This window comes from Dermochelys coriacea, chromosome 5 (genome assembly GCF_009764565.3).
Source record: "Dermochelys coriacea isolate rDerCor1 chromosome 5, rDerCor1.pri.v4, whole genome shotgun sequence".
Taxonomy (NCBI): Eukaryota; Metazoa; Chordata; order Testudines; family Dermochelyidae; genus Dermochelys; species Dermochelys coriacea.
Window position 1 is genome coordinate 21,391,577 of NC_050072.1, and position 488,317 is coordinate 21,879,893.

Sequence of the window (488,317 nt, forward strand, 5' to 3'; positions counted from 1 at the left end):
GAAAATCTACTTTCTGCAGCTGAACAATTTCAGCGACAGTACAATAAAGAAATCTCAAAAGCTCTCAATGATGAGGTCACCTTCCTCAAACAAATATATTCCACAAACTTTAAATTGGATTGCAAGCCAAAGGAATTGTTTCAAGAAAGACTTGAACTTGGACTCTCTGGGATGTTTCCTAATATCACAATTGCATTGCGTATATTTGTCAGTTTGCCTGCATCTGTGGCTTCAGGTGAATGCACCTTCAACATGTTGAAGCAGGTAAAGAACTATCACCGTTCAACTATGGGACAAGAGTGTTTGAATGGGCTCACCTTGCTTAATATCAACTGTGATATTGCACGAAAGCTAGATTTTTCCTCAATAATTAGTGCATTTGCACAGAAAAAGGCTAGAAAAGCATTTGTTAAATAAAAAATATTCAGATTATGTCTCACTCTTTTTTTGGTGCCTTATTTTGTTTTCATGTGTCGTCATTTTTTATTTTTATTATGGCTAGGGACCTCAAAAGCTGGAGGTGGCCCAGGCTTCTCTGGACCTCTGAGAGGGCCTGCTTTCACCCCACACATTCAGGCTGATACCAAATCCCAACATTTCTTTCTCCACAACATCTAAAAAACCTGTCCCTTCCTCACTGCCCCTAGAGCTAAAACAATTGTTCATGGTCAAGTTATCTCCTATTTGAACCACTTCCTCTCTGACCTCACTGTTTCCCACCTTGCTCCCTCCAGCCCATCCAGAGTGCAGCAGCCAAAATTATCTTGCTTTCCCACTGTTTGGACATTTTTGCTCCCCTATTCATATCCTTTGTTCAGCTAGATCCCCTTCATCTCCCAATTTAAGTCTCAGTATCTTATGCAAAGCCTTGAAGTCGCTGCACAACGTGGCTGCTGCCTAGTCGTTGGTCTTGTTTCTGATTGCATGGGTCCTTGCCCCCATCACTTTCCCCCTCACCACTTGCTTTCTTTCCTTATCTCACTTCTGTCTGTCACAACCTCTTTATCCCAGTGCACCAGACTCCATCCTCTTGAAAATAGTCTTCTGACACAGGTTTACAAATACTAACCAATGTCAATAAAATGTCATTTCCACTCCCACTAAGAAAAATGTTCTAAGTTATCTCACTGGGGAAATCTCCCAGTACATCTTGTCTAACCTTTGTCTTTTAGGTTGTGTGGAACCCCTTCAAAGTCACAGAGATTAATGGGGCTCCATATGGGTGGCAGAACTATACCTGTGAGGGTCCAACTGAAGAATTGGGGCCTAACTTTTTAGGTGCCTGTTAGAGAGACCCTGCCTCTATTTATGCATTGTAAATCACTTAGTATATTGTTGGCTCTTAAAAATAATAATGATAAGGAATGAATAAGAACAAATGAAGATATTATTTGCTCTTTAAACAATGGAACAAATGCTTTCTTTTATTTGAGTGTGTGCTCACTTTTATTTCTAGGTTTTATTCATATGCTTCTGTACAGTATATTGTGTAGTAAAATAATTTTCCTTCATATAAAGTTGTTTTAGAAAAATGAAATATCAGTTGATGGCAAATTATAACTATAAAATAATCTATCTCAGAAACCAGTATAACTTAACTAGTGAGAAATACAAATGGCCCTAGAAAACTTCACTATATTGTCTAACGTTGTATTAAGGAGAACCTTATGTAAATATCAGGCTACTGTGTTAGTTTTTCATGTAGCCAGTAGAAGGAGCAATTCACCATGAAAAGCCAAAACTAGACAGAAGAAACAATATTAATGCATTGACATGTTTATAGATTCTAAAGTTGATATTTGCTATGAGGCAAATTCTGCTCTCAGTTATACTTTTTTGAGTTAGTAGGGTTATACAGGTATAACAGAAGACAGAATTTGGGCCTGTGTGAGTATTGCACATAGCCACATGTAAGATTTTGGAAAGTGACTAATAATTTTGGATGTGTCAATTTTTAGGCACCCAATGTGAGAAACTTTGAGAAGGCTAACTTTTCAGATGGTAGGTGCTGAGCACTTTCTAAAAATGAGGCTCCTTTAATGTACATTTCAAGAAGTCAGACACCCAAAAATGGAGGCAACTAAAAACATTAGACACATTTGAAAATCTTGACCATAGAGATTTAAAATAATGAATATCAAAAGTAATGAAAATATTAACATAATTTAAATGTTAATGTTAATATAGAAAGCAGAAAGATAGGGTGGGAAAGGAGAATGGAAACTTCAAGTGATTTGTGTACATTTCAGAAATACATCCAGACATTTCAGGGTTTAATCAAACCAAACCTTAGAACTTCTTAAGGTACATGAAATAACAGAAAAGTTGCAATATTCAGTGATACATTCAGAATATACCTACATTCCTATTATATAGCATTAGTAAGAGAGGAAGCAAGGTTTAAGGATTAGATCAATGAACTGGGAAACAGGTGAAAGCAGTGCTATTCCTGGCTCTGTCACATGTTCCCCATGTGAACTTGGGAGTTTGCTGTTGACTTCAGTGAGATCAAGATTTGGTTCTCTTGCAGTGCACCAGGTGACAATGTTAGGTAGTAGCCTGTACATTCCATATACAAGGGAGATAGAGAACCAGGGTCTTCCTTTGGTTGGTGGAGAAGATCGGGGCTCTCCACAGGTCAGACACCTTGGAATAACTGAGAAGCCGCACTTGTGTGGTAGTCTTCTGAATTCCCCCTGTGTGGGGGTATGGGACCTGCTCACCCCTTACTCCTAAATTCTGATGGGTCATGATTAGGCTCCCTCTGTTTCTCCAAGTGCCATTGTATAATTATTTAATGTGGTTATCACAAGGGTAAAAACTTTCAATGTCTCAAAACTTCAAAAGCTGTTCAAAAGGGCCTAAATGACTTAGGAGCATAAGACCTGTTTTAAAAAGCGACTTAAGCCAGGTCTACACTAAAAAGTTAGGTAGACCCAGCTACATTGCTTGGGGGCGGGGGGGGTGAAAAATCCACCCCCGTGAGTGACGTAGTTAAGCCAACCTAACCCCCGGTGTAGACGGCGCTAGGTCAACTGAAGAATTCTTTCATCAACCTAGCTACCACCTCTCAGGGAGGTGGATCAACTCTAGCAATGGGAGAACCCCTCCCATCGCTACAGTGTGTGTCTACACTGAAGCTCTACAGCAGTGCAGCTGCATCATTTCTAGTGAAGACATAGCCTGTGGCACTGAGGAATCTGCATTTGGTAAGTCTGCCTGTGTGTGCCTGAGCATTTCCCTGTAGTAAGTTCGTATTTACTACTGTGATGTTTCTCTGACCCATAAAAAGGCTACAATGTAGTCACGGAGGTTACGGCAGTCAAAGATTCTGTGACTTTACAAGATCTCCCATGATTTCTTCCACTTCAGCTGTCAGCAGCTGAAGCCGGGGCTGGAGGCAGGACTATATACCCCTGCCCTGCAACAGGGGCTGGATAGCTGGAACCAGGACACTGCTGCCCCTGTCCTGCAGCTTTGGGCCAGGGGAGGCCTGCAGCCGGACTGTGTGCCCCTGTCCAGCAGCTGTGGCCAACTCTGGAGCAGGGTGTGTGCGCATGCTGTGGCTGTGCCCCCGCTGCGTCCCAACCCCGTGGCTTCTACGTGACCCTGCCTGGTGGCTGCAGCAGGGGCCATGTGCTCCACTCGTGTCTTCCCAGGGCTGCAGCTGGTGCTTGGCAGGGGCTGCAGCTGGGGCCGCACACCTCTGTTCCGCAGCTGCGGCCAGCTGTGGAGTGGGGGGCTGTGTGCCCCCCATGGCTGCAAACCCCGGTGTGGCCGCTGGAGCCAGGGCTGTGCCCCCTGCCATGGTGGGAGGTTCGGCTTCTCGGTCCCCCCCAGAGGCTCCATTCCTCCCCTCTCCCCTACTTAGCCCTGCCCCTGGGTTATTTTTAGTAAAAGTCACGGACAGCTTCCGGGCTCCGACAATTTTTGTTTATTGCCCATGACCTGTCTGTGACTTTTACTAAAAATAAACATGACAAAATCTTAGCCTTACCCATAACAATTCATAGATTATGTGTCCTCCCACAATCTGTGTATCTGTATGCTCTATAACAACCTAGCGTTATGTGTTTTTCATGTGTTTTCCCAGTAGGCAGCATACTGTCTTTTTAGGGTGTGACCTAACCATGTGTTTCCATGTTTGTTTTTGAACAGCTGTTTTTGTATATTTTTGATTTAGTGACTTGCATTGTTGCCACACAGGAATGTGTCTATCAGATTTCCATTTCAGGTATGGCATCGCTTTCTGATGAAGACAGTTAACAAGAAATCAAAGTATTATTTTGTGTAGCTGTCTTACAGAGGGAATCATCCTAGTCCTGCCTGCAGGCTGCAGCCATTGTTGTTCTTGTAAACAGATATTGTAGCACTTGTTTACAGACTTGCAGATGCAAGGGTTTCTTTAGGGTTGTTGTTCCATTGAGTATATTCTGCTGTTGTGCTCCAGACTTGCTGCCCTGCTAGAAACCTGGTGTGAATTAGACTGCCAAACAGTTTGAGCAGTAGCTTTTTATGAGTTTTACAACAACAAAATCTCCAAGGAGAAAGAAATTTATTAATTTAGCAATAGCACTCACAGCTTCAAGGCACTGTACAAACATTAACTAAATTAATCCTCATAGCAATTCTGTGGGGTAAATACTACTAAGTAATTTTATTGAGTTAAATATTACTGAGGATTCTGCCAAGTATTGCATAAGGTCAGAAGAATACCTAGGTAAAATCAATCTCAGCAAATCAGCATGGTTAGGTCAACATCCAAAGGCTCTTAAATTACCATTGAGATTGTCACAGGGACCACTCCCCTCCCCACCTCACCCCACCCCATCCCACACCACTGGCAATCATTTAGCCTGTTACCACAGTTGTAAACATGTGAAAATAATATTTTAAAGGCAATTTAATAGCTGTGTAATGGAATCTACAAACCCCATACTGAGCAAAGGCAAAAGGGGAAGGGCAGTCTCTCCTGCCTACAGGCAAACCACACCCCCATGCAATTACTACAACTGCCAATCACCCTCAGCTGCAATCAATGAGGAAAACAAGGCCTGCTATAAAAAGGAGAGAGCTCAGAGACTGAAGGAAGGCAGAAAGGCCTGGGACAGCAAAGGGGCTATACCCCAGCAGTAGGCTACCTCCAGAAACAAAACCTAAATGGACCAATGCAGACCACTAGGTGAAATTAGAGACCAGGGGGCAAGAACTGTCCTGACCAGGAGCTACCCAAAGAAAGCCAGTTAGGGAGCGGTAGAGACCCCTTGAAAGATGACATCAGGGATGGCTGACAAGCTGGAAATAAGGAAGAGAGCTAGCATGATGTTACAAGACAGCTCTTCATGGAATACCAGCAAGTGCTCTGCAGACTAGTGGTCCATGGACCACAGTTGGAGAACCTCTGCTCTATTAAATTAGAGTCTTAGTTCTGGTCTATACTACAAACTTATGTTGGTATAACCACATCTCTTTGCAGTGTGGAAAACACACTTGAGTGATGTAGTCATGTTGACCTAACCCTTGGTGTAGACAGTGCTACTTCAATGGGTGGGCTCTCCCATTAACATAGATATCACCTCTTGGGGATATGGAGTACCTGCACCAATAGGAAGCTCTGCCATTGGTATAGGCAGCGTCTTCACTAAGCACCATGGAGGCACTGCTGCAGCCCTGTATGTGTAGACAAGCCCTTAGTGTCTTCAGGTGCCTCTGCGGGAGAGTGCAATGTCAGCTGCTATATACTGTACCTTAAAAGCACAATTTAGCCCTGGGTGTCTAGTGATGAAACATGTAAGCTCCAGTCTTCTCTATGTCCCACAGTGTATATCCATCCCTTAAGAACTTCCACATTTTATCATATTAACGTTAGATCTTGTTGAAAGGGAAATTACTGCTTTTATTAGTTATTTAAGAGCAGTTTTATGTAACATTTTCATGTGTGAGTTTATTTACAAGAACCATGTCTATAAATAAATGGAGGTATTGTTATAAATGGTTGTGTGATTGATTGTCTCAACGTTTATCACAGTATCTTTTCTCATCTTTTAGCTCTTTTTGATTGTATTTGCAGTCTGCATGTTCTTTTTTGTGTATGTGTGTAGTCATTTGTGCATAACTTCAACATATATGCACACAAAAAGAACTAGCATAGATGTACTTTCCGCTGGTAATTTTTCTATTGCTTAGTAATTGTCCAGTAGAAAGTACATAGTCAGGAAAAATGTTTTAATAATAATGGCAAGCTTGCTTCCATTTTCTTATAGTCAGGAAAGCCATTCAGTCTTTGATAAAATAGACCAGTGAGACAGGAAATACTGAAGTGGCTGGCTAAATTTCACAAGTAAATGATTTTGTTTTTTCCCTTGTGTACCAGTCTCTACTGAGATATAGACCTTTTAAGGCATCTATAAAGCTGTTCCCTGTAGATATAACTGAAAGTCTGAAACTAAAAGAGATTTTCCATAAGAGAGATCACACCACACAGTTCATATAGCTTGCATATTCCTGAGACTGTGGGAAAGATTTTTTAAAATCTTTATGGAGGTGTTGTGCCTATAAAACCAGCTGAGCAATTATAGGATGTGTGTGTAGGTGTGTGTGTGTGTGTGTGCGCGCGCATTTCCCATGCAACATTTTTAAAGTTTTGCTTGATGTATCTTTTTCAACCATATTACATTTGAAAATAATTTTTTTACAGAAGAAGATATGTCATATACCATCTGTTCACATGGAGACTATGACTAAGATCTACTAAAGTGTGGGCCTCAACTGGTCATGAATATTGTATGAATTTAGGGCCAGATTTTCAAAAATGCCTGAGTAGGTTAGGCACCTGTTAACATGCTTTTAAAAATCCCACTAGGTGCCTAAGCACATCTTTAGGTCCTTAAAGACCTTTGAGCTATTATAATTCTAGGTATTAAGGGCCAGATTTTCAGACTACTAGTCTGGCCATGGCAACCCTTTCAAATAGGTTAGAGGTGTTCTTGGAAATTATACCCACAATATCACAATGTGGTATCTTCCAAAGATCATTCCTTTTTGTGTTCATTTCAGGATGCTGGAATGAATAGGGTGGGCTTGAGTTATACAAGGCACAGACAATCATTGTAATGCTGCAATGACAGAGTTAACAACAAAAATAAAACAAAAAACCCAACCCTATGATGATTTTTTTTGACAAAGTATCAATTGGAACAATTCCAGGTCTCAAATTAACATGCAGAGAAGCATGAACTAACAACATCCATTCATACATACTTCTTTAAGCCCCTTTTAAAATGACTGATTTATGATTTTATTATTTGATTAAACTGTATACAAAAGCTAAGCCAAAAATGTCAAAGTGCTGGATTGCTGGTAAGTGAAAAATATGCTTGTGTGCTGTTCTCATAAAGAAGGTCAGCAATTTTAATGTGGAAACATCTGTGTCTGTATGATGGTTGCCACTTATTCAGAAGCACTGTTATTTGGATCTCCTCCCCAAAAAGTCAGATTCTGCCTACACACACACACACACACACACACACAGAGTTGGCTTGTAAAGTACTATACACTATAAATATGCCCCTCTCATCAGATAAGCAACAGAGATGTATTTACTACCACAATTTCCATTTTGATGGCATAGAACTGTTAGCATGTGTCTTAGAAGCAATTGATTAATACTAATTTAAAGGCATGTATTTTTTCCTTTATTTAAAGCTACTGCTACTTAGGTACACCCAGGAGTGTCTAATAAAAAGCTAAACCCCTTGTGCTAGCATTTGGGAGGTGGATCGTATGGATAACGTGTTAAGGCCCACACTGAGCACGCAATGAAATACCATTGTGGCTTTCAAACCTTGAAGATGTGCTCCCAGTTGGCAAGCTGTAGAAGCATGGGTGGAGAGAAGATGAGGGTAAGGAAGTAGGAAAAGGACAGACTGTGGGAGGAAGGAGGAATGAGAGGGAGACTCACAGAAAAGGGAAAGACAGATAAGGGGGAGAGAGACTTTGAGGGGGTCAGAGAAGGAAGGAGGGATTGAGAGGGAATAGCAGGGCCCTTTACAGTGCGGGAGAGAGGGTCTGGGTATGTGGAGAAGGCAACCAAGGAACAGAAGTAGGACAGAAACTGGAGAAGGATATCAGTAAAGAGAGATGGAGAAGAAAGGACAAGGACTGCAGAAGGATGTGGGAGAGAGAAATTGGGGAGGAGAGAGGAACATAATGCAGTAGAAAGAAGTGAAGATCTAGGGAAGGAAAAAGGGACAAGATTTCAGAGAAGTTGTGGTAGTGAGAGATGAAGAAAGAAAACAGTAAAAGAGGAAAGGGAAACACTACACAGAAGTGTTAGTCTGTATTCGCAAAAAGAAAAGGAGTACTTGTGGCACCTTAGAGACTAACAAATTTAATGTAATGCATCCGATGAAGTGAGCTGTAGCTCACGAAAGCTTATGCTCTAATAAATTTGTTAGTCTCTAAGGTGCCACAAGTACTCCTTTTCTTTTTGCGACTACACAGAAGATAAGAAAAAGGAAAGGTTCCATTATAAATAGGGGAGAGGACAAAGATGAGAGGAAAAGAGCAATAAAATATCCACATATCCTCTTGGGTCTTACTCTACACTACCAAGTTTTGTCACCAAAACTGCCCTTTGTCAATCAAAACAGTAAGTGCGTACAAACTGCAAGGCTACTTTTGTCAGGAAAAATGCCCAGTTTTGGTGACAAAATACATCCACCCTCATGAGAGATTTACGTCTTTTTCCTCTACATTTTTATTGACAAAGTGCCAGTGTAGACACCACACTTGATATCATCGCTTTAATTGGCATCCAGGATATATCCCACAATGCCCATCCTGAGCACACTGGTCAGCAGTTTGAGCTCCATTGCCCTGCAGCCAGGTAAACACCCATCCACCCTTCCCACTTAGAAGCCCCGGGAATTTTTGAAATTCCATTTCCTGATGGCTCAGAATGGAAAAGTCCCATTGCATCTTCGCCGGTGACTATGGCGGTTTATCGCAGCAGATGCTCTCCCACTTGGACCGCTGCAGAACTATTGGTTCTGCTATGTATATGGGGAGAGGAGGCCCTGTAGTCCCAGCTGTGCTTGAGGCGTAGGAATTGGGATACCTTCGGGCAGATTTCTCGAGGCTTGTGCGAAAAGGGCTATGATCAGGACACGCTGCAGTGCAGAGCGAAGATAAAGGAACTGAGGCAGGCGTACCATAAGGTGAGGGAGTTAAACCGTCACTCAGGTGCTTCACCTAAGACTTGCCAGTTCTATAAGGCGCTGGATGCTATCCTCACCTCCCCCCCCCCCACCTCCATCGCCGAGAGCCCCTTGGATACTTTGGAGTGCATGGAGGCAGTGAAAAGAAGACCTAACCCAAAGGAGGAAGTTATTGATGAAAAGCTGGAGTTAGATGAGGATGTGCAGCTCCTGGCGGGGTTGCCCAGTGGGGCAGGCAGCCAGGAACTGTTGTTCAGCACTCTGGAGGTGTCTAGCCAGTCTCAGCAGTTGTTCTCCGGCAAGCAAGAAGCAGGAGAAGAGACTCCTGGTAAGTGGCTGTTGCTTGTGTAGTGTGGAAGTGGGATCAGGGCATAGAAATGTGGGAGGCTGGCTGTGTTTCTGTGAGCTGGACATTTCTCTATGTAGCTAATCGGCACGGTGGAACAGGGTGTTGATGCACACCGAGATCTCACGGGAATCCTCCAGAGAGATCTCCAGGAAAGTTTCCTCGAGGTACTTGATAATCCTCTGCTGAAGGTTCCGTGGCAGGGTTGCTTTGTTCCTTCCCCCATTGCAGGAAACTTTCCTGTGCCATTTGGCAATCATTTGTGCAGGAACCAAAGCGGCACATAGGCAAGCGGCATAGGGAGCAGGGAAGCCACAAGCATGGAGTAGATATACCCTCATTTCCCTACTTACCCTTAGCAGTGAGATGCCTGCTAGAATGATCCCCGCCTGTGGAAAAGTGTGGAAGAATTTTAGAATTTGTTCCCTAGAATGCTGCACCACAACCCTTGAAGAGTGTGTGCTCTTTTCTCCATGTGAAGTGCCTCCCCCACTGCCAACACTCATCATGCTTTGGGTATTCGCAGAGATGTGTGCCTGGCTAGGGTCAGTGAGAAAGTGATGGCAATATTTCAAAAGGTGCATTTAACTGAAATGTTTCAATGCTGTGTGTGAATTTAACAATCCCACTTCTATGCGTTGTCCCCAGTGCTTCACCAGATGTGGCCTTCAAGAACACCCCATGCACCTCAGCTAAGTGTCTCCGCAAGATAAGAAAGCGCCCAAGACGCAGCAAAGAAGACATGTTCCAGGAGGTCCTGCAGTGCTCCAATGCAGAAAAAAGGGAACACAAGGAGTGCTGGGATGCTGAACGACAGGACAGAAAAGAGAATCACACGTTTGTTCAGGATGCAACTCAGCAGATGATTAATGTAATGGAGGAGAAACACAGATGCTGAAGTCCTTAATAATGCTGCAGACTGACCAGATCAGTGCTCAACCTCCACTGTAGCACATTCAGAACTCTTTTCCATGCCGCCCCCCCTAAACTCCACCCCCACTGTCCTTTCTGTTTTCCAGGACTTCTCGGATTCCCTTCACTCCACCCCCTTGGACAACTTTCACAATGATAGCTGGCCTACACACAGTTCTGAAAGTTTTCCCTTCCTTGGTACCTTCTTTCCCATCAAGCGCCTTTGTGTGTGTGTGTGTTGTTTCTTGTTTAATAAAAGCAAAGTTTTTGAACAGTAATTCATCTTTATTTGTTTCCTACAAATTGAGATAGCAGGCACTACCAATATATGAACAGGCAGTTTAATCACTGCCTTACTGGAATATAATGTCCCCATTGTCACTATTGCCCCCTAGGAAAACTACATGTAATGTAACATTGAAGCACCTCTGACAGAGATATGCTACTGGTGCTCATTGTCGAAATGCTGCCTCAAAGTCTTCCTGATTCAAATAGCCCCCCTCTGGGCTCCTTTGACAGCCCTGGTATCTGGCTGCTCAAAATTAGCAGCCAAGTGGTTTGCCTCAGCACTCCACCCCTGAGCAAACCTTTCACCCTTAGCTTCACAGAGACTATGCAATGTACAGCATGCGGCTATGACCATGGGACTATTATCCCCAGTGAGGTCTAACCTGCCATAAAGACATCACCAGCATGCCTTTAATCTGCCAAAGGCACATTCAACTGTCATCCAGCACCTATTCACCTAATCAGCCTGTTGCTGAACCGCTCCTTACTGCTGTCCAGGTGTCCTCTGTAAGGTTTCATGAGCCATGGCTGTAAGGGGTACAGAGGGTCCCCAGGATCACTATGGGCATTTCAACATCCCCCACTCTAATCTTCTGGTTAGGAAAGAAAGTTCCCACTTGAAGCTTTCTGTACATGCTGGTGTTCCTGAAGATGCATGCATCATGTACCTTCCCAGACCACCCCATGTTGATGTCCGTGAAACGCCCACAGTGATCCACAAGCACCTGCAACACCATGGAGAACTACCCTTCCTATTGACATACTCTGTTGCAAGCTGGTCTGGTGCCAAAATGGGTATGTGTGTGCCATCTATTGCCCCTCCACAGTTAGGGAAACCCAATTGTGCAAAGTTGTCCACTATTTCACGCACATTTCCCAGAGTCATGGTCCTTCATAGTAGGATGCAATTTATTGCTCTGCACACTTGCATTTACGCAGCCCCAACGGTCAACTTCTCTCACTTCAAGTTGATTCACTACTGACAGGTAGCACTCTGGAGTTGCCAGCTTCCACACAGCGATTGCCACATGCTTCTCTACTGAGAGGACAGCTCTCATTCTGGTGTCCTTGCGCTGCAGGTCTGGGGCAAGCTCCACATACAGTTCCAGGAAGGTGGCTTTCTGCATTCAAAAGTTCTGTAGCTCATCATCCCACACCTGCATGACGATATGATTCCACCATTCACTGCTTGTTTCCCAAGCCCAAAAGCGACGATCTACCCTATGCACCTGCTCTGTGAAAGCCAAAAGCAATCTAAAGTTGCTCTTATCCATATCACACAGAATGTCAGGCAACTGCGACTATTCTTCAGTTAGGAACTTCACAATTAACTGCACTGCCATCCGCTAAGTCTTCATAACAGTTAACAGAGTATAGGATAGCAGGGCAGGATCCATCCCTTCTCACAAAGATACCGGAATGTACAGCAAAGAAGGGCCGTAGCAAAAATGCCACAAAAGAAAGCTGGAAGCCCATGGAGTGCTGGGACAGAAAGCAATGCATCATGGGACATTAGCCCTGCCCCAAGATGCGCTGCGATCTGCTTCACCTTCTCACAACACCTAGCGACAGAAGGTGTCAAGCTGGACTATGGGATAGGTACCCACAGTGCATTGCTCACACTGTCGATGATGGTGCCCCACTGTGAATGCGATCTGCTGACAGAGGGAGCGAGTGTGAACATGAAATTGTGATTTTTATTATGTCGACTTTTGGGTGTCAACATCACTTTTATTGACACAAATTGGTAGTGTAGATATGGCCTCAGTATTAGAGCACCATATATGTCTCTGGAGCAAAGGGAGAGATGAAAGGGGAGGGAACCTTCAGGCCATTAGTATTTGAGAAGAAAGCATCTCTGTGTGTGCGATTTCTAGATTGATCCTAGTGCATTATTAGCACTGTACCAGTCCTTTAATTTTTCCAATTCAAACACTGCCTCAGCAGAGCATCAGATCTCTCTCTTACTTACTTCCACTTTGTTCTTTTGCATCGGAGAATGCAAAACATTTACATACACAAAGCGGGTGGGAGTTTGGTCCTTGACATGGATTGGTGCTGACATCCTTTCCAGATGTCAGAAATGGGGCAAACCAGCTCTCTCCTTACAATTCCAGACATCTACTCCCTTTGCTCCCGTTGCATCTGTTACATCATCTGCTGCTCTGTTTATGACTTACTTGAATCCCAGACCATCATGGCATTATGCACACGTTTGTCATCAAAAGCCTGGAACATGTAGAACAAATACAGCCAACTGGCAAATTTATGTTGCCCTCAGTGGTTCTGAGGTGTACAACCATCCACAACCCATTTCTGCTTCCCATCTACTTTAAAATAATCTTGAGGCCAGCTCCAGGGATGCAGCAAGATAAGTGATATTTTGAATTTGGCTTGCTTCAAATTCTCATCTTGTCCATTTCAGGACCTTGAACTTCAGGGTTTAGCACAGATGTAGCTGGGCTCCCAAGTTTATAGTTTTCACAAGAAAGAAAACTATAATCAAGGCTGTAAAGGCAACTTTCATTACACAAACACTCCTCCCACCCTTTTGATTCACGAAAAAATAAGTGTTACCCCTCTGAAGAATTTCTCCAAGATTGATTCTTATCTTTTTCTTTTCTGGAAGTTGGAGGAAATTTTGTTCAGTTGCTTTTAAACTAAACAGGTGGGGGAAAAACAAATGGCATTTTCCCTTCTTTTATTTAAAAACACCCTACTTTTTTAACACTGATAATTAAAATAACAGCTGGACTTCACATATGATTGGCTAGTTGTAGTATCAGTTTAATAGAAAATAATTTGTAGAGGTGATTAAAAGCTGGGTTTTGCACAAATACAGCAAACATTTGTAATAAATATAAAGATATATAATTTCTTATACAGCTATGCCTACCAAGATTTCTGAAGCTACAGGAAACTCAACTACATAACTGCTGCTGCACCAGGGTTGTTTTTTCTGGCTCTTCTGTATTTTTTTTATGACAAAAACCAAAGAACCTCTTACCCTCAAGGAAATGAAATGCGGATGCTTACACAAATGCTACTAAGAAGAAAAGGAGTACTTGTGGCACCTTAGAGACTAACAAATTTATTAGAGCATAAGCTTTCGTGAGCTACAGCTCACTTCGTAGCTCACGAAAGCTTATGCTCTAAGAAATTTGTTAGTCTCTAAGGTGCCACAAGTACTCCTTTTCCTTTTGCGAATACAGACTAAGACGGCTGCTACTCTGAAACCTGTCATAAATGCTACTGTGAGGCCTAATTCTAACAGAACTCCTTTGATTTCTGGGGAATTACTCCAGACTCACGCTTGGGTGAGAAGAGAATCAGGCTCTAAATGTTATTCAAGGCCAAGAATGCAGAAAAATAAGAAAACAATGTTAAATCACACAGAGCAGCATTACCTCACTCACACTGCACATAACCATCACTTTTGAGGAGTAGTCAATCTTCTCCTCTTAAAAAGCCTTTCTTTCCCACTGTCATGGGGTGATTGGTCCCTGTAAGAGGGAACAGGTCCATTCACCTGTGACTAATGAGTTACCTCTCAATGGGTCCTGATAGAAAGCATCTGGCAGCTTTAACAACCTAGGCAGCAGCTGTAGTGTCTGCCAGCAGAAGCTTGCCTGAGTAGCTATAGGGAGGTAGGGGAAAGAGCAAGTAGAGAGAAAGAATGGGGGAGAGTAGGCCTAGATAAAGGGGATGATCTGACTCAGGAAAGGGCAGGCCAACCCCCTAGAAAAGAAAGTGATTCTGGAGGTGCTCAGCAGGACTCACTAGCAAAGAAGGCTTGGGAACCGTGGGCCAGGGAGCCTGCTTGCAGAAGTCCTGAAGTAAGGGTTATGGCAAAACACTTATAAGAAGCTTTAAGACTGGCCAGCAGGATGGAAGCCCTGGAATATGGGCACAGAAACATAAACAGGGATTCAGAGTAGCAGCCGTGTTAGTCTGTATTCACAAAAAGAAAAGGAATGCATCTGATGAAGTGAGCTGTAGCTCACGAAAGCTTATGCTCAAATAAATTTGTTAGTCTCTAAGGTGCCACAAATAAACAGGGATTGTTACCTCTCAGGCAGGTGATCTGGAGAGGAGGGGTGAGTAACTAGTGAACTGTTGTCTTTTCAGCTTATTTTAGTTCAGGATTTGTGAGCTATTCCTCTGGATATGCACTTACATTAAGTGATGCCCCAAAACAGGGCTCTGATTTGACTAAAAGGGACATCCATTCTTTACTGGGTGAGGAAGATGGCTGAGACTGGTCTGTGGCAGGAAGGAGGGGCAACTCGGTTGCCTCTGAGGACTACAGAAGGTGAAATTGAGGCTGTGCTGCAGTCAGCTGCTTGAGGAGCCCCTGGCAGGGTGACTCATGGAGAGGCAGTCTCAGTTAAGACCCTCTTGTAGTAATAGCACTGCTGACTCCCAATTGCTGAGCTATTTTGCTACTGCACCAGCCCATGGAGCTGGGATTAGGCCCTTTGGTATACATACCAAGGAAGTAATATCATCTCTCTCTCAAGTATACTTTACATCTCTAAGAATATAACTGCAATGTAGAATAGCAGCCATTTTGTTCTAAGAGTTGCTGCAGCTTGTATAGAGGCAATACACACTGTGTTCTCTCTAAAGACTTTAATTTTGTTCTTCCTAATTGTCTTTCAAAGCTGCCATTAAAAGTCATGGACACTGGAAGTGTATGGTTGCCTGCCTTGCTATTGTCATAGAAGGAGCACTTCATGTGTTTTCTACATATCATAGCTATGAATGGATGTGTCTTAGGGAACATCAGTCCTGTAGTGCCACCTGTGGTACTGTAGGCATCCCTGTCTCAATTTCCCCCATCTAGGCATCCTGTCTTTCCCAGGGATTCCTGTGGCTCAGGCAGAGTTACTGTCAGAGATCAACCCCTTTCTGAGGAACAAAAGACCCAAACCAACAAAAGATTCTTGTGCCCTGTTTGGGTTCCTCTTCAGCCCTCCCTACAGCCTCTGGTCCCAGTCGCCTCTGGGTTACTTTTAAGTCACCCTCTCTCTGGTACAGAGCACTGACTCCCATGCTCCTTTCCTGTAACACTCTCACACAGTCTCAGCCCCTATGGACTACCTTTCTGCATTAGTTGTTTCCATGGACTCCTTCCACAGAACCCCAACTCACTCCCTGTGATTTCTCTCTCAAACTAACTTTTATCAGCCCTTTTATGAGGCCCAGGTGTGTCAGAATGTCACCTGATCACAATTACTCTAACCCCCTTAGGGGCAGGCCACCCTGTTACCATCTTTGTCCGTATTAGAAGATCATCTATTTGAAATCTGGTTACGGGTGGGCGCAAGCCTGTCCACGGCTAAAGGCTTGTCCTCCCAGCCTAAGGAGAGGAGCTGCTAGACCCAGATCCCAAGCAATTCCGGGGAAAACTAATGAGAAAACAGGGTTGGGTGTGAGGGTCACAGGGTAAAAATCAAGGATCCAGAAAAGGACACCAAGCAGAAAATCCTGGTCAGTGCCCACTGCTTCTCAAAGGTGTCTAGGGAGCCAGTGGACATGGCCCAAAGGAACTCTGCCCGGATACATGATCTGAGGAAGAGCAGAAATAGGCCCCCAGTTGCAAAGCACCTCGCCATCCAACATCCTCTTCCTGGCATGGTGGATGGCCACCTTGGCTAGTGCCAAGAGGAGATTAGTGAGGAGGTCTTGAAACTTCATGGGGCCAAGGATGGGGTGTGCAAAAATCAGGAGGTGCAGGGAAATGTGCAGTCAGAACCTAAGGAGAAGGTTCTGGAGGAGCCAGAAAAGGGGCTGCAACCTAGCACACTCAAGATAGATGTGCACCAGGGTCTCCCTCACACTGCAGATAAGGCAGGTGTTGGGGCGGGGGGCTGAACTACGCCAAGAATGTGCCCATGCTCACAGCCCCATGAAGGAGCCACCAACTAATATCCTCGGTGGGCTGTGGGACCAGAGTTTAATACTGGCTGGCCCACCACCATATTAGAATATCAGAAGAGCAAGCAGAACCAAGATATAATGAAGATGCAGAGAAGATGTACGTACCACTCTGAAGACATTTCCATTAAGTACAGAAAAGGGCAACAAAAATTATTAGGAGTATGGAACAGCTTCCATATGAGAAGAGATTAATAAGACTGAAACTTTTCATCTTAGGAAAGAGACGACTAAGGGGGGATATGATAGAGGTCTATAAAATCATGACTAGTGTGGAGAAAGTAAATAAGGAAATGTTATTTACTCCTCATAATACAAGAACTAGGGGTCACCAAATGAAATTAATAGTTAGCAGGTTTAAACAAACAAAAGGAAGTATTTCTTCACACAAGACACAGTCCACCTGTGGAACTCTTTGCCAGAGGATGTTGTGAAGGCCAAGACCATAACAGGGTTCAAAAGAGAACTAGATAAGTTCATGAAGGATAGGTCCATCAATGGCTATTAGCCAGGATAGGCAGGGATGAATAGTTATTACATTTATGGGAAATGAGAGTGAGTTAAAGTTTCTCTGCGGACCTTAATTTTTTTAAATATGTTTTAATAACTTTTATATGTTTAAACTAGTTACATGAATGGTGTATCTATACAGGGTTTTATGTTTTAATGTTTGCTTCAGTGGCCTTCCGTTGTTGATTAGGTCATCCATTAGAGAGAAATACTTCTCCCTGGATTCCCATTTTAGTGCTAACTTCCTAATGTTTAAACTGTGCCCTCTAAACTTTTGAATATCTCCCAGATAAGAATGGTTTCTCAGTCCACTGCATCAAACCTCTTCAGTTTGTATATGTCTGTTAGGATGTACGAATATGCCCTTGTCTTAGGAGAACTAACTCAACAAATTTAGCCTTTCTTTGTAACAAATATTCCTGTATCATTCTGTTTCCACTCTACTGCTTCATTTCTACTCCAATAACCTGTTTCATAAGTATTCTAGATATGATCTGAACAGGTCATGAATGGTTACTTTGTCCAAGCAATGCCAAAGGAACAGTGAAAAGTTTTTTGGCAGAGGGCCCAAATGACCAAGAGCCAGTTTTGGTGTGTAAATCTGTCCGAAGGTGATACATCTCATACCACATCTTTGCCTTCAAAATTAAAATATACTAGCAGAGCAATAAAGGTTTCTCTGATAAATGCAAATTTGTGAAACCGTAGGCCATTTAAGACATAGCCCTTCAAGAAATAAATGGATTAAAAAAGGTACGTTGTTGTCCCTAATTAATAAGATTTAAATACAACACTTATTTTCAGTAAAAGAAGACACTTGCTGTTTATATAAGGCTCATGAGATTATCAGATCATACAATGAAATATGTGCCCCTACTCTGGCATAGTTAGCTGGATGATCTGGCAGAAACAATGTCATTTGCTGTGCTCTGCTGGCTCTCCTTCTAAGCCTAGCAGATAGGGACAAGTGCAGGCATGCCAGGAGAACCATTTCCACAAGTATAAGAATCCACATTTGAATTTTATCTAGAAATATCAGATTAGCAGACCATGAAAAGCTTCTCCTTCTCAGATTGAGGGGAATATCCCATCTCTCCTGCAGCAGAGAAGTGTATTCACTTTGAAAACCCAAGGGGCTTTCACTGTTACGTGTGGTAAGTTTGTGGTTCTGATTAATCAAGAGTAGTATTGTGGGGTTGAAGGGATAGATACAAGAATAGAGCTGTGTGGCTAATGGAGTTCTTGGTTTGTTGATGATTCTGAAATTGAAAAAACATTTTGTTTTTGGTCAAACCAAAAATGAAAATTTTCACAACTTTTCATAAATGGAAAAGTCAGAAAACATTTAGAGTCAGGTTGAATGAAATGTTTGTTTCATTTTGGGCTTTTTAAGGAAAACAGAGGGGGATGAGGTTTAAGAGAGAGGATTTGAACTTGGGTCTCTTGTATTCCCCAAGCTACTAGACATTCTGGGGAGGGGTTCTCGCACTCTTCTCTTGAAGCTGTTCCACTCTGAATAAATTACTTAAATAGTAATTGGCAGAAGAATTTGAACTTGTGTCACCTACACCCTAACCACCAGACTACAGAATCATTCACACTCACTCTTTTCCTGGCCCAATATTCATTGCCAGAGTGAATGATAATAAATAGTCATTGGGCCAGGAAAAAAGTGAGAGAGTCTTCAGCCTAGTAGGTAAGGTGTGCACCTAACTTAGGGTGTGTAAAACCCAAGTTCAAATCCCTCCTCCACAGTAGGTGGTGAAATTGAACCTCCCATCCCAGGAGAGTTCTCTAATCACTGGACTAAGAGCAGGGCACCTTCTCCTTTGGCCATCTTGTGACTCCCCATGAAAAATGGAATTGTTTGGTAATATAAAAACAAACTGTGATTTTTGTCATTACCAAAACACTTTGGGAGGTTTTCAGTTCAGTTGAAACTATTCTGTGAATTTGTGAATAGTTTTGGGCTTGAGCACAACTGCATTTTTCAGCAAATAAACCATTTGCCTAAACAACTTTGCTCAGCTCTACACAAGAATAGGAATATATTGGCTTAGTAGGGCTACAGTGCTGCTAATATTTGGCATTATCTCTCACAAATGGACAAGTTATATCATTACTGTCCTGGCCCTGCTCAACTTTTGCTGCTTCCTGCACTCTCGGTGGTAGAACAAAATTGATGCTGTGTCTCATACTTTGGTAAAGTGCAGAACAAACATGCATGCAGCAAACCCAGTAACTGACTGGAGAATTCAGCTGTGCATTGTTGCTACCAACCCTCAAACTAGGATTGTACTGGACCCTAAATAGCTGTTCTGTCACATAAACCAAAGGGAGCCTCTGGCCAAGCCCATAAAAGCTATGTTAAGTTTTCTCCACCCTCTGTGTAGCTTACAATATCATGAAACCTCAATATTTTTCATCTTCACAAAAGACTGGTGCACATTACACTTAAACTTCCACAGACTGAATAGGTGTCTAGTTTTCAGTGGGTCTCTTATGCACTCACCTATAAATGCTTTGCTGCATTGAGACCATCACATGCTTTGGCATACAGTTACCTGTGCACAGGTGATTGTTTTCCCCCCACAAACCCCATTTGAAAGTGTTATGCATGTACCCATATGCATGGGTCAGCACACTTAAGTGCATGACTAGTACATGCTGACAGATTTGTGTATGTATGAAGCTGAAGCCAGGGTCAGACATTCAGACCCTGAGTTTCCTCCTGAATAGGAATGAAACCCTAATTTTGCATTCTTTATGGCATGTAATCCCATTTATAATATCTGAATATGGTCGATTATAATTATCATTAAATGTCAGCTAGGGAGAAAAAAAAGTGCTACTTTTCCAGCAACTACTTACATTAAAAAATCCTGGAACACGTTTCTGTTGCTCTTGGACTCTAGACACATCCATCACTTTCCACTGGGAAGTATTATAGACTGGACAGCAGAAGGGCACCAATTTCAGGAGCAGCACAAATAGATGCTATAAAATGACTGGAGACTTTTACCTTGAGATTTGTCAAGTTATCCTCTGGGTTTTTTTTTCATAAAATAAGTAAATGCTAATTGATGGAGCCCTTTATGATTATATGGCTGGAAATTGCTACCTGCTTTACACATTTCTCAGCAGAAGCAATGGTAATGAAATATATCACTGAGCTCTGATGCCGAGTGTACTGATAACCATTCCCATAAATTAATTACGTGGATAATGTTACTTTCTAAAATAACATGTCACTCAATGAGCTGATGCTATAACTGATTCTCCAGCAGTGCTGATTTGAAGTGAATGATGGGAAACAGCTGTGCATGTTGGCTATGGAGGTGTGTAGGTACCAAAATACCTGATGCTCTCTTGGGTTTCTAAAGCATATCTACAGCTATTCATTCTTTGTCAAACTGTTTCTGCTCATTGTCTCAGTGGGTCAGATGCTAATCTCTGCAGAACACAATGGATTTACTTCAGTATCATTAAGTGAATAATTTGAACCAAAATTAAGGATTAGATAGTCTTTCCACCATTAAGTAAATGTGAGAATGTATTACATCTCTAACATGTAAAATGTTAATCACTACTGATTTAAAATAAAAAATCCTTTTACTTTACAAAATCATCTCTATCAAATATTTATTTTATATTGCAAATCCACTAATGGAATTATAAAGAGCTTCCAAGAGTTAAGTAGCACTTTATCTCACAGGGAAAATACAGGTACCATACTGTAGTAGAAGGAAATGTTGGCTGTGGTTTTTCCACCCCATCTTTTACTTGAAAAATAAAATTTCAAAGTAAATCATCCCTCTCCTCCGTCAGATGTACACACAAGGCATTTCAAGTGCTGGCTACAGCCAACACTCCCCTTGTGATCGTGAGAAGCAGACTGTAATAAAGAACTTCAGTGAAGCTGCGTGGGTGTGAATAAGAGGAGAGTATGACTAAGCCAATGTCTATGCTGCATTGCAGTTCAGACAACAGAGGTCTGAACAGCAGTGCGCACCAAAGAGTAAGCTGTTACTCCCCCATGTGGACACTGCAGGCATGAGCTGAAAGGTTCCTATTTTACATTAATGTGGTACTGTTGGAAGAGAATGCCATTAATTCGAATTAGGAACCTTTTTGTTCATGCCCTCATTGTCCACACAGGGGAGTAACAGCACAGCATTTTGGTATGCACTACTATTCACACCTTTGTAATCTGCACTGCGGTACAGTGTACCAAGCTGGCGAGTACATAAACTGCAAGGGGTACTTTTCAATAGTGCTGAAAGCACTGGTGGATCACAAGGGACGTTTCACCAACATCATCATGGGATGGCCAGGAAAGGTACACAATGCTCGCATCTTCAGGAACTCTGGTCTGTTTCAAAAGCTGCTGGAAGGGATTTTTTCCCAGACCAGAAAATAACCATTGGGGATGTTGAAATGCCTATAGTTATCCTTGGGGACCCAGCCTACCCCTTAATGCCATGACTCATGAAGCCATACACAGGCAGCCTGGACAGTAGTCAGGAGCTGTTCAACTACTGGCTGAGCAAGCGCAGAATGGTGATAGAATGTGCATTTGGATGTTTAAAAGCATGCTGGTGCAGTTGACTGACTCGGTTAGACCTCAGTGAAACCAATATTCCCATTGTTATTACTGCTTGCTGTGCGCTCCACAATATCTGTGAGAGTAAGGGGGAGACATTTATGGCAGGGTGGGAGGTTGAGACAAATCGCCTGGCTGCTGGTTACATGCAGCCAGACTCCAGCGGAGTTAGAAGAGCACAGGAGGGTATGGTGCGCATCAGGGAAGCTTTGAAAACCAGTTTCATGACTGGCCAGGCTAAGGTGTAAAAGTTCTGTTTGTTTCTCCTTGATGAACCCCCCCCCTTGGTTCACTCTACTTCCCTGTAAGCCAACCATCTTCCCCTCCTCCCTTCGATCACCGCTTGCAGAGGCAATAAAGTCATTGTTGCTTCACATTCATGCATTCTTTATTAATTCATCACACAAATAGGGGGATAACTGCCAAGGTAGCCTAGGAGGGGTGGTGGAGGAGGAAAGGACAAGGCCACACAGCACTTTAAAAGTTTTAAACTTTTAAACTTATTGAATGCCAGCCTTCTGTTGCTTGGACAACCCTCTGGGGTGGAGTGGCTGGGTGGCCGGAGGTCCCCGCACTGCGTTCTTGGGCGTCTGGGTGAGGAGGCTTTGGAACTTGGGGAGGAGGGCGGTTGGTTACACAGGGGCTGTAGAGGCAGTCTGTGCTCCTGCTGCCTTTCTTGCAGCTCAACCATACGCTGGAGCATATTAGTTTGATCATCCAGCAGCCTCAGCATTGAATCCTGCCTCCTTTCATCACGCTGCCACCACCTTTCAGCTTCAGCCCTCCATTTACTCTCTTCAGCCCTCCACCTCTCCTCCCAGTCATTTTGTGCTTTCCTGCACACTGGCATTGTCTGCCTCCATGTATTCGTCTGTGCTCTGTCAATGTGGGAGGACAGCATGAGCTCAGAGAACATTTCATCATGAGTGCGTTTTTTTCGCCTTCTAATCTTCGCTACCCTCTGGGAAGGAGAAGATCCTGTGATCCTTGAAACACATGCAGCTGGTGGAGGAAAAAAAAAAGGGACAGTGGTATTTAAAAAGACACATTTTATAGAATAATGGGTACCCTCTCTTTCCCGGTAAACCTTGCTGTTAACATTACATACATAGCACATGTGCTTTCGTTACAAGGTCACATTTTGCCTCCCCACTCCCACCCCTCCCTGTGGCTAACAGCAGGGAACATTTCTGTTCAGCCACAGGCAAACAGCCCAGCAGGAACGGCCACCTCTGAGTGGCCCCTTAAGAAAAGCACCCTATTTCAACCAGGTGACCATGAATGATATCACTCTCCTGAGGATAACACAGAGAGATAAAGAACGGATGTTGTTTGAACGCCAGCAAACATACACTGCAATGCTTTGTTCTGCAATGATTCCCGACTACATGCTACTGGCCTGGTGCAGTAAAGTGTCCTACCATGGTGGACGGAATAAAGGCTGCCTTCCCCAGAAACCTTTTGCAAAGGCTTTGGGAGTACATCCAGCAGAGCTTTATGGAGATGTCCCTGGAGGATTTCCACTCCATCCCCAGACACGTTAACAGACTTTTCCAGTGGCTGTACTTGCCGCGAATGCCAGGGCAAATTAATCATTAAATATGCTTGCTTTTAAACCATGTATATTATTTTAAAAGGTACACTTACCTTCTCCACCTGAAAAAAGAAAAGGAGTACTTGTGGCATCTTAGAGACTAACAAATTTATAAGAGCATAAGCTTTCGTGAGCTACAGCTCACTTCATCGGATGCATTTGGTGGAAAAAACAGAGGAGAGATTTATATACACACACACAGAGAACATGAAACAATGGGTTTATCATACACACTGTAAGGAGAGTGATCACTTAAGATAAGCCATCACCAGCAGCAGGGGGGGGAAAGGAGGAAAACCTTTCATGGTGACAAGCAAGGTAGGCTAATTCCAGCAGTTAACAAGAATATCAGAATAACTTCATAGTGAGCTGTAGCTCACGAAAGCTTATGCTCTAATAAATTTGTTAGTCTCTAAGGTGCCACAAGTACTCCTTTTCTTTTTATTTCCCCATGGTATTTCTCCCTCCCACCCCACCCCCCACTGTTCCTCTGATATTCTTGTTAACTGCTGGAATTAGCCTACCTTGCTTGTCACCATGAAAGGTTTTCCTCCTTTCCCCCCACTGCTGCTGGTGATGGCTTATCTTAAGTGATCACTCTCCTTACAGTGTGTATGATAAACCCATTGTTTCATGTTCTCTGTGTGTGTGTATATAAATCTCTCCTCTGTTTTTTCCACCAAATGCATCCGATGAAGTGAGCTGTAGCTCACGAAAGCTTATGCTCTAATAAATTTGTTAGTCTCTAAGGTGCCACAAGTACTCCTTTTCTTTTTGCGAATACAGACTAACACGGCTGCTACTCTGAAACCTTCTCCACCTGGTGGGTCTGGGAGGGAGCCTTGGGTGGGTTCAGGGGGTACTGGCTCCAGATCCAGGGTGAGAAACAGTTCTTGGCTGTTGGGAAAACTGGTTTCTCCGGTTGCTATCTACAACCTCATCATCATCATCTTCCTCGTACCCAAAACCTGCTTCTGTGTTGCCTCCATCTCTATTGTAGGAGTCAAACAAAACGGTTGGGGTAGTGGTGGCTGAACCCCCTAAAATGGCATGCAGCTCATTATAGATGTAGCATGATTTGGGCTCTGACCCGGGGTGGCTGTTTGCCTCTCTGGTTTTCCGGTAGGCTTGCCTCAACTCCTTAAGTTTCACACAGCATTGCTTCAGGTCCCTGTTATGGCCTTTGTCCTTCATGCCCTTGGAGATTTTGACAAATCTTTTGGCATTTCAAAAACTGGAACGGAGTTCTGATAGTACGGATTCCTCTCCCCATACAGCGATCAGATCCCGTACTTCCCGTTCGGTCCATGCTGGAGCTCTTTTGTGATTCTGGGACTCCATCATGGTCACCTCTGCTGATGAGCTCTGCATGGTCACCTCTGCTGATGAGCTCTGCACTCACCTGCAGCTTGCCACGCTGGCCAAACAGGAAATGAAATTCAAAAGTTCGCGGGCCTTTTCCTGTCTACCTGGCCAGTGCATCTGAGTTGAGGGTGCTGTCCAGAGCAGTCACAATGGAGGACTCTGGGATAATTCCCGGAGGCCAATACCGTCTAATTGCATCCACAGTACCCCAAATTTGACCCGGCAAGGCCGATTTCAGCGCTAATCCTCTTGTTGGGGGTGGAGTAAGGAAATCGATTTTAAGAGCCCCTTAAGTCGAAATAAAGGGCTTTGTCATGTGGATGGGTGCAGGGTTAAATCGATTTAACGCTGCTAATTTCGACCTCAACTCCTAGTGTAGACGAGGGCTTTAAGGAATGCATTGTAAGCCTCAGAACAGCCTATAAGGAATGCATTACCAGTCTGCCTATGTTATATAAGAGACAATTGAACAGAAAGGAAAAGACAAGTAATTTAAATCATGCTGGGCCGAATTCCGCAACTGTTACTCACCTTGAGGAGTATTTACTCAAGTATGTAATCTTATTGACTTAAATGGATTTATTCACATGAAAAGGTGCTAATCAAAGTGAATAAAGGTTGCAGAATCTGGTCTAAAGTGAGTGTTTTGTGAGCTGGACGTTGGACTCAAGAATTCTGATTCCCAGGGTCTTGCTTTAACCAATAGACTCGCTCTTATAATTGCCAACATTGCTGTATAGCACCTGGAAATTGTAGATTTTAATACATGATTCTGTTTTTAAAACTGAGAGGGAAGAAGATGAAGTAAGAAAGGATACAGTCATGGGTAGGAGAATGTATATAAGGAGCGAGGGCGGTGTGGATACTAGTCTAATAGGTTATACTGGCTGTAGAATGACTGTGCCTAATAGGGTACAAAATGTGAGCGAGGCCAAACAGCAAAAATTAAGATGTTTGTACACCAATGCGAGGAGTCTAGGTAACAAAATGGAGGAACTAGAGCTACTGGTGCAGGAAGTGAACCAGATATTATAGGGATAACAGAAACATGGTGGAATAGTAGTCATGACTGGACTACAGGTATTGAAGGGTATGTGCTGTTTAGGAAAGACAGAAACAAAGGTAAAGGGGGTGGAGTAGCATTGTATATCAATGATGAGTTAGAATGTAAAGAAATAAGAAGCGATGCAATGGATAAGACAGAGTCCGTCTGGGCAATAATTACATTGGGGAAGAAAACTAGTAAAGCCTCTCCTACGATAGTGCTTGGGGTGTGCTATAGACCTCCGGGATCTAATTTGGATATGGATAGAGCCCTTTTTAATGTCTTTAATCAAGTAAATACTAATGGAAACTGCGTGATCATGGGAGACTTTAACTTCCCAGATATAGACTGGAGGACTAGTGCTAGTAATAATAATAGGGCACAGATTTTCCTAGATGCGATAGCTGATAGATTCCTTCATCAAGTAGTTGCTGAACCGACTAGAGGGGATGCCATTTTAGATTTAATTTTGGTGAGTAGCGAGGACCTCATAGAAGAAATGGTTGTAGGGGACAATCTTGGCTCAAGTGATCATGAGCTAATTCAGTTCAAACTAAATGGAAGGATTAACAAAAATAAATCTGCGACTAGGGTTTTTGATTTCAAAAGGGCTGACTTTCAAAAATTAAGGAAATTAGTTAGGGAAGTGGATTGGACTGAAGAACTTATGGATCTAAAGGTAGAGGAGGCCTGGGATGACTTTAAATCAAAACTGCAGAAGCTATCGGAAGCCTGTATCCCAAGAAAGGGGAAAAAATTCATAGGAAGGAGTTGTAGACCAAGCTGGATGAGCAAGCATCTTAGAGAGGTGATTATGAAGAAGCAGAAAGCATACAGGGAGTGGAAGATGGGAGGGATCAGCAAGGAAAGCTACCTAATTGAGGTCAGAACATGTAGGGATAAAGTGAGAGAGGCTAAAAGTCGAGTAGAGTTGGACCTTGCAAAGGGAATTAAAACCAATAGTAAAAGATTCTATAGCCATATAAATAAGAAGAAAACTAAGAAGGAAGAAGTGGGGCCGCTTAAAACTGAGGTTGGAGCGGAGGTTAAAGATAATCTAGGCATGGCCCAATATCTAAACAAATACTTTGCCTCAGTCTTTAATAAGGCTAAAGAGGATCTTGGGGATAATGGTAGCATGACAAATGGGAAGGAGGATATAGAGGTAGATATTACCATATCAGAGGTAGAAGCGAAACTGAAACAGCTTAATGGGACTAAATCGGGGGGCCCAGATAATCTTCATCCAAGAATATTAAAGGAATTGGCACCTGAAATTGCATGCCCATTAGCAAGAATTTTTAATGAATCTGTAAACTCAGGAATAGTACCGAATGATTGGAGAATTGCTAATATAGTTCCTATTTTTAAGAAAGGAAAAAAAAGTGATCCGGGTAACTACAGGCCAGTTAGTTTGACATCTGTAGTATGCAAGGTCCTGGAAAAAATTTTGAAGGAGAAATTAGTTAAGGACGTTGAAGTCAATGGTAAATGGGACAAAATACAACATGGTTTTACAAAAGGTAGATCGTGCCAAACCAATCTAATCTCCTTTTTTGAAAAAGTAACAGGTTTTTTAGATAAAGGAAATGCAGTGGATCTAATTTACCTAGATTTCAGTAAGGCATTTGATACTGTGCCACATGGGGAATTATTAGTTAAATTGGAGAAGATGGGGATCAATATGAACATCAGAAGGTGGATAAGGAATTGGTTAAAGGGGAGACTGCAACGGGTCCTACTGAAAGGCGAACTGTCAGGTTGGAGGGAGGTTACCAGTGGAGTTCCTCAGGGATCGGTTTTGGGACCAATCTTATTTAATCTTTTTGTTACTGACCTTGGCACAAAAAGTGGGAGTGTGCTAATAAAGTTTGCAGATGATACAAAGCTGGGAGGTATTGCCAATTCGGAGAAGGATCGGGATATTATACAGGAGGATCTGGATGACCTTGTAAACTGGAGTAATAGTATAGGATGAAATTTAATAGTGAGAAGTGTAAGGTTATGCATTTAGGGATTAATAACAAGAATTTTAGTTATAAATTGGGGACACATCAATTAGAAGTAACGGAAGAGGAGAAGGACCTTGGAGTATTGGTTGATCATAGGATGACTATGAGCTGCCAATGTGATATGGCTGTGAAAAAAGCTAATGCGGTTTTGGGATGCATCAGGAGAGGCATTTCCAGTAGGGATAAGGAGGTTTTAGTACCGTTATACAAGGCACTGGTGAGACCTCACCTAGAATACTGTGTGCAGTTCTGGTCTCCCATGTTTAAAAAGGATGAATTCAAACTGGAGCAGGTACAGAGAAGGGCTACTAGGATGATCCGAGGAATGGAAAACTTGTCTTATGAAAGGAGACTTAAGGAGCTGGGCTTGTTTAGCCTAACTAAAAGAAGGTTGAGGGGAGATATGATTGCTCTCTATAAATATATCAGAGGGATAAATATAGGAGAGGGAGAGGAATTATTTAAGCTCAGCACCAATGTGGACACAAGAACAAATGGGTATAAACTGGCCACCAGGAAGTTTAGACTTGAAATCAGACGAAGGTTTTTAACCATCAGAGGAGTGAAGTTTTGGAATAACCTTCCAAGGGAAGCAGTGGGGGTAAAAGATCTATCTGGTTTTAAGATTCTACTCGATAAGTTTATGGAGGAGATGGTATGATGGGATAATGGGATTTTGGTAAGTAATTGATCTTTAAATATTCAGGGTAAATAGGCCAAATCCCCTGAGATATTAGATGGATGGGATCTGATTTACTATAGAAGACTCTTTCCTGGGTATCTGGCTGGTGAATCTTGCCCATGTGCTCAGGGTTTGGCTGATTGCCATGTTTGGGGTCGGGAGGGAGTTTTCCTCCAGGGCAGATTGGAGAGGCCCTGGAGGTTTTTTTGCCTCCCTCTGTAGCATGGGGCATGGTTGACTGGAGGGAGGCTTCTCTGCTCCTTGAAGTTTTGAACCATGATTTGAGGACTTCAATAGCTCAGACATGGGTGAGGTTTTTCATAGGAGTGTGTGGGTGACATTCTGTGGCCTGCGCTGTGCAGGAGGTCGGACTAGATAATCAGAGTGGTCCCTTCTGACCTTAGTATCTATGAATCTATGAATCTAAACTACAGGAATGTAAATGTGTGTACAAAGAATCATTTCAGTGTGTGTTCTTTGTTCTCAGCTTTAGTCCCGTGGCAGATGGAGGAAAAAAAGAATGGTTCAGATGTGAAATAGCTGGGACTAGATGCAAAGAAAATTCTCCTGAGGAGGAAACTTCTAATAGTTCTGTGTATTACATTTTCTTTATGGGGAATAGCAGTCAGTGGATGCAACTGAAGGTGTTTTTTTCTTGTATTATTCTAGTTTGTGTACATTCATTTTGAAACAACACAAGCTGATTCCCAGGCTACTGGGAGAATGACAAAATACCTTTGTCAAACATTGGCACCAACCACCATACGGGGCTCAGTATTTCGAGCCAAAATTTTGTTTGTAAAGGATTTCAACAAGTTTGAGAAAAGAAATTTTGTTGCTTAACAAGTGACCTTTCAACAGTGAACTGAAACTGTATTGTACTCAGATGTTGCCAACTTTCAAACATGTAGTTGGGATTCTGTACGACTGCTTCATTTCCGTATTCATTCTTATTTAGTAAATCTACATGGTATTTATGAAGGATTAACCTCACTATACAGAGCCTCACAATAACCATACTGGAAAATGCAGTAGGCTCTATTAACACCTTTCTACTAATCTCTTGATTTTAATTGTTGGACCAATAGCACCAGTACACACAATTTGAAAAATTTATTCTTGAATTTTCACTAGCATGAGCCATAGCTTGACTGCAGATATTAACAAACAACCACCAGGCAAAGCTACATTAAGAAAGGCAGAAGGCTCACACCCCTAAGCATCAAAGGGAATAGACATTTATGCTTTTGTATGTGGAGGAAAAATCTTTTACCCTTTAGCGTCTCTGCAGAGCCAGCCATAATTTGGCTACAGCTGTGCATGATTAGGTACCTTACAGAGGGTCCAGAATCTTGGAGTGGGGAGAATCCACCAGTGTATAAGAACCAAGACATTTTTAGCTTCTAGCATATTGCAGAAGAGCTGTGTCACTGAACACAGCTAATGCAACAGCTGCTGCCACTTGTGCTGCCAGGAACACTGTTGCTCTTAGGTGACACTTCACATTGTCAGGTCATGGATCAAGTGGCCAACACAGAATGTTTATGAATGAGGAAAACTAATTTCAGTTCCCAAAAGTCTTTAATCAGAGCCTGTCTCTAATTATTGCTGAGTCCTCCATCGCTGTGGAGTTTTGAAGAGATACCTTGTAAAAGAAGATGTGTATGGAATAAAATCCTGGAGTACATCAATACCGTAATTAATAATATACTAAGAGGAAAACTGAGAAATGCAAACAATATGGTATGGTGCAGGATAAAATTTCTCAACCACAAAACAATAAATGTCTCACATATTTGTAGCTTGCAGTGTTGTTGTAAAGTCTGTAATATATTTTACAATATAAACCGGTGTAGTACCATCATATACTATGTTTACGGTCTAAAACTCATCCTATTATTGGCTAGGTAAAATGCTGTCATGGTCTACTTTCCCTTTAAGGAATCGTCCAGTACTTACAGCCAGGGCAAGGCAGGGGGAATACTTTATTGCACTAGGCTTGCTTCAGATGCAAGTTCCAGACTGCTCTGTAAAGAGCTAGCACACCCTGCCATGTATGCCAGCAGCAGTTTAGGAATGCTGGAGTAGTGCAGTACAATACAGCCTCTACTACCTGTATCCTGAAACACTCCATAGTGTAAACTTAGGCTATGTTTACACTACCACTTATGTTGGTCTAACTTATGTCACTCAGCAGTGTGAATAAGCCACCCCACTAAGTATGCCAGTGGGTGAACTGCCAGCTCGGGGAGACTAGCCCCCAGCTGGGCCCACCCCTCCCACCTAAGGCTCTGTTCCTTCCGCCTCCCTTCCCCCACTGGATCCCAGAGCCCCCCGCTCCTTCTCCCCACCCCTTGAGCACCGGACGGGTGGCACGTGGCCCCCACCACTCCCTGAGCGCTGGGCAGGAGGCACATGTTAGGGGGCTTACTCCTTCACCCACTTACTTCCCTGGTCCTTCTCGCATGAACAGAGAGCAACAATACCCGAAGTCCAAAGGTGCAAACAATTTGATGTTTATTGGAGTGAACTTCCAGCAACCATGATTCCAGTTTCCTTCCTTAGTGTCCCCCTTCCCACCTTCCCAGCTCTGACACCACAGAGCCTTACCTGTGTCCCTGTTCCCATTCCTGCCCTTAGCAAAACATGATTCCAATTTCCCCATCCCCATTCACTGTTCCCATTCCCCCCCCCCCCACTTCCTGATTGATTGCAGACTATATGGTAACACTTGAGTTCTGCTTAGCTATACCTTAACCAATCATTTTCCTGAAATTTAGCTAACCAATCCTAATCATGTTATAACATGATTATTTAACCAATTATATCCCACCACCTTAATTAGTTTACACCCAGAAAAATTAATTATACAGCAGACAGAAACAATCACAGAACCAGACAGAGATTATACAGACAAACAATAGCAAAGTGGGAACTATAATGACAAAACAATACAGAAGTGAGGATTTCACAACTACATCTATAAAGACATAAGGGTTTCCCAACTGTGTCTATTGATAAGTGAGTTCTTACTGAACAGAAAAATGTCAAACTAAACTTCCTTTTACATCCTCTAGGCTCATCCCTTTCTCTGGAGGTGATAGATCAGATCACCTTTCTAACAGCTCCAGATTGCCTTATTTCAATGTGACTAGTTTGGAATGTGAGGATGTGGCCGGTTGCTTCCCAGCTTATGGCTGCCCCTGCTGCTTAGCCAGAGATCTTAGCCTAAGAACAGGGACTCGGACTGTCACAGGAAGAGAAGGCCCTTACACCGGCAGACAGTGACTTTGATTCTTTCTTTTATACCTCTATAACTAGATAAGTGGTAAGAATATACTTAAATTCTTAGAGTCTAGGCCTTTACAGACAGGCCTGAATATCTATAACCTAACAGCGCATGGCCGCCCCCAAGCACCAGGCAGATGGGTGACGCCCTGCCCCACCCAACCCCCAAGCGCCAGGTGTGCAGGGCACATCCCCCTCCAAGCACAGGAGAGGAAGTCCCAGTGCCAGCAGCCCCTGCTCCGAGCACTGGGCAGCACAGTCCCAGCGCCTGGGGGCCCCTCAGCACTGGGTGGCCCCAGCCACCCCAAGTCCTAACTGCAGGCCGGCGATGGCCGCCCTAGCTCCTGCCCCAGGCCCAGCAGGCTTCGCGGAAGACGAGTAGCCTGCCTGGGCTGGGGCTAAGGGGGAAGAGGAAGCAGTGGGCCTTGGGGAGAAGCTTGGGTGGGGCCATGCCAGGCTGTTTGGGGAGGCATAGCCTCCCCCAGCCTATGATACATGCCACCCTGCCCCTGAGCAACATAAATTACACCACCTAAGTGCCGGTGTGGACAGCACTATGGCAGTGGGAGAGCTTCTCCCACTGACATTGCTGCCTCCGCTCGCTGGAGGTGGATTAATTAAGTAAACAGGAGAGCTCTCTTATGTTGGCTTAGAGTACCTACATGAGAGTATAAGCTCTCTAGTGTAGCTATAGCATTAGAAATAAATAATGGCGGAGGGAAAGAGGAATTAAGAGGTTCTTAGTTTTTGTTTTAAGATTAGAAGAGACCATTATGCTCATTTAGTCCAGGGGTGGGCAAACTTTTTTGGCCTGAGGGCCACATCTTGGTGTGGAAATTGTATGGTGGGCCATGAATGCTCATGAAATTGGGGGTTGGGATGCAGGAGGGGGTGAGGGCTCTGGCTGGGGGCGTAGGCTGTGGGGCGGGGCCAGAAATTAGGAGATCAGGGTATGGGACGAGGCTCCGGGATGGGGCAGAGGGTTGGGATGTGGGAGGGGGGTGAGGGCTCCGGCTGGAGGTGTGGGCTCTGGGGTGGGGCCAGGGATGAAGGGCTTGGGATGAAGGGGGGGCTGCAGGATAGGGGTGGAGCTGAGGGGTTCGGAATATGGGAGGGGGCTCCAGGCTAAGGCAGGGGATTGGGCTATGGGAATATGGGAGGGGGTACCGGCTGGGTCTGAGGCATTCAGAGTGTGGGACGGGGCTCAAGCTGGGGCACGGGTTTGGGGTTTGGGCTCTGGCTGGGGGTGCGGGCTCTGGGGTAGGGCTGGGGATGAGGGGGTGCAGGAAGGTGCTCTGGGCTGGGACCAAGAGGTTCGGAGGGCAGGAAGGGGGGCTGGGATAGGAGGTTGGTGTGTGGGTGGAGGTCAGGGGTGTCAGCTCTCGTGGCGCTTACCTCAAGCAGCTCCGGGAAGCAGCAGCATGTCCCCCGTCCAGCTCCTAAGTGGAGGCATGGCCAGCCAGCTCTGTGCACTGCCCCATCCACAGGCACCGCCCCTGCAGCTCCCCCTCATTGGCAGTGGTTCCTGGCCAATGGGAGCTGCAGAGCTGGCGCTTGGGGCGGGGGCAGCATGCAGAGCCCCCTGGATGACCCTACACGTAGGAACTGGAGGGGGAACATGCCGCTGCTTCCAGGATCATGGCACACACGGTGTGGGGCAAACCCCTGACCTGCTCCCCAGCGGGAGCTTGACGGCCAGATTGAAAGGTCTGATGGGCTGGACACAGCCTGTGGGCTGTAGTTTGCCCACCCCTGATTGAGTCTGACTTGCATGTCACAGGCTATAGCATTTTGCTAAGTGATACAGGCAAGGAAGAAAAGATGTGAATGGAGTTTGAGAGCTGATAAATGATTAAGAAAGGCTGTTCCAGATGTCACGAGTTGCAATGGAGAAGACTTTTGCACCAATAATGGCTAGAGTGAGGAACAGATATCAGGCCAGTTTTAGATGGGCATAGAAAATGGGGATGGCAGTAGAGAGACAAGATCGATGATGTAGGCTGGAATGAGTCCATGGAAAGTTTTCCCATATGTAAAAGACCTACAGACTTTGAGCATATTGATACTGAAATTAAAACACATGGACTATGAGTTTTAAAAATAAGAACCAGGGCCATAACCAGGGGAAGGTGAGTGGGGGCAGCCTCCCAGAGCGCAGAGCCGAAGGGATGGAAAAAGTACAGGAAAGAAACAGGAGGGGGTACAAATATGCTTGCTCACCCCAGGCGCTAAAATGCCTAGTTATGGCTCTGATAGGAACCCAAAATTAGACTCTTAAATCCATGGCTTAAATCCATCGGTGCCTGGTTGTCAAAATGCTGGTTAACCTTTTGGATGCTTAGGACTTTTGAAATTCAGGTTATTTGGACATTCAGCTATAGATTTAGGAGCCTAATTTTAGGCTCCCATTTTTAAAATCTTGCCATAAACTACAGTTACCCGTAAAGGACTGCATAAGCACTGCTGCAAGATGAAACACAAACCAAATACAAACTCAACTATTAAATCCAAATAATAAACACAATCTTTTGTCCCCTGAGGATCACAGAAATGGGCTCTGGAAGATTAAAAACAGGAGCAACTGCTGGAAAGTTCAGCTCCAGGAGCTGACAGCAATATCCTAGCTGATTATAACTACTATGTAAGAATAGAAGATTAGACAAGTGGATGGCCTCATCATTTGGATATAGGTATTTGACAAAGTGCAGGGCCTCATCAGTCCTAGCTCCCTGAAAAGCTGTGAAGAGGTGGCTCTGCAGATCTCATTGAAGGGTGTAATGGGGTGAGGCCAAGTGTGTATAGGGTTGTATAGTGGCCCTAACTACCAATGGCCCCTGTATTTAGTCCTTCATGCAATATATTTCTATTTCTAAATGGAACAAGACTATAGCAAAAGGTCTTTATTCAGGCCATTCAATACATACATGCATATAGTAAATTGCTGCTACAGAGAGAAAGGGTGGTCCAGTGGTTAGGGCACAAGCTTAGGACTTGAGAAACGGAGGTTCTATTCTGTGCTCTTGAAGATGTAGAGGTTGCTTACTTTCAAGTCACTTAATCTTTTTATGCCTCAGTTCCCCATCTGTAAAATAGGGACGATCATACCTCACAGGGTCTTGTGAGGATATACAATGGTAATGGGAGTAAATAAGTACCTAACTGACAGATTTGTGTCTGATTGCAGTGGAAGATTACACTGATTTCCCTGTATAAGGTAAAATAAGGCTATTGCACCAAATTTTTGAGAGATTATGGGGTCAGATACTGCAATACTAGGCACCATGTAAGTATGTAAGATCAAAAGAGAGAATAGATAGAGTTAGGGACCTGTATTTATGGTCAGAACTTAAATAAGTGGCTTAATTTTTCAAAGGAGCCTAAATATGAATGAAAGTATCTCATTTCAGGGTCCTCTCATTTGGTAAGTTTATTCCTGAAATCTAATGTGTTGGCCCAAGAGGGTTGGTTCTATCTGCTGCTCTCACTGAAAAAAGTCACAGCAATAAGGTTGCATTGTTAGGCAGACATCAAAAAGGATGAACAAGAAAATATTGTTTTGAAGAAATTGTTCAGAAACAGTTAATTCCCAACAGATCCCTTTTAACACTGACCATATCCCTCAAAATGGTGTTGTCTGGCACATAATTCCTCCTGCTGCCGGGTGAGACTTTTCAAAGAAGTGTCCATGTTTGTATTCTTTGTTATAATATACTCCTTTGTGCTGATTCGTGCTCTTTTCCCTTTATTACATTTTTAACTTTTATTATTGCTCAGTCACACTCACATACTCATCAGCTAAGTGACTCATTGCATATTGCTTAACCCACAATGATGAATACTGATTTTTATATAATGTGTTTAGGACAGGGAGTGTTACTTTGCAGAAGTCTTGGTATAAATTAAAAAGTAGCTGGGGCACCCTTTGTGATCACAAACTTCTTATGATTCAATGTTTGACTCACGATTTTCTGCCTCTCAGTTGGCATCACCTTCATGGCCTTTCACACCATACTCTCTCACCCACCTACACCTCAGCTTTCTCTTCCTCCTACTCGCCCTCTTGCTCATTATATTCCTTCCAGTCCTCCTCTTACTGCTCCCTTCATGTCTTTCTCCCATTCTCTGCTTTTCTCCTTTTCTCTGTTGCCTCTTATCTTTGTCACACCTTTGTAACAACAGGTTGTTCATCTGCCTCTTGAATACCAAATGCCTTCCTGGACTCCTTCAAAGCCCTCTTCAAAACATCCTGCATGAGTCCCTTGAACCTTGATTTCCCCAGTGTTGTTCATAAAATTCTCCCATACCTGATTTGCTTTGTTTTGTTGATCTAAAATGGTAAGGTTTTCAGGGCATGGACCTGGTCTTACTTGTTTTGTAAATCACCATGTATGCTACTGGCACTATGCAAATAATATTCTGGCAGATGTCACCAGTGTTGCTGTTGCACTTCTGAGTTCTTTTTCTTAGCGTACGAGCAAATGTTCAGTCCGGGAATACATGCTGTGTTGTTCTTAGGTTTTTGTTATGTGAGGTTCTGATCAGTGGCCCTGGGAAAGGAGCTTTGCAAGCAGCAGGTGTTCAGAATGTTGACAAGTCATCCACTGGTGTCAGAACTGATGTCAGAGGAAGGAGTAACAATTAACTAACCTCCCCACTGCTGCTCCCAAATGGATAGGATGATTAGAAAGATGCCAGGTTTGGGCATTAAAATCTGCATGTCTCTTATATCCCAAACTTTTTTAAAAAGTGAGTAATAGACCAAACCCCATATATTGTTTGGTTTCATTTGTTGCTTAATTTAATTATGCCAAAAGGCATATAGCATCAAAAACATGTGGATTCCTGCAGTAACAAGCAAACTATTAAAACACTAGTTTTGCTATGTGAATAGATTTAGCCTGCTTTAGAATCAGAATTTTTCTCTGGCAGATCTGGAACAAGGAAACAAAGAAAATTGCAATACTGTTAGGCAGAATAATAGGAGCTATTGGATCTATGTTTTGAAGACAGACTGGCACTGCTTTTCACAAGCCTTGTTGTGTCTGAACCTCCAACCCCTGAAGAAAGAAATCTCTCTTTTTACTGAGAATGATTGTCTAGTGGTATCCAGATTCTGAAGAATATAAGCAGCAGCAACACATTTAGGGCCAAATGCTGCAAAATTTGCTATCCACAACAGATATTTTGATATGGAAAGACTAAGGAAGATCAAGTTTCAGAGTAGCACCCGTGTTAGTCAGACTAAGAGCTCAAGGGAGATCAGTAACTGAGCTAGTGATCATAAGGAAAGCACTGAGAGGGAACCACTAGAAAGAAGGAAGAGACATGTAGCCTAACTGATAGTTTCAAATTGAGGAAATACAAGCATAGCCTTACTGACCATATTTCTGGCATTTTTTCAGATATTGTTAATACATTGTGATATTTTTCCAAGAAGATGTTTGAATTAAATTCACACAATATTTCTATTGCGATTAGCCATTGTTGTAAAGAGAGCCATTAGCCCTCTTTGATACTTAATTTAAACTACCCAGCAGAATGTCTTTTTCTTTCACAAGGGGAAATACTTATTATTTTCTTTCATTTCTTGCTGTTGCAGTTCTTGTGTATAATAAAGCCATGTCCCCAGAGTATTACACTGAACTCTGACCCCATCTCTATTCTCATTTGCATACTCCCAGGTGTCACTCTTACAGTCTTACAGTCACACAGACTGCATTTATGATGAGTTGTGCTGAACACTATTTAAATTCCTCCTCCATGCTCCATGTTTAGGTTAGACAAATACTGGGAAAAGCAGAAGGAAAACTTTTTGGATCTATTTTAAACTTCATTCGATTTCATGGTATTTATAGACAGTTAATTCATTGCCTGATGAAATTGTGACAACAGAGTTAATTCAACCAACTGACATTCGAGTTGAATTCAGTGAATACATTTGGGGGGGCGGAAATGAAAAGCCAAACATTTTTTAAATGTCAATTTTGGAAATGATGTTATTTCAAATTGATGTTTGACAAGTTTCTTTCAACTCAGATTAAACTTAGATTTTTGGTTTTGGTTTTGGTTTTGCTCTTGCTCACCAAAATGAAAAAATCAGTTAAAAATGAACCTTTCCCACACACTCCTAGTTTCAGCCCCTGACCTCTAGTTATAAAGGGGAAAAATTTGTTTTAATGGGAAAACAAATTAATGAACTCCCCAATTCTTTCTTTTCTCCTTTATGAGCACACACTGCTGGGATACAAGGGAGAACAGATCTTATGTGAGTCCTTAGTTAAAATAATGCATAAATGTACTGGTTCCATTGACTTCAGTAGACTTAGTCCTAATTTATACCAGTGTGGGATCTTTGTCAGGAGCTCAATCTTTCTTAGACCAAAGAATTCCCTATTACCAGGAACTGCACGTACAAACCTGGGAATTATTAGTAAGAGTGCATCAGTTGATCTCAATCTTCTTATGACAGAACAGAAGGGGGAAAGGTGGCTTCTCTGAGGTGAGAAGCCAAATGTTAGGAACTCTAAAGATCAGTTTTGTGACAGATATGACAACTTCCTGCAATATCTTTGTATTAAGTTTATGTATCATTGTGGGCCAGGGATTGTATATAATTCCATGGGGGAGAGTGAACACAGCCCCTCCAGAAAATGTTAACAATGGAGGGTGATTAGGCAAATTCACTCAGATTGTAACACGTCCAGAGAGTTACCACTTCCTGGAGGGGCTTATATGTACTAGTTCAAAATGGATTCACCAGAGGCCAACAGATGAAGAAAGGACTAATGGATAAAGAGCCTAAGTTTAAGAGCCTTTTTTCTGATCCAGCAAATGGACAGGACCTTCTGCCCAAGGGGAGGGCCCCAGTCCTTGGAAAGTGTTGGAGGGATTGATACCAACCAGAGCACTTGTGGAAATATTGAGGTGATCTCTGGTAAGCTTATTAGCACAACAATAGGTTCCTGTATTGTTTTTAATATGTGTTCCCTGTAATGCTTTTACCTTAAGAATAAATGTGCTTGCTTAGAAAGGATTGTGTGGTACCTTAATTGTGAGCAATTACCCTGTTTATAGCTTCTGAGGAGAAGGAAAGGTAAACCTTTTAAGCAGTCTCACTTGCTGGGGAATTCACAGTGTAGACAAGGAACAGTGCAGCCTGGAAATACCCCAGTCAGGAAGGAAAGCCAGAAGCCTGACTGAGTGCCCTTAGACCACAGAGGGGGAATATAGGTGCAGTTGCTCTGAACAGTGACAGATATGATAAAACATTTGCACTTTGCACTTCAGCCATTCATTTGAGGATCTTCATGTGCTTCACAAACATTGTCGCACTTTTACATACAAAGAAACTGAGGCATAGAGCCTTGTCCAGTTGAGGTGAAACATGTCCTTGTTACTGTTTCCTTCGTCCTCCTTCTCTCCCTCCGTATGGTTGATCACAGTCCACTCTTGCATCCTGTTGGAATGTGAGCTCTTTGCACAGTGCCTAGTAAACAGGGGCATTGTTTTTTTTACTATAATACCTATAAGAATATTGGAACCACACAGAAGCCAATGCAGGCCTTGGAGCACTGATATAAACGATCTCTCTGGTCAACCCAGGAATCAAGCAGGCTACTACTGTCACTGATTAAATCTCAGGTGTGAAATATGACCTCCTTTACTTTGTGGTGGTTGTAGTCCCGCAGGAGAATTCGAGAGACAACTCCTCTTGGATTCTCTCTAATTCTAGAAGTGGCAAAGTTCTTGGATTCCTATTGTGCTTTGAGGGGGTGGCAGCAGATGGCATCTTTCATTCATTCTCTTGCAAAACAAAATAAAAGCATTAATAAAAGCAACAATAATGTATTTCATCTCTAACGTAAGCTGATACATTCCAGGAGAAGATGATCTAATAAGTCTTTCCAAGCTCTAACTTCTAGGATTTTTCCCGTCATTGTCTGTTTTTCTAATAAAGAGAAAAGCAACATGTTCCATGCTCTGCACTGGAACAATAGACAACAGTGTTTGCTGCATGTTTACATACATAATTTTTTTAACATGGTGGGGCATAAGTGAAAATAAGAATGGCCCTAGAGGGTCAGACCAAAGGTCCATCTAGCCCAGTATCCTATCTTCCCACAGTGGCCAGTGCCAGGTGCCCCAGAGGAAATGAACAGAACAGGTAATCATCAAGTGAGCCATCCCCTGTCGTTCATCTCCAGCTTCTGGCAAACAGAGGCTAGGGACACGATCCCTACCCATCCTGGCTAATAGCCGTTGATGGAACCTATCCTCCATGAATTTATCTAGTTCTTTTTTGAACCTCGTTATAGTCTTGGCCTTCACAACATCTTCTGGCAAGGAGTTCCACAGGTTGACTGTGCATTGTGTGAAGAAATACTTCCTTTTATTTGTTTTAAACCTGTTGCCTATTAATTTCATTTGGTGACCCCTAGTTCTTGTGTTATGAGAAGCAGTAAACAACACTTCCTTATCTACTTTCTCTACACCAGTCATGATTTTATAGATCTCAATCATATCTCCCCTTAGCTGTTTCTTTTCCAAGCTGAAAAGTCTCAATCTTATTAATCTCCCCTCATACGGAAGCTGTTCCATACCCCTAATCATTTTTGTTGTCCTTTTCTGAACCTTTTCCAATTCCAATGTATCTTTTTTGAGATGGGGTGACCACATCTGCACGCAGTATTCACGATGTGGGCATACCATGGATTTACAGAGAGGCAACATGATATTTTCTGTCCTCTTATCTATCCCTGTCTTAATGATGCCCAGCATTCTGTTCGCTCTTTTGACTGCGCCAGCACATTTTTTGACTGCTGCTGCACATTTACCTCTCTTCATTCTGAGAACTGACCATTTATTTCTACCCTTTGTTTCTTATCTTTCAACCAAAAAGAAAAGGAGGACTTGTGGCACCTTGGAGACTAACAAATTTATTTGAGCATAAGCTTTTGTGAGCTACAGCTCACTTCCTCGGATGCATTCGGTGGAAAATACAGTGGGGAGATTTACATACACACACAGATAACATGAAACAATGGGTTTTATTATACACACTGTAAGGAGAGTGATCACTTAAGATGAGCTATTACCAGAAGGAAGGAGGGAGGGAACGGAGGAAAACCTTTTGTGGTGATGATCAAGGTGGGCCATTTCCAGCAGTTAACAAGAATGTCTGAGGAATAGTGGGGGGTGGGTGGGGGGAGAAATAACACGGGGAAATAGTTTTACTTTATGTAATGACCCATCCACTCCCAGTCTCTATTCAAGCCTAAGTTAATTGTATCCAGTTTGCAAATTAATTCCAATCCAGCAGTCTCTCATTGGAGTCTGTTTTTGAAGTTTTTTTGTTGAAGGATAGCCACTTTCAGGTCTGTAATCGTGTGACCGGAGAGATTGAAGTGTTCTCCGACTGGTTTTTGAATGTTATAATTCTTGATGTCTGATTTGTGTCCATTTATTCTTTTACGTAGAGACTGTCCAGTTTGACCAATGTACATGGCAGAGGGGCATTGCTGGCACATGATGGCATATATCACATTGGTAGATGCGCAGGTGAATGAGCCTCTGATAGTGTGGCTGATGTGATTAGGCCCTATGATGGTGTCCCCTGAATAGATATGTGGACAGAGTTGGCAACGGGCTTTGTTGCAAGGATAGGTTCCTGGGTTAGTAGTTCTGTTGTGTGGTGTGTGGTTCCTGGTGAGTATTTGCTTCAGGTTGGGGGGCTGTCTGTAAGGAAGGACTGGCCTGTCTCCCAAGATCTGTGAGAGTGATGGGTCCCCGATAATGTCATGGCTAACCTGGTGGTTGAACTTTGTGACTTTGTCCTCACCCAAAACTATTTCACATTTGGGGACAATGTATACCTTCAAATCAGCGGCACTGCGATGGGTACCCGCATGGCCCCACAGTATGCCAACATTTTTATGGCGGACTTAGAACAACGCTTCCTCAGCTCTTGTCCCCTAATGCCTCTACTCTACTTGCGCTACGTTGATGACATCTTCATCATCTGGACCCATGGAAAAGAAGCCCTTGAGGAATTCCACTATGAGTTCAACAATTTCCATCCCACCATCAACCTCAGCCTGGACCAGTCCACACAAGAGATTCACTTCCTGGACACTACAGTGCTAATAAGCGATGGTCACATAAACACCACCCTATATCGGAAACCTACTGACCGCTATTCCTACCTATATGCCTCTAGCTTTCATCCAGATCACACCACACGATCCATTGTCTACAGCCAAGCTCTACGATATAACCACATTTGCTCCAACCCCTCAGACAGAGACAAACACCTACAAGATCTCTATCATGCATTCTTACAACTACAATACCCACCTGCTGAAGTGAAGAAACAGATTGACAGAGCCAGAAGAGTACCCAGAAGTCACCTACTACAGGACAGGTCCAACAAAGAAAATAACAGAACGCCACTAGCCATCACCTTCAGCCCCCAACTAAAACCTCTCCAACGCATCATCAAGGATCTACAACCTATCCTTATTATGCTCAAATAAATTTGTTAGTCTCTAAGGTGCCACAAGTACTACTTTTCTTTTTGCGAATACAGACTAACATGGCTGCTTCTCTGAAACCTATCTTTTAATCACTTACCAATCCATGAGAGAACCTTCTCTCTTATCCCATGGCAGCTTACTTTGCATAAGAGCCTTTGGTGAGGGACCTTGTTAAAGGTTTTCTGAAAATCTAAGTACACTATATCCACAGGATCCCCCTTGTCCACATGCTTGTTGACCCCCTCAGAGAATTCTAGTAGATTGGTGAGGCGTGATTTCTCTTTACTAAAACCATGTTGACTCTTCCTCAACAAAGTATGTTCATCTATATGTCTGACAATATTGGTTGTTATTATAGTTTCAACCAGTTTGCCCGGTACTGAAGTCAGGCTTACAGGTCTATAATTCCTGGGATCACCTCTGGAGCCCTTTTTAAAAACTGGCGTCAGATTAGCTATCCTCCAGTCATTTGGTACAGAAGCTGATTTAAATGATAGGTTACAGACTACAGTTAGTAGTTCTACAATTTCACATTGAATTCCTTCAGAACTCTTGGGTGAATACCATCTGGTCCTGGTGACTTATTGCTATTTAATTTATCAATTTGTTCCAAAACCTCCTATAATGATACCTCAATCTGGGATAGTTCCTCAGCTCTGTCACCTAAAAAGAATGGCTCAGGTTTGGGAATCTCCCTCATATCCTCAACCGTGAAGACCGATGCAAAAAATGTATTTAGTTTCTCTGCAATGGCCTTATCGTCCTTGAGTGCTCCTTTAGCACCTCGATGGTCAAGTGGCACCATTAGTTGTTTAATAGGCTTCCTGCTTCTAATGTACTTTAAAAAAGTTGCTATTACTTTTTGAGTCTTGGGCTAACTATTACTCACATTCTTTTTTGGTATTCTTAATTATATTTTTACACTTCATTTGCCAGTGTTTATGCTCCTTTCTATTTTCCTCACGAGGATTTAACTTTCACTTTTTAAAGGATACCTTGTTGCTTCTCCCTGCTTCTTTTACCTTGTTGTTTAGCCACGGTGGCTCTTTTTTGGCTTTCTTACTATGTTTTTTTAATTTGGGGTATACATTTAATTTGAGCCTCCATTATGGTGTCTTTAAAAAGTTTCCATGCAACTTGCAGAGATTTCACATTTGGCACTGTACCCTTTAATTTCTGTTTTACTAACCTCCTCATTTTTGTATAGTTCCCCTTTCTGAAATTAAATGCTACAGTGTTGGGCCACTGTGGTGTTTTTCCTGACACAGGAATATTAAGTTTAATTATACTATTGTCACTATTACCAAGCGGTCCAGCTATATTCACCTCTTGGACTAGATCCTGTGCACCACTTAAGACTAAATCAAGAATTGCCTCTCCTCTGGTGGGTTCCAGAACTAGCCGCTCTAAGAGTCAGTCATTTAAGGTGTCAAGAAACTTTACCTCTGCATCCCATCCTCAGGTGACATTTTTCCAGTCAATATGAGGATAATTGAAATCCCCCAGTATTTTTATTGAGTTTTTTATTTTAATAGCCTCTCTAATCTTCCTGAGCATTTCACAGTCACTATCACCATCCTGGTCAGGTGGCCAGGAATATATCCCTACTGTTATAGTCTCATTATTAGAGCATGGAATTTCTATCCATAGAGATTCTATGGTACAGTTTGATTCATTTACAATTTTTACTTCATTTGATTCTATGCTTTCTTTCACATATAGTGCCACTCCCCCACCAGCATGACCCGTTCTGTCCTTCCAATATATTTTGTACCCTGGTATTAGTGTATCCCATTGATTACCCTCATTCCACCATGTTTCTGTGATGCCTATTATATCAATATCCTCATTTAATACAAGGCACACTAGTTCACTCATTTTATTATTTAGACTTCTAGCATTGGTATATAAGTACTTTAAAAATTTGTCTCCTTTTAACTATCTGCCATCACACGATGTAGTTGAATTGGACTTTTTTTTATTTGACTGTTTCTGATCAGACCCTACCTATATTTTATCATTTTCCATCCTCTCATCCTCACTAGGACATAGAGATTCTCTATTAATAGATCCTCCCCTAAGGGATGTCCGAACCATGTGTTCCTCTGCACCTGTCGGCTTTCCCCCAGCCCTTAGTTTAAAAACTGCTCTATGACCTTTTTAATGTTAAGTGCCAGCAAGTGTGCAGAATTCCATTTTGGCCAAGGGTATCATAAAGGACTGCACTCACAGCAGGTGCGCCTCCTTCTTGGTTGGTCTGGGAATTAGCTTTTACCCTGTTGAATCAGCACTCCGATCTCTTAGGGTACATCTACACTGCGATAACTCTCAGAAGCTGACTCAGCCGCACAGGGCTACAAAACTACAATGTAGTCAGTTTGGTTCAGGCTTGAGTCCAGGCTCTGAGACCCCATGTGTGGGGAAGGTCTGAGAGTCCAGGCTCCAGCCCAAGCCCAAACATTTCCATGGTAATTTTTATCCCCGCAGCACAAGCCCCATGAGCCCAAGTCAGTTGACCTAGGCTGTCAAACTGAGTGCTGTGGGTTTTTTAATTGCCATGTAGACATATCCTCAGGCACCAATAGTTTCCTCTGGAGAAGGCTGATTGGGGATATGTAGCTAATTAGCTGATGAGGCTGGGAGGGCTTACTAACCATTTAGCCATCAGCTGAGGGGTTTGAAAGAAGACACAGGAAGGCAACAAAAGAGAAAACCTGGGCTAGCTGAGCTCAGTAAGCGCTGAGATCTCAAGAAAGGGAGACCTCTATTTCTCTCTGGCCCTGTGGGAAAGGGCTAACGGGCAAGAAACACAGTAAATACTTTCCTGCACATGACTGTATTGGTGAAGAAAATATAAACACAGTTGCCACTTACTGGGCAGGGTCTGAAATGTTTTTGGGGCATCAGAGGAGGTGGACAGAGCCAGCCCCATTGCGCGCACTGTGGTCAGTCTCTCTTTGCAACTCACAATGCACCCTCTTCCTGACTTAGTCTTTCAGTCAGGTCACTATACAGTCCCCCGCCCCTTCTAGGGTATCAAAGTCCCACTGAACAAGCTGTCCAGATGCTGCCTCAGATAGCCTTCCGTTCCACTCTAGGTCTTGTGCCACTTCCTAGTGGCTGGTAGGGGAACCTAGTCTCACCCACCACTCCAGGTTCTAGCCTAGGGACCCTAGCATTCCAGGTCTGTTCAGTCTCAGTGCCTGTTGCTGTTTCCCAGAGCTCCTTCCTACCCCACCTGCCTACCTCCTTGTCTATCAGTGGGTTTACTTCCACAGCATCCTCTGCTCCTCATGGCTACTTCACTCCTCTTGGCCACTTGCCACACTCTCTAGTCCAGGGGAAGTTCCCAGGGCTTAGTCTTCCATTGGATTTCTTCCTGGTCCCTCACCAACTCCCCTTCCCTCTAGAGACAGATTTCAGTCCCCTTCCCTTCAGCCACTGTTGCTTCCTATCACTTCCCGGCTTTATAATTCTATCCCAGCTCCTCTCTCAGTTGGGCTGCATCTGCAGTTAGGTCTTATCAAGCCCCTGGCTCCTCTCCAGATGCAGCATATGGTTAATTGCCCCTTTCTGGCCAACATTAAACTGATCAGGACTTGTGTGAGGTGAACACTCCATCCCAGGCAATCATACACAGCTCAGAAAAAGATCAGCTCTGACCTTTCAGTAATGTTAGTAACATACATTTCTCATTGTCCTCTGTCTCATAGGGTTGTTACATTTGTCATTGTGATGGCCATTGTAAAAGTGCCAAGGACTACTTTAGAAATCACCTTGAACTAGACTCCGATACCTTTGGGCTGGGTAGCACTGTCCCCTGTAAATAGTCTCATTAACTTCAGTGGGGCTCCCCTCAACAGTCAGGGAATCAGAATCTGTCCCTGTGTAACCAGCCTAATAATGATACCAGCATATTCACTTTGTTCTTTGTGTGGTATGATGTTATCTTTGCTTTGTAGTTAGGATGGTGATCAGATGCTAAACAACCATTTAGAGTTCCTATTCTCAGCTCCAGACCCTTTGCTCAATGGTTGCTGTTAAGCATAACTCTCATTCTGTTGCTGTTATAGCAGCTGGGTTTGCTACTCTTCTCTGTCTTCATCATTGCAATGCAAATCATGTAGTTTCACTGACAAAGCATATGTTGTTGCCTTTTATTAACATGTAAGCATTAAATATGCATGCATATGCTCTATAATTACCAAGCAGCACTTCACATAAAGAAGTCTGAGTCTTGCAATGTGCACAAGATGAAAATGGCCTACCACGTTTTTCCTTTTGAGTGAATTCACGGCTCCTTTCAACATCAATTCCTCCTGATATTAGGAATAAATTGGCAGTCAGGGCTCAATCTGGCTGCCATTGAAATCAAGGACTTCAGCTGAATGGTATTGATTTCAGAATGAAGAAGACAATGTGAAAGCTGATTTTATCAGTTTTTGATGGATAGAGGGAAATCTCAACAAGTTATATACATCAGAATTTATACTACAGCTTTATGATCTTACCTTTTAGTAAAGTAATAATATTTTTATCCTTCATACTATTACAATTATAGAGTGGACATCTTTTTATTTTTATGGATCTTTTTCTTTTTCAGGGTGGTTGTATTTTATAAAAGGAATGAGAGGAAAGGTGTACAACAAACTACAAATATGTTTAGGCCTTGAAGATGTTAGGGCCCCTGGCTGATTATCCACTAGCCCTGGTCTCTTTGGGGGTGGAGAAACTCAGAGTCTTATTGTCCATTCTACTATGTAGTATTTTTCTTACCACAGTTTTGTACTGTGATGATAACAATCATAGAGGACACAATGAAGGACAAAGACCACAAGAAATAATACTGCAAAAAGCTTTAAACGACATAATATTATTGTAAATAATGTGGCCCACAACTTCAGCTTCATATTTTTCATGCCAGTAGTTTACAATAATGAAAACAAGAACCCACAAGATGAGAGTGGGATGGAGGCAGAGATGCTTTACAATGAGGGGAGTCCTTTCTTCTATAAAGCAGTTAAGAGGTATGATTTGTTGAACCAGTTGTGCAACAAAGAATCATCATACAACCTTTCCTATGCTGCAATGGCCAAGGTTAGGCAAAATACTCCAGCGAGTTCAAATCTCATGCACTTGAATGTTGTTGCTGGAAATGTTGTAAGGGAAACATCCTCTAAAAACTATTTATTTCTCTTTTAAATAATAAAGGAAATAAGTGAGAGAGTGCTACTAACTTAATTCAATAACTGAACCATTAATCTTCTCTCACTTACCTCTTCTTTTTCTCACTACTTATTTTAAAAAACAAAAACAAGAAAACTAGCAGCAGCAAAGACATGCACATGTTTAAACAGAGTAATCCTGTAATTGTGCTGCTGTAGCCCTCAATTTTTTTCCCCATCCCATTTCCTCCTTGCTTTTGATAACTCTCACTTATTGTATCATGTCTCAAACTTAGAATGGGGCAGGTCCACATCTTATCTCTTTATCTTGTGAGAAGCACCTAGCACACTTCAGGCAACTAGAACATAGTAAGTAACGAATGCGAGATGGAAGATATTAGCATATGTGGTGTGACTGTGAAAATAGGTAGTGACTGCTCCCCCAGCAACTTCTGTGACCAAATGTAACACAGCCCAAGGTGAAAAAAACATTTGTAATGGGAGAACCATGACACACTGATATTTATATGGACATGCTTCTATTCCACAGCAAACTTCTTGAGACCTGATATATGCTAAGGACTGAGATTATGGGACAGTTTCTTAACCAGTATAAATTGGCAGAGCTCCCTTTACTTCAGCAGAACTCCTCTTTCACTCTAGCTGTGTACCCTGACCTAGGACTGGTATCCACAGTAGAGACCTCACCACCACCACAGCAAGCATCCTTGCTGGCAGTAGAGGCCAAGGAATGAATGAGCATGCACAGAAAGCCACCTTTCCTCTCCTAGAAGTCTGCTTAGGACAGGGTAAGGGCATTGTGACAGAATATACCCGTGTACACTACTGTAGTAATCTTTGTACAAAGTGTTCCTTGTGATGTATCATTTCAAAACTCGCAATTTGCTGGTCATTATTATTCTGGTAAAATATGTGTGGCAACATTGTATGTAAAGTTATAAGATTCCATTGTATGGTGCTACTAAAATACATTCCAAGGCTGGGGAGTGGCCAAGCTAGTTCCTCAGAGACAAAGGGCAAGCTAGTGCCTCAGCAGGGTGTAAACAAGGTCAATGGGCCATTATCTGTTAAGTGGCTATTCATTGGGAGGAAAAGGGGCATGGGCAGAAAATCTACATTTTAGCAAGGACACAGCCTGGGGTTCCCATCCACACATTCTGCCTGTAGCCATAATCCCTGAAGATGCTTCTCAAAGGTGGGAGACAACTATAAAAAAGACAGGAGAAACATGCCCAGGGACCCTTCCTCTTCTCTCTTTCTCTCTCTCTGTCCATTGATTCATTGCACCAGCAGGAACAAAGGAAGCAGCCATTATATGGAAGAAGGGGTCCCGGCCTAGAAGTTTGGTCACTAACACTATTGAGAGCATGTGGTGAGAAAAAATTTGCTTTGAATTTAACATAGTTTGTTAAGCTGAACATTAGTTGCATTTTATCTTTATTTCTCTTGTAACCATTTCTGACTCTTATGCCTCATTACTTGTGTTCACTTAAAATCTATCTCTTTGTAAATAATAAACTTGTTTTATCTAAACCAATGTGCTTGAATGGAAGTGTTTGGGAACCTCCATTTGGGATAACAGGATTTGTGCATATCATTTCTATTAATAAAATGACGGACTTTATATGAGCTTGTATTATCCAGGAAAGTGGTGGGCACATACATTTGTGGGGGGAGATTTGGGGCTGGGAGTGTGTGGGAGTCACCCTGCTGTATAATTCAGTCTGGTAAAAGCCTGGGTGTGATTGCCAAGCTACAACTGCACAAAGACATAATTGGGAGTAACTTACATGCTAGAGACTGTTTGTGAGCAGTCTAGGTGTGGAGGCAACAACAACAAAGCAGTGTAAAGGGCACCCCACGTTAGAGGGCAGGAGTGACACACCTACTCGCTAGTCTAGATTATACCCTGGGTATGTCACAAGCACATAAATAAAGCAGTGTGTGTTGCCTTTTTCTCCAGGATTGCCAATGTGGCAGCTGTCATGAGTTCTAAATTAAGAGCTGCCCTGCAGAGATCCTCAAAATGTTTGAAACTTTATTTTTGCACTTCTCTCCAACCTAATCAGCTTCCTTCCCAACCGAAGGCCAATCTTTATTCAACAGAGCCCAAGTTCACTATATTTAGCTACATTTAACTATTTTTAATTGTATCCTCTGTAGATGAACTCCACTTTGCCTGCATAAAGCCTGTGTATTTTGGCCAAGGTAGGTGAAGTATGGAGGGTCTGGAAATGGAATTCCACCTCACCAACCATGCCAACACTGGGCCAATGAGCAAGGCTACTGTACACCTCCCCACATCCATTGGAGTAACACCAACAGTGCCTCCAAGGCAGTTTGAATCTGGGGATCCTTAACATCAGTTAATTAGACAAAAAGTGTCTAAAATTGGGCACACAAAATTAGTGGACATTGAAAATCTTGGCTTAAGCTTTTATCTATGGGTAAGGAAGTGGAGGTGATCACAGCAATAATCTTGACTCAGGATCCTATTCTCAGCAAGCACATTTGAAGCTTATACATAGTGTACCTTCATGGCCATGTATTAAAATGGCATTGTGCCAGCTTCCAAGGGAGTATGTCAGTTTTAATAGGACATATGTGCTACGAAAAGACACATTGAGTAGGACAGCCTGTCTAATGCTGCAAGTACCAAATCTTCTGCCAAAAGTCCCTTTTATAGAAAACTACAGCCCTGTTTACACGTGATCATGTTGCTCAGTGCCTATGTTCCTAAAGAGTCTACCTCCTCTGGGGATGAAGGGCAGACAAAGGGGTTGTGGCAAAAAAAAAAAAAAGTGTAGTACCACAGGTGGTCATGAACTCATTCAGAACACATAGGATGACAGAACATCTGTTACACAAAAACACAACCTTGAGGCATGTTCTGTAAAGTCAGGACCATGGTAAACGATGGCTCTGGGATGAGTTTTTTCATAGAGGAGGCAAGCAGCTGGACCCACAAAATACGTTATGCATTTTCCCTGAAAAGTGGAAGACCAGCAGTAGATTCATAATACATACTGGTGAATGATGCCCTTTCAATGTCTTTTCTTTAAAAAACAAACTAAACAAAAAACGTTTTGCACCAATCAATTCTGCATCTGATTCGTGCCACCATTTGTGACCTAACTGTATGTGGGTTGGCGAAAGCAAGATCACCATTGTGCGGGGGTTGATTAAATTTAACAGATCAGCTGGCTCTCAGTCACGGATGAAATACAAAAGTAAATTGACATAAGGGAAACTTGTGCTCATTATGAGACAGAAGCTGGAACCTTTAGCATATCTCTGACAGGCATATATAGAATACCTATGTATTTTCCTTTTAGGACATCAGCTGCAGTAGTGTAATCAGCTAGCCTAGTAGGGGTGAAGAGATGGGGGGGGGGGGAGAGAGGAGGGAAAGTGTTCACACAGCTCATGTTTAGCTCTTCAGTCATTATGATAGGTTTCAGAGTAGCAGCCGTGTTAGTCTGTATTCGCAAAAAGAAAAGGAGTACTTGTGGCACCTTAGAGACTAACAAATTTATTAGAGCATAAGCTTTCGTGAGCTACAGCTCACTTCATCGGATGCATTTGATGGAAAAAAGTCCTTATGATGTCATCTGTATTGGGGCATTTTCCATATATGGTGTGGGAGAGAAGATTTATCTTCCTGTTTGCAGCGGATAATGGGGGATGGGTGCTTGCGTGGTAAAAAGGGGCAGTAGCCAGAGCATTTAATTTGGCTTTCTGAATCATCCTCAGACAAGCTCCACATGCTCATGCAGCCTAACCTCTAGGCATCCTCTGTAGCCAAAAGGATAGGACTCAGATTTTGTATCAAACACAAGAGCCTTGTATGGGAGAACTTAAAAGTTTCCTAATCCATACTGCAAATTCAATACTTGCTGGACAACGGCATCAAACAACATCTTCCTTCTAGAAACTGAAGACACAGCAAATAAAATGATTTATTGACTCAAAAATACGCCTGATACTATACAGAGAAATACGTGTCCCTGCCTCAAAGAGCCTGCAATCTAAGGCACCAATCCTTCAGTCAGATCGGGGTGAGCGCCAGGTCTATGCAAATGTGACTGCAGGTTCAGAGCGTACTTTACACACCATGTGATGAGTGATGGCAACACCAAGTATGGTGGGGATCAGGTGAAAGGACAATATTATAACAATAAAATCACATGGTGATTCAATTAAAGCAACTGTACAACTAGATGGGTCCATTAAAAGCTTTTGTGACCAACAGTGCTAGTCTTTGCCTTGATCTTTTGGGTTCTCCTCATGAGTTCACCCACTTTAGCCTCCAGGCAATACAGCTCACTGGGTTTGGATCCGACCTGAGAGGGGGTATATGCTCAGGATACACTTTTTTCCTTTCAATGTGTCTCCTTAAAGGTTATGAGGTTCTCTCATCTTTGAGGATTTCTGCATGGAATTATCTGTACATTAGTTGTAACAAAACCAAGATTTACCAAAAATAGACAAAAAATGCAATTCAAGCAAAGGAAACAGTTTGCTTGACGTACCTAGATTTATACTTCTCAAGAGCTGAAAGAGCTAAGACCGTCTCAGCTTAGTTACAGACTAAAAAAGAAAAGTGAATGGTTTATGACCCTTCAAAGCAATATTACTTCTCTGACTGCTCAGATCCTTCTGTCAGCTTGGTGTTACTATCGAGCTAGAGCTGTGAATGACTCCCGTCAGGACCCTGGGCTGGAACCTGGTGGAATAGGGTAGTCCCAGATCCCCATACTCCTTGTGGCTGCCCCGCCCCTGAGGTGTCGCCTACCCATCTTAGGCCAAGAGGCCTGTCTATTAATTATGTATTTTTAGTAGGGCTGTCGATTAATTGAAGTTAACTCATGCGATTAACTCAAAAAAATTTATCGCGATTAATTGCACTTATAATCCCACTGTTAAACAAGAGACTACCAATTGAACTTTATTAAATATCTTGGATGTTTTTCTACATTTTCCTATACATCTTGTATTCTGTGTTGTAATTGAAATCAAGGTGTATATTGTGACAAAGGTCCTCCTCTGCCTTGGTGAGTCCTGCGCTTACTGGCGGATTTGCTCGCCTCAGAGATTCATGGCAGCCCTCAGTTTGGCCACTTTTGCTAGTGGCTCAAACCTGCCATTCACTCCGCTAACCTCATCACTGGCCAGCACGGGAAAAAGGAAGAAGAACAATCCCCGCAGTCTCTGCTGATCCACTATGTGGGTCGGGGAAGAAGCCCTGAGACCTTTCCCTCTGGTGGAACCCACAGTCCAGGTCAACTCCTCCTGTGCAAAAAGAAAGTAAGAACAGGCATTTGCATGGCACTTTTGTAGCCAGCATTGCAAGGTATTTATGTGCCAGATATGCTAAACAGCTGCATGCCCCTTCATGCTTCAGTCACCATTCCAGAGGATATGCTTCCATGCTGATGATGCTCATTAAAAAAATAATGCGTTAATTAAATTTGTGACTGAAGTCCTTGGGGAAGAATTGTACGTCTCCTGCTCTGTTTTACCACATTCTGTCATATATTTCCTGTTACGGCAGTCTCGGATGATGACACAGCACTTGTTATTGTTTGTTTTAAGAACACTTTCACTGCAGATTTGACAAAATGCAAAGAAGGTACCAATGTGAGATTTGTAAAGATAGCTACAACACTCAACCCAAGATTTAAGAATCTGAAGTGCCTTCCAAAATCTGAGAGAGATGAGGTAGGGAGCATGCTTTCAGAAGTCTTAAAAGAGCAACACTCTGATGCAGAAATTACATAACCCGAACCATCAAAAAAGAAGATCAACCTTCTGCTGATGGCTTCTGACTCAGGTAATGAAAATGAACATGCGTTGGTCTGCAATGCTTTGGATGGTTTTCGAGCAGAACCCATCATCAATATGGATTCATGTCCCCTGGAATAGTGGTTGAAACATGCACATCTGGCACATAAATATCTTGCGATCCCAGCTACAACAGTGCCATGAGAACACCTGTTCTAACTTTCAGGTGACATTGTAAACAAGAAGTGAGCAGCATTATCTCCTGCAAATGTAAACAAACTTGTTTGTCTGAACAATTGGCAGAACAAGAAGTAGGACCGAGTAGTCTTGCAAGCTCTAAAATTTTACATTGTTTTATTTTTGAATGCATTATTTTTGTATATATTTCTATATTTGAAAGTTCAACTTTCATGATAAAGAGATTGCATTACAATATTTGTATTAGGTGAATTGAAAAATGCTATTTATTTTGTCTTTTCACAGTGCAAACACTTGTAATAAAAATAAATATAAACTGAGCACTGTACACTTTGTATTCTCCGTTCTAATTGAAATCAATATATTTGAAAATGTAGAAAATATCCAAAAATATTTAAATAAATGGTATTCCATTATTGTTTAACAGTGTGATTAATCGCACTATTAATCGCGATTCTTTTTTTTAATTGTGATTAATATTTTTTATCTCTTGACAGCCGTAATTTGTAGTACCATAATGTGCATTGAAATTACATAAGAACTGGTGTTGATACACTGGGCACAGTAATAGAAATGCCTTAATATGTATTTGATAGAATTCTTCTGATGCCTTAGGAAAATAATATGCCTTTAACAACTCTGTGTGAAGGATTATTGTTCCCTTTTCAACCTAATAAAATGAGGAGATTAAAAAAATTAAATATTAATGTTGTATTCAGACTGATAAAAATCTCAATGTTAAGGCAGGTACAGATCCTCTGACCTTTGTTCAGATTGCTCTCCTTAGTCTTTTCAGTGATATGAGTCAAGGACAGAATGGTTCTGCCTTACCTTTGAACTTGCAAGGTTTAGTTTACTCTGTATCAGCATTGTAATTAAGCAATAATTGGTTACAGTGTATTCCTAGGTGCTTACTGCATATTTTTGAATAGTGTTTCAGCAAACATTCAGTGCCTAAAGCCAGTTGGCTGAAATGCAAAAAGTGCAAAACCACTTGGAAGTAATGTACACAGTGTAAAATCTTGTTCCTATGGAAGTCAATGGGAGTTTGCCATTTGTCTTCAGGGGAGCCAGGATTTCGTCCAATGTCTAGAATATTTTATTATTGCTTGAAATGGAAGTGTTAATACAAATATTGGGTCAGATCTTTTCTACAATTTAAGTCAGTTGCAAAACACCCATTGACTTAACAGGCAGTAGAATCAAGCACAGGGATAAGACTAAGTCCCTGAAATTACCAGGTAAAACTGAAATGGATAAGAACTCAAGAACAGCTCATTCAGATAATTTCATGTATGTCTGCCATTTTTAAAGCTATTTCACAATGTTGTTTAAAGTAACTCAGGGCATGGCTACACTTGGAGATGTAGAGCGCTGTGAGTTAAACCAGCCCTCGGAGAGTACAGCAGGGAAAGCGCTGCAGTGTGTTCACACTGTCAGCTGCAAGCACACTGGCGTGGCCACATTTGCAGCACTTGCAGCGCATTGGGAGCAGTGCATTATGGGCAGCTATCCCACAGAGCACCTCTTCCCATTCTGGCACTGTGGCTTGTGGGGAGGGTGTGGGGCATTCTGGGTTCTGTCCCAATGCCTCATGATGCATCACTTTGCATCCCAGCAACCCCTGTGCTTCCGTCCACATTTGATGCCATCTTTCAACGTTTTTTGTACTGCACGCTCTGTCTTCCCTTTCAGTCTGCGGGAATGGATCCTGAAGTACTGAGGAATATGCTGATGGGTCTCTCCAGAATGTCACAAATTGCAGTCGAGTTACTCCTTAAGCTACAAACCGATAGTGAGGAGTCCGATGATGATGATGGACAGCTGCAAGGGGCCCCTGTACTGAACACTGTCCCCACATTTTCCACAGGAGTTCATCCTGGAAGATATCTCGCTGCTGAGGGTGACCTGGGAAGCAAGGGAGGGTCTTCTACTAATGGTTTGAGCATTGGCCTGCTAAACCCAGGGTTGTGAGTTCATTCCTTGAGAGGGCCATTTAGGGATCTGGGGCAAAAATTGGGGATTGGTCCTGCTTTGAGCAGGGGGTTGGACTAGATGATCTCCTGAGGTCCCCTCCAACCCTGATATTCTATGAGTCTATATTCTATGAGTCTACAATGCAGCTTCTGCCCTGGCCCATGTGCAGCTTGCCTGTGTGCAGCAATGGTCCTCCCGCCCGTCACGGCACAGTGGTGCGGACATGTTAGCCTTACTGGGACAAGAAGCTCAGTAACTCTTCCAAGGAACCTGCACAAGCGCATTGCCCAACTTCTGCATGAGACTTTTGAAGAGATCACTGAGGCCGATTAGCGCGATGTGAAAGAGCACATCAATGCCCTATTCCGTATCTAAGCATGCATGTAGCCCTAACCTTCCTCGCCCAAGAGCCCGCACCGAACAACTTCCTTTCCAAAATAAAAGCTGCTTACCAGGGACCTCCTCTGGTGTTTTGTCCTTCCCCAAGCACCGGCCGCCATGACTGGCTACCTTCCTCCTGGCTTGAGGACAGCTCCTGCCTGCATGCATCTAGGGATGCCAGGCTGTCTCCCTCCTCCTCAGCACCCTTGCTTCCGCTTTCCTCCTCCTCCTTCTGCCTTGTGGAACTGGGCTCGGAAGTGTCCATGGTGGTACTCGGAGTGGAGGTGGGGTCACTCCCAAGTATTGCGTCCAGCTCTCTGTAGAAACAGCAGGTTGCGGGGGCAGCACCGGAATGGTGGTTTGCCTCGCAGGCTTTGTGGTAGGCATTCCACTGCTCCTTCACTTTAACCCTGTACTGCAGAGCATCCCAGTCATGGCCCCTTTCCATCATGTCCTTTGATATCTGCCCGAAGGTATCATAATTCCTACAGCTGGAGCGCAGCTGGGACTGGACAGCTTCCTCCCCCAAAACACTGATGAGGTCCAGCACCTCACCATTGCTGCGTACTGGGGATCACCCAGCGCGTGGAGGCATGGTCACCTGGAAAGATTCGCTGAAAGCACTCAATGCCTGGCTGAGCAAACAGGAAGGGGATTTTCAAAATTCCCAGAGAATTTAAAGGGCAGGTTTGACGGTTGGTCATCTGAGGGCTGGGCAGTAGAGTTCAAAGTGATGACCAGAGTGGCTAGAACAGGCATTGTGGGACACTTCTGAACGCCGATCTGAACGCATTAATAGACCAGTGCGTCCAAACTGGTGCTGTGGCGCTCCAGTTGGGCTGCAGCAAGGGTTATGCTTCTCATGGAGGTGGATTACCAGGAGTGCTCCAGCCACGAAGTCTGGGCGCTCTATGTGCCTTGCCAGTGTGGACACATCATGAGTTAGGGCGCCCAGGGCTGCTTTAATGCGTTCTAACTCGCAAGTGTAGCCAAGGCCTAAAGTACAGGTTATGTCAAAAATAAATTAAATATGTGGATTTAACTGGATGGCACACAGCATTGCCATAGCTACAACAGGCATAGCCCCAATCCAAGTATAAGAGAGAGAAATTATCTGTTCCATTGATGTTCTAAATGAATTAAGGTGGGATTTGCAAAACCACCAAGCGTTGGCTTAACTCCGCTCCACCTGAAATGGATGGTAAAACTCCCATTGACTTAAATGGGAGATGGGTTTGGTCAAAACTGAGTCCTTTTGAAAATCCTGTCTCTAAAGTTTCAAGTGATGCCTGATGCTAAAGCAGCAAGAATCATACAACACAAACTTACTAGGAGTTCAAAGAAGGAACAGCCATTGCAAGGGTGCAATAAATGTGAGTGTGTGGGGGGAAGTGTCTGTGTGCACACGAAGGTGTAAAAGAAAATTCTCTATTACTATAATGCTTGTCTTATCACACACACAGAAGTAAAATGTTTTGGTCTGTCTCTTGGCCAAACTTGATCCCACTCGCTTTTAATACTTTCATCATTTTATGGTGTCCTGGCATGATAAGACCATTCATCCACTGAAGATATTTTTTTTACTCTGCCAAGCCAGCAATATATCTTTTAGTCAACCCATAAGCTTTCCCCCCCCCCACACACACTACATATATTATTCTGTCCTCCTGCAGAGAAGAGATTTAGGCCAGCACGGACTAATTTACCACAAAATTGTGGGGTTGAGAATTCTTTCCTTCCAGTCCTCTTGTGGAGCTGCATAGCACCCAGGCCAATTACTTGGGCTGTGCAAATGGGGCTGTGAAAGGATGAGGTATGTCAGGGTGGAATAACAACAAGAGGGTCTGATTTGACCTGATGTGATGCACAGGTGCAAAGGGGTCACACTGTTCTTTATAAGCAATTCCTGTCTCCAACCTGACAAACTCCCTACACTAATACACCACTTTCATGGTATTGATCCATAAAAGGTAACTTGTGAGGTCTCCACTGAAAGAGTGTAATTTATCAGTACTCATAATCATGGTGAGAAGTGTGTACAGGTAATATTTAAGGAATAATGTAACTATACTGAAAATTATGCCCTTGTGGTCTTGGAGCAAAAGTGAGTCACCAAGGAATCATCTCTCTCAGCAATGTCCCCAGCAATGTCCCATTCCAGTGGGAGGGAATTGTCAGTTATGTAATGTATTGTATTGGTTAGTCAGTTATGTAATGTATTGCTCAATTATCTCCCTTTGCACCAACCCAGAAAAGTCAATGGAAAACCATCAAAGACAAACCATAAACATCTAAACCACTTAGAAGTGAAAAGGAAGGACAATACAGGAAGGCAATCCCCTGTCTGTGAACAAAGAAAAAAGACTGATTCAGTATATCACAGGGTAGAGAAAGACACTTTGCATCCATTTGCCAAGGACCTTGATGAGCAGGGGTGCTTAAGAAAGACTGAGCCCTATCTCCTTGGGGATAGCAAGTGCTGCAAAAGACCGAACACTGGGGTGAGAATCTACTTTATTAAATAGGAATTAAAAGTAACTATTAATATTTTTTAACCATTTGTTTCCATCACTTACACTTGTTTCTATTTTAATCTCTATTCTTTCTTAAATAAACTTCCTTTTGTTTTACTATAATTGAACTCCAGTGCCGTGTGTGATACAGAAACAATGGGGTAAAGCAGAGCTAGCAAACTGGGGCGCACTGCTCCTTTGGGAACAGAAGAGCTGGGAGTTCTGTCAGTGATGGGGCTGGACACTGAAGGGGGACACTTTTGAAGGGAGACCGGGACTGGAGTGCATATATTATCAACCTGCAGGGCAAAGAAAGGGCCGATGTAGCTCAGAGGAGAGTGCTTGAGTGGCTGACAGGCTGGTTGGGTTAGGGAGCTAACACCCAGCTGGCACAGGCAAGTTTCCCTTATGCTGGAGGCAGGTGGCAAAAAGGAAGTGCCTCAAGAAACAGCAGCCAATCCAGCCTTGTTGCAGATACCAAAAGAGTGGCACCATCTTCTAGTATTTGGCTTCAAAGACTTAACATTTAAAAATTAGTCATTCAAAGATAAATAACAGAATTTTGACCAAAATTCAGCTAGATACTGTTTGGAGGTATAACCCTAAAATGACATTTTAGTCCCAGTAAAAACACTGAACTTAGAAGTAGTCAAAAATGGGAAAATTATTTCACAATTTAAAAAAAAATGATTGTTCACAGGGCTTGAAATTGACCATGCTTCTGTATGTTTATTAAAATGTGACTGGAAATATCATGAAAAATTATTTAAAAAATTATTCGCAAAAAGAAAAGGAGTACTTGTGGCACCTTAGAGACTAACAAATTTATTAGAGCATAAGCTTTCATGAGCTACAGCTCACTTCATCGGATGCATTTGGTGGAAAAAACAGAGGAGAGATAATGAAGTGAGCTGTAGCTCACGAAAGCTTGTGCTCTAATAAATTTGTTAGTCTCTAAGGTGCCACAAGTACTCCTTTTCTTTTTGCGAATACAGACTAACACGGCTGCTACTCTGAAACCTTAAAAAATTATTGAAATCATTTTTAAATCAAATGTTGTTTGCCCAAAATTAGGTTTTCATATTGAAAACCAGGTTTTCAGTAAACAAATATTTTAATATTTTGAAAAATGATTTATATTAAAATTGATGAAAGTTCAATACACATATTAAGTGATGTCATAGAAACATTGCAAAAATGAAAAACTTTCAATAATTTTGAAAAAATGCCAAAATTTAATTTAAAAAAAAGGTTATTCTTGAACTAAAAACCATGTTCTTACAAAAAAAATGTTACCAGTTCTAAAATGAGACAAATGTTCAACAGCAGCTAAAGAGCATCTAACAAGGTCAGCTGCTTTCTTCTAAAAAGAAAAGGAGTACCGGTGGCACCTTAGAGACTAACAAATTTATTAGAGCATAAGCTTTCGTGAGCTACAGCTCACTTCATCGGATGCTTTCTTCTGTGTAGAATTCTGTTTGCTATCATTTTTAATGTAAAATAATTTAGTTTCTTTTGCTTTTAAAGCCACAGGCTAATATCTAAGTCCACAGACTCAGTGGAACAACCAATACACTGTGAACTGGACTTCTACTTTTTAAAAATATTGATTTATTTTCCTCCCTTTACACACACAGCAATTATTCAAAAGACAAATAGTCGGTATGACAAAATCATAAATAAATCTATTCTTCAATTAAAGGTACCACCAAATTAAAAGCCACTCTTTAGTTGGAAAGTTAATTTTTTCCCACTTACAAGTAACACTTAAGGTCACAGATTAGAGAATGGTTTCAGAGTAGCAGCCGTGTTAGTCTGTATTCGCAAAAAGAAAAGGAGTACTTGTGGCACCTTAGAGACTAACAAATTTATTAGAGCATAAGCTTTCGTGAGCTACATTTTTTCAACAACTCTGTGTTCTCTGTGTGTGTGTATATAAATCTCTCCTCTGTTTTTTCCACCAAATGCATCCGATGAAGTGAGCTGTAGCTCACGAAAGCTTATGCTCTAATAAATTTGTTAGTCTCTAAGGTGCCACAAGTACTCCTTTTCTTTTTAGATTAGAGAATGAAATATTTATCTATTTTTTCAATTTATTTACTTTGTGCATTTTACAGCACTTTTGCACTTAGTCAATTTCACTCTTTTCCCTTCTTAACCAGTTGGGTCATGATGCTGCTTCAGATCCATCAGCATTTTGGAACAATCGTATGTAAAAATCTTTAGACAGAAGTGTGATGGGTTTTTTTTAAGTTAATGGGGTCCCCTTAATTAAGGAATAGCTCTATATGTGATGATTTTGCAGTCCCAGCTCTTTATCTTTTGAATAATGAATGCCTGGGTAATTAGAGAGTCACATTTGTTAATTCTATCCCAGTTATTAGTTCCCTCTTCCTCAGAGATATACTCCATTTCTTTTATACCTGATGGCAGTTAGCACAATCCACCTGTCACCATAAATCAGCAAAGATTACTAACAACAAGATGACTCAAGAGAAAAGCCTTGTATTCAGGTAGTCAGATCAAAAAGTGAAAATCTGTCAGCAGAAAAAAAAATAAACATTTTACTTCAGAGCAGTAAATTGGGATTCTTGGCATAATGGTCCACTTTCTGTTTAAATCAAAGCAGTGACCTGGATTTAGCCCAAATGAGAATCTGAATCATACTGTTGATGCACTGACACACATAAGGCCTTTTGTAAAGATAACCTGTTGCTGGGATCTTGTGTCCTATACTTTTGCATTTGCTGGGAGGTTGTTATAATAAACTGTTGCTGGGAATTTGCAAACTCCTAGCAAATAGAATATTTGTTGGTATGTAAATGTCCAAAAGACCCCAGCAACAGTTCATCATCATAAGACTGTTTGGTAAGCCGATGAAACAGCCCACTGATTTCCCAAAGTGCATTTTCTGCTTAGGCTATGGCTCTATTAAAATTGCTCAAATCAAGTCTATAAACCCCAAACCATCTGTGTTTTGTGAAGATCATGGTTTATTTATCTTTTCTTTCAATGAGACCACTGACAATGCATGATTAAAAGTAATAGGGATTTACAATGTAAATTTAAGTATATATATTGGCATGTTAAAATGGTCTTCTTGGTAGCATTTCCTGATATTTCAGTGGCAGCTGGTACTATTGATTTCAGCAGGGGAAACAAATTATGAGCACAAATAATGGAAAAAACTGAGCTTCTGCAGTGGTTCAGTCTATTCAGTGATGTTCTATCCCCTCTTGCTTTATTTAAAATACTAGATTCTGCTTGTTTATTTGGAGGTTTGATGATTATTAAACATTTTTATCTAGTGCAATACTGTGCATTGTCCTTTTAAAGAGAATAAAGACATGATCTTTAATGTTTGCAGTATTGTTGTAGCTGTGTTGATCCCAGGATATGAGAGATTTAAGGTGGGAGAGGTAATATCTTTTATTGGGCCAACTTCTGTTGGTAGAAAAAGAAAAGATTTTGAGTTTACATAGAGCTGAAGAAAAGATGAGCGTTTGGAAGGCTTGAGAGAAAGGTTGGATTTTGACAAAGAATTCAAAGGAGTAAGACAATCCCACCGAATACCTCCCTGGATCACATTTTTAGCTCATTTCTACCTAATGGAGTGGTTTTCATATTCTGATGGATCACAGTGATATTGCACAGATCTCTTCCATGCTTATAATGTAGCTGTGCATATTTTAGGTATTATGGATGTAATTCTGCTTTTCTTAATATTCAGTAAGATGACCCAACAAACCAAATTGAAAGAGTCACTTTCTGCATTCCACCAGCCTTAACTATTGTGGAGGTGAAAGACATATTCCCTCAGGAGAATGTAGAGAGTGCAGTTGTGGCTAGCTGGTTTCTTGTGCTCTCCCTATCCTTGTGCACACATGCAGTGACTGGCCACAATTTGTCACTGTGTAAAGAAGGCTAAGAGATTATGATTCTACTCTCATTTGCCCAGGTGCAAATCAGCAGTAACTCCATTGAAATCAATGGAATTACATTGGTGTAAAAAAAAGAGTAAGTGAAAGGAGAATTAAGCTCAAAGACACGTATTTTTTTGGAGCAGCTCTAAGGCCTGATTTCCAAAGACACTCCCTCTGAGACCCCTCCTTAGACACCTATAAAAAAAAAAGTATGTATTGCCCCTCTGATATGGTTAGTTACTACCCTTTACCTTGTACCTGTTGGTTTGATCAAAACATCTCTTGGCATCATCTGATTTTATCTTTAAGAGGGAGTCAATGTGTCCTTGTATCATCTCCGAGGAGTGTGTTTGTACCATACTTGGTATCGGTGTGTTCTGGTACCACCTTCTGGAATGTGTTTGTGTGAGTGTCCTGTGCCTAGTACTTCTCAGGAATGTACTAGGCACAGGACACTAGGCAGTACCAGCCCTGTTCTTGCCAGGTTCTGTGAACTTGCATGCAGGCAGAACCTGATTTCTGCTCACAGCCTGACTTTTGCTAACTTTGCTTTATATTAACAGGCTTTGACTACTACTTTAGTTCAGGCCTCAGGCCTCATACCACATCTCTTATAGCAGGCCTTGTGTCTCAGGCTCTCTCTTTCTACTACACTGGACAAGAGCCTTCTGCCACCGTGCTCCAGGAATCCAACTTTGTCAATGGTCTGATATCCTCTATCTGCTCCCAGCTGACCCGTTCTCAACATAGATCCGCTAGATCCTGAACCATGCGGATATTCGACCCAGCTCAGAGTTCCAACTAGAGAATGGCTTTCTCTATTGAAAGGTTTGTATTTATGTTCTGGAGGGACAATCTAGGTTTCAAGTATTGAAACTATGCCACAATTTGCCACTTGTGGAATCTGATTGTGAGAAGCTTCTGGTGGCCAGGCCTAATATCTTACATCAAGGATTATATAAGGTCAGATGATCTCTGAGCCCATACCAAGAACCCACAATCAAAACCCCCTAGATCTCCTCCAGCATCTGTTCACGTTGCTGAAGCCTTGGTCTACTATATCAATAGACTTTGTTGTAGAACTGCCAAGGTCCCCAGGATACCCTGTTATCCTGGGTGTTGTTGACCTCCTAACCAGGATAGTGCACTTCATCCTGTGCTGTACTGTTTCTAACACACAAGAGATGGCTCAACTCTTCCTGGAAAATGTCTTCCACTACCACTGGTTACCAACAGGCATTGTATCAGACTGGGATCCCCAGTTCATGTCCCAGTACTGGCAGAAATTTCTCAGATTCCTTGTAATTGAGTCCCTCATCTTGCCCACATATACCGGCAGACTAATGGACAAACAGTGGGCCAATCAAATCTGAAAGCAGTATCTTCTCTGCTTTTTGAGTTACCACCAGGACAACTGACTTCCCCTGTTGTGCTACAATGAATACACATTAACAATGCAATCGATGCCTTGACTCAACATAGACCATTCTTTTCAAATTATGGCTTTCATCCTCACTTCCACCTCAACTTGCCCATGTATTCCCTAGTCCTGACTATCCACCTATGCTGGGTGCACCAAGAGCTCAAAAAATACTTTCAGTCTGCCAAAGAAGCCTATAACCACCATGTGGCCCAAGATCATCAGGCTGCCCACAATCATATCATAGGGGAGAAGGTTTGGATCTCTGTCTAGAACCTTAAATCAAATCATCCATTTGCCAAGCTAGACTACCATACCTGGGCCTCTTCAAGGTTAAAGAACAAGTGAACCCAGTGGCCTTCAGGTTATAGCTTCCCTAGCCCTTGAAGCTCCACCCTGTCTTCTACATCTCACTTTTTTAAAGCCCTACACTGAGAACCCATGTCCAGACCGCTCCAACACACCACCATCACCCATAACAGTTCAGAGACAGGAGGATTATTTGGTCCACCAAATCCTCAGATCTCAGGGAGCTAGGAGAAGGTTTCATCCGGACGACCATTCTTGGGAAACAGTAAAGAACATCCACACTGTAGCTCTATTGTGAGAGTTCCATTAGAGTGCCCCAAAATCCCTGGGAGGTGCCCTCAATGGAGGAGTGCTGTCAGGAATCAGGGCCTGCAGCAGAGCCAGTCTCCAGGCAACCTAACAAGTGCAGCTGACCTATAGTAGGGCTGCCTGTCTGGCTATAAGAGTCAGCAGACTGGCTCTCAATCCCAGCAGGAGCAGCAGTCCAGCATTGGCTCAAAACATTTGCCCATGGCTGCAATAGCTTTTGCTCCTGCCTTGTTCCCAACCTTCTCCTGCCTTGGACCTGCCTTGCCTCAGGCCAGGTTCTGACCTCGGCTCCAATTCCAGACTTCTGGCTCTGGCATCTGGCCTCTGACTATGGTTCTGACCCTGGACTCCAATTTCTGGCTACCGACTCCCACTCCAGTTACTGGGCCTAATTCCTGCTCCAATGACTAGCACAACCACTCACTGGCAAGGAGACTGTAAGATGGGTATATTAAATTAGCTCCCACCAATTAATTCACATTTTTTTCACTTTCTTCCTTTCTCTTGGTTTGTAAAGTTAAACCATCCTAGATTTCTTTATACCTATTTAAGCAATTAGGTATTTACTTAATATTTGCATTACACTAGTGTCCACAGGGCCCAGTCAGCACTGAGGCCCCACTGTGCGAGGCTGTGTGTGTAGGGTTGCCAGGTGTCCGGTTTTCCACCAGAACACCAGGTCGAAAAGAGACCCTGGCAGCTCCAGTCAGCGCTGCCGACTGGGCCATTAGAAGTCCGGTCGACGGTGCTGCAGGGCTAAGGCAGGCTAGTCCCTACCTATTCTTCCACTGTGCTGTGCCTCAGAAGCGGCCAGCAGGTCCATCTCCTAGGCAGCAGGGCCATGTGGTGCCGTGCACTGCCCCCGCCCTGAGCACCAGCTCTGCACTCCCATTGGCTGGGAAGCACGGCCAATGGGATCTGGGGAGGCAGTGCCCGTGGGCGAAAGCAATACGCGGTGCCTCCTGGCCCCCCGCCTAGAAGCCGGACCTGCTGACCACTTCCAGGGCTCAGCGCAATGCCAGAATAGGTAGGGAGCCTGCCTTAGCTCTGCTGTGCCACTGACTGGGAGCCGCCCGAGGTAAGCCCACGCCCCAACCCTGAGCCCAACCCCCGTCCCAGTCCTGAGCTCTCCCAAACCCGGAGTCCTCACCTTCCCATGCACCCCAGCCCGCTGCCCCAGCCCAGAGCCCCCTCACACACCGTCCACACCCTCCCACACCCTGAACCCCTCATCTCCAGCCCCAGCCCAGAGCTCACACCCCCAGCCCAGAGCCCGTATCCCTTCCCACACCCCACCCCCTGCCTCAACCCACAGCCTCCTCCTGCACTCTGAATCCCTCGAAAAGGGAGGGAAGTTAGAAAGTTAGCATCCCTGTGTGTGTGTGTGTGTTTTAAAAAAAAAAGTTACACTTCCTGACCAGGGGTTGCTTTATTAAACTTAGTATTAAAAAAACCCCCAAATAAACACAGCTTACACAAGTCCCATTGCTACTGAGTCCTTTTAGAGCACACTCAACTTTGCTGCTGCAACCAGAACTATTCCCTTTGACCCCATCAGCAGAACTTCAATCCATAAGGGACAGGGCATAAATAAATCTACTCCCTTATGAGTAGGCATAGCAGAATTTGATTTTAATTTGTTTATAATTTCAAGGGAAAATGTTTAATGTTTATTTTTATGGGTTTTTTACTTTTATCTATTTAAACTTTCACAATTGCGCAAAATTATGTGGCGGTCAGGCAATAGGCAGTCAGACAATTATTTAATAACAGACACTGAGATTCAAAACATTAAAGCTTTACAAAACAACAAATTGTCAAATTTTAAATGTTAAAAAACAAATTGTCAACATCACATGTCAAAATATACAAATTAGATACCCTTAAATCAAACTCGAATGAGTTCTCAAGCAGAATTTTCTTACTTTGCTTATCCGTGCATTTCAGTTATTATCAAGGGAAATATTTATGTGTGCAAAGTGAAATCAACATTCACCAATAAAAATCTAATTCTTCCACGCCTGTTTATGAGTGGTACTGTCCCCTTGTAAATGTAATGTCATCCCGACATGTCTATTAGCCAAATATAGCAGGCATCCATCCATCTGACTTATAAGCAGTAGTCAATGAGTCCCACAAGGTCTACTTGCCATTCTTAATTGAGTCTTTGGGTCTTTCCTCTGTCACAAGTTCTGGTAATGATTTGTGGAAGTTTCTGCATCTCTCTTCAGTTTATTTCACATTAAGCAGAAAGTTTCTGCAGTAGTTTTAGTTCCGCTATCCAACTGAATAGTCAGTTCTGAAGATCTGAAATAGCCATAACTCCTATCTTAGGGGATATGATCAATGGTATAACCATGTAACTCCAAGTCACTGGGGATATGGCAAGCTATTTAGAAAACATTCTAAATTAACATAATTACAAACTATCCACAACTATAAAACGATTCATTAAGAACAATAGTTATACCATAAGCCTGTGACAACTAGTTGGCCCCTTAAAGGCAGTAGTGCCTCGTGGTCAGCCCACTCCAACATGTGGCATGGCCCATTAAGGGTCTAACAGAGAGAGCTATAGAGACCTAAGGGAGGATAGAAGAAGTGACTCCAGGAATGAACTGTAATTGCAGAAGGAATCCTGTTACTCTTCCTTTAACGATGTAGGGCCAGACGTCAGGCAGAGAGGATGGGGCAAGGCTCCTCTTTCGCCTAGCCAATAAGAAATGAACTGGGAGAAGGGCTCAATATAAATGCTGCTTCCTCCTTCACAGGAGATGCCAACAAATACAGCAGGGAGCAAGGAAGCTCCTGCAGGACCCTGCATTAACAGGGAGAAGACAACAGCCGAGGTGGGCTGCTTGCTGACCCCTCCCAGCCTGAAGGTAAAAGGACAGACTGGGAAAGGGACAGCTGGGGAAGAAGCTTCCTGAGTCCCAATCCAGCTTCGTGAAGGAGAGTTAGGAGGCTCCTGTATTGAAAAGAGATTAAGAGGGATTGCAGAGAGAGAAGAACTGGAGGATTGCAGCCTGGAGATAGGGCTCGAGCTAAAAGGGCCTGGTAGGAAGAGATCCAAGGAAGTAGCAGCCAGTCAAACTGAGCAGTATGTGGTTGCTGTGTATAGAGACCTTGGTTTGGAACCTGCAGTAGTGGGTGGACTCGTGTTTCTCTATCAGCCACAGGTAAAGGGCAATAAACCCCAAGAAGAGGAGAGGCCTTCTCTGGGAGCCTGAACAAAGGGCTGAGTTTAAAGGGTCAATAGTTGGAGCTGAAGGTCCTAGTGAGGACAAATAGGATATCTATTGATTGGACTCTTTAATACCCCCAGAGGACCAAGCCACTGAAGACCTACCAAGGTTGGATAGCAGCGTGCAGTGGATAGCAGGGCAAGAAAAATACCACACCCACCTGCTAAGAGGTGCTCAAGAGGTGAGTACCTCTCTACAAAGCCAATATCATTTCATTTACCAATATTACATGAATCTTGGCTAGAATAAAGGATAAGGTACATGAATAGGCACTTGGTATGGCATGTGACAAACATGAGGATAACCCCATGGTGCATTCACCAGTCCCATCACTGGATTTAGACACTGATGAGTAGGTGTCCATAACTGTCCACATGTCAGGCTCTTTTCTCTCTAGTCAGATGACTTCATATGTGTGATGAGATCCTGGGGTACAAACTGGAACTGTGGGACTGCTGTGCCCTCTTAACTCTCCAGTCTAGGCTGTCTCTCACAATGCTTTGCTAGTGACAAGCAGCAAACCCCTCCAGGTGCTGTTAACACTCAGCCACCAGCATACAGAGACACACTCAGCTACATTACATCAATGCTCTCTAAACCACTCATGAACTATACAGAGGGAAACACCAGCTAATCCCCCCAGCCTTGCATGGCAGAAATGTACTGTTCAAGATCTTCTCTTGGACAACGCAAGCTCATTAATTAGTTTGCCACTTCGTCAAAGGATAGTGGACATGCACCAGCTTTTGTAATCTGTGCTGATTCCCCAAGCACTTTAGATAAACTCCCTGATAAGGATAAAACATTAAAATAAATTTATTAACTAAAGAAAGATAGATTTTAAGCGATTATAAGTGGTAGACATAAAGGCCAGAGACAGTTACCTATGAAAATAAAAAGTAAACATGCATTCTGAACCCTAAACTTGCAGACTAAGCAAGATTTGAATCAAACAGCTTTTCTCACCCCACTGGATGTTGCTGGTGGGTTACAGTTCTTAATACACAGGCTGAATTTCCTTCTCAACCTGAGACCAGTCCCCTCAGTTCAAAGTTTTTGTTTTCCTAGCATTCTTGTTGCCTTCAGCATAGGTGGGGGAGGAGAGGTGGTCTCATGATGCTACTGTCCCTTATTTTACGCTCTCAATTCATGTCCCAGGAAAGATAGTGGTCCAGGCATGTCCTGGTGGACCTTGCTAAGCCACAGAGCTGGGCAATCCCCATTGTAAATCTCTTGTTTACAATTTTGCTGCCGGTCAATTGCTCATGATGGCTGCTTAACGCCCATTTGAGTGTGGGTCACCACTTTATTGTCACTGTAGAACTAGCAGAGGGTATTTCCCAAGCCCAAAACATATTTCAATAACAACCATATAGCAAAATCTCATAACTTCATACACACTAACGGTATACATATTTTGACAGAACAATGAGTTTCAGTAGATCATGACCTTTCATATGGTATCTTACATGGCATGCTTTGAATGAAATATCACAACCATGTACTAATGATGAATCTGGGGGTTGCAGGGTGCTACTTTGAGATACAATATGTCACAGAATGTCACTGGATAATTCTGGTGATTGGTCATCTTGTATACTACTGGTTTGGGGCTCCATGGTCTCATTTTGGCATTCATATCTTTCTGATAGGCAGGTACAAATGTCACATCAGCCTGATCAGCAGTTTCCAAGTTTAGAGGAACATCAACATCCTCATTTCCCAGATGTGGGTGAAATGTTTGTCCCTCTGCATTCGGAGTCTCTGAGCCATGGGCTGTATCTGGTACCATCACACAATGTAGTTCATCATCACTCTAACTATCAGAATCACTGGAGTCCAAATTCCTATCCTCATTTTGATCGCTTATTGCACTAGTTTGCCTTGTTCTGTGTCTTTCATTGTTGTGGTTTAGAGTGTGATGTTATATCCAGGGGCAAGGAAGTCACAGGGAAATATGATTGCAGTGGGAAACTCTAACACATCGTAGTCCATCTTCTGCTTTTACTTCATAGACTGGATACCCCCTTTCCTTTCAAGTACTACATCTTATCTTTCCAACAGGATCTGAATTTGCATGGTGCCCCTCTCTCTGAAAGATTCTAGACAATTATTCTGTCACCTGGCAAGAGGGCAGCCCCATGCACCTCCTGATCATGATTGTTTCCATGAGCAGCAGATTATTGAGAAGATTTTGATGCCAGTTCACTAACTTCTTTCATCTGCTGTTTCCATTTCTCAGTATAATCTTTATTGTCCCTGTCACAGTTTCAGGGTAACTACACATGTATTCCCTTTCTTGGTCCCTTGAGGGCACCCACTTAATGCTTCCAGCTCCCAGCCATCACCTCTCTTGGATGGAAACCCGTGTCTCTCTCCTTCCTGACTGGGGTTTTAAAGTGGCGCAGCTCCCTGCCTTACACGGTGACATCCCCAGCAAGCCAGTCTGCCTATAGGGCAGCCCCTGTGCATTGCTCTCTCTCCAAGGTCTTTGTCAGCAGTTACAAGTTACCACATAGCTCTTTCTAAGCAAGCACACTTGTTCTTAAAGGTAAAAGCATTACAGAGAAAACATAATAAAGAGTTTTAAACACACAGTAAACATACCAGAAGTCACCCATCAGTCTTATGGAGCCTAGTAAGCTAAAATTTTTCCAACCATTGTGCAAAGAATGTGGGTCTCTCTTAGACGGAAGGTCCTGTCTGTTTGCTTGAGCAGAAAAAAGGCCTTATGTCAGTTCAAGATCATCCTTTTATGCAAAAAGCTCTTCCTTTTGTCTTCTAGTCTCTGGAAAACCCAGTTTAAGCCAGTATAGTTAAACCACTCTGGGGTGGTACCTCTCTAGCATTATTTAGTTTCAATGATTTGCTTTAATCTCTCTCTCTTACTCTCTCTCTCACTCACACACACCTACACACCCTGCTTTTTGTCCCTGAAGGAATTGTGGTAACCTTGCCCCTGGAGTTGCATACAATCCCTGGCCCACAATGATGCATAAACTTAGTACAATATGATCCCCAAAAATACTGCATGGGATTGCAATATCTGTCCTAGTCCCCAGGTACAGATTCAGAATTTATAGGCCAACCAAATGTAATGTTAGTGGGCAGACTAGTTCGTGGGTTAATCATGATCTTCCATTTAATAAACAGAAGGGTGACAACTCAGTAGCCTCATCTTGTGTATAATCATAGGCATGGAGTATTTATTAAAAGAGTCCTTCCAGTTTGACTTTTGTTCTTCTGGAAAAGTTTTCAACATAACCAGCAGAGTTTGGTCAGCCTTTCTACTTGCCGATTGCCCTATGGGTGGAATAGGGTCGTGCAAGATGTTTCAATTTTACAGTAGTGCTGTAATCTTTTGAATAAATTATTTTCCAACTCTGCGCCTTGGTCATGTTGGATTATTTTGGGGAAACCAAATTTTAAAACCAAGTCATCGAAGATCTTGTCTTGCCTGCCTTTTTGGTGGTAGGGTAGGCTTGGACAAACCTAGTGAAGTGACTCACTATGACTAAGATGTATTCATATCCTTCTTTACTTCTGTCAAGATGCAAGTTTATTGATACAAACCTGGTAAAAGGTCCTGGTAAATCAGATGGAGTGCCAGCTTTTCCTCTGCTCTGTTGTAACTTCCTGACTGTTCTTTACTGCCACATCTGTAACAGGTTTCAGAGTGGTAACTGTGTTAATCTGTATCAGCAAAAACAATGAGGAGTCCTTGTGGCACCTTAGAGACTAACGCATTTATTTGGGCATAAGCTTTTGTGGGCTAGAATCCACTTCATCAGATGCATGGAGTGGAAAATACAGGAGCAGGTATAAATACATGAAAAGATGTGAATTGCCTTACCAAGTGTGAGGTTAGTCTAACGAGACAATTCAATTGACAGCAGGATACCAAGGGAGGAAGAATAACTTTTCAAGTGCAGTGGCCCATTTCAGACAGTTGACAAGAAGGTGTGAGTAACAGCAGGAAGAAATTAGTATTGGGGAAATTAAGTTTAGGTTTTATAATGACCCAACCACTCCCAGTCTTTATTCAGACCTAATCTGATGGTGTCCAGTTTGCAAATTAATTCCAGTTCTGCAGTTTCACATTGGAGTCTGGTTTTGGAGTTTTTTTATTGAAGAATTGCCACTTTTAGGTCTGTTATTGAGTGACCAGGGATATTGAAGTATTCTCTGACTGGTTTTTGAATGTTATGATTCCTGATGTCAGAGTTGTGTCCATTTATTCTTTTGCGTAGAGACTGTCCAGTTTGGCCAATGTACATGGCAGAGGGGCATTGCTGGCACATGACGGCATATATCACAGTTAGATGTGCAGGTGAATGAGCCCCTGATGACGTGGCTGATGTGGTTAGGTCTTATGATGGTGTCCCTTGAATAGATACGTGGACAGAGTTGGCACTAGGGTTTGTTGCAGGGTTTGGTGTTTTTGTTGTGTAATGTGTAGTTGCTGGGAAGTATTTGCTTCAGGTTGGGGGCTGTCTGTAAGCGAGGACTGGCCTGTCCCCCAGGGTCTGTGAGAGTGAGGGATGGTCCTTCAGGATAGGTTGTAGATCCTTGATGATGCGCTGAAGAGGTTTCAAGAGTTGGGGGCTGTAGGTGACGGTTAGTGGGGTTCTGTTACTTTCTTTGTTGGGCCTGTCTTGTAGTAGGTGACTTCTGGGTACCCTTCTGGCTCTGTCAATCTGTTTCTTCACTTCACCAGGTGAGTATTGTACTAATTCTGCCAGATTGCTTGCAGCTAGCACTTCCTCTTCTCTGGGGTTGCCTGTCTGCATGGCTGCTCATACCATTCTCAGTTCTTTTCTCACATGCCTAGACGGCTTGCCTTAAGGTGTCACCGGACTCCTCCTTGCTTTAATATGCTAACTTTGGTATTCACACCTTTGATGTAATCAGTCAATACCGGCCTTTAGTAACCTTATCTCATTAACTAGTGTGTCAACTTTGGATACTCGTTTTCTCTTGGGAGGAGGCAGATGCTGCTTTGCTTTTAACCTGTGCTCTGTATAGGGCAGTGGTTTCCAACCTTTTCTCTGCCATGACCAAAGGTACCTTTAATTATTTTGAGGCACACTACCATGTTGTCTTCAAATTAACTTGCCCTCTTATCGCCCCAGCTTACGCTGTTTACCACCCTTGACACTCACAGACTGTACAATAAAGTTAATGTTAGAGTCTAACATCATTAACTTTATTGTACAGATTGTGATAAGAATTTTCAGTTGACTCACACATTCACATCAAGACCCCAGTTCTGCCCCAGCCCCATCCAGTTCTGCCTCCCTAGCTCCCCCACTTCCACCCAGCCCCCACTTCATATCAGTTCTGTCCCGCCCAGCTTCCCCATCTCATCCTGGGGGGCTGCAGCAGGGTCCCTGCTCCCCTTCCAGGCTGGGGGTGGGGAGCGGGTCTAGGGGCTCTTCCCCCAGCCAGCGGCTGCAAGAGGGAGGTGGAGGAGCAGAGGAGCTAACCTGTTGCTTACAAGAGGAGTCAGGAGAGGAGAGGGAGATTGAGCTGTGGTTGGTTGGTTGCTCTGCCCCTGGGGGAGGTGGGGCTGTGAGGCAGACAGCCAATCAGAAGATGGCATTCCCCTCTTCCTTCCTCCTCCTCTGCCCCCAATCCATAAGACTCATAGTTGCTATTTTAACTTTGCTTTGGGGAATGGAATGTGACGCATCATAATATTTGAAAGGGGCCTCCTCCCAGAGAGCAAAACTACAGACTCTAATTAAAATACAAGAGAAGGGTTTTTTTTGTTCACATGCAGTTTTTCAAAAAATTTCACGCACACCGGTTTGAGCTGATGGCACACTGGTTGGGAAACACTGTATAGGGCAATTGCATAGAATTACCAGTTTAGCGTGTGCGTCTTTCCCCTCTTTTGCTGTTTCTCTACCACATCACTTACAGCAGTGTGCAGCTTATCAAACAAGGTCTTATCTTCACCCTGATTATCTTTTAAATAAGGCTGCATCAGTCTGAATATTGTCATTCTGTGATCCTGTCAGGACTGAATAGAGAAACATGTTTTGTACAAGGACAGGGTCATATCTTAGGTCAGAGTCAGATTCTTGTGAGGCAAACCATACTTTGTCTCAAATCAGATGCTCAGACTAGGATGTCCCAAGGTGTGTCTTCTGGCTCTTGTGCTACTCTTGAGAGCTGCTGGTGAAGTTCAGTGGCACCTCTTTTTCCTGATAATAGGTCCTTAAAATGCACCTCAGTTTTGGCAGGCTCAGATTAGATTTCCCTCCAAGTAGCCCGTCAGGCTCAGTCATGGGCAAACTGCCCCGATCACAGCTTCCATGATCTCTGCCTCAGTGTACTCCTTCCGAATGTGATAAACCAAACTTCTCGAGCTTAGCCTAGTGATACTCAGACCTCAATCGTTCAGGAGCCAAATTAGTGATCAACATTACCCAAAAGAGCCTTAGTAGTGTGAATTTATTATTTCATTTGTATATGTTTATAATATTCTCATAGCAAAATGGCTGACCAGTTTGCTAATAACTCTGGTTAATAACTTATATTGGTTACTAATAACCTAGACAATTAGTTAATAACTTAGATTGGTTACTAAATAAATCACAGTTTTAATATCATATACTTCAAAGAGCTGCAGGAGACACGTGAAGGAGCCACTTGTGGCTCCCAAACCTCATTCTGAGTATCATTGGCTTAGCCTCTCCACTTGTGGGGAGTTCCCAGTCTGTCCTGTTCCTCTCTTTAAAGTTTGTTCTGTTTTCTGGGATAACAGATTTTCCATGGGGGTTATGCTTGTAATTTCTTTCATGATTTCCTGAAACTGTATTTCAAGAAATTTTAGTTTTTAGCCTACTGTTTCTAAATTGTTTCTGTTTCAGTTGTTTCACTTTGCTCCTCTTTTGCTGTATTAATTTAGTGTAAAATGTTTTAATGCCAGCAATGTAGGCAATTCCTGATCTTGAGTGATCCATTCATAAGAACATATGAGTGATCCATTCATAAGAACATAATATAACTCTTCCAAATCTTCCTGCTCATTTAAGTAGTTTCTTAGACATTTGATTAAAGCAAAATGGCTTTTTGCTGCAGTTTTGCTGTGACTTGTCCCAGAAATGTCCAGAGTCATAGATTTCTCTTAAATGCTTATTCTTTAGCTGGTATAAAAGTCTTCTGACCTCCCAAGTCCTCTCCCAGCCATAGTGCTTGTAAATAATTAAATCTTCCCTGCAAGCTTTCCTGAAACCATCTACAGCAGCTTCTAGGAAGGTTCATCTCAGAGAAGTCAGATCATTGAAACTCTGCCTGTCTTGCATGGCTCACCAAACGTTACACTCCCAGACCACGCACAGTTTTAAAACTGGAGTTTTAATAAAACAGTATATTAAAAAAATACAGTTTGCACAAGCCCCATTTCTTTTCAGTCCTTTTAGAGCACATCCAACTTTGGTGCTACAACCTTTGACCTCCCTCAGCAGACTTTCAATCCTTAAAGGGACAGAGCACCGAGTACATCTAACCCTTACATTCCCTTATGAGTATTACACAAACACACCAGACTACACATCCTCTGAATATGAGCCCTGACGCCCAGGGGCTCTGGAGGATCTGCAAAAGTGTGTGTGAGGAGACAAGCCACTCACTCAAATTCAGCCCACTTGCCCCTCTGTCATGGCAGCAGGGCAGTAGTTTTGCTGGTACGCCAGCCAACTCTGGTCAGGGGCCAACCCCCTACCCCACTGCTCATTGTGCCCTTACTAAGTTCAAGTTCTCAAAAGTTGGGGGGCTAGCCCTTTATACCCTCCTTCTCCCTCCCCCCGGCTTTCCTTTCCCCTAATCTCCATAAAAAGTTTGTCATACAGTCAGGCTTCTTAGTATGAGCACAGTAGCTTCATCCAGAAAGGAGCTGTTATGTAAGAGTTGAAACCAGCCGCAATACAGCCAAGAAATGAATTGAGACAAACATTTCCATTGTTGTTTGAATAATCTTTTACTACTGTATTTCAAGTAGCATACTGTAGTATTCATAACTCACCAATACAGTATCACACATCATCTGAAAGCAGGAGTCCTGAAAGGAGTGAGTATTGTATTCATATTTATATCAGTTGTCTTGCAAGATTTTGCTCTAAAACAATATTTTACAACTTTGAAGCCTCTCACAGTTTGGAAATGTAAGTAATCATTTCCCATATGATGTTGATACTGTCAATATGTTGTTGACCTTCAGGGCTTGCTGCAATGCCTGTCCGTTTTCCTACATGTTTGGGGAACATTCCAGGACTGAGATTGTCAGGACACATTTATTTATGTATTTATTTGCCTGTCTAGTTCAATTATATTTCAGGGTTGTGCTGACTGGATTAGCTAATATGCCTATATTGTAATATCTCAACTTCTATAAAAATGCAGCAAATGGTCAGATAGATTTTTGTTTAATAATTCTAAATAAAATGTAAAAAAATATACCAGTTAGTCATGGGGCTCTAACTCTCCAAAACTCTAAATTAAGCAAATGCTTACATGTGTTTCCATCCATTCATGTTTAACAAAGCACTTCAAGTGTACATTTAAGTGTTTTGCTGGACTAGGGCCAGGAAGTTTTGGCAACAGCACAGCTATGTGGCAAGAGTGTATTTATGTCAAATGCTTTTTCGTGGTCACTGCTAATCAGACAGAATCTAAACAACAAGAAATGAACATGGAGATGAGAAAACATTATTTCAATGATGTAAAAATGAAAGAGTCCTACTTCTGGTCAAACCAATTTGATTATATCTAACTGGTTCACACTGTATTGATTAGTGGTAGTACTACCATAGTACCTTGGTGCCCCAGTTATGGACCTGGACCCCATTGTATTAAAAACACAGAACAAAAAGACTGTCCCTACCCCAAAGAGTTGAAAATCTATGCCTTTCACTTGTACTGTTTGAGTTATTAAATGGTTGGATGTTTTAGCTTTTTAAAAAGCAAAATACACTTCACTGAAATCTATTGAAAGTGTATTTTAAATAACTGTCTCTCTATTGAACAGTGAAAGTGAGATCAGGGAGATATGTTCTGCTAATGAACTACACACATCTTGTACACACAGAAAGTAGAGCTTCACAGAAAGTAGAAGCAAACAGGAATGAAAATCAGAACCACAGTGACTAAAAAGAAAGCTAAAAGGTCTACTCACTTGATTAAATCTGATACAACTGTGTCAGGACCAAAGAACATTAAAAGATCCTCTCATAAGATTTTCTCATAAAATTTTTCATTAAAAGACAAACTTCTATTTAAAATTGCTGTGTTTTAGTTTGTTTTGTTTTATTTTTAAATTGTAAGTTTAAAATCTGCCTTGGAACCACTATTCTAAATGCTAGTTTTTCCTGGCTCCAGTCTTTTATACTATAAAAACAAAAGGGCAGATCCTCAACAGATGTAAATTGCCATAGCTCCATTGACTCTGCTGGAGATCTGTCCTTGTGCACATAATATGCAATTTATCAGAAGAGCAAGAAGGTCTGTTATAGTGGAAGTGATAGTGTAGTAGTTTCTAGATGGACAGGTCTGGTGGAAAAACTGAAATGGTGGGGAAAAAAAGGACACCTTCCTGGCAGATGTCAGCCACCGTCTGAAAGAATTCAGGGGAGAACTTCATGCCCTCAATTGCTAAATGGCTAAGGACCCCTAATAATCCTGTTAATGCTAAAGGGGGCTCCCATAGTTGTCAGAGGTGGTTGCTGGTTTAGTGCTTTGCCCACATCAAGCTAATCTAGTTTATCTATCTAAATTAGGGATTTACACTGTGCATCACCATGTTATCTGAGGGCCTTGTAGTTCTGAGGGCCTTGCCATTCTAAAAGTAAATATATCAAGGATCTCTGAAATTTCCTCTTCAACCCCCACTCAACAGATTTCTTTTTGTTTGTTTTTTTATATTCCTCCGACTGAACAGTATAAGAGATCATATGCATGGAGCTTCTAGCAGTTCCAGTCAGCATGGGCAGCCTATACCAAGAACTGACTGTCTCCAAGAAGGAATTATTTTTCGGCTTCTGCTCTGCAGGTGTACTGTAGTATGGTTAGCAGAGATCTAACACTGGCTGAGACATTAAAAAATGTAGTTAAAGAGTTAAATTCCACAAGAAAAATGAGGGAAGGAACCTACCCTCCTGATCTCATGGAGCTATAACCCTTGTGACCTCTGCTCTATCTTCCCTATGAGGAAAGAAGAGGGATAAGAAGAGATATTGCGCTTGATTGGAGGGAAGAAGAGGAGTGAATGGTGGATCCGCAGTACTGAAATTCCACTGCTCTGTCCATTCTCAACTTGATCAGCTCCAAAATCCCCACCCACCCCCACCTCTGTGATTGGATGCCAGAAGTCCTCATAGCATGGTGCTCTGCAGTATGAATGGTGAAGGTTTGTACCCCATGAATGGTCTTCCTCAGTCTTGACTGGAATCCATGCACATACGGCCCTCTGTGTACACACCCTGTAGGGTGGGGTTTTTTGTCAGGGGAATGATTTACTCTGTTATCACGCAACTCCTTAAAACATTAATTACTATGCACGCATTTCTGTAATTGTGTTCCACAGTTCCCAGAGCCTCAGGTTCTTGAGTTCTACAACCAAAAGATCCTTTTCTGTGCCCCTCTCTGCTCCCTCACCATCCCTCACTCACATTGGTTGTCCTTGACCAGTGAGGACCCAGGGTTCTGTGTGAAGTTCACTTCCCACCCAGGGAAGAAGGAACATTGCGTGCTCTGAGACTTGCTCTGGCTGGCCGCCCCACCAGCCGTAGTTCCTCGCCACCTGGCTGCCCCGCCAGCCGCTCATTCACCAGCCAACTCTCAGTCACCTTCTGCTGCTACCTTCCTCTCTGCTGTGACCTCTGCACATCAGTCTCCTAGTAATTTTCAGCTCTTTGCAGACCGGCCAGAAACACTGCCTCATCTCAAGTGATTTAAGCTCTCATTTAACCACTTTAACATAACAAAAAGGCTCCTAATAAAGCCTATTTAGCTCTATCATTGAACAGTGAGGAGAAACAGGTTAAACCAGACTAGGGACCCTTAGGGAGAGTCCACATCTCCCTCCAGAGACAGCTATCCCCTCATCCCTCTTACTTTCACAGGGGTCTGGCATTTGAGCCCCTGCCTCAGTGAGTTCCTTTCAACTGAGTGTGACCCCTCAAAGTGGCCAGGTTCAGCACAGTTCTGCTCCCCTTTACTCATGCAATAAAAATAACATGGATAACAACATTTCACTACCCCTGCATTCAGTACTACAGAGTTTTGTAACCCAATGCCAGCCAAAGTTGATCACTTTTGAGCAACACAGCACCTGCCTACTGAATACCTACGCAGAGAATTCAAACCCTTCCAGGGTAACAGAATCTTTTAGACAAAGTGCAGCAAAAGCACAAAACAAAGGAATCTTCAGCCCAGTCAGGATTGGCATCCAGACGGCTTCCTTGCAGGCAGGCCCCAGCAAGAACAGCCTGTCTCAACAACCACCACCAAGTACCTAGACAATCTAACTATCTAGACCAGGTCCATCCTCTACAATGGGCTCTGGCCAGCTACAGTCCTCAGACAGCACCTGGCCATCAACCAGGCTTCTTGCCTGCAAGTAGGAGCAGTCTGTCTGTCTGCTCTCATAGACATTAACGTCAGAAGGGACCATTATGATCATCTAGTCCCACCTCCTGCACAACGCAGGCCACAGAATCTCACCCACCCACTCCTGCGATAAACCTCTCACCTATGTCTGAGCTATTTAAGTCATCAAATCATGGTTTAAACACTTCAAGGAGCAGAGAATCCTCCAGCAAGTGACCCCTGCCCCATGCTACAGAGGAAGGCAAAAAACCTCCAGGGCCTCTTCCAATTTGCCCTGGAGGAAAATTCCTTCCCGACCCCAAATATGGCGATCAGCTGAACCCTGAGCATATGGGCAAGATTCACCAGCCAGATACCCAGGAAAGAATTCTCTGTAGTAACTCAGATCTCACCCCATCTAACATCCCATCATAGGCCATTGGGCCTATTTACCATGAATATTTAAAGATCAATTAATTGCCAAAATCATGTTATCCCATCTTACTATCTCCTCCATAAACTTATCGAGTTTAATCTTAAAACCAGATAGGTCTTTTGCCCCCACTGCTTCCCTTGGAAGGCTATTCCAAAACTTCACTCCTCTGATGGTTAGAAACCTTCGTCTAATTTCAAGTCTAAACTTCCCGATGACCAGTTTATATCCATTTGTTCTTGTATCCACATTGGTACTGAGCTTAAATAATTCCTCTCCCTCTCCGGTATTTATCCCTACGATATATTTATAGAGAGCAATCATATTTCCCCTCAACCTTCTTTTGGTTAGGCTAAACAAGCCAAGCTCTTTGAGTCTCCTCTCATAAGACAGGTTTTCCATTCCTCGGATCATCTTAGTAGCCCTTCTCTGTACCTGTTCCAGTTTGAATTCATCCTTCTTAAACATGGGAGACCAGAACTGCACACAGTATTTCAGGTGAGGTCTCACAAGTTCCTTGTATAATGGTACTAAAATCTCCTTATCTCTATTGGAAATACCTCACCTGATGCATCCCAAGACCACATTAGCTTTTTTCACGGCCATATCACATTGGCGGCTTATAGTCATCCTGTGATCAACCAATACTCCGAGGTCCTTCTGCTCCTCCGTTACTTCTAATTGATGCGTCCCCAGCTTATAACTAAAATTCTTGTTATTAATCCCTAAATGCATGACTTTACACTTCTCACTATTAAATTTCATCCTATTACTATTACTCCAGTTTACAAGATCATCCTGATCTTCCTGTATGATATCCCGGTCTCTCTCTAAATTGGCAATACCTCCCAGCTTTGTATCAGCTGCAATTAGCACACTCCCACTTTTTGTGCCGAGGTCAGTGATAAAAAGATTAAATAAGATTGGTCCCCAAACTGATCCCTGAGGAACTCCACTGGTAACCTCCCTCCAGCCTGACAGTTCGCCTTTCAGTATGACCCGCTGTAGTCTCCCTGTTAACCAATTCCTTATCCACCTTTCGATTTTCATATTGATCCCCATTTTTTCCAATTTAACTAATAATTCCCCATGTGGCACGGTATCAAACACCTTACTGAAATCAAGAAAATCCACTGTGTTTCCTTTGTCTAAAAAATCTGTTACTTTTCAAAGAAGGAGATCAGGTTGGTTTGGCACGATCTACCTTTTGTAAAACCATGTTGTATTTTGTCCCCTTTACCACTGACCTCAATGTCCTTAACTACTTTCTCCTTCAGAATTTTTTCCAAGACCTTGCATACTACAGATGTCAAACTAACAGGCCTTTAGTTACCTGGATCACTTCTTTTTCCTTTCTTAAAAATAGGAACTATGTTAGCAATTCTCCAATCATACGGTACAACCCCTGAGTTTATAGATTCATTAAAAATTCTTGCTAATGGGCTTGCAATTTCATATGCCAATTCCTTTAATATTCTTGGATGAAGATTATCTGGGCCCCCCGATTTAGACCCATTAAGCTCTTCGAGTTTCACTTCTACCTCAGATATGGTAATATCTACCTCCATATACTCATTCCCATTTGTCATGCTATCCCTAAGATCCTCATTAGCCTTATTAAAGACTGAGGCAAAGTATTTGTTTAGATATTGGGCCATGCCTAGATTATCCTTAACCGCCACTCCATCCTCAGTGTTTAGCAGTCCCACTTCTTCTTTCTTTGTTTTCTTTTTATTTATATGGATATAGAACCTTTTACGATTGGTTTTATTTCCTTTTGCAAGGTCCAACTCTACTTGACTTTTAACCTGTTTCACTTTATCCCTACATGTTTTGACTTCAATAAGGTAGCTTTCCTTGTTGATCCCTCCCATCTTCCACTCCTTGTATGCTTTCTGCTTTTTCTTAGTCACCTCTCTGAGATGCTTGCTCATCCAGCTTGGTCTACAACTCCTGTCTCTGAATATTTCCCCCTTTCTTGGGATGCAGGCTTCTGATAGCTTCTGCAGCTTTAATTTAAAGTAATCCCAGGCCTCCTCTGCCTTCAGCTCTCTGACTCTCTGAGACCCATTTTTCTAGAAACTGCAGGAATCACTTCTATTATCGCTGCTGGGCTTCCTGCTCTGAAGTCCAACACCTAGTGCAGGTGTGATGGGGCGGGGCTCAATGAACAGGGTTGACTGGCCCCAGGCCCCTAGCCCTTAAAGGAGCCAGTCAAGACCCTGCTAAGTGCAGGGAAGGATCCATACATGCTTACAGTGCAATTAGGCAGACTTGAGAGCTATCTGAGTTATACAAATCAGAATGGTATTTTTTGACAGTCTCTGTGGTACAAACTATATACTTATTAGGATCAACATGAATACAAATCTTTCTTATATTTTTCTTAGATATTGTATGTAATTGTTACATTACCAATACTCAGTGAAATATTTCAACACATCAGTTAGTGGAATAATAAAATCATATTGTACTCCTCCCCTCCGCCACGGCCCCCGTCCCCAGTAAACTGGTTCTTGGCTCCAAAATGGGCTTTTGCTCTTTTTTTAAAGACGTATTTGTCCTACACTGTGAGAAAGGCACTTACAGACTAAAGGACTGTGAGTTTGCATAACAGACCCTATACCATGTTTCCCCTTTTCTACAGATATGTTCAAATATTTAATATCAATAAAGAAAATGGGGGGTGAGGTGGGACATACATTTTAAAGGGATAAAAGGAAATCATTTTTAGTGCAGTATATAAATAACCCAGGCAATTCACTACTGGAGGATATTAGTGAGGAAATGGTTTAGTGAAATTCAGAAAAGGATTAGTCATTTTTATTAATAGGAATAACATCTGCTGTTACACAAGCTAGATGAAAAAGTTACAAGAGTTCTTTTTCTTCATGCTTCAAGACATAAACTAATCCCCAGCTAGGGCTGGGAAGGAATTCCCCTTCCACCTCTCTGGTATAGCATTGTACATTTGGCTAGGGACATTACTAAGGCTTCCTTTGAATCATCAAATATAGATAATAGTCAGAGGCATGGTGCCCGAATGTTCTGGTATGGCAATTTCTATTGTTCCTCACCTCCAATATGTAAATATCACAGGGTGCCATGGCAATATTCCCCTAACTGCATCTTGTTCTATTCAACTATTTGAAGCTTGATCCTTAATTGTGAATTTCCATCCATAATACATGTTTAATCTGATTTTTGTCTGAGACTTCAGAATAATTTAATGGACCTTTGGTGTATGAAAGAATAGCTCTGAGGCCTATTATAAATCACTCAAACTGTACACTGGAGATTTAGGATGTCAGCAGCATCCCTCAAATGAGTTACATCTCCTATTCACTCTAGGGTCATCTATTATCCTAGATGTAGTATCTAAAGTGGAATTATGCATGTAATCTTTGTAAGAAAATAAACCCGTGATCTCCATGATAAATGTCGTGCTAAGGCATCACAATCCAATAAACCTGATGCCTTAATGCCAGAGAACACTAATTTCTTCTCTAGCATCAAAGATCATTTCACTCCACAAATACACACACTTTTTTTGTGTGGAGAGCTGTTTGATCTCATAATAGCAATTCCTCAGGCACAGTAATGTGTAAAAACAGAAAACCTTCGCTATATTCCATGAGGCCCCTAGATGGCCACAAAGTGGAATTCACCCTTCAAGATCAGCTATTTGTCAAAAACTTTTATGACATTTGGGTTCTTTGAATCATAGCCAACTTCCATTTATTATTCTATACTTAGTAATCATAGATTATAGTGGTGAGAAATTCTCAATAGGAAAAAATTCACGTCAGATATTGATATGTCGAGACAGAGGTATGTAAAAAGCTGAAATTTATTTGTAAAGATGAAAATGGAGATATGATTTAAAAACCCCTCAAGTCACAGTGGGATCTCTCTATGTACCATAAGAATTGTCAGTGGCTGGGCTGGTTCTTTAAAGGATTTGGGCTCAGCACTACCTATCCTTCGCATCTGGTCCCAGGTGATGGATTTGGACCTAGTGGTTGGGCCAAGTTACTAGGCATCATGTGATGTAGTTCCAAGATGGGGCTTTCTATAAGGGAGAGCCTGCTTCATCAGAGAGATGAGACCAGGGAAGTCACGTGAGAGACAGGCAGGCAAGTGGGCAGAAGAAGGAGGAGGAGGAAACAGAAACAAGTGCACGCACACACAGAAAAGGCCTGATATAAAGGTAACTGAGGAGAAAGACCTGCACAGGAGTCCCAAGATGAGAGAGGACTGAGGAAGGGCTGTCTATGCCAGCCAGGTGAAAAGGCCTAAAATGGAACTATGAGTAGTGAGGGGCAGAAGCCTAATGAGGCTTGAGGAAATGCCAGTCTGTAAGGCTGGGTTTGGGATACAACTGTTAAGCCCAGCAATAGAGTGAAGAAATTGTGGAGTGGCGGAAAAGTCTTGTTTTGCTTTATCTTGATGCTTGAACTGTATATTTCTGACTCCAAAAGAGGGTGGTGTTTGACTTGCACTAGAGTCATGTGGCAGTTTTTAGAGCCCCCCAAAAGGGGAAACTGAGACAGCAGCAAAGTCTGATGCTGGATTGGGCATGATCCTATTATAGCCATCAGCACTGAACTCCTGCAGCTCTGGTTTGCGCGCAGCAGTATTAATTTGAAAACAGAGTTTCACTATTTGCTTAGCCATATTCTAGCATCTTGCCACCCTCTTATCTTCTGTTTGTGTTGCCTAGCTATAGATCATCCTTACTGCTTAGGCCAAATCATCCCTTCCCTCAGGAAAGCCTTTAAGGCCAGGAAATTAGAATCTACACTCCGAGTTCTTGTGAAACCTTTCAACAAGGATATATGTTTTCCATTTCTCCCCTCCACCTCCACACCCTCCATGGAGCAGAGAGCAGTGGGAGAGAGACCTTCCAAATGAATGGATCTCAGGATACCTGTGGAGCACTGGAGCATTCACATGGGGACCCATTCTTGCCTGTGTGGCCAACAAACCCCTGGCTATAGAACTATATTAGAAAACCATGTATTGGCCTAAGTAACTACATTTCCATGGAGTTTCAAAGGGGCTTGTGGGGTATGTTGGGGGAACCTGTTTTCATTGTGGCTACAAAAAAAACCAACAACACTGTCCCTTCTTAAAAACTTCCTTACCATCACGCATGAACAAAATCTAACAAGAGGAGTCATTATGGACATAAGACATAACACTTCCCCAGGTTTTTTTTTCTTCCTGTTTTCGCTTTGACCTGTGATAGCTCTTTTTTTAATGGGTTAGTGTTGAAGAACAGAGTTCACATCCTGGCTTTGGCTCAGGTCCCAATTAAAAATGAGTTTCTAGGTTTCATCCTAGATCCTGCTGGTAAACAGTGGGAAACTATCACATTATTTGGCATAATTAGACATATAAAAGAATTGGTACCAGATTTATTTTACATCAAACTCCTGTGAATTTGCATACTCACTGTTGAAAATCTGGCTTTTATTTCCTTTGAACTATTAAAAAATGTAAGGCAAGATAAAGTATGAATTAGGATATATGATACTAGGTCCCTGCACACCCAGTGTAACAAATTATCTTACTTTTCAACTGGATTTTATCAATGTGTAGAAAGCAAAATGACAATTTTAATCACAAACCTTATTTACAAATACAATTTACAGCTTCAGTGAAGAGGGGAAAGTTCTTGTGTCCACTTTCATATTATCACACCAACCAACATTATTTTCTGGTAATTTTTCATTTGACTTAACCATTTTTGATTTTAGGAGGTTGATGTTTCATTACCCCTTCTCTAATCAATTACTTTCTACCCCTATAGGGCACTTACCCTGTTCTTTGCGTAACACTTTGGTGTGGCGTTTAACCTAAGCTGGTAAGAATAAGCTTAGGGGGTCTTTCATGCAGGTTCCCACATCTGTACCCTAGAGTTCAGAGTGGGGAAGGAACCTTGACATGGTGGCAGAGTGGTAGGATCAATTTGAAATCATTTTGAGATTTTTTTTTTGAACCAGAAGCACAGAAGGATTTTAAAAGATTTTAAAGGGTTTTGTAAAAGGGGACAAAGCAACAAGCATAACAAAAGGGATTTGTCTTTTGTGAGCTGGAGTTTCTCTACCTAAAGGCAGGGTAGTTAACCTCCTGCAGGGAAATTCACAAGTCTTCACAAACCTGAAGGTTTTTTTATAGCTAAGAGAAGCTAGAGGGTTTTTCTGTCTATTTGCCTGGAGACAGAGGTGTTAGGGTTTTTTTAAAGGATTTTTCTGTAGGCTGACAATCACTATCAGAGAACATAGGAATCTGGTTACAGCACAACCTATTTTTTTTGACAAGCCAAGTTTTTGTTTGTTTGTTTGTTTTTTGATTTATAACTCTCAGGTGTAAAGTTAGTTTAAACAGAGAGGCAAACATGATAGAGCCCAAGGCAGAAACAGCCAAAGAGGCTGCCTACAGGAGAGAACTGGAGGCAGCGAAAGAGGCAGAAAAAACCCAAGAGTCTGCCCACAGGACAGCTATGGAGTCAAAGGAAAAAGAAATGGAGGAGAAGGAAAAAGAGAGGAAGCATGAACTGGAGTTGGAGAAGGTAAGGGCTAAGTGGAATCTACTGGATAACCCTAACAATCCTTCCCCAACAATCTACAAATGGGAGCGACTCTGTCCATAGTATGATGAATCCAGTGATATTGCTGAATATTTTCTCACCTTTGAGAGACTGTGCACTCTCCATAAAATTCCTGAAGCTCACAAGATGACCACATTGGTCACAAAATTGACTGGAAGAGCTCTGGACATATTAAATAAGATGCCTATTGATGAGGCTTCTGATTATAATAAGTTCCAGGATTTGGTCTTAAAGCAATTTCAAATTACATCTGAAACGTACAGAGTAAAATTTCGAACCTTTAAGAGAGGGCCGGGATTAAGTAATGTGGTTTATCTAAACCAGATGAAGGATCTGTTAGATAAATGGGTCCAAGGAAGAGGTGTCACTAGCTTTGACGGAATGTGTGATTTGACAGTTCAGGAGCAATTCCTGAATATGTCCAAGGAGGAAATAAAACAGTATTTATGGGATAAGGATATGGACTCAGCAGAAAGTCTTGCTTCTTATGCTGATCGATACGAGCAGTCCCAGACTGCCAGAGAGGTGGGGCAAGCCAGAACAAAATGGGTGGAGGGAGGAGAGAGGAACAACCCTGGTCGCAGTTGGCGTGGATACCAGAAGGGACACCCTCAGACCACACCCTGCTACCGGGGGCAGTCCAAGGCTCCAACTACACACCAAGGAATACTCCAGACACCTTATCATCCTGCCACACCATTCTCCAGCAACCCACCTCGCCCCAGTGACCCGTCAGCTGGACGATGTTTTAAATGTAACGAGCCGGGGCATGTAAAGGCCAACTGCCCCAAGAACCCCAACAGATTACAGTTCATTGCACTGGAATCACACTAGAGGTCCTCAGGCCCAGATACTTCCCAGATACCGTTGGAGCGGAGGGAAACTGTGAGTGGTGGGTGAGAAGAAGGTCACTGCGTGGAGGGACACCGGATCACAAGTGTCAGCTATCCATGCTTCCTTAATGGACCCCAATTTAATCGACCCAGAGATCCAAGTGACAATTCAACCCTTCAAGTCCAACTCTTTCAATTTGCCTACAGCCAAGTTGCCTGTCCAGCATAAGGGCTGGTCAGGAACGTGGACTTTTGCAGTCTATGATGATTATCCCCATCCCCATGCTGTTGGGGGAAAACTTGGCCAGTCATGTGAATCTAACCAAGAGGGTGGGAATGGTCACCCGCAGCCAGGCTAAGAAAGCCATCACGCCTAGCTCTGTTCCGGAAACTTCTACCAGGACCCGGTCAGAGGTGATGGAACTGGACCCCCTGCCAACCTCTGCATCAGCAATCCCAGAGACCAGACAGAGCCAGCCCAGAACTGGAACCGGTTGGAACAACCAGCCACCAGACTTATTGCCAGCACTGAATCCAGTACTTGCTACCCCAACACCCAGAGGGGCCCCACCAAACCTGAACCGGCAGCAGCCGATAACCCTACATAAGAGACTCAGCCAGAGCCTGAACCCCAACATAGTGCACCAGTGGCGAGCGGTTCACAGTCCATGGAAACAGCTCCATCCCCTACATCGCTTCCAGAGGGACCAAGCCTAGGTCCACAATCTAATGAGGAACTGATGTCTCCAGCATCAAGGGAGCAGTTCCAGACCGAACAGGAAGCAGATGAAAGCCTCCAGAGAGCTTGGACTGCGGCACGGTGCAACCCACTGCGTCTCAGCTCTTCTAATCAATCCAGGTTTGTTGTAGAAAGAGGACTTTTATACAAGGAAACTCTTTCTGGTGGACACCAGGAAGACTGGCATCCTCAGATATGGTTGGTTATTCCAACTAAGTACTGGGTAAAGCTCTTGAGCTTAGCCCAGGCTCATCCTAGTGGCCATGCTGGGGTGAACTGGACCAAAAGCCATTTGGGGAGATCATTCCACTGGGAGGGAATGGGCAATGATGTTTCTACCTATGTCCAGTCTTGTGAGGTATGCCGAAAAGTGGGAAAACCCCAAGACCAGGTCAAAGCCGCTCTCCAGCCACTCCCCATCATTGAGGTTCCATTTCCAGCAAGTAGCTGTGGATATTCTGGGTCCTTTTCTGAAAAAGACACCCAGAAGACAGCAGTACATACTGACTTTCATGTTTTGCACCCGATGGCTGGAAGCAGTAGCTCTAAGCAACACCAGGGCTAAAAGTGTGTGCCGGCACTAACAAACATTTTGCCAGGGTAGTTGGCCCTCCGACATCCTCACAGATGCAGGAACTAATTTCCTGGCAGGAACTATGAAAGCCTTTGGGAAGCTCATGGGGGAATCACTGGTGCCACCCCTTACCATCATCAAACAAATGGCCTAGTGGAGAAATTTAAATGGAATTTTGGGCGCCATGATACGTAAATTCATAAATGAGCACTCCAAATGATTGGGACCTCGTGTTGCAGCAGTTGCTCTTTGCCTACAGAGCGGTACCTACATCCCAGTTTAGGGTTTTCACCATTTGAACTTGTATATGGCTGCGAGGTTAAGGGGCCATTACAGTTCGTGAAGCAGCAATGGGAAGGGTTTACACCTTCTCCAGGAACTAACATTCTGGACTTTGTAACCAACCTACAAAACACCCTCCGAACCTCTTTAGCCCTTGCTAAAGAAAACCTATAGGATGCTCAAAAAGAGCAAAAAGCCTGGTATGATAAACATGCCAGATAGTGTTACTTCAAAGTAGGGGACCAGGTCATGGTCTTAAAGGCGCTCCAGGCCCATAAAATGGAAGCGTCGTGGGAAGGGCAATTCACAGTCCAGGAGCACCTGGGAGCTGTTAATTATCTCATAGCATTCCCCACCTCCAACTGAAAGCCTAAGGTGTACCATATGCATTCTCTAAAGTCCTTTAATTCCAGAGAATTAAAGGTTTGTCAGTTTACAGCCCAGGGAGAAGATGACGCTGAGTGGCCTGAAGGGAAACTACTTCTACTATGAAGGGAAAAGTGTTGGTGGCGTGGAAGAGGTGAACCTCTCCATGACCCTTGGGCATATGCAGCGACAGCAGATCAAGGAGCTGTGCACTAGCTACGCATCGATGTTCTCAGCCACCCCAGGACTGACTGAACAGGCATACCACTCCATTGACACAGGTAATGCTCACCCAATAAAAGTCCAACCTTACCGGGTGTCTCCTCAAGCTAAAACTGCTATAGAACGGGAGATCCAGGATATGCTACAGAAGGAAGTAATCTGCCCCTCTGGCAGCGCATGGGCATCTCCAGTGGTTCTAGTTCCCAAACCAGATGGGGAAGATACGTTTTTGCGTGGACTACCATAAGCTAAAAGCTGTAACTCGCCCAGACAACTATCCAATGCCACGCACAGCTGAACTATTAGTTCATCTCTACCTTGGACTTAACCAAGGGGTCCTGGCAGGTACCGCTAGATGAATCTGCCAAGGAAAGGTCAGCCTTCACCACACATGTTGGGCTGTATGAATTTAATGTACTCCCTTTTGGGCTGCGGAATGCACCCGCCACCTTCCAAAGACTTGTAGATGGTCTCCTAGCGGGATTAGGAGAATATGCAGTCGCCTACCTTGACGATGTGGCCATATTTTTGGATTCCTGGGCAGAACACCTGGAACATCTACAAAAAGTCTTCAAGCGCATAAGGGAGGCAGGACTAACTGTTAAGGCTAAGAAGTGTCAAATAGGCCTAAACAGGGTGACTTATCTTGGACACCAGGTGGGTCAAGGAACTATCAACCCCCGACAGGCCAAAGTGGTATGCTATCCAAAGTGGCCTGTCTCAAAGTCAAAGAAACAGGTCCAATCCTTCTTAGGCTTGGCCGGATATTACAGGGGATTTGTACTGCAATACAGCCAAATCGCTGCTCCACTGACAGATCTAACCAAAATAAACAGCCAAATGCCGTTCACTGGACCGAAGAGTGTCAGAAGGCCTTTAACCAGCTTAAAGTGACACTCGTGTCTGACCCTGTGCTAAGGGCCCAAGACTTTGACAAACCATTCCTAGTTACCACATATGTGTTCAAGCGTGGTGTGGGAGCAGTTTTAATGCAGGAAGGACAGGATTAAAAATTCCATCCTGTCGTGTTTCTCAGCAAGAAGCTGTCTGAGAGGGAAAGCAACTGGTTAGTGAGTGAAAAAGAATGTTACGCCATTGTCTACGCTCTGGAAAAGCTACGCCCATACGTTTGGGGATGGTGTTTCCACCTGCAAACCGACCATGCTGCGCTACAGTGGCTTCATATTGCCACGGGAAATAACAAAAAACTTATTCAGTGGAGTTTAGCTCTCCAAGATTTTGATTTTGACATCCAACACATCTTAGGAGTTTCTAAGAAAGTGGCTGATGCACTCTCCCGTGAAAGTTTCCCAGAATCAACTGGTTAAAATCGTCCTTGAGATGTGGAAAATATTGTTAGTCTTTATATACTTGGTAGTATATTTAGAGGTGCATGTGTCTTATTAACTCTGTTTTCCCCTGGAGCTCCAGGAAGAAATCCTAGCCAGCGTTTCACCCTATCTATGATTTGGGGGGGGCGTTGTCATAAATATAAGGGAAAGGTAAACACCTTTAAATCCCTCCTGGCCAGAGGAAAAACCCTTTCACCTGTAAAGTGTTAAGAAGCTAAGATAACCTCCCTGGCACCTGACCAAAATGACCAATGAGGAGACAAGATGCTTTCAAACCTGGGGGGTTGGGGAGGGAAGAAACAAAGGGTTCTCTCTGTCAGTGTGAGACTTTTGCCGGGACTGGAGCAGGAATGCAGGTCAGAACTCCTGTAAAGAGTTAGTAAGCAATCTAGTTAGATATGCATTAGATTCTGTTTTGTTTAAATGGCTGATAAATAAGTTGTGCTGAATGGAATGGTATTCCTGTTTTTGTGTCTTTTTGTAGCTTAAGGTTTTGCTTAAGGGATTCTCTATGTTTTGAATCTGATTACCCTGTAAGGTATTTACCATCCTGATTTAACAGAGGTGATTCTTTTACTTTTATTTAATTAAAATTCTCTTTTAAGAACCTGATTGATTTTTCATTGTTCTTAAGATCCAAGGGTTCGGATCTGTGTTCACCTATGTAAATTGGTGAGGATTTTTATCAAGCCTTCCCCAGGAAAGGGAGTGTAGTGCTTGGGGGGATATTTTGGGAGGGAAATGTTTCCAAGTGGGCACTTCCCCTGTTCTTTGTGTAACACTTTGGTGGTGGCAGTGTTTAACCTAAGCTGGTAAGAATAAGCTTAGGGGGTCTTTCATGCAGGTCCCCACATCTGTACCCTAGAGTTCAGAGTGGGGAAGGAACCTTGACAACATGTGACTTCTCCATGTGACTCCAAAACTCCATCTTGGAGCTGGCCTTTGCAAAGGAGAGAGGAGGGGGTCTCCACCCAGAAGTGAAAGTCTATTTAAGCCCCTGGGAGACCCCCTCCATTTGTCCTCAGGTGGCTCAAGAGAGAGCCTCTCCACCCCAAAGGATACCTGAAAGAAACTAGGACAAAGGACAGTAACTACAGAGGGTGTGAGTGATTGCTGGACCCAGATTAGAAGAAGGATAGTTGGTAAAAGAAGCTTACTGGAACATCTCAGGTGAGGTTTCATCTGTAATCACTTTCTTACTGTATTAGGCATAGGCTTGCGTGTTTTATTTTATTTTGCTTGGTAATTCATATTTGTTCTGTCTGTTATCACTTGGAACCACTTAAATCCTACTTTTTATATTTAATAAATCACTTTTACTTATTATTTAAACCAGAATATGTATTAATACCTGAGGGGGGGCAAACAGCTGTGCATATCTCTCTGTCAGTGTTATAGAGGGCGAACAATTTATGAGTTTACCCTATATAAGATTGATACAGGGTAAAATAGATTTATTTGGTGTTTGGATCCCATTGGGATTTGGGCATCTGAGTGTTAGAGACAGGAACACTTCTTATGCTACTTTCAGTTAAGCCTGCAGTTTGTGGGACATGGTTCAGACCTGGGTCTGTGTTTGTAGCCGGCAAGTATGTCTGGCACAACCAGGCAGGGTTCTGGAGTCCCAAGCTGGCAGGGAAGGCAGGGGCAGGAGTAGTCGTGGCACATCAGGGACTTATTCCCTTACTGAATCAGGGAGGCTACCTAGTGATAGAGGATGTGGAAAAAGCTAATGTACTCAATGCTTTTTTTGCCTCTGTCTTCACGAACAAGGTCAGCTCCCAGACTACTGCACTGGGCAGCATGGGGAGGAGGTGACCAGCCCTCTGTGGAGAAAGAAGTGGTTCGGGACTATTTAGAAAAGCTGGACGAGCACAAGTCCATGGGGCCAGATGCACTGCATCTCAGAGTGCTAAAGGAATTGGCGGATGTGATTGCAGAGCCATTGGCCATTATCTTTGAAAACTCACGGCAATTGGGGGAGGTCCCGGACGATTGGAAAAAGGCTAATGTAGTGCCCATCTTTAAAAAAGGGAAGAAGGAGGATCCGGGGAACTACAGGCCAATCAGCCTCACCTCAGTCCCTGGAAAAATCATCGAGCAGGTCCTCAAGGAATCAATTCTGAAGCTCTTAGAGGAGAGGAAAGTGATCAGGAACAGGATTCACCAAGGGCAAGTCATGCCTGACTAATCTAATTGCCTTCTATGATGAGATAACTGGCTCTGTGGATGAGGGAAAAGCAGTGGACATGTTATTCCTTGACTTTAGCAAAGCTTTTGACACGGTCTCCCACAGTATTCTTGCCAGCAAGTTAAAGAAGTATGGGCTGGATGAATGGGCTAGATTGTCAGGCTCAACGGGTAGTGATCAATGGCTCCATGTCTAGTTGGCACGTGGTATCAAGTGGAGTGCCATAAGGGTCGGTCCTGGGGCCGGTTTTGTTCAATATCTTCATTAATGATCTGGAGGGTGGCGTGGACTGCACCCTCAGCAAGTTTGCAGATGACACTAAACTGAGAGGAGTGGTAGATACACTGGAGGGTAGGGATAGGATACAGAGGGACCTAGACGTATTGTAGGATTGGGCCAAAAGAAATCTGATGAGGTTCAACAAGGACAAGTGCAGTGTCCTGCACTTAGGACGGAAGAATCCCATGCACCGCTACAGACTAGGGACCGAATGGCTAAGCAGCAGTTCTGCAGGGGTTACTGTGGATGAGAAGCTGGATATGAGTCAACAGTGTGCCCTTGTTGCCAAGAAAGCCAATGGCATTTTGGGATGTATAAGTAGGGGCATTTCTAGCAGACCGGGGGACGTGATTGTTCCCCTCTATTCAACATTGGTGAGGCCTCATCTGGAGTACTGTGTCCAGTTTTGGGCCCCACACTACAAGAAGGATGTGAAAAAATTGGAAAACGTCCAGCGGGGGCAATAAAAAATAATTAGGGGACTGGAACACATGACTTATGAGGAGAGGCTGAGGGAACTGGGATTGTTTAGTCTGTGGAAGAGAAGAATGAGGGGGGATTTGATAGCTGCTTTCAACTACCTGAAAGGGGGTTCCAAAGAGGATGGATCTAGATTGTTCTCAGTGGTAGCAGATGACAGAATGAGGAGTAATGGTCTCAAGTTGCAGTGAGGGAGCTTTGGTTGGATATTAGGAAAAACTTTTTCACTAGGAGGGTGGTGAACCACTGGAATGTGTTACCTAGAGAGGTGGTGGAATCTCCTTCCTTAGAAGTTTTTAAGGTCAGGCTTGACAAAGCTCTGGCTGGGATGATTTAGTTGGGGACTGGTCCTGCTTTGAGCAGGGGGTTGGACTAGATGACCTCCTGAGGTCCCTTCCAACCTTGATTCTATGATTCTACAATCAGTTGGCAGCCTCAAGGGGGTTTCTGTGATCTATCCGTCACAAACATTTTCCACCTGGAGATGGACATGAGTTATTAAACTTGACTCTTTATCTGGATTTTTTACCTTCTACCCCCAAACTCAAGATTATTTGTATCTGGGATTTTGTTTTAGTCAAGGGCTGGCTGAAGCATTCGGATTTTCTGAACTTTCCCAGAGTTCAGGGGTTTTGGTTCAAACTCATCTCTATAATGCAAAAACAGAGTAAGGAACATCCAAAACCACTCTGCATTATAGTTATTGCAATATTGGCATTGCTTTATAATGACAAGTAGCTGTCATTTTCACAGATGTATGCTGTTGCACACCTTAATTAGATTAGTGAGTTTAATTATATATGGCCAATGGGTGATCAGATGCTAATAGAATCATGAAAAGTTAGGGCTTTTCTAATTTTACAGTTGACAGGGGACACTGTAAGTATGGAGCTGCAGATGCCTTTTCAGTGCCTCCTCTTAATTGCCGCAGAAATTGATGTCTAAGTGTCACTGAATTTCATGACCAAGCATAATCTAATTTACATGGAAAATCCCATGCCTGGCTGAATGACATTATGAAACTGGTTTTTAAATTTCATTTGCACGTTTTAGATTAATCAACATCCTAAGCAAGGTGAAACTGCGCTGGATGTCTTCTGAGCAAAACCCCTATTATCCTGATAAATTGTTTAAAACCTGATGGATTTTCAAAATGACTTTAAAAATGGGTAACACAAAGCTACTAATATTCCTGAAGGAAAACAATAAAATTGATCTTGAAAAATGGTCAGGGCTTTCCCCAAGTCCCGGCTACAATATCAGGAGCATATGGATTGGAGTTTGGGAAATGTGCATTTAAGCAAATGTCTCCTTTTCCTATTCACCTGAAAAAGGGAAGATTCTTGACCCTAAAACTAGTTTCTCAAGTTTTTTTGTTCCGTACCACAGGGTGACCCACCCTTCTAGCACGTGCTGAAACCCTGCATGCAAATGAAGACTAATTTCTGATAACTTACTGTAGCAAGCACAGCTCACTAACCCCAGTTAGTGGATGAAAAGGAGTTATGGCTCAGGCTCCCCATTCCAAGAGAGCAAAGAGCTAGAAAGAAAAGTCCTACAGGAAAACTCAAGGAACAGTCTGTCAGAGAGATATATTTTGTGTGTGTGTGTGTGTGTGTGTGTGTGTGTGTGTGTGAGAGAGAGAGAGAATGCACATATGAGTGAGTTTAGGCTGTTTTACGCTAAGTTGCTGTTATTTCAACTGTCAATAAAAGAAGAACCCTGGAAAGCAAATGTCTACATTACACAATTCCCTTGACTGATAAAACCCTGAGTAACTTCTCAAATCAGCAGAGCTTGAGAGAGCACGATCACAGTGCATAAAACAATCAAGTTCCACAGAGTTGCTCTAGAGGCCCGCCAGTCCACACTCGGGCTGTGCTCAGTCCTGTGAGATACAAAGAGTGATGGGGGAACATCCTGCAGAGCACACCACTCTGCACTGGACATAAATAAAGTTCCTGGTGCCGGAAGCCATGTGTGACTGGGGACTAGGACATGGAGCAGTCCTACATGCACAGTGAGGTGACTTTTGACTAGGGAACAGCGAATAGGTAGGTAACATGACAAGCTGCGGGGGGGGGGAATGGGGGAGAGTCCTGGGGAATTGTGGGAAGGCACTGGAGAACTAACAACCATCCATTGTATTATGACACTAAGTTGTGTCCACACTAGAGATAAATGAGCAACGTTTGAAGGCTATTCGCTTGAGGTCTGCCCTTACTTCTGACCATACTAGCTGCCTCAGGTAATGGCATGAGCAAGACAGGACTGAAGGGATTTTGTATCTGGACGAGGAGTGAGTTAATTGGAACAACTGAGTCAGATCTCAGAGCTAAATTAAATCTCTAGTGAAGAGAAGCCAAAGAAAGCTAAGTCTTGCCCTTATAGAACACTAATACTTATGCTGTGTTACAGTGTTAGAGTCCCGTAAGGATCTCAGCCCATTAAAAAGGGACCATATTATCTTTTTTGTTTGCATTAAAGCTAATGGGTAGGGGTGAGATCCTGAAGCCATTGTTTAAGTTGCCTGCTTATGTCATAGCTAAGTCACCTGCGCATCTACCAATGTGATATATGCCATCATGTGCCAGCAATGCCCCTCTGCCATGTACATTGGTCAAACTGGGCAGTCTCTACGTAAAAGAATAAATGGACACAAATCAGACGTCAAGAATTATAACATTCAAAAACCAGTCGGAGAACACTTCAATCTCTCTGGTCACTCGCTTACAGACCTAAGAGTGGCTACTCTTCAAAAAAAAAAAACTTCAAAAACAGACTCCAACAAGAGACTGCTGAATTGCAATTAATTTGCAAACTGGATACAATTAACTGGATACAATTAATTGAATAGAGACTGGGAGTGGATGGGCCATTATACATTATACAAAGTAAAACTATTTCCCCATGTTATTTCCCTCCACACTTCCTCAGATGTTCTTGTCAACTGCTGGAAATGGTCCACCTTGATTATCACCACAAAAGGTTTTCTTCCATCCCTCCACCCCCGCTGGTAATAGCTCATCTTAAGTGATCACTCTCCTTACAGTGTGTATGATAAAACCCATTGTTTCATGTTCTCTGTGTGTGTATATAAATCTCCCCACTCTATTTTCCACCGAATGCATCCGATGAAGTGAGCTGTAGCTCACGAAAGCTTATGCTCAAATAAATTTGTTAGTTTCTAAGGTGCCATAGGTACTCCTTTTTTTTTTTGCGAATACTGACTAACACGACTGCTACTCTGAAACTTTGAAGCTTCAGCTGGGTGCACACTCTGATTTGAGTTTTGAGCAGGGCAGCTAGCAAGAGAAATTTAGACCAATGCTCTGTACTGGCAGATGAGATTCAAGGTGCTGGTTATTATCCACAACGTCCTACATTGTCTTGGTCTCATAGACTTACCCATGCTTCATCATGATACCTGGATTGGCAGAAATTTACTAGGGAGAGATCTTATCTAATCCATCTATTTTATCTATTTGCTTTGGGCATTTATAGGGTATGCATCACCAAGGTATCCAGCTGCCAATGTCCAAAAGTAAAGTTGGTAGTAGGGGATTTTCCAGAGCAGGCATAGATTCAGTACTGCCATACAACTCCTTTCTGAGTCAGAGTAGCCCCTTTAAATGTGATATAGGACACTTAGCTTTCTTTAAATTGCAGGTTTGGATGCTGAAATCATTTAACTTATTTAACAGATTTCTGCATTTATGCCCTTTGTTCAGACTATTACATTTCATGCTTTAGAAATATATAGTTTTCTCTGAATCTAAACATCCTAAAGCAATCACACCTAAAGGGAGACCAAATAAATGAATATAATAATGCTTTCTTGTGTATTTTAAAATGATAATTAAAACATTATTTAAAAATGTAAAACGTTATCATCTTATACTCAAAATGTAGATTTTATTCATTTTTAGAAGCACAAACCCTAGTGTCATTATCACTGTTTTTATGAAATCAGAACCAAATCTTTGGAAACAGCACTTGTTTGTGTTTAAACATTTTCCCCTCCTTTGTTTGCAACCCAAACACTGCTGCACAGGAGAACAGGGTGAAACTAACTTCTTCATAAATAAACTCACTAGCTTGTTTGAGAGAACTGTACACAGGAACCAAGGAGCATAAACAACCAACAGCCAGCCAGGTTTTTACAGTCCTTTCGGTCGGAATAATCTCAGGCAAGCTAAGTGAGGACGTTTATTCTTTATTATTATTTACATCAGAGTGTTAACCTGTCAGTTTCCGTTTAATTTTATGGAGGCAATTGCGCGTCTCGGCCACTGAGAGTCTCCCTTCCCCTTTGTCTCCCAGAGAAACTTACGCGGAGTGGAAGCCCAGATAGAGGGAGTGGGGAATAGGGGGGACAATACGAAGCCATCTCAGCACTGGGGAGATGAACCAAAAGCGCTAGACAAAGAGCAAAGGGGTGGCAAGAGTCTGATCATAGCGGCCTATTGGGAACCAGCCAAGGAGATTCCTCCACCTCCCCTTCTCCGGCAGCAGCATCCCCACACAGCCAGGGGAGCGTTACAGTCCGTCCCCCTCGCCCTTCTGCTCTCCCCTCCTTCCCCGCTTCCTTTAATTGCCAAAAATTGCTACCAGAAAGGGGGGTGGGGTGGGGGAAGCCAACAAATCAACCGAACGTGGCGGTTTTACGCCCCTACCGATCGCGTCTTTGATTGGGCGGGTCAGGCTCTTTCCCCGCCCCAGTGGGCTGTGGCGGCGGCGGCGGCGTCTCCCTGCTGCTGGGAAGGGACTGGAGGGTGGCTGGGGTTTGTCTGAGCGGGGCGCTGGCCTGGCGAGGCGGCGGCAGCAGAGCAGAGAAGGGGCAGGGTCGGTGCAGCGGCCGCTACCGAGCCAGCCCAGAGCTCAGCAGCAGCGGCGCGAGCCGCGCCCGGGGCTGCCGCCTCTCGTTCCCGCCCACCAGGCAGCAGCTGCGGGAGTGCCCGCCCCGGCCCCCGGTCTGCAGGGAAGCACCCTGCCCTACGGGCAGGTGCGGGGCTTACCTGGATTGATTCGCCCGCACGCTGGCTGTGTGCATCGGCGGCGCAGTGCCCTCTGCCAGCGAGCCCTGCCCGTGCGCGGCCGGAGAAAGGGCTGCCCGGCTTTCGCTCCCTCCTCTGCCGAGCGGGGCGCTCGCCCAGCGGGACCCATGGCGAGCGGGGCTGTGGAGCCGGTCTACGGGCTTTCTGAAGACGAAGTAAGTCACGGGGGGGTGGCGGCACTTTATCCCCCCCCCCCGCCTCCCGCGCCCCGTTCCCGGCTGCGGTCCCAGCCCGCTGCTCGGAGCGGCCTGGCAGGAACGCCCTTGCATCGGCCCCGGGGCTGCCGCTGCCCTGCGCCGGGCTGCCCGCAGGGCGCTGGCGGGGAGGAAGCGGTAATGCGCCCCGCGGACACCCGGCCGGGAAAGGCGCTCGCGCGGCGGCAGCGGCCCCCATCCGCGCGGGGGGGGGGGGTCCCCCGTGGGCAGCGGAGCCCAGCTCCCCGCCTGCAGCGTCCCTGGCTCCGGGGAGAGCCCCAGCGCCTCCGCCCCGCCCCGCTGCCTTAATGGCGAGGGTCGGGCAGGGAGACGGAGCGTAGCCTCCCAGCCGTTGCCGCTGGCCCCCCGGTGAGGCGGGGCGGCGCTGGGCGAAGGCTGAGGAGCCCTTCCTTCCCCGCGCGCTGCCGGCAGGTGCTGTGAGGCCGGGGGCAGGGCGCCCCCCCCCCCCGGCCACGCTCTCTGCCGAAGGGCTGGAGCTCGGGGCCGGTAACGCGCTGGGCCCTGGCGGCCAGGTCCCCGGCTTGGGTCCCCGCGGGTGGGAGCCGCGGGGCGGCGACTCCGCAACCCGTGCTGCATTACTCAGCACGCAGGTATGTCCTAGCCCCGTGAACGGGCTGAGCAGCCGGCGGCGGCCGCCTCGCCGGGGTTCCGCTGCCTCCCCGCCCACCCTCTGGGGAGGGAGCGTGGGGTTGGACCACGGCGTGGCCGGGGGCTGGCGGAGCCATTGTCGGCCTCCGCGCTGGGTTTAAACGGGGTTCCCGGGACGTGTCGGGTATTGTGTGCCGACTGCCGCTTCTGGCCGTGTCGGAGCCATTGGTGTGTCCGCACGTGTGACTGTAGGTCACCGGGCACACCCTCTGTGTGTGTGTGTGTGTGTGTGTGTGTGTGTGTGTGTAACATCGATTTACATAATAATGGATGTGTGAGGTGCCTGTGTAAATTACCTTTATCTGGCAGTGAGGCCATAGTTCAGAGACACTTTTATTTTTAAATCTATAGAGGCTTCAATCTGCTCTCCTGCAAAGAACTACACCAAGTGCTCTTGCCTAAAGCCCATGACTTAACTGTTTAGATCCAAGGAGCAGGCGGTGTCTTATTTCACCTACATACTTACAATGTACATGTGCCTTGTCTTCGACTCCTGCGCTCTGGGTTTGTTGCTTGACTTCATTATAAACTCTTCAGGGCAACGTCTGCCTCTACTTCTACCAGATGACCTTCTGGGGTCCCTTCCAACCCTGATATTCTATGATTCTGTAGCACCTAACACAATGGGGCCCTGATCCTGACGGCCTCTTGAGTGCTGTGTACAGTACAATTAGGTACAGCAGGGCCCCTGTATTTTTATTTGTCTGTAAAGACGTGGCAGTGGCACTACATACCTAAAATCTTGGACATTTGTTATGTTGTACAGACACACTTTATGCCATTGTAGTGTCACCTAGGCCTACCTTGTTCTTGTTCTCTTATCTAATCTTCCTCCTTTTCAGTAGAAAGGAGGCAGTGTGTCCCAGAAAGTGGCAAGATGCAGACTTTCTGGAACAAAGAACTAGGCTTCAGACTGAGGTATTGTAGGTGGAAAGACAGCTGCTGTTCCCAAGTCTTATTTAAGGCCTCGCTCTGAACACACTGTGTAGGAATAAGAAAAGGAGGACTTGTGGCACTTTAGAGACTAACAAATTTATTTGAGCATAAGCTTTCGTGAGCTACAGCTGTAGCTCACGAAAGCTTATGCTCAAATAAATTTGTTAGTCTCTAAAGTGCCACAAGTCCTCCTTTTCTTTTTGCAAATACAGACTAACACGGCTGCTACTCTGAAACCTGTCATTATGTAGGAATACAAATTGCTGAGGGACTGAATACATTTTGTTATATATAATGAATGAGACTAGATGTTTGGGTTGCATGCGAAGTGTTTTATATCTGGGAGCTAGTGTCAAAGTCAACATTGTGTTTAATGGTGTAATGGAGATGGAGCTTGATTGTCTTATCAGTCCTGCTGGTTAGCCAAATTATGCAGTGTATGCCAGTTTTATTAACTAGTGCCTTTATGTAGAAACATGGGTGGTGCTAACAAATTGAACCTTTGCAGACAGAATAGTCCATTCTACTGCATTGATTGGAGACTGCATTGTTGAGATGCTGTGTGTGGCGAAGAATAGTTCTCTTTGGTCAGTTTGCATAGTGGTCAATATAACAAATACCCAAATAAAGGTGACATGTTCTATTTATAAACTCTTCAAATTTCATATATCTTCTTAGGGTCAACTTTAATGCTGCCACAGGCCAGCATCTTGATAACCAAGGAAATAGCTAGTAGCTATGATTGAGTGTAAATGCTGTTGAACTACTCCAGTTCTTATTGAAACTGACCGTTGTACTCAAATTGAATCAAATCTAGGTGACTACATTATTGAATTCAAACTAGGTAGGATCTTTTGTGTGTGGGTGTTGGTGTGTTGAGGATTGTTTGGTTTATAAAGCTGTGAAAGTGAACAGATACAAACAAGTTTTGTACAAACATGGGGAAGAGAGAATGCATTAGAGGAGGGGTTAGCTGTTCAAATGATTCTAATGAAGACAAAATTAGACAGATTTCAGAGTAGCAGCTGAGTTGGTCTGTATTCGCAAAAAGAAAAGGAGTACTTGTGGCATCTTAGAGACTAACACATTTATTTGAGCATAAGCTTTCATGTTGGTCTCTAAGATGCCACAAGTATTCCTTTTCTTTTTGACAAAATTAGAGACTCTGCAATTCTTTTCCTCCCTCATCTGGCTTTATAAACCTTCTTCATGAACTCTTCAAAAGCTGTCTTGGCTACATGTGAATCCTCGGGAACAAAATACAGCGGAAGCTCAATCTAAAGAACTCTCAGCATGTCACCTTAGTTTATTGACTGGGATCATGTGAACGCTTCTGCTGTCACCCAAGCGGATCAGATAACCAGGATTCTATTGTAGTATGAACTGTAAAAGGCTCAAAATCCTGCATTGACATAGGCCTGTTACTGTAATGCTTTAGGGCGTTAATAAGCTGAGGAAACAACTAGGACAACTGCTGTATCTGTGTACTTTGCCACATCGTGGAGGTTTGGGGCATTCATGTCTCAGAAGATCCTAGCAAATGTATAGCTGTCAAGAGAACCGAGGTCTAGGAACTACCATGCTGCTTTCAGAAGAGACGGATGAATAGTGACCATTTAATTCTGTGGCTTTTCTTTTTCCTGTTGTGTGTGTGAGAGAGCTTTTTCCTTTTGATACTAGTGCTTGTAAAAGGTGTTGGGTTAGGCCTATACAGTGGCAGTGCAGGCTTTCCATTCTGCTCCACCTGACAGGTTTCAAAGTGGTAGCCATGTTAGTCCATATCAGCCCAAAAAAAAAAAAGGTGTACTTGTGACACCTTAGAGACTAACGAATTTATCTGAGCATAAGCTTTAGTAGGCTAAAGCCCACTTCATCAGATTCATGAAGTGGAAAATACACAAGGAAGAGATATATACAGAGAACATGGAAAAAATGGGCGTTGCCATAACAACTCTAACATAAGTAATCAATTAAGATGGGCTATTATCAGCAGGAGAAAAAATAACTTTATCACGACAAAAGTTGGTATGGCAACCCCCATTTTTTCATATTCTGTGTGTGTGTAATCTCCCACACACACACACCCCTAGTGTATTTTTCCATTGCATGCATCTGATGAAGTGGGCTTTAGCCCACGAAAGCTTATGCTCAAATAAATTTTAGTCTCTAAGGTGTCACAAGTACTCCTTTTTTCTTTTTGCTGATACAGACTAGTACGTCTATCACTCTGTAATATGTCAAGTAAGTATGTGTTAAATAGGCATTAGCTTGGGTTTCAAGTACCTAACTAAAAACCTCTGTGGCATTGCAACATTTTTGAATAGCAATGATACCGCATTTAGAAATGGAAACCAGACAACATTAAAATGTTATGGGAAGTGATACTAGTTGACTATATTTGTATCTTTAAAGTCTCTAACTTCCAATTAGAGTAAAATTAACAAGTCATGCTGAAATTTTAGGTGACTTCTATGATGGATTTGATGCACTGTTAACAATACATATAGCTCCTATAACTCTCTCTCTGGTGATAGATTGTATCACAGATGATGCATATGGGAAGTGAGGTTGGCTTTTTGCATGTTATGTTTGTCTGTTCCTGATGGAGTTCTATTGTTCTGGAGCAGTCTCCCTTGTGAAACCACTTGCCTGTGCTGTAGAGCGTCATTCGTACTGTTAACAAATGTGAGCTGCACAGCTGTCCATGGGATTATGAGATGTAGTCTGTAAAATTCCAAAAGAAGAAACTATTACAGTTGGTTTCTTAAATGTGTTTAACGTAGGCTACCATCACTGTCTCACTTGGATCCTGAGAACTTCTTGTTTTTTCTCTTTCTGTGGCTGATACTGGAACAGCAGTTCTGCTTTAAATTCCTAGTTTCACTTCCTCGAATGTATTTGCTTACTCCTACTCCAAAGGTGAATTTCTCCACCCTTCTGGTCCCATGTCCCTTCCTTGTTTTTGAGAGGGTCAGGCGCACATGAGAGTTGGGAGATTTATTTATTTATTTATTTAATTATTTTTTATTTTTTGATACTGTAAAGGAAAAATCAGAACTGGTTGTGGAGTAAGTGTGTGTAATTTTGTTTGCGCACTTTTAGAGACGAGCCTGAATCAAAGCCAGATCTGAACATCCTGGAGGTTCGGCTCAAGATCTGAACTCTTCAGTGTAGCTTCATCACTCCCTGATCTTTTTAAAAACTGAGACTCTAACTTGGATTGTGTGTGGAGTTTTCAAAACCACATAAGTCACTTAGTGCTTTTGAAAATCCCTTTCTTAATTCACGTTGAGGTGAGAAAACACCTAACCTATTGGAAGATTTTCTGTCTCAAAATTGTTAGGTCACATATGTAATCTCTTGAAAATATAAAAAATAATCAGACACTTATCTGTGATTTGTCTTCCTACCTTTTCTGAATAGTCTATGATAAAACAAGTTATGAAGTTAGTCATGACACAAACAATACGCTAGTTATAAGCAACTGAAAACATAATTGCACAACAGTTAATTTTTCTGTCTTTGAACAAGCATTAAGAGTTTCAGTGGAAGATCTTTTAGAGTAGCAGCCGTGTTAGTCTGTATTCGCAAAAAGAAAAGGAGTACCCGTGGCACCTTAGAGACTAACACATTTATTGGAGCATAAGCTTTCGTGAGCTACAGCTCACTTCATCGGATGCGTTGAGCTGTAGCTCACGAAAGCTTATGCTCCAATAAATGTGTTAGTCTCTAAGGTGCCACGGGTACTCCTTTTCTTTTAGTGGAAGATCTTCTAAACCTTTTTTGATTTCTCTTCGTGATACTATTTTACTGTAAACTAGATTCCTAACTCAGTGTCTAATAACCTTTTACCAGATATGATGTGTAAAATTCTATATTCAGATTACAAAGTTGAGATAAAGAACCATTCTTTCTTTGAAGCTAAAGTGTAAAGAAGTGGTTTAGGTTGAATCTGTCGGGTATACTGCTATTAAACCCTTTTGTGGGGCATAGTAATGCATTAGTAATGAAATGAGGCCAGTAAAAATTCTCACAAGCCAGTCAAAATCTTCTTTTAAACCTAGTGAGTTTTGTCATTTATCATTGAATATTTATGAGGGCAGATCCTCTGCTGCTATAAATTTCCATAGGTCCATTGAAGCCATAACTATTTACCTCAGTTGAGGATCTTCCCAATGATGTTTAGAGATTGATGAGAAGTGATGTTTGTTTCCTGTTGTCAATAGGCTGCCTTCACGATGTGGCTAAACTTAATGATGATCTGCTATAGAGATTGGCAGCCTAGCTTGCAATCCTAAAAAGAGGGATGCTTGCTTAAAAAAAGTGTGTACAGCTTTTAATATATATATATATATATATATATATATATATATATATATATATATATATATATATATATATAATAATTTTTTAAACAGCATCTTTGTAATATTTGTCAACTGTTTTGCATAGTAAAACATTGAAATGCCATTCTGCTGAAAAACTTTTTTTTTTTTAAAAAGGGAACATGACTGGTGTGTGTGCAAATGCAACAAACTGCTAAATAGCTGGTAAGACTTCACCATTATTAGGTAAGAAATGCAAAAGTTAGTGTTCACATGTTATTGGAACAGTGGTGCTATATAATTATTCTGTGCTGTATTCAACAGTCTGTGTCTTTTATATATACTTGCAGCATAAACACTAAAACAGACTATATAGCTGTGGCTTCCAAAGTAGCCTAAGGGATGTGGACACGTAATTACCATAAAAAGAATGGTATCCATATTCCACAGTAACTATAAAAATCCCACCATCACAGGTTAACTGGTCCCTTTAAAAGTGAGCATAGGTGTCTAGTGCACCTATGGCTGATCACCTGCTGCCTAGTTGGGCTTAAGGGAAAGCACCTGGACATGATAAAGGGAGAAGCAGGGAGAGGAAGCTATGGCACTTTACATTGACCTAACCCATGTAGTGTAGACCAGTGGTTCTCAAAGCCGGTCCGCCGCTTGTTCAGGGAAAGCCCCTGGCAGGCCGGACCGGTTTGTTTACCTTCCGCGTCTGCAGGTTTGTCCGATTGTGACTCCCACTGGCTGCGGTTCCCGCTCCAGGCCAATGGGGGCTGCAGGATGTGGCGCGGGCCAAGGGACACGGGGCTTTCCCTGAACAAGCGGCAGACCGGCTTTGAGAACCAGTGGTGTAGACCACGTCTTGGAGGCTTCTGCTGTTGTCTGTTTGGAGTTGGTTTTCTGGTTAAGAGCACAGCAACTTGGCTGTATCTTTCTTTTCTTTGCAAAATGATAGGACCTAATTGCAGTGGGAACAGTTACCCATAATTTAAAAACGGTCTGGAAGCTGTCCAAAATAAAATAAACTACAAAAAAAGAAAATAAAACCAAAACATTTTAAGAGACAAAATATGGAAAATTCTACCTTCCATTCCAAGTGCTAAGTATTTTGGAAAGTTATGAGTGTGCAAAGGCGGGGAGGTTGGTAACCTCTCTGAGACATCACAGCCAATGCTATTCTTAGTTTACAGTCGCTTGCAATTGTTGGAGATATGTACGATACAAAAAAGCCAGTTGTGTTTCTATAACTGCATACGTATTCCTCCTCCCCACCTTGGGTACTGTATAGAGTTTTAATGAGTAAAATAGAGAACTGACTCTTGCATCAAGATCTTGTGAAAAATAGTGGCTGCATTAGATGTTTGCATTTTATAAGCAATTGGCACTCTCATGAGCGTCAAGGATGTAAGTAATTATGTGTGTGTTTTTTCTTGCTATGACATAATAAAATTACTGGGTTGCAGTTGTCTGTGTAGTACAGTAATTTTGGATTTCTTTTTTTTTTGCTTTTTTTTTTTTTTAAACAAAGGCTTGCCTTTAGCCCTGGTTTTTAATGAGTAATAGGTATGTACTTTGTATTCGCGGCACTAGCAAATAAAATACTAGCTTAAAGTATTTAAAGTAGTGTAGTTTTGTTGCATTAAAATGTGGGTGTTGTGGTCTGGCCAACCAATGTCTTTCACTACAGTGGAAAAAATAGGCTGTTTTGACATTCTCTCTTGAATGCTGGCCAAGTATTGTGCTGGATGTGTCTCTGCAGTGATTTCTGTAATGCTACTGAGGTGCTTGTGAAAGAGTGCTTAGCTTCTCCATCTCTTCCCTTTGTCTCTTGGTACAAAAGTGTTTCAAGTATCATTTCATGGACTGGCCGTTGGAGGGCACTGCCTAATGGTAGAATGAAAGTAATCACTTCCATCGTTGTGCATCAGTACTGCTGTCTTGAAAAAGAAACCTTGGCATCTTGTACAACATCCCAACATAACTCTAGGGAGGCATCAGGCTTCTTGATATTATGAACATGGTTCTGTGAGGCCGTAGCTACTTAGTAAGCCTGTGTATGCAGTTTCTTTTTTTGAGCTGCTATAGCTGGTCAGACTATGTGAAATTTGGGTTAAGCATAAGCTTTCGTGAGCTACAGCTTACTTCTGCTCAAATAAATTTGTTAGTCTCTAAGGTGCCACAAGTCCTCCTTTTCTTTTTGCGAATACAGACTAACACGGCTGCTACTCTGAAACCTTGGATTTCAAGTGATCCACTAACATGAACTGCTTGGCTGATAACTGAAGCCAGGTTTAGCACTGCTGGCTGACTTAGATTAGAAGAAGATGGGAATTTAGTAAACTTGAGAACAGTAGAACCTCAGAGTTACAAACACCAGAGTTATTAACTGACCAATCACACACCTCATTCAGAACCAGAAGTATGCAATCAGGCAGCAGCAGAGACAAACAAAAACAAAAACCAGTACAGTACTGTGTTAAACGTAAACTGCTTTTAAAAAAAGGGGGGGGGACAGTATTTTTCTCCAACATTGTCAAGTTTCAAAGCTGTATTAAGTCAATAGTTGGTTGTAAACTTTTGAAAGAACAACCGTAATGTTGTGTTCAGAGTTCTGAACATTTCAGAATTATGAACAAACTCCATTCCTGAGGGTTTGTAACTCTGAGGTTCTACCGTAATACAGAACCCTTTGGGGGATATAGGCTTAGGGCTTAAACCAGATTTGTAAGGGGTGTACACTGGGTTTTTTGGAAAGTATATTTGAAATCTCCTGCCCCCCAAACCACAGTGAGCTCTGGATACATGATGATACTTTGCATTGTAAGAGCTGGGGTGCAGTAATAAATCATAGGAGCAAAACCAGAGAGAGGTTCTTATAACTTTACAACAGAATCTTGACCCATTCATAGCTTGTATGTTCTCTTTCTTGCAATCTATGGAGTAAATCCTACTAACTTTGATAAGTTTGTTTGCCTCTCTGGCTTTCATTTGTACTTCCTTTTAAATGTTAATTTTTAATGGCTTTGCATAAGAAGATTTTATTACAGCGTTTGCCCTGTCCCATGTGAAAGAAACAAGTGCAATTCTGTAAACATTCCATTTCAAGAATGTGACTGTACACCAGGAAAGAGGAATGCAGTTCTACTACTGGGCACTGCAACTCAGTTTAGTGTTTACCATCAGCTGGAATTAAGAAGTGTGTGTGGCTTTCAAAAGCTTTCAACCACTGTTATGCTGACTTTGATATTGTAGCTTTTTGATAATAAAAGCAAAGGTATGAATTTAAAACACTTCTTGTGCAGTAAATAAATATAGCTGTGGAAATAAGTAAAATGTTAATAAGGCAGTACTGTCAAATCTGACATGCCCAGATTCTTATTTGGTGGGTGTGGAAGCTTTATTTAATAAAAAACAAAACAAAAAAAACCCCACCTCTGATTTAAAATATAACATAAAAAGAAAAGTAGTTCTTGTGGCACCTTAGAGGCTAACAAATGTATTTGAGCATAAGCTTTCGTGAGCTACAGCTCACTTCATCGGATGCATTCGGTGGAAAATATAGTGGGGAGATTTTTATTTTTATATATAATATACATATACACACAGAGAGAACATGAAACAATGGGTTTTATCATACACACTGTAAGGAGAGTGATCACTTAAGATGAGCTATTACCAGCAAGAAGGGGCGGGGGGGAAGGAAGAAAACCTTTTGTGGTGATAATGAAGGTGGGCCATTTCCAGCAGTTGACAAGAAAGTCTGAGGAACAGTGGGGGGGTAGGCGGTGGGGGAAATAACATGGGGAAATAGTTTTACTTTTGTGTAATGACCCATCCACTCCCAGTCCTCCTCCCCCCCCACCCCCGCTGGTAATAGCTCATCTTAAGTGATCACTCTCCTTACAGTGTGTATGATAAAACCCATTGTTTCATTTTGTGTGTGTGTGTATAAATCTCCCCACTGTATTTTCCACCGAATGCATCCGATGAAGCGAGCTGTAGCTCACGAAAGCTTATGCTCAAATACATTTGTTATCCTCTAAGGTGCCACAAGTACTCCTTTTCTTTTTGCGGATACAGACTAACACGGCTGCTACTCTGAAAAATATAACATAAAACTCTCTGAACTGCTTCTCTCTCTAAAATGAGAGCTGCAACACAGAAACAGTCCTGACGGGGCAACAAATGCAGTATGTGTAATTGCAGTTTTCTTCCTGAGGTCTGTCTTGATTCTTGTGAGCTGGCAGGATATCACTAGATGCCAGATTTGTGCTTTTAGAGATCAGGATTCTTGTACATTTTAAAACGCTACTGGTCATGAGAATGGAGGCAGGAGGTATGGAGGAGAGCACATGTTACTACTGCAAGCCAAAACAAAGCTGTTAAATCCTTTTTTTTTTTTTTTTTGGTCTTTGGATATGTGTTCCTTCTTTTAGTCTTGTAATAAAGGAAAAAGTTAATTTTCATTTTATTGTAATCTTTCACATCAACTCGCTATGTCTTTATTAATATCTCACACACCCCCCCCTCCATGCAGGAACTTGTGTATAATCGTTTCTTGGGTGTTTTTTTTAAGCTTTGATAAACTAGCATATTTTAGAATATTAGTTTAGAATAGCAAAAACTGTTTCAATTGCACAGCTTCTACTGGACTTTAAACTTTCTTCTTAATATATTATCACACTAAATAGCATCACAAGGTGTATGCAGGAGAGTGAATAGGAATAAGACTTTTTTAAAGCCTGGGAATCTTCTCAGCAACAGAATGTTTTTGGTGGTTGTGTCATCAGAGAACTTAGATTCTGGCCTATTGCAGTGATGCCAGGCTTGAGATAAATGGTATCAAGAGTACCTCTCTGTAAGATCTGCTTTCTCTTTGTGCATGTGCAAGTGAAGCAGCAAAATTAACTTGACAAGATCTCTAAAGAACCTCTGCTTTCCACTTTGATCCTCTGCACATGCCTGTGTCATGGTGGTGGTTTTGGGGTGGTAGGAAAGTAGAGGAAAAACTAATCTCCAGGTAATAAAACGAAATGGGAAGGTGAAGCCATCAAAGATTGGGATTTGATTGCATTTATTCTGAGATCTATGGGGAAAGTTTATTGCATTGACTGAATATAAATAAGCAAACCCAACAATAGCAAACTGCTGGATGGGACTGCATGTTCCTTAATGTGTTTAAATTATTTATCTCAATATTTATAAAACTGTAGAGGTACCTGTTCAAGGAATACCTGTATTAAGAATGGCCTAATTACTTTAACATCAAGATAATATATACTTTCATCTATTGCAGCTTGGGGGAACATGGGAGTGGGGGAGAACTACCTTTCACATGCCACAATATTTGGATCCTAATAGTTTAGGAAGATAGCTGTCACTTGTTTGCAAAAACTTATTTAACTTCCTTAGTGTGACCTTTTGATCAGGAAGTCAATCCTGACACAGCACAAGGGCTGGGCCTGCCTGAGAAACACTCCGGGGCCCTGCCCCTCCATGCCAGGTGCACCAGGTGAGGGCAGGTAGGCTCAGCCTGACAGAATCCAAGTGTGGAGGGACTTAGTACAGGGGGGATCCAGGTGTGGTGAGAAGGTTCTGTGTGGGTGGCTCAGTGTGGGGTCTGAGTGCGGGGAGATCTGGATGCAAAGGTGTTCATTGGGAGGGGAAGGGTGTTCCAGATGCAGGGGCAATGGGACCATGCAGGGGCCGTCCAGCTGAAGGTGGTTGAAGCTCAGTGGGGTGGGGCTCTGGGTATGGGGGCTTGTCACGGTGGTCAAGATGTTGGGGATGAGGCTTATCAGGATGGTGTTTCAAGAGTGGGGGGGCTAAGCAGGGTTGCTCCTGGTAGAGCGGTGGGTCTGGATGTGGAGGGAGAGCTCAGCGGGGTCTGGGTACAGGGGGGAGGGAGGATTCAGATGCAAGGATTGGGGCTCGGGGGTGGGACTTGATGCCCAGGAATTGGGCAAATAAGGGAGCATCTCCCTGCAGTTGAGGAGCAATGGGGTGGGGGAGGTTTCTGCTTGTGGGTCAGCCCTGGCCACTCGATACGGGGAAGTGCCCAGCTCAACCAGGACTAGCATTTGAGCCTGGCGCAGGGTAGGAGCTGAGAGTCGGGGCATCTCCAGCCCTGGGTGAGGCTGGGAAGAGCTGGATGCAGGGGAGGGGGCTCTGGATACAGGAGATAACGCTTGGTGGCGTGGAGGTATGGGGGGTGCTCGGATGCATGTGGGTGGGTCTGACCCAGCACCAGCCAGGGTATCCCCAGCAGTAATTTACCTTTTCTCCTGGTGCCCGAAATGATGCACCTGTACTGCTGGGGAGGTACGTGTGACTGCTCTTGCAGCTTCCCTTTGCTTCCCCATCAGAAAGTCACTTTTCAGTGGGGAAGCAAAGAAATCTGCAGGGCACATGAATTCTGCACATGTGCAGTGGTGCAGAATTCTCCCAGGAGCAATGCCCTATAGGGGTATGAGTTCTCTAGCAAAGAGAAGTGGGAGAGCAATTGTGAGTTTGTTCCCGATGCTTGGGGGCAGGGATCAAACAGGGCTGGCCTTAGGGAAAATAGCGCTCTGGACAAACTTCTATTTTGGTGGCCTCTGGTTCTCCCTGATCCTCTCCAGGTTGCCCCTAGGCCATGGTGCCTTCCTACCTCCCCAACTCCACGCCCCCCGCCATTGCCCCAGGCTCCCTTCTGTGGCTCTGCACTCTGGGTCTACCCTGCTTCTTGCCTTTTGACTATGGCACCTTGGGTGGTCGTCCACCCAAAATGTTGGCCCTGGGAACAAAACAAGCCCAGACTTTGACTCTATAGGGTACTTATATTGTTCACTTTTGCTGATTGCTGGTGTTGAGAGCAAATCTGGGCTTTGATGCAGTGGATGATGGAGTTAGGCAATTATATAATTGGCTGCTCAAGGCACATTAGCTATTCCAGGGAGCGTGTTTGTATGTATGTATTTATTTATAAAAATATAAAATTGTTTATTATAATTAATATTATATAATATTACTACTGGGGAACTCGCTCAATACATGGATAACTAATTAATTATTTTCAAGTAACTCTGCTTCAGTATTCTGATTAGGTCAAGGTCTGGCTAGATCTTGGTTCACTGAAGTAAATTATAGCTGTATTTTTTTTAAAAAAAAAATCTCAGCCAGTATTTGCTTGTTTGGACTCCACAAAATAATCTTTAAACTGACTTTTGGAATAAGAATCTTTAACAGAGCACAAGACTTTCTGCAGTCACTGAGCCAACTCATGGTTGTAGTTTAACGTAGTAAATTTTAAATTGGACTGTATATATGGCTTGTTACATCTGTCAAAATTTTCAGTTTATTGGCTTGTAACTCATAGTTCTTTGTTTCTAAGGGCTTGATTTGATGTAGTGTTGCTTAGTATTGTGGTCATTATGTAATAAATCAGTATATGGGGACGTGAGAAAAATATGCATTTTTTATAGCACTTCAAATTTGAAGAGACATCTAACCAGAATGAAGATTAAAGGCAATAGAACCTCCCCCACAGCACTCCCTGTTCTTCCAAATAGGTGTTTACAATGTGTACTGTAATACCCTGTTTGGGAGAATAGCACATTACATTTTTGAAGAGGCATCTAAATGCCACTAAGTGAGGTGAGTTGCTTAACTCCTTAAACTGTGCCTGGTGGATGTCGTTGGTTTTAGATAGCAATGAATGCTTGTAAAACAAACCTAGGATCTTGGGCCAGTTAGCTTTCCAGCAGCCTGGAACTGAGGGCCATGAGTGTCATCCTCTGTCTGGTGAACTTTAAGGTGGGTGGGTGGGTGTGTGTGTGTATATATATTTTTAAAATGCCAAATTATCAGGGCTGTGTAACTACAGCTGATTCTTGGATTGCTATATTGCCTCTTGCTGGAAAACCATAACTTAAATAAATCCTATTTTACTTACATCTTACATAGCATAATAGTATATGACACTGTATTATGAAGGTGCAATGCTACAAAATAAAAACCCAGAAGACCCTTCCAGTATAGCCTCAGTAAGACCAGTGATGGACCTACTGCTTGTTTTGACAGTACAGTTATGTATCCCAATCTATGGAAGCTTCTGCAAGTGCATTCCTCCACTTCCTTGTACTGTAATCAAGAGAAGGTTTCACTAGCTATGGCAAAAGTCATTGCTTGTGGTCACAAGGGAAAAGAGAGACCATAATTGTCTCTTGCTTGGTGAGAAAAGAGTTGTCCTTTTTCTACTTCGAAAAGACTGCATTGCAGGATTCGAGAATCTGGCACATCCTAGATGCTAGTCATGATGACCAGCTAAGGCTTGCATTTATCATTAACTTGTGCCCAATCTCCTCCCCCCCCCCTCTTTTTTTTTTTTTGTCAATGTATTTCTGGGGTGGGAAAAAAGGGAATATGTGCCGTCAATGACGCTGGGAAGTCCAACTGGCAGATAGGCTACATTGATTGCACAACCTGGAACAGTGCATTGCCCTGGAAACCCACCAACGGCATAAAAGGTCCCACATGGAATTCCCAACTCCAACTGCTGCCCAGGAGAAGACTAGTAACTACCTGAGGTAACATTCATTCATGGGACAGTTACCATTATTTAAAAAAAAAAAAAGGCTCTTCTTTGGCCTGGTCTGGTATTGTGTTTGGAAGGTATGTGGTGCCCCTTTACAGTTTCTTAGCTGGCACTGTGCTCCTATTTTGCTGAGGAGTAATAACAGTTCACTGTGAAATATTTTACTGTGTGCCAGACCTGTATGTAAAGTTGTGGTCCCTCTTGCCACATCTACCTTTTCTAAAGGGAGCAGATATGAACACATTTTGGTGGACTCATATACACAAACAAACCAGCTTTTATCCAGTATTCTTTTCCCATCAATCCACTTCTAATTGGAAAATATTAAGTGTGTTTTAGCTAAAATGAGATCTTGAACAACTATGCTATTGGAAAAAGTGTGAACGATTGAGTAGGACAGACAGGAATCTTAAGAATTAGTGAGGCGTGAGCAGTCATACTTCTAACAGTGGGGCTTTTTAAAGAGTCGCAAGTCAATATACACTTTAATTAAACTGCTCTTCCCATTGTCCTTGCTACCAATTGATTGACTTGACAGTTATGTGCAGAACACCCTCACTTGAGGGCATTTTGCAGACAGCGATTTCTGTTGGTTAGGTTCCTCAAACTCATTGTACAGCTCCACCTCTGGGCTTTTCTCCTCAGACCACCAACACATTTTACCATTTGGTGTTAGTATCCTTTGTGCTGTAAATAACTTACAACTGGATGCCTCAGTGGTGTAGGTAATCCCTTGAATGCATTCTAGGGACTGTTTAAGTGTGTGTGCAACAGGTGAGATGGGGGGGAAGGAGGGAAGTGTTAGGGTTGGATGGAAAGCAGAACTAAATGCCCAAACCTTAATTGGGCAACATAGGAAGTTTAAATGCAAATGTTAATTAAAATCCAGTTTCTTCAAATTGTCTGCAATTAGTTGTGAGCACCAGTAAACACTATGATCACAACCTTTTTTCTTTTTTTTTTTTTTAAATAAACTAAGGAATACAGAAATTTCTCAGCATTAAAATGGCAGTGTTTGAAATGTGAAAGCGAAGGCTCCTGAATTAACAATAACTCTGCCCTGCTGCGTCTGTATATTGAGAAGTATTTAATACAAATAGTGTGATTAAAGTACTGAATGTGTGAATTAGCATTGCTGTGGAAACCTGAATTGTAACACTTCATTCCCATTTTTGCACGTATCAAACACTTGAAACATTATAAATGTAATGAACTTACTATAAAGCTGATCTACAAAGGAATCTGCTTGAAGCTTGTGCCAACTCTACAAAGAAAATCCCAAAGCTAGATATTTTTTTAAATATCCTTCCTGTAATCTCGTTACACTAGAAATACAAGTTTTGTTATCTTTAGGAAACAGCTCTTCTGACATCTCTGTGCTTCTTTGGAAGAACAGAAGAGGTAGTGGTCTTCTGACATCACAAGAGCCTGGTTGTTGATTAACTGAGAATGGATGGGAGATCTAGGCTAATTTATCTAAATTGGTTTTGTTTTGCTTACTGTTCTTGTTTAACACCTGTTTAGCTCAAACTCCTGACAAAGGAGAAAAATCTTTGAAATCATCAATCTCTCTCCAGAAGTCTGAGAGAGTTCCCACTGCTGTTCTCTGGTTAGGCAAAATGATTCCATCAAAAAGAGGGAAGATAAGACTTATGGGGTTAATCTCCATTGCCCCTGAGCACAGCTTCAGTATAGTGTTTGGGGGGAGGAGGAGGGAGGAAAGCTGCCAAGGAGCCAATTGCAGCTCCCTGACTCTGGCATAAGTTAAAACTGCAAGGGACAGCTTTTAATTTACACTGCTGGTGGAAGCTTACAGGGTTACCTCTACTCCCTTTGTGGTCTCTGCAGTGCTTAATTTGTACCAGGGCTTAGCCCTGGCAGTTCATAGCCCTGGCACCTTTTGGGGCTTGCCAAGTCAATTATGAAAGTAAAAAATTGCTTGAGCGCCAGCTCCTCTTTTATTATAAATTTAAGCACTGGGTCTCTGAGTATACTTCCTCAGAGTGTACGCTCCCTTGTGCCTTTACCTATTTTGAGGTGAAATTCTACAGTTCTCCCATTCTTAGACCAGGCACTGTGCTACGGTACCTTGCGCGTCAACCGTGCTTATCCAATTGGTCTGGCACCTATTGTTCCTCCCACTGGGAGTCTGACCAGGAGCATACAGAAATCCGACAGCCTTCTTAACCGAAGTTGCTTACATAATAGTGGGAATGACCATTTAGAGCAAAACTTGTTTTAAAATAGGACAGATGTATGTAGACTATCTATAGGCTTACCATCCCCTGATGGCAACTTAGGCTATGTCTACACTACAGATTACTTTGGTACAATTTATGTCATAAGTTACACTGACCCAAGTGCTCAGAGAAGCTTTCCCACCGTCGTAGCTACCGCTTCTCGCAGAGGCAGGAGTTAAGCTGACTGTAATTCTCTTGTGTTCCCAGGACTTCCTGAATACATTTATGTGGCCCACAACAGCAAGCCTTGGGGATTTAGCACTCTAAAAATAGCTGTGTAGACTGCTCTTGGGAGTTGTAGCTTGGATTCTGAAGCCTAGAGAGGGAGTGGGCTTCAGAGTCAGGGCTCCAGCCTGAGCCACAACTTCAAAGCTCTGTGTGCACGCCTATATTTTAAGAGTGCTAGTGTGTGCTCTGCTAGACCAAGTGTGTCAACCCAGGATGGAATTGTCCCTTAACAGTCCTCAGGTGGTGTTTGCTGAGAAGTGGCTTACCTTGAGCCACTGTTTCTTTTCCTCCTTGTCTTTTCTAACAGCCCTGCATTAAATTAAACCATAACTTATGAACAATGGTTTATTAAGAATAAACTCTTCAACTTGTACTAGTCAGTTGGTGTGAGGAAATGGCTTTAATTTTTAAGCCACGACTACCTTTTAAAAGAGTTGTCCAGAATCATAAAAAGACCATGACTTTCCCTCTGTCAGGGGTTCTCAACCTTTTTCCTTCTGAGGCCCCCAACATGTTGTTGTTAAAAACTCGAGGGCAGGGGAAGCCTCAGAGCTCATGGCTTCAGCCCTGTGGGGGGCACTAGGGCTCAGGCCGCTAGGCTTCATCCCCAAGGCCCCTTGAATTGGATCTGCAGACCCCTTGCTGAGAACTGTTGTTCTAGGTCATGTCCTAGACAAATGGGAAGTGTGTGGTGATAGATGAGTGCAAAGAATGATCTGTATTATGCCATTCATTTTCTGAAAATCTCCCTCCAGAGATTGCAAATCTCATGTTCCACAAATGCCATATGTACCTGATATGTAGTGTTGTAGCCGTGTTGGCCCCAGGATATTAGATGGACAAGGTGGGTGAGGTAAAATCTTGTATTGGATGAACTTGTGAAAGACGGGGTTTCAGGCTTACAAAGGTCAAGCTTGTGTGTCTCAGCACCAGAAGTAGGTCTAATAAAAGATATTGCCTCACCCACCTTGTCTCTTTAAGTACCTGATAGATTTGATTAAGAAGGGGCCATGCTTGAAGCCAGTGGAAGTGAAATTTTCAGGATTGGCTTGTTTCATTATAGGATTCTAATAAAGACTAGAGGAGGGAAGAGGGGAGAACTGTGGGGCATTATCCCCTAAAATGTACTAAGAGCTAAACAATATGTAGAGACAGTGATTTCTAACCTGGTGACCAATCTCCCTGGGAGAATTCCTAACATTAGTAGGCAGAGGCCTACTTGCATATTCCCATCAGAAAACGTCATGGCAAATAACTAAGATTTACATATCTAGACTCTCAATACGAATGCAAGACATGGCCATTTGGGCTGGCCAACACCTTTTAAAGTATTTACAGAGATTGTATTGGTTTCAATAACCTACAGGGGAAGGAATAAACTTCTGACTTCTGGGGGGTGGGGGAAGGGGAGAATTAGAAAGACAGTCCAAAGAGGTAACAAACATAAGACTGCATGTGGATATGCAGTGAATTGAGACTGATATCATGTCAAAGATTACTTTTTTTGGGGGTTTGTACCAACCTCACACAACTGAAGGGGGGGGGAATTTTTTTTGGAAGAGTCCACAGCATACTATAGTAAGAAGCAGAAGCAAAACTAAAAGGCAACAAATGAAAGAGATAAGAAGTATTCAGACTTGCCCAATTCCCTGAAACAATACTGCTGTTTATTACATTCATTGGCTGCAATACGCCGGTGTCTGTTCAGTTCTGAATTACGCTATTGTTGGAAAGCAGTAAGGAGCAATAGAAGTAACACATGATAAAACTGGAGATAATGGGCTCAGAACTGCTTACAACCTCTAACTTTGTTGGGTAGCTGCCACTATGACATGTTCAGGTAGTTTAAGGAACAAGATTCACATGAAAGCAAGAAGAACATCTCTTTTTCTAGACCCAAGAATGGTCAAGGCAGCCCTCCTGCAGCTAACACAAATGTAGTGATAACCTGAAGCAATGACATTGTGAAGAAGTGTGTGTCTAGAGCTTCAGTCTATGCAGTGCTTGCTCTGTTATTATAGTTAGTATTAGATCTTCTGTCCATAGCAATCAAATTGAGTCCCCCATGTGGAGACTTAGACAGGGGCGTCAGGTTTGTATAATTTTTGGTGGTGCCCAGAACAGGTCCAAGTCCCGGCCCCCTACACCTGCCTTGTAAGCAAATTATATACATTTTTTTTAAATAATGTGAAAATGTGAGGGCTCTGGGGTGGGGCTGGTGATGAGGGGTTTGGGGTGCAGGGGTGGGGCCAGGAATGAGGGATTCATGATGCAGGAGGGGGCTGAGGGTTAGGGTGTGGGGGAATGAGGGCTCTGGCTGGGGATGAGGGGTGTAGGAGGGGCTCAGGGCTAGGGCAGAGGGTTGGGGTGTGAGGGGATGAAGGCTTTGGCTGGGGGTGTGGGCTCTGGGGTGGGGCAGGGCTGGGGATGAGGAGTTTTGGGTGCAGGCAGGCTGCCCCAGGGCTCAGACCAGAGAGGAGGACTCCCTTCCTCCCCGCACGGCGCTCTCTCCACCAGCAGCAGCAGCATACGCTGGGGGAGGGGTGCCGCTCCCCCTGGCAGCATGCTCACCTTGCACCACTGCCACTGCATGTGCTCCTAGGGCATCTCTCAGGTCCAGGAAGCCTCCCCGCGTCCCCTGTGGTGGGTGCGGGGGTGGGGGAGGGGTAGCCACCATCACATGTGCACCTCCTCCCCTGCTGCTGTCCGTCACTGGGTTTGGGGCTGCCCCTTGCGCAGCATGGGGCAGGAGTGGTGACTGCAGGCAAGGGGGCCCCCTATGCTGGTGGAGGATCCTGCTGGAAAAGGGAAGAGTCCATGACAGAAGGGCAGAATCAGGGTCAGCCTTCCCTGGCCCTAGTGTTTAGGGGGTACTAGGACCCTGTGGCAGCAGTTGATGCTGGAAGCCAGCAGAGTGCAGGCAGCATGGAGCTATAGGGGAGAGGCAGGGACGCTCCGGGGCCCAGTGGAGGTGCGCGGGGTCAGCAAGTGGGGGCCGGGGGACACTCAAGGAGGTGCATGGGGGCAGCAGGCAGGGCCAGGGGAGAGACCTGGCCCCAAATATTGGTGAAGCCAGGCCCTGAATATTGCTGGAGCCCGGACACCACAGGCTCATTTATAACTCGCCACCCCTGGACTTAGGCCTTGTCTACACTACAGAGTTTTGTTGACAAAAGGCAGCTCTGTGATGTGACTTTTGGCAGCAAAAATACCCTGTTATGGCAACAAAATAAAGCCACCCCAACAAGAGACATAAGGCTTTTTGCACAACATTTTTGTCAACTAAGTGCTAGTGTAGACACCACGCTTGATTTTTATTGCTTTAATTGGCCTCCCGGAGGTGTCCCACAGTGCCCATCCTGACTATTCTGGTCAGCCATTTGAACTCCATTGCCCTGAACCCAGGTAAAACAACCATCTTCCCTTCCACCTTAGAAGTCCTAGGAATTTTGGAAATTCCATTTCCTGTTGGCTTGGCATGGAGAGGTCTCATTGCATCTTCCCAGGTGACCATGGTGGCTTATCTCAGCAAACATTGTCCTACTTGGACCACTGTGGATCTGCTGGATCTACTCAGTATATGGGGAGAGGAGGCTGTGATGTCCTAGCTGTGTTTGAGCCATTGGAATATGTATGCAATCTATCACCACTCCACAGTTAGGGAAACCCATTTCTGCAAAGCCGTCCACTATTTCATGCACATTTCCCAGAGTCACGGTCCTTCGTAGCAGGATGCGATTACTTGCCCTGCATGCTTGCATTAACGTAGCCCCAGCGGTCGATTTCATGACTCCAAACTGATTCCTGACCGACCGGTAGCAATCTGGAGTCACCAGCTTCCACACGGTGATTGCCATGCACTTCTCTACCAATAGGGCAGCTCTTATTCTGGTGTCCTTGTGCCGTAGTGCTGGGGCGAGCTCCACACACAGTTCCAGGAAGGTAGCTTTCTGCATCTGAAAATTCCGTAGCCACTGCTACTCATCCCAGACCTGCATGACGATATGATCCCACAATTCAGTGTTTGTTTCCCGAGTCCCAAAGCGATGGTCCATGATCTGCAGCTGTTCCGTGAATGCCAAAAGCAATCTAAAGTTGCTCCTATCCATATCACACAGCATGTCAGGCAACTAGGAGTCGTCTTCAGTTAGGAACTTTGATTAACTGTGCTGCCATCCGCAATGTTTTCATGACAGTTATCAGAGCATAGGAGAGCAGTGCAGGATCCATTCCTTCTCTCAAAGATACTGGGGTGCACAGCAAAGCTGGGCCGTTGAAAAGTGATGTTTAAGAAAGCCGGAAGCCCATGGAATGCTGGGACAGAAAGAAATGCATCATGGGATGTTGAGCCCGATCCCAAGATGTGCTGTGATCCGCTCCGCCTTCCCACAAGACCTAGCGACAGAAGTTGTCGAGCTGGACTGTGGGATAGGTACCCACAATGCATTGCTGACACTGTCAGTTATAGTGCCCCAACTGTGGACACACTCTCCTCACAGAGGGAGCAAGTGTGAACATGCAATACAGATTTTTTTTTTATTATAGCGCTTTTTGAGTGACATAATTTTTGCCTTAGGAAGTGAAGGAGAATACTAGGCTGAGAGGGCCCCACCTCTCAACAGCTGTAGAGCATGCTCTAAATGAAGGACCTTCTCAAAAGGGGACTCTTGTCAGCTAGGGAGTGAGAAGGAGAGGCTATCCAAAGGGAGCAAGCTGGCTTGCAATTTCTGGAGGCAAAGTGATCCACAGGAGAGCGTCTGGACTATGGGGAAAGACCCACGCAGGAGAGTAGGGGCCAGCCTGGCACATTTCATAGATACTAAGGTCAGAAGGGACCACTCTGATCATCTAGTCCGACCTCCTGCACAGCGCAGGCCACAGAATGTCACCCACCACTCCTATGAAAAACCTCACCCATGTCTGAGCTATTGAAGTCCTCAAATCATGGTTCAAAACTTCAAGGAGCAGAGAAGCCTCCCTCCAGTCAACCATGCCCCATGCTACAGAGGAAGGCAAAAAAACCTCCAGGGCCTCTCCAATCTGCCCTGGAGGAAAACTCCCTCCCGACCCCAAACATGGCAATCAGCCAAACCCTGAGCACATGGGCAAGATTCACCAGCCAGATACCCAGGAAAGAGTCTTCTATAGTAAATCAGATCCCATCCATCTAATATCCCATCTCAGGGGATTTGGCCTATTTACCCTGAATATTTAAAGATCAATTACTTACCAAAATCCCATTATCCCATCATACCATCTCCTCCATAAACTTATCGAGTAGAATCTTAAAACCAGATAGATCTTTTGCCCCCACTGCTTCCCTTGGAAGGTTATTCCAAAACTTCACTCCTCTGATGGTTAAAAACCTTCGTCTGATTTCAAGTCTAAACTTCCTGGTGGCCAGTTTATACCCATTTGTTCTTGTGTCCACATTGGTGCTGAGCTTAAATAATTCCTCTCCCTCTCCTATATTTATCCCTCTGATATATTTATAGAGAGCAATCATATCTCCCCTCAACCTTCTTTTAGTTAGGCTAAACAAGCCAAGCTCCTTGAGTATCCTTTCATAAGACAAGTTTTCCATTCCTCGGATCATCCTAGTAGCCCTTCTCTGTACCTGCTCCAGTTTGAATTCATCCTTTTTAAACATGGGAGACCAGAACTGCACACAGTATACTAGGTGAGGTCTCACCAGTGCCTTGTATAACGGTACTAAAACCTCCTTATCCCTACTGGAAATGCCTCTCCTGATGCATCCCAAAACCGCATTAGCTTTTTTCACAGCCATATCACATTGGCAGCTCATAGTCATCCTATGATCAACCAATACTCCAAGGTCCTTCTCCTCTTCCGTTACTTCTAATTGATGCGTCCCCAGCTAATAACTAAAATTCTTGTTATTAATCCCTAAATGCATAACCTTACACTTCTCACTATTAAATTTCATCCTATTACTATTACTCCAGTTTACAAGGTCATCCAGATCCTCCTGTATAATATCCCGATCCTTCTCTGAATTGGCAATACCTCCCAGCTTTGTATCATCTGCAAACTTTATTAGCGCACACCCACTTTTTGTGCCAAGGTCAGTAACAAAAAGATTAAATAAGATTGGTCCCAAAACCGATCCCTGAGGAACTCCACTGGTAACCTCCCTCCAACCTGACAGTTCGCCTTTCAGTAGGACCCGTTGCAGTCTCCCCTTTAACCAATTCCTTATCCACCTTTTGATGTTCATATTGATCCCCATCTTCTCCAATTTAACTAATTCCCCATGTGGCACGGTATCAAATGCCTTACTGAAATCTAGGTAAATTAGATCCACTGCATTTCCTTTATCTAAAAAATCTGTTACCTTTTCAAAAAAGGAGATTAGGTTGGTTTGGCACGATCTACCTTTTGTAAAACCATGTTGTATTTTGTCCCATTTACCATTGACTTCAATGTCCTTAACTAATTTCTCCTTCAAAATTTTTTCCAGGACCTTGCATACTACAGATGTCAAACTAACTGGCCTGTAGTTACCTGGATCACTTTTTTTTCCTTTCTTAAAAATAGGAACTATATTAGCAATTCTCCAATCATTCGGTACTATGCCTGAGTTTACAGATTCATTAAAAATTCTTGCTAATGGGCTTGCAATTTCAGGTGCCAATTCCTTTAATATTCTTGGATGAAGATTATCTGGGCCCCCCGATTTAGTCCTATTAAGCTGTTTCAGTTTCGCTTCTACCTCTGATATGGTAATATCTACCTCGATAGCCTCCTTCCCATTTGTCATGCTACCATTATCCCCAATATCCTCTTTAGCCTTATTAAAGACTGAGGCAAAGTATTTGTTTAGATATTGGGCCATGCCTAGATTATCTTTAACCTCCGCTCCAACCTCAGTGTTAAGCGGCCCCACTCCTTCCTTCTTAGTTTTCTTCTTATTTATATGGCTATAGAACCTTTTACTATTGGTTTTAATTCCCTTTGCAAGGTCCAACTCTACTCGACTTTTAGCCTCTCTCACTTTATCCCTACATGTTCTGACCTCAATTAGGTAGCTTTCCTTGCTGATCAGTCCCATCTTCCACTCCCTGTATGCTTTCTACTTCTTCTTAATCACCTCTCTAAGATGCTTGCTCATCCAGCTTGGTCTACAACTCCTTCCTATGAATTTTTTCCCCTTTCTTGGGATACAGGCTTCCGATAGCTTCTGCAGTTTTGATTTAAAGTCATCCCAGGCCTCCTCTACCTTTAGATCCATGAGTTCTTCAGTCCAATCCACTTCCCTAACTAATTTCCTTAATTTTTGAAAGTCAGCCCTTTTGAAATCAAAAACCCTAGTTGCAGATTTATTTTTGTTAATCCTTCCATTTAGTTTGAACTGAATTAGCTCATGATCACTTGAGCCAAGATTGTCCCCTACAACCATTTCTTCTATGAGGTCCTCGCTACTCACCAAAATTAAATCTAAAATGGCATCCCCTCTAGTCGGTTCAGCAACTACTTGATGAAGGAATCCATCAGCTATCGCATCTAGGAAAATCTGAGCCCTATTATTATTACTAGCACTGGTCCTCCAGTCTATATCTGGGAAGTTAAAGTCTCCCATGATCACGCAGTTTCCATTAGTATTTACTTGATTAAAGACGTTAAAAAGGGCTCTATCCATATCCAAATTAGATCCCGGAGGTCTATAGCACACTCCAAGCAGTATCGTAGGAGAGGCTTTACTAGTTTTCTTCCCCAATGTAATTTTTGCCCAGACGGACTCTGTCTTATCCATTGCATCGCTTCTTATTTCTTTACATTCTACCTCATCATTGATATACAATGCTACTCCACCACCTTTACCTTTGTTTCTGTCTTTCCTAAACAGCACATACCCTTCAATACCTGTAGTCCAGTCATGACCACTATTCCACCATGTTTCTGTTATCCCTATAATATCTGGTTTCACTTCCTGCACCAGTAGCTCTAGTTCCTCCATTTTGTTACCTAGACTCCTCGCATTGGTGTACAAACATCTTAATTTTTGCTGTTTGGCCTCGCTCACATTTTGTACCCTATTAGGCACAGTCATTCTACAGCCAGTATAACCTATTAGACTAGTATCCACACCGCCCTCGCTCCTTATATACATTCTCCTTCCCATGGCTGTATCCTTTCTTACTTCGTCTTCTTCCCTCTCAATGCTAAAATCTGGCGTGGAGATTTTCTGGACATCTCCCATCCATCTCCCCCCAATTCCTAGTTTAAAGCTCTCTTTATCAGTTGTGCCAGCCTCGATCCTAGAAGTCTATTTCCTTCCCTACTCAGATGAAGTCCATCCCGAGAGAACTGACCTCTGTCCGTGAATGCCTCCCAGTGGCCATACATCCCAAAGCCCTCCTTATAGCACCACTGCCTAAGCCATCTGTTGAAAGTCATAATCTTGTCACACCTTTGTTGCCCTTCTCTAGGAACAGGAAGGATCCCGCTAAAGATCACCTGAGCCTCAATTTCCTTAAGCGTCTTCCCCAGCCTAGCATAGTCTCCCTTGATACTTTCCAGCGAGAATCTGGCTGTATCATTTGTTCCCACATGAAGGATAATTAGGGGATTCTTTCCCGCTCCCTTGAGGATCCTTTTCAACCTCAGGTCTACATCCCGTATCTTAGCACCCCGAAGACAGCACATGCTTCTATTCTCAGGATCAGCTCTAGTTACAGGCCTGTCTATTCTTCTTCTCAATAAAGAGTCCCCGATCACATAGACCTGCCTTTTCCTGGTGACGGTGCTATTCTCCAGTCTCTCCCCTGTTCCCTCTGGCTGCAAGTTCTTTCCATTCCTATTTTCCCTTACAATTCTCTTCAACCCATCCTGTATCCTCCTGGGGCTCATATTTGGTGTAGTCTCCCTTGACTCTTCCCCTTTTTCTATAGGGCTAGCCTCTCTTCTCTTCTTCCTTACCCTTCCACCTTCAGCGACTACCTGCTGAGCCCCTTCTTCATTTTCCAACTCTGCAAACCTGTTCCTAAGCTCTATTTCTCCTTCACTAGCCTGTCTTTTTCTCTGCCTGGTTCTTTGAGTCACATGTTTCCACTGACCACTTTCCTCATCCAGTCTCCCCTCAAAATTCCCCAGCCCTGCTTCCATCTGCGAGTCTGAGCTTTTCCCTTCAGATACCTCATATCTTTGCTCCATCATCTGCTCAAACCCCTTCCTAAACTCAACCAGACTTTCCACCTGCATCTCCAAACCTCTGATCTTTTCCTCCATCAGCTCTCAGACGGCATTTCATGCAGACAATACTCTTACCGGTTCCCTCCTCCAGGATCATGTACATACCACAGCTTCCACATCCAGTCATCCTCAATGTGTCTTTCACTGCAGGAGTCACTCCCACAGCTGCCTCTGTATCTGTCATCTCCTTCCCACCTAAATCCTGTTAATCTGGGAAACACAAGCCACACCAAAAAGACCACCCCCCCAGCAAAAGCAAACCCCAAACAAGCACAATACAAACTCCCCTTTCAAACTCCCACTCAAACTCCCCTGTTTAGAGCTCTGTTTGCTAGCTCCTGTGCCGCTGCAGCTGTCTTTCCCCTCCTCCACTCCCGGTTAAGTGAAAATAACTGGACACTAGGAAGAGATCTGCAGAATGCTTATTTGACTGTTTCTGAGACTGAATGGGAACTCCTGCTTGGAGGCTGTGACCTCACCCCAAAACAAAGGGAGGGGGAGGTGGGAACCACCCCAAGGGAGAACGGTCAGATGCACCAGGAAGAGGTAATCAGTACACAACGCCTTTGGGCCCTGGGATGGGACTGATGGAGAGGGAGGGCCTGGGTCCCCGTACCTCCCCCCTGCCCACTATTTCACTACCTACTAGGTCTGCTGGCCCCTAAAAGAAACCAGCTACATTTCCTTTGACTGCTTAAATTGTATAATGTAAATGGAGCCTTCACAGTAGCTTGTTTGTGTATAATAATACAGTTTGGTTTCAGAGTAGCAGCCGTGTTAGTCTGTATTTGCAAAAAAGAAAAGGAGTACTTGTGGCACCTTAGAGACTAACAAATTTATTTGAGCACAAGCTTTTGTGAGCTACAGCTCACTTCATCGGATTCATTCAGTGGAAAATACAGTGGGGAGATTTTATTTTTTTATATACATATATAAATAAATAAATGGATAAATAATGTGTGTATATACACACACATACACAGTTTGGGAATCACCTTGAATTTCTTGCCTCTGTCAAATTACAGGGCTGCTCTTATTTATTTAGCTCAAAACCCAAAGAATCCTGGAGTAGTATTTGGTAGTAAAGATGAGACCCAAGGTTGCCTTTAGCCGGTCTTCCTGCCACCTTTGATAAATGTGTTTGTGTCCGCTTGTGCTGCATAGTACTCTGTGTATGCCAGATAATCCATGAAAAACAAATGAAGTACATAGTTAAATGTACTTGTGCAATGGACTCTCCTTAGTTAAGGTTGCATTTTGCTTCCATTATAAATATCTATTTTTAGAACCTTACAGCTCTGACCTAGGAAAAACTTGTTCAGACTGAAAATTGCCATATTTATTCTTGGTACAAAGATGACATTTTTGCAGATTTGAAGAACAAGAAAAGGCTGTCTGATCAAACATACCTGCCTTTCATTGGTCGATATTCAATCCCAGCTATTTTTCACCTTTCTACTAAGTTTTTTCTCCCCTTCCCTTCTTCTGTCTAGAAACAAATCTGCATGCTTATTGAACTAGATCACTGTCTATTTTCTGATTTAAACATCTTCCTTGGCAACATTGTACAGTTACCATGTCATATAACAGATAATAGACATGGCTGGAAAAGTGACCTCTCTAGGCTTTACCTTTTATCTACTTCTCCTAATCTTTTGTGTGTGTGTGTGTGTGAGAGAGAGGGGGATAGAGAGAGTGTGTGTGTTAAAGTAAATGAACCCTAGTGCCTTTGCTAATTTGCCAGTCCTTTTCCTTAACTTGGCTCTTGCTTCAGCAGTTTTGAGCAGAGAGCTAAAGCTAACTTTGCTCATCTAGGTGAGCAGAGTGCTACACTAGCAGCAGTGAAGCAAAAAAGAAAGAGTACTTGTGGCACCTTAGAGACTAACAAATATATTTTGAGCATAAGCTTTCATGAGCTACAGCTCACTTAGCTCTGAATGACAGTTGCTTTGTGCAGCCATCAGTTCTTCCTCTAGTGGAGTTGAAATTGTGAAATCTCAAAAGACCATTTGCTCAATGAGTACCAGCCTGCCCTCTAGCCCCCATTTCCCCCCCCCCCCCCCCCACAACATTGTATTGAGAACTGACTGGTTTTGAATTTAGTTTAAAACAAACACTTCCCTTTTATACAAAACACTGCCACTCAACCTTACTCAGCCATACCTTTTTTTTTTTGGGGGGGGGGGAATTGAATAAAAGCTCACTACTTTCCTTTGGTGTGTTTCTTATTCAAAAGCATAGGCACTGCAGCTTCCTGCCAGATGCTAGAAGTGACAAGACACTGGAACTGAATGACTTATTCATTCAATGAACTTGAGCCTTTTTTCTGTTTTCCACTTGCCTGTGAGCAGTTTACAATGTTCTTTTACTTTATCTTTCATGTGAAATTATTTGCCAAATAATTCTTGGCTGGTAAATTATTGGTGAGGAAGTATTTGATATTCAGGCTGTGTAGGTCAGTTTTGATAAGAATCTTAAACTGCAACCAGTGTCCTAACGGGAGGAGTGGCAGTTGTGGAAATAAATCCCCAGTGAGAGGATGCTTAGGTTCACCAGTTTCTATGATCATTCTCTTATACTGTTATTTCTACCAGTGAACTTGTATGCTGGAGAGCTTTTGGAAAGTGAACAATGGGGGAACAAACGCGTCCAAAGCAAATACTTACTTATAGCTCTACAAAACGTTATAACTTGATTAAGGAAAGCACTTACACAAGTGAATGACTCCCACTGAAATCAGTGGTGGTTCAGCACTTGCTTAAGTGCTGTGTGAATAGGGATTCCATGCTTCTGGGAGAATGTTATTGCAAGACTTTCACCTCCTGGTGTGTTTGGTGGGTGTTTTTGTTGCTTTGAAGACCAAAAGGTTCAGATAAACATTCCCATTTACCCATATTAAACTTTCTGGGGCTTGCTCATAAGACGTGCAGCAAGCAACATCCGTAGCATAAATGCAGATAGGCTTTTGAGTATTCATTTTAAAATGCTTTGTGTGTATGACTGTTTTTTCCCCCTTTCTTCCTTTGATGTAAGTCTGAGAGGGTGCTATTGCTTAAGAAATGAATTTCTTTCCTTGGCTGTACAGTCTGACTTCCTCTAGATGATGTTGAGATTGAAATTGTGAAATCTGTCCGGCAAATACGTTTATAAGATCAAATAGCATTCCTGGGCAAAGTAAGTTTCAAAGGAGCACATAGCAGAAACTTCACTTTTGTAGAGCAGCTCATTACTACGCAAAGAGAACAGCTGTCATTAAACCCAGCATTTTGAAGACAACTGGAGAAAACTGATCTGTCACTCAATGCAAGACACTTGAAGAGCATTCTGGTAAAGAAAGGTGAAGTACAGCAGCTCCAAAGTGTAGCAGAGTTTTATTGTTAAAATTCCTTTGCTATCCACATCCTGTTATATATTCTTAAATTTGTGGGTGAACTTAGTGCTCCTAAAAGAGCGATTTGAATAGCACTAGTTATAAGCGGATACTGTATGGATAAGTTATGTACAAACTTTCCCATACAGATTTTTTTTGTTGCATTTCTCTCTTGATCTAGAGCACTTTCCCATGGTCTGTGCTACAATGGAGGAGAGATTCAGGAGCAGAGATTGTGTTTTTCTGCTTGGCTTTTAATTTTTCTTGAGACTATTACGTTTCTTTAATAGTGCTGAGACGGTTCCTATCTTGTGTGGTTTTTATTGCAGGCCTTGACTAGGATGTAGTTCAGGAAACCAAAACTAAACCCTGAATCTTGAAAGCTCCATCCCACATAAGTAATTGGGAAACTTTTTATTTTACCACTGTATATAATTCTGTGAGAACCTTTAGTCTCTGCCAAACTTTCGAATATTAAGCTACAAAAACCATAAAGTCTCCAGAAAATGTCAACAAAAGCTTAATGTTTCTTCTGTTCTAGTAACACAGTGAATGAGGCAGAAGCTATTTTCTTTACAATTCTGCTAAGAATGGTTGGCTGGTTTGTTACTCTTCTTCTCCCCCCCCACGTTACTTTTTCTTTTTCTTTTCTCCCACCCCACCAAAACATATCTGTGTATTGCTGGTATGAGGTCCTGCTCTGATGTGATGAATAACGGAATTTATTACAAACCTTGTGCAATACATTGATTCTGAATGTGGCTTTTGTTAAGCTTGGATGATCTGCATTTTGCGGCCAGAGTGCCTGGCAATAAACAAAATTGATTCTTTGTTTTGAATAATGGGCTCTGGATTTTTCTAATGAGTGTTTCTCAGTCTAGTCAGCATTAAGTACCATTTGTGCTTGTCCCATAACCATCCTTTTTTGACTACAGTATTTCACAAATCCCGAATGAGTTCATTATACAATCCCCTTTAATGTACGAGCCTGATTCTCATTTGCAAAATAAAGATGCTTTTATGCCAGGGTGACTTCTTCTAGTGAGATGGATTTTGTTTATGGATCACTCCTTTCTTTGAAAGAGAATCCTCTTTTCAGTAAAGAGAAGCTTGTTCTTTCCTGTTTAATAGCCTGGCTAGAAATACTCACTGATTGCTTCAGGACAATTGCACAGTTCACCAATCTTCAAGCTGAAAACAGGACACAGATTTAAGGCTACATCTACATACCACTTATGTCGGTATAACTTGCGTCACTCAGGGGTGTGAAAAAGCCCCATCCCTGGGTGACAGAAGTTACACTGACCTCACTGCTGATGTGAACAGTGCTATATTGGCAGGAGAACTTCTCCCGCCGACCTAGCTACTGTCGCTTGCAGGGGCCAGAGTAATTAAGCTGCCAGGAGACCTCTCTCCTGTTGGCTTAGAGTGGCTATCTGCAATGAGCTCTTCGAAAGCGTTGCAGTTTGAAAAACTGACACCTTAAATAAACGAGTATTAACCAAGTACACATGAGAATTCTGCCTCTGAGAGGCAATAATACAAATCGGGGAAGTAGCTAAGGTTACAAATGATCAAATAGTTCAAATAAAAATGGGAGAACCCCTCCCTCTCTCCCAAAAAGGTGACATTGGATTGGTAGCAATAATCTCATCAGATAAAATAAATGAAAAGCAAAGAACCAACTTTTTTTCTCTGACAAATGGCTCAAATTTAGTATATATTTCCTGTAGCTAAATTTATTTTCATGACTGCTGCAATATTAATCAGATTCTTGTTGCTCTTTTTTTTATTTTAAAAAACTACAGCTGCATTTTTTTTTTTTTTATTTTTTTTTTTTTGCCAGTGTCTGTAGTCTATCATGTCAACATATATGCTAGAGGAGGAGGTTATCAACTTCCTTTGCTAGACTTGCTGTCTTTAGTCAGGATTGCCTGCTTTTGTTCATAGTCAGCTTCAAGCCTGATCAGTCTCTGCCTGCATAATATCAGGGTTTTTTTTTTTCCTTTGGTCTTGATTTGACAAGTTTTTAACTTTGTTTTAAGCATACAACTGTGTTTCCTAGTAGTGATTCAGAAGCTTAAATGGTGAAAATTCTATGTAAACATGAGAAAAGCAAAAGACTAATTCAAGGTGAAAAGGGCTTGTATTTATTTTTAAGCAGTGTGTGTGTGTGTGTGTGTGTGTGTGTGTGTGGGAAGTAAGATAAATATCTTGTGTGCAGGGTTGATTTTATCTGTATGCTCAAAAATAGTCTTATTCATGACTTCCAGACCTGACAGCAGCAACTAAAATAAAGCTACATGCTTTCTGGAAAAACTGCAATTGGAAAACAATGTAGTGCTCTGCCTGCTTGACCATGGAGGCTTTCTCTTCAGACTGATAATAGAGGGATTGCTACAGATATGTTACCACACAGTGCTTTCTAAGCAAGCCTATTGTATTCTTAAGGCAAAATTCACTTCAGCGAAAACCATATTAAAAACAACAAAAGAACCTATAGGCATGCTAATAAGCTTACCAGAGTTCACCCTAACATGGATTCTGGCAGGCCCAGTCCTTCCAGTTCTACCCTAGGGATTGGGGCCTTGTGTGGCCTGGAGGGCCTGTCCATTTGCTGGATTAGGAAGAAGGCACTGGGTCAGTTTAAACTCTAGCTATCAATCCAAAAGTATTGTCTTTGTGTGTTTGGTCTTTGGAGAATCTAGTTTGATTGAGTTTATGCATATCCCATTGTGGGGGTGGATGAGTGTCTTAAGGCTGATGATGAAGGCAGTTCATTAGCATTCCCTCCTCTACTAGAGAAAGTACATAGAGGTGCCATAATAACACATACACGGCTGTATTTTTAACACTATAAGATATTAACCTTAATTCAAAAACGTTTAACTTAATTCAGTGAAGCTAACCTTAATTCCCTAAGGCTTGTTCAGAACATTACAGGATATCGTCTGTTGGTCATAATATGCTTGAAAGCTTGTGTCTCACCCACAGAAGTTGAACCAATAAAAGATACTACCTTACTCACCTTGTGTCTCATATCCTTGGAACAACACAGCTATAACAACACGGCTATAACAACATACTTAATTTGATAAAGATCACATTTTTGGCTTGAGAAAACATAACCCAAAAGAGTAACACTTCGTGACAATCTAGAAGCCATTGAAAACAAGTTATTTAAATCAGGGCTCTTGCCCTGATAACTATATAATTGCTACTGGAATGTTGGGAGGGAGGAAGAAATAACTTAGAATTGTAAAAAGTCTGATGGAAGTGAAGTATAAAATAGAAAATTTGATCAAGAATGAATTCTAAGCAAGTTCTAAACTAATTTGAGTGACTTGTACAAATTTCTGTGTCATTGCTAGTTGAGAATTGGAAGCCTTCGTTCCCTCTGGTGTAAGGAAAAAATTGCTTGGTAACTATAGGAAAAGAAATTGCTCAAGAAAATGCACGTTTTTATGATGCTTGTTGTTAATTACAATCTGTGGACCCAGCTGAAGGCTATTTCCATTTTAAACTTACAACATATAGTTTTAAAAGGTTATCACTGACCCACAGAGGGTAAGTAAAAACATTTCAAACTTTGGGTGTTTAAAATTTGAGCATCTCTAAAAGAACAAGTCTTATTTAAATCCCTATCTTGAGGCCACACAGCCTATTAAGACCAACACTAAACTCTGATATGAAATTTCACAAGCATAGTAGCTCATCTCTCTGTGAGGTATAATCTGTGGATGTAATCTAAGCTGCTGAGAGGGGAATCTCTCCTTTTTATTTCCAAGACTTTTCCCCCTTTCTCTAAAAACTGTCCTATTTTTCACTTCCCCAAGTTAAACAGCTGCTTACTGTATTTGTGTTATGGTAGTGGTCAGAGGCCCTGAAAATCATCAAGGCTTGTGATGCTGCAGGCTATATGAATGCACACAGAACAATTCCTGCCTTGAAATGTTTGCGATCTCTGTGAAGGGAGTGCACAGTAAATGGGTGTAACAGCTAATGCTAGAGGAGGGAGGATGAAGGTAAATGATGGCAGCACCTGGTTATATATGAGATGGTGGGGTGGGGGGGGGGTCACTCCAAAGGAGTCCCTGCAGATCCCTTTGAAGGATTGGGACCTAATTTTGTAATGGGCTTTGGGTTAAAAGGTTTTAATGAATGTAAGATATGATCTCAAAATTGCTGTTTTTGATGGACTTTGGGAGGGAATGTAGCCATAGCAGCTTCCAGTGTGCCAGGCAAACTTTTCCTAATTGAAATGTATCCTATGGAAATAAAGTTCCTGAAATAAGGTATAAACAAGGGGGGTGGGGCAGAGAGAACCTTACTTTTGATCAGACGAAACTGTAATGGTATGTAGCTTCCTTTAAAGTTTGGCCTGTTAATGCATTTTAAAGAAGACTCTTTAAAAGTGGTCATCTCTTGACACCATTTACACCAATTTCTTATTGGATCTAGTCTAAAATGAATAAACAGTAAAATTTCTCCATACATCATGTGGTGAAACTGATCAGTAGGACTTTAAAATGCAGCCACATGGTGTGTGTGTGTGTGTGTGTGTGTTTTTTTTTTTTTTTTTTTTTTGTGAAGCTGAGAATTGCTAGGTCATGTGGACAGTGAAGAGGAACTGGAGGTTTGGGGGTTGCAAAACAGACTCGTGCCTCTAATGTGAACAAAAGGCGTTGCTTTTATTAGGATTAGCCTTAATGGCTGTCTAAATTAGACAATGAATGAGACAGGAGGGGCAAGGTACATCATAAAGCTGTTATATAACAAGACATCTAGGACAGCATTGGCTTGCCTGGAAGTACAAAAAAATGTTTGCAACAGAAGATAAGCTAAGAAGAAGTGCATAGGTTTGTTTGGTTTTGTTTATCCTGCTAATAATAGATAACTGAATGTGTGTACAGATAATAGAGTAGCAGCTGTGTTAGTCTGTATCCGCAAAAAGAAAAGGAGTACTTGTGGCGTCCTAGAGATTAACAAATTTATTTGAGTATAAGCTTTCATGAGCTACAGCTCACTTCATCAGGTGCATGCAGTGGAAAATACAGTAGGGGGATTTTGTATACACAGAGAACATGAAACAATGGGTGTTACCATACACACTGTAACGAGTGATCAGGTAATGTGAGCTATTACAAGCAGGAGAGAAAAAAGAACAAACCTTTTTGTAGTGATGATCAAGGTGGGCCATTTCCAGCAGTGACAAGAACGTGTGAGGAACAGTAGGGGAAAAAATAAACATGGGGAAATAGTTTAAATTTGTGTAATGACGCATGCACTCCCAGTCTTTATTCAAGCCTAATTTAATGGTGTCCAGTTTGCAAATTAATTCCAATTCAGGAGTCTCTCGTTGGAGTCTGTTTTTTTGAAAGTTTTTTTTGTTGAAGAATTGAGACTTTTAGGTATGTAATCGAGTGACCGGAGAGATTGAAGTGTTCTCCGACTGGTTTTTGAATGTTATATTTCTTGACGTCTGATTTGTGTCCATTTGTTCTTTTACGTAGAGACTGTCCAGTTTGGCCAATGTACTTGGCAGGGGGCCATTGCTGGCACATGATGGCATATATCACATTGGTAGAGGTACAGGTGAACGAGCCTCTGATAATGTGGCTGATGTGATTAGACTCTATGATGGTGTCCCCTGAATAGATATGTGGACAGAGTTGGCAACGGGCTTTGTTGCAAGGATAGGTTCCTGGATTAGTTTTTTTTGTTGTGTGGTGTGTGGTTGCTGATGAATATTTGCTTCAGGTTGGGGGGCTGTCTGTAAGGAAGGACTGGCCTGTCTCCCAAGATCTGTGAGAGTGATGGGTCGTCGGCAAATACTCACCAGCAACCACAGCCCGTTGCCAACTATGCCCACATATCTATTCAGGGGACACCATCATAGGGCCTAATCACATCAGCCACACTATCAGAGGCTCGTTCACCTGCACATCTACCAATTATAACATTTAAAAACCAATCGGAGAACACTTCAGTCTCTCCGGTCACTCGATTACAGACCTAAAAGTGACAATTTTTCACCAAAAAAAACCTCAGAGATTCCAATGAGAGACTGCTGAATTGGAATTAATTTGCAAACTGGACACCATTAACTTAGGCTTGAATAAAGACTGGGAGTGGACGTGTCATTACACAGAGTAAAACTATTTCCCCATGTTTATTTTTTTTTCCCCTACTGTTCCTCACACATTCTTGTCAACTGCTGGAAATGGCCCATTTTGATCATCACTACAAAAGGTTTTTTTTGTTTTGTTTTTGTTTTCTCTCCTGCTTGTAATGGCTCACCTTACCTGATCACTCTCGTTACAGTGTGTATGGTAACACCCATTGTTTCATATTCTCTGTGTATATAAAGTCCCCCTACTGTATTTTCTACTGCATGTATCAGATGAAGTGAGCTGTAGCTCACAAAAGCTTATGCTCAAATAAGTTTGTTAGTCTCTAAGATGTCACAAGTACCCCTTTTTGTTTTTGTACAGGTAAGGTAACTCTGGAACACTTGATCGATGATTGGGTGGGAAAATTGTGTTAAACGTCTATTGCACCTTACGGTGACTTGGACTGTCAGCAACATTGGCTTCTATTGTATCTAATAACAGGGATTTAGAGTGATTCCATGGAGGGCACCCTGACAACAGAATAGTGTTGTTAGGTCCCCTTTCTCTTTCTGTCTGTTCTAAATAAACTTTTGTTTTCTTTGAAGAATCCTATTACATTTGACCACTCTCTCAATATTTTAAAACAATGATATAACTGAAATGAAACTCTGAAATTTATATTCCCTCCACAGGCTTAATCTAAATAAGGTCATCATGACGGTTCCTGTTTTTAGGAAAATTATTTAAAAAATATTTTGGTTCATGGAGGGATTCAGGTTTCAGTGTTCTTTTTAAAGCGGGGAGGGGTGGGAGTATTTAAGACTGTAATCTAGATCAGTGGTTTTCAAACTTTTTTTTTCTGGACACTCCAGTTGAAGAAAATTGTTGATCCCTATATAACTGGGGATGAGGGATTTGGGGTGTGGGAGGGGTTCTGGGCTGGGGCAGTGTTGGGGTGCAGGAGTAAGGGCTGCAGGGTGGGGCCAGGAATGAGGGGTTCAGGATGTGGGAATGGGCTCTGGGCTGGGGCAGAGGGTTGGGGGGCAGGAGGGGGTCAGGGTTCTGGGCTGGGGGTGCAGGGTCTGGAGTGGGGCTGGGGATGAGGGATCTGGGGTGCAGTGGGCTCAGGGCTGGGTTATGGCATACAGGAGGGGGTCTGGGCTGGGGGTGCAAGCTTTGGGGTGGGGCAAGGGATGTGGGGTTTGGGTGCAGGAGGGGGCTCTGGATGGGGGGGCTCTGGGCTGGGGCAGGGGCTTGGGGTTGGCTTACCTCCAGTAGCTCCTGGTCAGTGGCACAGGGGTGCAGAGGCAGGCTTCCCACCTATCCTGGCACTGCAGACTGCACTGTGCCCTGGAAGCAGCCAGCAGCAGGCTCAGCTCCTAGGCGAAGGTGCGCAAGTGGCTCTACATGGCTCTCGCCTGCAGGCGCCTTCCCCCCAGCTCTCAGTGGCTGGGAGCGGGCCAATGGGAGTGTGGAGCTGGTGCTCAGTGTGGGGGTAGCACGCGGAGCCACGGGCCCCGCTGCCCGCCCGTCTAGGAGCTGGACCCGCTGCTGGCCACTGCCGGGGCACAGCACTGTGTCAGAACAGGTAGGGACCAGCCCGCCTTAGCTAGGCAGCACCACCGATGGGACATTTAGTAGCCCGGTCAGCGGTGCTGACCAGAGCCACCGTAACCCAGTGCCTTATGTTCTGCAACCCAGTACTGGTCACAACCCACCATTTGAAAACCACTGATCTAGATACATTAAGTACAAATAGTAAGATCTTTGTATTTGCTCTTCCTTATTTGTATTGTGACATCTCTTAGCTGTCCCAGTAGTCAGTGTTTCTTGATCAGAGAAGACGAGCTAGAATGAGGTGATGCCCTATCTGTTGGGACCTGAAGTCCCTGTGGGTTGCATCTCCAGGCTAGACGTTATGGTAATCTAAATCTGCTGAATTGGGCAGAATTTATGATCCTTTTGGAGGAGGAGGAGGAGTAGTGGCTCACTTGGTGAGAGCTCAGAGGGCCTTCATGATCAGTCACACGTGGTTTCTGATTTTGGGTGGTAAATGTAAAGAGCTTGATAACCGTTTTAAAGTATGTAAAACGGTGTTACAAGGCAGGAGGGTGAAAACTCGTTTTCCTTAACCTCTGAGAATAGGACAAAAAGCAATGGTCTTACATTGCAGCAAGGGAGGTTTATGTTGGACAATAGGAAATACTTCCTAATTGTCAGGGTTAAGTACTGAACAAATTGCCTAGGGAGGTTGTGGCATTTCCATTATTGGAGTTTTTTAAGAACAGGTTAGAGAAATACCTGTCAGGAATGGCCTAGTTATTAATCGATCCTGCCTTGAGTGCAAGGGACTGGACTAGATGATCTGTTGAAGATCCTTCCTGTCCTACATTTCTATGATCTGTGATTCCTTTCTTCATGCCATATATAACCTAGGCCCCAATCTTGTGAACATTTACACATGTGCATAACTCTACCTACATGAATAGTCCTATTGAAGCCAGTTGGACAAAGATTGTATCCATTACAGTGTTAAAGAACCAGCCATACCTTTAGCATTATATACAAATGCAATAAATAATGACTTGATGATTTTAAAGGTATTTACATATTTCATCCAAGGAATTAAAAGCAATTGTGCTTGCAAGTTTTCTACCCTGATGTCCTGATTACTGAATGTTCCTTTTGTACAAGTCTCTTTCCCAATTATAATTTAAATTAGAGTTTGGAGCTCTGACTCCTTGAAGTCATAGGAACGTGGCTGCTGGATGCCTTTCCAAATATCCCTGTTCCCCAAAAATAATTAAATTTTTCCTTGCCAGTTGAATTTTTAAATGTAAAATCTGATTTGATTAAAAACAAAACTTTTTTGTACAATGCTCATCAGCATAGTATTTGAACATCTTGATGATGGGATTCCTGCAAACTTGCTTATTCATTGTTGGAATGATGATCAATTTTAGTAAGATGCTTGAGTGTATATAAATGAATATGTTGTGTGGTTTCTCTTTTTGAGCTTATCCTGTGGCCCCAGATTTGCATGGCTAAATTGAACCAATGTCATGTAATTTAAGCTCTGATCCTGCACATGGGCCCTTGCACTCTCATGAAGCTCTAAGGAAATTGTTGGAGCTCTTCAAGGGTCCACTTTGTTTATCTGATTGCAAGATCGAGGCCTGAGTTTTGTGTGGCGTGTGAGGATTTGTGTGTGCTGTGTTGTAAGCACTTCGAACACAAAAGTGAACATCATGTTGGCTGAACATATTATTATTTATAGCAAAGATACGTGTCTGGTGTCCACAGTAATGCTTGTAATTTTTCCTAAATTTGTACTTAGATCAGGTATTTTCATTTGTTTGTTCATGTTCCCTGTGGCTAGTTTGTTAACATTTTTATTATTCAGTCACTCTTAGGTTGTGAATTTGGATGTATTAAGTGATGAAAAGTAACTCCACCACACGCATTGGGACACCCGAGTTCAAATTAGAGAAATAAAAATGTATTCCCTGCTTGATTTGAATTGTGGAGGAAGAACAACCAGCCCCCTAACTAATTAGCGCTTACTTTTTGTAAGCTCTTTAATCCCTCACTTAAATGATGATGATTTTCGTGATGACACCACAACAGAGGATATTAGGATACATAATTAAATTGAGTGCAATCTAGTAGTAATGTCCTATAACTCGGGGACATAATTATTGATATACAGTAATTGGTCTTCTGTGGTATTAAGAGGAAAAGATGTAAAATGATGATCTTTTAAAGAAAAATGTTCCAAATTTCTCAGACTTCCATATTAACTGTTCAGCTCTCAAGTAAGAGATGGTTTTTTCTAATTGCTGCAAACTCTGCTGGAATCAAAGTCAAGCTGTGTTTTCATTCATGCATCATTGTCAGTAATAAATAATTTTGCAAGCATAACATATGTCCCACTGAGCCAAGATAGAATGTAGCTCACTCTTTCCTGTAGCTATATTAGCTCTGCGGTGTGACAAGTCTCAAAGATAATAAACACTTTATTTTTGCCAATAAAATAAGTAGTTAAGAGTCTGAATATTTGCAGGGGATAGATCTATTAAGTAAGAAGGTCCATATTTTCCTTTTTCCTTGTATATCTTTAAAGGCTTAAGAATCTCCAGACTTCTCCCATCCCCGTAACTATCTTTAGGATGAGAATTTTGGTTAGTTTATTTCAATATATTTGGAGTCCTGTCAACAAATTAAAACCTTGCTTTGAAAGTACTGTGTACGCACAGTACTATACTTTGAACTGGTAGAACCAAATTATTTCCTCCACAATGTTCTTTAATTCACCAATAAATTCCAAGTATATTTTAATAGTATGTGTTGCTGCCTCCATTAAAAATGCAAAAGGACAGTAAGAGGCTGCTGTATGTGGCCTAAACTGTTAAATGTAGTTGGAATTGTTTAATGTATAGATTTCTCAAAGGCCAAATGGGCAATTAGATTTAAATGAATGTAGAAGAATTAAACTTCCCTGTTTAAATATACCACCCTTTCCCCCCCCCCCCAAGACAGTAATGCACTTGTTCATATCAAGTGAATTTTATATTCCTCTTGAGTGAAAAGAGGGTGGGCTAATGGTAGAGCATTCCCCATGAGGACGCAAATTGTCTCCTCTCCCCCACCCATCCAAAAAAACCCAACCCAAAACCAAACCAACAAGCCAAAACCAGCCAACATTGGCCATGCCTTCTGGCCTGATCACTGGTCTTGTGGCCTTTGGGACAAGCTACAAGATGCAGCTAAGTTGTATGAGCTGCTGTAGACAGCCAGGTTAGATCTGCATGGTGGAGGTGCTTTGGGGTTGTTACGGGGGTTGTTTTATTAGTGGTTCGGGGCAGAAAGGCTGAACAAAACTAAGATTTTATGGAGAGGCGGGTGCTTAGGGAGTAGTGCCCAGAAATATGTTAGATGCTTCGCGGAAGGTGCAGCAGGACATACTCCTTGCCCAAAAGAACTTCTGGTCTCAAACTGCTTTGCTTAATTTTCAGTTTGTCTAGCCTCTGAGACTTACAAAACTCAGTAAAGCATGAGTTGTGAAAGCTCAAATTCTGGCAGACTGCTCTTTAAGAAATAAACCTTTTCTCTTGATCTCTTGCCTGGATTTTTATTATTTGTATTACTGTAGGATGTAAGAGTCCTAGTCACGGACCAGGACCCCGGTGTGGTAGGCAGTAAGTCAGAGAGGGAGAGCTGAAATTTGAGTGAGTGATCAATTCGATGCAAATGAATTTTCCACACCTTCTGCACACCATCCAGTTCTGCCTGTCTGCTAGCAACAGTGCTTGAACATTTTATCCCACTGGTGGTTCTGCTGTCCACACTGGAGTAAGCACTATAAGGTGGGGGGATGGATCCAAGACCTTGTCTGAAATAAGGTTAAAAGCCAACATGTCGGCTAATGGCTATCAAGTTTGAAAAGTCTAATGTGGACAAGCAGTGCATATTAATATATGCTAAGAAGTCAAGAGAGAGAGCCTAAGGTAAAGCCTTTGCTTTAACTCCACCCACTTTAGCACATATTAAAATAGACATTTCCTTGTCTACACTAGATTTTTTTTTTCAGCGTTAGCTTGTGTTCTAACTATTCTAACAGATTTCAACATTGTAAGTTTAAATCCTAGTTTCCTCAAGACCAACTGGGGTGTGTGTGTATAAGATTCTTTTATGCTTCCATGTGAGTTGCTTTTTAAAAAAAAAAAAAAGTTAAAGAAGAGAGAGCCTCTGTAATTGGCCTGTGTTACACAGGAGAATAGACTAGATGATTACAATGGTCCCTTGTGGTCTTAGACCTCTACCTTTCTTTCATAGATTCCAAGTTCCCTCTAAGTCGTGTGGCCACGCAGCAGGCTATTAAGGGTGCGCAAGCACGCAGCCACAGGGGCCTGGACTGGAGAGGTAAGGGGCATGCAGGGCTGTGCTGGGGAGAGATGCCTCTCTCCTGGATCCAGCCCCAGGATTGCCGTGGCAAAATTACTCTGGACTAAGATTGTGATTGTTGGAGAAATTTTGATACAGATTCATTCCAGAGTGTCCCATAGACAATGTTTATTGGCAGTTTTTTGTGATCACAACTTTGGGATTGTCCGAGGGAGATTCATAGTTTGAGGCCAGAAAGGGACCATTAAATCATCTAGTCTGACTTCTTGTATATCACAGGCCATTAAATTTCACCCAGTTACTCCTATATTGAGCCCAATAGATTGTTGTACTTTAGCCAGTCTCCCAGAAGAACATCCACTCTTGATTTGATACCTCAAGAGATGGAGAATCCACCACTTCATTGGGACAAATTACCAAGGGATTAGTCTGCCTCACTGTTAAAAATTTGTGTTGCTTTAGCTCTTTCTGCCACAACTTTTTGTGCTGGGAGTCAGGGTGGATTAAGCATTGTATATAAAATTTGAAATTAAAATGGGATTTTTAAAAATGAAATGCAGGCTTATTTTTAAAAACCTGAAATTCACAATTTACCTTAAGGCCTAAACATCTCATAATCTATTCAAACCACTTAAATTAAATAAATAAAATTAAAATAAAGAAGCAGCTGCCAAATTCCCCCCCCCTCCTCCCCCAAGTCAAACCACTGAACTGATGGAAGCCAGTAGGTAAGCATCTGGAAGCAGAGTTTGAAGTTCTAAACTAACTTTTAACAGCAGTAGCCTCTTCTGTAGGTGCAGAGAATTTTTTCTTCATTTCAGTCTATTCAACTAGTTAAGTTCAATGACTAGTTCATTCAAAGTTAGGAAACCAACTGGGAGTTCAAAAAGCAGGAAAGTTTGTTTTCTTCTTGGAATACATGAATAAAAACATGGATAAAAGGATGACATCTACTGGTACTAAAATCTTGAAGGCCATGGTGACCAGAAATAATCAGTTCAATTCATTAGCTATAGACACATTCTTTGTTTAATAATTGTTTGTTTTAAATGCAAAACATATATTCTGATAAATTTTGATAAACGCTTTTTCTTATGTATCCAGCATATTTAAGGTAGTTTTTATTTAATAATAAAAAGGCTGTTTTGGGACATTAATTGAATTTAAATTTCCATCCAAATAGAGCTTGACACTGATCACATGGAAAAAAAATTCATTTATTAATAAGAAATGCATCATTCACCATTTTCTAACACAATAAGAATATAAAAATAAAGATCTGCATAAAGGTAAGTTAAGCCATATATTGCTTAAATAAGATATAGGTGTAACCTCCCTGGTGAGCAAAAAAGTACCAAATTTAGTGTAAGTGCTATATTTACACTATTTAGCAACCAATGAGAACCAGCCGTCCTTTAGGAAAATAAGAAGTATAAATTAAAACACTGTTACAATTAACGATTAAATCTAGACTACCTACTTTTTGATTTATGGTTAAAATTGGTGATCTAAATCAATCCATCATGCTTGGGAGCTCATATTCAGGTGCTTTTTTCCAGTATGCCCCCTTAGATCATTCTCAGTCAGAGCCTTCTCGGATATAGTCCCCCATTCTGTAGGATTGGTCTGTGCTCCTTATTCCCAGATGTATGACTCTGTTTGAATGGGCTCAGCTTACTTTGTGATCCAGACGGGTCTGTATGACTTTTTTTCCTGTCCTCATTATTATTTTTCTGCCAATCTTTATCATCTGCAAACTTTATCAGCACTGATTTTTTTAAAATATTTTCTTCCAGATATTGATGAAAATGTTGAATAGCGTCAAGCTTAATACTGTCGCCTGCAAAACACCACTAGAAACACCCTCTTTCAATTTGATTCCCCATTGACAGTACTTTTTTAAGAACTGTTACTTAGCCAGTTCTTAATCTGTTTAATGTGCTTTGACATTGTACGTTGCTAATTTTTAATCAGAATGTCATGAGGCACTACGTCAGATGCTGTACAAAGTCTAACTATATTACATCTATACAGTTATTTTTATCAGCCAAATTTATAATCTCATCAAAGAATTAAATCAGGTTTGTTTGACTAGACCTATTTTCCATAAAACTGTTGCTTGACACCAGTTATATTCATATCCTTGAATTCTTTATCAAGTGATTCTCATGACAGCTTTTCCATTATTTTGCCTTGGATTGATGTCAGACTAACCAGACTACAGTTATCCTGGTCATCCTACTTATCTTTTTGTATGCTGGAACCACATTAGCGCTCTTCCAGTGTTCTGGAATTTCTCTGGTATTCAGGACTTATTAAAAATTAACATCAAAGGGCCAGAGATCTCCTCAGCCAGCTGTTTCAGGATCCTTCTGTGCAAGTTATCCAGGCTTTCCAATTTTAAAAAATATTTATCCCTAGTAGATAAGTTAAGGGTAATAAATTCTTCATTGTCCAAACAGAGTTAAAGGATCAAACAGTAAATTATCCAATTAAAACAATAAACAAAGCCAGGCAATAGACTTTCAGGCAGAGTAATAAGTTCTGTGGAACTATGCTTAGGCGATCTGCACAAGCTATTGATGTATATTTCATAGTTAGTTGTTTTTGGGTTTTTTTTTTTTTTTAAGATAATGAGACCATTATATCATCTAGTGTCTGACCTCCTGAGTCTCATGGGCTACTAGTTTTCACTCAGAAACCTGTATATTCAACCCAGAAATTGAGTTGTACTAAAACATTTTCAGGTTTCAATACCCGTTCAATTTATGTGCCACAGGCAGAGAAAAGGAGAGACCGAGGTGCCATCAGTGTTAGAGCCCCTACGGTAGCAGGGACTTTGACTAACGGAGGTACCCAGATGATCCTCAAAGCAAATCAAGCCCTAGGATGCAGATGGAGGTGAATCCCTTCTCTCTCTTCAACCCTATGGACCACAAAAAACACACAGTGAGTGGCACTGGAACAGTTTTTGGAGTGGGAGTGCTGAGCTGCACCTCTTACCCCTGTCCGTGCCCCTCACCGTCCCCTAGAGCGGGGAGAGGGAGCGGGGCTGTGGCCCAGGGCAGCGAGACGCGGACTGGAGTCAGGCAGCGGAGGCTGGGGCCGCAGCTGGGGTGGGTGTGGAGCCCTGGGTGTGAGGTCAGAGGCCAGGACCCTGTATGCAGGGTCGGTGGCTGGGACCCCCGGGGCTGGAGGCTGGGACCCGGCACGTGGGGCCGGCAGCCAGCTGGGACACTGGCGGCCAGCATGCAAAACCAGAAGGTGCAGCACCCCGCACCCCTACTTCCTGTGGCTTTGGAAACACACGCTGGTTCCCTTCCAATCTGACCTGGGGAAAACTCCTTCCCAACTCCACATCTGCTGATCAGAATAATCCTAAAAATGTGAGCAAAACACACCAGCCAGGCATCCAAGAGTATTCACTGTACCCCCTTAAAGCGCTGATCCATCTCGCCTAGTGTCCTCTCTCCAGCTCTGGCCAATGTCTCTAATGCTTTAAAGGAAGGTTCCCCTTTGTCCCACAGAATACATCTGGCCAATTATGCATCGGGGAAGGAAGTCCCCATCCCTCCCTTTCATCTCCCAGGGTGCATAAGGAGAGAGATAAAGAGGGATTAGATGAGTTTAGATACCGTTTTATGAGATCTGCTTTAATCCAGTTTCTGGGAGGAATTTTGTGGACACTGTGTATGGAGCTGGCAGCGTGTGTGAGTGTGTCAGGGTGGCTCCTTCCGGCCTTTGAATCTTAATTGATTAAGCCTTATTCAGCCCCTTGCTTCACGGCAAGAACAAGACTGCCTGCATTGCCATCAGCATGCTCCTAGTACCTGCAGCTCTGCACTAAGATAATGACCATACCAAATCTCATGCTTTCCTGTCTTCAGCTGGTTGCCTCAGGGGTCAGAGAGAAAATACTGCCAGAGCTAAAAGACTGGGAAAGTATCGGGCTGCTGTTCCCAGCTACTGCAATGGATCACCATGCCCAAACATCCAGCCAGTTGTTTCCAGTTACTGCTGCAGTTTGCTATGCCTCATCATCACCACCTCTTCCTAGCAGCGGGCTATGGAGTGACAGGAGGGCAGCAGCCCAGATGTGGCAGAACAAGCAGACTGTAAAAGGTCTCTTGGCTCACTATTTAGTCATTCAGTCTCTCCACCTCTGGCTTCCATAGTATGAGGTAAAAACATTTTTTTCAGTTTGCAACGGTCTGAATTTGATCTGTTGTCATGACTGAAGGTAAATGTGGCTGTACAGGGCCATCCCTAAGGAGGTTCGGGGACTGGGACCTAGGTGCCAAATTTCTATCTGCCAAGGGGTGCTCCCCCTGGCCACACCCAAGCCCACCTCTTCCCGCCCCATCTCTTCCCCACCCAGTTCCGCCCCCTCCCCCGAGCACGCTGTGTCATTGCTCCTCTCCCTTCTTCCCGGCACCTCTAGACACCATGAAACAGATGACTGGCGGTAGGCGCTGCGAGGGGCCGGCCAGTGGGCAGGAGATGCTGGGGGGAGGGGGAGGTTAGTAGGGGTTCCTCCTTGCCCTCCATCTCATCTCCCCACCTGTTTCCCACTTCACCTCCCTGCCCGCCTCCTCATGAAGCACGGGGGCCTCCCAAAACACGGGGCCCAGGGTGGTTGCCCCAATTTTCCATACCCTACGGAGGGCTCTGTGGCTGTCCAGTACAAGGTCTAAACAATCTGGAGCTTAATAGGCAAAACTTGAACAACAATAGCATTTTAATACTCTATTACCAAACTAATTTAAATCTAATCACTTGCCAGTGCTTTTGCAAACTCCATCTTGCCAATGATGTTGAAGTCTTTGGTGATGTGGTCATTGTACAGAAGGTTTTGGCTTTATTTTTTGTTGCTTTTAGTTGTCTTATTGCTGCTGCTGGATGGCTTTTAGAGGTGTTATCTTGAGGTGTGCTGGGATGAACAGGTTAAGCGGAGAGTGTAAGAGTTAGCATGAGTGCAAATAGGTGCAAGAGTAAGAGCATGAGGTGTGCATAAGGGTTTAGGAGTCTAAGAATTCTGAGGAAATTATATTTTTTTTTTCCCATCGCCTCACTGAAGATGGGAAAGACATCTTTCGGGGACTTGACTGGATTAAAATATCAGGGGGGTTGTATCAACATGCAAGAGGGTTGTAATTTTTCTCTTCAGTGGTTATATTGCTTCTGTCTTTGTGTCAGGAAACTGAGAACATCTGTAAGTTAGAGTTTTAACACTTCTTTTATTCATTCCCTTTTCTGAGATATCCATTTAGTTCCATCAGGGATTAATAGGAGTTGAAATTGTATTTCAAATGAATTCAAACACTCCTATTTTCAATATAAAGTCTTTCTTTCAGCTAATAAAATAGTTTTTAAAAATTTAAATGATTTATAAAGAAAATATTTATGGTTAAAAATGTATGGTTAAATACATAGTTAAAGAAGCTATTGTCCTTTCTTAGCATCCTTGGAGAGGTGGTTCTTATCCTCCTGAATTTGGTAAGGAGTTGCTTAAGCATTGCCAGATGTCTAACTCCCCAACTAATATAAATATTTTTATATTCAGATGGCTTCTTACGTTTGTAAACAGTTATAGTATCAAATGACCTTGCCATATTTATGCATAAAACATATTATACATATAACATTGAAGTCAGGCAGTTAAATGAAAGGTTTGGATTTAGATACAAATTATTTGCAAATAAACATCTCAAAGGAATTTTATGCCATCTAAATCCATTTGAGGGACAATTTAAGGTTTTTTAACATGAGTTAGAGATAACCAATATCTTAAAACTTTTTCCACCCAGAAATGTCCTCAAAATTTAAAGAGTGAAGACCTTAGTGTTTATAACCTAAATTGGTTTCAGTAAGAATATTTATTTTTGGATTTCATTGTGTAGGTTTAAAACTAAACGGCTTTCTCCTTCCAAAAGAAGAGAGTGTAAAGAAGCTCTGATAACATGTCCTAAGCATCATTCCTCTTAGGAACATCCTGAATAGAGACCACCATCCCATTCTTTTACACAAGCAGGTTTTTGTAAAACATAATTAACTTGAGATAAAGATGCTGTCCATACCAAACTGCTGTCTTCTCAAAGAACAGGACACCTGCTCTTCATACAAGACAATCTTGTTGGTTGTTTGCCTTTGACTAAATAGTTCCTGGACTTAAAACCTACCATTGAAGCACACTTATAATTTGTAATTTAGATTCTATCAAAAATTCTATACAACACACAGATAGCAATAACTAACTTATTTACATCTTTCAAAATGTGAACTCTCATTTTCTAAGCATGATGTGTGTGAAAATAATTGTACTTCCTAAATTCAGTTGTAAAAGCAAAGTCAACATTGGCATATTTTTTTCCTTCTGATTTTAGGTTAATAACCATTTTGCATCAATATTGAGGTCTGCCCTTTACCACCCCGATATCTGCTTTTGAATGGTATAGAGAACCAGTTTAGAAATATTAAAGTTATTGCGCTCTAAAAGCATTAGTACCTTTACTTATAAAAAGTTTGTGCCTGTGATAGTGATTGTTTGTTTGTTTTTTCTCAGAAGCTCCTTAATGAATGACACTCCTTGAATAATGTACAGTGGCTTAGAGGAACAAGCCCTGTAAGGGCCATGAGTTAGATAATCTCCTCTGGGGTTTTGTGTTGTATACACATTAGGTAATCTGTAACACTCACAACCCCCTTTCTCCCCTATTGCTTGGGGTCTATAATGGGGATCATGGTGCAATATTTTATATACTAAATCCATGTTACAATGTGCCATAATGTGAGCCAGATCAGCAATATCATGTAAGGTATCCCTGTATGAAAATCATAGTTGTTCTGTTAGTATGAGGAGGAAAGAAGGTGTTGGTCAGAGGTGTGCACTATGGGGATGCAGGGGGATTTTCAGCTCTGTTCCACAAACCCCTGACATTTGTCCTGTCCCTCTCCTCTCCCAAATTTCTGTTTCCCTTCCAAAAATGCCCGCACAGACTTCATCACTCTGAGGGGCCTCTGCCAGTGGCTGCCTTTCTGTAGAAAGGAGTAGGGACTCTGATCACTCAGGTACATATGCACTTCTCTTCGTGTTGTAATGACAACTCTGCCAATACGCTCCAACTAATCCCTCTGCCCTTCAAAACCGCTACACCCAAAACACTGAACAGCAGTTGGATTGCCTGCAGATAAATGCAAGTATTCACATCCATGGAACACAAACAACGGCATGTTCTCTTAATTGTTCCTACTTGGGCCCACTCATTATGACAGCACTTTTTTTTTTTTTTTTTTGAGCCATTCCCAGGTGCTACTGCAAGCTCAAGAGCTGGAGAAGGATGATGGGGTGGGGGTGGGGGGGCAGAGCTCAGCCAAGAGGGGATTTAGAGGCTTGTAGAGGTAACATAAGGAGAGTGAACTCTATAGATAGGGAGGGATGTGACCTTGTATCTGTGGGGGTGGGGGGAGGGAGATAATTACCTTACAGGGAGAAGCTAAACCATCCTAGTTAATGTACTACAACTGCAGATCTATTTAGCCAAAGAATACCATCAGGGAATGCTACATTTTCAGGGCATGGACATAAGCACACAAACCAACCATTCACTGATGAGTACAATACACGGTATCTGAAAACAGCTAATCACAGCCGTTAGATGTATTCCAACAATTCCAAAGTGCCTAACGGGTAGATCTAGATATACCCAGCCTTTGATTAACTGTCACACACATGCTGCAGAGAACACCCACTCTGGGTGGGGCAATATCCACACCTCTTGCTGTAAACACTGAGTATAGCCAAAATGACACACAGGGGCAACATACCTCCTCAAAACACACATTCCAGTGACAATCCTGCATGCTCTCCTCCTCTGCCTCCAAACAACCTGCTATGCCTTTGAATATGCATACATCTCTCTTAAACATTTAGATTGTGCACTACAGGATATTTGTAAACTGGCACAAAAGAAGCACAGTATCTAAAATTTAATCCAAAGCTAACGCTGAGGGTAAAAATAAGGTAGTCTTGGGACTGCATTTCTCAGGGATAAAACCATAGCCTTTCTGAAAAAAAAAACTTAGGAAAGTAACTGTTTTTTGGCAGTTAACACAAAGTTAAGTTTGCCCATTGCTGCTGTGTGCCCTTCCAGAATGCTGTGTACACCTATATTAAAACTTCTTTGAAAACTAAAAAAACCCAGAACTGAGACACACACCTTGCCCACTATGGATATTTACTCTGCCCTCTTTGAGAGATGCTGTAACATTTATACTACCACTGTATCCTTAGACCTGCTACTTAACACTTCTAGAACAGAGCACATGAGCATTGTAGGTCAAAGCTTAACACTTTCTGCTTGTTAAGTCAAAACTTAGGGTTGGGTCGGGGTGGGGACTAGCAGCTGCTTACACTCTGATACAAAGCCTATATACAATCCATATCAGACTTGCAAATCCCTTTACTCTTGCCTTGAGTATTCCTTCTGAGACACAGCCTTTATTTACCTCTCACTAAGCCCTGGAGATCATTGTCAATTATGCTACAAAACCAATGGCGAATTAGCCACTGGGTCATTGGGGACTGTGCCCAGGGGCTCCGGCCAACTGGGGTGCCCCTGTGCCCCTACTTGCTCCATCCACTCGGTGCTCCTGTTGGGGAGTGGGGAAAGCTCCCAACTCTGCTCCCCAATAGAAAGCTGGGCAGGGCAAGCCCCAGCACCCCGACTCCGCTCCCCAGCAGGAGCGTCCGGTGGGTGGGAAAGGGCAAGCCCCCACGCCCTAACCTAGCTCCCCGGCGGGAGTACTGGGTGGGTGGGGAAGGGTAAGCCCCCCATGCCTTGGCCCAGCTCCCCGGCAGGAGCACTGGGCAGCTTGGGAGGGTGGGGCAAGCCCCCATGTCCTGACCCTGTTTCCCTGGCGGGGGTTGGGGGGACCCCCACTTGCTCTGGCCCAAGGCCCTACAACCCCCTATTCTGCCTCTGTACGAAACTGCTGACAATACCCATAGCAAGGAGACATCCTCATGCACCTCTATTGACAAAATGTATATAACCGTTGAAATGAGGCATACCCTTGACAGTACATGTGCGCTTCTCATATCACTGACAGTTCTGCCAACCTGCTCCAACTAATCCCTTTGCTGTTCAACACAGTTGTACCTAACAGAGTGACTGTCAGTTGGAATGCATGCAGATAAATGTTAGAATTCAAATGTGTAGAATACAATAAAATACAATGACAGATTCTAAGGGCTACTCTACGCTGGCAGTGCTTTAACATGGCTTGTGTGGTAACTGCATCTGCGCTGGGAGAGACATCTTAAAAAAACAAAGAAACCTACCTCCACGAGAGGCATAGCGACCTGTGCTGGGAGCACAGCTCCTGGTGCTGGTGCACTGTTTAAACTGGTGCTTTACAGCACTGAAACTTGCTGCCCGCAGGGGGGTGTTTTTTCACACCCCTGAGCAAGAGAGTTGCAGTGCTGTAAATTGCCAGTGTAGACAAGCCCTTAGTCTTTCCTCATGTCTTCGTGTCTACCTATTATGGCACCACCTTTGCTGAGCCAGTCCTGGTGGCTTCTGGTAGATCACGAAGGGCAGAATTAAGGCTGTGTTGTGGAGGTATTGAGTGTTTCCTGACCCTTTTAAGGTTAATAATGTTTCGATTACTGGCTAATTGATCCAACTGTGATAAGGTTCTTCCCCCCGCAGAAATCAGGCTATGCAGAACTAACACTAGAGAGTTGAATATCTTGTGGAGAGTCTCAGGATGGATGACAGGGACACTGACTCTGAGGACAAAGTAAAACGTTAGATACCTTTATCAAAATAATGGATAAAGCTAGAAAAGGCCTAAGCCACGTAACCTCGATATTGTATTATCTCCGTCTTAGCTGTGGCATCACGATATGCATAGGCTCTTAGAATTGCATACTCAAACCCTTTCTTGAGGACCTGGTGGTAAGAGACAAAAGAACTAGCGCTCTCTCTCTGGCATGCCACAATGTCTGATGGTCCAAGTTCCTCAATGAGTTAAGGGTCAAGTAGTAGCAAAGCAGACAGCAATGGAAGAAGACCAGGAAAGATGAAGCCCCGGACCACGTGGTTGCTGCCCTGTTATCGGGCTTGAGCATCATCTGCTCATGCTCAGTTTTCCATGCCCGTATTTTGCCTTTTCATCCACATAATACTGAGACGTACTTATTCTATAGGTTAACATATTGGTTAACCATACCTGGCTTAAGTAGATTTTGCGATTATTACTTCCATGTTCTTTGTGGTAGCACTTACTGGAACATTCATTCTAACTCCTACCATTGAGCAAGTTAGCTCCCAGAATCTAAAGGTAACCATTAGGCCATTAATCTAGGCCAAGGGTTATGGCCAACTTGACCACACTTATGCTAACTTATCCTTCAGCTAATATTTTACAGGATACAGGCCTGTAGATTTCTTGTGGGCTGAATAGAATGAAAGCAGCTAAACATAATGAAGGCAAGCCAGTTAATATAATAGGAAAGCTTGCCCTATGGGCTATTTGAGTACCTTAAATCTGAAAACCAGGAAATAGAAGTTTACGTATAGGTGCACATGTTCTGGAATAGCACAAGGTGGAACTGGACAAGCTTAACTCTGCTTTTAACAGGGTTGTATTTTTTTAAGTTAATTAATCTAAGGAATTTAGCTAAAATGTTTTTTAATAAACAAACACTCTGAACTGTAATGAACACATTTCAATTGAATTTTCAGTCAGTCATCCCAAGATAGGTGACACTATGGACCTTTTTATAAATCTAAACGATGGCATGTTTTTATAAAGGAAACTGGTTCGTACTTCAAGCTGTAATTATGGCTTTTCATTAATTGAAAAGTTTCATAATAGTCCAAAGCAATAGTCAGTACTGTAGGATTCTCTGGTATCTCTCTCTGCTGCAAAAATATTATTATTCAGTCCAGCCAATTATGTAAAAAATTCCTTGTTCGGGCCCATTGCCAAACAAGAAGGTGAGTCAAGGGAAATTGGTCTGCCAACCTGCCCCCTCCCCCCCACAAGCTTAACTTCATCCAAAAGAGGTTAGTGTTCACTAGACACCACAGATGTCAACTCTACCCAGTTTGCTTCCAATAATGCTTTGATCTAGATCTCGAAATACACTTTCATCTATTTGGAGTTCAATATACATGTTGTATAAAACTTTGCTATGGATAATGCTAAGGGCAAAAAACTTTCTTTTCCTCGCTTCCCTCCCCCGGCAAAACAAAGCACCAAAAAAACAAACAAACAATAACCGAAAACCAAACTAATATTCTGGCTCAAATGTAATGAACATATGCAAAATATACAGATCTGAATATCTGGACATATGCTGCATGAGAGGAGTGATAGAACAGTCATACAAAACCAACAGTTTACAAAAATTTAGGTGATTTTAAATTATATTCTGCTATATAATTCCTTCCAACATTTCAGGTAAAGTCACCTGTTCCAAAAGAGTAACTGGTGGTGATGACTGTGATGGGGTGTACTTGGCCTTTGAGACTCCCTACAGGAGACCCTGCAGTCCTCCTACACCCTACCCCAGGAAGCAGCAAAGTGGCAGGAAAGGAGCAGCCAATCAGAGCAGAGCAAGTTCACATAAAAAGAGCTGTAGGGCCGTAGTAGCTCAGTTCTTGGCTGGGATCAGAGGAATGAAGAAGGATGCTGCTCTCTGGCCTGGAGATAGAGAAGAACTTGAGGACGTTGGCTCTGAGAGAGGGCTGGAAATAAGAGGCCTGGTAAGAAGAGGCCCAAGGAAACAGCAGTGATGAAATGGAACAAGCAGTATGTGGCTAATGTGTGTAGGGTCCCTGGGTTGGAACCCAGAGTAGTGGGTGGGCATGGGTTTTCCAACCAGCCACAGGTAAAATGGTATAAACCCCAAGAAGGGGGAAGGGCTTATTTGGGAGCCTGAACAAAGGGACTGAATTTAAAGGGCCCAGAGCCAGGGTTGAGAAGACCTTAGCAAGGGAAAATAGACCATTAGTCATTGGACTCATTAATACCTGGTGAGGGGTTCGTTTGGACTTGGCCAGAGGGCCAAGCCCCCTACTGAAGACCAATTAAGATCATCCAGGAGCTTGCATAGAGTGGCAGGGACAAGAAGAAGAATGCAGTATCATGCCTAGCTCGAGGTGAGTGCCTCTTTACAATGTGGAAGAACATGGTTTTCTTTAATCTGAGAGACCATCTCTTACTCAATTTAAGGAGCATTTTAAAAGAGAATCTTTCATTCTTAAACCATTCCACCATGGCGATGGTTTAGGAAACTGCAAACAAGTATGTCCCCAAACAAAATAGTAATAGGAAGAAGAGGGGAAAAAAAACAGAAATTGATATTCTTTGAGGAAAGGTAGCTAAGATAAAATATGCAATTTATGTTCACACTGCATATTGATTAAAAGGTTGGGTATAAAGTAGCTGCAGTGAACTGCAGTTTTTATTTGAAGAAAATATTGTATGTGACTGTATATTTCAGTGACCATCTGGTGATTTGAAGACCTTTTTTTTTTTTTTTTTCCCTTTAAAGCCATATATCATTATCCATTGATTGACTGACTGAAAATCATCTTCTCATGAACAATGGGAATACAGAACAGTAATCTCCATAGACACAGCAAACTTCAGCAAAGGGTGAAATATCTAATGAAATGACAGTGATATGTTCTTATAAGCATTTGAGTGATGCTTTTTTTTGACATGTTCAGATTTAAAATAATTGTCCTAAATTAGGATAACAGCCCAGGTATATAATTTTGCTTGCTTTGTTGTTGCCTCATCAATTTACTCAGAATTGTGTTTTTCTGTTTTGAGACATGCCATAATGTCGGGAAGAAACAATGTTATTAATTTTAAACAATAAGGGTGAAAATCTCATACTTATGGCAACTTTCAAATGGCAACATGGCACCATTCAAACTTGTGAAGCATTGCATAGGTGTATACATAAACAAGAACTTCCCCTCACCCCCTGGCAATCTTACTCAGAGAAAGAAAAAACATTTTTATGCAGTAATGGTAGTAGATCAGCACTCTATCAAGATAGCCTTGGTAAAATGGTTTTATGTCCATTGTACTATCTATGTACAATTGCAAGAGAGTAAATAAGGAAGGAAGGAATTTCCCCTCGGGTCAGATTGACGGAGGTACTGAGGGGTTTTCGCACAGGTCGCTTGCAGCTTTAAACTAGTGTAAGTGGTGAATTATCTGTAAGTTATAGTCTTTAAAGCATGATTTGAGGACATCAGTAACTCAGCCAGAGGTGAGGGGTCTATTTCAGGAGTGGGTGAGGTTCTAGGCTGGCCTGTAGTATGCAGGAGGTCAGATCAGATGATCATGATAGTTCCTTCTGACCTTAAAGTCTGAGTCGAACCTTTTGGGGTTAACTTTTTTATAACTGAAACCTTAAAAACACCCTTGCAACACTGACGTCTGCATTCAAATGTTTTATTTCCTTTATCTCAGATGTTATCATGCTTGACTGCCTGAGGGAAATGTCGGTAAAATGGCAGTTCTTGTTGAAAGATCTGTAGAAAATGGATGTAGCGAGTAACTTTTTGGAACTATTTTGGAAATTCACTTCTATATGTTGTTTGGTAAATATGTACTTTAGTTTTCTGTGAAGTACAATTTTACTCTGAAAGTGGCACGCTGTGTGTGTGTGTGTGTGTGTGTGCGTGCACGCACGCACAAACTTCAATTTTTTCCATTGGTTTACAAGTCAGCTGTGTTGGGTGATTTTTCTAGGAGACAATCAATTTAAAAAAAAATCACATGCGTCTTGTTTGTTTAGAATGGCTGTGACTGAAAAATATTTTACTTTGAGTTTTGATGGCAGTTTGTAGAGTCAGTTTCACTGTCTCCCAGGCATAATAAACTTCCCCAGTTTTATGGAAGGCCCATAAATAAATAGCAATAGGTGAGTGAGGAACATTAATAAACAAAACAAAAAACAGTTCTAAAAACACTTTGTGGGGATTTCCAGTGTGTTAAACTTCTGTACCCCTTTCAATTGTCACTTCTGCAAATTAACTGTGAGGAAACAGTCAAACTGGTTTTTCTGACTCGGAGATTACCAATAACTAAAGATTGTGCAGGTTAGACTTTGCTCTCTCTTACACTTTTGCAACCCCAGTCTTAATGTTGAAAAATTGACAAAATTTGGGAAGTTAGACCATAATCTGTTAAGCAAGAGAGTAAGGCAGGTCTACACTACAGACCTATATTGGGATAATCACGTCACTCAGAGGTGTGAAAAATACATGCCCTTGAGTAACGTAGTTATACTGACCCCTTCTCCTCCAATGGACAGCATTATGTCAATGGGAGAGCTTCTCCCACTGATACAGCTACTGCCTCTTGGTGAGGCGCCGTACATGAAGACAAGCCCTAAGTCTAGCTGTGTGCATCTACATCTGTGTTACTCCTGAAATGGTAACAGGAGTGAAGTAGTGTAAGTGTCCCCTCTAAAAATATATGCTTTTTGGAGTACAACAGAGAACAGATGTGAGGTGAATGCCTTCTGGATGGCATAATGGATTAATTCTGAAGCATAAAGCTAAAACTGGTTTGAAAGTAGCTTAATTTACTGATGTCATGTGGGGTTAGTCTACTTTCTAGAAGGTATTTGCCTGTGGTAGTCCATCTGCAGAAGAGTCTTGGTATATCTTGAGGGGCAAGGAGATGGTCATGCCCTCAGTTGTAGATGGTGCCACCTATTGGTCAAAACAAGAGACTGACCTAGTGGTCAGAGCAGAATCAGAGGGCAGAACCAGGGGATTTGTGGTCGGGAAAACAAACCAGTGCCAGAGTCAGGAGTTGAAGAGTTCTGAGGGAGGTAGGAGCAGGGTGGGGTTGGAGCAGGGCTGGTGCAAGGATGTTTTGCGCCCTAGGTAAAACTTCCACCTTGCACCCCCCCTCCTCCCTGAGGTGCCCCCCCTGTGGCAGCTCCCCGCCGTCCCCTCTCCTCTCAGGGAGCTGTGCAGCAACTCCCCTCGGCCCGGGGAGCTGTGCGGCAACTCCCCTCCCCAGCTCACATCTGCTCCCCAAGCACGCTGCTGCTGCTTCGGCCTCCCAGGCTTGCGGTGCCAAATGCAAGCCTGGGAGGGAGAGAAGCAGAGCCGGGTGGCATGCTCAGAGGAGGAGGTGGAGCAGAGGTGAGTTGGGGCAGGGAGCGGTTCCCCTGTGCGCCCCCCCCCCCCCCGTTACTTGCTGCAGGCGGCGTGCCCCTCTGCCGCCTAGTTTGCCTAGTGGTTGCACTGGCCCTGAGTTGGAGCAAGGGCCAGTGCAGGAAGCTGGTCTGGCACAGCTGCAGACATGGAATGCATTGAGCTTGCTGTTGCTACAAGGCTTAAATGGTGATCTGTTGACCCTTCTGTCCAAGCAGGGAGCACAGTCACACAGTGAGAGTTGATTGGGCCCATCTGAGCTCTGTTGGGTTGCTAGGCTACTGGGCCTGGAGCCATCAGAGTTTCTGACCGATTGTTTCTCTCAGTTGTTAGCTCAAATGAGTTTGCTTAACATGATTGGAAAGCAGGTAAGATGTAGGCTAACACATTTTGATGCTTGTTAGGCTAGAGGGGAACCTTGGTGATAAAATAAGAGGGGCATTAGGGGGGTGACATCTATGTAAGTACCTTTCAGACTATGTTACTGAAGCCAGCACCTGCCATGACTGCCCACATCTAATTTACAGAGTGGAATAATGTTAAAGATTTTCTGTACTAAAAGCAGATGCATGTAGAGGTATTGCAATCAGAGTAGTTGGCAACTGAAGATTCTTCCAAAATAATGAGTAGCAGTGAAACCCTATCATAGCTAATTAGTCTGAAACACAAACATTTAAAGTCCACCCCATATGCTAGTGAAAACCATCACTTTGCTCTACAGCTTTTGAATGTGTGTAAATATTTGTCACCCCTTCTATCTCTACCGACTTAACATCTTTTGCCTCCGAAGCATTTGTGTTGGAGTTAGCTGTGAATATAAAATATGAATGTAACCTTTCCCTCTCTCGCTACCTCCCCTCACCCTGTTTTTCCAAACCTCTTTGCCCAACGGTTCCATTTTCACCTAATATTTTCTCTTCATTCCAAAGGATTCTTGGCAGCTGTTCTTCCATTCATGCCATTATTATTAAGTAACAAAACAGACTTGCATGTGCCATTTACCATCATTTACTCTATTGCATACTTGTCAGGTGTCAAGCTGGTGGGGCAGGGGGGAGGGGAGAAGATTGGGAAAACAGAGACTTACTGAATTTATTAACATATTCTGATTCTCCATCTTTAATACTTTGTTGACTGCACTTGGAAAAAATCAAAATGTTCTGTTTTGGTACTACATGCTGTATGTTAGTAGCCTTCGTTTCTTTCTTGGAGCCACGCTATAATAGAACTTCATTTAGTGAGGAATGTTCATAGCTTCTTACTTTAGTACTTGGCTGACTGATCATCTAATTGACTAAGGTCACTTTTGTTAATTACTGGCTGAGGCTTCCTCATTCATTAGATTCTTTTTTATAAGAATCCTCAGCATCAAATACACACATGACTTATGTGTAGCACTCTGCCAAATGTAAAAAAAACACTGCATGAAACGTTTCTTATTCTTTGTTTCTTTGAAAATTTGTTGAAATTTCAAGGTGCTACTGGAACACCATTATACAGTGTGAAAAATCCCACGATGCTCAGTGTTGGAGAAGATTTTGATACTCAATCAGATGCCTACTAACTGGAGGGCAAAACTGTTAGCCAGAAGTGGATACAACAGTGTAAAAGACAGAGAGAAAGAAATAGTTGAGGGCTCTTCTGTGATGTCTAGGCACAATATCCTAATGAGAAGTCCAGACCACACACAGATGCTGGGAAGAGTCCCTGGCACTTTTGTGGGGACTCCATTTTTTCCCCTGTCATCTGGCTAATGTGCTTGAAGCTCAACTCCCCTTTATTGCTGGAAGGAAACGGGTCTGTTCACTGACGTGGGCTGGAAATGGACGCTGGATCCTTGTTCCCTTGTGAGTAACTCCAGTGCCTGCCTCTGTCCAGAGCTTTCCCAAGAAGCATCAGTGGTAATTCGGCATGGTTCTTGATGATTTCACTGCTGCCCACAGGGTTCTGGATAGCGGCAGTGAAACTAACCAACCTTATTATCTTTTGCTTATACTTGGCAAAGTTATGAACAGCAGCAGAGGACTAATGATTGAACTTGGAAAGACAGCACTTCATTAGGTGATAGTAATTCAGGGTAGGCAGATTATTTCTTTGCAATTGGAGAGCTAGACACTTATTTAAATGCAAGGTTAAATTCAGCCGACAATGACTTGTTTTCCCATACTCTGCTATACAGCCATAAAAGTTAGCCTGTGGACTATTCACAAGATCTGCTTTGGGATTGGCCATTTTAAATACTTATAGCAGACCTCTCTTTTATGGCAGGGTCACATTTTACCCCCACATCTAAATTCTGCCAATTCAGATAAATTGCTTCTAGTGTCCGCATTTTCATACATATCTCCTGCAAAGACAATGATGTCAGCTGGTCACAAGTTTATAACTAAGGTTGAAAAGTCCTTTTGCTAAATATCAGAGTGTAAGTGAAGATATCTGTCGCCACATCAGATTAAATGCTTTTCCTGGCTGGTCCAGAGAACATAAACTACATTAACATGCATACATGGTAATAACTCCTATAGGCCACCAAAACTCTTCTTGGCTACCTTAAAGGAAAATTATTTTTTTAAAAGAGATGTTACAGAATCAGTGGTAGTAATTGGCCAGTAATAGGGAGCAACAAAATGCATCAATAACTCGGTGCCAAGGCAGGTTATTTTACAGGACAGCCTCTCTTGATCCCTCATTTGAATTGTTGGTACAGATGTTTCTACTTATTTTATTAGCACTTGCAACTCAGTAGGTAAAGGTACAAGTGAAAGTATTCTGGCTTGTGGGTTCAAACTGTGCATATGTAAAGGGAAATCAGGCTTCCTGATTTTAATTGCATCCGTAGTATTTTGTTGCACAAACTTTAGGGATACTGATATTGCCTTAAAAAGAAAAGGAGTACTTGTGGCCCCTTAGAGAGTAACAAATTTATTTGAGCATAAGCTCACTTCATCGGAAACATGCAGTGGAAAATACACTAGAGGGGATATTATATATATAGAGAACATGAAACAATGGGTGTTACCATACACACTGTAACGGAGAGTGATCAGGTAAGGTGAGCTATTACCAGCAGGAGAGGGGGAAAAAAAAACAACTTTTGTAGTGATAATCAAGGTGGGCCATTTCCAGCAGTTGACAAGAAGGTGTGAGGAACAGTAGGGGGGGAAAATAAACATGGGGAAATAGTTTCTTTGTGTAATGACACATCCACTCCCAGTCTTTATTCAAGCCTAATTTAATGGTGTCCAGTTTGCAAATTAATTCCAATTCAGCAGTCTCTCTCCCTGGAGTCTGTTTTTGAAGTTCTTTTTTGTAATATTGTGACTTTTAGGTCTGTAATTGAGTGACCAGAGAGACTGAAGTGTTCGCCTACGGGTTTTTGAATGTTAGGTTTCAGAGTAGCAGCCGTGTTACTCTGTATCCGCAAAAAGAAAAGGAGTACTTGTGGCACCTTAGTCTCCAAAGTGCCACAAGTACTCCTTTTCTTTTTTTTTAATGTTATTCTTGACGTCTGATTTGTGTCCATTTATTCTTTTACATAGAGACTGTCCGGTTTGGTCAGTGTACATGGCAGAGGGGCATTGCTGGCACATGATGGCATATATCACATTGGTAGAGGTGCAGGTGAAGGAGCCTCTGATAGTGTGGCTGATGGTGATGGTGTCCCCTGAATAGATATGTGGACACAGTTGGCAACGGGCTTTGATGCAAGGATAGGTTCCTGGGTTAGTGGTTCTGTTGTGTGGTATGTGGTTGCTGGTGAGTATTTGCTTCAGGTTGGGGGGCTGTTGGTAAGCAAGGACTGGCCTGTCTCCCAAGATCTGTGAGAGTGATGAGTCGTCCTTCAGGATAGGTTGTAGATAGATTCTCTTTCCCTGGCTTCCTTTGTTCTGTTCTTTCGGTAAGTCCCCATTCTCTCCACTTCCCCTCTCCCTTCAGTTAGGAGGTGGAAACACCTTCTTCCTGCTGGGTAAATCCACTTAGGATCTCTCTTATCCATTCAAAGAACTATTGTTAATATCCAGTATTCTCCATTGTTTCTGGTCTAGGAAGAGACATACATTCAAATTGGTAAATACGGTGGATAGACATACAAAAGGCTTTCATGATACAATTTCATAATACCAGCCACAATTCAGAAGTTGTACAGACAGATCCCCAATTCATCACAGCTGGATGTGGCTGCGTAAAGTTGTAAAAACAGATCAGTGCTCACATGGGGTGTTAGCTTTTTTCCAAAATATACAATTATTGATATTTTTAAAGCAGATTCTTGTAAGGAAACTTCTATATATAGAGGGGTAGTAGCTAAGCTAACTATTTCAATATATGGCAAAGTAGATACAGCACCGGACTGGGACTTGGGAGACTTGGGTTCTATTTCTGACTCTCTACACTGGCCTGCTGTTCTGTGGGGGGCATATCATTTAACCTCTGCCTCAGTCTCCCTACCTGTAAAATGGGGATAATGATACTGACTTCCTTTGTAAAGTACTGTGAGATGTGTAGATGAAAGCTCTGTATAAGTGGTTGGCTCATCTCTTCTTCCCTTCCCTAATGTAGTCTCCCTTGAAATGCAGACCGCTGTGACCCAGATTGTTTTAAAAATAATCACTTGTGTGCATTTAGCCTGCGAGCAAGTCTGTTGCCTTCCAGAAAACTACATGTGAGCTGGCTGAAAATGTGAAAACAATACGCTACTGTTAAATAAGTAGCTACTTCTGTAAATGCTTGTTTCTATTAGCTATGTTAAAATTAAGATTGCATAGTTCTTCATATCCTGCTGTCTTTTTAATTATAATGTGTGATAGTCCAATTCAAGTGCTGGTTCGGAGGCATAATATATTTAATAAAATCAGTTTTAATTAATGTGTGTAGCACAGAGGGCTAATGATCAGGCCTGTCAAATATGAAGTTCATTTTGACCTGCAGGAGTTTAGGTTACCCGTGAAAATTAGTTGGCTTCTTGTATGGTTGCAGCACTCGGAATCCCACCCCTCTCCTTTAAAAACCATGAGGTCCAAATCTGACCACATCCTTTCTCTGCCTCCAGTGGTTCCTGATGTGATGGTTAGCAATTATTTATTTTATTCAAATATAGGGCTCTTTTCTTTGTTTTTAAAAAAGATAGATACCGTCTCTCATGGTCTCCTGTCCTATTGGATAGGAGCTGGTCAACATCGCTGCTTAAGACGATGTAACTTAGTCGCTCAGGGGTGTGAAAAAGACACCCTTCTGAGATGCAAGTAATATTGACTTAAGCGCTGTCCACGCCGGCGCTATGTCGGCGGGAGATGCTCTCCCACCAACATAGCTTCCACCTTTTGCGGAGGTGAAGTAATTATGCCAATGGGAGAGTGCGCTCTCCCATCGGCATAGTGTCTTCCCCAGACGCACTACAGTGGTGCAGCTGCATCAGTGTAGCTGTTCTGATGTAGCACGATAGTGCAGACTTGCCCAAGGGGGAACTGGATCTTGTCCCAGGTCTTGCCTATTTGCTGTGAGAAAATCCTCAACTTGACATAGTAGCATTCCCTTCGCACATTAAGAGCTTTGCAGTTACAGAAATTACTTTTTTCAGCTGCTCACCACTTGGAAACTAACTATAGGAAACTGGTCAGAGTGATTTTTTTTTTCTTTTTCTTTTTCTCCCACTACTAAATTACACTTAGATATGTAATTTTTCCCCTCTCCCCAGCCCTTCTCCCTTCATCTTGTATAAGCCTGCAGTTCTGGCACCTTTCATGAATGCTCTTAACAAAACTAATCCAAGTATAAATTTTGCAAAAATTCTCCAGATTGAACTTTTTTCATTTTGATACCTCTGCTAGGTAAAACTCTCTTAAATTCTGTTGTCCTGGGCTGTTAACAGTATTAATAGAAAAACAAACACAACTCCACCCAAACAGCTGTTCTCTTTTCTGTTAGAAAGACGGATCTATAGCTTTAAAAAAACCAAAAGGTGCATTCAGCCAGTTTCACAAGTTGCTGCTGATGAAGACACCTCTAATGGGACCTTGATTTCTGTTTTTGTGTCTCAAGTTAAATAGCTTTTGCACCCTGGAGACTTCTGATATCTTACTTCAATTTCCTTTGCTGACGAAATAATAGACTTGGGCTTCATATCCTTAATGCTTCTATCCGTTTTACTGTCTGACTGCAGAAATGCTGCTTATTAATTCAGTATAAAACTCTATTAGGTATTGTAGTGTGATCCCAAGAGTGTTAAGTCACCGCAGGAATCTTAATGCAAGTTCACATTTATATTTGGTGTGATGTTCAGTAAAATATTCTAGAAATGCCCAACGTCAAAGGCATCCATTAACAAATTGGGCTTCCCACAGAAGTAGTGGTTGGCCATGTGCCTCTTCTCCCCACATCCTATAAATAGAAAATGATCTACTTCCTATAATTGCACCTCTCATTGAGAGAGAATGCAAACTGCCAGCTGTGCTTATAGATTTATTACATGTTGACTGGCCTTGGCCATGTTCTTGGGCTTTCTTCGCCACATCCAGCATCCAAACATGGAGGTTACAGCTTTATGCTATCTGACTTCCTCTTCATGCTTTTGTTTCCTGCAGAGTAGGAGGACTCCAATTCAATATGGTTTTATGCAGGTGTAAGCAGGGGAATAGTCCCGCTCTTGTGGGGAACTTTCCTGGCTTCTGCACTACCCCGGTGAAGTGGGCTAGCGAAAGGATCAGAGTCCTCGCTCCCACTTCCTTTTCCCAGTGGCCTCCCTGCCCTGGAGGACTCCCCTTCCACTCTCCTGTCTGGCAGAGTCCTCGTAACTCCAAAAAGGCTGGGCCAGAATTCCTGGGGGGGCTCGACCCCCAACCCTGCTGTGATCACCTAGGACAGGAGCTAGGGTGTCCCCACTCTGGGGTGCTCTCTCTGCACTGGGCGCTTCCTTGACCCACTGACCGTTAAATACAAGTTAAAGCAAATGCAAGTTATTTAATTTTAAAAAGAATAAGGAAAAATGGGAAAGGTTAAAGGAAACACATCACCCCGCTCTGTGGCAGGGAACATCACAAACAGTGTCTCTGGAATGTCAGGGCAGTTCACAGTCTGCTCTTTGTAAGCCCCAGGCCTGCTTCTCAGGCCCTGGCTGTGCTGTAGGGATGCTGTGGGTTGGACACTTGCTCTGGTGGTGGCCACATGCTCTCAGGCTCTAAGTGATAGGACCCTTCTTCCCAGTGTTGCCCCCGCCCTGTCGGGATTACGATCCAAGCCTGGCCTGCAGAGCCTCTTGGCCGAGGCGTCTCACTGTGCTGGGCCCGCTGCCTAAGGTCTCCCTCACTCTCCCCAGCTCCAGACTGCTCCAGCCCCAGCTCCACCGCTCTGTCTCAGCGCTGCTGCTGCTCTGCCTCCAGCTCCCTGGGCTGCTTCTTTGGCCCCTCTGGCTCTGGTTGCTACAGCTCTGCTCCCAGGACAGGTCTGCTCTGCAGGCTGCTTCTGTGACTCTGCTCCCAGCACTGACCTGCTTCGTGGGCTGCATTTCTGGCCCCTCTGGCTTTGGGGCTGCAGCTCTGCTCCCAGGACAGGGTCTGCTCTCTCTGGGCTGCTTTTCTTATCCCTCTGGATCTGGCACAGTTCTGCTCCCCAGCTCAGCTTGGGCCCCTGCTTTCTCCTTAGCTCGGCCCCACTCTGTCTGACCCAGGCAATTCCAGCTCACACAGAGGACAGACCTCCCTGGCCTCCTGATTAGCCTGCCCCCCCGTCATTCAGGCTGACCTGGAGCATGGGCCTCTCCCCGTTGTTCCTGGGGGCTGTCAGTCTCAGGGTCCTAGTTTATGCATGGATCCTTCCCCCTTTTTAGTACTGGGAGCTAGAAACTAAAACAACCCCACTGAATGTTAGTAAGGGGTCACCAGTCCCTTTACACATGGTAAAACAATGTAAGGTCTTCTAGAATTGAAATTTTGGGAATTTGTTTGAGTGAAAGGTCCTAGGGGTTTTTGGTCTCTGCATACTTATCTTGTCCCTGTGATGATCTCTTTGAATCTTTGTGGTGAGTGCCTCTGGGATGAGGCCCTTACTGAGTCAGCTGGAACACACAATTGAGCTCAACTCCAGTTAACACTGCTGTGGTTCAGTGCCCCTCCCAAGTAGACTGTCCTACCTTGTTGTGTGGATGATGGGACGCACATGTAACGATATGTTTTAAGTAAGGGGAAGACCAAGAGCTGCCAGAAGTCTAAATTTCAGAGAAGGGACCATTCCTTTTACCACTCCCCTTTCTTGAATTTTCGCTAGTTTATGCAGGATCCTTGTTCCCTTTATACTATTGTTTTATCCTGGAGGTCTCTCTAGGTTTCCTAATTTTGTTTCAAGATCATGGTCCGTGGTGGTGGGCATATGCTAATTTGTAGATGTGTCAAGTGGAGGTATATAACCTCCCTTTCTTCAGGGGGAGGTTACACTTATCCCTCCTAGTTTAAGGTTGGACTAGACAGAGTCTGTATCTCCTTCAGGTCCAAGCGCTCCTGGTTTTCACACCTGATGACCCTAGCTGTCAGACATACCATTTGATGCTGGGAACTCAAGTCATAATGTCCCTAGGTTTGCTCCTGTCTGTTATTCCAGAGCCCTGGTGTGCTTGATCCACAAGTGCTAGAGTAAGATTCATTTGATTAAGTATTTTGAGCAGAGAAGGGGAGCTGTATTGGTCATACCTGTTTCACAATTGTAGTATGCCGATACGAGGCTGTACAGGTTATTTCTTGCATTTGTCTTGTCTGTTGCATTCCCTTCAGAGTGCAAACCACAGGTGTTTTTTTTTTGTTTTGTTTTTTTTTAACCTGCAGGGTCTCTTTAATTGAACTGGATTAAGCTCCCATCCTTGTGTTTTGGATAAATTTATAGTTTTGGCCATCTTTCATACTTTTTCCTCAGCTAATGGTTCTCCTGCAACCCTCAAGGACGGTAGATCAGAAGTTTGATATTTAAGGTCGCATTTCAATGGCCATTTCTCATTTAGGAAAATTAGGGAGTTAAGGGCAGTGTCAAGCATACTGTGAAGTCCATTTCCATGGGACAAGTCTCGGTAGATTTTTTTTTTTTTTTTTTTAAATTTTTTGTTTAGACTGCCTGAGCTAGCTTGACTCCTTGGTTTCATATTAACTGGCTCAAAATGAGAATGCCTGTAGGGCCAAGTGCTTAGTCATTGGAAATGTGATGCATCCGATGAAGTGAGCTGTAGCTCACGAAAGCTTATGCTCAAATGTGTTAGTCTCTAAGGTGCCACAAGTACTCCTTTTCTTTGGAAATGTGTTAATCAGTCAGCCAGCAAACTGTAAACCACAGTGGGAGGGCATTTAAGCCTGTCCTTTTACAGAGCTGAGTGTATTCTTGGGCAGAGATAGAAAGCCATAGTGAATGAGGCATATGAGTGGGAACCTAATCTCATGTTTAAACTGGGAGCTTGTTGGGGTATATGGAATACTGATCTTGCAGATTGTTGCTTGGGTAATTTATGTTTGAATAGTGCCTAGCACAACAGCATCTCAATTCTGATGATGCCTCTGGGTGTTATTGTGACATACAGAATTAACTATCATATATGCTCATCTTGTATTAAAAGTGGGATGTGTCTTCATAGGTTGAATTGTGCTTCAAGTGCACTCATAAGGTATGTCCCCTTAGTTCTGTTTGAACAGGTTGCTTTATAATTTGTCTGAAGAAAGAACAGTACATGTCTTACTTTCTCAATTAAAATGTAAAATTTTGTTGCGCTATAACTTCTTGTAATGTATTACTCTTAACGTGGTTATAACATTAATTGATTGGTTTTAGTGCACAAGGCAGAACCAGTGCTAGAATGTTTGGTGCCCTAAAAGTACTAACTGCACTTCCACGTGTGGATTGTCTAGCAGACTTGGTGCATAAGCACTAGCCCAGTCTGGTGTCTACACAGTATTTTGGAGTAAGTCTCCCAGTTGGATTGGCAGGCTGGGACTAGAAGGGCTCTAAAATTAGCTGTAGAGACAGCACTTTGAATTGCAGCGCAGGCTCTGAATCGAGTCACTGTAATCAAGTCACCCCTTAATCTTCTCTTTTTGGTAAGCTTTTTAGATTGAGCTCTCTGAGGCTATCACTATGAGGTATGTTTTATTAATCCTTTAATCACTCTTGTGACTCTTCTCTGAACCCTCTCCAATTTATCAACTTTCTTCTTGAATTGTGGACATCAGAACTGGGTACGGTACTCCAGCAGTGGTTGCACCAATGCCAAATACAGAGATAAAAATAACCTTTCTACTTTGAGCAGGGCTGGCTCCAGGCATCAGTGAACCAAGCAGGTGCCTGGGACAGCAAATGTAAAGGGGCGGCAGGACGTCGGGCTCTGGGGCAACAATCCGCCCTTGGTGGCGGTGGGAATTCAGCGGCTGCTCCATCACAGCATGTTTCGCACTCTGTTACAATTCACCGGCCGCACCATCACTCTGCCTCCATGTTTGGAGGGCAGGATTCCGCCTCCCCATTCGGTGGCAAGTTTTTTTATTTTTATTTATTTATTTATTTATTTTTATTTTGCCGCTTGGGGCGGCAAAAACGCTGGAGCCGGCCCTGTACTTGAGATCCCTCTCTTTACCCATTTTAGGATTTCATTAACCCTTTAGACCATAGCATCGCACTAGGTGCTCATGGTCAGTTGATTATTCACCGTAACCCCCAAATGATTTTCAGGTTTCAGAGTAGCAGCTGTGTTAGTCTGTGTTCGCAAAAAGGAGTACTTGTGGCACCTTAGAGACTAACAAATTTATTTGAGCATAAGCTTTCGTGAGCTACAGCTCACTTCTTCATCGGATGCATTCAGTGGAAAATAGTGGGGAGATTTATATACATAGAGAACATGAAACAATGGGTGTTACCATACACACTGTAACCAGAGTGATCACTTAAGGTGAGCTATTACCAGCAGGAGAGTGGGGTGGGGGGGGAATGACACTTTTTATAGTGATAATCAAGGTGGGCCATTTCCAGCAGTTGACAAGAAAGTCTGAGGAACGATGCGAGTGGGGAAGATTAACATGGGAAAATAGTTTTACCTTGTGTAATGACCCATCCACTCCCAGTCTCTATTCAAGTCTAAGTTAATTGTATCCAGTTTGCAAATTAATTCCAATTCAGCAGTCTCTCGTTGGAGTCTGGTTTTGAAGCTTTTTTGTTGAAGAATAGCCACTCTTAGGTCTGTGATCGAGTGACCAGAGAGATTGAAGTGTCCTCCGACTGCTTTTTGAATGTTATAATTCTTGACGTCTGATTTGTGTCCCTTTATTCTCTTGCGTAGAAACTGTCCGGTTTGGCCAATTACACAGCAGAGGGGCATTGCTGGCACATGATGGCATATATCACATTGGTAGATGTGCAGGTGAACGAGCCTCTGATAGTGTGGCTGATGTGATTAGGACCTATGAAGATGTCTCCTGAATAGATATGTGGACAGAGTTGGCAACGGGCTTTGTTGCAAGGATAGGTTCCTGGGTTAGTGGTTCTGTTGTGTGGTGTGTGGTTGCTGGTGAGTATTTGTTTCAGGTTGGGGGCCTGTCTGTAATCAAGGACTGGCCTGTTTCCCAAGATCTGTGAGAGTGATGGGTCATCCTTCAGGATAGGTTGTAGATCCTTGATGATGCGTTGGAGAGGTTTTAGTTGGGGGCTGAAGGTGTTGGCTAGTGGCGTTCTGTTGTTTTCTTTGTTGGGCCTGTCCTGTAGTAGGTGACTTCTGGGTACTCTTCTGGCTCTGTCAATCTGTTTCTTCACTTCAGCAGGTGGGTATTGTAGTTGTAAGAATGCATGATAGAGATCTTGTAGGTGTTTGTCTCTGTCTGAGGGGTTGGAGCAAATGTGGTTGTATTGTAGAGCTTGGCTGTAGACAATGGATCATATAGTGTGGTCTGGATGAAAGCTGGAGGCATGGAGGTAGGAATAGCGGTCAGTAGGTTTCCGATATAGGATGGTGTTTGTGTGACCATCGCTTATTAGCACCGTAGTGTCCAGGAAGTGGATCTCTTGTATGGACTGGTCCAGGCTGAGGTTGATGGTGGGAGGGAAATTGTTGAAATCATGGCAGAATTCCTACAGGGCTTCTTTTCCATGGGTCCAGATGATGTCATCAATGTAGCGCAAGTAGAGTAGGGGCATTAGGGGACGAGAGCTGTGGAAGAGTTGTTCTAAGTCAGCCGTAAAAATGTTGGCATACTGTGGGGCCATGCGGTTATCCATTGCAGTGCCGCTGATTTGAAGATACACTTTGTCTCCAAATGTGAAATAGTTATGGGTGAGGACAAAGTCACAAAGTTCAGCCACCAGGTTTGCCATGACATTTTCGGGGATACTGTTCCTGACGGCTTGTAGTCCATCTTTGTGTGGAATATGGGTGTAGAGGGCTTCTACATCCATAGTGGCCAGGATGGTGTTTTCAGGAAGATCACCAATGGATTGTAGTTTCCTCAGGAAGTCAGTGGTGTCTCGAAGATAGCTGGAAGTGCTGGTAGTGTAGGGCCTGAGGAGGGAGTCTACATAGCCAGACAATCCTGCTGTCAGGGTGCCAATGCCTGAGATGAGGGGGTGTCCAGGATTTCCAGGTTTATGGATCTTGGATAGCAGATAGAATACCCCAGATCAGGGTTCCAGGGGTGTGTCTGTGCGCAATCAGAGTCACTGCTTCCCAGAATAGAGTCCCTCATCTCGTAGCCTACTGTCTCTGTTGCTAGATGTATACATGTGACTTATTATGCATCAATGTACATGTTGTTTGATTGGACCCAGATTGCCCTGAATCAGTGACCTGTCCTCTTCGTTCTCTGCCACTCCTCCCAATTTTTGTGTCCTCTGCAAACTTTATCAATGATTTTGTGTCTTCTTCCAGGTCATTGATAAAAATGTTAAATAGCATAGGGCCAAGAACCGATTTCTTCAGTACCCCAAAGAAAAACACTTGCTCAGTGATGATTCCCTGTTTATAATTGTATTTTGAGACCGATCAGTTAGCCAGCTTTCAATCCACTGAATGTGTGGGATATTAATTTCCTGTTCTTCTGTTTTTTAATCTCTCTTCATTTACCCCCTCTCCCAACAAAAAAACATGCTTCAGCTGAATGAATTGATCCATGTTCCTGAAAAGCATTAATTTGACCTGATGAAAACAATCAAAGGCCAAAAACTTTCTGCCTGAAAATTGGAGAAGTCTAAAAACAGACATTGAAACTGAAAGAGCAATGGTATCTTTTGTTAGTTTGTTTTTTAGACCAATTTTAAAAAGCAACTTATAGGGTTGCCAACTTTCTAATTACACAAAACTGAACACCCTACCCTTGCCCTTTCCCTGAGGCCCCGCCTGCACTAAATTCCCCCTTTCTCGGTGGCTCACTCTCCCGAACCCTTACTCACTTTCACTGAACTGGGGCAGGGGGTTGGAGTGCTGTAAGGGGTGAGGGAGCTAACTGGAGGTGCGGGCTCCGCAGTGGGGCCAGAAATGAGGGTTTCACGGTGCGGGAGGGGGCTCCGTCTGGGGGTTTGGCCTCTGACTTGGGGTGAAGGGGTTGGATTGCAGGAGGGTGCTCTGGGTTGGGGATTAGGGGTTTAGAGGGCAGCAGCGGGGGATCAGGGCTGGGGCAGGAGGTTGGGGCATGGGAGGGGTGCAGGCTCCACGAGATGCTTATCTCGGGCGGCTCCTGGAAGCAGCAGCATGTCCCCCCTCCAGCTTCTATGCCAGGTCCTGCCAGGCAGCTCTGTGCACTGCCCTGTCTGTAGGCGCCACCCCTGCTGCTCTTATTGGCCGTGTAGGAGCCGGAGAGGGGACAGGCCAGCTGATTCCTGGGAGCTGTGTGGCGTGGAGGCTATCAGGGAACCTGCCAATCTGCTGCATGGCACTGCCAACTGGACAGTCAATGGCCCGGTCAGTGGTGTTGACCGGGCTGCCAGAATCCCTTTTCGACCGGGTGTTCCAGTCAAAAACTGGATACTTGGTCACCCTAGAAACATAGCTTGTTTATGTTGGGCTACATGAATGATTCAGTAGATACTGAAATGGTTTTGCACTTTGGGGCACTTGCAGGAAAACAAATGTGTAGTTCATGTTATGATATGAAAAATGTGTATTAAACTTGCATTCCCATAATTCTGTAAATACTACTGCTATTTTTTTAGTCTATTTTTTAAGAGAACTGGGTCTTTGCTTATTTGTTGGCCATTAATAGAACCTAGTTGCTTTTTCATTTTCTTACTTTTTGAGATTGAAAAAAGCTAATTTTGAGCTCAAACATGAGTTGGTACAGACTTACTCAAGCCTGTCCTCTGTAAAATGGCAAGATGAATTATTAAAGTAAAAAAAAAAGTTGTGCAATCTGTTAAGAGGTTATAGATTTTTGCTTCCTGCTAAAGAATAACTTATCTGCCATTTTTAGGGCTGGAAGAGTACATAACTTCATTTTAATCACTGGTCAAAACAAAACTAAAATTGAAAGTGCTTAGCAATTAAATTCAACTTGAATATCTAACCAACATTAAACACTTCATAGTCTCGGAGCTCTACAAGCTGGATGGATAGACTGCATGCGTACACAAATGCGCACAGACAGAGTTCTGAACATTGAAGAGACGATAGTTAAAAAGATAAAAGATTAGTTAGAAATTTTAATGTTATGTGTTAAATTATATGGAATTAGAGAAAAATATTGTATGAGTCTGCAGTTGATGTATTTCAACCGGTGGAGTTTAATTCTGAGTCCTGTTCCAGAGCCTAGTAACAGAAGCGCTCTAATACTGCAGTGCACGAGACAAGTACAATGCCAGGTTTTATTCCATGCCAGGGCTGGTTTTAAAGGGCTTGGGCATAGCACATCCAGTCCCTGCAGTTACTCAACTGCAACTCTTAACTGATTAAGGAGTGGCAGTGGCTGGCGTTTTAAGAAGACCTTGCAAGCTCTGCTGGCTGGCGGATATAACATTGCACTCTCAGGGCAAGGAGGATTAAAAAGGTTAGAAAATTCCTGTGAGGTGTTGGGATTATCTGGTATTTCTAAAGGAGGAAGGGATAGCTTTGGGGTAAGGGCTTTTTTTTGTTATGTGAAAAATGTTTGTGGTAAATGTATAGTAACAGAATGACAGGAGCTGAGTTGAAACCTGCACAGGGATTAAGAATGTATTCTCCATAAGATGAGTTGAATGAAATGCAATATAGGAATTGTCAGACTGGGTCCTATTCAAAGTCCATTTCATCCAGTGGTCTGTCTCTGGCAGTAGCCAGTACCAGATGCTTAAGAAGAAGATGTGGGATAATCTGCCACCTGCATTAGTTCTCATTCTGTTCTCTAATAAATAGACATTGGCTAAAGACCTGAACCATGAGGTTTAACATTCTTCTAAAAGTTTTGTTAGTATTAACAGCTTTGAATATGACAGGTTTCAGAGTAGCAGCCGTGTTAGTCTGTATTCGCAAAAAGAAAAGGAGTACTTGTGGCACCTTAGAGACTAACAAATTTATTTGAGCATAAGCTTTCGTGAGCTACAGCTCACTTCATCGGATGCATTCAGTGGAAAATATAGTGGGGAGACTTATATACATAGAGAACATGAAACAATGGGTGTTACCATACACACTGTAATGAGAGTGATCAGATAAGGTGAGCTATTACCAGGAGGAGAGGGCGGTGGAGGGGACCTTCTGTAGTGATGATCAAGGTGGGCCATTTCCAGCAGTTGACAAGAATGTCTGAGGAACAGTGGGGGGAGGAGGGGGAATAAACATGGGGAAATAGTTTTACTTTGTGTAATGACCCTCCACTCCCAGTCTCTCTATTCAAGCCTAAGTTAATTGTATCCAGTTTGCAAATTAATTCCAATTCAGCAGTCTCTTGTTGGAGTCTGTTTTTGAAGTTTTTCTGTTGAAGAATTGCCACTTTTAGGTCTGTAATGGAGTGACCGGAGAGATTGAAGTGTTCTCTGACTGGTTTTTGAATGTTATAATTCTAGACGTCTGATTTGTGTCCATTTATTCTTTTACATAGACTGTCCAGTTTGACCAGTGTACATGGCAGAGGGGTATTGCTGGCACATGATGGCATATATCACATTGGTAGATGTGCAGGTCAATGAGCCTCTGATAGTGTGGCTGATGTGATTAGGCCCTATGATGGTGTCCCCTGAATAGATATGTGGACAGAGTTGGCAACGGGCTTTGTTGCAAGGATAGGTTCCTGGGTTAGTGGTGGTGTCTGTATGTCAGTGCTGAAGAGTAAAAGTCATTTTTAACAATAGTTATCTATGCTGCTTTTACTTCATAAAATCTAGAGACTGAAGAGACTCATTAGGTCCCCTTATTGGTCTCCTATGTCAATACAGGACTGTTCACTTTTTTGTGTTTCAGCCTATAGTCTTAATGTCTAATAGACACACTATGCTGTCATGGTAGTCCTGATTAAAATTTGAAAACACTCTCACTTTGTTAAATAAATATTTTTTCTGTGAAATAATGCATCCCAGAATGAAAATCTTTCACTGCTGTCTCTAGAGATCTTCTGAGATAACCCATGCCAACACCTTGTTTGGGGTAAAATTTCATATCGCTTGTAAAATCTCAGGGTTGTTTCAGAGTGTTTCCTGGTATGTGACTTGTAAAATCTGATCTTTGGCTTTATTTTAAGAGTCAAAGGCAGGGCAGAGTTGCATTATTGTGTACTTTATGTGGACAGAGATTGCTTTGATTTACTTGCTGGATGTTTAGTTCTCTAGAAATTTTGCTGAGGTATGCTACACTGCAAGATCGGTGTTAGGATTGTATCTTATAAAACATTTTTCCTTTTGTAAATGATATTGATGCTGTTGTCTGTTGCCTAGCTGACATTTAGTACAATTTATGTCACTCTTTTGAAATGTTTTGTTTTGACTGCTTGATTTAGAACAATATTAAACTTTGATTTACAAGCCTTTTATAAATGCACAATTTGTGCAGCTGCTGTTCACCAGTTCTACAATGTGTGATGATGGGAGACGCAGCTATTCCAGAATGTAACTAATGTGGAGGGGAAGAAGAAATTTTGTGCAAGAAACAAGATGAAAAAGTGTATTGTTAATGAATGATGAAAGTTTGCCTAGTCAGCTGTGGATGAGAATTTCACGAGGAAGATAAAGGCTCAAGTATAGGAAATCTTTTTGATGTTACCTTTCTCTAACCAGAAATTTTGGGAGGGGTGGTAGGAGGCGGACTTTAAATTAACAATGATTTTCTTTGCTTATTGTTTGGCTTTCCACTTTATAAAGAAGATCCCCATAATTAGGATAGTGCTTAGCTTTTTGTTATATTTTTTTTTTTTATAACCTCCCTTGGTATCTTCATCAACACTGAATCAAACCACCTAAAGTTCCTAGGTATGTGCTCTTCTGCTATAGAATTATGTTTTTTCTAAAAAGGCTTATGTGTAATTGAACAAGATGTTAATGAGAGAGATTTTATAAAAATTTAAGTATTTTACTTTTTGGTAAATTGCTATATTTTTGTTTGAAAGTTGTCTTAGAAATGGCTTGGTCTGTAACTTATTCTTGTAAAACGTAATTTAAATTAAACGTTACCCAAATGAAGCTCTCAAAGTAGTTATTACCAGGACCAGCTCTAGGAACCAGCAAAGCAAGCACATGCTTGGGGCAGCACAATTCTGGAGTGGCATTCCGGCCATTCTTTATGGGGGGCTGGCGGGCAGTTATGCTCTCGAAGCTTGGGGAGGCAAATTTTTTGCTTGGGGCGGCAAAAAACCTAGAGCCGGCCCTGGTTATTACAGTGTCTTTGTGCATTGTTTGGATGTTATCACATTTTGCTCAGGTGAGGAACTGGTTTTGGGGAGAAGGAGCAGTGTCTGGTATAGGACAAGAAATCCCCAGATATGGCCTAGCTCTGGTGTTCAGAAACTCCTAGAGCACATAAGGCCAGGAGGATGCTGACACTTGTTTACATCAGATTTAAATTTCACTTATGTAAAGAGTAATTCATTATCTGTTGAAATGAATAATGTTCTACAGTCTACTTTTCTGTACTCCTCATCGTAGTTTAGGATCCTGTTGTTGACTGTGGGTTTTGACAAACATTCAACTATTTTCGTTTTTACAAAAAAAAAAAATTGTATGAAGTGAGCTGTAGCTCACGAAAGCTTATGCTCAAATTAGTCTCTAAGGTGCCACAAGTACTGCTTTTCTTTTTTGTGAATACAGACTAACACGGCTGCTATTCTGAAACCTAATATTTCTAGTTAACAGATGACAAAAGCTTAAGGAAAAAGGGTAGGGTGTATGTGAGTGTTTGAGTGTGCGCAGGTGTGCAAACTTATAAATGCTTTTTCCATTTAAAAAAAGGAAAAAGCTAGGTAACTCTAAATTCTTGGCTTTCAAATGTGTATCTCCTTAAAAATACCCCAGAATTCTCTAAGGTACAATATTCTATCTTTTTATCCCTAAAGATGTAGATTTGTATTTATAATCTTAACACTATCATAAAGTCCTCTTTTCTATGGGACTGTCAGAAGACAGAAACATCTTTGGATCTTTCAATAAAGATCAAAACGACATATTAGCTATACCAGTGCTTCAGCTGAGGAACTAAGGCAAAGTAGTTATCACCTCTCTATGCTCTTTCTCAGGCATGGTCTAAACTACAAGGTTAAGTCAATGTAAGTTGCATTGTATCTATATTCAAATTTGTCTTTGGTTGACTTAAACTTCCCATGGCAGTGACGTAGTAAAACCACCTCCCCAAATGGTCTAGAGCCATGGTTGACCTACTGAGGAACGAGCGTAGGTGCATGACGTGTTGATGCTAAAAGTCCTCCAAGCAGCTGTCTCACAATGTTGTGTTCCCTGAAACAATGTCCACTTTGGTCACAGTTTTAAACTCCAGTGTGCAGAGGTCACGGAGATCAGAAGCAGGTCCCTGCATGTTTTTGAAATATCTTTGTCTGATTGTCCATCTTGACGAGAAAAGCTAGCAACTTACCCTTGTTGGGTCCAACTGCCCAACTGATCTTTCTGGCTCCATGCACTAGACATGCTCCTGTATGGAGTAGACAGAAAATATTGGATCTCCTGGGTCTGTGGGGAGAAGAGGCTGTACAAGCACAGCTATAGATCAGCCCTAGAAACATGGACATCTACAAGCAGATTGCTTGGTAGTTGCAGGCAAAGAGGTATGACAGGGATTAGCATCAATGTTGTGTGAAAGTGAAAACTGCACCAGGGATACCACAAGGCCAGGGAGTGCAACAAGAGATCTGGTGCTGCACTGTAGACTGCTTCTACAAGGAACTGCATACTGTACTTGGCAGAGACAATACCACCATTCCACAGAGCATTGTGGATATGCTGGAGGAATCTGAGCTAGAGATCTCTTCTGTGAACAGTCAGGAGGAGGTGAAGTGGGGGAGACATGGCAGGGACTCCAGCAATGCCCAAAGCCAGGACCTATTTGAGGTATAGCCAGTCCTGCCTGGCAAGTGCAGATGAACCCGATGAAGGGGAAGGGAACTTGAGTGAGTATGTGTGTGCATGCATTTCCTTACAATGTTTAAAGATGGTGCCTGGCCCGTGTGTGTGTGTACAGATATAGTGCCAATATACGTTGCCACTTCCCTATACTCGTACTCATGGAATAAGTATTGAAATATTATTATAGCTTCATGCAACTGAAAAGCCTCTTCTCTCTTCCTCTACTTCTCCTTTCCCCTGGCAGGGTGTGTGCATCATGGATGGGGCTGCAGAGTAGTATTGTGTGGAGGTGCTCCAACACTGAAGCTTTTAAGTATTTCTTATTAGACGTGCTTATGGGTTTAACAGAAAGGAGTCTTTGAAACTTTCTTTTCCCTCTCCCTTGCAACTGTAAATCCGATGATATTTCTGACACAATGACCTTGGGGGTGCCCCCGTTGTGCCCCTGATGAGGAGAAAGAAGAGGACTAGAGAGGATATGTTCTTTGAGATCCTGCAAGCCAGTGCTGTATTGGACTGCAAATAAAGGGCTTGGAGAGCCAATATGACCAATAGTAGGGAGAGAGGAGGACAGGAAACAGGACTAGAGTCCTACCAGGACAAGGAGAGGAAAATGCACTGGGTCATAGTAAGTCTTCTCAGGCAGCAAACCCAAAAGCTGCAGACCCTGGTTGACCTACTGGTCCAAAAATCAGAGTCTTCACTGTTTGCAGTCCTTGTAGAACCACATGGCGTTACGCCCTCCACATTCACATCAGTACTTGTACCACTCCAGGCTGTGGGACAGCAAGGAGAACCACAGCTTTACATATGCTGACCTGTGAGAACCACAGTTGGTGTATATGTAGCCACAATGGACTATGTTTGTGCACTCAAATGGATTTAAATGTTTACTCCTTTTCTTATTTAAAAGTTCCACCCCTGTTAATTTGTTTAAAAAAAAAATTGTATAACATTGGATGTGGGTTTTTGTTTTTTGGGGGTTTTTTTTTTTGCACATTGATTTTTCTGCACTGTTTTTCTATGCAATAAAAGTCTATTTTTGGAAAATCAAATCTTTATTAGTTTTACAGCAAATATTGCAGAATGCAAACCATACTTGTAAATGTACACTGAGAGCCACATAATTGATAGTTTCAGGAAAATACCCAGTCATAGCCATAAACATACAATAATCACTACACTGTTGTTAGAAGCACCCAAAACTCCAGCACAGAACATGACTGTGGCTGATTGCTAAAGTGCCTTATAGTGATACTGAGCTCCCTGAGGCTAACAAAGAGAAGGTTATAGAGTGGAATCAAGTCATGCCTTAGTATCTACATGGGGAACAAATGTTTAATAATCATAGAACTGAAAGGAACCTTGAGAGGTCATCTAGTCCAGTCCCTTGCACTCCTGGCAGGACTAATTGTCTAGACCATTCCTGATGTGTGTGGAGATTTTTAAGAGCAGGTTAGACATTGGAGATTCCACAACCTCCCTAGGCAATTTATTCCAGTGCTTAACCACCCTGTCACTTAGGAAATTTTTCCTAATGTCCAACCTAAACTTCCCTTGCTGCAATTTAAGCCCATTGTTTCTTGTCCTATCCTCTGAGGTTAAGAAAAACAATTTTTCTTCCTCCTCCTTTGTAACAGCCTTTTACATACTTGAAAACTGTTACCATGTCCCCTCTGTCGTCTTTTCCATGCTAAACAAACCCAATTTTTTCAATCTTTCCTCATAGGTCGTGTTTTCTAGACCTGTAATCATTTTTGTTGCTCTTCTCTGGACTCTCTCCAATTTGTCCACATCCTTCCTGAAATGTGGTTCCCAGAAATGGACACAATACTCCAATTTAGGCCTAATCAGAGTGTAGTAGAGCGGAAGAATTACTTCTTGTGTCTTACTTACAACACTCCTGCTAATACATCCCAGAATGATGTTCGCTTTTTTTTGCAACAGCATTACATTGTTGACTCATATTTAGCTTGTGGTCCACTATGACCCCCAGATCCTTTCCTCAGTACTCCTTCCTAGGCAGTCATTTCCCATTTTGTATGTGTGCAACTGATTGTTCGTTCCTAAGTGGAGTACTTTGCATTTGTCATTATTGAATTTCATTCTATTTTCTTCAGACCATTTCTCCATTTTGTCCAGATCATTTTGAGTTTTAATCCTATCCTCCAAAGCACTTGCAACCCCTCCCAGCTTGGTATTGTCCGCAAACTTTAAGTGTACTCTCTATGCCATTATCTAAATCATTGACGAAGATATTGAACAGAACCAGACCCAGAACTGATCCATGCGAGACCCCACTCGTTATGCATGACTGTGAGCCACTGATAACTACTCTCTGGGCTCTTTAAACTAGCAAAGAACAGTATAACAATACCATTGCTGGAAGTTGAAGCTTGACAAATTCAGACTGGAAATAGGGTATAAATTTTTAATAGCGAGGGTAATTAACTTGCCTTTTGAACATCTTACTAAAGGTTGTGGTGAATCACTGAGAACTCTTAAATCCAAGATTGACTGTTCCTCTAAAAGATATGCTCTAGGAATTATTTTGGGGAAGTTCGATGGCCTGTGTCATATATGAGGTCCGATGATCACAATGGTCCCTTCTGGCCTTGGAATCGAAGAATTAACCCATTGTTGTATGGGTCATAAGTGATGATCTCTTTAGCACTCTTTACAGACTCGTGGTGCTATTTAATGGTAGTTTTGGTAGAGCCAGGAAATGGAAACTTGTGTGTTATGTTGGGAAAAGCAGACTATTAATTTATCACTTTTGAAAGTCTCAAAGCTCTATATTTAACTGCCCAAAAAACAGACTCTACTTGATTTTTTTGTATATCAATAATGGCAGTTACAAATGTCTTTCCTATAGTTTATCCTTGTCATGCATTACCTAAAACTCCTTATTGCAAAAAGTGCTTTATGGAGTGGTGCCTTTATTGGAACATCTGTTTTTAAAGACATGCAACTGGAAGCAGTATAGTGAAGAAAGAGTGTACTTTTTGAGGTCCAATCAGGAAGAATGGTGGGACAAGTCTTTGTCTTTGAGGATTTACTTTCATTCAGTTTTCCCCTCCAATGTGGGGAAGCAGAAGGATAAGATTTCAATGAACACTGCTGATCTAGAAAGTATGTGCCACATGACAATCAAATATTAGTATTATTAGTATAATCAGGTTAATAAACTTTTAGCCATGAAAATCAAATCTCCCCCCCCCATCTTCCATTTCAAATTAGTACAAGCTATACACCCTTTGAAGTCAATGAAGAGACTCCAGCTGACTTCAAAGGAAGTTTGATCAGGCCTTTAATTTGTGACAATCTCATAAGAACAACATGTCCTTGTAAGATTGGTTATTGCAGTTCCTTCCTAGGAGGATAATAGTACTTCAGATGGTAGCAGACTGTTTAGCTCACTAATTTGAATGACCACTATTGTATTATTTCTGCTTTTCTGTTTGGTACATAGAACTTAAACTTCATGTTCATTTGGAGGGGGGGAAAAAAAAGCAAATAAGCTACAATGTAATACAAAGTTCACCTTGCCCCTTGCAAACAATGGGCATATCAAAAGTATCTGGCTGATTGATTAAACAAAGTTGTGATTTGTTTGAGAATTCAGTATAATTGCACAAGCTGGACTTACTAAACTTTTTTTTTAAATTGTTTCATGTTTCTATGAAAACTATAACCAACTTCAAGCACAGCTATATGCGATACCTGTGCTTCTTGGGGGACAAAAACTGGCAGGTCTGAGACCGTTTCTCTCTTTTAGCACACTGTGGGTCAGTCTTTAGCACTATGCATTGTCTTGTGTGTGCTTTCTTTTAAAGATGTCGAGAGGCTGAATGCAGCACAAAACCTCTTTAAACCGTGCATTTAAAGCTTCCAATTAGTACATCTCTTGAACTGGTGTGCTTTGGGAGTTGCCAAGTCCCATCCATTATTTTAACTTTCTTCACTTAGGAGAATTTCAAAAGTCCTTTGAATGGAATGATACTTTATAGTGTAAGGAGGGGCAAAATACCACCACAGTATAAAGCACAGTAACTGCTGACTTTAGACATAATGGTGGAAACCTTAAATAACAGTTGTGAGTTCAGGTAGCTGTCTCACTATAAAGTCCTGTGTGACTGTCCCTCACTACTTATCAACGTTTATCATGTCTTTAACAATGATGCCAACCGTAAGCCCTCTTGTTACAGTTTATCCCACAATTATTTTCTGGCATTCTTTCATGCCTGCCCCCTTTGCCTGAAAGAATCTTGTGCTTATCTGCACGGGTCCCACCCATTCTAAATGGAAGTCACTTTTGAAGACAGTCTGTTGTAATGCCCATAAGAAAATTACGGACACCTCCATCCTTGTAAACAAATTAGGATATGTAAAATACACCCAGTTCAATATCTAGTAATGTAACTGTATATAAACTACTTGCCCCTCCACTGTTTTGGTCACGTTCCTGTTTAGATTGTAAATTCTCTGGGTCAGGGATCGTACTTCCTCAGTTTGGAAAGTACATAGCATGCTCTGAGTGCTGTTGGAAATCAGTAATAATAAAATGAAAAGTCCAAAACTCCATAAGCTTCGGAAAGGTATAAAAATCCTCAGGCTTTTGGTTGTGAGGCATCCTAACTATTGGGGGGGGGGGGGAATTACAAGGAAGCTTTCCCTGCGGGCAGGTTATACACTCACAGCCTCTGCTGGTTTTCTTCCTTTGAAGCATGTGACTCTGTCTGCTGTCCGAGGCAAGATACTGGTCTGCTTTTAGAATGGACCTCTGGGCTTCCTAATCTCATGGAAGTCTTAAATACAGGTTTAATGGATGGATTCACTTTGTCAGCTTTCTAAAACAAATTGAGTAGGGTTAATATGATCACGATGGTACAAACCTGTGAGAACTTCACTGCTTTCTGAACAAGCTATGAGCAGTGGGTGTCTCAGTTAAAATAATTGAACCTTAGGGTCATCCACTATTATAAGGTGGTTGCACGTAAAAAAAAAGTGAAATTGTACATATGATGGCAAAACCAGTTTCAATGGAATCTTTCTCAAAACTGTTTGTATTACTGTAGCACCTAGGAGCCAGGCCCCAAGCAACATTTAGCTGGGCACAGGGCAAACTCATAACAATGGGCTGCCATTCCATCCCACACAGATACAGAAGTACAAACATACTCCCCGAGATTATATACGTAACACTAAGTCAAACTTAAATATCCATAATTTAGCCTGACTCTTTTTTCCTCATGGTGAAGGGCTTGTGGCCCTCTTGCCGGGCCCCTCCCTTGGACCGGGCTCTGGTAAAGTGTATCCATTTCCCCTCCCCCCACCACACTTTTTACTTGGGGTCTGTCTAGGAGCCTTAGTCATGCACCAAGATAGTGTACAAACACAGACACCCTTCCCCCGCCCCAAAAGTGTCTGCCCCAAGGAGCTTGCAACCTAAGACGAGACAATAGGTGGACACAGGCAGATGGGGAGTACAAGGAAACAGTAAGATAATATTGCTCAGTATGACAGACTGGACTTAGCACATGAACCTCCTAACTGTTACCAAGGGTTTTGTAGGCATCGCTGCAAATGAGAGTATTTTTAAGGAGGGGTTTGAAAGAGGATTCTTTTCATGTTGCTGACAACCTTTTTATTTAAAAAAGGCTGGCCAAAGCACAGCGCACAAAAAAAGCAGTGTCAATATTGATGTTCAAAGACAGTGTAATGTGTCAGCATGATCAACTGCTGTGCAAGGTAATGAGCTGGTAATCTGCATTTTCAGAAACTGCCACACAGGTCTCTGAAAAGTTATTTTTAAGCTTTGTATCTGCCAGAACACAGAATGTCCTTTATTTCAGTGGTTCTCAACCTTTCCAGACTACTCTACCCCTTTTAGTCGGAGTCGGATTTGTCTTGCATACACCCAAGTTTCACCTCACTTAAAAACTACCTACTTACAAAATCAGACATAAAAATACAAACGTGTCACAGCACACTATTAGTAAAAAATTGCTTACTTTCTCTGTATGAAATTTTAGTTTGTACTGACTTTGCTAGTGCTTTTTATGTAGCCTGCTGTAAAACTAGGCAAATATCTAGATGAGTTGATGTACTCCCTCAAGATCTCTGTGTACCTCCAGGGGTACACATACCCTTGGTTGAGAAACACTGCTTTATTCCTTTGCTTTTGGAAAATCTAGGGGCAGGAGGTTGGAAATCAAGATAATAAATACTTGCAATTTTGTACCATATCTAGATCTCACTTGCTGTTTCTGTGTGTTTTTCTTTTCTCATGCGCTGGTACTATTAAATGCACGTTATTTGATTAAAAGTGATTAAAAATATCACTATTGGCAATTAATACCAAAATAAATGTCCTTTTCAAAATCATATGACCTTGTATTGAAGAGATTAACTTGAAATGTGAGAAGCAGGAATTCCTGTGGAAATTCTCTGGATCATTTTGAGATTTCAAATGGCCCTCTTATGCAAATAATCCTTCCCATCCCCTCTCCCCCTTTCAATAGCCTGGCAGTTATATTCTTGCCAGCTTTTGCTATGGCTAAGAGCCCTTCATGTCTCTGTTTGTCACTGTTCTCTGGGAGCTGAACTTCCCTCCATAAGGCTTTCAGAATTTAACTCAGGATTGAAAAATAGACCAGACTCCTTCTATTCAGAGACTCTCAATTCTTTCATGTTTGGGAAGTAGTGATCTCGAACACCTTCAAAGGTCACTTGTATTTGCATGAGTAAAACACCTTTCTTTTTTTCTTTCCTATTTTATTAGGACGAGTCTCGACTTCTCAGAGTTAAGGTTGTTTCTGGCATTGATCTAGCAAAAAAAGACATCTTCGGAGCCAGGTATGTGTGTTGCATAAAAATTTATAGTACGGGCACCAGAGCAATTTTATAGCTGTTTATAAACACAGTGAAAGATTCTGTGATGTGATTGCAACCGGTGTAGATCATGGGATGTCTGTTAGTAGGCTAGCAAGCAATTTAGTCTCGCATTCTCTGGGATAGGCCCTCCCACACCACAGAGTAGTATTCTCCAGTTTGTTTTCTGCCTCTGCGATAAGCACCACGCAAGGAGATAGCTCAAGTTTTGGTAGTGATTTTAGATACTGTATTTAAAATGACTTTTTTTTTCCTTCCCTCTGATTTTAAGAAGGGCAGAAGGCATGAAGGATGCAGTAACTCACTTTAGTTTCTGATAAAGCACCATTCCTACTATTGGTTTCAGCAGCAGTTGTGCTGGTGTTTAGATACAGAAGCCTGATAGGATTGTTGCACTGTGATTTATTTTTTTTGTCTGTTTTTGTTTTTTGGGTGTTTGAGGGCACTGGGGTTAGGGCAGTCAATTTTATCTAGATGTCATGGGTACGGTTCCTGTGTACTCTGCCTTTTAAAAAGGACTGGGTTGGGGAAACCCTTCAAACCACCTTCATGTGGGAGAAGACTAGGAAGTAAATAGTAAAAAGTAACTAGGGATAAATATAGGAGAGGGAGAGGAATTATTTAAGCTCAGCACCAATGTGGACACAAGAACAAATGGGTATAAACTGGCCACCAGGAAGTTTAGACTTGAAATCAGACGAAGGTTTTTAACCATCAGAGGAGTGAAGTTTTGGAATAACCTTCCAAGGGAAGCAGTGGGGGCAAAAGATCTATCTGGTTTTAAGATTCTACTCGATAAGTTTATGGAGGAGATGGTATGATGGGATAATGGGATTTTGGTAAGTAATTTATCTTTAAATATTCAGGGTAAATAGGCCAAATCCCCTGAGATGGGATATTAGATGGATGGGATCTGATTTACTATAGAAAATTCTTTCCTGGGTATCTGGCTGGTGAATCTTGCCCATGTGCTCAGGGTTTGGCTGATTGCCATGTTTGGGGTCGGGAGGGAGTTTTCCTCCAGGGCAGATTGGAGAGGCCCTGGAGGTTTTTTTTTTGCCTTCCTCTGTAGCATGGGGCATGGTTGACTGGAGGGAGGCTTCTCTGCTCCTTGAAGTTTTGAACCATGATTTGAGGACTTCAATAGCTCAGACATGGGTGAGGTTTTTCATAGGAGTGGTGGGTGACATTCTGTGGCCTGCGCTGTGCAGGAGGTCGGACTAGATGATCAGAGTGGTCCCTTCTGACCTTAGTATCTATGAAAAAGTGTTAACATGAAAAGAGCATGGAAGAGACCATGCTGATGTTTTTGCCAAATAGGAAGCCTTCGCTTCCACAGGAAGGGCCTGTTTAATAAAATGCAGATTTAGTGAAGTGAAAGATTTATCAGGCTGAGGAGTCCGCACTTATGCAGCCATTTCACAGATTTTTTTTGTTTTTTGTTTTTTTTCCCCCACCTGCTAAGTGTTTCAGGAATCCCTTGAATATTCAGGCTCACAGTTCAGTTAGGGTGAGAATTACAAAAGTATTTCAACTGAAGACTGTGTCTGGATGGAGAGAGAGCCTGCCAGAGGGCATAAGCCAATTTTCACACAAGTGGCTACTACCTGTCAATCAACATACAGTGAACAGACCATGGTCTGCACTGATGTAACCCCAAACAGGGTGACAACTGGCAGAAATAAAAGCTGTAGTTAAGTGTTTCTGAAAACACACTATGGAAAGGCTGCTTTGCTTACTTGCAAGTTTTCTTTTTAAAATTATATATTTTAAAACACTTTTTTGCTCCCAGCCTAGTCTTATGTTGCATGCACTAAACCAGTGGTTTTCAACTTTTTTTTCATTGGTGGACCCCTAAAAAATGTCAAATTTCAAATGTGGTTCCCTTTGGAAATCTTAGATATAGTCCACGGACCCCCACGGGTCTACAAACCACAGGTTGAAAACTACTGTTGTATGGTAAATGACAACCTTTCACGGATCTCTTAGATGTAGATTGCAGACCTCCAGGGGTCCGCAGACTATATGTTAATAATCACTGCACTGGACAGCCCAAGCCAAAACTTGCAGTCCTGAAGGAGTGTCCACTTAAACATAAAAACACTCTCTCTGAGAAGTGATATTTCATGAACGACCATGCGAATTAATAGGATGGGTATATTTGAGAATTTTTGGAGTGTTCCTAGAAGGTAAACAGGTTTCAGAGTAGCAGCTGTGTTAGTCTGTATTCACAAAAAGAAAAGGAGTACTTGTGGCACCTTAGCGACTAACAAATTTATTTGAGCATAAGCTTTGGTGAACTACAGCTCACTTCATCGGATCCAAACCTCTGGCAGACCGCTGATAGTGCGGGAGTGAATTCTACAGTCAAGGACCCTTCACAGAAATCATTCAGCCAGCAACCCCCTTTTTTTCAAGTCCTCTTTAAACTGAGTAAGTTCTAGCTCGAATATCCTTGCAGACCTCAACCATGCTGCATGAGGAAGAGGTAGTTTCCAAGCCATTTAGAGCTTTTTAGGTTAAGACCCACAGCTTGAATTCCACCAGAAAAGTTACTGGCAGCCAGTTTAGTGCTGACGGTAAAGAAGTGGACTCCATTACTCAACTAACTCTCTAGTGTCTGAATGTATTAATGAGCCTCCCTATGGATTATTGTGTTTCTTTAATTATGCAAAACTGTAGTCCATAAACTTGATTATCTAGTTTGAAACTACTTAAAAGCAGTAACTGAAGGTTTAATTACCTTTTGATTTTTTGTGTGTGTGAATCTTGCAACAAACATTCCTTTGGTAGATGTGTGCAGAATGTGGTAAGACAAAGCCCTTTCTTTCTTTCCCCTAAAACTGCTATTTGAAATAGCTTTTGACTGCTGATCATAAGCAACAAAAAAGTGGCTCATATTTAGAAGTGATCAGATACATAGTGCTTGCTGAGTAGATTAGTAGCACTACTGTTCGTAGTGTTGGCTAACTTGCACTACCAGAGTAAAATTGCTTGCACATCCCCCTTAGCATTTATCTCATGGGAGGCCTTTCACCTACTCTTGCAGCTGAGGGTGAGATGCTGCAGTAGCAAAGGGAAGAGGGAAAAGGGGAACGCGTTCTGGAGGAGGGTGTTGTGGAGAATGGAGAAAACAATTTCCATTTAAAAAAAAATTAAAAATAGAAAAATATTTTGTTAACTTTGGGTTTTCATCTCTTTAATTTGGCCTCCAACATTTTTGTACTGGTATAGACAATGATTGGCTTCATGTATTTAATTGTCGCAAATGAAGAAACTAAATCTGGCCAAGTTCTAACTAACTATGACCATTCATGTAGTTCATTTAAAAAACAAAACAAAAACTAGTGTTTGGGTTGGCCAAATTCTCTTATCATAGAGAATGTAGTGGCAAATTTAAAAAAAATCTGAGGAAAATGAAAAATTCCTTAGCGTATATGTAATTCTTTACAGGATACGTGGGAAGTTTATAATTGAATCCCTGGCACTGTAATATCTCATCAGCCAAACCTCTCATATTTAAAATGCCTTAATCAAAAGAGAGTCTGAAGTTTGCTGAAGAATGGATAAAACTCAAAAATCAGTGTTCTATCTTTCAGTTCAAATGCTTAAGCTGTGTGAATTGGCAATGAGTTCTATTGATATGGCCCTTAAATATTTAAAGTAACTTTTTGTCTCAAGTCCAGTAGGGTTTTCATTAAGCTAAACAGTTGGAGTATGTTTTTAACTTTGTTTGAAATAGATATTTGCTAAAAATGATATGATGTGGCATCAGACATTATCAATTTTACCGAAATGCTTGCACTGCTGAGCTGACAAGCTTTTCAGAAAGCTTTTTGTGGGAAAAGGTGTTTTGTTTTTGTTTTTTGTTTTAAATGGACTTGCACTTTCTGCTGATAGTTTTATAGTCATGGTGTTTGACTCAAAAATATGATTAAGTTGCCACAAATATCTGTATCATTCCAATGTAATCGTTAGGCATACCTCCCCTAAAAATTATCATGCTGATAAATTTGTGTTGAGTTAATCAATGAGGAATGGAGCTCTACATTACTTATGCTGTAGAACCTAATTTCAAATAAATGTGGCTGGAGGAAAAGTCTGAAATTCTAAAGCTTGTTAAATTTTCTGAAGCATGGCATATGTGTCAGATCTCCTAAAATAGCACTCAAATAGTCATATCAAAGAGGGTGGTGTTCTGTTGGTAGTGGGGGGGAACACGCACATAGCATAACTCTGTCGCCTGTTTAAAAAAAAAAAAAAAAAAAAAAAAAATTTTGGAGGGGAATCGTGATGGGATAATCTTTCAGCACTCTGTCACTGGTTCAAATCTTGTCTAACTCGGCAGCAGCTGAAAGCCATTGTGACACATTTAGTTTTGTGAAGTCTGTGGATAATCAGTCTAGCTGCTGGGTAGTAAGTGTCCATGTCATGGAAAAGCCCCACCCTTTTTGGCGGACTCGGAGAACTGAACTGAGTGGGCCACGTAGCCTGAACCATCCTCTTGTTTATAGGTGGGAGAAAGCACAGAGGTGGAGAGCAATGAATCAAAAGGGTAGAGGTAGGAACAAAGAGGGAGTTCCACAAATTAGTTCAGTGCCTTTCTCCAGAAAGATCTGATAGTGCCAGGTTCTATTTTGCAGACTTCTGGTGTAAATGCATATGATGGTGTCTGTATTTTGTATAGCGTGCTGAACCCACCCTCCTCGTGTGGTCCAATCTCTGCAATGCAGGAGAGGTGGTGCTCGTCCTCTCTCCCCCATTAAGAGGTGGACTGGTGGATGTCCTCTCTGCCTCTTCACGTGTGCTCCAGGCCTGTGGAGCCTCTACCTCCCCTTCTCCTGAGTGCAGGCACCTGGAGGGAAGGTGGGTGGACTCTTTCCTCTGGCTCCCCCATTGGCTAAGTCTGGCTCTGTCTCCGCCTTTTGGCTGGTGAGTGGAGCTCTTATCTGGGCAGCCCCACATGGGAAGTAAAGGTGGGGTGGGTGAAAGCAAGGGCTGTGGAAAGCCATTTGAAGTGGGAGGCATAGATTCTTTTCCTCCCACCTCTGTCTGATGCTCCTTGTCCCCTCTTAGGTGCCCTTTCCCATTAGCAGCTTGACACCTCGGGACCATGAGCCCCTACAACCCCCCCCCCCTTTGTAAAGAGAAATTATGCCTTGCCAATCTATTAGAATTCTTTGAGGGGGTCAACAAGCACATGGACGGGGGAATCCAGTGGATATAGTGTACTTAGATTTTCCGAAAACCTTTGACAAGGTCCCTCACCAAAGGCTCTTAAGCAAAGTACGCTATCATGGGATAAGAGGGAAGGTCCTCTCCTGGAGCATTAACTGGTTAAACTTAGGAAACAAACAGTAGGAATAAATGGTCAGTTTTCAGAATGAAGAGAGGTAAATAGCGGTGTCCCCCAGAGGTCTGTACTGGGACCAGTACTGTTCAACATATTCATAAATGATCTGGAAAAAGGGGTAAACAGTGAGGTGCTAAAATTTGCAGGCGATACAAAACTACTCAAGATAGTTAAGTCCAAAGCAGACTGCAAAGAATTAGAAGGTATCTCACAAAACTGGGTGACTGGGCAACAAAATGGAGATGAAACTCAGTGTTGATAAATGCAAAGTAATGCATGTTGGAAAACAAAATCCCAACTATACATATAAAATGATGGTGTCTAAATTAGCTGTTACCACTCAAGAAAGAGATCTTGGAGTCATTGTGGATAGTTCTCTGAAAATATCCACTCAATGTGCAGCAGCATTCAACAAAGTTAACAGTGTTAGGAAACCATTTGGAAAGGAATAGGTGATAGGTAAATATCATATTGCGTCTATATAAATCCATGGCATGCCCACATCTTGAATACTGCGTGCAGATGTGGTCACCCCATCTAAAAAAAGATATGTTGGAATTGGAAAAGGTACAGAAAGGGGCAACAAATATGATTTGGGGTATGGAACAGCTTCCGTATGAGGAGAGAGAAAAAAGACTGGGACTTTTCAGCTCAGAAAAGAGATGAGTGAGGGGGGATATGAGAGAGGTCTATAAAATCATGACTGGTGCGGAGAAAGTAGATAAGGAAGTGTTGTTGTTTACTACTTCTCATAACACAAGAAATAGGGGTCACCAAATGAAATGAAATTAATAAGCAGCAGGTTTAAACCAAACAAAAGGAAGTGTTTCTTCACACAACGTATGATCAACCTGTGGAACTCTTTGCCAGAGGATGTTTTGAAGGACAAGAACAGGGTTCAAAAAGGAACAAGATAAGTCCATAGAGGTCCATCAATGGCGACCCTATCCTCTGCGTGCCAGAAACTGAATTGGTGATGGGATGAATCACTTGATGGTTACCTGTTCTGTTCGTTCCCTCTGAAGCACCTGGTACTGGCCATTGCCGGAAGACAGGATACTGAGCTTGATGAACCTTTGGTCTGACCCAGTATGGTGGTTCTTATGGCGTGAGGATCTGCTGCTGTTGTACACGTGAGCACTTTTGGGTGAACTGGCTTCCCCCCCCCCCCCCCACTAAAGGCTCAGTTTGGAAGATATAGGGAAAACGTCACTCCATTATGATACACCCACACACCATACCCTTGCCACTACAGGACGTCACTCCTCATGTTGGTGGGGCATCGTTGCAATCAGATGCTGGCTGTATACATCATGTGCTCTCTGGATGACTGAAGGCCGTCAATTTCCCAGAGCTTTCTTTGTCTCCTTTCAAAAGAGAAAAATATTGTTTGAGGAAGAGCTGCTATTAAATGCTCTTTGTGAGGATGGCAGTCAGATGACCTACACTAAATATTGATACACTTATTACCTCTGGAATGAGTGATTCAAAGTGTTTAATGAAATGGTATTTTGAAAACCAGCATTAGAACTGCATAATTACACTCATAGTAGCTGATAAGATACTTCAAGGTTGTGTCATGGCAGTATTTAATACTGGGGCAGAATAACGTGAATACTACTGTGTGCCTATGAAAGGTGCCTTACAAAACATGTTACATCTTACATATACAACCAACTCAATGGGCTTTCTTTTAAGTATTTAATATCAGGAATTGCTGCTATGGATCATAAGTTTAGACATTAAAAATTATCACTTGCAAATTGTTGGAGTTCGAAAGTCCTCTTTTTCCACTGATTACTTATGAAGAAAATCACTATCATTTCGAGTACTTGAGAAAATATTTTAAAACAAGTTGGACTCCATAATTTTTTTTTTAAAATGAAAAACTGTAACTGCTTTTGGTCTGTGGTATTGCAATTAGGCTGTAATTCAGGATATTGGAGAATTGTTTGGTTAAGGTGATCCATTGTACAAAAAAATACAGATTGGCAGTTAGAATAGCTGTCATCATTGACATAAGAATACACTCCATTGGAATGTAAAGTTCCATTTCATAGAAGTAGCTAAATTGGAGTGGTTTCTAGGTGTGTCGGATTTCTTCCTAAGCAATTAGTTAACATTGAAATAACTAAAAAGAAAAGGAGTACTTGTGGCACCTTAGAGACTAACAAATTTATTAGAGCATAAGCTTTCGTGAGCTACAGCTCACTTCATTATCTCTCCTCTGTTTTTTCCACCAAATGCATCCGATGAAGTGAGCTGTAGCTCACGAAAGCTTATGCTCTAATAAATTTGTTAGTCTCTAAGGTGCCACAAGTACTCCTTTTCTTTTTGCGAATACAGACTAACACGGCTGCTACTCTGAAACCAATTGAAATAACTGTGTCTCATCTTTTTTGGTCTAATCAGTATGGCACAGAGTTTTTAAAAAAAAAAAAAAAGCGCACATGGGATCTTAGCTATATAACAACTTTTAAATATTATAAATCGATGTCTAGTGAAACTCAGTAGTTTTGGATGGAACATTGCTAGCTGTGCACTGGGCAATAAGAGAATGTTAATTGAGCAGCTTTGCTTTTGTGTAACCATTATTGCATGAGCACTGATGCACTTACATATTTTACAACTGGTTGTTATTGAAATTAAAGCATTATTATTTGAATAACTTTTTAATTCTGTCTGTAAAAATGATTGTTACTGTAAATCTTTAATGAGTTAAATTATTGAAGAAATTCATACTCTTGTTTATCATCCAGTGCAAATTATAAAACCATGAGTCATAAACGTGATACACACTGAAAACAGTGCTGTATTTATTTTTTTATGTATGTATTTGTATTGTGATAGTGCCCAAGACTTCTGTCAGGATTGAAGTCCTAGTGGGTTAGTCACTGTACAAACACCTAGTTCCTGCCTCAGAGAGTTTGCAATGTTAAAATATAGTCTCATGTCCTTACGGTGTTTACTAACATTTCAGTGATGTGTACATGATCTTCTCATCCTTTTCTCCCTTGTCACGCTCCCCTCCACCCCCTGTGATGAATTTCCCCCATTCACTGCTTAAGTGAGGCTGCTATGGTGGTTCTGATGACTCTGCCAGTAATAAGTATTTACAGGATCATGCTGTAAATCTGTTTTCTAAGTTTATGAATAGAATAGATTTGATCTATTTTTGGAAGTGTGGAACGTAACTCTATTAAGCTAAGTGTTGTCTATGTGGGGAAATGGATTCATAACTATAGCGGAATAATTATTATACTGTAGTTTTGCCAGTGAAATTATTCTGCTATGGCTAGGCCAATCCATTTCCTCATGTAGGCAGGACTTTAATGTAGAGGTATGAGTGCTTAGCAGCCCCTGAAAGTTAGGGCCCATGTCGCTAGTCCAGTGCAATACTTTACATTAATTAGCTCAGAAAATGAGATCATCATAAATCACATGTTGCAATTCTGAGTGATTTACTTTATGTAGTTCCTCTCTCCTGCTGTCTTGTTTTTGCATCATATAAAATTTTATTACCATTTTTTTAATTTGTTTATTACAAAGATAAACATACTTTAGGGATTTAACATTTAGTCATCTTAATTCAGAATTATTAAAAAGTTGTGTTTGGGTATCTATGAGATCTCTGAGGATGGAATTTGGTTGGATGTATTGGTGGGTTATTTGGCATAATTATGGGCAAGTCTTTTTTTAATAGGTGTATGTATACATGAAATGACTTCAAAATAGAAGTCCAATACATGCATTATTGGCTGTACGAAATTACAAAATTGTTATGCTGACGTTCTTACTCTAGCAACTTTGGGAAGAATGGAGAAGTGAGTCTGGAAACCGGACTAAATTACTCTGCTGCTACTTCCAGACTCTTTTAGGAAAAATAGCCAAAATTTTATGTATAGCATATCTAAAAGTTTTTTAAAATGAAAAGGTTTGCAACAGAATAAAAAAAAAAATCCTCAACAGAAACTAAATTTTACTTCTAACTGCATCATTGTTCAATATATGCCACCAGTGAGTTCACTGATATACAACGAACAAGTAGAAGTAGTCCCTGCTCTGAGGAGACATCTAAAAGGTACAACCAGGACAGCAAGCTTTTATTTGCCCTACATTTTCTGCTTAAAACCCTTGGATTAGCTTCAGTGCGGGGAGCGCTAGAGCCAACAGACTCCCAGGTTGCTGCTGGCATTTTAAGAACAGAATGTTGAGCAAGTCTGTGTGGAAATGTGGCTAAATTCTTCTGGTTACGTCAATTCTGTTCTCATTGATTGCTGTTGAAGTATCAGAGATCAGGGTTGAACTAGATGACCTCCTGAGGTCTCTTCCAACTCCCTGCTCAAGGCAAGCCCAACTCCAATTAAATCACCCCAGCCAGGGCTTTGTCAGCCGGGCCTTAAAAACCTCTAAGGATGGAGATTACACCACCTCCCTAGGTAACTCATTCCAGTGCTTTACCACCCTCCTAGTGAAAAAATTTTTCCGAATATCCAACCTAGACCTCCCCCATTCCAACTTGAGACCATTACTCCTTGGTCTGTCATCTGCCACCACTGAGAACAGCCTAGTTCCATCCTCTTTGGAACCCCGCTTCAGGTAATTGAAGGCTGCTATCAACTCCCCCCACTCTTCTCTTCTGCAGACTAAATAAGCCCAGTTCCCTCAGCCTCTCCTCATAAACATGTGCCCCAGCCCTAATCATTTTCATTGCCCTCCACTGGACTCTCTCCTATTTGTCCACTTTTCAATTTCTTTCTTTTCCAATTTCACTCATTTACATGGGAACAAACCAAAAATAACCCAGCTGAAGTCAGGGTAAAGTGAGTGCAGGAGAAGAGATCAGGTCCTTGGTTTTTATCTGCCAGAACAAGATCCTCTGTTTGTAGAGCTCATTGCTAGTCTGTGCTACAGGACCTCGTTCATTTCACAAATGCATTCTTGCTTCTTTCACAAGCCCCTTCTGATATCTTGGCTCCATCTGGAGTTTGCTGCTTTTGACTATAGCATCACCGCAGCACACTAAGAGTAGAGATGTTTTCTTTCCTGAACAGCATTCAACACAAGCAGAGAGGAAGTAGCCAATGGTATTTCTCTATTATCATCATAGAATATCAGGGTTGGAAGGGACCTCAGGAGGTCATCTGGTCCAACCCCCTGCTCAAAGCAGGACCAATCCCCAACTAAATCATCCCAGCCAGGGCTTTGTTCTGTCATCTGCCACCACTGTGAGAACAGCCTAGCTCCATCCTCTTTGGAATCCCCCTTCAGGAAGTTGAAGGATGCTATCAAATCCTCCCTCACTCTTCTGCAGACTAAATATCCGCAGTTCCCTCAGCCTCTCCTCAGAAGTCATGTGCTCCAGCCCCCTAATCAAGTAGCACATGTATAACAACTGAGAAAAGAAAACTTGGCTCACAGGTGATGACATATATTTATACCTTTATATTTACCAGGGCTCCCATCATTGTTAGTTCTGTCCAAATAATGGGCAAAGAAGCCTGTCATGAAGTCCCCAGAGGTCATGTTAGCTTGGAACATAATTTTTAAATACACCTTTCTTCCCACTGTTCATTTCCTCTTGTATAATAAAGGACTGCAGAAGGCAATTGAGTGACGTGAGTTAGTGTCAAGAAGTTTAAACTACTTGCCTACACAAATTCCTTTTTTAAAATGCACGAGTACACAAGAATTAGCTGTTCAGAACACCCTAATAAGGAACTTCTGTACAGATTATATTCATGGGAGCCTGAGCTCCCTCTGGTGGCTAATTTAACATATACATTTATCTTTTACTTTAGCTAAAATACATAGACTGACTTTTTTTAATAGTTAACGGTATATTCAAATCCTGTTATTATTGTCCTTGCTAGTATGATGACTTCTTGAAACTAAAAATAGATTAACTCACATTAAGCACGATTTTTTAACAGTGAGGTTAATTAACTACTAGAACAATTTACCACGTGATGTGTTGGATTCTCTATCGCTGGCAATTTTTAAACCAAGGTTTAACTAGAGCATTTTTTCTTTTTCTTAAAAAAACAACCCCCCCCCCCACAACCGATCCTCCCAAACAACAAAAAATCAACGCCTCCAACCCCCACTGATTGGTACTACATTAAAAAGTGGTTGTGCTTTTATTTTTAATGCAACCAAGCTTTCTGTAAAACCTCATCCAAACAGGAATTAATTCAGGAAAGGCCTGTGGTTTTTGTTACTCAGGAGGTCAGGCTAGATGATCCCTTCTGACCTTAGAATCTATGAAACCCTTAATTTAGCAAAATAACATCATCATATGGGGTGTGTTAAAAATATTCTTATAACCATTATCTTTGGACATGAGGGGTTGAGCAAAAACACCCTCAGGACAATGCCAGGCTGACAAAAGAGTAACTAATGCTGTCAAAATTAACATTGTAGTGTCACAAAAACAGAAAATATTTAAGTGACTGTTTGTGATTCTATTACAGTATTTAGTCTAGAGGGCCTTTCTGCAGGTGAGGCAAAAAGAGAGGTTATGTCTACAGTGCAATTAGATACCTGTGGCTGGCCTGTGACAGCTGATTCAGGCTTCCCAGGTTTGGACTGCAGGGCTGTTTAATTGCGATATAGACGTTCATAGGGTGACCAAACAGCAAGTGTGAAAAATAGGGACAGGAGGTGGGAGGTAATAGGAGCCTCTATAAGAAAAAGACCACAAAATTGGGACTCTCCCTATAAAATCGGGTCATCTGGTCACCCTAGATGTTCAAACTGGGGATGGAGCTGAGGCTCTAGGACCCTGCGAGGTGGGAGGGCCAGAGCTCTCCAAGCCTGAAGGTTTGCACTGCAATTAAACATCCCCTTAGCCCAGCCCAGAGAGCCTGAGTCAGCTAGCATGGGCCAGCTGCTGGTGTCTAACTGTAGTGCAGACATACCTAAAGTGTACAATTCTGCAACCCTAACTCAAATGAGTAATTACTTACTTGAGTAATGATTGAATCCAAGAGGACTGCTTGCCTAAATAGTAATTATTTAAGTAGGATTAGACAGGCTGAAACCCTAAAGCTCACGCTTCAGGAACATAAGATATAACCTGGAAGCCCCAGGCTGTTGAGCTTTGCCCAGCTCTCTCTATCTTAAAACTGAGTTGTTTGCCCCTACAGCACCTCTTAGGAGGCTGTTCCAGATAAAATAGGAATTAACTGTGTTTAAATTTAAAAAACAAAACAAACACACACAAAAATAGCCCTTCTCAAATGTTAAAATGAGAGAATGTGCTGAGGTTTGACGCAAGAGTGCATGTACAGAAGGAAAAGGGGTGAGGTGGAGAATTGAGCATGCGTGTGAGCAAAGGTTATTTTAAAAGAAGGTAAGATATTCTCAAGTTATCTAGCCCTTGTAAGTACGTGAGCTTTACCAGTATTGCCTGCCCTCCTCCTTCTCTCACCCACTATTTGTTAAACCCACTTGTGCATCTGGTTATAATAGGGGTGGGTGGTTGGTTTTTTGTTTTTTGTTTTGTTTTTTGAGGTAGGCTGGTGATGGCTAAGCACCACTTTGGGATTCAGGAGCGGTGGGTTCATTTCCTGGCTCTCCTATGCTTTCTGTGTGAACTTGATCTCTGTGCCTCAGTTCCCCATCTGTAAAATTAGGATAGTACTACTTTTTTTCCTGCCCTTTTACTGGTCTGTTATATGGGGCAGGACTGTCTTTTTGTATAGTGACTAGCACAGTGGAGGCCCAATTCTGATTGGGGAATTCTAAGCACTATCTGATTACAAATAATTTGATAATATCAGTTATTCTGATCCACCTTTCAACCCAGCCACTTGTTGTTTGGCATATTTCTTAGAAACATTGTTGCAGAGGCCAGTGTTGAAGAGGGATTTGAAAAGAGGGCACAACAGTGGCTTTAAGCTAAAAGAAGTGCATTCAAAGGGGCACCATGGAAGATGCATGTTTCAGAGTAGCAGCCGTGTTAGTCTGTATTCGCAAAAAGAAAAGGAGTACTTGTGGCACCTTAGAGACTAACAAATTTATTAGAGCATAAGCTTTCGTGAGCTACAGCTCACTTCATCGGATGCATTTGGTGGAAAAAAAACGTTTGAAGTGAGCTATAGCTCACGAAAGCTTATGCTCTAATAAATTTGTTAGTCTCTAAGGTGCCACAAGTACTCCTTTTCTTTTTATGGAAGATTCAAGCATTTAGGCAAGAAGCTGAAAAACGGGTGGTCAAGGCTGGCATTGTGAGTGGAGAGGGAATGCCACTCAATAGGAAATTGACTGATAGTAAAGTTAGTGATGTGTGTAAGAAATCTTTATTTTTAGAGGTTGAAAAATGCAGGTTAATTCTGGATACTGTAACAAGAAGGAAAAAAATAAGAAAATTTAACAACCATGGAGGTTTGAGGGCAATAAGGTCTAGATACGTATGTATTAAATTTATACTCTAGTGCAGGGGTTCTCAAACGGGGTCACAAGGTTATTACATGGGGGGTTGTGAGCTGTCTGCCTCCACCCTAACCCCGCTTTGCCTCCAGCATTTATAATGGTGTTAAATATGTTAAAAAGTTTTTAATTTATAAGGGGGGGTTGCCCACAGAGACTTGCTATGAAAGGGATCACAGTACAAAAGTCTGAGAACCGCTGCTCTAGTGTGTGTCTGATGGTATTACATAAAGTGGTTGTGCTTTTATTTTTAATGCAACAAAGCTTTCTCTAAAGCCCCATGTCTGCTCTTAGACTCATAGATATTAAGGTCAGAAGGGACACTATGATCATCTAGTCTGACCTTCTGCACAAGGCCACAGAATCTCACCCACCCACTCCTACAATAAACCTCTCATCTATGTCTGAACTATTGAAGTCCTCAAATTACTGTTTAAAGACTTCCAGGAGCAGAGAATCTTCCAGCAAGTGACCCGTGCCCCATGGCACAGAGGAAGGCGAAAACCCCCCAGGGCCTCTTCCAATCGTGAAAAATTCCTTCCTGACCCCAAATATGGCGATCAGCTGAACCCTGAGCATGTGGGCAAGATTCACCAGCCAGATACCCAGGAAAGAATTCTCTGTAGTAACACAGATCCCACCCCATCTAACATCCCACGCCATTGGGCCTATTTACCATGAATAGTTAAAGAACATGATTTTGTCAATTAATTGATATCCCATCATACCATCTCCTCCATAAACTTGTAGAGTTTAATCTTGAAGCCAGATAGGCTCTTTCCCTGCCCTGCCCCTGCTCTAGCCAAGCCAGCCTGTCCCCGCTCCCCATCTGCCCCCCTCGCCAGGGTTCTGTTGCACTTGAAAAGTTGGGTAATACAGAGATGGGGCTACTGTGAGCAACAAAGGGTATGACCCTCTATGATGTGTAGGCAGCAGCAGAGGGCACCAGAGGGCTTCATCTGCCTGCAGCACCAAATGGAAGCTTTGTGGGCCTGATTATAGGGGCATACAGGCTTTTCTGGCTTCTCAATTGTCATAAAAATCAGTAGGGTTCTGCCCATTGACGCCTAGAATATACCCTGAAATGTTGGAATGGATCAGATGTAGTTTTCAAAAGTTACCACATTACATAAAAATAGGCAAACAGCAATGATCATTAGTTGAATATAGGGCCTTGCTTTGCTCGGCCCACTAGTAGGCATGATAGAAAACATTTTGAGGGGTTTTATGAAAAGTTTTTAGCTATCATTTGAAAATTTGTGGTGAACCAATTTTGAAATGAAAACTTTTCCTTTTGATTTGAATGGAAATTAATCTCCCCATCTCTTCCTTCCCCATCCCTTTCTTTCCAGCTTATTTCATTTTGAATCATTTTGTTGAAAAAGAATCTCATGAAACTATTCATTTCATGCAAAAAAAAAAAAAAAAAAACTGAAAGCATTCCCATTTTTCAGCCAGCTCTGCTTACTAATGTTCTTCATGTATTGATTTGTTTGTAGATCTTACCTAATTATGGGCATGCAGGAACCTATTGGGGAAGTTCACAGGGCAAAGAGTCAAATGTTCAAACAAATTCAAGGTGAAGAAGTGGCTCTAACTGACGGAATTAGTGTTGTGTGCTTTTTTTTTTTAAACATAGCCTTCGGAACAACTGAAGACAAACGCACATTTCAGAGTGAACTGAATTATGGTATAAGTAACACCTGCTATTACTATAATTGAAAGAAGCAAAATAAGGAGAGTATTTTCTTCTACTTTGAGAATTTGACAGCGCTGTGTGTATAGTCAGCTTCGCTGTTTCCCCTATGTTTACAATTGGTGTGGGGTGTTTTTTTTTTTTTTTTTTTTTGGTTTTGTTTTGCTTTTTTGGGCCTTTCACACAGTGACAAGGAGAGAAAAGAAAACCTTGACAAAATAGGAAAATGTAGTTGTGGAACCACAGAAAGGGTGAAGTGAAACTAGTTTGAATTTATCTAAGTTGACGAATTCTAAATTGAAACTGTCCCTTTTTGTCAGGTTTCAGAGTAGCAGCCATGTTAGTCTGTATTCGCAAAAAGAAAAGGAGTACTTGTGGAAAGTATTTTCCACCAAATGCATCCGATGAAGTGAGCTGTAGCTCACGAAAGCTTATGCTCAAATAAATTTGTTAGTCTCTAAGGTGCCACAAGTACTCCTTTTCTTTTTGTCCCTTTTTGTGTATTCAAAGTGCGTTGTAGCTGGCACTCACCTGAGTGGATCAATAAACTTTGATATTGGCTTCTTTTGAGTTTTGATACCAAGGCACGATATTTGGGATGTTAGTCTATCGTGATTGGAAGGGAACTGAGCCCATGTGATAGTTAATGGGAGTGGAGGAGGTCTAGTTAGTGAGATGCAGTCATGCTAGTCAAGGAAAGTGCAGGCCCCTTACTGAATGAGGGAGGCAATCTAGTGACAGAGGATGTGGAAAAAGCTAATGTACTCAATGCTTTTTTTGCCTCTGTCTTCACGAACAAGGTCAGCTCCCAGACTACTGCACTGGGCAGCACAGTATGGTGAGGAGGTGACCAGCCCTCTGAGGAGAAAGAAGTGGTTTGGGACTATTTAGAAAAGCTGGATGACAACCAGTCCATGGGGCCGGATGCGCTGCATCCGAGAGTGCTAAAGGAGTTGATGGATGTGATTGCAGAGCCATTGGCCATTATCTTTGAAAACTCATGGCAATCGGGGGAGGTCCCGGACAACTGGAAAAAGGCTAATGTATTGCCCATCTTTAAAAAAGGGAAGGAGGAGGATCCGGGGAACTACAGGCCAGTCAGCCTCGCCTCAGTCCTTGGAAAAATCATGGAGTAGCTTGTCAAGGAATCAATTCTGAAGCACTTAGAGGAGAGGAAAGTGATCAGGAACAGTCAACGTGGATTCACCAAGGGCAAGTCATGCCTGACTAATCTAATTGCCTTCTATGATGGAGAGAACTGGCTCTGTGGATGAGGGGAAAGCAGTGGATGTGTTGTTTCTTGACTTTAGCAAAGCTTTTGACACGGTCTCCCACAGTATTCTTGCCAGCAAGTTAAAGAAGTATGGGCTGGATGAATGGACTATAAGGTGGATAGAAAGCTGGCTGGATTGTCGGGCTCAACGGGTAGTGATCAATGGCTCCATGTCCAGTTGGCAGCCGGTATCAAGTGAAGTGCCATTAGGCTTGGTCCTGGGGCCGGTTTTGTTCAACATCTTCATTAATGATCTGGAGGATGGCGTGCATTGCACCCTCAGCAAGTTTGCAGATGACACTAAACTGGGAGGAGAGGTAGATACCCTGGAGGGTAGGGATAGGATACAGAGGGACCTAGACAAATTAGAGGATTGGTCCAAAAGAAATCTGATGAGGTTCAACAAGGATAAGTGCAGAGTCCTGCACTTAGGATGGAAGAATCCCATGCACCGCTACAGACTAGGGACCGAATGGCTAGGCAGCAGTTCTGCAGAAAAGGGCCTAGGGGTTACAGTGGACGAGAAGCTGGATACGAGTCAACAGTGTGCCCTTGTTGCCAAGAAGGCCAATGGCATTTTGGGATGTATAAGTAGGGGCATTGCCAGCAGATCGAGGGACGTGATCATTCCCCTCTATTCAACATTGGTGAGGCCTCATCTGGAGTACTGTGTCCAGTTTTGGGCCCCACACTACAAGAAGGATGTGGAAAAGTTGGAAAATGTCCAACGGAGGGCAACAAAAATGATTAGGGGACTGGATTAGGGGAATGATTAGAGGCTGAGGGAACTGGGATTGTTTAGTCTGTGGAAGAGAAGAATGAGGGGGGATTTGATAGCTGCTTTCAACTACCTGAAAGGGGGTTCCAAAGAGGATGGATCTAGACTATTCTCAGTGGTATCAGATGACAGAACGAGGACTAATGGTCTCAAGTTGCAGTGGGGGAGGTTTAGATTGGATATTGGGAAAAGCTTTTTCACTAGGAGGGTGGTGAAGCACTGGAATGCGTTACCTAGGGAGGTGGTGGAATCTCCTTCCTTAGAAGTTTTTAAGGTCAGGCTTGACAAAGCCCTGGCTGGGATGATTTAATTGGGGATTGGTCCTGCTTTGATCAGGGGGTTGGACTCGATGACCTCCTGAGGTCCCTTCCAACCCTGATATTCTGATTCTAGTGCAAGATGTTCCAAAATTGAGTCAGACCCCAGAAACATGAAATACTCTGGTAACTGAGCCTGTACAGTTTGTTTTCCAGCTTTTCTCTGCAACCATGAGGGCTAGAATCTCTTTTTAAAATTGAAATAAAAGCTTTGATTCTCAGGTAATCCCAGGACTCCTGCGGGTGGGACTTCAAGAAAAACACCAGGTACTAGCAAGAGGCTGATAAGTGCTAGAATTGAAAACACTGAAGATGCAGCCCATGCTCTGAAAGTTTGAGAAACTCTGGGTAGTGGGACCTCACTTGGTATGTGCACCTTATCTGTCTCCCGCAGGCAGCATGTTTACGAATAAATCAATAGCTTACTAGCTGTCTGTGCACAAGATCCTTGAAATTTTAAAAAGGTAACACTTGGGGTTGAATGAACCTTTTAAGCATTCTGTTAAGATGCTTTCTGTGAATGTGACTTGCAGTGGGGAATGGATATGTGCCCCCTTTTGCTGCTTTCAAGAAATAATCTGAAAGAGTCTCTCTCTTAATATTAGGGTATATGTCTCACAGGCATCGACTTCTAATTTTCCCTTGAGGTGCTGAACCCCTGCTCAGCCCCAGGCCTCCAACCTGCCTTTTCCAGGCCCCACCCTCACCCCGCCTCTTCCCCATCTCTTTCCGTCCCCTCTCCTGAGCATTCCCCGTTTCCATTCCTCCCCCTCCCTCCCAGCACCTCCTGCATGCCCCAGAACAGATGTTCTGTGGCGTGCAGGAGGTGCTGGGAGGGAGGTGGAGGAGTTGATCAGTGGAGCTGGTAGCGGGTGGGAGTGGGGGGTGGGAGAGGAGCTTGGCTGCCTGTGGGTGTTAAGCACCTGCTAATTTTTCTCCATGGGTGCTCCAGCCCTGGAGCACCCATGGAGTCGGTGCCTGTGATGTGTAATGTCAAGTTTAGTCTTCTCTGGATATGCTGGAGTACTCCTTATGGATCAGATGTGGACAGCAAGCTCCCTCAGTCTTTAATGGAAAAGGCAGAAGTGTTGAATATCTAACACAAACTTTTGTCCTAAACATTTCTCAGGTGTTTGAGTTAAATGGGTATTAGCAACATGTATTTTAAGTAGTTTGAATAAAATAAACTTCCTCTCTCACCTAATTAGGATTTTCACTTGTATGGTGCATATAATAAACTTACACGTTCACCAGAATCTTGTAGTCTTTCAGGAAAAAGATTGATGTATAAAGGCCAAAGCTTAACTTTATATGGGGCAAAACCTCTCTCACCTCCGCCTCCCACCTTTGCTGATCACTTTTAGCCATCAGGAAGAAGAGCTTTCCATTTCTTATGCATTACTAGCCTTTTTCCTTTTAAATTTAGGAGTACCCCAAATCTGACACAGACGGACATACTGGCAGCTTGTCAAGAGGCAGTGAAAATTTATCTGCACTTTAGGTTTTTTTTTAGTAATCATAACTTGTATCATACAGTCACAGTCAAAGTCTTGTCTCTTCCCTGATGGATGAATGAATTGAAATGTGCTCATTTGAGTTCATTAGCAGTAAAATCCTGCAATTGTCCTCACCTTGCGGTTATGGAGGGTGCACAGTGGCAGTTATTACCTCTATCCAGCGATCTGATCTATGTGGGCAGTCTTTATACCCCAGCAGTGTTCCATTGGAGTCAGTGGTATTTCCCAAGGGCACAGGAGTTTGCCTGTGCGGTGCCAATTGCAGAATTGGGACCTAGACCTGTGCCAGTATATTTGACTTCATGCATCTCAGGTGGATCTTCCATATCCTTTGCTTCTCTGTAATTAATTGTTATGACTTAACAAAATCTGTGTAACAATGCGAATGTCTGCCCATCTTGAACCTCTGCAAGCTTCCCCAAGTAATCTGAGAATATTGTTCTAATTTGTCTACTATTCATTGATATTCCAGGGGTGCTTCACTCTGTAAATCCCAGATTAACTGAGCAGGATTTGACCCTCTTTTCCATTTAATAACACTAACTTCTTATACTCGGGGAGAGGGCGGGGGCGTAGATGGCAATGCTTTCAAACAAACCCCACCCAACACCATACATCTGCCTTCCGGCTAACGTACTTATTACAACCACAGAGTAACCCTTGGAGCTGTGCAAAACATGAAGTAAAAATTATCCATTTAAAAAGGTCATTTCCAAACTTTTTGTGATGCAAGGTTTTTTTCTGCCTGATGAAATGAAATAGATATTGGTCAGTCATTAACGACAGTTAAAACCTGCCCCAAAGCCTTTTCTCATGAAACAGCTCATAATTAACCCAACTTTAGATGAGTGCAACAAAACAGCATCTCTTTAAATCCTAGTACCTTGACATGTGTTGTCCAGAACATATTAAATGCAACCAGTAAAATGAGTGTTGATAGATAAAACATCAACCAAATCTATAAATATAGACCAATAACATGATTGAGCTGATAGGATAGTTATGTAGTGCCTTTCCCATCAAAAAATACCAAGGTGCCTTACATCATGGAGGTGTATCTCTTCATCTGCTTATGACACACAAATGGCTGCCTTTTGAGATGGAGGGTGTTAGCCACACAGGTAACTGGTATGCAGTATACCTGTACAACTGGTAAAGGAAAGTAGGAGGAAGTTGCACTCCGGTGTTAAGGCAAATTTTCATTTTAAAAAAAAAAAAGACCACTGGGGATGTAATCCATGTACAGCAGACAGGATGTCCACTTTTGAGATCACCAGGACTGAGTGTTCTCTTGAGAGACTGGTTCATTTGTATGCAGTGTTGGTCCCAGGATATTAGAGAGATGACGTAGGTGAGGTAATACCTTTTATTGGACTAATGACTTCTGTTAGTGAGAGACTAGCCTTTGAGCTTCTTGTTGGCAGGAATGACCTGCAAGTGCTGGTGCCAGCCACCAGGGACCATTATAGCAACTGCTGAGCAGGTAGTTACACTGGCACTGGTTTTGCTGCCCTCCCCATTGAACCTAAACAGGAAAGGAGAAGGCAGCTGTGGCAACAGCAAATGGAAGAGTTGGAATGATGGTCAGGGCCCCAAAGCTGGTTCCAGACAATGCCATCTTCTCCCTCAGTTTCCGGTTACTCCTACCCTACCAACCTGCCTCGCCCCCACTCAGCCATCCAGACACTGACCTGCCTAGTGAACATTTGTCATTTGGCTCTGAATATGGTCAAACCAAATGTCTCAAAGCCAAAACAACCAAGTAAGTAACTAGTATGAATGCTGCATGGTACATGTCAGCATTTTTTAAAAGGGGTACAGCGGAGACCCTAGCAATTACAGCCTGGTAAGCCTAACTTCAGTACCAAGCAAAAGAGGTGAAACTACAATAAACAGAATTATTAGACACACAAATGAACACTATTTATTGGGGAAGAGTCAACACAGCTTTTGGGAAATCCTGCCTTACCATTCTGTTAGAATTATTTGAGTGGGTCAACAAACATGTAAACCAAGGTAGTCCAGTGGATATAGGATACTTAGACTTTCAGAAAACCTTTGCCAAAGTCCCTCACCAAAACTACTACTTCAAAGTAAGCAGTCATGGGATAAAAGGATCAGTAGGTGAAAAGATAAGAAACAAAGGGTAGGAATAAACTGTCAGTTTTCATAGTGGAGCAGGGTAACTAGTGGGGTCCCCCAAGGGTCTATACTGGGACCTGTGCTGTTCAACATATTCATAAATGATCTGGGGAAAGGGGTAAACAACAAGGTGGCAAATTTTGCAGATGATACAAAACTACTCAGGATAGTTATGTCCAGAGCAGACTGCCAAGTTACAAAGGGATCTCACAAAACTGGGTGACTGGACAACAAAATGACAGATGAAATTCAATGTTGACAAATGGAAAGTAATGTATCCCCGGAGTACCCATTCCTCTGGTTGAGAATCACTGCTTTAGAAAATGCTGATGGTTGATGAGCAGCAGTCATTGCCGCTGTTGACAATGTAACTTTGTCCCCTCCAAAAATTCAGTGGGGTTGGGTCTGTTGGTAGGGTATACTGATTCCACACTGGCCAAGATAGGTTTAACTATCTTCTATGGACTCAGTCAGCTCTACCCTGCTACACCTGCTTGGATGAAGGAGTTAAAAGGGGAGAGCACCGCTCAGCTGGGGGCTGTCTGGGGAGCAGAGCAGACTTCCAGCTCCTATTCTGAGAGTGAGAGGCCTTGTGGGAACAGAAACTGTCAGCCACATCCAGGGGGAAAATAGGTCTGATGTGGGACTACAGTCAATGGCCTATCTACAATGTCCTTGAGAGACTGCTGCCTGACAGAGCCGCCCTGAGGGAAGGTAGGCCTGACACAGGACTGTTGTTGGAACTTACTACCAGAAGCTTGCCTGGGAAACTGCTACCTGTCAGGGTCTCCCCAAAGGAAAGGAGGCCTGATGCAAGACTATTCGTTGCTTCTTTGTTCCCTGTGCCTTGTTTGTTACTGCAGCAGGTGGTGCCTTACCTGAAGGGATCAACAGCCAAATAAAAAACTCCTTTTTGTTTCATTACATTTGACCAAGGTTCTCGGAAGTGGTTTGTTCTGAGCCCAGGAGCAACGTGGGTCACAGCCTGGTAAAAGTCAAGATGTGGCAAAAAGTGGGGTTGATAGTTGAGGTTATTGAAACCATAACCGGGATGGTACTGGGAAGTACTAGTGCTGGAGATGCAATCCTTTGAGAAGTTTAATTGAGGGCAGAATTTATATTGATCATTATGAAGAACAGGGCAGAAACCAACCCGCTTCAATGTAATTCAGGTGGAATTTGCAGCCCTCACAGTTACGGGGGGGGGGGGAAATAAATCTTTGTACATAGAGCAAGTTGGCTCTGGAAGTCCAAGTGACCCAATAAATATGAAACCACATGATGCCAGATTTAGTCAGTTTCTCAGGTTACATAAACTTTATCCTTTTTTGTGTGTGGAAGGAACAGGTTGTCTTCGTTCAATGTTGTCTCAACACAAATCGATTAAATCTAGTAATTTTGGAAACCAGTTAGGTGCACATTCTGCTAACACTCACTGGCTGGATCAGTAGTGAAAACAAAATGACTTACTACGTTTTTTTGAGACACAAGGTGGGTGAGGTAATATCTTTTATTGAGCCAGTCTCTGTTAATGAGAGAGACAAGCTTTTGAGCTACACACAACTCTTCTTCAGCTTGTCTCTCTTATCAGCAGAGGCTGATCCAAAAAAAGATATTACTTCACCCACCTTTTTCCTCTAATATCCTGGGATCAACGTGGCTACAGCAACACTGCATATGTTTTTTGAGGCTTAAGGTAAACTCAGATAAGCCGGTATAAATAAAGTCCTTTAGAAACAGTTGTTTTTCTTCAAACTTAGTCCCTTTCCATTTGCTCTTGTAACCTTGTCTCTGAAGATAATTTGGGGCTTTTAGACAGAAGAGATGTGATAATTGGTATTGCTACAGCATATGGAGTCATCTGAAGTTGCATCAGGTAGATGACATCCTCCAAATTACTTTCAGAGGTAGGGTTACAGACATGCAAATGGAAAATTCTTTAGCCTTTTAATGGTACCTCCAGGGGTATTGCATTTTTCTACTACCTTTTAACGTTCAGCAGAGTTCCTTTCCTTATAAGCCTGTTTGTAGGAGGAGAAAATATATTATTAGGTTTTATTCATGTAGCTCTCGGCTCTAACAGGAGGCTAGTAAGAAGTGATGATCATTTTAAATGCAGTAACTGACAGGTTACTTCATGTCCTTTTATAGAGTCAAATACAGCATCTTTTATGAAAAGAAATTTGAAAACTTCCAAAAACAAAATAGTCTTAGGAGCCTTAGGGCTCTTTAGATATCACCAGTTTATTCAGGCTTTTCCAGGGATAATTGGAACAGGTATAACTTGGCAGTTAGGTTTTTATTAGGCTATTTTGCTACTGGGCAATACAGGAAAACTCTAGTTTGTATTGCATTTAATGCCGCTAATGTGCATTAGAATACACAAAATTCCACATACAATAATCATCCCATCAGTGAACAAAAGGAATGAGTTTCTTCCGGCCCTGCACTGAAATCCTGATGTACATGTAAGGTATGCAAAGAACAAATTTCATCAGAGACTAGTTTAGCCAGAGGGATTTTCCTTTCTGATTCACCTGGCCCAGTTAGCTTTTGCCGCAAAGTGCGGTATGTAAGCACAGTTCAGTTTGCTCTAATACAGAGGTCGGCAACCTTTGAGAAGTGGTCTGCCAAGTCTTCATTAATTTAAGGTTAAGCATGTCAGTAATAAATTTTACATTTAAAGGGGTCCCCCAACAGAACCCCAGACTGGCAGCAGGCTGAGCGGGTCTGGCATCTGGGACCCCGGCTGGCAGGGGCCAGCGGATGGAACCCCAGACCGGTGGCGGGCTCAGCACGCTGCCAGTCTGGGGTTCCATCCGCCGGCTCCTGCGAGCCGGGGTCCCGGACACCAGGCCCACTCAGCCCGCTGCTGGCCCGGGATTCCATCCATCCAGGCCGGCAGCTGAGACAGTGCCACTAAAAATCAGCTCGCGTGCCGCCTTTGGCACACGTGCCGCAGGTTGCCGACCCCTGCTCTAGTATATGGGCATCAGTCTGAAAATATAACATCAAGTAGCTAGGATTTAGTGGGATGAAAACTTACTATGTTCGAGCCTGCTAGTAGCATCTGATTCAAGGAAAAGAAACTTCCTCTTTAAGCATTGCCCACATACTGGAGGTTTTTGTCTAAGTTTATAAATGGTCTTTTAAAATCATGAACTAGCCCCCTAAATCAGATTTTTAAGAGTTGGACCATTATATTATAATTATTCAATCATGTATTACTGTTCAAATTCCTGTCCAATCTAAATTATAACTGATATGTACAGCTGCCATTGCCATGGTTTGTTTTACAGGGCAAGAGTGATGTATTACTACATATGTACTGTGTCTGTGCTGGGGTTGGGGAGGAAATGCATTTGTGTCTCTCCGCTTGAAAGTTGAAGCAGTCAGTCTCCATTCTTAGATCTGCAGTATGCAACCATAATAGGGTGAATTATTAGGGGACAGGGTGGAAGCCTTAGCTTTCTGTTCCCTCGGTTTAGTAGGCTAATAGCATCTAAATATGTTGGTTTTAGAGTAGCAGCCGTGTTAGTCTATATTCGCAAACAGAAAAGGAGTACTTGTGGCACCTTAGAGACTAACAAATTTATTTGAGCATAAATTTTCGTGAGCATAAGCTTATGCTCAAATAAATTTGTTAGTCTCTAAGGTGCCACAAGTACTTTTTTTTTTTTTTTTTTAAATTTTGTAAATATGTTGGGTTGCTTCCAACCCCCATTATCCCCCTCCCCAGTTGGATATAACAACTGTGGTAGTGACGGGGAGGTGAAGCAGGATTATAGAAAATCCCTTTCTGTTATCCCGACGCCACCTTGCTCAAAATAAAACTAACACAGCCAACATGGGTGTGTTTTTTTTTTTTTTTTTCCTCCGGGGGAATTAAGTAGTGTGCGCTAGTCTAGTTTTAGTTTTGCTTTTTTGGAATATCAGTGTTACACAGAGTTGTTCTGTAAATCCATAAACTATTATTGAAGCTGTCCAGCCCCGGGCCTTTTCACTTGACAGTAGTTAATCTGCTGGTGTGTTGAGGCCACTACCTATCCTGCAAACCAAATCACTGCCTATCATGCTGCCCAATATTATCTCATTGTTTCCTTGTACTTCTCCTTCAGCCTGCCTGTCTGTACAAGTTGTCACTTCTCTTTATACACTGGATTGTAAGCTCTTTGGAACAGGGACTATCATTTTGTTCTTTGTTTCAGCAGTGCCTAGTTCTTGATAATACAAATGATCTTGATATACTGGAGGAGAGAAGTGGTAGTGGTGACCTGACGTGCCATTACAGCAAGTTAAGTTACCACATCATTTGTAAGATTTTATCAGTAAGTGGTTTTTAGTGACAGCCCTGTTCTTCCCACAGAAAATCCCACAGATTTTTTTAATCTGATTTCAAAAAAAATATCCATGCATTGATTCTGTTTTTAGGTAATGTTTTCACCTGCCTTTGTTCTGAGGGATAATGTTGGATCAAATAAGTAACCCTGGAAAACCAGTAATTTTAATAGACAACACCTCTTAATTCTAGCTGTAATATATACACAAAGATTTACAAATACACTCCTGCTGGGTGGAGCTTTGCTATGTTGGGCAGTGTGAAACTGTCTTGTGGGAAACTAATGATTCCAACTGCGCAAAGCACGTCACTCTCTCTCCCAGCCAACATGTATCGGTCCCTGCCAAAATGTGCATTTGGATGAGCTATGCAGAATGTGATGGTGCCTAGTCAGCCAAATTTACTGTAACAATGAATTCTAATACAAATGAGTGAAATTTTAATTGTTTACATTTGATTTCTCTTAACAATGGTGGTGTCTTCATTAACCCATTTCTGTACGCCCAGTTCTCCTTGTTTATGTGCATCTGCATCCTCATTTAGGGGTATGCCTGCAGTGGCTTTTCTTTAGCCCATTGCTCTTCAGTGTGTTGTACTTAGCATAACATTTTTTTAACCCCATCTTAGTAAACACATCCTCATGACAAGTTAGCCACTATGAAGTAAGTTCTTAACCTGCTGTGGTTTTCTGCCTTCATTAAAGTACCTCACAATCCTTCATCTCCTGCTTTGGCAGACACAATGATGCTTCTGTGAAGCGTTTGTTATTAAATGTGCATCTCGGGGGCTCAATCAGTCACTGCTATGCATCTTTCCAAGTATTCATTGAATAGGTACTTAAAATGCAACATACCTTCTTCAGGTTGAAATCAAGATCTCACCACACTTTTAGATGGACTTATTCCACCCAAAGATTCCCAACAACAAAGCTTTAGGATCTGACTGTTTTACCTGCTGAAACCTACAAATGTGCAAAAAGAACCTTGCTGCAAAGATTGCATGAGGCATTGCTACTCTCTTGGGAGGAAGAAACTGTAGCACAAGATTTTAAGGATGCTCATTTCATTCAACTCTATAAAAACAAAGGAGACAGAGGTAATTGTAATAGCCACAGAAGTGTATCTCTTCTTAACATCTGGGGAAAAATCTTCAACCATATTCTTTTACCTAGCTTTCAAACTTTAGCTGAGAGAATCTATCCTGAAAGCCAGTGTAGCTTCCGCTCTGGAAGGTCCACCATAGACATGGTCTTCCCTGTAAGACAACTGCAGAAAAAGTGCAGAGAGAAGCATATTCCACTGTACACGGCTTTTATAGATGTAACAAAAGGCTTTGACATGGTGAGTTGGTCAGGGCTTTACATAATTCCTAAGAAGCTTGGGTTGCATTTGTATTGCTAAACCTTGTGAAATCCTTGCATGATGGCATGAAGAAACTGTGATGTATGAAAACCAAGAGATTGACTTGAGATTGTTTAACATCAACAGTGGAGTGAAGCAGGGTTGTGTACTGGCTCCTACATTGTTTAATATTTACTTCTCATTTGTGCTTCAGCATACGTTCCATGATATTTGAGACTGTGTCTATCTTAGCACTAGACATGATGGAGGTTTTTAAAGTTTGCAAGGTTCAGAGCTAAGGTGAAGGAGCTCATCATAAAGGACCTGTTTGCAGATGATGCATCCTTTGTGGCTCACACTGTCGATGCCCTACAACATCTTATTACCAAGTTCTCTGATTCATGCAAAATATTTGGGCTAGCAATAAGCTAGAAAAAGACTTATGCACCAAAGCTCTTCAGAACCAGTTCCAGATATCCCCTTCAAGGGTATTTGTCCAGATGTTGTTGACCAATTTTGCTACCTTGGCTGTACTGTTACCAGCAATGTAGATCTTGATGCTGAGCTCACTAGTAGAATCAGCAAAGCAGCCAGGAACTTTTGGCCTTTTGCAAGACAGAGCCTTGAACAATAACAAATTCTCAACTAAAGTGAAAATCCATATTTGAGACGTGTGTTATCCCCTCTTCTATATGGCTCAGAAACATGGATGACTTATGCCAAACATAGCAAAACACTAAACAGTTTTCGTATCAGATGCTTGCATAATATTCTTTCAATAAGATGACAAGACAGGGTGACAAATGTGGATGTATTAAATCATCCTGGTGTGTCATTCGTGGGAACGTTGATTAGTAAGAAAAAAGACTCAGGTGGTGGTGATTTAGTATCCTTTGGAATCTCTGTGGATGATTGGGAAAGGAGTGCAGAATGCCCCTCTGGTTGGCAGAACCAGCTTGTAGATGGAGTGAGGCAGACTAGATCAAGCTTTGTGGTGACTGGCATCAGAGAAGGAAAGAATTTTGCTGCTCTGATTCAGAGCATTGCTAGTGTGTGGGTATGCCCTACCAGTGGATGGGACTGTCATACGCACATGGCACTCAGCGGTCATCAAAGAACTCAGTGGCGCATACACCATGCTCCTAAAGAGTGACTGTGCCCCACAAAAAATCCACTCTTGGGGGCTATCCCCATTTTGTTGTGATCATTACTGAAGTGTGTGTGGGAGGGAAAGGGTTTTTTCGGGGTATGGGGAAAGCTGGGGGGGGAGTTGTAATCAGTCTTAACTGGATGACCATTCTGACCTCTTTCCAGCATGAAATACTTAACACAGCGAGATAGGGATGAGTCATTGTTTTAATACTTCTCAGACTCTCTGTATAAGAGCATTGTTTTTGTATGTGCTAACTTCACATGGTTAAGTTCTAGTGGCCTGGTGGCCAGCCTTTTGGAATATCAGTCAAAGAGATCCTAAGCTGGCTAGTAATTAAAGGCTGTATCTCCTCTACAGTTTATATCGGCATAATTTGTCACTCGGGGTGTGAATAAACCACCCCTGAGCGACACAAGTTACACCAACATAAGCACCAATGTGGACAGCGCTATGTTGGTGGGAGACCTGGCATAGCTACCCGTGCTCATAGAGATTGGAGTAGTTAAGATGACAGGAGAGCTGTGTTATGTTGGCTTAGAATGGCTACATTAGAGAGCTTACAGTGGCACAGCTGCAAGCTCTCTAGTGTAGCCATAGCCTAAGTCAGTGGTTCTTAACCTTTACTGCAGCCTGCACTCCTTTGGTTCTCAAAATATGTTCTCACACTCTTTATCAAAAATCGTTGAAGGAGGTCAGTTCTTTAAACCTGTTTGTATATTACAGTAATTGTTAAATTTATAATAATAAATACATAGGTTTGCTGAAACAAAGTAGTTGTACTTGCATGCCTGTGCTTAATTTGTGTTTTTGATGATTTACCTTCTAAAAAAATCTTGCATGTCTCACAACCCCAGAAAGGGCATCTCGCACCCCCAGGGGGTGCATGCATCCCAGGTTAAGAACCACTGGCCTAAGTGAAGATGAGGAGAAGGTTTTGTTATCTATAGTGCCAAGATGTTTCTGGTGACAGGTACATAAGAAATGTGCAACTCTGTAAGAGAAGAACTGCCATATTTAGATTGTGATGGTAAGGGAGTGTCAGGCTATCTGGAGTGGCTCAGAAGCAGGAGTACAAACCTCAAGGCAGACGGTTAAAAAGCAGGGCACAAACCTGAAATTGGTTGTGATTTCTGTAGTTAAATTTCACCAACCATCAAGTGTTAACTCCTTAAGTACTATAACAGCCTTAACATGAAGTCACACCCTCCAGTCTATCTTGACACCCACGCAAGCTTGCCTTTGTCTCTTGCACCAAAAATCACACCAATATTCAGGTTATTCATACTCCCGAAGGATGAGTCACTTATCCCAGGTCAATTGCACCTTAGATCCTGTACCAAACACAACACTTGTAGCCATTCTATAATAAATTAATTCAAGATTTATTAACTAAGAAAAAGAAATGAGCATTATTTATAATGCTAAAGCATGTAAACACACACACGTATGTTACAGTCTTACGTTCCAAAAGGTAACAAAAGCTTCTATAATAAGATGTATATGTTCTTTAGGGCTAACCCAGGGCAAGTACTGGGAATCCCTTGCTTATACTAAAAAATATTCGCCCCTCAGAGTCTAAGCAAAATAAAGATACATTTCCTTCTTGTCAGGGATTTTTATTCCCTTCCCCCAGAGTTCAAGCTGATGGTTTGAGTCCTCATGTACATCTCCTCTTCATCCCTGTGGGGATGGAGGGGAGCAATCTAGAAAGACTTTGTCCTTTGTTTCACAATGGCTCATTTGGTTTCAATTGTCCTTCTTGTCTGCAGAACCTAACATCTTCTGTAGGAAGCCAGCCTTTGTTAATCAATGCTTTTTCCCTATTGCATGGTGACTTACACCGGGATTCTCAAACTGGGGGTGTGGACCCCTCAGGGGGTCATGAGGTTATTATATGGGGGGGGTTGCAAGCTGTCAGCCTCCATCCCAAACCCCGCTTTGCATCCAGCATTTATGATGGTATCAAACATATAAAAAACTGTTTTTAGTTTATAAGGGGGGTGGCACTCAGGGACTTGGTACATGAAAAGGGTCACCAGTACAAAAGTTTGAGAACCACCGAGTTACACAGTTAGAGGTTTACTATGCAAACACATAATATAACCTTATAACATGGGGTACAGATGTTAAGTTACAGTAATACATGCAGCATCCTATAAGCATTTCATAAACTCTAAACACTAAAGATATTTTTACAAATCTAACACCTATTTTGATAAAGCTAACACACAGGTGAGCCAGACTGGTTTTCAGCTATGCATTCATCAGTGTTCAGGTGGGGCCTAGGGACCTTGACATGAGCTGGCAGCTGGTCTGCCAGCATCACAGGGAATATCATCCATCTTTTGTCTATTAGATAATTTTTCTGGTCTTAATTTTCTACTGGCTAGAATTAATAGGGAGTAGTAGCACAAGTGGGACGTCTATTGGGACACTCCTTTATGACTTCAGATCCCTTTTATTTTTCATTACAGTACTTTCAGTGTGTGTGTATGCACATTTTAAAATGCAATACGTAAGAATTTGACTCTGAGGCCAGAGTTGAGGATTTCATTTTCCTTGCAGCAATTGGTATCAAGTATCTCCCTAAGACAGAGCAGGAAATGTTGTTTAAAAACAACAACGATGTATCAAGTATTGAATTAAGTGTAAACATGGATTCTCTTGTTGATTTTAATAATGAATTTTGTTCTTAATACAAGCTTTGCCATATTGTTGTACTAGTTCATAAAGCATAATAATCTGCTACAGAAAGTTTATTGTAGGTAAGTTTATTGGAGGCACTTGAGCTACTTTTTAAACGTAGTAGAACAAATATGTTGAGCCCTAGGAATACAGTTTTCTGGAATGCAGCTTTTCAGGATAAAAAGCATTCCAAAGCGCAAGTATTTCTGAATGTATGTAAGTGGCAAACAAATGACACTGTTCTAATGAATGCCAAGCAAAAGGAACTGCTGAATCTAAGGCCCCAGTCCCACTTTGGGATCAGCTCTACTTGTATGGCCTCTAGTTTTCAATTGTGTAAGACAGCAGGGCTTTTCTGCAGTTAATCATAATGAATAAGCAAAGAGGCTATTTGCAGCATATTCACAATGTACAAAATGTGCCAAAGTCTTTCATTAGAAGTTCTATTAGTTTCAGTTTTTGTTAGAACACTGGTATCAGGTGGCTAGAGCTACACACAATAGTTTGAATTAACCCACATTTTATCAAACAGCTTTTTTTTTTTAAAAAAAAAGCTATAGGGCTGGGGGCTTACATGACTGTTTCTGCTCCCAGATCTCTCTCATGTGGCTGCTTCTGCATCTCCTTCCTCTCCAATGGTTCCCTAATTTACTGCTCCACTTGTGGGCTACTTCTACTGACCCCGGGACCACGGTCCCACACAGGTTTCTCTCTCAGGCCATGTCTATATGCAGACAACTAAACTTTCTAGTAAAGCTGCCAAAATTTGTTGCTTGGGCACATGCACGCTTTGGGTGCTTGCATCAGCACTGTGTGTACTCAATGGGAGTGCTTGTGTCAGTGTCAAATGTGGTGAATCACAGGTAGGTATCCCAGCGTGCCCTGCACTGCAAGCTGGCTCAATGTTTTGTGCGACATTTTTGCAGCATTTTTGTGGGATACTAAGGATTTGCCTTGGGATTTCTGGAAGCTAGGGGTAGAGTTTCCACCATGCCACTTTCTCCATCCCTTACTTTCCACATCCCATAATTTTCATGGCATTTTTTAAAAACTCCCACAATCCCATCTGGTGCTTTCCAGTCTCTGCCATCTACCTGTAAGAAGCATGGCCATGCTGAGCTCAGCACAATTCTCATGAGTATTGCTTCTGGGCCTGAGAAACAAACACTGATTGGTGGGATATCCACACCACCTTCCTAATGCGCACAGAAGGGGATACTTTCCCCTGGATATGCAAGGGCCAGTTGTTTACTGGGGTGCTTCACTGATATCAGTGTGGGCTGGTCAGGGAAGGTGCATGACACTTGCATCTTTAAGAACACAGGACTTTATCCCTTGTAGCTCTTGGAATTCTTTCCCAAGGGCAAATTAGCATTGGTGATGTTTATATGCCAGTCTTCATTCTGGGGAATCCAGCCTACTCCTTGCTGCCTTGGCTCATGGAGCTGTAACTGGTCACTTCAACAGCACCAGGGAAAGGTTCAATTACTGATTCAGCAGGTACAGAATAATTGTTGAATGTTGTTTTGGTAGACTGAAGTGATGCTGCTGGTCTTTAGTAACTAACTAGAATAGATCTTAGCGAGAAAAATATCCCCATGGTTATAGTTGCCTGTTATGTATTGCATAATATCTTTGAAGTGAAGTGGGAAAAGCTGCAGCAGGGTGAGGTGGACCAGCAATTGGCTGAATTTGAACAGTCAGACCTGAGGGCTAACTGCGGAGGTGTGTTGCTGAGGAAGGCCTTAAAAGACCATTTCAGTAGTCATCCCCCCGTTGTCTGTTAAGTAGGGTGGGTTTTTGCCTCCCACTACGAATTCCTTAGTGCTTGGAGTAAAATAAAGATACTTTGTGGCTTCCAAAAATAGAATCTTATTGTGTACAAAGAAGCAGGGAGTAAAATTTAAAGTGCAACCAAACACACACATTATTCAAAAACTTTACCAACACTAACAGGGTAAACGATACTTTACTTTATTTTCACTTAGTATTTTAAAGAGGGGACGCTTACATCCTGTAGCTAAAACGTATAACAGTATAGCAGGTGACATGTACTTTGACCTCTGGTTTTACAGCTTGGTGTATACGTAGCAGTTCTTGTTGTCAGGTGTGGAGTGGTAGATATAAGGATGTTCACCATGGTGTCATGTGGCACCATGTTGGGGGTGACTATTGAATTCTCCCAGAACTGAAGAGGCTAAAGTTTGGGGTCTTTGGGTATATAGTTCAACAGTGCACTGCAACAGTTGAGTTTGTTGTCTGAGCAACCCTATTACGTCCTGGGGTATTTGGAGTGGTAAAAGGCAAATATAGTGCCCATCTTTAAAAAAGGGAAGAAGGAGAATTCAGGGAACTACAGACCAGTCAGCCTCACCCCTGCCCCATCCCGGAGCTCCCTCCGGACCCCTTGGTCCCAGCCCAGAGCCCTCTCCTCCTGCACCCCAAACCCCACATCCCTGGCCCCACCCCAGAGCCTGCACCTCCAGCCAGAGCTCTCTCCTGTCCCCCAACCCCCAATTTCGTGAGCGTTCATGGCCCGCCATACAATTTCCATACCCAGATGTGACCCTCAGGCCAAAAAGTTTGCTCACCCCTGGACTAACATCACATAAGAGTTCTGTGGCAGAGGTAGGGATAGCATCCAATTCTCTAGGGCATCATTCAATTACTTAGCTATGAAACCATCCCTTCTCTTCCTGCAATAGCCTGCCTCATTCCCTACACACTTTCCAATGGCCTTCCAGACCTTATCAGGCATCTGCCCCATGAGACTAAATGCCCCACCCCAATGCACAGTCTGAGCCAGCTGAAAACATCCAGCTGGTCTGCCTCTGAACCATGCCCAGGAAACATCTGTATGTGCTCGTGCTCTTCACCATCCATTTCCTTGCCCTAGTGTCCTGTCCTGATAGCAAGTGTCAGGACATGCCACGCAAGGCGGTCAAGGAACACCAGTGGACTACTTCGGTCCCTCAGCCTGCTGGGGATAGCCATAGTCAGCTCCTTCACAGAGCCATGACCACAGTTCCTGGCGCAGTTCACGAACTCCCCTGACACCTGTTCATTTTTCAGCATGAAGGAGACCCTGGTGCACCTCTAAGTAGCATGTTGCAGGCCATTCCGGTTCCTCCCCATTCTGGTTTCTCCAGAACCTCTTACTGAGGTTCTGTCTGCTCTTCTCCCTGCACCTCCTGATCCAAGCAAACCCCTTCCGTGGCTCCATGAAGATGTGAGGCCTCCTCATCAGCCTCCTCCTGGTGCTGGCCAGGATGGCCATCCATCACTCCAGGAGGAGGATGCTGGACAGAGGCATGCTCTCTGCGACTGTGGGGCCTATTTCTGATTCCTTATCCGATCACTGCTCCAGGCAGAGGAATTCAGGGTGCAGGAGGCAGTTCTGGGCTGGGAAAGGGGTGAGGGCTCTGGGGAGGAGCTATTTGGGTGCTCAAGAGGGTGCTCCAGGCTGGGACCAAGAGGATAGGAGGGGGATCAGCTCTGGGGTCGGGGTTGGGGCGGAGGAGGAGATCAGGGTTGCAGACTCCAGGTGATGCCTACTTCAAGTAGCTCCCAAAGCAGCAGCATTTCCCCACTCCAGCTCCTACACTGAGGTATGGCCAGGCAGCTCTGTGTGCTGCCCGTCCATAGGCGCCACCTCTGCAGCTCCCATTGTCTGCGGTTCCCGGCCAGTAGGAGCTATGGGGACGACACCTGGGGCAGGGGCAGTGTGCGGAGTCCCCTAGCTGCCCCTACGCGTGGGAGTCAGAGAGGGGACTGCTTCTGGGAGCTTACAGGCCAGATTAAAAGGTCTGACGGGCCGTAGTTGACCAACCCCTGTGCTAGTGACTCTGATGCTATCCTGATGAGTGCCATAGAAAAGCTCTTGAAGAAATTAATAATTCTGTGTTTAGAGCAGGGCTTGAATAGTGGGCAGTAAATAAGGCCTGGAGCCACACACAGAAAAATGAGGAGAAAACAGGGACTGTGAGGAACGCCATCCATCTTGATTGCTGAATGAAGTATGGAAGAATAGTATGTGATCATGTCACTGAAGACTGTATCATGAGGCCTACACACTTAGAAACTGAATTAAGATTGCATGGGCAACCTTAAATCTGGCATTTCCTAACTTTTGAGTGCCTGACACAGAAAAATTTACATCGTTTAAATGTAGGTGTAATGGGGTCACAATCATCTCTTGCGAGTGCCATGTGGTCTAATGTATGTGCCCACACACTCTCTCTACTTGTTTGTGGCGGGTCTTTGCTGACTCAACCCTCTGGCCGAATTTCACAGTCTGTATGTGAAATAAAAACAAAGCAAACCCCTTCCAGGATTCCAGTCCAGCTGGGCCTCTCTCAAAGCCCTCAATAAGGTCTCTTGATCTGCAGCCCTATATCTGAGCTTGCTCCTCAATCAGTCCAGTCAGGCCTATCACAGTACCCTGGTTTGAATTGTCTCAGCCCCTTGTGGGCTCTCACAAATTGTCCCTGCTCTTCAAGCAGTCTTGGTCTTGGCGTGGGACACTTCCCCCAGGACTCACTCCCTGGAGACTCTTCACCTCTCTTCACCTTTTGGCTGCAGCTCTTCATCTGGACCACTAAAAGAGTTCAATTCCTCTTCAGGAGTGCATCAAAGTCCTGGACACTTTCCCACTGGCTTTTGGGGAGGGGCACATAACTCCAGCACATTCTTCATCCTTACTTCAGACCCTTGTCCTAGCGGAGTCCCAGCAGCTAGCTCAGAGCACCATCCACTCTCCTCCTCCTCCTCTAGCAAGGAACTACTTTGTCTGGCCCTGCCGCTCTTCTTATATTAGTCTGCTGGACCTTGATTGGTTGCTTCTCACGCAGCCACTCTAGATAGCTTGGAGGATCTCTCTACTGCCCTTTTCTAGGGCAGGGTGTGGCAGGGCCTCCAGCAGGGGGCCTCGTGACCGAGTCCACCCTATAACAGTAGGGGTTTTTAATGTAATTTTATATTTATGTTAAAATAAAAGAATATATAGTCTTTGTTTAAGTGCAGTTCTGCTCTGAAGAGCATCTCTCCATGTGTCATTGCGGGCTTCCAGACATATTGGGTCTCTGTGGTTTCCTTATTAGGTTGAGAGAATTTTTAGTTGCTGGAGGACAGATTTTGCTGAGCATCAGGAAGATGAGTGCTGACTCTTTGACTCTCTGTCGTTACTGTATCTTTTTGGGGTGTCATTTTCAAAAGCATAAGGGTGGCAGTTGCACCATTGACTTTATGGGAACAGAAGTAGGCCAATGCTGTGTACTTATGAAAATCCTAACTTTTAGGACTAGATATTCTCAACCACAGGGTCATGATCAGATGTCAGATTTATATTAAAATGTAGGAGGAGGTTCCAGGGGGGGTTTTGATATGGAAAAGGGTTTCATAGGCTGGAAATGGTGAATCACTGATCTGTAACAGTCTGCACAGCAGAGTTTAAAACGCTTTGTCAATTGCAGCCGAGGTGGCTGGAGGCTAAATCTAAGAATGAAATGGTGCTGGGTGTTCTTGTGAATAGGGACTGTCTCGTTTGTACTAATGTTTAGTGCATTGGATTTTGGGGTACATAACTGTGTGATTGTTTTGTGTTTAGGGTGGGTGTTTGGTACGAGTGAAGCTGTGGCTTCTGGTGTGAGTTGGAACACTTTTTGTGTGGAGTTCATTTGGGTCTTTTGGGGGTGGAGATGTTTTGGAGGCTATGGAGACTGGAGCAAGACCTCTTTTGTTCATGGATGGTAGAAGGAGGAGGCTCCATTGAGTAGCTGCTGCTAAGCTGGGTAATCTACTTCTATGAGTGTAATGTTGTGTACAGACCCTTAATTATGTAGTACCTGAACTATTTTACAAGAATAAAATTTATATGGCACTCACAGCTGTTGGTTCTGACCACCTAACAAACTAGAACTGAAGAAAATAGTAACATATCTCAAAACCCATCCTTGAAACAGCATACAGATGTAGCCTTCAAACCTCACCCCAGCATTAAACAAATATCTTCCTCACCAGCAAACCAAAGGAGAAATCATGTTTATTGCCAATAATGAGTTCTGCTCAAAAATATTTCTTCTGCTTCAAAGGAAAAAACATTCTGACAGGGACTACTTGGATAATCAGAAGTCCTTCAATAATATTTAATGTAAGAATTCAATTCCCAGGTAATAAGCAAGCAGTGTTCATCCCAGACTGTCGTGGGTGGAGGCTTTTAAATAGTTGTGTAGCCACATTCCTTAATAGCCTTTTTCTAAGACTAGCTTGCAAGAGTAGCTTCAGATAGAGTATACTCAGTGACCTGGCTAAAAGATCAAAGATTTGGGTTGTCTTGGCAAGGTTCATGCTTGGAAGAACATGTTGCAACTCTCAGATGTTTCCGAGATTGAAACAGTGGTGCTCAACCACTACTGAATACAAGCTTTATGTTCAGCAGGCAGCCAAAACAGTCTTCTAAATTACAGATCTTTTAAAGAATATTTTTATTTCTGAAGAGTGAGTTTGGGCCTTCCTATTGTTAATTACTTGGTTAGTACAAGTGCCTAGACTGGTGCATGTAGAAGTGTATATGTCTGACATGTGACTGCTGTCCTAATGAGCCAGCAAGGGGTGTGACTTGTGGAGTGTCAGTTCTTGTGCTCTGCACTTCAAAATATAAAGAGAAGGATTCTTCTCTGAGGAATTTGCCACAAAGTGCGTTTTGTTTTCAGCTATTTGACACAGCTTCTCTCTTGTGGAATTTGTCCCTATCCAATGCAATACCGTGGTGCCCAGTTCTCTCCTATTGTGGAGTTTGGTGGCACAGGAATCTAATAATAGTGCTTTTATGTGAAACTTCTCAGCTTCACGGCTCGGAATAAATATTAAGAACCTTCTCCTCTTTGCTAGTTAGGTAAATAGAAAATTTTCTTTGGCTTATGATGTTCCTACATTTAGATCTCCAATTATGTCCTCTGTATCTCTTTAAAGTCAAGATGTGAACTGCTTCCTGTTGTTATACCTATGCATTACACAATGTAAAGAACTGCTATTAATTCTTCACTGTATTCCTCTCTCGTGTCCCAGTTTTCCTTCTAGTGCAGCTAACACATCTAATGTATTCATGGTTTCCACATATATTCTTGATCTTACTGTCTCATCCAGTTGCACATTTTGCTTATTCAGTCTGCAGCAAGTTCTTGTGGAAAAAATAACGTATTTTGTTTAACACTGTGAGGCATAGTGAGTCCAGTCTGAAACACGATCTTCAAAGCAACCTATGTTTGATCTATACTACCCTGTAGAGCCCTGTCCAGGAGGCATGGAAGGCAGAGTTCTCTCTGTGGTACACAGTGCCTAACCTACATTCTTTCTGTGGGGCTGTGGATCTGCATACAGAGGAGGGGATAAGGCATTGTCATTTCTAACCACGCTATGAGGAATCCACACACTGCTGACTAATTTTGGTGGGAGCTCTCACGGGAGTAGGAATATTTCTGACAAAAAGGCAGCAGCCAGCCAGAGACAGCCTGGCTCCATGGAATCATGTTGCTAAATGGCATGACACAGTGGGTAGGGGATGGCATGACACAGTGGGTAGGGGAAAGCAGGAATGGAGTTTCTGCTGAGCTAACTATGATGCATCCATGGAGTGCCATATGTCTGGACAATTATATATATTCCCCATCTTAATTTTAGTTTGCATTTGCTAGAAACCTACAGAAAGTTCCATTACTTACAGACTTTAAGGCCAGAAAGGACCATCATGATCATGTGGTTCTCAACCAGAGGTATGTGCACCCCTCGGAGTACACAGAGGTCTTCCAGGGGGTACACTAAGTGATCTAGATATTTGCATAGTTTTACAACAGGCTACATAAAAAGCACTAGCCAAGTCAGTACAAACTAAAATGTCATACAGACAATAGCTTGTTTATACTGCTCTACATACTAAAATGTAAGTACAATATTTCTATTCCAATTGATTTATAATGATATGGTAAACATGAGAAAGTAAGCAATTTTTCATTAATAGTGTGCTGTGACACTTTTTTTTTGTATTTTTGTGTCTGATTTGTAAGCAAGTAGTTTTTAAATGAGGTGAAACTTGGGGTATGCAAGACATATGAGACTCCTGCAAGGGGTACAGTAGTCAGGAAAGGTTGAGAACCACTGATCTAGTCTGACCACCTGTATGTCTCAGGCCACAGAATTTCACCCATGCACTAATAGGCCCATAACCTCCTGCTGAGTTACTGGGAAGTTCTTAAATCTTGATTTAAAGACTTCAAGTTACAGAGAATCCACTCTTTCCTTTAGTTCAAACTGGTGAGTGATCCATGCCCCACACTGCACAGGAAGGTGAAAAATCCCCATTGTCTTTACTAATCTGACCTGGGGGAAAGTTTCTTCCTAATCCCCAATATGGCAGTCAGTTAGATCCTGAGCATGTGGGCAAGATCCATCAGCCAGACACCTGGGAAAAAATTCTCTGTAGTAACTCAAGAGCCCTCCCCATTTAGTGTCTCATTTCCAGCGGCTGGAGATATTTGCTACAAGCTGTCGTGGATGGGCAATATACCATTGTAGGCAGTCTCATCAGATCATCCCCTCCATAAACTTATCAAGTTTGATCTTCAAACAAGTTAAGTTTTTTACATCTCCATCTCTCCTTGAAAGGCTGTTCCAGAACTTCACTCCGCTGATTATTAGAAACCTTCATCTAATTTGAAGCCTAAACTTACTGATGGCCAGTTTTATATCCATTTCTTCTTGTGCCAACATGGGCCTTTGACTGGCTGTAACAAAACATTTTTTACCCTCTTCTTTTCTCTGGCAATCATAAAATACACTTTTCTGAAAAGGAATGAATGCTTGTTGGAACTGGAAGCCAAGATCAATAAAGTTTTTTTTATTAAAAAACAACTTAAGGTCAGAGCCTCAGCTGATGGAAATTAACTTAAATGGTGATATGTCTATGTACATTAGCTGAAGATTGGCCTGTAAAGTTTTTAAGGGGTTTTGAGAGCAGGAATATTGGGTTAAATAGGTTATGATTTTTTAAAATAAATCAGTTGGGTTTTATAGGTTTCAGAGTAGCAGCCGTGTCAGTCTGTATCTGCAAACAGAAAAGGAGTACTTGTGGCACCTTAGAGACTAACAAATTTATTTGAGCATAAGCTTTTGTGAGCTACAGGTCACTACGTTGGATGCATGCAGTGGAAAATACAGTGGGGAGATTTTATATAGACAGAGAACATGAAACAATGGGTGTTACCATACACACTGTAACGAGAGTGATCAGGTAAGGTGAGCTATTACCAGCAGGAGAGGGGAAAAAAAAAAAATCTTTTGTAGTGATAACCAAGGTGGGCCATTTCCAGCAGTTGACAAGAATGTGTGAGGAACGGGGGTGGGGAGGGGAGATAAACATGGGAAAATAGTTTTGCTTTGGGTAATGACACATCCACTCCCAGTCTTTATTCAAGCCTAATATAACTGTGTCCAGTTCACAAATTAATTCCAATTCAGCAGTCTCTCATTGGAGTCTGTTTCTGAAGTTTTTGTTGTTGAAGAATTGCAACTTTTAGGTCTGTAATCGAGTGACCAGAGAGATTGAAGTGTTCTCCAACTGGTTTTTGAATGTTATAATTCTTGACGTCTGATTTGTGTCCATTTATTCTTTTACATAGAGACTATCCAGTTTGGCCAATGTACATGGCAGAGAGGCATTACTGGCACATGACATATCACATTGGTAGATGCGCAGATGAACGAGCCTCTGATAGTGTGGCTGATGTGCTTAGGCCCTATGATGATGTTCCCTGAATAGATATGTGGACAGAGTTGGCAACAGGCTTTGTTGCAATGATAGGTTCCTGGATTAGTGTTTTTGTTGTGTGGTTTCTGGTGAGTATTTGCTTCAGATTGGGGGGCTGTCTGTAAGCAAGGACTGGCCTGTCTCCCAAGATCTGTGAGAGTGATGGGTCGTCCTTCAGGATAGATTGTAGATCCTTGATGATGCACTGGAGAGGTTTTAGTTGGGGGCTGAAGGTGATGGCTAGTGGTGTTCTGTTCTTTTCTTTGTTGGGCCTGTCCTGTAGTTGGTGACTTCTGGGTACTCTTCTGGCTCTGTCAATCTGTTTCTTCACTTCAGCAGGTGGGTATTGTAGTTGTAAGAATGCATGATAGAGATCTTGCAGGTGTTTGCCTCTGAGGGGTTGGAGCAAATGTGGTTATATCGTAGAGCTTGGCTGTAGACAATGGATCGTGTGGTGTGATCTGGATGAAAGCTAGAGGCATGTAGGTCGGAATAGCGGTCAGCAGGTTTCCGATATCGGGTGGTGTTTGTGACCATCGCTTATTAGCACCGTAGCGTCCAGGAAGTGGATCTCTTGATTGGACTGGTCCAGGCTGGGGTTGATGGTGAGATGGAAATAGTTGAAATCATGGTGGAATTCCTCCAGGGCTTCTTTTCCATGAGTCCAGATGATGAAGATGTCAGTGTAGCGCAAGTAGAGTAGGGTCATTAGGGGACGAGAGCTGAGGAAGCGTTGTTCTAAGTCTGCCATAAAAATGTTGGCATGCTGTGGGGCCACTTGCCTCTATGGCCAACTGCAGCCCAAGGTTTTAGCCACTTGCCTCAGTGGCAAACTGCAGCCTTTCACTGGTCACTCCCCTCAGTGGCAAGTTCCTGTGGAGGAGGATGGGGGGAGACCTGGACCCCCTACTACGCTAGTTCCCAACGCAGGGAGCTTCTAAGCGGCAGCCATGTGCTGCGTCTCTTTCAACGTCCACCGGCCATTTCCCCATAGCCTTAGCACCTTTTCTACTCCTGTACCTGGGCTTCTGTCTTTCATCCAGTCAGGCTGGAGCTCTGCTCTGCTCTGTCCAGGGTGCTAACGGTTCCCTCAGGGATCCAGTCCTTTCTCCCTGGGCTCCCAAGAGGGAACTGACTCCTCTGCCCCGCAGCTCTCTCTATATATGAGCCTGCTCTGCTCTGATTGGCTGCTCCTTGCAGCCCCTCACTGATTGGCTGTCTGCTGCACAGCCTCCCTAGGGCTGCTTTTAACCCTTTCTCCACTCCCCTTCAGCCTAAAGACTTGATCAGCCCTAATGGTGCAGACCAATTGCTCTTCTCTGTAATAAGGCTTGTAAGAGGGATGTATGTTATGCTTTTAATACTTTGGGAACAAAAAAACTGTTAAGATAGAGCTCTAAGAGACCAGATCCTGTAACTATCACCTGTAGGCAAGCATGTGTGAGACAACGTGGATGAGGTAATATCTTTTATTGGTAACAGTCACCTTCTGTTGGTGACAGAGACAAGCTTTCGAGCTACACAGAGCGCTCTAGGTCTGGGAAAGGTACTCAGAGCATCACTGCTAAATGTAAGATTGAACAAAATTAAACGATCTGTTCAATAGATACCACGCTCAACTTGTCTTTCTAATATTCTGGAACCGACATGGCTACAACACACTGCGTACAGGAGTTGTGTGTCTATCTCCAGATTTCCTCTGCGTTTCTTGATTGCCTGTTACTGCCACACCCCCGCTACCCTATCGTTTGTTTGGGTCTTGGGCAGTAATAATATGGCTGCTAGAGTCTGGCTGGCCATAACAGCAGGTTTTATGTTGCTTTCATCTTCACAAGAAAAAAACATCATTGTGTTGGGAGAAGAAACAGCAGGAGAAGCTGACAGGGCTAACCAGAAAAAAAAAACTACACACCCACACTGAAATTAGAAGTAATGATGAATGACACACCCAAAATAAGTAACTTTTATTATAGCATATTCTCTTTTTCTCAGTTTTTTAAAATTCCCTGCTCATGGAGTTGCCAGTTTTCTTCCTGAGGATATACTATAGAAAGATTCAGATTCAAACTGAGCAAACCACCTTGATATTTAGTTCATTTGCATGTCTCTGCACTTAGGAACATAGGAATTGCCACACTGGATCAGCCCTGGGATCCATCTAGTCCACTCCAGTATCCTGTTTCTAAAACTGGCCATTACCAGAGGCTCCACAGGAAGGTGTAAGAACCCTGCAGTAGGCAGAGGTAGGATAATCTGCTCCTACATTAGGTCTCAGACTTATCCCTAATAGGTAGAAACTTCTGTAAGCCCTGATTCAGTAGGTTTAATATCTCTCCCAAAATTTTTGGCATCATTAATTATAACACTGGATATTCTTTTTATCCATATAAATGTCCAGTCCTATTTTGAATCCTGCTAATTTCTCAGCGACAATGAATTTCACAGTCTAATTATAAATTCTGAGCAAAAGTATTTCCTTTTATCATTTTTGAGCTTGCCACCTTTTAATTTCATTGAATGCCCCTTTGTTTTTGTGTTGTGGGTTTCAACAGAAATTTAACATGATATGCTTAGACAAGTTGGCAACATGGAAGTACAAGAACTCTCCTGAGCAGATCTGCAATTGTGAGATATCCAGCTTACAAGGTTTGGTTAAGCATGAAATGTTAAGTTGCTTATCTAAAGTTTGAGGCTTGCTCATCAGTAATGGAGCCTCTTTGCATGTGCCTGTCCCTCACCTTGTCTATTTGTTTAAACTCTGCCAAACCTGTTTATCAACTCAGTGTGCTTATTAGTGCTCATTAGCACAGCTGTTACCCAGCACTCCTGTGTTGACTGTTTCTGCTCCTAAAAATCACCAGTGTCATGCATTTGATGAAGTGAGCTGTAGCTCAGGAAAGCTTATGCTCTAATAAATTTGTTAGTCTCTAAGGTGCCACAAGTACTCCTTCTCTTTTTGCAGATACAGAATAACACGGCTGCTACTCTGAAACAATGTCACTAAGTTTACTTATTTCTTCCACTTCTTGTTAAAGTTCCACGTTATTTGCATTTAAGAAAATTCAATGGATTGACATGATGTACGGGAAATTCAAATTTATAAGCGCATGCACTTTTGTTCTGAGCTAAGATCATTCATTTTCATTCACGTAAATGTGTGGTTTTGTTTTGTTAAAGATTCTGGAGTAAAATATTTTGTCAACTTTTTCATTTCTTTTTATGCTTTTATTTGGGCTAAGTGAGAGAAACAAAAATGTAAAGATTAATTTTTGTTTAGCTTTTTTTTTCCCTAGGAAGACTTTTGAACCCCTTGTGCTCTTGATGCATTACTATAACAAATACATTTGCAAAATGGATAAGCACACTGAACAGGGTTATGACTATTCGAGCACTACCTTGAAGGGTGGAGACACTATAGGTGGAGTTTAGTTGGTTGTTTTTTTTTAAACTCTTTCACCCACAGGCATTTCTTTGTAGCTGTCTTTGATATGAATCATCATTATCCTAGCAGCTCTTTGAATACCTTCTTAGTTATGTTAAAACCTTGCTAACCGTGTAGAAACATAAGCTGAGAGGTGTGTGTGTGTCTGTTTGGAAACTAGAATTCTGAGGCCTGTAAAATAGATTTGGGATTTACATTAATACTGCAGGCTTTTGCTACTCTTGGATATGGTACATTGCTGTTTCTGATTGTGAGCAAGGAATAAGGTAAGGACAAAAGTCAGAAATATTTTTCTCCTGAATGTAAATGTATCTTTATTCGAGAGACAAGGTGGGTGAGGTAATATCTTCTTGGACCATCTTTTGTTGGTGAGAGAGACAAGCTTTTGAGATTACACAGAGCTCTTCTTCAGGTTCTTTATTCGAGCGCAGTCAGTAGGAGCGCGTTGTGCTTTGTTTTCAGAATGGTATCTGAGACTTATGAAAACACAGTGTGCCTTATTTCTTATCTGAAAGATCCAGAATATGCTTGGTGTGATATAAACATATAGGGAGACACAATCTGTATCCTGAAGAGCTTACGCTCTAAAGAGAGAAGACAAAGTGCAATAGACAAAATATAAGCAAAATGTTTGAGGTTATATTTCCTAAACATTAGGTGCAACTAATCTGTGTCTTCCTACAGTACAGCCAAGTATAAGAAATGCTTATAGTGACAAAACATCATAATTTTCACAAGTATCCTGTCGTAAAAAGGCTACTTTTTTTACAGTCTCCTGATCTCTTCTATTTACTTTTTCTGCTAAGTTTTTACTTTGCTCTTAAAAATGTTTTGTATTAATGTTTAGAAGTTCACCAGTATTAACTTGAAAATGGCGTGTTACTGTTAATTCCCTTACTGCTTTTAAATTTAAAAATCTCCTAACAAAACATAGAGCTCTGACTTTTGCAAATATTGATCACTCATTCTGGACTACACAAAAAACAAAGCTAACTTTAAATGTGCTTAGGTGAGCTGGCAAAACAAGGAGCTTTCCCCCACACCCAGATGTAACCATCTCCTATGTGCCATGATTGTATCACCATGCACAGGCAGAAACTATTTTGGAGGGGATCACTGAAAATTCTTCAGAGCACTTAAATATTGAACTGATTGTTAGTTTATAAAAATGAATGCACAGGGTATTGTTGTCTCTCTCATGGCTTATCACTATAAGAGAAATGTCCTTTAGTTGCTTGTGCCAGGTTATGTGCATAATTGCCAACATTTTAAAGTGCTCGAGGGCAGCATTTCCCAAGCTTTTGAAAGCTGAGCCTCACTTCAGGGAAATGACTTCAATTGTGCTCTCTTCTGTTGAAAAACTGGATAGAGTTCAGAGAGGAGCCATGAGAATAATTAAAGGATTAGGAAACCTGCCTTACAGTGATCACTGAAGTAGCTCAATTTATTTATCTTAACAAAGAGAAGTTAAGGGGTCACTTGATTCCAGCCTGTAAGTACTTACATGGGCTCTTTGATCTAGCAGAGAAAGGTATAAAAGATGATCCAATGGCTGGAAAGTGAAGCTAGACAAATTCAGACTGGAAATAATGTGTAAATTTTTAACAGTGAATAATTAACCATTGGAACAACTTACTAAGGGTCATGGTGGATTCTTCATCACTGTCCATTTTAAAATAGAGATTGGATGTTTTTCTAAAAGAAATTATTCTGGGGAAATCCTATGGCCTGTTGTTATATAGGAGGACAGACTATATGATCACAATGGTCCCTTCTGGCTTTGGAATCTATGAATCCTACCATGTCAGCAGGGCAGCATGGAGGAAACTTGCGCTGCTACTTTGCCCTAGCTTAAGCTAATTCTTCGCGTTCCCAGGGGGCATGGTGCCCTGTGATCTGGGAAATGATGCTGTAATTCTCTGCAATTCTCAATATGAACTAACTAGAGCCTGAGAATCGCTTTGCCTGTGGCTTCTGGAAGGTTTTATATGCACTTGTGCTAGCACTTTACAAACATTGTCTAATGATCATGATATCCTAGTGAAGGTAAATATTAAACCTTTTTACAGAGGAAGGATATAAACACAGGAAGGTTAAGTGACTTAACTAAGGCTCAAGAAGGAGTCTGTCAATGCCCTGGTCAGAACGTAGGACTTCCATTCTCTATACCACACTGACTCTCTTGCATTTAAGTTTGGCTACAAAGGGAAGCGGGGGTCACAGTGGCTGACTAGTAGAGTAGCTGGCTCAGTTGCGGACAGTCATCTGGCTGGAACTTATAGCAACTGAAGCTATCGGTAAGCAGCTTGTGTGGTGTTGGTGTCCATTTCCTCCACATATGGACCTGACTTCCCCCCCCCCCCACACCCTATCAATAGATTGGCTACGCATCTCACAAGTCCCAAAGGCCAGTCTGTGAGGTAGAAATATTTTTGTAATGAGCAGAAGTACTCTGTTCACATGTGCGATCCCTGAAATCCGAGGGCAAGGAGTCACAGCTGTGGGCTTTGTGGGTCCCAAAGATTTGCTCTAGAAAAAGTGACTAAAAGTCTATGAACATGTATGGCAGAACTTATCAGCTGTGTAATATTAACATTCACTGTTACGTTACCCAGGGATTTGTAGAGAGGGGTGTGTATGTGTCTGTGTGAGGGCGTGAGAGGGACCTTCAGAATCCCCTTTGTTGAAGAAAAACGGCGTAAGAGGCTAAATCAGAGCAGCAGCCAGATTATATCCCCAGGCTGCCTGAGAGCTGAACCTTGGATGCCACAGAAGAAAAATCCCTCTCTGCCTCCACTTCTGAGTCCAGCACATTGGTCTCTCACTAGTCAGAATCACATGTGCTGTGATATTAACTGGAGAAGACTGGAGAGGGTTGGGTAGCACAAAGGAATGTCTGCCATTTTGCTTTTAATAACAATGCAGTCACGCTCAAGACTTCAGTTTCCTTTGAAATAATAGTACCGTTTTGAAACATGACATTCCCCTTCATAAGAGGGGCCTGGCATGTAAATACTTGGATCACAAGTGATAGTAAATTTTATTTTGGTGGTAGGCAGTTGCAGTTTTTTAATAAACTGAAAAAAGCCATTCTGGGGGCATTAGTCTTATTGCTCTCTCACATGAGCCTGCACACTCCTCCTCTTCTATTTGTTATAAGTGGAATAAGATAACATGAGGTTATTGATACCATGTAAACTGTTGCATGGCAAATTTAATAGGCAATGGAGTTCTCCCCACACATCAGCTATCGTGAATAGGGTCCCAGCAATCATGAGATTTTAAATAAATTGTTAAAAAGAAAAGGAGTACTTGTGGCCCCTTAGAGACTAACAAATTTATTAGAGCATAAGCTTTCGTGAGCTACAGCTCACTTCATCGGATGCTTCTGGTGGAAAAAAAAACAAAGAATACAGACTAACACGGCTGCTACTCTAAATAAATGGTTGCGGGTTCTGTTTTTTGCCTTCTGGCTTCTGAGCCTTTTCGGGTACATCTTGACAGCTGGTGGGAGTCAATCTTGCAGCCTGTGTTGACAGACGCAGGCTAGTGGTGCTTGGGCTAGCATGCTAAAAACAGCTGTTGTAGATGTTGCTTTGGCATTCGGGCCTGTCCCTCCCTAAGCTTCAGAGCCAGTGTCTCCACATTGCTATTTTTAGAATGCTAGCATGAGTGTGTCAACTCTGCATGACAGTGCCCGGAGCACCTATGTAGACATATCCTCAGGGGTTCATAAATATTTAACTTGTTAGTCAACACTTCTTTGCTGTTTTGAAATTACCTTTATATCCCATCCTTTGCTACAGATTGCAGCAAAATGGTATGAAAGAATGGCAAGTGTATGTAATGTAATGTATGCTTTTATCAGATTGAATGATTAGATGAAATTAACTTCCTTGTTCCTGCTGAACTACAAACTTAGAGTACCTTTTCGGTACCCTCACATCCCTCAAAAATTATTTTTCCACCTGAGTCATGAAAAAGTCATTTTGTCTTCCTTATTGGAAGTCACATTAGTCATAGATTCATAGATACTAAGGTCAGAAGGGACCATTCTGCTCATCTAGTCCGATCTCCTGCACAGCGCAGGCCACAGAATCTCACCCACCCACTCCTATGAAAAACCTCACCCATGTCTGAGCTATTGAAGTCCTTAAATCATGGTTCAAAGACTTCAAGGAGCAGAGAAGCCTCCCTCAAGTCAACATGCCCCATGCTATAGAGGAAGGCAAAAAACCTCCAGGGCCTCTCCAATTTGCCCTGGAGGAAAATTCCTTCCCGACCCCAAATATGGCGATCAGCTAAACCCTGAGCATATGGGCAAGATTCACCAGCCAGATAGCCAGGAAAGAATTTTCTATAGTAACTCAGATCCCATCCATCTAATATCCCATCTCAGGGGATTTGGCCTATTTACCCTGAATATTTAAAGATCAATTACTTACCAAAATCCCATTATCCCATCATACCATCTCCTCCATAAACTTATCAAGTAGAATCTTAAAACCAGATAGATCTTTTGCCCCCACTGCTTCCCTAGGAAGGCTATTCCAAAACTTCACTCCTCTGATGGTTAAAAACCTTCGTCTAATTTCAAGTCTAAACTTCCTGGTGGCCAGTTTATACCCATTTGTTCTTGTGTTCACATTGGTGCTGAGCTGAAATAATTCCTCTCCCTCTCCTGTATTTATCCCTCTGATATATTTATAGAGGACAATCATATCTCCCCTCAACTTTCTTTTAGTTAGCCTAAACAAGCCAAGCTCCTTGAGTATCCTTTCATAAGACAGGTTTTCCATTCCTCAGATCATCCTAGTAGCCTTTCTCTGTACCTGCTCCAGTTTGAATTCATCCTTTTTAAACATGGGAGACCAGAACTGCGCACAGTATTCTAGGTGAGGTCTCACCAGTGCCTTGTATAATGGTACTAAAACCTCCTTATCCCTACTGGAAATGCCTCTCCTGATGCATCCCAAAACCGCATTAGCTTTTTTCACAGCTATATCATGTTGGCAGCTCATAGTCATCCTATGATCAACCAATACTTCAAGGTCCTCCTCCTCTTCCGTTACTTCTAATTGATGCGTCCCCAACTTATAGCTAAAATTCTTGTTATTAATCCCTAAATGCATAACCTTACACTTCTCACTATTAAATTTCATCCTATTACTATTACTCCAGTTTACAAGGTCATCCAGATCTTCCTGTATAATATCCCGATCCTTCTCTGAATTGGCAATACCTCCCAGCTTTGTATCATCTGCAACTTTATTAGCACACTCCCACTTTTTGTGCCAAGGTCAGTAATAAAAAGATTAAATAAGGTTGGTCCCAGTACCGATCTCTGAGGAACTCCACTGGTAACCTCCCTCCAACCTGACATTTCGCCTTTCAGTAGGACCCGTTGCAGTCTCCCCTTTAACCAATTCCTTATCCACCTTTTGATGTTCATATTGATCCCCATCTTCTCCAATTTAACTAATAATTCCCAATGTGGCACGGTATCAAACGCTTTACTGAAATCTAGGTAAATTAAATCCACTGCATTTCCTTTATCTAAAAAATCTGTTACTTTTTCAAAAAAGGAGATTAGGTTGGTTTGGCACGATCTACCTTTTGTAAAACCATGTTGTATTTTGTCCCATTTACCATTGACTTCAATGTCCTTAACTAATTTCTCCTTCAAAAATTTTTCCAGGACCTTGCATACTACAGATGTCAAACTAACTGGCCTGTAGTTACCTGGATCACTTTTTTTCCCTTTCTTAAAAATAGGAACTGTATTAGAAATTCTCCAATCATACGGTACAACTCCTGAGTTTACAGACTCATTAAAAATTCTTGCTAATTTCAGGTGCCAATTCCTTTAATATTCTTGGATGAAGATATCTGGGCCCCCCGATTTAGTCCCATTAAGCTGTTCGAGTTTCGCTTCTACCTCAGATATGGTAATATCTACCTCCATATCCCCATTCCCATTTGTCATGTTACCCTTATCCCTAAGATCCTCTTTAGCCTTATTATTTGAGGCAAAGTATTTGTTTAGATATTGGGCCATGCCTAGATTATCCTTAACTGCCACTCCATCCTCAGTGTTTAGCGGCCCCACTTCTTCTTTTAGTTTTCTTCTTAAATATATGGCTATAGAAACTTTTACTATTGGTTTTAATTTCCTTTGCAAGGTCCAACTCTACTCGACTTTTAGCCTGTCTCACTTTATCCCTACATGTTCTGACCTCAATAAGGTAGCTTTCCTTGTTAATCCCTCCCATCTTCCATTCCCTGTATGCTTTCTGCTTCTCCTTAATCACCTCTCTAAGATGCTTGCTCATCCAGCTTGGTCTACAACTCCTTCCTATGAATTTTTTCCCCTTTCTTGGGATACAGGCTTCCGATAGCTTCTGGAGCTTTGATTTAAAGTAATCCCAGGCCGCCTCTACCTTTTAGATCTATAAATTCTTCAGTCCAATCCACTTCCCTAACTCATTTTCTTAATTTTTGAAAGTCAGCCCTTTTGAAATCAAAAACCCTAGTTGCAGATTTATTTTTGTTAATCCTTCCATTATTTTGAACTGAATTAGCTCATGATCACTTGAGCCAAGATTAACTCCTACCACCATTTCTTCTATGAGGTCCTCACTACTCACCAAAATTTAAATCTAAAATGGCATCCCCTCTAGTCGGTTCAGCAAATACTTGATGAGGGAATCCATCAGCTATTGCATCTAGGAAAATCTGAGCCTTATTATTACTAGCACTGGTCCTCCAGTCTATACATTTGTACATGATTCTTTCTGAAGTTCTTTAAAAACTGAGCCAGATATCTGCAGGCTGGAATAAAATACTTCTGGAGGCTTAGCTATTCTGGTTAGATAGCTACTGATGATTGACACGTCACAAGTTTCCTGATAACTACCTCCTAACAGTTTTGGTAAGGATGGTGATGGTCCCATGGAATGACCTGATTCTCTTATCTGTCAACCAATGCTCTGATTCTACAAAAAGAAAAGGAGTACTTGTGGCACCTTAGAGACAAACAAATTTATTTGAGCATAAGCTTTCGTGCGCTACAGCTCACTTCATCGGATGCAAGCTCACGAAAAGCTTATGCTCAAATAAATTTTAGTCTCTCTAAGGTGCCACAAGTACTCCTTTTTTCTTTTTGCGAATACAGACTATCACGGCTGCTACTCTGAAACCTGATTCTACAGTCTCTCCAAGCAACTGGACCCTTGCTCCCATGCATAACCCCACTTACTTCATTTGGATCTGCTGGATGCTCAGCACTTATCACTTGGACTGCTTATTTAGTTGCCTAAAATGCCAACACAGGAGCCTAACATTAAATAACCAGTTTTTTAAAAGTTTATTCCAAATACCTTTTTTGGTTATCTAAAAATAACCTAACTAATCTGAACATTAGTCAGACATCTTCTAGTCACCAAGAGCTTATGTAACTGCAATGTAAAGAATTGCCTAATTACAGTCATAGTTACTGGAAACCCTGCCACATCGTTTGAGAAATTTGTCATATAATCATTGGAGCATACTCAACTATTCATTGACTCATTGGAACATATAGTGCGTAGGACCAAGTGTGATTAAAGGTACTTGGGAGCTGAAGAATTGAAGCGAAGTCTAAATGAAATGTTTGTTCATTTAGGGGGGTATGCGTGGGGTTTTTGTGCTTGTGCTTTTTGTTCAGATTTTTTATTTGGTTGTTTGTTTTAAAGAATAAATCAGTTGTGCTGTAATTTTATTCTTATCTGATTTTTTTTAAATGAGTTCAGTCAATTTATTCCAGGGATATTGTATTTTTTAATATCAGTATTTAGAGCGCCGATTCATACCTGTCATTTGAAATTTTTTCTTCAAAGGCTTGTATATTTCAAGAGACAGTGCCAATGTGGGGAAAGCAGTCTGTTTCGTAGTCCCTCTCCCAATGAGTCTCCAAACTCCACAGCCTTTGATAACAGTTTGGGACTTGCCTACAATGTAATGGAAATATGCGAGCACTTGAAGGAAAAAATGGTTACTCGCCTTCTTGTAACTGTTCTTCAAGATGTGTTACATATATCTGTTATACGTCCCACCTTCCTTTCCCAACGCATTGGAGCCTACCATTGGTTTTCAGTGTGAAGGAACTGAAGAAAGGGTCATGGTGACTCCACTCCGTATATCCTCAATATGGAACAAGGAGATACATAGATGCTAAGGTCAGAAGGGACCATTCTGATCATCTAGTCCGACCTCCTGCACAGCGCAGGCCACAGAATGTCACCCACCACTCCTATGAAAAACCTCACCCATGTCTGAGCTATTGAAGTCCTTAAATCATGGTTCAAAACTTCAAGGAGCAGAGAAGCCTCCCTCCAGTCAACCATGCCCCATGCTACAGAAGAAGGCAAAAAAACCTCCAGGGCCTCTCCAATCTGCCCTGGAGGAAAAGTCCTTCCCGACCCCAGATATGGCAATCAGCTAAACCCTGAGCACATGGGCAAGATTCACCAGCCAGATAGCCAGGAAAGAATTTTCTATAGTAAATCAGATCCCATCCATCTAATATCTCATCTCAGGGGATTTGGCCTATTTACCCTGAATATTTAAAGATCAATTACTTACCAAAATCCCATTATCCCATCATACCATCTCCTCCATAAACTTATCGAGTAGAATCTTAAAACCAGATAGATCTTTTGCCCCCACTGCTTCCCTTGGAAGGTTATTCCAAAACTTCACTCCTCTGATGGTTAAAAACCTTCGTCTGATTTCAAGTCTAAAATGAGATGAGAGGGCAGAGCTGCCTCATGGATACTGCTAGGGAAAACTCTTACGCACATATACCTATAGTGTACCGAACATACCATAATACATCTCGAACAACAAGAAGACGAGTAACCATTTTTTTGGGGGGGGGGATAATAAACAGTTTCATTTTGGGCAAGAAGACGGGGTTTCCTTTCAATTCTGCATCTGGCACGGTGCTTTGTAAATGGGCAAATTAATGGTTGGGAGGGGAACAAGTATTAAGCTTTTCTTCTCCTCTTTCTTCACCATCAAAAAAGAAGACTGACTCCTACCTAGAAGCAGTTGTTATCAAGTAAAGATATACATGCCATTGGATCAGCTTAGAGCAGCTTAGGTTGTGAGGGGTATAATGACCTTAAGAATTTCGTTTCTAGTTGTTTGGCAGTTTGAGTTCACTGAAATAATTTATCGCAGCAACTTTGAGAAATGTGCTTAAAGAGCTTTAGTTGCTCACGTAAGCTTTTTTCTTTGCAGATTTGAGTGCGTCTTCTGTTGATTACATTTGTCACTCGTGTGGCTTTGGGCAAGTAACTTTATTGAAGTATCTATAAAATTGAGATACTTGCTTACCTGTCCCTCAGGGGTATTGTGAGGATACTTTTAGAGTATTTCTTCAGTGCAAACATGAGTTATTGACCCTCGTGTGTGACCACTAGTGTTGCCCTAATTGAGGCAAGAGTGCGCACGCTTCAAAGCCCTACTCAAGTTACTGCATCCACACTATCATTGTACTCCATTGTGTGAGGCGATAGGCCTCTTGGGGCATATCCTAGAGTTCTTAGCGCTACATCAATCTGAGCTGCTATCCGAATATTTCTACAGCGTGTTGTGAAAACCTGTCTTGCTTTTCTGGCCACCTGTGCAGAAATGGGCTCAGCCCACCAACTCACCAATTTCTGTCTGCAGCCTTCATTTTGATACACAGCATGGATCCAACTTGGAATGATGAGCTGCACCAAATATTAGCATGAATGCAATTCTCAATATTGGCAAGTGAAATATTTTGCTTATCAGCTTCCTTAAAGGGTCATTATAGCCATAAGAACATTAAAGACTTAGTACATCACCTTCAAACACAGTATTGAATTTGTTTATAGTAGAAGTAGAACAAGTTTACTAACAAAAGAGCATAGATTAAGTAATACCAAGTAAAAGAGAGAAAGGTAGAGGTGGTTACAAACAAATAAAAGTGAAAACAGATCTGAAAGTCTAGAACTTAATATAGCAAGATACAGTCTTTGTTCAAGATGATTTCTCTCACTTACAGTCTCCTTTCCAGCTTTTTACTGGCCACCTTGGCCAGGACTCATCACAGAGATCAAATGGTTTGGTTTCTTTATCTCCTAAGATGAAGGAAAAAGATGGAGAGTCTCTCTGTTCCTTGTATCCCCAAAGGAATGCTTTTGTTTTACAAGTCAAGAAGACCACCTGGGGATTCAGTCTCTGGGTCTCTCGGAGCCATGTTAATTCTCTGTTTCTTGAGTTCAGGATCAGGATATAACCCCTGCCGTTTAGCTCAATGGCTTTGTTTACTGCTAATATGTAAATTGATGTAAACCCACAATCCTTTGCCTAGGACAGACCTGTTTGTCATCTTTACCTAGGCTAGGCTATCTGGCCTTAAACATGTTTTAGTAACAGCATACAAAGGGAATTCATAACTTCACATATAACATTAACACATGTATTTTGCAACGATATTAATAAGTTGCTTTCATGTGATTCCTTCTAAGGCATATCTTGTACAAATATTAATGCATTAGTGTGTAGGATGTGAATCCCTACATGCATATGGTCACAGGGTTTATTTGGCTGTGTAGGTTACTGCTTTTCATCTGACTCTTCACTCTAACCTCCTATCCCCCCCCGGCTCTCCAGAGGACTGTTCACATGCTAGCTGCCAGAAATTCTATTAGTCGGAGGTTCCCAGGCCTGAGATCGGCAAACTTCTGGCATGGGGATGAAATGCCCTCCTACAATTGGCAGCAATCCCTGGCAGAGAGGCCAGTCTCACCTTTCTTTATAACTGGTATCTACTATTGGCCTTTGGTAACGTGCCACAAAAAGAAGAAAACATTCATACACCACAGTAAGACGGCCTTTCCCCAGTTAGACTAGGTACACACCCACTCTCTTCCCACCTTGTTTATCTAGACTTGGTGAACCACCAACAGTAAGGTACTGATGTTGCCACAACCCAATGCCAGCCTTCTTTTAACCTGTGGATGGGGGTTTGAGATGAATATTTTCCTCCACCTAGTAGGCTGCCCCTTGAACCCCCAGACTAAAGGGCCCCACCAATCTGGTTATTCTAAAAGCACCAGATACCTGCCTTTCACACCCCTACTTCTAGTAAAAACATCCCTGCCACGTGAAGGGAAGTGATGGGGAGTTTGACTGTCAGAGGCTATCATAGACGCTGGCCTTTTATGGGAAGTGTTGGGAACACCGCACCCTGCACATAACAGTCCTTTTGGGGAGGCTCTTACTCAGGGATGAAAGTAGAAATAGGGACTTACCAGTACGGGGCTGGCTTGGACCCAGCTCTGACCCCCAGAAGGAGCGGGGCCTCGGGCAGAAGGGGCAGGTATGGGGTGGTCAGAGCCAGCTCCGGCCCACCCTGTACCAGTAAGTGCCCTCCCCCTCCCCTGCTGGGGTAGCAGCGGCAGCTGGGGGCTCTGGCAGCAGTTTAAAGGACCCACGGCTCGGCCGCCACTACCACCCCATACCCTTTAAACCGCTGCCGGAGCCCTCCGCTGCCACTGCTACCCCAGGGCTCTGGAGGCTATTTAAAGGACCCAGGACTCCCCTGCTTCTACTGCCCGGGCCCTTTAAATAGCCCCTGGAGCCCCGCTGCCGCTAACCCAGGGCTCCAGCAGCAGGGCTCTGGTGGCAATTTAAAGAGCCTGGGGTTCAAGCTGCTGCTGGGAGCCCCAGGCACTTTAAATTGCTGCCTGGGGAAGCCAGGCTGCCCCGGTACGGCGCACCGGCTCTTGCCGGTACGCCGTACCGGGGCGTACCAGCTTACTTTCACTTCTGCTCTTACCTTACAACATGAGCTAGTAAATAGTTGCTATGCTTTTGAACACCATTGCATAACAGTGCAGTAGAACTTTTTCTCTTTGAAAACTTTTTAAGTGATATAGTTTAGTATCATGTATTGAACATCTTTCTTTTAAAGAAGAGCTCTGTGTAGCTCAAAAACTTGTCTTTCACCAACAGAAGTTTGTCTAATAAAAAATATTCTTCAAATGTTTGCTCATGTGCATTCTGTGTGAGGTGTGTGTGCTTGCCACATGCACTGGTGCCAGAAGTTTTTCCCTCAGTGGTATCCATAGGAGACCAGCTCTGGTGCCTTCTGGAGTGGCACTCGTATGCTGCATTATAAGGGGCACCACTGGCTCTCCCGACCCTCAGTTCCTTCTTACCGCCAGTGACGGTGCTGGAACGTTCCTTTGCTTGGGCAAACCTTTCCTTCTCTAGAACTGTTGGTTGCGAACCTTCTATTATAAATGGCTATATCAGTTAGTATTAGTTCCCTTAGTGTGCTTTTAGTTAGTTATAGTGTCCCAGATGGGAGTTAGCCTCGGGATGGAGCATGCCCCATTCCCTGGGGTTTAAGAACTGTAACTGTTGTAGGAAGCCAATGCAGTCAGTGACGCTCACGTGAATTGTTTAAGGTGTTTAGGGGAGCTTCATACTAGCCACAGGTGATGCATTTGCAAGAGCTTTAAGCCTCACACTAAGAAAGAGCAGGATATCCAACTTAAAGTGCTCCTTATGGAGTCGGCGCTGACACCGGAGCAGCTGCGATCAAACTCTGTGCACAGCATTGTGGCTTCGATGTGGAGTGCTGTCCCAGTACTGTCATTGGATGGACAAAAATCCACCTCCCCGGCACTGGCCAATAAGAAAAGGAAGGCTGGGAGAGGTGGTCTCCTGTTTGCAAGGGCAAGGAGAGGGCGGGAGGCGAGCCTAGACCCACAAAGGGAGTCTCATCACCTCCAAGTGGGAGTCAGACCCCAGCTTCGGTTGAGTGGGTTAGCCCATGCCAGGACACGCCGGACAGCGCCAAGGGAGTCCGGCACCTGGAGATGCTGTTGACTCCAGAAGCCCTGCAGGCAGCGCAGGATTTCTTGTCCCTTCCAGTGCCACCCACATCAGTGATGGCAGCTCCGAGATCAAGGGTTAAGCCTGCCCTTGGGCCACCCTCTCGGTCCCCATCAACGTGGCTCCGCTCGCCACCTCAGGAAGCGTCTCGACGGCTCAGAACCACCGCGCATTGGATGTAGTGCTGTCTACTAATCAGAGCCCTCAGCGCCAGTCTCCAGATTGCAGACATTGCTCTGCGGGTTCGAAGTGTTGGTCCCTCGTAGTATGGCGTAGAACTACCGAGGCGCACACAATCCCGCGACCCCGGTACCAGGAGCATCGTAGCCGCTCCCCTTCAGTACGATGCCGATCCTATGAAAGCCTCCTTTGGGACTCTCAGTACTGGTCACCGGCCTATTGACATAGGTCTCCATACAAGCATTCACGCTCACCATCACAGCTTAGGATGCAAGGTACATGGTCTGCAGAGGAGCTGACATTGCATATAAACCTCAAAGAGCTCAGGGTGGTTCGCCTAGCCTGCGTGGTTTTCCTCCCACAGTTATCCGGCCAAGTGGTTCGAGTGCTGACGGACAACACAGCCTCAATGTTTTACATCAACAGGCAAGGGGGAGCATGCTCATCAGTCCTCTGTCAAGAGGCACTCCGCCTATGGGATTTCTGCATCTGGCATGCAATCCACCTGAAGGCATGTCTCCTTCCTAGCGTCAGGAACATGCTGGCAGATCGCCTCAGAAGGTCCTTCTTTTCTCACCACGAGTGGTTGCTCAACTTAGAAGTGATCTAGATGCTCTTCCAGAAGTGGGGAACTCCCCCCCCCCCCTTTCATTTGGAGATAACATTTGGATGGAAGTACTGCATGCAAATGTTTAGACAACTGTTCTGAGGAGATTTTTCTTGGTAAACTTAAAATGCCATTGTGGTATGCTTGAATAATTACGAACTTCTCAGAAAAACATTTTCCAAGGTTATTTGCTGTTAGAAATTACAAATGGTAAAATGACACGTCAAAATTGCCTGATACTTTTTCGAAGATGCTTAGAGCCCACAACTTCCATTCTTTCCACTGGGTATGTGGATACCTTTGGCAATTTAATAAGGCTATGTTTACACTACACTGCTACAGCTGTGCCGCTAAAAGGTGCGCAGTATAGCTGCTCTTTGTCGGCAGGAGAGAGCTCTGACACCAGTGGTTTTTGTCGGTAAAACTTTTGTCATTCGGGGTGCTATTTTTTTCACACCCCTGAACAACAAAAGTTTTACCGATGAAAGTCCAGTGTAGACAAAGCCTAAGACATACAGGTTTACTGCTTATGGGCCCATTCCTGCCAACACTTATTCAGTGACACTATGCTCTGTAGTAATTTTTCTTAAGACAATACTTTGATTAGTTGCAGGAAATAGAAGATAATTTTCTGTTTGGTTTATCTGATGTAGAACAGAAAAAGTTATTGACTCTCCAGTGTTAGAATATGCATCCGATGAAGTGAGCTGTAGCTCACGAAAGCTTATGCTCTAATAAATTTGTTAGTCTCTAAGGTGCCACAAGTACTCCTTTTCTTCCCTTTTAAAAATTATCCTCCCTATTTAGTACATAATTTGCTGTTTCTTTGTAAACTTTATGTTGGTGGGATGAGCCTTTGGTATGAAGTTCCTTATTTTATAAAGATAACATACATGTCTTTGGCTGCTCTTCCTGCTCCACTGAAAATTGTTGGCGGTAGTGGAAAAAGGACTTTCCTTTCATTGAACAAACCATTTATAGATGTATCTATTAAGTCAGTGGTTCTCAAACTTTTTTTTCGTGGACCACTTGAAAATTGCTGAGGTCTTAGCAGACCACTTAATGATCTTTCCAAATGTTGTTTCTACCGTTAACTAACTATTGTAAAGTGCTTTGGATAAAATTGCTATATAAAAAAACCCTTAATAATGATTAACATTTTTGTTCTACAAATAACACACAACTCATATATTTTAATATCAGTAGTCTTTCTTACCTGTCTAATGCGATGGATGTACCATCTCTCCCCTGCCACAGCAGCCGCAGAACTGGAGCTGGAGAAAGTTGCCTCTTTCTCTGTCCGCTGCAGCCCTGCACTTTCAATTTCCCCCACCCCCTCTTCTCACCCCACTGCCCCCTCCCACCTACCCCTATTTCCCCCAAGTCCACCACCTCATCTTACATGTGCATCTTCTCCAGGTTCCAGGCACCTAATTAGTGAAGCCACGCCTGCGCCACTCCACTAATTAGGTAGGTGACCCTTCATTCTCTTGTGTGTGGCCACCTAGGTGCGCACCTTAGAGGGAACTATCCACGGAACACCTGACGTGGTCCGTGGACCACAGTTTAAGAACCTCTGTATTAAATGATATCTGCATCTAAACCTTTAAAGGGTTTTCTGAAAGGTTCTTTAACTATTGAATATTTCTGAGGGTGGGGTGATCTTCCTGTCTCCAGTGATATCTCCCAGTGGAAGAGAATGGCCATATATCTAGGAGAAGAAGAAATTTTTGGAGAGTCAAAGTGCGTTTCTAATCAAAAAATTAATCTCAAAATCAGATATGCTCACTTGACGTGCAGCATCCAGCCCTGCAAAACTAAAGGTTGGTATGTGGATCAAGCTGGATTTGCATCTCCTTGCATAGAATCAGCCGTAAAAAGATGTAGTGGGAAGCATGGATACAGAGCAGAGTGGTGAAGCAAGGCAGCCTGCCAAAATCAATATGGTGGAGATTGCTGAATGGAACTGTTTGGGTGCAGAGGATAGTACATTTGAATCTTCTAATATAGTGCTTGTGAATGGCAATTGTGTACTCTGTAAATTCAATAGCTAATCCTTATCTGGCTACCTGCCATTGCACACTAGCTAGTAGAAATTTCTACATCTATAATTCATGTTCCAAGAAAGTTTTTAGACTTTAGCTATAGCTTTGACTGCATCCAGCTCTCATAATAACTACAGCGTAACTTTATTTTGTGATAACAAGGTCTTTCCTGACTGCATTTCCACTCCCTTTTTAAAGATAACAAATAATGCTGAAAGATAGATCCTGTGCAGTATGTCTAGTAAATAATCTGAAGTGTGTAAATGTGGGAACAAAATTGAACGGAACTCTTGGAGCATCCAGCCAAATAACGTATACAGTTTTAATTGCTTGGCGCAATCTGCTTACAGTGTTGTTTGTCAGGATAAAAGGCGACCTGTTACAGCAGTAAACCTTAAGAATTTTATAGCTAAATTAGCAACATATTAAAATCAAATAAGTCTGTTGCCTATTAAGAGTAGACTAAAATTAGGTTGCCAGTTAGGTGTAACATTTGTTGCTCGTTGCAGATTTACAGGCTGCTCTTATTGACAAAAAGAGGTTTGGCATAAAGTTTATGTATAGGGGTGCCACCCTCCAGGATTGGCCTGGAGTCTCCAGGAATTAAAGATTAATCTTTAAAGATCGTCATGTGATTAAATCTCCAGGAATATGTCCAACCAAAATTGGCAACCCTAATTATGTATGCTGTAGGATGTGACCTTAGCCGTGCAGCCTGGAATGTTTGTAAATGTCATATTTGATCAAACTTGCAGAATAGCAGAGAAGAAGTTGTACTGAAAAGGTCTCAATTATTACATTGTTTAATGAACGTAACCAGCGGTAAGAGTTAAATGTAGATGAATGTTAAAATACATGTGGCACCTTAGAGACTAAGAAATTTATTTGAGCAAAAGCTTTTGTGAGCTACAGCTCACTTCATTGGATACATTCAGTGGGGAGATTTATATACACAGAGAACATGAAACAATGGGTGTTACCATACACACTGTAAGGAGAGTGATCAGGCAAAGTGAGCTATTACCAGCAGGAGAGCGAGGGGTGGGAGAACCTTTTTTTAGTGATAATCAAGGTGGGCCATTTCCAGCAGTCGACAAGAACACTTGAGGTTTTCTTTTTGCGGATACAGACTAACATGGCTGCTACTCTGAAAATACATAAACACATTCCTGCCTGTCTGAAACTTGTCATTATACAAGCAAAGGCACGCAGTGAGCTAGTTCTTACTAGAAGGAATATTACATATGTAAATATTTTAGATTTAATTTTCAACCAACCAAAAAACAAAACAAAACACGTGTTTATTAAAGGTGATGGTGATTTTTTTTAAAGAACTAGTTGAATTATTTGAATCTAAAACTTGATTGATTGATATTTTCACAATTAAAAGTGCTGAGTTGTGTTTGCAATGATTGGTGTAAGTTTATTATTCATCTTGAGTATCTGGGGATACTTATGCTCAAATTCATTAGTCTCTAAGGTGCCACAAATACTCCTTTTCTTTTTAGGTATTTGGAGGTGGAGGCTGTGAGGAAATGCAATTATACATAGTACATGGTTGGGGTTTTTTTTATATAGGATTCTAAGTTTGGTTCTAATACTTTAGCTCTCACCAAAAGATCTGCTGTACTTCACCAAACACCACTTGGCTGAGGCTTGAAAAAAATTATTATATGGCCAGACCAACCACGATCAATGGTTCTTGATACTGTTGCAACATAGGGCAATAAGTCTGACAGTATACTTCATCTAAACCTGCAAATTATGTGGTATAGGGCTTCTGTAAATCTTAAGCAGTCTAGTTAGAATGGATTCTTCATCTGATATTATAAAGTTTAAACTCAACTATACCACCTGACTGCAGCTTATGTCACAGTTTGAAATACGCCATTTGATTTCACCCCTCCTGAAGATTAGAAAAATTTTAAATACTAATTTTAAAAACATTGTGTGAAAAATTCACTAAGAATATATAGGCTATCTATGTATGGACTTCTGTGCTTGCTCTTTCTCAAGGATGTTGTCTCATCTTTAAGGACCTCTAGCTCAGTGCTTAATTTGTAATGCTGGGCTTAAGCAATTTTTTTTTTTAACTTTCATAACTACTGCAGCAAGCTCAGAGGTGCCAGGGCTATGAAATGCCAAGCCTAGAGGAGCCGGGGCTCAGTCCTGGCAAGCCCTGGCACAGATTAAGCACTGCTGCAGTTACAAAGCACAAAAAGAGAAATGACGCGCCTGATGAGAGGAGAGATTTGGAATGGATATATACAGTCACTGTAGAGTATAATTGATTCTTCTCTGCATATTTTGTTTGAAGTCACTTTAACTGGATTTATAATAAATGTCCTGTGTTTATAAGGCTACAGATTTGAGATTAGTCAGATGAAGGAAAATAATAGTTTGATGTTCCATATGTTTTATACCCAGACCCCAGGCTGCAAATGGCATATTTTTGCATACATGTGTTACTTAAACACTTCAGCAAGGCTGATCCAACAAGTGACATCACCATTTAATTGCTTCAGCATGCTGATACAGCAACTGCTTTCTCAAACTGGCAGTTGCCTCTTAAGGGTCTTTTTGTTTGTTTTTTCTCCTCATCCAGTTGTTGGTCTGGGTTGCATAGGCTGTGCTTTTCATGTATACTCTGCTATGAATTTCTTGAGGAGTGGCTGAAATAACTCATGACATTTCCAGTCTTGTGGATTATGTCCCTCACTGTACTTTTTTATAAATATTGTATTATTATATTACATTATAAAGTTTTTTCCTTGGAAAAGTACAAAATCAAACCAGAACAATGAACAAGACATTTAAATTAATGACCATCACTTTATAAATGACTGGACAAAGTGGTGCAAATTTAATTTGTACTCATGTAAACTTATGATCTCTTGCTTTTTATTACTTTTTTGTACCCTTTTAAAAAATTTAACTAGGAAAGGTCCCAGGCATGACTAGAAGATCAGTGTGTAATCAAAAAAGTTGTTACTGGACTTATTAAAATCTTCTAAAAGAAAAAAGATTGCTTCTGCTATGTTTAAAAGTTCAGTGAATCCATTTTGTATCTTTCCCTGTGGGAAAATAGCCATCTCAAAAATACTGAAAAGGTCACGGAGAAAAGAAGGAATGCCTCTCCCAAATTTGTACCTATATTTCCATTTTCTGAGTCTCATTTCTATAGTGGTAGGGAGAGGTTAGTGTTAGGATATAGATATTCAGGCCTGTCTGCAAAGGCCTAGACTCTAAGAATTTAGGTGTATTCTTATCACTTCGCTAGTTATAGAGATAAAAAAGAATCAAAATCACTGTCTGCCGGTGTAAGGTCCTTCTCTTCCTGTGACAGTCTGAGACCCTGTTCTTAGTCTAAGGCCTTTGGCTAAGCAGCAGAGGCAGCCATAAACTGGGAAGCGACCGGCCACATCCTCACATTCCAAACTAGTCACATTGAAATAAGGGGCTATTGGGCTGTTAGGATAGTGCCTATCGCCTCCAGTGAAAGGGAAGTGCCTAGAAGATGTAAAAGGAAACTTAGTTTGATAGCATCCTGTCTGGCAGGAACTCACTTATCAATAGCTGGGACGTGAAATCCTCACTTCTGTATTGTTTTGTCATTATAGTTTCCACTTTGCCATTGTTGGTCTATATAATCTCTGTCTAGTTCTGTGATTGTTTGTCTGCTGTATAATTAATTTTGCTGGGTGTAAACTAATTAAGGTGTTGGGATATAATTGGTTAAATAATCATGTTACAATATGTTAGGATTGGTTAGTTAAATTTCAGTAAAATGATTGGTTAAGGTATAGCTAAGCAGAACTGAAGTTTTACTATATAGTCTGCAGTCAATCAGGAAGTGAGTGGGTGTGTGGTGGGGAAATGGGAACAGGGAATGGGGGTGGGGAAATTGGAATCGTGTTTGGCTAAGGGAAGGAATGGGAACAGAGCCACAGGTGTAAGGCTCTGTGGTGTCAGAGCTGGGAAGGGGGACACTAAGGAAGGAAACTGGAATCATGCTTGCTGGAAGTTCACCCCAATAAACATGGAAATGTTTGCACCTTTGGACTTCGGGTATTGTTGCTTTTTGTTCATGCGAGAAGGACCAGGGAAGTAAGTGGGTGGAGGAATAAGCCCCTTAACAGTTAGTAGCTATAAAATAACATATTAATCTGTTGTAAAATAATTTACAAATATGTAGGGAAGGTTTGACCGCTAAGTCTTTCCTCACAAGTGAAGTCAAGAGATCACTCAGTTTGGTTTATTGGCCACTACCTTCTTTTCATTCATGTATCTCTTCAAGACCCACTTTTGCCTTGATGCTGGCTGTAGGATGGCAGGTGTCCGGTTTTCGACCAGAATGCCCAGTCAAAAAGGGATCCTGGCACCTCCAGTCAACACTGCTGACCAGGCTGTTAAAAGTCTGGTCGGCGGCTCAGCCGGGCTAAGGAAGTCTCCCTGTCTGCCCTGGCTCTGCGCGGCTCCCGGAAGCGGCTGGCATGTCCCATCAGTTACTAGGCAGAGGCGCGACCGTGGGGGCTCCACGCGCTGCCCCCGTCCAGAGTGCCAGCTCCGCAGCTCCCATTGGCTGGGAAATGCAGCTAATGAGATCTGCAGGGGTGGTGCCTGTGAATGGGGGCAGCACACAGAGCCGTCTGGCTGCGCCTCTGCCTAGGAGCCGATAGGAAATGTGGGCCGCTTCCAGGAGCCACCTGAGGTAAACGCTGCCCAGAGCCAGCACCCTGAGCCCCCTTGCGACCCAAATTCTCTCTGAGCCCCAAACCCTTACCCCAGTGCCAGCACCCTGAGCCCCCTTGCGACCCAAATTCCCTCTGAGCCCCAAACCCTTACCCCAGCCCTGAGCCCCCTTCCGTACCCAAACTCCCTCCTAAAGCCTGCACTCCCTCCCGCACTCCAAAGCCCCTAGCCCCACACCAGAGCCCGCACTCCTAGCCGGAGCCCTCAGCCCTCTTTCCCCCTCCCCCCCCCCACCCCCAGCACAGAACAAATGGATATAAACTGGCCATGAACAAATTCAGGCTGGAAATTAAGATAGGTGAGGTTCTGGAACAACCTCCTAATAGGCAAACAATTTTAGTTTTAAGAGAGCTGGAGAAATGTCTAAAGAAAAGGAGTACTTGTGGCACCTTAGAGACTAACAAATTTATTTGAGCATAAGCTTTCGTGAGCTACAGTGTAACTGTGATGGTAGGGGGCTCAACAGCCCTGGGGATCACTTCTAGTTTGTCTTATGTTCCTAAGAAGCTCCTGCTTCAGGGTTTCAGCTGGCTACCTACAGCCGTCAGGGAAGGAATCTCTTCTCCCTCCCTGCCTCCATGTGATCTTTTTTTTTGTTTAATCTTTTTCCTCTGAAGCACCAGGAATAGCCACAGCTGGAGATGAAACGTACGATGGGGAGGGCCAGGGCTATGACGTTGCACTGAGTATTCTCTCAGGTGCTGAGCTGGCTCCTTCCTGCTCAGATGCTCAGGGTCTGAGTGCCCTATGTGAAGTCTGGAAGGAATCTTCCACCAGATCAGATTAGCAGCGGCCTTGGGCACTTTCACTTCCTCTGCATTGTGTGGGTATAGGTCACTTGGGTATATCTCATTTAATCATTTCCCTGCATTGCAGGGGTCTCTGGCACTGGTGTAGCTTGGTCCCTCCTGTTCTCTCCATGTGGCATATGCTAGTTTTGTCTCCATGGGTTTGTAATACTTTGGTCTAATTTCGGTTGTTGGGTTTAGAGTGCGGGTGCTGGGTTGTATTGGTGGCCTGTTATATACAAGAGGTCAGACTAGATGATCTGGTGGTCCCTGCTGGTCTCAAACTCTATTTCTGTGAGTACATGTGATGTCCAATTAGGTGCAAAACTGTCTGTTCAACAAATACTTGATTTTTCGCAAGCACTTCCTCTGGTGCAGTGGTTCTCAACCAGGGGTACCCGTACCCATGGGGGTACACAGAGGTCTTCCAGGGAGTCCATCAACTCATCTACATATTTGCCTATTTTTACAACAGGCTACATAAAAAGCACTAATGAAGTGAGCACAAACTAAAATTTCATACAGGCAATGACTTGCTTATACTGCTCTATATGCTATACACTGCAATGTAAGTACAATATTTATATTCCAATTGATTTATTTTATAATATGGTAAAGATGACAAAGTAAGCAATTTTTCAGTAATAGTATGCTATGACACTTTTGTATTTTTGTCTGATTTTGTAAGCAAGTAGTTTTTAAGTGAGGTGAAACTTGGGGTATGCAAGACAAATCAGATTCCCAAAAGGGGTACAGTAGTCTGGAAAGGTTGAGAGTTGCTGTTCTGGTGGATCTGCAGCAGTGCTTACCAAGTACTGAATACTATTCTGAGATGTATCAACATACTCAGTTATTCTGGTATACTAGCAAGAATGCTTGATTAAATGTGTAGTGGTAGTTTATTTTGAGAAATAATATTTGAGGTGCATAAAAGAACATTTTCTTAGGCATACCAGTTGTGCGGAATTACTGGCCTGCAGAACAGCACTAGAATTAATCATACTCACTTGTATATCCACTGTTTCTTTTTTAAAAGTACATCAGTGTGGTGTTTCCTATAACAGTGGGGTTGGAGGGTGGGTGAAGAAGTGGTATCAAACTTTTTTTTTTTTAAAGGCTGATTTTAATTCATATGAGCAGGGTATTACTAGAGACCTAACACTTGTAAATTTGCCAGTCAGATTACTTAACAGCCTCAACATTCCTCTAAGTTTAAGATTATGGTCTCACAGTAGCAATGCCATTGTTAAGGTTGCGCCAGAATTTTCAGTTTCACAGTGTCTCACTCTGCAGCCCCCTTCTCTCCCCCCCAACCCCTTTTTGTAAACATACCTTGGGGAATTTGAACTAAATTTCAGCCACTAATTAGCGTGTGCGGGTTGATCTCAAATACACATTTTGGGTTTGTATGTGATTGGAAAAGCCTGATTTCCTCCCTCTCCCCTCCCCACCCTACGCGCAGTGCACATTTGCTGCCCCCTGCTAACTGAGCAGTCACATTGTGACATGAGAGATCATCCACCACTCCCTCCCTCCAGTTCATTTGCATACTTGGTGATTTGTCCTGTGTACTGAAGGAACCAGGGTGTGTGGTTTAAAAAATAGACAAGAGGGAAATACAGGCTGTATTATGATGCATACGCACAAAGAAGATGATTTAAGGTTGCATGTTTATTATTATTATTAAAGAAGGCCAAGGGAGAAAGGGATAAACAAATATAAGCAATGGACCAGGCTGATATGTTGTCCATTTCATTTAGAAAACATTGTTTTTATTAATATCCCAAAATTCATTCTCATGAGGGTGTGTGTGTGTGTGTGTGTGTGTGTGTGTGTGTGTAGCAGGTGAAACACAATGCACAGGAAGTGAGATTGGGCACTTGGGTGGTAGTCGAGGTGTGTGATCAATGGAGACAACTGAGGGGGAGAAGGAAGTTAAAAGATGCGTAGTCTGAAAGGCAGAGATAAGGAGTTTTTGAAGGATAATATTTGGAGGAACAAATGATGAGACTAGAAATTTGAAAAGAAGAATGAGGAAGTGAATGTTTGGAGAGGGGGGGTATTTATAGCCTTGTCTGTGTTGGAGGGGATCGGCTGGGAGGATGGGCCTGAGGTACTATGTGGTTCGGTGTTCTGCCTCCACAGTTTTGCTGGTAAAATTACTCTACTGGACTCTTATGCTTCTGGGACCATTTGGCATGAGAAATGGGGGAAGTATCCTTCCAGCACCTGTAAAATGGGTTATAGTACTTAGAACATTTGCTAATAAAATGAAGAGTCCTTCTTTGAGTGTTTGCAAATGTCCATTCCAATGTAAGTGTGTGCACATCCCCGAGCACAGTTGGTGGAATTTTTCCCTGTAGTGATATCCATTGGGTCAGCTCCAGCACCCCCTGGTGCCGCTCACTCATAGCATCGCTACAAGGGAGTCCTGCCAACCCTGCACTCCTTCAGTTCCTTCTTATCGCCTGTGACGGTTACTGGAACTTCCTCCCAGTGGTTTCCTTCTCTTCTTTAGTGTATATCATTATCATAGTTCTGTTAGTTAGTCAGTAGTTAGTTTTTAATAGTTAGATAGTTTTGGATGCCTCTGTGCTTATTTGGCAAGATTTGTCCACTCCCCGGTGCCAGGGCATGCTTTGGTTACCAGGCTTAAAGCTCTGCACTTCTTGCAGCAAGCCGATGCCATTGACTGACCCGCACTCGAGTTGTCTCGAATGCTTAGCGGCATCTCACAGGAAATGCTGCTGCTAGATCTGCACGGACTTCAAACCCTGCACCAAGAAGGACCAGGAAGTGAGGTTGAAGGTCCATCTCATGGAGGCAGCTGCTTCAGAGCCATGCTCAGAATTGGCACCAAGCACCTCAGATAGCGTACCGATCAGTTCACAGTACTGTTGACTCCATAGCCATTTGCAGCAGCCAGAGACCTGCCTTCACTACCAGTCCTGGTGTTCCCAGAGGTTCTGGCATTGGTACTGTTGAGCGGCAGAGATCCATCTCCCTGCCTTCGCCTGGTACCACTGCCATTCTCTAGGGAAAAGCCCCCTTTCGTAGCCTCTGCTTGGACTTCTCTGTGGTGCTGATCACCAGCATTGAGGAAGTCAGCACTGCCTTGGTCTCCTCACCGCAGTTCATCCCCTTCATCGGAGTCCAAAGTGGGGTCCTACTCTTCCCACTGTTATAGCCACCCACGCTGCTCCCCAGGCCATTCCTACCATGCTGTGGTCCCAAGTGCAGGGGTGCCCCTGAACACTTGGCCCTAGGTGGGCTCCCTAGCCCAGCGCTGCCACATTGGAGACCAGAGATACTGAGGGTTGGGGCTGCAGAAAGGCACTGCCACACAGACCATGTGTTGGTTCAACCATCATGTCAGTGAATCGAGTACTTGAACTGGGGACGGTGAGCACGAAGTCCAGATGATGTCGCAAAGGTGAATATACCATGGCCAACCAGGCTTTGAGAGGACTGAGACCCAGTCTTGTGCATTGCACTGTATATGTGCATGATGCCAGGTGGCCCAGAAGGCTCATACATTGACGGGCGGTCGTGATCAGATGTGTCTGAAGGGACCTGATCAGGGCTGTGACTGACTGAAACCGATCTTCTAGAAGCAAGGTCTTCGCCTGTACGGAGTTGATAACCACCCCAATGAACTCTATCATTTGTACAAGGATAAGAGTGGATTTCTGCTTGTTTATCAATAGACCTAATGCCCGGAAGATCGATTTGGATGAGATGGATGTAGGATTCCATCTGAGCTCTGGACCGGCCTCTGACTAACCAGTCATTAAGTTACGGGAATATGTGAACTCCCCTTTTTCAAAAGATAGTTGCTACTACCACCATACATTTGGTAAAGATTTGTGGGGCAGCTGATAGGCCAAACAGAAGAACTGCAAACTGGCAATGAACTTGGTTGAGGACAAATCTTAGGAACTTTCTGTGGCCTTAGAAATTCAATATGTGGAAGTATGCATCCTTTAGATGAAGGGCAGCATACTAATCCCCTGACTCCAGTGAGGGAATGATGAAGCCAAGGAGATCATGCACAACTTTAAGTTGTTGAGATAGCGGTTGAGACGATGCAGATCTATGATTAGTCTGAGACCACTTTTGGCTTTCAGAATAGAACCCCTTTCCTCTCAGATGATACAAAACCTCTTCCACGGCTCCCACTCGAAGGAGGAATTGGACTTTTTGTTTCAATAGTTGTCTGTGATAAGGGTTCCTGAAGAGTAAAGGGGAGTGGGGTTAGGAAGAGGTAGACAAAAACTAGAGGGTTTTTATTCCACTTCTATTGTGCTTAGTACCCTATGGTCTGAGGTAGTGTGGGTCCAGGCATTGAGGAAGTGGGAGAGGTGGTTGGAAAACAAAGGGGTAACCGGGTCCGGTACTGAGGGGACTGAAATGTACTCGAGCGTCTCGTCAAAACGAGTGCTTTGAGCTCCCTGAGTGTCTGAGGGCGGACTGCACTGGCCTTGTTTAGGAGGTCAGAGGAGGGGCGGGGTCTACATTCGAACCCCTTGTTCTTCCTCCTTCAATGGTCGTGTGTGGCTGGCTCAGCAAAATAATGGCCAGTCTGTTGGGACCTATAATGTTTTCTGGATACCTCTCGGGCATTACAGTTCCAGAGATTTCAGGGTCACCTTGGAATCTTTAAGTCCATGGAATTTGGTGTCTGTCGGCTCAGAAAAGAGTGAGAAGTCCTCAAAGGGGAGATCTTGGATGGTTTGCTGTACCTTCTGGAGAAACTGAGGACTGCAACCACGAGCTTTTGTGCATGGTTACAGCTATGGCCATCAATCTAACCGTGGAATCGTCAGCATCCAGGGCTGCCTATAAGGAGGCCCTCACTATTGTTTCCCCTTCTTTCTTCAGTGAAGAGAACTCCTGTCTGGCTTCCTGGGGAGCAAGTTCTTAAATTTTTGCATCGACTACAACATATTAAAATCATAGCAGCCAAGCAAAACTTGTTGGTTCGCTATGCAGAGCTCTAGGCCTCCTATAGATTAGGCATTCCAGTCAAACAGATTTAAATTCTTTGTCTCTTTTGCCTTGGGTGTGATGCCTGTTTGACCTTGTCAATCCCCTTTCATTGGTGGCTGCCACTACCAGGGTACCCTGGGGGAGGGTGCAAAAAAAGAAACTCCATACCCTTTGGCTTGTCCAAAGTATTTCCACTCTGTCCATTTTGCCATAGGAGGAAGGAAAGCGGGGGTCTGCCACAATGCCCTAGTCAGGTCCATAATAGCCTCGTTGAGTAGTAGAGCTATCATTGAGGGAACCTTTGCCGACAAAATATCCAGTGGGCCGTGTTTTATCTCCTTGACCAACTCTGCTTGTTTACCTAAGTTTGAGGCCACCTGCTTTAATAAGTCCTGGTAGGCCTTGTGGTCATCTTGAGGTGGGGACATACCTGCTGCTGCCACCACCTCATCTGGGGAAGAGGAGGAGGCTATGACTGGCTGAGTGGCCTCCATCCCTCCCTCTTGTGTTGACCAAGACTCTCAGGATTTCTTCCTGAGGCTCAGTGCCAGGCTCAGCACCAAAGTCTGGGTCAGGGGTCTTGTGGTGCAGTACTGGAGATGCCCTATTATCCGAGACCACAGAGTATGAACATCTCGAGATTGTGCCCTGGCCTGGGGGAAACCGCCATGGGTTCCAAAATGGCCTTTGCATGGGTGCAAGTTCCCATGGACCCAGTGGCCAAGTGTTTCACACAAAATGGTTATCCATTTCCTTAAAGGCCCGGAAAGGGTATACTCCCCAGGTAGAAGAACAGATTCTTCCCTGGGATCTAAACCTTGTCCTGTCCAAACTTACAGGTCCACACTTTGAGCTGCTAGCAATATGCTTGCTAGTGCACCTCTCCTGAAAAGTGGCTGTCTTTTGGCTAGAAGGGCTTTGGAGATCCGGGTCCTCACATCAGAACTGCTGTATACAGTCTTCTTTAAGGATAAGGTGTAGCTGCATCCATACCCAACTTTTCTCCCAAAGGTGGTCTCACAATTCCACTGCAGTTAAGCAACCTTTCTTGCAAGTAGTCAAGCAATCTTTCTGCAAGTATTCTACCCAAACTGCATGTGAACAAAGGAACAGCACCTACTCTCCTTGGATGTTAGACGGGCTTTAGTTTTCTATACACCAAGGACTAAACTGTTCTGTAGATTGACTCAGCTGTTTGTAACGTAACAGAGAGAATGAAGGGCCTTCCCATCTCCGCCCAGAGGATTTTATCTTGGATTACCTCATGTATGGCATCCTGCCTCTGGCTAACCTGACTGATGTTCCACAAGATCACAGGCCTCTTTGACTGCTTTTCTAGCGCAAGTTCCTATTCAGGACACTGGTCCTTGTTGCACACGTTCTCAGCACACTATGCCATCACCCAAAAAGCTAGAGATGATGCCAACTTCAGCCATGCAGTCTTGCAGTCAGCTTGTTCTTGAACTCTGAGCTCACCTGTTGTGCAACTACTTGTGAGTCACCTACATTGGAATGGACATGTGCGAACATCTGAAGAGGAAAGAACAGTTACTAACCTTTCTGTAATTATTGTTGTTCAAGATGTGTTGCATATGTCCATTCCCAATCCTGTCTTCCGTCCCTTTTTATTGGAGTCAGTTAATAAGAAGAAACTGAAGGGGCGTGAGGTCGGCAGGGCCCTTTATACTGACACTATGAATGCGCAGCACTATGAGGGAACTAGAGCCTACCTGATGAGTACCACTAAGGGGAAAAATTTTCAGCAACTGTGCTCCAGGCACGCACACGCCTACCTTGGAATGGACACGTGCAACACATCTCGAAGAACAATAGTTACAGAAAGCTTAAAACGAAGGTGATAATTCAGTTAGAGAGAACATGGGTTAAGCGAAAGGGAGGAGTGGGCAACATTCCAAAATGTTTGTACTTTTCTTGCAGTCTGAATTCCAAAATAGCTTAATCACAAACTAGTCACAAAGCATAAGTTTCTTATTGCTTCTCAGTCTTGCAATGATAGTATGTACCTGGGTCTCTTAATTTCACACTTTGCTGTACATAGGTGGCCAGTATAATCTCTGCTATTGCTTGGAATTCTAGAATTTGGTTACTGACACAGTTTTTCTTAAGTGAATGTATAATCATTCAGTGTCTGTCTGATTGGATCTATAGAAATGAGAGCTCAAGTGCATAGGTTAGTAGGGTAGCAAATAACTTGAAGTTACGTGAAATTATGGTTGCACAATGGACTTAACTTGAAACAATCAAAGGCAAAAGATAACTGTTAAATATCTGTAATATTTCTTTAATATTTAAAAACAAATGGTACAGAGGCTAATGTCCACATTGTTCTTTCTAATAGCTCTATGAGTATAATGCAATCTTGCTTTTATCGCAGTTAGCAAACATGTTAAGGTTCATGTTTAGAAGTGCAAGCTGACATGGTTGTTTCTATTGCATTTTATACAGTATGTAAATGTATATGCCAATTAGGGTATGGCCATCCCTGCTATTGGGCCAGTATGTTCTGTCTCTCTTCTCTTCCTGTGTAACACATCAGCTTTACCTGATGTGTTATACAGGAAGTCCTGAGATACATATTTCTAAAGTGTAGAGCTTTGCTCTGTGTGAGAGGAATCGAAGGTAAAGTGACCTAAGAGAGAAATCCTTTAAATAGCGTACACTTGAAGCTGAAATTCCAAATATGACAAGCTGTGCACCGTCCACTGACATGTCATGCTTAATTTACATGTATACTCAGAATGCCAGATTGCTTAATGAGCAGCCCTCTCAATTTTTTTTTATATAACACAGCTGGATATCTGAGAGCCTGATTATGATCTCTTTTATACAAGGGCTAATTCTATAAAATTGAATAGATTTGCTCTTCCAGATTTATGTTGGTATGAACAAGGTCAGAATCTGTCTTTGAATTTTTAGTAGCCATGATAATCTCTCAATACCATTCCTTACACCTCACATCCAGTGGTTGAACAGAATGAGCTAGAAATTCAGCCAGTGGTGGTAGGTTAGAGACAATAAAAGCAAGATATTGTGAAGGATATTTAGGCCTTGTGGGAGGCCAGAGGCCGAAAGGTGCATTTGGTATGGCTGGATATTGCCCTCCTCCCCCAGGCAACATTTTACTAAGTCTAACAAAATAGCATGATTTTCAATTATTGTCTGGTATACTCTGCATTTTTATTAGGTTATTGTGACAGTAAATGTTGTGCATTAAGCAATCTACAGTTCCATTGAATTTGATGCATTTTTTATTATCAGTGTGATGCTTTAATCTTATTTAAACCATGGTGATTAGTGTGAATTTAATTACATTTGCTGCAGCTCAGCTATTGATATAATGACCAGCACAGTGTGGAGTTGTTTTTTTTTTTCTTCATCCTACTGTAATATTTCATTTTCAAAGGTAAATTAAAATTCTTGTGTGGTGTAAATTTACTTGTGCACCACAGTGATACTAGAGTACTTTAGTTAGTTAATTGGATTTCAGATAGTGAAAAGTAGTGGGAATGAAAACATGGAAGATTCAGAAATTCCTTTCAAATAATTTGGATGATCATCTGAATCTGTCTTGTGCATCCTTTCTCCAGTGAGGCCCAGATTCCATCCCATTTGCTGTGTTGCAACCTTGGAAAGATCACATGGAAGGAGTTGAGCAGTCTAGCTACTACTCTCTTATGGGTTTCCTTCCTCTTCAGGTGGGAGTGAGTGGGGTCCAGTCCCACATTCTGGTGTTGAGTCTGTGTGAGGTTATTCTGCTTCTCTGCTGTGTAGCAGCAGGATGCATTAATCGCTTTGTTGGGTCCTAGCAATTTGCTGCCACTTAAACCATAAAGGTCTGGCTGCAATTGATACCCCAGAGTGAATGTTGATATTGGGAGTTGCACAAGCTTGGTAGGGGTAGTTCAGGTTCCTGGAGCATACCGGGTTCTCTTCTCCTTCAGCTCCAGTGAGAGTTTTCATATACTTTGAGACTTCTCCGTACTGCCATGCACATTTTCATAGGAATGAGATTGGGCGGCCCACTGTGCAGCTTTGATGCAATAGGACTCACTAATCCGTCTGCTGGATCACAATAATCTGCCACTTCAAAGTGGCCCTAGATGTTACCCTAACACTTCGCCATCTTTTTCAGGTGGTGAGGCAGGGAAGAATGAAGGGGGCTGTCAGGGTTCCTTCCCCACTCTGAACTCTTGGGTATAGATGTGGTGACCTGCATGAAAGACCCCCTAAGCTTATTTCTACCATCTTAGGTTAAAACTTCCCCAAGGCACAAAGTCTTTGCCCTTGGATTAGTTAAAATGCTGCCACCACCAAGTGATTTAACAAACAATCAGGCAAAAGACCACTTGCAGTTCTTATTTCCCCAAAATATCCCGTCAAGCTCTTACACCCCCTTTATTGGGGAGGCTTGAGAATAAACAAGTTGAGCACAGACCAGCCTTGGATTTTTAAGAACCCAAAAACCCAATCAGAGTCTTAAAAAAAAGAACTTTATTAGAAGAACAAAAAAAGATAAGAGAACAACTCTGTAAGATCAGAATGGAAGATAATCTTGCAGGCAGTCAGATTCAAAACATGGAGAATCCCTCTAGGCAAAACCTTAAGTTACAAAAAGACACAAAAACAGGAATACACATTTCCTCCAGCACAGCAAATTTCACAAGCCAAAACAAAGAAAACCTAACACATTTTCTAGCTAGATTACTTACTAACTTTACAGGAGTTGGAGGGCTTGCATCCTTGATTTGTTCCCAGCAAAGGAATCACACAGACAGACAAAAGCCTTTTCCCCTGCTCCAGATTTGAAAATATCTTGTCCCTTCATTGGTCATTTTGGGTCAGGTGCCAGCCAGGTTACCTGAGCTTCTTATCCCTTTACAGGTAAAAGGACTATAGCACTGTATACAGAAAGAGGTTACCCTTCTCTTTATATTTATGACAGGGGCATAATGTATGAGATTCTAGGGGCAATATTAGGAACGGGTTTACTTTTCTCCTTCCCAAGAGAAGAAATCAGGTAAGGAAAGAGTTTGGAGGCTAGGGGAGCTGTAGCATGGATGAGATTTTTCCCTCAGTGGAGATAAAAATTAATATGGAAGGGGAATGGCAGCTGGTTACGACCTTTGTGGGTTCGTGAGTTGGGGATAATGCCTCCTTCCTACAAATTTGGTATTAGCCCAGCTTCACCAGAGAAGGGGATTGAATTCACATAGTGACCCAGGAACTAGTAGAAGACTTGGTGATTACCTCAGACCTGGGAGTAAGATGGACTGGATAGGCCCAGGAAATGCTGGAATGCTATGGATTGGAACATCAAAAAGAAGGGATATGCTGACAGTCTGAAGAGGCTGTGGTCTTAACGCTTCCTTCCTCCACACTGCTCTTGGTTGGTGCCAGTACATGTGTTTTAGGAGATAACTTATGGCTCAATAAAATTGTGACCACTTGACCTTATTGGCCCCTGCCATTTGCAGTAGACCTTTTCCAAAACCCAGAGGTTAGAATTTGGTCAATTACTATTTTAATTCTGAATAAAACATTTATTTCTATTAAATGGGTATGGTGGACCAATGGGAAATTGGATGAAGATCTGCAGAATATAAAATGTTTAAGAATTACTTAGGCAAGTTAGATGTCTTTATGTCAGCAGGGCCTGACAATGTACATCCTCTGGGTAATACTTAATTCTGCTTCAGCAGGAGTACACACTCACTCACTCACTCACACTCACACTCTCTTTTTGTGTGTGTACGTATATATATCTATATCTCACAGAAATCTAGAACTGGAAGGGACCTTGATAGTCCAATCCCCTGTACTGAAGCAGAACCAAGTATTACCCATATATAATATGTATGTATGTATATATATAGTTAAAGTGACAAAGCTCTGTCCTTGCCTCCAAGGGTCCCTTGTTTCCTGGCAGATTTCGCTAGCCTCAGAGGCTCACTGTGACCCTCAATGTAACCCTTCTTTCTCTAGAGACAAGGGTCACAGTCTGCTGAGCCATTTTCATCATAAGCCAGCGAGGGAGGTGAGGAGAAGTTATCCTTCCTTGCACAGTCTCTGTTGTCTCTCAGTCTCAGTGATTAATCAAGGGGCAAAGGTGGGGGGGAGCCCGGGCCCACCCTCTACTCCGGGCTCCAGCCCAGGGACCTTAATAATATCAGCTATGATAGCTGACCTTTTAGAAACATGACGTATACAATTCCCAGGGCTATTTCCCCCACAGCAGCCCTCACTTCCTCAAGCTCCACTTCACCCTTACCTCAGGGCCTCCTTCCTTGTGCCTGATATCGTGTGTACTACTCAGTCTCTCCAACAGCGCAACTTCCTCCCACAGCTCCTGACATGCACACCCACCTGACTGGCTGGGAGGCTTTTAATTAGTTTCAGCCAGCCCCTGATTGGCTTCAGGTGTCCCAATCAACCTAGCCTTCTCCCTGCCTTCTGGAAAGTTCTTAATTGTCCCCAGGTGTCTTAATTGACCTGGAGCAGCTGCCATTTCACTTATCCTGGTACCAGGGATTTGTTTCGCCTGGAGCTAATATATCTATCTCTCACTACTCTTCCATAGCCATCTGGCCTTGCCCAGTCATTATATTTATTTATTTATTTATATACACACACACACACACACACACACACACACACACACACACACACACACACACACACTTTTTTTTATCATTTAAGTGCAACAGCTAGAACAGGGGTGTGAAACTGTATGGAGGACCAGGTAGGGAAGATTTGTGCCCTCCAAACAGCCTGCTTCCTCCTGGAACCCCAAACCACCCCCCCGCCCCGAGATCCCATCCCCTATCCAACCCTCCCCCTGCTCCCTGTACCCTGACTGCTCTGACCTATCAACATCCCTGCCCCCTGACAGACCCCCCGGGACTCCCACGCCCTATTGAATCCCCCCTGTTCCCCGACCCCTGACTGCCCCAGAACCTCCGCCCCATCCAACTGCTCTCTGTCCCCTGACTGCCCTCTGGGACCCACTGCCCAACCCCTGCACCACTGTGCGTGTGCGCCGCCCCCTTACCATGCCGCTCAGAGTGGCAATAGCTCACAGTCCCGCTGCCCGTGCCCCAGCGTGGCTGCAGTGGAGGGGGGGCAGCAGAGGAGGGGCCGGGATCAAGCCTCCCAGGCAGGAGCTCAGGAGCCGGGCTGGACGGTCCCGCGGGCCGGATGTGGCCCACAGGCCTTTGTCTGCCCACCTCTGAGCTGAAAGCTGCTCATCTCAGTTGCAAAAAATCACCATTAAAATAACATTATTCTATTGTTAACCTTGGATTCAGGCAAGAGGTGCTCATTTCTTGTTATGTGGAAAAAACAAATGTTCAGTTCATTTTCGGATACCAAATTGTTCTTTAAAATATTTCTGTTTGCACTTGCTTATTTAAATAATGTTAAAATAGGTTTAATACAGAGACTTTTGCCCCAGTAAACAAGTTTTTTACTAGGTGTATTTGAGGCTATTAATTATTTGTGTAATGAGACTAAATGAACAATTCACATTGAATTTGCATCTATTATAGTTGTCAATAAAATTATAACCCTATTAAATGTGACACCTTCTTTTGCAGTGACCCCTATGTGAAACTTTCCCTGTATGTAGCAGATGAGAACAAAGAACTTGCTCTGGTGCAGACAAAAACTATAAAAAAGGTAGGTAGTGATTCTTACTTGACTGTGTTCTGGAAGTATTGAGAATGCTGGCGCATGCTTCTTCTCTACATGATATTACAGCATTGATTGAAAGATATTGTCTGTGAATGTTTTTGTATGTATACTGGATAACATTTTTCTTTTTTTTTTTTTTTTAAATCAAACTCTTACAAGCCAGTGCATGCATTTGCCTTTAGCTAAGTGCAGACTCTGAACCATAAAATAACGACTTTATAACAAAAGCTTCTCAGTTGAGATTTGATGTGTTGAATTGCAATGTTGCTTGCTTTTGTAAGATTTATTTAAAAATAATATTAAGCTATCATAAAATATTCTTTAATTGATTGACTGGCATGTGAACAATTAATTGACTATTAATAGAAATGGTCTTTCTAAGAGTCTTCTTTCCCAAGTCTTTCTATATCTATTTGAAAATATTTGATGTGGGCATTAAAATACAGGGCAGAATTGTGAGCTACTGAAATTCATTTTTGAATGATCTCTGAAGATGTTTTAAAAAAATCATTTCCAACTGATACCAAATCTAAAGGTTTTTTTCTTTGTTTTTTTTTTTCATTTTCTTAAATTTCTAGCTTCAGTGAAAAGTGTAAAGAGACACTATTAGCCACAATTTTAGAGGTTACCTGCTTCCTTACAATTAAAGTTGATTGGATGTTCTGCAAAAAGGGAAAAAGCCATAATTTTAATAAAGATTAAAAGAAAAGTCATGCCCTAGTATTCTATTCTATTTTACAATAATTATTTAAAACCTTTTTGACGTATTGTCTTCTTCGGTATCATAATTTCACTGATTCTTTCCCCTCCCCCCCCCACATACACACTATACAGTTTTTCTAGCTTGACAAGACCTCCCCATTTGTAGAGTAAAAAAGGATACAAGAAAAGAAACTTTAAAACAACAAACAAAAACCTACACCTTCAGTTTCATTTTATCATTACAAATAAAGTAAAATTTAAAAATTGTGAGAACCTCATATTCAAAACATGCAGCACCATGTCAGTACATGAAAGAGACACAGTGGAACAAAGAATACGTTGTCTAAGCTGTCTGAAAAGCAAAAGAGTCAACGGAGGCCGTGATATTACTCCCTGTGAATATGTCTAAAATGCAATGTAAGCCTAGAGTTGGTAGAACTCAAGTTAGCAAACCTTGGGTTTGTTAATCTAAGACTTGAGTGTTTACACTTATTTGTAACTCCAGGTTAGGAATTGCTGAAGCTGAGGTCCCAACCTGGGGCTCCAGCATCTACACTGCCTGTGCCCAATTTCTCAGACTTCCTAGACCCGCCCAAAATGTGGCCGCACCAGCCCTTTGTGGATGCAGTGACTGTCCAGAGGACAAAGAACATTGGCCTGTGGGATTGTGGAATACTTTTAGCAGATTCCCAGAGCACGAATCCAGTGGGGCTGCATCTACACTACAAAGCAATAGGGCTTCAACCCTGGGTCCCTGCCTGAATGAGTATTAAACCCTCAACCCCCATTGCATTCTCAGACCCTGGTTTAGCACAATTTATGTGTTGGTAGTGGGGAGGAGAGGGAGGAGGAGAAGGCTTGAACCTGAGTTAAAATGCTGGCCGTTCATTGCAGTGTAGACATACCTTGGGGGTACAGGAATCTGCTTCCTTGGAGCTCTTTGCAGGACCAGGGTCTAAGAGTATGAATGGTGAAAAGTAAAAACAATTAAAATTGAAGGAATTAAAAAAATAAAACCTCAGGTGTTTGCTAATTACACTGATGTGGAAACTCCTTTTTTTTATAATAGGGTTTTTGATCTTATGTTGTCCACTTTAAAATATAAAAGGAGTACTTGTGGCACCTTGGAGACTAACAAATTTATTTGATAAGCTTTCGTGAGCTACAGCTCACTTCATTGGATTCATTCTTAGTCTCTAAGGTGCCACAAGTCCTCCTTTTCTTTTTGCGAATACAGACTAACACGGCTGCTACTCTGAAACTGTCACTTTAAAATATGTTTGGGCTCTACTAACTTTAGTTTCAGAGCCTCTCCAAATCTATTTTTAGTTTTGGTGAAAATTCTTAGTGAAAAATTCATCTCTACTAAGTTGCTACAGTAACAACACAGAACATAGTATTTTGGGAAATTGTTTTTAAATACCTTTGACATTTATAACAAAATAATATAGGTATGTGGGAGGCTTTCTTTTGATGATGGAGTTTTTTTTTCATAAGTAGGATTCACGTGTCATCCTGCTATCGTGGAATTTTTATTTGTACAGTATGCACTCTTATTCTTTTTATATCAATGGAAAAGATTTAAGCCTGGTCTGTGTGGGAAAGTCTTTTTAGTAGAGCCTTGGGTTGAATTTAAAGAGAGATAGTTCTTTCCTTTATTTATATATTGTTGTTCCAGTTGAAGAGTGCCTTTTTTTCAGATTAGTTCGTCGCTTGGGATGGGATTTAAACTGGATGAATAATTAAAAAAAAAAAAAAAAAAGTCCACTCTTTATACTGGAATAAGAGTTCATTTCTTGATAGATTTTTATTTTTAAAATAAAATCAGATTTTTAATTTAAATTAAATAACTTTTTTCCTTTTTACAAATATACCTAATTAAAATTAAATTTTAAATTGATAACTTTTCATCCATTAAAATTATTTAAATAAAAAATAAGTACATATTTGCTGCCTAAGTTTAAAAGAAAGGCAAACCACTGAACTGGTGGAAGTCACTGGCTAAGCACATGAAACCATAGTTTACTGAAGTGCAAAATCAGCTTTTGACAGCAGTAGTTTTTTCTGCAGGTTCAGAGAGAATATTTTCTTCATTCAGTGTATTCAACTAGTTCAGTTTTAATGGCTCATTCATTCAAAGATTAAAAAAAATGATTGGGAGTTGAAAAAGCAAGGAAGTTAGTTTTCCTCGTCCAGTTTATGGTAAAAACTAGGATGAGTTGATGACATCTACTAGTACTAAAATCTTGAAGGACATGGTTACCAGAAACAATAAATTCAGTAACTACAGATGATGACGATCATTTATTATTGTTTTGTATTATCATAGCTAGGGGCCTTATTCATGTCCAGAATATATTTTAATTTCATAATAATCAGTTTTAAATGCAAAACATGTTTTGATAAATTTTTTTTTCTTATGTATCCAGCACATTTTAAGGTAATTAACTAATTTTAAAAAATAAATTAATTGTATATTTTTGTTCACTTTAATTGATTTCTAATTTCCATCCAGACAGCGCTTAATACAGATCATGAATAAAAAATTAATGATCTAATAAATAGAAAATGGTGAATGATGCATTTCTTAACATAATAAAAATAAGAAAATGTAATTGCTTAAATAAACGTGTATAGATATAAGCATATCCTCCTGGCTAGCAAAAAAACAAACAAACCATATTTAATGTAAAGGAGGCTATATTTAGTTGAAAATCAACAAGTTTTAATGATTACCAGCCAATGAGAATCAACCTTTCTTTAGGAAAATAACTAAAATTTACAAATGCAAAACAAAATTAGTCAGTAATTTAAATCAAGGTTTCCTGTTTTCTGATTTAAGTCATAATTAAAATAGTAGATTTAAATTGCTTTGATTTAAATCCTGATTTAAATCCTTTGATTTAAACCCTGGTTTATATAGGGGTTTATACCTATAACTGGTAAAACTTTTCCTTGTAGGCAAGTCCTTGAGGTGGCAGAAGGCGCCTTCTCTTGTAAGCAATAATGTGGGGTCTGCTGGTTGTGGACAATATATGAAATTATTCTAATGTTGGCCACATAGGCCCCTGGTATATGCTGTAAACCCCTTAGCCCACACGAAGTCTTATTGAGGTCAATGGGTCTGTCCCCATGGAGCTGTTTACTGGACTAGGGATTATGTCTGCCAGAAAACAGAGAGTTTGTTCTTCTTGTGGACAGTAGCTCTGGAGTTGGACTGGGATTGTTTTCAAACTGTTGTGATGTTTTTATTAGCTGAAGGTGGTGGAAGGCAATTATTTTTTGTTTTCTGTTTCCAAGAAAGGATGGAAAACCTGGTTTTGCTTCTTTCTTTTTGAATTTTGTTATTACTACTGTTCTAATTGGTATAGCAGCTTTTTTGGTGCTCATGTATTTTCTCTCGGAGGACATTCTCCTTCTTTATTAGTATATTGTTTGTATGGCTACTGCTGTTTTGTTGTCTCCCATGTAGTGACTGCCAGGATCCTGTGTAGTATTTCTGTGCTGTGCTTTTGATTGTACTTTCTCTTGTCTGGTTTTTTGTTGTTGGGGTTTTTTTTAACCCCCAGTTAAGCAAGGCGTTTAGGTACATACTTAAATTTAGGCCCAGGAGTAGTGTCATTGAAGCCGCTGGGATAAATCCTGGGGTTAAAGTTAAACACATGTTTAAATGCTTTTTCTGAATCAGAACCTTAATTTTCTCCCAAAATGTCCATGTTCCATTCTTCCCAATAGGTATAAAGGTTGTCATGGGAACTACATCCTATCTTCTGCATTAGTGAAGGAGACCCAGATAGAGGTTTGACTCTGAAAGGAAAACTGCAATGTAATATAGAGCAGTGTGTTTCAACAACTGGTCCATGGACCGGTCCCGGAGATCTCCCTGACACAGTTTTGGAAGGCAGCAAGCTGGTCCCTGTTATCAAATAGGTAGATATAGAAGATATTCAGTGTAATATACTGAATATAATTTAATGCTTTATCTAGTTACAAAGAGGAGAAAGACACTAATATTTTTTTTAAATGTAGAAAACACTCCAAATAAGCTTCATGTTTGACAACATCATGAGGAAGGACAATAAAGTGTTTTGTTTAAATTTAGTTTTAAACTTATTTTTATTGAAAAATTTAACAATTTACAATACAGAGCTACAAAATGGTGAAAAATAAATTAAATAAAAACAGTTGCCTCTACAACTGATGATTAAAACAATCATAATGCTCATAAACGTTCCAAGAGAAGTTCAGTGCTTGCGTAAGAATGTTCATGTGTTCCTCACATTTAAAGGGGCAACTCCTACCACATTTTGTCATAGGTTTTTTGTTGTTGTTGTTGTTGTTGTTGTTATTATTGTTATTATTATTATTATTATTTCTCCCCTGGAACAACTTTCTCTCTCAAGACTGTTTCCTAGTACAGATAACCACACTGCCTTTATACGTCTTAGTATCTCACTTCTTAAAATTGTCACAGCTGCGAATTCCAAAGGTGCAAAGGCTTGGATCTACAAGGCCAAGTATATTGAACTTAGCTGAGAGGGCAAAATATGAGACTTCAAGAAAAAGGGCAATGTGCTTGTAAAGCCCAAACTTTTAAATTTGAGAGGTCAAACCATCTTTCCTGACCTCAGACCAGACACTTTCACATTCTCCACTTGTATGGTGCTAGTCTGGACCTATATTCATAGAGGAACACTCAATACGTTGTAATTCCTCCACAAAAAATAAGGTGCAAAGGAGACAAGTGCAGGTAAGTCTCTTCTGCCCTCCCTGTCCTGAATATTTCAACAAATGTAATCTGCTTGGCTTCTGTTTTAAAAATATTTGTATTTTCTTATTCCATATCTGAGGGGAGGAGAGCTTCATTTTTCATTGTCTTTGATTTTAGATATTTGAAGAGCAGTACAACCATGTTAATGGGTGAGGAGAAAGAGTGTAGTACATGACATTGTACAAACAATGTTATACGCATTTGCTTTCTAGACCTGGTCTTTACTCACATTATAAAAGAAAATATGGAAAAATACTTTCTTTTAAAAAGCACCAACCATCATTTAAACTGAAGGAAGTGCTAAGATTAATATTATTGTTCCAATAGCTACTATGATTGAATGTTTCTCTGGATCACCTTATCCAGGATCCTCTGCCATCTTATACTGCACTCTGTATTTAAGGGTAATTGCTGTTTATGGGCCAAATCCTGCCAACATTCTTGTGGTAGCCCCATTGCCTCCAACAAGGCTAATGATTAAGGCTACGTTTTAATCATGGGTATCTTTTAGAAAAAGTCATGGCCATGTCACAGGCAGTAAACAAAAATACATTGCCCGTGATCTGTCCATGACTTTTACTATATACCCCTGACTAAATCTTGGGTGTTCTAGGGCAGGGGGTGGCCCAGGGGTGCCACGGGAGCTCAGGTGGGGGGCCTGGGAGTGCTGGGAGGGGGGTGGCAGCACGTGGCCCAGGACCCCCACAGCTTCTGGGGCAGCCTGGAGATCCCTGCTGCTGTGGGGTGGAGGGAAGTTGCGGGAGGTGGCAGGCTCCCTACCTGGCTCCGCGCAGCTCTCTGGAAGTAGCGACATGTCTCTTTGCTCCTAGGTGGAGGTGCGGCTATGTGCTGACCCCGCCCCGAGCACGGACTCTGCAGCTCCTGTCGGCCAGGTACCATGGCCAATGGGAGTTTTTTGGGGGGGGCCTGCGGGCAGAGGAGGCGTGGAGAGCCACCTGGCCATGCCTCTGCCTAGGAGCCGAGGGACATGTTGCTGCTTCTGGGGAGCCCCCCGAGGTAAGTGCCACCCGGAGCCCTCACTCTGTCCTGCGCCCCAACCTTCTGCCTCAGCTCTGAGCTCCCTCCCACACCTAAACTCCTGCTGCTTCTGGGTGCGGGTGGGAGGAGAGGGCAGTGCCTTGAGTCTGCCCCAGCAGTGGCTGGTGTGGCTGGCCTGGGGCTGCCCAAGCTGCTTAGGTGGCCCCAGAGTCAGCCTCACTGGCCGCTGCAGAAGTCACGGAGGTTCTGGAAAGTCACGGAATCCGTGACCTCCGTGACACTCTCAGCCTTACTAATTATTTTACTAAGCACATTACAGGTGTTCTCATGGCACTGTTGTTGCCGGCGTCACAAGATATTTACATGCCAGATGCATTAAAGATTCATATGTCCCTTGATGCTTCAACCACTATTCTAGAGGACGTGCGTCCATACTGATAACAGGTTCTGCTCGATAATGATCCAAAGCAGTGCAGACCAATGCATGTTCATTTTCATCATCTGAATCAGATGTCACCCTCTGAAGGTTGATTTTCTTTTTTGGTGGTTTGGGTTCTGTAGTTTCCGAATTGTAGTATTGCTCTTTTAAGACTTCTGAAAGCATGCTCCACATCACATCCCTCTCAGATTTTGGAAGGCACTTCAGATTCTTAAATCTTGGGTCGAGTGCTGTAGCTATCTTTAGAAATCTCACATTGGTACCTTCTTTGCGTTTCGTCAGATCTGCAGTGAAAGAGTTCTTAAAACGAACAACATGTTGGGTAACCATCCGAGACTGCCATAACATGAAATATATGGCAAAATGTGGGTAAAACACGGAGCAGAAGACTACAATTCTCCCCCAAGGAGTTCAGTCACAAATTTAATTAACACATTATTTTTTTAAATGAGCATCGTCAGCATGGAAGCATGTCCTCTGGAATGGTGTCCAAAGCAGGAAGGCACATACGAATGTTTAGCATATCTGGCACGTAAATACCTTGCAATGTTGGCTACAAAAGTGCCATGCAAACATCTGTTCTCACTTTCAGGTGACGTAAATAAGAAGCAGGCAGCATTATCTCCCAAAAATGTAAAAAACTTGTTTGTCTCAGCAATTGGCTGTGCAAGAAGTAGGACTGTAGGCTCTAAAGTTTTACACTGCTTTTTTTTTTCTCAACTTCTTATTTCTATTCTTTGTGGTATTGGTGAATGGGTGCTGTAACTTTAAATGCCATTAAATGTAGTTTTTGTTTGCTAATTAGCATTTAGCCGCCTTCTTCATCCATTTTAATACCTCTCTGCTAGGCCTAACCTTGTGATGGCCTTTACTATAGAATTTAAGTTAAAACTACTTTACAACTACTTGGCATTCAGTGAGGCCCAAAATGTCTCTGGCATTATTAGAGACATTATTAGAGTCTTGGGAAATAGGGACAATTACACATTTTTAATTCTGAAGGCTGAGCACATTGCACATTGCGTTCCTCCATTCTTCCTCCCTCAATTTCCCTGGGTCCCACCCTCCCATCCTGCTCTATTTCAGGGACTCCTGTGATTCCCTACCCCATTAAGCCAGGAGTTCTGTGTTCCCCACAATCTCCCATCATGTGCAGAGGCTCGTCCCCCATTCTTCATTTCTTCCTATTTTCCACCCCACCCCACCATTTGTTTTTCTGTCTTGGAGATAGATCATTCAGGATGTCGACATTTTAAAACTATTGGGAGGATGGGCAGAGCTGAGATGGAGGTATTACTATGCTGGAAGGTGCTGATCAGATGCCAAGAGCTCCATGTGTTCCTCTTTTTACTTCTTCTGCTTTTCCAGTTTTCACCAAAACCATTAGGATTCCATGATGCTTAGAACATTCCCTGAAATTTTGAATTAAGTGGATAAAGCATTCAGAAGCTATTGCATTACATAGACTGAGAAACAGTATTGAGTTAAGTGCAAGACCTCACTTCTCTCTGCCAATTGGAACAAAAGCCCTCACTTTGAGGGGGATTGTTGTCCCTCACAACAATGGAAATATTGAAACAGTGACACGTATTTCTTTAACTTATTTTAAAAAATGGCATAGTAGACTTAGGAAGCTTAAAAACAAGTATTTCCCATGGCAATAAAACAAAGCATTGCAGTTTTCCTTGAAATGTGCTGAGACATAGGATTGTTTAGTATGCTTTGATACTTGGTGTTGAGCCTGTGATTAAGGACAGCTTGTGGTCTCATAGCACCATTTTATATAGCTTCAGGTCCATGTTTGGCTTTTTGGGAGAATTAACTTTGTCCCCAATTCTGAGCTGTATGGAGCAGGGATGATCAATAATAGAGGTGGAGTGAGCCAGGGGAGAGGGGCAGGGGACAAGGGGGTGGGTGTGTGTGTGTGTGTGTGTGTGTGTGTGTGTGTGTGTGAGAAAATCGTTTGACATTAAAATGAGCTGAATGGGCACTTCAGTTTATTCTTTTTCAAAAACTGAATGACACATTGCTAATATTCTTATTGCTAATCTATTCATTTTGATAATTTTATAGTTGGTATCCTTTTAGGTTGTAAGCTAATTGCATATTCTACTCAAATCATTAATACAAAATTGTGGTGCTCCATAGCCTTTATTTGGGAAACTTGGGGAAAAGAGCCCTAAGCAAATTCAACAAAAACAAATGTTACCTTTTTGCAGCCTAGAGCCATAACTTTCTTTGGAGCACTAAACTCATCCTGGTATTTAAAAACTGGTCATTTTGCTTACTTTGGTTTATTTATAAAACATTTCATTAAGACTAGTCTTCATTACAATCTCTCTGCATAGATCCTCAATCATATCCCTTCTACTGATAGATTCCTATTTATAGTTAACATCTATTTCTGGATCATCCCTCCCATGCTCAGTTTGCTTGGTAGATGAGTTTAAAATCATTTGACAGCAATGTTTTTATTCTTCGTGGTTGTTGCTATGAAATATTAGGGTTGTTTTTTATTGACCTTTTAACAGAGATTGTCACATGCATGCACTTGTAAGTGACTGCAAATATACTGGCAGCTGCAATAGACTTGAAGATTTAAATCATATTGTTTGCATAAAAAAATTAATTTCTTTTACAGACACTGAATCCAAAATGGAATGAAGAATTTTATTTTAGAGTAAGTTTTTTCTTTACTTGTAATAAATTGTTTCACTATAAATAGATTGGTAAAATTAAACACACCACATTGTAAAGGGGTGGGAAGGAGTTTATTCCCTTTAGTATTTTACCCTTTAAATATTTCTTGTGTATTTCAAAGAAAAATCACTTGAACTGATGTATTTACTCCCTAATATCTGTTCTAAAGGATGGAATAAAACATAGGATTTGCCATATGGTTTAATGTATGAAAAGGTTGTTGCACAATTTAATAATGGTTCTTTTTATACATGCTTTGAGTTTATGTATATAGAAAATGTAATATGCTTCACTCAAACATGCATTTTTAGCATATCCTGTTTGCTGTGGTATTAAACTGGTAATGTAGTGGCAAATAACCAGAAATTCTTCCTAGGGCTATATGATAGCCCAGCATTACTAGATGAAAGAGACTAAGTAAGTGTTTCATGGTTAAAGATCTTGAAAGTTGAGCAAGCATGACAAAAAGTAGTGAAGTGCAAACAGAAAAGGAGGATTGAAAGAGCAATTTTTGGCAAGTAGCATAAAAGCAAAGAGAATATCAAATTTATTTTTGTAACTTTTTAACTTGTCATATCATGTTAGCAATGTTAATAAACTGCACTTAACATCTTGTGCTTTTCCGTTATAAGTAGTAGTTGACATTTTCATCATAAAACGTTAAATATTCACAAAATGTGAAATAATAGGCTCAAAATAAAAAAATACTCTGAATTAAATGTTTTTCATCCTAGCTACTTATATTCCATAAATACATTACATCTTTGATCTTCAATTATTACAAAGAGTTTTCAAGGAGCAGTTACGTAGCTTCTGTCCAGTTGTAGTTTTTACAAGAATAGGTTAGGTAAAATTTCAACAGTTTAAATTTAGTCTTCAGAACAGCTGTTTGACAACAGGGAAAGGCATTGTGGATTTGTTAAAATGGTAGTATCCTGTCAAAATGCATTTTAGCTGTTGACCATTGTGCTAATTTGATAATTTACAACAGAATATTTGTTAATATCTAATTTGGGGAGATTATAAATGCTTTAAAATGTCAGTTCCATTAAAATAGCTTTTTACAGGGTGAAATTTAATGGATTTTTATCTCTAAAACAATCTTCCCAGAGATAGCTATTTTGATTCCTATAATCTACTACAGAAGGCACTTAAATCTGTTTCTTTGAGTAATGCAGAATCTCTAGGAATTGTCTTGGCACTAATCTCAGTATGACTGGCCCCAGCTTTTTCCATTTCAGTTATAACAAGATTCGATATATGCAAGCTTCTCAATAGTAGAATATTCATCTGGTCATGTTACACTTTCACATATTAAGTTTGACATTTCTGATTCTTCGGTTTCCCTGTTAAAGGCTACAAGAAAAATGTCTTGGAAGCCAGCAGCAAATCAAAATGTTTTTCCATTGTCAGAACTAGGTGTTACCAGTTGCGTCATTAGTATTTATTCCCAGTTAATCTACTTTGCTAAACATAATTTTGAGTACATATCAGTAATTTACCATATGGTTCCAGTTATCAAAAAAACCGAAGTACTAAAAGCCCAGGAAATATTGTGTTAAGAATAAACTTAAAAGAATCCAAACATCAAGGCACCCAAACAACCTTAACTCTGTCCCTATAGTGATGTGCTGGAGGGGAAGACGCAATCTTTGGCTCCATCTTCTCTGACCAAAATAGGTAGTTTTTACCACCAGGTAAACTAGGTGAGGTCAACGCTATCCTCCCCTTCACAGCCCTGTGACTGACCTCACTTAGTTTACCTTATGGTGTCTTGTCTCCACTATGTATTTACTGCGGTCTCTTGGAGCCACAGCACAGAAGTTTTCAACACAAGGTAAACTAAAGGAGGTCAGTCACAGGGTGGTGGGGGGAGGAGAGTGTTGACTTTGCCTAGTTTGCCTCATTGGAAACACTGTAAGTGCCTTTTCTTCACTTAAGGTTTTACAATGAGATAACTTTCACCTCTTAGTTAACTCGCTGCCAATAAAACAACAAAAACACAACAACTGCAACTTTGTGTCAGCGAAGACAAAGCCTTATGGCAGCTCTATACTACCACTTAAGTCTATCTAACTTGTGTCACTCAGGGCTATGAAAAGGACACTCCCCTGAGCAACAGAAGTTAAAGCTATCTAAGCGCTGTCCATGCTGGCGCTATGTCAACGGGAAACGCTCTCCCACCGACATAGCTTCTTACACCTCTCGCAGAGGTGGAGTAATTATGCCGGCAGGAGACTCTCCCATCAGCATAGAGCTTCTTCATCGGACAGTGGCACAGCTGCGTCGATGTAGTGCTTCTAGCGTAGACCTGCCCTAAAATGGTCTTCGTTCATCTTTAGCAGTTCCATCTCATTAATGTCTATAAACACTAGAATGATTTACTCTTAGTCATGCAGTGGCTATGTGTAAATTTCAGCCTTTTTGTAACTACATGCTATCCACAGAAAAAGATGTACTCTTGGCTCCCTGCTGTTTCAGACATTATTCAGCACTAACTCAGATTTGATTCCACACTGGGCAGGTGAAAAGCAGTGCATTTCTATACACAGTGCTGAGTTGCAGAGCAGCTTGGAAGGCACAGAGCTCATGCAGTCAAGTGCTCCTCTTTTGGTGGTATTGTTGTGCATTCAGGATTTGCAGAAAACCAATATTATGCTACACACATTTGTATTTATGGTTTTCATTGATGTTTTTCATGGTCACTTTATACTTCCTCCTGGATGAAAATACAGTCAGATCATGAAAACTTGTGTTACTTAGAGCGTATAAATGAAACCCTGCCACACTATAAAAACTCATGAAAATCCTACCCAGAAATGCACATACTAATACTTGTGTGCACTCCCCTATTTGATGAATCACAACTCCTTGCGCAATTTGAGGGATATCCCCCTCTCTACAAACCCACATAAGTGTCTGCCTATTATGGAATATCTTCTCTTATGTTGCCTCAAATAGAGGACTGGGCTTAGCCACCTGTCTTACAAAAGCTTTCCTGAAAAATGTACTAACCTGGATTAACTACCATAGAAACTTGTCCTTCTTCATTGGTGGCCTTGTTGCCTCCTTGATCATTCCTTGTTTTGAGGGGATTTATGTAGTTCAACAGCTGTCCATGGAAATTACATCCTGGAGGTGTACTCATTTCTCTGCTAGTTGTAGAAAATTTTGCAGAGGGTATACCTTCTTACCTCCTCAGCTTTGTTTCTGAAGTGGCATATGTGGTTAAATGGGCTAGGAACAGTGACTGACTGGATCTGGGCAGAGGTTGAAAAATAGAGAAACTGCATAATTCTGAATGGCATGTTCAGAATCCAAAACAAAGGGGAATAGCCTTTAAAAATTCTATTTCCTGCATCACACCTGAGCTAAGAAGTTGCAGTACCAAGAAAGCCCCTATAGCCCCATGTGACATCCATAAAATGTCTCAGCCTCTTTGAAGCTTTCTTAAGGAACAGGGATGTAGTATACTAGGTGCTCTATTAATAACTGTAAGTAAAAACATAATATTGAACATCAGAACATTTCTAGTTGTACATTTAGGACTTAAATGTGTATTTACACACTAGGTATAGTTAGAGATATATACAAGGCCTGTCAGCCCTATTTCTATTGCCTTGGATTGGTCATTTAGCAAATTATTATACCCGTGAATGGTTTTTCATATAGATAATGAACATGAAGTAACGCTGTATATATATATATTTTTTTTTTATAGGTAAACCCAACTAATCATAGACTCCTGTTTGAAGTGTTTGACGAAAACAGATTGGTGAGTGTACTATTGTAATCCCCTTTGTGTGTGTTTTACTAATCTCACAACTAAACATGGCAGTAACATAGCTCCTGAATCTTAGTTCCTGGAAATTTGGCATACCTTAAATTAAAGTTTATTTTGTTTCAGTGGTGTAAATATGTACATTAAGGAAAGTAAAGTGCGATATATAAAGCAGGAATTTGACTATTTTACTGGCTGAGCATTCATAACATCTTGAACCAAAGTTGTCTTATTCAGTGCGGACATTTAGGGAATGCATACTGCAATTACTTACTTTTTTAAATCTTCTTTGATATTTTTGATAAGATTAAATAGGTGTGTAGGCAAAAATGTCTAAGGTCCGATTTTGGATATAGTTGATGTAAGACATCAATATAATCACAATTTATAGATGTATTTTGAGGAAATTTTAAAAAGCAGTCTTAGTGGAATAGCATACTGTGTGAGCCACTAACAGTATATTTATTAACACTTTATAACAGAGGATGTGGTGCTATAGCACAAAATATTCTGTTCGTTCAGATTAGATAAGTACAGTAGTTCTCTACCAAACTTACTTATTATATTGGGGGAAAATATGCCAGATATATTTTGGGTAGTTTGAATATCCTTTTGTTAATTAAAAAAAATCTCTCCTTAAAAGGTAAGTGGTGTTGTTGTTTTTTTTTCCTTTCAGCTTCATCAAAGCAAATATTAATGTAATGCTAGGGAAAAGATATAAATTCTGTATAGGTAACCTTTTTCAGGGGGGAGAAATCCAGAGGGCCACTCATTTTAATGTTGTGAGGAAGTACAGTAACAAATCCCTGTCACAGTGGCAACATATATGAAGACTCTGTGGTGATCAGTGTACTGAGTGGCACTTAATGGGTGTTGAAATGGGAATAATCTGTTTCACAAGCCCATGCCTCTAACATTTGAATTCGTGGAGAATCTTGATTAACTCTTGCTAGTTTGAGGCTTCTTACCTCTTTGCAGGCCAGCCAGCAGAGTGGAATAATATCAGAAAACTTGAACGAGTTTTATGCGAACCAGCAGAGGGTAGTGATGTGCACAGTCAAACCAGTATGTGACAGTATAGTGGTGGTTATTGAAAAGACATTTTTCAACCATTACCACACAGGGACATCTGAGAGATGGCAATTTCCCTTATATCTCATACTAGTGTGTAGTAACTTTGCATGCACCCTTTTATTTTGAGCCAATGCATGTATTAAAAAAGAGCACTTATGGTTAAATATATATTAGGATTCCAGGTTATGTGCCTAGAATGAGGGAGTATTGAATTGAGTCCTCTACGATTAATTTCTGTAGCATGAGTATATTTTTAGGATCCAAAACAGCTTACTAAGTTTGTCTGTTTTCTGTTACAATTTATGCTGGATATATACCTACTTGTAAAGTTTACATTTTGTAAGATTTGCCCCAAGAATAATTTTTTTGCTTGTTCATCTTGTTCCTAAACCACTGGAGAGTTGTTCATGATTGCAGTAGGTTCCCCCCAATCCCTGCCACAGCAGAGACTGTGGTTGCAAATTTAGTCTTTAGTAGAAAAGAGAGACTTGCTTACTTAAATAGCACAGAAACATGCTGTTATCTGAAAAGTGTGTTTAAAATAATACTAACACCTGTGCTTGCACAAGGCAATCTACAGTGCTGTTACTGTGTAGCAGATACCGATGTTTTTCTCATTGTTGGCTCGTAGTCCGGTTAAAACAATAGAGGATTGTACTGGCCCTTGGCAGTTTTATCGTTTAAACCAGCTTCCATTTCTCTTGTACTTGGTTGTTTTCTGTATTTGAAAACAAGCTGTTGTAAAACAGTGGTTTAAATGTCTAGATCTAGTATTGACCCTACACCTACAAGTGTAGGGTTGTTGAAAAAACTAATTCTTTGGAGCTTTCATAGGACCACGTTGCCACTCGTTGAACTGAGGTTATTTAGTTTATCTCTCTCTTGTAGAGAAACTTTTTCTTTAAACAGATGTTGTTTCTGATTCATGCAAAAATGCTCTAAAACTTCAGTGCACCTCAGCTATGACAGCCACTTTTTAAACACTGAGATTCTGCTATGTGGCAGGGCTGAATCGGGATGTTTATTTTAATTTTTGATTGTATCCCATATGTTCTTCTTTTGAGATCTTTTGGCTCTTAGCAAGCATAGCTATACTCCATGCTGGCAATCGGACTTGTGGTAATATTGCTAACTTTCTCATTGGAAGGCTGCCAGCGTTGGGCAGTGTTTCTGTACGGCGCTTAAGTCAAATCATTACAAAACTACATGCACGCCCTTCTTCAGTTTTCGCTCGTCTTTGCTGCCTGGTAAAAAAGAAAAAGAAACTTGTCTCCTGCCATCTTGTTCTTTTCTGCTGCTATCCTTGTCTGAGAAGTCTTTGTCATATGTAAGGTTTCTTTGTTGCAATTTCTAAGGGAAGAAAAGGATCTGTATGTAGGATGAGTAGGTTATGCTGTGTTTACAATGGTAATGTGAAAGTTGTGGATTTTTGGAAGAGTGAATAGATTGTTACTTAACCTTTTAAAGAAACAGGAAAAAAATCCTAGAGTATTAACCATGGACTAATATTAATTTATGTTCCACCATGATAGCCTAATGCTGTAGTATTAGGTGGTTGACAGATGAAGCCTGAATTTGTCTACTTGATCCATTTTTGTTCTTCTTAATCTTCTTTGTGAAGTCCACTTAAACTTTTAAGACTTAAAGAGCTTTTGTTGCAGTTAACGTTTTTGTACAAAAGTGCTCTGTGAATGTGATGTGGCTTAGATTTATATCAGTGCCGAGTGTGCTTGCTGCCTTAGTCAGCTGTAAGAGCTCTCCCGCGGGGGCAGCTCTTTTCTGATGGAAAAGGAGCAGCTGTGAAGGTGCTGTTTCAGGCTCTTGCTTGTATTAAAAAAAAAAAAAAAAAACCCAACACACAACTAGCTTGCGGTGGAGAGGGGGAACCAGGTCATGTGACTCTAACCATCCTACCCTATGTCACAGTGTGTAGGAGCACTGATTGCTCTTATCCAATCATGCCTGGAATGCTGCTTGCCACTTGGGCTATTTCTGCTATCTGTCGCTATCAGTGCTGTAGTGCTAACGGTTTGGCAGATGGGACACTTTTTCTTGGAGTTTGTCTTTGTTTTTTAACTTCTGGCAGTGCCTGAATTGTTGCTGTTCTCCCTCTCTCCCTTTCTTCTCTTTGTTAAACCATGGCCCATCGGCTGCGGTTTCATTTTGGCTCTGGACGAAGCAACACAGCCCCTGAATCTGAGATTCTAGACCGAGAGAGAGAAGATGACTTTTTCATGGCATTCCACACTTTGCCAAGAAGAAACAGTCCTCATCCTTTCTCCCGACATGGAGCGGATTATGGTGGCGGAGATTTGCAAGAAGTGGGCTCCTTAAAAAGAAGCACATCTATGTTTATTCCTCAGCTGCTGAACAATATTGATGTGCGTCCAACAAGGAGCTCATCTATGCAGATCTCTCTTCAGCGCAAAGCTGTGAACGGCTGTGCTGATGAGTGTGGAGCCCCAGAGTCTCCTGAGGAGACTCTTCCATGTAAATTCTCAGACTTCAGGGAGCATTACACGTGCTCAGTTGACAGCCATTCTTTTTCTCCAAGCAGTCCACAAGTAACCCCAGAGAATTCTCCACCCAGGATGCCTGAAGAGATTGGGCAACCGCTTAATGGAGCTGTTTCCTGTAATCACAGAATATTTTGTACAATTCCTTCCAATAACCAGAATGATGATGCTGCAACTACTGCCCAAGAAGATGAAGCAAGTGAAGTGGCTTCAGGGTTAACCTTAAATGGTGTAAGAATTCAGCATCGCGCTTCAAGCGCAGATATGCATCAGGTTATGCTATTGCCCTTTGGTTCCGAGGTTCAGAATAACGCCCTTGCCTCTGAACCCAGACGCTGGTCTTTGCAGCATCTGCCAGATATGTCAGCAAATTCAGGGAAAAAGTTATTTGTTTTCCAGTTGCAGCAATCGCAGGCAAGTGATACAGGTACAGGAAGCGACTATAATTTTGGTTTTACTGGAACAAAAGGGAATAGATTGGTCAGGTATCCTCGCATACGGCTGGAGAGGAGTACTTCCTACCCTGTCCAGCCGCAACCAGAACAAATTAGCCCTGTAGAAGACGGAGGGAATTCAGAACTGCATGGAAATAGCAGAAATGGGTCAGAAATATCTAGAAGCAATTCGGTAGAGAGGATTCCTCAAGGGCAGGGATGCTTGTTCAAAATCAGACCGGATCAAAACACAAGGCAGCAACACTTCAGAATTCTTGTAACCCGTGGTACTGAAGAACAAAATCAAGTTCCTGATGAAGACAGCCCTGATACCTCTGGGCCTACAGTGACCAGTGCCACAGTAAGTAACATGCTGAAAATGCTTCTCCTTGTGTTTTATCAAAATGTAAATGGTAAAATAGAAAAGCTACTGAATTTTAGGTAACTAAAGAATTTCACTCATTAATACTGGTAAGATCTACAGTTCTCTGGAACAATCTGTAAAGCATCCCTAACTCTAACCTAAAATAGTTTTGCTTCCTGTTATGATTACATTCAGTGCAATGTTTTGTTGGAGTCCTAGTGTCTCACATGTTGTTTAACTCGGGTGTTCCAATTTTTTAAAACTCTTCAGCTGACGTAACACTGAGTGTCACTATTTGCTTTTATTTCTTTCAGAGTAGCAGCCGTGTTAGTCTGTATTCGCAAAAAGAAAAGGAGTACTTGTGGCACCTTAGAGACTAACAAATTTATTAGAGAAGTGAGCTGTAGCTCACGAAAGCTTATGCTCTAATAAATTTGTTAGTCTCTAAGGTGCCACAAGTACTCCTTTTCTTTTATTTCTTTATTAGTTTGCTAAGTCCTTGCTGCACAAAGAATTACATTTTTGAAACATGCTTCAATGCTTTCCATATTATTTTAAAATATATGTAAAAATGAAATTGAAATATACTAGCAGTTCAGGACTTTGTGGGGACAGATATCGGTAAAGAAATCAATATTGTTTTCTCAGTACCAAGTGGTGAGAATTGTTTTATTTCAAAGAATGCTTTTGCTCTTGACTTTCTTTAAAGTAAAAGCTTTTCACATTGTCCTTTCAGAGTCATATGAAATGTGATCAAACAACTGTAAATGCAACTTAGGCATAATTTATTACAATATCTTATAATAGAGCTTTGGTGTGGAAGATGTATACAATCTTCTTAATGCTTATTTCTCACATAATATATGAGAGAGAGATGAAGTTCTATAATGTTTTTTGAAACATACTTTATAGGCCCATGCGTGGGTAAAACTTACAGGGGCATGGGGAGTCATTTGCTTGAATTGCTGTGCAGTGCAATTTAACACTGCCCACTTGAGTTTCTAAGCTCAATGATGCTGTATATAGAATAGTAAGTACCCTATCTCCAGCTGTGAAAACAGACTCACAAGATCAGCTTTTGGCCTTTATTGCTTGTGTGTGTTCTCATTCTCTCATGTGCTCTTTCAGAGAAACGTAGTACAGAAAGACAGCTGCTAACTACAGCAAGACCGTATGATGACTCTGCAGCTTTCATAGCAAAGACTAACAGTGTGAAAGTTATTCCAAGATAACTTTCTTTTTAGCGTGTCAGTATACATTTTTATATTTTATACTTACAGTATACAGGGACATGAATAACTAGCCCTCACAGCCTTTGTGGGGAAAATTCTTCTCTTCTGCTATATACCATATCCCATCCTTTCTGTATAAATTGCTAAATGTGTTTGCTGTCAGTCTGTGAATATTTTACATTCAGAGTATTCCTGCTGAAAACTTCTCTAGTTCTTCTTTTGTTTGGATTTCACTATCACACTCAACAACATGTTAAAAGATTTGTTTTCATTTAAAACACTTTTTTTTATTTTGAGAAGTTTTTATCTTGTTTACATTAGAGTTAGGCCTTGAAGTGTAAACTTCTTATCAGGCCACAGATTTTCCTGAAGACTTGAGGATGTTTGAATCTTGGATTTTGGGAGAAAAGGGGCCAGCTGTGAAGTTTTACTCCAGTTTTAACTTTTCTAAAGTTCGGTATTATTTACATCCAGGGTTTTGGTTCAGGCCCCTCTCTTCTCTTCTACAAGTACACTTCATATTCTTTAGATACCCTCATCTAACATCCAGTGGGTTGCACACAGCTCTTCATCTTAAACCATTACTCCACATCACCCAAGTCCTATGTCTAAAGCGCCATTTTTCACTCATTATCCCTGGTTTATTTCCAGCACTGTAAATATCATATAAATGCTTCCATAAATCAGAGAGTGGAAGAAGATTTGGAAACAATACGATTTGTGTAACTTCCCAAAAGGTAGTTCATCCCCACTTCATTGTCCCTGCAACAGTGCCCATCTCTGTTAGACTGGAGAAAGGAATCCCTGAAATCTCTCCTGAACTTGGCCTCCATTTTAACAGTATATTTATGTTTTGGGGTATAAATTTATAGATTTTTCTAAACCAGTTATGCTGAATGCTACTGAGTGAACTCATGGCAATCAGTTTCAGCCTCACACAAAGTTCGTCAGTCAGTTGTGTACCTTGGCAGTTGCAGAGGCACTCAGTCTAAACAGGATTTAAAATCTTCCTTGCAAATAGGTTTCCTTAATTAAGACTTTTTAAAGATATATCCTACTTTTCTGACATTATTTCTAGTGAGCCCAGAAATGTTTTGGGTGGAGGCAGTTTACTAGGCACATTTTACTAGGTGGGGGAAAGCTGGACAATGAAAACAAGTTAAGAATGAAAGGTTTTCTTTATTCAGTCTACACACACAATGTTTTTCAGTGGACTGTCATTTTTAATTCATCCCTTACAAGTTTGTTTTGATAGATCACATGATGATGAAAATTGTGTGCAGAAATTTGTTTCATTAAACTGGGGAGAAAAGTTTTTCCTGTTAAAACTCTGAGTAAAATAATTTCTAGACTCTTCCAGTTAAGCTAGTTTGTGTGTATTTGATTGATATAGGGCATGGGCCCTGGACTGTAGACAGCAGCTGCTATAGCCTTATTTATCTTGAGTGAAAACATTCATGCGGGCGTCTGCAGTCCTACTGCTACTAAGTGTTTATGATCTTTCAAATATCTTCTGTTTTAATCAGAAGTGTTTTTGGGCAGCCAGGATATATTTCATTGAGTTGTTATGAAATATTAGGTAAAATAAGAATATATGACCAACTTAAACATTTATTGGAAGTCTCGGTAGATTCTTTGTGTTACTCTGATAGTTTATATGCAGTATGAAAATTTTCATGCTATGTGTGTCTGCATATTAAAACAAAGTTATTCTGTCTATTGATATGTTCATGTTTATATTATTGGGGTTTTGTATATGTATGCTAGAAATACTGTGATAACTGAACATAAAAAATCCCATATAAGGGGCAGCTGGTGTTGGAGAATATCCAAGTACTCCAGTGGGCATTTGTTATGGTTAAGACCAAAAATGCAAAGTATCTTGACAAATAAAATATTGCGGTATTGTATTGTATTTACTGAGAAGGAAGACCTAACACCTCCAGGGCTTTGGAATGCAGTCGTGCAGTTGTCACAACTGAACTTTCATTCTTTCTTCCTTCCTTAGGAATATCTTTCTAATCAGATCCAACTATTAAGGTAGCACTAAATCCCACTGAAAATTGTCTAAATTTTGCTGTGGGAAAACTATGAGCTTGGAACTACTCTTTAGTTGGCTTTTTAAATGGATTTTCTTGAGACTACCTTCTTTTAAAAATCTAAATTTCTACAAGTTTCTGATACAACCAGAATCTTTATCTGTTTGTTTATACACGTATATCTGTACTATACAAGCAAAGGTATGTTACCACATACTTACGCAATGCTATCCTGTGCCCATTGAAATCGGTGGCAAAAACCACATTAACTTCAGAGAAAACAGGATTGAGCTGAAAATAATATGTGCTAATATACAATATCACTTCCTCCTTAATGGCTTTCTTGGTGGCATATATAAAAAAATAAAACGTAAATAGATATTTTAAGAGAGAGCTGGACTATACTTTTTACTATATATTTAAAAATGTGGTTGACACTTGACTGTAATTTCTGTATATTAGGATTTTCTAATTACTATTTAAAAATTATATTTTTAAAAGAATACCTATTTCCAATGTACTAATTAGCCATTAATGGAAACATAAGAAATACTAGAAATGAATTGATCAGTTTATCTAGTTTATTTTAAAAATTTCTGCTCTTTCCAGATAACTGCATCAGAATATACTCTTAAGGTATGTCTACACTGTAATCTTAGCATAAGTCTCCACATATGTTTTTGCCCAAATCCCATTACCATCCATATGCACAACCCTCAGGCAAGGATTTATTTGCACTTTGAACCTGCGCTTGCTTGCACAGAATTAAAGCCTGAGCTGTGCTTTATCTCTGTCTGGAACCCCTTTGCTGTGAGGGTGCAGACAAATACTTAATCACTCAAATACTAATAGTCTTCCATTGCCTTGCTGCTATTCAGATTCTCCCACAATTGATAAAATTGACTGGGAAAGAATGCTAGAGCATCTCAGCACACAGAATCACAGGATATTCCCCCAGAGACGCACAGACAAATGCAGAAAAGTGAGGACACAGTGACACGGGTAGGGCTTTGCTGTGGTCAGTGCTCACACTTGGGGTAGGCTAACCTGTGTGCTCAGACCTGGGTGTCAATCACCTGGGCTAACTGTGCAGTGTCCCTGCCCTAATGCCTCTTCTCTTTTCCATTGTTTGTTTTCAGAAGATGGGAACATAGACAATTAATGTTCAATTTGCAAACTCCCACTTGCAACAGATTCTCGCTCCTATTTAGTTTATTTGTATCTGTTTTATACTTGGAGTATTTTGAGCTGCAGTCTCTTCAAGGCCTCGTACCCACTTAAAATATTCAAATATCAGCATTTTAAATGTTCTTCACTGGAGCCAAGTAACTGTAAATACCCGGAAAGATACTGGAATAAATTATTAATCAGGTTGTTCAAACCTGGAGCATAATAAGGTAACAAATAATAGCCAACATGGATTTGTGGAGAACAAATTTTGTGAAAACAATCCTCCTTTGACCGAGTAACCAGACTAGTGGGGGTGGAGTGGGAATAAGGCAGAAGTAGACGTGTTATATCTGGACTTTAGTAAAGTGTTTGGTATAGTCCCACATGACATTCTCAAAAGCAAATTAGGGAAATATGATCTAAATAAAACTACTATAAGGTAAGTGGACAACTAGTTGAAAGACCGTATGTCAGTGGTTTGCTCTCAAACTGGGAGGACATAACTAACAAGGTCACTCAGGGTTCTGGGACTATTCAATATTTTCATTAACATCATGGACAATGGAGCAGAGAGCGTGCTTATAAAATTTATGGATGGCACCAAGCTGGAAGGGGATCTCAAACATTCTGGAGTACAGGATTCAAATTCAAAATGACCTTGAAAAATTGGGGAATTGGTTTGAAGACAAACGCGAAGTACCTCGCTTAGGAAGGAAAAATCAAATGCACAGCTACAAAATGGGGAATAACTGGCTAGGTGGCAGTACTGTTGAAAAGGATCAGGGGATTAGAGTGGATCACAAATTGAATAAGTCAGTAAAGTGATGCATTTGCAAAAAAGGCATATATCTTTCTGAGGTATATTAACAGGAGAATAGGATGTAAATAGGATGTATTTGTTCCACTTTATTTGGCACGGGTGAAGCCTCAGCTGCAGCAGTGCCACCAGTTTTGACTCCCACAGCTCAAGAATGACTGGAATAAATTGAAGAGAATTCAGAGAGCAACAAAAATAAGAGGTTTGGGAAAAATAACCTATGAGGAAAGCTTAAAAGAACTGGGTATGTTTAGTCTACAGAAGAGAAGACTGAAGGAGGGATGTAAGTTTTCAAATATATAAAAGGTTATTATAAACAGGATCGTCATCAATTGTTCCTCTTATCCACCGAGGGTAGCACAAGAAGTAACCTTAGTTTGCAGGATGGGAGATTCAGGATATATATTAGGAAAAACTTTCTAACTGTGAGGACAGTTAAACAATAGAACAGTTTACCTAGGCAGGTTGTGGAATTGTTGTTATTGGAGGTTTTTAAGAACAGGTTGGACAAATGCCTATCAGATATGGCCTAGGTTTACTTAATCCTGCTGCAGAGAGGGAGGGTGGACAGTATGGCCTCTTGAGGTCCCTTCTAGCCCTGCATTTCTATGATTCTATGAACTCACGATGTATAGAGGAGGTAAAGATTTGTGCTCTTGAGGCTTACATAAAATGAGTAATTGACAACGGAGAATTGTATGGCTACAGTGTCAGTGAGGATTTCTTACGTTTGTTGTCTTGTTACCAGAATCCCAAGGCTTTATAGAATGGCATTTGAAAGTTGTCTTGTGTATGTGTGTTTGTAAAACAGGGGTATTACATTCTAAATGTATTCTTAATATTCTTTGTCTGACAATCTCTTTCCAGAGTCCCAACTTCTTTGCTTTTTACACCTCTTGGAGACAAACTTGCTACTACTTGTTCTTACAGCATTGGCTGCCTTAGGTTTTATGTGTAGAAGCTCATTTGGCGGGTTTCTGAAGCTTTTGAGCTCTCTAAATAAGAGTTGCCTGCAAGTTACCGTAATCCCCATGGAAAGCCACTACTGATGGACAAAAAGAAAAGGAGTACTTGTGGCACCTTAGAGACTAAGAAATTTATTAGAGCATAAGCTTTCGTGAGCTACAGCTCACTTCATCGGATGCATTTAACTGATGGACAGTTAAACTGGCGTATCTTTAAGCCACTTGGAGAACCAGAAGATTTCATTGCCCCCTCAATCACACTGGAAGTAATTTATTTTTATTTTCTATTATCCTGACTACCACTTCAGGGACACGCTGCCAATTCCACTGCTAATCAGTGTGCTGGGAGCCACTGGTGACCATGAAACTTGATTGTACTGGTGGCTGAGTGTTTTACTAACATAGACCATAAAAGCGTAGAAGCATCAAATGTTCCTCATTTTTCATGCAAAGACAATATACTATATGCTGTATATATGATTGCGAATATGTATTTGCACACAGTATTCAACAAAGTAAAGCCTTTTAGCCACATACCAGCCCTGCAGTGGTCTTGGGAATGAGATCTGAGTGCTTATATCCAGGAATAAATAGCAGATCTCTTGCATGGAATACCCCTACATTTCAATAGCCAAGCCACCAAGAAAATAGCATTAGCTCAATCTCATTTGTCAAAAGTGTGTTGTTACTGGGATGTACTGTGTGCTAATTGATATGTAGTCTTAATTGTAAAGGGAAATAATCAATTTCACTCGCTATGAAGGTGGGATTGTTTTGTTGCCTGTTTAGTTGGTTGTGTGTTGTTGGAGCACCATGCTTCAAGGTCCCTCCACTGTGCTAACACACACATACACATAACACACATGATCTGTTGAGAGCCAGAGTGTTTTCACCTGGCCAATGTTACTGTAAAGAATAATGTCTATGATATGGAGGGATGAAATGCGCTCTCTCCCCCACCCCCAGCTCCGAAGAAGAATATTTCAAAAAAGGCACAGCCAGGGACTAAAAAAATGCAGCATAGTTAAATAGAAAAGATGTGTTGTTTGTATTTCTGTGCCTTAGATGTCACCTGTGTAGACAGATGAATTGGTCCTTCCTCTCTGTGGAAATCAGATAGGTCGTAACTAATAGCTGATCATTTTGAAATACTTGAGCTCTTTTTATTCTCTTTCCCCCCCCCCCCAAAAGTACAACCTTGCTGGATTATCTGGGAACTGATTCACCCAATGAGCGCTCGTGACGGAGGCAGCATTCCATGAGATAGTATCTCAGGCCTTCTCTGCATGCAACAACAGCCGATGAGGCAAATTCTGCAGTTGTTTCAGACTAGGGCGAAAAGGCTCAGGAGTCTCTGATGGCAAAATCCTTGTCTTTCAAGCTTATAGCTGCTGTCATGTCATGGCATTTGACTTGGTATTGCACAACCTTTTGATTAAATTATAATGATATAAAATTAACATTACACACCTTACATAGATTTAAAAGCTGGCTAGCTGGTAGGTCTGAATGTAAATGGGGAATCATCCAATGAGTGCTTGTGTTTCCAGTGGAGTTCCACAGGGATTGGTTCTTGCCCCTGGGCTATTTAACATCTTTATCAATGACCTGGCAGAAAGCGTAAAATCAGTTTATAAGTACAAATATGTAATAATGTCTGGCAGAGAAAGGTATAACATGATTCATTGGCTGGAAGTTAAAGCTAGACAAATTCAGACTGAAAATAAGGCATATATTTTTAACAGTGAGGGTACTTCACCTTTGGAACAATTTACCAAGGTCGTGGTGGAGTCAATTTTTTTAAATGAAGATTGGATTTTTTTTTTTCTAAAAAGTATGCTCCAGGAATTATTTTGGTGGATCTCTGTGACAGAAGGTCAGCCTAGATTATCACAGTGGCCTTGGATTTATGAATCTCTGTCCCGCATGTCCTATTAATGTAACATTTTCTACCCAAACCTTCTACTAAAAATTGCTGGGGATGCACGTTAGATCCCATTAGACTGCAGAAAAGAGGATTCCTTACCTAGTAATTCCTTCCTGTAGAACAGACCCACCAGTGCTGACATCTAACAGTCAGTATGTAGGCAACAAATGTCTGTGCATATTTGTGTTATGGCTTGTTATTCACGTTTAATTGTTGAGATGTGTTGAGAGGAAAGGGGAGCGAAGGGAATGAAAATACTATTGGTAGTTATCTGCCTTATTTGAAGGTAGGACTAATCTATCTACTCTGGTGGAACAAAGCTGCAGGAAGTATTAACAGGCAAACATTTTTTTGATTCGCTTTTTTGTTTTTTCTCTTTCAAATAAATGAAGCCCTGCTGAGACTAATAAGACACAACATAAGCTTTGCGTTTAAATGATTCTCTTCTAGGCCATGGCAAGTTCAAGAGAGTCAATATGCTGAGATAGGGTTTATATGCTAACCTGGTGTGATTTATTGCAGAGCATTGCAAGGTAAGTTTTCTGCATCTTTAAAGGCCAAATATAAAGGAAAACTGACTTTCCTCAGCCCAATTTAATATTGTAAAGACGTGACTTGTTTCAAGCAAGCTCACCTTACCAGTTTACTCACTGAGATGGGAAACCCAGCTTTCCCCTTAATTTCACTCTTCTTGTTGAATCCTATGATCAGTCACCAGCTTGCCCCAGGCTTCCCATAGCACTTCCTTTTCCTAGCATGCTTCATTGTCTACAACTGGCCCAGCTCTCCTATGTTTCAAGTGTCTGAGTATAGGGAGCAGTGGTCTTTGTGGTCTGGGAAGAGGATTAATTGCTTCCCTTTCAACTTCTGGAAGGAGTCTATAGACACTATCAAGGAATTTGAAGAACAAATAGACAAAATGATTTAAAGACAAATGGTGCTTCTTATGTACTTCAGAGAATTTTAATTATTTATTCATCCATCTTGTTCTTGAGTTGAAGGTGAAATAGGTTAGGACCAACCCTCACTCCATTCAAATTACACAGAAGGCAGAGATGATTTTCTTTTTGTATGTATATATGTATGTTTGTTGCTCTTACCTATTGTACAAGGATATAGAGAAAGTTTTCATTGCAAAAAGCCAAATCCAGATGCATTCACATGCCTGATGTCCCTGAAATGGGAGATGAAAGCGATTATGGATGAGCAGAGCTGAATATTTTTGCTGCTTCCTTTTTTAAAACTTGTATTAAATTTTCCAGTCTTTGTAAAACAGTCCAAGGCCTTAAATAGCACAAAGCAGTGAATTGTCAAAATGGCAACAGAATGTATCGTGCTTTTCTTCCTCCCAGCAGCATAGTCTTAAGGCTATGGAGATGCTCCCCTCCATACTGGAGTAAGTCGCTTTAAAGCCAAATCTGATCTCTGACAAAACCCTCTGGGGGCAGAGGGTTATCTGGTGCATGAACTAGGAGAGAGGGCCCAAATTGGGTTGTGTGCCTCTCTTCAGGGAAGGAGAATGAGGGAGGCAACTTCACTGATTTCAATGAGAGTTGAGGGCATATAGTACCTTGCAGGTGGTTTCTATCTTGCAAAATCAGGCAGCATCATTCCTATAATACATTTATCAACAACTAGATAGTGGGTTTTGTTTTTTTTTAAAGACTTGAGCGCTGAAAATGCTGTGTCTGCTCTTTATCCCCAGCCCTCCACAAAGTTTCCTTGGAGTCTGTTCCCTCTGATAGATGTCCCTTTTGGAAGTTGTTTTTCCTGAAAATCTAGACTTTACTCATTATTCTGTAAAGGAACCTGAATAAAAGCTTGAATAGGAGTTCTGGAAATAATATCACTTTTTATAACAATAATAAAACATTTGCTCTGCATGGAAAATTTGTATGTTGAGTTTCAGCCCAGAGTGATCTTTTTTGTAAAAAACATAAAATAAAATAAAATAAAATAAAACAGAGTTTATAAGGTACTTGGTTTACAATGGAAATAATGACACAGAATTTTAACAGTGAAGGTGCCAGTCAGAGTGACTTCAGCATAGATACATCAACAGAAGATCCTAGACATCCATACACCTATACAGTGTTACTTAGTTTGTGATATCAAACTAGGGTACCCACTTGATAAAAGGCACCAAATAATATAAAATTTAATAAATGGTCTTTTTTTTGGGGGGGGCTATTTATTTCACCAAGACTGCTCTAAAGCCAGCAGTTTATCTCCTGTTTTGTTTTAATTCTTTCCTGATTATCTCTCTGTAGAGCATGGTGTTAAATAAGTTCATTTGAAATATGCTGATTTTTTTCAGTTAAGATGCTTATTGTAGCCTCTAGATGCCTACACATAAGTAATTAAAAAAAAGTGTATGTTACTGACATTGGCAGTATGTCAGTCCATGCTCGGCAAACTGCTAAAACTCAACCCTGTCTGTGTCATCTCCACTTTTTGGCAAAATCCTGAGTGAACAGATAGGATCTTCGGGATAAAACCTGAAATGGCGTATCACTGTGCTCCCTTAACTCTCCAGCCTGGGCTGTCTCTTGCAACGTTTTGCTAGTGCCAAGCATCAAACCCCTCCAGGCTCTGTTATCATTCAGCACAACCGCATATGGAGCCCCACACCCAGCTAAATTCCATGAATGCTCCCTGAGCCACTCATGAATCCCACAAAGAATGGCACTAGCAAATTTACCAAGCCCTTAGCCTTTCACCCCAAAAACTGTACCATCTTGCCCTGGTCAGAAGCTTGGCCAGTATAAGTTTATTACCCAATCCGCTCCTCCCTTGATGTGAAGAGCAGTGTTCCCTCTAATTTTTCCCATCCATGTGCAGAATAAATTTTTGTTATGTGCACCAATATGGAGGTGATGTGTGACACATCACCTTCATATTGGTGCACATAACAAAATTCATGTGATGGGGTGGGGCCAAGGAGTTTGGAGTGTGGGAGAGGGCTCAGGGCTGGGGCAGAGGGTTGGGGTGCAGGGGTGAGGTCTCTGGCTGGCAGTGCAGACTCTGGGATATGGCTGAGGATGAGAGGCAGAGGGCTGGGTGCAGGGGTAAGAGTTCCAGCTAGGGGTGTGGACTTTGGGGTGGGGCTGGGCATGAGGGGTTTCGGGTGCAGGAGGGTACTCAGGCTATGGCAGGGAGAGAGGACTCCAGCTCTCTGCACACAGCAGCACCTGGGCTGGGGGGACAGGTGCTTCTCCCCCCTCTTGGACTGGGGCTGCAGGATAGACACCTCTCCCCCAGGTCCAGGCTGGGCACAGCTGGGTCTGGTCCACTCCGGCTGCGCCACCCCAACCATGCCACCCCAGCAGGTCCGGGTGCCCTGCTGCACTTGGGGCTGGCCTGGCCTGGGCTGGGCTATGCCGCAGCAGAGTTGGGGTTGGAGGAGTTGGGGGGCTGGGCTCAGTAGGAGCCAAGGGAGGAGTGCCCCTTCCCTGGCCATGGCAAGTCCCGGGACAGGTTCCCTGAGCGCCTGCACGGTGCTAAATAGGCTGCTGTGCAGCTGCACAGCTTACAGGGAACTTAGGTAGAGAGGACAAACACAAGTCTTTGTAACCTGAGCTGAGATTTCCCAAACACTTGAACCAAAACACTCTTGTTTTAGGTAAAATATAAAACAGATTTATTAACTATAGAAAGATAGATTTTAAGTGATTATAAGTGGGAGGCACAAAAGGTCTGAGATAGTTACCAAAGAAAATAAAAGGTAAGCACACAATCTAAATCTTAAACTTTATTAGACTAGGCAGTATTTGGATCAAGCAGTTTTCTCATCCCACTAGATGTTACAGTGTTCAATACACAGGCTTCCCCTTTAAGCCTGGGACCAGTCTCCTCAATTCAGGTCTTTGTCTTCCTAGCATTTTTATTGCTTCCAGCCTGAGGAGGGGGAGAAAGGCCAAAGCATGATGCCACCATCCCTTATTTTATACACTCAGTCTATGTGGCTGGCTGATACTAGCCCAGACATGTCCTGATGGGCTTTAAGTCACAGAATTGAGCAATCCCCCTTGTGTGATCCTGTGCAACTGAGTCAGAGTTGAGCTGTCCCCATTGTGTGGTGCTTATGCAACTGTGATTGAACTGTAAATACCTTGTTTACAACTCCCCTGATGATTAATGGTCACATAATGCCCTACTGGAATTGGATCACCACCTAGCAGTAGAGACTCTCAAACATACAATATATTTCAGTAACAACCATACAACAAAATCTCATAACTTCATACACATTAACGATATACATACTTGAACAGAAAATGGGTTTCAGCAGATCATGACCTTTCATATGATATCTTACATGGGATTCTTTATATGAAATATATCATAATTATCTGACTGGTGAATGAGGGCTCCAGGGGGCTGCTTTGAGGTACAGAGTGCCACGGCAACGTGCCCAGATGACCAGAAACTTGGTCTCTTGGAACTATTGGGAGAAACTAATTCCAGAGCTGAGGACCCTGCCATCCTTACATATGAGTCCCGCATCTTGTCTCCCAATCAGATTTGTGAAGGACTTCCTACTCCCTCCAATTTTGAGAAACATATATACAGACGCTCCCCAGGTTATGCAAGACCTGACTTACACAAATCTGCACTTATGGGAAAAGTTCCATAAGATAAAAATAGGAGGGTTTTTTTTGTTTGTTTGTTTTTTTTTGCGTAACAGTTGGGTATACGTTTTTGACTTACTCAAGGCGTAACCGAACGATTGCGTAAGTCAGGGAGCATCGGTACGGTGTTTTTCTGACAAGTAAGAGGTGCAGAGGAATTGTTTTTAATTAGGTCCATCATGCAAATTGATATTTTTGTATAAAAGCAGAAAATCAAAAATGCTTAGTATATACTCTCACTTTTCTCAGTTTTAACTGAGTTAGGTGGGCCGATTCATGCACGTACATACACACATATGCTCCCCTCTCATCTTTCATAGATGATTTCTCAGTTTTTATAGTGTGGCCGTAATACGTAGTGTAAAAAAAAAAAGAGTACCTGTGTAATGACACCTCCACTCCCAGTCTTTATTCAAACCTAATGTAATGGTGTCTTTATATTTATATTCTTTATATTTCTAAGAAAATAACAGAACGCAACTAGCCATCACCTTCAGCCCCCAACTAAAACCTCTCCACCTACTAGATCTCTATCAAGCATTCTTACAACTAAAATACCCACCTGCTGAAGTGAAGAAACAGATTGACAGAGCCAGGAGAGTACTCAGAACTCACCTATTACAGGACAGGCCCAACAAAGAAAATAACACCACTAGCCATCACCTTCAGCCCCCAACTAAAACCTCTCTAATGCATCATCAAGGATCTACCTGTCCTGAAGGATGATCCATCATTCTTACAGATCTTGGGAGACAGGCCAGTCCTTGCTTACAGACAGCCCCCCAACCTGAAGCAGATACTCACCAGCAACCACACAACAGAACTACTAACCCAGGAGCCTATCCTTGCAACAAAGCCAGTTGCCAACTCTGTCCACATATCTATTCAGGGGACACCATCATAGGGCCGAATCACATCAGCCACACTATCAGAGGCTCATTCACTTGCACATCTACCAATGTCACATATGCCATCATGTGCCAGCAATGCCCCTCTGCCATGTACATTGGTCAAACTGGACAATCTCTACGTAAAAGAATAAATGGACATAAATCAGACGTCAAGAATTATAGCATTCAAAAACCAGTCGGAGAACACTTCAATCTCTCTGGTCACTCGATTTACAGACCTAAAAGTGGTTTCAGAGTAGCAGCCGTGTTAGTCTGTATTCGCAAAAAGAAAAGGAGTACTTGTGGCACCTTAGAGACTAACAAATTTATTAGAGCATAAGCTTTCGTGAGCTACAGCTCACTTCATTATCTCTCCTCTGTTTTTTCCACCAAATGCATCCGATGAAGTGAGCTGTAGCTCACGAAAGCTTATGCTCTAATAAATTTGTTAGTCTCTAAGGTGCCACAAGTAGACCTAAAAGTAGCAATTCTTCAACAAAAAAACTTCAGAAACAGATTCCAATGAGAGAATTGGAATTAATTTGCAAACTGGACACCATTAACTTAGCTTGAATAAAGACTGGGAGTGGACGTGTCATTACACAAAATAATATTATTTACCATTGTTTATTTCCCCCCCCCCCCCTTACTGTTCCTCACACGTTCTTGTCAACTGCTGGAAATGGCCCGCCTTGATTATCACTACAAAAGGTTTTTTCCTCCCCCGCTTTCCTGCTGGTAATAGCTCACCTTCCCTGATCACTCTCGTTACAGTGTGTATGTTTCATGTTTCATGTTCTCTGTGTATATAAAATCTCCCCACTGTATTTTTCACTGCATGCATCCGATGAAGTGAGCTGTAGCTCACGAAAGCTTATGCTCAAATAAATTTGTTAGTCTCTAAGGTGCCACAAGTCCTCCTTTTCTTTTTGCGGATACAAACTAACACGGCTGCTACTCTGAAATACGTAGTATGCGTCTGCTCGAGAAGAGTGGCAGCACATCAGTCCTTTCAAACACTTCAAAATCCTCTCAGAAACAAACCATCTGGGGATCTCCACATCTAGTAGCATTCCAGCCCTTGGGTTCATAGCTGACTGGTCCTTGGTTAGTGAAATAGTCTGTAGCCTATGTCCAAAGTGGTACAGGTATTGGGACCTAGCCCCCACAGCAGACCTCCTGGTCCTGCCTATATCAGCCACTGAGTCCACAGGACTGTCTTAACTCCATTATTTATAACTCCCCCTCCACTCCTCTGTGCTCTGATTGGCTCATCTTTTGCAGCGTGACTGGGTGTGACCTGCCAGTTGGATTGCCTATAATTAAAACTTCCTATACTGCTTCAGAAACTGTTACTGAGCATGTCAAGTAACTGTGACACCCTATTTCAGGGCACAGTGTAAAATTCTGCAATATAAGGCATGTGGATAATGGTAAGAGTAGATCAGTAATATGCACTCAAAATTTATTACCGTACAACAACACACAGCAGGCCACAACTTACTCTGCAGTCCTGTTGGCTTACGAGTGTTATTAGGCACACAGAAGCACGTAGGCCTGGAAAATGATATGACTTTTATTAAAAAAAGTAAAATACTTAAAAACTCCTACAGTAGTCATCAAAGCACAGAATTAATCCTCATTGAAGTACTAATTTGTATTTTAAACCCTAACTTTTACATGCTGTTAAATTTTTGTTTGAAAATATCCACCCCTCCTGATTATAGCTGTCTTATTTTAAATTAATATCTCTGATATAGGTCCATTGTTTGAAACTACTTTTATTTTAGGTCCTAACCAGAACTATCAACATAGCACATAACATAATTATATCTTTTAAAACAGATTCTGTGAAATTAAAATTACACTTTAAACAAAAATAAATTAAAATTGTTTAGATTAGAAATGTTTAGATTATTAGAGCTGCAGCTGTTACTTTCTCCTTTTTTTGTTGTTGCTGTTTTACTTTCTGCATTTTTCTCAGCTTGGACCATGAAAATTTAATTATATCAGTTTCTTCTTTGTTCACTATAACAATTGTCTGTTTCACTTCTAGGTCCCCAAAGCTGTAATGCTTTTAGGTTGCAAGCATGTAAGGGAGTACTTGTTTGAAACTTGTTTGTAGTACATTTAAAGAAAAACAACCCTGAAAACATTTGTTAATTTCAGGTTTTGAAAGTGTTTTTAATCTAAATTCAAAGGTAATTTTGGGTGTGTTTCTCTTCAAAGGCAGAGTTAGAACCTCACTTCTTAATTTACACACATGAAAAGTCCTCTTTCCATATCTCTCTACAAAGGTTTAAAACTGTAGAGTGTAGTAGTTGCTAACACTTCATTATTTTTAGAAACTCTATCAGAGACAACTTGCCAGTACACTGAACTATTATAAACAAAAGTGCACGATACTTGCTGGAAAATGAACACAGTATTTTTGGTGACTTATTAACTATACTGTGCTGTTTATTCACATTATGAATTATTGAATTTTTCAATTCAGTATGAGGGAACCCAGTCATTACTGTGAAGTAGTGAGGTATGTGTAAACGGCAAAGCCCAAATTAGCTTTAATAGTTTCTTCATGTCTTTTTATGTTTTTCATTGTGGCTACATACTCTGCTGGCCTTAAAGCAGCGTTAAAGCCTTTGACAGCTTTCTTGATGCAGACAGCTAGTATCCCATTTGAGATTCAGAGAGCTTTCAAGCTCTGAGCATCTAATGAGAGACCTTTTTTAAATAAATGATATTAAGTGCCCTGTTAAACTTCTTCAGAATTGAGTTACTTGTTGCATTATTAGGTGCACTGAAACTAATCCAAATGAGAGACTAGACAAGTCTGCAAATTGTTATAGATGAAGACAGAAAACTTTAATTCAGAAATGCAATGTTTCATCTAAAACCTTTTTCTTTTTGGAGCTATGTATTCTGTTTAAAGTGACAAATATAGTAAATTTCTACCTCTTATGCCCACATCAATATGTAGAATGGTTGTGGTGCCTAATAAATTCTGCCCAGTGAAATGTAGTGAGTTAAGTTAGTCTTGCAAATGCTTAGTATGAGAAGACAGTTAGATTCATGGATATTTCTAGCCTAGTTTGTATCGATTTAGAAACTAATAGTCTGAATCTCTAATCTGATTAGCTGCTAATAATTTTTTTTAGCTTGTGTTTTAACTTCTAATGCAGATAAGTGACTCCATTGTCATCATTTTTTTATAATGGACCTAATTTAAACTATTATAGCAGGATTTTTCTTTCTGAAATTTTGCAACTCAGACAACAGAAGATATGTCCGCAGGGTTCTGTAACAGACCAGTTGTTGCTTCATGCATCTTTTCCATTTCCATTTCCTAAATATGTAATTTAAAATGGGTCAGAAATTTAAGAAGTTTCCAGAACCCATCCAGAGGTTGCCAGGAATGAGGTTAACCATCATCTTCAGGGTAGAGGGAGGACTATTGTGGTTTTCCCTGGGTGCAGAGAATTTTAAGGTAGCATTGCTGGGGCAGGTATGTGGAATTACTTGAGAAATGTTTTGAGTCTGGTCGTGAGAATTGCAAAGAAAGGATTACTTGGAGGAAGGACTGGATCAGAGATGAGAACTGGGATTCCTCTTGAAGTTGGGTGAAGCAAGCTGAGATTTTGAAGCCTTTACTGGGACTTTACCTGAGGAAAATCCTGTTGTGTGTTTTGATCTGTTAGGGATGAGACTTTTTATGTTCACATGGTTTTACAATAAAGCATATCACAAAGGTGTTGAAACTCCCCTTAGGTGAGCAGAAATCTTTCCTGTATCAGTTGATTATATATTTCAGAAAAGATCCCTTCCTAATATGAGCTACTGTACGAAAAGTGTCTCCTACAGTAGTAGGAAAATACCATTTAAAAACACTGTTTTTTCTAAGGGAATTTAGTCATGTTAACTGTTACATTCAGCGGCCAAGATTTTGCAGAATGGCTATTAGTTGGATGCTTCAACTCTTGGATGCCTCTAAATGTTTCTGACAATGGAGGTCTGGTTCCATTACTAGGGGTCCTAGGTGCTACAGTAATACAAATTATAATGGAAGCCGTTGTCTGGTCTTCTCTATGTTCTTCTTTGGCACTACTTAGACTAACATGCTTTCAGAAGATGCAGGCTTTGGCTGTACAGTGACTCAGAAGAGTTAATTTGCTTGACAGCTTCTACTGATTAACTCTAGTTACCTTTGTAAGGAACTGCTAGGTAGATCCCAGGAGTTTTAGACCAATGCACCAGAACCACAAAAACCTAATTTACAGATATCAATAGTAATATTTGTCTACTACATTGGTTAACACTAAAAATGTAAGTCAAAATAGCTTACGCCTTTTTCCCATTCCTACAATGAAGTGATGTGACATCAGTTGCTCAAAGCTTAGACAAATGTTTCTTTTTAACATCAATCATTAAGTTAAAGTTGCAAAATTAATTTTGGAAAGTGAATCATGTTATTTTTAGGAGCCTATGTGGCTGCTGCCGGTATCTCCATTGGATAATTTCTTTTCCTGCTCCTATTATTTCTAATAATTCACCTTTTGGCCTGTTGTAAGTGTAGGATGTATAGCATCAACAGTTTAGCATTAATAAAAAAGCAAATCAAAACTGAGAAAGCTAGGGGTGGAATATAAAATATATTTTTAAAATATTATAACTAACTCACATTTTGGGGCGTATATAAACTTTTGAGTGTGAGTGCCAAGCCCTAGGTATTGAACCTGAGAACTGAAGTAAGTTGGCTATTTTGGGCAGAAACATTCATTCCCTAAAATCAGAGGCTGCAGAGTATCAAGCAGCATAATAGTTTTTTGGTGTGTATTAAATGCAAAAAAAAAAAAAAATAATAAAAATGGTGGCAATGCAGTGCTGATATGCAAGTTTACAAGACCAAGCGTAAGAACATTCCAAAAGTTAGTGTTTCTTTGGCAACATTATCTCTGTCACATTGTACATCTTGTATTATATGGTGTTAGAACGTGTCAGGTGTTAACTAACCATGTTAAACATGACATGGCATTCTTTGTAGACTGGGGCTGTTGTAGCTACCATTGTGTCACCTGGTCATGGATAAACCCAACTGGAACCCTAGGTTTAATCATGATGAGCTGACATCATATTAAATAAGATTGGGGTTTTTTTTCTATAATGCCTACTTAGTCTTCTTTAACATCTTGTTAACACTGCTCCTCAAGGTCATGTCCTAACGCAACCTAATTTTCTACAGAAGACAAGACTTATCAGAGTAAGGTATTAAGCTTTATATTTAATGAGGAAGAGAGAAATAAAAAAATACTACTTCTGTGCAATATGACAATATTGATGGCCCCAGAGCAACCTTAACATGGGATGACCTGCCCTGTGGGTGTTTGAGCTGACAACCTTCATATTTCATTATGCTAATTTTGGTTATTTAATTTACTAGTATTTAAAATAAAGAGAGAGAGAGAGAGACTAACAGAAGTTGGGGGAGGGTTTTTAAGGAATTCACGATGGAGTAAATAATATGAAATCCACCTGTGTGCACTTAATTAACTGCCCAAGCAAGTATACTGCATCTGTGCTTAACTGTGCACCGGGAGATTTAGAAAATTTCTTCTTTCTGTACTCAGACACTTTTTTAAATTACACCTTTTTTTAATACAACCCCACTATTTTTCAAACTGAGCAATCTCACTAGGCTGTAATTTCTCTGTCATGTTAAAAACATCATTTTCTATATACAAGTTTAAAAAAATATTTTTAAAAAAGCGTGGGGAGGGAAAAATGGAGAATTTCAGCCTAAATGGTTAATATTTCATAAAGCTAAGAGCGTATGAAAATGGGGAGGAAGGCAGCTACAATGCAGTTTCTTGTAACTATAGAGTATGCTACAAGTCATCTTCTGTAATAAAAATCTAGTGCAGGAGTAAGCTGGGTTCTCTTAATGAGAAATCAAGCTCTATGTATTGCACTTTGCAGGACTTGTTTACCCACTGTCAAATTATACGTGAGGCATTCAGCATATACTTTTTTAAAAAAATAATTGACTTCTTTTGCCAGCTTCATCCAAAAGGGAGCAGACATTTCAGAAAGATTGGCTTCAGCCCTAGGCAGGGAGCCTCAGGTTACACGCCCCCACCCAGGGCTGAATACCTTGGGCTCCCCCCCCAACCCCTGGGGGGAGAGAGGGGAACAGGACTAGGTCAGGCTCAGACTTCGGTGTCCCCTTCTGGGATTGTGTAGTAATTTTTGTTGTCAGAAGGGGGTTGCGGTGCAATGAAGTTTGAGAAGCGTTGCACTAGAGAGTATTTTTCACATCTATTGTGGCCAGCAATTGATGTCACCATTCCAACTGTTGTCCTCCAGCCAGTCATGTGCTGCTCTGTCACCATTCAGTCTAGAAATGTGAAACAGAACAAAGGAATCTATCAAACAAGAGAGCAATTGTAGTGGGGAGAAATGTTAATCAGCAAGGGTTTAAGCAGTGCTGCTGAAAAGCAGCCACAATGCTTAGAACCATTTTTTCCCCAGCTGCTGAGCTGTCTGCCTTCTTTTCTGGTATGTTTTTTGTCTTGACTAGCATGCGGTAGCATTGGTGGACTCGCCAGGTGACATCAATCGGAATGCTTGTGTAAGATGCCAGCCAAAACAGATGCGGGAAGAGTAGGAGGAAAAGGAATTAAATGTCCTCAATTTGCAATGCCAGCTTCGTTCTCCATGGAACTGTTCTGTAGTTTTTTGTTTAGTTCAGTTTTTTAAACTCTTCCTTTCTGTAGCAAATGTTAGCTTTGTGAAATCCTGGAGTTTCCGTGAATATGGAATTGGAAACAGTTCCTTATTAGGTATTGCTATGATGCTCAGTTTTTTTGTAGAATTTTATTAGGGTTGCTGGAAATAATTTGTCAGAAGTGCTGGAGATTTCTTGAGTTTCTAGCCTTCCTTTTATATTGCAAACAGCTTTTGCATATAAATAATCAACGTAATAAGTGGGGGTTCCTCTAGGTTGCAAAACTGTATATTTGTATTACTGTTATGACATCATCCTATCTTCCCATTTGTTGTTGCATGCACGTATTCAGTCTGGTCTTCATATTTGAAGTCTCTGCCCTAAAGAGTTTACAGTCTTTTACTTTGTACATGACCTAGTACAATGGAACAAATTTTCTTTTACTGATAATAGATAATATCACTTAACTGCTACCCATGACTGTAAATTACATGCACAAGGTCACATCATAAATATCAGATTGGAAGTACTTTTTTGCCATTGATTGACACTATAAATATGTTGATATTATTGAATGAGGCTGAGGAGTATGAAAGGTTCTATACAAAAGCATATTCTGCTGGTATGTGCAAGAATTAATGTAACTAAATTGTTTAAATTTTTATCTGATTATTTACTATTTCATAATCTCCAGTAGAAAAAAACAATGTGAGGAGAAAAACTTTGGAGATGATTGGTGGAATCAGTGAATTAATTGTATTTTTTGTTTCTGTTTCCTGCTATAACTTTGAAGCCATGGTGAGGCTATAGATTTCTGTAATCTAATGAACTCTACATGGTACAATAGGTCATGTCTCAAGAACAGTGAAATCTAACAGAAGCATAATTCATCAAAGAATTTGAGATATAATCTATGAGATGCTTGCTTTTCAGTTCACTCTTGCTTAGATAATATATAATCCAAGTTGAACAGGAACTGCTGAGCACTTTGTGGAGGAGAAGGCACATTTTATAGAACTGGAAAAATGGAAAGGGCAACATTTGTGGAAAGTTGATAAGTCATGATTTTCTTATTTAATTGTGTTTGTTGCTAATGAATTTGTTACTAGTCTTGGTATTGGAAGTAAATGGATGAATCTTTATTTTTTAACATTCTTTGTCTTGTGATAGAAATAGACATTCATGTTTGAGTATAGACTTTATTTTAGAAAGAATTACTGACAGTAGTAGCATATTTCCATGATATAATTTGTCTTTGCTGTTGCATGCATGTTTTTGCTGCACCATATTAAATAAAAACAGCTGTAATACATATTTGCATAATACATGCCCAGAATTTAGAGTTCTGCCAATGTTTCGTAACCATTAGCAAAACTGTTAAAGACCTGTTCATCTTGAGAAAAATATTAATCCAAATGCTGCCAAGGTTTAGTGTTTGGTTGGGCAATTTCTGCATAAGTGCCCGTCAGACAGCTTAGAACTTGCTTAGCTGGTTTTTGGAAACATTTTCCAAATAAGACTCCGCATGTTTTTCTTTTTTCTGTTCTATCCCGTTGCTCCAAATTTGCTCCCTTAGCCAATTCCATCGTTTTTTCTCTCTATCATTGCTCCCTTTTGCTTAACTTCAAACCAGGGCGGTCTCATTGACCACATAGTCTAAGTACTACATCATTCTCCAAGATAAAAGTGTTGATGGGTACTAATGTAGTATAATTTAATACTCAGGGAAGGTGCTTACTGTGACTTCTCCTCCCTCATTCTCCCCATGCAACTTGCTAAACGTTCCCTTACACATCCCTGAGTAGTTTAACCAATTCGGAACAGAGTTTTGAAAATGTTAATGTGACATTTATTTAGAAACATGCATGCAGTTTTTAAACATAGATGTACAATAAAAATGTAAAAGTCACCCTGGCTTAAATTTCAGTATCCTGGAGGATCATTAACATGGATGCATCTTGAGCTTCTCAGAAATAAGAGAAAAGTAGACCTTTGACTATGGTGTTCTATGTGGTCAAGTTACAGTGAATTTCAAAGCACCATTGGGATTACTGGTGATTTAGCCTGCCTTCAGCTGTTTACAGTGGCATGTGCCCAAGACTATGGTATGTTTAAGTGCAGTATGAAATTGCAGAAATTAGGGTACCTTAACAACATGGAAAATTGAGAACATTTTTGTCTTGAGCGTAATATATTATGATTAATTGCCAAGTGGTCAGATGCATATTTGCATGCATTGCAGTATTTATTCAGAAATCTTAATAGAGGAATACTACCACAGTGTCATAAAGGTGTTCATCACGTGTGATAAATGACTAAAAATATGTTTCCTCTTAAAGAACTCCTGTCATACCATAGAAACAATTCTGATGTCACACATCCTTGCTGGAAAATAATCTGTATTTACATAGAGTAAAACCAATAAATTTAGATCTGAATAGAAATTAACAGAAATTATGGGGAAAATGCAGAAAAGATACATGACAGTTAACTGAGGGTTTTATAAAACAGGGCAGTGATTTATATTTGCGTGTGTGTGTGTGTGTACCCATGTGTAGATGATACTTAAGTCCACACCAATACTTTAAATCCTATTTACTTCATGACTTAGTCATCTAAATGGATAAGCAAGTATAGCTTTAAATATATTTATACTTATTACTAAATAATGTAATACTATTAAATAAAGCATGAATGACTGTCCTGTTTAAATATACTGACCCAGAATTAGAAGATCTAGCAAGAGATAATTATAATCCTAATGGAATGTGGTGAGGCTTGATTTTAGCCTTTACCTGCCAGGAAAAGACGACTGTGAATACATAGTAATGGTAGATAATTTGCAAGAAAACCCCAGAGCAGGCAAATTAACCCTTTTTAGAGTTTTTTGTTGTAAATAGGGCTGCCAAATTTGATTGGACGTATTTGTAGAGATTTAATCACATGATACCTTTAATTAAAGATTAAGCTTTAATTCCTGGAGGCTCCAGGCCAGTCCTGGAGGGTTGGCAATCCTAGTTGTAAACCTAAATTTCCTCTCACGTTGGTATACCTGGAAGAAGTGGGCAGAGTTTTTTCTGGTTTCAGAGTAGCAGCCGTGTTAGTCTGTATTCGCAAAAAGAAAAGGAGTACTTGTGGCACCTTAGAGACTAACACATTTATTAGAGCATAAGCTTTCGTGAGCTACAGCTCACTTCATCGGATGCATTTGGTGGAAAAAACAGAGGAGAGATTTATATACACACACACACACAGAGAACATGAAACAATGGGTTTATCATACACACTGTAAGGAGAGTGATCACTTAAGATAAGCCATCACCAGCAGCAGGGGGGGGAAAGGAGGAAAACCTTTCATGGTGACAAGCAAGGTAGGCTAATTCCAGCAGTTAACAAGAATATCAGAGGAACAGTGGGGGGTGGGGTGGGAGGGAGAAATACCATGGGGAAATAGGTTTCAGAGTAGCAGCCGTGTTAGTCTGTATTCGCAAAAAGAAAAGGAGTACTTGTGGCACCTTAGAGACTAACAAATTTAATGTAATGCATCCGATGAAGTGAGCTGTAGCTCACGAAAGCTTATGCTCTAATAAATTTGTTAGTCTCTAAGGTGCCACAAGTACTCCTTTTCTTCATGGGGAAATAGTTTTACTTTGTGTAATGACTCATCCATTCCCAGTCTCTATTCAAGCCTAAGTTAATTGTATCCAGTTTTCAGAGTAGCAGCCGTGTTAGTCTGTATTCGCAAAAAGAAAAGGAGTACTTGTGGCACCTTAGAGACTAACAAATTTATTAGAGCATAAGCTTTCGTGAGCTACAGCTCACTTCATCCAAATGCATCCGATGAAGTGAGCTGTAGCTCACGAAAGCTTATGCTCTAATAAATTTGTTAGTCTCTAAGGTGCCACAAGTACTCCTTTTCTTTTGTATCCAGTTTGCAAATTAATTCCAATTCAGCAGTCTCTTGTTGGAGTCTGTTTTTGAAGCTTTTTTGTTGAAGGATAGCCACTCTTAGGTCTGTGATCGAGTGACCAGAGAGATTGAAGTGTTCTCCAACTGGTTTTTGAATGTTATAATTCTTGACGTCTGATTTGTGTCCATTCATTCTTTTACGTAGAGACTGTCCAGTTTGGCCAATGTACATGGCAGAGGGGCATTGCTGGCACATGATGGCATATATCACATTGGTAGATGCGCAGGTGAAGGAGCCTCTGATAGTGTGGCTGATGTGATTAGGCCCTATGATGGTATCCCCTGAATAGATATGTGGACAGAGTTGGCAACGGGCTTTGTTGCAAGGATAGGTTCCTGGGTTAGTGGTTCTGTTGTGTGGTGTGTGGTTGCTGGTGAGTATTTGCTTCAGATTGGGGGGCTGTCGGTAAGCAAGGACTGGTCTGTCTCCCAAGATCTGTGAGAGTGATGGGTCGTCCTTCAGGATGGGTTGTAGATCCTTGATGATGTGTTGGAGAGGTTTTAGTTGGGGGCTGAAGGTGATGGCTAGTGGCGTTCTGTTGTTTTCTTTGTTGGGCCTGTCCTGTAGTAGGTGACTTCTGGGTACTCTTCTGGCTCTGTCAGTCTGTTTCTTCACTTCAGCAGGTGGGTACTGGGAGACAGACCAGTCCTTGCTTACAGACAGCCCCCCAATCTGAAGCAAATACTGCAAGGAGAGACTGCTGAATTGGAATTAATTTGCAAACGGGATACAATTAACTTAGGCTTGAATAGAGACTGGGAATGGATGAGTCATTACACAAAGTAAAACTATTTCCCCATGGTATTTCTCCCTCCCACCCCACCCCCCACTGTTCCTCTGATATTCTTGTTAACTGCTGGAATTAGCCTACCTTGCTTGTCACCATGAAAGGTTTTCCTCCTTTCCCCCCCTGCTGCTGGTGATGGCTTATCTTAAGTGCAGGTTTCAGAGTAGCAGCCGTGTTAGTCTGTATTCGCAAAAAGAAAAGGAGTACTTGTGGCACCTTAGAGACTAACAAATTTATTAGAGCATAAGCTTTCGTGAGCTACAGCTCACTTCATCCGATGAAGTGAGCTGTAGCTCACGAAAGCTTATGCTCTAATAAATTTGTTAGTCTCTAAGGTGCCACAAGTACTCCTTTTCTTTTTATCTTAAGTGATCACTCTCCTTACAGTGTGTATGATAAACCCATTGTTTCATGTTCTCTGTGTGTGTGTGTATATAAATCTCTCCTCTGTTTTTTCCATCAAATGCATCCGATGAAGTGAGCTGTAGCTCACGAAAGCTTATGCTCTAATAAATGTGTTAGTCTCTAAGGTGCCACAAGTACTCCTTTTCTTTTTTTAGAGTTTTTTTCTGGTTCAGTTTTGCCTACTTTCCCTCCCTCCCCGCAGGCACTCTTTCTGCCCCCAAGATAACCAGGTTCCATTTCCCCGTTTTGTCATCCCAAATGCACACAATCCATTCCTCACAGGTACACTAAGTTAAAACAATAAGATAAAATAATAATATAAAATCCACAATTGTTACAAACTACACCTGCAGTTTTACAATAATTGTTTGTTTGTTTTTTCCCAAATGAAACTTATTACCTAACCTTTTTTTGAATATGGTCTAGAGTGCATAGTCTGTTACTAGTCAGTTTCACTTTCAGAATATCATGCACTTGCATAATCCTGCAATGGCTGGCTGGTTTTCCTTTTTCAATTTTTCACTTTAAAAAACCTAAGTAAAAAAATAAATGTTATTGTAACCCTTGCCCTCCTTTTTTCTTTCACTCTCCCTACAGTTGTTTGCTGTCATTCCTTGCATCTTGTCTAAAAATAGATTGTTAGCTCCACAGGTCCCTGTTCTTTAATACCCTTACCAAACTTTGTGATGTCTTTTTTTTTTGGCACCATTTTTGCACCATTCAGAGAGTCATTTTTTAAAACAAATGTTTTAAAATGTAATTAGCATATTAAATATTATACCGGGTGTCCAGTATTCAGATATGCCCCTTTGTTTTTATGGAGGAAAGTCCCTTAATCAACTGCTGTAGATTAGTCACTGGCTTTTTGGGATAATATTTTGTGGTGTCGTATTTGACTAAAAACGGTGTGAAAAGTACTATTACTCTTGGACATCAGTTCTTTGTTAGGACTGTGGGTAGCATTTTAGTTCTTGGAACTAGTAAACATTGATTAGTATGAAAAGTATGGCATGTAACACTTCAGAAATCCCCCATCTGTAAATCTGAGTGAACAATAGCTTGGTGATAACTTGCTTTGGCGGAAGAGGAGAGTGTATTTTTCATGTTACATAGCCATATTTTATTATGTGATGCAAAAATTCAGTGAAAGTGCTGTATCTATGAACAGTAGCAGCTTTCTGTCCTTTTTATAAAGTTATAATTCCTGGAAATGTGGGTTATAGCTAGTTATATACAGGCATACATTCTGCAGAGTTCTGCACATAGCACAGCCAACATGCTTTGACCTGTTAGGCCACTGCTGTTCTATTCTTGATCTATTTACTGAGGAAAGTTGCCAATTACTGTACTAAATTATGGGGGGTGCTTTTAAAATGCGGGGAAATAAGGGCTGAGGGCTAAATTGAAACTGGCAAACTTGTTGAACTTGTTGCATGCTTTCAACGTAAGCCTTTAGAGACAGAAGGTGAACATTTTTAACCCACTTCTCAAACCCTGTTTCTCTCCTCACTCACCACTAACAATTGAAGTTTTTAAGTTCACTGATTCATTCATTAGTTAATATAGACTAATTGTTTTCAGACTAGAACTCTCAGTGGCAGGGAGGGCTATGACAAAGGGAGAGAGTAAATATTTTGCCTGACTTTTCCATAGTTGCAGGAGTTTTGATGAACGGAAGTCCAATTGACTAAATTAATATTGGTAAAATATTTTATGTTGAGAAATTGCTGTTACCATTTTCTATGCTTTATAAGTTGTCAGTAATATAAGGAGGAATCCGTTTATCATTTAAGATAATATGCTATGTAGGGTATTTGTGGAAGTTTTTAATGGTATCAAGATAGAATGATTGTTTAAGAAATCTTTGTGATACATATATCCAGTTTATTGTATTCATGTAGCTAAAAAGAATTTACAAAGTTCCTAACCTCAGATAAAATAAATTATAAGTTTTAAATATTAGGTGGTGGTCAGGGGAAAAACAGCTGGACAATTTTTTTTTTAAATTATTTAATCTGTGATGAAAAACTGTACACATGGTTAAAACCTGATACAAATTTTAAGAGCCAAGCTATAAACTTGTCAACAGAGTTTATAATGGAAATGATGGCAGACGCTTAGCTAAGAGTTTTTCTCAAATTTAAAACCGATTTTGTTTTTTATATGTACTGATAGTCTAGAAAATGAGTAATTTAATTTATGAAATGTGAAAGACAGATCTGTTTGAAAATAATAGTCTCTAGTTAGTTTTAAAAAGAAAAGGAGTACCCGTGGCACCTTAGAGACTAACAAATTTATTAGAGCATAAGCTTTCATGACCTACAGCTCACTTCATCGGATGCATTTTACTCAAACCTATTGTTAATTTTGATTGGTTTTTGACATGGAATCATGACTGTAATACTGGATCTAGCCTTTTAAGTTTTTAAGCAGAAGAATCTATAAAGTCAGAGTTTAAAGCAAAAGGTTGTTATTTTGAAATGGCTGTTGCTCTTGAAATTAGATGTTGACTGAGTACAGACTTAGAAACCTATAATTGCAATGCGTTGTAAATGGATTTTTAAATCCCGTTATGCTGACGGCTCAACTGTGAATCTTAAGGTCATGGGAAAACTTAAGAGTTTTAATAACTTTGTATAAGTGAACTATCATTTTAGTATAACAATCTCTTGTTCTAAATGGCAAATGGGGGTATGAGCTGTCAAACAGCGTATGAAAGAAAAATGTTTATCCACTGAATCCTCATCAGGTTTCAGCCCACAAGTTTCATAGCCAAAATTTAAACTTCCAAAAGGTTTGGGTTTAAAACCTAAAGGTTGATGGGATAGCAGAATTAAGAAATAAGATACTGGATATTTGTTCTTTCTTTAGAAGAAGGTGAATTTGGTTTTAATGAGTCTGTTTTATAAGGGATTTTCTAGACAGACTATGGTAGGAAGGATTAATCTTGCCCTGACAGAGATTTGGATGATCAAAAAAGTTTTTTTCTCCTCCTCTGATTAAAGTCTAGATAATCCCCCAACAAGGAAAATCCAGTGTAAAGAAAAGGAAACAGAGATTCCTATGGAGTCTTCTGTGGAGCTGCTGTTGGTTGCGCTCTCTCTCTCTCCCAAGGAAGGTCAGGGAATTTGTCCCTCCAGATCTACAGATGTCTTAAAATCTGCAGAGGACCAACTCCTCCATACAGTTCCCTAACCACCCTGTTGGTTTCATGAATCATGTTCCCATCTTTTCCCTTTTGTTTTCTATCAACAAAGGAGCAGTCAGTGTTACCTTATGCTAAGGTTGTCCGCATCTTTTTATCAGTTCTCTGGGTTGATTGAGGACTGCTGTAGAGCATGCCCACGTCTCCAACCTGATGCCTTCCATAACACAGATTCATGGCCTGGCATGGGCATTTGGAGAGGCCTGCGCTCCTCAGGACCTATACTTCTTTTTTCCCCCCTCCTAGGTCCACTCTCTCTGGCTTCCCCTTCATGCACTGAAGCAGTGAAGACATTTGGACTCTATTCTGGTAAGATAAAGAGAGAAGAGCAGCAGAAATTAAACGTAATGCCTTTTTAAAAACGGAGTGGATCCCAGGACTAGTCCAGTATGATTTTCAAGATAGTAAAACAAATACAGATGGCTATTTAAATGTTAGTGCCACTGCCAATAAGTAGGTTTCAGAGTAGCAGTCGTGTTAGTCTGTATTCGCAAAAAGAAAAGGAGTACTTGTGGCACCTTAGAGACTAACACATTTATTTGAGCATAAGCTTTCGTGAGCTACAGCTCACTTCATCGGATGCATTTGGTGGAAATACAGCTCACACTTCATCGGATGCATTTGGTGGAAATGCATTTTCCACCAAATGCATCCGATGAAGTGAGCTGTAATTCACGAAAGCTTATGCTCAAATAAATGTGTTAGTCTCTAAGGTGCCACAAGTACTCCTTTTCTTTTTGCCAATAAGTAGATATGAATAGGGGCATTTTGCCAAGTTAAGCATTTGAGTCCTTGGAGACTTAGAGGTGACATCTGATTTCTTTTAATCTTTAACAAGGTAGGTTACTCATTAAAATAACAATATAAAGCCCAAGGATGACAGGAAAAGGAGAACAAAGAAGAAAGTGGCAGGGAAATGGAAAATGTAGCAGTGGAAGACCTAAATATTGTTAACTTGTGACCACCTACATTTTAATGGATATTTTTGTGCAGTACACAGAGCCACATGGCAATTAACAGGGACAGTGGGGAGGAACTTGTATCCTGCTTCAAAAACAGACACTTACTGCTTTGAGTTAAGGGAGCCTTTAGCTTTCAGTAGTATAGGGTCTATGTCAGTTGAGTGGTTCTTGCTGTATCGAGTAGAAAGCAATAGTACTGTGGCAAAATACCTTGTTCGCCTCAGTAGGCTTAGTCCTTTTTAGCCTTGGAGACTCAGGTTTGGGGCAAGGTGAATCCTTATAGGTGGCACTGGGTCCTGCTACTCCTCTCCTCAGTCAGTCCCTTGTGCTTGTTTTCCTTCCCTTCTGGGGAATGAGTGCAGTTTCCCTACTGGGAAGGTCTGGTGTCTTGCTGCAAACAGCCTGCTAGCAACTTCCCTGCTCCTCTCACTCCCTCACTCTCCCCCTCCTACCACCCAGGGGAGGGTTTAAAAAGGTCCCAAGTAGTTGGAGTCAGCTGAACCTTATTACCCCCATAGTTCTCTCTCCTCAGTGGATAGGGAGGAGCCTTTTAAACCCCTGGGACTAATTACTACCCCCCTTTTTTCAGAGTAGCAGCCTTGTTAGTCTGTATTCGCAAAAAGAAAAGGAGTACTTGTGGCACCTTAGAGACTAACAAATTTATTTGAGCATAAGCTTTTGTGAGCTACAGCTCACTTACCCCCCTTTTGTAGTTGTTTGTCCTCGGTTTACCACAGTACACATACACATTAGCCAGTTCATTACAATACTCTTACCCCATTTAATTTTTCGACTGGTTATGTGGATCAGCAGAGTTTTTAAAGTTGAGCTACCAAAACACTGGGAGCTTGTAATAAGTGATCCTGAAAATAAGTACAGTACTTTGCTAATGTTTACTACCACAGGCTTCAGGGGGTGACTTTAAATTTGAAATGTCTGTGGATAATGCCCACAAACTTCCTAATATTTTCTCCCGTTGCTGGCACTAAGTCCTTATAATTTTAGATCATTATGTCCTCTTTTGATGTCTTGGGGAGGAAAAATGGGGGAACTGGGTTCTTTCTCCTTAGGCAGGTATTAGTAGAGCACATAATTGTGGAATCAGATATTTGAAACTTGATTATGCACTTTTATCCTTTATAACTTATTTTTGTAAAGTACTATAGTATAAAGAAACTTTGTCTAAAACAATGGCTCAGAAGCACATACACTTTTCTCTGTTCGGTTTAGTTCATTTGTCATCAGTTTTGCTACAATTTCAACTTCGTGAATTTCAAAGTCATTCTCCACCTTCTTCCAGTTCTAAGAATTAAACAACTCTAGTTAAATTATGGACCTTGCCCAATCTCATTTCTGGCATCATATGCTGCCGGAGCATGGGAAGGGTGCAGGGAAGCACGTCAGAGCTTGGAATATTATGTGCAAAGTAAGTTAGTGTCTGTGAGAAATTGCTAGTAGCAGAGAGTAACTGGTGTATTAGAGAGGCCCCTGTCTCACACATAGTTAAAGTTCAAACAAATCTTCCATTGTAATTCTGATTTTTTCCCTAACTTTTCTAAGCCAGTAGCAATCCCCTTGAAGTTTCACAGCAAAGATTGTATGCCAGGGTAAAAAGTGTCAAGGACAGCAAGGACAAGCAATTGTTGTGTTTCAGAGACATGAGGGTCTTTTGTTGAAGCATTCTCACCTGGACATATTCTTTGTGGTGTTATGGCCCAGATCTAGAAATTTCAGGTTTATTTTGTATTCTCCCTGGAGAGGACTGGTGCCTTTAATTAACTTTGGGGCATATTTTTTTAGTTTACAGAGTAGCAGCCGTGTTAGTCTGTATTCGCAAAAAGAAAAGGAGTACTTGTGGCACCTTAGAGACTAACAAATTTATTAGAGCATAAGCTTTCGTGAGCTACAGCTCACTTCATCGGATGCATTTGGTGGAAAAAACAGAGGAGAGATTTATATACACACACACACACAGAGAACATGAAACAATGGGTTTATCATACACACTGTAAGGAGAGTGATCACTTAAGATAAGCCATCACCAACAGCGGGGGGGGGGGGGAAAGGAGGAAAACCTTTCATGGTGACAAGCAAGGTAGGCTAATTCCAGCAGTTAACAAGAATATCAGAGGAACAGTGGGGGGTGGGGTGGGAGGGAGAAATACCATGGGGAAATAGAAAAGGAGTACTTGTGGCACCTCCTTTTCTTTTTGCGAATACAGACTAACACGGCTGCTACTCTGAAACATGGGGAAATAGTTTTACTTTGTGTAATGACTCATCCATTCCCAGTCTCTATTCAAGCCTAAGTTAATTGTATCCAGTTTGCAAATTAATTCCAATTCAGCAGTCTCTCGTTGGAGTCTGTTTTTGAAGCTTTTTTGTTGAAGGATAGCCACTCTTAGGTCTGTAATCGAGTGACCAGAGAGATTGAAGTGTTCTCCAACTGGTTTTTGAATGTTATAATTCTTGACGTCTGATTTGTGTCCATTCATTCTTTTACGTAGAGACTGTCCAGTTTGGCCAATGTACATGGCAGAGGGGCATTGCTGGCACATGATGGCATATATCACATTGGTAGATGCCTAGGTGAACGAGCCTCTGATAGTGTGGCTGATGTGATTAGGCCCTATGATGGTATCCCCTGAATAGATATGTGGACAGAGTTGGCAACGGGCTTTGTTGCAAGGATATTTCTCCCTCCCACCCCACCCCCCACTGTTCCTCTGATATTCTTATTAACTGCTGGAATTAGCCTACCTTGCTTGTCACCATGAAAGGTTTTCCTCCTTTCCCCCCCCTGCTGCTAGTGATGGCTTATCTTAAGTGTTTCAGAGTAGCAGCCCTGTTAGTCTGTATTCGCAAAAAGAAAAGGAGTACTTGTGGCACCTTAGAGACTAACAAATTTATTAGAGCATAAGCTTTCGTGAGCTATAGCTGATGAAGTGAGCTGTAGCTCACGAAAGCTTATGCTCTAATAAATTTGTTAGTCTCTAAGGTGCCACAAGTACTCCTTTTCTTTTTATCTTAAGTGATCACTCTCCTTACAGTGTGTGTGTGATAAACCCATTGTTTCATGTTCTCTGTGTGTGTGTGTGTATATAAATCTCTCCTCTGTTTTTTCCACCAAATGCATCCGATGAAGTGAGCTGTAGCTCACGAAAGCTTATGCTCTAATAAATTTGTTAGTCTCTAAGGTGCCACAAGTACTCCTTTTGTTTTTTAGTTTAGTTAGTCTTGCATGTATTAGGAGAGCTGTAACATATTAAACATCAGTTGCTGGCTTCTGCGTGACTTTGGAATGGTGTATCTGCCTGTGTTGGGCTTCTCAAACAAAGCATCATTGTTTTGTGCTATTTGGAAAGCATACAGATGCTGTGGGTATCAGGCTGGGTAAGACCCATAAGACTTTTTGTAGGGCCCTGTTTCTCCCAAGACAAGACCAAGGAGACATGGTGACTGGGAGAATGTTGTTCTTCCTCTACCAGCGCCTTCCCTCTCTCTACTCGCTCTGGAGAAGAGAAACTCCTGGACTTTATCCCAGGTTCCCCTGTCGGCCTTATCTAGCTTGGCCCCCTTTAAGGTAGGGTGACCATGGCGTCTAGTTTTTGACGGGAAAACCCAGTCAAAAAGGGACCTTGGCGGCTCCAGTCAGCACTGCTGACTGGGCCGTTAAAAGTCCATTCGGCAGTGCTACGGGTCTACAGCAGGCTAGTCCCTACCTGTCCTAGTACCGAGCTGCACTCTGGAAGTGACCAGCAAGTCTGGCTCCTAGGCGGGGGGGCCCCCACAGGGCTCTGAGTGCTGCTCCTGCCCTGAGCACCGGCTCCATACTCCCATTGGCCAGGAACCGCAGCCAATGGGAGCTGCGGGGGCGGTGCCAGCAGGCAAGAGTAGCGCATGCAGAGCTACCTGCTGCACCTCTGCCTAGGAGCTGGACCTGATGGCGACTTCTGCTGTACCGGACAGGCAGGAAGCCTGTCTTAGCCTCCCCGCTGTGCCGTTGACCAGGAGTTGGTGGAGGTAAGCCTACTCCCCTGCCCCAGCCCTGAACCCCCCCAGACCTGGAGCCCCCTCCTGCACCTGAAACCCCTTATCCTCGGCCCCACCCCAGAGCCCTCATCTCTTCGTGCACCCCAGCCCAGAATCCCCTCCTACACTTCCAAATCCCTCATCCCCGGCCCCACCCCAGAGTCTGCACCCCCAGATGGAGCCCTCACCCCTCCTGCCCCCCAACCCCCTGCCTCAACTCACATCCTCATCCCCGGCCCCACCCCAGGGTCCACACCCCCATCTAGAGCCCTCACCTCCTGCCCCAGCATGGAGCCCCCTTCCACACCCTGAATCCCTCATTTCTGGCACCACCCCAGAGCCCACACCCCCAGATGGAGCCCTCACCCCCCCTGCAACCCAGCTCACATCCCCCTCCCGCACACTGAATCCCTCATCCCCAGCCCCACCCCAGAGTCCACACCCCCATCTGGAGCCCTCACCTCCTGCCCCAGCATGGAGCCCCCTTCCACACCCTGAATCCCTCATTTCTGGCACCACCCCAGAGCCCACACCCCCAGTTAGAGCCCTCACCCCTCCCGCACCACTGCCCCAGCCCAGTGAATGTGAGTGGGGGGGGGGGAGAGCAAGCTACTGAGGGAAAGGGAATGTCATGACCCAGGGGCAGGGCCTTGGGGACGGGGCAGGCTAGGGTGTTCGGTTTTGTGGGATTAGAAAGTTGGCAACCCTACTTTCCGGTGAAATGTTAAGATAATGGAGGATAAAACTTGGAGACAATTTTGGCTGTATTTATTTTGTGGCTGGTCTGTGAACTGACATGTCAACTGCCATGTAGCATCTGAATATAGTAACTGTCATCAAAATAACAATAGGTTTCAGAGTAGCAGCCGTATTAGTCTGTATTCGCAAAAAGAAAAGGAGTACTTGTGGCACCTTAGAGACTAACAAATTTATTAGAGCATAAGCTTTCGTGAGCTACAGCTCACTGCATCCGATGAACTGAGCTGTAGCTCACAAAAGCTTATGCTCTAATAAATTTGTTAGTCTCTAAGGTGCCACAAGTACTCCTTTTCTTTTTGCAAAATAACAATGTTCATCACAATTAATTCCTGCATTGTTAAGGTAAAACAAAATAAAAATCCTATAGAAGTAGAAAAATAAGACCACATATATATTTACAAATTTTTATTTAAAGTTTATAGGAAATTAATTCATCTGTGATGTACTTTTAATGTATTTTAGGCATTACACATTTATGAGTATGTATATATGTAATACACACAAGTGTACTGGTGTTATCAAGTACTAACACCATAATACAATATGGATACCCATGGTTAAGTAACAAGAATGCGTAGCCCAGCATGCAGTAATTAGCACTGTTACAATCTCTCTCTTCTTGCTTAAAAAATGTATTTGTTCAGTGATCTAGGATGTAGATATTTGAGATACTGAGGTGTCCTTTTGGAGGCAGGGTGTCCTTTTTCTAGTCTGCTCCTATGCTTGGAATTGCCTTCCTTTTTCTTTGCACTAATGTGTCTCACTGCCCTCTTTCAAATATCTTCAGGAATTTTTCTTTTTTCAAGCTTTCCACTATTAACTGCTGCTCCTGTGCCATTTACACTTGTGCTGGCATGTAAATATGTATTTTTATAATATATGAAATTGACAAAGTAAATGAGAAGTATCAAAACAAAAGATAGGAAGAGTGATGTGGCAAAACATGTGGAAAAAATACACGTTTCCTCCCCCCCTCCCCCCGAGCAATATTCCTTGCAGATTGTTTACTGTTTTACTCTCCACAACTTCACCATGGTATGTAGTAAATGTATTTGGTTTGATTTAAGCTTCCATCCTGCAAGCTGCTGCCATGAGCCTTCCAACTGCTTCATGGAGGTGGAGCCCCATTGCACAGAGCAATTAATAGGATTGTGGATCTTATGCCCCAATCCTGCAAATGCTTATGGTATGTACTTAACTGATCTGTCGCCAGTAGCATCATTTAAATTGATGGGGTACTCATATTAAAGATATTCCTGTACATTGGCTTGGAGCTTATTTTGTAAGTTCCTTTTAGCAAGGACCTCAAATTTTACTTACCTGGGAAGTGTCATGCACAGCAATGGATTTATGACTTTTTAATATACAGATTGTCTTTTAATTTTCTCTCCACTTAGATGGTTAAAATAACAATTATTTTAACATGGGCATTTTTATTGCCATACATGCTAAATCTTTTTTGAATAAAATTTTATATTTATTTATAAAAGGTGATAATTTGGTGGATGAGGAAGCAAGAGGCATACCATGCTCAGTTAAAGTTATAACGCATATGGCTATTTGGGGGGGGGGGCAGAATTTTCAGAATTTGTTGGCTTAGCCGGACGCAACTTAAAGCCAGCATTCTGCACGATCTGCAATCTCAGCGGTCAAGAGGTAGTCGCTATGAACGGCATCCTGAAAGACAGCCAAGGCTGTCCATGTAAATCAGATGATGACATCCCCTCACGCTGGGTGGAATATTATCACAGCGCTCTGAACCAATTGCCACCTACCGCTTGCTCAGAGCTGGACAATTTGACAGCCACTCTGGTTTCAGATCCAAACGCTTGTACCGATGCACCAACGTTGGATGAAGTGAAGCCATCTGTAAACTGAAAAAGGGATGTGTAGCCAGCGCTTATGGCATTCCCCCAGAGCTGATAAAAAGCCCTCTCTACCCTGTGGTAAAAAGAAAAGGAATACTTGTGGTACCTTAGAGACTAACAAATTTATTAGAGCATAAGCTTTCGTGAGCTACAGCTCGCTACTCTGTACCCTGGGGTAGAATCCCTTCTGGCCATCTTTTGCCTGTTGTGGAGAATTGGAACCTTGCCAACCGCCTGGAAGGATGGTGGTGTGATCCTCACCTTATAAGGGCAAGGAAACAAATGTAAGAGGCTACAGCTGGTCACCTTGTTGTCTGTGCCAGGGAAGGTATTCCTGAACGTCTTCTGCTGGCGCATTTGGAGCCCCTGCTGCATTGGAAGTGTTGCCCCCAGCAGTCAGGCTTTATGACGAACAGGTCCACATTAGACACTATTTTGGCCCTCCACTTGTTGTCGGAGACACACCGTGAGTTCAAAAGCCCCTGCACATAGTGTTGTTGATCTTAAGATGGCGTTTGATTCAGTTGACTGAGTGGTGTTATGGAAGGTCTTAAAAGGCGTAGATGTCCCAACCATTCTGTTGGACTTGATTCGCAAGCTGTATAACAGAACCACTGCTCATGTTTGTCTTGGGAATCGGATGTCAGCACCTTTTAAATTAGTATCTGGTGTCAAGCAGGCTGTGTCTTGGACCCTGCACTCTTTTTGTCAGGCAATGAATGGGAAGCATTCTATCAGATCCATCAGCATTAAGATGGGTGATCACTTGCTCTCAGACCTTAACTGCACAGATGACATTGTTCTTCTAGTACAGAGCTCCAACAGGTTTCACTCCAGCAAATGGACGGGGAGCCGGCTAAGGTTGGCCTCCGTGTTTCATGATAAAAAACAAAGATGCAAAATCTAAGATCAGGCCCACCAATGACCCCAATCTCTTTGAATAATGAAACTACACAGCATTCTCCAGCTTTTGCTATATGGGTTCTATACTCACCAGTTCCTCCAACTCTCTCATGGAGGTTCTCTACCACATTGGCCTTGCAGTCTTTGTCATGGGTCACTTCTGTTTTTCTTGCGTTTAGATTTGTAACCTATTCATTAATTGTCCTATCAAAACCTTACACAATATTATGCTTTTCTCCTTCCTCCTATCTGTTTTTCTTATTTTAATATCTTAATTTTGAGTTTAACTTTGGCCGTTCTTGAAGTGGTTTCTCCCTTAATATTCCAAGAAGTTCTCAAATGATTAGGTTTGGTTGCGGTCAGTGACCAGCAAACTCCAAAAAGATCCATCAGATTTCTCAGTAGTTATCTTTGTTTTCCTTCTTCCCAGTACAATTCTGACTTGTAAGTTAATTTTTCCATTACCAGAACATCCCACTCTATTTGATACCAGTAAAAAGATTTAGGGGAGTCACTCCTCTTTCACCACCTTGCTCTTCTAGCAGCAACTAGGAGATGAGTGATCAATTCTTTGTGGCTTTTTTTGTTTTTTTATAAGATGCAGAGTTTTCAAAACCATTTAATAAAAATGCTAATGGGTTATCTGACAACTGACACCCTGTTATCTCCCTTCTGGAGTCTCCAACGGCTTTTTAAAATGTCTTTAATATGTTGGCACATCCACCATATGTGGAGAAATCCTCCCATTTCATTACTTTCTCTCTAGCATTTGCCCATCCTATATCATAACGTTGTTTTATTTAAAGTGGAGTTAGGTACCAACGATAAAGCATTTTAATATAATTTTCTTTTATGTGTGTTTTAAGGTGTGGGATCAGTGCTGCATATATTCTCCATATCTCAGTTTTTGTGTCTCTGCCTATGTCTGTTAGCTTTGCATCTTTTCAGAAACCTGGTTATTTCCTTTAAGTAACAGTTAAAGATTACTTTGTACAGAATGAAGAGTAAACCATTATGTTTCAAGGAGGTGTAGTGAATAGATTTTCAAATACTGTCAACTTTCTGCTGAGGTTTGCCTTTTGTGAAAGTGGTTTGAATAATGTCTCAGTTGTAGATATTGATATACTGGAATTTTGGTGTCTTTTGCTTGTTGTATTTTATTAAGTGATCTAAATGTATTATCTCTAAACAGTTGGCCGAATTTTGATATACCTATGAGTTCTCATAGGTCAAAACTTCCCAGGATTTATTGGGGTTAAATTCTATTTTGTCTACTTTGGGTGTTACATGGGATGGGTATGGACTTAGCTTTCTAAATAAATTATCCCAAGTGTCTATTGTTACTTTCATAAAATGGGGTTATATAATGGTTTTGGCTTATAGGATTTCTTTATCCAGGGGATGGTGTTGAGTTTGATTGCACAACAGTGGATGTGGAGTTTGATTCCGCAGTAATGAGCTAGTTCTGTTCTACCAAGTGCTTATTAGGATTTGGTGTTATCCAGTATATCAGGTTTTTGAACTTACTATATTGATAATAGTGCTTAATGTGTGGTAGAGCTAATGCTCCTTTTTGCCATGACCTTTGGAAAATAGATTGTGTAACCCTGGGTTTCTTATTTCTCCAAATGAATTTGTTTATCATGGATTGCCATTGATCTAATATATTTCTTGGGCCCAAAACCCGGGAGTGTTTGGAAAAGGGAGTTAATTTGTAGTAAGATATTAATGTTAACTACTGCAGTTTTGCCTAACCATGATATGTCATAGTTTAACCAATTTTCAAGGTCTGTTTTGATTTTCTTTCTTAAAGGAATATAATTAATATTATATAAGTCTTGCTGTATTTCAATAATATGTATTTCCGGGTGTTCTACTGAAGTAGATACGAGTTTCTGTTTATCTTTTATATCTTTCTGTAGATCAGAGCCCATACCTACATCCAGGAGTTCTGACTTGTAGTTCATTTTAAATCCTGATATTTTGCCAAATTTTAAGATTTGCTCATTCAATTTTAGTAGTGTTGAGCTGGATTCATAACAAATACCATGACATGTCTGCATAGGTTAATTGGTGTTCCCTATTTTCTGTTGAATTTCTGTTTATATTAGCATTATTTCATATCAGTTGGGCAAATGACTCCATCACCATGTCAAAAAGAGTAGGCAATAATGGGCATCCTTAGTATATGCCTCTAAAAACGGGGAAATTTTCTAATAGATGTTCATTTACTCTTACAGTAGCACATGGGTTATCAGTTGTGCAAACTGATATTTAGTAGTTCTAATATCTGCTAATGGTACAGTTTTAAACACCAACGTTTTCAACATCCTTGAAAGAGAAAATTATCCAAGTTCAATGTCTAAATTCTCAAAGCCAATCCTACTAAGAGACTCATAGATTCCAAGGCCAGAAGGGACAATTAGCATAATCTAGTCCAATATTTTTCAAAGTTCAGGTCATGACCCAGTACTGGGTTGTGACATGTAAGGCACTGGGTCACCTTGCTCAGCATCCAGGGACCCTAGTAGCTCTGGTTAGCACCACCGACCGGGACGTTAAAAGTCCCATTGGCGGAGTTGGCCAGCTAAGGCAGGCTAGTCCCTACCTGTTCTGACACTGTGCTGCGCCCCAGAAGCGGCCAGCAGCAGGTCCTACTCCTAGGCGGAGGGGCCATGGGGCTCCATGCACGCCTGAGCACAGGCTCCGCACTTCACTGAGGGCGGGGGGCGGTGCCTGCGGGCGAGAGCCGCATGCCTCCGCCTAGGAGCCGGACCTGCTGCTAGCCTCTTCTGGGGCACAGCGTGGTCCGCGGTGCTGGGACAGGTGGGAAGCCTGCCTCTGCACTCTGGCTGCACCATTGACTTGGAGCCACCACAGGTAAACCCGTGCCCTAACCTGCGTCTCAATCCCCTGCACCAGCCCTGAGCCCCCCCCCCCAAACCCAGAGCCCTTTCCTGCACCCTAAGCTTTCATCCCCAGTCCCACTCCAGAGCCTGCACCCCCAGCCCAGAGCCTACACTCCCTCCTGCACCCCAACCCTCCTACACCTTGAACCCCTCATTCCCAGCTTCACCCCACAGCCCTCAGCTCTGAGCCCTCCCACACCCCATACCCCTCATCCCCACCTGTAATGGCATCAACAATTTTCTTTAACTGGGTCCCCAGAAAAAAAGCTTGAAAACCACTGATCTAGTCTGACCTCCTGTGTAACATAAGCCATAGAGCTTCCCCAGAATAATTCCCAGAGCAGATCTTTTAGGGGGAAAAAAATCCAATCTTTATTTAAAAAAAATAGTCACTGATGAGGAATCCACCACAACCCTTGGAAAATTGTTCCAGAGATTAATTACCCTGACTGTTAAAAATTTATCTGATTTCCAGTCCACATTTGTATAGCTTCAGCTTCAAGGCACTGGATCATACTATATCTTTCTTGGCTAGATTGCAGAGCCCATTACTAAATTTTGGTTCTCCAGGTAAGTACTTCTTGAACTGTGAGCATCAAAACTGGACACCATATTCCAGTTTTAATCCATTTAATGTGTGCCATGTTAATTTTATATTGTTCTAGTTTTTTAATCAAAATATTATGTGGTACCAAGTCAAACACCTTTCAGTAGTCTATTACATCAATACTTTTACTTTTGTCAACCAAACTTCATCCTGTAAAAAAAAAAAAAAAATCAAGTTAGTCTGACAGGATCTGTTTTCTATAAACCCATTTTGATTTGCATGAATTATATTATCCTTCTTTAATTCTTTATTAATCAAGTCCCATATCAGTTGCTTCCTTAACTTGCTTGGGATCAATGTCAGGCTGATAGGCCTAAATTATCTAGGTCATCCCGTTTACCCTTTTTTTTAAATGGCACAACATCTGTTTTCCAGTCTTCTGAAACTTTCCCAATACTCCAAGACTTATTGAAAACAAACATTAGTGGTCCAGCGATCTCCTCAGCCAGCTCTTTTAAAACTCTTGGATGCAAGTTATCAGAACCTGCTCTTTTGAAAATATCTAGTTTTAATAGCTTCTGTCTTTATATCCTCGTAAGATACTAGTGGAATGGAAAGAGTATTGTCATCACCATATGATGTTATGAGACTGCATCATCTGTTTTTTCCCCAAATGCAAAACAAAAATATTTATCAAATATTTCTGCCTTTCCTGCATTATTATTAATAATTCTACCAGTTCTATCTAATAAGGGACCAATACCATTGTCAGGATTCTTTTTGTTTCTAACATATTTTAAGAACTCTTTTCTAATGTCCTTAACTCTTTTGGCCAGAGATTTCTCCTTGTATCCTTCGGCTTCTCTTGTCAATTTTCTACAATTCCTAAGTTCTGATTCATGTTCATTACTATCAATGTCTCCTTTCTTCTATTTATTATATATATATTTTAAAATTTTTATAGCTGTCTTCACTTCCCCTCTAAACCAGTTTATCCTTCGTTAATCAGTTTTTTAACCAGTTTATCCTTCGTTCTTGATTTTGGACTTTTAAGGCATCTAGTAAGGTGTTCTTAAAAGATTCCCAATTATCATTCACATTTTTCTGATTCAATTCTTCCTCTCAACTGATATGGCTCATAATTGTTTTCAGCTTTGTGAAATTGGCCCTATTAAAACACCAGTATTTATATTACTGGTCTGGACTTTAATCTGCTTGCATGCTATAAATGTGCAAGTCATGATCACTCATACCTAAGCTGCTATTAATTATTAGGTCTCTGATCAGTTCCTCTTTATCTGTTAGGACAAGGTCTAATATGGAATTCTCGTGTAGGCTGCAACTCTTTTTGTGTTAGAAAATTGTCAACTAAAATGTTTAGAAATTCCAAGGGATGCTAGCGTGGCTAGCTCAGTTGGTAGAGCATCAGACTTTTAATTTGAGGGTCCAGGGTTCAAGTCTCTGGTCAGGCAAAGAAGGGATCCTTTTCCCCCTGTTGAATCCCCTAAGAACTTCAAGATGCATCTCTTTGACACTACTTTTGATTTAGTTGGGGATTGGTCCTGCTTTGAGCAGGGGGTTGGATTAGATGACCTCCTGAGGTCCCTTCCAACCCTGATATTCTGTGATTCTATGTTTTAGTACTGGCAGTGCAAGACTTCCAACATATATCACTCAAATGGAAGTTCCTCATGATCACATAGCTCTTTTTTCCCTGCACACTACAGATAGGTGAATAAGAAGCTGTCACCCTGTTCACTAGTATAATTTGGTAGTCTGTAGCAGACACTAACTAATACACCATCTTGTACTTTATCAGTTAGGACATTTATCCATAAGTATTGAAAATAATTTTCTTCTTAGTTATCTGTGACTTGGAAGCACGTGATGCTATTTTTGACATAGTGCAACTCCGTCTCCTCTTTTGCCCATTTGATCATTCCCAAATAAGTTATCATGATTTATGTTTACGTTCAAGCAGCGTGAATCATTCCACCAGATTTCAGTAATTCCAACTATATCGAATTTTATGCTCATAAATAAGCAATTCCAGATCCTCTTGTTTGTTACCCAGGCTCTTAACATGGGTGTATAGACAATTCAAGAATTTCTTCTTTTCATGTCCTTTGGTTTCTTGATCAATTTTGTTTTCAAAATTTTGATTTTGTGCTGAGTGCTCATATCTTCCCTCTTTTTACCCTTTCTTACTGATATGTGTTTAACACCCTCCTGACTATTCTAGCCACCCTGTCTCCAAGGAGATTGATCCCCCTTTCACTGAGGTGGCAGCCATCCAAACTATATATTTCCCTCTCCTCATAAAAGGTGGACCAACATTCCACAAAACCAAAGCCCTCCCTCTACACCACTTACCTAGCCAGTGAGTCACTATCAGTGTCTTCTGCCTTCTGTCTTCCTTTGTTCATGGGACAGGAAGGATTTCTGAGACGATCACTTGGACGTTCTTCCTCTTCCGCATGCTTCCAAGTTCCCTGAAGTAATCTATTACCTGCAAGATATTCCACAATGCAGTGTCATTTAGTGCTGATGTGAACCAATGAATTCTTGCTAGTGGATTTCAATAGCGTGATGTCTCATACCTTGGCTCTGGGAAGGCGGCGCACCATCCTGGTGTCCCCCTGTCCCTTACAGAATATTCTTTCAGGTTTTCCAAGAATTGAATCTCCAACAAGGATCATCTTGCTTCCTTGAACTGTTAGAGAACTCTTGGTAGGCAAGCTCGATATTCTTACAGGTTTAGGCTGAGCTACCATCCACATGTAAGTCTTGTACATCTCCTGTAATTAGGACATTACACAGAGATTGTTTTATGATGCTTATTGAAAGCTTCAAACCCAATTTCACACCAGTTATGTCACTTTTTTCTGAAATAACCTACCCAGCTTGGTTTGGTTTTTGCTATTTTTCTGAAAGAAGGAAAGACAAATGAGGTTTGATCCTTTGATAATTTTTCATGGCAGTGCATGTATGTGGTTAATGGCATACAAACCAATAATGGATTGCTGAAATTGACTCATTCAATGTATTATGAACTGTAGTCCTCTCTGAAGTTGACATTTATTAAAGTATTGATGCTTCCTTGATTTGTGTAGTTGTTTAGTTATCCTTTTCCTCATTCCACTTGTTAGACAGTCCTAATTGGAAGTTCTGAAGTTCATGGCTGCCTTTGGCTTTTCACTGGAAATTCTACTGCTGAAGTGATCCGGAAAAGTGGCCAAGTCAGAGATTCTTTACTTCCTTTTTTCAGAGTAGCACCCGTGTTAGTCTGTATTCGCAAAAAGAAAAGGAGTACTTGTGGCACCTTAGAGACTAACAAATTTATTAGAGCATAAGCTTTCGTGAGCTACAGCTCACTTCATCGAATGCATCCGATGAAGTGAGCTGTAGCTCACGAAAGCTTATGCTCTAATAAATTTGTTAGTCTCTAAGGTGTCACAAGTACTCCTTTTCTTTTTACTTCCTTTTTGCTCATTTCAGTGTGATTAACTTTGCTTTCTTCCTGCTTTGGAGGAGATAAGCTGAAGCTTGACATAGAACACTGAGAACGGATTTCGTTTTCTCAGTAGGATATTTCTTACCCTTTCTCAAACAATTGGGGGACAAGGGCCAGTAGCAGACTTACCTATGTTGTCTCAACAAAATGCCTAATACACATCTAATTTCCTCTTGCGCTCTCTCTATCCATCCATCTGTTCTCCCTGATTCTCCTCTTCCTCACCAATTCCTGTTCTTTTCTAAACTGCTCGTTCGAGTCCACTACCCTTAACTTGTCCAGAAGAGCTAATGAAACTGCTGCTTTTTAGGCTGATGACTGTGACTCCCTCCTCCTCTCTCCTTCTCCTGTTAGCAGCTTAGTGCTCCTTCCTGAGTTTCCTGCAGGTCTGTGCAGCATCTGAAGCGCTATAGGACTCAGATCCTGTTTGGGGACCCTAGCTATTCCAGTAATACTAGTGGATACTGATTCTTGCCATGTGTCAGGGGTATGTATATATATAACCTTTTGTAACCCTCACCTATATTATGTGACTAAAGCCAGGAAATAGATTAGCCTGTTTCCAGCACTTTTGTGTGTCATACCTGTATTACAATAGGGATCTGAATAGGAAGCAGTTACATTCATGGTCATGGAATAAATCTTGCGTTGCTGTCCTTTTCCTGGCATTGTCAGGAGTTTTTGCGTATTACTCGTGTTTCAGTAATACTTCAGAATTTGACATGGTACCAAATGTTTCTGAATATATTTTGATAACTAGTTGTCATCCTAGAAAACTATTTTGTATGTTAAATATTAGCTGTGTGTTTCATGTACGGTAGCATGCAGGATCCGGTACAGTATCCTTTTCTCACTCAGCTGCCATTATTTTGGGGCACTGTTCCCTAGTCATTGTAACTTTAACTCTAACATGGTGTCTTTTGTTTCTAGCTTAATCCATGAAGGCCCTCTGTCTGGATGTTAGACATTTCTAATTTATGGTAGGGCATTACTCTTGATCAGGCATGCACAAGTGTACATAAAGTCCTGGGAGCCAATTCTGCAGTGTCCCATAATTAACTGCTCTTAATGGATGGAAACAATGCCAAGGGATTATGGTAATGAAGACTTTTCATATAATAGATTCTGGTTGAGTGAGAACAAACTCATTCCAATGGTATTCTAGGGAGAATCACTCATTCAGTAAGACACACATGTCTATTAGAGCCTTTTGTGTGCCTCGAAAAGACTGGAAAAGCATGCAGAGTCTGAAGGAGCACATTTGTTACTCAGAGCAATCTTGATTAAGGTTCCCTGTCCAGTCTCCTCCCTTTTCTAGCCAGCTTCAGGCTCTGGGTTTTCTTCTGCCCTGTGAATAAATAAAACATTTCATCGAACACTATAAAACGTAACTTAAGTACATCATCCCGATAACATGTCATCATAATAGAACTCTGGCTTTGGCAATGAGAGAGAGAGAGAGAGAGAGAGAGAGAGAGAGAGAGAGAGAAAGTATTATGGAAACAAGTTCTAATTCATTGGGACAGGCATTTTTAATGTAACTTTCTGCATATGCTAGCAGGGGAATGGACATCATTATGTACAAAAATAAACAAATAAATTAATTGGGTTGGAAATGCAATGAAAACTTGAAATTGTTGCTGCTACGCTTTTCAGTTTGAGAGGACGAGACTTGAAATGGGTAAAACTGCTGTCGCTAAAATACTTTATTCTGCTCTCAATTCTATGGTTATATTATATCCTTTAGAGTTGAACACACCAATGAAACAGCATTTATTATGGAGCCAGTAATGGAAAGTTATTTTTCAGATGCTAGATTACAAGCAGACATAGAAGCTCTCTTCCAACAGTTCTTTTTTAAAAGAGAGTTACTGTTAAAAAGAAAAGGAGTACTTGTGGCACCTTAGAGACTAACAAATTTAAAATTTAAATTTGTTAGTCTCTAAGGTGCCACAAGTACTCCTTTTCTTTTTGCGAATACAGACTAACACGGCTGCTACTCTGAAAACTGTTAAAAAGTACTTTTAAAAAAGGCTGCACTATTCGTAATTTCTGTATCAAAATTTAAAGGGCTAGAATCTATTGTACAGGCCTAATAGAAAGAGCTGCTGAAGTTCCTGTGGTAAAAGTTCAGTAAAGGAGCCCCACCAAACTTTCTGCTACGCCATGGAATATTTGTCTGCTGATGAATTGGGTTTAAAGGTATTTAAACCAATAATGTTAAAATCCAGTGTCTGGACAGATTGAGTCCAAATATAAAATATTTGTGATATAAATAAAAAATATGAAAGAAACAACCAAGTTGATTTGATTTGTCCATCCAATAAAGCCAGCGGGTAAGCGATAAATAAGTGGGTCAACGTGAATTTCATGCTTGAATGTGCTAGACAACAAATCCCAGACCTGAAACTAAAAATATGAGTTATAGCTATAGTCCCAGAAAGGATGATAAAATATACACAGTCTGTACACAGTTTTAAACAGGTTACAGATTGCAAAATTGCTAATTAGGAATGTGGGGCTAGACGAATTAAAGTTTATATTGGATTTCCTTGATGTCAGAGATGAAAATTGCTGGAATAGATATAAGGGTCTGATCCAGAGGTCACTGAAGTGTTCCATACGCCTCAAATCCTCAATCCCCGGTAGGATCCCATATTCCCTTCTCATTTTTAATCAGATGAGCTCCTAGTTAGTGGCTTAATCTCATAAAGAGAATATACTCAAGTGGAGCCCAGTCTATTACAACAGGATTTTTTAAGGAAAAAACCCCTTACAATTAATGAATAAAAGTGGGTAATGGACAACTTAATCTCTGAGCCTTAAAATGGTCAATAACTAGTGAGGTGGAGGAATTATCCAAGGGCAAGGAATTACATTTAAAGTAGAAGGAAGATCAGCTGGTCATTTCCCTTGCTATACACATGTATCTAGATCTATTAATATTATGTAAAGAGTAACATGACAAATTTCGGCAGTGTATCGTATGAATTCTGGAAAACTGACTCCTCTGAGCTAAGTAAAAAGCATCCATTTCTTCTCAGCCTCACAAGAACCGATTTCTGCTCAAGTAAATCTTGAAAGCATGTGACTTCAGCTTTTTGATACAGTCGATAATATATAGGAAGCGTTTGCAATTTATACAGAAGACCAGGAAATGGCATTTTAGACAAATGTATATGTTCAAAAAAAGTGGGAATGACCATCAATATTACAAAGTTTGACCTTGTATATACAGTGAATACGTTTGCAACAATTTAATAGTCCCAGAAATTGAGCTGAATGCTGGAACCATTCAATGGGAGGGAAGAAAATTAACACAGGAGGCTGGAATCTGAGCCAGCAAGATTCTCTGATATTTGTGTATCAGGGCCCCGGACAGAAGGGGCAGGCTAGCTCGGGGCTGGCCTCCCCAAGCCCGCGGTTCACCCGCCACCTCTGGGTAGAGGTAATCCCATTTCATGCTTCAAGTTGTAAACTGATTGTAACAAGAGATTTGAAGGGTTGTTTCTCCATGCACAGCATTGCACAATTAGCAACCTACATTTTCCAGAGCTTTGGAAAGGTGTTCAACAAAATGAAATAAAATTATGGCATGTTTTCCCTTCCTCTGAAGTTTCAGGTATTGGCTACTCATGAAGGCAGATTATGCTTTTTTATGGACCAGTGGTCTGATCTGGTATGGCAAATTATATGATCCACATTATGGCGAATCTTTACTCTAATCAGTCAATTAAATGAATTTTCTCTCTCTCTTTCTCTGTGTGTGTGTGTGTGTGATATATATATATATATATAGTGAAACTGATGTATGTTCCATTGCAGAATAAAAGGTATGGTATTTAGATGTCTGAGGATTTATACAGAGATGCTGGAAAAGCTCACATTTAGGGGAGTAGTTTGGAATGGAGTATCTCTCAACATTGTGTAAGAGAAGCTAAAAACTGTAGATAAGATTGTATACAGTGAATTCATGGCAGGAGATACTTAAATCATTTACTTACCTCTTAAGTGACTGAAGTGTTGGTTGAATCCAACTCATTGGTGGGGGGAGGAGTACAAAGTCTGCTAACATATGTTGATATATAGAAAAGTACGGAGTAAATCCTCAAAAAGAAAAGGAGTACTTGTGGCACCTTAGAGACTAACAAATTTATTTGAGCATAAGCTTTCGTGAGCTACAGCTCACTTCATCCAATGCATCCGATGAAGTGAGCTGTAGCTCACAAAAGCTTATGCTCAAATAAATTTGTTAGTCTCTAAGGTGCCACAAGTACTCCTTTTCTTTTTTGCGAATACAGACTAACACGGCTGCTACTCTGAAACCTGTCATTATGCAAGGAGTAAATCCAGTATCAATTTTTGGTATCTTCAGTGTAATTTTGACACCAGTAAACCCACTATGAAATCCTTGTACACAAACACAGCTCAACAGTTCACCTTGGGCTTTCCCACATAATAAATTGTAATGTAACTTCCTGCTAAGAAGGTAATCAAAAAAATACTTTAAAGGAGTATTGATAGTAATACTATTTATTGATTTACCCATGGTGAGCTTATAGCAGCTTGGTGTTCTTGCATGTAATGCTGGAAATTAAATTGTACTACTGCTTTATGGTCACATGATTTAAAAGGCACTAATAGCTTTGAAGCATTTGCCCAGAAAGATTGAATTACACATTTTCAGAATCTGTTAAATAGTCTCAGATTAAAAGAAAAGTGGTATTAAGGCTGAGAATACCTTAAATCCTTCTTTTTAAGTTTTTTTTTTCTTTTAACTTCTAGGGCCAGATCCAATCACCACGGGCTGGCTGCTTTGCCCCACTACAGAGCAGCACAAAGCAGCCATTGTAGACTAGGCTTTTTTCCTCCTCAATCACTGACAGGAGTTCCTCTTTTCCAAATCCATCCTAGATCCTATCCCATCTGGCGTCTGCCCCTTGTACTCCAGTGAAACAGGTCTTGCCACAGTCTCTAATGAACTCTTTCTAGTCAAAGCTCAGAATCAGTACTTCATCCTCATCCTCCTTGACCTGTCAGCCGCCTTGGACATAGCTAGCCATGCTCATCATCTTGAAATAGTGTCTCCTTCACCACCCCCAACTTTCTCTAGCCTTCCTTTTTCTCCCCTGTTCTTCTTCCTCTACACCTTTTTTCTGGGACTCTGTCCTCTGCTGATTCTCCTCCTCCAGCTCTTATCTCTGGATAAACTCATCCTCAAACACACACTCTCCTTTTCCATCATGCCTACAAAATCCTTGACAGTGATTAGTCTGCTGTTGTGCTGAGACCACTAGATATCATGCTGACCAATACTCTCTCACTGTTTCCTTGTGCTCCCATCTATATGTCTCTATTCATCTGTTGACTCTTGTCTTAGATTATAAGCACTTTGGGGCTGGGACTGATTTTTTTTTTCCTGTTTGAATAATTTCTAGCATGATCAGTCCCATGATCAGATCAGTGACTAGGGCTCCTAGGTACTATGTAATACAAATAAATAATGTTAATAATAAATTAACAATGGAAAATATTGTTTAATGGCTCAAAAATAATTTCCACCTAACATGCATCTCAGGAGCATTCTCCATCCTATGTAAATCTTGTCCACTTCTATTTCCTTTACAAACCTGAAAACTAAGATTTTAAAACTAAATTCACATTCTGAAAAATGGAGTATACAATTCTATACTTTTTGAGATGACTTTATGGTTAAGCGTTCTAGAGTTATATAAATTGATGATGATACAATAGTCTATGTGGGAGTCCAGTCCTACTCCCATTTAAGGTAAATGAACATTGCTTTTCTCAAAAAGAAAAGGAGTACTTGTGGCACCTTAGAGACTAACAAATTTATTTGAGCATAAGCTTTCGTGAGCTACAGCTCACTTCATCGTATGCATTGGATGAAGTGAGCTGTAGCTCACAAAAGCTTATGCTCAAATAAATTTGTTAGTCTCTAAGGTGCCACAAGTCCTCCTTTTCTTTTTGCGAATACAAACTAACACAGCTGCTACTCTGAAACCTGTCATATTGCTTTACTCAGTGCATGGAATGACAGAGTCCTGTTGGAAAAAAAAAATAAAGTGTGAACATGTAATTGAAGACTGCATCATAATGTGAATGCATAAAGAGAAGAATTAAGATTGTACGGACAAATTTAATTCTAGCATTTCCTAAATTTTGATTCCTTGAATATGCATCTTATAACATTTTTTAACATATATTTTATGTAATATATACAAAATACATTCTGTATATTATTTCCAAATGCTATGTGGCAAATAATATGTACATTCATTGTTTTATATAGAATCTATTCTAAGTGTCGAAGATGTTTGAAAACAACCTATTATTATCACTGGTTTAAATTTTTTTTTTATCCATTGTGCTCAGAACAGCAGCCTCAAAGTTCTCATGACAGTTGTCACTTCTCATCATATAGTCACATTTGAAAATTAAATATGTCCAATTAAAGCAGTCATTCAAAGACTAATCCTGATGAATCTTCTGGTGAAAAAGTAACACCTTTTGTACGCTACGGGTATAAGAGTCTAGCGTGAGCTGGTTTTAAAACATAATTAACTTTAAAAGAATGGAACTATACAAACATGAACCATTCTCTTTAAAATATTAATGTGAAGGCTCTTTATGGCTGAATCATTAATTTTCCAGTATATATCAGTTTTATATACTGTGAAAAGAGGTTTTTCCCATATGTATTTTCATATGTCCTTAGTAAGTTTCCTTTAATAAATAGCTTACCATCGTATTTTCATACAGCTCACTGTCAAAACATGAAGGAAAGTATGTTTGTGTGTGTCTGCGTACATTTTATATTACCAAAAAAACCAAACAGCTATGTTAGCAGACAATTATTACAGTTGTAAAGTCAAACACGCAAAAGTTATGAAATGCCACAATTAAGGTAGCTTGAGCATATGAATTGACAACAGTCTCTTTAATTACATGATCACATATTATTTTTCCACAAAGTATGTGGTGCACATAATGGATGGTACTCAAAAATTAGCAACTATTCAGTATTTTGTTTCCTCTTCATTGTTCAATATGTGGCACTGGACCTTATTTACTGCACACTTTTCAAACCCAGCTCTGAAGTCAGAATTATTAATTTACTCATTGGCTTTTCTGTGGTGGCCATCATTATGGTATCTGAGCACTTCATGAACCTAACAAATTTATTTTCACAAGACCCTTGTGAGGTGAGGGAATTGTATTATCCCTAGTTTTTAGATGGGAAACCGAGACACAGAGATTAAGTATAGAAGCATCCCATTATTCTTGGTGCCCAATTTCAGACATGTACGGTTTGTTTTTTCAGAGTCCTTAGAATTATACAGCACTTGATATGTCCAGAGCACAGCTCCTGTTGATTTCATTTGCAGTTGTTGAGTGCTCAGCATCTGTACAGCAAACCACAGGAGCTCAGTACTCCCCAGAATCCTCATTCAGTCTCTCTCCTGGCCCCTCCGCTTGGTTCCTTGTCCCAGTCTTCTTGCTCAGCCAGTCAGTCTCTCCATCCACACCAACTCACAGTCCTAGCTTCCCTCTTTTAGTCTAGTAAAAAAAAAAAAAAAAGTCAAGGTGACAGTGTCCCTTTAACATTTCAATATCAGCTGTCCATTTGGAATAAATTCTGTTCTTTCACTTGCTGTTCTTTTAATTTGTTGCCAAATGTATAAAATAATCCTACTGCCAGGTTTGCTGTTTACAAATGAGAGGAGAGAGAAAATGTTTCAAATATTCAATGCTAAAAATATCTTTCTGTAAACTCGTATCTAATGCAAGTATTGCAGTCTAATTGTGAAATCTAGAGAGGTATAGTAACATATCATGGTATGTGAAGAGACCAGAAACTGACAAGGTGTCTGTGATTGGCCGTTAAAACCCTTCTCTATGAAAACAGCATGAAAAACATTTTCCAGTACAATTGCTATCCAGGAATGAAACCGGTTAGTGAAAACTGAAATAACCACCATATTGTGTGTGAGGTGTTTTCAAGAAGAAGAAAAAGAAGCGAGGCCTTAGGAGACGGGGAGGCGGTGTTTTTTTGTCAAAACATCCTTGCATTTTATGTGATATTTAGAATAGAATTAGCAACACAGAGGACCAAATCGATGAGGGAGAGATTTTAGTGGTAAATGCAATTTTAAAAAGAAGGCCAACAAATTATTTTATAATTAGCCAAGACCAGAGTTTAAGTATCTGTTTCTATGCCACATTTGATGTCACCTAAAACCATGCAGCCATTTCTGACATTGCTATAGTTGCAGTGATTTTTAGCTGTGGCAGGAGTAATACATAATGTTGAACTCCGCTTCTGTTAGATGAGTTTTTTCATTTTTAAATTTTGCGTGAAGCACAGCATAAATAAATATAAATACTGTAGTTCACAAAAAATTTAAATGAAAAACTCATCTAACAAAAGCGGAGTTCAACATTATGCTTTACTCCTGCCACAGCTAAAAATCACCACAACTGTAGCAGAAATGGCTTTTGGTGGCATCAAATGTGGCATAGAAACAGCTATTTAAACGTGTGTGTGTGTGTGTGTGTGTGTGTGTGTGTGTGGATTACCTGACCTGTTCGTTCCCTCTGCAGTACCTGGCATTGGCCACTGTCAGAAGACAGGATACTGGGCTAGATGGACCTTTGGTCTGACCCAGTATGGAAGTTCTTACGAATTTTTTACTGGAGAAAACATGCCTATCACAATCTCTAGGTACATGTACAAAAATATAAACCCACATATGTTCAATAAACTTGTGATGTTCAACTGACGATTGTGTTATAAAAATAAACATTTCCCTTCTCAAACAATCTTGAATACCTTATTTACACTTCCCTTTTAAAAGAGCACTGCCATTCAACTTTTAACATAAGTAATTGTAATTGCACCAGGTTATTGAACTTATTAAAAAACACAAAACAGCTGACCTAAATTAGATTTCATTTATCAAAGTATCTCAATGATGTTTTCAGGCTCTGTACAAAATTGTCTTGCATTCTAGTCGAAATGGTTCTAATATTTGCCTTCTAATGTAGATTTTAAGATGTTATGAAAATTCATAATCTTTACCTATTTAAAAGATTTGTTTAGTGGGACAAATATATGTTAAAATCCTGATGATCCTGCAGCTAAGCAGTACTCTGCCAACGATGATGCAATGTCATGGTTGACAAAAGGAAAATGTGGGTCTCAGTGGTGCTTGGAATTAGTTCTTAATTAAAGGAAGCATTGGCACAATAAAGGTAGTCTCATAAAAAATGATCATGTAGGGTCATTCTTTGGTTGTACCATTATTAATTTAAAATCGTTTAGTCTGTACAAAGTATCATTCTTAGAAAGGTTGCATTAAATTGGCAGGTGACATAATTCTTTTAAATACCCACAAATGACAACATGTCTTAGTGCAATTTAGTTAGTAGAAAGAAGGAAAATATATTGGAACTTGGCCAGCAAGAATGGAACTGCAGTAATCCTATCATTAAGTAGCAAATGGGTTTAATAACATTATCATCCTGGTTTCATTCATGCAAACTAAATAAGGGACTTGCTGTGCTACAGATCTACAATAACTGTAATCACAATTACTTTCTACATTTTAAAATATATTTTAAAAATACACACAAAAAGTTAAAGGAATAATAGATGAACCCATCATGTCTAAGTTAAGAAATCATACTATCTAGTTATTGTTTTTAAAAAACCTTTGAATGTTTATAAATATGTGAGTTTCTTTTTTTCACTTTTAAGATCCCAAATTAATGGGGAGCTAAAGTTCTTTCTCCTCCTGGTCATCTATTTGTGGGGCAGAGTGGGGAGGTTTCATAAGCCAAACCAACCAAATAGAAGATCTTCCAATTACATTTTTGGTATGTTTTTAAATACATCAGGTTGGTAGTCCCAAAATGTGATTTTTTTTAAAAAAAAAATTACATCATATATATGCACACTGTTTATACAATTGCTGGCATGGCTTTTCCCATCTGTTAACCTCCTAGAATAATTGTTTATAAAAGAAATGTTGGCTCTCTCTTAAAGTAACAAAACCAGAGTTTTGCTATAATTAGGATTTGAGGCATCAGTATGTTTGCTCAAGGAGTGAGAATAATAGCTCTGTTCTGAGGTGAACTAATGGTTGCATGTATAGTTATTTTCAGATAGCAAATATCTGTGCTTTTGGTTTGGTTGGTTCTTCCACCTAAGCATATGCAACTTTATTAAGTTAATTTCAATGAGGAATTGTATAAGTGAGAAACTCATTACAACTCTGGAAACAGTTTCCTGAATGGCTTGCAGTGATTTTACTTCTGTATTGTATCTCATGTGTAATGCACAGATTAAACTCTATTGCTCAGTTTTACGTATAACTTGAGTTTTATCACAATTGCTCAGCCAGAGGAGAGCATTTTTACCCAGCTATGGCACTTGCATGGTTTTAATCACTTGCCTTTAGCTTTAGTGTTTAGGTCATGACACTTGTTGGCATCCTTTCGTCTGTGAGAGATGGTGGAAATTGCAGCCTACAAAGTAGATAGTTTGCATTGTCTCATATGACTGAACAGTCCAATCCGAGATTTACATGATCTTTGGCAGTTATTGCAAAAGTTTGTATCTTGACTGGGAGCTGCTTGTTTCCTACAGGCTCTTTTCTCTTCAAGCTGTAGGAGCCAGCTTCTATCATCGATTCTGATACCCTGAAGGAGACAATGGCACACTTGTTATGATCACTTGCCAAGATTTCCCTTTGGTCGGGATCAATTCCAAATTCTTTCATATCTCACTTGCATGTGTCTTTATAGTGAAGATTGGGACGTCCTGTTGTTCTTGTTCCCTCTGATAGCTCCCCATATAGCATGTCCTTGAGTATGTGTCCGTCTTCCAACCTCAGATGGCCTAGCCAGCGCAGTCATCTTTGCTTGAGCAGGGCTGTCACACTTGGTAAATTTGCCCTTCAAAGAACCTCTGTGTTGGTGACTTTATCCTGCCATTTGGTGTTGAGTACGTGGAGTAAACAACATACTGGAAACTGTTTAACCTTTTCTCCTGATGAGTATAAGTTGTCCATGTTTTTCCACCGTACCTGAGAGTGCTGAGGATGCAAGCTTGGTACACTAGCATTTTGGTGTTGATGGTAAGCTTTGAGTTGTTCTATGTTCTTTTAGTTAGTTTGCTAAAGGTGGTGGCAGCCTTTCCAATGCGAACATTTAGTTCTTCATCCAGTGAGAGGTTGGCAGTCACTGTAGAACCTAAATAGCTGAACTTTTGGACTACTTCTAGCTGGTTTGCAGTTAAGGTAATTGAAGGATCTTGTGGAACCCCCTTTTTCTTGATGCTGATGGTAAGAACAAATGCCTGACAGGCACTTGAAAGATGGTCTATGAGTTCTTGTAGCAGATCTTCATTGTGAACTATGACGGCAGCATCATCAGTGAATAGAAGTTCCCTGATTAGCACCCTTTTGACTTTGGTCTGTGACATAAGTTGGGACAGGTAGAAGAGTTTCCCATCTGATCTTGTGTGGAGATACACTCCATCTTTCGTGTCCTTAAACCCGCAGTTCAAGATTATCAAGAAGTTTCCAAAGTGTGTAGGGGAAAGAATACATCCTTGCTTCACTCTGCTTTTCATATCAAAGCTGTCCGAAGTGGACCTGTCAAACTGGACAGTTGCTGTTGTACGTCACACTTGGCAACATGTTCTATACTCGCTGAATCTCTGAAAGTCCTACACTTGAATTCAACTCATCTCCACTGCTCCCTAGTTAATAGTATTTGAAACTGACACAGCTTGGCAACAAAGAAATGAAAGTGAAAATGGCATCTGAAAATATTGTTGAACAAAACTTTCTAATTATAAGGAAAGTTGAGTACTGAAATAGGCTACCAAGGGAGACTGTGGAATCCCTGTTACTGGAGGTTTTTAAGAACAGGGCAGACAAACACCTGTCAAGGATTGTCTAGGTTTACATGGTCCTGCCTCAGCACAGCGGGATGGACTAGATGACCTCTCAGAGTCCCTTCCAGCCTTACATTCCAAGATTTATTTAGTACAAAGTTTAAAGATAAGCTGGCTGTGAAACTGATAAAAACATTTGTTACCATTGCTGCCTAACACTAAACTCTGATAATTAAAAAACGTAACTTGCATGCTGAGCCATTATAGAGCTCCGTTTGTAATCTAAGGATAAAACTAGGACTTCTGGGACTTTCCAATTAAGTTACAGTTAGGTTCAAGCAGTAGCAGCAATGAGGATTGTGGATAGATAAATAAATAAACAGAAATGATCCCCATACCATTAACCCTTATGTAAGTGATCTAGTTTTCATGAGCCAAACCAAGCAAATACAGGGATAATGTCACTTAGTATTGAAATGTAGCAATATCTGGGATGGAGTATGGGATCTCTTTAATAGTGCATAGAGCTAGTACATCAAAATTTTAAGATAGGAAGCTAGGAACATTATGATCAACCAGAAATAGAGAGGGAATTTTAGGTAGGCAGAGTGTAATTACCCAAATTAGAATTTGTCCAGCACACTAGAGCAAACATCTGCGGAAAACTTGTGTGGGATTGTGAATGACCACAAGTAGTCACAGCCTCAATTTCATGTCACCTCTGAAAGAACAGTACAGTTTCTGTAGCATCTTTGATTTTTTTCCCCCTTGATTTCCCCATGCAAGTACTGATCAAACCACTCTCCTTTGCGTCTAACTGCTGATGGGTCACAAACCAATGTGATATGGCTGCAGGTGATCAGGTTGGAGAACAAACCATATATTATTTGGGGGGATTAATAACATCAATTAGAATCCTCCTAAGCTATTCACATCACATCTTTTATCCAAATTGTTTTATTTTCCTTATTTATTAAATGTCTTTAGTACCCTGGACACAGAACTGTTGTTGTGATGTCTGCAATATCTAATAAATGAGTCAGCTTGCCTCATAATCTGATGAATGAGTTAATTGCCTAATGGCATTAAAACACTCAGATAATAGTGTACCTTCCATGGTGTTGAGACTAAATCCCTTGAATTACTCTTAAGGTACATTGTCACTTAAATTTGTAAAATACTATCCTCCCTGTATATTTTCAGAAACGGACAGTCTATTGCTTAATTTTAAGAATGGTTACAGAGAGCCAATAAAACGTACTACACTCTGACTTTAAATATGTTGGTACGTTTTTAATGTGTGCTGAACTGCCACACTCTGGGTTGTGTTAGACTCCACAAGACATGGGGTGACCCAGTTGTTAAATCCTTTTGGGTATGAAACAACCGAGACTATTAGAAGTTACATGTAACACTTGACATCATTGACATTCAATCTTATTCTGTTCTAACCTTTATAAAATGACCTTTCATGTTAGCACAGAGGAAAACTGATACTATATCAACATTATGGAAATGTATAACTTACGTCCCCTTGATTCCAACTGTAGCTTTAAAGCACATTTTTATAATTGCCTTAATGGTGTTTGTTTAATCAAGCACTTGCTGTAAATTTGGGCTAATGTTAATTAATGTTGAATGCTGGTTGTCTTGTATTTGATCATCAAAGCAATGAATCTAAACCCTGTGTTCAATAACTATGGAATTACACTGTCACTGATTGCTTTGAACTGAAAGTCACTTTCACGTTCATAAAGCAACTGTGCTGTATTTTTGCAAAAGCAGCTCAGTAAAAATATGACAGATTTCGGAGTAGCAGCTGTGTTAGTCTGTATCCGCAAAAAGAAAAGGAGTACTTGTGGCATCTTAGAGACTAACAAATTTATTTGAGCATAAGCTTTCGTGAGCTACAGCTCACTTCATCAGAAAAAAACAGAAGAAAAATCATTCCTTCACTTAGTGGCCTGTGGTAGAAACAGAACATATATTGCATCTTCATTGTTTGTTAGTTTTAATTTTAGTGACTGTGCCCATTTTTTTTCTTCTGTTGATGTTGCTGCAACACCACCTAAGAACCCTAATCGTAGACCAGTAAACCCCCATTGTGTTGTACATAACAAAAAGACAGTTCCTGCTCCAAGGAGCTGACCATCTAAATTGAAGCCAAGTGATAATAGATGGAAAAAACAGACAGACAAAGGAAGCATAAATTAACAATGAGACTACTCTGTTCATCTTTTGGGTGGGGGGAGGAAGGGTAACATGGTTTTTATGAGGGGGGGTTGTAGGTAACATGGCAGAGGAGAGTTTTTATGGAGAGATTAGAAGGACAGGAAGATGGCTTTGTGACAGTTTGACAAGGAGAGTTACTTAACTTTGTTTCTTTGTTTTGAATATAAACAAAAAGCAGTGAAAACATATGAAAGTTTCCCCTTGTGGAGAGAATATAAGATGTTAACTTGATCTGAAGTACTTGCATAGAACAGACTGTTTGTTTTGTGGGGATGAGAGGAAACATTTGGATGTCTTTACCTGTAACTCTTCTAAAATATGTCTTAAATAATTTTGTGTATTTATCAGTTCTTGGGCATGTCTGGCATTTTAGTTTAATGCAGTGTTGATAATATAATATTACTATTTTCCAGTCAGCATGTGTCTGGAATGAATGTATGTGTGCTCTGCATCCTTCATTCAAATAACTTCAGCCTATGGAACTAAATAAGCATTAAGATGTCTTGGAATTTTTGAAATTACAGATTAGACTATTGTGGTGATCTTGGTGTGCTAATTATGTAGGAGATGATAGTGCAAATGTACTTATTTTTTAAATTGCTACAATGTTAAGCCAGGTCAGATGAATTTATATGCATTGCTTTACACATTGTGGATCTTTTTAGCTTTCAGTGTATAAGTGGACATTTAGATCTATAGTACAGACCTCTACCACTGCAGGTAATTTAGTAAATAGTAGCAAATAGTAGTAAATAGTAGACTATTATTTTGCCAAATTACCCCCTGCTACAAAGCATGCAGGTGTTAATCTCAGTGAAACGGTTTTAAGAATTTTTTTTATTATGTGCAAAACAAAGCATTGTTCCCTAATCACATTCTTGGAAAGGGCTGAACCATTTTAGCTGCTACTCTGAAAGCATTTTAGCTGAAACTTTCCCAAAAATTGAGCCTAAGGCAAACACCTGGCATGCAAAATTTCAGTTTGAATAGTTAAAGTTAGGCAAAGTTACAAGCAACCTTAACTGTAGGGGCACTACCAGCACTGCCTATAAGAAACATAATGTGTTGGCATTCATTTATTATGCTATATGCTCCTCTTTTCACGTTTGATTAATGGGTATTCACAAAGACTTACTATTCCAGAGAGATTGCCAGACTATGGACAACAATAATTAGATATTTAATATCATGTATTCTTCTGATAAAATCTTTAACAGGTTGGTCTTATGTTTTTTGTGATGGGGTGGGGGGGTTGTAATAGAAGTTTTTAGTTTAGTAACCAGTTGGTTTGTATAGCTGTTAAGTTTTCCAGTGGTTTTTTTTAAATAATTAGATATTAATATAATTGCTTTTATTCTATTTTTTAAGTTTATTTCAGTTTCTAAATATTGTATCAAATTGTGCTTAACTTTGCTTTACAAGATGTAATTACATCAAATCTTATTGATAGTTCAGTGAAAAACTAAGGTGATTGAAAATACCTGATTACAATGTTTTATCAGGGAACAATGTGTTTAGTTGTAGTTAAGGTACAAGGCTGAGTCCTAAAATGTTGAAGAACTCTGAAATATAACAGCCCACTAGTTCATGTGTAATGCCAGTCAGCTTGCATAGCCAGAAGGAAGATCATTTATTTTTTCAATGCTATTTGGCCTTCCTAAAATTTCCCAGCACCTTCAGCAGCCCATGCACCCCTTGAACAAGATCAGTTGCAGTAACAGGCTGCACTGTTCTATTTCAAGAAGTGACAAAAAGTTATTTCAAGAAGAGATGTTGGAGAGCTATTAAGAGAGCCAGAAATGATGCAGATGCACCTACTCTGGGAGCACTCTGTCATGTGGAATATCACTGATCCTTTCGGTAGCACATCTTCTACACAGTCCCTAGTGAGATGGAGACAAGACACCAACGTTTTTGCTTAACTTTATAGTAGGAAAAAGGCAAGCATAGCAAGTACATTCTTACAGTTTATCTGAAGATAAAATGATGTTAAATTATTATGGAAGACCTGATTCTTTTTTGCCCACCAAGTTTTTGTAAGATATCTCAGCTGAGTGATTGTTTGCTAAAATAGCTGAAGAAGTCTCAAGGATATGCTACCATGGTCCTGTGGGGAAGGGAGAAGTTTAATTCTGAAAGGCTTGCTCCTTTGTTTGCCAGTCCAAATGCTGACCATGCTGTCCAGCAAAATCATCTCTTGTGAGAAATTGTAACGTGTGTGGGAATAGATCTTCCATCAGCAACCTCCTTTTTTTTCTGCGATCCCACCCTTATCTGAAAATGTTTCGGTTTTTGTGATTTGTCTTCCTTTCCTCTGTAGCTGATCCTTAGTTGTCTTGTAAATCTTTTCCAGAAAAGTGAGTACACATGGGAGTCTACAGAGCTGCAAGGTTGCCTGTCTGAATCAGATTAGAGAGGGACTATTTTGTCAATGCTCTCCCGGCTTCCTTGGCCAATTAGTTGAGACCCAAGAATGCTAATTTAGGTATTTTTTCCTTTGCCTTTTGAAAAGCACTATAGGTTGAATGTTTCAGGGTCAGATCAATAAAATGTTTGTTTGTTTTGGATTAACTTTCTTTAAAACATAGTATCTTTTTTTAAAATAGGATGGATCCACTTCATCATTTTATAAATGGCATTACTTTACTGATGGATTTAGAGGGAAGATTATTTTTATCTACAAATTATGTTTGTGACTCCTGCATCAGACCATATTATATACTATTCACTTTTGTTGTAGTTCTGCTTTTTTAAGGCAGATTTCTCTATTTTTCCCATTTAAATTTGTGTCCTGTTTCTTAATTATGGGAGGCTCCTCATATTTGGAAAAAATCATAATAAACTCCATTTGTTCTGCTGCCTGTCTGATGGTTGGATGGCAGGGAAGATATCCATCCAGTCACAGAACTGTAATATTCAGGTGAATAACGGCTTCCCTTTCCAATAATTTAGGGACATGTTTCTACAGGTGTGTTCTGTGTACTCTTGAACATATTTGAATACAGTGTTCTGAAGCTGTGGGCTAAGACAGATGAATTGTAAAAATTCTTCCACGCACTTGTGATTTTTAAATCAATCCTTTCTTGGAAACAAGGTTCATGAAAGATTATAATATGAAAATAAAAGATTAGTCATCCAGTGTGCACATGCATTATAATGTAAAGCTAATGTGCACATGCACCCTCTTAAATTTTAATTTAGTTTTATTTTTTTCTTACTGAATATCTCTCGTATGCTTACTCCAATCCTTTCTGCTACAACAGAGGCTCTTAAGATAGCATAGCTTTATTCCATGCAGGGAATTTGCTTTGAGTGCTGACTTTGTTGTCTGGAAACAAACTAGGTTTTCAGAAGAGTTTTTAAGAACATGTGGTTTTACTGTGTGTCTTCGTAGCATCTATATATCCTCACCTGCTGAACACTCACTTTAAATTGTGACTAAAGTGCACTCACTTATGTGAAATAGAATTTTAAAGAACTAATGGCTAAATCAATGACTGCTAATGATGCTTCTTAGCATCACTGGGGCTTACTTCCTTTAACTGCCTACAACCTTTAACTGATGACAGCTGTCTTCTAAATACGATCTTTGACACCACAGATAAAATATGGGTGAACTCTGCTGCATAGCAAAATTGTTAATATAAATTGTATATTCTACATATTAATGTCCTTTTTCTAAACTAATATCTAACTTACTGCATGAAGCTGTGATCTCTGCTAGTAATCTCTGATATTAACATTAATGAATTGTAGTTGATGTCTCAGTTCTTATTGCTCTTCTAGAGCACACCAAAAATGAGATTCAGGGTGCTTTTCAAGCAACTTTTTCAGACATCTTATTGTCATAGAAATTGGAGATGGTAAAAGACCTATTAGCTTAACTGCTTTATTCCCCCAAGTGGAAGAGAGTGCCAACAATTAATATAATTCCTGCAGAAAAGAAAAACCTTTTATAAAAGACGAATAACGATAAAACTCTAAAGAAACTTTAATAAAAGTATATTTAATTTTATTAGTTTACAATATGTGAGTCTGCAATTGAACACATACAACTGTCATTCAAAAGGGTAGTAAATTAACATGAAAATATTCAGCCTTTGTGTGACACATATGAGTAATTCCCTAGCTTTCTAAAACTGGCTTCTGTTTTTTGGATGGGAAAACCCTTCCATTTGAATGAGTGAATGTTTGAAAGGACATGCATAAATTTTAAAAAACCCTGTAGATTGTTCATTTGCTTTCTATGTTTTTCTAATCGGGTCTTCCTGATTTTTAATAACTCAGATACTACAGTGAGGAGCACAATGCTTATAAATATATTTTTAAAAGATGGCTTATGTATATTTATAATAATTGAGTGCCAATAATGCTGAACACAAAGAGTGATGTGGCCCTTCCTTACAATTTAAATGTTCTAGTTCTACACAGAAAGCAAAGTCAGGTGTAACTGATTCCCAAAATACATAATTCTGAAACTTCATTCTGTTGACCACTCTGGCCTCCCTTAAGTCTCAAATTATGTGCCCAAGCTTTGTTTCTTTGTAAAGTCCCTTTCTGTACAGAATCCACTTGAGGTGTAAGTTAGAGGAAAGCAATTTTGTGATTTGATGTTTCCTGCCATTCTGTTTAGAAATACTGGATGGCATCAAGAAAAGTGTGAACCATTCTTCACTTTCTTGTCTTCCCTAAGCTTCTGTTACCCTTGAAGTTGCTGCCTCAGATGAACACAGTGGATGAATGGCAGAGCATTTAACATCTCCTTCTCTGTTTCTTCATGCACATAGCAGCAGAGGCCATCCACCTGTTCACTCAGTGTGTACATCTTTGGTCCTTGTCATCCTGAACTACAGATTTCCATTACTTTTAGAAGGTGGCTTAATACATTAGCTTTGCAGTCACTGGTTTACTGTGGATTTCAAACTAGGATGTATGGGTTTTTTTTTTCCTGTTGGGGCTTCAGTGACCTTTGAGTGTGCCTTATGCCCACTGTGGAGAAACTAGTACACTTTCATAGTACACTTCAGAGAATGTGTTCCCCTCTGCCATAGCAGCTACTCTTACTATGTTATAATTGGGTTTTAGTGTTTGGGGAGAATAGTACTGCATTAACATCTCTGCTCCCACATTCCACTGTGATTTGCTGGGTGACTGGAAACGTTTCTCCCTGAATGCACAGCTGGAGCAGGTCTGCTGTCTCTTAGACTCTCTGCCATATAATATTCGCATGGTTATTTCAGTTACTCAGTAGGACATCTAAGACCTTTTCTGCACTTGGAATTCAGCAGTCAGTGGCCACCAACTGTCATAATCGCCATGGTGCAATCCTCTAGTGTAGGTAAGGAAAGCAGCAATTTCCTCAAGTATAAACAAGACCTAAGACTCTGGCTAATGTGGGCATACACAAGGGGAACAAAAAGGTCTCCTAGTTCTTGCAACACCACTGGGTTCCTACAAGACAGACCGGTTGGTGAACTGGATGGTTGGGTAGGTTTACGTCTTTGTAACAGGTTAGATATATTTATATCCGATGTGAGAATAGGGAAGTGGTTGCTACTCAATTCAAAGTGGTATCTCAGTAAAGGAAAATGAGACATTATAGGAAATGGTGAGGTGTTTGTGTCTTAACCATTGTATACAGACATTTTTAATCATGATATTTTTTGCTAATTTTTTTTTTAAATCCGATCCACTTACTAACACTAACTGCTATGAACTTGCATGCCAATTTGACCATCATAATTTCTCTGTTCTGGGGAAAATAACATTATCCTCCTGAAATATCTCTTCCAAAGTGGGCTTGTTCCTTTTCTGGTAATGCAAGTTAAAATAGACAGACAGAGGATATCCTTGCCCTGTACTGTATGCTTTGGTGTTGTAGCCATGTTGGTCCCAGGATATTAGAGAGCCAAGATGATTGTCATTGGATCAACTTTTTTTGGTGAGAGAGACAAGCTTTTGGGCTTACACAGAGATCTTTTTCAGGTCTGTACTGTCACATGAGAGGCAGAGGTTATGTTTCTCATTGTCTGTTCCTTAGAACTACAAAGGGCTGTATGTTGTGTAGGCAACATGCTCAGATTATGGTGGTGCGGGAGGACAAAATATGGGGTGGTGGAAGAGCCCCTTCTTGATGACAGTTTTGAGCTCTGAAGGGAACTACACTGACACATGCTGTCAGGCCATGGATTATGGAGTGTAACTATGGGATACACTGAGGTTTGGAGCATTGAGAGGAACACAGAGATACAAATGAAAGCATTCCAGCAGTCAATACTTATTCTTATAGTTGGTTATTTGCAGAGCAGATTGGCTGGTATTTTCCCTGATTCTGTTCCTCTCCAATGGGGATATTTTAAAATATCTCTTGACATCTGGCATATAATCATTTGTTACAGATGATAGACATTATACACTCAAATAAAACAGTTTAATTCCATAGGTGAACTGCTCTGGAGTGTGCCAGTCCAAAACGTAGCCTCATTACACAAGCAGAACTGTGGCTTGGGATTTTCAACACCTCCCACCCAAGACCAGTGTAAAGCATGAAGACTCACCTCCCGCCCCCTCACCATATGCCGCTGCTATCTCATTTGGCCCACACTAAAGGCATATTACAGATAGAACAGAACAAATGCCAGAGAACAATGACATTTATTCAGGGATTGGCCCCTCCAAAGGGTAACACATGTTGGTTATCTTACTGCCAAGGCTCTGTCTATTGATGGCCCTTCTCAGCTGTGAACGTGTACGTTGACTGACTCAGAGGTTTCTCACACAGAACAAACACTGCAGTTCAAAACAAGACACTTGCAAAATCAGTGTTGCCATTGCACATCCTGTTATTGACTATCTGAAATGGCACAGGCTGCTAGCTTTAAATTTATTGGGGATGAGTGCACTATTTTGTTCTTTACAGCTCCATCAATTATCCAGCGAATGTTATTGTTGCTTTAGTTTTAAAAGATTTTGAAGCGCAATAATGTGCTGAGAGTAACCACTCTGACACCTGAGCTGGACTCAAAAGATTTCCCATGAACCTGATACAGTAAGGTTTCTTTTTTTCTGGCAGCTACAATGAACTAGACCTTCAATGAACTAGATCTACCTTTTCTCTGCTACTTGTATATATTTAGAGAAACAACTATGCTTAATATCATGCAGGATATACCGGGCCCACTCAAAACCACAGTAATTTGAAAACTGTGACCTAAGGCAGTCAGATGAATAGAATAATTTCTGAGATATCGCTCCTAGCCACAGAGAAGCATGACTGCAGAAAACTGACAGACTCTATTATGTCATTCTGAGCAATGTTAAGAAAATGGTCCTGATTGATAACTTCCAAGCTATTCGTCATGCTGAAGTTGTCTTGGGTTGGTTGGAAATGCAAATTTTAGTGGAAAAACTAATAATATTGTTGTAGACAGCTGAAGTGTCCTTACTTCTCAGCTGCCATCCTGCCTGTGTCCATGCTGCCAAACTATAAATTAAGTCTCCAGGTTAGGCATGTTTCCTCTTTGCTGGGTAAATTCCAGTCCCTACTTTCTCCACCTTGCAGGCAGAGGATTGTTAACCCAGTGTTGTGTTGCCAATATCAGCCCTGTGGTAACACCTCAGAAGAAACAGAGAGGAGGGGCAAGCACCAGGAATGAAGACAGCCTGAAGGCTTGATCCTCAACTGATATATATTGGTATTGCTCCACTACTTCATTGGAGCTATGATTGCTTACATCACCTGAGGATCTAGCCCTCAAGGTGGAAGGAACTGGGAACAATAGAAAGGAGGGAAGAGTAAATGAACAAAGTGTGGAGATAATGGTATCCAATATTGTATCCACATTGGAGGCCTGAGATGTCAAGTGGTATGTATAAGAAATGATAAAGATGTTTGGCCACAAGTTTAAGTTGTTTATTTGATAATGCTTTGATCATTGTGATATTGAGTAGAGAATTGTAAGTTTTGTGTGTCCAAACCTCTATGGGTCTTGTGTAAAGAAGAAGGTAGTCACAGCAGCCAGCAGTCCAAGTATGTAAGCCAGTGTGGGGACTAAGTCTAAGATCTAGAGTTAAGTATCTTGAGTGCAAAGAAGTCATCCTAACTGTTAAGTCTGAGTCTAACTATAGCCCTTCGTAACATAATGGAACAAATGTTAGAAAGATTTTGTCAGTGCCACGAGGATAAACAGCAACACAAGCAATAGACAGCATAGATCTATAAACCACAAATCACACCAGATTGTCTTGATATCCTTTTTTTATTCAATATAAAATATTAGTGGGTGAAATGCATTTTAATTTTAGTAAAGGATTTATTATTGGAGTTGTAAAATTTATTCTTTTGACTCTAATATGAATGTCATGTGCAAGCAAAATTGTTTGGAGGACCATAAATGAAGAGTAAAATCTGTTAAATTGTGCCTGTAAAGGTCTTGTAAACTTCACTGTTAGACTGGGTTATTTAATATCTTCAAAGAGAGGTTAAATATGGACAAGAAAAAAAATGTGATTCAACTTAGAAAAATGCAGGCTTGTGTATCTGGTAGAAAATCAAAAATGTAGACTTTCAATTGCAGGGAGATACCTGGTGGAAAGCAGAAATGCCATAGGAGAAATACTGTGGACAGTAAAAAAAAATTCTGCCATATGGCATTCCGTGTGGTTTATGGGCTACGTATGCAGAAGCATCAAGCCACAAGGCTAGGAAGTCCTAGGAATTTATCGCACCTTGATTGTGTTAATTTCTTAGCATATCTGTGTCAGGAAAATGTGGATAAAATGGAGAGAAATTTAAAACAAATGTGAAACAAAGATAATTCAGAAGCTGGAAGATGAGTAATACTTGAGAAATAGTTAAGGTTTTCTACACACTCAACATACCTAACACACAACCAAGGCAATGAGAAAAAGACCCTCTAATCCTCCATGCACAGCCACACATGTCCCCACTACCACAGTTACTGTATATCGTGACTTTAACTCTACTCCTCTATCATCCATTCCACGTAAACCCTATTTATCAACCTGCCCCCTCCTCACACAGTTAGTTTTGGATGTTTTGATGTTGTCCTTTGCTAAAGAGCATGATGAAAGGATGGCATCCATGAGGAGAGGATAAAAATTAACACCCTCTGCCCCCATACCTTAAGTAATCGCTGAAGTTGAGTGCAGTACTCTTGAGTGAAGGAGTATCTATGTGAAACTTACAATTGGGAGGCTAAAATAAATGTTTTACTTACAGTACAGTAACTAACAATTCACACACAATTTTTAGTAATGAACAGGCAGATTATTTGTTGGGCATTCTTAGTTGATGTGCATTGGGGAATGTGCTTAACTTAAGTACAATTCATATTGTTTCCTTATGAGAACAAGTATTTTTTACTTGTGTAGCAGCATTTGTATTCATTGAAAGAGTTGAGTTGTTTACACTGTTGAAGGCTATTGTGTCTGTAGTTTCATTACAGCACAGTTTTACTTCTGTACCTTGTTCCTCTTTCTCTGACATTGGCCTTTTTGGAGGAAAAAACCCTCTGTTCTCATTTCAGTGTGGCAAACATACCTGCTTGCGGGTTTATAGAGATGATTTTAAATAACTAAAAGGGATGTGATATAAACCATGGGATTTTTTTCTCCACTGACATTTATAGGATTATACTTCAGTGGGTTTTAAGAAAGTAACACAAAAATATTTTGATCCTAAATTAAGATTTAAATTAAATATTTTACAGGCATAAGCGTGAGGTCTTTATACAACTTGTAATTCAGAAATGCCTTGCAGAAACTACAAACAGGTCGTCGTTTTATCTTCAACAGCCATGGAATACACTTCTTTCTCACAATTGTACTCTCTAATGTGAACTTCCTTATTTTTTAAAAAAAATCTGTGTTATGTGGTTGTGAAGATAGCCTTGAAAATATGAACAAAATGTAAATCAAGACAGTGATGTCTGTCTAAATCTACAGATCGCTTGAAGCAACAGCAGTGCATGGTAGGGATAACATCATGACGTTTAAAAAAACTAGACATTTGAACTATTAAAATGTTACCGGTTAAACGTTAGGCTCCATGGCCTCCCCATGCACCCAGGATCCCGGCTCCATGCCCGGGGCTCAGCAGCTGTTCCCACGCCAGAGACTCTGCTCTGCTGCCAGCCCCCCCCCCCCATCCTGGCTGCTCCCTTGCACGCCTTGGGCTCTATTGCCGCTTTGTGCAGAGCCCTGGGCACAGGGCTAGCAGCCGGGACCCATGGTGTGAGGTGGAGGGGCGGCTGGGATGGGGGAGGCTGGCAGCCGGGATCCCGGGGGGCAGGGCAGCAGAGGAGTCCTGCAGCTGGAGTTTAAATGTTAAGGAATAGCTTACCGATAAGACTGATGCTTATCAGTTAATCGGTTAACATTTTACATCCTTAGTGAGTGGTGTGATCTGTCCCTTGCACCGCAATAGGTGATTTACTCTGCAACACCTTAAATGTCAACATTAACTATTTCATTTCAGATTATTTTTGTTCTCAGCTACTGTGTTTATCCCCACAATCCCAAACTGTCTCCAGTCATCTCCCAGCCACCAAAATTGCTGCTCCTCGCAACATTACTTATCTGATGCAATGGAAACTGGAAATGTGGGGATAGCTTAGAATATATTGAATTGAATGTGGAATAAATAACTTAAAGGCTGTTGTACTGATTAAATTGTGTATTTTCAGAATTAATTGATTAAAAACCTCAATCTTTAATGATGTTGCTACAGAATCCAGGGACCTTACTGCAGATTCAGTCCAGCCTCCATTGGAATACATGGACCTTGTCCACTGCAAGCTATGAGTTAATGCAGGGAATTCATTTTACAAAAGCTGTAAATGGTAGAAAACTACTAACTGGAGGTTAATTTTCCATATTTAGGAAGTTTTAGACTTTTGGCATATGTGGAAGGAACGGTGTAACAGAAAAGAAAGGTGTGTTTGAAATCTCTCTCAATATTGTCCTGTAGCTTCTATTTTTATTAATGGGAGTTGCACATGTGTATTGATGAGAGAATAGGAATTACATAATTTTATAGAACCATGCAGCTCAATGTGTATATTCTGTTTTTAGTATTCCAGCTGATGTTACAGGTGATAATTGAGGAGGAAATTGACAATAGTCTTCTTGGATCAAAATATCCACAAGAAGATAGAGTACTTGGGTGAGACAGAAGCTAAGATGAGGGATGTGTGTTAATTCACCCAATTGAAATAAAAGTTGCATGCTAATAGCTCTCTTCAAAAATGTGCTCTTCAAACTTAAAATGTCTGCAGTTTTGAGATAAGTAATCTGCATTGCAAGAGGATCTTTGTTACCTAAGTTTAGGACTTGACTCTATAGTAGCAAAAGCATTGTATACTGAGAAATGCCAATAGTTGTAAGCCACAAAGCTGGAACGATTAAACAAGAAACTCCAGGATAGCAGGGGAGGGGGAGTGTGGGATCTAGTATCCAGGTCAACATATGAAGACATATTGGTGCTCTCTGAAATTACTCACCATACCAAAACATAAAAATAAAAGTGCTAACCCCACGCTAGCAGGTGAAAATCCACTGACCTTACTGCCCTCTCACCCCCTTCATTCTTTTCTCAGTCAGGAAGCTTTGCCCTTCTGTGAAATTCTAAGGCTCTTAATTCAGAATGGAACTTAGTACTTGGACTTTGCTCTCCCTGGAAACTACAGTTGATAGCATTTCTTCATAATTTACAGTGGATAGCATTTCTTAATTTACCACCTTGAAAACTCTAACAACACAGCACGTTGAATGGCCGGTATGGGTGTTAAGGCACAACCTTTGAACAGTAGTGTCTTCATGCAAACAGCTTGGTCAAAAAAAAAACAAACCCTCATTGGCGAGACTTGTTAGTGATCAGAGGCCACTGAAAACCACAATGCTTGACAATGTGAGAAATCTTAAAGTCCTAACAATCAGCATCCTTTTCATATATGATTTATTATGGTAGCATCTAAGAGCACTAGTCATGGAGCAGGAGCCCATTTTGCTATGCTCTGTACAAACACAACAAAAGCAGTCCCTTCCCAAAAGAGTTTACAATTTAAGAGCTACCCAAAGTGCTAAATCTTAATAAACACAAAGGATAATACTGCTTATATGGGGGATTGTATGTTCAAAGTATTGCATACACATTCATCCACAGAACATCTCAGTGTTAGAAGTAAATAGTAGTATTTCAATTTAGATATGGGGAAACTGAAGGACAAAGAGGAAATGATATGCCTAAACTTGCACTGCAACTCGGTGATAGAGATAGAACTCAGGACTTACTCATTCTCTTGACCACAATACCTCTTCTCAGCCTCTGTATGGTGCACCTAGAAGGGGAATGCTGGTCTTGCGATTAAGGCACAGAGCTTGGAGTCGGGTAATCTCTTTTCTATCCCTGACACTCCTTGCAAGAAATTCAACCTGCCTCTGTTTCCCTTGGTAAAATAGGTGTTATACTTATTTACTCCTGAATGTTAAGAGGTTCGGTGCATTAATATTTTATATTCTTTTGATGGAATACACAACAGAAATGCTTTCAACTAGGTTAATGTGATTTGATCTGCTGTGTGATGCATACATTGCAGTAGTGCAACTTCAAAGAACTATTTGAGCTTGCTCTGTTAAATAGAATGGGCTCTAAAGTGAATGTTTCTAAGAAGTGCATTGAAGCATTTGAAGATCAATTTAATTTAGATTAAGTTTCTCGAACACTGTAAATGAATAGTTTAATATGAGTGAAAGTTTTATTCTGTTCACATCACACTGGAAAAAAAATAATTAGTAGCGCTTCACATCCGTGGAGCTCAAAACGACTTACAAAAGCAGTGGGAAACAGCTGAAGAAATGCTAATAATTTGTCCAAAGTTACTCAAGTCAGTAGCAGAGGTAGAAATAGAATCCAAGTCTCCTGATTTAGTTGTCCTGTGTCCTACCCACTGAACCAGACAGTCTTGCCACTGAATCACACTGCCTTTTAATATATATTAGGGTTATCCTAGCTTATTAAGATTACACATTCACTCAGATAGTCTGTTTATATGACTTCATTGGTTGTTGCAACACTGCCATGTTTTGAAACCTTGCTCTGTTAAATCAGCACCTCCAATAGTCACTTGCAGAGCACCTTTTTTCAGAGTAGCAGCCGTGTTAGTCTGTATTCGCAAAAAGAAAAGGAATACTTGTGGCACCTTAGAGACTAACAAATTTATTTGAGCATAAGCTTTCGTGAGCTACAGCTCACTTCGTCGGATGCATTACCTGTAGCTCACGAAAGCTTATGCTCTAATAAATTTGTTAGTCTCTAAGGTGCCACAAGTACTCCTTTTCTTTTTGCAGAGCACCTGTTTAGGCCAGTTGGCTTTATCCAGTTCTTGTTTTATACTTGACAAACTATTGACATTCTAGCTAACTTGATTTTTCCAGTTTATTTTTATAATCATCTTTACTTTCACTATGCAAGTGTTGTCCTTGACGTGCACAATGTAAACAAAAATGGGGAGCTTTATGGTTTTAATTTTTAGCTGAGAGCTGTTCTGTCATCATCTTTGTTGGAACTTACATGTGGAACAGGAATATTTAAACTCTGTGAAGTAAGCTTTGAGGGTCCGTATTACATGTAAGATGCCAAAAAAACTAGGGATAACTTTGTTATGGGCTTTTTTGAAAGTACAGCTACTGGGGTAATAGCAGGTTTCAAAAATCTGAATTTAGAAATGCCATTTTGTAAACAGTACAGTAATAAAGCTAAATGCATGTATTCCGGAGGATGAGCTGGCTCTGGGGAATGGTAATAGGACACTAAAATCTCTCTCATCCAGGTCATCAATTCAGTTTTCTATCTATCAAAGAAGTGAGAGTACCACGGTTGTTTAGCTTATTTTGTAACCTAATTCTCCATGTTATCCAGTCAGTCATGAAATACTTTTATTTTCTGCTGACACACTATATTTTTTAAGTGAAGATATATTTTGTTCTTTACTTTCTCTGTTCTGAATGCACAGTAGCTCTCTAATACTATAAACATGAAAACATGATAGTGGGCAAATGGGAGGATTTGAGGATGCACTAACTACCTTAAAATTAAAAAAAAATGCAAATTCAGCATCGTTTTTCTTATGCTTATTGTAATGTTGCTTTTTTGAGATCGGTTGTCCTTGTTTTGCATTTTTAATAGTAGTATAACACTAAAATGAATTGCATTCATATTGCAGGGCACTACCACTGACATTATAATTATTATGAATGCAAGTTGATGGGACAACTTCTACTGGAAAACATCTTCCCCTCTATTGGTGCTATAAGAAGCATATAGGTGCTTAGTACTTGTTAAGCTATTAGTTGCAAGTGTCCCCCAGTAAAGGAATCCAAACAGCTCCACTAATAATGTAGTGAAGTTTCTGTCCTGGAAGGAGATGATTGCTATTGAATCATAGCTTTTTATTTATTGTATGCCATCATTATGACAATGAAAACATTGAGATGCTTGGTTTTTCAGCTATCTTTGTACTAAATGCTTTATAGCACAATTGGAAAGATGCGGTCCCTGCCCCCAAAGGATTTACAATTTTATTTTAGATGTAACCTATCAATCAAGGCAGTGGAGTGAAAGGTTGACAATGATTTTAAGACATGTATATTTATGAAGACTCAAAAGTATGGTTTTGGTTTCGTTTGCAATAGTGGAGAGGTATGTGAATAAAGAATTCAGTACTTCAAAGACTGGGGTGAAAAGTATTCTTTCAAGCATTCCATACAAAGACTATAAAAATATACATTACCTTGTTCCATTGTTCACTCAATACATCAGCTGCATAGACCTGCAAGATTCTTGTTGGAACTGCAAGGAATCCACAATAAATAATTCAATCCAAGTAGAGGGGAAAAAAGCCCTGAAAGCTCAACCAGAATATAAATCCAGAACCCCTTTTATTCTGTGTGTTATATTCAGCAATGAGACTGTCTCTGCCTAGAGATCAGGATGAACTGAAAAGTAAATTCAAAGTCTGAGGCTGCAGGGACCATAAATAAAATGATTCCATAGGGCTTTGGTCTCTGTTGTAGAGCAGTGCTGTTTTCATAAGAACCACTAATTGCAGTTTAGTTATCTTAGTAAGGGCAGACTTTACCTCTTTACCATATCTGTTTAAAAACTAATATAGTGAAAGCAGTACAAGTCCTTTGTCTTTTTATGTGCAAGAGAAATAAGCTGTGCTGATATTAATACCTTTATACTGGTGATGCTGCATCCATGTGCTTTAACTATATGTGTTTCTAAACTGATGTAGTTAGAGGTACAAAAACTGCGTAGATCAGCTATAACACGCAGTGTGGGTCATCAGAAGGGGGATTGAAAGCTTAATCAAAAGGCTCCAGGTAGGATGAATCACTGCATCTTATAAGGTAAATACTTCACAGTCATCGAGAACACCCTGGTACTTGTTCTTAAAAAATATATACAGTGATATTTTAATTTTCTTTTGATAGAACATTAATAAGCAAGCTCTTAATATGGGAGTCAGTTGTTTAAATTTCATCCATATCTACCCGGATTGATTGATTTGGCTGACTTAATTGGAGAGGAGCCGCGCTTTATATGTGGCTCTTTAGTGTAAAAGAAGAGGCTATGAAATTTTGAAGTAAACATAACTTGGTATTAACTTAATTTTAGCTTTTAAATGCCCAAGCAGTCTGCAGTATGCACAATGCAGGAGTCCCAGTGGAATACATGAGAATGTACTTATAAGAGTTTTTGATATGTTGCACTGACAGCAGGTTATTAGAGGAAACATTAGTTAAAATGTATTAGTAGTGCAGGTGCATACAGTGGCCTAGGAGAACAGTGGCCTTTTGGAGAGACATAGTAGAAATGTAATAAATATTTTGCTGAAGTCCAGGAACCATGTCTGCCAAGTAGGGATGGTTGGCATGTGTGGGGGTAGAATCTAGGCTTAGTAAAATATTAGTACAGAGTTGTCTCTGGCTCCATTGTGACCTTTCTGTTTGCCATTTCCCCGCTTCCTGTTGGTTTAAAATGAACAAATAAACAAACATTTTTTTCCTTTCTGTTTTATTAACAGACTAGGGACGACTTCCTGGGTCAAGTGGACGTGCCACTTAATCATCTACCGGTAAGAGACGTTTATATACTCATACGTAACGGATTTCAAATTGAATGCGAGCCAACAATGTGGTGCAGTTGTGAAAAAGGCTAATATCATTCTAGGGTGTATTCACAGGAGTGTCGTGTGTGAGACATGGGTGGTAGTCATTCCATTCTACTTGGCATTGGTGAGGCCTCACGTGGAGTACTGTTTTGGATCCCACATTTTAAGAAAGTTCTGGACAAATTGGAGTCCAGGGGAGAACCAGGCTTAGAAAACCTGATCTATAAGGAAAGGTTAAATATATCGGGCATGTTTAGTCTTGAGAAAAGAAGACTGAGATGGAGGGAGCTGATAAATCTTCAAATGTGTTAAGGGCTGTTGTGATCAATTGTTCTCTATGTCCACTGGAGGTAGGACAAGAAGCAGTGGGCTTAATCTGCAGCCAGGGAAATTTAAGTTAGATATTAGGAAAAAGCTTTCTAAGTATAAGCCTAGGAGGATGGACTAGATAAACTTTTGATGTCCCTTCCAGCACTACATTATTATGATTCTGTACTCTACCTTGTCAGTGCCTTGTGTGAGAAACTTTTACATAACTGCTATACAGGCTTTTCTCTCTGTTGAAGGTGTAATGCTGTCTCTGTACAGCTGCCATTGCTACAGCAGCAACATTAGTAGCTATCAGGAGAGTGCGAGGCACAACAAACTAAGGAAAAGTTCAGTGGCCCCACAAGTCACAGCAGCTGGGAGAAGTTTTCCTCCCTGGGAGTGTTGGGCCTTGAGACAGGATAGCTAGAGACTCTGCAGGCTGTCCTCCATTTCTGTTGCTTCTTCCTTAGATCTACCCCGACTATTCTGTATCAAATGGTGACTGAAGTGCTGGCCCACAGTCTGGTAATTTCTCTTTTAACTACTGTAATGTCCTTATAATCATCCTCTGGCCTCTTTTCACACTGCCGCCCCCTCTGTTTGGAACAATTTTCCTTCCTGTGAGCCAAGCAAACTCAGTCTCCTCCAAACCTTTCCTTAAAAATCACTATTTTTACTTTGCTTTCCATTGCTGACCTACCCCAAGTCCACCACTCGTAGGCTTGTGTTTAATCCTATAATTGTGGCTGTTGTCTGTCTAAGATCATACACCATGTGGGGCCTGGAACCTGCCTAGCATGTTTTGAGCACTACTTCAGTGCTAGTAAGAGTAATAGCCATAAGAACATAAGAATGTCCATACTGGGTCAGACCAAAGGTTCATCCAGCCCAGTATCCTGTCTGTCAACAGTGGCCAATGCCAGGTGCCCCAGAGGGAGTGAACCTAACAGGTAATAATCTAGTGATGTCTCTCCTTCCATCCATCTCAACCCTCTGACAAACAGAGGCTAGGGACACCATTCCTTACCCATCCTGGCTAACAGCCATTAATGGACTTAACCTCCATGAATTTATCCAGTTCTCTTTTAAACCCTTTTATAGTCCTAGCCTTCACAACCTCCTCAGGCAAGGAGTTCCACAGGTTGACTGTGCGCTGAATAAAGAAGAACTTCCTTTTATTTGTTTTAAATCTGCTACCCATTAATTTCATTTGGTGGCCCCTAGTTCTTATATTATGGGAACAAGTAATAACTTTTCCTTATTCACAAAAAGAAAAGGAGGACTTGTGGCACCTTAGAGACTAACAAATTTATTAATAAAGAAAGTACACAATAAGATATTCTCCATCTTATTCTCTATCCCTTTTTTAATGATTCCTAACATCCCGTTTGCTTTTTTGACTGCCGCTGCACACTGTGTGGAAGTCTTCAGAGAACTATCCATGATGACACCAAGATCTTTCTCCTGATTAGTTTTGATTAGTTGTAGCTAAATTAGCCCCCATCATATTGTATGTATAGTTGGGGTTATTTTTTCCAATATGCATTAGTTTACATTTATCACATTAAATTTCATTTGCCATTTTGTTGCCCAATCACTTAGTTTTGTGAGATCTTTTTGAAGTTCTTCACAGTCTGCTTTGGTTTTAACTATCTTGAGCAGTTTAGTATCATCTGCAAACTTTGCCACCTCACTGTTTGTCCCTTTCTCCAGATCATTTATGAATAAGTTGAATAAGATTGGTCCTAGGACTGACACCACTAGTTACCCCTCTCTATTCTGAAAATTTACCATTTATTCCTACCCTTTGTTTCCTGTCTTTTAACCAGTTCTCAATCCATGAAAGGATCTTCCCTCTTATCCCATGACAACTTAATTTACATAAGAGCCTTTGGTGAGGGACCTTGTCAAAGGCTTTCTGGAAATCTATGTCCACTGGATCCCTCTTGTCCACATGTTTGTTGATCCCCTCAGAGAACTCTAACAGATTAGTAAGACATGATCTCCCTTTATAGAAACCATGTTGACTTTTGCACAACAATTTATGCTCTTCTATTTGTCTGACAATTTTATTCTTTACTATTGTTTCAACTAATATGCCCGGTACTGATGTGAGACTTACCAGTCTGTAATTGCCAGGATCACCTCTAGAGCCCTTCTTAAATATTGGTGTTACTTTAGCTATCTTCCAGTCATTGGGTACAGTAGCTGGTTTAAAGGACAGGTTACAAACCATAGTTAATAGTTCCGCAATTTCACATTTGAGTTCTTTCAGAACTCTTGGGTGAATGCCATCTGGTCCCAGTGACTTGTTACTGTTAAGTTTCTCAATTAATTCCAAAACCTCCTCTAGTGACACTTCAATCTGTGACAATTCCTCAGATTTGTCACCTACAAAAGAGGGCTCAGGTTTGAGAATCTCCCTAACATCCTGTGCCATGAAGACTGAAGCAAAGAATTCATTTAGTTTCTCTGCGTATCATCTTTAAGTGCTCCTTTTGAATCTCGATTGTCCAGGGGCCCCACTGGTTGTTGAGCAGGCTTCTTGCTTCTGATGTATTTAAAAAACATTTTGTTATTACTTTTTGAGTTTTTGGCTAGCTGTTCTTCAGACTCCTTTTTGGCTTTTCTTATTACATTTTTACATTTAATTTGGCAGTGTTTATGCTCCTTTCTAGTTACCTCACTAGGATTTGACTTCCACTTTTTAAAAGATGCCTTTCATAGGCTGCGGTATGAGAACAGGGCTGTGTTAAGAGGGGGTTAAAATGGTTCAAGTGCAACCAGGCCTATAAAGGGATCCCCCCTGCCTTTTTTTTAACTTCACTCTTTTCTTCCATTGCGTGGCCCCAGGCTTCTCCATTTCATATCCCAAATGGTGTATTCAGGGGCCACATTTAACAATTTGCAGATGTCACTGATATCTACACCAAAATAGGGGAGGCCTTTCTGGAGATGGGGTTGCAGTGAGATTTACTGGTGTTGGCGCAGCGGGAATTGGGCGCACTGTGAAATTCAGTAGGATTGAGATTCTCTGATATGTGGGTAGGGAGCTGGGGAGGCAGTGAAATTCACTGGGATTGGGAGCTTTGAGATTTTGGGTGGGTTCTCTGAGGACACAGGCCTGGTGGTGCAATCAGATTCAGAGGGGTTGGCATTGCTGTGGCTGGGAGTGCAGTGTGATTTGATGGAGTATGGAGTCTCTCTGGGGATGGGGGTACAGTGACAAGTGGAAGCTGAGGAAGGGGGTCTCAGTCCTTGGGGTCTGGGCTGGGGCTTCTGTTTCTGCCCTCCCGTTCCTGCTCCTCCCTGCCCCACTCCATTCTCTCTCTTCTGGGCTCAGCTCAGAGCCTGTCCCTATAAGATGCTGGATGGCCAGTGTGGGACGATCCATGCCCCCTCTGGCATCTCCTGGCCCCTCCACAATTTCTAGGCTGCCCCATCCCCACCCACAGCTGCTACCTCTGCTCCGCTTCCCCATGGATGCAGGTATTGCCCACTCCCTGTTTACTGAAGGGTGGGCCAATGAGTGGGCAGTACCTGTCCATGACAGGGTGGAGCGGAGTCAGGGTAGCTGTATGAGACAGCAGCTCTGTGCAGGCCTCAGTGACCCTTCTTGAGATTCAGAAAATATTGGGGGGTCTTCTACCCACAATCCCACTTCAAGCACAGGTTATAGCTCCGAGTTTCACGGAGATATTCACTAGATCTTTCACCAGCTACCGTAGTCAGTCCAAACCTAGCAATTAATTTGTGAAGAGCTTGATGGGTGAATTCTTATGGTTTAACTGTGATTTCCAACATGAATATCTGCAAACACAAGAGTGGTGCTCACAAGCTGCAGCAGGCCCGTGAAAACGATCAGAAAAGTTTGAGTCTACAACATTGCATGAAATGTGCAAAGTTCAACCATGTTCCAGATGAAAAATCTGCAGATGATTCTGTTGCTTTCACTTCTGAGCCTTCCTTAGCTAGTGAGGATGCTGATTTGTGTTTGATAGGTTTGTTGAGTGACAGAATATCTGATTCTAGACACACAATGTTGCCTGCTAGTTGCTAGTGCCACTTACGGATGTGGACAATGAAAGTGGTTTGATTATTGAAAGCATGGGGCAGAATTTTGACTTTGACAAGACAGATCCAGCTATTTGGTTCCAAGTGATGGATTCTGTTAGCCTGTTTTTCGTAGAAAACTGTCCCATTGTTAATTTAGAACAAGACTTTTTGCCAAGTGAATGCAAAAGAAGGCAAGTATTAAAATTGTGGTTCTTTATCAAACACCTAATGGGGAATTCCACCCGTGATCTTGGTTCATTTACAGTTAGACTTGCCACCTCGTTCTGTTTTGCTTCTTTGCTTTTCCAGCCAAGTTCATCATTTTCCTTTCATAAAACTGCATTCACAAACTTTTTCCACTTTTGTGCTGGCAAATTTGTACACTCATGTTCAAAGAAATACATGGAGGCAATCACCCACTGGATGAAATTTTCAGAACGATTGAAAGTGGTTCTCGCAGTTGAGAAAGGTATACAAACCTGCTAACAAGTGCAGAAGAACATGTGGTGCCATATTTTACATCATCTTTTGCTGTACTTAGGATTGAGATGAGAAATTAAACAGTCCTTGTCGTGCTAACTTTTGGGGTTTACTTGAAATGCTTGCAAGGTATGATAGTGTGTTGCGAGATAATGTGGAAGCTATTAAAACCAGTACTGCAAAAGTGAGGTACTTATCACACCAAATTCAAAATGAATTTATAGATAGGATCACAAGAAAGGTATGGCAGACTATTTATTTTTGATGAGTTTAGGATAGCTAAATACTTCTCTATTATGCTTGTTTGCACTCCAGATCTTTGCTGAATGGAACAAATATATCAGGTGTTAAGGTATGCTGAGGTTCTGAAAAATGGAATGAAGGTGTTTGAAAGCTTTGTAGATACTCTTCCCTGTTCTGGTGTGGATATTAAAGAAGCTGGGGGGGGGGCTGTTTAGTTATGGCTGATTGCAAGGGCCACAGAGCTAACATGGCTGCAGCATACAACAGTGTTCAAAATCAAATTCAGCAGGTAAATCAGCACATCTTTTGTCCTATGTGCTGCCCATTCACTGAAACTGTGGGGGAAGCTGCTTAATGATTGTTCCTCAAGTTGGAATTGTTCAATGATTGTATACCTTGGTTTCTACTTCTACTAGTCATTGGGTTATGTTGAAAAAGCATATTAGCATGAAAAATGCCAAAACATGACAAGATGGTCAGCAAAGGCGGTTGAGAAATCAGAAATCAGGTTGAGGGTGTTTTTTATGCTTTTTAGACACGACCATGTCTTCACGCAATCTTACACTAGAATTTAAGTTGGAAGCTGACAGCTTGCAAACCAGAGCTTTCAATTGTTGTTTTGGCAGAAATATGATCTTGTCAAAAATTAACAGTATGAGCAAAAAATTAGAGTCTGGATCTTGACATTCAAATGGCTTGCAGTTTACTTGAGGGCCTTCAAGATGCTTTGCCAGAATTATGGGCTTCTGGGTTCATTTCATGTAAGAAAGCTCCAGCTTTTCAGACTGAAATGTTAGTAATATCCATACAGCTCAAAGAGAAATTACCTCAAAGGAGAAAAATAATGTCAGGTGAACTTGCGAAGAACAAAAATTCATCAGATCCTGAAAAAGTTTTCAAAACCCATCTTAGACGCAATATTAACACAATTTGGAGAATAGTATGCGTATGTATGATGAAGTCAGAGAAAGGTTTGCTTTTTTTACAAGCAGGAAACTAAGTCTCAGCAGCAAAAACCTAAAGAGGCATGCTTGAAATTTAGCAAGCATCTACCCAGAGGATTTAAAGTATGAGCGTTTTGAAAACAAGATTGAGCTCTTTGCCAGTTTTTGTAAATGAATCTTTAAGGATGACTTGGAAACAAAGGTACCCATTGATCTCCTTAGCTACATACATGAAAGATCTTTAGATGCAAGTTTCCCTAACATGGAAACAGAACGGCGTATATTTTGCTCTCTTCCTGTAACCATGGCTGCTAATGAAAGCAAACTAACATCAATCAAGTCCTATCTAAGAACATCCATGGGACAGGAAAGGTTAAGTGATCTGGCAGTTATTTCTGTGGAGAACTAGGAAGCAAGGCAGATAGACTGGGTTGAGCTAATAAATTAGATTGTTTCAGTGAAGGGTAGGAAGGTTCCTTTGTAAAAATATTTAGTGCTGTGTGTGGTTTTTTGCTATTGGTGGGGATGGGCAGATTTGAGTTTTCAGATTGGACCTAGAACACCCAGGGCACAGCACTGTATGAGAAGCTGCTGAACAGCAGCTGGAGGGTTATTAAGAAGCCCCCATTCATCTAGCTGGGGTTCTTTTGGGGTGACTTACACAGAAAGGTCCTTTTGTGACTATTTCTGTTACAGAAGAACTCCCCAAAAGCTAACAGTGAGTTTTCTACAGATGTTAGCTGCAGAAAGGAATAAATAAGGCAATCAAGTTAATGAAAATCCTACTTTAAAAATAGATTTTTTTAAAAAAATGATTGACCTTTGACTGTAGCAAATGTACTAAAATTTTTTACTGTTTTGAATTATTGAAGGGAATTCCTATCCAAATAAAACTGAAGTAATAATGCAAGTTTAGTAATGATATTCAGTATTATTTAGAATGCAATATTACTGTTGTATGAGTCAACAATGTAATACTGTTGCAAAAAAAAATGCACGTAATTCTGGAATGTATTAGCAGGAGTGTTGTAAGCAAGACACAAGAAGTTATTCTTCCACTCTACTCAGCACTGACAAGGCTTCAGCTGGAATATTGGGTCCAGTTCTGGGTATCATACTTCAGGAAAGATGTGGACAAGTTGGAGAAAGTCCTCTCAAGCAAAAATGATTAAATGATGAACTATGAGGAAAGATTGAAAAAACTGGGTTTGCATAGTCTGGAGAAGAGAAGACTGAGTGGGGGCATAACTGTCCTCAAGTATGAAAAAGTTTGTTGTAAAGAGGAGGGTGATAAATTATTCTCCTTAACCCCTGAGGGTAGGACAAGAAGCAATGGGCTTAAATTGCAGCAAGTGAGATTTAAAGTAGACATTAGGAGAAACTTCCTAACTGTAACAGTAGTTAAGCAGTGGAGCAAATTACCTAGAGTGTAATTTGGAATCTCCATCATTGGGGTAGGTTAGGTTTAGGGTAGGTTTAAGAGTAGGTTAGACAAACACCCATTAGGGATGGTCTAGATAATACAGTAACTCCTCACTTAACGTTGTAATTATGTTCGTGAAAAATGCGACTTTAAGCAAAACGAAGTTAAGTGAATCCAGTTTCCCCATAAGAATTAATGTAAATAGGGGGAGGTTAGGTTCCAGGGAAATTTTTTTCACCAGACGAAAGACTGCATACATGCACGCAGTATAAATTTTAAACAAACAATTGAATATTGTACACAGCAATGATGATTGTGAAGCTTGGTTGAAGTGGTGAAGTCAGAGCGTGAAAGGGGGTGGGATATTTCCCAGGGAATGCCTTACTGCTAACTGATGAACTAGCACTTGGCTGAGCCCGCAAGGGTTAACATATTGTTGTTAATGTAGCCTCACGCTCTACAAGGCAGCACGAATGGAGAGAAGGGAGACAGCATGGCAGACAGAGACACACACCCTGTGTGTGGGAAAAAGGGAGAGATGTGCATTGCCCCTTTAAGTATGCTGACAGCATTCTAAGTACATTGCCTTTAAAAAGATCAGGAAGTTGAGATAGCAGCTGCTGTCAGCAAGCTCAGCAAGCTCTCTCCGTCCTGAGCCCTGTCCTGTCCCCACCCTGCTCTGTATGGAGAAAGGGTAAGCAGGGGGCAGGAGTGTGGGGGGGGGGGGGAACACCCTGACATTAGCTTCCCTCTTCCCCCCCCCCTTCCCTGCACTGCAAGCAGGAGACTGCCAGGAGCAGCTCCAAGGCAGTGGGGGGAGGGACAGCTGAACTGCTGGCAATTGATAGCTTGCTGGGCGGCTGTTGCACAGGGAACTTAGGGGAGCGGATATGGGGGCTGCCAGTGCACTCTGGTTCCAAGCCCTCCCCCTCCCCCCCCCCCCAGCTTGCTGCAACGGGCTGCTCTTCCTGTAAGCAGTGGATAAAACAGGCGGCTGCCAAACAACCTTAAGAGAGTATTGCACAACTTTAAATGAGCATGTTCCCTAATTGATCAGCAACGTAACAACGAAACAACGTTAACCGGGACAACTGTAAGTGAGGAGTTACTTTACTTAGTCCTGCCTCAGTGCAGGGGACTGGACTAGATGACCTGTTGAGGTCTCTTCCAGTCCTACATTTCTATGATGCAGTGTTTCTATTTTAGAAATTGTGAATAATAATACAAATTCTGTGCTAGCTGTGCAATCTAAAACATTCTTTATAAATAACCCATAGCTTTTAATATATGGTAATGTGTAATTACTACATTTCTGTAGTTAGAATATAGTTGCCTAATTTTTGTCATCTTATAGTTCAATGAATGAATGAATGCATTCCAGATTTTTTAAAACTTAGCTCAAATATTTGGGATAGTGGTGCAAAGAAGTGTGATTAAGGAACCCATATGAGGATGGGGTGAGGAGAGGGTGCACTTTTTTTTGAGGTTGCAGGTTGTAAAGGTTTGAGAACCCCTGTCCCTGTACCCACCTTTCAGTGGCATATGGCATTCATTTCCAGGTATGCTTTATGAAACATCAGCCCATATAACTGTACTTTTACCTGAGTGTAGCTTTTATGGCACTTGTCCAGAACTGAATATGTCCAAGTCTCAAACACTGAGAACAATGTAACTTTTCTGTCCTTATGTTATTATTTGGACTCTTTGATTAACTGTACACTGGCTAACTGGTGACCATTAACTGTGTAAGCTTCAGTTTCACAGAGTCATATTCCCAAGCCACAGATAATCATAGTGCTGTATTGACACTGTATTGTGTCCTTGTCATTGTCATGGAAACAGACCAATGAAAGTCTTCCCAGTATGACCCATAAATCCTTATGGAAAAACTACTTGAGCTGTTGAATTGCTCTAACAAAATCAGGTGTTGTGTTCCATTGATTTCATTGTCGACAGTCACCTATTGTAGCTGAAAGGCTTGTATTGTAACTTAATTCTATAAGATTCCAGTTATCTATTTGTTTCCTTCCAGCCATCATGGGGCTGCACACAGTCTCCATGCAGCAGTCTAAATTCAGACCTAAATTATATATAATCCCCATTTAACCATGTAATCAACGGTGAAGTTTGGCTCCCTTTAATTCTCATAGCACATTCGACTTGTTGATGTGGTTATTGTGCCCCTCATTCCTTCTATGTAAGCTGCCCCCTGTACATATGGAAACTTGGAGACTGGAAGCTTTTCAAAATTTAGAAACTGGGGGAATGAATCCCAGGTGTAATTCTGGCCCCACTAAAGCCAATGGGAAAACTCCTGTTCACTTCAGTGAGGTCTGGATTTCACCTCTGATACTTTAAAGGGCCTCATTTAGAGCTGGCCCTTTAAGAAAACAGGCTGAGCAGGTGTCATAGCTGCAGTGTTGTTCAAATGTTTGAGGCTATCAGTGAGAACAGTGGAAGAGCTGGATTAGCCATTGAAAGACAGCCAGATTTGCTTCAGCACTTACAATAGATGGATGCGTCTGAAGAAGTGGGTTTTACCCACGAAAGCTTATGCCCAAATAGATCTGTTAGTCTTTAAGGTGCCACTAGACTCCTTGTTGTTTTTGTGGATACAGACTAACACAGCTACCCCCTGATACTTAATAGATGGAATGGCACTCATACCCTGTTGTGATTTGGGAGTGAAAAGAGGTCCCTTACAAGGTAACATAATGCCAGTGGCAAGACAGGAAGACAGACTAAACAGCCTTCCCCAACCCCACACACACAATGCATTCAGCCACTCACTGGTGTGGGATGGAAGTCTTCCTTCTCAAGGAAACTTGGTTCTAGTAGATAAATGCAAGTGGGGATTCTCTCACAGGAGGTTTCCAACTTGCAAAGCATTGCCACAGACCTCTTTTTATCTTTGAGGTCTGCTATGGCTGGACTCCTTTTGCCTTAGGTTTCCTGGATTGCCAACCTACCAATCTTAGTAGCTTCCTTTGGAGCAATTACACCTCAAATATGCTGGAGATATTGTGCTGGGTCATGGAGGAGGGATGCAGCAAGGGAAAATGTCAAACAGCTGAAATTTAAAACTCTGAAAAGTGGCTACCCACTACTAGCACTATAGTATTAGAAGGTGTTTTGCTCAGGACCAGCCTAGAGAGCAAGCAAAGTGGTAGGCCACAGAGTGCCCCACTTTCCTTACACATTGTGCAACTCAGAGCTTGACTCGGTCTCCCAATCCAGCAATAGGACTGGAAGTGTAAAAAACTCATGATCTTTTTTGGAGCTCGTGTCCTCTCTTGGTCAGGGCTCTGCACATTGAAGAAGCTATCTTTCTTTAATATATGAGTTAAAGATGTGTTTTCATGCAGCTGTTATAGTCCTATTCACTATATAATACAGCTTTTAAATACATTTCTAAGCTACTCCAGTCTTGCACACAGTAACAGTTTTGGAGTGGCAGGGGAATGAATTATCTGAATATTTACTTCATAGGTGGAGTCATTCCAGTTGGATCAATATCTATGACTGCCTATTTACCACCATTTATTGGTCCCAGAAAATCCAGGGTTTTTTTCAGTAAATATTTATGCCTAAAACAAATTTTCTTTTGCTTTTTTTGTTTGTTTGTTTTTGCCTTTTTGTGCTCCTGATATTCTGCCAGCTATTATTTCCCTATTTGAAATTGACTAAAAGTGAAAATGTCAAAAATTGAGAGACCAGGGCACAAAAAGCCTTGGATCCCACCAATTTTTATTTTCTGCATAAATAAATATTTATAAATAAATCCTTGTTCCATTTTTGGTGACTTTCTATCCATTAATGTTTGTAAATAAAGCAAAGTAACCCTGTATTTTATATCTTAAGATATGTTTGACTGATACAGTAACGTTTAATTTCTTGGTTGCAATCCTAACATTATTTGAACATATTTTTGGATTTAATAAATACTATATACCTTATCCTTGTAATAACTTGCATTGTATATGAGGGTATAGTTTTCAGTTGGTTTATGTTTTAATGTATGAACTGTGATAGACCCAGGCCAGTTGGGTGCGGCAGAGTAGCAGAAGGCAGATATACTGGCCACTGGATTAACGGTTTTCTGTTCCCTGACTGCCCAGAGCAGGGAACAGATAGCGCGGGACCCACAGGGACAAGGTTGGAGCTCTGCCACAGAACATAGTATTGTATGAAAGTGACAAATATTTACATGAACTAATTCCTATGCTATGTATTATAGAAATGGGGTTTGATATCTATTTTCAATATTCATATTTAGCAGGAGAGGGATGTGTGTGTTCCATGTTGAGATATTGCATACTATTCATTGCGAGTTCATTATTTTTTAAAGGTGAGGTCTGCTTGGGTCATAACATTGTTATTGGCTGCTTTTATACTAAGTAGTTGGAAGATTACAGTGTAAGTTGTAAAGTTGCTGGACGATCATGTATTCTGATATGAAAAATGATAGCACTTTTAGACCCAACAGCACATGTACTGTGTGAGCAAAGGTTGTCCTTTATAGATGTATATGGCAAAATACAATTTAGATGTGATAAACCCCACTATTATAATTTGTAGTGTAAAGTCATACAAGATATTATAGAGCAAATATAGTGTGGACAATCGCATGGTATTTTTACGTTCGTTTTTAGTAGCATTAATTAGCCAAAATTAAAATGAAAAATAAAGAGCGAGAGCTGACAGAGGCACATATTGTGTAAGTTAGTAGGAAGAGGCATTAGCTGCTCCCAGTTCTCTCTCCACAATCGGTAAGATGTCTCAACGCAGTGTTACCCTGAGCATGGCTAAGATTCCAGACTCTGTAATCGTGAGTTATCCACATGCCTTGTAATAAGGGATCAATAGTAATTTGATGTTAAAGGGACCACATAAAAGATTACTTTTTGACAGATGAAATGATTATCAATTTTTTTCTCAATGATTCTTTCTTTTATTACTGAAGAGCATCATCGTAAAGTTTAAGAGTTCTTTGATTAAGCTTTCATCCTGTCTGTTCTGTTGACTTGTTTGGCAAGTCTCTGGACTTCAACTTTGCCATCTACAAAATGAAGCTAATAAAGCAGAGTTCAGGACTTATGTTTACATTCTGTACGGCACTCAGTGTGGTAAAACATTATAGAAGAGAAGAGTGATAAATCTATTCGCTATACATATTTTAGAATCCTGTCCACTTGTTAATTCTTCCTTCTTTAAAAGAAGGAAATGTGTCTCTTATAGGAATCCAGTGGAAATGGAATGCAGGAAATGACTTGCAGGAAAGGAGGACTTTTCAGATGAAAAAACTGCATGGTACTTTAATTATAAACCCTGAAGGAATTAGTGTGGAGTTTTTTTAATCTTCGAATATTGATCAGTGACTTTTTACCTTTTTTGCAAATACAACACACAAGACCTTGAATTTACAGTTGGGAACAGGTATCAGTGGTCCTAGGTCTGCTTTCCAGCTGTATGGTTCTATAACGACTGTGGACAAATAAGTTGAACCCAAGTTTTCAGAAGTGTCCATTAATGTGGAGTGCCCAGTTGGAGATACCTGTAGTGCTCCCTCGTTCTCCAGTCCGGATAAAGGCCACTCTGCCTCATTCTGTTCGGGTTCAGTCCTCAGGCTTGGGTCGCATTGGGGGGTGAGCTGTAAACAGTCTAGAGCTCTGGGTCTGTCTGACAGAGGCAAACAGACAACAACAGTCTGGGGCTCTTGCCCCATGGCAGGCAGCGCCCGGCGTAGTCTCTAGCTCGTAGCCCCTCAAAGGGGCTGACAACACTTAACAGTTGTCCTTTGGCTGGGCTGGTAGCAGGCTGTAGCCTCAGCCTCCCGGCTCAGGCAGCCAGCAAATACACCAAGTCAATAAGCTGTAGCTCTTTGGGCGGGGCAGAGCAGGGAGCAGGCTTTAGCTTAGGCTTGTGGGCTCAGGCAGCCAGCCCGCAAACACACACAGTCAATGAGCTCTGGCCCTTTGGGTGGGGCAGAGCAGGCTGCTCAGGCAGCCAACAAACACACAGTCTTGGAGTTCAGGTAAGGGGGAGCGCCCATACAATCTAGGGGTGCTGAAAGGGGTTTGCACATCCAGCAAGCAGTCTAGGGTACTCAGGGAGGTTCACAGAGCACAGGCCTCCTGGCCAAAGGTGGGAGTCTGCCACTCCGGGGTTGGGATGGCAGGCGGACACGGGGCCCGCCCTACTCCACCGCGTTCCAGCCCAGGGCCCTAACAGTGGCAGACGGGTCTGCCACTGGGTCGGCAGGGTTCCAGCCACAGCACACCGACTGGGATGCGGTCAGCCCTGTAGCCAGCCAGTCGTTGGCTGCCCTGGGCTACTTCCTACTTCCCCGGGGTTTGGTACCTCTAGCCTCCACAGGTTCTCGGGCTCCTCGGGGTATACGGCCGCTGGTAGTCCTGGCAACTCCTCATCTGTGTTTGTCTCCTCTGGGGACAGGGCGCAGCAGGGGACAGGTTCTGCTCCTGGGTGCTGCAGCAAGGCAGAGGCGTCTGTCTTCTCTGCTGGCTCCAGCCCAACTCTGCTGCAGAGCCTTCCTTTTATACTTCCTGGTCTGCCCTGATACTTCTGGCGAGAGGGGTGGAGTGGGGTGGGCTTGGCTCCGCCCACCAAGGAGAGTGTAGTGCTCCCTCGTTCTCCAGTCTGGATGGAGGACACTCTGGCTCACTACAATACCCTTCTGATTTTTGGAGATGCTGAGAACTTGGAGCTCTTATGGTTTTCAAGTGGAGTTTTGGGTGCCCAGCACTCCTAGAAATCAGATTTGAGCTAGCTCTGTGTGAGCAGACAACTAGTGTACAATTACAGTACTGCCAACCCCAAGTGTACAAAAATCTTGAATCAGGGCCCCAAAATTCATGAGTTTAAAAAAAAATAATACATTTTTGGTTCTCATTTGACTTCTGGTTTTTGAGTCTTATGGTTCATGTTCCCAAGCTTTTCCACAACCTTAAAGGCTAGAATCTTGGAGGGGTGGGGAAGATGTTAAATGAAAGATGAGATTCTCTTGTAAGCAAAAGACTCCAAGAGCTACAGCTTTAAGAAAACCAGCAAATATCAGGAATGCATCCGATGAAGTGAGCTGTAGCTCACGAAAGCTTATGCGCTAATAAATTTGTTAGTCTCTAAGGTGCCACAAGTACTCCTTTTCTTTTTGCGAATACAGACTAACACAGCTGCTACTCTGAAACTAGCAAATATCATGACATTCATGATAAAATTAGGAGAATTGGTAACATTGCACATCAGAAAATGTAACCTCTGTGCCTGATGTTAATTAGCTGCCTTGTGGATTTTTTGAGAGACTTAGATGTCTTTGTGATGTGCTGTGAAATCCTGAAACGAAAGCTAATTTTATAGCTGAACAGTGTTTTATTAACCTTCTTCAAAGGGGTAAGAAATGTTTTCATATATTTATGCAGCTCCTTCTGGCTGAAATCAGAGCACAATGCACTGTAATTTTCAAACATTACTGTTAGGTGGCTGGAGCAAGTTATAGTGAGTTGTTTTACTCCGATTTTTTTCTTCCTCTCTTCACTGATTTGTAAATATTTCAATAGTGTACATAAATGATTGCTGGTCCAACTTACTGTTGGTGTTTATAGCGACATCTAGTGGACCTATTATTCAATAATATGCAACACCTATAAATATTACCTCTTACTGGTAGACAAGCGCTTCCTTTGACTTTAATTTATTCAAACATATTTTTCAAGTGTTTCTATTAAACCCTTATAACAAATGTAGTGTGTATGTGTGTATTCTTGAGAGTCAGCACTTCAATTTATTTTTTTTATGACTTTAGACAGAAGACCCAACCATGGAAAGGCCATACACATTTAAGGATTTCCTTCTCAGACCAAGAAGGTGAGGGGTTTTGTATCCAACAAAAATTCTGTTTAACTAACTTAGTAAAGAAATGATACATTATTTTTAAAAGAATATTGCTTGATTAATCTCCTTTGTTAATATTGTCTTGTTCTTTAGCCACAAATCTCGGGTAAAGGGTTTCTTGAGACTGAAAATGGCCTATATGCCAAAAAATGGAGGACAAGAGGAAGAAACTAGTGAACAAAGGGAGGAATCTGAGGTAAGAAATTTCATTTATTTCCCTTACTATTTCCCCCCAGTCCCGTATTATAACCATCTTGAAGTTTTTGGGCTCATTAAAGACCGGGTGTAAATTTCAACACAATGCCATCCTGTAGTACATGGAGAAAGAGTAAATGATGATTTTCGAAGTAATCGACTAGAAGAAATTACTGGTTTATTTAGTGTCCTCTGCCTTTGTCATGAGTCATTTCAAGTCAAGCCATTATTGTACATTTTGCTGTCATCAGAAAAACAATGCATTTAAGACTCCTTCCTCTAAAGAATCTACTTAATTATAAGATTTTTGTCTCGATTAGACAAATGAAGTCTGTCTCAGTTTATTATATTTGTGTCTTTTTGAACCTGGCAGTTTTTCTTCCTTTAGTGCCCAAACAAGATGCACTAGTTGGCACCCACTCCCCTACCCAATACCCCTCTCCTCCCAAAAAAAACCCAACCAAACCCTCCTGCACTGAATTTTCGTTAAGTGCTATGTTTGTTTATTTTTGGTCCGTTTTTATGCCTACCCATTTAATTAAGTTTTTGCTTTATTTTCCACCAAAAAGGAAGCTTTTCCCACAGCCATATTTTCATGATGAAAGCAAGCGTCTTTTTGTTTGTTGTATCATTTTAGTGTTAACCTTTCTATTACAAATAATTTTAAAATTAACTTACTATGGTCTCTTTGATTTTTATTCTTGTTCATTCTTTTCTTCATTCCTCTTGCCTTTCCTTTTTAAGAGCATGTATCTTTACCTCTCTTTGCTAGACTGTTTGTTCCCTTGGTCTAATTTTGAGGTCGCATTTTTTTTAATATTAGTTACCTTCATAAATAATTTTAAAAGGATTAATAAATGATTAATAGATGCCATATGCATGTGTACAGATATAAGTCATACATCTTATGCATGGTTAAAGGATATCAGGAGAAGGTGTTATAAAAGCAATCCATAAGCAGCCTGTTGACCAGTGGACTCAATAATAATTGATTAACCATTGATTAAAACATTTAAAATTTATTATCCCTTTATAAACTATTTCTTCAAGGAACCCTAATATAAAGTGTGGCCAATTTTAAGTACCACTACTTCTCTTCTTCTTTCTACTTTCTTGTTCCTGTCATTTTTCCTGGTGCAAATGTTCTCACTCTTCTTCCCATTACTTCCTTCTCACTCTCATTTCCTCTTTACTTCCACACTCTCCTTCCATCGTACTCCGTCACTGTGTTGTCTATCCACCAGGCTCATTCCCTCTCATTTTTCCACTCTTTTCTTCTATGGAATCCTCTTACCCCTTTTCCCATTGCACTTGCTTTCCTTTTCTGGAGTCCGTGCATCATTGTATTTGGCTCAGTGAACATGTCAGCCCATTGTGAAACCGCACTCAAAAAAGCTAACTATGTTAAGAAAAAAGCTAACTATGTTAAGAAATGGGATGAGGAATAACACCTGAAACATTAGAATGCCTTTATACTTTTATATTAAATCAATGGCATGGGCTTACCTAGAATACCTAGTACTAGTCACTCAGTCTCAAAAGGATAATGCAGAACTGGTGAGGGTTCAGAGAAGAGCAACAAAAATGACCAAAAGGTTGGAAAAACTCCCATATGAAAAGAGCGAAAAAGGATTCGGAATGTTAACCTTAGAAAGGAGGTGAAAAATAGTGGACACGATAAAAGTATATAAAATAATGAGTAATCTAGAAAGGGTAGATTAGGAGCTTCTGTTCTCCCTCTCTTCCCTATCTCATAATACAAGAACAAGGGGCATTCAATTGAGTTAAAAGGTGGAAAATTAAAAACTGGTATACGAAAATACTTTTTCACACAACACATGACTAATCAGCGGAACTCATTGCCAAAGGAACTCATTGAGGCTAAGAATTTAACAAGATTCAAAAAGGATGTGGACATTATATGGCTATCAAGAATATCCAGCATTATAATCAATGGCAACAAATATTTTGGAAGGAATATTAGACCTTGTGCTTCAGGATGAGACCTATGCTGCGGGATAGATTATTCCTCATCTGATTACTGCAGAGTTCTTCCTTTGAAGCATCTGGTTCTGGCCATTGTTTGGGACAGGCCATTGGACTGAATGGACCATGGGTTTGATCCAATATGGTGATTCCTGTGTTCATCTTTATCTGACAGTTTTACACTCTTCGTGCATACATGCTTTCTCTCTTCCCCTCTTACATACACGTGTTCTGTCTCCTCTTCAGGGAAAGTTCTGACTCCCTCTGTACAGTGTAGCAATGTAGCTGGGGGTAGCACAGGTGATGGCTTGGGCTAGCTTTGTACCCAGGGGATCTGGGCAGGTATATACTCACGTGGCTAGCCCGAGTGGCTATCTGCACTACCCCCCCCCCCCAGTTACACTGCTATTTTTAGCATGCTAGCTCAAGCATACCCTCAGGACAGGTCTACACTTAAAAAGCTGCAGTGGCACAGCTGCACCACTTCAATGAAGATGCTACAACACCGTCGGGAGAGCTTCTTCCATGGGCATAGTTAATCCACCTCCACAAGAGGCAGTAGCTATGTCGACAAGAGAAGCTCTCCCATTGACATAGCACTGTCTACACAGCGGGGTTAGGTTGGTATAACTGCATCGCTCAGAGGTGTAGATTTTTCACACCCCTGAGCAACATAGTTCTAGTGATGTAAGTTTGTAGTGTAGATCCGGCTTTAGTATCATCTGTCCCTCCACCCTGTGGTGAGACAATAATAATAAACTATCTTCTTGAGTGACATAAATTATGCCAGCATAAGCTTCTGCCACTTGTGGAGGTGGGGTTTTTTTATGCTGATGGGAGAGCTCTCTCCCATCAGCATAGAGTATCATCACCACATCTGCATTACTGCAGCGCTGTACGTATAGACATGGCCTAAGTGAGAGAGACAAGCTTTCGAGCCACACAAAGCTCCTTTTCAGGTCTGGAAGAGGTACTCCCAGCTAAATGTGAGGTGGAACAGACTGTTTAGTAGTTAGCACATATTGTAAGGGACCATTCAAGTAAGAGTGGCCCGTTAACACCTCTGCAGTCATAGGACAAAAAGAGAGGGTTAGTGGGTTACAGATTGTTGGAATAAGCCATAAATCCAGTGTTTCTGTTGAGTCCATGATTTCTCATGTCTAGCAGAGTAATGAATTTAAGCTCCCAGGCTAGTCTTTTGAAAGTGTGGTACAGGTTTCCTTTGAGGATGAGGAGAGAGAGGTCCAATATAGAGTGATCGCTCTGTGAAAGGTGTTCATCCAGAGGTGATGGGGTGGTGTTGTCTTTTATCATTTTCTTGTGTGAGTTCATTCAAGAGCATAGGGATTGTCTGGTTTCATCCACATAGTTGTTGTTGGGGCATTTAGTGCACTGGATGAGGTGTTGTGATAGACATGTGTAGGATCCGTGGATCTTGAAAGGTGTGCTGTAGGAGGTGTTGATCATTATAGCAATGGAGATTTGTCTGCAGATTTTGCATGTGTTGTTCTGGAGGGGTCTAGTGCCGCTTTTAGTTGGTGTGTCCTGATCTGTGGGGAGCTTGCTTCTGATGATGATCTTGGAGAGGTTTGGAGGCCTGAAGTGGGAGTTAAGGGAAGATTTCTTTTGGATGGGGTCCCCATCGAGTATTGGTTGTAGTTGTTTGATGATACCCGGTATGGATTCCAGTGGGGAGAGGTGACATCTAGGGGTATGCTGTCAGAGAGGGTTTTATTTCTGTATTGAAGCAGGTTCTCGGGGTGTTTTGGGTGGCCCATTTCATGATGGGATCTGCTTCTCTGGTGGAGTGTCCTTGTTAGGCGAAGCCTGTTTTAAATGTATTCAGGCATATATATCCCAGACTTCCTCCTCAGCATATTCTGTGGTATCTGAGTGCCTGGCTATAGATAACAGATTTCTTGGTGTGTTTGGGGTGGTTACTGGATCTATGAAGGTAGATGTGGTGATCCGTGGGTTTCTTGTATATAGTTGTCTGTAGGGTTCCATTGTTGAAGCTGATTGTGGTGTCCAGGAAGTTGATGCTTGTGTGGGGATGTTCCAGAGAAAGTTGAATGGATGGGCGGTGGTTGTTGAAGTTGTTGTGGAAAATCTATGAGGGAGTTTAAGCTGTCTGTCCAGAGGATGGAAATATGATCTATATATCTCAGGTATCTCATTGGTTTTCTGGTGCTCTTGTCAAGCAATTCTTCTTCAAGGTAGCTCATGAAAAGTTTGGCATATTGGGGAGCCATCCTACTACCCATGGCTGTTCCCATGGTTTGAACAAAGTATTTGTTGTTGAATTTAAAATTGTTATGGGTGAGGATGAAATGGATGAGTTTGGTGAGAGTTTGGAGTGGATATCTGAGAGTTGTCCTTTGTCTTGTAGACATTTGAGGCAGGCTGCTTATGCCATCATTGTGAGGGGATGTTGGGGCATAGGGAAGTGACATCTGTGGTGGTAAGGACGATGTTCTGAGGCAGGTTGTTGATGTTGTGGAGTTCGTGGAGGAAATCATTTGTGTCCTGGAGGAAGCTGACTCTCTGTGTGGTGAGTGGTTTGAGGATGGTTTCTATGAATCCCAATATTTCTTTTGTGGGAATGCTATGGCCAGATATGATGAGTTTGCCTGGTTCCCTTGTTTATGTATCTTGGGAAGCACATAGAAGGTCCCTGAGGTGGTTTCATGGGGGATGAGTTTCTAGAGTTTCTCTTTGAGTTGTTTAGGGAAGGATTTGATCATATCCTTAAGTTCCAGGGTAAATTGTGGTGTGGAGTCTTCTTTGAGTTCTTTATAATAAGTGGTGTCAGAAAGTAGTCAGCTGGCCTTGTTATTGTAGTCATCACGGTTGAGGACTACAATGGCGCCCCCTTTGTCTGCTGGTTTGTTCACTGTCTGGTGGCTAGATTTCAGGGACTGTATGGTTGTTCTCAGCAGTGGAGAGACTATGGTGGATATGATGTTTGTTAAGAATTTCGCAGTCAGTTTTTTTTTTCATGAAGTTATGATCAAGAGTTTGGTTTCATCTGCGATGTGGTTTCCAGTCAGATCTCCACCCTCCTAAGCATCTGCCCAGCTTAGCAAGAGGGACATGTACTGATGATTATGATAATGTTTAAGTTTTGGTAACAAGTTAATCTCCCTCTTGCTTCTGATGTAGGTACTGATGTTCTATACCTTTGCAAACACACCAGCTCTTGCAAGTGATTCTGAAACTCTACCTTATTCAATTAGAGTAGTTCTATTATGATTTTTCTTTCATCACCTCTTGAATACTTTCCCTCTTCTGCAGTTTACTCAGTGGTTTAAAAACCTTCAGAAAAATCTATCCAAGTATTTTATATTTGACATAAACACAATAGAATGCATTAGATAAGTCTCCCTTTAGAAGGATCACTTTGATTCAACTGTCTTCATGCATTTTTCATTGTTACTTTCTTGGCAGGACTGACTTTGCAGAGTGTAAAAACTCATTCAGTCACAGCAGTTGCTTTGCAGTAAATTTATATAACATTCTCAACTCCTGTTTTGTTCTAATTTCAGTTAGATCTCACAGTGGATGCTAGTTAAAGCCCAACTGTTATTTTATTTTACCATGAGTCTGCAGTTGTTATATGTCCATATTGTGACAGTAATCTCCGTTTTACTAAAAGTAAATTTTTGGCGGTATCTCATCCTAAAATATTTGTGTCTCTCAGTGGGGGGAGACCTCCAAAGCAAATCTGCATTTCCTGGTAATTAGCACAGCTGTTTTCACTTTTTTTTCAAAAAAAATTACAGGAGTGAAATATATATTGCAGAATTTACAATTAGTGGATTGAAGCTGTCATGAACAATCACTATACAATCTAATATAGATCTCAAAATATTACATGAGGCAAAATGAATAAATACAGTAATTATTTACCTACACTGGAATTTGAAAACACCACTGCCATTAGTAACATATTATATGAGGTGTAACTGTGTGGTTAATGAATTACTTATAAGGCTAAGTACACTTTTCAATGTATAAAAAACAGCAGCATTTTACTCAGTCTTTGCTCCCTGTGCCCATTCAGAGTCATTCTGAGCTAGATCCATAAAGGGACTTACAAGTTGCAATGCTCAGTGTTGCAACATCTAATTTTTAGGTGCCCTGCCATCCAGTGGAATCCACAGCACTCAGTTAGGCACCTAGGCGTTCTATATAATGCATGTGAAGCATTTGGGATTCACACAAACCAATATGCTGAGCAGGGAGCCATCTTAGTTGGCCACTTGCAAATTCCAAGGAGAGGGGTATGTCCTCAATCCTGGCCTTCAAAGGGACTTATCTTTGCTTAAATTTCCCCCTTTCCATGGTGAGGAGAAGAGATTTAAAATTGGGTCTCCCTTGTCTCAGGTGAGTGCCCTAACACTAGACTTCAGAATCATTCTCACTCTTTCTGGCCCAATGCACATTTAATTATTTATACACAATGGAACAGCTTCAACAAAAGAAACCGAGAGAGCGCCACATCAGGATATCCCATAGTTCAGTGCTTAAGGGAGACGTGGGAAATCCCAGTTCAAATCCCTTGTCCCTCTCATCCATTTCCCACTCCCTCAGCCATTTTTTGTGAGTTTAGGTCTGCTCAGAGCATGCCTACCAGATCAGGCCCGGCAGGCAATATGGGCCAAGGAATGCCTAGTTTGATGATCCTGCTGTGGCTTACGCATGAGATGGGTGCTTGGGTTCCTAGACAGAGGCAGCTACATGCATGCTCACTGGCAGAAACTTAGGCGAGACTTTAATGCTGGAAACTCAGACTTCTGAGGATTTTAGGCACCTACAGAGCAGGGGCAGTTGAGTGCGGGCTTTGAGGATCTCCATGACTGTGAAAAGTTGAACTTAAATGTCTGAAGTGGCAGTTAGGTACCTGAGTCCTTTTGTGAATCTATCCCCATCTGCCTAGCTAAAATATGCTTTTATATCTCTCTACTTCATGAGCTAGATCTCCTTCTGGCTCACACAAGGTCCTGATATTACAGGACTCTGAACGTGAACATGAGAAAGTGTGTATCATCAACTCCAGTGAAAGCCAATGGGAGTGGAGTGCTCTTAGGCCGCACTTAAGCAAGTTAAGCATGCTTAAGCGCAAGCATAACTTTGCACATGTGCAACTGGGGGGGGAAGTTGCAGACTAGAGGTAAGAGGAGGTTTTTAGGTTCCAATGGGGGTAGAATTTGGTGTACAGAATCTTGTACTGAGGATGAAGCACAATCTAGAAAGAACCCAAATTGACAGCTGGTGACACGAGTACAGGGCTCTGTGCTAGGAGATCTGATTCTAGGATGGAGTCCTAAGAAAAGTAATTCACTAGGGGGTTGGGAAAAGGACAAAGCATACAATATTTTTTTTAATACATTTTAACTTCCCATCTTCTCGTCTACTTGGACAATTAACTGGGCTAATTTCTGTTGAGAAGTGAATTTACTTACACAGTGACTATTAGCATTATACAAAGTACTTGCTAACATTGAAGTGTTAATTGAGATAGTTTAAATACATCCTAAAAAGCTTATACTGACTTTGGGGTTTTTTGTTGTTGTTTTTTTTGCCAAGGTATGAGGTATGTTGTATAACAGTGGGACAGGTTCTGTTTCATTCAATTTGAATTTTATTCTTAATTTTAATTCTTAATCTGTCACTTCAGAAACCTTTAAATGTAAGAAAACATTATACCCCAAATCCACAGGAATTTAACTTTTTTTTTGTTTAACTTAAATTTTATCATTTTTTATTCTTAAGCGTGCATGGGAAGTGGTTGACTCAATGACTCTGTATCTCATCATCAAGAGGAGTTACCACCTCCTCCACTGCCTCCTGGATGGGAAGAAAAAGTGGACAATTTGGGTCGTACTTACTATGTCAACCATAACAACAGGACAACTCAGTGGCACCGACCAAGTTTAATGTAAGTGTCAGAGCAGTTCAATAAATTGGTGGAACATGCAAGATTATGAGTAAGGATGGTGATTCTTTCAAACAAGTATTATTATTATGAATTTACAATAGATATCTGAGGCAGTAGGCTGAACTAATCTTAAAACAAAAGACCTAGAGACCTAAAAATGTTCATATGTTGTTCTTTACAACAGATTTGCTGTAAATTTGATTGATAATTGTGATAAATATCTGGGAATATAATCTGGTCTGTGTGGGAGGGTTGTTTGTTTTTTCATAAACAAACCACTCTAGTTAGTTGAGAATTAAAGGCTGAGGTCCTTCACTTGGAGATTAAATTGTACTCATTTAAAAAGTGGTATTCTCTTTTTTAAAAAAACTGTATTGCAGCTAATGAAACACATATCTAGACCATTTTACTATTTTAGACAAATTGGGAATTATTCAAATTTTTTATATAAGGCAATCTCCAAGTACATACAAAATCTTAAACACTTGAATAGGTGTTCATTACCACAGGGACATGGGCACAGGAAAAAAGTTTGAATAGTCCCAGTTTGAAGCCAGGGGATTCCTTAAACACATAGGGCCTGATACAGAATGCACTGAAGTCAACGGATGTCTTTCCAGTGACTGCAGTGGATGCTGGATCAAACCCATAGAGACAGGTTCTACAAAGCGTTAAGTGTCTTCTGTATGTTGCTGAATGCCCTTGACTCTTAAATGGCTTTAGTGGATGTTAAGGGTGTTCAGAAGGATTGGGCACATGGTAAAGTGCTTATTACAAATATCATACCCTATTCTGCCTTGGGATCACCTAAGTCAGGCCCTTGTACCTAAACAGAATTCCACTGACTGCAGATTGTAGAAATTAGACCACCTATGTTAACAAACTAGAGGGTAATCTAGTTGAGCCCTCCATATACATGTTATCTCTGTAAAATAGAATTAGTGAACAAGTTTAACTGAACAGAATTGGTTGTAATTAGTTTTGCTGCTTCAGGATGTTGGTTTACGTTTTCCATCTGGTCAAGAAGAGGAATTTTTGTGGTTTTGTGTTTTTTTTTTTTTTTTGGTTTTTGTTTTTGTTTTAACCTAGCCCTTCTCTCACAATTCAGTTTTTATAAAGGCAGACTGACTTCCTCTTTCATTGAGCCTCACTGACAGAGGGTCAGATTTATGTAATTTGTTAATGTATATTTAAATAGTAACCATACAACCTAGATTTCTGCTCACCATTCCACTTTATAATTTGTATGCATATGATAGTTCTCATGCAACTCCCATTCACAAGTGTGAGGTAAGCTCACATTGAAAGGTAAAATCTGACACGTACTAGAGTTGGAAGAGCTTTGGGGACATTTACAGAAGGAAACAATGCAGCCAGCCTTGGGGGTGTTCTCTGGCCTGCCAGGTTATATAATTTACAGTGGCTGTGCTGAAATGGAAGTTCAGGCAGTCATCTCGAAAGTCCAGCTTGTTCAGTAGGATGACATCTCACTGGACACACATTTGTAGAGATCCTGAAGTAAGGAAGTGTCCTTGTAGGTCACCAATCCGTAGGAATTTTCAAATTATCTTATTTCTGTATTGTTTAGTTTTCCCCTTATTTATAGATGTCAGTTGAAGCTTAGAGACACTGGCTTCAGTGTTGGTGCATTTATTAATAACTGTTGATTCATTCTGATAGTAAATTATAGATTTTTCTTAATGGTGTTACAACCTTTGAAAGCAAGGGGACTTGTGATAAGAAGCTCTCAGTGTTTTTAATGTCCTGTCAGCTCTTCTTGAACCTCACATATGAATATTTGTAAATGATTTGGTAGTTGTATTAAATATTGGGGGAACAGAGAGGTCACAAAAGGTATGAGGAGCTATATGGTTTTTGGAAAATGCCCTATACAAAGAGACATATCTCCTTACAAGGGTTTAAGAGCTCTTCGGTTTTATTCATGTGTGGTCTAGGTGTCAAGATACCCATATTAGCTTTGTGCCATTATAGATAAGTTATTTGTACTTCCATGTGTGTATATAAAAAGCTTGCATATTAGGTACATATATGTATTGTGGAGAAAGTGTGAACAGCAGTACAGTATTCTAATTACATCATACCCGTATAATAGTTAACACAAATTGACCAATAAGGCTATTAGGGACATATTGCAGGTTATTGGGAGGTCTATGCAGACTAGTTAGATTATTTATTTGATAAGAGTGTGTTTACAACGGAAATTATAAAAGAGGAAAGCGAAATCTACAGCATACCTGTTGAGTTTAAATGAAGCTAAAACTATTTCACTTTGCTAAGAGATTCTAATATACACCAAGATGTGTAATTTATGTAATCTTCTACTGATGGCAGAGGTCCTTTCATGTTCTTAATTCTACATTTCTTATTATTACAAAATACGGTAGACCATGCATAATTGAGTAAGGTAAGATCTGTCCTGACGTCAAACACCTAGATTTATTTTGCTGTTTGACATGTAACTACTCTTCTTCCACATTGGGATAATTATTACAGTAATATGTTTTGAATATTAATTTATATTTATTATCATAATTATGTAAATCTGTGTTGTCTACATTTCTTAAAATCTGACTGTTTATTCTAGGTTTCCTCTTAGTTAGAGATTTGGATACTAATATTTTTATGCAGACAGTGACTTCTAATTAGATTGTATATTTATTAACAATAATAGTTGTAATAATTAACATGATGTTGTGCCTTTTTATTCTGTATCTTTTACATCGCTTTTAAAACCAACTGATATAATGGCATTTGGAATTCCTGATTGATGGGGTTGTACTCAGTTGTCTTATCACTGTGGACTTGTCAAACAAACATGATTTCATTTTCTGAGTACAAGTTTGGTTGATAAAGATAACGGGGTAGATGTAATATATTGAGACTTCATAAGGCATTTGACTTAGTACTGTACAAAAACCTGATTAAAAAAATAGCACAATACAATATCAGTAAAGAATATGTTAAATGGATTAAGAACTGGCTAACTGACAGATCTCAAAAAATAATTGTCAGTGGGGAATCATCCTCATCAAATGGGGATGTTTCTAATGGGGTTCCGTAGGGCTCAGTACTAGGCCTGATGCTAACCAACATTTTCATAAATGATCTGGAAGTAAATGTAAAACCACTGCTGATAAAATTTGCGCATGACGCACAGGTTGGCAGAGTGGTAAATAATGACAAGGGCAGAGCAATTTGGATCATTTGGTAAGCTGGGCCTGTTCAAACAAAATGTGTTTTAATACAGCCAGCTGCAAAGTCATACATGTAGAAGCAAGGAGTGCAGACCCTTCCTACACAATGGTGGGGGGGGGGGAGACATCTGGATCCTGGAAAGCAGTGACTCTGAAAAGGATTTAGTGGTCGTAGTGGACAAACAACTGATCAGAAGCTCCCTGTGTGATGCTATGGCAAAAAGGGCTAATGTGATCCTGGGATGTATATATAGGAGAATTAGAAGTAGGGAGGTGGTTTTACCTTTGTATACTTCATTGATGAGACCGGTGCTGGTGCCCAGTTCTGGTGTGCATGTTTTAAAAAGGACGCTGAAAAATGGAGAGAGTACAGAAAAGAGCCATAAAAAGGATTGGAGGGCAGGAGAAAATGACTGAGAGTGAGAGACATAGAGCCCAATTTGTTTATCTTATCAAAAAGATTGATTGATTGACTGATTGCAGCATATAAGGGCCTGCATGGGGAGAAAATACTGGGTCCTAGAGTGCTTTTTAATCTAGAGGAGAAAGGCAAATAATAAGAATGAAGGGCTGGTAGTAGAAGGAAGACCAATTTAAACTGGAAATTTAGGCACAGATTTTTTATAATGGGTGATATAGTGATATAGTGGCTCATGTGATTGCTAGTAGGCTGTGTATCATCTCACTCGTAAGTCAGTATTTCAAATATAGCCTACTCAGTAATGAGGAAATGTGGTGATGAATGTTCTAGGGTCTGGGTTTGTGGTGTGTGGCCTGAGAATCACTTGTGCCCCTTGAGGCTGTAAATTGTATCTGTTGAAAGTGATGGTTATGAGGAAACTTTTTTCCTTAACACGATCGCCTTTGAAGGCTACAATTTCAAGCCTCAGGGGTCATAAGTTGTAGGGGCAAGGTTGTGGAAGATTGGCGAGGAGCTAAGTGGTGGACTGAGTACGTGACTGGATGTAAGCGGAGGATGCAGGCAATTTAAATGAACTTTATCCGATAGATGCTGCCAAAAGATATTGTAGCACAGCTCAGTATATTTTTGCCTGTAAACAAGTTAGTTTATGTAATAAGCATAAATCATACATATAAGAATGTAACCAGCTGTGACCCCATGTAACCCCGAGATAAGCGCAGAGAATATAGTGCTGCAGAGGACTTCCCCCCCCCCCCCCCCCGCGGAGTCCTGCCTGGTCAGCTGTCCCGAATGGCCAGAGTCCCCTGCAGCCCCTCCACGCGTCCTAGGGGCTCCCCGCGCAGATTGGAGCATAAGTTCTTCCTTCAGTATAGCGTAGTGTAATTTTCTTAGGCCTTAGTGTCCTCCTTTCGCTGGTATCTCCCCCCCGCCCTTGTGGGCACATAAGTGCAACTCCCCATTACTCCCAACATGCTCTATGCATCAGGCCTGAAGGGGAGAGAGATGTAGGAACTGGGTGTTGTGAACCTGTGCCTGCTTGGGATTCTCTCGTGCCAGGGGGATCCCCAAAAGGGTAATTATAGATGGCTTTCATTCCCAACCACTTGCATTTCCGATTGATGATTCCCCGTGAGGGAATCTCTAGCAGGCACAGAGCCAAAATATGTTTCCTGTGTTCCCCTCTCCACGGTCCCTGGTGCAGGGAGCATGTTGGGGGTGGGGAGAAATTGCTGGAGCACAATGTGATTAAATTACTTAATTTCTCCTTTGTGCAAAGGGGGCAGAGCATATCAGGAAATCTAACCCGAAGTATTGATAGTGGCTCCTCGAACGTCCTGAAATAACATATTCAGTCCTCTATCTATCTGAAATGAGTTGGTGGTCCAAGGCCAATTCTTGCTCAAGAGGCTTCCATATCAAAAAATCTCTCAATAACAAATACCATCCTTTGTTGACAGCCTCATCAGAGAGAACTAGGATTGACTTAAGCATAGAGATGGAAATAGCATCTTAGCTCTTGTGATGGTTCCTCAGGAAATGATGTCAAGTGGTGGGATACGTACTGGAGGTAATGGGACAAATGTGCCTAGAGCTAAAGGCCCATCCCCTCAACCAATGGGACAGAACCAGTGAACCCAGACCACAAAAGAATTCTTGGAGCTACAAATGAACAAAACAGGAATGGGAGTGCGGTCCAAAATTAAAAATCAAAGAACCAGAAAGGGGTGCTGAGCAGAGAATCCCAGACAGCACCTCTGATCTTCTGAGGAGTCAGTGGACACCACCCAGGGAATTCTTCCCAGAGACTTGACCAGATAAGGGACTGGAAATAGGCCCTGCAGTTGCAGAGCACACCAGGAGAAGGCTCTATGATTTTGTGGGGCCACCAATGGGGTGTCCCTGAATAAGGAAGTGCAGGAAAAAGTGCAGCCAAAACTGCTATAAGAGGTTCTGGAGGAGCCTGAAGAGGAGCTGCAGCCTGGCATACTCTATGTAGATGTTCACCAAGGTCTTGCTTTTGCTGCAAAAAGAACATGTGTTAGGATTCAAGCTAGTGACAGAGGATGTGGAAAAAGCTAATGTACTCAATGCTTTTTTTGCCTCTGTTTTCACTAACAAGGTCAGCTCCCAGACTGCTGTGCTGGGCATCACAAAATGGGGAAGAGATGGCCAGCCCTCTGTAGAGATAGAGGTGGTTAGGGACTATTTAGAAAAGCTGGACGTGCACAAGTCCATGGGGCCGGACGAATTGCATCCGAGAGTGCTGAGGGAATTGGCGGCTGTGATTGCAGAGCCCTTGGCCATTATCTTTGAAAACTCGTGGCGAACGGGGGAAGTCCCGGATGACTGGAAAAAGGCTAATGTAGTGCCCATCTTTAAAAAAGGGAAGAAGGAGGATCCTGGGAACTACAGGCCGGTCAGCCTCACCTCAGTCCCTGGAAAAATCATGGAGCAGGTCCTCAAAGAATCAATCCTGAAGCACTTAGAGGAGAGGAAAGTGATCAGGAACAGTCAGCATGGATTCACCAAGGGAAGGTCATGCCTGACTAATCTAATCGCCTTTTATGATGAGATTACTGGTTCTGTGGATGAAGGGAAAGCAGTGGATGTATTGTTTCTTGACTTTAGCAAAGCTTTTGACACGGTCTCCCACAGCATTCTTGTCAGCAAGTTAAGGAAGTATGGGCTGGATGAATGCACTATAAGGTGGGTAGAAAGCTGGCTAGATTGTCGGGCTCAAGGGGTAGTGATCAATGGCTCCATGTCTAGTTGGCAGCCGGTGTCAAGTGGAGTGCCCCAGGGGTCGGTCCTGGGGCCCGTTTTGTTCAATATCTTCATAAATGATCTGGAGCATGGTGTGGATTGCACTCTCAGCAAATTTGCGGATGATACTAAACTGGGAGGAGTGGTAGATACGCTGGAGGGGAGGGATAGGATACAGAAGGACCTAGACAAATTGGAGGATTGGGCCTAAGAAATCTAATGAGGTTCAATAAGGATAAATGCAGGGTCCTGCACTTAGGATGGAAGAATCCAATGCACCGCTACAGACTAGGGACCGAATGGCTCGGCAGCAGTTCTGCGGAAAAGGACCTAGGGGTGACAGTGGACGAGAAGCTGGATATGAGTCAGCAGTGTGCCCTTGTTGCCAAGAAGGCCAATGGCATTTTGGGTTGTATAAGTAGGGGCATAGCGAGCAGATCGAGGGACGTGATCGTTCCCCTCTATTCGACACTGGTGAGGCCTCATCTGGAGTACTGTGTCCAGTTTTGGGCCCCACACTACAGGAAGGATGTGGATAAATTGGAAAGAGTACAACGAAGGGCAACAAAAATGATTAGGGGTCTAGAGCACATGACTTATGAGGAGAGGCTGAGGGAGCTGGGATTGTTTAGTCTGCAGAAGAGAAGAATGAGGGGGGATTTGATAGCTGCTTTCAACTACCTGAAAGGGGGTTTCAAAGAGGATGGCTCTAGACTGTTCTCAATGGTAGCAGATGACAGAACGAGGAGTAATGGTCTCAAGTTGCAATGGGGGAGGTTTAGATTGGATATTAGGAAAAACTTTTTCACTAAGAGGGTGGTGAAACACTGGAATGCGTTACCTAGGGAGGTGGTAGAATCTCCTTCCTTAGAGGTTTTTAAGGTCAGGCTTGACAAAGCCCTGGCTGGGATGATTTAACTGGGACTTGGTCCTGCTTTGAGCAGGGGGTTGGACTAGATGACCTTCTGGGGTCCCTTCCAACCCTGATATTCTATGATTCTATGATTCTATGATTCTCTGAACTGTACCTGATGTACGCTCATGGCTCCATAGAGGAGCTTTCTGCTAATATTGCCAACAGCCCATGGAATCAAAGTGGAGTTCAGACTGGCCCGCCAGTAAGTGGTAGCAGGTCCCACCACTTGGTGTTGGGACAGGACACAAAGGCAAGGAAGTGGATGGGAGGCACACAGTTCGGAGACGGACTGGCTAGATGGCATTGAGCCTGCTCAAGTTTGTGTGTTGGGGATGCCTGGGGCAGAGGGTGATTAAAAATTCCAGAAGGCCAGGAGTGAGGGAACACTGACCTGCAGGACCCACTTGTTATAAACAACAGAAGTGGGTGGTCAAGGCTGCCCTCGCTCCTGCAGCACCTGGTAGAATCATAGAATATTAGGACTGGAAGAGATCTCAGGAGGTCATCTAGTCCAATCCGGACCAACACCAACTAAATCATCCCAGCCAGGGCTTTGTCAGGCCTGGTCTTAAAAACTAAGGATGGAGATTCCACCACCTCCCTAGGGAACCCATTCCAATGCTTCACCGTCCTCCTAGTGAAATAGTGTTTCCTAATATCCAACCTAGACCTCCCCCACTGAAACTTGAGACCATTGCTTCTTGTTCTGTCGTCTGCCACCACTGATAACAGCCTAGCTCCATCCTCTTTGAAACCCCTCTTCAGGTACTTGAAGGCTGCTATCAAATCTCCCCTCACTCTTCTCTTCTGCTTCTCCTTGTAAGTCATGTGCCCGAGCCCCCTAATCATTTTCATTGCCCTCCACTGGACTCTCTCCAGTTTGTCCACATCCCTTCTGTAGTGGGGGAACCAAAACTGGACGCAATACTCCAGATGTGGCCTCACCATTGCTGAATAGAGGTGAATAATCACATCCCTCGATCTGCTGGCAATGGTCCTATTAATACAGCCCTATATGCCGTTGGCCTTCTTGTCAACAAGGGCACACTGCTGGCTCATATCCAGCTTCTCATCCACTGTAATCCCCAGGTCCTTTCTGCAGAGTGCTGCTTAGCCAGTCAGTCCCCAGCCTGTAGCGGTGCATGGGATTTTTCCTTCCTAAGTGCAGGACTCTGCACTTGTCCTTGTTGAATCTCATCAGATTTCTTTTGATCCAATCCTCCAATTTGTCTGGGTCACTCTGGACCTTATCTCTACCCTCCAGTGTATCTACCTCTCCCCCCAGCATAGTGTCGTCTAAGAACTTGCTGAGGGTGCAATTAATCCCATCATCCAGTTCATTAACAAAGATGTTGAACAAAAGTGATGTGATGTGGCACTCGGCTTGATACCAACTGCCAACTAGATATCGAGCCGTTGATCACTACCCATTGAGCCCAACAATCTAGCCAGCTTTCTATCCACCTTGTAGTCCATTTATCCAATCCATACTTTTTTAACTTGCTGGCAAGAATGCTGTGGGAGACCATATCAGAAGCTTGGCTTAAAGTCAAGATCTATCACGTCCACTGCTTTCCCTGTATCTAGAGTGCCAGTTATCTCGTCATAGAAGGCAATCAGGTTGGTCAGGCGTGACTTGCCCTTGGTGAATCCATGTTGACTGTTCCTGATCACCTTCCTCTCCCCCAAATGTTTCAAAATGGATTCAAAATGATGGGTGATATGCAGGGTGAGCAGCCCCATGCACTGGCCGAGCGCCACAGGATCCACCCAGTCCCTGCAATCATAGTCCAGGAGGTCTCTGATTCTGGTGGCCCTACAGATCTAGTTGCTGAAACCAGCTTCCAGGTCTTGGGGAGGTCGTGGTACTAAGATAAACAGCTCAGAGAGGTCTCAGGGGAGACCTCATGGGTGGAGATAAGAGCTACCAGTTGTATTGGAGCGCTGAGAGGTGGCGGAGGAAGGTGTGCACTAATGTGCTCTATGCCAGACTACCTGCACCATAAAAGAATCTCCACAGGGCTGAAGGTGGATGGCATGTACCTGGCTGCAGGTATAGACCAGGCCCTGTCTACCTCTCCATGAGGAAGCTCAGGACACCTGCAGAGACCCAGTAAGTGCCAGCCAGAAGAACTCTAGGATTGTCTTTTGGAGGCTGGCCAGAGTCCGTAGGGGTGGGTGCTTGGTTTTGAACTGGTGCCAGACCATGGGCAAGACTAGTTGGTTGATCACAAGCACCCACAATAGTGGGGTAGTGTATTGAAGTGTGGGCTGCTCTACCGGTTTTATATATAAAGGATTTCAGAATCTAATGTTGTCAGAGTAGCTGCAATGAGTACTAAAATCTGTTCTGTTTTTTTAATTTAAACAGAAGTCTTGTGATTGATTTCAGATTTTATTTGCTTTGGACTAAGGATTGATCAGAGTTATGATATAAGAATTAATTTTATGGTGCCTTTTTCATTACTTGTAGATGGACAGAACATCTTGAATTACAATGCGTTAATTTAGCATTCATAGTTTTCCTGTTCTCCCCTCTATCCTTGCTCATTTCCACAATGTCCAGTGATGTTGCATCTGATTCGGACAACAACATCAGACAGATAAACCAAGAGGCAGCCCATAGACGGTTTCGTTCTCGGAGACACATTAGTGAGGATTTGGAGCCTGAGCCTTCAGAGAGTGGAGAGGCATCTGAAGTATGTACAGGTCTTGAAATCATTTCCTCAACAATAAGAAACTGTTCTATAGTGTTACAAGAGTCCCTATAACTAAGTTAAATCCCTCCAAATGGATTCCTTTTAATTAAAAGTTAGTTAATACACAATTTTTGAGATAGCTGCCTGAGCCAAATTCTGGTGATAATTACGTGGAATGAAACTGAATGAGGTGCTTTTTCCAAAGCCGTGCAAATTCACGTGTCTGTCTAACCTTTTTCTTTTTGTCAGCCCTGGGAAACCATTTCAGAGGAAGCGAGTATAAGTGGAGATTCCTTAAGCCTGTCATTGCCACCACCCCCGGCTTCTCCAGTCTCTCGGACCAGTCCTCAGGAGCTGTCTGATGAACTGAACAGAAGACTTCAGGTCACTCCTGATTTCGATGGGGAACAATTTGGTTCTTTGATTGTAAGCAGTGTGCTCACCATATATATTACTGAACTAACCTTAGTTACTATTAAGTCTGATATGATCTGAATCATCCATCTGTGTAGGTAGTAGTTGGAGGGTATTATGAATCAAGTATTATTTTACACTTGAGAGTTGGGATTCTCGTTTTAATAACTTCAATCTTGTCCCGTAATTTGATATTTGAGCTTGAACAAGAGCAAGAATTATTATTAAATATGCATGAATCTTCTAAACAGTGGAAGATCGTGAATAAAATCCTGCTTCCACTGAAGTTAATGGAAGTTTTGCCATTGACTTCATTGGAGCCAGAATATTTCCAATGTCTTTAAAAACAAATCTGGCTTATAGTATGGGTTTTTTTTAAATACCAACTTTTGATTATTAAAATAGAATATTTAAAAAATCCTATTTACTTTTTACTGTTCGCTTTTTCCAGTTCAGTTAGAAATAGACTTGTCAGTTTTGGTGTCTGGTTGTCAAGTATTGGCAAAATATCACAATGTTGAGATGAATTGCACACCACTGTGGAATCTTTATTTGGATTTCAGAGTGTGGTGGTTTTGAGTGGGTGTGTGTATTAGAATTTTAAAAAAGCAAACATGGAAACTCGTCTCTTGATCTTAGGTTTTAGCAGATGCTAAATATCAACTGAAGCGTCTCTTTGAATTTGGTTGTACAGCTTCATATGGTCAGAATGTCACCATTCAACGTAGTACTAAAAATAATAAACAATACTAATGTTACTTGAACAGATTTACCAAAGCTCTGGCTGGGATGATTTAGTTGGTGTTGGTCCTGCTTTGAGCAGAGGGTTGGACTAGATGACCTCCTGAGGTCTCTTCCAACCCTAATTTTCTATGGTTCTATGACTTATTATGGATTTTGTAATTTGTTTCACTGAGATGAACATTTTTTGAAATCCTACTAGTGGAAATTATCTTTGCTTTATAGCACTGTTACAGTAATGGTCATTTTACAAATAAAAGATATTGCTTCTGTATATGTTTGTAATATATTTTAAAACAAATGCTATTCTCTTAAATTGGAACTTGGCAAAGACCTCTCAATTTGAACTGAATCAAATATTAAAAGGCTTAAACAAGATACAATTGGAGCTGTTTAGCTGTGGTAAAATATGAAATTTCAGGGTTTTGTTAGATTTGTATACATTTGCCTTCCTTAGTAAGATGAAAAGTTACAATTTGTATTTGAAATATCTTATAATTAAGGCAAATTGATGATATCATGGAGGACAAGTAATATGGTTGCTAGTGTGGGAATGTTTCATGTCTGATAAAATAAACAAGGGTAAATATTGAATCGAACATAGGAAACTGAATATATTGTAGTCTCATAGGACATCTTATTGCAGTTCAGGAGATAAGAAGCCTAAATTGAGATATGTTCTGGTTAAGTATTACTTTACAAAATTAAGTAGATGTAAATTGTACTCAGAGCCTATTTAAATAGATATTTTATGATGATTTGAATGTCAGCTGCAGGCTAGTTTAGCAGACTCTGTAGCCCCAATCCTGCAATCGGAACTTACATTGTAGAGCCTGATGCCTTTGTGGATACCCACTGATTTCATAGTGATGCTGGGGACAGGAGACTAGCCACATGGAACCAATAGCTTTGGCTGAAAAAATTGTCTAAAATAAGGTACATCAATAATAATTTTTGTCCCACGCATGGTGTACATGGCAGCAAAATGAGATTTTCTTTTTTAAAAACTGATTTTCACTTTGTGTGTGAATACAATTTTTGATCTAATAAGTTTGAATCTTTTGGGGAAAGACTGGAGGTTCTGAGACTCACCTTATTAACTTACTTTATGTTAGGTTTCAGAGTAGCAGCCGTGTTAGTCTGTATCCGCAAAAAGAACATAAGTACTTGTGGCACCTTAGAGACTAACAAATTTATTAGAGCATAAGCTTTCATGGGCTACAGCCCGCTTCATCGGATGCATAGAATGGAACATATAGCAAGAAGATGTGTATATGTGTGTGTGTGTGTGTATATAGATAGATAGATATATACACACATACAGAGAAGGTGGAAGTTGCCATACAAACTGTAAGAGGCTAATTAATTAAGATGAGCTATTATTAGCAGGAGAAAAAAACTTTTTTTTTGATTAATTAAGATGACCCGTTCTGTCTAAATTTTTAGTCTGTAAGGTACCACAAGTACTCCTGTTCTTTTTACTTTATGTTGTTGTTTATTTGTATTCTCATAGCACCTGGGAGTGTCAGTCTGAATCGTTCTTTAAATAGGCCAGATAGTTTGTATATCTGTATTCACAGTTATCCCATTATTCATATATTGTTTGCCAGTTGTCCTCTGCATAGAATGTCTGAGATATGAATTGTGCAAATATCTAAAAATACCCAAGATCTATTTCTACGCATAGAACCTGCAATCTCATTCAGACGATACGGAAAAGCAGTGCAATAAGGTATCCAGAAAGAAGCTGACAGACGAACAGTGCTTGTCAGCTAAATTAATAGGCTTCTAACTTGCAACAATTCAATTAAGAAGGAGTGTTGCTGATGCTAGAAGGAGAGAATACGGTTCAAAGTGAGAGGTTGTCTTGAAGCTGATTGATTTTCTTTCCATCTTATGGAATTCTCATGAGTAATAGAAAAATCATGGACACTAGGCCTAATGCCTTGAATCTAAAGTCCAGATGCTAGTGTGTGAAGCTAGTACACTATATGAGGATATTATAAAGTGAATGTGTTTTTTAACATGTTTCAGAGTAGCAGCCGTGTTAGTCTGTATCCGCAAAAAGAAAAGGAGGATTTGTGGCACCTTAGAGACTAACAAATTATTTGAGCATAAGCTTTCATGAGCTACAGCTCACTTCATCGGATGCATTCAATGGACATGGAGGCAGTGTTATCCTGAGAACCTACCTTGTTAGCAGGTGTTGAGCCTGACAGGTGTTGCTGAGCCCTGGTCCATTGTTGCAGGTGAACCTTTAACCCTAGCCTAGGTATAAGGGAGATTGGAGTGGCTGTCTGCACAGAGAGAAGGGATCTGGGAAGAACAGTCTTTGAGAAGGAACCTTAGTTGCTACCAAATCTGAGAAGGCTTAGGGCCGTAATTTGTGTTCATTTTGAGTCAGTTTGTTTATAAAGCCAATTTCTATGGAAGTAGCCTGTGTTTTGAAGTAGAAAGAAAAAGTCACCTGTTCAGGCTTACATTTCAGTGTAAAAATTGAGTGGGACCAGCATTAGTATTTTTAAAGATCTAGCAGGGTGATTATTTGGGGTTCATCAATAAACTAGTCCCTTCCCCCCTCACACTAGCTCCAAAATGAGACCCATTTTAAATAAAAAGGGGATGGGAATGTGCAACCTTTGGAACCTCACTCTCAGTGTTGCACTGTAGTGATGTGTTGAGGTCCATGCATGCAAAGGGTAATTCTCTAAGTAAGCTGTGTCTAGTACTATTAGGTCTACATATGGTGCATTTTTTTGTAATCCTTACCTCTGTCTTGTGACTGGAGCCAGGAAATGCAATTCAGTCATTTACCAGTATTACTTTGTGTCACACTTAGTGTTGATAATTCTCTCAGTTATATCCTGAATAAGACCCTACTTCAGTTGCGGGATGGTTATCAAATAATTTTGTCTGAGTTGTGGGCAAGACACGGAAAATCATGGAAAAGTAATAATGGACCTTTTATTAATTGTGGTTATTTGGAAAAGCCAGAGAAGTCCTATTTGATTAAGAAAAAATTGCTGTAACAATATAAACACTCAAAAATTATGTTATGCCTGCTAATTTTTTTTATATCAGACATTTTGCTGCAACTATATTAGTCATTAATGTGTGGGACTAACAGCCCAAGCCCTAGCAGCTATCAGCTCTGATAAATGGGGTTCTACTGTACTAATAGGGAAACAAGTGTGTGTTGCAAACTCAATATGTATGCAAAATTGTATGTGAAAATAGCATACAAAGTAAGCTAATTAAAATCAAAATTGCGGTGGAAGTCTAATATTGCAGAAGCTGCAATTTCCTCAGTATTGCAAATTAAGTAGGACCTTAATCAAGTCTTATGATATTGGGTATTTTTCTTAAAACCTTAGTTCCCTTTGCAGTAATGGGAAGCAGTGTCTAGCATAACGTGAAGAGACATTTAATTGCTATCTTTGTCAAAATAGGTTTTTTTATGAAGTCCATAATCTTCATATTCACCTGGAAAGCTGGGTAATCCATCTGACTCTCTGTCTAGTAAACTCAGATTTTTATCCTCAAAAAATATAGGTAAGAGACAGACAGTTTTCCCGCAGCATAAGAGCTGGGCCTGCTACATATTGCATTCTTGAGGCTTCCTTTCATTTGTGGTTCAGAAATCATGTTGGATGGAGGACTTCTAAGATCACCGATGCTCTCTTACCCTTTGACCGCCATTAAGAGCCTTAGTCTGCAGTGAGTTCATACTCTGTTCCCCATCAGTCTTTTACCCACTACGATAGCGCCATGTGCTGCTTGGCTGGTTTTTTTGACCAGGGGATACAAATGTCTTAATAAAGGAACCAGTTCTTTAAGGCAGGAAAAAGCTTGCACTGCAATGCAAAGTTCAAGTGGTAGGTACCTGTCTGCACATAAGAGAGTTTGTTTCCACCAAATCCAGTAGCAGCTGATAAAAAACATAGGAAAACCTGATTTTTAAAAAAGAGGGACAGCAGTGCACACAAACAACTAAAGCACATGCCTAATAGTTATTAAATGTCTCTTTATTATATCACCTGTAATGTTTATTATGACTACAGATACTGTCGTGATAGGTACAATATAAATACCAATACAGAATGTCAGAAGGCTAAGAGTAATAGCTGTTCTAATCCTAATGAATTGGTCAACTTCTATGTTAAATTACTGAGTTGATAACAGTTGCATATTACTATTAACTGCACTTTCATCACAGACTTATGTCTGCACAGCAGTGGAAGATGTGACTTGCAGCCCGGGTAGACTTGCCCACTCTTGCTTTTATCTAGCTACTATGCTAAAAATAGTAGTAAAAAGGCATTGGCACAGGCTTCAATATGGGTTGTCGCAGTCTGTATACAATGAATTCACATTTTACACTTGCAGGTGTTCTTACTATTTCTATCTTTTTAAGGTAAGAATTGATTCTTGGGAGTACATTTGATAATGCATTCATCCTACCAACCCATGACTAGGGCACTGGGTTCCAACAAAGATCCACCATAGCCACTATTCCAACATATGTTCTGGAATAGAGCTTTCAGCCCTCAGTGCACAGGGTAATGTGGGCATTGGATCCACTTAATCACTCCTGTGTGGGAGCAGCACCCTTCCCTGACCCTATGTGGGTGACAAATGCAGTGTTTATTTGGCGCAGGGAGTCTTGTATAGACTCTTCATGTGAAGTGAGTTCCATCCTATAGGTTAGTGAGGGGCTGCATTGGGAGCCCCAGAGAGTCAAGCAAAGGTTTCATATTTTTCTTTATACTGCCCAATCCCATCCCATATTCCCTGAGCTCTGTCCTCTGAAGCTATATAGAAACAGACTGTCAAAAGCACCAGGGAACTTTCACTCAGAATTTCATTTGGGGTCAGCCTTCCCACCTTGCTGCCAGTTACAGGACTGTTTAATCTGCTATGTATTTTCCTGGAGAAGTGGAGAAGTTGCCAAGTAGCCAGCCCTGCTCCCTTAAAGTCTGTTTGTAAGACATCCATAACTTGACTATTAAATAACAGGACGAGATGTGTGGCTCGCTTCTTTCTGTTCCAGTTAGTCCAAAACAAGCCCAGAGTGAAATGCTGAGAATTTAAGAGAATGGTTTTTGATTGTGACACAAGGTTATGTAGAAATATAAAGGAGATGGAGATTGCAGGGAAAGCATGGTTTATTTTGGACTCGGAGAGTAATATTGAAAAATAGAAATGAATTTGATAAAACGAAAATCCACATGTGTTTAATGCATTACAATTTAGGAAGTTTCTCCTTTCTTTCAGCAGAGAGATCCTTCTTCAAGATTGAGATCTTGCAGTGTAACAGATGCAGTTGCTGAACAGTCTCACTTATCACTGGTAAATCAAAGCTAATTTTTATTTCTTCTATACTTTTGTTTTAAATATTCTTTGGTTCTGAGTGGAACCTTTTCCTGTTGCAGTGGCTTCAGAATATTTATACAGAGGTGGTAGGACTATGACTGTACGAATCTGTAACTGATTCCAAATTAAGATCATGATGCGTAGGTCAACATAGTAACGTGGTTTTACCTGTTTTACAAAAGATTAAGTCAAGATGATTAAAGATGGTGGATGAAATCGTGGCCCCACTGACGTTGATCAAAGTTTTACCATTGACGTCACTGGGGCCAGGATTTGAACCCATGCATCTAGTTCTGTCCTCATTTACATCTCTGAAAGCTGGAGTTGGGTGTCACTGAGGGAATTTGGCCCAGTGCTAGTTTTTTTTGAAAATCAAATACACACATTTTGAAATAAACTTATACCTGGGCTTACAGGGATCTATATAATTAGAATTGGGCAAAACTGGTGACATTTTTCATTAAATTTGAGAGGTGGGCAGTGTTTTTGGGGGGGGGTTGGTCTTTTGTTTGTTTGTTTTTTTGGAGAGTGGGGAATAGGGATTGTTATACTTGAAAATTCATGGACTGTATTGTGCATGGGTTTTTGTTTTTGTGTGTCAATATTATTTAAAGCCATTCAAAATTTGCACAGAAGTGTTACCGTAACATTTTCTGGCCTGTAAGGAAACGTAAAAAAAGAAATAGATGCACACCCATAGAGGTGGTGGGAGTGGAGGGGAAATCAACACTTTTTGTAAATGTGAAAAAATTTGCAACATGTTGCAAGTTAGTGGAAAACTTTTCCAATTTAAATAAAAAGAAATTGACTAGTATTTCACCCAGCTTTAACAATCCCCTTTATGAAGGGCTGTGTAAAACCAAAATCTAACAGTCACAATAATTTTCTGACCAATATGATATAAGTTAACAAGGTTTTCCTAATATAGTAGCTAAGAAATTAACTGAATCCCTTTAAACAGGAAAAGAATCCACATCCCAAGATGGTTGTTAAACAGGAAAGGTAGCTTTGGGTTCTCTTTTACTCTATAGTTATTTAGCACTTTACTGCTGATGTCCAGCAAGCTCTGCATTTTTTTCCATAGAATTGGGCAAAGTGGTGGTGTCACAGATAAAATAACCTATAATAAAATTGCAGTAGATCAGCATTTGACTGTGGCTGGCCAAAATATTTCGTAACGAATGATATTTCAACAAAAAATTGACAATATTTCCTGTAGAACTTTCTGCAGAAATCTTTTCCCCATTTTTTTACCAGAACTGTAAATATGGACATACAAATGAAAAGAATCATTAGAACTTCAGGAAATAACAAAATATGAATAATTGAAGGCTTATGTTGTCATCTTTTTTTTATTGTTAAATTGGTGTGATTCAGCCATTTTTGTATTTGAAATTGGCTAATTTTTTTAATATAAATTTGTAGTTGTATTAAACAGTTAACATTTTTTTCCTATTGATTAATTCACCATAAAGCTGGAGATTATCTAATGATTCTATATATGTCATTATGAAATGGTGGCTTTTCAGTAATAGATGTTTCTGTATGTGTTCAATGGAAATGTATATAAAGTACTACCTACTTATTTATCTTACTGCATTAAAAATATTGTGGCTCGCAGCAAAAGCATACTTAAACTGTCTCTTCTCTCTATTATAAGTGATTGGCTTGTGCTGGAATCTGCACCAGCGAGATTCTACTTTTTCAATATTTTTGAAATATTGTCTTCTGTCCTTTGTGGTTTGTGGGTTGTTTTAACTGTGTATAAGGTTAGGCTTTGTTATGACTCTTCCTTCAGTTTATTGTTTTAAAATGTTTACTACATGAAATTAGGTGCTCAAAACAGCAGTATTTTTAAAAAAAAAAAAAAAAAAAAGCATTACTTTAAAACTGGGACATACCTGATCTAACCAATCATCAATCTCTACTGAACTAACAGTCATTTTTCTTTTAGCAACTAAACCCTTCCTTTATTTCTAATTAAGCTGTCTGTCCTGGAACATATTGCTCCTTACTGAAAACTTGGAACACCAATTTCTTTTATTATTATTATTATTATTATTATTACTATTATGACTTTTCACAGGGCTGTGCACTCAGTGCTAGCCAGAAAATTGCCTCTTCGTTTCTAAATGTCTGCGCTTTATGCTTGAGCTGAAGATGTAAAATTGTTTTTGTTTGGAAAAACTAATTATTTAAACACCTTACATTATAGCACTAGTGTATATAGAGAATCCTACACCAAAGCTATTAGACTTGTGCCTCAGTCTTTGAATTTATAAGTGATGTGTTCATCTGGGTTATCAGTGATTGATGGCTTCATTTTTCTTGCTGCTATCTTTTATTTAACATTACTTCAGTCTAATTGCTCTCCATTAAAAAGTGTGAGAGAGTGGCTGTGATTCCTTATTCCTGAAGATGTGAGCATAATCTATTACCTTCATCACTAAACATACTTATCTGTAACATTAATTATCATTTAACAGCAGAGTGGTCCATCTAGGAGAGCTCGTTCTTCAACTGTCACAGGTGGTGAGGAACCAACGGTAATAATACTCTTTATCAAACACTTTCTGTAAATGAAATATGGATTGGGTTTAGCATCTTTTATGATACTGGACATTTTTTCATACAGCAGCAGTGTATTGGTTTAAACTTTTCAGAAACCCTAGCTAAGTTTTAACTTTTGTTTTTCACCTTTTACCTTGAAATAATCTTTTCAAGTAGTATGATAATATCACAGTAATATTAGCATATTATAAAGATACAGATATAATGCAATTGATTTTTAAACAGAGTGACATTCTTGGTAAATACCATTGACTAGTGCTAAAAAACGGAAAGATATAGCACTTTATTTTTAAATGCAATACTAATTGCAATGTAGATTATACAAAGAGACCCTTAAAAATATAGCACTTACCATTTGTGCTGACTTAACACTAGACTTACTCAGTTTTATTCTTAGGCCTGGATCTTGCTTTAAGAACCATGCAGGCAGAGGGGTGTACCCAGGTAATTCTCAGTGTAGTATATGGTCTTTGTATACTACCAAGTTTTACTTTCCTTGTGTCATTAACTAGCCCAGTGCTGGATATTTGACTCTGAATGGTTCAAGAAAATATTTTACAGTGTTTAAATTGGAAGTTCGATATTCTGAAACCATTTTCCATAATGCATTGTAGTTTGTGAAGTTATTCCATACACTTACACTTACAATCTGATTAAATGTGAACCTAAAGCAAGTGGATTGTCCAATAATAAATATATTCAGCTTTTATAAATATATACGTGCGCCAATGAAAACCAGTTATATATATATATTTATTTGTATTGTGGAAGTAGCATGAGGCTCTAATTCAGGGATCAAGGCACCGTTGTGTAGAGCACTGCATATGTTCTTTATTGAACTTTAAGGAAATGTACTTTGTACCTTGAATTAAGTGTCAATACCTTTCACAAACGCAAATTCCCATCACAAATTTGATATCTGTGGAAAAACTGATTAATAACCACGTAAAGCAGACAAAATGTTCTGTATTAATTTCTAATGTAAATCCAGTCTTTTGTTGGCAGATAGTTCCATTAATTACACACGTTTTATACAATTTTATATTCCTCTACTAAAAATTGAATTCAGATTAGAGCTACTCTATGAATGCCTGGTCAGTAACGCCACTGTATTCCAAAATAGGCATGCTATGTTGGTGTGATAGCCAAATATATTGAGGCATGGTACAAGGAAATTCTTGTTGAATTTTTACATTCATATTGATTATGCATTTACCATGCCAATGTAGACCTTCAGTGTTTAGATAGCACATCAAAATTAATGCACAAAATATTAATGTACAGTGTAATGATACGAGATCTGTCTATTGTATTGCAGGGGACCTTGTTTTTCACTTAAGTCAATTACAGAAGATGAGCAAAATTTGATACATGATTATGTAAAGTGGGTGCTTCTTTGAATGTGTGTTGATATATATTTGTGTGTGTGTGTAAATACAAAATATTTTTTAATTGGATTGCTTTTAAGAGCTTTATTGAAAGTCTCAGAGGAAACTGAATACTTCTCCTTTAAATGTTTTACGGTAAAACTAGACTGGACAAAGAACTAGTTGTCACAAATGGCAAGAGGATGAACAAGATAATTTGCATAAATGTCTCCCATCTCTGATTTATCTTATGAAAGGAAACCAGTAAAGAAAATACAGTTTACCTTTGAGAATGCATAAAGTACTGATAAAGAGAACTGAAAGTTCTAATTTAATGTGTTTTAAATGGATTGCCTCTGAGTCTCTATTTTGGTTTGCAAAGCTCAGTTTATATTACAAAGGAATGCTGCCAATAACTGGATTCAGTTTATATGGCGTTAGGAGACAATAAAAAGGAAGAGACTTGTTGACATATGTGATCTTTAATGGTTCCACCTCTAGTGACTCTCTTATTTGTGACTCTGTCCTCATAGCTCCCTGTAAATCAAACCTGCTATTGGCAATATTCATTAATGGACTTAAAACATCCTTTTGGTTTTGTGTTGAATACAATATTTCTGATTAAAATCAAGTGATTTAAAAACTTCCTTGAAAGCCTCTGAGGTAGCCACTTTTAAAAAAAATGTATATTGTTGAGCATTTCAATAGCCTCTCAGTACAGTGAATGCATGTATTTGTATATAGTATCTGCAACCCTAGAACAGATGAACTCCTCACCTGTTGGATGAGAGTCATGTGACCTAAACCACTTTTGTTCTGACAAGCTAATCAATAGCTAAAACACCCCAAATCATGACCATTTAGGAAGTGACTGAATCAGGATTTCGAGCTGTTTCCGCCAGATTTGTTTAACTAATTCCTCTTCTCCTCCCCTTCTATTTCCTCCCTTTTCTTAAATAGATGGTCAACTTTCTACCCATTCTTTATTTTTCCTGGACTCCTGATATCTTCTTTGAACCATGGAGCCTGTTTTTCAGCTCAACCACATGAAGCATTTGCCTTTAAATGAAAGAATTCTCTTAGCATTGGCTACTGTAATAGTTCAAAGAAGAGTTCTGGAATTGATAGGGAATCTGATCAGAGGGTAAAGCAGATGAAGGAGCTACTGAATAATATGTTGTTGGAGTTTTAAATAAGGGAAACTAATGCACCTTGGATTTCATCAGTGATCTGTGGGTGACAGAGATACTGTGACCCACAGTGCGTTGTCATTCACTTTTTCAATCTCTGGGTCAATCGTTTTCCACTGTTCTGAACTTGCTTTACAATATCTATTTGATAACAGGGTAAATGTACAACACGAATTGCTGTTTTATAAGGCTACACAAAAAATAGGTTGCAGTGTAATTATGATGGTGAATCAGGCCTGAGAGGTTTGTGATGTTACTGAACACACAGGTATCTGTATCGCTAGGTAGCCTTACTTCAGGCCTCATGCAGCATATGATCCATGTGCAGAACCTGTAGGGCATCAGCCTTTAAATTATCTGGTGGGTCTTTTATCAAAAGTAACTGGAAATTGAGATGCCACAATTATTTTAACAAGAAGAATAAACTTTTAGAAAAGGAGTACTTGTGGCATTTCCAATGAAGTGAGCTGTAGCTCACGAAAGCTTATGCTCAAATAAATTTGTTAGTCTCTAAGGTGTGAGAGTCCGCTGTACTTTCAGCCACATTATTGTTGTGAATGACTTTCGTACCTGGTAATGAGATTTTTTTCCTCTTTAAATTGAACATAAATACTGTAGTGTTCTATACATAAGAAGCCAGTAGAGATATTTCCTGTAAGACATTTCCATTTCCATCATTTAAGCAATTACTCCATGTGTTTTTCTAGCAGTGAAACCTCATGGGTTCTGGTGCATTAAGCTGCTTCCATGAAACACCCTACTAATGCCTCTTCGTTATAGTTTTCCAGTTATCATGTGTGGCATTTTAGTTTTAAAATACTGTTTACAGTTTCAGTTTTATATGGAAAGTTGAAGATTTTTAAAATACCATAACAGATAGTAATATTCAATAAAGTCAGTTACACAAAAAGCATTTCCACCATGTAAGGGAAATTACATGTTATATCAAGGTATAAAATGCAAAATATATTTGGTAAGATTCACATACAGATAACCAGGACTGAATTAGAACAGAGGGGATACACGTTTCTGAATTTCAAAAGTGATGCATGTAAGCTCCTGAATGTTCCTCAGTTTTAACCAGGGTGGAAACAATTCACCAGTTTTGTAGGATAAGAGTAACACTTTATGATGGTGGTGCATTTTTAAACTAAATACAGCAAGCAGCAGTTAATATTAACATGTTGGTTTGCCTCCTGTTAAGAATTATCTTACCCATTCCTCAGTGCAGATGGTAGTCTTTTGTTAGACTTAATCAGGTGGCATACTTTCCAAAAATAGAAGATCTGTGTCTGCCTAAAAAGAATCAGGTTCCACCTGTGCTAAGATGCTCGGTAATTTTCAGGCTAATTTATTCCAAAAAATTGGTTGGCTTTATTTATAGATCTGTGTTGAGATAGTCTTCAAAGAATGTTTTTGGGTTTCTAATGTACATTACCTCTCTCTTACATTCAGACTTCTTCCCTTTTTATGAGAGCTCAATATTTATAGAACCTCCTGGATGACTCTCCATCATCATTAACTACATGAGAGCATATACTCTCAGCCTCTTCTCCAGACTGTAATATCTTTGCGAGATCAAGCCCCTGATACGTACATCTTGAAAAAGTGCTGACAGCCCTCAATTCCCACTAACCTCAGTGGGAATTTAAAGCTACTCAGGACCTCACGGGAGTGTCCAGTACCTTGCAGAATTGAGCCTTATTTGAACTACTAGGATTTAAAACTCATGGACAAAGTGTCCCTCCTGATACCTGAGGCCAGGGGGGAGGACATGTGACCACCCCATGTATTGCTACTGGGAGGGACTTTCAGCCCCACCTCCCTGGGCCAGGGCAGCCAATCCCACTGGCTCCTGCGAGGCTCGGGCCACATGGGCAGAGAGCACGTGCCTTTGGGCATGGCTGGGGCCAGCCCGGCCCAGAGAGGCTCAAAGCACCAATGTCTTCCCAAAGCTCATGGACACCTCAGCAGGGGCGGCGTGAAGAATGCCCCTACCCCTGGCAGACGCCAGGGAACCTGCTCTCCCCGCCGCACCAGAGTTACCTGTGGGGAGGATGGGGGCTCTGTCGTCATAGATTCATAGATACTAAGGTCAGAAGGGACCATTCTGATCATCTAGTCCGACCTCCTGCACAGCGCAGGCCACAGAATCTCACCCACCCACTCCTATGAAAAACCTCACCTATGTCTGAGCTATTGAAGTCCTTAAATCATGGTTTAAAGACTTCAAGGAGCAGAGAAGCCTCCCTCAAGTCAACCATGCCCCATGCTACAGAGGAAGGCGAAAAACCTCCAGGGTCTCTCCAATCTGCCTGGAGGAAAATTCCTTCCTGACCCCAAATATGGCAATCAGCTAAACCCTGAGCATACGGGCAAGATTCACCAGCCAGATACTACAGAAAATTCTTTCCTGGGTAACTCAGATCCCATCCATCTAATATCCCATCTCAGGGGATTAGTCCTATTTACCCTGAATATTTAAAGATCAATTACTTACCAAAATTCCATTATCCCATCATACCATCTCCTGCTGCGCCTCCCCGCAACACAGTTTCCGGCTCGCTTGGCTTCTCTCCCTAGCAGCCGGGCCCAGATGGGGAGAGGAGGCGGCAGGAAGGAGCCACTTCTGAGGGTGGCTGCTCTGGGTCGCTGCCTCTGTGCAGCATGGCAGCTGCCTGAGAGAGAGCCCACCTGGGGAGGTGGCAGCCCGCCCCCTCCACTCCCTGCCAAAACCCGGCTGCCAGGGATAGGGGGGCCGAGTGAGACGGAAACATGATTGGCAGGGAGTGGGGGGTGCTCCAGGTTCTTGCAGGCAGCCACCGTACTGCATAGAGGAGCGACCCGGAGCAGGCACCCTCAGCTGGCATGAGAAGCAGCTCCATCCTGCCCCTTCTGCTCTCTGCCTGGGCCTAGCTGCCAGAGACAGGGGCCGAACGTGCCGGGGGCAGGCGCAATGGGAGAGGGACAGAGCCCTGGTCTTTCCCCTCTCCTTCTCCCCCCACCTTCTGGCAGGCTGAGCAGAAATCTGGGACGGGCACATGACCCTGCATGCCCCCCTACGTGTCGCCTATATGCCCATGAAAACATGCTGTTGGTACATCCTTGCTTACTGATTGATACCCTGAGATCAGGTATTGGTATAAGAAATACTCCCTGGTACTGAGGTATCAGTATATGAAAAGTAGTTCAGAGCAGAATTTCAGAGGTGCTGGTCCTTGCTTCCTGAGGTTACTGATGTGCTGAAGGACATCATGTTCCTCTCCTCAGCTTTCCCATGATAACACTCACCTCTGATTTCCACCATTATTTCTTGCTACTGGCAAAAGCATCAGAACAAGAACTGGCTGTAATGTAAATGGAATCTCAGTAGTTTAAAGAAAGTGCTGCTTTTTACACAATAAGTAAGGAAGATTGCACTCTGAGAACCAGCAGAAAATTCCCCCTCCTCCCCCCGAACAATACTTTAGTCCTCATGTTTTCTTGCTACTTTCTTTAGTTGCGTACCTTTTCCATGGCTTACTTGAAATTGCAACATCACACCCTATGCTGTTCAACAAAAATGAGATCTTTATAGTCTGATTTCTTTATAGTCTAGATTTCTATAGTCTGTCTAAATATGGAGCAAGAGCATGACAAGCTTGTCAAATCTGTTCTTTCCCTTTTTGCTTAACATCTGAAAAGAATGTCAAAGATGTAAGAAATGTATATGGACCTTTGGCTTGTGTGCTGGGTAATTGCCTTAAATGTCTGGCTTCATTGCACAATGTGAATGAGCATTGGAGGAATCTCTCCTCTGAGTCTAGAGTAAGGGTAACTGAGTTTTTCAGCTTACTTCAATTATTTGCAGCAACTGCAGGTTGTCAGACAGTGGCAAGACTTTACAATCCTTTTCTTCTGTTTGTGTTTTTGTTTTGATGTTTTAATGTGGCTCCTTTTAGAAACAGGCTTGTCTCATCTTCTCTTATCCAAACAGGCTTTTAAAGAGCTCTTAAATTTTCTCTTGCATACAGCAGACAGGGTTTCTTCTCTCCCCCCAAGCAGTGTTAAAAGAGACACAATGGCTATTTGCAGCTTGTACATGAGCATAGATTCTTTCTCTGGTTCAGCTGTCAGGCCGATTTCTTCCAAATTCATATACTGGCACTTCAACACTACTACACTCAATGTGAAACTCACAGGTTATGAACAAAATCAGTTTAACTGCTTAAATACAGACATTCTCCCTACCCACCTTGCTGTGCTTCCACGTTAGATAAAATGCTGGCACTGCTCGTCTGCCTTAACATCAATATTTTTATTTTGACTTCTGTGAGACGAAGTTATTTGTCCTTTTATATCTATAAGAGAATGTCACACCTATTGTTTCAGTCCACAAGGAAAGACGTTCTAAAAAGCAGATTACAGTAAGAAGGAGCCTTAATACACTTTCTTATAGCTAGAAAGCTGCCTACTTTTAAGGGGATTAGTCGTATTGATGCTAAAATAAAGCATTACACAGAACCTGACAAGACAATTAAGCTTAGGCACTTGCTTTCTCTTGCCGGGTCTTCTGATAGAGGCATTTGATTTCATCATTCTCCTTCCAATCAAAACTTTATCATAAGAAAGAAGAGACTCCAGAATTTAAAGATTCTCTCAATAATCTAGGCTTATTGAAAGGCTACTGCTGGCTCCCTGCAAGTTCTTCAGGTCTCTCACCACATACCTGGGGATTAATTAGACGCCAGAAGCTTGTCCAACAAAATGTAAAAGGTCTTTTCAGCAGAAAAGTCTTCTGAAAATAATGAACCCAGAACAAATTTATTAAGGGCCAGATGCTCATTGGATTTGCACCAATTTACAGCAGCTAAGTATCTATCTGTGATGAGGCGCACCCTCACCACTTCTCTGGCACCTCCTTCTGGTCACTCTGGGAATTAGCTCTTGAGGCTGGTCTTTCTTGCACCACCGTTATCTGTATGTTGACACATTTTACGTTCATGTCCTCCTTTTCCATTGCTTGCTAATAATTTCCCTGTACTAAGGGAGTTGTGGAAGAAATGCCTTTTCCTATCCTGATGACACACACATCACTTTGTATTTTGGGGGGAGGTTGCAGGACAGCGCGACCATGTCTTTATCTATAAGGTGGATAGTGAATCTCAGAAAATTTAAGCAGGACTTCCAGCCCTGAATCTATTTGCATTCTTTCTTAGCATTTACAAACTGTTGCCTGAACAATAACGAATTAATCTATACTACACCCTATGAGGTAGGTTGTTTATTCCCTCCATTTTACAGAGGTGAAAACTGTGATTGACCTAAGGCTGCTTACCCAGTCCATGGGAGAGCCCAAGTGAGAATTTAGGATTTCTAGACTTTTCCTTTAGGCTACATGGCCTCGCTAGCAATGATTCATGTATAGCAACTTTAGTGAATAAATACTACCTCTAACAAAGGGGAAACAGTGAAAGCAGTTCCTATCATAATGTGTAGTCTCCTGTTTCTTTTGTAGCTCCTTTAGTTTCATGACATGGAAGCTGAGCTGTTTTCTGAACAAAGCGCCTGTAGCTATGCAAATATGAACCAGACTACCTGCATGTGGAAGGAAGGAGGGTGTTGGGTCAGATATATGAGAAAGAGAGCCTGTGTTAGAGAGAAATTTGAAGACACGCATTTCCAAATTTTCCACTGTATTTGATTGAAAGAATGGCATAAGTAGACTTCTTCTGAAGATAATTAATTTTTTTCAAGCTACCACAAAATAATGATACATAATTTTTTTGCGTAAACAGCCATCAGTGGCCTATGTACATACTACACCAGGCTTACCTTCAGGCTGGGAAGAAAGGAAAGATGCTAAGGGACGTACATATTATGTCAATCATAACAATCGAACCACAACTTGGACTCGGCCCATTATGCAGGTATGCAGTTTGCTGTTGAAATTAAACAATACAACAGAATGCTTAAAATGTGTTGGGCCTAGTTCCATCTGAAAAGCTGATTTAAGGTTCTTAAACAGAAACAATCTATGCAGTGCATTGGCAATTTAGAATAAAGTTATTACATTTAACCAGGAAGATTTACAGTGATGAAGATTATTTTTGCTAAATTTCTGTTAGGGCCAGAATAAAGATATAAATTGAGTTTATAACCACAGTGGTGAGAAATGAGAGAGACAATAAATATATTCAGGGACAAATTTCAGAATCAAATTCAAAATGAGGATTTTAATCTGTGTACTAATAAAGCCATTTATAGTAGTTTGTTCTTGCCTAAGCAGTTGTTCATTATTTAAAGCATGAATCATTTTTAATTCCATTGACCGTGCTTTTTGAAATAATATATCTAAAGCTTATTTAGAAAAAGATTAACAGAGTACTTATGGCTTTTTTTTAAACAGCCTAACTGCAGATAAACATGATCTTGACACTTAGCTAACTTGTTTTTGCCCCTGAAATAGCTTGCAGAAGATGGTGCAGTTGGGTCAGCAGCAAACAGTAACAACCATCTAAGTGAGCCTCAGATAAGACGGCCTCGTAGCCTTAGTTCACCCACAGTAACTTTATCTGCTCCACTTGAGGTAAGAAATCCTGTCTCGTCTAACAAAGATCACTTCTGTCCTGACTTCTCATTCTTTCTGTTGTGTTTGACCTTTTATTTTCATTCCAGTTTTGCAGCCAATGCATTCTTCTCTCCTGATCTGTTAGCTTTGCCTCATGATGATGATATTTTCTTCTGAAGTTTTTTTCACGTGCATCTTCATTTTGTACAGTAACATTGCCTAGTTCGTCTTACTCAACTCTCACGCTCATTGCTGGGTATGGGGAATATTCTTTCTCCTATAGTTACCTTTGCTATCATTGGTTTGTTTCATTTGTGTGAAACTGGACTCAGAGCAGGTGAATCTCCTTGTAGAAGTGGCATCTGAAATATGCAAAAATATTCTTGACTACTGTATAATAGATACTTAACTTTGAAAGTGGAACCAAATTTACCAGAATGGTAGTTTTTAATCCATACCTGTATTATGAATTCTGAAGAAAAACTGATTCATATACTTAATATTGAAATCCAAGATTTATAAGTATCTGAATTATAAATTGTGTAAGATAATAGAGGTAAATGTAAAAATATTTGATTTCAAATCATGCTTCAGTATCTACTTATTTGTGCCATTTACTGAGCTGTAAATATAACATTAAAATATAATCAGTGTTACTCAGCAAGTCAATAAGCAAAGTTAAAACTAAGCAGTTACTGTAATAGGTAAAACTTAAGTGCCCAGGTCCCATTTTCAGAAGTGGCTTGATTTCACTGGGAGTTAAATGTGTATGTGTTAAATGTGTAGATTTTGAAAATCTACTAGGTGCCTATCTCTATCAATAGGTGCCTAAATACCTTTAGAAGTCTGGCTGTTAGGTTTTGTAGTCTCGTTGAAAGTCAATGAAATGGAGGCACTTTTGAAAATTTTATCCACTATCTGTAGTTACACACTGGTCTGAATAGTTTGAACTTCCCTTTTATTTTAGGAACTTGCTTAATGCCTATTTTAAACATTTTGGTTGGTGAAATCAGTTCCTAATTGATGAAAAATGCATTTGAAGTATCTTACACTGCCTTCTATTCAGCTATACTTTTTTGCTTTAAAATGTTTGTCACATACAGTGCCATGCATACAGCAAAGTAATGCTTCTATTTTTCTACATAAAATTGATTTTTGGTATTTATAAAGAGGAAGTAGAGAAAGGCATCTAAGATGTGAGCTACAATAGCCCTATTTTGGGGAGAGGAAAGTGATAAAACACCATGGCCTTCGCAATGAAAGCATATTATGTAACAAGGAGCAGCCAATTTTAAAATAAATTAGTGATTGAGATAGCGATACCCCTTGTTCCTGTAAATTGTATCCCCGTTGAAAATGTGTTCAGCTGATGATACCAAGTGTCATTCATAATATATAATATAAAATGATATTTGTGGAGTCTTAATGTTGCTCATTTTCCACAGGGTGCCAAGGACTCTCCTGTGCGCAGAGCTGTCAAGGACACTCTTTCCAACCCACAGTCTCCACAGCCATCACCCTATACTTCTCCTAAGCCCCAGCACAAAATGACACAGAGCTTCTTGCCACCTGGTTGGGAGATGAGAATAGCTCCAAACGGCAGGCCCTTCTTCATTGATCATAATACTAAGACTACCACATGGGTAAGATGAACTCTGGCTTATAAAATTTTAAATCTGTTGGTGTTTTCTGGATATTTTTACCTTGTTATTTTTGTCTTCCCTTTTGTATACCCTCCTTGCTCTTGTTCTGTGTACTCATAGGCACCGACTCCAGGGATTGCTGGGCTGGAGCACCCATGGGGAAAAATTAGTGGGTACTCTGCACCCACCAGCAACCAAGCTTCCCCACTCCCCCCCCTCCCCTGCCAAGCACACCACGTCCCCGCTGCTCCGCCTACCTCCCAGAGCTTCCCATCACCAAACAGCTGTTTGGCAATGCTTAGGACTTTCCAGGATGGAGGGGGGAGGAGTGGGGACATGGTGCACTCAGGGGAAGAGGCGGGGCAGGGGTGGAGACTTGGGGGCAGGAAGGAAGCAGGGACTTTGGGGAACTTTGGGGAAGGGGTGGATTGGGGGCTGGGCAAGGGCGGTGCAGAGGTGGGGTCAAGTACCCACCGGGAACAGTGGAAGTCAGCGCCTATGTTATGTTTTGTCTTTAGTTAAATTGTAAGTTCATCATGCAGGAACCTTGTCTGCTTAAGAGTTTGTACAGCACTTAGCACAATTGGGCCATGAATGTGACTGCAGCCTGTGGGCACTGCTGTAATACCAAGATTTAACAGATTTAACCTAACAAATTAACATCCTGAAGTGGCTGTTGTAGTACCTGCTGTTAGAGGATTTACACATCTTTTTCTAGTATGTCTTTGCCTTTTATATACTGTACAATACACCGTATATTTGACAAACCGGTGGACATGACCATCATTTTGAACAGATATTTTATTTAGGCTTAAATTTTAAAATCCTGAGGGAGATTTAGAACAACCCAGAGTTTTAACCAAGAGTGTTGTCTTAGCCCAATCTAAAGCTACTGTCCATCTGCAAAATTTGAGTGAGTTCTGGATTTCAAAGGCACACACTCTTCCTAAGTATTTTGGATCCACTGTTTAGGTTTGAGGCTCTCTCATAATTTTAATAAATTTCATTGTGCCTTTCACTGCTCTCATATTAAAATGATTATAATAAATGTTCTTCAGTCATCACGAATCTACTATGTTATCTGCCTTGCATCAGTATTCTGCATTTTTCTTTAATTTTTTATTGTGTACTATGTTAGAAAAAATGAGAAGCTAAATTATTTTTTAAAAAGTTAATGGAGAATCAAGGGACTCAACTGCCTTTTTTTGCTTTGTGAGAATAATGTTCTTGGCAGTTCTCCATCCTTAATTTATCTGGTTATGTGTATACATTGCATACTTGGAACTATGCATGATATATACCAGGGGTGGGCAAACTATTTTGCCTGAGGGCCACATCGGGGTTGCAAAACTGTATGGAGGGCCAGGTAGGGAAGGCTGTGCCTCCCCAAACAGCCTGGCCCCCACCCCCTATCCACCCCCTCCCACTGACTGCTCCCCTCAGAACCCCCGACCCATCCAATCGCTCCTGCTCCTTGTCTCCTGACTGTTCCCTCCCCACCCCTAACCGCCCCCCACAGGGACTCCACCCCAACCAACCCCACCCTGCTCCTGACTGCCCCACCCCCTATCCACACCCCCACCCCCTGACAGGCCCCCTGGGGCTCCCATGCCTATCCAATCTCCCCTGTTCCTCATCCCCTGACCACCCCCTGAGAACCTCCGCTCCATCCAACCGCTCCCTGTCCCCTGACCACATCTCCCCGCAACCTTCACCCCATCCAACGGTCCCCTGCTCCCTGTCCCCTGACTGCCCCCCGAGACCCTCTGCCCCTTATCCAAACCATCCCCCCTGCTCCCCACCCCCTTACCATGCCACTCACAGCAGCAGGAGCTTGCAGCCCCGCTGCCCAACAGGAGCAGCGAGCCAGTGCACTGGTGGCACAGCAAGCTGAGACTGGGGGGGGAGGGGGAACAGCAGGGGAGGGGTCGGGGGCTAGCTTCCCCGGCCGGGAGCTCAAGAGCCGGGCAGGACAGTCCCACGAGCCGGATGTGGCCCACAGGCCGTACTTTGTCCACCTCTGATATATACTGTCTGCTGCAGAATTTAGGCATCCTTAAGGACAGAGTATCAGCCTGGAATTTTAACTTTGAACTTCCTTACCTAATTCTGTTAGCTGGATCCTTGATTTTACTTCCATGTCGGTCTATGTGGTTCATTGTAAATTTTGTTCTTAGAATAATGTTTTCTTTACCCTACAATGACTTTGTGAGTTTTGGATTGGGAGTTAGCTGGCTCCCTTGTAGCCATGTTTCTTAGACTGATGTTTGTTGCTGTCGGAACACATCATTATCACTCTCTACTCTAGAAGCACATTGGATTATACAAAAAGAAAAGGAGTACTTGTGGCACCTTAGAGACTAACAAATTTATTTGAGCATAAGCTTTCGTGAGCTACAGCTCACTTCATCGGATGCATTCCTTTCATGAAGTTGATAGATTTCCACTCCATACGGCTAAATTCAGTGCCTTGCATAATGACAGGTTTCAGAGGTGCAGCCATGTTAGTCTGTATTCGCAAAAAGAAAAGGAGTACATGCATCTGATGAAGTGAGCTGTAGCTCATGAAAGCTTATGCTCAAATAAATTTGTTAGTCTCTAAGGTGCCACAAGTACTCCTTTTCTTTTTGCGAATACAGACTAACACGGCTGCTACTCTGAAACCTTGGATTATACAATCACCCATTTTTATTATAGTGTTATTGTTCAAAATACTTACACTTTAATGATCTATTTTGTTTTCATACTTACAACTTGACCATAAAAATTTACATGACTCATAGTTTTGTGTGTACTGACTCAGCTGGGACACACATATTTTTCCCCTTTAAAAACACTCACTATTTGAATTACATAAAACTGTTTTGAGATACCTGTATTTGTGCGTGTAGAAGTCAAAATCAGTTTAATCTTAAACAATAGAAATTTTGGAATATGTTTGTATCTATATATTAATATCTGGGGGGAGATTTTCAAAGGTTCAAATGACAAGTGCCTAGTTCCCATTCATTTTCAATGGGATTTGGGCACCTAACTCCATTCGTGCTTTTAAAAAATCCTCCATAATCATTATAGAACTGTAATCTCAGATCCAGGAACTGTCTGAACATTGTCCTTGAGCTCTCATTAGCACTTGCACTGAATTCACCAAAGTGCTTAAGGGTGTTTTTAATTCCCATTGACTTCAGTAAAACTTAAGCACAGATTAAAATTAGTCTCTTATTTAAGTGCTTTTCTGAATAAGAATATGATTGATTATTCACATGAATCATAGCCTAATAAATAACAATAATAATAATGTCTAATATCTTATTGTTCTGAGAATTACGTAAATAGCTGAGATGTCATATTGAAGTTTAAAAATAGTTCTAATATGATGCCTGATGTTGAATAGGAAGGTACTTTTAAAAAATTATACCAGTTCTCCATATGTCAGAGTGATTATTGTGGGTATGTCTACATTGCAAAAAAAAAAAAAAAAAACCCAACCCATAAACCTGTGGCAGCAAGTCTCAGACCCCGGTCAACTGACTCAGGCTCAAGCTATTAGGCAAAAATAGCAGTGTGGATGTTCCCACTTGGACTGAGACACCCACACCTCTCACTAGGTTTCAGAGTCTGAGCGCCAGTCTCAGCGGAAACATCCACACTGTTATTGTTAGTGCTGTAGTATGATCCCAAGTTAGTTGACCCAAGCTTTGGGACTCGGTGCCACAGAGTTTTTGCAGTGTAGGCATACCCTGAGTTAACTATCTCTGTTTATAAATATTGTCTAATTATTGGTTGGTCTATAATGTCTTCAGAGGTTCAGTAAATTAATTTTAAATTTAACAATTATGTATTTACAAAATAAATTAGAACATTGTCAATTTATTTTGGCAATCATTTCTTTTTAAATAATTTCCTTTCTAATGGAATTTAACATTCAAAGAAAACTCAGGTAAGACTCAATATGAATTAAGAGTCCATCAGTTTGGATTTTTAGCCTTAGATCTGAATTTGCTAACTTTTGTCGTTTTCATAGAATCATAGAATATCAGGGTTGAAAGGGACTTCAAGAGGTCATCTAGTCCAACCCCCTGCTCAAAGCAGGACCAATCCCCTGCTTTAATTAGTTACACTATATGTCACTGACAAAGAGTCTATGTGATTTAATTCTAACACTTGTACGGTTTCACTGTGACTTCAAATCCTCATATTGAATTTGGAACTCTAGAAATAGAGGGTGAATGTGTAAAAATTGAATGGATTAGCATATGGAGCCACTGTGCCTTGTCAATCCAAGCTATGACTTTAGTAATTTGAGCTAGCTTAGTAATGAAATACTCTAGCTTTTCCACATCATCACTGCAATGTAATTGCTGCTGGTTGGATTTAGTTTTAAATACCGTGCACTTTTATTTGTTATATGTCATGCTGATGCCAAGTAATCACTATCTACATTGGAAGCCTCTAATGATGACTCTTAGTTTAAATGCTGCAGTATTTGGGTAAATCCAGGTAAGCCCAAATATTTTTGTATCTTTGTTTTCCATGGGTTTTTGTTTTATTTAGATTGTTTATTGTATTTTATTTGTACTGTTTGGATCCGGGCAGCCATTAATTTAATGTCTGTACAGTGATATGAACATAAGAAGCTCTTCTTCCTCTTCCTCTTTTTTTTTCCAAAATAAGTGAGAGATATGGCCTTCTCCTGCCTGATCGGTTAGTTTTTCTCTCTAAATTTATAAAAAACCAGAAAGGTGCATATTTTGCTCGAAACCCTCCATTAGTTATTTAAATTATAATTGATTATAGACAGAGAGAATCTAGCAGTCATCCCACGTGATGCAACAATCACTAAATAAACCATACAGTGCAGAAAACAGAAATACTCCACTGTTCCTGAACATCAACTGCCAAGCAGTATCCCCCTCCCTAAAAGCTTGTGTAAAAACGATGAGCCTTTCTTTTTGTTTCCTGAAGGTTAATAGATTCAGTCTGTCTCAAACAATGAAGAGGGTACATTCCAAAGGATGAGGGCCTTCTTGGAGAATGCCCTGCTCCCAGAAGACTTCCTAGACATCCAGAAAATGAAATATCCGGGGGGGAGAGATCCTGCATCATCATGGCTCCCTTTGCCATTAAAAATGCCACTGGAAAAACACAAACCTGAATACAATACTTGAAACCCACACAAATATTAGAAACTATAAATCTTAACATGACCAAACTGCTTTCTCAGCTTGTTGATAATTGGTGAGCGTTCCTGGACTTGGTTAGCTGTGCTGTAAAGTAATGACTATTTTAAAAATTCTGTACCAGGAACTACAAGTTAGTGTGTTTACAAATTCAGTAAATAGGGACCTGTGATACCATTGTGGTCTGCATCTGGAATAAAGAATTGAAACTGGTTTCATCATGAAGTGGCAAATGGTGAAGTTAAGGTTGTATTTTGCCAGGGGAAAAAGAAGGCACTACAGAAAGATATGTTTTTCCTTCTCTTTCCTGCTTTTTAAATAATGCAGAACTGAACAGCTATTATCCTGTTAGCAACTGTAACAAAAAATACTACGATGAGGAAAAAAATGAGATGAAAAGAAAATACACTCCCATACCTGGCCTTTGACATGACTTGCAAATATGTACCAATTCAAAAATAATATGAAAAACTCTTGGCCAAAATTGTCACCTCCTTCTACCAGAAAATGTTCTGATGCCATAGTAATGGGTACAGTGTAAAAGCTGAGACGCATACAGTTTTCTTAGTTTTGAGTTGGCCAAGTGCAAAACTTTTAAAAAGGAATGTACCGTAGGGCTAATCATCTCTTGCCTTCATAATAGTCTTAAAAAAAAAAAACCCTTCTTCCATTTTTATATGAGTATGTGCATTATATGGACTTTGACTTGCTTTCATAAGGAAGTTTCCCATGGTAACTTTCTGTCTAGATTTTTAGTGCAGCAAGGGAGATGACAGTGTGCATAACCCTAGGAGAAAAGAAAGATGCCAGCATGCTATGACAAAATCAAGAATGGACAACAATGACAAACGGACACAAGGTGTAGAATCCCAAACACATTGTGAATCCCAGTCTGATTTATTGTATGTAACTCTCATAGCTGCCTGAAGGTTTGCACTTTAGAAGTGCTTGTGTGGCAACTTGTTATGCTATAAAAGTATTATTGGATCGAATATTGACTTACTAATGGTGACAAAGCATTCATATAAAGTAGTACCATACAATATATAATATCTCTTAATACAATTGAGAGCCCGTTCATTTAAAGCAATTAGGTGCCTCATTTTATTACATGGACTACTAGCTCTGCAGTTTGGTTTGACTGTCTTTTATAAACTGATAGAAATATCTAATAATAGAGAATTTCCACACAACTATTGTTACCTGTTTTACATCCTGAAAACTAATAAATAGTGAACTGGCTCTGATCTAACCGACCATATTATAACTGTAAATAAGAAGCATCTGTGTGGTTTAAATTGTTATAGATTTACAGTGCTGTATTTATGTTACAGGAAGATCCACGGCTGAAATTTCCAGTGCATTTGAGATCAAAAGCTTCTTTGAACCCTAATGATTTGGGCCCTCTTCCTGTGAGTGTCAATTTGACATATTTTATTATATGCATAAAGACCTTTTTTGAGAATGAATGTATACTACTTTCCGCATATACTTTATGTGAATCTGTGTATTGTGTGTATAACATTGTGATCTGAGTAATGTGACAGGAATACACTTTCCAGAGCCCGCTAATAACGTTTTTGGAGTGGTCAACCACTTATTAGCTTAGCTGAAAGTTCAAGGAATGCAGAAGCTTTCTCCATGTCTTTATCATTGGCTGTGTGACACTGGATGGTAGAAAGTTGTTGCTATGAAAACTAAAACATTATACAAGCTTGAATCAGTGGGGTCTAAGGAAGGGCACATCCTATAATCAAAGAACATTTTTGAATTAATTGTGTCAGTTAGCTTGCAGATCTCTTTGCCTGTGTTGTTTTATTGGCATTCACAAATCTAACTTAATATTTTGTTGTGTCTTGGAGAAGGAGTAGGTGGTATACAGTATGGTTTAATTTAGATTTTGAATGACACTTCTACGTTCCACATAGAAAACCACCACTGTGATGCAAATGTTACTTGGGATCATATTAGTAACCAAAGTACACTGTTGCTTTGCTTCATAATCAAAGTAAATTATAGAGCCTTTCTATCTTGATCAAAAGCTTTGCTCTTAAAGGCAGAAAGTAATATCTGAACATTTTGGATTTCTTCGTGTGCTTCTGATTCAGTGCCTGTTGTCAGTAGTGCTCATTGGTCTTGTCGACACTCTGAGGAAGATACTAGCAACACTGGAAACATTAGTGGAGGCAGGCCACTGGTTTCCACCAACACTCTCAGCATCTAATCCAGCTGGGAAGAAGTCTAACTGGCCCTGTCTTGACTACCAGAAAGATGGTTTTGAAATGAAGTTAGGTAATTCATTCGTTACCTTGACTTGAAATACCAATTAGCACCTAGTGTAGGCACAGTTTAACACCTTTACAATAATTTGTTAGCTGGTTACAACACAAGACTAAAGCAGTTTTAAACGAAAAATAGCTGTGCAGGAGGCTGTTTTATTGGCATTTTTCTCATATAAATTGGGCATGCAGTTATGTCCAGAGGGGGCTTGTTTATATGCAGAGTTGCACTGGTTTAACTAAGGTGTGATTTTTATATTGATTCAGTTTAAACCGAGCAAAAGGCTGTCTGGACATTCTTAAATCAATACATTATCATTTAAATCTGCTTATATCATTTAGTGCAAGTTGATCAGAAACAGGTTTAAGGTAAACTGAAACAAGCCATTTTTAAATCAAATGAGTGTGTGTTTGCATAGGTTTTTGCACCAGTTTAACTAAACCTGTTTAAAAGCAGATTGAAATTAAAATAGTTTAATCTTTCTGTTGTAGACAAGGCTGAAGACGATGTAGAAGGTACATCATGGAGTAGGAGTAGGTTTAGGGGTAGTACATGGAGTAGGTGATGGTTTTGAATGGTGCTTGGTGTACTAAAAAACTTCTGCTTCTACTGGTGGGAGGATAGGAACATAAGGATTGTCCTACTGGATCAGACACATGGACCTTCTAGTCCAGGGTCCTGTATCTGATATTGGCCGGCACATTATGATTTAAAGAGGGTTCAAGAAACCCGACATAAAGTAGCTATTGGGGTAGTTCACCCCTTATGAAGATCTCCTACCCTTTATATTTAGCGATTGCCTTAAACCGTGAAGCAACAGATTTCACATCTCTTCCAAAACTTTTTAGTATTTACTGTTATAACTCTGGGCAATCTTGCTATCCATATAAACATCCAATCCTTCTTTGAATCTTGCTAACTTCTTTCCTTTGATGTTAGCCTTCTGTGATTGTTCTGTGCCTTCTAACTTATTTTAAAAAAAGAACTAGCTTAAGTAAATGTAGGTGATGTATTTCTCTGTGCCATGTGCACATTTAATATAGTAATACTATTTTAATTAACATTCTTTTTTTTTATAATTTCAGCCTGGTTGGGAGGAAAGAATCCATTTGGATGGAAGAACATTTTATATAGATCATAGTAAGTAAGCACCTAGGTACTACTGCAGGTAGACAAAGGGAGGTAATAAATATGAAGTGAAAGCTTTATAATTTTACTCTTCATTTAGGAAGCCAGGTGTTGATATGTGGAGACATTGATACCAGAGACTTAGTGCCCTCATACGGTACTGTATATTCACCAAAAGTTTGCTTTTAATTGGCTCATCAAGCTTTGTCCCTCTCTGATCTTGTGAAGCATTAACATTTCTTCTTTGTGGTTTTCTTTGTTTTTGCTGATATTTTGAATTCTTTGTTGTTGTTGATGATCCCATGGCTTATTTGCACTTATTTAATAAATTAAAATACACACTAGGAATAGAAAATAAGATGAGAAAAAATGATGTATCCACAAGTCCATATGTAGGCAGTGGAAGAAATAACACTGATAAGTAATTTTCCCTCCCACTTCCTTAAAAAGGTCTTGTGGCAATGCCAATTCTGACCTTATTTTCTATTTGTAGCATGTTTTATTGCACCAGCCCGTTAATATCTATCCAATTCTGTTATTGAAGTTCCAGTGTAAGTGATGTTTCATTGTAGACTTGTCTTATTACAGCATCTTGGAACAAGTGTGTGGATTTTTGTTGTTTGAATATAAGTGGCAGTCTAATAGAAAATTTTTTACCTTTCAGCCGGGTTTATTTGAAAGGGGTTCCTATTAATGGGAATAATCCTCACATAAAAATATAGAGACAATGAAATATCCTTAGAAAAATTGGAAGTGGGGAGGATAGCTGCACAAAACCTGTAAAAATTAAAATCTTAAACCATTCTACCGGTTTGACAGTATTATGGTTTTTGCTTTATTTTAGTGTCAGTAGTATCAACTGCTATGCTTATTCTCTATATTTAAAAAAACTGTCTGTAAAGCAGATTGTGATTTTTTTTAAATTGCATGCTTAGCTTTTAAGAGAGACCCTGCTTTTAAATAAGGAATTGAACTGATAAATTCTTTCCAGAGAACAAGATTAACCTGTTCCAAATATTACTATGGAATTCTTAGTGCTCTTTGCACTTTTATTAATTATTTTAATTAGCCAACAAATGTATGGAAACTTAGAGTTAAGGTTAGCAATTTATCCTGAACTCCTGTTATCAAGGGGTCCAAGAAAAGAAGAGAGAGCTTGATTTCAGACAGTGTCACATTTACACGTGCTGTAATTCCCTGTCTTTCAGTAGTTTAATTAGCCAGACCCTTAAAATTATTTGAGCATACGTTTGTCTCTAAATATAAGGAAAAAAGGAAAATTGTAATGTATACATTAGTCAGATTTCTAGTGAATTTTTAGTAATTATTAAACATTTTACATTTTTTTTTATTTGAAATTTCTTCCTCAATTCCCTCTCCTGAGATGCAGGGGTTTTTTGGCTTTGCAGATGGCAAACTGCAAAAAGCAGTTTTTTCCTGGTGATACTTGTTTCCAGAAAACACCCTTGTTCTCACATTGTTACATCACTGTGCTTACCAGTGGACCAGCAGCAGGGGTGAAATCAATGGTATCACAATGGACTTGTTCCAGTTTCTTTGCGATAACCTCATGCTCAATATTAAGCAAATGGCTATGCAGAATGTTCAATGACTCGGCTTGCCCAATATTAATAGTAGTGTCTGTCTTCACAGTATTCCTAAGGAATATAATGACATGATATTCATGCAATACACAATTGCAGTAATGTAAGGATATGGTGGTAATATTCCTGTTACATATATATTAATAAATTAATAAATGTATACGTCCCAATTACAAGTTTATGAAACAGTATGTACAATGTACCCCATTAACTAATCACTCAACTGATCATCAGCATCTCCTGTATTCACAGTCCTTTGTCAGTTAAAGTGGCTAGTTATTAAAGAACTATTCTGGCCTTTTATAGGATTGCCAACTCTGACTGAAGCTATTCCAGGAGATTTTTTTTCCCCAACATGATGTAATGTCATTTTCTTAAAATAGCCTATTAAAATCTCCTGGATTGCTTTCAGTGGTCAGCGGGAGCTCGATGCTGATTCCGGGAGACTCCAGGCCAATCCTGTAGGGTTGGCAACCTTAACCTTTTAAGAGAAGAGGGGGCCAGAAGACCCCAGTCAGGGAGTTGGAATGAATAATGGCCCAGGAAATGGTAGTGGAGGAAAGGAGGCTCTCCTGAGGAATTGGGAGTTGAATGGTTGGGAAACCCAGAATTGACCCTTTAAGGGCCAGGAGCCCTTCAGGGCAGGACAATGCTCCCCTTTCTTTCAGCCAATCAGGAGCCATTTCTCTGAAGGACAACAGAGGGAGGCTGCTGCAAAGGGATATCTGGCCATGAGAGTCAGATCAGTAAGCAGCAGCCCTGCTACAAGTACCAAATCATTCTAAAACATTTCTGTGTAAAAGATTGTGATTATTTAAATTAATGGTACACCATCAACTTGAAATCCAGACAATGCTATTAAAGGGCTAATAGATTCAGCTACTTTTGGTGCCCTGGTTCCCCCCCCAATTTTTGTGATTCTCCAGCTCTATAGTCCTATTTTCTTAATGTTTTTCTCTCCCCTATTACAGTGCAAAAGGCTTGTGCAAACAAAGAGCAGAGAAACTGACTCTTGGCGAACAAGACTGAGTGCTATCAAATGCACAGCATAAACTAATAAAGAAAAATTGACTTTCTGTTGTAGAAATCCTGGATGTCACTTGTGGAAATAGTAGATTAAAAAAAATCAAACAGAAATTTCACATTTCAGAAGTGATTATTAATTTTAAAACATTCCTTTTAATAATGATACATAAATATTTTAATTCCCAAGCCCTCCAAGGGGAAATGCATTGGTCATAATATACAGAACTTTTCTTTTCCTAAGACTGGTTCAAGTTCAGCTGGATCAATATTATGACCAAATGTCATTTTCCATCTGAAAGCTGTTCAGTTGCCTGCGTGAAATGACTTAGTAGTCTCTGTCCACCTACACTCGCTATATCTGCCCAGGCTATGTGGAAGACATTGGTCTCCAGCACCTTCCATAAGTATTCCATAATACACTTAAGATGCATAAAGAGAAATACAAAAACAGCATTTTAATATTAAATAATTATTAACAAATAAGAAAATTGCCACAGTTTTCACCTTTTTTATTCTCTCAACACTTTCTTCAGGAACGTTGTTTTAAACTTCAGCTTTCACAATCCGATCTATTTTTTGACCATTTTAAAATCAAATCAATATTAAAAACAAACAGATCTTTCAGGCAAGCAATTTGGGGACTTAAAAAAATGTGTGTGGGGGGGCCTTGATCACAGTTGTTAACATACAAATTATAAAGCATAGCAGTACACATAATACAAAGATTGTTATTCCAGTACTAGGGCAGCAAATTGATGACTTAGACTTTGCCATTGCAGATGGTAAGCTACTTGGTTTTTGGAGCATTGTCTTACTGTTGTGATACCATCGTTCCATTGTGGTTCTACTGTGTTTAGATTTTTATCTGGAATATGCTATGTGCAGGCAGGGTGAATATCTCTATAATACCGTATAACCATTACCCTACCAATGCTCTAAAAATCTGCAAATGAAAACACATTGTGTTGCTATTGTATCATTGGCAGGAGCCATTTTGGTCAAAATTGAACATGCTTCCCTTGTGCCACAACTTCATAAGGGAAGGCAAAAATGTGCACTCTTAACCTGTTTGTAAAATCTGTAGCTAGGGTCTATTGTCTTTCTGGAATGGAGGGAATTTCTTCCCAGATCTATTTCAGGTCCTATTTTAAAATTGTTGTTTCTTTCTTCTTCTAAATTTATAAAAAATAATTTGATCGTATCATAGTGTGAGCTCTTGTCAATTTTTTTTCATTTTAATTGGAAGTAGTTGAAAGTTGCACAAGAAAACACACACAGTTTGAATTTAGTTTGAAACTTAATCTGGCATTTGAAGGGGTTCTTTGCTTGTCTTTACCTTTTGGGCTCAAGACCTTTGTTTGCCTAATCTGAGTTAAGTGGATTTCAAGCTCAAATTATAAATCCCTGAAGTAAAGGGGTTTATAATTTAAATATTGACACTATAAATCTTTAACAGCAGTGTGAGTATACTGGATTATACGGTAGTTTTGCATTTTTGAATGATTGTTCTCAACTAAACAGTGTGATGGGGTTTTAATGGATGGGGTGTTCGCAGTTTTTTTCCTAACCTTGAAGTACTAAATTATGGATGTTGCCGGGAGGTGGGATGCAAGTGAAATTTTTTAAAAGGATGATTTTATGGGGTGGTAGAAGAGAACTAATGGTATGATTTCTTTTGTTAACTTGCAGATAGTAAAATTACTCAGTGGGAAGACCCCAGATTGCAGAACCCTGCTATTACTGGTCCTGTAAGTACTATGTACGCTAATGGTTTTGAATGCTACACATTAAATGCTATGGCTGAAACTCTCTCCTGTGCCAAGATCCACTTGATGCAGGGCAGGAGGGACTGTCACGTAGCTGCTTAAGCTGATTTTCTAAGTCAATCTGAGCTGCTGCAGCACAAGTTAAAACATCCCTATGGTTGCTCTAACTTGTTGGCAGCAGTTCCAAGCAACAGGATGCCAGTTGGGGATTGACAGAGCACACTGCACCCCAGTCCTACCTACTATTCCAGGGCCAGACAAAGTGTGGTATAGATCAGGGGTAGGCAACATATGGCACACGTGCCAAAGGCGGCACACAAGCTGATTTTCAGTGGCACTCATACTGCCTGGGTCCTGGCCACCGGTCGGGGGGGGCTCTGCATTTTAATTTAATTTTAAATGAAGTCTCTTAAACATTTTAAAAACCTTATTTACTTTACATACAACAATAGTTTAGTTATATATTACAGACTTACAGAAAGAGATCTTCTAAAAATGTGAAAATGTATTACTGGCACGCTAAACCTTAAATTAGCGTGAATAAATGAAGACTCTGCACACCACTTCTGAAAGGTTGCCCACCCCTGGTATAGATAGAGGCAATTTCTGTGTCTTCTGAGACCTCCCCATGTCAGATGGCCAGATTTGGAAGCTTGCCAGCCCTCTAATTTCCTTCCTTTCTTCCACCAGTTATCATATAATGTAATTTCTTCCTTAAGGGCCCAGGAAAAATATTTGATCAATGGGTCTCTACCAATTATAACATAATGGAATTTCTTCCTTTAAGTACCTGGGAAAAATATTTGATCAGTGGATTCTCCCAATAAATCCCTGACTACTCCATAATCTTGACTCTGATTTATCTTAGATATCTAATCAGAGTGTATTATTTGGTGCATTATTTCCTCTTATGAAAATCCCATCTGTTCAGATACTGCATGGCTAACAGATGGACACTTGCCCCTTTGACTTGCTAAAACCCCTTCGTTTGTCACTGTTTCCATTCTCCTGCAGCTGCAACAAGAAGCCATCTCCACCAAATTGAAACAATGAAGTTAGTCTCTAAAGGATATTCATTACTAAGATCATCCCTAGGTAGAAAAAGTACTTTTCCAAGGCAGATTTTTCACTGTAAGAAACAGACATTGTGGTGATGAGACTCCAGGATAGAATTGTGCAGAGGCCATATCCAATTTAATACAGCATAAGAAATGCTACTTTCTTGCTCTTGGCATCCAAGAAGGAGGCATTAAAAATATAAATCTGGATATATTTTGTCAGCATGCAGTGAGGACTCCTCCTTTGGCCTCCCTTACTCTTTCCTCACCCATCTTTCCTATGTTAAAATCCTCTTCCTCTACTATGGCTTAGAACAGAACAATCCTCCATTTCCTCAGTGACTCTTCTTTGGCTTCCTAGCCCTTCCTCCATCAAGCTGAAATTGCATATCCTCCCCTTCACACTTCTGCACAGTAATGCCTCTGCCTGCACTGCAGCTCTTACCTTCTACACTTTATGCTCTCACTTCCCAGTTATGACTCACTGCCTGTTTTTCATGCCATTCCCTACACCTTGAACATCCTCCCTCTCCCGTATGGCAGGCTAACTCACTCTCCTAACCCTTCCTCAGACATGTTTCAGATCGTTTTTCAGAACTTGCTCCTCTGGTTCATCTACTCCTGCTCTGGTGCCTCAACATTTATCAAAAATAAACAGAAGACAATTGAAAAAGTAAAATAAAAGAAACAAGATACATGACCAGATTGTTGGCTGGTGTAACTTGGGCTAAAATGGAGTTATGCCAATTTATACTAGCTGAGCATCAGATTAAGAACAAGAATTGAGTTTAAAACTAAGTTTGTATACAGTCTGTTCCCTTGCCAAGCTACGCTCTCCCAACTCACTGTTCACTCTTCCTTTCCTTCCTACTCACCATTGATTGTAGGAAATTATGTATTTTTCTCAAAAATCCTGTCATTGAAATTCAATGCAAAACTTTGACTTCAGTGGCACAGAATCGAGCCCTGGCATCATAATATCCTTTGGCCATCTCGGTTTTTATCTGTGGGGGGATGAGGGGGAAAGCCAATTAATGGTATTTTTTAAATGGTTGGTCCATTTGCATTTGGTACTTATCTGATGTTGCTAAGTCTCCATCATTTAGCCCTTAACAGTAACCAGACAGTATATTGAAAAGCAGATAATATCTACTTTTAACTTACTGGTGGATCATACTGAAAGTTGCAATTTTATTACTGCATTAGAAAAACTCCAACTAATCACTGATGTGAAATGGCCCCTAATGCACTCAATAGGCCGATCTTTTTCAAATTCCGTGTGCGTGGTAACCAAGAATGTCTTTTAAATAAAATCGTTCAGTTCTAAGAATCCTGCAAGAAACTCTGAGAATAAGATGTTGGAGTTTTTTAGTTTAATGCTTATGTGAGCCTAGCAGCCTTGTGTGATGCTGAGGGCTCAGGTCAAATCTGGGTTTTCAGTCCTTGGGTTCTTAGGGACTTGGATTGCTGTGGAAGCACTGTATTGTGCTGAGTCCTTGAGCATGCGGTGATGAAGGATGTGGGGCGGGAAGGTAGAGGAGCTCTTCACATTCATCACTTATCCATGGTGATAATTGCTGACAGAATTCTGGAGCTGCAAAATTAGTGTTCATTTATTTAGATATATAGCTAACCAAATAAAAGCTATATCTAGTCATTATGGAAAAGTGGTGACTGTCTTAGTAGTAGGTGGCATAATCATAGTATCTGGGCGCTATTACAAACATATAAAGTACATACATTCCCTAAAGGGATATTGCATTGTGTGAGTAAGGTATTTAGTCAACAATAAGCATGCCAAAAGATTCCTTCTCTCCTGTAATAAAGTCACATTCTTATCCTCATTCGGGGATAATGATTTTTTTCAACTTTTCACATCTCATCTTCCACAAGGAAGACAACCTAACAGGCATATTTCGACCTCCCAGTTTACACCCACATCCAGCCAATTATAAACCCACTTCAAGACAATCTGAAACATTCTTATCCCCCAGACGCATGTCCTGAACTGACATTTGGCATTTGTGATGCAGCTGGGAAAGGCTGAAGAATATGCAGCTCTAATGACATTTTGGAGTTCAGAGCTATTCTTTTGCCCTCATGGAAATATACTTCAAGTGTTTAGAGCTGCTGCTCATTTGCTTTAACTGTTCTGATAGATCTACTTTTTTGTCCTGTGGAAGCAGCAGGGCAGAGGAAAGTAATGAGGTGACAGGAAAGGATTTTTTGCTTTTATTATGATCTGTCAAGACCAAGTGCCACCTTCTTTCTCTCTCTCTTCCCTGCTCCCAACCCCAAGTAAATTTCCTTTGTGCATGGAAACTGAGGGAGAATGGTGAGTTAAGGAGGCCTGTGCATGCACACGCACGCGCGCGCACACATACACACACCAGTTGATTGGCATGGAACAGATTGCAGCTTTCCATTGCCATTACTCCAGCCTTTTTTTTAATTCAAGGGGTTTTGTACATGACTCTCGTATTTGAGGTCTGACAGTCATAAGGATGGTGAGGAAGAGCTTTGAGTGATATCTTTTAGCTGTACCCCTGTCTTAAGGCTGGTACAAATGAGTGCTTTTGGGTCTGGGGCCACTAGCTAAAAGGGTTGGCTTTAAAGAATTTCATTTACACTTTTGCACCCATGCCAATTTGTGCTGTATTTCCTTCAAGTATATAAGCTAAGCAGAGTCTAGCTGGGTAAGTTCTTGAATGGGAGACTTTCCAGATCCACCTCAGTGTTATGCATGTCGATGGTGATTCAGTAGAGGGTACACTTCTGAGTTAGTATCATAAGAACAGCAACACTAGGTCAGACCAAAGATCCATCTAGCCCAGCATAGTGTCTTCCAACAGTGACTAAACCTAGGTGTCCCAGAGGGAATGAACAGAACAGGTAATCAAGTGATCCATCCCCTGTTGCCCATTCCCAGCTTATGGCAAATAGAGGCTAGGACACCATTCCGTCCCATCCCATCTTATAGTCACTGATGGACCTATCCTCCATGAACTTACCTAGTTCTTTTTTGAATCCTGTTAGTGTCTTGTCCTTCACAACATCCTCTGGCAAGGAGTTCCACCGGTTGTGTGTTGTGTGAAAAAATACTTCCTTTTGTTTTAAACTTGCTGCCCGTTAATTACATTTGGTGACCCCTAGTTCTTGTGTTTAAAGAAGTAAATAACAGTTTCTTATTTACTTTCTCCACACTAGTCATGATTTTATAGATCTCTATCATGTCTCCCCTTAGTTGTCTCTTTTCCAAGCTTTTCCCAGTCATATTGATCTCTCCTCATATGGAAGCCGTTCCCTACCCCTAATCATTTTTGATGCCCTCTTCTGTAACTTTTCCAATTCCAGTATATCTTTTTTGAGATGGGGTGACCACCTCTGCATACAGTATTCAAGATATGGGCATATCATGGATTTATATAGAGCCAATATGATATTTTCTGTCGTATTATCTATTCCTTTCTTAAAGATTCCCAACATTGTTAGCTTTTTTGACTGCCCCTGCACAGAGAGTGGATGTTTTCAAAGAACTGTCCACGACTCCAAGATCTTTTTCTTGAGTGGTAATGTAATTTAGACCCCATCATTTTATATGTATAGTTGGGATTATGTTTTCCAATGTTCATTACTTTGCATTTATCAACATTGAATTTCATCTCCCATTTTGTTGCCCAGTTTTGTGATATCCTTCTGTAGCTCTTCGCAGTCTGCTTGGGACTTAATTATCTTGAGTAGTTCTGTATCATCTGCAAATTTTGCCACTTCACTTTACCCCTTTTCCAGATAATTTATTCATAGGTTGAACAGCACTGATCCTAGTACAGACCCCTGGAGGACACCTCTATTTACCTCTCGATTCTGAAAACTGACTATTTATTCCTACTCTGTTACCTAACTTTTAACCAGATATTGATCCGTGAGAGGACCTCCCCTCTTATCCCATGACAGCTTACTTTGCTTAAGAGCCTTTGGTGAGGGACCTTGTCAAAGGCTTTTTGAAAATCTAAGTACACTATATTCACTGGATCCCCCTTGTCCACCTGCTTGTTGACCCCCTTAAAGACTTCTAGTAGATTGGTTAGGCATGATTTCCCTTTACATCTTCCCCAACAAATTATGTTCATCTATGCATCTGACAGTTTTGTGCTTTACTATAGTTTCGACCAGTTTGCGCGCTACAGAAGTCAGCCTGTAATTGTCGGGATCACCTCTGGAGCCCTTTTTAAAAATTGGCGTCACATTAGCTATCCTCCAGTCATTTGGTACAGAAGCTGATTTAAATGTTAGCTTACAAACTACAGTTAGTAGTTCTGCAATTTCACATTCGAGTTCCTTCAGAACTCTTGAGTGAATTCTATCTGGTCCTGGTGACGTATTACTATTAGTTTATCAATTTGTTCCTCTAGTGACACCAATCTGGGACCATTCCTCAGATTTGTCACCTAAAAAGAATGGCTCAGGTTTGGGAATTTTCCTCACATCCTCAGCCGTGAAGAGTGATGGAAAGAATTAATTTAGTTTCTCCGCAATGGCCTGATCATCCTTGAGTGCTCCTATAGCATCTCAATCGTCCAATGGCCCCCACTGGATGTTTAGCAGGCTTCCTGCTTCTGATATACTTTTTAAAAAAAATTGCTATTACTTTGAGTCTTTGGCTAGCTGTTCTTCAAATTCTTTTTTGTCCTTCCTAATTATATTTTTACACTTCATTTGCCAGAGTTTCTCCTTTCTATTTTCCTCACTAGGATTTAACTTCCACTTTTTAAAGGATGTCTTTTTTTTTCTCACTGGTTCTTTTACTTTGTTGTTTAGCCACGGTGGCACTTTTTGGTTCTATTAGTATGTTTTTTAATTTAAGTTGAGCCTCTATTACAGTGTCTTTAAAAAGTTTCCATGCAGCTTGCAGGGATTTCATTTTTGGCACTGTACCTTTTAATTTCTGTTTAACTAATATCCTCATTTTTGTATAGTCCCCCTTTCTGAAATTAAATGCTACACTGCTGTGGTGTTTTCCCCACCACAGGGATGTTAAATTAAATTATATTATAGTCACTATTACCAAGCAGTCCAGCTATATTCACATCTTGGAATAAAGAATTGCCTCTCCTCTTATGGGTTCTATGACTAGCTGCTCCAAGAAGCAGTCATTTAAGGTGTCGAGAAACTTTACCTCTGCATCCCATCCTCAGGTGACATGTACCCAGTCAATATGGGGATAGTTGAAATCCCCCATTATTATTGAGTTTTTTATTTTTATAGCCTCTCTAATCTCCCTGAGCATTTCACAGTCACTGTCACAATCCTGTTCAGATGGTCAGTAATATATCCCAACTGCTATATTCTTATTATTCAAACATGGAATTACTATCCATAGAGGTTTTATGATACACTTTGGTTCATCTGAGATTTTTACTTCAGTTGATCCTATGCTTTCTTTCACATATAGTGCCACTCCCCCACCAGCACGACCTGTTCTGTCCTTCCTGATATATTTTGTTCCCTGGTATTACTGTGCCCCACTGATTATCCTCATTCCATCAAGTTTCTGTGATGCCTATTATATCAATATCCTCATTTAAGACGAGGCACTCTAGTTCACCCATCTTATTATCCTACCCATATTTTATCATCTTCCATCCTCTCCTCCTTACTAGGACATAGAGTATCTCCATTAATAGATCCTCCTTTAAGAGATCTGTTGCCTCCCAGCATGGAGTTTTGGTGGGAGAGTGGAGAAAGACTGCACTGTGGAGCTAACGTTTTTTTACTGAGCTGTGTCATAGAGGTCATGACTGCCTGCTGTGGAGTTAGCTTCTACTTGATTTCATTTAGCATTGTAATTTTCTGTAGAAAAGTTCCTAGAATTTCAAGAGGGGACTTGTTTAAACATTTATAAACCCAAATAAATAAATTTATTCTCAAAGATCTTCTGTCATTTCCCATAAAGGTGCTCTCAAATTCCAACTCTTAATTATTTTCTTCCAACCTAAATTCCTTCTTATACTTTTAGCTTTTCATTTCTGTTCTAAAATTGTTCCATGGTGTTTCTGCGGACCGTCACATAACAACTGCATTCTTCTCCAGAGGTGTCTGCGCTCTAGTGGTGATTCACGTGAACCCTAGATATTATACAATGTCACTTAATTCCCTCTTAGGGTGTGGGGTGCTAATTTAATTTATAAAATACCTGCAATAAAGGAGTTATAAAGGTACATATTATTTATATTATTATTAACATTATTAGCAATTTTAAATTTTATAACCATTCTTATTGGGGCACATAAAATCCAAAAGTTTGGTTCTTACATATAGGCTATTAAGAGAATTTCAGGCCTGAGAATATCAAAATGGTGGATTTCAATACCCAAACTGCATTTTACTCTATTCCCGTTTCCTACCCTTCTTCTTTCCTTCTAGCCTTTGAAGTTGTAAAAAGTTACCGTACAAAAGTACGTATCTTTCAAAGCTCTGTCCTAGTAGTGAGTTCTGACCAATTTATCATTCTGACCAATTTATCATTTTATAACTCTTCATGCCGATTTCATGCCTCTGCCTATATGGACAAAAAGCCTCATTTACGTTAAGTGCACCATTCTGCACTAGTTGGAGCACAAAGAGCACCCATCACAAATATCAGCTTTGTCAGCACACAATGATGTGCTCTCAGGGCCATTTTAAGGGCTTTTTTTTTAAACGGTATTTAACTTCCGTTTATATTCTGTAAAAGGGAGATAAGAATACTTCCTTTCAAAGTCTGTTGAAGTCTTTACTAAGACGCTCATTAACATCAGTGGGATTTGGATCAGGAATTTCCATGCACTGAAGTGCTTGCAGTCTATTGTCCTGTACTGTTTGTACACCTCAGTTCCTCAATCTCAGTTGGGGCTTCTAGGTGCTATGACAATGCAGATAATTAAAAATAATGTAAAAGACCTTATGAGTACACCTGTGCCTTCCTAATATGACATGTTGGCCCTGAGAATCAATCCTGCTTTTTTCTTTTCTTACCCTTTTTCGGGTGTTCTTTCACCCTTTCTGTTGCTAATACCAGAAAAAAGAGGGTTGTGTAGTAGTTAGAGCAGAAGATTGGGCTCAAATGATATGGTGCTATGAAACACTGGGTCTCAAATTACCCATCTGTAATATGGGGATAATACCTCCTGAGTAGGGGGTTAAGTTTTAATACTCCTAAAGTATTTTCGGGTCCTCAGGTGAAAGTTGTTGTGTTGGTGCAGAGGTTTATTTGCAATATACATATTTAAAGCAAATCACAGTTGACAAAGGAAGCATGTTTTTAAACTGCTGGGTATTTTCAATTAACATTTTAGGGGTTGCAGTACGTCGGATTGCATGTTGTATTCAATTATGCATATTTATAATTTTCTCTCTTTCAGGCTGTTCCCTATTCCAGAGAATTCAAACAGAAATACGATTACTTCAGGAAGAAGTTAAAGAAACCAGTAAGTAATTGCCTGATCTGTGTTGGAGCCAATTGCCTTAGGGTAGGAAAACAACAATTGACTGCCCCAAGAATAGATAAGCAGTCCTGTACTCTATTACTGTACAGTCACCAGTTTTCCCTGCTCGTCCTATCACAGCTAGCTGAATATGAACAAATTGACTGAAGCTTTCCTGTATGGATCAAAAACGCTTTCAATCTCAACCAAAACTGGTAACTTGAGCCTTGAGGCCTGGGTTTCATTTATAAATGGACAATTAAAGCAGTGAGGCAACAAAGAAGCAGCAACAACTTAATATCACCACAGAGTTTACACTAATTGACATGTGTGAGGACAGGTTCAGATGAAAATCCAAGCCTTGAATGGGCATAAGGACTGAGACTTCCCTCTCACCTCAGAGGTGGTCTGTGCAAGAGCATTGTCACAGGAAATTGGCACAGCAGTGGGGAAGTTGGTGTTGCTGCCACTTATGGTATATTGGGTCTGTGAACAAAGAGGACTTCAATCATCAACATCTTTCACCAGCACTAAAAATCACTTCATGAAAATAAGAGACGAGTGCTCAATGCTAACTTGCCTATGGTATTGATTGGCTCAATAATGATTTTAAAGTTTTGGTAGCCATAACCAGATTACAGGGGGTCCTGAGGCATTCTTTTGCTATACATTGATATCTCCTTACCTTTGCATCCAAATCTGTGAGGGCTGCTTCTTTCACTGTATTAAAATGCAGCACTTCACAGGCACCAAATAGCAATTTTAGCAGCCGTGTTAGTCTGTATTTGCAAAAGAAAAGGAGTACTTATGGCACTTTAGAGACTAACAAATTTATTTGAGCATAAGCTTTCGTGAGCTACAGCTGTGGAAAAAATCCAATGAAGTGAGCTGTAGCTCACGAAAGCTTATGCTCAAATAAATTTGTTAGTCTCTAAGGTGCCACAAGTACTCCTTTTCTTTTGCAAATAGCAATTGGCTTTCTGCTGCATTAAACAATATAATTGGCAGTAAAAATGTTTACTTCAAGCCCATCTTAGCAGGAAAACTAGACATTTTTTTCCAATTTCTCTCCTGTCGCTTGTCTGTTCATCCCACCTTATTTTCATTCTGCTTATTCCACACACACATACTTACTTCTCCTTTGCTTTTTTGCTATTTTTCTTTTTCTGTTGACTAATTTTCCTTAATATGCAGAATAGGATGGAAACCTTTGAGCCATTACAATGGAGCTGGCCCAGACTTACAGGGTGCTGGAGAAACCTTTGATTCCTTAGCTGGGTTACTCACTGCTCTATGCTGTCATCTTAATACTGCTAGCAATGACGTGTAGGCTATGCATTCAAACCAACATTTCTCTTTTCGTGTAGGCTGATATACCAAACAGATTTGAGATGAAACTACACAGAAATAATATTTTTGAGGAATCCTATAGAAGAATCATGTCTGTGAAAAGGTCTGATGTACTAAAAGCCAGACTCTGGATTGAATTTGAGTCAGAAAAAGGACTTGACTATGGAGGCGTGGCCAGAGAATGGTTCTTCCTGTTGTCTAAGGAGATGTTTAATCCTTATTATGGACTCTTTGAATATTCAGCAACGTAAGTGTCCATTAAAATATTTCCATTGTAAGTGATCTAGATTAGTATTTGGATATAAAAAAATGTTATGTAGTAGAGCCCTTAGATTTTTCTTGGGATGTACTTTTAAGTTCTTTAACCAAGACCAGTGTAAAATGTCTCTCTCTATACTGTGGTTTGTTACTTATTCCAGGAAACCTTCTGAAATGAAACTGCAGCTGTGATCTATTTGGCAACTTTCATTGTTTTGTAAATATTCCACGTTGTTTTGCAAGGCAACATACTGTATGCATTTGTATGACTAGCTAGCAGTAGTGAAAGGAATGGTGCAAGAGAAGGGGCTCTTTTTATGCCACTCCCAATACAATGCATGGTTGTTGCTTGTTTCAAGTTCTGGGGTTTGAGTTGAAATTCAGCTCTCGTGGGCCAGCTTCTCGTTTACACTAACAACCCTTTACACAACTCTGGCACTATAAATGGGCCTTAAAGTGGGAGTGAATTACATTTACACTCATTGTAAGGCCCGTTTATGTTGCCAGAGCAGTGTAAATGAGAAGCTGTCCCTTGTACTCAAAGTGCCTGTGTAATGTAATGACACTATGTAATGTCATGTTATGTACTTAACTACTAATACAGTGGTTAAAGATTGATTTGTTTATTGCAGGCAGTGCTTTCTGTGTTTGGTGTCAATATCGAGTTCACTACTTTTTTCCAATAAAAGTATTGAGTAGGCTGTAAAGGAGATGAACTATATAAACAAGAAATACCTTATTCTGTGCATCAGCTTCTCTTTTCTTTTCTTTTTAAACAATTGCACAACTTGCAAAGGAGCGTTCTATTTTTGTGTATAAGAAGCACAAGATTGTAAAATATATGACTAGTTCAAAGTGCTGCAGAAATGTTTTTGCCTTTGAAAAGTCCTTTTCATTCATTGGATATATGTAACAATGCATGAATATTTTAAATTAAAACTATTTAAGTTTTAAATTCAATTTGGCAGAAAAAGAGTAACAAGAAATCCCACTGAAGCAAGAATCGTCATTAAAAACAGGAATAAAAAATCATTACAGATGACATTTTAACCTATGCTACTAGGAAGCTTATTTTTTCCCCCTAACATCGTGGTAATAAAATGAATTTAGAATTCATGCTTGGAAATACTCATATTTCCAAAGTATCACTTACCTATTAGTGTAGTCATTCAGTCCCCCATTGCTGTGTGGATCACATTACTGTTTAACTCTTACAAGATATACAGACGCTCCCCGGGTTACGCAAGACCTGACTTACGCAAATCCACACTTACAGAAAAAGTTACGTACGCTAGAAATAGGAGGTGGGGTTTTTTTTGTTTTGTTGGGTTTTTTGCATAATGGTCAGGTATACGTTTCTGACTTACCAAAATTCGAGTTACGCAATGTGTTCCGGAACTGAATGATTGCATAAGTTGGGGAGCATCTGTATTCAGTCTGAAGAATATAAACTAGGTAGAATCTATCCATGGTTTTGTGAGTTTTTTAATAAATCCATTGTCATATTAGTACAATGACTTTATAGCAAATTTGGCAAGTACTGTATTCTTAGCTCTAGTTCTCTCCAGGCTTAATCATAAGAATCTGTATTGTTCAGAGGTGGAATCAGGGCCAGCTCTAGGTTTTTTGCTGCCCCAAGCAAAAAATTTGCCACCCCAAGCTCAGAGAGCGCAACCGCCCCTAGAATTGTGTCACCCCAAGCACATGCTTGGTGCCTAGAGCCGGTCCTGGGTGGAATTCTGGCTATGACTCAGGTGCCAGGGAACTTTGCACCCTGAAGATCTCTTGCATTTCTTGCAAGATCTCCACTTTCTTTTACATTTCCCTCTCCCTTCACTTGTTTTTTTCAAAGGCTTCTCCTCAAGCAACGTTTCCTTCGATGAAGGGGAACTATGCAAGGCTCTTTTCTGAGCCAGTCAGGGTATGTCTACGCTGCAGTGTAAACCCAGGGTTAGTGGGACTCAAATCAGTTGACCCATGATAGGAAACCCTGGGCTTGAGCATCTATGTTGTGTATTAACCCTATTTTAAGACTTTTCTCACCCGTGCTTGAACCTAGGGCTCTGGGACCCACACTGCAGTGCACAGACCTGAGTCAAAGAAACCATATCCCAGAGTCCCCTACTCTTCCCCCATACACACACCAAAATGTGGCTGCCATAGCCCTAGGACTATGGTGCACTGTGGGAAATCTTTACTGCTTGACATGCAGGAAGCAGCTTGCTTTGCAAAAGGCTTGATTGATTTGCAAAACAGGAGGCTCTCTGATAATGTGCTTGCAGATCAGTGATGAGAAGAATTGGCTTCTGTTTTTAATAGTGTGGATTTCAGATTGTTCAGAAAGAGACAACGAAGGAAATTGTCCCATGGAACTGAGATACTTCCAGCTGACTCCTGGAACCCAAGTCAAGCGGGGCTGCATCTACACTGCAAAGCAATAGAGCTCAGACCCAGGTCGTGGCTTAACTTGAGCTCAGACCCTCAGCCCTGCAGGGTCCTGGGACCCTGGGTCCAGGTCCTGGGACCCTGGATCCCAGCCCTGGGTTAGCATAATAATAGTGTAGACACAAGGGGGGTTAGGCTTGAGCCCAGGCTTAAGCCCGGGCTTATATTGTTGGTGTAGTCATACCCTCAGTGCTGTTCAATGTGCCCGCAAGAGGACACTCCTAGAGATAGTCATATTAAGTGCTCTCGGGTGAAAGTCTGGTTCTGTTGAAGTCAGTGGGAGTTTTGCCATTGACTTCAATAGAGCCAGGCTTTCACCCTGTCTTCCACAAGGGCCAGGTGTAATATTTTTTACTTTTGTCAGCCAGAGAGTTCAGGGCTCACATTGTGACCAGCAACATGGCAAAGGTCATGGGATCATTGTGTTTATTGTAGCAATCTATTATTTTTCTGTTCATGCGTCATCATTTTACAGCTCTCCTCTTATTTGTCCTTGTGCCCTTCTTTTCCTCCAGCATACAAACTGGGTGAAAGAATATTCTCACTTCATTCTAGAGCTTGCTGTGGTGCCAATGGCCCATCTCTATGTTAAGATTTTTTTTAAACAATTAGACATTTATATGAATAAGAATAGTATTGGCTGTTAGGTTTAGCGACAGGAATGATAAAATTACAGCAGCAGCAGCAGCCCTTGCGCTTCATGGCATGACCTGATCACTCGCTCAGGTCATGTCTTAGACTGTAAACCCTTCAAAACAAGGACTATGTCCTTTTCTGTGTTTGTACATGTCTCAGTTTGATCATCTAGTGAAGGCTATAGAGGTATTGCATGAGAATAGGGTGTAATGCCTTTCTCACCTAGCCTGCATTCACCACACTTGGAGACAGGTATCACACAAGTGGCAATGTCAGTCACTTCTGGTATGGTGATTCTTATATTCCTAACAATACAGTTTTGACTCCCTCACCCCAGTAAGCAATCTGTAAAATGCAGCAGCTAAGGCACACGAAGACAAATTTAAATACTGAGCTACTTGACTGCAGAAATAGAAAATAGATGGCCCAAAGTCAAATTACTTATTAATGTATCTGAAGTCAACTACTTGATTATTTAAACAGTTTTTTTTTCTCTTTTTTTTTAAAAAAAAAAAAAAAGGGACAACTATACCCTTCAGATTAATCCCAATTCAGGTCTTTGTAATGAAGATCATCTGTCCTATTTCACATTTATTGGACGAGTTGCTGGCCTGGCAGTGTTTCATGGAAAGCTATTAGATGGTGAGTTTAAAAAAAATAATAATAAATGTTGTTATGGCATGTGTAATTTTTACTGACTTTTACTCCTGTGAGCCCTTGCAGAGCCAGCATAGCTAAAGGAGAGTGAGCTGCATTCTGTTCCTGTTAGCACATCACTTACAGAATTGCTTCCTATGTTTAAAACAGCCACAGCTGAAGGCTGTGACGTTGCACAAGTGGCAGTGAGGATATAATTTGATCTGTAGAATCTTTATTACTGGTGTGGTGTGAGTGAGAAATATTCCAGGTTGACCTTGGGATCCTGAAATAAGCAGGCAGTTACGAAGATGACTCTTTCTAAACTGAATCCATTTTATCTGGAGTCACTAAGGCACAATAAACCATGCAACTTCACAATGTCATTTTTATAGTCACTTTGCAGAGCAGAATGGCACCTCGTAAACTGGAAGCTCAACCCTTGGACCTAAATTCTCCAGATTTTACATCTCTTTTACATTGTAGCTCCATTGATAGTTACACTGCCATAAATCTGTTGCCATGGAGTAGAGAACTGGTCCTTCTGTGCTTACAGAAAAGATGAGAAAGTCGTGTTGACTTAAGCAGTTGTATCTGTGTTAATAGAGTGGAATTTCTTTGCCATTGGCAAGCTAAAGCAATATGACGCTGTTTTAAACCGGAACAAATCTATTCTATGCCTTGACCTATGGTGGGTAAAGCAGAATAGTGGAGGTTACACTCTCTTTCCTCCACTGCCTGGATGATTTTATCTTTTAACAAATTAATAATTGGAATTGCCTCAAGCTACACCATAACCTTGAGGCAATATATAATACTAAAATATGGGTTTTCTGTGCAGCTGCTGTAGCTGGAGTACTAGTGCTATTTCAACTCTGTAAGAATGACAGTGGATGTGGATGCTGGGTGGATTGTTGTGGAAGGCTAGGGATAGTGATCAGTTTTAATGACAACAGTAACACAGGACACTTCCTAGGGACTGTTGTAATGAGTGGCTGTGGTTAATGAACCGCCCCCTGGCTTCACTTCAGGATGTCATCTCTTTTAGCAGATTGTTAATCCCCAAGAAATGTCCTATGCTTGTACTGTTACTACTCAAATATATTACACTGCAATGGCTGCTAATTATAATTTTTTGTTTTACGCTTGCTAATCTGATATCAATGTGATATTTTTTTCTTTTCTAATTCTCTCCATATCATTTCCTTGGGACATTGAAAGGTGTGAAAGAGTGCTGGTTTTAGCGGTGTTATTATTTACTGAGTCAATCTATTTACTTGTGCCTCTTGGGGTTGTTTTTTTAGGCTTCTTCATCAGGCCTTTTTATAAGATGATGCTAGGGAAACAAATAACACTGAAAGACATGGAGTCAGTGGTAAGTGAACACTTAAAACTTATTAGTGTTAAGAGCGACATGGTGGGCGAGGTAATATCTGTTATTGGATCAACTTCTGTTGGTGAGAGAGACAAGCTTTTGTACTCCACAGAGCTCTTTTTCAGGTCTGGCTCCTTGAGCTCAAAAGTTTGTCTCTTTCACCAACAGAAACTGGTCTAATAAAATATATTACCTCATCCACCTTCTCGCTCTCATATTCTGGGGCCAAAACGGCTACAACATCACTGCAAATAACTTCTTAGTGTTGTCAATTACATGAGTTTCTTCTCTGGGGAAACTGTAAAAGCTAATACTTCTAATAAACTACACAAGTTAGAGCGGTGAGAACTTGGGGAACATTTCTTATTTTTTAATAGAGGTACTTTTGAGTCTGCCAAGATAGTGATTTTAGGGGGTAATTCATTAAAATTATGGGGGAAAATAGGTCAATTAGAAAAACAACTTGAGGTGCTTTTTTGTTTTCTTATTTATGCTGTAGACTTTCTGCTTCCTCCTTTCCCTTCCCAAACTAAGTAGACCAGTGGGCAGGCAATATAGAATCATAGAAATGTAAGGCTGGAAGGGACCTGGAGAGGCCATCGAGTCCACTCTCCTGTGATGAGGCCAGACCAAATAAAGCTAGACCAGCCCTGACAGGTTTTAGTCCCACCTGTTCTGAGAAACCTCCAGTGATGGGGATTCCACAGTCTCCTTTGGCAGCCTGTTCTACAGCTTAACTACTCTTATAGTTAGAAAGTTTTTCCTAATATCTCATCTACATCTCCTTTGCTTCAGATTAAGTCCATTACTTCTTGACCTAGCTTCAGTGGACATGGAAGGGAATTGGTCACCATCCTCTTAACATATTTGAAGACTGTTATCGGGTTTCTCCTCAGATGTCTTTTTTTCAAAACGAAATGTGCTCAGTTTTTGTTATCCTTTCCTCATAGGTCCTGTTTCCTAAGCCTTTTTATCATTTTTGTTGCTCTTTCTGGGCTCTAGGCAGTTTAAACTCTTTCGTAAAGAGTGGCACTGGGAATTGGACACAATCCTCTAGCTGAGGCCTATCCCCAGGACAGTTACCTCTGTGACTAGAGCAGGACAATTATCTCTGTGACTTACATTTTTACTGAGGGAATTCTGCACCAAAAGAACAAAAATTCTGAAAAATTTTGCATGTCAATAAAGGTGTGGAGGCTCTAACATGGCAATGGGGTGCACAGGCCACAGAGGTGGGAGATCACTCTGCAAGTCCCCCCCACCCCTAGACACAGATTCAGGGGTGAGGCTGCACCTGACCTTGACAAAGCCCAATGGCTGGGCCTGCCCCAGAAACACTCCAGAGCCCTGCCCCACCACAACAGGTGTACCAAGATAGTAAGTGAGAAGGACAAAGTCTCAAATGGATGCCCAGCCCTGACCCCCAATCCAGGTATGGAAAGGCAGGCTCAGCCTGGCAGGATCCAAGTGTGGAGGGGCTTAGTATGGGGGGATCCAGGTGTGGGGTGAGAGGATTCTGTCTGGGGCAATCTGGGTGTGAGCAACTCAGTGGGGGGTCCAGGTGCAGGGGGATCTGGATGCATAGGGGCTCATTGTGGGGTTCCAGGTGCAGGGGTAATGGGAGTCTGCAGGGGTGTCCAGGTGAAAGTGGTTGGGGCTCAGTGAGGAGGTCTGGGAGTTGGGAGAAGTCAGTGTCTGGGGGACTCTGGGGGGCGGGGACCAAGTGCTGGGGGAGAGGCAGCTTGTTGAGGCTCAGTGGGGCGGGGGGTCCAGGTGTGGGGGCCTTATCGGGTGGTCCAGGTGCAGGAGGAGTGAAGCTCAGCGGGGTGGGGGTTTGAGTGCTGGGAGCTCGGCGTGGGTGGTCTGGGTACAGGGATGGGGGTTCGGATGCAGGGGATGAGGCTTGGTGTGGGGTTCTGGGTGCAGAAGGATGCGGCTCGGCAGGGGGCGTCTGGGTATGGGAGGTCCGGATGCCTGGGGGTTGGGCAGATGGGAGAGCAGCTCCCTCTACAATGACCCCACTCTCCATGGCTGAGGAGAAGTGGGGGACAGGAAACTGGGGGGGGGAGGAGAGGTGCAGAGCTTCCTGCAGCCAAGGGAGGTTTCTGGGGTTGTGTCTTGACCCAGCTGCTTCTTGAAGGGGAAGAGTAAGTTCTGTCCTCCCCTGTCCCCAGCCCAGCCAGGACTAGCAGCTGAGCCCAGTGCAGGGTAGGAGCCACCAACCAGGGTGTTCCCAGCCCTGGACACCTCTCCCCACCCCTGCAGTGATTTACGTGCTCTGTCGAGGTTGAAAAATTCCAAATTTAGCTCTGTCTCATAACTAGGTATAAGTGGTTTCTATTAAGCCAATAGAACGGGGTGGGCAAATATTTTGGCCTGATGGCAACATCAGGGTTGCGAAACTGTATGGCAGGCCGTGTAGGGAAGGCTGTGCCTCCTTAAATAGCCTGGCCCCCACCCTCTATCTGCCCTCTCCCACTTCCTGCCCCCTGACTGCCCCCCTCAGAACCCCCAATCCATTCAACCCTCCTTGTCCTCTGACTGTCCCACCCCCGCCCTCTGACAGCCCCCCCGGGACTCCCACGCCTATTCAACCACACCTTACCATGGGATGGGGTTCAAGGTCTTGATAATCACCCGGATCATTTCTGTTATTCGTGCAACCAGATGTAAAACCGATGCCGCCTGATTAGTTCTTAGTTCTACAACAACTCTTCTTGGTCTTCTCGACAGTTTGTTCAGTGGGAGAGGAGCAAGATGCAGTTGATCTTTGTTGGTGCCTAGAGTGTCACGGGTATCTTTCTATCAGTGACACATTACAGTGAACGCACTGCTTTAAAAATGCTGTTCAGCGGCTTGATCTATGCTCCTTCTCCCACTGTCTTTGTCATACTCACTAGAGTTTGCTTATCACTTGTTCAATTAAATGAATAAACTCTATTCTGATCTGATTCTGAGTTAATAACAAACTTTTCACTTACTTTTTTTGCCTCTTGTAATTGGAAACCTTAATTTTTTATCACTTTTGCTGGTGCCGTTTTCACTATTCTTTTTGTTTTGTTTTTTCTCTCCTGTTGGCTCACTCTTTCATTGTAAATCTAATAGAAGTTGAAGATATGAGCCATCCAGGGAAACAGTGGGCATCTAGTAATTGATGGATATTTTCAACTTAATAAAGCAATTGAATAAATTGGTATCAACTTTGCCTTGGAATGAAATGATACTACTGGGCTATTATAGACCATTTTAATTTGATTTATTTTTGTATAATTAACACAGTCAAGAGTGTGAACATAGAAAATATAGTATTCAGGAATAATGTAAATTAATAATGCAAACTATCTGATTTCCACTTTATTATAGCTGTACCAATATGAAAAGGAAGACTGTACATTCAGATAAGAAATGTGAGAGATTGCAGTCCATTTTAATTATTTCTAGAGCTCTAATTTCAGTTTATTGGTTTTTATATTTACAGACTATAGCATGTAATGTCAAGTAAACAATAATGTACGCATTTTCAAAGAGTGCTTAATTGTAACCTGTTCTGTTACTACAGGATAGTGAATATTATAACTCTTTGAAATGGATCCTGGAAAATGACCCTACGGAGCTGGATCTCATGTTTTGCATAGATGAGGAAAACTTTGGACAGGTATGTATCAGTTACTAAAAAAGAAAACAAAGATTTCAAACTTATCTTTCCTTCTTTACTTGTCAGTTACTGCCAAACATTTACTAATGCTGGGCAATATTTGTGGTTTGGGAACTCAATCAGAATTTTCAAGTGTTAATGGTCAGTGCTGCCAACTGCCATGCAGGCTTCCGATCCTGGACTCCTTTCTCCAGGGGTCAGCTGAGACTATGGGAAAGTTCCATAAGTAAGTCCATTCAGGCCGAGTGGCCAGGAGGTCACTACATAGCAATCCTCTCATACCAACTGTATGGGAAGCAGTGGTGTACACAGGCTCTTCCTCAACACTGTGTTAGAAAAGTTCCTCAGCTTTTGTTCTGGAGGGACCACCTCTGGGGTGAGAGAGTAGGTGTCTTGATGCCCTATGCAGACTTTGGGCTCTGTGATCAGACTGCCAATTAAGGTGCCAAGTGAAGATGGGGTTGGTTTGTTTTTACTATATAGACACTATTGAAAATGAACTAGATCAAGAACAACCAACTTATTACTGGGGGAGCTGGTAGCAAATGCTATTTTTACATTGCCTAACATTCTCCATTATAAAAGATTCTTGTGACATTCTTTTTAGAAGCTCTTGCACCACCTATGTTTGCAGCAGACCTTTGATATTCGCAGGGAGACCCACCCTGAGGCTACCAAAGTGCCTTTTCTTTGTCCCATGAAATTCCATTAAGCCTTTGCTGAGAAACTGTTAAAAATCACTATTTTCTGTCTCTCACTTACATTTGTCAGGAAAACTCTGGCAGCCTGCCAAAGTAACTAAACACCACAAATGTTCGAAGGTAGTGGTTCCCAAAGTTTTCAGAAGTGCTCTCTTCCCTCCTGGAGCTGGGGGGAGGGGGGGGGGAGTATGACAGGGGTAATGGGGCCGAGGCTGGGGCCGCAGCTGTGGGAGGTTCTGGGGTTGGGTCCAGGAACGAAGCTACAGCCAGGGGTCAATGACGGCTAGCACTGGGAGTGGAGCCACAGCCAGGGCTGGGAACGGAGCTACGGCTGGGCCACAGAGTGGGCCTGCAGCCGGGTGTGGAGCTGTGGCTGGGGGCAGAGCGGGGCTGGTTGGCGCTCCCTCCCTGCCCCCCATGGCGACTGGCCGAGGCCCTGCCACCCCCCCCTCAAATGTTCCTCCACACCCCACTGTTCTAAGGCCTGGTTTCCACCACTGACAAGGCAGCATGGGCTACTTTGGAGCGCCTGGAAGCTAACAGAATAGTTGTGGCAAGGAAAGGGGAAAGGAACTGGGCTGGATTCCCTTCCCCCACACTCAACACACTGCCTTAGTGGCACAAGATGCCCGCTGGGGGCAGTACATGGAACTGGATCAGGCTTCCACACTCCCTCCACAAGTCTCCCCCCTGCACACTTAGACTAGCATCTGGCCCCAGCAATCCATTCCCTCTTCCCCTTCCACTTGGGGCACCACAAAGGCTAGAGCTCCCCCATTTCCCAGAGGGGTGCAGAGGGCTAGAGAGAGACTCAGGCCACGGTCCTCCCAGCCTCTGGGAGAGCCACATAGGGCAGGAACTTCCTCAACTTCTGGGTGGTGGGGGAAGAGAGATACAGGCCAGGTTGGGCATCCATTTCTTTTCTTTCTCTACTCCCTCCACCTGACTACCCCCAGTCCCACCATCTGGCCAGCAGTCCATCTCTCTTAGGTGCCTCTCCTGGGGCCAGCCAGTATCCATGTCATTTGGGAGTGGTGGAGGGGTGGCATTGCCTGATTTGTCTCTTGTCACCTCCTTTCTGCAATGGTAGAATTGAAAACATTCCCCTTCCTTCTGGTCTACTACTTTCCCTCTCAACTTTGAGACTGGTAGACTCCCCACATTAATGCAGAGAAATCCCCCAAGTAGCAGTGGCACGTACAGGAGTATTTCCAGTCTGACTGCAGTAGACTGGGGTTAGGAATGGTAAACAAGGAATTTTAAAAGGAAGGATACTTCTTGCTTCCCCCAAAAGATATAAATGGAAGCAGGTCATTGGTAAGGGAGTATGGTACCTGTTACAGGACTGAGGAATCACAGCTCAGCCAGAGACTAATGAAACTCACAACTAGACAAAATGCTGACAGCTCCTTTTGCTGCAAAAGCCTTTAGAAGGTAGCATATGTGTTAGATGATACAACAGCCCAAATTTTCTCCAATAGTTGATTTCACTGTATCACACCGAAGTGCTCTGAGGAACTAGCTCCCTGAGAATCTTTTTGTGTAAGTGACTGGATGAAATCCTTAAGGAAGTTGTGTATACCAGAGGGGAGACATCTTTGCTTCCTGAATTTGCTTTGTCCTTGATATTTTTATTGTTTATACATAGACCAAAAATATGCAAGAAGTGAAGAACGGTAATAGAATTTCAAACATCTGTTCTTTCTGCTTTAATGAACAACAGGAGGGATTTTGATAGTTCTTACAAACAAGGCAGGAAATCCATGGGGTGGTATTATAAATATGTGAAGTGCTGGGGAGCCTCCTTTCAAGAACAGAAAATGAAAGGACGCTGTGCTACATTCAGAGCCCATAATGGCTCTGAGATTTTCTTATTGTCTAAATACAGTGTAGCTTCTGGTGTTGGGAACAAAACAAGCAACAAAATCCTGCCTCTTCCTGGATGCCATTATTTGTGTCTGGGATCTGAATATCTTTATCCCCTTTGACCAGGAGACTAAAGTTGTTCTTTTATTTGTGATTTTCTTTTGTTGTCTTCTCTGACCTTCAGGTATTACATAGCTGGGAGTCTCTGTGCTCTGCATGTGTGTCCGTCCCATGTTGGTGATAGTTTTTATAAAATCTCTCTTCTCTCAGCACCATTTTACTAGGTACTTAGTTTATTGTTGTGTCCCCAGTTACTGGGGACTTCTGAAATGAAGATGCTGAGAGCGAAGTACAAGGTTATACCTAACATGGGCTAGATTCACTTCATGGGTTCCACCATAGAACTAGACTTCAGGATTTGGCAGTAGAAATTGCCAGGAGCAGAATAGCAACTTAAAGTCAACCAGTGCCTTTCATCCTTTGTCTCCCTTAAGATGAATCCTAGACCAAATTTCAGAATAGCAACCGTGTTAGTCTGTATTTACAAAAAGAAAAGGAGTAATTGTGGCACCTTAGAGACAAACAAATTTATTTGAGCATAAGCTTTCATGAGCTACAGCTCACTTCATTGGATGAATTCAGTGGAAAATACAGTGGGGAAATTTATGTACATAGAGAACATGAAACAATGGGTGTTACCATACACACTGTAACGAGAGTGATCACTTAAGGTGAGCTATTACTAACAGGAGAGCCGGTTACTGCTTGAAATTACTTCAATTGCTTCAATTACTGCTTGAAATTATTTCTTTCCAACTGGTTTTTGAATGTTACAATTCTTGACGTCTGATTTGTGTCCATTTATTGTTTTACGTAGAGACTGTCCAGGCCAAATGCACATCCTGCACTGCAGGAGCGAATCAAAGCTCATGTTTGCACTGTAGGTGTAGTCACAGATTCCAACTAAATACCTAGAGTCCAATTCCTGCATAATGTGAACTTGGACTAATACTTCAGGGGGTTCTCTCAGGGACTTGTTTGGCTGTTCCCATGTGTTAGTCAGGAATCTGGAGAGACTAGCCTGAAGACATTGTATTTGCTTTCATGACAAATCTACTGTTGTTATTTTTTCCCTTTGCAGCTGCTGCTAAGGGGCATATGTTGTTTGACAGCTCATCTTGTGCTCAATCTGCCATTCCATTCGTTAATTAAAAGATCCCATTTTCTGGCTTATGCAGTGCTCATCCAGAGTCACTTTTGTTGAACTTTTGTTTGTCAGTTTTATTTTCCTCAGATCATTGTTTGCATCTGTTTTAGCTTACTGTAAATTTTGACATTTCTTGTTTTAAAGGATCTACCAATGAGTGAGTGGCAAACAAATACAGTAAATTGCTTTCAGTCTTGCTACTTTTTCCCCCATCTAGGCTACCTCACTTTCTAGCAGAATTATATAATCATCAGAAACGTTCTTTAGAATTCTGTGCTCCTGGTTTTTCTGCTTAACAAAATCTTCTACTCTGCTTTGTGGTGGTGCCCTTTTCCAAATCAAAGTTTCTCTGGTTATTATGCTGTCTGCTAACTTTTAAAATTCTTCAAAATACTTGTCTAGATCTTCGGATAGCTGTTTCACATTTTGCCCAAAACTGTAACATGTTCATTATCCAAATGATTCTTCATACTCTGACCTAGTGTTCTGATAATGTCCCTCCTGCTAAACAATTCAGTATTAATGAACCACTGAAGGAGATTTCATTTGTAGTGCGCGTCTCAGATCTGCATAGGTGCTGGGGCACTCTCTGGCCCTGGCACCACCTCAAATGGGAGGCTCAATAGAAAAGAGCATACAGCCTGGACTCTGTTTTCCTCACTTAAGCTCCACAGGGAATGATGTGTGTCACCCACCAGTCAGACGTCACCCTTTTAGCGACCCCAGCCATGTGAAATAAACCCCCCCCATACAGAATCTGGAGAAGGGGAGATGGAGCCATGGTAGTGAATGATATCCCCTTTTCTGCATGGGAAGAGGGGACATTCATGAATGGAGATGGAAGGAGAATGACCCAGACTCTGGTGTGGTAGTGGCAGTTCAGGAGATGCAGAGGGTAAAAGTGCCACCTTTATAGCCCCCAATCCTGTTTCCTCCACAGACTGGACCAGTCCCTACCATAAGTTAAAGCAACCCATGTCTGTCTTATGTCTAGTTGCCAGGGCCCCAGCACTCATTTTCTTTTACCCCTGGACCATGCTCCCTGTACTACCCAGGGGTTTGCCCATGCTGGAGAAATACTACCCCAGCCAGTTAAGCTGACATTGTAGCAGCTTTGTGTTGCTGGAAGATAGCCACCATAACAGGCTTGCTGTCCCAGGTGTTTTGAGGTGGTAATCCAAAAATTGCTTCACAGTCAATATAGTGCATAATGCAAGCTCATAAATGACCATACAGAAATCTGTCCTAATGATGCTAGCTTTAAATATGAAACATCTTGACACTCAGTAGAAAAGCCTCATTAGCTATTTTAACATATTAGTTACTTTTTAACACACATTGAAATCTATATGGGGTTAATTCATATAGCTTATGAATTAGAAAATAGTTTAACAGATACTTATGTAATAACTGTCTTCTAATGAACTTTTAACACGCTATTCAAAGATAGTAGATCTTAAAGATATATTTCCTAAAATAATTCCATGTTTTGTTTGTTTGTTTTTGTTTTGTCTTTTAAAATACAGACATATCAAGTCGATTTGAAGCCAAATGGGTCAGAAATCATGGTAACAAATGAAAACAAAAGGGAATATATTGAGTACGTATATACTTTATTGTATTAATTTAAAAGTCTAACTAACCATAGTAGCATGCCTTTTGGAACTTAACCTGCTAAGATATTACAGTGTGTAGCATAAACTCTACAGACAACTGATCATTAAGTAGAACAATCCTTTTTACTAACATGGCTTGTCTGAGTATTAGTGTTTTGCTGGTTTGAGTTTTAACATTTTTAATCACTGTAAAAAGTACAACCAAGACTAATCAACCCAATGCATGGAATGTATTAAAAGCCATCTTGATGTTTTGGCAGGTGGTTCTTTCAGTACTGGGTATCTATCCATTCTGGGTTTTGCCATTATTTATACTAATTAGCAAACAGTAAAGTTCTAATTAATGTATTAACAAGCATGCATAAACAAAACTCTTTTTACTTGCGTAGTATTTTATAAATGTTTTGTTCAGTATTCTGGTCACAATTCAGCAAGATGCATGAGAGTTAGGCACATGCTTAAGTAACATACTGAATTGGAATGTAAAAGGAATAGTTGCTACTTTTTTACTTTATATTGTTTGCAGTTTTCCAGTGTACTGACTGACTCTCATGGGGAAAACATTAGAAATTCTAATTTCTTCTCTGTTTTTATGATTTCTTTTCTGTTGCTGCTGTTAACATCTAAAATATACCTACGAGCCTAATTGTTTTTACTTGATTGAAGGCATGTCACTTTTCCTGACTATTGTGTTTGCAGACGCACAAAATTAGGTGCTATAAACATTTATTTTCTCTTTCTTCTTAATACTGAGCAATGAAGAAAAGCTCTGTTAGGGGGCTTATTCCTTCACTCACTTAATTCCCTGGTCCTTCTCGCATGAACAGAGAGCAACAATACCTGAAGTCCAAAGGTGCAAACAATTCGATGTTTATTGGGGTGAACTTCCAGCAAGCATGATTCCAGTTTCCTTCCTTAGTGTCCCCCTTCCCAGCTCTGACACCACAGAGCCTTTACCTGTGTCCCTGTTCCCATTTCCCCCTTTAGCAAAATATGATTCCAATTTCCCCACCCCCATTCCCTGTTCCCATTTCCCCCCCACACCCACTCACACACACTTCCTGATTGACTGCAGACTATATAGTAAAACTTGAGTTCTGCTTAGCTATACCTTAACCAATCATTTTACTGAAATTTAACTAACCAATCCTAACATATTGTAACATGATTATTTAACCAGTTATATCCCACCACCTTAATTAGTTTACACCCAGCAAAATTAATTATACAGCAGACAGAAACAACCACAGAACCAAACAGAGATTATACAGACAAACAATAGGGAAATGGGGACTACAGTGATAGAACAACAAAGAAATGAGGATTTCACATCCCAGCTGTTGATAAGTGAGTTCTTGCCAGACAGGATGCTATCAAACTTAGTTTCCTTTTACATCTTCTAGGCACTTCCCTTTCTCTGGAGGCAATAGGCATTATCAGGACAGGATTGTATACCTAACAGCCCAATAGCACCTTATTTCAATAATGACAGGTTTCAGAGTAGCAGCCGTTTAGTCTGTATTCGCAAAAAGAAAGAAAGAAAGCCGTAGCTCACGAAAGCTTATGCTCAAATAAATTTGTTAGTCTCTAAGGTGCCACAAGTCCTCCTTTTCTTATTTCAATGTGACTAGGTTGGAATGTGAGGATCTAACCATTCGCTTCCCAGCTTATGGCTGCCTCTGCTGCTTAGCCAAAGGCCTTAGCCTAAGAACAGGGCCTCGGACTGTCTCAGGAAGAGAAGGACCTTACGCCAGCAGACAGTGATTTTGATTCTTTCTTTTATACCTCTATAACTAACGAAGGGATAAGAATACACCTCCATTCTTAGAGTCTAGGCCTTTACAGACAGGCCTAAATATCTATATCCTAACAAGCTCCTTGAAAATCTTGGGCTATGTTGTGAAAGTTTGCACAACTGAGTTCTGCTTGCACCTACATATTTCCTGTGTTGACTCACATATTCAAGTTATTCTCAGAGCTGCGGAATGGGTAGTTTTTACTTGTACCCTTCCTTATTTCCACGTTGTACTCTCATTATATGGAAATAAATAGCATATCTTAAAAAATCCTTTCATAAAATTCCACAGGGATTCCTGCCCCCACTCCTCCCAGTACATAGAAATAATTTGTATTCTCCATTACACTAACAGTACTCAAGCTAATATGTATGAAAATAGAAACTACATCTTTGTCTTCCTCACCTTCTCTACCCACCAAAAAATAAAACATACAAACCAATAGCTGCTCACAATCCTGCCTGATAACTAAAATGTACCTCTTAAATGAACCCTATATTAATTATATGTTCACAATAATCAAGAGAGTGTGTTTGTGAATGTAGGGAAGGAATGAGGAAGGAATTGGAATTCTAAAGTGTTATTCAAAAAGACACAAAATGTTAATACAGAAGTGATTTAGTATTGGAAAAGAAGCAGCATAAATGTTTGAGTTTCGGTACACCGTTGGCAGTATAGATTGTTTAAATATAGTAGTCACTATTGTTTTCAGACTATTTAAATAATTTTACAGTCCTTCCTAGGAGATACTGTAGATCAGTATTCTTATTAAATCAAAAAACAAACAAAAAACCCTTCCCAAAAACTGAATTCCTTGTTTTATCCTTGTTTTAGGTGGATGTATCAGTGCTATTGTTTGTAGATATAATTTCTGTATAAATTAACTTAATCTGTAGAAAATTGTTAAAAGTTCCAAACTCTCATTCTTTTGGTCCTAAATCACACTCAGATGAATTCTGTTTTTAATGAATTGTTTGACTTTTCCTAAATAATCCATTAGTACAATGTATACCTTCTCTTGACCACTCGTATAATAAAATGCAGTAGTAATTTTTATAATGGTATGACAGTAAGCATTCATAATAGTGATATAGATTTCAGTCACAAAACAAGTAGTGCTACAAAATTTTAATGGAAATTCAGGCTGTAGGCAAAATTCAGAAGTTTTGCTTTTTAATTGAATTAGTGGAATGACTTACTATCCCAAATTCACTTGATATGTGTAAAACATACAAGCTAAGACTTAAAAATGGGTGCCTGAAGATAGGCCCTTAAGTCCATATTTAAATATCTAAATGAGTCAGTAACTTCCACTGGCTTCACTGGGAACTCCTGTGTGTTTCCGAGCTTTTGAAGGACAGACTATTTCTTTAGGTGCCTAAAAATAAGGATAAATAAGTATCTTAGTCTACCTTGAAGGTCCTATTTTTTAAAAACCTTAGCGTTTTCTAGGCTATTTCAATCAGAGACCAAGTTGTTTCACATGTTCTGCTTAAAATAAATTTAATCTCCATAGGAGAAAAAAAGATTAATTTAATTTAACTTCTGTACTTTTACTGCAAACACCTCCTAATGATGTGGAACAGTCATATCTAAAGATTTTTAAACATATGTTCAAATCCATTTAAATGTAAGCTGTTCATTGGGATTACTATTTTTTATACTCATCTGTGATTTTTTTTCACCACCTCATGTCTTCCCATGGAAATTTGAACAGTTAATGAAGAGATGCACATATTCATATGCTCAGTAGACATCCAAACTCAAGCATAAATTGGAGGCATTTTTCCCTTCGTTTGCTCTGTTTATTTTATATCAGTGTTTGATGAATGATTACTGAAGCTATAAATGAGAAACTGAAAACATTAGAATAGGAGAGATCTTTAAACATTCTGTTTATATCTTCTAATAAAAGTGTTTTTGTTTATCTGCTGTAGCTTAGTCATCCAGTGGAGGTTTGTAAACAGAGTTCAGAAACAAATGAATGCTTTCTTGGAGGTAAGCTTCATTAGTTGTTTTCTGCCAAATAATCTTTTCAATTTATTGTGGTAGAGCAAGATTCATCTTTTTTGCATGGACTTGTCAGGCCTCAAAGTTATGGATGGGAAATCTTGCAGGATCCCAAAATTCTACAGTGTTTAGAAAAAATTAGTAATATCCTGAAAATGCTTTTATGGTTCCTCTCCTGTAATATTCATTCTCTTTCAACTTAATTTTAAAGCCTTGAAAATCTTTTAAGTAACATGAACTTCTAACTGATGATCCTAACATTACCTTTCTATTGTGACCACCAACTATATTCCATTCTCAAAACCCTTCTTTTCCTCCCCAGCCAACAGCGATTACTTCTGTGCCACACTGCCATGCAATCATGGATCCTGGAACCCAGCGATCCCCAGATTCTACCTTTAATTCTCCCTTGTGTGTTTCAAATTTCATTGTAGTTCTATCCATTGCTGCACATTTTTCAGGCTCTGGCTTCTATAAAATTACAAGGATTGCTACTGCAGAGCACCAAAGGCCAAGTGTCTGGCTTCAGTCAGTTCCTCCCTCCCATCATTCACTAACAAGAATAATTTCATGCTTAGTCTTATGGATACCTCATAGTGGTTTGGGTTTTAGAAGCCGACAGAAATTCTGCTCGCCATAGGCCTGTTGAACTGAAAAATCCTTGTCTTAAAAAATAAATAAATAAAATCTCCATGCCACAATAAAATATTCACCATCTGGTATGGAAGTGTATGTTCATGTTGAGGAAGTTTGCTCTAAAATTAAGAAATGTCAGCCAAATGAAAACCAGATACTATAAATCTATTTTTGAGATGACATTAATTTTGTTTTGTTTTTCTTTCAGGGATTCACAGAACTCCTTCCTATAGACTTGATTAAAATTTTTGATGAAAATGAGTTGGAGGTTAGTATCTTTACATGACTTTGTTTTGTAGACAGTAAATCAGTACTGCACATTATTCTTAGAAATACTAGTTTCTGGAGTGAATGGTATGTGAATGGATTTGAGGGAGCGGGTAGATTTTTCTCTCTAATTATTTGGTCTAGTGAATGTGTGTTTTAGATCATCATAACCTAAAGTTGAGAGAGGTGCTTCTCATTAAATCAGGGGGAGGAGGGAAACAAACAAACATATTTTGCACAGATTGAGCTTGGTGCTTAAGCATGTTCAGAACTTGCTGATTCAGCGACGGATGTGGTCCCTGTCCCACTGAGCATACATACTAACTACATTCATCTTAGTGGAGTGCTCTGGTCAACATTCTTCAGGAACTCTACTAGAGATAGTAGCGCTTCCCTTTGTATTTGTATATGCACGGCCTAGCAGTTTAAAAGGAGACAACAGAGGGAGGGGCTAAGACTGTTTTGTGTAGGTATTATGTTTTCCTTTGTGCATCATTTTCTATTAACATCTTAACAATTACATCCATACTTAGTTATTAATGTGTGGCCTTGGAGATGTTGATGTTAACGACTGGAGACAACACACAATCTACAAGAATGGTTACTGCCCAAATCATCCTGTCATCCAGTGGTATTGGAAGGTAATACTATTTACCCCACTCTTCTCATGATCCTTCTATTTCTGAGATGAATGCTGCACTGTATGACACAGTATGTTTTGGTGTGAAGTCTCGGTTTTTTTCTCCATGAAAACACCGAATAGTATCATCTTCACACACTGGATAATAACTACCATTCTTCTTTTGTTGGTTGCCACTTTACTGTTCAGATCCTTTTCCAGATCATTAACGAATATGTTGAACTCTGTCAAAGTTTGCAGATTATACAAAGTTATTCAAGATAGTTAAGTCCAAAGCAGACTGCTTGTACTGTCACTCTGTTTAGCAGGCTACCAGGTCTGTGTGTGTGTGGTTTTTTGTTTTATCCTTTTTGTGCTCTGCCCTTTTCTACTGCTTGAAATTATTTCTTTCCAATGTTGATGTTTAAGCTCTCCACATATTTGTATACTGCATTGTGTCTCCCTGTGATCATTAGCCTAGCTACACATACTTAGTTCTCTTAATATTTCCTTGATAATGAAAAGTACAGTTGCATCATAGACATATAGAGAGGGGTATTTAGTCTTCCCCAGATTTGATGCCTTTGCACATACAACCCAAAGTAACTTTTTTTTTGTTTTTGTTTTGTTTATCACATAGCAAGCTCGGCTCTAATTTGCTATCTGCTGCCACGTCTGTTGCTTTCCATGCTGCTTTCTTTCAGCACTGATTCTTCCTCCCAATTTAAATCATCCTAAGGCTAGCCTTGTTGTAGCACACCCCTCCCCCAAAAGCCCTTTGTATAGACATGAGTGTGACGGGTTTGGTCACAGAGACCCCCTTGGGACTGTCACCTGACGTGCTGGAATTACCTCTGAGTCCGTTTTCTTTGCCAGCTTTGCCTGCCTTGTTGAGCCAGACACGCTAACCTGCTGCAACACAGACCCAGGTCTGATCCATACACTGCAGACTTTAGCCAAAAACTGCTCACCAGTCTCCAGCACTCAGACACCCAGCTCCCAATGGGATGCAAACCCCAAATAAATCAGTTTTACTCTGTATAAAGCTTATACAGGGTAAACTCATAAATTGTTCGCCCTCTGTAACATTGATAGTGAGATGCACAGCTGTTTGCTCCCCCAGGTATTAATCACTTACTCTGGGTTAATTAATAAACAAAAGTGATTTTATTAAGTATAAAGAATAGGATTTAAGTGGTTTCAAGTAATAACAGACTGAAAAAAGTAAGTTACCAAGCAAAATAAAGCAAGTCTAAGCCTAATACATTTAAGAAACTGAATACAGGTAAATCTCACCCTCAGGGATGTTCCAATAAGCTTCTTTCACAGACTAGACTCCTTCTTAACTAGGGGATTTCTCATGACTGGCAGCCCCCTTTGTTCTGTTCCACCCCCTTTTTATAGTTTTGGCACAAGGTGGGACTCTTTTGTCTCTCTGAATCCCCACCTCTCCTTCTAAATAGAAAAGCACCAGGTTTAAGATTTCAGAGTAGCAGCCGTGTTAGTCTGTATTCGCAAAAAGAAAAGGAGTACTTGTGGCACCTTAGAGACTAACAAATTTATTAGAGCATAAGCTTTCGTGAGCTACAGCTCACTTCATTGGATGCATTTGGTGGAAAAAACAGAGGAGAGATTTATATACACACACACAGAGAACATGAAACAATGGGTTTATCATACACACTGTAAGGAGAGTGATCACTTAAGATAAGCCATCACCAACAGCAGGGGGGGGAAGGAGGAAAACCTTTCATGGTGACAAGCAGGTAGGCTAATTCCAGCAGTTAACAAGAATATCAGAGGAACAGTGGGGGGTGGGGTGGGAGGGAGAAATACCATGGGGAAATAGTTTTACTTTGTGTAATGACTCATCCATTCCCAGTCTCTATTCAAGCCTAAGTTAATTGTATCCAGTTTGCAAATTAATTCCAATTCAGCAGTCTCTCGTTGGAGTCTGTTTTTGAAGCTTTTTTGTTGAAGTATAGCCACTCTTAGGTCTGTGATCGAGTGACCAGAGAGATTGAAGTGTTCTCCAACTGGTTTTTGAATGTTATAATTCTTGACGTCTGATTTGTGTCCATTCATTCTTTTACGTAGAGACTGTCCAGTTTGGCCAATGTACATGGCAGAGGGGCATTGCTGGCACATGATGGCATATATCACATTGGTAGATGCACAGGTGAACGAGCCTCTGATGGTGTGGCTGATGTGATTAGGCCCTATGATGGTATCCCCTGAATAGATATGTGGACAGAGTTGGCAACGGGCTTTGTTGCAAGGATAGGTTCCTGGGTTAGTGGTTCTGTTGTGTGGTGTGTGGTTGCTGGTGAGTATTTGCTTCAGATTGGGGGGCTGTCTGTAAGCAAGGACTGGTCTGTCTCCCAAGATCTGAGAGAGCGATGGCTCGTCCTTCAGGATAGGTTGTAGATCCTTGATGATGCGTTGGAGGGGTTTTAGTTGGGGGCTGAAGGTGATGGCTAGTGGCGTTCTGTTGTTTTCTTTGTTGGGCCTGTCCTGTAGTAGGTGACTTCTGGGTACTCTTCTGGCTCTGTCAATCTGTTTCTTCACTTCAGCAGGTGGGTACTGTAGTTGTAGGAATGCATGATAGAGATCTTGTAGGTGTTTGTCTCTGTCTGAGGGGTTGGAGCAAATGCGGTTATATCGTAGCGCTTGGCTGTAGACAATGGATCGAGTGGTATGATCTGGATGAAAGCTAGAGGCATGTAGGTAGGAATAGCGGTCAGTAGGTTTCCGATATAGGGTGGTGTTTAGATGGATTCCAGTACCAGGTGACATGGTCACATGTCCTGTGAGACCCCAAGCCTCCATTCTTTCCGGCCTGACTCACAGGAACAAAGGAAGGCTTACAAGTAAACAGAGCCATTTACAACCAATTGTCCTGGTCAATGGGAGCCATCAAGATTCTAAACCACCCTTAATGGCCCACCCCTTTGCATAATTACAGTAGGACCTCAGAGTAATATTTCATATTTCTAGCTTTAGATAGAAGAATGATACATTCATACAAATAGGATGCACAATCTTAGTAGATCATGAGCTTTGGAATGATACCTTACAAGAGACCTTTTGCATAAAGCATATTCCAGTTACATTATATTTACACTTATAGACATATTTTCACAAAACATATGGAGTGCAATGTCACAATGAGCACTTCAATTTTACTGTTATGCTTTTTGCGCATAATGTTTTAGGAGTGTCTCTTTTTGACCCTCTCCCTCTGCTCTCCCAATCTCGTTTCCCTTTCACGTGTTGCTCTGGTGTTCATAGCAGCATAGGGAGCTAATCCACAATACTGGCTTGATTTTGCATCTTCAGCAGTTTACTCGGTCATTCTCACAGATCTTATTCTTTGCTTTGTTCCTTAATTTTTCACTTCAAGATACACCTGTACTTGCTAAATATGGAGCTGTTTTATCAGGGAGGCAGAAGTGTTAGCTTAAATAAATGTGAGCACTGGTGCTTACTTGGTTAGAACATAAAGCATGAAAAATAAATCTGGAGCTATGTGTTTTGCTGGATAAGGACATTGAGATGTTTTTGCTGTCAGTAAAAGCGGTAGGCTCAAGATATAAAAATGCCATCCTGATCTTTACATACATCCAGTGGCTAAAATAGCCATAATATACAGGTGTATAACTGCCACATCAAAACAATACCTTGGGGAATAATTTGGTGTAATAAATATAGAACTTCTCTGTGATCTGACTATATTGAATTTAGCACATCCAGTTAAGCGAATCTAATCAAATTATATAATAGAAAAAAGGAGCAAGGAATTGCATTATACAGTTTTAAGGAATCTCTGTCATTTGCTTTTCTGTGAATTCTGTTAGGAAGATTCATTTCACACACTCTGCTTGCTGCAGCTGTTTATATATGTCAGTTCTCCATTAAGTGTTTAAGTGCAGGTGCCTATAGTGGGATGTAATTGTGCACAACACATCCTGAAGAACAACAGTTATTGTACTACTCCCGGGGGAATTCTGCACCTCTGCGCAATGCAGAATTTTGCAGAAATTAATGTTGGACGCACAGAATTTCCTTTTTTCCCCATAGAATGGGTTGCGGAAATGTTGGGTGCCACTAGGGGCTGCTGGACCTGGCAGAGCCCAGCTTGCAAATGGAAGACATGGCTAGGTGGGAGGGGGAGGAAACTGGAGATTTCCCAGCAGGTGCAGTTCCCAGCACGCTCTGAAGGAAGGAAGCGGCGCACATGAAACTCTGTGCAAGCCCAGCATCAAGCTGTTTCTCCCTCTGGATCCCTGGGTGGGGGGGGGAAGGGATAGAGGGTGTGAGTGCATGAGCCGGGGGGGCCCCCAGCTGGGCTCTGGGGGGAAGAAGGAGGCAGAAAAGCAAGAACCGGGTTGTCGTAGGGGTTTAACTTTCTGCTCCTGGGGGAAATTTTGTGTGCGTCTCTGTACTGTTACAGACATACTTACTGATAGGTATTTTGAAATAAATTACCAAAATAATTGAAACTGGAGTGATTATATAGTGTTATTTTGACAAATAAAATTTTCAGAATTTTAAAATATTGTGTGCAGAATTTTTAATTTTTTTGGTGCAGAATTCCCCCAGGAGTATTTTACAGGTAAGTAACTATTTTTACTGATTGTACCAAAAGGAAAATTAATTCATCCAAAATACTGAAGTAAAGTGTATTACTCCCAACTGCTGCCAAAGCAGTGGCTGTTTTGGCCTTAATGGCAGCTGAAAGAAGAATCTCTTTATCTAAGGTTAGAAAGGCTGGTATCACGCCAGTAATAGAAAATACTGTAAGTATTTTGAAGTTATCTGTCTAGTTCTTGTGTTACAATACAAATGATGTTTTTAAAATCCTCCTGGTGCCTGCTGACTCTCTCTTTGTTATTAGGCTGTCTTACTGATGGATGCTGAAAAGCGTATCCGGTTATTGCAGTTTGTTACTGGGACATCACGAGTGCCTATGAATGGATTTGCTGAACTTTATGGTGAGTTAAAAATTGAAGGTACTTAAAGATGTTTAGCACTAAAATCTCTTTATTGTTGCTCTTTGAAATGGGTTGGACCAATCCTGAGTAGGATAATGTGCCAACAAGAGAACCTGTGCACAATAGGGGTATTACAAGATGGAAGTTTTCACTCCAATGTCAGTTGAATTGCTACTTCCCGACCCAAAAAACCTATGGAGGCTTTATGACAGCAGCTGTGGAGGGCATGTTCTTGCTCTCTGCAGGAATAACCTTGATAGGGTAAAGAGTGCGTTTGTGGCTGCTGCTGTGCAGATTGGAAGCCCACAAGTACATCACGTTGGCAGTGTTAATGTGTACTTATTTTGTGGTATTATATACATTGCACCTAAAATTAACTGTATGGAATAATGAGTAGACAGTATTTATAAATATAGGGCCAGATACTTAGCTTCTTTAACTTAGACTTCACTGACGTGAAAGTATACCAATTATATAAGCTGAGGATTTAGCCTATAATTTTGCAAACATTTAATTTTGAGTTATAGTATTTAAGTAAAAAGAAAAGGAGTACTTGTGGCACCTTAGAAACTAACAAATTTATCTGAGCATAAGCTTTCATGAGCTACAGCTCTGATGAAGTGAGCTGTAGCTCACGAAAGCTTATGCTCAAATAAATTTGTTAGTCTCTAAGGTGCCACAAGTACTCCGTTTCTTTTTGCGAATACAGACTAACACGGCTGCTACTCTGAAACCTAGCATTTAAGTAGTCTACCTAAAATTCAGTGCTTAAACTATACTTGTGGATTTTTTTTCTCTTTGTCTAGGTTCAAATGGTCCTCAGCTGTTTACAATAGAGCAATGGGGAAGTCCTGAAAAATTGCCCAGAGCTCACACATGGTGAGTAATGAAAACATAAAATTAAGGAGTTTATGGATTGTTACACTGCCAAGAAAGGATGGATCTGGTGACCAAATTTGACAGGAATATACTCTATCTCAGGATCATGTCTTTGTCCTATAGAGACGGTTTTCTATAAAATGGGATAATCTCCAACCTTGTGCATTCACTGCCACAGTTCTAAACATTCAAGGAGTTTAGAATTATCTGCTCTCAAACTGCAGCCAGCATGAAACCGACAAAATTCCAGGAACTAGACAGCTCAACTTCGGTCTGTTCTAACTGCTTGTCTTAGTTTCCAAAAGATTCTTTGTTTAATCCTGTCCTTCAACATATTAAAAGCTGATCTATGTTAGAAAACTAATAGGTGCAAACTCCTAATGTAGATGCACTTAAGCCACTTTAAATCTTTTGTATATTTTTATTTGGGTAAAGAATTTCTGTTCTGTACGACGGTGATCCAGTTGTCCCTTGAAGTTGGGAGACATTTCTCTTGAGCTATAGCTGATCTGTTTTAATGTATCTGTTGCACTGAAAGGATTCTACTTGAAAGCCTTTTCACCTTATTTCAAGCAATTGCTACTCCTATACAAAAAGAAAAAGGAGTACTTGTGGCACTTTAGAGACTAACAAATTTATTAGAGCATAAGCTTTCGTGAACTACAGCTCACTTCATTGGATGCATTTGGTGGAAAAAACAGAGGGGAGATTGATATACACACACAGAGAACATGGAACAATGGGTTTATCATACACACTGTAAGGAGAGTGATCACTTAAGATAAGCCATCACCAGCAGCAGGGGAGGGGAAAGGAGGAAAACTTTTCTTGGTGACAAGCAAGGTAGGCTATTTCCAGCAGTTAACAAGAATATCTGAGGAACACTGGGGGGTGGGGTGAGGTGGGGGGGAGAAATACCATGGGGAAATAGTTTTACTTTGTGTAATGACTCATCCATTCCCAGTCTCTATTCAAGACTAAGTTAATTGTATCCAGTTTGCAAATTAATTCCAATTCAGCAGTCTCTCGTTGGAGTCTGGTTTTGAAGCTTTTTTGTTGAAGGATAGCCACTCTTAGGTCTGTAATCGAGTGACCAGAAAGATTGAAGTGTTCTCCAACTGGTTTTTGAATGTTATAATTCTTGACGTCTGATTTGCGTCCATTCATTCTTTTACGTAGAGACTGTCCAGTTTGAACAATGTACATGGCAGAGGGGCATTGCTGGCACATGATGGCATATATCACATTGGTAGATGCGCAGGTGAACGAGCCTCTGATAGTGTGGCTGATGTGATTAGGCCCTATGATGGTATCCCCTGAATAGATATGTGGACAGAGTTGGCAACGGGCTTTGTTGCAAGGATAGGTTCCTGGGTTGGTGGTTCTGTTGTGTGGTGTGTGGTTGCTGGTGAGTATTTGCTTCAGATTGGGGGGCTGTCTGTAAGCAAGGACTGGTCTGTCTCCCAAGATCTGTGAGAGTAATGGGTCGTCCTTCAGGATAGGTTGTAGATCCTTGATGATGCGTTGGAGAGGTTTTAGTTGGGGGCTGAAGGTGATGGCTAGTGGCATTCTGTTCTTTTCTTTGTTGAGCCTGTCCTGTAGTAGGTGACGTCTGGGTACTCTTCTGGCTCTGTCAATCTGTTTCTTCACTTCAGCAGGTGGGTATTGTAGTTGTAGGAATGCATGATAGAGATCTTGTAGGTGGTTGCCACTGTCTGAGGGGTTGGAGCAAATGCGGTTATATCGTAGAGCTTGGCTTTAGACAATGGATCGTGTGGTATGATCTGGATGAAAGCTACAGGCATGTAGGTAGGAATAGCGGTCAGGAGGTTTCCGATAAAGGGTGGTGGTTATGTGACCATCGCTTATTAGCACCGTAGTGTCCAGGAAGTGGATCTCTTGTGTGGACTGGTCCAGGCTGAGTTTGATGGTGGGATGGAAATTGTTGAAATCATGGTGGAATTCCCCAACTAAAACCTCTCCAACGCATCATCAAGGATCTACAACCTATCCTGAAGGACGAGCCATCGCTCTCTCAGATCTTGGGAGACAGACCAGTCCTTGCTTACAGACAGCCCCCCAATCTGAAGCAAATACTCACCAGCAACCACACACCACACAACAGAACCACTAACCCAGGAACCTATCCTTGCAACAAAGCCCGTTGCCAACTCTGTCCACATATCTATTCAGGGGATACCATCATAGGGCCTAATCACATCAGCCACACTATCAGAGGCTCGTTCACCTGCGCATCTACCAATGTGATATATGCCATCATGTGCCAGCAATGCCCCTCTGCCATGTGCATTGGCCAAACTGGACAGTCTCTACGTAAAAGAATGAATGGACACAAATCAGACGTCAAGAATTATAACATTCAAAAACCAGTTGGAGAACACTTCAATCTCTCTGGTCACTCGATCACAGACCTAAGAGTGGCTATACTTCAACAAAAAAGCTTCAAAAACAGACTCCAACGAGAGACTGCTGAATTGGAATTAATTTGCAAACTGGATACAATTAACTTAGGCTTGAATAGAGACTGGGAATGGATGAGTCATTACACAAAGTAAAACTATTTCCCCATGGTATTTCTCCCCCCCACCTCACCCCACCCCCCAGTGTTCCTCAGATATTCTTGTTAACTGCTGGAAATAGCCTACCTTGCTTGTCACCAAGAAAGGTTTTCCTCCTTTCCCCTCCCCTGCTGCTGGTGATGGCTTATCTTAAGTGATCACTCTCCTTACAGTGTGTATGATAAACCCATTGTTCCATGTTCTCTGTGTGTGTATATCAATCTCCCCTCTGTTTTTTCCACCAAATGCATCCGATGAAGTGAGCAGTAGCTCACAAAAGCTTATGCTCTAATAAATTCGTTAGTCTCTAAGGTGCCACAAGTACTCCTTTTCTTTTTGCGAATACAGACTAACACGGCTGCTACTCTGAAACCTACTCCTATACAGAAGCTGTTAATTTTCTATCAAATTTGAAGGCACTCATTAGTCTGCAAATTGTCTTAAGCACTGGCAATTAAACCAGTGTGCTAATGAGATGGAACTGTTGTCTATAACCATTTTAATCCCTTCTGCTAGAAGACTTTTTTGTGTCTCAAATATAATTTACCTTTTTCAAATGGATAAGGGCTTAATCTTGCAAGGTACAAAGTAGTGGGACCTGATCCACCACATCACTTGAAGCACGTGACTTAAGTGCTTTGCTGTATCGGGGTCAGAGCACTTGTCACCTTTGATGAACAAGCCCCAAGTCCCACATTTTGCCATATCAGTATTATGCTGGGTGAATCTTCTGCCTGGATCGCTTTCCCTCTCACCATAAAAATACTAGTTTTAAATTAATATGACAACACTTGTAGGTGTTAGCATCCTAAAGTTTGCTATGTCACTTGATAGAAATGGTGAGCTTTGAACAATACAGAATAGTGCATGGGACTCTGTTTACAGTGAAAGGTAGACTGTGCTTCTGATTGGCACAAGGGGGGGGGAACAGTGCTTCTGATTGGCACAAGGAAAAGAACAAAAGTGCCTTGCACTAGAAGTACATTACTAGCCTGTCCCTTATTTCGTATGTATTACAGAATTATTACCCCTTTTCTCTTTCTGTCTGAGAAACTAATGAATGGAAACAAATACATGACGTGGGAAAGAGGGACTGGCAACGGTACAGATAGAGGGCTGATATCTTTTTCTTTCAGTGCTAGGATCTACTTCAGAAATCTCTTGTTCCCCTCCTCCCTCTCTCCCCCAACCAGTACTATTTTTGCAGGCAGCTTTTACTCTCATCACCACATGCTTGGATTCAGTTTCAGTGAATGACTTTTATTCTCTTCCTTAAAAAGTGGACAGAATGAGTTCTGTGAAAATCTGTGAGCCAACAAAGCACAACCACAGAAAACCACACTGTGCACAGGAGCAGCTGATTCGAAAAGGCTCCATATGCCCCTGCCATGTCAGACGATTCACTGAAAAGTGGACGCCCTAGCCCAATTGACTTAATTTAAGTTAGTCAGACACATCCATAAAACTCAGATGACAGGAACTGAGAATCTGTGAAGCAAAAAAAGAACCAAAAGATTAATTATTTTGAATGCTTTCCATGTATGGAAGCCCTATAAAATAAATGGGGTTTAAATTCTTTGGTGTGCTATAGAAAATAAATCTTACAGCATTTAATAGTAATCACCTTTCCATAGGTTTTTGAACCATCCTACAGAATTTTATAGCAGGAGGCTGAACTTACTTACAGAACAATTTCTGTTATCTATTAAATTATCAAAGATGTTTTCAAAAAGCCTTCTCTCTGGTTGTGGTTGCTGTTCCCACTCCTCTAGAGGGAAAATGAGCATCTGACCTTTACATTCAGTGTATCTCTGCTGAGTCTTTGGAACTGATGAGGCCTCCAAATTATTTGACCTCCATATACTTTTTTTTTTTTACTTTAAATTGATTATCAAATGATACTTTTTCCCTCTTCAATTTCAGCTTTAATCGCCTTGACTTACCTCCTTATGAATCTTTTGAAGATTTACGAGAGAAGCTTCTCATGGCAGTTGAAAATGCTCAAGGATTTGAAGGAGTGGATTAAAACAGCTACTTTTTTTTTTTTTTTTTTTTTTCCCCCATCGAGCAAGTTCTGCTTGAACTGTTGAATTTGCCTAATGGACATTAACAAGTGACAATGGCAGAACAGTTGCACAATGTTGGTTCATGGAGCAAACTCTTCTACAGTGCAGTTGCCTAAATTCAGAAATTTGAACTACAATCTGTGGATAACATTTCTGATATTTCCACAGTAAATCACCAACTGGTTGACATGTACTCTAATTTCAGCAGGACTTGTTCTATTTATGTTGTGCCTCTGTAGGCAAAGCCCTTAATAAATATTTTACATACTTTCTAATGACAATGAATGGAATTAATCACTTTACAGGTATAGTATTACAACTCATGTTTACTTTTTAAATGATTTAGACATTTTCAGATTTTATTTCATCACAATTAAAAATGTCATCTACTTGGAAAAATGAGCATTTCTTATCTTAATTTCATACCAGACTTGATGCCAGTGGCATTTTTACTTTCAAAATGCATTTTGAGCCTTGTGTCCCCAACCTATCAGAAAAGCTGGAGTAAATGTGAGAAATTTTCTGCAGATGGAATATATTAATGGCAAATCTAAAAGCTTTTCATTGAGCACATTAATATGTTCTGTACCCAGAACAAAAAGGATAGATTGGATGTTACATTTTTGTATAAATCAATAGAATAGTTACAAGCTGAGAGAGGATCATAACATAGCATGCCAAATTTCACGGTCAATAAAAAAATCACCTCATTATTCCTTGGTAATATTTATGTGTACTAGAAAACATTTTGGGATAGGGTTGGCATTATCAATATAGGAAAAAATGCTTAACCCTGTCATTAACTTTGTACAGTGATTCTTTTACTATTCTTTCCTCTTTACTATTTGCAATGGAGGCATTTTGAATGAAACCTGGCACTGCTTGATTTGGAACTGTGGAAACCAGATCTGTTTTGTCTCCTATTTGTATGCATTTGCTAATGATACCTAAATAACAAGGGTTTTTTTTTTTGTTTCTAACTGCACCAACTCTAAAGGCACTTTATGTAACACATGGAGGTCATATCTGTTTTTTATCATAAACATTAATGTGATTATATTCCTTCTCACTGCACTTGTCTTTCGGGTGCAATATCTATCAATTGTGAATTTGGCTGCTGCTGCTGTATAAAAACCAGATGTAGAGCTGGGCCTGCAGACATGTTCTCACCTATTGTTTTTGTGATTTTTTTTATTCAATCACAAAGATTTATTTAATATATACAGTTATCTAATCAATTTTGTTACCTATGACATGTTGCATGCTTAAACTATAATGCCTGAGTTGTATCTGTTGTGTGATAGATTAAAGGCAAAAGAGAAGACTTGCATTTGATCCACTGAAGTTAAATGGTTAACATAGCAGTAGGGTAGGCTTGAGGGTATTCATTCAGCAATTTGATTATGTTCAGCTTTGTGAGTTTTTGTTCACCTACATAACACACTTCATTGTTTTTTCTAAGAACCCGACTAACACTTATTCACAAGCAAGATTACAGGGGGTGCAAAAATAATTGAAACAATTTCACCCCTTATTGCCAAGAACTGAGCTTTTTTTTTATTTTATTTTATTATTTTTTTTAGCACATGCAATCCACTGCCAGCAATGTGTGTGGCAGCAGTTGCAGGCAGGGAGTGTAATAATTATTATCTCTAGTCATAAGAACTAATTTAGCAAAACTCAGCTTTTGTTTGTCAAACTTTGCCTGGCTTGGGATGCAGCCTCAGTTTGCTCACAAAAATTTGAAGAGTCAATAGATGCATGAAGAAGCTTTAAACCTTCTAATTTGAATGTAGATTAAGGTTAATTTCCTTTCTATATTAATTTTATTGTCAGACATTCCTTTTTTCCATCTGGTGAGCTGAAAACCTAGACATGAGAATGAAGTGGGCTGGATATGACTAGATGTAAAATACTATATTGATATCCTCTTATGCTTTTAAAGAGTGTGATCTGATCTTTCTAATATATATCTACATGCCAAACTTCTGTAGCTAGAACATGGAATTGCCTTTAAAAATCTGTCATATTCCATGGTCAGTTTTCTTTTTAAAAACAATGTCTTAATTGGAAGAGTTTTTGTACATTTGGAGGTAACATTTTGCTTCAGTGCCATGTAACAGAACCTTATTCCAAGGACTCCTATGAGTTTTTGCTTTAGACTTGAAATATAAACTAACGCTTATGTAATAAGGGATAATGTAGTCGAGCAGTTAGGCTGGGGGAACTGGGAGTCAGGAGATTTGGATTAAATTCCCAACTCTGCCATCACTCTCACTGTTAGTCCTTGGTTGAGTCATTTAAATTCTGTGCCTGTTTCCCCATCTGCAAAATTGGCTTCAGATCTGTGTAAAGATGAAAGGCTCTATATAACTGCAAAAGATGGAAAATGGAGCATAACACTTTAAGATCAGGCTTTTAGAAAATTAGGCTAACGTCTTTTCAGATCCACTTACACACAAACTAAGAATAGAAACTCCAAAAGACTTCAGTATACATTATTGTATTGAGGTAAATTCCTGTTATTAAGGAGAAAATTTGTATTTTTAATCACTGAAAATACTCATTGTTGGAAAATAAGTACAAGAAATGTTTCTCAAAAAATATCCCCCAGCCCCTTAGAGTCCAGAGAACTTAAACCTTACTGTAGAAGTGAGTCTGTCCCTTTTTGTCAGGGTCTCTAAGAGACCCCGGTATTCCAGCAAGTAATCCTGGCTATTACCAAGGTAAATTTATAATGTGAAAAGTGAATTGTTCAGTCTAACCCCTTTATTGCACAAAGCCTTATGTGTTGCATATTACAAGTCCTTTTTCGTTCGCTCTAGCTAACAGGCAGTTCCTGAGCAGCACAATCCTTGGCCTGTCTACCCTTGGATTTTAGCCACCAGTGAAGCTGTATTGATGTAGCTGCACTGGTGCAAACCTCTAGTGTAAATGCACTGTACCAGTGCAAAGCAGATGTTGCACTAAGGTAACTTACCTTAGTGGCTAAAAACCCTACTGTAGAAATGTCCCTTGTGTCAGCCAAAAGGCTGTTATCACTTGTGGAATCTGTTCTTTAAACCCAGGGAATTGTCTTCAGTTTTGCGAATGATTTGTCTGAGGTCCAGGTACATAGTGCTTCATCAAAACCGCACCTACAAGAGAGTTTGATTCTATTCTTCAGATTACTTTGTAACTAAGAACTGTATATGTTGAAGCTGTTTTTGCATTGACTATTATGATATAAAGTTGACTTCTTGGAGTTTCTGTTCTAATACACTGAACCTCTTACAAATTCTTCTGGAATTCCTGACGTATTTGAAGGACTCTTTCAAGGGAAAGGTGGCTAAATGTCTCTTATTTATTAAACCTTAAGTAATGAGGATATTGCTCCATTTCGACTTGTGCTCTAACTTGGTGCCTTTCTTTACTATTCAAATTCTGTATTCACATTCATTCACCCAGACTATGTATGAATAGTTCACCCCCTTAATCATAAAACAGATACTTTTGTAGAATTTGTATTTTTTAAAAGATTCTATCTGGCCAAATTATTGTAATTTCTTGCTCACATCAAGTCTTTTATATCTCTGGCTCGCTTGTAAGATAGGTCAGTTACATAACATAATTCCAGCATTATTCCTAGTTGATAGAAACTCATTATGACTGGACCTAATGTCTTCCTGAAAATTTATCTTCCTTTTGTCTTGCCACTGAAGTTAATCCAAAAAAAAAAGGCGAATTTGTTATTTCATTCTATTTTATTTTTAAATCTTTCATCCTAGAGGAGACATCCCTATCTCTGAACTTCTTGTGCAGGGAGGGCAAGCTGCGTGCTCTCTTGTAATATTTTCTGACAAACCAGCAGAGGATGCTGCTCTACAGACTAATCAAGTATCTCATCACCCTCTCCCCTCAATCTCCACTACCCCAAAAGAAATCCACTACCTCTGTTATGTGATTAGCCTTTACTGATTGGTGATCGAGACTGCAGAGTTCTGTATCATAGCTGCAAATCTCACTTCTGAGACACAGAATCTGTTCATATACTTTGAGTGAAACCGTGGCCTTGATGAAGTCAATAGCAAAACTCCTAGTGACTTCAGTGGGGCCTGGATTTTGCCCTTTGTGTTCTGGAATTTATAACCGGGAGGAATAAGTGACGCATTTGGACCACTTTTTCATATATATGTACAGTATACCCAACTATATACAAAACTGAATTTTTAATATGTAAGATGAAAAAGGAAAAAAACCCTTTTAATTAGCAGAGTGGATGTTTTACAAGCATGAGGGTGTTTTTAATAGCAAAAGTCTTTTCTTTTGCTTGTATGGAATTTTGGAAAAGACCTCTCTTCCAACATCGGTTAGACGTTGCACTAAAAAGCGATGCATGTTTGAAATGCATGGGGAAATTGTTTTGATAAAACTGGAATGTAACCCATATTAATGTTACATATCCCTCAGGTCTGTCATACTGCACACATAACCTTACATTCATATCACATGACCACCACAAACCATATTTAATCACATGCCTCTATACTTCTAAGCCATCTGGATTTTCCTACATTGCTCTTTCATTTAGAATGTCATGTTTTCCTCTTTCAGTTAATGTCCGTGTAGCTTTTGTTCTTTTTTACCACTATATACCCACGTATAGCAGTACATATATGTAATGCATTTTTATACTTCTTTAATCAATTCTGTGTTCAGGATTGGCTTCTAAAGAGGACTGTGAGCAGTTTGTCTCCAATGCAGCTTTAGGAAAGCCATGCCATAGTGAATACATTATGATTTTCAGAACCCAAATAAAACCACTAGAAGGTGATTTTGCTATGCTCTGTGTTTGTGAACTTATGACCTTTATTCAAATTTAAACCTGAAATGACTACTTCCAAAGGTGAAAAATAGTTTCAAACATTCCAGATGAAATTCACAATCTTTCGTAACTTTTTATTGTAAAAGCGCCTGAGAATGAGGCTATTTAAAATTATATTAAACTACATTAAAATTGATTTAAAAAAACAAACTGAAAACTTCTACTTATAAATAATGCTCATTTTCACAATCAAAATAGCTTTAAAGTATGGTTGGATTTGATACACAGTGGAAAATGTTTTTTGTTTTTGTTTAAGGACAAAATCATTTTTTCCATTTATTTTCTTAAGAGAAGTGAAGGAAATTGTAGTTTGTTTCCTGACAGCAAAAGATCAGTGTAACAAAATGAGATTGTTGTAATGAAATGATGCAACTTGTTAAATATTTAATAAAGAATTATGGAAGCTGGAACATTTTATACTTCAAATACATGGTCTGTCTAATTGGAAGTTTGTTGTATTGTGTTAAAAGGATTGTAACTTCCAGCAAAGTTCGAGGGGGGGGGAGGGGACGCAGGGAAGTAAACAATGGTAACCAGAGCACCTATGTACAATTTATCTGAAGCATTACTACCATCCAGGTACTGCATCTCTTTTCTTGATAATTACTACTTGACAGTTGTTGACTTGCAGAATTAACGCATGGTTAGTATGCACACAATATACTGTTTAATACCATGGCATTCCTTCAAAAGAATGTGTTAAATATGGAACCTCCTTCCCCCCACCCCCACATCTCCCTACCCCAACTCATGCACCAGTGTTAAGCTGTTTTTAATAACAAAGAGTAACTTTTGTTAAAATTATTTCAGCAGATGCAAGAAGTGAGCCCTTTTGATTTTATATTATTCAACTTTTTCTGTAGTTACTTCCAAGCTTTATTTTGTGATTCAACATACCTACAGCAAGTATACATTTTTAATCCTGCATCTGTGAACAATCTTTACAAATCTTTCCACTGTAACTATTCAAATGTAGGTTTTGAACAAGAACACAAAAATATGAACATTAAATGCAATTGTGTGCTGCTTTTATCTCATACATATACTATCAAGTTCCTAAACATCTATAAAAGGAAACTTACTATATGCACTTTAAATAGAGCATGCTAACTTATCTTAGAACATAGATTAAAAAGAGAGATGTCTTAATTTAACAACCAAGCCTATATTAGTGCTATATAGCTCATCCTCTTTTGTACCATGTGTTTCAGTGCCACAATTCAAATTCAAAATACAGCAGTACTAAGTAACTAAATTCTTGGCCACTACCTGTAACATAGATGATGTGCATTACAGTTGCCAAACAGGAAAGGCAGGAAGTTTGGACAGGGATGTTCTTTCTTCTGTGTTTGTACAGTGCTTAGCACAATGGGATCCTAGTCCATGACAAGGGCTCCTAGGTGCTGCGGTAATACAGCAATAAAGAAAGAGTAACAGAGAAATCAGAGCTCTTGGTTCAAGCAAGACACGCTTCTGACTCAGCAGACGACCTTGGAAATACTGTACCTTCCTCGACCACTGTCACACTCTCTGTCCCCAGTACTGACGAGCAAGGTAGGAGGCGTAATAATGAGAAAGGGAGATGTATATGTGCTCAGTAGGAAGTTAGTCTTTAAAACTAAGAATAATGTAGGGTTGGGGCTCCCTTAAACTCTCCTATTGCTGCCCTGAACTTGACTTCAAATAGGTGCAGAGGCCGCTCAAGACAATCTACCACCCAAGGCAAAACTTCAGTATACCAGTCCCTCCCATCACCTAGAACAGAGGCTCTCAACTGGGGAGTGTATGCATTGGGCTCTCTAGGGGAGTATGGCAAGCTTTCTGATGGTTCAGTGGTTATAGTATAAGGGGGTGGGGGGGCATGGTAAGCGCCAGGTCTAGCACCATGAAGGTTTGGTCTGGCAGAATCAGCCACCCTAGGCAGCTGCCTAGTTAGCTTATAGCTAGAGCAGCCCCTGGGCAGACCCCCTCAGCTGAGTCTGGAGGATGAATTTGACTTACATCAACATTGCAATTAGGTGCCCTGTGGCCTTCTACCATACCTTCCAATTAACCACAGCTGAGGGATCGCACAGACAGTGCAATTTCATTGTCGGCTCAGGCTCATGCTGGGTTGTATATCATTATCCAGGAGTTGGAGGAGGATCTTGGGAAAAGATGGACAATGGGCAGAAACATGATACTGCCCCACCATCTTCCAGAAACGCTGCAAGATACCTACAACAAATACCTGATAGTGACTGGAAACCTTTGCTATTAAGTTCCTGTGCGGTGTATCATTGAACATACCAAGTGATCATTTAAAGATACTGAACACCATTTAAGGACTTAACCCTTCAGGATTCTGAATAGATATTTTCCTTGATGATTTGCTTGAACATACCAGTATTCCGATCAGGTCTCATTTCAACAGGGCAACTACTTTCATCTTCCTCCAACCCTCAGTGACAGCCCTTCACTCTCCAGCTATGGAGGCTACAGGTTCCAGAAAGCCAAAGGTTACACCAGAGACAGCTTTTGTTGACAGACTTCCATTGTTTGTTTTTGAAGCACTTTGTTTTCGGCTTAATCACTTCCCAACAATTCTTCTGCTTCTTAGGCTTGGAACATGTTCAAGCTGCTCACTGGTGCTTCTGCCTTCAGCTCCACAGCAGCAATTAGTTTACCTCTGAATATTCTTTTCCTGCGCTTGCCCATTTGCTCCCTTGATGACGAGTTCCCCCTTGCCCTTAACTCATCTCCTGTCCATCCTTGGGAAGCTTTGCTCTTTCTGAGACCTCCTGCTGCCAGGACATCCAGATGACATTTTTCAAAGCTGGTCCTACCAGCCACAACTGAGCCCTTTCACTGGAACTGGCACGGTCTGCATTTTTCTGCTTGCTCCTTTTAAAGAGCAAATATCTTGGTAATACATAGTAACACACTGTATGTAATGTGTAATACTAGTATTCCAGCACACTATTAACCTGGGCTTTTAACCAAATAAATAAAGACTAAATGGCCTTGAAATTCTGCACTTTTCTTCCAACGATGCCTATTTATTTTGTTAATGCTTTGGCAGTTATATTTAGTATATGCTGTTTCCAAAAACTAGTACAGCAATTTCCTTACTATTTCAAATATGAAGTGAAAAGCAAATTGCAATATGGCAGCTTCCCTTTGTGGACACGGTTGGTTCATTACTGGTACGGCATCTGCTACTGCCAAGGATTAAAGTGCATCACACAAGGAAGATTTGCTACCATGTCAACAACATCATACGTTACTCTTCATTCTGATGGATGCCAATGTACCTGACAAATTATGCCCACGACTCACTGCAGTCACCTCCAAGGAACAATGCAGTAGTTATTTAACAATGAGATTTTTCCTATTTCTAGCTGCCTCCTCCTCCTCTCTTAGTGGCAGGACCAGTAGCAGCAGTTCTTCAACCCTGGGGACACCCCCATCTCTGACAGTAAGTCATGAGACTTGAGAGGAAAAAATAGTAAATCATGAGATCTCTATCTAGGTTCTTGCACTGGACCAGCTTAGTGCCTCCATTTGCAAGGTCCTCATAGGAAATAAAACTGCATGGAAAACAAACTCTCACTCAGGGAAGGTGAGGAAGGGCTGAATTGAGGCAACAGCTTTGTAATGGCTGGGAATGGAATTCTGCCCTCTGAAACCATCTGCAAGCTCTCCCTTCCTTTTTCCCCATCCTTATTAACTGTTCCCTTTTGTTACCTTCATCTGGAAAAAACGTTCACCTCCTAGGCATGTGGGGAATAGAAGGGTTCACATGAAGTTCTGTCATCAAGTATAAAATGATGAACAAATTGAAAATGGCATCAGAGACTGGCACTGTTTTGAAAGAAGCATCTGTTTAGAACTGATAAGCCCCAAATAGAATGTTAAACGTAATCAGTAATAAACATGTCAGTCTCTTTATTTATTGAACATCAGAGGGAGGGGGACAGCCTTTACCTTGTATCTGACGTTCAGAATGGAGATCGTCCTAGGGATTATACTGCGTAGACCTCTACGGAGTTTGCCGATTTCAGTCCTTGGCACCTAGGCCTAGCTCCACTAAGGTATTAGGTCTGAACTCCAGACTTGGTCACCTAAATCCAATTTTTTGCCACCAGTGCATCCACAAAACTCCCACTCAGCTACCATTTTACTCTAAACTTACTCAGCACTTATTTTTGCAGTAAAAGTTCCTTTGGCATGCAAGTCTCTGGGAATGCATGCTGATGCCTCGCTTCTCAACGCCCTGAGGCCTATTTCCCTCCTAAGATCAAGTGCAATCCACCAACCAGAGGAAGAGAGACAGTGGAGTGCCTGTTTCACCTGTGGGGCCCAATCCGGTAGGCATACTCCAAGACCACCTCCCAGAACTGGTCCCATTCAAAATCTGGCTGGAGGAGGTGCCTACACAAAACAGTCACTGGGCCAGAGTGAGAGTGACTATAATTTAATAGTTAGGGCACCCCCAAGACAGTCGTCCTGCTCCAATGACTATTTATTTATTCACAGCAGAACAATTTCAACAGGCGAAACTGAGGGAGCCCCACCTATTCCATTGCTCAGAGGTTAAAGCACGATCCTGGGAGCTATAAGACCCCCTACTCGCATCTTCTCTCCCCTCAGATTGAAGGGGGAATTGAACCTAGATTTTCCACATCCCAGGTGAGTGTTCTAACCACTGGGCTAAAAGGAGGTGGGCACCACCTCATAATCCTGTCATTTTGCAGGAGGATGCACTTAACTCATTCTCAAAAGAAAGGATTTAGGCACCTAAGCCAGTGACTCCAAGAGAAGGGTTGGCCAGACCTAGTAGTCTGAGTCACAGTCCAGAATCATGAGACAGGAGTCAAATATCGGCTAGGTCAGGATACAGGAAAGTCAGAAGCAGGAGACAGACTGGAAAACAGACCCACGAGTGAGCTGCCAGGAGTCATGCTAAGTCAGGAGGCCAGGAAATCAAGCCAGGGTGAGCAGGAAGCACAAGGCACACAGTCCAGAACACTGTTCACAGAGCCTCCTGTTCCTGCTGCTGGCTTAAGTAGGGCTGGTGGGCCAACCAGCTGCTCTGATACTCTGCCAATAAGACCTCTGGGCAGAGCATCAAACTGGGGCTGGGCTTCCTGAGTCCCAGGTAAGCAACTGTCAGCAGACTACCAGGTGGAGGGTTGGCATGTGGGCACTCCCATGAATCCTTTGGAGCCAGGTTTGAGACCTGTGGGTCATAACACTTAGAGGAGGAAGAAAGTTGTTGAGGACTTGACAGGGCTACATTTTTAAAGGTATTTAGGCACCTATCTTCCATGAAATCAATGGGAGTTAGGTGCCTATCTGCATCTTTAAGCACTTAAATATCTTAAAAAATCTGGCCCTTATTCCCTCCTAGAGGCTGAGTCTCTCTTACCTCAGCAATCCCTTCTATTTTGAATTAATTAATTCCAATTATCTGGCCTTCTGATTTTCATACTCTACATTAGTCCAAGAGTGAGGCTGCTGTAAACCTACGCCACTTACATTCTTGAGCAATGCTGTCTTGAGAGCGGTACTCCAGGGTGTGCTATGGCAACTTGACAGGTAGAGCTACTGCTCCAAATGGTTCCCAGACTGCATGAAGGGAGCTCAAATGAAGAGAAACAATCCTTTTGATAATTAGTCATTGATTAGTTTTCCCAGTCTTGGTCGGCAGGAGCCTTGTTGTTCTAACTCAATTTATTCTTACTTAGATGCCTTGGCTATTTTTACCCAATTTATTGCTTCTTCAGATTGCCAGTAAAGTCTCTCTAGCCTGAATTTCTGGACTGAATTTGAATCACCTGCCCAATGTTGTATTAATGGATCTTCTGTTTTGCACTAACTTGATATTTATAATTGCAGAGAAGATTCCCCAGCAAATTAAACTTCAAACAGCAGTGAGAATTTGGGGCTGAAACTATGAAATGGCCTTAAATTTAAACAGAGCTAATAAATGCTATGATAGAGTATATTGCTTTGAACAGATACTGTGTGATTTAATAACTCATTAAAATCTTTCAAGGGGTCATAACTTGTTTGCCACAGTTTGTTTTATGGCACAGTGACATTACAGACTTCTAATTTGTTTCTCTGCTGTTTCAATTTAACCCCAACTCCTTGCTCCTCCTCCCCCAATGAAAATGAAATAGGTTTTATACTGTGCAGTGTTTAAAGCAAGTCAAGGTGGGTAAGATACAGTAATATATTTTAGATATTAAAGATAGACCTGCAGCTAGCACTATATGCTCATTTGGATTGTAGGCAATATTTTGCTTCAAGGACTTGAGATAATATTTAGTGACTAGAACTATACAATAATCCGAAGCCTTTTCTTGGGCTGTTGTTTGAGTTCTGCTGGGTCACAGCAATTGGTAGGGAATAAAGCAGACTGTTCCTTCAGAGCTAGCTCCTTCACCTCTATTCTAGGAATACTGAACTAAAATCAAAGGGTGAAATATGAGTCCAACATCTTCAAAGCTGTTTGCCTAAAGTTAAGAAGCTAAAAATCCAATTAGTTACCTAAATAAATGGCTTGATTTTTCAAATGTACTAAGCATCCAGCTGTGCTAATTGAGGGCAGTGGGAGCTGCTGGGTGCTAACTATTTTTAAAAATCAAGGCCAGCTTTACACTAGGAAATTAGGTCAGTATAACTACACTGCTCAGAGGTCTGAAAAATCCACACCCCTGAACGATTCAGTTAAACTGACCAAACCCCTGATGTAGACAGTGCTAGGTCAACCGGAGAATTCTCCCTCCAACCTAGCTATCGCCTCTCAGGGAGGTGGATTAAAAAGGATTTAGGAATCTAAGGCTATATCTACACTACGGACCTTACAATGGCACAGCTGTACTGCTACAGCTGTGCCATTGTAAGGTCTCCCGCGTAGCCGCTCTTTGCCGGCAGGAAAGAGCTCTCCTGCCAGCATAATTAAACCACCCCCAACAAGCGGTGTTAGCTATATCGGCAGGAGAGCCTCTCCTGCCAACATAGCGCTGTCCACACCAGTACTTTTGCTGGTGTAACTTATGTTAGTCAGGGGAGTGGGTTTTTTTCACATCCCTGAGTGACAAAAGTTTGACCGACAAAAGTGGTTGCATAGACAAAGCCTAAATGTAGGCACCTAAGGTGAAATCTGGGTCCCATTAAAGTCAGTGGGAGTTTTGTGATAACCCGGAGGTTATGTCTATACTTACAGCAGCATGTAGAGTACAGGCACTACACGTATAGCTACATGCCCCAGCAAAAGGCAGGCTGTGTCCATACTTGTCACTGTGGTGTGCAGCTACACGCTGCAGTTATAAAGCTCCTGCCGCCAGGAGGTGTAGCAGGACACTACACTGCTACAAAGAGCAATGCAGACGTGGGAAGCTCTGGTTGGCCATGTAGGGTACCTACCCCTTGGGGTTCAGGCATGTAGGGCACTCACCTAAGCCATACATAACCATCTGTAGATTTATATCTATGCTATTTATATCTATGCTAGCTGGGTGTACAGTGTCTGTACTCTACACACAGCTGTAAGTGTAGACTTAACTTGAGTTCTAGGTGTGAGCAGGCAGGGATTCTATAAAATCTCACGAAATTTGGAAGATTGATTTTAACCAAAACCCTAGATACATACAGACCTGTCCAGACATTGGATGATCAGGATCTACAATGTCCTAAACCAGGATCTCATGTGTTTCAAATTATCCTCAAACTTTGGGAAAGTCCAACTTCAAAGTTTGCAGCCCAGCCTCACCTCTTGTAGTAATTCTCTGAGATTTGAGTCAGTGTTCAAGTCAGCATCAGGAGGGCCAGTAAGTACAGCAAAAGAGCTTTCCTAGCCAACAAGGGATATACATTCCAGCCTGCATTAGCCTGAGGTAGGGATGTTGTCTCCCAGATCCAGATTCCCCTCAGCAACCTAATCTCATCTTCTTATCGCACCACAATTTTTCATGTAGCCAGCAGACTGAATTCTAGCAGTCTGTTTGCTCTTCATTCACTCTGGAATCCTTGTGCAGTAATATGCAGACTGTTAAAGCCACTAAGCTTAAAACCAGAACAGGCCTTAGTATTTTAGAGAGGGCCCATGGAACCTCCAACTGTAAACTACTCTTCTCCCCTGGGATCACATTACTATATGCAGGGCAATACTAAAAATTGTAGTGGGGAGGTTTAGCAAGCTGCTCTAACAGCACACTGAACTGTCTAGTTTTGGGTTCAAAGTTTGTATAGAGATACAGGAGAAGAGAGGTCAGCCACTTATGCTGGGGTCAGGGCATAAGGTGGGGCTCTCTGCTTTCAGTATGGCTCTCTCCTTCAGTGTTCTGCTTGGATTTTCTACTTCCAAAAAAATATGCAGACTGTTAAAGCCACTAAGCTTAAAACCAGAACAGGCCTTAGTATTTTAGAGAGGGCCCATGGAACCTCCAACTGTAAACTACTCTTCTCCCCTGGGATCACATTACTATATGCAGGGCAATACTAAAAATTGTAGTGGGGAGGTTTAGCAAGCTGCTCTAACAGCACACTGAACTGTCTAGTTTTGGGTTCAAAGTTTGTATAGAGATACAGGAGAAGAGAGGTCAGCCACTTATGCTGGGGTCAGGGCATAAGGTGGGGCTCTCTGCTTTCAGTATGGCTCTCTCCTTCAGTGTTCTGCTTGGATTTTCTACTTCCAAAAAAACCATCACAGCAGAAAGAGTTACAACTAGTAATATTACTTGCCATTTTCTTGTCCAAATGAGTTTGGAGTTGAATATCTGTTCCCTAATCTTATCTCATTTTGTCTTCAAATCAGTCCTAGGCAATTTATTACCATTCATTTTGGTTTGTTAGATGTGAGTCCTCTTGAACGTCAGGCAGCTGTTCATTCCTTTAATAGCAGGCAAAACAGCACTGAGAACAGTTATGCATCCGAAACCATTTTTTTGTGCTGCCTTGAGTCTAACCTAGTAATGGAATCCTTATACGCCCAAAGTCCTAATGCTCAGAGAACATGTAATGAGTGATGTTTATTCCTTCTGCTTCAAACATGCAAAATTCTTGACAATCATCATTGACCTCTGTCTCAAAGCTCTTTATTTTGGTGGTCTCGTTAAATATCTTTATTGAATCATTCAGAACAAAGAACTGGGCTCTTTCATCTTTAATTAAACTGAAAAACATCCAGGAAATCTTAACAAACAAATCTGACAACAGATGCAACTTAAAAACCACAGCAAAAAAAGTGTAAGCCTCAATTCAAGAAGCACTGACAACCTGTATCTTGGGTAAATCCAGGGGCAGTGAGAAGGAAGCTGGTCTACTGCCATGGAGATGCACTTATTAAAAAGCTATTTATGTAATTACATAATCCTTTGCTGCTCTGCTGAGCATTTGTGCTACTTTTTAAATTTTCTCATCAAATATAAAAACCTTTGAGATGTGCCAATCCATCACACCATATTTTAATTGCTCACTTCAACTCTGATGCTGATAAGAGGTGACTTTACTGGCACCCATTAATATTTCTTAGAATCATAGGACTGAAGGGGACCTCAACAGGTCATCTAGTCCAGTCCCCTGCACTCAAGGCAGGTCTAAGTATTACAGATCATCCCTGACAGGTTTGTCTAACCTGCTCTTAAAAATCTCAAGTAATGGAGATTCCACGACCTCCCTAGGCAATTTTTTCCAATGCTTAACGACCCGGACAGTTAGGAAGTCTTTCCTAATATCCAACCTACACCTCCCTTGCTGCAATTTAATTCCACTGCTTCTTGTCCTGTTCTCAGAGATCTTTCACCAAAAATGTTCACCATTTTCCAACTAGTTCTAGAAGAACGTGAAACTGGAGAAGAGACTAGTTCCTTCTGGAGGGTAATTAAGCATTGGAACAACTTATCTAGAGATGTTTTAAATTCTCCATCATTTTAAATCTTTAAATCAAAACCAGATATCTTTTGAAAAAACATGCTATAGCTCAACCAGAAATTATGGGCTTGAAGCAAAAATTATTGTGTAAGGTTCTTTGGCCTGTGTTTATATAGGAGGTGAGGTTAGATCATCATAATGGTCCCTTCTGACCTTAAAATCTATGAATCCAAGAACTTCTGGTCATACTACAATATCATACTTTTTTTCCATGGTAGATGGATTGATAGAGTAGGTGGCACATATTAGTTTTGTGTTGGGTGACTGCTTTGGGAAATCTAGCTTAATTTTATATAGAGAAGCACAAACTAAGATTGTCCTAGTTTTTAAAATGTGTAAAATATTGTTTTTTAAATTGTGACTTTGGGGACAGTTAGTGATTAGTGTAAATGACTGATCAGAAATATCTGTGTGAGATTACATTGTATTGCTTGAGAAATACCATGTGATCATGTAATTAAAGACTGGCATAAGGTGTATATATACAGGATGTGTGGTCAACCTTAATTTTGTTATTACATGGGTTTTTAACAGTAAAACCTGGTTGACTTTTGATAGTAAAAGGGGACTCGATTTGGCAAGATGCTGAGCAGTCTAGCCCTGATCCAGGGAAGTACAGATTTAGTTTAGCTAAATGAAAACAGAACTAAGGCCTTTGTATATTTCTGAACCAACTGCTCTGTCCATTGGGTTAGCCATGTTTTAGAATCTTTCACAGCCCTAGAAATGTACATACTGTATTGCATATGTGCACACGCAGGCAGCTGTGTGCTAAAAAGTTCTTCCATGTGGGGAAAATGAGTTTCCTGACCGATCTTCAGAATTTTCCTTTAAGTTACGGTAAAATCTCTCATTTTCTCTCCCCATGGACCTCTAGCACCATTAGATGAGCTAGGGGACATGCCCTACAAATGAAATCAGTTTTTAAACAAAAGACAGAACTTTGAACCTTGGGCCAAAGTTAAAAAGTAACAGAGATGGATGCTAGATCAATAGCTGGCAAATATTAGCTGTGTGCAACTGATTAGCATGCAATTAAAAAAAAAGACCCTCACATTTCCAACCTCCAAATATCCCAGGACCTAGATGGAAAAAAAGAAAAACTTTGAAACAGCTAGAAATTTAAACCCTTAAAACTAAAGGGCACCGTGTAACATTTCATGTCCTGCCCGGTAAGGCCCTGACCTTGCAATGAGCTCTCTATGAGGTCTGCCCATTCAGAGCTCATTGCGGGACCAGGGCCTATGGGTTCTTAATACTAATGAATTTCATTTCCCTGTCGCTTGCCATTCCAACCATTTATTTCGCCCCAGTGCTTTATTTTTGTGAACGAAGGCAATAAAGAAAAGTTGCGATTAGTTTTAAGCAGCTGAATTGTCAATCAAGTTTTTAGACAGTTTGTTTAGTTCTATAGGAAGAAACTGGGATGCCTTCTCGTAGTCTCATAAGATTATCACACATACACACACATCTGCACCTCCCCTCTTTCCTATCATGTCCAGAGATAAGGAAACATAACCCTGCTGTCCCTTTCAGCCCTTTGGTCAATAAGAACACAGTTAATTGCTATCCGTGGAAACATAAGTTCATTCTCCTTTAGTGCGTTCTGTTTACTTTCAGTTATATCCAGGCAAACGGCTAGCTCCACCCTAGCTAGTGCAACCAAGCATGACTTCTACCTCCTGGCATGTGCATGACCCCCCGCACTCCACCATATTCACAGGGAATTCACCCGAAAGGAAGGCGAGTGATGTTTCACTATGGGGAAGCAACTCAACCGGCCAAGGTTGTTTGGAGGATGAACTGAATCAATGATGACTCCAGCTACCTAGGCCATGCATTTCCCCACTTAGCTTTTTTATCTCAGTTAAATGGTAGAGGAAAAACTTGAGCTGTTGTCCACTAGCACAACCTCTGCCTTTGTGCCTCCCTCAGGGTCTGCACTGGCTTCTGCTGGCATTGTTCAGGAATTAATCTGGGCCTGAATGTGAACTTTATTGTACAATGCATTCAATATATCCAGGCACATCCAAAAATCTCAGCTAGAGGCACTGAGGGCTTGTCTACACTACCGCGCGGGATTGACCTAAGATACGCAACTTTCGCTACGTGAATATGTGGATCCCATGTGTGGGTGCGAATGTGCGCCATGCACTGGAGCCGGAACCATTCATAGTAGGGTCCACTGACCCACACATGCATCATGCGTCGACTCTGTAGCACATCCGAGGTGTGGAGGCTGTGCAGGTTGACGCCACTCCAGTTCCATCTTACCGCTGCATGGCCAGAGTTGGAACCCTCGATGCTCTTAGTTTGCTAAGAGAACTGCTCTTCGATCCTTTGTACATAGTTTTTCTTCATTCTGTATAGTTGTTCATTAGTTAGTCCATTAGATTCCCGTTGTTCTCCCCTCTCTGGGGCTTCTCCCCGGCCCAAGGACTATACCCCAACAAGCCAGTTTTAAATATTGTGCTTCATGTCCACACTCTTTGTCTGTGAGCGAAGGATGAGCACCAACGTTGCCTTGCTGCCTTGGCAAAGTGCATATCGCTGCCCGCTGCTCCATCTGCCTTTTGTTCCCACTTCAACTCAGGAAGTTAGAGAACTTCACCTCCACAAGTACCTTATGGAGAAGACTACGCACCCACAAGCGCAACTTGGATCCACCGCAGCGCCGCCCAGCACTGGCAGTGAGCGCCTCCCCGGACCCTTTCCACTCGGCACTGATGGTACCACTACAATTGCCCCATGCACACAAGAAGCACAATCATGGGCACAAAGGCAGCTCCCCAATAGGGAGCATCTCGAAAAACAGTGTTGCTTCCCCAAACTGTGCCAGGTCAGGTGAGAAGTTGCACATCGACCTGGACAGTCCTGCTCTGAAGAAGCCCCTCTCGGAGCATAAGTAAAAGCACTGTGCTCCACCAGTGTTGCTGCCAGCAACAGTGACTGGCCCACCGCCCTCATCCTTGGCTCCGTGGATACCACCAGGACCATCTGGACTTGTACGTCAAGTCCCACACATGCATTTGTCACTCCTGACATCGACAGCCGAGCTCATGCTGCTCTCCACACCCAAGGTCTCTGGTCCTCTCCAACCGCCGTCTCCTGCAGACAGGCTTCTCTTGCTTCAGCCTTCCTCTCCACTCTCTCCGCCAATTCCTTCCACAGAATAACAACTTCTCTTCATGGACCATCTGGTCTTGCCCCGTCCTGCCTCCAGTTGTGGCTCCACTCCGTCTACGATCCCCAGTCGGACCACCTTGCAAACCGGTCTTAATTCCCCCCTTCTGTCCTGGACTCCCTCACCTGGTGGTGCAACCCATCCACGCTCTTAGCAGGCATCCTCTTCATTCCCCCCCATGCCAAGCTCCTCGCGATGCCTTGCACCTTGGATGGGGCGACCATTTTGATGGGCACATAGCCCGAGGCCTCTAGTTGCCCAGGGAAGCACGGATGCACATCAACATCCTGGAACTGCAGGCCATCCCTTGCTTGCCGGGCCTGCCTGCCTTTCATTCACTCCTGCCATATCCAGCTGCTGTCCGAAAACGTGATGGCAGTTGTCTATATCAACAAGTAGTGTGGGACCAGGTCCCACTCCCTTGCATGGAGGCCATTCTCCTTTGGAACTACATACCGTTCACTTCTGGGCACCAGCAACTCCTTGGCAGACATGCTCAGCCAGTCCTTCCATGCCAACCACGAATGGGAGTTCCACGACCCCACTCTCTGATCCATCCTTCATCTCTGGGGCAGGCCGTGCTGGGACCTCTTTGTGATGCCATAGAACCACAAGCTCCAGAGGCAACCTGGGGCTGGGATCCCAGGGTGATGCCCTTCTCCTCCTGTGGACCATAGACTTTTACTATGCCTTTCCACCCATACCTCTGCTTCCCAAAGTCCTCCACAAGGTGTGATGCAACCAGGCAATGACTCTTCTCATAGCCCCCTCCTCACTTCACCAGAACTGATACACTGATCTCCTCCACCTCTCTGTTCACCCTCCAGTCCAGCTTCCACCCTTCCCAGATCTCCTCATGCAAGTGCACAGCCATTGGAAACACTCCAACCCGGGCCCTCCCCATCTCACAGCCTAGTACTTGGATGGGGGTCACGTGCACACAAGTCCTGCTCTGCCCCCATCCGCGACATCCTTACACATAGCAGACATCCATCTACTAGGGCATGGTACCAAGCCACATGGCATCATTTCACCGCATGGGCCAACCGTCACCAACGCCCTGTGACCTGTGCCTCCATTCCTGTCCTCCTGGACTACCTCCTTCTCCTCCGCCAATATGGCCTTGCCCACTCTTCCATCCATGTCCACCTGGCAGCGCTCCAGTGCCTTTCTTCCCCCTATGGATGGCTTTTCCGTCTTCACCCACCCACCCACCTTCTGCTTCCTTCATGGCCTGCTCAACGCCTTCTCCACCATGCAGAAACCTACTCCTGCTTGGGACCTTAACTTTGTCTTCTCCTCCCTTACTAAGCCCCCTTTTAAATCCCTCACTACCTGCTCCCTCGCCCAACTTTCCATGAAGGTCCACACAGCAAGTTAGCAAACTGGTGCCATGATGGCGGATCCTCCTTTCACTGTCTTCCACAAGGACACGGTCACTCTGTCTCCATTTCAAATTCCTCCCCAAGATGGCCACCCCATTTCACCTCAACCAGTGCATATACTTCGAGACCTTCTACCCTAAACCACACACGTCCTCCCAGGAACATGCATTCAACACCCTCGATATTCATTGGGCTTTGGCCTTTTATCTTCACCGTACCCGTGCCTTCCGGGTGTCTCCCCAATGCAGAGCGTTGTTAGGGTCCCACACTCTCACCTCAGCCACTCTCTAAATGGATCTCCCGGTGTATCGCACACTGTTATACCCCATCCCGCCCTCTCCGAAAGTCACGGCCCATTCTACGCAGGCATACGCTGCAATGTCAGCCTTCCTTGCAGATGTTCTGTGGCATGAGATTTGTAGGGAGGCCACCTGGGCCTCAGTCCACACCTTTTCTGCCCACTACCTCATAGCCGCTGTCACTGCATTAGATGCGGCAGTCGGTCAGGCTGTCCTGCAAACTGTATCTTCTCAAGATCCCTCGCGCCTGCCTCCATGCTGACCACTATTCTTCCACGTTTGGAATCCACAAAAGGACCATTACTCAAAGAAAAGAAGGTTATTTACTGTAACGAGAGGTTCTTCAAGATGTATGGTCCCTATCTGGATTCCAATCCCACTCTCCATCCCCTCTGCTCTGGGCTCCTCCGCTTTCTGTAAGAGGGAACAGGAGCAGCATTGACTGGCATAGACTCTTAAAAGCCTCAGAGGCGCCATGTGGTCGACACACATGAACTGACACTACTTTGAACAGTTCTGGCTCTAGCGCATGCGCACCCACGTTTGGAATCCAAATAGGGACAACACATCTCGAATAACCTCCAGTTACAGTAAGTAACCTTCTCTTGCTCCTGACTTCAATGGGAGAACCATTGGCGCCTCCTTCATGCCAGGAAGTCAAGTTTTCGTACCACTATCCTGCCACTGTCATTGTGCAATGCCTTCCATATGGCTGGATGAGTGGGAAAGAGAGAGAGAGAGAGAGCAAGGAAAGTCCTTCAAGGCCAATGCTAATTCCATTCCCTAACTTGTCTAGCTATAGGTGCTGCTAATGTGAATAACTCCACTTAACTCCACAGAGCCCTCATTTGGGTCTCAAGCAAATGGGGATTGTTAGATGTGCAGACCCTCCATCACGCCCATTGAAACCAATGTGGGAGATACAGGTCTCAAGATCATAAGCCCTTGGGCCACCCTATCCAGTTATTTTGTCTGTCTCACCGTAAAATATAGCTGAAACTGAAAAGATATAGAGAGGATGGCCAGGGAATTCATAGGAAAAGCAGAGTAAAGAAAGAGTGGGCATGCATACACATAAGAAGGGAGATAGCAAAACTCACTTACTTGGCAGGAAAGGAGCATTAAAAGGAACTGGGCTGAGGTTTTTAAGATTAGGACAAGTAAAGTGACAACTAGAGAGAGATCCAAATCAAAACTCTGGATCTGAATGGCCCCAGATTTGGGGGGGAGGGGAGCAAAGGAGAGAAAGAAAAAAAGAAGCTGGGGTGAGGGAGGAGGAGAGTGCTTAAAATATTAATCTGGATCTGAATATCCATGAGTGATGAGGTTCACATCCATATCTGAATTCTGTATCCTATCTCAAATGAAAACCAAGCAGTCCTCCTTTACTCTGGGCCATGACATAAGAATGAGAATTCACTCCAGAGAATTAGTGGTGAGTATATCTGGAATAAAGGAAAGGAAGTACTTCTGTGTGCAACATGTGGTCAGCGTGGGGAATTTGTTGCCATAGGAGACCATAGAGTCAAAAAGTACAGCTAGATTTTAACAGGGGCTGAATAATTTTGCTAACAATGATGCTTGTATTTATGGCTGTCTGAGATTCAATTACTTTTCTTGCTTCAGGATACAAGTTACCAGGGTAAGTCAGGAACTATTTCTCAGATGGCCAAGTGCATTAGTGGGAGGTGAAGGGTGTCACCTTTTTCTGAAGCATCACATATTGGCCACTGTTAAAGGTAGGTCAATAGAGTAGGTGAACTCAGACCAGGGATCAGAAATCCTATTTTGTTATGTTCCTTATTCACAAAGTTTAAGAAAAGCATAACCCTCCCTTTTTCTGTCTGAGCAACAGAGAACCACTCTCAAAGCTGAGCCCCCAGCACTCATATCCTACAGAGCAGAGAACCACCAATCCAGGTGAGCAGGGAACTCAAAAGGTGCTTCCCAGTGACAGCAACAGCTGCTGTTTATCATAGCCTGTGCCACAGAAATGCATTTGTGTATGATACAGAGTAAACAAAGAACTCACTGTACAGTAGCTCCTACATGCACACTTCTAGGATAGGACCATTAATTTCCTCCTCCCCAAAACAGAAACCAGGCAATGTATAAAGTGCTCTGGTTTGAAAATGAAAACAGCAAATTGTGAAAGGAACCCATTCCAGTGTACTGATATAAGCAGCCATCCATACCAAGCTGCACTTACAGGAATAAAAAAATACAATATTTAAGAGAGGCCAGAGGTCCTTTCCGGCTTACTGCACACATCTGACTTAGTGGTGAAAATTCAATGGCCTTGTTTTAAACCTACGGTTAAAGTTTCTTTTGTGACTATAAAAAGCTTGTAGTTCAGTGACATTTAATGGTGTTGCACTATGCAGATTCTCATGACTATCACAACACATTCCAGTTAGTCTCCAGGTGTGTTACCGAATTTTCACGTCCTCAACCAGACGGCAGCCTGCTATATGCATACTACAGGCTCTTGTGAGCAAAATATCCCATTGTGCCATTAGAGGCCCCAGGAAACGAAGCTCTCAAACTGCAGGCCATTATGGATTTTAGCATCCTTCTCAGCCAGTTGAAAGCTTATGGTAAGGTTGACTAGTCTGAGATAACATAGTACCAAACATCAACGTGCACATACATTTCTGTGCTACTTTTTATCTGCTCTGGTGGTATCTATTTAAATAGTTTTTGTTTGAGCAGATCTGTCCATACACCAAAGGACAGGAGTCTGATGACCGAAAGGTCAGTTTATCTGGTCATCCATTCAGGAAGCTGATATATGCCAGCTACTATCAGTTTCCAGACCAAAAAACAAAGCAAATAAAGGGCTTTCTTCATCTCTGGAAAAACAGAGACTCAGCGGTATTCTGTCTAATTGTGCAATGATATGCTCAAAAATACCATTTCTGGCTCTGAGGTGCTCGCTTGCTTTTTAACATCTAACCATCTCTGGCTGTGAGACCAATGTCCTGGGATCACATCACAATACAACCCCCCAGATACTTTTTGGGGGTCTGATTCTGCAAACTCCTGTTGAATCTGCTAGTTTGGGGTATATAGGGAATGCAAGATTAGGGCCTTTATATGCTATTTGATTCTTTTGTGTAGGAAAGAAGTGGGGCATTATCATATGTTGGAAAAGGTTTGATTTATAATGTACAGCCTGATTCTGCTTTCCTTATTCCAGGTGTTAACCCATTAACCTTGCTGGGTGCAAGATGTCAGAATTTGGTCTATATTTTGCTGAATGGTCTGGTCTGGTGGTTAAGAGCTTAGAGTAACAACATCTGTGTTCTATTCCCAGCCTAGACACAAGATTCCTGTGTGATCTTAGGCAAATCACTTAACCTTTTTGTGCTTCAGTTTCCTCATCTGTGCAATGGGAATATTATTTTTACCAGGTTACTGGGAGACTAAATTACTTAATATTTGTAGAGATCTTTAATAGCCTCAGTTGAAAGGCACCACCACTGTACAAGCTACTATCATTTGTACCACCTACACTGTAATGAAAACAAAGCTAATTTTTAAAAAGTTCACAATTACTCTGTGTTCCAGTTGCATTTCAAGTCCTGCATGCCCAAGAACATCACACATAAGCAAAAGTTTTAGAAATAACAAAAATAACTCTAATATCCTCAAGTCTGCAAAAAGAAACAAACATAAATGCTAAATCTAATCTCCACTATACAAATCCATATTTTTATATATATGTCTTCAGTACAGAGCCTGGGTAGTAATTCAAATCATATAGCAGGCTTGTCCTTTTAGGGGAATCTTAAGTGCCCAATTCCCATTAACTTTCAATGGGAGTTGGCTACTTAAGAAAGGAAGCATAGTCCAATGGTTAGGGACCAGCCTGGGCTATGGGAGCCCTGTGTCCCATTCCCCACTCCACCACAGACTTCCTGAGTGATCTTGGGCAAGTGACTTACTCCCTTTGTGCATCAGTTCCCCATCTGTAGAATGGCAATAATAGCATCTCTCTATCTCGCAGGGGTGGTTATGAGGATAAATATGTTTAAGGTTGCAAGGTATACTTATAGGTACTTAAGATAGATACATACATAGACCGAACCACCTTTGAAAATCTCCCTCTTTCCGGTTGTGCCTTTTCTCCTTGTCTAGCTTTAAAACAGACTGGAAATGAAGAAACAATGGGTGTCACCAGTGGAATAATTATTCAGGGCCCATTTCTGATATCCTTCCTCTTTATATTGAGTAACACCTGACTTCAGTGAGGCTAGTCATGAAATAAGCTGCTATTCAGCATGAGTAAATGTACCAGAATCTGACCCCGAGTTAGATCTCTGGGTGAAAATGGCATTTTGCTCATGGGCTTCCAGGTTCACTGAGAAAACTCTGAAATGGGTTTCACTGTCCAGGATGATTTGAATGCCATTATCTTTTCAAGCAGGCTCAGTCTGGCAAATACAGTTGTTGGATTAATTCACAGTACAAAACCATGTGTGATTTTCAGAAGACCCAAACAATAGTTTCCCCAGCCTGGATTTGAAATAATCACAGAGGTAAAAAAAATGTTCCAGGCATTATAAAAATCACATCTACAGGGGAAAGAATTTTTGAATTCTCAAGGCAAAGCAGTGGCCCCACTTCCCTGGAAATGTGGTGGTTCATAAAAGAGATTCCACAGCATAAGCTACAGACTAAAATATTATTGAAAATAAGTCACCTGAAAAGATGAAAAATGTTTAGTTGTGATTCTACATTCCTGGCATACTAAAAATTGCCACCTCAGTGGGAATGGCCAAAGGGTCCCAATGCTCAGTGCTCATTCCTGCACTTTGGGCCTGGGAAGCTTTGATGGCTTCAAGCCACCTTTGTGTTCCTGATATTCTTGGGGCAGCTGGGGGCTGACTAGGCCCCAGGCATAAGTTAGAGGAGTCACAAGGCTGCTCTAACTTAGGGCATGTCTATACTACAGACTTTATCTAGCACAGACAGTCAGGCATGTGCAAAGTTGTGATCCCTATAGCTATTATACCAGCAAAACTGCACTTTTATGGGTATTTTATGTTTTGCTTGGCTGGAGTAACATAAGCTAAACCAGCAAAAGCACAGCTTTGCCAGTATAACTGCATCCACACTAGAAGCACTTTGCCCGTATAGAATACTGGTATTCGTATACCAGCAAAACACTCCTAGCCTTAATCTACACTACAAAGTTTTTCCAGCATAGCTACATGTGAAAAAAGAATCGCACCCCTAACCAACACAACTATGCCAGCAAAACCCCTGGTGTACACTCAACCATGCTGACAGACAAAGCAGAGGTAATAGGTGGTTTAGCTATCCCAGCAGAACTCCTCTTCTGTTGGCATAGTTGTGTCATACCAGGGGTTTTGCCAGCATAACTATGTCAGCTGAGGGGTGAGATTTTTTCCCACTCCTAGCCAAAATAGCTAGGAATATTAGTACAGTAACTCCTCACTTAACGTTGTAGTTATGTTCCTGAAAAATGCAACTTTACGTGAAATGATGTTAAACTAATCCAATTTTCCCATAAGATTTAATGTAAATGCAGAGGGTTAGGTTCCAAGAAATTTGGGGGGGGCAGACAAAAGGCATTATATACTGTACAGTACTGTATTGTACTGTGGTTGGGAGGTGCCCCAGCTTTCCTCACACAGGCACAGCCCGCTGCAGGCAAGGACACTAGGAAGCACTTTGCACAACAGCGTCAACTCCCCCCACAGAAGAACAGGTGCCGACTTTGCCGGGGGATGCTCCAGACCCACCTCTTCCCACCCCCACTCCACCTCCACCCCGAAGCATGCCACTCCCCACTCCTCCCCCTCCCTCCCAGAAAGTCCTAAGTGCCACCAAACAGCTGTTTGGTGGCAGGGGGAAGCACTGGGAGGGAGTGGGAGGAGGTGGAGAAGAGGAACTTGTACAATGCTCCCTTGTAAAGTCGCTGCTCTTCCACAGAATCTTACAAGCAGTGGACAGAGCAGGCAGCCAAACGACATTATAAGGGAGCATTGCACTACTTTAAACAAGCATGTTCCCTAATGGAGCAGTTATGTAACTTCGAAACAACGTTAAGCAGGAGGACGTTAAGTGAGGAGTTACTGTATACTACTACTCCTGTCAGCTTATGCTACCTCTCAAGTAGGGGGCTCGGCCAGCATAGCTACGCTGGTATAGCTATGCCAGCGAAGCCCCTAGTATGGACATGGCCTTATACTCATGTTTCCATTTACAATCTGCTGAGAATAGCCAGAGTGCAGAGTTACATCTCCTATGCCAGAGACTGTGACACAGGTTGCCATAAAACTGTTCTCGCCACTGAACAGTGGCTGAGGTCTTATCTGCACTTAAAAATTTTGATTACCTTAGATATGTCAGTTAGGGTGATCTTTTCTCTAACAGAGACCAGCATAACCCACACTCGTATGAGCACTTTGTACTGATGCCACTGTGTCCACACATTGCTACTTTCACTGGGAGGTTGGTAATATGATGTCCAGTGGCCAGTTGAAAACACTGGTATGTTAGTGAAGTTGCATAAAGCACAGAGTACGAAAAACACCAGCACTTACCAGAAGCTCCACATGAAGGTTGCCCTACTGAAACCTGGGAAATCCCCAGAGGATGCAGTCAGCTACCGCCTCATCTCTTTCCTCTCAACCACCAGCAAGCTCATAGACTGCTCTGCAGTCTGTCTGATATTATCGAAGACATCCTCCCAGCGGAGCAGCCAGGATTTTGCCCAAAGAGGAACTGCTGTGATCAAGTAGCTTCACTTACCATCCACACTGAAGCAGGATTCCAACGTAAGTTGAATACAGGGATCGCCCTTGCTGATCTGTCCTCAGCATATTACACCTTCTGAAGACAGGACCTCCTCCTCAAGATGATCTGTGTCATTCACTGCCAGCGAACGATCCACCTCTTGGCAGCAATGCCAGGGACCGCTACTTTAAGGTGAGCCTTAATGGCCAGATCAGTAGACCAAGATCTCTTAACTCAGGCATCCCTCAGGGCTCTGTCCTGGCCCTGATACTTTTTAATCTATACACCATGGATATTCCAGAGACAGAGTCAAGGAAATTCATGTATGCAGATGACATTGCCCTAGCTGTTCAACATATAAGCCTTCATACCATCAGCTGCACCCTAACCAGAGATCTTAACACAATTGCTGATTATTTCCAATGCTGGAAACTTAGGCCAAACCTGAAAAAAAAAACAGGTAACCGCTTTCCATCTGAACAATAAAATGGCAAATACCAAACTTGATGTGCAGTTCTGTGGTGAGAGCATCAGCCATGAGGCTAACCCAAAGTATCTTGGTGTTACACTGGACTGGAGTTTGACCTGTCAACAAAACCACAAGAACACCCGCAACAATTGCCTAGGTATATTCTGCAGCTCAATATTGTGTGCCAATGTGGTCTCACAGCTGTCACACTAAACTCCTTGTGGCACCTTAGAGACTAACAAATTTATTAGAGCATAAGCTTTCGGAGCTACAGCTCACTTCATCGGATGCATTTGGTGGAAAATGCATTTGGTGCATCCGATGAAGTGAGCTGTAGCTCACGAAAGCTTATGCTCTAATAAATTTGTTAGTCTCTAAGGTGCCACAAGTACTCCTTTTCTTTTTGCGAATACAGACTAACACGGCTGCTACTCTGAAACTAAACTCCTTGATGCTCAACTCAATAACACTAAGCACATAATGTCGGTGATGCTCAAATTGACTCCAGTTCACTGGCTCCCAGACCTATCACACATCCAGCCTCCACAGATTAGAATATCTTGCTTTCTTACCCATGTCAATGCAAACACGAGGATCCCACTGCACAATGACCTGCAGAACCTGCCAAAGACAAGATTAAAATCCCGCAACCTTCTATGAAACCACATCAAGACCCTTACACCCAACTTCAATGCTGAGATTCAATGGAGAACCACATGGAGTATTTCAACCACTCAAAACAAACAGCTTGTCATTGACCCTGTCAAGGAACCACCAGGTTTTGATAAACTTCAGAAAGACTGGTGCAGATTGAATCACATCAGGACATCTCATGGGAGATGTGGATAAACCCTCTTTATAAGGAAAATGAGGCAAACACCTGTATGTGACTGTGGTCACCAGGCACAAACGATGAAGCACAGCATATCTTCGTTCTTTCGCCAGGGGGCCTGAGGGACATTCACCAGCTCACGGCAATGTGCTGACTATCAAACCTAGATATAAATTTGTAGTCGTTGCTACCTACACAAGCCATACAAAAGAAGACTGTATCTATGCTAGAGGGTTTTGTCAGTTTAACTATACCAGTATAGTATAGTATAGTATAGTATAGTATAGTATAGTATAGTATAGTATAGCTAAGCAACAAAACCGTACCAATTTAGACAATACCTTAGAATCTCCTTTAAACAAAGGATATTGCCCAGCGGCTGTCTTCACACACGTTATGGATCTTTTATGCCATGGAAGGAAAGTAAAGGGGCTGCAGGGCTAGATCGAAGAAAGAAAGAAGGATGAGGCCATTATTGGATAGTGCTGACTCTAGAAGAATAACTTATTTATAATGCATTTTAACTCCATAACAAGCAAGTTATACACTAAGAATGGTAAAGTTGTCATAAGATCAACTGCAAGAAAGGTCAAATTTAAATTGCCTTGCAAGAGTGCTGAGCTTCCATAAAGGCAAACCAATACATTTACATAATTAAACCTAAGTGAGAAATTGTGATATTTGTTTCTGAAAATGATTTAGCAGCAAAGCTCAGGCCTTGGCTAATTGCTTGCTCTACACTGAACGCACGTGATCACTTCATATGAGTCATAAGCTGACAAATAAATTACTAAAAATGTTTGAAAATGACATTTTCATCTTAAGTCTTTGTTTTGTCACACAGCCCATTCGCACAGAGCTGGCAAATTAAGTTGTTAAAGTGGTTACTCAGGGGATTTAGTGTCTTCAGGATTGAAAACTTTGTCCTTAAAATAAATTAAATTCACAGAGAGAGACACACAGACAGAGGATTTTCATGAAGAATTAAAGGCTCAATATAATGGCCATCAAAGTCAGTGAGTATCTTTCCACTGAATTCAGTGGGCATTGGCTCAGACCCAAAGTAAGAAATATACTTGTTATGCTGATATAAGCGTTAATGTAGACATAGTTTACGTTACTCGGGGTGAATAAACCACCCCCCTGAGCAACATAGGTTATGCCGACCTAAGTGCCAGTATGGACCTTCCAACATAGCTTCTGCCACTCATGGGGGCTGGACTAGTTAAACCGATAGGTGACCTCTCTCCCATTGGCTTAGAGTGGCAACACTAGAGAGCTTACAGCAGCGCAGCTGTGCTACTGTAAACTCTAGTGTAGCCATGCCCTCCCTTACTTACCTAGGGCTAGTCTACCCTGGAAACGCTCAAGCGCTGCCCTGGCAGCACTTTAACATGGCTTGTGTGGTCACAGCACAGCGCTGGGAGAGTACTCTCCCAGTGCTCTAAAAAAAACCACCTCCACGAGAGGCGTGGCTCCCAGCGCTGGGGCCCTGTCTCCACTGGCGCTGTACAGCACTGAAACTTGCTGCACTCCGGGGGGTGTTTTTTCAAGCAAGTTGCAGCG

The 488,317-nt window shown here is 41.4% G+C and overlaps 1 protein-coding gene, 2 long non-coding RNA genes and 1 other non-coding gene across 6 annotated transcripts; 3 read left to right on the forward strand and 1 right to left on the reverse strand.

Annotated features, from left to right (window-relative positions):
* Nucleotides 1–67,007: 67,007 nt before the first annotated feature.
* Nucleotides 67,008–76,743, forward strand: LOC122460293. The gene is made up of 3 exons (XR_006281530.1): nucleotides 67,008–67,217; nucleotides 67,661–67,761; nucleotides 76,615–76,743. It is a non-coding gene; the product is annotated as an uncharacterized LOC122460293 (long non-coding RNA).
* Nucleotides 76,744–98,308: 21,565 nt separating this feature from the next.
* NEDD4L (NEDD4 like E3 ubiquitin protein ligase) lies at nucleotides 98,309–464,319 on the forward strand. The gene is given in 32 exon segments (XM_038403055.2): nucleotides 98,309–98,751; nucleotides 181,830–181,903; nucleotides 260,099–260,180; nucleotides 269,748–269,786; nucleotides 273,528–273,581; nucleotides 352,496–352,546; nucleotides 367,857–367,918; nucleotides 368,039–368,141; nucleotides 375,902–375,920; nucleotides 375,923–376,067; nucleotides 385,952–386,084; nucleotides 386,334–386,510; nucleotides 392,514–392,588; nucleotides 395,099–395,158; nucleotides 403,518–403,649; nucleotides 404,189–404,308; nucleotides 405,736–405,933; nucleotides 412,448–412,525; nucleotides 414,479–414,533; nucleotides 418,841–418,899; nucleotides 427,376–427,441; nucleotides 428,806–429,035; nucleotides 432,648–432,769; nucleotides 434,068–434,138; nucleotides 437,698–437,793; nucleotides 443,094–443,167; nucleotides 446,917–446,977; nucleotides 447,834–447,893; nucleotides 448,426–448,533; nucleotides 453,409–453,505; nucleotides 454,312–454,384; nucleotides 458,887–464,319. Coding segments are annotated over 32 exon segments (2,925 nt in total). The 5' UTR covers nucleotides 98,309–98,703; the 3' UTR covers nucleotides 458,990–464,319.
* On the forward strand, nucleotides 320,114–320,186 carry TRNAK-UUU. Its single transcript has one exon. It is a non-coding gene; the product is annotated as a tRNA-Lys (tRNA).
* LOC119856020 lies at nucleotides 322,111–366,612 on the reverse strand. Of its 3 annotated transcripts, none has more exons than XR_005293118.2 (3): nucleotides 365,424–366,612; nucleotides 351,197–351,255; nucleotides 322,111–323,576 (listed from the first exon to the last, which is right to left on the reverse strand). It is a non-coding gene; the product is annotated as an uncharacterized LOC119856020 (long non-coding RNA). The 3 variants fall into 3 exon arrangements; XR_005293119.2 differs by lacking the exon at nucleotides 322,111–323,576 and adding an exon at nucleotides 328,139–329,809 and having other exon boundaries at nucleotides 365,592–366,612; XR_005293117.2 differs by lacking the exon at nucleotides 322,111–323,576 and adding an exon at nucleotides 328,139–329,809.
* Nucleotides 464,320–488,317: the final 23,998 nt, after the last annotated feature.